The sequence below is a fragment of the Balaenoptera ricei genome, chromosome 10 (genome assembly GCF_028023285.1).
Source record: "Balaenoptera ricei isolate mBalRic1 chromosome 10, mBalRic1.hap2, whole genome shotgun sequence".
Lineage (NCBI taxonomy): Eukaryota > Metazoa > Chordata > Mammalia > Artiodactyla > Balaenopteridae > Balaenoptera > Balaenoptera ricei.
The window spans coordinates 102224863-102763515 of record NC_082648.1 but is presented as its reverse complement, the minus strand read 5'-3'; the positions used below and the strand labels follow the sequence as shown (position 1 = coordinate 102763515).

The 538653-nt window shown below is 48.0% G+C and overlaps 7 protein-coding genes and 3 long non-coding RNA genes across 27 annotated transcripts; 4 read left to right on the top strand and 6 right to left on the bottom strand.

Annotated features, from left to right (window-relative positions):
• Positions 1-53485: 53485 nt before the first annotated feature.
• FBLN1 (fibulin 1) lies at positions 53486-133893 on the bottom strand. 2 transcript variants are annotated; one of them, XM_059937159.1, is made up of 17 exons: positions 133696-133890; positions 118748-118850; positions 112121-112256; positions 109840-110011; positions 105044-105103; positions 103362-103463; positions 102600-102737; positions 101341-101478; positions 96679-96822; positions 95703-95831; positions 94785-94910; positions 92201-92320; positions 91441-91572; positions 89533-89656; positions 74490-74632; positions 72317-72448; positions 53486-54189 (listed from the first exon to the last, which is right to left on the bottom strand). In XM_059937159.1, exons 1-17 carry the CDS (start codon positions 133772-133774, stop codon positions 54050-54052), a joined length of 2118 nt encoding a protein of 705 aa, XP_059793142.1. In that variant the 5' UTR covers positions 133775-133890; the 3' UTR covers positions 53486-54049. The 2 variants fall into 2 exon arrangements, with proteins under 2 accessions (XP_059793142.1, XP_059793143.1); XM_059937160.1 differs by lacking the exons at positions 53486-54189; positions 72317-72448; positions 74490-74632 and adding an exon at positions 81683-82135 and having other exon boundaries at positions 133696-133893.
• A 7692-nt stretch (positions 133894-141585) lies between these two features.
• On the bottom strand, positions 141586-144070 carry LOC132372763 (uncharacterized). Of its 2 annotated transcripts, none has more exons than XR_009505253.1 (3): positions 143961-144070; positions 142218-142444; positions 141586-141937 (listed from the first exon to the last, which is right to left on the bottom strand). It is a non-coding gene; the product is annotated as an uncharacterized LOC132372763 (long non-coding RNA). The 2 variants fall into 2 exon arrangements; XR_009505254.1 differs by having other exon boundaries at positions 141586-141934.
• Positions 144071-162315: 18245 nt separating this feature from the next.
• On the top strand, positions 162316-163912 carry LOC132372762 (uncharacterized). The gene is made up of 3 exons (XR_009505252.1): positions 162316-162409; positions 162539-162686; positions 163327-163912. It is a non-coding gene; the product is annotated as an uncharacterized LOC132372762 (long non-coding RNA).
• Positions 163913-186274: 22362 nt separating this feature from the next.
• Positions 186275-196806, bottom strand: RIBC2 (RIB43A domain with coiled-coils 2). Its single transcript, XM_059934899.1, has 7 exons — positions 196693-196806; positions 195811-195892; positions 192334-192678; positions 191202-191320; positions 189910-190137; positions 187501-187667; positions 186275-186353 (listed from the first exon to the last, which is right to left on the bottom strand). Exons 1-7 carry the CDS (start codon positions 196804-196806, stop codon positions 186275-186277), a joined length of 1134 nt encoding a protein of 377 aa, XP_059790882.1.
• A 339-nt stretch (positions 196807-197145) lies between these two features.
• SMC1B (structural maintenance of chromosomes 1B) lies at positions 197146-281872 on the top strand. Its single transcript, XM_059937143.1, has 23 exons — positions 197146-197254; positions 215138-215326; positions 218363-218475; positions 218566-218769; positions 221867-222105; positions 224171-224429; positions 225389-225529; positions 235660-235742; positions 236337-236544; positions 239160-239345; positions 241074-241253; positions 247411-247557; positions 257395-257532; positions 257830-257946; positions 259720-259826; positions 266004-266145; positions 267017-267162; positions 268940-269093; positions 271157-271255; positions 273107-273263; positions 273765-273919; positions 280305-280415; positions 281771-281872. Exons 1-23 carry the CDS (start codon positions 197146-197148, stop codon positions 281870-281872), a joined length of 3486 nt encoding a protein of 1161 aa, XP_059793126.1.
• FAM118A (family with sequence similarity 118 member A) lies at positions 270202-311602 on the bottom strand. Of its 13 annotated transcripts, none has more exons than XM_059937156.1 (9): positions 311320-311601; positions 301546-301672; positions 300503-300758; positions 297067-297288; positions 295160-295288; positions 293657-293942; positions 291916-291948; positions 289967-290050; positions 270202-270227 (listed from the first exon to the last, which is right to left on the bottom strand). In XM_059937156.1, exons 2-9 carry the CDS (start codon positions 301590-301592, stop codon positions 270217-270219), a joined length of 1068 nt encoding a protein of 355 aa, XP_059793139.1. In that variant the 5' UTR covers positions 301593-301672; positions 311320-311601; the 3' UTR covers positions 270202-270216. The 13 variants fall into 13 exon arrangements, with proteins under 13 accessions (XP_059793139.1, XP_059793134.1, XP_059793140.1 ...); XM_059937151.1 differs by lacking the exon at positions 270202-270227 and adding an exon at positions 273857-274140; XM_059937157.1 differs by lacking the exon at positions 270202-270227 and adding an exon at positions 280737-281396 and having other exon boundaries at positions 297067-297255; positions 311320-311602.
• A 7001-nt stretch (positions 311603-318603) lies between these two features.
• On the bottom strand, positions 318604-326509 carry UPK3A (uroplakin 3A). 2 transcript variants are annotated; one of them, XM_059934897.1, is made up of 6 exons: positions 326351-326509; positions 325145-325300; positions 323983-324262; positions 322408-322490; positions 320619-320751; positions 318604-318946 (listed from the first exon to the last, which is right to left on the bottom strand). In XM_059934897.1, exons 1-6 carry the CDS (start codon positions 326400-326402, stop codon positions 318787-318789), a joined length of 864 nt encoding a protein of 287 aa, XP_059790880.1. In that variant the 5' UTR covers positions 326403-326509; the 3' UTR covers positions 318604-318786. The 2 variants fall into 2 exon arrangements, with proteins under 2 accessions (XP_059790880.1, XP_059790881.1); XM_059934898.1 differs by having other exon boundaries at positions 318839-318946; positions 322395-322490.
• Positions 326510-355889: 29380 nt separating this feature from the next.
• Positions 355890-402249, top strand: KIAA0930 (KIAA0930 ortholog). The gene is made up of 10 exons (XM_059937142.1): positions 355890-356027; positions 384057-384208; positions 388448-388573; positions 388674-388751; positions 389060-389161; positions 390400-390540; positions 391115-391309; positions 394048-394210; positions 395751-395909; positions 396266-402249. The coding sequence occupies exons 1-10, from the start codon at positions 355964-355966 to the stop codon at positions 396304-396306; spliced, it is 1221 nt and encodes a 406-aa protein (XP_059793125.1). The 5' UTR covers positions 355890-355963; the 3' UTR covers positions 396307-402249.
• A 4593-nt stretch (positions 402250-406842) lies between these two features.
• On the bottom strand, positions 406843-423474 carry NUP50 (nucleoporin 50). Of its 2 annotated transcripts, none has more exons than XM_059937140.1 (8): positions 423082-423474; positions 419153-419231; positions 417337-417420; positions 413660-413846; positions 411966-412631; positions 410097-410178; positions 408339-408457; positions 406843-407330 (listed from the first exon to the last, which is right to left on the bottom strand). In XM_059937140.1, the coding sequence occupies exons 2-8, from the start codon at positions 419219-419221 to the stop codon at positions 407128-407130; spliced, it is 1410 nt and encodes a 469-aa protein (XP_059793123.1). In that variant the 5' UTR covers positions 419222-419231; positions 423082-423474; the 3' UTR covers positions 406843-407127. The 2 variants fall into 2 exon arrangements, with proteins under 2 accessions (XP_059793123.1, XP_059793124.1); XM_059937141.1 differs by having other exon boundaries at positions 411966-412280.
• Positions 423475-423598: 124 nt separating this feature from the next.
• LOC132372759 (uncharacterized) lies at positions 423599-529964 on the top strand. 2 transcript variants are annotated; one of them, XR_009505251.1, is made up of 4 exons: positions 423599-423821; positions 437458-437755; positions 523841-524047; positions 529840-529964. It is a non-coding gene; the product is annotated as an uncharacterized LOC132372759 (long non-coding RNA). The 2 variants fall into 2 exon arrangements; XR_009505250.1 differs by lacking the exons at positions 523841-524047; positions 529840-529964 and adding an exon at positions 457549-458587.
• The last annotated feature ends 8689 nt before the right edge of the window (positions 529965-538653 follow it).

Below are 538653 nucleotides of genomic sequence, written 5' to 3'. Positions count from 1 at the left end.
GATGCTCAAGTCCCATAGTTGGCGCTCTGTATCCACGGATGTGGAACTCATGGATACAGAGGGACGCCTGTGTAAATATCAATAAGAGACGATCCCAACCCTGAAGAAACTCAAAGACTATTGAGAGAGAGACAGGCAAACATAATTGAATACAGTTGATTACTGCTATGATAGAGGACTACACAAATTGCTATGGGACCACTTAAAATATGTAAATAGTACCCTCTACATTTTTATTTGAAGAGTAGGTGTGTGTTTATAATGTAGCACTTTTGATGTTCTTTGCTAAGGAAAATTTAAGGACCCAGTAAACACCACTAGAGTATGCAGGAGAGCTGAAACATGAACAAGCAAGTCACCTGATATTGTAATTCAGCCTTACCCATTTAACTGACTACATATTCATTCATTCCACAAGTATTTCTATGTACCTACTATGTGCCAGGCATTAGATGGCCTAGCAGTGCTCAAGACCATTCAAAATGTTTAACAATCCTTAAACTAGCAGGGCAAAATCTCCCAATTTTTCCCTGAAGAACAGGGGATAGTAAAACGTACTGTCACCAATCAAGACCTTACTCCTTGGGCTTCCCCGGTGGCGCCTTGGTTAAGAATCCACCTGCCAATGCAAGGGACAAGGGTTCGAGCCCTGGCCCAGGAAGATGCCACATGCTGCGGAGCAACTAAGCCCGTGCGCCACAACTACTGAGCCCACGTGCCACAACTACTGAAGCCTGCACACCTAGAGCCCGTGCTCCGCAACAAGAGAAGCCACGACAATGAGAAGCCCACGCACCGCAATGAAGAGTAGCCCCTGCTCACTGCAACTAGAGAAAGCCCGCGCACAGCAACGAAGACCCAACACAGCCAAAAATTAATTAATTAATTAATTAACTAATTAAGAAAAAAACATCTTACCCCTTAGTTTTCTATCCTTAATTGTAAAACAAAAGTAACTACTCTGATTCTTCCAGAAAACATGTCCCATAATATTCAAATTCATTACCTGGAATATTGGAGTATGAACCTGACTGCTCTCTTTGCTTCTTCTCTTGCCTCCCTACATTCTAGATCCTTTAAAAATACTATAAGTCAACATTTCACTTTGCTCAAAACCCTCTAAAGGATTTCCATTTCACTCAGAGCAAGAACCAAAGTTCTTCCAATGGAAGAGTCCCTAAATAGGGCACGTCCTTCCTCCTCCCCCCACTCTGATCACATCTACTAGCCTCTTCCTCATCCATTGAGCTTCAGCCACCCTGCCCTCCTTGTACTCCACCCGGGGATGTACCCTCCTACCTCAGGATTTTGCACATGCTGTTCCTTTTGCATGGAACACCTTCAATGCTCTCCCAGCAGATACTTGTGTGGCTTACTTCCTTCATCTGTTCAAAAGACCTCTTAATGGGTTTCCCTTATCAATCTTTAAAACTGTAACACACCACCCAAATTCCTGATCCTCAGGACTTTTTCTCCATAGCCCTTAACAGTTTCTATATCATATCCTTTACTTACCTATTTATTTACTGTTACTTTATTTTGTGTACTGCCAGAATGTTTAAGCTCCATGCGGACAAAGACTTTTGTCCTTTTTTTTTTTTTTTTTACTTTTGTATCTCCAGTATCTAGAAAAGGGCCAGCTATGTGGTAATTGCTCAGTAAATGTCAGTTAAATTAATGAACAAAAGATATTTTTAAAATATATTTTCAGAAAGGAGAAAGGAAATAACATGCCTCCAGAAGAAGGTCAACAATTCAAAAAGTACAGGAAAGAGGAAAGACGCAAGAGAGGAAGAAAAAATTTATAAAGAAGATTAAAAGAGAAATAGAGACATTAACAGAACAGACTAGAAGTATGGGTGAGTATAAGAAACAAAAGGATATTCAATTGGTCAAACAATGGGGTGTTATTGACTGCCTGGAATTGACTAGAGGATTTCAACCTTGGCTGAACTGACCGAACTAAGTTAATATTTCACTTGGGCTAAATGGCATTTTTTAAATGTTACATAATCATGCCTTAGGATGAACATGCCACCACGTAAGAAGTAGGTGAATTAAACTTCAGGTGAAATTTGTGATATGTTCTTGTATTCAGCCCACTGCAGAAGAGTTGCATCAGCAATGATCCAATAATCAAGAAGTGAAAATAAGTAAATAAAGAAAGGAAAAACAAATGGGGGGAAAAGAAAAGCAAGGGAGAAAGTAGGTGAGGTGCAAGGCAAAAAAGAATTGGACCAAAGTGCATATGGTTTTGGCAATGAAAGTGAATGCTGGTAAAGAGAACAAAAGATGAGCGATGGGGGAGAGAAACATTCTTGCTTGTGTTGGCTCCTCTCTCCGAAACCTTCTCCTTACCATCTCTGCCTATGATTCTCTCACTAGAAAGCTTATGCCATATATCAGCTCCTCCACCGAAACATCATGTTTGTTGGATGCCAGAGTCAGCCCACAGCTCGCTTTGGCACTAACTTTGCAGAATCAGCCTTCTACTATAGACGTGTTTATGTACTGTCTTTCGAATCTGAGATTCCTCAAGGCAGGGACTTTATCTTCCTCATCCTGTTCAGGACCAAGTTCAATGCCTTGTGCTTAGAAGCAATGCTATAAATATTTGTGGAACTGAAAACTTTGGAGATCAAAGGAAAAAATAACAGAATAGTGTAATTGTTAAGAGCAGGGATCAGCAGACTACAGCCTGCAAGCCAAATCTTTCCCACTATCTATTTTCATGAATTTTATTGGAAACTGTCACATTCATTCATTTACATATTGCCTATGGCCTCTCTGATGCTACAGTGGCAGAGTTGAGCAGTCGTGACAGAGACTGTAGGCCTACAAAGTCTAAAATATTAACTATTTGGCTTTTCACAGGAGAGATTTGCCAACCTCTGGTAAAGAACATGAGCTCTGGAATCAGACAAACTTGGATGATGTGAATTCTGCTTTCATCTCTTAGCACCTGACTTTGGACAAGTAACCACCTTTTTAAGCCTATTTTTTTTTCATTTGTAAAATGGAATAGTAATAATACATACTTAATTGAGCGGTTGGGAAGATTCAGTGAGATAGTCTATGTCACTATGATAGCCCAGTGTCTGTCATATATTTAGCTTAGCTAAAGGACATTAAGCTAAGTGAAGTAAGTCATTCGCAAGAAAGACAAATACTGCACGATTAGTCAAAATCATAGAGCAGAAAGCAGAATGGTGGTGGCCAGGGGCTGGGGGAGGAAAGAATGAGGATTTTTTTTTTTTAATGCACATAGAGTTTTCAGTTTCACAAGGTGAAAAGAATTATGGAGATAGATGGTGGTGATGGTTACACATTATGAATGCATTTAATATCACTGACCAGTACATTTAAAAATGGTTAAGATAGCAAATTTTACGTTATGTGTATTTTAGCACAATTTTAAAAATTATTTATTTATTTATTTGGCTGTGCCAGGTCTTAGTTGCGGCATACGGGATGTTTAGTTTCGGCATGCGGACTCTTAGTTGCAGCATTCGAACCCTTAGTTGTGGCCTGTGGGATCTAGTTCTCTGACTAGGGATCGAACCCGGGCCCCCTGCATTGGGAGCACGGAGTCTTAGCCACTGGACCACCAGGGAAGTCCCCACAATTTTTTTAGTGGAAGAGAAAAGGCCACCTCTGCGGGCACAGGCCCAGGTATATCTCTTGCCTGAGGACTTCCTCTGCTTTACACTTTTCAGCAGCTAAGATCACAGGAGGTTGAAGGTCAGAAAAGAAGAGAAATTCATTGAGAACAATCTGCAAAGGCCAGAACTACTTAACATCAAATGAGCTTTGTTGAGTCAATCAGTACCAAACAATAGTCAGATGTCATTAACACTCCTGCCTTCTCTGCCTGAACTTGGAATTCTTCCACTGGCATTGACATTGTCTGTTATTGAGCCCTTAATTATAAACATCAGGCAGAAAACTATGGAAGGGAAACTTACAAACTCCATTCTGAATGGAGCCATCACTGAGACAGTGGTTTAGACCAGTGCTATTCAAAGTGTTCTTTGTGAACCAATTCATGACAGGATTCTACTTCTGGGTGAGATGGATGAAGACCCTACCAGACCTCACACACACACACCACAAAAACAATCATAAAACCTGGGTATGACACACACACACACACAAAACCACTTGAAGGTATTTGAGAGTGAACAGAAGCTGACAGGCTCTTATGAGGAGTGCATGCTCCTTGGAGGAGGGGAGATGGAGAGGCATACAAGTAAGTTGTTGTACCTGTGGCTTTTATCCTGGGACTACATGTTGTACACATTGTGCGTCCAGCATGGGTATCACATGTGGAAAACCCTGCATCTTTTCTGGCCTGTAGAAACATAAAAGTAAATGTATGAAAATATGAACATTGAGGAGAGTGGGAGAACCCACAAAAGGGAGAGAGCCAGAGAATGGATCCTCAAATTCATTCTGTCCATACCTCTGACTGCCCTCTGAAGCACACACACGTGATGTAGACCCAAAGCAACTCAACTAAAGACAAACAATCTGAAGCAAGACAAGCACTATCCCTGAAGAAACAGAGTTTTCAGTTCACGTCCACACGAGAAAATTGCCTGATGAAACAAACACTTAGTAGAGGAAAATAACAGAACCCAGAATCTCTCCAACTTAATATTCACATCAGGATACAATCCAAAAGCTACCTGAAAGGAACAAGGAAAAAGAAAATGGACAAGAAAACCAATTAAATCTGTCCATGCAATGAGCCAGATGTTAGAACTGACAGAAACAGATTTTAAAGTAAATATTATAACTAAATTCTATGAATTAAAACAAAACAGACCTCAATGAATAAAAACCTCAAGAGAAAAGTGGTAAATCTCAGCAGAGAAATACAAATGTAAAAAAAAAGACCAAATGGAAATTGTAGACTTGAAGAAGACAGACAAAAGAGTAAGTGAAATCAAATCAAGAGATAGATTAATAGGTAGATAAATGAAAGAAGAAAAGAAAGAAAAAAAGAAAAGAAGGAAGGGGAGGGAGGGAGGGAAGAATAAAGGAGAGAAGGAAGAAAGAAAAAGAAAAAGAAAGAAACAAAGGAAAAAAGAAAGGAGGTAGGGAAGGAAGGAAGAGAGAGCGAAAAAGGAAGGGAAAGAGTGAGGGAAGGAGGAAGGGGAGAAAACAATTTTCCAAGAATAAGAACAGAGAAAACATGGGAAAAAAAGGAACAGAATTTCAGGGACCTGTTAGAGGATATCAGATGTTCAAATGTTAGTGTAATTGCAATACCAGGAGGATAGGAGAGAGAGAACAAGACACACAAACACACACACACACACAAAGTATTTGAAGAAATAATGGCCAAAATTTTCCAAACCTGATGAAAGATGGAAATTTGCAGATATAAATGTTAAACCGGCACCAAGCAAAATAAACACAAAGAGCCTATGCCAAGACACATCACGCTATTGAAGGCTGAAACGAGAGCAAACACTGATAGCGCCAAGAGGAAAAGTACATATTATACACAGAAAAACAATGATCTGGAGGACGGCTGACCTATTAGAAACCATGGAGGCTAGAAGACAGCAGAACGACCTCTTTAAACTACTGAATGAAAAAACTGTCAATTCTGTATCTGGAAAAAACATCATTCAAGAATGAAAACAAAGACATTTTAAGATAAAACATAACTAAGAGAATTCCTCTCCAACAGAACCACACCATGGGAAATGCTGAGGGAGCTTCTTTGGGCTGAGGGAAATGCTATCAGATAGAAATGCAAATCCTAAAAAGATGGAATAGTATTAGAAATGGTAATATCTGGGTAAATGCAAATGACCATTTTCTTCTATTTGCCCTTTTCCTCCTAATTGTTTTATGAACCATGTAACAGTTTATAGCAAAAATTATAACATAATTTAACTTATTACTTATAATTTAACTTATAATTTATAATTATAATATAATTATAAGAAAATTAAAACATTTTCTTGTGAGGTTTATAACATATGGAAATGTATGAAGTGTAACAACTGTAATAGAAGAGACAGAGGAGATATTGACCTGAGTTCATGGTATAATAGATTCCTTAACAACAACCACTAAAAAAAAATGCAAAGAATTATAGATAAGATGCCAACAGGAAAATTGAAATGGAATTCTAAAAAACATTCTAAACAAAAGGAACAATGTGGGAGGGGGAATGCAGAAGAGACAAACAAACAAACAAACAAAATGACAAATCCAGCCCAACCATATCAATAATTACGATAAAGGATAATGAAATAAACACTCTAATTAAAGGTTAGAGATAATCAGAATGGATTTTTTTTAAAGACAACTATATAAAGAGAGATAAGTTGAAAGTTAACGGATGGAAAATAGATATACCATGCAAACAATAAGCATAAAAGGTCAGAGTGGCTATATTAATATTGGATAAAATAGATTTTATCAGAAAGTTTTACTGGGGATAAAGATGGACACTTCATAATGATGAAAGAGCAAATTCATCAGGAAGATATAATAATCATAAATGTGTATTTGCCCAATAAGAAAGTTTCAGATACATGAAGCAAAAAATAACAGAATTAAAGGGAGACGGGCAATTCCACAATCATAATGGATATTTTACCATTCCTATCTTATCATTGGCTAGAAAAACTAAACAAAAATCGGCAATGATATAGAATATCTGAACAATAGTTTAAACCTTTTTTACTTAGTTAATAGTTCCACAGTGCAACAATTTTCAACAATGATACAGCATGCATTCTTTTCAAGTGCACTTGGATAGACCATACTCTGGGCATAAAATAAGCCTTAATACATTTACAAAGATTGAAATCATACAGAGTATGTTCTCTGACTGCAGTGGGATTATATCAGAAATCAGTAATAATAAAATAACCTGGAAATCCCCCAAATATTTGAAAAACTTAAAAACAAACTTCTAAATAATAATTGGATCAAAAAAGAAATACAAAAGAAATTAGAAAGCGTTTTGGACTGAGTGATGATGAAAATGTCATATCAAAGTTGGTGGGATAAGGTTAAAGCAGTGTTTAGAAGGAAATGTAGTTTTAAATGCATAGATTGGAAAAGAAGAAAGAGCTCAAACACATTATCTAAGCTTTCATCTTAAGATACTAGAAAAAGGAGAGCAAATTAAACCCAAAGCAAGCATAAGGAAGGAAATAATAAAGGTAAGGGGAGGACTTCCCTGGTGGCGCAGTGGTTAAGAATCTGCCTGCCAATGCAGGCGACACGGGTTCGATCCCTGGTCCAGGATGATCCCACATGCCACAGAGCAACTAAGCCCGTGCACCACAACTACTGAGCCCACGTGCCACAACTACTGAAGCCCATGCTCCTACAGCCTGTGCTCTGCAACAAGAGGAGTCACCGCAGTGAGAAGCCCGTGCACCACAACAAAGAGTAGCCCCCGCTTGCCGCAACTAAAGAAAGCCCACGCGCAGCAACGAAGACCCAATGCAGCCAAATAAATAAATAAATAATAAAAAGAGCAATTAAAAAAAAAGATAAGGGGAAAAAATCAATGAAATAATAGAAAAATAATATGGAGTATCAGTGAAAGCAAAAGCTTTTTCTTTGAAAAGGATAGTAAAATTGAGAAGCTTCTAGCTGGACTGATTATCGGGCATAAAAGAGATGACATTACTACAGATTCTATAGACATTAAAAGAATAATAAGGGCATGTTATGAACAACTTTATGGCAATAAACATGACAATCTATGTGAAATGGACAAATTCCTTGAAAGACACGAATTACCAAAACTCATCCAGAAAAAAGTATAAAACTTGACCAGCCTGATATCAATTAAATAAATTGTATTTATAGATAAAAACCTTCCCATAAAGCAAACTCCGGAGTGACATGGCTTCAGTGGTAAATACTCTCATGCATTTAAGAAAGAAATAGTATCAATTCTACACAAACTCTTTCAGAAAAAAAGAGGTAACATTTCTCAACTTACTTTATGAGGCTAGCTAGTATTAACCTGATTCCAAAACCAAGCAAAGACCTCGTAAGAAAAAAAAGAACTACAGACTAATATCCCTCATAGACACAAAAATCCTTAACAAAATATTCACAAATCAAACCATATATTAAAATGACAATACATCAGGACCAAGTGGGGTCGTATTCTGGGAATGTAAGATTAGATTAATATCCCAAATTCAATCAATATGGTTCATCATATTAATAGAATAAAAGAGAAAAGCCATATTATCATTTCAATAGGTGCAAGTAAAAACATTTGATAAAATTCAAGAGGCTTTCTTGACAAAAACTCCCAGAAAGGTAAAAACATAAGGGAATTTTCAAAACCAGATTAAGAGCATTTACAAAAAACTTACACCCAACATCATATTTAATGGTGAAAGACACAATGCTTTCTATATAAGATCAGGAACAAGGCAAGGATGTCTGCTCTTACTATGTCTATTTAACATTTTACTGGATGTCCTAGTCAAGACTAGGAAAAGAAATGGAAGATATACAAATTAGGAAAGAAGTGAAAATGTCCTTTTTGCAGACCACTTAATCATGTTATGTAGAAAGCCCTAATGAGTCTATGAAAACTCTACTGGAACTAGTAAGTGAATGTAGCAGGGTTATATATGAAAATCAATTGTATTTCTATACACTAGCGATGAACAATTACAAGTTCAATTTAATGAACGACTTCACTTATGATAACATCAAAAATACTTAGGAATAAATCTAAATGAAAGATGTACAAGTCCTGTACAATGAAAACTACAAAACATTACAAAAGGAAATTGAAAAAGACCTAAATAAGTGAAAATATATACCATGTTTATAGATTGAAAGACTTGATATTTTTAAGATGTCAGTCCTCCTCAAATTGATCTATGATTCAATGCAAAAAAAAATGTTAACAGTCTTTGTAAAAAGAAATTGAAACATTTAAAAATTTGTATGAAAAGACAAAGGACCTAAAATTCCCAATATCATTTTGCAAAGTAAGAACAAAGTTGAAGGATTTAAACTATTTGATTTCAAGACTTACTATAAAGCTACAGTCATCAAGACAGTGTAGAATTGGCACATAGATGAATGGAATAGAATAGAGAATCCAGAAATATGCCCACACTTATATGGTCAATTCATTTTTAATAAAAGCACCGAGGTAATTCAAAGGAGAAATCAATGAGATACCATTATGCATCCATTAGAAAGGCTAAAGTTAGGAAGACAGATAATAACGGTGTTATTGACGATGCAGAGGGACTGGTGGGGCTGAAAGTTGTATAGCTACTTTGCAAAACAGTAGGGCAATATCTTTTTTTTAAAATTAATTAATTATTTTTGGCTGGGTTGGGTCTTGGTTGCTGCGTGTGGGCTTTCTCTAGTTGCGGCGAGCGGGGGCTACTCCTCGTTGCAGTGTGTGGGCTTCTTATTGAGGTGGCTTCTCTTGTTGCAGAGAACGGGCTCTAGGCGCAAGGGCTTCAGTAGTTGTGGCGCTCAGGCTCAGTAACTGTGGCTCATGGGCTCTAAAGTGCAGGCTCAGTAGTTGTGGCACAAGGGCTTAGTTGCTCCGTGGCATGTGGGATCTTCCTGGAGCAGGGCTCAAACCCGTGTCCCCTGCATTGGCAGGCGGATTCTTAACTACTGCGCCACCAGGGAAGCCCAGTACAGCAGTATCTTTAAAAGTTAAGCATACACTTAAAATATGTCCCGGCATTTCCATATACACAAAGTATATGTACATGCCTTCCCACACAAAGACATATACAAAAATGCTCTTAGTAACATTATTCATAATAGCCCCAAACTGGAAGTAACCCAAATGTCCATCAACTGGTAAGTGGATAAACAAATTGTGGTATATCCACGCAATGGAATACTACTCAGCAATAAAAAGGAACAAAGTATTAACACATCCAATAATGTGGGTAATCTCAAACACATTATACTAAATTAAAGATATCAAACACAAAAGACTATGTACTGTATAACTTCAAAATTATAGAAAAGGCAGACCTTTCATGTGGGAGGGTGAGGTTGTGAAAAGGGCATGAGGAAACCTTTTAGGGTAAGGGAACTGTTCTCTATCATGATTGTGGTGCTGACTACCAATTGCTTACAATCACCAAAATTGTACAGACTGTGTACTTCAAAAAGGTGAATTTGATTGTATATAACAGTAGCTGGTGAAAAAAAATCAAAAGAAAATCATGGCAGGCCTCATGGATAACTAGTAGCAGACTTGCCCTCATGCTATAAACAACTAGAAAACTGGGCAAAATATATGGGAAAAAACATTTTTAGACATTGAATAATAGGTAACATAGCACTGGGATCCCTGCAAGAACCGAAATACATGAGGTGGTCTTTGTGATCCCCCAGCCTTTCGGCAAGGACCCACTTTCCACATCACAGTACAGAAAGCAGGTGCTCAGGACAGCAAGGTCATCTCACTGAATTAAGACAGAGATCACAGGTTACAAACCAAAGTGGCTGGAATTCGTGGAGGTGGGTGCTCTGCAGGGAACGAACTCCAGAAACCAGATAGGAATCTGATTGGGTTTTGGACTAAATATTAAACGGTGCGTGCACAGGGCAAGAGTTCATGAAGCAAGACAAAAAATAGGTATGAGGAGCTGTAAGTCACCGCCCCGGGTACTCAAGGTGAAGGAGAGCGTGAGTGCTGGCCGGTTGCATGGGAGAGATACATACGACACGGATGAACCTCAAACACATTACGATCAATGAAAGAAATCAGACAAAAGAGACGACGTACGGTACGATTACATTTATATGAAATTTCTAGAAAAGGCAAACACTATAGAGATAGAAAGTATATCTGTATTTGCCTGGGGTTTGGGGTAGGAACACGGATAGACCACAAATGGACATGAGGGAAACCTGGGGGGGGGATGATGGAAGTGTTCTAAGACTGGAATATTGTGATGATGACACAACCGAATAACTTTACCGAAACTCATCGAACCCTTAAATTAAAAAAGCTCCTGGCATGCTGCTAGGCCCTGGTAGACATGGGGCACCTGACCGTGATGTCAAGTGACCACATGGCCAGAACTGCCCATCGAGAGCTGGATTCTCTCAGACCCCCCAACGTGCAACAGTCATGGGGTAAGTTGCACACCACGGGCTGAGGACTTGCAGTGCCAGAAGGCGAAAGTAAGTGGCACAAGCAAGTGGCCCAAACTCCTGTCCTCCACCATTGTGGCACTGGCACATGTCCCTGAGCTCTCACCATCTCCGGCCACCACACGATGAGAGAAGGGAAAAGAGCCAGCTTGGTTCACAGATGGGATTGCTCGGTGTGATATTCGTTTCTGATGGCCGCTGTAGCAAATCATCACAAATTTAGTGGCTTGAAACAACACAAATTTAGTATCTTACTGTTCTGGAGTTGAGAAGACTGAAATAGATCTCACTGGGCTAAGACTGAGGTGTTGACAGGCACAGGCCTGCATTCCTTCTGGAGACCGTTTCCTGGCCTTTTCCTTTTCAGAGGCACCCGCGTTCTGTTGCTTATGGCCCCTTCCTTCATCAACAAAGCCAGCAACAGGGCTGCAGGGTCGAGCCCTTCACGTGCTGCCAGCCCTCTGGCTCTGCTCCCATCATCACATCTGCTTTTCGGACTCTCCCAGGAGCTCTCCTGCCTCCTTCTTTCGCTCGCAAGAAACTTTGTGATCCCACTGGGCGCCCTCAGATAATTCAGGATAATCTCCCATCTCAAGATCAACTGATTAGCAACCTTCCATCTGCAACCTTAATTCCCTCTTGCCATGTAATTTAGCTTATTCCCAGGTTCCAGGGATTAGGATGGGGCCATCTTTGGGGACCATTATTCTGTTTAGCACCCTTGGTGTGTGGGTACCAGCCAAAAGTGGAATGTGGTTGTAGTGCAGCCCCATTCGGGGATGGCTTTGAAAGACAGTGGTGGGTTGAAATCATCTGGAACACAGTTTAGAGTGTGGGCCTGGTCAGCCATTTTATGTGGAAAGAGAATTGGCCCAAGATTAGACCCATGAGCAGCGGTAAATTGCTTGGCTGCTCAGTCAGAGCCCTGAAAGAAGAAATATTAGAAAATTGGGAACAAGAAAATCTGGGGAAGAAGATGTGTATGAACCTAAGAGAACAGGCACCAAGAACAAAGATCTGGGTATCCCATGTTAACGCCGGCCAGAGAGCATCCAATACAAAAGAGGCATTAGACATCTAAGGAGACAGAATGACTTCAGCCACAGCTTTGTCACCAGCCACCCTGGAACTGACACAATATTCTCATGAGTTGATTAGCCGTAGTGTCAGGGATTGAGGCTATGTGTGGGCCCAGCAGCATGGGCAGACACCCACTAAAGCTGATGTACCCACTGCCTCTGTGAAACTTCCGATCTTCTCCCTCCCCCAGTCCTGCTTCCTTCACTTCACACAGGTGTTGGTCCTGAGAGTACTTCCCAATAAGCTTCCTGCACCCCGATTTCTATCCCCCACTCCCCAGAGAACCCAACCTGGGACAAGTTGCTCCACATTTCTTTTTTTAATCTATTTATTTATTTATTTTTGGCTGTGTTGGGTCTCCGTTGCTGCGCGTGGGCTTTCTCTAGTTGCAGCAAGCGGGGGCTTCCCTTGCTGTGGAGCTCAGGCTCTAGGCGCGTGGGCTTCAGTAGTTGTGGCGTGTGGGCTCAGTAGTTGCGGCACGCGGGCTTAGTTGCTCCGTGGCATGTGGGATCTTCCTAGACCAGGGCTCGAACCCGTGTTCAATCCCTGCAGTGACAGGCGGATTCTTAACCACTGCGCCACTGGGGAAGCCCCACTCCACACCTCTTTGTTGGATGGAATTGAACTACATGCCTCTATCGTGGTCAGTGCCACCTTTCTCCCTACCGTGGAGGAAGGCAGCTGAGGCCCCCATCCAAGGATAGCGAGCCAAGCCTCCTAGGACCCATTTCTTTCCTAGATGATTGATTGACCCCAGAAATCCCCCACTACCTTCTCACCTGCGGGCCTCGGTCATTCAGCCCCCTGAGCTCACCACCTCCACAGAGCATAGCTGCTCCTGGGGCAGGTGACTGTTTTGCTAACAGCGGTATCCAGAGTGCACCACCCTTGAACAGGTGGAGGTGTCTCTTTTGGGACAGGTGGGTAGTGAGCGAGGGCAGGAGCTGTCAGCACACCTTGCTTCCTGAGACCTCCACTCTCCCTCTTATCTTAGCCAGTCTGCTCTGCGTTCTCGGTCGCTGAACTCTGCATCTCCCTTTGCTGGCACTGACACAGTCTACAACTATTTAACGTAGTCATTCGTTTACTTATGTATTGTCTGTCTGTCCTTCTAAAACGTGAGCTTCATGAGGGTAAGAAACTTGCCTGTCTTGTTTACCGTTATTCCCTTAGCATCTGGCACAGCGCCTGGCTCTGTGGATTAAGAGCACACATTTGAGGGAATTCCCTGGTGCTCCAGTGGTTAGGACTCAGCGCTTTCACTGCCAGGGTCCTGGGTTCCATCTGTGGTTGGGGAACTAAGATCCCGCAAGCTGGGCAGCGTGGCCAAAAAAAAAAAAAAAAAAAAGCACACATTTGAAGACACAGCCTCCTTTCACCACTTAACTGAACTGCTGGTTCCTTATCTGTGAAATGAGAGTAAAGGAAGGTCACCGTGAGGATAAAGGAGATAATGCAGTAATGAAGCACTTAGCGTGGTGCATACATGTAGAAATAGGCACGCACGGGCAGGGGAGCGCTGAGCGGCTGGCATCCCGGCCGAGCTCCTCTCTCTCCTCTGTGAACCAGAAGGCGGAGCCATCTGCTGGGGGACGATGTTGGCGGTTTGGAAGAGATGCCGAGAAGAGGAGGAGGTGGAGCCGTGCGGACTGGGCAGCTGACTCTGGGTACCATGGCTTCGTGGGCACCAAACATCCTTGGTGTGGGATTTCCTCCATCAGGACGGAGGAGACAGGTGCTGGTGCAAATCCCTGGCTCAAGCTTGGCCGGATGAGCAGGGCGGAAGGACAAAGGGGCAAAGCGGTTGAGGGTACTGGCAAGAGAATGGCTGTGATGGTGCCCTGTGCGGTCTGGAGGTCTGGAGCCGGGGAGCCGGGAGGCGCTGGTCCACGTGGGAAAGTCCGGGGAGTGGAGATCACGATGAGGTCAGCGGGGGGGTGTGGTGGCATGGAGGCGTGAGAGGACGGCCAGCGTCGGAAGCTGTGGTCAGGGAGTGGGCTCCCGGAGTGATGACAGGGCCCAGGGTGTGGGCGGCCAGAGGGGAGCGGAGGTGAAGGTCGCGGGGCGGGAGGGGGTGAGGCGGGCAGGGAGGCCCAGAGCTGGCGGCCCCTCCCGTCTGCCTCCTTCTCTCGCTGACCCCCCTCCTGTCTGGGGGCCTCGGTGCTGGTTCCTGGGGCTCTGCCATCCTCCCGATGACTCAGGAGATGCTTCTCTGCCCCACCGCTTACCCTCAGTCCTGTCTTTTCTGCCTTGCCCTTTACCTACCACGTGTATGTGGTGTCGCCAGCACTTGCGACTAAACATTTCTCAAGCAGAACTTATTTTCTTTACCCCAAACCCTTCCCTTTCTCACCCACCCTATCATTGGCTTCCCAATCCCCCAATTTTTATGTCATTCACTTCCTCTCCTTCTTTGCTGGTTTTGCCCCCGCCATCGAGTCTATTACAGATCCTCGTGAATTATTTTGTCCGTAACAATTTTAAGCTAAGCCCCTTCTTCCAGTTTTCAGAGCTCAAATCCTACCCATGAGCTGGCAGCACAGCTCCACAAAGTGAGGGGTGAGAAACGGGCTGATCCATGGTGGACGGCGGTGCAGAGGAGGAAACGGGTGGAAAGAAGCCCTCAGACGGGGTCAAAATAGCACAGCTTTGTAGTCAGACAGATGCGGGTTCTGGGCCTGGTTCTTCCAGCCTCGTGGGGGACCTCAGGCAAGTCACTTCTCTCAGCCTCAGTAAATCGAGGAGAACGGTACCTAACGGGGTGTATGGTGAATGTTAGCTGAAATTAGCTCTTAACATACCAAACACATAGTAGGCACCTGCTGTTTGCTAGTTCCCTGCCAGTAAAACAACTGCAGCTGCAGCCTTATCCACAGCGCACTGGATGGTGGATTAGACTCTGGGCCAGAGTCAAGCCCGGCTCCACCTCTGACGAGCCGCCCAACTAGCCTCCGAGTCTCAGTTTCCTCATCTGTAAGGTGGGGTCACTAATATTTGCTTCATACTCTGCACAAGGCTGTCGGGAGAACCACATACGGTTATGGATGTGAAGATACTTTGCAAGTGACAATGTTTTACTTATATTTATTTTTATTATTTTTTTGCACAAATAAAGCAATTGGTCTTTAATTGTTATAATGGTATATCTTTTTAAACAATTATTTTGTTTAGTTTTTTAAAATTAATTTTTATTGGAGTATCGTGGACTTAAAATGTTGTGTTAGTTTCAGGTGTTCCAGCAAAGTAAATCAGTTATACATATACATATAGCCACTCTTTTTAAAAATTCTTTTCCCATATAGAGTAACAATGTTTTAGCCTCAAGTAAGTCAGCAAACTATTGTCCCCAGCTTCCTAATATGTACCTGCCTACTGCCAACATGGACCCCTTCAGTCTGGGTCCAATGAGAAGACTCTCCCTGAAACATTGTTGTATTCATAACATTCAGAACCTTCGTGGCTGGTCGATGTAGACTGGCTGAGAGGAGAGTTCAGGTGTCAAGCAGCCTGTGCCCAAACCCCTGCGTGTAGCACCCTCAGCTGTGTGCCCTGGGCACGTAACGTAACCTCCGTGTGACTCAGTTTCCACAGCTGAAAGGTGGGGATGGCCAGTGGTGACAGGCCTGCCTCACTGGGCAACAGTGAGCATTTAATTCGAGGGCGTGGGGAGCTCTTAGAACTGTGTCTGCACATAGTAAGTGCTCTATATGATATATACATATATATATGAGCTCTTATTATCAAACCTTTTACGAGTTCACCCCACTATCTAAAAATGTCCACATGTTCTCCCCAATGCATGGAGCCCCATCATCTGCCCCCCTAGGGTGGTCACACTACTTAATGTCCTGGCCTGGACACCCCCCAGGCCCGACACTCATCCACAGAATGACCGCCCCCCCCCCTTCCTCGGTGGTTCCCAACTTTGTTTTCTGCTGCTTTTACGCCACATACAAACCCCACCAGCACATGCAGTACCGCCCAGAAGAAAATGTTAAGTCATTGATGGATTGGCTATTTTTTAACCTAGGCTTCTGGCAGAGGAGACGTTTGTACACGATCTGGAACGGGAAGTGAGACCCAGGCTGGGAAGGGGTTTGGAGCAGCTCTCTGAACTTACAGGAATTCCCGGCTATCCCTCGGTGGCCGGAAGACGCTGTGTCTTCCGTAGAGGCACCCCTCGTTTCTGTCTCTGAGCATAGCACACGCCTTTCCCGCCCCTGGGATGCTCCCCAAGCCCTCCGCGCCCTGCCATCCCCACCAGAGCTTTCCAAGCCAACTCCTTGCCACCCCAAATTTATCCTCTATGTGGACACACATCTCCCTGCGTTCTTCACCTTTATGATTAGAACTGTTTTGGTTTTTAATGTGTTTCCTTGTCCCAGCTTTCTATGTTTAAAATGTTTCTTTTTTGACGTTTTGTCAATGAGGTCCACCCCAAATACCCCACATTCTACCATATGCTTTGCTACGTAATGTGGGTATAGAAAGGTGGAAGAGGGAATTCCTTGGCGGTCCCATGGTTAGGACTCTGTGCTCTCATTGCCAACGGCCCGGGTTCCATCCCTGGTTGGGGAACTGGGAACTAAAATCCTACAAGCTGCACAGTGCAGCCAAAAAAAAAAAGAAAGGTGGGAGATGTTCAGGGCTCACAATCTAGAAGGTGAAACAGACCAAAGAGGCAGGCGTTTACAGAAGTCGCAGAAGGACAAGCAACGTGCATGGGAGGACATGGGGCTGGACACACTCATTCCTGGGGAGGTAGCTGGTGGTTGGGGGGATGCCCAGGAGGCTCTCGAGGCCAGGGTGGCCTCTCCTGCTCTTGCGGGCACTCACAGAGTCGCTTCCATGGGGACCTCCTATGCTGCTTTCACCCCAGGAGCCACACCACCGCATGGTGGGCACCCTGGTGGGGCACTGCCAACAAAAGGGGCTGCAAAGGGGGGAGGAAGATCGTCAAGGAGGCAGGGGCAGAGAGAAAAGAGGGAAGACCATTTAGCAGAAAAGGAAAATATCTGCCATGGAGAATTTTGGAATGTTTATGCTGAAGGCAGAGAGGAGAGAAATGTAAAAGTCTGAAAAAAGCCGCTCTCTGACTGGGGCCCCAGTAAGCTGTCATTTGAGACTATAGGGTGACACCTAGTGGACACGCGGGGAAGTGCGCCCTGCGGAGGAGGCCGGTTCCAGAGAACTCAGGACGCTAAGGTGAGGGGTGGGGGCGGGAGAACCGGGGCCAGGTGCTGACCTCCGGAGCTCGCCCGGCTCTGCTCTGGGAGGACGCCTGGAAAGAGCAGTGCATGAGACTCTGGATTCCGGTCCTGGCTCAGACACCAGCCGGGAGACCTCAGACCAGAAACTCCAAGCGTTGGGAAGGCTCTTGCTTCTGCCCCCGCGTTCTGGGATTCCCATCCTCCGCCAGCCCCCAGCCCCGCCATGCACAGCCCCTGCCTCCGCCGTCCTGCCCACCCTCCCTGTGGAACTGGAGTGAGCTTGGTGGAAGGGAAGACTCCTCAGGCCACGAGGCCCCCCTTCTGCTGCTGCCCCAAACAGAAGACTAGCTCCGATCATGGGTGCCCAGCGATGGGCACAGCGTTCTACTGGCCGTAAGTGCTCCAAGAAAGATCTGTCGGAGGAAAGAGCCCTGCATCTTGAGTCAGGATTCTGGCCCCAGCTAAACATAAGCACTGCGGGAATGGGAGCTGAGCAGTTCTTCTAGAAGGTTCTCCCTGTTCCTTAGTCAACATTGGCCTCTGTAATTGTACCCCATTTATTCTTATACAGGCTTCTGAAGCCATTCCAAGTCATTTGGTTTTTATGCGATGCCTGCAAACAGCTTTCATGTTCCCTGTAAACATCGTCATCTGGGGCTAGATATGCCCAACTTCCTTCATTCTTTAGAGCAGGGAGTCTCAACCACAGACGACTTTGCCCCTCAGGCAGCATTTGGCAGGGTCCTGGAGACCTCTAGGCTGGAACACCTGGAGGAGGGAGGCTGCTACTGACATCTAGTGGTCAGAGGCCGAGATGCTGTAACCTCCTGCAGGGTACAGGACCGCGCCCCCCTGACCCACCACACACACAAAGAATTATCCAGCCGGAGAGGCTTTAGTGCTGCGGTTGTGGAACCCTGCTTCCGAGTGCTGAGACATCTCAACACCCCAGTCCCTTCAAGGGACACTCTTCATACCGCGATGTGGTACAGAACTCCAGACCAGCTCCAACCAGCCTGGGCATCTTGGGGTCTGGTCTGCACACTAGATGTCTCTCAGTGGAGCCTAAAGATTACATCACCCCCTTAGCAATCCTTTGCTCATATGGTCAGTATGTCCTTAGTCAATGTTTCCAACAAAGAACTTACAAACCCAAATGTGCCTACAATTAAATAAAAGATTACCTAGAAAAAGTAGTATTCTCTTCACACACAAAAATATTGAGTAAAACGCACATTCCTATCAGATGCATTCAACTTTAAACAATTACTATTATACAAATGTGTCTTTTTAAACCATTCCTCTTAACAAAGAAATGGCAAAGCCCTACTGAAGGTCTCCAGAGCAGGCGGAACAAAGGCAGAAGATGCTTGTCAAGTAAAATATGAAAGGCGCTCAGAGCTCCCCTAATTACCTCTTGGAAGGGAAGCTTTGTCCTATTGACATTCGGGATCATTTTTCACAAGCTCAGGTTACCCCCTTGAAGTTTTTTAGGAAGTTTCATGATATGGAGACTGTTGAAAAATTGGCTGGATGACTTCTGCTAAGCAATCAGATACAGAGATCAAATCCATTTCTGCCCACTTAGACAACCTAGGGCAGTTCTGGTTATCTTGGGCAAAATGAGTTTGCAACTTTAACTTCGACTTTTAAGAAGTCAGATGGTTTACACTGCTTTTGTGTGTGTGGTTTTTACAAAGAATCTCTGAGGTAGCTTGGCTGAAGGTGGGGATTGATCTCTGGTATCTGACACACCTGTATTCATAAATATCAGAGTATTTAGGGAACAACAAATACTGTTTTTATCTTTATAAACTGGAAGCAGAGGAAATAAAATTTCTTTCACCAGACCCTTAGATCTTTTCTTCAGTATGTAAAATTCGAAAGCAAATTGTAGGTTACTTCTGCTGGGTCCTGAATTTTAAGTGACTGCTTAAACTATCATGAAAACTTAATGAAATTAAGCTTACTCGGCGCTGTGGGATCTTGATTTATGCACATCTGTTTACATGCTCACGGAGACACTGGTGGAGTATATTTTTATGTGGAGTCAAGATAGTAAGTAGACCTCCTGTTTTTGCGCTAGGCCTTCATTCCTGGGAACATGAGTGTCTAGCAAATAGGAATATATTATAAATCACATTTTTAGTGAGAATGACAAAGCTTAGTAACCCTTGCCTTAGGGAACTGTCCAATTTGTCAGTTAAAATTCAGCCTTCTGATATAAAACGAGCCCGTTCATGTCGTGTGAGGGCTGATTCCCCACGGAAAGAATCTGTTGGGAGCGGTAGGGACACAGAGTTGGAATGTAGGGACCCCTGCGGAAAGCTTTGTGCTGCTTCCTCGGTTCAGCACCCTGCCCCTCAATCGCTCACCCATCGGGGCCTTTCTCAGGCCCCAAAGCAGCACTTGGATGAGCCTCTGAAAACTCAGGGCTCCCATACAGGGGAGTTTTTGCTCTGAAAAATTAGAACACAGATTGGAATCTGTAACTGATATGAACAAGACAGTGGAAATATCAAATCTAAACACAATAGCCGAAGTAAAAGTGCTTCACTGAAAGGAGAGGGTGAAGACAGACCCATTTCCACCCACAGTTGGGTCTAGACTAGACAGGTCTTTCTGGAACAGGAGGAAGGAGTGGGGTTTGATTTTGAACCCTATTATTTGATGATTCTGAAGCGTCTATAGCTCCAGGAATGCGCCATGGACAGATTCAACAAAGGGCCTAGTAAGGAGTCAATGAAAGGGGACTTTATTCTTGATAATGACTACCAAATGCTTTGTTCCCTCATGTGGTCTCCACACCCAACCCAGGGCAAGTCCAGTCCCATCAGCCCTGGGCTCCCAGGGCTTCGCAGCTCTCAGCCAACCCAGCCACCACCGGGCCCGGTACCATTCCCGGACCAAGGCCTGGAGTGCCACCTGCAGACCACCTGCTTCAGGAGCCATCCATCACTAACAGGGGTTGGCTAAAATCACACCTTATAGGGCCCCATCCTGGTCCTTCTGAGTCTGGATCTCCGTCATCTCTGAGATTTGGCCACTCACTAAATCAAAACCCACAGAGCAAGCGCTGGTGGAAGGTCCAGTCTTTCCTCCCGTGCCTTGGCTTTGCCCAGGGGTGGACATCCAACATGGCCGTGCCTCACACTGTGGGGCTCCGCCCACTGCTATGCAAAATTAGAAAACAGATTGGAATCTGTAACCGATATGAACAGGATGATGGAAATACTGAATCTAAAATGCCACCTGTGCCAAGGTCCTACCCCACCCCCTGCCACGTTTGCAAGGAGCTTTGCACACCCACCCTGTGTGTCTGGTTAAACCCCACAGGCCGGCAGCATCATGTTACAGACGGGCCCGGAGGCTCCAGCTCGAGTCAAAGCTCATACTTATTGGAGCCAGGATTCCAGGGCCCCATCCCTCGGCCTCACCCAGTGCCCAGCACAGAGGCGCTTCAGACTTTTCTGCCTCTTGGGGAGGAGGTCTGCAGGACTGTACATGAGCTAAGCTGGGAGCAAAAGGGAGAGGAGCACAGGGCATCGGAGGAGCTTGGTTCTGGGCCCACCGGGCTGCTCCCTGGCAGTGCAGCTTCTGGAACGTCAGCCAGCCTCTCTGAAACTCAGCCGCTCCATCTACACGGCAGGCAAATGAAGCACCTCTGCCCCTTCTCAGGGGAGAAGGTGCTCTGAACGTGCAGGGCTGTGGGCGGGGAGGGGGCTGCCCCCGCTCTCCTCTTCCGGCCCCATCCTTTGAGCAGGGGGAGAGGGTGGACGCTATTCTAGTATTTGGCCCCCAGCCCTTGGTTGCCCGCAAAGCTGGGCATGGCTGCCATGAAGACAAGGCGCCCGGCCGACCCCCGGGCCACCTGCTGCCCGCGCTCTGGGACCCCCCGGCTGCAGCCCCCTCCCTTCCTGCGCGTGCCTCAGAACCAGAGCCAGCGAGCTCAGGAGGAAATTCGGGCACTACTTTCAACCAGCACCCCCGGGCCCCCTTCCTCTGGGACGCAGGGGATCTTCCCAAAGTCCCCCCTGCCCCGCTGCAGCCCCCAGGACCCACCCCACACCGAGGTGAACCGCTGGCCTGGGACAGACCCCTACGTAGCCCCAGTGCGGCCTCCTGACCAGGGGCTGCCAGGTCTGCGAGTCTGCATCACCGACTGACCCTGATGGGCGGGCACTGCTGCCCCCAGCCCCTGGGGTTTAAGGAGAGTTAGGGTGGCTTTGCCTTCAGAGACCTCAGGATCTGACAGGAAGCTTCCTTCTCGCCTGCCAAGCTCCCCCTCCCCGCTCCCCACCCCCACCCCCCACCCCCGAACCAAGGACAACCAGCTCCCTGCACACCACGCCTCCATGAGTTGCTCCCTGACTTCTTGAGCCTCTGCAAGTTTTTCTTCATTCTTCAAGACCCACCTCAAAAGCCACCTCCTCCAGGAAGCTTTCCCTGGTCCCCCCCCTCCCCCCGCTTTGTGCCCCATCAGCATGAACTGCCTGCGCCTCTGCTCCGCCCCGGGGGCTCCAGCTACCTCTGGCTCACACGTGCCGGGGGCTGTGGCTTTCCTGTCTGCCTTCATAGCAGCACCTTCCTGCACGGAGCGTGTTTATTCGACTGATAAACACTCGTGCCGCTCTCCTCCTGGCCGGCGTTTCACTGTCCCCAGCTTGGCTGTGCAGGCTCGGCCCCCAGAGCCCAGGAACTGCACTGTGAGGCGTCCCTCCAGCCTGCTGGGTGACATGAGACCGTTTCTCCTCCTTGGCCTGAAGTGAAGGGGTGGACGGGAGGCCCGAGGCACCTCCTCGTTTAACGTTCCGCAGAGGCTCTGCAGGCGCCCAGGACCTAGAGCGGGGCCAGGAGGTGGATGAGTGCCAACCGAGCTGAAATTCTGTGGGTTCCTGCTCCCCTCGTTGTTGTAACGCTGGCAATGCACACAAGCCCCCCAGGTGACGCTTTCAACCGCCCTTCGAGGTAAGTGCTCTGACCGAGCCTGGTTTACAGAGGAGGAAACCAAGGCACAGAGAGGTGAAGCAACTTGCTCAGGTCACACAGCTCCGAAGGCGCAGGAGCCCCCCCCACACACACGTGCTCTTGGCCGGCACCCCAGGCTTGGCCCTGCAGTAAAGGGCCCGGCCCCAACCTCACGCTCCTTGGTGGCAGTGATCATGACATTTCAGGCTGGGCATCTGTACTCCTGAGCGAACGAGGATGCAGTAGTGAAGGGAGGGTTTCTATGAAGGTGGTCTGGATGGATGAGGGGTGAGGAGGGCCGGAGGCAAAGCCCAGCTGGGACGGTTCACCTCTCGCTCACCTCCGCTGTGACCCCCAGGCCTGGTGGGCGCCAGGGGAGAAAATGCTGACTCACTCGACCACCGGAAATAATAGGAAGCCAGGACACTCCTTCGTGTTGTAACCTCAGCCTCATGGGGGTTCTGGCCTTGCCCGGCCACCAGGCCCCACATCCTTCCCGGGTTTGCATCAACGCACAGAGACCGTTCCATCCCTGCAGCTGGGGCCCCTCACGGCCTCCTGCCAGCACCCCTCCCCGTGCCACGAAATCTGGCCACGAAAAAGTCACCATGAAAACGGACCTAATCGTGGGTGAAATAGTGTGACTTTGCCGCTACTCACATCTGTTTGTCAAACCAAAAGGTGCTTTGTGTTTAAGTCAAACTATCCTTAATGCATTTTTCCATTCTCTACAAAACCCAGAGCCGCCAATTAAAAAAAGAAAAAAAACGACGAAGCACACTTTTCTTGACTGGTTTACCATTCTCTTTGATCCATTAAAATCCGAGAGTGAGTCCTCCTTCGACTCAAGAGTGAGGCCAAGAGGGGATAATGATCCATGAAGTGGCCACCCGAGTGTTTGTCTTGTGATGAAAGAAAACTTTCGAGAACTTGGAATAAAGAAGGAATATGTCAGTCTCTCCAGATCCCATCAATAATAATATTAATGAATTAATGATTTACTCAAGTGTTACATGTCTATTTGCTTTGCTGTTCATAAGCCTACATCGTTTCCTTAGTAACCTTGACATCAGCCCAAACTCCATCTCTCTGAGAACTAAAGGGCACCTCTCAAGGAAAGGCATACAGCTTCTCTTGCTTTTTTCAATGTTTGCAAAGGGGGAAATGATGAATTGATATATTCTAAAGGAGCCATTTTTCTTCTTTCCTTTCCTTCCCATTACCATTGAAATCTGACATTTGAAACACCTACTGTATCAACATCTAATTCCACCACTTTCCTTCCCAACAAAGCCTTCAGTCTTAACCAAATAACGTTGCTTTCACCAATGTGTGTCATTTATTTAGATACGCGTATGTGCGCGCACACATGCACACACATATACATACATATATGCCATCAACTTCTTACTGACAAACAAAAATGTTGATTTATTTTCTTTGTTAACTTTAAAAGCTTTACTAATCTCATTGCTTGTGTTCAGGACCATCAGGCCTCAATACGTGCTCACAAACACTTGGTGGATGAGGATGGAAGGTTCTCGATTTGCCGAGTTAAAAAGCCCAGTTAGCCATAATAGCTCAAAAGGCAGCAAGTCAGATTTCCTTGGTTCAAATACTTGTAAAAGAATTTGGTCAGATGGACAGATACAGACAGCTAAGAACTGAATGAATATAGATTCAGATTCACACCCAACACAATAACATTTTTTTTTTGATCTGCCACTGCTGCTGAGAATATTCTTATAAGAGGATTTTGTAATTTTCCTTTTGAGGGACAAGTTATACAAGAAATGGAAGAGATGGGAAGGGAAATCTGCTTGCTAGGGAAAAGCGAAAGGGGAAAGTCGATGTTTTCCAGCGAGCAGAAACCTAGGAGTTCAGGACAGTCTCCCTTTATATCAATGAACGGCTTTGCATTCTTACAGGTTTCTCCTTTTCTGCAGTAGCTGCCTTATCTTGGGTCTGAGAAGCACAGGTCACAGTCAAGGTGACCCTTAGCGGTGAGGGTGGCTCAAGCAGGGGGCCGCTTGTCTAGTCCTTCAACCAAATGAGGGTGTCCTAGGGGATGACCTTGGGAAGCCCTCGGTCTAGTTGGCTGGAATGGGTGCCGTGATAGACAAGGGAGCGCCAAGGGGCAGGGTTCGTTTGGCCTGAAGGCGTTGGAAAAGCATTACCTGGACCCAGGTTGAATGAGGCCTTGGCAGGTGCACAGGTCAGGGGAGAAGACATTATTTAATGGCAAATTTCAGATTCCAAAACTATCACTTCCCTTCCCACGTGAGCAAAATCCACCAGGAGCAGACAACCGGCCAGTGTTAACTCCTCTGCCACACCAGCCCGTTTGCTCCTGATGTTGTAACAGCCAATGAGGTTTCACTTCTTCAATATGCATCTGTCAGCTAGTCCTAACTATTTGGAATGTAAACTTAGGGTGAGTGGCCCCAGTCCTCATGACTCACAGGTTTAATATCGTTGGAGTCACACAGCGGGAGAAAGGAAAGCTAACTTTGAAATGACCCATTTCGCTGACAAACAAGTGTCCTGTTTTCTCTGAAACAAACGGGGCATCTGAAGTTTTAGGCTGGGAATGTTAGAACCTTCGGAGTGGAAGCCGGTTGGCCCGCGGCCCAAGCCATGAGAAACCACTAAAAATTTCCACTGTTTTTCCCAAACTTGGCCCTTGCTTCTCTACCACCTGACCCTAGTTTCGAGTGGGTGAGACCAGCTTGCTTGAATGTTAGTAGGGGAACCTGCGACCAACTTGTTCTGTCTCCTGCCAGCTCAGGTTTTCCAGTAAAAATGAGACCGACACTTCTTATAAACTGTTCCCATGCCAGGGCCGCCTTCCTGCAGTGAGGTGCCTGGCAAGTGAGCAGTGGGTGATCATTGGCTATTATTCTACAGAAGCAGGGAAGCTGGAATACCACCATCCACTCTCACCAAACCTTACCCAGACTTCCCCATCTGATCTGCAGCCACGACGCAAAGAAGCGAGGCCTTGGGAGGCTCTGGAAGCTCCTGCAGGCAACTACTGTCTTGGCTTCTAACTGGACTTTGTGACTCTGCAGAATTTTCCTCCCACCTCTGTGTCATCTCTGAAGTGGCTGGGTTAACTCGATCATACTCCTAAGGGCTTATAAAGGAGAGTCAAAATCAGCTGCTTAAAATCCCTCAGTAAATGGAATAGTCCTTGCCCTGCTGCTGTTCATCTGATTGGGTTAAATTCACACAGAGAAGGGATCTTCAACATTTCCACCTAGCTATAGTGACACTTGCACGAGGTGGGGGGGGGGGGGTCCCTGGTCTTCTTTGCAGCTTACGATTGTCTCTTGCACTGGCCTCAGTGCCACTTGGGACCTAGCTCCAGAGTTTTCTTGAAAGCACAGTGGAACTCTGGCTTGGAGATCTCTGCCCAGTCCCCTGCCAACCTTTGTGAGTTCCACCGTCTTTCACCGGTGGTTTTCCTTGGGGAGTCTGTCTTTTTTTCCTTAAAGACCCAATTATGCAAACTTCAACCAGACATTAAAAGAAAGAAAGAGCCAATGCAAACAAAGCAGGTGGGTTGAGAATATACTGTCTTGATTAAACCCCATCTGCAAACATATATTTTTAAAAGTTTTGAGAGGCCCTAGAGCATAGGGCAGAGTCTGGTCCTGGTCCACCCCAGACACATGCTGGCGCTGCTGCTGCTGCTGCTGTGTGACCTCAGGTCCACTACGCAACCTCTCTGTTCCTCAGTTTCCCCATCAGCTATCTGTGTTGTAGGATTTCCGCTTTCCGCCCGGCTCTCCCCAACTTCACACCAGTGACCTGGGCCAGGTTGGGCCAGGCTGGTCCTACTGTGAGCACTTCTGCAGGATAGCCTGACGCATTGGGGGTCAGGGGCCTCGCTCCTGGGAAGCAGTGACTAGCTGGCTGCTTCTCGGGTCCGAGGCTTTTAATCATCCCAGTCCCTCATCGAGTCTTAGTTTCCATGACTAACATTTCCCAGGGTCGACCCTGAACTACACACGCTAAGGTGGCTTCTTGAGACAGAACAATGGAAACGCGTTCTTGCTTGGGTGGTTTGAAGTTAGGTCATAATCCCAGGCTATCAGGTAGGAAAATAAACACTGGTGACCCCGTCCACCCCACCCCTTGCCCCGCTGGAAGGGAGGGCAGGCTACGAACTTGAATACAATGTCCTTCTTTTTCCATCACCTGTTCTGGGGGATAAAGAATCACTTTCCAGGTGGGGGTTAGTCGGAGGAAAATGAGACAACTTGTCCCTTGACCCGTGCGGAAGAGGACAGGTTGGGCACTTTTCGGAGGGTCGGGGAGGTGATGCTGCAGGACTGGGTCAGGTCTGGTCTGAGGCGCCCTTGGCCAGTAGGTGGCCAAGGACCTAGTGGCAGCGTGCAGAAACCCTGCTTGCGGTGCCTTCCTCTGCTGGGAACAAACTTCTCCCCGCGCCTCCCTTCTCCTCTCCCTCTTCTGCCTCCTTTTTGCTTCATTTCTTGCTCTCTTAATTTCCGGAGACATCCTCCTGTGCTTGGACAGTCCTTTCTCAATGTTTTCTCTTCTAGTTTTACGAACGCAGCATCTTCTCCAATCTCTCTAAGGATCCTAATTAGAGGTTTTTGTGGTGCTTTCTGTTGTTGTTTTTGCTCTTGCCCATTCCCTTAATTCTCTGTTGACTTTGGTCTCCAGTGTCAGAGGCTTTCCTTGAAGTCTGTGTTCCTCGTCTGAGGCAGAAAATGAGCGGATCAGAGCCCTGGACAGGGAGACAGGCCGCGCTGGTGGGTTTCGGTGTGGACTGACCAGGTGGGTAGCAGCTCCCTAAATGTCCGAATACAGGAGGTTGGTCTTTAGAGAAGGATTTTGGTGGGGGAGGATATGGCCTAACCCCCGGGGTTTTCAGGAATAGGTGGCTGACTGTTCTAGAAACCCACTTTTGAATTTATCTCGGGGAGACCTAGCGTTCCAATGTGCTGCCACCTCGGGTAGCTTGGGTAAGGCGCTCTATCTTTCTACGCCTCTTTTTTTGTCATCTGGGAGAAGGAGAGAATTTTGGTTGCTGAGATGCTGACCCCGCCCCTCTGGTCCATGGAGCCTCACAGGGTCCCACACCGCGATGTGCACCGTTCATCTGACGGCCGCAAAGTTAAGGGGAGTTACAGGAGGACTTCAAGGCACCCCAGGCCTGGTGTGTGGCTCTTACACAATGCCGAGTTCTTCCGTTCTCGCTCTTGTTCTTTGTCTGCAGCACAAATCCCTCCCAGACATCCCCGCCTTCCCCCCAGTACTTCCTCAAGGACAGACCTTACATGGTTCCTCCTCACGACAATTTACCTCATTTGCATGTGACTTTTTCATAATAATTCCCTGAACCTAAACCCCCGTGTTGCCAGGACAACTGAGAGACAGCTGGTTTCACTCTCTCACTCATGGGCTGTCAGGGAGACCCTGGCATTTCCTGGTCCAGCTCCAGCTGGGCTCTCGGCCCCCTGAGAAGGCACCATCTGCAGATTCCTCCTGTTTCCCCCCAGGGTCTTGGCGACCTTTACCCCTGCCCCAGGCTCCCTCGATCCCTCCTGTTGACCTTGGAGATGTACATCCCTCCCCCCGACACAGTGAACTCTGTCCTTATTAACCTCCCCCCACCAGCTGTGCTGGCCTCTGGGTTCTGGCGATGCTAAACGAGATGATGAATAGCAAGTACTGAGCAAGCGTAATCCGCAGGACCAGGTGCATCAGTCACCTGTCTTTATGCTCTGGGGGCCCTGTTCCACACCAGACCCTCAACACGCATTTGCTGAATCACGAGCCCTGTGGTCTCCACCTCCTGCGTGGGTCTCAGGCAGGTGCTTCTCACATTGTCTCTCCATCCCGCTCTCACCAGCCTCCTGTGTTTCTCACGCTATCCCTCTGCTTCCTCTCTTTAAAACATCTTTTAAATGGGAAACTCCGGTGAATCTCATTGAACCGTGGCTCAGTCACAGCCCTTGGCTTGTGACATGACATGCACGGTTGAATGAACCCACCACGCTCACCCGCCTGCAATCTATGCCAGAGATGTGAATTTTTCAGCTATTTCACAGCTTAATTGGGAAAACCAGTGATGAAGGGCAGGCAAGGACAAAACGTGGTTAACAAGTCCACAAATGAACCTCTGTCCCCTTTGAGCGGAGAGTGTCACACTTTTCCCTGTAGTTATTAAGTAGCCCAAATGGCTTAACTTTCCCCGGAGACCCCCGGAGAAAGGGTGAGAATGTTATGAAACTAACAGAGTGCGGACAGAGGAGATCACTCTATGAGGGGGTAATTTGAGGTTAAGTGTATAAACTCAAATGCACCCTTACCTGGCCAGACTCGTTTAATGTGGCCTGCCTGGCCATAGAGTGTGGACATGTGGACGTCTCCAGAATTTCTGCATCATCCTGACCCCTGACAGAGGGGAAGTGAGGGGAGGGGAGAATGGGGAGAAAAGCCCTTACAATAATTTTTCATTTGACAATTTGAGTGGAAAAGGTCGCATTTCAAAAAGCTGAACTTGGGACTTCCCTGGCGGTCCAGTGGTTAGGACTCGGCACTTTCATTGCTGGGGGCCCAGGTTTGATCCCTGGTCGGGAAATAAGATCCTGCAAGCCGCGTGGCCAAAAAAACCCAAGAGGCTGAACTCATTGACACTTTTGTGGGGTGGGGGTGGGGATTTAAACAACAAAAAAAGAAGGAAAAAAGAATGTCTACCTTTAATTCCAGCTCAGCTTCTTACTAGCTTTGTGACCTCAGTCAAGTCATTTGACTTCCCTATAATGTCATGTTCTCGCACCTTGCCCAGAATCTATAGGTTCTCTGTAAAAATTACAGTCAGACCCACATCCATAGTTCAAAGAGGGAGAGTATATACTAAAGTATAACAACAGCTGTGGTTGCACATAAAGACAGCCAGCTCACATTTAGGAAGCCCCGACTCGGTGCCAGGCTAGGTACTGTCCACAATGTAAGGCACGCTCCTACCCTGTTATTATTCCCACTTCCTCGACCAGGAAATGGACTCAAGGAGTTGAAATGACTTATCCAGACCCACAGGGCCATCAAATCAGTGGCCACTTCCCTCTGGTAGGTTACGTGCTTGGAGTCATTTTTAAATGACAGACGCTCTATCTCCCTAAAGAGAGGTTGTGAATTTTTTCTCACGTGCCTCTAAAAGCTATACTAGCATCTCCAAAAAAAAAAAAAAAAAAGAAGAAGAAAATAATCTTTTAAGGATGCACAAAAAGTCCCCATCAGGGTGTGCTGAGTGGAGCCCAGAATGGTGTTGCTGCAGCAGTTAATGCCGCCACAAATTCTGTTTTTCTCGTTCTTTTTTTGCTTAGGCTATTACTCCTGCCATAAAGGATGATTACCGAATTGAAGCAGCCACAACATAATCGCCACAAATCTGTTTTGCTGACGTGAGTTCATTCACCTTTGCATCTTTCTCGTGTGTCTTCCGAGCGATTGTCAGGCTGGCTCTGGCGAGGAGACAAATCCTTAGTGCCCCGCCATGCAGCACACCATCATTCGGATCAGGCACTGCCTGGGTTTCTGGAAATATTTTACAGAAGCAAACATCCCTGACTGCAGTATCTTCATTGATTTGTTATATCCCATTTCATTTGAGGTTTGGGGGTTTGTTTTGTTTTACCCAGTCCCTGGAAAGGAATTCAAGGGTGAGACCCACCTGGGTAAGCAAAACCTGAATGCCCCTCCCTTCCCACGAAACCAGGGCCGGTGATGCACCTGCAGATAAGCAAGGGCCGCCTGACTGCTGGGCTGGGCGGCCCACACAGTGGTAAAACACAGCGCAAACTCGGCTGCCAACTCATCCTACCAGCAAGCCTGGGGTTTTGCAAGGAAGAGTACAGAGTTTAAACATTTTACATTTTAATATCTTCAGTAATTGTTTTCAATGCCATTAGAGGTTTTGGGGGTTTCTTTATTCTATTTTGTTTTTTCCCTATTTATACCTCTACCCAGAGTCAAGAGGCCAGGTCAGCATCTGGAATCCTTTTCTTACTTAACGTGTGAATGCAGCAAGGCCTGGGCCTCAGTTTTCTCATTTATCAAAGAGAAATAAAGAAATCAGGACTTTGCCGTGGGGATGAGAGATCACGTACGTGATATTGGCAATGCCTGGCTCAAAGTGGCTGCCATTGCTCCTACGATCACCCTCACTGGAAGCACTCAGGGTGTGCTAAAGCCCTGCCTGCTGGGCACTTGCTGGCCCGGCACTGGGCTGGGGGTTTGTGGGGGACAAAAGAAAAAGGTAACAGAATCCTTGCTCCGAGGGAACCGAATCCAGTTGTGACGACACGGCCGCATACAAATAAAACAGAGCCAAAGGTGGCTAAGGTATTCTAACCTGAACGGGGTTTTTGCCCCAGCTTCTTGAAAATGAAACCCATTCCTTATTTGGCGCATAAATTCCTCATCCCTAGTAACCTCAAGACTTCTTTACCTGGTGGCCACGCCCGCCCTTGTCTAAAGAGGGGTGGGCGTCCCACAGAAAAGGCGTTCCTCACACACATGTTCCATCCTGGAGCCGGCAACCTCTGCCAACGATGACTCAGGTAAACATGCCAACAAGCCGCCCGCCGCCCTGCTGTGCTCCAGCCAGTACAGTCACGCCAGGGATCACCTCCGCTCACCTGTGCGGCTCCCAGAAAACTCGCTGGCTTGTCTCCACTAGAATCAGGACCAAGAGAAGGAGGGAAACAAGTGGGAGTAGAAAGAGGAAAGTTGTGAAGAGGACGCAGGAGGAGGAGGATGGGGGCACATACCCGCGCCTGGTGCTGGGCTGCAGGCTGGGAGGATGGTCAGCAACCAAGGAGAAGGGCCGCTGCCTTCGAGGAGCTTCGGGTCTAAAGGAGGCAACATCTATCAACGACAGAATTACGTAAATAACAAGACTCGTACGATTACAAACTGTGGCAAGTTCTAGAAAGAAAAAACTGAAAGGAGGTGATAAAAGGTTATAAAGGGGACCTGATTTAAATCGGGGGAGGGGTTAAAACGGACAACTTTTCTTTTTCCTTTTTCTTTTTTTGGCCACCTGCACGGCCTGCAGGATCCTAGTTCCCCCGACCAGGGATGGAACCTGGGCCCTGGCAGTGAAAGCACTGAGTCCTAACCACTGGACAGCCAGGGAATTCCCCAAACAGACAACTTTAAAAGGAACATTTACATGAAGACCCGCAGGAGTGGGACTTAGCCAGGTGAAGGGGGCCAGGACAAGCATATTAACCAAGGGAACAGCATGCAGGACTCCAAGGTGGGAAAGAGTTTGGAGTGTTTAGGGAACTGAAAAGGCCAATGTAGCCAGAGTACTGTGAACAAGGGAGGGGGTGGCTTGATGCCATTATTTCATAAACAGAAGCGTATAACATATTCTACTCTGTTTAATAAATCTGCCATGTGAGGTACTATGCTGGAAACTGAGACCCCATCCCACTTTTAAAGCCTTATTCAGTTGTGACTAGCAAGGATTTGAATCCTGCTTACAAGACTGGTGGGAAGTTTGCTTAATTCTTAGAACTTTGGTCTCCTGTCTATTTGGTGGAATTATTAACACTTGTTTCAGAGGATGGGCCTCTGAGTGGGCTGAGAAAATGTGTGGGGTGTGTCCATTGAGGTTTTGGGCATATGGTGGCCCTCATACAATGGGAACTACTGTCCCTGTCCTAAATACCCACCTCCGCCCTCGACTTGGGATCCTGTGTCCAAAATAAAAGGGATATTTAGCTCTGCAACGGCCACTCCTTGTTTTTCTTCTTAGCTTCCTCAGAACCTGAGTGAAGGAAGAGGGTATTATTTATAAAGGCTCTTTTGGATCCCCCCTCCAAAAAAAAACACACCCAGAGGGTGTGGGAGACTCTGTCTGCTTCCTCAGTGAGAGGAGGGAACCAGCAGAGAAGCTGGAAGGAAAGTTTTTTTTTTTAAGGACAGGTATAAATATTTGAAAAACTATGTTATGTGCTTGTGTTGGCAGCGCCTACACTAATTTTAGACTGACTCGTGGAAGATGGCACGGCCCCCAAGGGTGACATGCAGGTTCGTGAAGCATTTCACATTTTTGGAATCCAGGAGATGGTGGATTAACATCTTTAAATTGCTGAAAGAAAAAGAACCCCAAAACCTGCCAACCTTTTTGAAGAAAGATACTCTGCAGAGGTGCAGGCCAAACAAAAATGCCTTCAAACAACAGCTACGAGAAGTATTTACCAGCAAATCGGCACTTCAAGAACCTCCACAGGAAGTTCTTCAGGCTGAAGGAAAGGGACCCCAGAATGGAGCACCGAACTTCAGGAAGGAATGAGGAACACTGGAAACGGTAAAGATACAAAAACATTAACTATTTAAAGTAATAATAAATTATTAAATGCTAAAAGACATAATATTAATGGCACTGGGGTGGGGAAGGAATAAATGCAGCCATGGAACATTTACCAAAATAGACCATATGCTGGGCCCTAGAGCAAGTCTTAACAGATTTCAAAGAGCTGAAATCACACAGAGTGTGTTCTGTGACCACAGTGCAATTAAACAAGAAATTAATAACAGAAAGGTAATTGGAGAATTCCCAAGTGTTTGGAAATTAAACAACACATTTCTGAATAACTCATGGGTCAGGAAAGAAATCACAATGGAAATTAGAAAATACTTTTAACTGAATGATAATGAAAACAAACACATTGAAACTTGTGGGAAGCAGCTAAAGAAATACCCAAGTGGAAATTTTTAGTTTTAAATGCATCAATTAGAAAATAAGAAGGTTGAAAAAGAATGATCTAAGCTTCTGTCTCATGAAACTAGAAAAAAAATTAGTAAGTTAAATACAAGGAAAGTGGAAGGAAGACTGTAAACAAGATAAGAGGAGGAATCAATTAACTAGAGAACAAAAATGCAATAGAAAAAATTAACAAAGCCAAGTTAGGTGTTTGGAAAGATGTATACAATTTGACAATTCCATCAAGACAGATCAAGGAAAAAATAGGAAAAGAATAACACCCCTTTTTTTTCATCCCAATAACAGAAATTAGAAGGGGCTATCACTGCAGATCCCAATGACATGTTAAATGTAATAACAAGATATTATGAACAACTTCATGCCAATAAAAGTGACAACCTGGATGAAAAGGACACATTCTTTAAAAATCACAATTTAGCAAAACTAATACAAGAAAAAATAGAAAATCCAAAGAATCCTATACTGTTAAAAACAGTAAAGTCTATAATTTAAAACCTCTCACAAAGAAAACTTTAGACTCAGGTGGTTTCACTATTAATTTTCCAAACATTTAAGGAAGAAATAATACTAATCTTACACAAAATCTTATAGTGAACAGAAAAAGAGAACACCTCCCAACTCATTTTATGAGGCCAGCAAAACCCTGATATTAAAACTTGACAAGGATATTACAATAAAAGAAATGTACAGGCTTATACCTCTCATGAACACAGATGAAAAATCCTAAACAAAACATTAGTAAATCAAATTCAGAGATCTATTAAAAGGTTAATACTTCATGACAAGTAGAGTTTATTCCAGAAATGTAAGGTTGGTTTAACATTTGAAAATCAATCAATGTCATTTGCCATAGTAACAGAATAAGGAGAGAAAACATACGATCATGCCCATTGATGCAGAAAAATATTTGATAAAATTCAACACTTATTCATGATAAAAACTGTCCATCGATTAAGAATTTTTTAAAGCTTTCTTAGCCTAATAAAGGCTGTATATTTAAGACCCTACTGTTAATGTAAATAAAACTATTAAGCACTTTCCTCTTGTCCACTATCACCACTTCTGTTGAGTATGGTACTGGAAATCCAAGCCAGTGTAATAAAGCAAGAAAAAGGAATAAAGATTGGAAAGGACGAAAGTATAACTGTTTTTATTTTCAGATGACATAATTATGTACATAGAAAATCCAAAAGAATGTACAACTATTAGAATTAATAAATGAATTTAGCAAGATCACTGGATAAAGTGTCAGTATATGAAATTAAGTTTATTTCTATATACTAACAACAAACAACTAGAAAATGAAATTTAAAACAATTTATACTAGCATAAAAACTTAAAATAATTAGGAGTAAATCTTTTGAAAGATGTGTAAGACCTACACTGAAAACTATGGAACATTTTAAAGAGAGATTAAAGAAGATCTAAATAAATAGAGCAATATACCACGTTCATGAATTGGAAAGTTCAATACTGTTATACTGTCAAGTCTCCCAAATAGATTTATAGATTCAATGTAACCTCAATCAAAATTCCAGCAGTGGTTTTGTAATGGATCATGACAATCTGATTGAAATGAAATTTCAAAGAACGTAGAAAGCCAGGAAAATTTTGAAGCGGAAAAACAAAGTTGGGAGACTCACTCTAGTAAATATTGAGACCCATTATAAAGCAAACATAATTAAGCAATGGCAATTAAACAGTGTGATATTGCTATTAGAATAGACATACCAATGGAGTAGAAAGAGACCCACACATATATGGCCACTTAATTTACAATAAAGCACTTAAGCAAGACAATAGAGGAAAAGATGCTGTCATCAATCAATGATGCTGAATTGGATATTTATTTGGAAAAAAGTGAATCTTGACCCCTACCACATAGCATGCACAAATATCAATTCAAGATGAACTATATTCCTAATGAGGAAGGTAAAACAATAAAGCTTCCAGAAGAAATCAGAAGAATATCTTCACGATTTTCAGATAAGCAAAGATTTCTTTAAAAGGACATAAAAGCCATTAACTGTAAAAGAACAGGTTGAGAAATTGGACTTTACCAATACTAAGAACTTCTGTTTACCAAAAGAAACTAATAAGTGAGTAAAAATATAAGTTCCAGACTGGGAGAAGATGTTTACATTACCTATATCCAATAAAGGACTCATATCCATAATATATAAAGAAACATTACAAATCAATAAAAAAGACAAGTAACTGCATTAAAAATGAACAAAAGACTTGAAGAGGCAGCTCACAAAAGAGAATATCCAAATTACCACAAAGTATAATAAAAGGAGCTCAGCACCATGAGACATCAAAAAAAAAAATTCAAGTTAAAACCACAATGAGATCAGCTCATTGAAGTTAAGAAAGTACTCAAAATGATATAGTTAACTAGAATGACTAAAACAAAAATGACCACAATACCAGTGTTTGTAAGGATGTAGAATAAATGAACTCTTGTACAGAACTGAGAACTGGTACAACCATTTTGGCCCACACCGTGAACCAACAATCCCCCTCCTAAATTTATTCCCAACAGAAATGAATGCATGTGTCCACCCAAAGACATGGACAGGGAAGCACGTAGCTGTTAGATGATCAAGAAATTGTAGTTTATTCATACAATGGAACACTACACAGCGATAAAAAAGACGAACTCCTGATATACCGGTAATATGGATGAATCTCACAGAAATAATATTGAATAAAAGAAGCCAGATACAGGACAGGAATAAAAATGCAGATGCAGAGAATGGACTTGAGGATACGGGGAGGGGGAGGGTAAGCTGGGACAAAGCGAGAGAGTGACATGGACATATACACACTGCCAGATGTAAAATAGATAGCTGGTGGGAAGCAGCTGCATAGCACAGGGAGATCAGCTTGGTGCTTTGTGACCACCTAGAGGGGTGGGAAAGGGAGGGTTGGGAGGGAGACGCAAGAGGGAGGAGATATGGGAATGTATGTATATGTATAGCTGGTTCGCTTTGTGGTAAAGCAGAAACTAACACACCATTGTAAAGCAATTATACTCCGATAAAGATGTTAAAAAAATACTTTGTAATAACCTATATGGGAAATAGAATCTCCAAAAAGAATAGATATATGTGCATGTATAACTAAATCACTTAGCTGTACACCTGAAACTAACACAACATTGTGAATCAACTATACTCCAATATAAAATAAAATTTTTCTGAATTTTTTTATGGCAAAATAAAATAAAATAAATGTTATTCTATAGTAAAAAAAAGTACATGTCCTATATTCATTTTTTTAAGGTAAACAAAAACTTTTCTGCTTTCCATTTTTATAGTGCTAATTTTTTTTATTGTAGTGTGGTTGCTTTACAGTGTTGTGTTAGTTTCTGCTGTACAATGAAGTAGATCAGCTATATGTATATATATATCATCTCCTTCTTGGACTTCCCTCCCCCACATCCCACCTAGCTAGGTCATCGCGGAGCGCCGAGCTGAGCTCCCTGTGCTATACAGCAGGTGCCCACTAGCTATCTATTTTGCACATGGTAGTGTATTTATGTCTAATTTTAAAATCCTTTGTCCTGCTTGACTCTCACCAATAAGATTCCAGAGCTTGGATTCCACAGTTCTATCCCCTCTATTACAACAGGTAGTAAAAATAAACCCAGAAGAATTACAAAGTAGAAAGTGATCTGTATTACGCTACTGCTACTGTTGCAAAAAGGCAGGCAATGTTTATCATAATCATACTTATTCTGAGGAAATGGCAGATGGTGACTTTTATAAAAATATCAATCTTATTCTCCATTTTAATGTGAACATATATAATCTGCTGTTTTCTATTTTTTATAATTGTTGTTACATTGTTCTCCAGGACTTGGATTTTCATCTTATTAATGATCCCTTTCAATGACCTAAAGTCTAATGTGTTAATTATTTCTTTTTTATTGTTGTTCATATTTTTTGTATTCCATCAAAGGAACTTATGCCCACCCCAAGTTTACCAAGATTTTCTCCTAGGTATTTTAGAGTTTCAGCCATTACATGTAGATATTTTCTCAAGATTTAGTTAATTTCTGTGCATAGCCTCTGTTAAGGATCAAGGTATTTCTCTCTATTAAAAACTATAGCTGTTTCAGAGCCATTTGTTGAAAAGACTTTTATTCCTCACTGCATTACATCAGTACCTTTGTCAAAGTCAATCTATCATATATGCATGATTTGATTTTGAACTCTTATTATTTCATTGATTTTTGTATGTTCTTAAGGTAAGCCTTGAAGTCAGATAGTGAAATCTTACATCTTTTTCTTCTTTATCAATGTTGTTTCAACTATCATAGGTTACTTACATTTTCATAAATATTTTTGAGTCAGTTATCTATTTCTACATGTCCCTCGTGGAATTTGATTGGGAATATGTTGAATCAACAAATCAAGTGTAAAAACTTGGTATCTTAGTCATATTGAGTTTTCTGTTCTTTGAAAATTACATATCTCTATTTATTTGGATCCTCTGTAATTTCAACCTGAATGTTGTAGTTTTAGTATTCAGCTCTTAAACATATTTTGTTCAATTTATCCTTAAATTTAAACATTATTATTTTTAGAACTTCATATTCCAAGCATCTATTGCTTATTTATAGATTTAATTAATTTTGGTAAATTGGCCTTGTATCCTGTGATGATGTTAATTTAAAATATTAGTTGATGGAGTTTTCTTGAAGTCTTTTTGGATTTTTCCTTTACCCATAATTATATGACCTGTGAATTAAAACATATTCTTCTTTCCAATCTATATATGCTTTATTTGTTGCTTTTGTCTTACTGCAATGGCAAAGAATTCCACAAAATGTTGAATAGAAGTGAAGAGAGTGGAAATGCATAGCTTAATCACTATCTTAGAGGGAACATCTAAGTAACTTTTTTAAGCATGATAGAAGGAATAGGCATATTCAATAATTTTATTTATTGGGATGAGGAAGATTTTTTTTCTAACTGTAATATGCTTTTGGCATCATATCTAAGAACTTTTTGCATAATTCAAGTTTAAGAAGATTTTCTTCTACGTTTTCTTCCAAAAGTTTCATAGTTACACCTTTTCCACTTAGGTCTATAATAAATCTTAAATGAATTTTTATGTATGTATGTTTTTGTATGTATGTATACAATCATTAAATGTATTTGTTTAAAATACTAAAAAAAAAAAAAAGCCAGACACAGAAGAGTACATAAAACATAATTCCATTTATATGAAGCTCAAGAGTAAGCAAAATTATGACAGGGGGTCAAGATAGTGGTTACCTCTGGTGGGCTGAATGAGCACTGACAGGGAAGGGTCATGCGGGAGTTTTCTGGGTACTGGAAATATTCTATATCTGGGTGGTGATTACGTGGGTGTATACAAATATAAATGTTCTTTAAGCTGTAAACTTAAGATCTATGCACTTCATTGTATATATGTTAAACCTCACTTTAAAAAAAACAACAAACTGAGAGCCAACAAACTGTAGACCCACCTTTTTAAGAAATTATTGTGGTTGAAAAAAGGTCTTCTATGAGCCCAATCAAGTATTTTATTAGCAATATTGCTTATATTCTTGTAGGGAAACAGCTATGTTCTGGCCCCTGCTTGTACCCAACAGAGGTCTCACGGGCAAGGTTTGAAACACAGCTGGTCTGAGTCTCAGTCTTGTGGTCCTCCTGGGCCATGGGATCGTGGTAGGCTTGTGAGGAGCTGCTACAAGACCATTTCTCATTCTCTTCCGTGACCGCCAAGGAGGCTGTCGTGAGACAGTTTGTGAAGCAATTGGATATTCAGTTTCCCACCACCTCCTGGGCTCTGATGAGCTCTGAGACTTTCTGTCTCTCCCCCTCAGGATATAGCTGCAAACTATCCAAGTCAAGCCCGTATAATTAGCCCTTCTGACTCTGCAGGACACCAGCCAGAGCAGTTCTGAGAAGGGGACGGGGATCACCGTCCCTCAGAGGCTGCCCTCTCCACGAACGGAAGGAAGTGCGGGGACAGCCTGAGCACACAGGATGGGGGTGGTGTCTGGGGTCTTGTTACCAAAACCAACAGGACCGTATTTCTCACCGTGTGCTGATGGGGAGGAGGATGGGGGAAGGGGACCGGGTGTCAGGGACCGCACTAGGAGCTTTCACAAGTAGCATCATGGTCGGTCCCCATATCAGCCTCAGAGAGGTTTAGCAACTTGCCCACATCACACAGCTTGTCAGTGGCAGAGCCAGGACTCACAGCCAGGCCATCCAGCTCCACAGTCTGAGCTCTTCCCCACTGCAGTTTGGCTATTGTTAGAGTCGGTTGCCAAGGAAACTGTGTCCCTGCCGTGCCTCCTCCTGGCCTAGGTCACCTTTGGCTCAGAAGGCAGCAAGACCCAAGTCAGGCACAAGCACCGCCAGGCCTCCAAGGGCACCAGCCAACAAGGTGGCCTGGCCTCTGTCCACCTCTAGTAGAAGTGGCCTCGAGGGCTCCCGAAGACGACAGCCTTTCCTTGGGCCCCCATCTGTCACCAGCCGCCGTTGAAGCACCAGGCATACGGTCACCCCCGCCTGGCTTCCTCTTTTCCCAGAGAGAGACAGCTTCTTTTTCTTTGCTCAGTGCTCCCGTGTTATAATGGTACCTCCCTCCCCCAACTGGTTGACAAGCAAAATTGTAGATGATGATATAATAGGACTAATAACCGGGAAGCAGTGTGAATCCCCGGAGGCCAGAGATAAAATAAAACGGTGATGACAGTCGCGGCTGCTGCTGAAAGGCCACATTTACCGTGTTCCTTCCTGACGAGGCCTGTGGGCTGACCGGCGGGGGATGGGGGTTGGGGGGAGGGGGGGGGCAGCTTTGCTCTGCTGCTCTAGGCATGGCCTGTGTCCCGATGCCTAACAGAACCCCACCTGCTCTGGGGACAGGGTGTTGCATCAAATTACAGCCGGACTGTATTAGCTGTGCTGGTGGCAAGTCAGCATTTGTACCACGGATGCCTCCTTGGAGAGGCCTAGAACAAATCAACTTTGGTAGGAGGATAGACACATCTATGTGGAAGCTACTGTATTATCCTTCTCCTAAGAAAAAACTAGCAGAAATTGGCCTAGGACATTTTCTATAGGACAAAATTTTATAGTGTTCATTTTCGGGTGATTTCTTATTTTTAAGCTGGTTTTTGTGTGTGTGTGTGGTAAAATACACATAATATAAAATTTACCATTTTAATCCTTTTTAAGTGTACCATTCAGTGGCATTAAGTACATTCACATTGTTGTACCACCTTCACCACTGTCCACCTCCAGAACTTGTTCATCTTGCGAAACTGAAACTCTGTCCCCATCAAACACCAACTCTGTATCTCCCCTCCCCCAGCCCCCGGCACCCACCATCCTACCTTCTGTCTCTATGAATCTGACTCCTCCACGTCCTTCAGAAAAGTGGAATCACACAGTATTTGTCTTTTTGTGACTGACTTATTTCACTCAACATAATGTCCTCAAGGTTCATTTGTGGAGTAGCACATGTCAGAATTTCCTTCTTTTTTTAAGGCTGAATAATATTCCATTGTATGCATAGACCACATTTTGTTTACCCATTTACCTACTGATGGACACTTGGGTTGTTTCTACATTTTGATTACTGTGTCAGGTGATTTCTGTTATAACACTCTCTTCATTTTTTATAAAATTATTTATAATTTATGCCTCATTAAAAAAAAAGAATATGAGATGACTTCCTGTAAAAACCATGCTTTATCACAGAATAGAGGAAGAAAATGGAGATCAGAAACAAAGTGGAAGGTAAAGTTAAATTTTAAATGTCAGATAGGATATTATTCAATTGGATATCACATTTAGATTTGAGCTTCCCAGTAGCCAAAGTAAAAAGGGATATGTTGGTTCTTAGGATTCTAAAAGCATATGGTACTTTTATTAGCAAAGTTAGTTAAGTTAAATTATGACTAATTCATTGCCTCTTTCTTTGAGACTTTATTTCTCTAAATATTTTTGAAAATGAAATGAGTTTGTCTTAAACATCTTGCTGCATAGAGAGAAAACTAATAAAATAAAAGTGCTGAGATATGGGGATATATGTATATGTATAGCTGATTCACCTTGTTATAAAGCAGAAACTAATACACCACTGTAAAGCAATTATACTCCAATAAAGATGTTAAAAAAAAAAGTGCTGAAAACAAAACTTAGTCCAGCATGTTTGCAAGAGACAATTAAAGACACCGACTTCTTCCGGACCTAAAAGACCACCCCCCCGCCCACCATTCTCCACATTCTCCACTGGCCACTGTGTCTCGTTCACTATATCTCTGGGCCTTGCTTCATACCTGTGATACAGAAGATGTGCAGTAAAAATTTGCTTAAAAAAAAGGATCAAGAGTGAAGTGCTGTTTATCAAGAGCCCATGAAAGCAAGTCCCCAGGAACAGGTATTTCCTGAGCTTCTCCTCCAGGCCAGGCTCTGCACACTGTGTTTCACATCCACAGTCTTGCTTTCTTCTACCAAAAGCCCTGCCAGGTAGTAATTAGTAGGCCCATTTTTCAGATGAGAAAACTGATACAGTTGAAGAAAACCCTTAGAAGGATCTTGAAATGAGTTGGAGAAAAGCACTGGACATTGTGTTTAGTCCCACAGGGAGGAGTGAGGGAAGGACTCCTTTTCCGGTGATTTAATGCCAGACCTGCCCCCTTTGGATTCCCTGGGGCAGCCTCACCAGCTAAGCTGATTCAGGGCACATGTGCCACGGAGGAGCTTGTCCTGGGCCCTGTGTCCATGCCTGCTGGCTTGGTTATGACTGTGCCGTTGTTTTAATTTCAGGCGTATTTGGACACAAGGATTTGCACATAATAAACAATCGATATTCATCAAATTGAAAGGAATGTTGTTTACAAGGAGGAAAGATTGGCTCCAAAGTTTATCAAGATGGAAGGTAGCCTCTCCTTTCTATGGGAAGAGCGTCGGAGGGCCCCAGCGGAAGAAGCAGCTTGATCGAGTGCTAGTCTGGGTGAGCCCCTCAATTTCTGAGGCTCAGGTTCGTCTTCCGCAAAATGGTAATCATGATAAAGACCTCCCGGTGTTGTCTGGAGGTGACATATGCCGAGCTAGTGATATTTCTCTAGAGGAAGTCATCCTGGTCCAGCTGGGGGTGTCTTTGACTTTCCTTTTCCAACCTCTATTAGAAACAGACTGAACACTAGATGGCTTCCATCTCTGAGCTCCGCCTGCCTGTCTCCCGTCACACCCAACCCGCCTCTCCCTAGACACTCTGGTAGCACTGAGGACCCAGGGTGCTCACCCACCAAGCCGGCCTTACCTCCAGCTGCATCCGTCTCCTGTCGTATAGTAAACAGAAAGGTTGGCAGAAAAGCCACAGACCGACCAAATAAGCTTTCTCATGTTACCCTAGGTTAGTATGTTCTGCCAAATTTTTGTGGCACAGAAAGAAAAAAATATAGCCCTTTTTTCCCCCATGGAACCTAAGAAGTCTGGAATGTGGAAAATGCTCCTAAATCCCGATTGGATTAATTATGCTGGAATGGATTTCTTCTTGTTCACCAAAAACACGAATGTTATCAGCAGTAAGTCACCAGCAGCACAGGACAGAGGGGGTTCTCCTGTGACCTCAGTGCCACTAGCAGGCAGTCCAGGGATGCCAAAAGCTTTCTCTGTTGCGATTTGGGTTTGGGGGCAGATGTGCTCACGTTTCCAGGGCAACGCTGCTGGAAGGGTTCTGTTAGTTCCTAACAGTAAAGGCTCGGGAGAAGTGATTTTAACCAGGGAAATTTGCTAATCTAGGGAGACAATGTGGAAATAGCTCTTTTGTGCAAACCCACACTCTTCATGCTGGGGCAGGCAGGCTCTGCGGTCTAGAGCAAGAAGTAAGCATCTGCTGTGTGCACAGCAGAATACTAGTCAGAGAGGAAAGGATGTCGGGGAGAGTGCTTTCTTGGCAATCTGAAGATGTTTCCTGGGATCTACCTGATTCTGACCACAAGAAATGCAGAATAGAAATCGATTCTGCTTTCTGTTTCTACGAATTTCCCTGTGCCAGGTATCTCATATGGAATCATACAGTATTTGGTCTTTTTTGTCTGCCTTATTTCACTTAGTCTAATGTTTAAGTTTCATCCATGTAGTAGCACGGATTAGCAGGATTAATGTTCCATTGTATGGATACACTGCATTTTGTTTGTCTAGTCGTTCATCAATGGACATTTGGGTTGTTTCTACCTTTTGGCTATTGTGAACAACTGCTATGAACCTTTGGTGTACAAATATTGGAGTCTCTGCTTTTAACTTTTTCTGGCTGCATTTTGTTTTTATACTAGTGCTTAGCACAATGCTTAGTTCAATAATTACTAAATAAATGAAGGAATGATTTACTGAAAAAAAAAAAAAGAAATTCAGAATAGGCTTTCGCCTCTTCGGAATGATCCCGTATCACTGGCCACTCCACAGACCAACTGGAATAATTTACCCTGAAATGTGCAGGAAGTAGGGCAAGGTGCTGCAGGTGAGGGTCTCATGCAGTAATACAATGTCAAGGTCAAAGCTGTTGCTTGATGTTGCCAAGCATGGCAACTGGTTGGCTCCAGTAGCTACTTAGATTTTCCACTGAGGATGTTGGAACTTGGCCACTTCCCCAAGACGTCTGCAGGCAGGGGTGTTAGATGGCCACCTCTGCTCTGTGACATTTCAATAGCTTTTGGGTCCTACCCTCCAGGTGACCCCCCCCCCTTTCTCAGTTCTACAAGGGGCACCCACCTCTCTCCCTACCTTCCACCCCTGACTGGCCCTCTTCTTGATAGCCTTGCCCAGAGCTAGGGCTCCAGGTCCACGTAGGGGCCTGTGTGGAGGGAGAGGCGCTGGAAGGGGCCTTCAGGCTTCCCTGCATCTTGGGCGTCTGCACTGCATGCTATAGTTATCTCAGGCTCATGGGCAAATGGTCACAAGCTGACCATAGACAGAGACCATGTGCTTGGGCCCCAGATTTTCTGCAGAGGGAGAGAGAAAGTAAGAGGGAGGGAGAATGGAGGTCTGCAGGGCAATGACGTGATGTAGTTATGCCACCGGCCCCTTGACAACAACTCCAGGCCGACCCCCTTTACCCCTGCACCACCCCTGCCCCTCCAGCACCGGCAGCTGTGTCTGCCCAGGCCATGGGACAGCCCAGTGGGGAGAGGCTTTTGGAAACGTGTGACTGGCAGATGAGGCAGCAGAAGCCAAGAATGGGGGGTGATGGGGGCTAATTTAAAGAATCGAGTCTGTCTGGGGACCATTTCCCTGACCCCAGCGCCCAAAGCATTTGGTCCAGCGGGGCCAGGGCACGCTCGCCAGGTGACAGCCCTCTGAGCGATGGTCGGGCTCCCCGAAGGCTGAGAGCCTGCAGGGTGGGGCTGCAGTGGTTCCCCAGTGTAGTGACTTGGCTGGGACTCGGGGAGCCAGTCTGGGCGTGGAGGCACCGGACCCCTGGGTGAATGCATGGCTATGTGGATCACGGCGTGGGCGTGGTGTAGGGGGAAGAAAGTGGAGGTTGGCTTTCCAGAGCCTCTCAGAAAACTCCAAGGGGCAATGGGCCAAACCCCCAGGGAAACCCCTGACTCTTTCCAACCTCAAGGAGGGGAGACTGCTTCACCTCAACCATCCTGGCCGGGCCTCGGTTCCAGGAACGGCCTCTGACTTGACCCGACCGAGCCAACAGGCAGCGGCAGGGCTGCCGGGTTCTGGGGCCAAGCTGCTCCTTGGATCAGAAGGAGTACAGCAGCCCCGTACACGGGCAGGCACTCCCCCACCCAGGACCTGGCGCGGAGGCGAGCCTGGCCACTTTCCATGGGAGTGGGCGTCGGGCTCCCCGCTCCTAATAACCACCTTCTCTGGGTGAGTTACCTGCCTGCAATTAATTATGCAATTATCTAGGCTGGGCTGAGAAGAGCAACCATCAAGTTGTCAAGCTAGGCCGTGGGGTAAGAGTGTTTCCCTCCGCAGAGCGGAGAACATTCCTTTCTGATTTCTGAGTCCCACAAGGCCAGCTGCACTTAAAGCAACACCCAGCACTTTGGGGTTAGCCCAGCTTACGCATGTATTTATCATTTTGAAAACCTAAACTGTAGCTACGGAGGTATCGGTCATGCAAGCACTGCTATGCTTTCCCCCCCAGAGTTGGCAGTATTAACACGATATGGCAGCGTGGAATTTGAAGGGGACGTGGTGGTCCTTGGGTCAGGTTGGAGTTCGGAGATCAGGAAGCGGGGCAGGTGGAGGAAGCTGAGATGGTTCCTGGTCTTTTCCAGCCCTGCCTGCTGAACAGACTTTACCTGGAGAGGACAACGGTTAAGGGCACAACGATCCTGGGGAGGGGACACCAGTGCTTCAGGCCTGGTTTGGGGCAGATTGGAGGTTGAGTCTTGGGCCTTTTCAATGGACTCTTTTCTGGAAAGGCTAAAGTTCTATTTCGGGAGAGAAGAGGAGGATGATGAGGGGTGGATTTAGATTAGATCTCAGAAAGAACTTCTCACGCCATGAGACCCTATTATACCTGAATTCTGGAGAAATGGAGCAGCCCCCTAGAACCCTTTGCCCTTCTTCAGCTCCCTTCACTGCCACCTGCTCACACGGGCTCCACACTGATATTACCAGTCATCAAATGGCTTGATGGTCCTGTGTCAGTGAGCATTACGTCCATTCCTGTCTGTTTGCCACATTCGTCAGCTTGGCCCACCATCACAAAATACCAAAGACTTGGGGGCTTAAATAACAGACATCTATTTCTCACAGTTCTGGAGTCTGGGCAGTCCAAGATCAAGGTGCAGGAAAATTCAGGTCATGGGGAGTGCCCTCTTCCTGGCTTGTGAACAGCTACCTTCTCGCTGTGTCCTCACATGTTGGAGAGAGACAAAGCTCTGGGGTCTCTTCCTATTCCTGCAAGGACGCTGACCCTATTGGATCAGGGCCCCACCCTTATGACGTCCTTTAACCTTAATTACTTCCGTAAAGGACCCGTCTTCAAATACAGTCACATTGGAGGTTAAGGCTTCAACATATGAATCTGGGGGGAATACAATTCAGTCCAGAACACAGTGTTTTTATATTTTCCACCTAATAAACATTTCCTGAGGCCTATTCTGTGACCTGGCCTCCAGGTGCTCCACATCTGGCAGGGGACAGACACATAAATGGACACCCCTTCCCATTTAAAGTACAGTTCAGGGACTTCCCTGGAGGTGCAGTGGTTAGGACTTCACACTTCCACTGCAGGGGGGCACGAGTTCCATCCCTGGTCAGGGAACTAAGGTCCTGCAAGCTGCGTGGTGCAGCCAAAAAATTAAAAATAAAAAAATAAATAAAGTACAGTTCAGCAAGCAAGTACCACAGAAAGATTCTGAAAGTACAGCAAAGAAGGGAAGAACTGATCATAGCTGGGAAGTTAAAGGAGATGCCTCAGAGCACTTGGCTTTTCTTTTTTAGAGTTTAAAAAAAATTATGGTAAAATATTCACAGCATAATATTTATCATTTTAACCATTGGTAATTGTACAATTCAGTGACACTAAACACACTCACAGTGTGTTGTATCTATACTATCTTTACCCAAAATTTTTCATCCTTCCCAGCAAAAACCCTGTGCCCATTAAACACTGACTTGCCTCCCCCAGCCCCTGGAAACCTCTATTTTACTTTCTTTCTCTATGAATTTGCCTATTTTAGGTACTTGTTACAAGTAGAATCATATAATATTTGTCCCATGTCTGGCTTATTTCATTAAGCACACTGTTTATGAGGTCCATCCATGTTGTAGCATATATCAAAATTTCATTCTTTGTCATGGATAAATAATATTCCACTGTACGGATAGAACAAATTTTGTTTACCCATACAGCTGTTAATGCACACTTGGCTTGTTTCCACCTTTTGGCGACTGTGAGAAATGCTGCTCTGAACACGTGTGTACAAGTATCTGTTTGTGTCCCTGCTTTCGATTCTTCTGGATACATACCTAGGGCAGCTGGCATCTTATGCTGGGTCGTGTAGGGTCAGGAGAAGTTCACCAGGCAGAGAAGGTGGAAGTGGTATCATTCCAGGTGGATGGATCCCTGTGTGCAAAGGCTCAGAGGCCTGCGTGTCCGAGGCTAATGAGTTCTGCGTGTCTGAATCCTGTGTAGAGTGGATGGTGGAAGTGTTGGGCAGTAAGGTTCTGGCCCAAACGTGGAGGGTCCTGTAGCCACACCATCAGGTTGGTGTGGAGGCCCTGAAGGATCTGAAACCAGGAGGAGCTCCATCCAATCTGGGTTTTGGAAAGATGACTTGGCAGCTGTGGGGAGGCTTGAATATAGAGGGGAGTAGACTCAGGTGAAATAATTCACCAGTGGGACGGGGTGAAAGGAGGTAATGGAATGAATGAATAAGTAAACTAAAGAGAGTAGATGCAAGGAATGGGACCAGATGATCCAGGGTCTTGCAATGGAGGTGGAGGAGTTGGGGTCAAGTGTGTCTTATTCTAAAGGAGCAAATTACCAGGAAGAAGCAGGACCTGGAGGTCAGGAAAGTTGGAGTGAGAGCAGTTAGGATGGCTCGTCGACCAGCTCCAACTGGGAAGAGACCTGTGTTCATTTCATGTGGCACCAAATACACCACCCAGAAGGCAGCTCATAGAATCATAGCACTGGACTCCTGAGTGTCTGCAGAAAATCAACAGGGAACAAGCCAGAGTGATATTTATCTGCAGGGAGACCAAGTCCAGGAGGTTTTAAGGATTCAAAGTAATTACTCCAGTCTGACTTGTGCCGTTGACTGCTTCCCATGCATAATTTCACGCGTAACTATATAGTACCATTGCTTAGTTACATGACACTGATTCATGCAGGAGCTGCCACAAACATTAATAAACCAGCTGTGTTAAAGACGGATCACTCATCACCGTGTGCCAAAGCCTCTGAATGCCCCATAATGTTAGTAATTGAAAGGTGACACCTCGAACTTGCAGTGGACACAATTCACAGTGAATCACAGTTGAATTGTCCAAATGGAATGCGGCTGCACTTCAGTCTTCTGTGCCACTTGCTGTCTCTTAGGATGCTTGGTTCCACCGGACCAGTCGTGTCGAGGTGGGTGATTCCCTGTGCTCTGTGTTTCCCTCCTGGCAGCAGTTCCCAGGGAAGCAGGTGGCCTGGATGGAACCGCTCTGCTCAAGACTGAGACCAAGGGGACACCTAAGGCACACGCATCCACACTCAAGCGGGCCGTATTTTTGAAAAACTTGAGAAAAGCTGTACACCTGAAACTAATACAACATTGTAAATAAACTGTACTCCAATAAATTTCTTTTTAAAAGTGAGAAAATAACAGCATTCATTCACTATCTATGCTTTCCAAGAAATCGATAAACCAACAGATGTATTATTGAGTGGGAATTTAAAAAATATATACATATACATATATGTATACACACACACACACACACACACACACACAGGCACACACGATATCAGTTTCCTAGGGCTGCTGTAACAAATTATCATAAACAGTGGCTAAAAACAACAAATATCTATCGTCTCACAGCCTGGAGGCCAACAGTCAGAAATCAAGGTGTGGGCAGGGCTGGGTTCTTCTGGAGGTTCTGAGGGACACTTCTTCCCCGGCTTTGGTGGTCGTTGACAGTTTCTGGCCTGGCGACACCTCGCTCCAATCTCTGCCCCCATTTTCACATGGCCTTCCCCTGTGGGTCTCACTTTCCTTTCCTTATAACATCACCAGTTGTTGGATTTAAAGTCCTCCCCAAATCCAGGATGATCTTATCCCAAGAGCCTCAACTTGATCACACCTGCAAAGACTCTATTTCCAAATAAGTTCACATTCACAGGGACCTGGGGTTAGGACTTGGACATATCTTTGTGGGGGACACTATTCAATTGCCTACCCATAGATAAGTGGTACCTTCTAACTTTAAATTTCATTCACCAGAGTCAGGGTGGAGGTGGGGAGTTGTCCTTCCTGCCAGCTCGCCTTCGCTCAGCCCCCTCCCTGCCCTACTCCAACCAGCCTTGGGGCCGGTGCACAGGGGCTCTCGCTCATGCCATTCCCCTTCCCTCGTCCTGCCCGGCCTCTCATTCCCGGCTCTGACCACCTGGCCTAGGAGTGGCCCAGAGACCTGCCTGGAACCAGCTCACCACATCCGCAGCCCCAGGTCAGGCGGCCCTGGGATCATTTAGGGTGTGCACTTGAAACACGTGTTGTAGGAGAGAGGTCTGCGCCCTGGGCGGTAGGAGTCCAGGAGAAGCCTCAACTCTGGGAGGCATGTTTGGGCTGAGACTTGAAGGATGAGGAGGGACAAGTCCATTCTGGATAAGCCATGAACACAAACTGGAGGCCGGTCTTGGAAAACAGTCCCAAGGTGAACCCTTTGGTAAGGAAAAGTTCCTTTTGTTAGGGAAATAACTGCCTTCTATTTTGCCCCCCATCCCAGGGAGCAGGGACTGCTTCTTCTTTATCTTTGTATCTCTCCTGGGGTCCTTATACCCATCTTACTAAATGCTTGTTGAGCTGGATTAGAAATGTAAGCCACTTATTAGAAAATATGAAGGAATCATTGTTAATATGATTAGGTGTAACGGGTGTGGTGGTTGTGTTTTAAGACATCCTTATCATTAGAAATGTATATTTAAAAAGTATTTAAGGTTTTGAAATATGAAGTGACAAGATGTCTGGGATTTGCTTTACAATATTCCTGCACTCTGCCCTCAGGATGCTGGAGAGTAACTGCTTAAGGATGGGCTGGCACAGTGACTTCCTCCCAAAGAGTCCAGAATTGATGGGGTGAGGTGGTGGGGCGGGGAGAGTGACCTTACCGTGGGGAAGCGCGACAAACACAGGTCAGCCAGGTGACCAAGGTCAATATCACAGTGATTAGTCATGTTGACGGCACGTGCTCTGGTGTGATGGGATGAGGGCACTTCACCTCTGTGGTCTCCCTCCTCAAGCCCATAACCCCAGGCTAATCACGAGAAAAACATCATACAAAACCTAATGGAGGGCCATCCGACAAAACACCTTCCCACTCCCCCTCAAAACTGCCAAGGTCATCAGAAACAAGGAAAGTCAGAAACCATCACAGCCCAGAGGAGCTGGGATCCTGGGTGGGGTCCTGGGACAGCAAAAGGGTGTTAGGTACAAACTAAGGAAACCAGAATAACGTATGTATTTTAGTTAATAATAATGTATCAGTATGGGTTCATTAATTGCAACAAATGTACCATACTAATGTAAAATATTAAAATGGAGAAGCTGGTGGCTGGGTATACAGTAACTCTGTACTATCTTCACAATTTTTCTGTCAATCTAAAACTGCTCTAAAAAATAAAGTTTATTAAAAAAAAAATACTCCTGCAAAATAAAAGGAGTCGGCGGGGGGGGGGGGGCGGGCAGTGGAGATGAAAAAAGATGGGCAGAGAGTTGATAATTGTTGAGGCTGAGTAACGGGGATGAGAGGCTTTATATACTCTTTTCTATACTCTAATGCATTTTTAAAAATTATATAATGACAAGTTTTTTAAAAAGTGAAAGTCACAGATCTAGTATGTTGGGGGAAGAAAGCTTTTCATGCAGAGTTGTGGATACATGCTGTGGATACAGGAAAGAGCACAGGACAGGAGATCATACTGTAAGTTCTGCAGTGATGGGAGCAGAGGACCAGCCCAGTGGGTGAGACAGGCAGGAGGCCTCTTGGGAGAAGATGGCCCTGAGCTGGCCCAGCCGAGGGGCTGAGAGTGAAGTGTGTGTGTGTGTGTGTGTATTGGGGAACCATTACAGAGGTGTTCCTGGTCCATAATAGATCTTCAACAAAGTATAATGTGATTATTAGGAGTCACAATGACTGTCACCATACTTCCCTAGGCCATATTATAAAAGTTCTGCAATGGCTCTATTTCTCCCTGGAGACTTCAGAAGTCATCCAAGAGTCAGTTTCCATCTCATTCCACTTCCAGGATGAAGAGGATCAACCTTAACCCTGGTCACTCCAGGATGCCAGGTGACCCAGGCCCTCCCGCCACAATGCTACGGCGCTGCTCTGAACATTAGAGTGGGTTCCCTTCATTCAAAGCAGACATGGCTTTCTGGTAGAATATTACAGCACAAGACCTTCTGGAACCTAATGCAGCTGACACTGAGCTCTGACAGTAATTACTTTGCGAGAATAATGGGATATGTACTGTCCATCAGGTGCCCAACCCGGAGCGTGATGTGAAATATGAAAAATTAGGCTCGTGTGTAATATACACGACTGTTTCTCCCGAATCTCTCACAGATGATTAAGAAAAGGAAATGCAGAATTAAAAAGATGCCTGGCTTCCGGAGGACATTCGTGTGGCTTGACAGTGGCAACCGTTATCATCGTCACCATCGTTACCTTTAACAATGAACAATGATAAGATCTCACGCAAGTACGCAGCACTTTACAGTTGCAAAGCCCTTTTGCCCTCATCACCTCCAGTGCTGCTCACTGCCATCGGGAAGCAAGGCAGCTGAGCAGGGATTCCTGGCTCCATTTTGCAGATGCAGAAACTGAGGCTTGGCGGATGGCAGCGACTCACGTGGCTAGCTCCTGCCAAGGTGAGGTTTGGACCCGGCCACTCTGGCTCTCTGAATCAGGCAGGAATAGGACTCCGTTCCCTTTTCCTCTCTGCTTTTCTACCCCGCAGCTCCCTGACCTCACCACCTCTCCTCTGCCCTCTCCCATGCCCGGCCGCCCTTCGTCAGGAAGGTCTGATTGGCCAGCTTGGGTCATGTGCTCATCTGTGAGCCAATCAATGGCGGGAGGCTTGGCCCTGTCCACCAATGGCACCTCTCACCTTAACTCTTGTTGAGAGTGTGGGAAACGCCGTTTCCCAGGAGGAGCCAGCGTCTCTGTCTTCCCACCCCACTCCACCCAGGCCTCAGGAAGGACGAGGCTACCAGAAACCTTCCTCTCCAAGGGCCTGCGCTCAGAACTGCCTGGCTTCTGCAGACTTGCCCCACAGGCTGCAGGTGGAAAACCAGAACCCTATGTGGCCTCCGCACTTCCTGCCCCTATACTGAGGCTTCCATTCCTGTGATCAGACCCCAGGCACCCTCCCCTTCCCTGCCAAGACCCCAATTCACTGGCACTGAGAGCTGCTCAGATGTCCCCTGCACTCGCCTCATCACTGGACCTGACTCCCAGGACAGTCCAGCCCCACATTGACTCTTCCCGTCCCCACCAGCTCAAGATGTGACAGGCTGGCCCAGGTCTGGCTTTGATGGACAAGTGCCCCAAATGAGTGACCTCAGAAATGCTGGGAGTTCCCAAAGGTTCTACAGAGTTGGAGCAGGATAGGCTTGAATGACCAGACACCGCCAGGCTGAAATCCCATGCGGGGCTGAGAGCTCAGCTAGTGCCAGGGACCAGGCTGCTGAGATGAGCTGGGCACGAATGAGATGCCTAAAAAGATGGGATAAACCCAGGGCAGGATTCGGAGAACACACGTGTGTGGAAACGAAGGGCGTGGATGCTGAATTCCTGCGGGTCCCAGCGGGCCTCTGGGCGTAGGCTGCTCTTGGCTCCACCATCCATGCTGAAGGTGGTGTCAGGATACCCCATAAATCCAGTCTGTCCACGTCTCTTCTGACCCAGGGTTTTACAGAGGAATGGAGTTTGGAGTCTGATAGACTGAATCTGAATCCCTTCTTTGTCTCTAAAAAGTTGTGTGACTTTTGGCAGTTGAGTTCCTCTCTCTGAGCCCAGTTTGTGTGTCTCTAAATCAGGCAAGATCACACACCCTGGCTGGGTTCCCAGGAGGAATAAATGAAGCACCAGCTTCAGAATGCATGGGGCGTCAGTGCATCTGGTGGTCTCTCCTTCCCACTGAAGAGAATCCTTATTTCTCCCCAGCAACTTCTAGAGGGGATCAGAATGCCCACGAGGGACACCATCAGCAGAGCTCCGGGACGTGCTCGCTGGGCTGAGCGTGGGGCGTGGGGCGTCGGAGGTGCTTGAGCCCCGCTTCCTAGGGGGCGGGCAAGCTGTCAGAAATGATGTGAGTTGGAAGCTTTTCCAACACACGTGCTGGACCCCACCCCAGAACCTTGGGAGGCAGGAGGGTTTTGAGAAGGTCTTGGGGAATATTCGCAGGCTCTTTGCTAGTCAGGATCCCCCCTCTTGAAAGACTCCCCTGCCCAGGCCATCAGGAGGATCACAAAGCCGTTTATTTTCCCACCTATGATGGATGCAGGGTGCAGAAAACCCAGAGATTCCTTTGATGAACATACTGGAGCCACACACAAACCTAGCTGGCTCTGTCTTTACTGAGGGATTTTTCTGTTTCCACAGAACTGTAATTTACCTTAGAAGTGCTCCCCAAGGCATTGTGGCATGCTGCTTCTGGGCAGAATTGATCATACCTGCTATTCTTTGGCAGCTGTGTCCTTAGAATTGGACATACAAAATCTGATTGGCAAAAAAAGTACCAAGTGTCAAATTTCATAAAATCAGGGCAAGAACTGGTTTTCTCTTAGCATTTGGACTAGCTGCCCCCTGAAAAATGTCTTGTTTTCCCTTGGTCCTTAGCAATGCCCATCCCAGAGGCAGAAAAAGGGAGCAAAATTTAACTTTCGCATTAAAAAATAAGCAAGGTTTTCAACCAAACAGGTAATTGGACTCATTATTTAAACACCAAAATACAACGGATGGACTTATTCATCTGGCCCAGCTTAATACATGTCGGCCTAACACTACAAACAAGTACATAAAATCAAGATATGTCTGGGTGGTACAAACAGGGACAGGGCGTTGTCATCGTCAGCAATGACTTGGCCTGGAGGCACAGGCTTGGCTGCGCTGTGAGCCGGCCCTCAGAACCAGTACTCAGAGACGAAGATATGGACGTTGACGACATTTCGGTGGGACACCACGCCCCCGACCACGTAGTTCATCTCTAGCTTCAGGACAGCGTGAAATGGGCCCACAACGGGCCGCACCTGGCGCACAACACCTGGGGAGAGAGCAGAAGGTGTTCTGGGAGTTAGCAGGGACCGAAGCCACGCGGAGATCTGGGAAATGATTTCCCTCCAGGAATTTCACAGCTAGAGGAGGCCTTAGGCCTCATCAAGTCCCACCTGAACCAGATGCTTAGCATCTCCCTCCAGGTGGTCACTCCCGGGCTCTGCTGCCACCTCTAGGGACGAGTGACAGTGAGCTCGCTACAACCTCTCCATTGTGTGCGGCTCAGAGTGTGAGGGAACCTGTGCGTGTGGGCTTTGGAGTCGGATGCCTTAGGGTCAACACCAGCTCCTGTTCTCTCTGAGCCCAGGTTCCCTCCTCTACCACCATCTACGTGACCGAGGATTTAAGAGTCTAGATAAAGGGCCTGGCATGGGGTAGATGCCCAGTAGACACCTGTCCCACTCCCTTCTACCCACTGTGCCCAGTTGTGACCCTTGGGAAGAAACAAAGCAGGTATGATCCTCTTCCCTCAATCCCTCCCATTGAGGATTGCAGTGGGGTCCCAGAAACGCTTTATCTGAGCAGCGAAGTCCCGATTCCCCATGGGACATACTCCTGGATCCCTCGCTCTCCACACTTCTTTTCTGGAGGGTGACACCTAAGTTCATTGTTCCGTGTTCATGGTAACGGGTAAGCAAGAGGCGGCCCAGGTCCAGCCCGAGCAGGGCAAGCAGAAATGGGACAGGTGGCAGAGTGGAGACAGGTGTCCGTTCTGGGGAAGCAGAAACCTGTGTGAAGCTGCTGGGGGTGGTGGGGAGTTGTGCCTGGACCAGACAGGGACCAGGCAAAGGTCATGATCCGAGGCCTCCCCTGCCGAGGCCCAGAGTACAGGGCAGACAAGCTCAGCTCAGTCACGGTGGAAGAAGGAACAACCCCAGGCGGTCTGCAGACTTGCAGGGGAGCGGGGTTGGGTGGTAAGAGTGGATTCCGTAACTCTCCCCAGACCTGTGCCTGGAAGCTCCACGTCTCCAGGCCGGACCCTGCTGCCACTGCCTGGTCGTGCAGGGCAACCCCAAGGCTCACGGAGAGAATGCTCCTGCGCCCTGGGACCAGACAGATGGGGCTAAGGTGAGTGTTATCCACCTGCATGGACTTGGAGAGACCACCGTTCTCTCTGGGCCTCAGATTCCTCAGCGAGCATATGATGCCACCTGACCCTGTGCTTCTGCACTGTGTGATCCAGACACCCCAGCACAGCGTCTGCCAAGGTGTGAGCTCCAGGTGTGCAGGGCTACCTCCCCGCCAGACCAGCGGGCTCAGTGCTTCATTTCCACTTGAGTTCATGCATTTCCTCAACTGGTACCAGACACTGTTCTCGGTGACACCGAGAAAACGAATAGAATCCTGGTTTCAAAGCTGGTGGCAGATCTAGATGAGTGCCGTGCTCTGATAGAAGTCTGCACATTGTCCAGCAGGGGCAAGGATGGAGGTGAGGAAGGCTAGGGGATCAGGAGAGGCTTCCTGGAGGAGGTGGCCCTCCCTGCCGATCTCCAGTGCCTGGCACAGAGCAGGTGCCACCCATAGCTGTTGACATTTAGGAAAGGTCACTCCTCCATCATACCCGCTCTGATATTAGGACTTCCCCAAAGTCATGTGGTGCAGGGGTGTGCTAGAGTGGCCGGCTCTCTGCTTGTGCCACGTGACAATCTCCATGGCCGATCTCAAGCTACCGACGTGACGTCACAGAAGGCAGGGTGGGAAAGAGCGCTCAGTGCCCGTACGCCACTGCAGGGATGCCCGCAAGGAACGCCCTGGAGCCTGCAGTTCCTCAACCACGTGCTGAGAAACAGCCACTGATTGTTTGCTGCAACCAACCGCTGATTCCAAGCTGGTCTCTACAAACAGCCCTGCCACAGACTTGGGAAATGTGCACACGGGGCAGAGCAGTCAGGCCCCTGACACCCGTCCCGCGAGGAGCGAAGGCTCCAGGGAGGCCGAAGGGTCCCGAAGGCCTTTTGCACCAGCGGTCAGTTCCCAGTCAGGACCACCAAGTTCATGCTCAGAAGGGGAATTTGGGCACGCCATCCCCCCTTTCACTCCCTGAGCTTGAGTTTCAAAAGTGAAATGCCCAGCAGCAGGGCGGAATTCCAGGCTATTCTAAGCAAACAAGGGCTTTAGCTCTGATGGAGAGATAAGCACAGGCTTCTGCGGGCTGTCAGCACCCTTTCTCTGCCCCTACTTGGCGATGACATGGCAGCTCTGTCCTGTTTGAACGCCCATGAACATCTTCAACTCCCGGCTAAAGATGCGGGCTTGTCACCACCCTCAGTATGACCGGGCCACTCCCATTTGCCCCTCCCTGGGCACCGTCTGGGCCGGGGTCGGCATGGCCCCCGTGGGGGGCACGGCCCCAAGCTCTCCTGCCTCCTCAGTACCCTCATCAGCGTCACCCTCTCCTCTCCCCAGGCCTGAGACCACCACGGGCGCCCACCAGCCTCCGTGGCCTGGGTTACCTGCCGACGGCACCCATCCCAGGGGCGGTGCTCAGAGGGGCTCGGGGGGCTTGAAGGAGAGGGGTGAGAGGCTACGTGAGCCTGACAACTATTTTAGGACAGAGAGCAACGGAGGTGGAGGGAACGCTCCTGCAAGCTACGATCAGATACATATTTATTTCTATATATTATTATTATATTAAAGATCATATAATTAATATATGATATAGAAATGTATAGTTTATTATAAATACAAAATATATATTATAACCATATATAAAAAATATAAGTGAGCTTATTTAAAATAGATCAAAATCTAATTTATATATAATACTATTACAATGTATAGTATTTATTTTATGTTTATATAAACTTTTGCATATATCCATATATTTTATATAGATGTTTATATAATTTATATTACTATTATATAAAATACAATTTATATATTAATATATAAATATGTATTATTATAAATGTATATATAAAATGTAAATATTACAAAATAATTATATCACACACATGCACATTTAAATGAAGATTCCTGGCTGCATGTGGGAGCTTTGGCAGCATCAACAGTTCAGACCCACAGAAGTTTCTGGGCCCACCTGTGTGTGCCGGGCACCGGGCTAAGGAACTAGTGTAGAGAAAATGAGGGGCTGTCCTTGGTGGGCTCAACCTGGGGACAGAGAGGAAAGAGAAGGTGCTGATGCAGGGGGCTGGGCTCGAGGACAGGGTCATTCTAGCTGGACTTGGAGACTGCAGTTCTTCAGGACAAAGGGTTGGAGTCCAACCGACCTCGGTCAGTAGCATGACCCCAGGTTAGTTATCCAACCTTTCTGAGTCCTCATTTCCTCTCTTGTGAAACAAGGATTAAACACAGCAACCTTCAGGGACTTCCCCGGCAGTCCAGTGGTTAGGACTCCGCACTTCCACTGCAGGGGCCGCGGGTTCGATCCCTGGTTGGGGAACTAAGAACCCCCATGCTGGGTGGTACGGCCAAAAAAACAAAAAACAATAGCAAATTTCAGAATCAGAAACAAAACCATCCCAAGGCCATCCTGCTCCTTCTCCCTCAGAAGTGACTGCTGGATGTCACAAAGCTTCCCAACATTCAAATGTGATCTGATTTTCAGTTAAAATAGAGCTGAATTCTTACATGATTGAACAATACAGCAAGAGTTGAATATTTTTATTGGATTGACTTAAAAATTTATGAGAAAGGAAAGCTCTGAATGTGTAGAAAATGTACCTAAATATGTCGTGTTAGGGCACTTCACGAGGTTTAGTTTCTACGATGGCCGAAGACCAGAACTGCATGCTGTTGGCTGATTGTTCCGACTGTAAACAGCTAAGAGACAAATGAAACACTGAAGGAAGCAAAGGGCTGCTTTAATGAAAAGGGTGTTGAGAAGGGGCTGAATTTCAGATACAGGTCACATTCAGGGCCTGGATTTTCTCAGGATCTTTGCATTTAACAAAAAAAATGTTTAAGGTGGAAGAAATAGGTGTGCCGCAGGGGTTAAAGAAATCGTCGTAGAAGTGTACACAGCAGGTGCTGAGGAATGTGCCTTCCTTCCCACCCCTCCAGAATCAGCTTCTCTCTCCCTCTCCTCTGACCTGAGGTCCACATTGAATCTCCAACTCTATCTATAACCCTAGTCAGCCCAGGGTTCCTTTCCCAGGCTACCCACGCCCACTCAGTAGACCTGACCACTTCTTCTTCAGCCTAGCCACACTTCCTGGGGGCTCTGATTTAGGTGAACATGATCCCTTCATTCCCAGGTTACTTCAAGCCTGAGTTTCACCTCCTTGTCCTCACCTTCACTGAACCTAGACTTTCTCCTGATATCACTTCTTCCTTCACAGCTTTCCTACCCATCCATCCATCCATCCATCCACCCATCCAATCATCCATCCATCCATCCATCCATCCATCTACCCACCCATCCATCCATCCATCCATCCATCCATGCATCCATTCAATAGAGGCCATTCTGCACAGGGGAGGTTTAAGGAAGATTCTACAGAAGAGCTGACTTCAAATCAGATTTTGAAGACTAAGTAGGAGCTAAGGAGGCAAGTATGACATGTGCAAAGGCCAAAAGTATGAAGGTTCCGGTCAGTTCTGGGAACAGTGTTAATCTTAGGGAAGATAGATGGATGAGGCTGAGAAGGTGGTAAAGGGCTTCTCCAGGGACCTCACACCTTGTCAGGCTCACAGAACCCGGAACCCAGGTCAGCAGTTTCCTAGCTTCCTCCCCAACGCTGATTCTAGACCAGTGTTATTTCAGAACTACCAACAACACTCCCAGTGCAGGGAAACAAGAGAGGGAAGAAGAGAAACCCTTGCTGCCCATATGTGGCATCACAAACGTTAGAAACTGGACCTCCACCAGGGGTCCGATTCCATCATCCACTTGATCTACAGAGGTATAGTTGGCATCTGCTATGTGCCAGGCACTGGGGACCAGCTAGACTGCCTATGTCCTCTTTCATGAAGCCTCCCCAGCCCCACTCTGTGTCTCCCTCGGCTGTACCGCTGCATCTGCCCAGTGCAGGGAATATTCACAGTTGGCTCCCCCTTCACGGGCAGGGTCTGCCTCATGCTCATCTCTATCCCACTGTCCCCAGCCCAGGGCCTGGGGCAGGACACAGCAGGAGCACCATTAAGATTACTGAGTGAGATGAAGGCAGAGGAAGAAAGAAGGAGAGAGAAAAGAGAAGGAGAGAGGAAAGAAGGGACACCAGTCCTTGAGGGCCCCTCAAAACTTTGTCCTGAAGGGAAGGGGGCTGCTGAAGGTTCCGAGTGAGAGCCGCTTTATGTGGAATGACCATTCCAGCAGCAAAATGCAGGACAAAGGGAGAGGTGCATTTCCATCATGCCTGCCTTGTCCATCTTACCTGCTGGAGTGTTTACCTCCCTACCTTTCAAGAGCCCCAGGAAAAAAAAAAGGCCATGATGCGGAGTTCAACTGTGTTAATCTTCCAAATCCTCATCCTTGGCATTTCTGCTTCGGGTCTCAGACACTGCTGGTATTCCTCGGCGTGTCTGTGCCTCTTAAAGATATAATTAAGCCTTTTTTTCCCTTTGAAAAATGTAGGTCCCCTCAGGCACTTCATCTTCATGTCTCGTCTCTGCTTTGTAAATTGCAGCTGATGTGCCGGGGATGCAGGAGCCTGAACACGGAGCACGAGAGTCCAATGGGAGACCTCCGTCACCTCTTGGGGACTGTGGTCTGGATTCCAGGCCCCTGAAGCCATCTCCAAGCTTCTGCTGCTGGACTGAGGTTGCAACTGATTGTCTCCCGGTTGTTTATAGGGAGGAAGACCAGCCACGGGGCCGACTGCATGAGACACTGATCTATAAAGAGACCTGGAGTCACAGCTTAGGTTCCTATGCTGGTCCCTTAGCGACCAGCCGTGTGACCTTGTACGAGTCACCGTCTTTCTGAAGTTCAGCCTCCAACTCACAAGTCCTGTGGTTCCAACTGACCAAGTGAAATGGCGGGAACAGAGTTGTCAAAGAGTATCTTAACAAAAAAGATGATCAATCTAGAGATTGCATGATATCTCATGCCAGTGGAAATTGTGCTTTTCAAAAGACAGAGATTCAAGTTAGAAAAGGAAGAGGTAAGAAAGCCACATGTCGGGGCTTCCCTGGTGGCGCAGTGGTTAAGAATCCACCTGCCAATGCAGGGGACACGGGTTCGAGCCCTGGTCTGGGAAGACCCCACATGCCACGGAGCAACTAAGCCCGTGAGCCACAACTACTGAGCCTGCGCTCTAGAGCCCGTGCTCCGCAACAAGAGAAGCCACCGCGATGAGAAGCCCATGCACCGCCACGAAGAGTAGCCCCCGCTCGCCACAACTAGAGAAAGCCCGCGTGCAGCAACGAAGACCCAAAGCAGCCAATAAATAAATAAATTTATTTAAAAAAAAAAGAAAGCCACATGTCCACATCATAAAAGAATAAGAAGTGATCACTACCTGAAATCAGGTCACAGAGTCATTTGTCTTCTTGATTATCACAGTCTCCCCACTGCAATGTGAGGCCAGAGGCCAATGGCACTGTCTTTCCTGGTCACTCTTGTATCTCTCGTTCTTGAACATAGTGGGTCCTTGGCCCTATTACGGACCGGACACACAGGAGGCACTGAGTACATGAATTGCTAAATGAATGAATGAACTAAAGATCAAAGTGCTAAGCACAATTTATAAAGTTGAAAGTTACCACCCAGAAATGAAAGTGTCAGGAAGGAATGAACAATAGACAAAAGTCATTGGCTTTTCAGGCGTTGACCGCATGGCAGGAGAAAAGTGACACATGAGAGCCAGGTCTCACTGTCTGGCCCTGGTGGCCACCACACAAAGCCACGAGCAGGGGGAAGGTGACGAGTGGGCCTGTGTGGACAAGGTGCTGGAACAGAGAACGCAGGAGCTCAGAGGAGGCCCACGTGGTCTCGCCAAACACTAACACGATGGGCGACTGGAAAGGAGCAAACCATCACCCAGTTCTTAGGAAATGTGCCTTGATAGGAATAACAATCTCTGCAGACTAGCATTAATAGCACAGACCAAAGGCAAAGAGGAAAAATCAGGAACACAAAGAAATGCGGTCCATACTTCTAAAGCAAACAATCTAGAGTACTGATGGGCTTGGAAAGAGGCCCACAGCAGGGGAGGGAAATAGAAATGGAGGGGCCCCACGTGTCCACGGCTCCATCTTGTTCTCCCCACACTGCTGGGGGGGAAGGATCATCGCCTTCCTTCCACTGGGGATGAGAATGAGGTTCTGGGGGCTGTATGTCCCGGATCACACAGCCCTCAGGGCACGGCGTCCCTCCAGCCAGGACTGACCCCGAGCCCAGCTCTCTCCACCCCACGGCATCTGCTCTCTCCTCACGGTGTGACGTGGTAGGGAAGAAACTTTACTGTCCTTGGCTGAGTCATCGCTATAGGGCAAAAATGGCAGAAAGGAACTAGAGGGTAATCACATCACTCACTGGCAGGGAAGGAATGGAGTTCCTCACACCCTGTCTTCTCTTCTTGCCCTGAAAAACGCCCAGGTAGGAGCTTAGAAGGAGGGGGACAGGTGTCTGGGCCACATATTCAAACACCAAATGGCACCCAACGTGCCTCAGCAGAACTTATCCTCCCGATTTCTTGATTATTACAAACGCACTTTCTCCACGGGTCTCCTGTGAGCTAAACCGGACAGCGCAGACAGCTGCAAGGAGCTAAGAGTCAACCCCCAGGGTCCACCTTTCCCTCGGGCAGAAATACCAGAAGAAGTGTCAGCTCTGCACTAAGCTTTTCAGACTCCTTCTGGGACGCGGGTCCAAATGCTTCCAGGGCGCGTGGTCGCTATGGTCCCCACGCCCGTCCACTATCTCCTCCCCCTCATCTCAGCCACACTCGCCGGGGCCTCGTGGTCCGAGGTCCCAGGGAAAGCAAAGGAGGTTCCGGTGGTGAAGTGAGTTCTGAACCTCAGGGTACCAGCAACAGCAAAGCGGATCCCGAACCCAGATCCCTGCCTGCTGCCCCTTTCCACCAAGCCACACGCCCTCCTCGCCAGAGGAAGAGAAGGCCTGGGCGGTTTTCCAGAAGGGATCTACCGTCTGATGCACCTGCTTTTACCAACTTGGCCAAAAATGTGACTGTGATGGAAGGATGAGAAATCCTTTCCTCTTCCTCTATGTGTCCTCCTGCCTGGACCAGCCCCCCTACCCACGTGCCCGCTGGGGTCCCTCCCTGGCCCAGACCCAAACTCATCAGCTCACTCACATCTCTCCAGATGCCCCCAGATGGGCAACTGGAACTCTCCCCCTTCCCCCAAACCCGATGCCCTTCTCCCAGGTCCCTGGGCCGGGCACTTGGAGTCCACAGGCCTCTTGCTTCCGGCCCTCCCGCTCCAAGGCCAGAACTCTTCTCGACCTGCCGCCCAGCCCCCGGCCCACAGCAGGTGAGGCGCCCCTTGATTAGGCCCCGCCTCCCTGTCCAGCCTGATTTCTCAGCACTGGCCGTACTCCGGCCACGCCAGACCCCTCGCAGACCCCCAAGATGAGCAAAAGCCACGAGAGGGCAGGATGAGCGGGAGTCTGGCCAGCTCGGCCTGACTTAGACTCAAAGACGGGAAACTGCAGAGAGACGGGTCCTCCCTCTGCTTTGCAGGCATTGAGGCTGTGCTACCTCCTTCTCCAGAGGCGATTAGGCCCCGAGGGATTAAGAGGCCCGCCTGGCTGGTGAGTGCAGCCCGGGCGCCCCGAGCCCCCCACTGCTGCTGAGCTGCACGGGTGCTGGGGTGACAGACAGTGAGCAGCGCTGGTCTGCCTCCTCACGGAGCTCTGGGCCCCTGGGGAGGCAGACATAGATGATGGGGCGTAGAGGCCGGTAAAGGTCAGCAAAGGTGCTTTGGCAGCGCTAAAGGGAAGCACTCCGCCGGGACCTGGTACGGCGCCCACGCGCGCATCACCAAGGACTTGACCTGGAGCTGGATTCTGAAGGACAGTGTGGCCTGGCCAGAAACAGGCCTCGGAGAGGGGCTCAGGTGGAGGATTTCTGCTCTCAGTTTCCCAAGTGGGTGAGAATTAGGGGGGAGGGGCGAGCAAGGAGGCCAGCAGGTGGGCAGCGGCTTGATGGCCCCGAGGAGCTGAGACCCTTTCCTGGAGTGATGGGGTCACTGCCAGATCTCAGAAGGAGGGGACATGCTGAGGTTTGGTGAGAACCATCACTTGTTCTCCTTTCCTTCCCAAGAGGCACTAAGAATGAGCCAATTCAGGACAGAGAGGGCTTCCTGCTGGCAGGGCGGCAGCCTGAAACCCCCAAGCCTTCAATTCCCTTTATCCCTGGCCAAGGCTCCACAGAGGCTCTTCCGGCACTGGATCCCCAGAAAAAGAATCATTTGACCAGCCAGTGACGGAACATTTGTTATGCACCGACTCTATGTACTGTGTTCACAGCTACCAGGGATGCAGAGAAATTTCAGGACTGGGGTAGACCTCAAAGAGGAGGACTCTGCCTGCTGGTTCAAGGTCACAGAGGATGGTCATGGCAGCAGGAACCCCAAACCGAGTCCCAACACGCTGTGTGCATGCCTCAGTCACGCCCCCTGAGCCTGGAACTCCCTCCGTGCCTCAGTTTCCTCACCTGGAGAATGGGACCATCACCCACAGGCTTAAGTGACACAATACGTGTGTACAACATGCTGGAAGAGTGCCTGGCACACAGCAGGGGCCCACGAGGGCTTGCTGTTAAGACAAAACTGTGATAATCGCGACCCAATACTTGGGGTTCTCAAGCCGCAGGCACGGATTGGACGTTCCATCTGGAAACACCCAACTCCGAGGCCACAGGAAGCACTCTCCGTGACAGTGGTTGACGGTGGGTGTCTGGGCCCTCTGTGTATATACGGTTGTCAGGTGAGGCCGTCGGAAGATTCCTATCATCATCAGACTCTTTTTTTCTAATTTTGCACAACATGCCTCTACTGCCGTTTGGCTAAAAACACTTCATTTTCTTAAAAAAAAGAATAATTTATGAATGTGCCGGTGATATCAAAGGCTTTTCAAAAGGTGCATAACAGCAGCAGTAAGAGGGTCACAAATCATTCTGGATGCAGCCGAGCCCCAGGAGAACCTCGGGAAATGCTAAGAGGCTGCTCTGGACTCACTTTAACCCCTTGGTTACTCTGGAAGTGAGCAGGCGAGTGTGATCCTGCAGCCTGCTGGGTGCCGGGCCCGGGTTACCTCCTAGTGGGTGTGGTGTGTGTGTGCATGCGTGCGTGTGCAAGAAAGAAAGACAAACAGGGTGACGGGGGCATGGCACAAATGATCCCCTCGTAGGCTCTTGCCTCTAGGAATTCACAATCGGTGGAAGAGAAGAGTCAAGCAGAAACTCACAATGTCATGCCCACCACACCCTTCCCGCTGGCAACAGCGTTTCTCTGCTCCCACGCACGGCAGATCTTCTAGAAGGAGTCCCCAGCACCACCTCCAGCACTCCCACTCTGGTGTGTCTCCCCTTGACCCCGCTGCACTGAGACAGCCTTGTCAAGGTCACCATCAGCTGGGGTGATACTGAATCCGATGGTGAATCCTTGGTCCTCCTCTGACCAGACTCACCATCGTTGACACGGCTCACTGCGCCTCCTCCTGGAAAGGCCTCCTCCTCCAGGCTGGCCTCCTCTCCTGATCTCCCCAGCCTCTGAGCACAGGAGGCCGCAGCGCCTGGTCTCTGGCCTCCTCTCTCCTCTGTCTACACTCAATTCCTTAGCAAGCTTGTCTGGCCTTGGGGTTCCAACTACCATCCACCTGCTAATGCCTCCCAGACTCACTTATTCTACCCCGCGTGGCCACGGGTGTCCAACAAGCCCCTCAATCTTAATGTCAAAGGGAACTTCCGACCTCCCCAAAGCTGCCATGTCACAGCTTCCCTGGCTCACCTGATGACAACCCTAGTCTCCTTGTTCTTCAGGTGAAATCCATGGAGTCATCCCTGCCTCTGCACCTAATCTGTCTGCAAAACCTGGCACCACCTCCCAACACATCTGGTATCTGTCTACTGTTCACCCCTCCTGCCGGGGCCACATGGTCAAAACTACCGTCATCTCCAGCCTGGATCACTGAGCTAGCCGCAGTGTCTTCCTGAGCCCAGCCTCACCCCGGAGCCCAGAGGGAGCCTTTATAATATTAGGTCATCTCCCTCCTCGTCCCGAAGCCCTCAGGTGGCTCCCACCTCGCTCAGCAGAAAAGCCAGAGCCATTACGACAGCCTCAAGACCATGCCTCTGCTCTAGCTGCAGCCTCCTTGCCGTGATTCAAACATGCCAGGCTCGCCTCTGCCTCAGGGACTTTGCATCTGCTGTTCCTGCTGCCTGGAGCTCTTCCTCCAGATCATTTCCTCAGCTCCTCGGGTCTTAGGCGAATGTCTCCACCACCAGATGTACAGTTGCTCCTCCCCACACCCTGCCCCCCTCCTCTCCTGCCCTCTGCATAACACTTGCCACCGCCTGACGGTGTGGATACTATACTTGTTTCTTGTCTGCTGCTACCCTCTGGAATAAAACATGTATGAGGTAAGGATTCATGTCTGTCTGTCTGTCTTGGTCGTTGCTACATCCCCTAGAGCAGGGTCTGCACCCATTGGACACACACGTTATTTGCTAGAAGAATGAGTATGACAGGAACCCTATAAGAAGCTCATCCAGGGTGCCCTGGGAGCACAAAGGAAGGAGCTGCACACTCTGCCTGTGGGGGGCATGGAGGGCATGTGAGAGGAGGTGATGGCTGACCTGGGCTTTGAGGGATGAATAGGAGCTTACCAAGAGGAGAAGCAGGTGAATGCTATGGCTAAAGTTCAGGAGAAGAGAGAGGCCATAAAATGTCTGGGGTCTGGGGCACGGGCTGGGGTGGCTGGAGCAGAGTGGAGGGGAGAGGAAGGGATGAGAGTGCTGGACGCTGGGGAGGAGAAAAGCAGGCTGAGGCTGAGGACGTCTCTCCAGCCGGGCAGCAGGTTTGGACGTGAGAGGTGGGGTTTAAAACCTGACAGAACCAGCAGCTACTGGCTGTGGGGGTGGGAGGAGGGGAGCAGAGGGTCCCCGGCTTCCAGCTTCAGGAACCGAGTAGCTGGAGCACCTTTCACGTGACACGGAAGTGCACTGCTAAGAGAGCAGGATGCCCTGGCCAGGCTCGCGGGACCTCACAGCCAGGTGGAGACATCGGAGGCAGGTGTGAGGAGCAGCCCACGTGGCGCATGGGTCCAGAGGCAGGAGCAGGGAGGTGTCCAGCGAGGATCCCTGTGGCCCCTGTGTGCCCCCCTCGGGGTAGGGGGCGCAAAAGCAGGGGCTGTGCCCCAGTGGACCCCTCTGAGCCCTGAGAGTCCTGCCCGAGCCAGGGGGCTGCCTGGGGGGTGGCCTCTGAGAGCTTCTGCACCTGTGAAACTGGGTGTCGGGAGCCCTCCTCACAGGGCTTTGCAGGGGGAATAGCTGCATTTCTACGAGTCAGGACGGCGCTGGGCCTGACGCCTACGAACCCATCTCTGCTCCGCGGGGTCCCAGCGCAGGAAGCACAAAAAGTGTCAAAGTTTGTCCGCTTCTCGTGCCCCATCTCACCCCTCTGAGAGACCCCCGCCTGCCCTCCCCGCACGGCCAGCCTCCAGGTGAAGTCGGGCCGAGGCCCGTTCCTGCGCGTCACCCGGGAAACGACTTGGCTGTTGGCCAGGGTGTGGCCCCCGGTGACGGGGCTGTGCCTCCCGGAGAAGAGAAAGCGCCTAATCCCTGGGATTTGCCGTGAAAGCCGGGACAGGGCGAGTCACTCATCACTGGCAGGGATGGCTGCGCTGTTGTTTTTAGGTGGAATTTCTGAATCTCATTCGTAATGTGTACTGATCCCGGGCCAAGCTTTCCGAATCAGGCTGCCGGACGGGGTCAGCAGCGCATGTTTAACCCCTTAAGAGGTAATGATTTTGCAGAGGTGATCTGGGCCCTGGTAGCTGGGACCACTGAGGGTGACTTGAAGCCAGATGGCCGGGCAAGCAAGCTCTTTGCTTTGCATGAGGCCTCGCCTGGCCAGGGGCAGAGGCACAGCTAGGTTGGTATCTTCACTCACAAGCTCTTGCACCGGGGCTGCTGTGTACAGCTGACTAGGTTGTGCACTGCACATAGACGCAGCTGCGAATGGTGCCCCCTAGGGTTTTGCAGTGCACAACATATTCAACTGCACGTGGCAGCCCTGCCACACACCACTTGTCTCTCCCACTGACACATTAACAGGCACAGAGCCTGCTGCTGAAAAACAAGCACTTTCCACTATAGGAATTCACATGGCAGGATGCTAGGGAAGCCAGGAGGCAGTTTCTTGAAAGCAGGACCTGTGGCTTGGGTGTAAATTTGTTCCTCAGCACCCAGCCCAGGGCTTGGCATGGAGTAGGAACTCAGGATGCTCTTGTTGAATGAGTGAGATAATTCAAGGATGACAGAACTTGGGAGGCACAGCCTCCACCATTCTGCTTCAGGGTGGGCCCGACTGGTGAGCCCAGGCCACGAGATGTGCCTATTTCATAGCTCCCAGGTAGCTGGAGCCACTTTGGGGCGAACAGTCCTGGCACTGTCCCATGTGCCTCCCTCTGGCCTGCTGTCCTGTCCTCTCAGGGGGCTCCAAGCTCTCACCAGCTCTCCCCCTCCAAACGGCTACCTCACAGTGGCTCATTTATCACCCTAACAACCTACCCAGTTACGTTAAAATACACACAACTCCCTCCAGTCCTCATAACCCAGCAAGGCAAGTATTATTATGGCAATCTTGCTGAGAAGAAAACTGAGGCTCAGAGAGGTTATGAGACCTGCCTGAGGTCACACAGCTAGAAACAGAGAATCAAGCAAGAATTATGCCCAGAACATCTGAACCCAAGTTCAGTGCTCCCTCTGTGGCAGCAGAGACTCCACTGTGTTTTGCCAGAAAAGGGCCACCCCAGCCACTGATACTTTCAAACTTAACTTGAAATAGGATAATAACCCATATATGCTCACAGATGAAACTTAGAATGCTGTTTCAAAATGTAAAAGTTTTTGGTTCCCTTTAGGAGGGGGAGTGAGGATATTGTTACGAGGGTGGTACATACTGGGCAAACTTAGAGGCCCCACATCTTGCTTCAGTACAGACAGCATCGGAAAAGGTTTGGGTTCCATTAATATTGATTTCCAGCACACCTATTGTGTGCCAGGCGCTGCTAGGGTGTGTCACGTAATCATTTCATCGAATGACAATAATGGTGTCTGTAATTAGGGAATATCACTCCTCAACCTAATACAGGTAAGCATCTCTAAGGTGAGCCAGCCGATCTCCATTCATTCAGACTTTACTGGGAGCAGGATTGGCTGCCACGGTGCCTCGCCAGGAGCTGAGGACAGGCGTGCTCCTGTTTCTCAGGGGACCCAGCGGAGGAAGAGGACCTCAGGGAACAACCCAGTACAGACTCAACATGCAGCACACCTGCTTGTCAACTGCAGCCCGTGGGACCCCGGGCCGGCACTTCAGTTTTTTCTTATAGAAACAGTGATGCCAGCCAAAGATCAGGAGGGCTGTTCACAAAATCAACCAGTGGGTCTAAAAAGCAGCTTCCGCTGAGCCCTGCCTAGTTCCTATTGGCTTTGGGGAGGTTTTAGCAGAAATTTTGGCCAAGCTGACCCTCAATATAGACGGACTTCTTCTTCCCCTCCTTAGAAAAACAGTTAAAAAGAAGTAGTGAGCAGGGAGGGGTTGGGGAAGGCTGAGGCTCAGACACCAGCTGCCACCCAGAGGCCTGGGGAGTCCAGGGGTGGCCCCCAGTTGCCGGCGGCTGATGCTACACTGCCCGCGCCCACCTCGCCAGGGTCCCCCTGAGTCATCTCTCAGGAGCTATTACCTGAAAGACCCCCTCTGGAGCAGCCCCCGGTTACAGCCGGTACTCTGCTGAGCGAAGAATGAAACCGGGGCTGGATAAGGAAGGCTTTGTAGTGGCCCGAGAATACCTCAGGCATTAATAGAGCATTTTCGCACAGGTCGAAAATGCATTCTTCATTTTTCATTGACAGCTGGTGAAAGAGGAATGCAATAGGGTGTCTGCAAGGGGCTTTACAGAGACAGCAGCTCAGCCCTGCTTCAGAGCCGCCTTTATCCCTGCGAAGAACTGGTTTTTAAAGGATACATTAGGGGAAAGTCTGGCCTTTTTCGGTTCTTAATCGACTTGGGGTACTTTCTTCTTCTTCTGTTATTTGGGGGAGGAATGAACTCAACGGCGGCTTGTACGCTGGGTAATTTTCTGGGAAACGGACTCTCGGTAACTTTGCCCAAGTCAACACCAGCCGTCCGCAGGCTCCAACTCTGGGCGTCTGGGTCAGACTGGGCTCTGGGCCTGCTCTGCCCCCCAGCACCAGGGGGCCTAGGACAAGCCTCCTGCCCTTTCTGGCCATCGCTCCCTCATCCGTTAACAAGTCTGCAAACAACCCGGGCCCTGTGGTTTTTCCATTGCTCAGTCTCAGGCGGTCATTTACTCCGCTCCCTCCTTTGCCCAAGGGAGACGATCACATCCCATCCCCCGAGGCATCTGTAAGGACTGAGCAGGGATGCGGGGGTGAGCGTGCCCAGCGGTGGTTCCCAGGGCTGCTCAGACTGGTCTCAAGTCCATCGCAGGTGGACAGGCCTGTGTCCACGGCCAGCGTGTGCCAGGGTGGCTACCCCCAGAGCCCAGAAGCACCTGGGGGGCACAGAAGCTATTTGGTGCATTAGAGGAGCAGGAAGGAGGTGGGGATAAGGAAGCCCAGGGAAGAGACCCCAAGCAGAGAAACAAGGCAGCGACCGGCAGGTATAGAGACCAGAGCCCAGCACAGCCTGGGTCCCACCTCAGCGAGACCCTGCCCCCTCTGGCCTTGGTCCTCCACCTGGGAGAGGGCATCGGTAACCTCCAGGGGCCCAACCGGACGGGACATCCTGCAAACGTCCTGAGAAGTTGAAGAGGCCAGGCCTACCCAGGAAGCCGGACCACAGGCAGGATGAATTCCCAAGTGCCGGCCTGGGCCCTCCCCCAGCACCAGAATCCAAAGACCGGGGCCCATGTGACGAAGCACAGTGAGGAGAGGCTGCTCTGTCTCTGCGGCCTGGGGGTCGCCTCTCACACCAGGGGTCTGTCGTGTTCCCCACCCTACCCCGAGTCACCCTGGGAAGACCGGCCAGCCCCCTCGCTGCTCTGGTGTCCCCCTCTGCAAAAGAAGAAGTTGGAAGAGGTGGCCTCCAGGAGCCTCCAGGCTCTGAGATGCCAGGATTTTCTGCCCCAGCGGATGGGAAGCCAAGAAATCGAGACTCCCAGGTTGGTTCTGTTTGGAGTATAGATGCGGCTAGAAAAATGTGCTGCTGAGCACTGGCTCTGGGCCCGGCCGCTGCCCAGCCCCTGGCTTGGGTCACTGCAGGAAGGCTTTAGCTGGGAACTGAAGGCACAGACACACTGTACAGAGCCCGCCCCCAGAGAGGCCTCAGCTGGACAGGCTTGTCACGGTCTCTCCACCACCGCGTTTTGATGATCTGTTTATGCGCCGCACACCCCCTTCCCACCCCGGTGGAATGCAAAGCCCTTAGGGGCAGGGGCTGCGTGGTATTGACCCATCTCTGTACCCACAAGGCCGGGCCCAGGGCCTGGTACAGGGCGGGCTTGGGAAGAATGCAGAAATGCAAAGAATGAATGAGTGCGTCGGAAGGTTCTGATTCCAACTCCTGTAGTTCCAAGAGCTGTGAACTGCCCCGGGGTGGGCTGCGTTGAAGCCACACCTGCAGGCCCAGCGCCAAGCACAGGCCCAAGGTGGGCTTCTGTGGGCGTGTTCACCCTACTTCCTCCCGTCTGCCCTCATCCCCGGGCGCCCGAAGGTCCCTTAAGTGTCTCTTCACCTAACGATGGGGGAAACTGAGGCCCAGGGTGGGCAGTGACTCAAGCGCAAGCGGCAAGGTTTAAGCCTGCTGACAACCAAACTGCACGCCCTCCCCTCGGAATCCCAGTGAGAGCTAATGTACCATTAATTGTAATTAACTAATTATTCCTGCTGCCAACTAGCGGAGGAGGAGCCGGGGGTGGGGGCCCCCCAGATGACTCAGTCATGTTTATAACATGCAAACCCATTTAAGAGCTTGTAAAGTCGCTATAGATGGTTCTTTGGCAACAGGGGAATAACCATTCCCTGTCTTCAGCTCGACAACGGTCGGGGCTGGGGGCCTCGGGGACCGGGGTTCTGAGATCCAACAGCGCCACCTACAGACCATGTTCGAAAATGCTCGGCTCCAGGACCAGCCGAGTGGGCGCTCAAGACCTCACAAAATCCAGGGCCTAAGAGAACACGAGGCCCACTCCTGCCCACCCCCTTCACGACGAGGAAACGGAGGCCTAGGCGAGGACAGGCCTGGCCCTCAGTTGCTCAGCTGCTTTGAAAATGCGAGTCTAAATTTAAGTCCCAAGTGGCAGATGTGATGGTTTTCATTCTCCATGAATTTGAAGTCTCTAAAGCGGGACAGTTCAGGAGAGGCACCGTGAACAGCTTCCCAGACGCACCCGCTTCTGCTTCTCCCCTTCCGGGCCTTGCTAGTGCCCGTCCCCTCCCCCTTCTCCAAGTCCTCCTCCACCCCAGCGCTCCTTTGGCGCTGAATCTCGAGGGGTGTGTGTGTGTGTGGGGGGGGCTGTACATGCGCCTTGATGCGACCTTGGCCCTCCTACCCAATGACACGCGGAAGGGGACAAGACTGGACACCCTGCAAGGCGAGCCAGGCCCTGACGCCCGTTAGCTATTCCTCTGTTGCACCATAAGAATAAAGATCGTATCAGCTCCCACGATGGGGCAGCTGTGCCGAGCCCCCGGACCAGCGCTTTACCCGTGTGACCTCGTCTGAAATCCACGTTTGTGAGACGCAGAGACCTAGTTAATCCACCCTTTGTAGGTGGGGAGACTGAGCCCACAGGGGTCTCCCCGAGAGCTGGCGGCGCCACCACCCTGGATGCTCCTCACACTGTGATTGGCTGGGGGAGGTACGGGGTGGGGGGGTCCAGCTGGGCCCTGAAGGACCAGGGGACTCAGATGGGAGCCGGGCTGGTTCCCAACAGGCCTCGGCTAAGCCACTGGCTGGGAGGACGAGGGGGCGTCTAGGTGGACCTGCCGTCTCCGGCCACTCACCCACGGTCATGCCGTCCATGTAGCGCTTGATGATATCGAAGGAGTCGCGGAGGTTCCCGTCTGTTATGTCGAAGATGATGTCAGCGTGGTTGGCAGGATACGCGGGCGTGATGGCCCGGAGGAAGATGATCTCTGCAGAGAGAAGCACGGCGTGGGCCCCGTGACCCCGGAAATGCCCCCCCCCAGGCAATAAGGACCCAACACGAGGGACCCCGTGCATGGAGAAGGGGGAGGGCCCCCGAGGGGCCCTAGATCATAGCCTGTCCCCCCTTCTCATCAACGGGGAAGCCGAGGCCTGGAGAGACTGCGAGTCTGCCCTGAAGTCATGGAGCTGATCGGCAGCAGGGCCGGTGCTAGGAAGTAACTGGTGATGATTCAGGAGTCTCCCTGAAGCTGGGAAGATGGGGAAGGGGGCTGGATGATAGGGTATGGGCGAGAGGTCAGAAAGGGCAAGGGGGCAGGCTGGTCCCCTGCCCCACAGTGATGTGGGTCAGAAGCCACTTCTCAGGCCGGGCCGGGCAGTTTGGTGGCTGTATCCGTCTCCCGGGCCACCTGACACGAAGCCGGCAGCCTGCCCTGGGTGGGGAGCGCGAGGCCCCGATTTACCCCCGTTCTGTGTTATCTCGGGGAGGGGGGGATGTCCTCTCTCTGGGCCTCAGTTTCCTCATCTGTAAAGTGAATGAGGCAGCCCGCCAGTGCCCATCAAGGGTCCTCTCAACGCTAATGGTCAAGGTCTGGACTGCCTGGGCCCAAGACGCTGACAGGTATCTCTAACCACACCCAGCTCCCGCTAGAACAAAATTATGGACCAGCACTGGCCAGGAGGCCACAAAACCGGCCATTAGGGATTTGGGAAGGATTTGTGGTTTGGTGGAACCCGTCATTCTGCACAAGGCAAACAGCAGTCAGTGATTTTCTCCGACCCAAGTCCTCACACCCTGCGAAGATTCTGTGCCTCCCTTTTTCTAGAGGAACGAGTGGGCAGGTGGGGCAAGGGCCACCGGCTCCCGCAGGCAAGCACATCCCTGGGGTGCCTCTGGTGCCCTCCCACCCCCATGGCCAGGCTCTACGTTCCGGCATGTGCACCTGCATTACCCCCCAGGACCCCGTTGCCGTGTGTAAACACAGGGCAAACTGTCCATCTTCCCTGAGACGGTCAGAGGGCTCTTTCATATCACTGTGTCCCAGAGCCTGGCCCGAGCCTGGCACATCGGAGGCTCAGTCGATGTTTACTGAGTGAATCCTCATGGCGAGCTCCTCTGATGGCCTCCACAGAGGGAGGCGGTGTCTGGAGACCACACCAGCCCTGGCACGTGGGCTGCACACCCCGAAGCAAGCCATACGGGGCAGCACCCCGTCCACAGCCCTCTGCCGGGCGCCGGGAGCCCGCTGCCCTGGACCTACCCGTGTGCAAAGGGGGCTGTGATGGCAGGTCTACACTGCAGGCCAGGAGCTGCCTGCGGGCAGGGCACACTGACTGCTTTACTGCTGGGCTCCCTGGAGCTGGTCTGGCCGCACCAGCCCATCTGCCCCTCGGTCTCCAGGATGATGCTTCTGCACGCAAATAGCATCAGTCCCAACCCTCAACTGGCTCCCAAAGCCTAGGAGTTGAAGCCCCAACTCCAAGTGCAGGCTCCTGCTCCCACCCTTTCAGCCCCTCTCTTGCCAAGCCGTCCACCACTCCAGCCAGAAAAACTTGGCTTTGTTCCTCAAAGGTCTACACTCCCCACTCACCTCCAGACGTTTCCGGAGGTTCTGCTCTGCCCTCCTCTCTCCGTGCTCCCCACTTTCACTAAGTTGCCTCCTACTGACCCCTCAGGACCCAGAGTGGAGTCACTGCCTCCTGGAGGCCCCCATAGCCCCGCACTTGGCACAGAATCAACACTTAATAGCTATTTGTTGAACAACTGTAACCCCTAAGAAGAGACCCCCGAACTGAGAGCTGGGAATGGGCTGGAACGGTACCGCCACGTAGTCTGGGGACACGGAGGAGATGCAGAGGCAGGGAGGGGTGTACATTCCAAACCCCAAACCCACATCCCACCAAGGAGTGGCTCCTGCAGGCCAAGCTCTCAACTCCAGCAAGGGGGCTGCCTGGCAAGGAAGCTCCTCCAGACGATGGCCGCCCCCGGGACCCCTACGCCGGTTCCAAGCCGTGGGAGCGGCCACTCACCTTCGGGGCGGGTGAACTCGCGGAAGGTGGGCAGTGACACGACAGTGTGGGAGATGGTGTGCACTGGGTCCAGCACGCAGGTGACGTCATTGGGGCGGCAGGACTTGATGCAGCGGACGGTGTCTGTCTTCTCTTGGCGGAGCCTGAGGGGAACCACAGCACAAGAAGCGATGGGAAAGGTGGAACCAGCACTCCCACAGAGACTGGGGTCCGGGGAGGAGAAGCAGGTGGCCGGGTGGGACCACCTGTCCCAGAGTTGGCTCCGTCGGAGACCCGCACTGGCCTCCGCAGCCCGGCTGCTCCAAGGGGATGCTTCTCTGCCCTTGCTGCAAACTGGACCAGAACCCAAACCCCCGAGACACGCCCCGGTTTCCGTCTGTCCCAGCTGGGATAAGCAAAGCTTTGCTATTTGCCAACTATACGAACTGAGCTTCAGTTTCTACAACTGCAAATCACGTTCATTCATTCACTTGTTCAACAAGTGTGTTTTGAGCATCTGCTGGGTGTCAGGCACCAGGGACACCAAAGCAAACAAGGGAGACAGGGTCCGGCTCTCCTGGGGCCCCGGGTCGGGGGGTTGCAGGGGTAATAAATGAGGGAGCGTATGTAAAGCACCCAGCTTGGTGCCCAGCACAAAGCGGTCAAATCTCCAGTATCACACGATGGACGGGGAGGAAGGAAAAGGGGCCCAAGTTTGTTACAGGTCTGGCCATATTTTTAAAACCTCTTTATCATAAAATAAAACACAAATGCAAGAGCTACACAAAACAAAGGTACCGTTGAATGAGTATTATAAGGCAAACCACTTTATAATCAGCACCCAGGTCAAGAAAGAGAGCTTCACCTGCCACCTGAGGCCCCTTCGTGGGCCCCAGACCCGTCTCAACCCCCTCGTGCACCCCCAAAGTAACCCCTGTCCTGACTATCCTAGCAATCACCTACCTGGGTTCCTTTACATCTGTGTCACATAAGTGTGCATCTCGAGACACTATCATTTAAACTTGTCCATTAAAAATTTTTTGTTATATCTTTCTTTTTTTATTTATTTGGCTGCGCCGGGTCTTAGTTGCAGCACGTGGGATCTTTGTTGCGGCAGGCGGGCTCTTAGCTGCAGCTTGCGGGCCCTAGTTCCCTGACCAGGGATCGAACCCGGGTCCCCTGCATTGGGAGCGTGGAGCCTTACCCACTGGACCACCAGGGAAGTTCCTGTTATATCTTTCTAAAGTCCTTTTTAACCTACAGGTTGCCTCTCCGTTCCTTCATTTTCCATACAGTTTACCTGTTAGGGAAGCAAAGCATCTGAGCTATGGAGCTTCCATAGCTTCTGGCCTTGCTGACTGCATCCTCATGGCGCAGCCCAGCGTGCTCCCCTGACCTCTGCATTCCCTGCCCACTGGCAGCTGGATCCAGACGCCTGATCAGATGCAGACCCAGGCCCTTCAGCGAAATGACAGGTGGTGGTGTGTCTTCCGTCGGAGGCACGTGGTGTCTGGTCATCTCCTTTCTGTGACGTCAGCAGCTGCCAATGCTCAGGGTCCAGATCCAGTGACTCATCGGGGATGGCTCAATGCTGTGGTCCGAGTCTATAATTTCTTTTTCACTTGTTAGTTTGAATACTTCTGTAAAGAGATGCTTCCCCTCATACACTATCTGGTTACCAGGGGGTATCGTTCATAGAGGAAAAGCAACATTAAGGCTTGCTTCTTTCTTTGTGTTGACCTGTTTTCAGGATCATGAACTAGCGATCAGCATCCAGAGGTTATCAGTTGATTTTTTAAAAATATCAGTATGAACTCATAGATTTAAACTATGTGATGGACTTCAACCCATTGTAATTACTATCCTTTACTGGAGCTCAAGTTTTCCCATCTTTGGCCAGAGGGTAAATCGGGTTAGCTCCCAAGTTCTTTTGACCTGGCCCCAGGAATCTCTGATGGTTCTCTTGCTGTCTGGCTTGACAAGGCGGTCCAGCCTCATCTTACACTTTTACTGCCCCAGCTATTTCTCCAGGAAGTGTTGGGTTTGTTTTTTGTTTTGTTTTGTTTTTTAGTAGAAAATGGTATTTCAAGATCACAATCTGGATACCAGGAACGCTCAGTCCTACTGAGTTGGTCATTGTTTCTAGGCTTTTCAGTGGACATTTTTAAAGATAAACTACATCATGAGTTCATACTGATATTGACAATTCAAAACAAGAACCACATAGTTTTTTACTTAATCTCTTCTATATACCAAAGGAATCTCCTTTTTTCCATATCAAAATCCTCGTTCTTAAGAACACAGGAGATGACAGAATATTCGATACTTATTTATTTAGTATATTTCATATGTGACCCAGTAGTCTCAGAATAACAATACTAAAATTACTACCACTAACATAATTAATTAGAATAATGTTTTTGGATATGTTCTCCCTATTCTACCTACAATTTTTAAATAGCTGTGCTATTTCTACATTGTCTGAGCCATTTCTTTCGTTTTTTTTTTTCTTTTTTGCCACACCGCGTGGCATGCAGGATCTTAGTTCCCTGACCAAGGATCGAACCCGTGCCCCCTGCGGTGGAAGCACAGAGTCTTAACTAGACCACCAGGGAAGTCCCCATACTTCCCTTTTTTCTTATTGCACTCATTTAGTTGTAGTTCTATGAGTAACTATGTTTAGTGCTTGCATGTTGACAATTTCGCATGTTGATAATAGTTGGTGCCCTTTGTACAGGAAAGTCTGTTTTGTTGGGTATAAAATCCTTGGCTTACATTTTCTTGAATATCCTAAGTATTCATTTCCTTCTGGCATAAGTGTTGCTGTGAAGAAGTCTGATGATAATATAATTTTTTCCCATATAAGTCACTTGCCGTTTTTGCCCAAATGCACAGGGATTTTTTTGTTTTCTCTTTGTCTTGGTGTTGGTTGCTCTGAGTCAATATCTTCAGGTATGTTGGGTGTTCTTTCAATATGGAATTTCAAATCTTTTTCTTAAAATTTCTGTAAAGTTTCATGACTTATCATTTTTAGTATTTACTGTTCCCCTCCCTTGTTTTGGGTTAGTTCTTCGGGGATTTCTATTATCTGTATGTATGTTGGATCTTCTTTGCCTATCTTCAACATCTGTCACTTTCTCTTCAAGCCTTTTCATCTCTTTTGTTATTCATTTTTCAATTTATAAATTTTTTCTTTTCAACTTCTCCTTAAGTATTTATTTCTGAAATTGCTTTCCGCTTTAATTTTAAATTATTTCTTGAGTTCCATCACTTCATTTCTTGTTTTTTCCTAATTCTGGCTTACATTTTTCCTTCATTTTTGGTAATTTTCTCAATCCTTTTAGATTGTTCTGATATAGACTACAGTTTTGATCTAGTCTGTGAGCATATCTTCCTGGTGTACTTTCATTACCCAGAAGGATATCACTCTGTTCTTTATTCTCTTTTTTCCTACAATATCTTTTATGAGATTTAACCTGGATACTTTTAAGTTGATCATTTTTATGTGAAATTAGTTTTCGTGAAATTTGAGAAAGAGGCGTGGTTCACAGTGGTTTTTCAGACCTCATTGATGTCTGTGCTGGACAGTTGCACACATCACTTCATTTAACCTTCACAGCTTTTTCCTCTACACCACACTGCCTCCTTCCTTAGCTAATAAAATGCTTTGTTTTCCACTTGGGAATTTTAGAACGGGGCTGGTATGCAGGGCTTTCTGAGAAGAGGCTAGAATAGCAAGCTGAGGAGCACTGACTCATCCCGGTAGCCCTGTCCCCTTCACAGCATGGGGCTGCACTTCTGAGAGCAGAATCCAGAGCCAGGCTGCCTGGGTTTGAACCCCGGGCCCACCTTACATCAGCACTGGGACTTTGGGCAAGTTACTTAACCTCTCTCTCCCCGATGTCCTCATTGTGAAATGAGGATCATAACAGCACTTTCCTCACAAGGCTCCGTGAGGGTTAGTTAAGCGCTTGGTACAGTGCCTGGCTCACAGAAAGCAGTGTCTAGGTGTCAGCTGTCATAGTTGTTATTATTTTCATCAGCATAATAACGATAATCATAATTATTACCCTCCACCCTTGGGAGCTTGCTTTAGTACAGTGACAGTCAGAAGGGCACACACATGGGAATTCCCTGGCGGTCCAGTGGTTAGGACTCTGCACTTTCACTGCCAAGGGTGCAGGTCCAATCCCTGGTCGGGGAACTAAGATCCCACAAGCCGCAAAGCACACTGTGCTTTTTGGCACAGCCCACCCCCCCAAAAAAAGTGTACACGCAGGTCCAGGAGTCGGAAGTGATGGCAGCTCTACAAACCCTCTGAACTTTTATTCCCCATTTAAATCAAGATCCAACTGAACCCTCAAGTACCTTCCAATGAGTGGAGGAACCAACACTTATTAACTGCCTACCACGTGCCAGACGCTGCCTCGTGTGTAAGTAACTTCACGTAATGTTCAAAATAATCCAGGAAGTGGGCCTTGAAGCTCTGAAAGGCAAATGACTTATCCGAGGTCACAGAACTAGTAAATGGCAAGAAGGACATTAAAACTCTTGTGTTTTTGTTTGTTTGGTTGGTTGGCTGGCTTGGTTTGCTTTTTCTGCACTGTGTGATCTCAGCAGGATGATCCAGGAATACTGCTAAGTAGCCTCAAGGAACTGCAGGGAGGTGAGCAGTCAGGTAATTCAGATATCATCCCCCACATGTGCACTCAGGTACACACGGAGAAACATCAGAGGTGTCCTAAAATGGAACAGGCCACCTTAAGAGGCAGGGAGTTCCACAAACAAGGGCGAGTGCAAACAAAGCTGGATTGTCAGTTGATGGGAATGTTGTAGAGGGGATTCTGGCTTCTAAAGCCCCCGAGAATTTTCCCCCCATCTTAACACTCCTATGGGAAAAGTGCTTCTCTGGCCTGAATAATCTGGACCATGATAAAATAATAATTGAATACATGATGAATCCTTGCTGTGTCTTGCTGATTTCACAGAAGAGGTGATATTTGAACTAAGCCTTGAAAATACTATCAACCCATCCATCATCCATCCATCCATCCATCCATCCATCCATATGTTTATTCGGATGTTTACTGAGTTCCTTCCACAGGCCAGACATTCTGAAAGTGTAGAGAACACAGGTACAAGCCCTGCCTTCAAAAAGGCCCAGAGAAGTGGGGATGATAAAAAGTAACGATAGGGTAACTGCTCTGACGGAGTACGGCCGGCGCTAGAAGATCTCAGATTCAGGAAAGGTTTCACTGAGGAGGTGACTTCAGGGAGGATGGCAGTTTGCAGGAGGATGGCATGGCACATGCTAAAGCCAAGAGAAAGTGCATGCAGAGAAGGACAAGAGCCCTGTGTGACTGGAACACAAGCAAGGGGGTGAGCTAGAGCGGGGAGCGGGAGGGAGATGTAGCTGAAAAGACGGGCAGAGGCTGCAGCAGGCAGGGCCTTGAATGTCATTCCAAGGGAGTTGGGCTTCATCTGCTAGTGAAAGAATCATAGAAGTTTCTAAAGAGGGGAGGGACATAACCAGACTGGTCCTTCAGAGAGGTCCTCTGGCTTCAGCTTGGAAGATAGGAGACTGGAAGCCAGTCCAGACCAGAGATGCTCAGAGAGGGGTCTGGGAGACAATGGGGGCTTGGAGATGAATGGCTAGGAGCATGCGTGTGTTCCCATGGCGAGTTAACCGCTGCCTCTGTCATAGGGCACTTGGGCATAGTGTTAACTGTATACCCGTCCTCTCCACTAGACAGCAAGGTGGGCCCTTTCCCCACTTTCCTTCCATGTACTTGTAGGAAGGACCTTAGGATCCTCCAGTAACCTTTACTTGATTCCTCTTGACATTCTGCCTTCCCTTCACATTTCTGCTTGAAAACAGCGCCAGCAGCCACAGAAATGCTAGACATGTAAAGCAATGTTGGCAGGAAGTTATCCATTCCCTCAACAGACAGGGGTAGAGCACCTACTGTGTGCTAGGCCCTGCCAGGAGCTAGCGACACGGCACTGAATGAGACAGACTTGGTCCCTGCCTTCATGGAGCCTTCTGGATGGTGGGGAAGACAAAAGTAAAACAGATAAATAGGAACTGCAAACTGTGATGAACATCACAAAGGCAGTGTTATGAGAAAGACTGACAGAAGAATATAACCAAAGGATGTCGTCAAGGGAGGCCCAGCTGAGATAGGAACATATAGGCTGAGGTTTAACCAACATTCAGGCCAAGGGTGCAAATGCATGTGCAAAGGGCCTGAGGCAGCAAAGAGCTGGGCAGTGTGGCTCCAGGGAGGTGAGCGAGGGGAGAACAATTTGAGGTCAGGCTGGAGATGGACATTAGCACTAAATGATGCAGGGCTTTGAGAGGCACGTTGGGGACTTGGCTGGGATCATGGTGGAAGAGTCAAAGCTGTGTAGTCAGCAAACCGAGGTTCCAATACCCATGTGTGATCTTGGGCAAATCACTCGCCCCCTCTGAGTCTCTCTTGGGATGAAACACCTGCCCCACAGGATGGGAAGTAACGCATATGAAGGACCTGACGCTGCCTTAGGGGTTCCCACGAGCGGCACATTCATCGTGCTGTCCTTTGCCTCTTCCTGGTACGAAGCTGAGAACCTTAGTGGAGGGAACCGACCTCACTTAGCTAAGGGCTGCATCCAAGACGCTGCGATTGCATTCAGTGTTTTTCCACAAGTTCGGGTTTCCCATCAAGACAAACAGAAAGGGAGGTTTGAGTCTCATGATAGAGCTTTCTTGCTTCGGTTAAAGGCTCAGCTCCTGGTGACACAATAAGGAAACGAAGCTGGGGCCAGTAGACCTGGCTCCTAGGCCTGGCTCTACCACAAATGGCCCACGTCACCTCGGCCAAGCCCCTCCCCTTCTCTGGGCCTCAGTTTCCACATCTGTGAAGTGAGAGGGGACGGAGGTCAGTCATCCCTGGGGGCGTTCGTCACCTCGTCCTCTGGGCTAATAAACACAAGCGGAGGAGAGAGAATCATGTCAGATGAAACACCCGAGCCTCGTTCTCTCCGGGCCTGGGCTCCGGCGGTGTGGAATGTGACCCCCACCAACGGGGGCCCCTGGGCGCACACTCCTCACGGAAAACACTCCTTGGTCACCCTTGGGGGCGCCAGGCGGTGCTCGGCTCCCCCCTCCCCACCGGGGACAAGCAGCACAGAGACACCCGACCGCACCAAATAAAACCAAGGCACGCCAGCCATGCTGTGTGGGATCGCCCGCTGAACCTTTATTCGGATCCCGGAGGGGAGGGTGAGGAAAGCAACAAGAGGGGGCCCCCCCACGGCCCAAAGCGCGTGCTCAGAGCTCTGCGGACACAAAGATGTAAAGCTTGGCCACAAAGGAGCTGACGGTGCCGTGGCGCGAGAGGTCCATCCTGACGGTCAGGAGCAAGTCCCTGGGCTCGGGGACGGGCTTGGTGAGGGCCACCACCCCACTGTGGTGGCTCACCTTCTGGGTGGTGAAAAAGCCCTCCTCGTTGCCGCCGGTGATGGCCAGCTGCATGCTGTCCCCGGGGACGGCACTGGAGGGGCCCATGCGGAAAACCACGGCGGGCACTTGGATGTTGGTGGGAAAAGAGAGGTGGTAGTAGGTTATTCTCAGAGGCAGCTTGGGGCACTCCTGATTCTCATGGCAAGGCAAGCGCTCGCAGCGGCTGCAAGAAAAGTGGACAGAGAGAAAGAAGAGGGTTAGGGCCCATCCAGCAAGCGGAGAAACAACAGAGCATGGGGGCGGGGAAGCGGGGGCTCGCTGGGCGGGGCCTCCCGCCGCCCCTCTGGCCAATCAGCCAACGGGAAGAGCACCCCTCACTCACCTGTGGGAGGTACCGGGGACCTCCGGGCCGCGGGCTCAGGCACTAGCCTCTTCCAACACCCTCAGGGGGCGCTGGGTGGCTGGGGTCAAGGGTTGTGCCTGGAGCGAGGTGTGTCCCCTTCTCACTGGCAGAGCCCCACCCCGGGCTGTCCTCACCAGGCACACCCTGCCCTCTGAGTGTCGTCCAGGCTCCTGGCTCCTCGCCCACACAGTGGTCAGGGCGACACAGGGCTCCTGAGTGGGTCTCGGAGACGACCCCCGAAGTGAGTGTCTGCACGCCGGCAAGTCCGGCTGCTGCCGTCTACGGAGCGCCCGGCTATTGGTCATCACGCCTTCGCTAGTGCGATCACACCCGCATGGGGATGGGGGCTGAGGGCCATTGTTCAGATGGGGAAACTGAGGCTGAAAGAGTCAGTGGCCTTCCTGAGGTCACAGAGTGAGTGAGGAAGCTAGATTTGTGCTCAGGCAGTGAGGTCTGTTCCCCGTCTTCCCTCGCTAAGCCCTGTGCTCTAGGCCCAGTTCCCCGTCTGTGTCCACAGGGCCAACCAGGGCTTGAGACGGAGATGGAGGGATGTTCTAACGTCCTGTCACAGGATGGGGACAGGTTCTAACTTCCTGTGACAGGATGGGGACAGGATCTAACTCCCTGTGACAGCATGGGGACAGGTTCTAACCTACTGTCACAGGATGGGGACAGGTTCTAACGTCCTGTGACAGGATGGGGACAGGTTCTAACTTCCTGTGACAGGATGGGGACAGGATCTAACTTCCTGTACAAGGATGGGGACAGGTTCTAACCTACTGTCACAGGACGGGGACAGGTTCTAACGTCCTGTCACAGGATGCGGACAGGATCTAACTTCCTGTGACAGCATGGGGACAGGTTCTAACTTCCTGTACAAGGACGGAGACAGGTTCTAACCTACTGTCACAGGACGGGGACAGGTTCTAACATCCTGTACAAGGATGGGGACAAGTTCTAACGTCCTGTGACAGGACGGGGACAGGTTCTAACGTCCTGTGACAGGACAGGGACAGGTTCTAACATCCTGTGACAGGACGGGGACAGGTTCTAACATCCTGTGACAGGACGGGGACAGGTTCTAACGTCCTGTGACAGCATGGGGACAGGTTCTAACTTCCTGTACAAGGATGGGGACAGGTTCTAACCTACTGTCACAGGACAGGGACAGGTTCTAACGTCCTGTGACAGTACAGGGACAGGTTCTAACGTCCTCTGACAGGTTGGGGACAGGTTCTAAAGCCCTGTGACAGGATGGGGACAGGTTCTAAAGCCCTGTGACAGGATGGGGACAGGTTCTAACGTCCTGTGACAGGATGGGGTCAGGTTCTAATGTCCTGTGACAGGATGGGGACAGGTTCTAACGTCCTCTGACAGGACGGGGACAGGTTCTAACATCCTGTGACAGGACGGGGACAGGTTCTAACGTCCTGTGACAGGAAGGGGACAGGTTCTAACGTCCTCTGACAGGATGGGGTCAGGTTCTAACGTCCTGTGACAGGATGGGGACAGGTTCTAACGTCCTCTGACAGGACGGGGTCAGGTTCTAATGTCCTGTGACAGGATGGGGACAGGTTCTAACGTCCTGTGACAGGATGGGGACAGGTTCTAACGTCCTCTGACAGGACGGGGACAGGTTCTAACGTCCTGTGACAGGACGGGGACAGGTTCTAAAGCCCCGTGACAGGATGGGGACAGGTTCTAACGTCCTGTGACAGGATGGGGACAGGTTCTAACTTCCTGTGAGATGATAAGAACAGGGCCTATCTTCTGCCTCCTGAACTCCAGGCCCATCACACTCTGAAGGCAACTGCCTTAGAAGCAGAGCCAAGGTGCAGAGCCCTACGGGACCTGACAGAGCACGTCCCAGGAAGTTCTGCCATCTTGACTGTGTTTGGATTCTCCAACCACGAGCATCTACTGTCCTAGTCTTCTATCACGCCTCCATTTCAACTTTTTTAGTTTCCATGCCTCTTGTTAGGCAACTAGGACTTATTTACACTTGGCATTTATTGTGAGCGCTGTCTCTTTTTACATCCTATGTCCAGGATGTAAAATCCTTTCTTTCAGTTGACCATTTACCATTCTGAGCTCTTAGAAAGGGCGGCCCTGGGAATGAGCTCCAGGCTAGTGAAGGTGGGTGAGGATCAGGAACACTGAAGAGGAGGGTTCTGCGTGGGAGGGGGCTCAGAGGCAGAGGGGAGAGGCAGGAAAGAAGGCGGGCATGCGTGCTGCTGAGGGGCAGTGCCCCCCCACAAAGACACCCAGGTCCAGGCCAGATGGGAGTGCGCCAGGTGACTGTGGAGAAACCGAGGGACGGGGCCTGGCCTCGTGCTGGGTACACTGGGGCTTCTGCTTCCCCAAGCTCACCTCACTGTCCCACCTGGTTCTCCTTATTCTACTGACGAAGCTCAGTGAGAACATGTAATTTGTCCACGACTCCACGGTCTGTACTAAATGCCAGAAGCAAAGTGGGCCTGTCTCACTTCAAAGCCTGTGTGTACACGTGCACGCACACACACACACACACACACACACACACACGCCCCAGCTGCTTCAGGAAGGGCCTGGTGGATCTGGCCAGCAGGTGGCGCCAGCGTCTCCTTCATGTGCGTTAAGTTTTCCCACGTCTCCCATATCCAAGGCCAGGATTTTGATTCGCCAGAGGATTAAGCCGGCATGGGTGGAAGGCAGGGAACATGAGGTGTGCATGAAGTTCTGGCATCACACACCAGAGAGCTGGATACTCCTTCCTCCTCAGTGGTCCCCACCCACCCCCAACCCCACAGGGTCACCAAGCGGAGCCCCCAAGCCCTTCCTCACTCTGGGCCTTTCTGGGCCTGGCTCCTTTCAGACTGCTTGCTTCCCAAGGGTGGGGCTGTGACTCTCTGGCTTCATCTCCAGTACCAGCTCGACACCTACATGCTTTCTACCTGCACACGAGTAAATACGGGCCTGATTTTCCTGGTCAGTTCCAACATCAATTATCCTATCCTGCTCTCCCCCATACTTGCCGAAACATCTCAGAAAGCATAACAACTGCCTCTGGCAAACTGCCTGTCAGCCTGGGGACGGCAGCAAAGTCTTTGTTAGCCGGTGTGTCTAGACAGAGGAGGGGCCGTCGCCACCGCATCTATTACGGAGCAGAGGAGGCCGGGACCCCCGGGACCACGCACCTTGGTTTCCATCTCGACCCGCATGAGAGAACAATGTGCCCCGATTTTTCAGTTCAACGAATTTGATCAGGACACCCCAAGTTCCATGAAAATGCAATTACTGAGGGCCACCACACGCCAGAGAAAAAAGGTCCTCAAGGCCAGTCCCTTCTCTCGGGAGGCACGGCCATTCTGGCCGCCCCCCAGGCTGTCTGATGCTCGCAGCCATCCCTGCTGGCACTTCTCTGACTTTCAGGCTCCTGTCATTCTGGACACAAGCCCCAGGAACCGGCCGGGGCAGGGCTCCACCCGCTCTGCCCACCCGCATTACCGCCTGGGGTTGAACAGCTGTGCCAACCAAGGCTGCCCAGCCTCGCTCTGGCTTCCGAGACCCCGGGTGTCAGGGGGCTGCCCCGCCGAGGGGGTAAAGAGGATGTTTTCGGCCCCACCCCAGGCTCTGGGACACTGAACGTTCCTCCCGTGGGGAGGAGGGAATTGTGTGCTCGGGATCTTAACAGCCCAGTCAGTCTGTGAGGCGCAGCCCCGCGGTTTGCGGCCCAGCCTGCTGGGTCATGTTCCAGTTACCACTGGCCAGAAGGAGGCTGTGTGGGAGAGGGAAGGCTGAGGCCCAGAGACAGAAAGACAAAGAGACACAGAGAGAGAGAGAGAGAGAGAGAGAGAGAGACTCAAATCTTGCCTGTAAAGGCTCCCTTAATGTTAACCACAGAAGTGCCAGTTACTGGGTCCTTCCTAATGCAGCTTTTTTGAATTTTACAAATTGCTTTCTGAAGGTCAGATAGTAAATTCTTTAAGAGGATTTTTGTGGAGAAGGAAAAGGGCTGTAAAGTAGAAAACTCCAGCCTGAGGGGTCTGCAGTGCTGAGAGAGGGTCGGCCCCTCCTCACCTGGAGCTCCGGCCTGCGTCCTGCCCACGTTGGTCTACACGACGTGTCAGTGACCTGTCACCGTGCTCACCCTAAGCTAGCAGTGCTCCTGTGGTCCCAGAGGAACCCCCCCAACGGGGACGAGGCAACCAGGATGAGACCCCCTATGGCCCCTCAACCTGGGATTCCAGGCCCGGCCCTCACTTCCTGTGCCTGACGCTGGGCTCCTGGCTGGTCCGTGATTCCTCAGCAGGGTTAACAAAGGAGAAATTCTAACTAGACAGATTCCCATGTGCAGCAGGCACGGCTCCAGGACCACACAGCCCTTCAGGAGCCCATGTCTCGTCTTCCCATCTAAGGGCTGAGCGACCCTAGACCCGCCAGTCACACAGTCAGCCCACAGGCACACAGGCAGCAGCAGAGCAAGGGCTGCACAGCTGCTCTGAGGAACCTCTGGATTCTGAGGACGGGACCAGGGGGGCCAGTTTTCATCCTCCTCACCACCACTGCTGTCTGGGCACCAATGCTGGCCGGGGGCTGGGCACGTGGAGCGTTACCGCCAATCCTCATTAATCCTCCAGGCACTGACAAGCAGGGATTGTCAACACTGTGTTACAGAGGCAAAAAGGGCCCTTGGGTGACCAAGACCCAAGGTCATGGCACCGAGGAACAGGAGAGCCAGGCCCGGAAGCCAGGATGGGACCCAGGCCTGGTTCCTCCCTCCTCCAGGCAGCCTCCCAGGCCATGCCCCAACCTGGACACCAGGGCCCACCTTCCCTCCATCCATAAATACTGGCAGTAAAACACGCCTTGGGGCGCCTATCCACACCCCCCAGGGCTGAACTCAGGGCAAGCGGTATGGAGGTGGCTCAGCCCCACAATCGCAGGTCACCCTACAGGAACCCAGGAGGGCGATATCACCGCCCCCTTTACAGCAAGAAGCTCACGGGACCTGGTCACGGTCAAGGTCAAGGGGCCTGGAACTGACTGAGCTTAGGAGGCAAACCTGAGTGAGCCGGACACCAAAGCCAGATCGTTCATCTCAATGCCAGACAGCATCTCCATGAGGCCCGAGAACAGCCACAGGGGCTCAGTCAGGACCCTCAGTGCAGGGACCACACCTTTTCCCAGCTCCACTCGCCTCCCAGCCTCTGCTCCGGCCGCTGGGTGGCGCTGGTGAGCGGCATGCTGGTCAATGGGGCCACAGTCTCCCCTGGAGGGGCTGCCTGGAGTTTCATCCTCCCCCTCTCACCTTGACTGCGGGTAGGGGCTCACTTCCTGCCCTTTTAACACAGAGAATGACGGAGCCCCCTCTTTATCATCCCCTGGGGGGCAGGCTGAGGAACCCCTGGGATGGAGACAGACCAGGCCCTGGAGCATCAGTCCCTCGGTCAGCAGAACGTGGTTCCTCGCTGAATAGCCCATATTCCCGGCCAGGACTCCTCTGTTCCCCTTTAATGCAGGTCCACAGCCCCGCTCCAATCCCACCCCTCGCTCCCTCTCCCTCTGCCTAACTCGGCTCCTCCTTCCCCCTCCACTCAAGCATTGCCAACTCCAGGCCCCCCTGCCGACCGTGCTCCCCGCCAGAGAGGGGGGCCCTCCTTGGTCTCAGTACCCCTGCACTCTGCCCGCTGCCGTTCTGCGTGTGCTCCTCGGGGGCTCAGAGCAGGGGATGGGGGGCCTTTGTGGGCCCACTGTCTGCCCAGGTGCCTGCACAGGCTCACGGAGAACATTCCCCAAACAAGTAAATGACTTTCGCCGGCACTGCAGGGCGGCGAAGGATTCCACAACAAGCATCGACGCGGTGGGGGGCAGGGGGCAACTTCAGCCACAGCCTCAGGACACGACGCTAGCCTGCCGGCCTGCCCACCCCCAGCTTAGGAGGCGTGAAGACCCTGCACAGGGCAGCCTCCGCCCCTTTTGCTTTCGTGATCGTGTGTGAGTTATACATGGAGAGCAATCAGCCAGTCTTCCAGAATCCTCAGACCCAGACACAGACAAGGGCCTGGGAGCGAGGGAATGCAGACACACAGCAGCGCAGCCTCAAATTAAGGATACGGATCTTTCTTCACAGCTCAGGGGAGCACCGACACTGCCCACTTAGCTGTTGCATAACCCACAGGCTCTTTGGAATGCTGGCAAACCCAGTTCTGGAGTGGCTTCTCCCTACCTGGCAAGCAGGCCCGCTGGGGAAACTGAGAGGACCTGCAGGGGGGCAGGGGCGGCAAGGCCGGGGGATGAACACCCCCGACGCCAGGAAGAACACTGGAGCCGTCTGAGCGGCTCCTGCTCTGGCATTCGGCCAGCAGGAGGCGGGGCCAGAACAGCAAGTGGACGCTGGGGCCTGGGACCCCGCCAAGATGGCACTGACCACGGCCAAGGCCAAGAGGCCAAGTTTCCCAGGCAGCCTGGCTGTGTGCTGGCTTTGAGCACTTCCCGGGGCTGGAGGGAAGGGGTCACGCATCCACGCTCCTGAGATCGGCTCCCACTGTGGAGCTTTTCCTTAAACAACGGCCAGGGGCACGAAAGGAGACTCATCTGATAAAATAAGGGATGGGGTCGTGTGTGGCGAGACCAGAGGGTCCTCACTGCTCCCTGAGGAACAGGGCTCCTGGACACCCCAGCAGGATACATCCCGGTGGCCTGAGAGTGAGTGAGCGTACGGTGACATATGGACACACAGCTTCAAGCTGAGGACACAGAACCTTTCGTGCTGTTCCCACGCTGTCACTGGGCTGAAGAGAGTCTGGTTTTCAGGTGGGGTCATCTAACAATGACACCCCAACAAGTCACGTCGGCTCACCCAGAGTCATCGTTACCTTTATCTGAGTCAGAGCAGGTTCTGCTATCTGCATGTCACAGATGAGGAAACTGAGGCCCAGAGAGCTGTCCCTTGCCCAAGCCTTCACCCCAGGGAGCGAGAGGGCCGGGGTTTCTCCGTGGTTCCACGCACAGGCGAGTCTGGGAGCAGGCCTGCCGACCTTGGGCCCATATGAGGTCACTACCTTCACTTTCTGCAACCAGTCTCATTGGCATTTAGGCGCCTGAGAACCAGGGATCCTTGATTTTCCCAAGACCCACGTGGGAGGGCACGGCTCATTAACTACCCGCCCAGGCCGGGAGCCGGGCCCCCAGGAAGGCCAACACAGACAGACAATCGCGGGGACCGAGGGACTTACGTGTCTGCGGAGCGGCGGTAGTTCTCGGGACACTCAAAGGCCAGGCAGCGGAAGCCGCCCTGGATGTTGAAGCAGGTCTCGTTGATGGAGCAGTTGTGGATGCCGGTCACACACTCATCAATGTCTGCAGGAGATCCCAAGGCAGCACGGTGAAGGCCAAGGCCCCCCAGCCGCCCCCATCCACAGACAGGGGTGCCCAGGCCTCCCATCAACCAGGGTCGGGGGGACCAGGCCATCCTGGCCCTCCACTGGCTGCTCTCTGGAGCAGAGCCCTGTGCCAGCTTTTTTACTTATAGGAGATTATATTTAATATACCTATTATTCACAATCCCAGGAGTAAGCATAATAATGATAATGGCAAACACTATATGACAGCCCTTAAAGTGTTTTGCAGGAAACACCTGCTTCTCATTATAATTAAATGAGGCAAGTAGTGTTATTATCCTCATTTTAGGGAAGAGTCATAGGGGTTAAGTGACTGGCCTAAGGTCACACATTTTGTAAGTGACGGAGTTGAGCTTTGAACCCAGGCAGCCAGTGCCTCTCTGAGGCTCCCGAGTTGCGTCAGCCTTACCTCACGTGCCACTAGTAACATCCTAGGAGGGAGTGAGCAGAAGCCACTAGCCCCATATTACAGATGAGGAAACTGAGGCTTAAAGGGATTCTATGTTGGGCCCAGTGTCCAAAGTCAGTGACTATCTGGGCTGGACCGGAACCTGGCCTGGGGCATGTCACGAGGTCACCCTGGACATGGAGAGCCGTCCCCTTCCCACAACTGACCGGAGCAGCCAAATGGTGGGCCCAGGGGATGTCACCGTGCCAGAGGCATCTGTTAAGAGATGCCAAATCCTGACCATTGGTGGCAAAAACAGCACTCCCCAATCTCAAAGGCTGAGGCTCAGGAATGTGTTTTCACTGTGTCTGGCAGAACCCCAGCCTGCGGTGAGGGCGCCTGGCCAGGTCATCTGCTTCGTCAGAAATGTGAAAACAGAGCAACTTCCATCCGGAGCTCTGGACGAGCTGAGCGGGTCCCTCCCAGGAAACGCCACAGTTCCTGCCCGCCTCTGACCAAAGTCTTCAAACCTTCTTCATGACCAGCAAGGACATCTGCAGGACCCGGGCCCTCCACAGCCTCTGGGCCACCAGCCCCATGTGGGGACTCATCAGGAGGGGCTGGACAGAGCCAACTTCTGACTCAGCTTCTGCGGCCATTCCCGGAGGTGAGGCCCACGCGCCCGTTCCAGGGTCGCTCCTTCACAAATATCTACTTAGCACCCCCCTCAGTAACCAAATGGACGGTTACAGGACGCTGATGACCCCTGGAGTGTTCTTAGAAATGGGAGCCTAGTACAACAGGATGGACGCCGCTCGCCCCTCGTTTAGCCGACCCCCGGGCCCCCGCGGCACCCTCCAGCCATAGTGTCCTAAATACAGAGACCTCTGGGTTGTCACACGCCCTGACCAGGCCCATCCCCTCGCCAAGTGGGGATCAGCACCCCGGGACAGAGGCCTGCGCTGTCTGCTCACTGCTTTGCCCTTAACACCCAGCAGGGCCTGGGTTTGTCGAGTGACTGAACGGAAGACTAAACGGCAGTGCTATGCTATGGGGTCTTCCGGGCACTGACGTCCTGTGTCCTCCGTGGTGGGCATCTTCCTAAAGGCTGTCAGCCCCACTTCGGGCCCTCTTGGGGCTGCCCAGGGCAGGGCGGGGGGCTCAGAACCCCCGGCGGCCAAGTGTGCCCGGGGATGGGAGACCAGGGTGCCCGTGGAGCCCAGGACACACCCAGGATGCAGAGCTGTTCCCTCTCCGAACGCACCCCGTCTGTGGTGTGGCTGCCAGGCCTCAGCCCCCCAACATCGCAGAGTCCCGAGCCGGCCTGAGACACCCCGGAGTCCCACCCCGCTCACCTTGGCAGTTGCGGCCGTTGGGAGCCAGTCTGTATCCGGTCGAGGGGCAGCTGCACTGGAAGCTTCCAGGGGTGTTGAGGCAGCGGTAGGAGCAGATGTGGCCCCCGGTGGGCAGGGCGCACTCGTCGATGTCTGTGACGGCAAAGCCCACCCTCAGCGTCTGTGCGGACCCCAGCTGGGCTACTACCCCCCGTGGTGGGCTGAGCTGCGGCCTGGAGGGCAGCCGCACGGGACAAGCCGGACATGGCGCGGGGGGCCTCAAAGTGCTGCGGCTGGAGCGGCCTCAGAGACCATCACGCCAGAAGGGGAAACTGAAGCCCAGAGAGGGTAAGAGCCTAGCCTAGGGCCACACAGCAAGTTCATGGTGTGAAGTGTGCACGTGGAAGGGGAGGAGGGAGACTGGGGAACCGGTGGCGGGGGGCGGTGCCCAGGGCTTCAGAATGACACGCGTAGAGGTGCCCTGGCTGGCTACGTCCTAATGCTGATTATTGCCCCCCTCACCCATTCCTCACCCACCACTGCCCCGCTTGAGTCCGGGCACACATGGCGATCCCCACTGCCATGTTTCATTTTACTAAAGAAAAATCTGTGAGTGGCTTTGCACCTTTACAAATTTCACTCTCAACGATGGGTAAAGTGCATCCAAATAAATCTCAGTTAGAGGGAAAAAAAAAACAAACCACCCGGCAGCCAGAAGGAGATGGGGGATGGGGATCAGGGGAGGGGTGCTTTCGCCCTCAGCCAAGCGGGGAGCCCTCACCTTCGCAGGTGACCCCGTCCACGTCACTGAGCTGGTAGCCTCGCCGGCAGTAACACTGGTAGGAACCGTAGACGTTGGCGCACTCCTGGCTGCAGGGGTTGCTGCTACACTCATTCACGTCTGAAAGAGAGGGTCCCGGGGTCGCCGCTCAGTGCTGGCGGGGCCATGACCTCCCTCAAGTTAACACACACACACAGAGGCAGAGGTTACCACGTGTAGGGCCAGGGACCTGCCTGGGGTTGCCCCAAGGGAGAGAGGCCCCACTCCAGCCCCTCACGGCTGGAGGATTTGGCATCTCCCCACACCCACTGCCTGCTTCAAGCCAGACTGACTCTGGGCTCTTGCTCCTCTGTTCCCTTTGCCTAAAGCAGAGATCAGTGAACTTCTGGCCCACCACTTGTGTTTGCAAATAAAGTTTTATTGGTACGTGGCCCCGCTTATTCATTTACTATGGTCCATGGCTGCTTGTGCGTTACAAGGGCAGAGTTGAATAGTCGCAAAAGAGATGTAGCTGGCAAAGCCTAAAATATTTACGACGTGGCTTTTAGAAAAAAAGTTTGCCAACCTCTGACCTAGAAGTCCCTCCTCATTTTTGTTTACTGCTAATTCTTAGCAGGGCAGGAGGGGTGAGCAGCCGAGAATATCCGTTAGCCTCTCACCCCGAGTCTCATCCCTGCAGCCCCACACGCCTGGCCTGGCTGCCACCTGTTCACTTGCTCACCTCTGCTCAGTGTGGTTTCTTACATCCTAGAGACACTCCCTGAAGGCAGGAACCATGTTATTGCTACATACCTGGGGCGGCGGGTGCTTTATAAGTGCTTAGTGGAATAATACTGCAAGGCTGGCCAGGCCCTGGTTTTGTGTCCACAATACTGTCCACTAACATAGATATGAATACTTACTATTCGGCCGTTTAGGAGTGACCAGGGACAGCACTAGCCACGAATGATAATAACAATGATACAAGCAGTCTCCATATCACAAGTGTGTCATCACGCTGGGCACCATGACAAACCCTTGACAGGCTTCATCTTGATTCACCCTCACGACCCCCTACAAGGTGGATCCTACTATCCCCCTTTTACAGATGAGGACACTGAGGCCCAGAAACGCTGAGTTACTCCTTCAAGGCCGTAAATGTGACAGAGCAGGGATGCGAACCCAGGCCCGAGGGACCACCATGCATGAATCTTGCCCCTTGCCATTACATGCGTGTATTGGGTCTGGTTTTTGGGGACAAATCCCAGAATCTCAGGAGAAGCCTCGGACCCAGGAGTCCATCACACTGTCCATGCTCCAGGTTGCGAATTACACACTGGGGTGCATCCTGGCATATCTGACTTTTGTGATCATCCTTCTTAATCCAGAAATTTAAGACCTGCCATGTCTTGAGTGTGGCTCTACAGGTTGTCCCTGGGCACTGCGCTGCAAAGAAGGGAGCTCGATGGGCAACGTGAGGGATTGCCGAGGGGGGTCAGAAGCTCTCAATTTCTGCTGACCTCATCACCTAATTCCCGTAGAAGATGTGACATCCACTGAGCACCTACTATGTGCCAGGCCTTCTCCTCATTTCAGTCCATCCCATCAGAGGGGGTCAGTGTTATCTGACAACCCCAAGACTCTTGACACTAATGACTTGGTCCAACCCGCCCCCCAACCCAGAGACCTGACCAAACTTTAGCCCAAGACCATGACCCTTGAAATGCCTGCCTGGGAAAGCTTGATGCTGCCAAAGAATTTCCTGTGTATTCCAGCCAACACCAGAATACAGACCCTGACCTCCCTTTTTCTTAGAAGCATTTACTTTAGAAAACCTGCAGATGTAAATCCTTTCTGTCCCTTTGAGATGTATCTTCTGCAACCCAGGTCCTTTTAAGGTGGGAACCAGGCCTTTGAAATGCGGTCATCAAGGGGAGGCCCCACCCACACCTTATCTCCCAGACTCTGCAGGAGGCTCAGAGCCAGTGAGAAGACACAGCTGGCCTAATCCCACTGACCAGCGCCCTTAACATCCTTCAGAACTATTCCTTAGCAGGCCCCAGCATTTAAAAAAGCCACACCTTTTTTTTTGGTGGAGTTGAGACCAATTTTCACTGAAGTCTCTCTCCCCTATTGCAGTAGTCTAAATAAAATCTGTCTTACCACTTTTAACAAGTGTCCAGCTTTTGTTTCTCTCTGGCATAAACAACCCCATTTCCCCTGTGAGGACAATGAGGCAGGTGAGGTCAGCCACTCCCCAGGGTCATGTGAGTAAGCAGTGGGTCAGACGCCCCCAAACCCCACACTCTCAGCCACCTCCCACACGGCTTCTGCAGCCAACTTGTCCATCCCCACATGTGCACAGGTGTTATCACCCCCTCCAGGGCCCAGGAGAAACTGGGGAGGGCAGTCATCTCTAACAAGCAAGCTTTTAGAGGTCTTTCCCCTGCTAATACGTTGTTTGATATGCTCTAGGGCACAAATGTGAGTCGGTCCCATGTGGAGCTGCAGGGAGATTGGTGGTTTCCCCAGGAGGTGGGCAGCTTGGGGGAAGGGGCGTGGATGCAGTCACAGAGCTCCTGACCCTGCCCCGCCCTGCCCTCACCTTCACAGGACCGGCCATCAGAGGAGAGCCGGAAGCCCATGGTGCAGCTGCAGTAGTAGGAGCCAGGCGTGTTCTCGCACTTGTGGCCACACAGGCGCCCGGGGTAGCGCCGGCACTCGTTAATGTCTGAAACAGAGCAGGCGGTGGCTCAGGCAGCGTCCTCCCTGGGCAGTGCTGCCCGTGGTGGCAGCTCACGACCTTTGTCCCCCACTTCCCCTGGCCTCCTCTCCAAGAGAAAGAACAGTGACTTGTCCCAAACACACGGCAAGTCAGCGGGGGAGCTGGGACGGCCCCAGCCTGTCTGCCCTGTGCTCCTTCCACGACGGCACGCCTGGGCACGTTCCCACCCGCCAGTCCTCCACCCCAGAGCCCGAGAGAGTGCCCCCCAGGATCTGACAAAGGTGCTGTGGGGCTGGGCGGGGCAGGTGCCAGGCTCCTCTGAGCACCCTGGTTTGGGGATGGCTGGCATCCGCCAGCAGGATCTGTCCTAGCCCCTGGTGTTTGGGCCCCCACGCCGTCTTGGGTTCTCACTGCCCTGGGCGAGCACACAGCTCGGGGCCCTGCAGCCCTGCAGGTCAGCAGGAATCTCTGGGAAATCACTAAGACTTTGGGGCATTTGTAGAGCTGGCTGGAGCCTCGTAAACACTCAGAGGTCCTAGGGCAAGCAGAGCACCTGTTCTACAGGTAAGGAACCTGGCTCACGCCCAGGAGGGCCTCCCCAGGAGCCACATGACTGGCAGCAGCAGAGCTGGAACTAGAACGGGGGGGGGGGGTCTCCCGATCGGGGTCTCTTCTCTGGGACTGCCTGCACTTGGGATTTTCAGAGGTGAGGAGTAGAACACGGTCACTCCAGGGTGCCCCAGGCTGGGTTCTCCTTGATGTCATCTGGCCGGGCCCCCTGCAGGGACACCCACGTACCCACACACGTTCTGCTGATGCCGTCGAAGTAGTAGCCGGCCTTGCACTCACAGCGGAAACTTCCAGGGGAGTTCACACAGAGATGCCCCGGCCCACAGGGCTCAGAGGGAGGCGAGCACTCATCCACATCTTGCAAAAGAGAAAGACACGGTGAAAAAACCTTTAGTGTGTCGGGGTTTTTTTGCCCTAAGATGATCAGAAAGGAAGGCAAGGAAGGAGCCAACTAAAACGTAATTGACAAAGCGGCATCGTTTAATTCTTAACCCGATTTCATAGAGCACCTACTATGTGCCAACTCCATGCTGGCGAGATAGCTGACCCAGACGCAGCCTCTACCCTCGGGGGACTCCTGCTCCTGTGGGCCAGCAGTGACCCTGGTTAAGGCAGGAAGTGCCCAGTGACCGGGGAGAGGCTGAGGAAGCGCTCTGGGCGTTACAGGGAGGAAATTCCTCTGTGTGGCAGGGATCTGGGCAGGCTGGGCGCACAATGCCTTTGCCTGAATCCACAGGAATGTAGGTGAAGAGGGAAGCATGTAAGAGCAAAAACCACACAGAGAGGAAAGGGCAGGGCTTGTTGCGGGAGCAGCAAGACCTATTTCACCTGGATCATAAAGTTTGTGAGGTTGGGGCCAACTCAGGAGGACTGACTTGTAAGCATCTGTCCTCTGTCTGCCGCCAATGAGGAGCCATCACCGACGGGGGCTGTGAGCAGGGAGGCGCGAGAGAGCTTTCAGCTCAGGATGAACCGGACAGACTGAAGGGGCAAAGCTGGCGGCAGTGGGTGGGTTGGCATTCTACTGCAATGGTCCAGGCAATAGCCAGTAAAGACCTATGCTTGGAGATCAGCAATGGGATGGACGGACAGGTGCAAACAGCTTCCTTTGGGGATCTGCTCTCTCCGTCCAGGCAAGGGAGAGTTGTGCTGGGAGCAGACCAAAAGTCCATTTCAAATAGGTTTTCTTTTTTTTAATACCAACCAACACAGCGGGTCCCCTCCTCATTGAGATGATAGCCACGGCCACAGTTGGGCACGTTCTTCTGGCATGTGTAGGAGCCCTCCGTGTTGATGCATGTCTGCCCGACAGGGCATGGGGCACTGATACTCAAACACTCATTGATATCTACAGGGGGAAAGATGGAGACAACGGGGTTAAACCCGGAGGGCTTCCCAAAACCCAACCCCTGGATCTCCAGAGAAATCCCATTTCCCTCCTCTTTATAAAACCACAAATGCAGTCACGACGATGCCCTCGCCCTGGACCACACAGCAGCCTCTCAACTGGCTCCCAGGTTTCAGCAGCGTACCACACCGTAACGACCCCTCCCCGGTCCATCTTCCTGCCCCTAAACCCCCAACACTTCCATCTTCCACCGCACCGAATCCGAAGCTGCCTGCCTGCGAGTCCCACACGGTGAACTTGGCAATTCAGGTGCCGTCCTGTGTCCACATACTCCACACGGTTAGTGAGTGTCTCCCCTGAGCTGAGGAGCGGCGGAGGGACACTGAGGTGGTCGCCCCCTCGGTGCCGGCACTCGTGCTCTGGGCTCCTCCAGTGACTGGCTGACCCCCATCCCCCCACTCCCCGGCCTCACTCGGGTCCGTCTCTCCTGCAGCCCAGGCTCCAGCCCTAGTCTCCAGCAGCCACTCAGATCCCACCTCCGTGCCACAGGGCACACAGTTCCTCCCTGGGAAGCCAGCGCCCCTGTCTGCCTGGTGAACACGCCTTTCTTACAGCTTGAGCACGACCTTCTCCCACATCCCCACCCCCATTCCAGGCTCCACGGGGCCTGTGCGGGCTCGCGCCCCCGGGGAAGGGCTGCTCTAAGCTCTCCGCAAAGTGGCTCCCTCCCCGACTGGACACGCCTCTGATGGGGGACCGTGGGGCGTGCATTCCCCTTTGATGAACACACGCCCGGCGAGTGTGAACCAGTAAACCACGGAGAACTGGGTTACACATCTGTTCACTGCTCACACTCAGATTCAGTGCCAAACCGCACAGATTGAACCTCCTACCGGGAGCATTCTCCCGAAAGAACCTCAGGTTTCAAGAATCACTTATAAACATCTAGGGGGGCCAAGAGAAGGGGGTGATGGTAGAGGACCAGCTGTACTTCTCCCCTCGCAGCCAAGCCCCACCCTCCTCGGACAAATGGGCAGCCCGACTCCCTCCCCATCCTGGTGTCGGCCTTTGCCCTGCCGGTCTTGCAGTGCAGGACTTTACAGTTTACAAAAGCTTTCACCTCCAGTACTGCCCTGCAAGTTAGGCAGGACGGGGATTATTATCTGCATTTTATAAACAGGAAACTCCCCGAGCCCCAGGCTGGGACCCACTCAGGTCTAGAATCAGCGTCTCCCGCCTCCCGGCCAGGATGAGGGCCCCTAAATCTGGCGTGGGTGAACGACAACCCGCCGGCCAAATCCCACCCACTGCCTGTTTTTGTAAATTCAGTTCTACTGGAGCACAGCCAGGCCCATTCCTTTATGTATTGTCCACGGCTGCTTCCATGTGGCTGTGACAGAGACCCTACGGTCGACGAGGTTGATATTTACTCTCTAGCCCTTCTCAGAAAAAGCGTGGCCCTGTGTCAAGAATTAATGCAGTGTTTAGAACCTTTACCGCTGCCTTCCCCCAAGGCTCGTTCGCTACTATCGGATCCACAGTTCCCAAACCATGTGCCGTGGAACACTGGTACCCCTTGGGATGTCACGTGCTCCACGGAGAGGGGAGCCCCCCAGCCTGTGAGCTCCACGCGGTAAGGAGCCGGTGATCAATGAGTGAATGAATGAATGGCAGAGTGAACAAACAGAACAAATAAATAGAAAAGGTCCAAGGAGTTTGGGAATGCATTGTACAATCTCTCCTCTTTGGGGCTCATATGGGAAAAGCCTGGATGATCCCAGCTGTCAAGGGCCCCGCTCACTTGGTTTAACCCAATGACCACAGAACCCAGGACCCCCGAACATCCCGAGACCGGAGGGGATCAGTGTGTAGGAAGCCCTGTGCCAGCCTCTTCTCTCATCCTCACTAAAGCAGAAAGGAAGATGGGCCAGGGGAGGGAATTAGAAGAAGAAGAAGAAGTAGAAGAAGAAAGAAAACCTAGAGAAGATATGATAGTCGCAAGGCCCTTGGTGACCAAACCTCAAGGTCCTAGAACATTCTATGTTTTGTAACAGGGAAAGAGGCTTCTACTTTGTAAGACCCTTTCCTGCCCTTTGCGCTCGTCCCCCGGGTAGAGCCCTGCAGCTACAGGGCCGCCTGCTGCGTGGCCGGAGGGGAAACAGACAGGCTCCCGGGGCCCCAGGGCTGGTTCCAGCAGCTCCACGAAGATGGTTCCAGCTACACACGAGGTCAGAGCTTCCTCCCAGAGACCACACTGTCCTGTGGGAGTGAGGGTGCCGTCCATGGAGCTATACAAGCAGAGGACCCAGGGCGCACACGGGGCGAGGATGGGGGCCACCGTCCTCACCCTGAAACTATCCTGACACTCTCCTTCTATTTTGACACACTTTCTCCTTGTGAAGATTTATTTTGGACGACGCAGTCATTTTTTTTAAAAGATGACATAAAGGTACTGACATGAAATGATGTCAAAATACATTAGTAAGTTAAAAAAAGCAAGTGGCAGAACGGTCTGGTCCCACTTTTAATTAAAAAAACAAAAAGTCTAGGGCACACAGACACTGCCAAGCAGGGTAGAAACTTTCCCTTTCTGCACTTGGTTTTTGCTTTCTTTTTTGCAAATAAAGATGGACATAACTTTTGAAATAAAAAAGATAATTTTTAAAAAGAAAGACTCCTGAACTTGGTTGTGGCACTTGATTGTGAACTAGGCTGTGAACTTGATTGTGGGCACACAAAAAGCAGGACCGCCCCACCCTCCCAGAGTGCTGAGACGAGGGGCGCCTCCAGGACCTCTGAAGACCCAAGTTCGGGCGTGGGTGCTGGGCTGCGGCCAGTCCTGGGCCCCCGGGCTCCTGCTCTGGAACCTCTCCCTGTAGAACTGCACCCCTGCAATCGGGGGTGGGGGGTGGGTGGGAACCGAGGCTAAGTCGAGACTTGCAAAGTTTCCTTCTTTGTGGAAATCGGGCTGATTTTGCCGTGAGTCAGGGTTTCCATCCCCAGCAGATGCCATCCTCCGCGGAGCCCCCTGCAAGCGTGCTGCAAGTCTAGGCAGGCCCCTCCTCCCTCCTGGCCCTGGGAGAGCTGTCAGCCTCTGCCTCACTGGCCTCCTGCTGGCAGGAGGCTGGCAAGGGGCCAATGCAGCCAAGCTGAGGCCCCCCGCGGCTCAGATGCCTGCCTCCCCTTGAAAGGGGAGCTTTAGGAACAAAGACTGGGGTTGGCTTCAGACGAGGCCCCTGTCCTAAGGAGTTGATGTTCTATTTGTCTTTAGATATCCTGGGATGGTAATAAAAGCGGGAAGGACTTTCAGTCCAAACTGCCGTTTCAAATCAAAGATCAATACAGATTTATCTGCAAGAGGGTGAGGCAGAAGTAAGAAATTCTCGGCCCCTTGCTCGTGGCGGTACCAGCCTTTCCAGGGGGGTGACGGGGCAGCCCCAGGAAGAGTGGGTTCTGACTAGTGGCGCCTGCAGCGCAGAACAAGGGAGACGACTCTCTGACCTCAAAGGGAGGACCCAGAAGCTTCTGCTGAGCAGAGGGCAAGGGCAGCCCGGCAGATCTGGACTCAAACGCCAACAGCATACAGTGATCTGGCCAGATGGCTAGTCTTGGGCGACTGCAGGAGAAAGCAGGGGCCACCTCCTCTCTGCAGAACAGGTCACTCTGGCCACTACTCCCGCGCTCGCCCCTGCCCCACGCTGCCTCTGCAACTTAAGCAGTCTCACCCAGACCTCCTCTTTTTACTAAATTCCATGGGATTTGCTTTCATTTCACATTGATCTTCCTCTGACATCAACACAGTATTTTGCCATTTTAACCATTTTTAAGTGTACAGGTGAGTGGCATCAAGCACATTCACAATGTTGTGCGACCATCAGCACTGTCCAGCCACAGACCCCTTTCATCATCCCAAGCAGAATTCCACCTGTTAAGCCATAACTCCCCACCCCTGTCTCCCAGCCCCTGGCAACCACCATTCTACTCTCTTGTCTCTATGAACTTGACTCCTAACACAGAGTATCTTCTAAAACCATTTTTTAATACACAGGGCACTTCACAATCGCCTTGTTTAATCCTTGCCTCAAGCCTACAAGCCAGATATGATGATTATTCCCATTTTATAGAGGAGGAAGTTGAGGCTCCGAGGAAGTAAATGACCTTAGGTCACTCAGTTCAACACCAGGTGTCTCTGACCTCAAAACACAAGCGCTTTCATCTAAACCAGAGATTGCTAAACTATAGCCCTGGGGCCAAACCCAGCTGCCGCCTGTGTTTGTAAATAAAGTTTTATTGGGACACAGACCCACCCACTTGTTCACACAGCCATGGCTGCTTTCCAGCTCCAACCGCAGAGCTAAGTAGTTGCAGCGGAGACCACACAGCCCACAATGAATAACTTATTATCCAGTCCTTTATAGAAAAAGCTTGCTGACCTCCGTTCTATACACTATGCAGTGCCCCATCACTGGACGGTTCCCCCGCCTGGTGGACCCGTTAGCCCTGGCGGCAGCGTCTTACCAATACAGTTGCCTAGAGCATCTTGTATAAAGCCGCTCTTGCACTGTAGCTTGGGTCTGCAGCGGAAGGATCCCAGAGTATTCTGACAGATAAAATCGGGGAGGCAGTTATGAATACCACTCTCACACTCGTCAATATCTGGTACATCATAAAAAAAGGAAATTGTTAGCAAGAGTCCTGCCAGAAGCATCTTTCAACACTTTAAAATCACAAGAATTTTTTTTTTTTTTTAATGCTCATTACTCAGACTATAACCCAAAACATTCCAATAGAGAGGTCACATTCAAAAAGGGCCTTAGCCAAACGGTGCTCGTGTTTCTAAAGATTCAAAACTCTGACTTTTTCCCCAAGGTTCTTATGATGCAAATTTTCTGTTATATAATAAATAACCCAGGCATTTTCCTGGCAATATGTGGTTTGGTTTGGTTTGGTTTTCATTTCAGGCATGTTTAGTTTAGATTATAAAGCGATGATGATCTTAAAGTGGCAATAAACACTGTCCCTATAAACTTATTCACTCTGCAGTCCTCGCAATATTCCAAATATTAACAATGGTGATTGTCGTGACTGGACGTGTTGGCTGCCCTCCCCTTGAAGTTCATGGCGTCAAATGTTCAAAAGTGTATACTCAGCTGGCTGGGCCCCTGGGTTCTCGAGGTCCACACCGCCCAGGGAGTCTGCAGGGGTGGGGAGGACTGAGCTCATCCAAAGGCCCTCATAATTCAAACGACGTTTTTACACAAGTGGTCTTGTCGTTCTGAAGGGCTGGAAACCCTCAGCAGAAAACTATGTTCTAACAGATCCTCATCAAAGGCTTATCTGCCAAATAACATCTATGGTTTGGCGGGGGAAAGCCAGCAGCCAGAAATGTCATGTTTTTTTATGCAGCGGAAGGGAATATGCTTTGAACTTCAAGGAAGCCTGGAATCAGATGGAAGGCAGCTGTTGTGCAAAAAAACAGCTTGGGGGTGGGGGGGACTAGAGAGCACATGTGGGCACCTGAAATTCATCTCTGGTCTTGTTTTTAAATGAGCGTGTTCTAAGCCTTTTCAGAAATCCAAACTCTCCACTGTCATTAACTCAGCATTACGGTAAAGGAGGTAAATCTTCACTAATCACAGGGTTGGCCGGTGCCCCAGGCAGCCAAAGGGGGGACACAGCACCACGGAGCCCAGACCCCAGGGAGCCCAGTGCCACTTCCCCATCGCATCACATGTACTTCTGGGGCGTGAGGTTTTGAGACTCGGAGCTTATCCTACCTTTGCAATCATTGTCCTCTGTGAGCTCATAGCCAGTCCCACAGCTGCTGTCACGCTGGCAGCGGAAAGAGCCCACTGTATTGATGCAGGATTCTCCAAGCCGGCAGTTTTGGCCGCCCATGATACATTCATTGATATCTAGGAGAGACACAGGTGACGCAGGAGTAACCAGCAAGAACAACCGATCCGCACGCTCTATCAGAAGGAACGTACCAGAAGCCACGGTGGGATCGATCCCGCATCCACCAAGTTCCCCGGGCATGTGCGTATTCGGGCCGTGCACCGGAATTGAGCCCTGGGCACTCACCATCAGAACAAAAGCAAAAGCAACGGGTTCTCTGCCCTGCTGATCTATTTCAGATCTACTGCTCTTTCTGAGCATCTGCTAAGCAAGCACCAGGCCCTGAACTGGAGTCACGTGAGCCTAGAGAACCCCCTATTTGGGGCTATCACCTCCCTCCATCTCCCCCATCTCACAGATGAGAGGCCAAGAGAGGCTGAGGGACGTGCCCAGGGCCATTCAGCAGATCCTGGATTCAGAGCCCGGTCAGACCCCAAACCCCACCCCTTTTCACAGCACGGTGTTTACATCCTCCTGGAGGACAGCCGTGGCTGGAAGCCAGGCGCTGCAAACCCCAGGAGATGCTGGAAAGCCGGTCCTGGACTGTTCTTCAACTATGAATGGGGCCCCAGGTTGTGCAAAGCGGGCCCTGCCTGGCTGTCAAGCGGAGGCAGAGGCTCCCAGGGCAGGACGACGTTTACCTTCACAGGAGACGCCGTCGGGGAGCAGCTGGTAGCCCACAAAGCAGGAGCAGACGACCTCCTCCCCCGTGTCTCGGCACTGCTGTTTGCAGGGCCCGCCGCCTGGAGTCAGAGCACACGTGAGCGGAGGCCAGGTGCCCCCCGGAGACCTCCTGGTTTTTTCCAGGTGTTTGGATGGGGTCAGAGAAAGCGCCCTCAGGGTAGAGGCTGACACACAAGGGCAGGCTCCCCAGGCTGGAGGCCACCGCAGCCTTCACAGCGCCCTCCCTTCCCATGGGAGACCCCCCGGGACTGCGGCTTCAGGTCCCAGCCCTGATCTGACAGATCGGGGGGTGTGCGGGGCCCCGATACCCCATTTCCACCGCCACTGCCTCAGCTCCGGCCGCCCGCTCACCTGGCTCTCTGGGCATCCCTGGTACCACCCCTCCAACCATGCTTCCTAAAGGGCAGCCAGTGTGACGCTCAAAGAGCAAATCCCATGGGGACAAAACCTCTACCAGGCAAAGATTCCAGGAAATAGAATTCTGACTGCTGCCCAGGGCCTGCAGGGCCCTGCCCACTTCTGCAGCCTCTTCCTTTCTCCCTGCACCCCACCCCATGGCCCACCAGTGCCCAGCTGCTGCGGGTCTACAAGTCCCCGCTCCCACTGCCACAAACCCCCTGCCAATGTCATCTCCCTGGCTAACCCATCCTCAGCCATTGCAAACCAGCTATCCCCTCCCCCAGGAAGACCCTCGCACGCCCCCCAGAGAGGATTACGAGTCTTTCTAGGGTTCTCTGCCCGCCCTTCCACCTACCCCCAGCCCTCTGTGCCGAGTGTCACTGTACACCCACCACATCATTTTGTGATTAAACTGGCTCCCTAATGAAAGCCCAACCACAAGGCAAGCCACTGAATGTACTCGGGGAGCAGACTTGCCAGTCCAGACATGCGGGAATGTTCCATAAAGAGAAATAAAGTCTTAGCATATAGAAAACAAAGGTGCAAGGCTCTAGTGACTTTTTTTTTTAAGATTTTTTTTTTTTGATGTGGACCATTTTTAAAGTCTTTTAAAAAAAAAAAAATATATATATATATATATATATTTATTTATTTATTTATTTGGTTATGCCGGGTCTTACTTGTGGCAGGTGGGCTCCTTAGTTGCGGCCTGAGAACTCTTAGTTGCGGCATGCATGTGGGATCTAGTTCCCCGACCAGGGATTGAACCCGGGCCCCCTGCCTCACTGGGAGCACAGAGTCTTAACCACTGCACCACCAGGGAAGTCCCAAGGCCCTACTGACTAAATTTGCAAACACCTCTCTTATGAGACAAATGACTATTACAGATGGTACAGCTGGAGCTCCAGCCACAAAATGAAGTATCACTCACCCCCGTCCCCTAAGGGGCTCCCAGCCTTGGGGGTCACCGTTCACAGTCTGTGGGCTGTGGTGGGAGAGCTTTGCCCACCAGCTCCTCAAGCGGCCCCTTCTCTACAAGCCCACCCTCTCCCTCGCTCGCCCATCAGACCCCAGCTAGGAGGAGAGGAAGGGAAGGAGCCCGGGAGTGCGGACAACAGGGACTTACAGCTGACTCCCAGCCAAAGGGCTGCGGTCAAGCTCAAGCTCCCAGCGAGATTAGCACTGACTTTCCCTCGGGCTTCATTAACCACCAGCTAGCCCTGGGGAGGGCCAGTCTCACCTCGGCAGCGGTCATTCAGGTAGGGGTCCTCTTGTCCCTCCTCGATCTCAGAGACCTTAGCTGAGGGGGAAGAGGCAAACACAGGTTTGTCCACACGCAGTGCCCACGTTAACGCAGAGGCGACACGGAACATCTTCTCTTCTTGTAAATATCAGGCAGTAATGCCTGTTGGTACATCTTATAAAAAGCTCGGTATTCATTTTATCCTTTTTAAAAACAGCGTCACACTTATAAATGTAGCTAAATCTCTAAAAGATCTATTATAACAGAAACAGCACTGGCACAAGGGTCTGTCTGTAGTCATCAACTTAATGCTGAGTGTGGTTACATTGTCCACATTACTCAAATATTTCTGCAAATGCAGTCATGGCCCTACTATAAACTAAGTCACATCTTCCAAACTGAAAACAATGCACCTGGTAAAACCTTATGGTTACAGGTTGAATTGTGTTCCCCCCCACCCAAAACCCCAGAAGATGTTGCAGTCCTAACCCCCAGTACCTGGAAATGTGACCTTAGTTTGGAGAAGGGTCATTGCAGACAATCAAGTTAAGATGAGGTCATTAGCGTGGGCCCTAATCCAATGATGAGTGTCCTTACAAAAAGGGGAAATTGGGACTCAGTGACAGATATGCAGAGGAAAAGCAATGTGAAGAAACAGGGAGAAGACAGCCATCTACAAGCCAAGGCATACCTGATGCTCCCAGAAGCTGGGAAAGAAGCCTGGAGCAGATGCCCCCAGAGGCCTCAGAAGTAGCCGGCCCTGCAGACACTTTGGTCTCGGACTTCTGGCCTCCAGACTGTGAGACAACACATTTCTGTGGTTTAAGCTCCCCAGTCTGTGGTGCTTTATTACAGCAGCCCCAGGAAATGAATTCACTTATTTTATACACTTTGCCTGCCAAGTTCAATGTAGTGCCGGGCATCAACAGTCACTCACTCAGTTCATTCAACAAAGGTATCTGAGTATCTGCTCTGAGGGTCAAGCACTCAGCACAGACAAGGCCCCTCCTCTCAATAATTAAGATTCAACAGGGCAATAGGATAGAGAGGGACCCAGTGGGAGACCTGGGCCCTCATTTTAAAGGGTTGTATTCCATTGGCAATTCTGGCATAGAAGAAATGGATTAGTCCTTTTAACCTGGGTGGGTAGACCCAAGAATTCCTAGAATACTTGAAAAACCAAGTGCTCTGCTGATGAGGACCTTCCGCAAGATGGAATGACAATGATCACAATTCAATCACAATCCAACAGCCATTACATTACAAGGCTGGGTGGGAAAGCATAAGTCAAAGGTATCCCCAGCACAGCCACACCTACACAAGAGAAGCCAAGAGAGAAAAAAGACTGGAAGGAAACATGACCTAATGGAAACCACACTAATCTCCGTGTTGATTTCCTCTTCCTTCTACCTTCCCGTGTCTTCTAAAATGCCTACAGTGAGCGCATGATACACACACACTGGAAAAGCAGACATCAGTAGAAAGACACATATTAGTAATTCTGCTGTAAGTTTCAGCATAACATAATTTATAGGCACTAACTATGCATAAGGCGTTATGTTTTAGGGGTTATTAAGATATGGTAAGCGTTCCTAAATAATTCAAAGAACTTTTCAGCTAGGGAGGAACTAAGTCAGAGACCCTTAGGGTGTGAGTCATCTCTAGGTTAGGAGGCCGGGAGCACCTTTGCTCAGAATGTTTAATGTGGGTGCAACTAGAGATGATCATACTAAGTGAAGTAAGTCAGAAAGAGAAAGACAAATACCACATGATATCACTTATATGTGAAATTTAAAATATGGCACAAATGAACCTATCTATGAAACAGACACAGACTCTCGGACATAGAGAACAGACTTGTGGTTGCCAAGGCGGAGAGGGGTGGGGGAGGGATGGAGTGGGAGTTTGGGGTTAGCAGATGTAAGCTATTATATAGAGAATGAATAAACAACAGGGTCCTACTGTAGAGCACAGGGAACTATATTCAATATCCTGGGATAAACCATAATGGAAAAGAATATGAAAAAGAATGTGTGTGTGTGTATATAAATGTGTGTGTGTGTATATATATATATAAATATATATATATATTTATATATATATGTATAACTGAATCACTTTTCTATGCAGCAGAAATTAACACAACATTGTAAATCAACTATACTTCAGTTTTTTAAAAAGAGAGAAAAAAAGAAAAAAAAAGAGTGTTTAATTTGGGGACTCTTCATTCACTTGGTGCATTCCATCCCAGCAAAGCCCAAGTCCCTGCCATGTGCCAGGCACAGGCCAGGGTGTCCAGACCCCATCCTCCGAAGGACTCATGGTAACAAGGCCAGGAGGACTCATGAGAAACTATTTATCACTCAGGTGATGAGGTCATCAAGATTTCCACAGCATTTTTCAGGAGCCAGCAAGCCTGGCAAAGAATGCTAGAAAAGGAATCTTGAACCAAGCTTCCACAGCCTCAGTCTCCCAATCTGTAGAATGGACATAACCAAGATACGCCCTAGCACAGTTTGTCCCAAAGGAACAGGGTTCTTTCCCCCATCTTAGACCAATACTTTGATCATTTATAATACAGATTATTAGAAAAACTAAGATAAGAAAACAGACATGTAAGTCCCAATTTTATATTTAAACAGACATGTTACTCTATCAAATGCTTATAGAAGTTTCTAAAAGCTTACTCCCAATTTCTGTACTTATTTTGTTGCAGGCCAGCACTGGTCTGTGGGCCCCCTATGGTAGCACACAGTAGGCCCACAATAAATGTCAGTGGAAGAGAGGAAGGCAGGTCTGTGTCTGGGTGAGGAGGAAACACAGGGAAGTCCTCATAGAGACACTGAGGAAAGTCTGAGGCAAGAAACGAAGCAGATAAAAGACAAGGGAGAAATAAGACATCTGGAGCAACAGAAAAGCTCAGAGATCATTAATGAAACAAGACATAAATCAACAAAAGTCCTCCCTGGAGACACAGGAGAAATTCTCCACCAGTATGAAGAATTTGAGTTTGTTTAAAGTGAAAATGTCATCCATGATTTCAAAAGTCAAGGAAGGAGCCAGAACGTGGTTCCAATCCCCCTTTATGACTAAAATATCTGAAATCAGCCCCACGGCGGCCATGGGGCCCTGGACTTGAGAAATCAAAACAAAGAATGAAAGACTGGTCGTTTGACCGAGGCCCCTAAAGCCACACGAATGGATGGCCTGACTTAGGCACCACTGGTCTGTGAGCTCGTCCTTCCGAGCCCCTTCCTGCCCCTTTCCCATTTTTAACAGAGGGCAGACGGAGCTCAGAGTGAGAAGGCAAAGGTCCCAGTCACGCAGCAAGATTGGGGCAGAGCAGATGCTTGAAATTTTCCAGGGCTCTTTCCATTATGGCACAGGAAACCATTGCATAAGTGGAAGAGATGATTAGACAACCAAGAAGTTTCCTGAACCATGTAACTGAATCATGAAGCCCCAAGGTTTCAGGATTTATGTGGCTTCAGACAAATGGAGGGTGGAGACTGAACTGGTGGACACACAGCTGGGAGCCCTCTTGAGGCTGCTCTTGGGGTCATTCGCCCTTTTGCTGAATAAATATCTAGTGCTTGAATGCTCACAGCCTGCTATTAATGAGTGGTGCCCCTGCTATTAACGAGTGGTGCTCCCTGCCTCAGCTCCAGATGGAGAGGTGGCACTGGCCAGGCGTCGGAAGGCCAGCGCTCTCCCTCCTCTGTACGTCAGCCATGTGATCGTTTTTTTTTTTTTAATAATTGTGATTTTTTTTTTTAAAGATTTTTTTTTTTTTGATGTGGACCATTCTGAAAGTCTCCATCGAATTTGTTACACTATCGCTTCTGTTTTATGTTTTGGTTTTTTGGCCCCGAGGCATGTGGGATCTTAGCTCCCTGACCAGGGATCGAACCTGCACCCCCTGCATTGGAAGGTGAAGTCTTAACCATTGGACCACCAGGGAAGTCCCCTGGCCACGTGATCTTGAGTGCCAGGTCCTCATCTGTGAAACAAGAGCACGGCCAGCCACCCACGCTGCCCAAGGCGGTTGGAGAGACGGGACAAACTGTGATGGCAAACACTTTATACCCCTTCTCCCATTTAGTCCCAGCAACCTGAGGAAGTAGGACTCTAATTATCCCCTTTTCACAGATGAGGGAACTGAGGCCTGGATACACCAGTTTGCCCCCCAAATACATGTCAGGACAGGGACATGAACACAGATTTGTCAGATCCCAGATCCCAAGCCCTCAGTTTCACTCCAGGACGGTGACAAATGTGAAACTGCTCTGACAACTAGAACCAGTCTGTGCTGAGTTAAGGCAATGGTAAATGTGCGTGCCCACACCGCCTGTGATGGTCAATTTTATGTGTCAACTTGGTTGGGCCACGGTACCCAGATATTTAGTCCAGCACTAGTCTGGATATGGCTGTGACGGTAGTTTTTAGATGAGATTGACATTGAAATCAGCAGACTTTGAGTAAAGCAGATTGCCCTCCATCATGTGGGTGGGCCTCATCCAATCAGGTGAAGGCCTTAAGAGAAAGACTGACCTCCCCCAAGTAAGAAGGAACCCTGCTAGCAGACAGCCTTTGGACTCGAGCTGCAACATCAGCTCTCCCCTGGGTCCCTGGCCTGTGGGCCCACCCTGCAGATTTCAGATCTGGCAGCCCTCACAACTGTGTGAACCAATTTCTTAAAATGTCTCTCTCTCTCTCCAGGTCCTATTGGTTCTGTTTCTCTGGGTGACCTTAACTAATTGCACTGCCCAAGAGGGAAGAAATGGGGGAATTACCTGCTTCTTGAAGGTCCCCAACGTCCCCCGGGGCAAAGTCTGCTGTCTCCTGGCCCTTGACGCAGCATGCCCGGAAGACCAGCCCACACTGGTAGCCGACCATGAGGCTGTACTCACAGCTCTGGCCCTGGGCCTGGGCCGCCCTTCCCAGCAGGCAGCAATGGCAGCACCTCTGCAAACACAGGAGGAGACTCCCGTTGGGGAAGCCAGACACAGGACACAGCGGATCCCCATGGACCCCTCAGCCCCCCATGCTAATGCTCCCTGGACGGTGATGACATGTGCCTGACTTGGGCCGCATCTTCTACATGTTGGCAGGAAACAGCAAAGCAAGCCGAGCCCGAAGCCTGCTGCCCCCAAATCTCGCAGGTCCTAATTTTGAAAGGAAGCTTAAATGGCCTTATCTCAGCATGTGCTCCATGATACCCGACTGCCCCCCAATATCCCTGCCGGCCCAGCTTCCGCCTCCAGGAAGAGGGGGTTAGGAGAGGGCCTTCTGGGGCTCACATAAGAGCTCCCTAAGGGTCCATGACTTCTGCGTGGTCTGAGATTTCTCTACCACGCCTGGAAGGATGAATATGCACCTTGCCTCCTCCCGCACCGAGTGAGGGTGGTTCAAGCAGCAGGAAGGGAACCTCAAGCCTGGTCATCAAGTGAGGAACAGAGTTGCTGCCTGTCCCCTGGACCCCAGGGAGTCCAAAAGCCACAGCTGAATCCCAGGGACAACATTCACCCTGGCACATGAAAAGCCCCATTTCAGTCCTTATCATGCTAAGAAAAGCATAGAGCTTTCCAAAAGGTCCACGGCAGGAGCAGAGGAGGGGTGGCTTTGCCTGAGTTTCGTAGAGGTTGACGGGTCCCCAGCCTCTGCTGCCGGAAAGAGCAGGAACCTCAGTTACCTCCTCCACCTTTAGGTCATGAGCCCCCCTTCCCGGAAACACAGACCACGCATCTGCCAAAGCGATCTGTTTCCACTCCCCTTAGAAAGTTCCATGCCTTTCTCTCAAGTCGGGGGACACTGGCGGAAATGTCTGCGGGGCAGACAGCGTCTGCAGAGCCCCAACCCTTCCTGGGAGGCAGTCACTGAACACATGAGGTCCTGGCTCCCGGGCCCCCTTGACCAGACCACCCCACCCTCGCCCCCCCCCCCCAGCTCTCTCACACCAGAAGCCTCCTCCCAGGAAAGCCCACAGAGGCTGAGGTTGGGCAGAGGGGCTCTGGACCCCCAGCTCCTCTACGTGGAATCTCCCTCCACATTCCGACCTGCGTGGAAAGAGAATCCCCAGAAAGGAACCCACACACCCCGCCTCGGGATCCAGACTTCATTCCAATGCTTGCTCCTTGAAATTACTTCATGGCCTTCCTAACTGGGAACGGGGGCATCTTTCTCCCAGGGAATTCATTTTTGTCACCTGGCACCTCCAACAGAAACCCAGATGACCAGGTTAATTAACTTTCCAAACTTGAGCTCCTTCTGGTCGGGCAGTTTTTCTCCCTCAGTAGGTGGCAAGAGAGGGACAGCCTAGTGTATTTACAGTCTTCAGACCTGGGAACGCTCTCAGTAACCTTTCCACATCCGTGCAAAGATGCAGGCCTTCCACAGTGACAGAGGTCCTGAGTGACCTGGCCTGGACTTGGAGTCCCAGGCTGGATTACGTCATTCATTCATAGCCAACCTTTGGGCAGGGTTCCCTCTGGGCCAGACGGACCACATTCCCAGCCCTGCCTCACCAGATCCCTCCCTTGCTGGTCCTGAAAGGACCCCTGCTGAGAGGCCACTTTGGAGTGTGGGCCTCTCTGAACCTCAGTTTCCTCTTCTAGGGCAGTTACGGAGGTCATGTGTTATCAGAGGCGTTGGTGGGGGCCCATTCTGAGCTCTGACTAGTTCGGGAGAGGAGGGAAGCTGGAGGGCCTCCAGAGTGGGGTGGGGAATGCCTATCTGAATTGAGAAGAGGGTTCAGAAGTCCCTGAGCCCAGATAACCCCTGCTCTGACCTCTGCGTTCCTGTTTGAAGCCCCAGGACTGGCAGTCTTCAGGGCAAGGCTGGGTCACTCCATCCCTGCTTCCCCGGTGCTGGACAGGGCCCGGGGTGTTGTCCAGGGTTTACTGAATAAACTGGAGGAGGTGGGGAGACTTGAGTGTCCCTCCTCCCCCCCCCGAGTTGAGCACAATGCGCTGCTCATAAGGAAAGGCGTCTGAGGTCGGGGGTGCAGGGAGGGGGGCGCCCCAGGCCTCCTGCTGAAGGAGTGGCTGCTGAGCTGGGAGGGGCCCAGGTCCTCACCTTCACGAACATGGCCTCGAGGCTGGCGTTGTCACCATGCGGCACGGCGCAGCTGTCCTGCTCGTTGGCCAGGTTGATGCCCGTGGCACAGTGCAGCTCCTCTAGCTGGCTGTGGCAGCACTGCTCCTGGACCATCCTGTGGGCAGAGGGGGCAGGCTGGCCCAAGGGCTCTGTGGGGCGGGGGGCCCACCAGGCGGTGCTCAGGGCCTGGAAGCAGTAGCCCCTCGGGGATGGGAGCTCTGTCATCTTTGGGTGCCCCCCCTTCCCCATCCCCTCCACTCATCCACAGACACACACACACAATGCCTGCATACAGAAGGTGCTCAACAGTGTTGAATTAGAAAGACTGGATGCAGGGTGGTGTCTGGGAGTGGAGTCGAGAGACCCAGTTGTGTGGCCAGAGCCCCAGTTCACCTCTCTGACCTCTAAGCCTCAGCCACAGAAAGTTCCCACCTATTTTAAAAAACAAAAACAGCTGACTGCTGACTCTGGGCCAGACCTTCTGATCCTTTATCAAGTTGAATTCTTCCCAACACTCATCTCCAGTTTCCGGAATCAGTGGAAACAGCTCCAGAGAGGTGGAGTAGCCTGCCCAAGGCCACGGAGTGAGGGATGGTGGCAACGGTGACACCGGGCCGTGGCATCCACGTCTCCCAGCCCCGTTGAGGGCTCTGGGAGGAAGGTCCTCGGAAACCCGAGGACACACGTGCACAAAAGCTTATGTCGACAGAAGGACCATCATCTCCCAGACTTGGTCCCTCAGACACAGCTCCAGGTGGTGAGGGAGCAGGAGGTGTGTGATCACAGCTGTGGCTCCCACCAGACCCCAAATAACCCTGGTTTTGGCCAGAGCCAACAAGGGCAGGAGGAGCCGCCAGACCTGCACCGGTCCGGAGAGGGAGGGGCCCCGCTGGGCTCCGTGGGATGGATTTGTCTGCACAGATAGACCTCCGAGATACTGCAGGTTTGGTTCCAGGCAACCACAATAAAGTTAGTCACATGAATTTTTTGGTTTCTTGGTGCATATAAAAATTATGTTCACACTGTACTGTAGTCCAGTAAGTGTACAATAGCAATGTCTAAAAAAGCAATACATACCTTAATTTAAAAAAACCTTCCTTGCTAAAAAATGCTAACCATCATCTGACAACGCGGAGTTGCCACAAACCCTCAATTTGTAAAAAAAGAAAACAAAACACGCAACCTTCAAAGCACAATAAAGTGAGATATACCTGTACTCTGCTACCACACATCCACTCATGCTCTCAGTGGATTTGCAAATGACAGGCATTTCACTGCATTATCAGGGAGAGCAAGCAGATATGCATCCATTGATCCATTCACTCAAAGATATTTATTGGCTGAACAGAAAACAAGTGGTGTGGAAAAACGGGACCCCTCATGCACTGTGGGTGGGAAGGTAAAATGGTGCAGTATGGCAGGTCCTCCAAAAATTTTAAATAGAGTGACCATAGGATCCAGCCATCACACTTCCGCGCATAAACCCAAAAGAATCGAAAGCAGTGACTCACACAGATACTTGCACACCCACATTCCCAGCAGCATGATTCATAATCGCCAAAAGACGGGAGCAACCCAAGTGTCCATCAAGGAATAGATGAGCTAAATGTGGTCTGTACATATGATGGACTTGGATTCGGCCTTAACGAGGAAGGAAACCTTGACACGTGTTACAACACGGATAAACCTTGAGGACAGTAAGCTAAGTGAAATAAGCCAGACACAAAAGGATGAATACTGTGACTCCCCTTTTATGAGGGACCCAGCGGAGTCAAATTCATAAAGACGGAAAATAGAAGGGGTGGGCTGGGGAAGGGGGGGTAACAAGGAGATTTTGTTTCATGGGTACGAGTTTCACTAGGAAGATGAAAAAGCTCTGGAGGTGGACGATGGTGATGGCGATAGAGTGATGTGAATATACTGAACTGTACACCTAAACATGGTTACGATGGTACAATTTGTGTTATGTATATTTTACTGCAATTTTTAAAAAAATTTGGCTGTGGCCCTACTGTGTGCCCGGCCTGTACAGAGGCTTCAGGGACAGGGAGAGGGATGGCCTGGTGGGGAAGCTCAGCCTCCCACACCCAGGGGGCTTCTGGGGCAGCAGTTACTAAGCTCTACCCTGGTGGGGCTGGGCTGGTGCTAGGTGTCCAGAGAGCTGCTCTCCCCTTGTTGCCCTTCAACTTGGACAAGCATTCACCTGGCTGCCTTGCTCGCCTCCTTCAGGTCCTGGCTCAGACGCCTGTTCTCAGCGAGGCATCCCCAGACAGCTCTATGTAAAACTGTAAACCTGCCCTGATCAGGAGACCCTGCCTCCTGTCCCTGGGTTTTCCTTTCCCACGACACCTCGTGCCTTCTTACAAACCATAGACTTTACCATGTCGTCGTCATTTGTATCCTCCGTAGAAGAGATTTTGCCTATTTTGTTCACTGATTTATCTCCATCTTGTCCAGAATGCCCTCAATAGGATTTGTGAAATAAATAAACGAAGGGGTTCAGAGAGTGACGGGTAGACTGAAAAACAGCATCTGAGGATCTGCTTTGGGTTTCGGCTCCGTGTGTATCCAAATTCCTCCGAGAGACTCATGGGCTTAATTCAACCCAAGGTTTGAGGCAAATTTCTATTTGGGTCCTAAGGCATATTGGCCCTTGGTCGAGGCCAGAATGGAGGGCAATGCATGAGTTGAGGGAACGCCAGCTGCCGTCTCCCGATCGCCCCAAACGTGCCCTGTGTCAGAGGCTCAGGCAGAGGCCGAACGTGCCCAGCTGGAGTCCATGTGTGCAGAGAGGGGCCGGCCCCTCTGCGGTCCTTGCCAATCCCCTCGTCTGCCAGTGGCACCAACCAACCCCGGGCTTCTTGGGCCCCACAGAACCCTCAGTGCCATCCTTCCTCCACTTTACCCTGGAGGCTCGGCCTGGGGCTCGCCCACCTGCGTGATCCCATTCTTCTTATCCTGAGCTTAGAACAGCACTTAGGATCAATAAAGATTTGCCGAATGAATGAGAACTTAAAACTGGAGATCCCGGCAGAATACCGCTTCAAAAGAAGAAAAATGCTACCAGAACTACTGAGTTACCAAGTGGCCGGTGGTCTCTGTTTCTTGTATCTTTTAACTATTACTAGTAAGAGGACCCTTTTTTTTTTTAATTTATTTTTATATTTATGGCTGTGTTGGGCCCCCGGTTCCGTGCGAGGGCCTTCTCCAGCTGCGGCAAGTGGGGGCCACTCTTCATCGCGTTGTGCGGGCCTGTCACCATCGCGGCCTCTCTTGTTGCGGAGCACAGGCTCCAGACGCGCAGGCTCAGTAGTTGTGGCTCACGGGCCTAGTTGCTCTGCGGCATGTGGGATCTTCCCAGACCAGGGCTCGAACCCGTGTCCCCTGCATTGGCAGGCATACTCCCAACCACTGCGCCACCAGGGAAGCCCTAAGAGGACCCTCTTAAAGCAGATTGGATTTCTGACCTGCTCTCTCCCTTCTCTGCCTTCATTAAAAACGATACCCCTGAACTTGTTAGAAAATCCCTGCTATCAGCATCGCTGCGCTGCTTGTCACTCCCCACTGCACACGGCCCCGCTCATCCTAGCACCGCGGCTCTGACTTGGGGCTCAGAGTCATCTGTCGTGTGCCGTCCGCATTCACTGGGCGAGGAGAGCATGGAGGGCTGGGGGGGGGGCGGTTCTTGTTCTCCTGAGCACCCCCTATGGTGGCACCCAGTGCTGCCCCTGGAATTAAAGCCCAGTTGTGTTCTTAGATGAGCTGCATCTGACTTTGAGCCCAAGACCCCAGGCTTGGCCTCTGACCTCTGCAGATGGTATGGGGTTCAGACCCCGACATTAAGTGACAAAGAGGAAAAGGGTGCAGGGCAGGCTGGAGGGGCAGCAGGCAGCACCTGGGGAAACAGGACCGGGGTGCGGTCAGAGCCCAGCAGCCCAGCAGCTAACTCACTAAGAGGCCTTGGACACAGACGCAGCCCCTGCCCGTGAGTTCAGGGACAAGTCCACTGGCCTCCCTGGGCCTCGGGGAAGCAAAAGGCCAATCGCTGGCAGTCAGCGTCCTGGGAGTTGAATAACGCGTCTTGAGGACCCTGTCATATGGACACTCGCACTATCCAGCCAGAGTTCCCTTGGGTCCCACGTGATGAAGTGAGTGGGCCCCACTGGAAACATGTCGGGGGTAAGGGGGAACCTGGACTTGCACCCATATCTGCCCCCAAGAGAGAAGACCTTCCCTCTCGGCCATTCAGGTGATATGACTTACATTTCAGGAAATCTCTGAATGCGTATTTGAAATTTACCCCAGCCCAAAATGTAGATCATGAACCGTAATCTTGATGTTCCGACTACCTGGTCTTTTGTTGCAAAAACTCCTATATATCCTGGCTCCCCCCTTGCCTCTTTGGAACAGTTTTCTCAGCATTATCTGAGATGCTGTGTCCCAGGCTTGAAGTCCTCAGAAAGTCCACCAAATAAAACATAACTCAAAAAAAAAAAAAAAAATGTAGATCACAACACGAATGCCTGCTGCATAGCCAAGAAGGTAGTTTCTCCAGAGTCTGGAGCCCACTGGGGATTCAAGATACCTCCAAAACTCAGTCAAGACATTGGTGAGTAGAAGTCAGTAACAAATCCAGTTGTGACTAAAATCCAAACTCACAAGTAGGGCCCAGAGGCCACTGAGTCGCTGACCTCAGTTCCTCCTTCTGTCCGTTGAGGGGTCAGCTGGCTGATGCCTCACTTTGTAAGCCTTTGATTTACAAACAGGGCTCCCCGTTTTGGGTTGAATTGTATCCCTGCCTCCCACAATTCTATGTTGAAGTTCTAACCCCAGGACTTCCAAATGTGACTTATTTGGAGATTGGGTCTTTAAAGAGGTAATTAAGGTTAAATGATCATTAAAGAGGTAATTAAGGTTAGGGTGGCCCTAGTGCAATCTGCCTGGCGTCCTTATAGGATGAGAGATTAGGACACAGACACACAGAGAGGGGAGACCATGAGAGGACATAGGGAGAAGCTGGCATCCCCAGGCCAGGAGAGACGCCTCAGGAGGAACCAACCCCGTTGAGACCTTGATCTCAGACTTCTGTCCGCCAGGCTGTGAGACAGTAAATGTCTGTGGTTTAAGCCGCCCGGGCAGAGGTATCTGTGCCGGCGGCCCAAGCAGACACATACAGCCCCACAGCCTGGCCTGGTGGTCCCGGCTGCTTCCCTCACCTCGGTCATTATCACAACCCTGAAAGGAAGCTATCGCTGTCCTCCTTTTACATTTGAGGAAGCTGAGGTTCCAAGTCAGCTCAAGTCACACAGCCTGAAAGCTGGCCCAAGTGGGTCCCCGGGGCCCGGCTGCCTCTCAGAGCCCAGTCTGCAAACAGAACTCTTGGCACTCACCACCCAGCTTCGCTCCGCGACTGCCAGCCGCGCTCTGACGTTTCTAGCTCAAAGCCACGCTCGGGAGCCAAGATCCCCGCTCTCACTCATCAGACGCGCCGTAAATACTAACGGCGTGGTCTCCCAGTCAATTCAAACAATCCGAGTGCCCTGTCTTCTCTTCCTTTGTTTGGTCTATAATGCTTTCGACTTTTCAAGAATTTCCTAAATCGAGATTTACATCCTCCGTCACTGCTGGCAGGCAGCAGTCTCTGCTCGATGCCAACACAAATGCAAAACTCCGGAGTGAGGCAGACAAGCCTCCCCTGCACATTCCTTCCACGGCGGCTCTCCACCTAGCATCCCACAGCTCCAAGCGTCCAAGCAGCTTAGACTTGGATTAGAGGCAGAGAAAATGAACGGATGTCAAGAGTAATGGAATGCGTTCATACCCTCGCCTCCCCCTCAACCTCTGCTCCCCAGGCAAGCAGATCTGGGTTCAAGTCCTAACGCCATCACCTACCAGCTGTGCGTACTGGGGAAAGCTCAGTTTCCTCATCTGTAAAATGGGATCAGTAACACGGTGAAATGAGATGAAGGGCAGCAAACGCCCAGCACAAAGTCTGCTTCATAAAGGCTTGCTATTATTTTTACGGTGATGATCAACGTTACATATCTTTACCATTTATTCTAAGCTTACATTCTCCCAAAACTTTGAGGGAGCTTGAGTCAATTTAGGAAGAGAGGAATAAAAATAGTTGATCCAGATGCTGGCTACTGTATGAAGTAGACAATGGTCTGGCAGGACTTTTGCTCTGGGACTCGCTCGTCTGCGTTTTTGGGGTCTGAAGGTGGCCCATGCTTTTATCTGCAAAGGGCTTCCAGTCACACGGTCTCATCCGTCCCCCACAACAACCACCCCCTTTCTGGGTGACTTGGCCACACTGCCCAGGTGCGGCAGCGAGGGCTACAAACCCACATCCTCTTGCTTGCAGCCCGGTGAAATGACGGGATGCCCGGTAATGCCAGGGTGGCACGGGAAGGGTTAGCGGAGTCCCGCACAAGGCCCGTGGGAGCACAGAGGAGGGACGCGGGGGTCACCAGCCCCCCACACCTCCCGCAGCCTGGCCCTGGGGGCCCAGCCTCTCCCGGGGGCCTGGCACCCACTGTCCCTTCCTCCCCTGCTTTTGTCTAGAAGAACACTATTCTGGTAGAACAGCAGCACTGGCAAACATACCTGCATTCCTTGGATTCCGAGGCGTACGGCAGTGAGCAGTCCCTGCGCTGAGTGGCCATTCGATGTCCGTCTGCACAGCAAGCCTCCATGGGGACGTCTGCGCCTGCCGTGCAGGGAAGAGAACGGGGTGACTGGCGGCAGGTGACTCACCTCGGACCCTGCCCAAGGTCCCCTTAGACGGGCGGCCTCCCTCGGGTGGCCGAGAGCGCCCCCTCCCGGCCGCACCATCTGGACACCCCTTCCTTCGGTCTCCTCTACAGCATCAGGACGGGGCCGAAAGGGCCGCGGCACATCTGGTTCTTCAGTCACTCGACAAACGTGTACTGAAAACTCCGCTGAGTCGCGGGCTGGGAGCACACACTCCGCTCCTCCTAGAAAGGCCTGAAACCTCAACTACTACCTTCCAAATCCAATTCTGACGGGGCTGCAGCCCAGCACCGGGATCCCTGCCCCAGCCAGATGCCAAAACTGGGACGGGGACCTGCCCAGACGGGGTCCCTGCCTTCACAGTCCAGAGGGAAGAAAGACAGGTGTTACTGACCAAGGCACGGCCAAGTGGCCGTCCAGCCCAGCGGGTGGGTATGCAGGACGCAGCTGACCCCACTCCTATGGGGTCACAGATGGTTTGTCTCACTAAAAATGAACAGTGCAGAACTGGGGAGGCCTAGAGGTGTCCCCCAAACTGGGACAACCAAGGAAGGCTTCTCTCGAGAGTGGGGAGCAAACACCAGGGAGGAGGTACAGCATGAGCAGAGCACAGGGGAGAGAACAGTCATGCGGGGCCTCAAATGCAACCAGCCGGCTCTGGGGAGAAGCAAAGAGCCAACGTTTCCGGGACCCGCTCTGTGTTCTCACTTCATCGTCGGAGCCACTTGCTAGGAAAGCATCAGTTCTCACTGTACGGGTCGGGAAACTGAGGCCGGTGACAGTCTCTGCCCTTGATTTGTCACAAGGTTGCCTCTTTGCTCACAAAAGGGAAAGATGGAAGGCTCAGGTGGGTCCAGCAGCTGGGGCACCCACGCCCTCCAGCGCCCAGCCCGGCGCTCAGCCCCACCCAGGCTGCTGCCCCGCTGGGCCCCTCGGCTCACAGGAAGGAGGGGACCCCACGGTTCCCCGAGGGAGGAGCAACCGGGTACCGAGGCGCCCCCAGCGTCAGTTCCACCCGCAGCCAGGAGGGGGCGTTAGTGGCAACAGCCTCTGCTCCGGGCAGAAGGTCACCTCTCGGCAGGACATTCAAAATTGGGCTCTAAGAAACGCCACGGTTTCTCACGACTGGCCTTCCCGCGCCCCACGGGGTAAATCCCGCCGGGCTTGGCAGCGTTTCCTGGCACCAAGGGCCTTGGGTGTTCTGTTTGAGCTCATTATTCTTCCAAGGCCCGGCCCTCGGGGTGGCCCCAAAAGAGAGGGCCACTCCAGGGCTCAGCACGAGGCCGATGCGTCCAGAAACACCGGCTGCAACGGCTTGCCCGCGGCCACCTCGAGCACCTCTGCCGACAAACTGCGCCTGGAACACGGTGCCCTTGAGCTCTGGGCTCACCTCCGGGGAGACCCCGATGGGCGTGGTCCGTGCCTGGGTGAGGAGCCGAGGCTGGGCCGGGCATTTCTTGAACCAGGAGGTTGAAGGGCCTTGCCAGGTCCCCCAACGATGACAACCTCAGCCCCACCCGCAGCCGGGGGAGCTCGGAGCGGAAGATGTGCTGCCGCATCCGCGCTCTCTTGGGTTCCCCCAGGCTGGCAAGGGGGTCTGGTTAAGGATGACAGTCCACCCCCGAGCAAAGTCTGCCGGCCCACTGCCAACCGGCCGCTCGGCCCATCCCGACCTCAGCTGTCCCCCTCCACACTTCCCGACGATGCCATCTGGTGAACCTGGGGGGCACCGTGGGCTGAGGCTCAGATATAATTGGCATCACCGGCTTCCCAGCACCAAACAGCGAGGTCCCTCATGAGGGAGAGCCTCTTGGTTACCGGGGTGACCCCCAGGGGTCCCACTCATTCATTCGTTCCTTCCTTCGTTCTTGCTCCAATTGATTCTAAGGGAAGCATTCACGAAACGCAGGACCTGACCTGTCACAGATAAAACATGGCCTGTGGTTCACCCCCAAGACGACTGTGACCCAGCCACGTGGCCTGACAGAGGCCGATGTCCCCTGTGCTGTACCCCTCCACCCCAATCCCAGCCGGGCCCGCCTAGCTCTCCCGCCCACAGTCTCACCCCTCGTGGCTCTCACAGCCCCTCCGGTCCCGGCCCAACCCCCATCCAGTCTCTCCCCCGCTCCTGCAGCCCGCCCGCCCACCAGCCCGGCCTGGAGCAAACTCACAATTGACAACATCTGTCTGCCTCGCCCTCCCTCCCTCCCACCCACGCAGAGCTAGGCCTCCCTCTCCTGCTCAGCCCTCAGCCCACAGCCAGCCCTCAGCAGCTACAGGGGGGAGTAGGAGGAGTGTCCGCTTTGGAGCCGAACAGGCTTGGGCTCTTATCCCAGCTCCAGCGCCTTCTTGCTCTGTGACCCTAGGCAGGACGCTTCACCTCACTAAGCCACAGCTTCCTGGACGGCAAAACGGGGCTCACAATACCTTCTGAAGGTGGCTGAGGAGATGGATAAAGCTTATAAAGTTCCGAGCACACAGGGAGCTCCAGTAAACAGTGGCTGGATTACACATGGAAGGAACAAAGGGAATTTGCTTGCCGTTGCCCGTGAAGAATGGGGGAACCAAGGCCCCGTCTCGGGGTGCAGAATGGCCCAGGGATGAGTGGCGGCCCCTCGGCCTCCCTCAACTCTGAGAAAGGCAGGCACAGGTGAAGCTCAGACTCCTGGAGATGGCTCAGTGGGGCGAGAACTTTGTGCCCAAGCTGTAGAAACGTTTGGAAATGATTCCCACTGGGGAGCCTTGAGCACTTTGGACCTTATTCTCAGAAGGACAATGCAATGTGACATCCTTCGCTCAATCCAGAAACGTGGAACATCCCCGGAATGCCCCAGGCAGCCATAAAGCTGGAACTCCCAGTGGCCGGGGTCAGCACATCCTCCTTGGGCAGGATGCGCCCCCGCCCCAGCCGGGGGGTTAGTTCCTGCTCTCCCAAGCCGAGGGGCCACGGGGCGCCCACGGCCAGGCTGGACGGTGATGCAGCAGAGGTCAGAGCAGACAGGACATCACCGTCCTCATTGCAACAGCTGGACACATGAGGATCCCCACAGAGACAGCCCTTCCATTCACCACCTCTCACCCCCTTAAATTCCTTTTTTATGCCACTGTGCCAGGCACAAGGCGTCACACTGTTGTATAGAAGTAGCATCGTCTCCAACCCACTCCCCCCTCCCTGGGCATCTACGTTACTTCCGATATTTCACTATGGGAACAAACAGCTCTGGGCTGAGCACCTTCATCTGTCAACCTTGTCTTCAGATTCTAACGATCCCAACTTGGCTATTCCATTGAAACCATGTTGAGTATGACGGTCTGGTTCTATGGGCCATTATTTATCTTTCCTTATGTCCTGTAGAACAATGGTTATATATGCAGCCTCGGGTTAAAATTACTTTGGGGAACTAACTTCCTTCTGGAGGGAAGGCTTTCTGATTGTTGTTTTTGGAAGCTGAATACCCAACATTGAAAGGGATCCTTCTTTTAATTTTTTTTTATCGTTGATGACATTATACTAAGTGAAACCAGTCACAAAAGGGCAAACAAAAGGACTGTATGATGCCACTTATATGAGGTCCTGAGAACAGTCAAATCCATGGAGACAGAAAGTAGAATGGTGGGCGCCAGGGGCTGGGGGAGTGGGAGGGGGAGTTACTGTTTAATGCGGACGGAGTTTCCATTTGGGGAGATGAAAAGTTCTGGAGATGGATGGTGGTGATAGCTGCACAACAATGTGAATGTACTTAATGCCACTGAGCTGAACACTTAAAAAGAGCTGAAATGGTCAACTGTATGTTATGCGTAGTTTTAAATTTCTTAATTGAAGTATAATTGATTTACAATGTTGTGTTAATTTCTGCTGTACAGCAAAGTGATTCAGTTATACATATATACACACTCTTTTTTAATATATTCTTTTCCATTATGGTTTATCATAGGATATTGAATATAGTTCTCTGTGCTATACAGTAGGACCTTGTTGTGTATCCATTCTATATATAATAGCTCACATTGTTATGTATATTTTTTAAATGCAGTTTAAAAATTGAGCTTTTGTGTACCATTTTGTAGCACCCTTCATTAGGAAAGGAATTGTACGTTCTGCCGATTAAGTCACTTGCCATTTTCAATCGATGTTGTTTTCATGCACTAATCTGAACACCGACAAAGAGGATTAATTTGGGAAACTGTATTTTACAACATCCTTGTATAGCAGTTTGGTAGAGAATGCAATGTTTTCCAAGGCAAGCTATGAGACCTCAAATGGGAATGGTGAAAATGTTAATTAGAAAGTAAATTGTGGGACTTCCCTGGTGGTGTAGCGGTTAAGAATCCGCCTGGGCTTCCCTGATGGCACAGTGGTTAAGAATCTGCCTGCCAGTGCAGGGGACACGGGTTCGAGCCCTGGCCCAGGAAGATCCCACATGCCGCGGAGCAACTAAGCCCGTGCGCCACAATTACTGAGCCTGAGCTCTAGAGCCCACGAGCCACAACTATTGAACCCACATGCCACAACTACTGAAGCTTGCGCGCCTAGAGCCCGTGCTCCACAGCAAGAGAAACCACAATAATGAGAAGCTCACGCACTGCAACGAAGAGTAGCCCCTGCTCCCGCAACTAGAGAAAGCCCACGCGCAGCAACGAAGACCCAACGCAGCCAATAAATAAATAAATATATTTTTTTAAAAAGTAAATTGTAACTCTGCAACCAAAATAAAGATGATTTAAAAGTTTAAAAACAAAACAAAAATCCCCAGGGATCGTCTCTCCCCCATGCATCTGGGGCAGTGGCCAGCGGAGGGTGGGACAGGTGGAGGAGAGGCAGAAAGACCTAAAGTGCAGACTTGCTCTGGCTTTGACTTCCTGCATCACTGCGGACACCGCGGCTTGTTCATTGTACCTGGCGGGTCAGGTCGCCTCTCAGTTCTGCCCCATCACCAAACCAGGGGTGACCTGAAGCCCAAAGAGGCGTCTCTCTCCTGTCCCCACTTGTGGACATGTCCGTCAACGCCCACCCTCAGCCTGTGCATCCTGTCACACCCCAATGTGGCACCTTCTCAGTGCTGGTCCGCCACTCCCAGAGTAGGCGGGAGCGGCTGGGTCAAGTGATTGTCACCTGGGAGTGTGACAAGTCCTTTGGCAGATGGGGCCACGGAGCAGAGGCCGCTCACTGCCCGAGCCCAGGGGAGATGGGAGGGAAGGCTTTCTGGAGGTGAAGGGGAGGCCCCTCTTCCAGCATCACTTCCCCCAACCGCTCACAGCAGGAACTCTGCAACATCAGTGGAAGGGGAAAGAGGGACGGGGGTTCCAGGCTGTGGCCCCAGTCTCTGACACAGGGCACATGGCGGGGCTGGGCGGGGGGCAAGAAGAGAACCAAGGTGTCACCCCACCTGATGCCACACCTCACTGGTACCAAGGGTTTCACAGCAGCTGACAGCATCAGACCAACCAGGCCCACCAGCAGACGCCCTGGCAGCACCTCCCAAAGGACGTAAAATTGAGGAAACCTCAGGCACAGACACCGCCATGTCTGAGTGGCCCTCCTAAATCATGTCACGAAAGCAACCTGGAGCGACAAGGCCATTACTGTTTCTTCTGTCCCCAACCCCAGGGAGCGCTGTCACCTACCCCCACCCACCGCGCGCTTACTGGTCACTCAACGCCCGTCCTTAACAGCCCGTAGGTGCTCTTAAGAGAGAAGTGGGGCTTCGGGCGAGTCTGGAATCTTCTCCCTCAGATCCTTTCCCTCTCTGAGAAGACACTTCAGCAGGGTAGTTTTCATCTCTGGTCCCTGTTAATCTGACTAGATGAGATCCACAAAGACAAAATTCCTTGTCCTTCCAAAATCTGGGGCATTAAAATGCCCTCCATGTATATGAAATGCTGAGATACGAGATGGTGGTTGGTTAGCTCTCTATTTGGTTTTAATATCCTCATTTGGAAAAATAAAGAGTTGACGCCAGGCTCATGCCCCATCTGCTCCACGGCACTGCCTAAAGCTGCAGCAGAAAGTTGGAGGGGGTCCCCGCGGTGTCCAGGACCCGCAAGACTGGGAAGCCTGAGGTGCAATGAGATGCCAGCAGGGAATTCCAGCCCAACAGAACCACGCGAGACTCAGCCCACACCCCCAGCCCCTGCGGGGCCCCCCACCTCACGAGCCTGGGGACCCAGCAGATGCCCCTCTTAGGACCCTTCCATGCGCCAGGCTCTGAGCTTGGGGCGAGGGATCCAGAGTCAGGACCCCGTTCTCAGGGAGATGACAAGCAACTGTCACCTGGTGTGTCCCAGTACTTCTGCACCATTCTGTATGACTGGGATGAGGACAGACCCATTTCCCCTCCTCAAGGCCCCATGACCCCCCCAGGAGGAAGTAGGGCATGCTGAGTCTGCTCTTATGGCTCCAGGCCCTGTCCTCAGCACGAGAACGGCTGGTGCCCTCACACCCCCCGACACCAGCACCCGGCACAGGGAGACGGGGTCTCGGATAGAGCACCAGCTAAAAGGAGGCAGCAGGAGACAAGGACCAGAAGACACATCTCTGGGAAGGCGAGAAGAAGCAGCTTCTACACTGCTCCCTCCAGGCAGCTCACAGTGACCTCCTGGATCAAGCCCAGTGGACGTGTGGGCCGTCCTCCCCCTGCCCGCATCTCTACAGCATCCCCCGCTGCAGGACCCAACTCCCCTGGTTCTCCTCTCACCTCTCAGACCATGTATGCACACCTGTCAAGTGTCCCCTGCACCGGGCTTTTGGAAATTGAAGCTCTGCCAGGCTGGGTGGTCAAGGGTCCCTCCTCTCCTCTGGCTAGCTCGTTCACACCCACACCAGTACAAAGGTCCTTTCCTCCGGGAAGTCCTCCCTAACTGCACCCCCCAACACACACACGTGCACACGTGCGAACACGGTGCAGACATGTTTCCTTTCTTTCATGGTTTCTTTGCTCCCTGAACTTCCCAGCAATTAGCACGAATAATTAACCGAGTATGTACTTGTGCCACGAGGGCTGGACAGGCGTCTCATTCTGCACCCTGCCCCACGGCCGGTCCAGAGCCAGCACACAGTAAATGTCCGTGAAGGAATGAACGGACGAATGATCTCATGTGATCCTAGCAACTCTATGACACAGGGGACGGGAAGAGATGAAGCAAGTTGCCCGAGGCCATGGGACAAACACAGAGGCGGCACGAGAATCTGGCTGTGACTCTAAAGCTCACACCCACCCACCGTAAAACCGAAGGAGACAGTGGCTTCCCCCTGAAGCTGGACTTAAAAAACCGGAGACTTTTGACTCTAAAGCTCACACCCACCCACCGTAAAACCGAAGGAGACAGTGGCTTCCCCCTGAAGCTGGACTTAAAAAACCGGAGACTTTTCAGTTAGAAAAGTGAGGCGGTTAGTTCAGTGTCCTGCTTAAGATTACGATGTGAGAGCCAAGCTGCCTGTGTTCGAATCCTGGTGCTGCCACTTCGCAGCTGTGTGTCCACAGGCGTGCTGCCTGGCCTCTCTGTGCCTGGGTGGGGTGGGTCTCACACCAATAATGGAAAATGGGGATAATGACAGGCGTGGCGCGATGGGTTTCAGAGAGCGGTCTCATGTCAAAACGAGTGGCGCACGTAGGTAACGAAACTTCCAGTACATTTCATTCAACACAATCCAAAAGGAAAAATAGGTTCAAGAAAAATACTGGCTCAAAAAAAAAAAAAAAAAGAAAGAAAGAAAAATACTAGCTCAGCCCATTAGCATAAAAACACTGATAGCTAACATCTAAAAACCAGTCCTGGCCATGTCCCAGCTACCACCCATGGCTCTGGGGACTCCCCTGAGGGGGTGCCACTTTGCTGCTCCTCCCCCTCAAACTGCCTGGGGGGGCTCAGTGCCGTGGTCCCTTGTCCTCTCCCCCCACTGCCCCCACCTCCCTGGGTGGCCTCATCCAGCCTCCCCTATCGGCCGAGACTCCCACACTTCTGTCTGCAGGCTGGTCTCGCCCATGAGCCCAGGCTCCCCCGGGACGTCTAATAGGAAACTTAAGGTTTCCAAACAGGACTCTGATCCCCACCCCTGTCCGGCTTCTCCACCTCAGTAATTAGCAGTCATCATGCATCCAGAGGCTGGAGCCAAAATAACTGGGCCAGGCTGAATTATTCCATCTCCCTCCCCCTCCACATCCAAGCCCTCAGCGAGTCCTGTCCACTCTACCTCCCAAACGCCCTAGATCTGCCCACTTCCCTCCGGCCCGCAGATCCCTTCCCCCCCCGCCCCCCCCCCCGGACCAGGGCATCTTTGGCCCTGGACCCTGCAGGAGCCTCCGCCCAGCTTATTCCACCTCCATTCTGGTCTCCCTATAATCCATTCACCATGCAGCACAGAGGGACTTCGAGAAGTGTGAGTCAAGGAATGTCACTCCCCTGCTGAAGATCCTCCAGCGCCTTCCCCGAGCATCTAGGATAAAATCCACAGTCCACACCCTGATTTTTGAGGCCCTGCACGACTGCCTTGCCCCTCCCGCCTTGGCCACCCTCTCGGGCACCCCCCCCCCACTCCCCTCCCTTCACACCACCTCTCCGGTCCCTCTGGTACACCTGGTCCCACCTGGGGGCCTTTGTGCCGCTGTCCCCTTTGCCCAAACGCTCTGCCCCAGGTCTTTTCACAGACGGCTCCTCACCACTCACGTCTGAGCTCAAGTATCACTTGCTCTCACTCGTTCCCCCCCTCCCCCGACACCCACTTGAGAGCCACTCGTGTCCCACTGTCACAGTGTGTTACAGTCACTATGGCACGGATGCCCACGATACTTTTTCTTAGTGCATCTGTTTCTGTGTTTACTCTCAGTGTGTGTCGTGGGTTCAACGGTGGCCCCTAGAAAGATGTGTGCATGTCCTGACCCCTGGAACCTGTGCATGTGACCTTATTTGGAATAAGAATCTTTGTAGATGGAATGAAGTATCTCAAGATGAGATCATCCTGGATTATCCAGGTGAGCCCTAAGTCCCATGAAAGTGTCCTTAGAGATGCACAGAGGAGATGCAGGAGGGGGCCACGTGAAGATGGAGGCAGAGACTGAAGGGATGCAGCCTCAAGCCAAGGAGGGGTGCCCCAGAGCCGTGGAGGAAGGGAAGCCCTCAGACACCTTGATATCTGACTGCTGGCCTCCAGGACAGAGGGTTAAACTTCTGCTGTTTTAAGCCACTAGGTTGCAGCAATTCAGCCCAGAGCCACAGGAAGCTCACGCAGTACACAAGCTCCAGGATGCAAGGGCCTTATCTGGCCTGTGTCCCTGGGGCCTCTTCCACGACCTGACTCCTCAATGAGCGTCTGCGGAATAAATGGATACACAAGCTGACACACGACAGCTGCGTGACAAGCAGCTTCTCGGGGGCCACACCAGGCTCAAAGGAGAGACTTGGGAAGTGTCTGCTGAGTAAAACTGAAAACCAGCCTACAAATGACACCACTTTGCAGCTAAGTGACCTCAGACAAGCCACTTCCCCCTTCTGGGCCTCAGTTTCCTCCCCTATGTAAAGGGAGTGGGTCGGCTGATCTTCGATTTCCGTATCCCGATAGACAAACCAGTCCTCCCCAAATTCTGCTCGAGTACCCATCACAAAACCCGCCCTGGGCCCCATCGGACCCACGGCTGGTTCTTTGGTTCTTACACCTTTGACACAAACCACGAAGAGTAAGATCCCAGTGGATCCAGACCCCCGTCTCTTCTGGTATTCCCTCTGAGTGGCCTGAAGCTGGCCATGCACGTAACAGCACACATCACGAACCCTTCACTGGGGGAAAAGAAGGCTCTGGGCCCCTGGCCTCGGGAAGGAATAACCGGGCGCCCTTGCCCATTGGATCCCCCAGGAAGTCGGGGACAGAGCTGGGCGGGAACCTAGTTTCCAGACTCCTGGCCCCGGCCGTGTCGGCCCAGCGCTCTGACAAGTTTCCTTGGCAAGGCCGGCGGCGGTGTCCCCATGGATTAAGCAGGAACATGACTTAAACAACTTCCAGGGCTGTTCTCTTCAGAGGCCGGGCCTGCCCTGCTGTGTCCAGGACCCAAGATTAGCCAAGAGTACTCTCCTGTACAGAGGTGCCAGGAAAGGGGCGACTCTCTATCCTGAGGGCGGTTCTGCACCGCTCCCAGCATCCTGAGGCCACAGCCAGCCAACCCCTGCAGGGGGATGAGCACTACGGGCTCTGGTTCTTTGGGGGGCTCCTCGGCGCCACTCCAGATGGCAGGAAGGAGGCCCTGACGCAGGCCATACCTGAGGGAGAGCTGCGACCAAGCCAGACCCCGGGCTGGACAGCCCAGCCAGCACAGGGCAGGCTCGTCCACAGATCTGAACCAAGACGGGTGCTGTCGTCTGGGGGGCCACCTCCCATCAAGCCAGCTGCGAGCCCCTCCAGGGCCCAGGCTGTCGCTCCCACTTCTGTGGTCTCCCCTGTCACCCCCCATGGAAAATGCCTGTCCTTTCAAAGGAGCCCCTCGTACACACAGCACTCATTTCTGGCGCTGAAGGGCCTGTCCAGCCGACTGGTTAGGAGCACGGGGTCCCGAGTCCTCTATTTACTACCACATCGTCCTGAGCGAGGACTGGTTGCCAGCACTGGATTTTAAACGCCCAAGATCACAGTGTTTTTACGCTAATGGGCTGAGCCAGTATTTTTCTTGAACCTATTCTTCCTTTTGGAGCCTGTCGCCCGCTAGAGTATATGCTCTGGGCCTTAGTTTACATGCCTGTAAAGTGGAAATAACAGTAGTACCTACTTCATGGGGCTGTCGAGAAGGACTAAGTTAGTGACTAAATGTAAAAGACTTCAATTATCATAATTTCCTAGGGCAGAGAGTTTTCATTCTGTTTTTAAGGAAACAGAGCAGAGAGCATGTGGGAGTCGGTCAAGCTCTCTCGAATCACTTTCAGGGCTGGGACCAGTCTCCTAGCCCTGGTCAAGTGCTGACCCCCAGCAATGGGTGGGTGGGTGTAGGACCCTCCAGTCCCAGCCTCTCGTTATGACCAGCCTGGGGCTTAAAGGCAGTGACCAGTGGAAAGAGTGCTGGCCGCAAAGCACAGCCTCCGGTCCAGCCATGCCTGCTACGAGCTGGATGATTTGGGACAGATGCCTTGGCCTCAGCGCCACACCCTCTGAGCTCTGAGCTCCCCTCCAGGCTGAAGGGTCTCTGATCCCAGGAAAGTTGACATAATGGGTGCCCCCCCCCAACGCCCATTTCGTTATCTGGCCACATTTGAGACCATTACAGGGAAACTGGAACCATATGAAGCCTGCAAAAGCATTATTAATGAAATTGTTATAATTTGATGTTTTGCAAAAGAAAAATCTCTTATTATGTAAAACATACTGGCAAAATACTCCCTATCAGAACTGTTTTCCTGCAAAGCTGCTCCACCCGCAGTGTCCACTGCTCAGAGCTCCACCTTCAGAGGAATGGGGGGGAGGTGTGTGCAGGGTGTTGGGGAAGAGGCTGCTGGGGAAGGGGCTGCTGGAAAAGGTGCTAGGCACGGCGGTCTTCCCCAAGCATGAGGAGGAGGCAGAACTCCTAGAAGTCCCACGTTCTCTCTCACCTTCCGGACCTTTGTCCATGCTGTTCTCTCTGCCTGGGACACCCTCCCCACCCTCCTCCCAGCCCTCCTTCTGTTCCTTCACATCCCAGTTTGCATGCTGCTTCCTCCGTGAAGTCTTCCCTGACTCACTCCCAGTTGGAGCTGGTTTGTAATTGTTCACTTTTCTGGATCTCCCAGGAGATGTGCCCCATGGGCAGAAGGGCCAGGTCTCTCTTCCTCCTTGCCGTATCCCCAAGACCTAGAACAGTGTCTGGCACAGAGCTGGCCCTCAGCAGATATTTCGCGTACAGATGATTGAATGCCTAAGGAGGCCAGCTGAGGCCACTTTGCATGACCTTTACCAACACGGCTTTGGCACTCGACAGCTGCCGCAGGTTCTGCGGCCCTGTTGGGCCTCCTTCCCAGCTCCTGGCTGGGGAAATGCAGTTTTAGTAGTGCAATCTTGGGGAAAAGGATACTGTCCTATCCTACTCTAGGAAGGGAACATCACAAATAACAGATAATAATAATACAGCTACCACGACAGGCATCGTCCTATGTTCTCTCCCTCAATCCTCCAGCCAAACTAAAAAGTTGGTCTCTGTTATCTCCATTTTACAAATGAGAAAACCACCAGATCGGTCCGTGGTTCTTTCCTGAGGGATGACAGGCAAAGATGTTTGCAGTCCCACAAACGCTCTTGGCAGCCTGCTGGGTCCCAACGGTGAGTCACGCTCCCCCGCCACCATCAGAGGCGGCAAATGAGCCCAAGTTGGGAGTGGCCTTGGGCAGTGCCAGGAGGGGTCGTGACCCAGAGCTGTGGCTCCGCAGGAGAGGCCCTGGCACTGCACCCCCAGGGCACACTGTCACGCTCCAGCAGCCCCATCAGCCTGCCCAGCCCCTGCCACCCAACTGGGAAACTTCTAGGAGCGGCAGCGGTGCCGCCACGTGTTTCCAAGCCAAGTCCTCTCTCCCCTTTGTTCTCCTCCCAGCGATGTTCTCTGTAATCAGTCAGGAAGGCTGCCCGGCTGGAGCCAGAGGCCAAGAAGTCTTGGAGAAAACACAACCGTCTTTCTCAACACCGTCCTTCTCTCTACTCCCGCCCACCCTGGCTCTCAGGAAAACCCAACTGGACAGATGGATACAGGACAGACCGGTGGTTCCAACTCTGCCCCCTGGCACAAAAGTCCAGCCCCCTTCTGCGTTTCCGTGGCCAGGTCACCAAATGGGTTTCAGCAGATTAGCCAAAAGGCTCACCATCGAGGCCTTTTCCATGATCACTTTTAAACTGCATGTTTCCTCTTGGACCCCGCAGCTGTACGGAGGGTGGGGACAGTGTCACCCTCGCCTTACAAGGCTTCAGGGAACCTTACAGCTTCCGAGTTTCCAGGCACAGAAAGGAACCAGGCAATTTTCTAACTCTCTCTCCCCAAACCATACTAAACTTGTTGAAACTCAAAAGAGGGACCTCCCAAAAGAGACAAAGGACCACAGCACTCTCATCAGTGTGCAATTAAGGTTTCCTTTATACACTTCAAGTTAGGACCTTCTCTATGAAGAAGATGGTTGTAAACCATCAGTCAGGCTTCAGCCTAGCAAGTCTCGGTGCTCCTTCAAAGCTGGACACTGCCAGCCTGCAGGGGACCCTTCTCAAACAGTAGGCAGAAAAGAACAGCGATGGAGTATCTGGGGACTCGGGCTCAGGAAAGTTCAACTAAGCTTTCTCTCTGCGCTTCAGTTTCCTTGGGTGTAAAATACAGGAGGTTCCGGGGCCCCTTCCATTTCCAACAGGAGTTTTGTGTGGCCCCCCCAGTCTAAGGCCCCCCTGGGCTTTCACTCCAGCCAGGGGTCACCAGAATTCCCTTCTTTCCCTGCCTGCCTGACCAGCTCCTGCCCAACCAGCTCCTGCCCAAACGCCATCTCCTCCAGGAAGACTCCCATAAGCCCCAGGGCCTGGGATGGCTCCTGCTGCCAATGCTGAGCCCTGCACCTCCCCCCCCAAACCATGAGATGTCCCCCCCAGACATGCCCAGGATGGAGCCGATGCCTGGAGCAGCCAGAGCTCCGTGAAGGTCTGCTGCAGGGAGCCACTGAGCCAAGAAACCTCTGCCCAGCTCTCCCCCCCGCCCCCCGTCAGCCTCTCCGGGAATCCCTGAATCCTGGCAAAGCATTAGCTGTGACCAGTGACCTTTGACAGAGGAGGAGGGTGGTCCCCAGAGAGTTTAAAAGAAACTCAACTAAGCCAGAGATAAAGAATCTGGGATGCCAAGGGTGGTCGGGGCTCTTATCTGGGCCTGGCCCCAAGAAGGCTGGCCTGCCTAATGACTGATGAGCCACGGGTCAGCAGAGAGGTCAGAGGTCATGGCTGTGATCGGCAGGGCCTGGTGGTCACCCCCGAGGAGCTAGGCCTTGAGGATTAAGGAAGAAAGGATGAGCCGGGTGCCTGCCATCCCAGCGCTGTCAGCCCCAGGGCTGGGAGCTCTGGGCCACGGGTCTGCTGGTGGAGACCCCCTGGCAACCCTCTGCCACCAGGTGGCTGGGTTTGGAGGTGGCCTGTCCCCAGCCACAGCTGAGTCTGGAGCCTGGAAGAACCCCGTGTCTTGAGGTCCTCGGTGTCTCAGGTGGGCAGGCAGGGGTCTCCGCACACACAGCCACGGCCCTGAACACCTTCAGCCCACTCCCTTCCTCTCTGCTTTCTTCATGTCCGCCTCCTACCCCATGACTGCTTTTGTCTCTTGGGCAAATTACCGTCCCCACTGCCCAGCAAGCTGGGTACCACAGCGCCTGCGCAGGGGTGGAGGTTGGGGCGGTGGGAACAGGTATGCCAGGGGCGCTCCAGGTGCGAGGAGCAGGCACGGGGTGGTGTAAGGTGGGGGGGGGGGGTCCTTGGCAACCACCAGCCAGCCTTCCTCTCCCCCAGCCCGCACCCTGGCCCCAGGGGGTGGGTGGGCGCTAGGGCCGGCAGGAGGATGTGTTTGGAGGGATCCGTCTTTAAAACAAATCCCCACGTCAGCGAGGTGATCAGGACCCAAGCCAGGAGACGGGTGGGGGGTGGCGGGAGCGTCGCCGGGGCCTGGCGGCAGCGCAGCCCAAACACCGCGAGGACCGCGGAGGCCGGTCGACGCTCCCGGGCGCCGGCAGCTCCAAAAGTCGCACGGGCCGCGGGTCCGGGCGGTCGGGGCGTCGGGGAGTCACTAACGCGGACGCCGTGGGCTCGGGGCGCTCCCTCCCCCCGCGGCGCGCCCCCGCGCCCCTACCTTGGGCCGCCAGCAGCGAGAGGCCGCCGAGCAGCAGCAGCGGCAGCGGGACCCGGCGCGACGGGGCGGCGCGCTCCATGGGCGGCGGGCGGCGGGCGGCGGGCGGACAAAGGCGCGGGGCGCGGGGCGCGGCTCTCGGCTCCGGGCGCGGCACGCGGGCAGCGCGGGCTCCAAGCTCCAGCCGAGCCTCCGCAGCCAACGCAGGGCCCCGGCCGCGCGGTTCAATTATCCCGCCCCGGAGGAGGGCGCGGCGGAGGCGGGGCCGCGGGGCGCCCGCTCCCCTCCCCCCTCGACCGCTCCCCGCCCGGGACCTCCGGGGCCCTCCCTTCTGGCACCCCAGGCCCGAGGGGCGCGCAGGCCCACGGCCGGGCTGGGAGCAGGGACCCCAGACTTCCCCCTGGTGGGGGCCGGGGAAGGGGGGCGCAGTCGGGCGGGAGGCACCCCCCCTCACCCCTCACCCCCCCCTGCGCCAGTGAAACCCGATCCCCTCCCCACCCATCGGCCGCAGGGGCGGGCTGGGTAGCAAAGGTTAGCTCCGCCCGACTCCGCCAAAAGGGAAGTCAGGCGGCGAGGGGTCCCCAGGGTCGGAGGCGCCTTCTGAGGGGGAATAAGGGTGGTGACCATTCGGGGGTCTCCCTGTGGGACCCGGCCCCCGAGTAATGCCCCGAACCCGCGGTCTGCGGGTTTCGCGCCTTCTCCAGCCCTGCGCGCGGGTCGCCTGGGGCTCTGCAGGTCGGTGGCTAACTCCAGGTGTGTCCCAGGCTGCGACCTGGCTCTGCCCTCAGGGGACCGCCAGTGGGGCGGGCAGCGGACAGACTCCACCAACATCCCAGCGTCCGTGGAGGGGGATGAACCCGGGACACCCAACCGCGGGGAGAGAGAGATTCTTTTTGCCAGAGAGGAAGCAGCCTTTGCGCTGGGCCTGTGTAGGAATTCATGGCTGCAACCAGTCGGTGGTTACTGAGGATGAATTAGTCCGTTGGGACCATAAATAGATTTATTTAAAAGAAGAAGAAAAACAAAAACAAAACGTGTGCGGGTGAGGATGGGGAGCAATGGGGTGAGACCCACAGGAACACCATTAGCCAAGTGTAGGGGTCCCCTGACCCAGCAGTCCCACTCTGGGTTACACCCAGCAGAAAGGCATATACGTGTTGTGCAGTGTGCACCAAGAGACAGAAAGTCCTGTACCAGAGTGTTCACTGTAGCACAGTTCATAACGGCTTCCAACAAGAAAGGCCCCAACCTCACCAGCAGCATAATGAAAACGCTGGACAGTCAGGTTGGAGCACTACACAGCCCTGAAAAGTGAGAGCTCTACAACCCAGGCAGCTACAGGGAGGCTCTCAGACACGTGCCAGACACTGAAGAACGCTTCCTGCAGGATTCTGTTGTTATGAAGAACAGGAACAAGTTAGAAGTCAGGAAAGTGATGACCCTGGGGATGGGTTAGGCACTGGAGGGGGTATGAGGCAGCTTTCTCTGGGCCAGTTAGGATGTTTTTTAAAATCTGTATATTGGTTTCAAGGTTGGGTTCAGTGTGTGAAATTTTATGAAGCTGCTCACTTATGACATGTGCCCTTTTCTGAATGAATGATAGATTTAAAAATCAAAAACAGACAGGGCTTCCCTGGTGGCGCAGTGGTTAAGAATCCACCAGCCAATGCAGGGAACACGGGTTCGAGCCCTGGTCTGGGAAGATCCCACATGCCGCGTAGCAACTGAGCCCGCGAGCCACAACTACTGAAGCCTGCGCGCCTAGAGCCCGTGCTCCGCAACAAGAGAAGCCACTGCGATGAGAAGCCTGGGCACCGCAACTAGAGAAAGCTTGTGCGCGGCAACGAAGACCCAACGCAGCCAAAAAACAACAACAACAGAAAGACACAACACTCATCTCCCCACAGGTTACCTCCTAAGTTTGAGGTTTGCAAAGAGCCCAGAAAAGCTCATGAAAGGGGCCCGCTTGCTAATGGCCTCCCGGGTTAAGGAGGCTTCCCAGAAAAGGGACGTGGGACCGGCCCTTGAAAGACGAGCAGTAGAGAGAGAAGGGTTTCCTGGGCAGAGGGAGTAGCATCTGCAAAGTGTGGAGGCACCAGAGACCCTGGGCAGCTCAGGAAGATTATCCGGTCCATTTTGACTGGACGATGTGGGTCCCTGAAGCCCACAGATGTGCTATGGTGAGGCCCTGAAGGCAGTTGGATAAAGGGTGAGTGGGGAGCTCTAAGCTGGAGGCAGATTGGAGACTCATTAGTACTTTAATATTAATTTGATGTTTTTAAGCCACGGGAGAATCAGGGTGCCATGGAAGGAGGTTAGAGAACCAGGGAAAGTGTAGTGTGTGTAGCAGATTATATGCTCTTATGTTATTTCATTAATACAACAGCCCCAGGAGGCTTTAGTACCCCTATTCTGCAGATGAGGAAACCAAGGCTCAGAAAGGTGAGGTCATTGGTCAAATTCTCATGACCAGTGATTGGCAGCTCTGGGATCTGAATCCAGGCCATATGACTCCCAATCCCGGGCTCATCTGTATCCAGGGTTCTGTTTTTCACCGAACATTATAGCATAAACATCCCCCCTCTTATTAGAAATCTACATTATACATCCAGTGAGTGAATAGTATAAAAGTTGTACACACGTTTACTTAACCACTCTCCTATTATTGGACATTTAGATCATTTCAACGTTGGGGGTTATAAATCATGCTGCAGTGAAACCTGTGTGCTCTGGGCTCAGCTCCCCACAGGGATACACTAGAAGAGCAGATGCTACACCCAGGAATGGGCTAATTCACATCCCCAGAGAGAGACAGGAGCTGAGCCGTGGGTGTCTCCACCTCCTCTCCAGCACGAATATCTTTGTTTAATCTGGGCTATTTTCACAGTCAAAAGGACGGGTGTCTCGATGTTTCAATGTATATCTTTAATCATCACAGAGGTTGAACATTTTTCATATTTGTATTTCTCTTTCATAACTTTTATTCATTGATTTTTATAATAGCAGAATTGTTTATTCCAGTGAAAATCTAGAAAAAATGCAATGTCCGACAATAGCTTATTTATGGTATGTATGATTGAATTCAACAATGTCAACAGTCAGTGATTCAACAGAATATTGTGCCATAGTTGAAAGGGCTAAATACAATGCTTTAGTAGAAATGTGATCTTTGTGAACTAATATTATGTAAAAAGAAAAACAAGATTGAGTGTGAATGTATAGATTCACACTGCAGTTATGACTCTGTAAAAGCTATAGTCATGCAGCTAAAGATCAAAAGGGAGCTAAATGAAAGTGGATGTTGTGTTTGACTAGTGAAAATGTTGTTATTTTTAATTTTTATTTTTTAGGATACAATTGAGACAGGGAGGAATAATTGTACCAGAAACCTGGAGTGATATAACTCCTGCGCATAAACTTGACTCTGAGTTTCTTGGCAACCAAAGCAAAAATCAAATTATGATCACTTATGCAGTCCCTGTTTTCTGACCAAAGGAAATGTATCATTTTATCTGGAGAGACAAGTTTCTTTCTGGCACGAAATTCTAATCATTTTCTTTCTGGGTCTTGAGGTAAGAGTCAGGAAACTTGCTGAGCTGCACATTTGCCTGTAGTTTGTGGAAGATGGGATGGTCTTCAGAGAGGTTCCAAGGGGGGAATTAGGGACCAAGGGGCCCCCCCCCGCCACCTGGCCCCCAGTCCAGGACAAGATGACACACACCCCTCGGATTCTGCTCCAAGCAGGAAGTCATCCGTTATGTCCCGTTGTGACAGTCCAGCTTTCTCCCATCTCTGAGGAGCAGAACAAATGCTTGCCCTCCTCCCCATAACAAATAATTCTCCATTTTGTTTGAAAGATCATTGTTGGCACACGTGGACTGTTTTTCCCTAAGTCAGAAAGCAAATGTCTTTGACACTGCCCAGCCCCTGGAGGACAGGACCGCTATGGTTTCTCGCGTGAGGTGCTGCTACCCAGCCGGGTGGTTTTCTCAGGACAATGGCTACCCTGGCCCCTGCCCACCGCTCCACGCTTATCTTGGCCCTGCACCCCTCACGCCCTGGCGGCAGCCCCCTGGCCTTTGCATGGCTCCTAGAACACCCCAGCTCCTCCCCTCCCTTCCTGCCTCTCTGCTGGGCCAGCCCCGTCCGGTCCTTCAGGTCTCAGCCAAGATGCCACCCCCTTCATGACACCTCTCCCTCTCATACTCCTTTCTTTCTTTGTTAAACTGTTGGTTTTCTCTCCACCCACTAACCCACTAGCTCCCTGAGGGCAAGGACTGTGTCTGCACACCTTGGGTGCTCAATAAATCCTGTCGAGGGACTTCCCTGGCGGTCCGGTGGTTAAGACCCCGCGCTTCCACTGCAGGGGGCGAGGGTTCGATCCCTGGCTGGGGAGCTAAGATCCTGCATGCCACAGCGCAGAGCCAAAAAACAAATCCTGTCTAGTGTGTGAATGGAGAAGCGGCCTTTCCAGCAGCTGGCAGTGCAGCACGGAGAGCAAGCAGGGCTCTGAGTCAGAGCCACGCCCAGCATCACAACCTCCACTGAGATGGGCATCCTCTCCCCCACGTGACGGCTGGGGAGACTGTGGCTCAGGGGGGTGGCAGAGCTGGCGCCCAGTGTGGCCCCAGACGCTGCCTTCTGCCAGCCTGGGAACTGGCCCAGGGCTGCCATCCAAACACCTCCGCTCCTGAGCCCATTCACCGCCCCCTCTGGGTCCCTTCTCCACTCCACTAGCGTCTTTCCTCATGCAGAAGGTATTCCTCAGAGGCGCAATTGTGTGACTAGGGGGACGAGCGCAAAAAGTCCCAACCCTTCAAGTGGGCTCCCAAAATGAGAGCTTCCAAATTGTGCCAAGTACACAAGCTGTGGAGAAGCCCTGGGCTCTCCCGGGCCTCCCACAGACGCCTCTCTCTCCTGACTCTTACACCTCGAACCTGTGCCCCCCACGCAGCAGGGCAGCCCCCGTCGTCAGGGCCGCCAGCGGCTGGGAAGTGACCGGAAGTCCCTGCCTGGGCCCGTCTCATTCGTCCACCTCCCCGCTGATGGCGAAGGATGTAGTTCCCATCTGTCCCGCGCCTTTGCATGTCTCCGCCTTTGACCCCATTTCACTCTGCATGAACCCTCTTTCACAGCAGGGGGGGGCAGGACCATAGAGGAAACTGCCAGCCTCACGTGGGCCAGCAGCAGGGCCAGAACGCTCCCAGGCATGTCTGGGTCCTGAGCCCACACATTCATCACCAGCCCACGGTGCCTACCAGCACGGTGGCAGGTAGTTGGTGAGTGAGTGTCCTGGGCTGAATTGAGTCCCCCACAAAAGTCACAAGTCCTAACCCCCCATACTTCAGAATGTGACTGTATTTGGAGACCAGGCCATTGAAGAGGGGATCACATTAAATGAGGTCATTAGAGTGGTCCCCCATCCAGTAGGACTGGGGTCCTTAGAAGAAGAGGAGGTGAGGACACAGACACACACAGAGGAAAGACCATGTGAGGACATGGGGTGAGGAGAGCCGTCTACACGCCAAAGAGAGAAACCTCAGAAGGGACCAGCTCTGCCAACACCTGGATCTCGTACTTCTGGCTTCCAGAAATGTGAGGAAATACCTTTCTATCGTTTAAGTCCCCCGATCTGTGGTACTTTGTTATACGGCACTAGCAGGCTGATACAGTTAGAGAGGGGTTTGGAAGAGGTATTCCGTGTCTGTGGTAGGGGACTCTGTAAATAGGCGTTGGGACCAGGGAAGGAAGCAGGTGGGGGCACAACAAGGTCCGAGGGACTTTTATTACCTCAGCTGTCCTGGAACTCTCCGTAGATCAGAAGAAGAATTATCAGGGCAAATTCAAATAAAAACCGCCATTGTTTAATTTTCTGTGAAAAGATAGTTCTCGAGGAGCTGTACTCCGCTTTGGAGACTATATAAAGCTGCTGCCTTGCACAAACGAAAGCCCAGAAATCAGAAAAGCCCGTGATGAGAGCCTGACGTTGGGGGTAGGGGTATGATATGCGGCTGTCCTGAGAGCAGGGAAGTGGAAATGGGAAAGGTGATTGTTATAAAGATTAAAACCATTGGAGCTCCTGTGGTCAAAGAAGAAAAGAAGGAGGAGGAGGAGGAGGAGAAGCAATTCCATGGCTGAAGCACATGTAATTTTGTTTTGACAAAATGAAACTCTAACTGCTGAGGTTCTGGAAAACCTCTCTCCGGATGCCCTGGGGGCAGCAGTGGAGGTTGGGAAGACTTGAGTTGGGATTTTTGCTTGTTTCAGGGCAGATTTGCATTTCTCTCGTTGTTGGCCGCAGACAAAAGAATGATGATCTTTAAATTTCCTGCTAGTCTAGAAAAGTGAATGGGATTATAATAGGCATCTATCCGTTTTCCACCTTTGTTTGAGAGATTCCCCACTTTAGAGCCTCACGGGGAGGCACTGCTTTCTTCCCACTGCAGAAACTAAACCCTCACGTCCCCACAGCAGCCTCCCTTGAAGCTTGGGTGCTGGCCTGTGACCAAGGCGAGCCAATCTCATGGAACTGCCCCAGATTTTGTAGAGGCAGCTGGTGATGGAAGGAAACGAGGCTGGTGGCGAATCCATTTTGTTAACAGTTAAAAGCAGCAGCAGCAAGAACATGGAATTTCTGGGGTCAGTGCTGGAAGCAGACCAAGCCGTGGCATCCGGTGCTGAGTGACATGGTGGTAGCTGGCAGTGACATCACCTGACTGGTTTTGTGCCCTGAATTTGGCTGTAGCCCTGGCTTTACTCCAAGTGTCCCCGGTCTAGCCCAGGTTTAGGCCTGGTCTGCAGTATTTCTGATAATTCTACAAGCTACCCAATACCATTTCGATAAATTTCTTTCTATTTATTTCAACCAGAGTTGGTTTCCACAGCTTGCAACTAACAGTCCTGACTGATACGGGGATTGTTACAGAATTAGTGGAGGACAGTCCCCTAAGGATGGTGGACGCTGAACAGGGGCCTTAATTTGATTGCATCTGGATGTAACATCTGGACATGAGGTTGGTTGCCTCTGGGTGGGGGAAAGGTAATAACTTTGTAGTGGAATGTGAGACAGTTGGGTTGAGTTAAGCAAAAACGAGTTTGTATGTAGAGAGCAAGGGGATATGGGTGTATTGAGTAGCCAAGGGGTGGAATGTGGTAGGCACCTTTGAGAAATGAAGCCCAGCCCATGACTCCCTCTTCTTTGAGAGCTGCAACTTTTTTTTTAATATAAACTTTACTATTTTAACCTTTTTTTTTTTTTTTTTTTTTACTTTTTTTTGGCCACGCTGCACAACTTGTGGTATCTCAGTTCCCTGACCAGGGATTGAACCCAGGCCGCAGCAGTGAAAGCACTGAATCCTCACCACTAGACCACCAAGGAACTCCCTGAGAGCTGCAGCTTTTATTAAAATTTTGCAGTTTTTTTTTAAAAGTGCAGATCTTACATCTTAATTCTTTAGTTCTGAGCACTTTATATTTTTTATTGTCATTCTGAATGGAATATTTTTCCCATCACGTTTTCTAATTTGTTACTGCTGATGGAAAGGAAAGCTATAAGTTTTTACATATTCATTATGGACAACCATGTGTACATTATGTACAATTATATTTATTACCATGAGATTTATAATAGAAACATAAACACAAATGGAAACATAATAACTAGTGTGTAATATAGAGGAATAGTTAAGTAAATACATGACAGATCCCCACTATGGAAGATCATGTAATTGTTTTTTTTTTTTTCATTTTTATTGGAGTGTAGTTGATTTCTCAGGGAACTATTAAATTTAAACTATGAAGACTGTTGCAACAGAGGTGCTTGTTTTTTAAATAAAATAAAAAAGCAGAACTTAAAATTGGATATACACCAGGCTTTGTTTTTCTGTTTTTTTTTTTTAATTAATTTATTTTATTTATTTATTTTTGGCTGTGTTGGGTCTTCGTTGCTGCACGTGGGCTTTCTCTACTTGTGGCGAGCGGGGGCTACTCTTCGTTGGGGTGCGCGGGCTTCTCATTGTGGTGGCTTCTCTTGTTGCGGAGCACGGGCTCTAGGTGCGCGGGCTTCAGTAGCTGTGGCACGCAGGCTCAGTAGTTGTGGTGCACGGGTTCAGTTGCTCCGCGGCATGTGGGATCTTCCTGGCCAGGGCTCAAACCTGTGTCCCCTGCATTGGCAGGTGGATTCTTAACCACTGCGCCACCAGGGAAGCCCCAGGCTTTGTTAAATTGTATATAAATATGAAGACTACTGGAAGAAAAAGGCAGTGTCATTAGGACAGTGGCATTTGCTGGTCTTTCTGCCCTGCATATTTGTTCCTCTGTACATGTATTACTTTTACATTAAAGAAAAAAATCTAAGACAGGCCACAGGAGTGGTTCTGTAGAACTTGTTTTTACAAAGTTGGAAGTTCTATCTCTACCCTAAGAAAACCAGCCATTGTTTCTTTGTTTTGAGTTTTTTAGGTTTATAATATACTTTTAACTGTAACCACATTACAGAAGATTGGGAAGACGGAGAAAAAATTTACCCATAATCTCATCCTCTTGACACAAGTAGAATGGTGGTACATTGAGTTCCAGTGTTTTATATGCACAGTTTACGCAGCTCGTCTCGGGGCACATGGTTTGCAGCCTGATTTCCTTAATTAACCTCTTCTCGTAGCCGTGCTCCGCGTTGCTGCAGAGCCTCCCCAGCCATCCTTGCCAGTGGCCGATAAAACGCCATCAAGTTGGGGAAATATCATCAGCTCATCCCCTGTTGGACAGACAGGTTGAGTCCAGTTTCTTTGCTGTTATAGGAAATACTGCAAGGACTGTTTATTTGTTCGCGAGCCTTTCCATATTTGGGGTTATTTCTTTAGGACAGATTCCCAGAAGTCAGATGAACAGGTCAAAGGGCACATGCTGCTCTAATGAGCATCTCTTTCTAAGTTGGCCCAGACACCTGCCGTTCGCTGGAAGGACAAATGGTTCTAATTAAATAAAGGCCTGAACTTTCTTCATAGGTTCCAGCTGCGTGTACGGGGGAGTCGCCGGGGTCTTTGTGACCAGAGCAAACTTGTTAAACTAAAAGGTGGGGGCAGGGTATCTCTGTAGGTAGTGTTTTTCTAAAGGAACACAACAATCTTTTGATTGTATGGATTCATATTTTAGGACAACCTGTATAGCTGTGAGCCTTACCAAGTGTCTGCTTTGCTTAACAAGGAGCAGACCCACCAGGCCTTCCCTGAAGCCACCATCATTCCTCCTTACAACTCAAAGTTTATGAAGCGCTTCCATCTCTCTTTGCCACAAATTGCCCCCATTCTATGGATGAGAAAACTGAGGCCAAAATAGGTGAAGGGACTTGGGAGCACACAGCAATTAAGTAGCAAAACCAAAGCTCAATCTCGTCCCTCCGGCTCCAGGGCCACTTCAGAATCAATCCACGTGGGACTGGATTTGTTCATTCACAAAGACTGAGCACAAATCTGTGCCAGGCCTGGAGGTGTCCGGCCCGGCTCCCAGGAGCTCACGGTCTGGGGGAGGCCACAGGTGCCCTGAGAAGACGCAGGAAGCAGGAGGGCTCTCAGGCATGCCCAGCAGAAGTTTGCCGGGTGGGCAAGGAAAGAAGGAGGAGAGCGGGTGGCGCATTTGGGCAAGTGGGCCCTGGGCCTGGCTTTCAAGAAACTCAGCTCCAGGTCTCCCGGACGGAGACAGTGTATGAAGCAAACCCTAAAGGAAGATGGTCAGGATTCCCCTGTACACATAGAGCGCCAAGGGACAAGGTTAGAGGACGCCGCAGCCCTGTCTAGTCCCGTCTCACTCCTGGCAGGGTCTCCTGATGACTAAGAGCAAGCTTTGACCTCACAGACCTCTGTTAAAACACTGCCTCTGGGACTTCCCTGGTGGCGCAGTGGTTATGAACCCGCCTGCCAGTGCAGGGGACACGGGTTCGAGCCCTGGTCCGGGAAGATCCCACATGCCTCGGAGCAACTAAGCCCGTGCGCCACAACTACTGAGCCTGAGCTCTAGAGCCCGCGAGCCACAACTACTGAGCCCACGTGCCACAACTACTGAACCCGCGTGCCTAGAGCCCGTGTTCCGCAACAAGAGAAGCCACCACAATGAGAAGCCCGTGCACCGCAATGAAGAGTAGTCCCCGCTCACCGCAACTAGGAAAGCCCGTGCGCAGCAACGAAGACCCAACGCAGCCATAAATTAAAAAAAACAAAAAACAAAACACTGCCTCCACCCCTCACTGGCTGGATGCCCTTAGGCAAGTCACTTACCTGCTCTGAGCTGCAGAGGCTTCTTTATAGAAAAAGGATATTGACATCACCCTCATACCGGTGCTGGGAGGATTAACTTGGATACCATTGTGAAGCTTCTAGACCTGTGCTTTGCACACGGAACCATCTGGTAAGTGTTAGCTCTGATGGAGGAGGAGACGAAAGGGGTGGGGGAGGAGGATGTAGCAGGGAGAGCTGGTCTTGGAAGACTTCATGGAAACTTGAGCTGGGGAGAGGATGAAGAATTCCATGGACAGAGATGGGAGGGGAGAGACGCCCAAGGCAGAAAGAACAGCAAAGGTTTGGAGAGAGGCCTTGGCCTCTGCAGGTGGGCCTGGCGTCTCTGTATGTCTACATCCTGGTGTGTCTTTATGGAGCCCTGACCAAGGGCCACGTCCTGTGCCGCGTGTTGGCACATCATCAGCTCAGGTCCTGCTAGAAGCCGGTGCGCTGCGGAGCTGCCGTTTTACAGAGGGAGGCCCTGGGGGTTGGATGACCGCCGGCATCCAGGCGCACACCGTGCTCACGGCACAAGGTGGCCTCCTCCGATGTCTCCACCTTGGCTGCTGGGCCTGGCCCCTCACCTTCCTTCGGGCAGCCTGGCTTTGCTCAGGATGGCTTCCCGCTTCCTCTTGCCGTGTGGCCATGTGGTAGGGGTGGCCAGGAGAAGCCTTGCACGTACCACAAGCTTTACAGCAAGAAACCAGGCCAGGCCCCTGGGCTGTCCTGGAGGGCTGCGATGTTTGCGGCTGTGGCCATGGCACTGCCCAGGGTCCAGTCAGCCCCACGCCCGCTGCTCCCCGCCACAGTGTCGGGACAGTGGGCAATAGCAAAGAGACCTTGCTGCATCTCTGCTAGCTCCTCACTGTCTGCAGGACCACATCCAGGACCTCAGACTGCCAGATGAGGCCCCTGGACAACCTGCCCTGTTTCCTTCAGTTTCCTCTCCAGCCTCTTCTCTCTGCACACCCAGCTCACTCATCCATTCACTCGCCAAGTATTTTATTGAGCACCTACTACGTGCCAGGCACTGTCCTAGATGCAGACATGAACCAAACAGACAAAATCCTGCCTTCGTGGAGCGGCTGCTATGGGGGAGGGAGTTTCCATTCAGACACGAAATATCCCTCCTTTACCTGAGCTGACATTCCCTCCCCTGCAGGCCCTCCTCCTGGCAAGCCCATTCTCATGCTTCAAAAGCTACCCCATGTGTCCCGCCTGTCTCAGGAACAGTGTAATGAGGGGGTGGGCCACCTCAGCACCGCCCCTCCTGGCCCCCCGGCCCCGGCCACAGACAGAAGCTTCGGGATCTGAGAGAGACATCTGACAAGGCACCAAGTGACCGCTGCAGGGGGCTCCGACTTTATCTTGGGTTTTAGTTTCAGTCTTAACATGAAAGGCACAGTGTTTACCCCAACATGGGAAAAAGTCAGCCTGTGTCTTGGATTTCACAATTTACGAGGCTGACTTCATTTATGAACACACTTTACATGCTCTCGTGTTTCAGACCACCAAACACCTTTCACTCCCTCTGGGATTTTGGGGTTTGACATTGGTCGAGGTTGGGTGGTCTGTGGGCCTGGTGGGATGCAGGCCTCCTCTCCCCCGGCCCTCCTCGGGATATCCCTGGGTCCTCTGCCCTGGCTCTCTCACTGGCCAGCCTGTCCTGGCGCCGACCCTTTGCCCATCTCTCTCACCACTGGGTGGGGCCCCCCTCTGCTCCTCCCAGGGACCCCAGCTCAGGAGAAAGTGCACGTTTGTCCTGCGATCACCCATATGTAGTGTCCCGCGCAAGCGTGGGGCGTGAACAGACGGGCCTGACTTGTGGATGTATCTGATCAGATCAGCCCAGCACGGCCCGGACCACCTGTGCATCCCTCCACCAGCGGCCTGAGCCTCCGCAGCTGCCATCCGCTCACGTCCGTGGATCCCAGGGCTCGAATGCAGACTCAGCCAAGCTCTGGCCAGCCACACACAGCATGGCCCTGAGTCCTCACCAACACTGTGAGATAGGGATACTGTGCCCACTTTACAGATGGAGAAACTGGGGCTCAGGAAGGCCAGGGGCTCGCCAGGCATTGTGCAGCCCCTGAGAGCCGCACCTCGTGCTCCCCTCTCCCAGCTCTCCTGGCTCCAAGCCTAGAGCTCCGTCTACTAAAGCACCAGGGAATGGGCAGGAGACCCACTGGGTCAAAGAGGTGACCTCTCCCCAACTTCTTAAGAGTCTCAGTGAGGAGGAAGAAGGGGCCAGACAGGTGTCCGAAAGAGCAGGGAACGGATGGGAGGTGAGGGAAGGGGCCCATTTCCAAGAACCTGGGACACCATCTTGGAAGCAGACCTCAGGTGGAGCTACACAGCCAAGCGTGGATTTCCAAAATAATATTTTTGAAAATTCTATAAACCACATTTTAATCATATTAACAGAAATCAGAAGGCCAAGAAAAACGGACAACCCCACTGCCCCATACCATTAGGCTCATTTTTCTGCATTCCTCTCTAGTTCTTGTTCACTTGCACGAAGGAGTTTTACAGCTGTAATCACAGTGTCGATACAATTGCGTATTTAGTTTTTTCACTTAAGCATGACTTGTATTTTTAAAAAAAGCAAGTATGTGGATAAACTACGTAGGAGACATTCTTTTTCTACTTTTTAAACTGGAGTAACAGGCCAATGTTCCCATCGCCTCAATTCGAAAAGCTGGATAAATTGCAAGAATCATATTTTTAAAGGCACCAGAGAATCATGGAAGCAATGAGGCTTAGATTAGATTAAATTCTAGCGCCGGGAGACCCTGAGAGGAGCTGACAATCTCTAACCGTTGTTCTTTCTGAGGACTGAGGATGGGGCTGCTCTTGGCTGGGAGGCTTGGCCAGAGGAAGGGGAAGCCCATTAGTATCCGGTGGTCACACGGGAGAGCGGGGCAAGGAAACTTGAGGGGGTTTGGATGCACAGCCCATTTTTCCTGGGGGGCGCATTTGCTGAGTTCTGGGGCTGTGCAGGGGTCCAGGGAACCAGGAGGAAATTGGAAAGGCAGAGTGAGGCTTAGGACACAAAAGCCCAGCGTGGGAGGAGACCTACGTCCAAAATGCAGCCAGCCTCCACGTACCATGTAGTAGTGGATGTTGAAGCTACTTGGGCAGGATGTAGGAGAGCTGACTGTCCAGTAGTCTCTCGGGACTGGGAGACAAAACCCAGCAGGTGGCCAGTTGAAAGTTCAGGAGGGCATGATCTGGGAACAGGGACGCCGCGGAGACAAACTGAGTATGACTCAAACTGCAACTCGGCCCCTTCCCTGCTCAGTTTCTGGTTGGATTGAGGTGAAAAGGCTCTCATACCATTTATCCAATAGGGAGAGTTTTTTGGTTTTTTCTTTTCTTAATAAATTTATTTATTTATTTATTTATGGCTGCGTTGGGTCTTCGTTGCTGCGCGCGGGCTTTCTTTTAGTTGTGTTGAGCGAGGGCTACTCTTCGTTGCGGTCCGTGGGCTTCTCATTGTGGTGGCTTCTCTTGTTGCAGAGCACGGGATCTAGGCACGCAGGCTCAGTAGTTGTGGCTCGCGGGCTGTAGAGCGCAGGCTCAGTAGTTGTGGCGCACAGGCTTAGTTGCTCCGAGGCATGTGGGATCTTCCCGGACCAGGGCTTGAACCTGTGTCCCCTGCATTGGCAGGCAGATTCTTAAGCACTGCGTCACCAGGGAAGCCCAGGGACAGTTTTGTATTTAGCTTTTTTTCACATAAGCAGGAATATTTTTAAGAGGTGAGGAGAAACCATCCCTAGAGGAGAATAAAGTCACTTGGAGCCTCCTTGCTTTCCATACACAATGTTCAGCTTTCAATTAAAATTACTATACCTGAAAAGAGTGAAGAAAATATGACAAGGAATGAACAGAAAAGACAAGCAAAGGATACATAACCACCGTTGATCCAGATATGGAAGTTAGCTGACAAGAACTTTAAAATAATAATTATGCATATGTCAAGGAAACTGAAGGAAAACATAGGCAAAATAATGAAAGGTAAATTTTCAATAGGAAATTGGACTCTTTAGAGAAAAAAGAACCAAATAACCAAACTGACATTCTAGAACTGGAAAATTAAGAACTCAAGGGAGAGACTTCCCTGGTGGCGCAGTGGTTAAGAATCTGCCTGCCAATGCAGGGGACACGGGTTCAATCCCTGGTCGGGGTGATCCCACATGCCAAGGAGCAACTAAGTCCGTGCACCACAACTACTGAAGCCTGCGTGCCTAGAGTCCGTGCTCCACTACAAGAGAAGCCACTGCAATGAGAAGCCAGTGCACCACAACAAAGAGTAGCCCCCGCTTGCTGCAACTAGTGAAAAGCCCGTGCGCAGCAACGAAGACCCAACACAGCCCAAAAAAAAAAGAAAAATAAAAAAAAGAACTCAAGGGAAAGGTTCAACAACAGATTAGACATAGCAGAACACAAGAAAAATGAAATCAAATATAAATCAATAAAAATACATAAATTGAAACATAGAAAAAAATAGAAGAATGGATTTTAAAAGAGGATGGAAGACCTATGGGACATAGTCAAAAGGTCCAACATACATGTAATTGTAGCCCCAGAAAAACAAGGGTGGGTGTGGGCAGCAAAAGCAGTACTCAGATTATGGTCAAGAATTTCCCCAAAGCAATGAAATATGCCAACCCACAGATTCAGGAAGCTCAGTTTATCCAAAACAGGGTAAACACAAAGAAAACCACATTCTAAATACCGAATAGTCAAACTGTTGAAAAACAAACAAAAAGAAAAATATTTAAAGCAGCTGGGGGTATTGAGTGGGGATGGGGAAAATACATTATCTTCAATAGAACCTTGATAAATTGGGGTGGGCAGAGGGAGGGGCAGTGGGGACCCAGGAACACCCTGTTCTGATCACAGAGACACAGTGATGCCTGGAGACATGGTCCCTCCCAAAGGAGCTCACAGGCTATGAATGCAACAGGATTGCAATATCATGTGATTTGTTTATGGTAGATGGACACATGGGGAACCAGGAGACCCAGAGGAGAGGAGGCAGGTAACCCAGACTGGGGGACAGGGTAGTCTTCCCAGAGAGGGAGCATCTGACTGGAGTCCTGAAGAACAGGTGAGAACCACCTGGGGAAGAGAGAAGACTGTTCCAGACGGAAGCCACCAGCAAGTCCTCTCTGCACCAACCTCCAGGCAGTAATCTCCACCCCACCGCGAAGGGCCTCCAAGAGGGTCAGGTCCCTCCACTTCAGGATTCCCCAGAACTTCCCTTGGGATTCCACTGCCCCCAGCGCGTTCTGAGGGAGGAACGGGGAGTGGCGTCCAGGCCCCACCCAGGAACTCAGCAGCACCAGACTCTCTTCTTGCTTTTCTGGAGTGCCTTCCTCCAGGCAAGGCAGCTTCTTAGATTTCAAGGCACTACCTCTGCTCAGAGTTCCAAAAGTCCATCTTGGAAGTGAAAGACAGCACAGCATGCTTTGCCCTGGGGTATGAATCCTACTCTTGGGGACCCATCCTTTTAACACGCCTCTTAATGTCACATGCTTTCAAATCATCCATTCAGCTGATATCTACTGAGCATCTAACGTTGTCTGATACTGAGCTAGGCACTTCAAATTAAGAAATGAGGGCTTCCCTGGTGGCACAGTGGTTGAGCATCTGCCTGCTAATGCAGGGGACATGGGTTCGAGCCCTGGTCTGGGAAGACCCCACATGCCGCGGAGCAACTAGGCCCGTGAGCCACAACTACTGAGCCTGCACGTCTGGAGCCTGTGCTCCGCAACAAGAGAGGCCACAATAGTGAGAGGCCCTTGCACGGCGATGAAGAGTGGCCCCCGCTCGCCGCAACTAGAGAAAGCCCTCACACAGAAATGAAGACCCAACACAGCCATAAATAAATAAATTAATAAATTAATTAATTAATTAATTTTTTAAAAAAACTAAAAATAAAGTTAAAAAAAAAAAAAGAAAAAGAAATGAATGAGTCCCAGCCCTGCCCTTGGGGAAGGTACTTAATGAGAAACATTTAGAGGCCAGTCATTGGGCAGATTGCTTTCAAGCCAATGTGCTGTAATGCTATTTCTTTTTTTTTCTTTTCCCCTTAATGGGGTTAAGCTTTAGAAGTATGTTTGGCAAGTACTTTTAACAACCTACACTGCTCCCAGCCCATGTTCATTACTGGCGTTAAACAACCCTGGAACTGAGACTATCCAAAATGCATGAAAAACTTTGGAGGTATATGATCTCATAATTTTATGCCTAACCTCAAATACCAGTTTTCCATGTTTAAGTTTTGGCAATTTAGAATCACAGTGGGGACATAGGCCAAACACACAAAAAACAAGCCCAAACCAAAAAAAAAAAAAAAAGTGTATAAATTAAAGGCTATCATTATCTACGCAAGAGTGAACCCTGAAATCAAATCTGAGACATTCCCTGGAGTATGTGTGTACTTTTTACGGCATGTTTTATACATGTCTAATCTTTTTCTGCACACAAAAATCACTTTAATAAAACTTCCCCGCACACTCACGTTCTAGAAAGAGAGCATCTGTTGGCAATTCTGAGGTCTTATGACTTCATTCTGAAGCCAGGGAAAATTCAAAATATATTTTTTAAACTGCGATGGAGAAATGAAACAACCCATAAAGATAGGAGATGTACTTTAGAGAGACAGGTAAGGATTTGTTCAGAGTTATACAGAATTAGTAAGACTTTAGATCTGATCGGCCCCACCAAAAAAAAATTTTTGTTTGAAACACTGAAGTCACCACCAAGACTTAAAATTAGGGGCCATGGTGTCCTATGACCCTCTGTGCTCTAGTAGGACAACATTTTAACTCCCTTTAAAAACACCACGCAGGGGCTTCCCTGGTGGCGCAGTGGTTGAGAATCTGCCTGCCAATGCAGGGGACACGGGTTCGAGCCCTGGTCTGGGAGGATTCCCACATGCCGCGGAGCGACTAGGCCCGTGTGCCACAACTACTGAGCCTGTGCATCTGCAGCCTGTGCTCCACAACAAGAGAGGCCGCGATACTGAAAGGCCCGCGCACCGCGATGAAGAGTGGCCCCCGCTCGCCGCAACTAGAGAAAGCCCTTGCACAGAAACGAAGACCCAACACAGCCATAAATAAATAAATAAATAAATAAATAAAATTAAAAAAAAAAAAAAAAAACACCACGCAGTAACCACTCATTGATCAAGCGTGTTTGGAACAAAGCCAGTCCCCACATGAGCTATTTTTCCCCAGTTTTGAAGCTTGTCCCTTCCAGCAACAAGCCTTTGCTTCTTTATTTTGACAGTGTTGAATGGAAAGATTTCCAAAATGTAGAACACATTTCCTTCCTTTTAGAAACAGAGCATGAGTTTATTCCATCATGTTTTTCTTTGATGGTTTCTAGTCTTTATGTTGATGATACCCAGTCCTGAGTTGTCCTGGGCAGGGCTGTGTCTGGCTCCGTTCTGAGCACCCAGCACACGGCCCCGCCCGGGACAGACACGCAGCCAAAGTTTGTGGATTGACCCTTTCTATGAGTCAGACTCAGAAGATGAAGAGACAGGGGAGAGTCGCTCCAGCAGCCTAGGAATGAATGACTACAAGTACTGTGACCTCTTCTCAATGAATCTGCCCCCCAAACCCTGGGGGTGTGTGAGCAAAGGCACCAAGAGAGAGAATTCCAGCTCATGTGCACTTGTGGCTGGCTAGCCAAGAAATGCTGCCCCAACACTTTACACTGCCAGCAAGAATCCTAGCTGGGCCTGGATTGATAAGAACATCACCAGGCATTTCTTATCTCTCTATCCCTTTAGATAAGTCCCTAACACTTTGCTGGGCAATGGCTGCATGGTGTCATAACTCGCCCCTCCCCAACTTTCTTTCTAAAGATGCTCATGCTTTATTGGAAGCCTGCAATCCCAGGGTAGTAAGAGTGAGAGAGACGAGAAATGAGGCAAGGTAAGAGGGTGAGTCAATGTGAGGAGAGCACCAAACAGAGCCACATCTATACATTTTAAATTTCTCAGTATGATTCAGCTCATACTCTGTCCTCTACCGTCGTCTCCATGTCTTAAGAAAATATGGAATTAGAAGTGTTTATACGGGTTGCAAACCAAAGGTCTACAGGCAAGATCCACAGATAAGTTTTTTAAAGTTTGAATTTGTTTTCTAAAAAATTTATATTTTTGAAGTATAGTTGATTTACAATGTTGTGTTCATTTCTGCTGTACAGCAAAGTGATTGTTATACATATATATATTCTTTTTCATATTCTTTTCCATGATGGTTTACCCAGGATATTGAATAGAGTTCCCTGTGCTATACAGTAGGACCTTGTTGTTTATCCATCCTATATATAATAGTTTGCATCTGCTAATCCCAAACTCCCAGTGTGTCCCTCTCCCAACCCCCTCCCCCTTGGCAACCACAAGTTTGCTCTCTATGTCTGTGAGTCTCTTTCTGTTTCGTAGATAAGTTCATTTGTGTCATATTTTAGATTCCACATATAAGTGATATCATATGATACTTACCTTTGTCTAACTTACTTCACTTAGTATGATAATCTCTAGGTCCATCCATGTTACTGCAAATGGCATTATTCCATTCTTTTTATGGCTAAGTAGCATTCCATTGTATATATGCACTATAGCTTCTTTATCATTCATCTGTTGATGCACATTGAGGTTGTTTCCATGTCCTGGCTATTGTAAATAGTGCTGCAATGAACATTGAGGTGCATGTATCTTTTCTAATTATGGTTTTCTCCAGATATATGCCCAGGAGTGGGATTGCAGGATCATATGGCAACTTTATTTTTAGTTTTTTGAGGAACCTCCATACAGTTTTCCATAGTGGCTGCACCAATTTACATTCCCACCAACAGTGTAGGAGGCTTCCCTTTTCTCCACACACTTTTCCAGCATTTGTTATTTGTAGATAAAGTTTGAATTTGAATGTTTTGCTTTTTAGCCACAGACCCCACCACTCCCTATAGTACTCAGCTGTTTCACCTATTTCTGTTACTGGCCCAGTCTTGAAGCCATCTGAACTTGCAACCCTTGGTCTAGAAGCACAAATTTATTCATTCCACATGTACTAAGTACCTACCATATTGACAGAGGGATTGAGGGTTAGAGGGAAGATTCAAAGATTAATAAGTGAATTATATCAAACATTTAAGGAAACAATAATATCAATTTTATACAAACTCTTTCAGGAAATAGAAAAGGAATGAATACTTCTCAACCCATTACTCTCTTACCAAACCAGATAAGGACACTACAAGAAAAGGAAATTGCAGCTCAATATCCCTCATGTATATAGACACAAAAATTCTTAACAATATACTATCAAATCAAATCCAGTAATATATAAAAAGTATAATGCATCATGACCAAGTTGGAATTATCACAGAAATACAAGATACATTTAACATTTAAAAATTAATCAATATAATTCACTACATTGACATAAGCCATATAATCATTTTTATATATATGTATATATATATATACACATATATATATAAAAGCATTTGACAAATTCAACATCCACTTATGATAAAAATCTCAGCAATCTAAACAGGAAGGAAAAGGAACTTCTCAACCTGATAAAGATCATCCACATAGACTGACAGTGAACATGCTCAGAGAAGGTTGAAGAACATCTGGGCTGTTTCTAGGTTCTGGCCATTAAGAATAAAGGTGTTATAAACATTGGTGTACAGGTTTTTCTGTGAACAGAAATCTTCATTTCTCTGGAATAAATATCCAGGAAGACAACTGTTGGGGCATATGGTATTTGAATATTTAATTTTTTAGAAAACAGCCAAATTGTTTTCCAGAGTGGCTGTACCATTTTACATTCCCATCAGCAATATGTGAGTGATCCAATTTCTCCTCATCCTCACCAACATTTGGTGTTGTCGCTCTTTTTTATTTTAGCCATTTTTATAGGTATGTAGTGAACCATCCCACTATGGTTTTAATTTGCATTTTCCTAGTGGCTAATGATGTCGAACATCTTTTCATGTACTTATTTGTCTTCTGTATATTTTCTTGTGAAATGTCTCCTCATGTTGTTTTTCCATTTTTTAAAATAAATTTTTTTATTTTATTTTATTTTATTTTTGGCTGTGCAGGGGCTTTCTCTAGTTGTGGCGAGTAGGGGCTAGCCTTCGTTGCGCTGCACGGGCTTCTCATTTGCAGTGGCTTCTCTTGTTGCAGAGCATGGGCTCTAGGTGAGCAGGCTTCAGTAGTTGTGGCACACGGGCTCAGTAGTTGTGGCTCACTGGCTGTAGAGTGCAGGCTCAGTAGTTGTGGCGCACAGGCTTAGTTGCTCTGCGGTATGTGGGATCTTCCCAGACCAGGGATTGAACCTGTGTCCCTGAACTGGCAGGTGGATTCTTAACCACTATGCCACCAGGGAAGTCCCTTTTTTCTATTTTCTAATTGAATTGTTTGGGTTTTTTTATTGTTGAGTTTTGAGAATTCTTGATACATTCTAGATACCAGTCCTTTGTTGGATATGTGGTGTGCAAATTTTTCTTCCAGTCTGTAACTTGTCTTTTCAGCTTTTTAACAGGGTTTTTCAAAGAGGAAAATTTTTAAATTCTGTTGAGTCAAATTTACGAATTTTTCCTTTTCTGAATAATGCTTTTGGTGTCAACTCTGAGAACTCTTTGTCTAGTCCTAGATCCCAAAGATTTTCTCCTATGTTTTTTCTAAAAGTTTTATGTTTTACATTTAAGTTTGTTATTCATTTTGAATTAATTTTTCATAGGTGTGAGACTCAGGATATGGGGTATAATTCTTTTTATATGTTGTTAAACTCTACTTGCTAGTATTTTGTTAAGGATTTTTGCATGAGGGATTTTGGTCTGTAGTTTTTTGTTTCATTTTTTATTGTACTGTTTTTATCTTGTTTTGATATCAAGATAATATTAACTTCATAAAATGAATTGGGAAGTGTTCCTCCTTCTATTTTCTGGACGAGATTGTGTAGAATTAATATTAATTCTTCTTTAAATACTTGGTAGAATTTTTCAGTAAAACCATCTGGGCCTGGAGGCTTCTTTTTTAAGGAGTTTTAAACTCATGAATTCAATTTCCTAAATAGTTATAGGGCTCTTCAAATTATCTATTTCATATTGGGGGAGTTGTGATAGCATGAGTTTTTGGAGAAGATGACCCATTTCATCTAAAGTGCCAAGTTTATGTGTGTAGAGTTGCTCCTAGAATTCCCTTATTATCCTTTAGATGTCTGCAGAGTCTGTCATGATATTCCCTATTTCATTCCAGATTTTGGTAACTCGTGTAGGTTCTCTTTTTTCAATTTGTCAGTCTTGCTAGGTTTGTCAGTTTTATCTTTTCAAACAAGCAGCTCTTTGTTTCATAGAGTTTCTCTATTTTCTTCTATTTTCAATTTCATTGATTTTTGCTCTTTATTATTTCCTTCATTCTACTTGCTTTGGGTTTTTTTTTTTTTTTTTTTGCCCTTCCTCTCATAGAATCTTCAGGTGGACTCTTAGATTATTGATTTAACACTTTCCCTCTTTTCTTTCTTTCTTTCTTTCTTTCTTTCACTTATTTTATCTATTTATTTTTGGCTACTTAGGGTCTTCGTTGCTGCACGCGGCTTTCTCTAGTTGCAGTGAGCCGGGGCTACTCTTCATTGCGGTGCGTGGGCTTCTCATTGCGGTGGCTTCTCTTGTTGCGGAGTACAGGCTCCAGGCACGTGGGCTCAGCAGTTGTGGCTCGTGGGATCTAGAGCACAGGCTCAGTAGTTGCGGCACACGGGCTTAGTTGCTCTGCGGCATGTGGGATCTTCCCGGACCAGGGCTCGAACCCGTGTCCCCTGCACTGGCAGGCAGATTCTTAACCACTGCGCGACCAGGGAAGTCCCCCCTCTTTTCTAATGTACGAATTTAGTGCTATAAACTTTCCTCTCAGCACTGCTTTAGCTGTTCTCACAAATTTTGATACAGTGTATTTTGATTTTGATTCAGCTCAATATAATTTTTTAACTTCCCTTGAGACTTCCTCTTTGACCCATGGGTTATTTAGAAGTGTGTTGTTTAGTCTCCAAGTGTTTGGAGATTTTCCTGTTATCTTTTTGTTATGAATTTCTGGTTGGCTTCCATTGTGATTAGAGAACACACTGTATAATTTCAGTTCTTTTAATTTTTTTTGAGGTTTTGTGTTATGGCCCAGGATATGGTCTATCTTGGTATATGTTCTCTGACAGTTAAAAAAATGTGTGTTATGCTATTGCTGGCTGGGGTGTTCTCTAAATGTTGTTTAGACCATGTTAGTTGATAGTATTGTTGAGTTCTTCTATATCTTTGTTGACATTCCGTCTAGTTGTTCTATCAATTGTTGAGAGAGGAATGTTGAAGTCTCCAGATGTAACTGTAGAGTTATCTATTTTTCCTCTCAATTCTATCAGTTTTTGTTTCACATATTTTGCAAGTCTGTTCTTTGATGCATACACATTTAGGATTGGTATGTCTCTCTTGTTAGTGGATTTGCCCTTTTATCATTATATAATCTCTATCTCTAGCAATTTGCCTTGCTCTGAAGTCTACTTCATCTGATATTCATATAACCATATGATTTTTTAAATTAATCTTTGCATGATATATCTTTCCTACCCTTTTGCTTTTAAGCTGCCTGTGCTATTGTACATGGATTTCTTGTAGATGGCACATAGTTGGGTCATCTTTAAAATTCACTCTGCCTATTCCCCTTTTTTAATCGTCAATTTCTGTCTCTCAATTGTCCTTAAATGGTAAATGACCATTTACATTTAATGTAATTATTGATATGTTAGGGCTGAAGTCTGCCAATTTGTTTTTTGTTTTATATTTGTTCTATTTTTTGTTTTTCTGTTTTCTTTTTCCTGTCATTTTGTGGGTTAACTGAACTTTTTTAGAATTCCATTTTTGCTTATGTACAGTGTTTCTTTATATAACTATTTTAGTAGTTGTTCTAGGTATTGCATTATGTATACATAACTTATCCGTCTATTGGTGTTATTTTACCAGTTGGAGTGAAGTATAGAAATCTCATCTCCCTTTAGGTTCCTTTACTCTTTCTGTTTACGGTTGTCTTAAATATTTCCTCTACATATATTTAGAACCACATCAGACAGTGTTACAATTTTTCTTCAATGTCAAACATAATTTAGAAAACTCAAGAGGAGAATGAAAACCTATTGTATTTTCCTATACTTTTCCTCACTTTCCTGATGTTCCAAGGTTCCTCGTTTCCTTTCTGTTTACAAAAATTTCTTTAGCAATTCTTTTAAGATAGGTCTACTGACAAAAAGTTCTCTTAGTTTTCCTTCAACTGACGATGTCTTGGTTTTCCTTTAATTTCTAAAGAATATTTTCTCTGAGTATAGAATTCTGAATTTTTTCTTCCAGCCCCTGTTAAAGTCGTGCTACTTCCTAATGACCTCCATGATTTCTGATGAGAAATCTGCTATAATTTGAATTGTTTCTCCTGTTGGTAAAGTGTCATTTCTCTCTTGTTGCTTTCAAGATTTTTTTCTTTGTCTTTAGTTTTCAGAGTTTTGACTACGATGCGTCTTGGTGTGGATTTCTTTGGGTTTATCATATTTGGAATTTGCTCAGCTTCCTGAATGTATAAGTTGACATCTCTTGTCAAATTAGGGAAGTTTTCAGTTATTATTTCAGCTCCACCCTCTCTCTCTTCTCTTCCCAGGACTTGATGTAACGAATATTAGATCTTTTGTTATAGTCCCATGGGTCCCCAAGGCTCTGTTCATTTTTTTCCTGTCTGTTGTCTCTCAGTTATTCATACTGAGTACTTTTTATTGTCGTCTTCCAGCTCACAGATCCTTTCCTTTTTATATCTTCTATTTCTTTGCTGAGACTTTCTATTTTTTCATTTGTTTTCAGCATATTCATAATTGCTTGTTGAAGCATTTTTATCATGGGTGCTTTGAAATCTTTGTCGGATAATCTAACATCTCTGTCATCTCAGGTTTGGTCTCTATTTATCATCTCTTTTCATTCAGTTTTAGATCTCTCTGGTTCTTGGTATGCTGAGTGACTTTCATTTGAAACCTGGACATTCTCATATTGCAGATGAGATTTGGGATCTTATTTAAACCTTCTGTTTCAGCTGGTTTCCTCTTACTCTGCTCTGGAAGGGGTGGCGTGGGCTGGGCCTCATTCTTGCCAGATGGAGATAGAAGTCCTGGTTTCCCAGCTGGCCTTCACTGGCACCCATGGTAGAGGTGCTCCTATTACCGCTGGGTAGAAGTGGGAGTTCTGGTTCCCCACTAAGCCTTCCCTGAAAACTCCCTGGCTTGGAGGGACAGAAGGGCTGTTTCTTCTCCTCACCTGTAGACATGGGGTTGGGGGAGGGGTGACCTTGTTATCGGGCCAAGGTGAAAGACCTGACTCTCTACCAGTCCTCCTCTGACAAAATCCTGTGGGGAGGAGGAGAGATGCCTTGTTACCGCCAGGCTGGGGTAGAGGTCTGGACTCCCCACGTGTCTCTACGGGCACCACGGGAGACGGGCCTCGTTTCCAGCTGGTAGGGATGAAAGTCCTGGCTTCCCACTCAGCCTCCTCTGACACCAGCCCAGTGGGGATGTTGGGACACCTCATTACAGTGTGGTGTGGGTGTGGGCGGGGCCGTGTTTTCTTCTGTGTGTTTAGCTAAAGTAGGGTAGTTATTGTCTAAAAGTTTTCTGTCTTGCTGGGCTTCCCTTTCCTGGTCTTTTGGCCAGAAAGAGAAGGTTTTTGTTTGTCTGTGCCTCTTGGCATTTTTAAATGCCAGCTTCTCCTCCTCTAAGTCTAGGATGTATGAGGCAAAAGAAAACCCAGGGAACTTGCCACTGTGCAATTCCTTGGGTCCTAAGGTCCCTAGTCAGCCCACCTGTTTCTCTCCACCTTTCAGAATCTTCTTCTATTTGTTTTTTGTTTTGTTTTGTTTTGTTTTTTAATGAAAGCTTCTTTCTTTCTTTATTTCTTGATTTCTTTTTGGCTGTGTTGGGTCTTCGTTTCTGTGCGAGGGCTTTCTCTAGTTGCGGCAAGTGGGGGCCACTCTTCATCGCGGTGCGCGGGCCTCTCACTGTCACGGCCTCTCTTGTTGCGGAGCACGAGCTCCAGATGCACAGGCTCAGTAATTGTGGCTCATGGGCCCAGTTGCTCCGCGGCATGTGGGATCTTCCCAGACCAGGGCTCGAACCCGTGTCCCCTGCATTGGCAGGCAGATTCTCAACCACTGTGCCACCAGGGAAGCCCCTTCTATTTGTTTTATATAAAACATTCAGAGTTTTTAGTTGTACTTAGTGGGAGGAATAGGGAAAAGTACATCTACTCCAGAAGCAGAAATGTCTCTCTGTGTTACTTTTGCAATTTCCTGTGAATCTATATTTATTTTGAAATGAAAAGTTTAAAAGAAATTCTAACATAGGCGTCTCACCAGCTTGTTCAAGTATTAGAATCCGAGGCAAATAGTTACTCTAGGAGAAGAAGCCTGTTCATGGATTCACGTCAAAGTGTGATAAACTCCAAACGACAGCAGCTCAGAGGCGGGGCAGGCGCGGGGCTGACGTCACCGGGAGTGGGTTACCCAGGCAGCTGTGCCCAGAGCGCTGAGGCTGGGCTGGCAGCTCGGGGCGGACGTGTGGGGTGGCGTCTCGGAAGATCACGAAACCCTTTGTAAATAAAGGGCCTCATTACCGCTCACCCTGCGGGGGTCCTCGGATGCCTGACTTTGATTCCGAGGCAGTTGCCGGCCCGGAAGACACACAACTGTTGCCTGTTAGAGCTGGAAGGGTCCTTGGGGACCATCTGCCCAGCCCCCCCCCCCGCAGCAGGAAGCGAGGCCACAGCCCCACAGCTCTAGCCAGGCGGGTGGAAGCCGGGCCTGAGGAAGGCTGTCCGGCTGCACTGGAGGCTGGGCTGAAGGAGAGGCCCGCAGCGGGGCCCAGCTGGCCAGCCGGACTCCTGGCTGGGGGAAACCGGAGCATCTGGAAAGCATCATTCACTTTGACCAATCAATGTTTAAAGACCAAACAAAGCCACAGTGAGCACAGCCGGGTTTTTTTTTTCCCCCCTTCCAAGTCGAACAGCACATCTGGGTGTTTCATTTTAGCTCACAGTCATTTGCTGCCACAAGATTGCCTTGGGGGGGGGGGTGGTACACAAGCCTCTTGCCACTAGAGGACACGTTTATCCACCTTTAACTCCCAGGAGTAGACTGATTTCACGAAAACAGAAACTCACACCTGCCTAAGGAAAACTGGAAATGAATATTTCCATACTTCAATTTTTATTCTATTCCTGAACCAGGCCCTGGGGTGAGTCGAGGGTGGGAGTGGGCTTGGATAAAAGCAAAACTAAGCCCCTGCCCCAAGCTGTCTGCCATCTTGTGGGAGACATGAAACAGAATGAGTGGCAGGTAGAAAAAAGGGCACTTGCTGTTCAAAACGATGACCACACCCTCTTCCTTGAAGCAATCCCTTCCTTGGGGTCCCTTCTGTGACTCCACTCTCCCCTGGATCTTCTCCAGTCCCACCGGCCACAGCTTCACCCGCCCTTCCCATGTTGGGTTCCTGGATGGCTGGTCCTGAATCTCCTCTCATCTCCCTCCACTCTCTCTCCTGGACCGATTCCTCCTCTCCTGTGGCCCCAATTACCATCTCCTTGCCAGCCACCCCCAAATTCACAGCTCCAGCCAAGCCCTTCCCTCTCAACCCAGAAGGACACATCCAACATGGCTTGCGTGTCTGCGTGGTTCTCAGGACTCAACCTGTTTAAAACTACATGCATGCTGTTATGGGCTGAATTGTATCTTCCCAAGACTGATCTGTTGAAGTCCTAATCCTCGGTACCTCAGAATGTGACTGCAGGGACTTCCCTGGTGGCACAGTGGTTAAGAATCCTCCTGCCAATTCAGGGACACAGGTTCAATCCCTGGTCCGGGAAGATCCCACATGCCGCGGAGCATCTAAGCCCGTGGGCCACAGCTACTGAGCCTGCGCTCTAGAGCCGACGAGCCACAACTACTGAGCCCGTGTGCCACAACTACTGAAGCCTGCGCGCCTAGAGCCCATGCTCTGCAACAAGAGAAGGTATCGCAATGAGAAGCCTGCATGCTGCAACAAAGAGTAGCCCCTGCTCGCAGCAACTAGAGAAAGCCCGCACGCAGCAACGAAGACCCAGTGCAGCCAAAAATAAATAAAAATTTTTAAAAAAGAAAAAAAAATGCATTTACCTTTAAAAAAAAAAAAAAGAATGTGACCGCACTTGGAGAGGTGATTCAGTTAAAAAGAGGTCATTAGGGTGGACCCTAACCCAATATGACAGGCATCCTTATAAGAAGAGTAGGTTAGGACACAGAGGGATGACCATGTGAGGACACAAGAAGAAGATGCCCATCTGTAAGCCAAGGAGAGAGGCCTCAGAAGGAACCAACCCTGCTGCTACCTTGACCTTGGACTTCCAGCTTCCAGAATGGTAAGACAATAAATGCCTGTTGTTTAAGCCCCCCAGTCTGTAGAACTTTGTGATGACAGCCCTAGCAGACCGATACGCACGCTTTCACCCCAACCTGGCTTGCCTCCTGTGCTCCCTCCTCTGTGAAAAACACGTCCACCAGGCAACTGCCCAAGCCAGGAAGAAGCTCAAGATTCCTCCGAATCCTTCTTCTCTATGTCTTCCACAGTCGTCCACGGCCACACCTGGGCAATTGGGCTCCTAAACAGCTCTTAAATCCATTAACTTCTTTCCATCTTCTCTTCAGCCACGCCCCCTCCCTGCTCCCACCCAAGGCTGACTGACCACAAAATAGGCAGAACTGCCAAGTTCAGTGTTTCTCAGGAGCTGTAGCCCCAGTGAGCACGACCACACGTGGCCACAGTTGGGTGAGCGCTTCGTGGCTACAGCGTCCTGCATGTGGGTGCCACCCAGACGTTGCTTCCCAGGATGCCACGCTCCTGTGGTATTCAGAAATCGCACCAGGGACTTGGGCATTACACCAGTTCACACGTTTTGCAGCCACAGAAGGCAATCATGCTGCAATTTCAGAGTGAGGTGCTTAGGAGTGTAAGAGGTCCCTACTTTGGGCTCCTCTCAACTCAGAAATCCCCCCACCCTGGACTCAGAGTGCTGTCACCATTAACCAGAAAACGTCTCCTAGGAGGAAGTGGGAGGCTGAGGCCCCGTGCTCACCAAGCATCCCCCACCAGGCCTTCCCTGGGTGCTTTGCCAAGAACGTGGCCTCTGGGTTCACTGAAATGAACAGAACGTCCGCAAGATTCATGTGTCTGCGTGCTTTCTCCCCAGGCCTCGGCAGGATCATTTCACACACGCCCAGGACACAAGCACCAGGGGCACCAAACAAGTATGAAAAGAGACAGGCTAGAATCTTGCAGCCATCAGATGTAGAAAGATGCTATTTACACAAATATTAGGTTCGTGGTTTGAATCACCAACGGGAGCCTAAGCTGGAATGCTGGGCAGGGGCGGGGAAGAGAGGGACAGGGCCCTTCCCTAACACTCACAGCCGGACCCTGCTCACAGCAGCCACACCTGTCTCCTAGGACCCACTCTCGACTGCAGGAGGTGGACCCCGAACACGCAGAAGCTGCAAGGTGTCCCGTGACAGAGGAATGCAGCGGGAGCGGCAGGACCCAGAGGAAGGAAGGAGGGAGCCGCTCTTGAAAGGAGACCAAAACCACCGATGCTCAAGTACGTTTTGAAAGAGGAAGGAGAGGTATTTGCCAGGCAGACCGGGTGGGACCGACAGCCCAGGCAAAGGTCTCGGACGGGGTGGGAGGTTTCGGTACAACTGGAGCAGAGTACGTAGGGGGCGCCCAAGAGCAGACGTGGCTGAGGTGACAGGCAGAAGCCTGACCATGGAGGGCTTTGGGGCCACACCCACCTGCTCTGAGGTTATACGGAGAGATGCCCAGAGGACCGAGTGGAGTGATCGGGTCAGATTTGCGTATTTATTTACTTATTTATTCATTCATTCATTCTTTTTGGCCGCACCATGCAGCTTGCGGGATCTTAGCTCCCCGACCAGGGATCCAATCTGTGCCCTCGGCAGTGAAAGTGCAGAGTCCTGACCACTAGACCACGAGGGAATTCCCAGATTTTTTCTTTAAAAGAAGCTTGGCCCCATGGTCCCTGTATTTTCAAACGACGACCTCAGTTTCCCCATCTCTCAAATGGGGACAATAATAGAACGTACCTCATGGGGCTGTGGTGCAGATTAAACGAGTTAATACAACCAGACGTGCTCAGCACAGTGCCTGGCACACGCATCGTAGCTGCAGATCAGTATGACCTATTTTCTTGTCGTGTCACTGTTGTCATCATTCGTCAGGCCCGGGATGGCAGGCTCAGGAGCACATGGCCTGTGCACTTGTGTTCATGGCGTACTTGCTAAGGAAAGTCAGTGCTGCGCAGTGTGAAGCTGTTTACTGCACACGGACGCCAGGCCAAGGGATGAATGGTGGCTTGGACACCGCCCCCTGCAAGCTGGCCAAGCCGTGTGCCTGGACACGGGACCACACCCACCCAGAGAGCCAGCCGACGCGCTTTTCCAATTTGCCAAGCCCTGCACTGGGGGAGGGGGCTGGGGGCTTTTCCTAATTCGTGCCTGATGTCCTGGGGTCCACCCGGAGAGGTGAAGAAGACTTCACTGTTGCTGCCATTTGGGGTGAGGGCTGGAAGCTAAGTGACATCTCAGAGTGGTGTTGGGGGTAGGGGCGAATTGGGAGGGAGGTCTGCCCCCTTGATTCCCCCAGGTCAAGGCCCCTTCCATGGAGCACACTTCCAGGGTCAGTTAGAGGCTCATGGAATTCCACATTAGAATAGAACCCACAGAACTTCAGAAGTGAATGTCCCCAACGTGTGTCTCCTCCAGCCCCAGCGTGTGCGTCGTGTTCAGCACAGAACTTAGAGTCAAATAAACCTGTATTCAGATCTCAGTGTCCCCAAGCCCCTGTGGCTGTGGCTTGACGCCCTAGGGCTCGGCTTTCTCATCTAGAACATAGTGCTAACAGCTCCCCAGCACAGGGTAGACAAGAGCCCGACATGAACAAACAAACACGCAGATGGCAACTAGCATGGTGCCTGGCACAAAGCAGACACCCCAGAAATACCAGCAACGTGCCGTCCATCCAAGGTGGGGGAACATGCACGAATACTTTCCACCGATACCTAAAATATGAAAGTCGTAATTTGGACAGAGGTTTATTTTAATTAGCTAGCAGTGGGAAAGGTTGCTTCAGGAATGTGAGTGCTTGATGATTTCCCCAGGTGGTAGGGAAAAATATGAAATGACAAAAACAAACCGGGAAACATTCTTGAGGGAAAAAGAGAGAGAGAGAGTCCTGTTAATAGCGCCACCTAAATACAGCAAAGTGTATTTTTGTAGATGGCAAAAATGGTGCCCAAGCTGGGGAAGAAAATGCTGGTTCTCCCCAAATTTTCCAGCTAGCTTTTTCTTGAATCAAGGTGGCCAGGCACATCTGGAAGCTCCAGCTGAGGGAGTATCAGTCTGTCCACCCGACTGCTGGGCACCGTCCAGCGCAGAGGGACAAAGCTTAACAATTTTCCAACCCTTCCCATAAAATCCAATATAGCGGCCCGACTGGGAGACCTTGTTCTTTCTCACCTGGTTGGGGAACTAAGATCTCACAAGCCACCTGGTGTGGCCAAAAAAAAAAAAAAAAAAAAAAAACTTAAAAAGGAAAAGATGCACATGGCTCCACAAAGGGCCTTCCCCTTTGACCAATTTTGAGGCAGAATTTGGTCAAATCGCTTCACAAACAAATGGGAGGCCTGGAGCCCCCCAAGCCCCTAATTGGGAACAGGTTAGTGGAGACGTCCGCCGGGAGTCGCCATGTGGTCCCCGACAGCGGCCTTCCCCACCGAATTCTTTTGCTCTGATTTCCACATAAGCCATAACAACACCATGCAGAACCAATTACGCCCGGCTCCGCAGGGGAGGCCGCGACTCTGGTCGGGGTGGCTGGAAGGGGACCCCCTGGGACGGCCTCCTCTGTGGGGGGCCACCGTGCTGTCAGTCCTGTGACCCGTCTGTGCCCGGAGCCCGCGCCTGCCCTCCCAGAGGAAAACCCCACAGCATTTGTCGTGAGCTCGCTGAAAAGCTGGAGTGTTCCACGCGTGGCCAAGAAATTGATGACCCCAGAGGTGACGGCTGGTCGGGAGCCGCTGTGGCATCAGCGGTTCGGAAAGGGTGGGTGGTGGGTCCGTTTACATTAAATGAGTGGAGAGTGGGGACTTCCCCTTCCAGAGATCAACTTACCGCTGCAGAAAGGACCTTCAGTGCTGAATCCAAAAGAGGTGTGGCATGGGGAGGGCGGGGTTTGCATGGGTGGGAGCTGCTGGGTGGTGGGAGCTGTCTGGCGTCGGATTAAACAGTGCATCCGAGTGCTCTATCAGCAAACATCTGCGGGTGCCAACGTCAGGTTCAAATCCTGGCTCCGCCGTTGACCGGCTGTGCGACCTTGGGCCAGCGACTTAGCTGACTAGGGCCTCGATTTCTCACCCGCAAATGGGTGTAATCATAGTGTGCAGCCCACAAGCTGTTGTCAGGATTACATGAAATAATCCAAGCAAAATGCTTAGGATACGGCAGGGATGCAGCAAGTGTTAGCTGCTATTGAGATTCTCCTGGAGGGATCACCGGGTCAACAAAACCACACTGAGCTCGTTAGCTTTGCCCTTTGGGTGTCTTGGGCAGACTGGTAGCAGCTGGTTAGGGAAATGGGGATATGCACTCACCCAGAAAATATTTAGTTCCTAGCTGCCTTCTAAGAACAAACCAAAGAAGCAAATGCATACAAGTTTGTTATTCATCAGAGCCCCCTGAGACTGCAACAGGCGGGTCTCCCAGCACTCGGAGACACTGGTCCAGTCGCAAGGTGCCAGTTCTAGGTGAGGGGGGGGTTGGGCCAGGGTCGGCTGTGCCCCCCATCGTGATTTCCAAACGCAAAGCCCAAGTGAAAGGCTATTAAGAATTGGAAAGGGGGTGCGGGAGAGCTTGCGGCATGCCTCATCTCTCTGATGCCCAGCACTGCCCGTCTGCTGTCCTGCTGATGCACTGGCGGCTTCCCCAGACCACAGGCATTGGTCCATCCTTTTGGCCTTTTCAAGGCTCAAGATTTTCTCAAGCTGGTCCTGCCCCTCTCTGCTCCCTCCTTCTGGAAACTTTCCTTTCAGTCATTACTAACTATCCATCCTGGAGCCCCACCTGGCAGGGACTGCATCTGGGTCATCTCCATGTGCCAGAATCCTGCCACCAGACCGTCAGTTCCATTATCCAGGACGTGGTGGACCAGAAGAAGGGGTACAGTCTCCCCCAGGGTGTCCTCCTCTCAGGGCAGTTCCTGGAAGGTCCCCTCTTGTGTTAAATCCTAGGTATGAGTTGATATTGTTGTTATTTACATTTTTCTTGGAAGGTGGAGTTCAAGTGGAGAAACCGATGGATTTGCACTCCAGTTCAGTTCTCAAAAAGGGCCACGGCCAAATGGAATCTATGTGGGTTTTTCCAAAGATCACTTTGGCTGGAGGGGTAGGGAGTGGCTGTCAGAGGTGGGCAAGAAGAGGCTGCTGCAATGCTCCAGACTCTGGAGGAGGACCCCAAACCAGGACAGGGACCAGGGGGCTGGGGAGGAGGGGACCAAATCAGAGAGAAAAGGGCCAGCACTTGATTGATGTGAGAGCAGCATGGGCGGTGGACGGGGGAGGCGGGGAATGATTCCCAGCTCTCCTGCCCAGGACGAGGTAGTGCCTTTCATCAATGTGGAATTTGAATATAGCAGAGCAGTTCTGGAGAGAAGGATGAGTTCAGTTTGGACGTGTTGAGTTTGAGATGCGTGTGGATATCCAGGTGGCGAGCTCTAGTGGCAGACAAGGAAAGCTGGAGGTGGGTGCTGGAGGTGTAATCTGGGCTGTGGGATATTTACTACCAACTGGTGATGCCTTCCCACCATCCACTTCATCCCAGTCTTCTTGATGCCTGGATAGAGGAGTGTTGCAACATCCCGAGGTGATTTATAGGGAAAACGTCTTGTGTGTTTGTTTCTCAGCACTGCCTTCCAAGTGGGAATCTAAAACCCCACATTCTGATCCTAAGTGTAATTTCCAGTCATTTCCACCGACAACATTTGGTTCTTATTATCAAAAGATACTCACACAGATGTAGCATTAAAAATCTTGGCTTCAACGGATAAAGAAAACAAGATAATCTAAAGTACTGCAGCAACTCTCAGACATTTACGATTCCAAGAAATGGTTGTTGGATAACTGCTCTAGAATATCCATTTTCCAGTGTGTTTCTGGGTGGAAGAAAGCCAGCCACTTTGTAAATTTCAGGCCGTTCATCTGAACCTTCAATCAGGAATGTCCTAGGGCCTTAGATGGTGAATTAGGCATGGGCATTTCCCCTTGGTGTCCCCAGACCCGACACACATCCAGGCACACAGACAATGCTCACTAAGGGTTTGTTGACCGAAAAAGAAACAGCTGAATACCGTAAGTCAGGACATGCTAGGTTTTCTCATTTGACGTTTCCTTTCAAATGTTCCGAGGGCTTAAATTACAGGGAAAGGAAGCTTCTGTAAGTCAGAAATGGAAACATATTTATACGGAACTGATGTTTTGAACTTTAATGGAGAACTTTATCTTTCCTGTGTCAAATTCTATATTAGTGGTTTGGGGTCCCCTCAAGCATCAGTAATTAGTAGAGGGTTCCTCGTTCATGAGTCCTGGTTATCCCCAAAGTATATTTTTTATGTAGTAATAGCTAACATTTATGAAGTACTTCTTATGTGCCAAGCACTTTAACAAATTATCTGGTTTAATTCTCACAATTCTGGGACGGTGATATGTTTATTATCCCCGTTTTACAGTCGTGGTGACTCGGCCTTGGGAAATGCAGGCCATTTTTCCAAGGCCCACGGCTAGTGAGAGGCAGAGCTGGTATTTGAGCCTAAGGAATGCGACCCCACGGCCCAATTACTGACTGTTCCTGGCGCTTCTGAGCCAACAGTGAGCCGGGGGTGGGTGGGATGGGCCTTCACGAACATTCATCTGCTTATTCCTTTCGGGAACCCTGAGAGATAGGTCGTGTTCTGAACCCGCTTTACAGCTGGGGAAACTGAGCCTCACAGAGGTGAAGCCGCGTGACATGGCAGAGGCTGAACCTGGGTCCAAGGACGCCAGCATGCCCCTTTGTCTTCCCACCATTCCCAGGACTCTGCTCCTCCCTTTGCAGCCCCTGACTCTCCCCATTGCCTGAGGCTTACACAGTCTCTGTTAGACAGCCGGTCTCCATCGGGTCCCCCAGGGGCACCCAGGCCGAGAGGGGTCAGCCTCAGCCCTGGGAACCTCCAGGACCCTCCGGGGCCTCAGTGCAACTGTGGCCGCACCATGCACGGCTCAGGGGGCAAAAGAGATGGACCACGTGCCGCTGATACCGCGTGAAGGGAGCCTGGATCCCAGTACCCATCCTTCCTTCCCACATCTCCCGTGCTGTTCGTCCTGTGCACACGGCCACATGAACAGAATCGAGAGACTGATCCAATCCTGTCCCTCTTAGGAGGTTTGCTTGCTTAGCAGGTCTGAGTCAAGGGAAGCCTCTCTTCCTCCCCGTGTGGTGCCCCAGGGACCAGCCAGTCCCCTGCCCCACCCACCCAGCCCAGCCTGCGGCTTGCCAATTGCAGCCCAGGAGAGAGGACTGGGCTCCCCGAGAACAGCCTGAAATCATCCAGGATGCTGCCAGCTGCGGCTCGAGCACCCAGAGCCCATCCTCACTGTCTGCCCTCCACCTCATCGTAGTGTCATGGGATCCAGGAGCAGTGGTTTACGGAAGCCTCTGTGGACCAGGCCTCTGCCCATCAGCCCAGCCAGGTGAGCAGGTTTATCTCCAATTTACAGATGGAAGGTGGAGTCCAAAGTGGGCTTTGGGACCACACAGCCCAGATGCCCATCCCGGCTCAGTACTGCGTGGCTTTGAGCAAATCCCTTCACCTCTCGGAGCCTCAGTTTGTTCATCTCATCAGCAAAATGGGTGCAATTCAGGGGTTCTTCATCTGGGTCCACAGATTCCTGAGAGATCCTTGGAAAGCATGGAGGGGGGTCCAGAAAAGAGGATGGGGAAAAGTTACCTCTTTATTTCAACCAACCTATAACTGAAATGTGGCATTTTCTTCCACCATGAATGCACAGAGCTTCCAGAGGAGTATTAGCAACACCTGTGACCTGTCATCAATTAATGGCTGTGGCTACTTCGAAATTACAATCACCCGGCTTCCCTGGTGGCACAGTGGTTAAGAATCCGCCTGCCAATGCAGGGACATGGGTTCGAGCCCTGGTCCGGGAAGATCCCACATGCCACGGAGCAACTAAGCCCGTGTGCCACAACTACTGAGCCTGTGCTCTAGACCCCACGAGCCACAACTACTGAGCCTGTGTGCCATAACTACTGAAGCCCACGCGACTAGAGCCCATGCTCCGCAACAAGAGACGCCACCGCAATGAGAAGCCCGCACACTGCAACGAAGAGTAGCCCCCGCTCGCCACAACTAGAGAAAGTCCACGCGCAGCAACAAAGACCCAACGCGGCCATATAAGTAAATAGATAATTAATTAATTTAAAAAAATTACAGTCACCATTAGATCTGTCACCGGGTCTTGCTGTTTAATGCATTAATTTGTCAGTGCCCTTCCTGAAGTGTGTGTCTCAGAGGAAATGAGCCCTCAGCTGGCCAGTGGGGTCTGTCTCAGCTCCTCAGCTGCATGAGGTCCCTCTGTGCACACAGCCTGCCCACCTGATCGGTTAAACCACCTGTCGCCCAGCGTCTCCTGCATGGAGGGGAGGGTTTGGACAAGGACTAACTCTTTTTTTTGATTAATTGAAGTGTAGCTGATTTACAATGTAGTGTTAATTACTGCTGTACAGCAAAGTGACTCAGTTATACATATATATACATTCTTTTTCATATTCTTTTTTTTTTTTTTTTTTAATTAATTTTACTTTTTTTTTTTTTTTTGCTGTGTTGGGTCTTCGTTTCTGTGCGAGGGCTTTCTCTAGTTGCGGCGAACGGGGTCCACTCTTCATCGCATTGCGCGGGCCTCTCACTGTCGCGGCCTCTCTTGTTGCGGAGCACAGGCTCCAGACGCGCAGGCTCAGTAGTTGTGGCTCACGGGCCCAGTTGCTCCGCGGCATGTGGGATCTTCCCAGACCAGGGCTCGAACCCGTGTCCCCTGCATTGGCAGGCAGATTCTCAACCACTGCGCCACCAGGGAAGCCCCCTTTTTCATATTCTTTTCCATTATGGTTTATCCCAGGACGTTGAATATAGTTCCCTGTGCTATACAGTAGGACCTTGTTTATCCATCCTATATACACCAGTTTGCATCTGGTAATCCCAAACTACCAGTCCTTCCCTCCCCCACCCCCCTTCCCCCTTAGCAACCACAAGCCTATTCTCTATAGGATTGACTCTTTAATGCCCAGTGCAGGCCTCTCCTGGTAGGCTCAGCCCAACATCCTTTTAGAGGAAGGCATCAATTTCTGTAACAGAAACTCCTTCAAACAGTTACTCGGTTCCCAAACCTTGGCGTCACCCTTGACCCCTCTTCCAATCTGTCATCGTGTCTATTTGCTCCATCTCTAAATTTGTCCAGAGGCATGTCACTTCTCTCCACGTCCGCTGCTTCACCTGGGTCTGAGCTACCATCGTCGCCTGCTCGGATCATGACCGCGGGCTCCCTGCTCGGCTCCCAGCTTCATCATTGGCCCCCTCCCCATGCTTGTCTCACAGCAGCCAGAGAAGCCATTCAACATGCAAGTCAAACCGTTCCCGCTAAAAACCCTCCAGGGGCACCAGTCTGACTCCCAGTAGGTCACAGTCCTTGCAACCTGGACCGTCACTGAGAATCCAGCTCCCTCCACCCCTCGCCCTCCCCCACTGTGCTCCAGCCATGCCAGTCTCCCGGACCACCCGAACATCGTCCCTCCTCAGGACCTGTGCGCTTGCTGTTCCCTCTGCCTGGGAAGGTTTTGGTCCTCACACCTTCAGGTTCTTATGTCAATGTCTTCTTGCTAAAGCCTTCCCTGAGGTAGTGGCCACTGTGATGTGTGGTCCTGACCCCTCTTCAGGAGCGAAGGACTTGTCCCCTGGCTGCTGGGAGGTGCCCTCAGCTCTCAGCCCCTTCGAGGATTGTCTCAGCTGAAGAAAACCTCCTGTTCAAGCACATGCATCCTTCCAAGGCAGCCTCATCCGATGCCGGTCAACATGGGGGATTTGAGACAATTCTGAAGACTCATCTGTGTCCAGAACTCCATGGGGCGCTGGCTGAGTTCTTCAGCTTGAGTCACAGCTCAACTCCTCCCAAAGCCCAATCCTGCTTCCTTCCCTTCGTCCTGCACACGTGGATTCCAACTGTCCTCCCCAATAAATACCCCCATGCGAATCCCCAAATCAGCATCTGCTTCCCCGGGAACTCAGTGACCCTGGTCACCCAGCCTAAAATTGCAGACCTTCTCCCCAAATACACGCTCCCGCAGCCCTTCCTTCCTTCCCTGCTCATCAGCACCCATCACCACCTGCAACCACAGATTTACTTGTTTATTGTCTTTCCTCCCACCAGAATGTAAGCTCCATAAGGACAGGAACTTGTTTTGTTTTGTCATTTCATTGCCCAGAACAGTATCTGGCACCATAATCATCCACTCAGAATTTGTTGAGTGAATGAGTGAGTGAACAGCTACACCATCCTTGACTTGTAGTCAACAAAATCCTCCAAATCCTTTTCTCACACTCCGTCGACTATGACATTCCGAGTTTGTGTAATTGATTTCGGGGCCTGATTCCAGATCCCGACAACTTGTCACGGCTAAATTCCATCCTGCTGATTGGATTGGTCCTGGTTCTGGCTCTAATCCCCCGAAGAACTGAGAAGCATACATTTTAGAGCTTCATCCAAGTCATCATTAAAAATGCTGCATAGGGCTTCCCTGGTGGCGCAGTGGTTGAGAATCTGCCTGCTAATGCAGGGGACACGGGTTCGAGCCCTGGTCTGGGAAGATCCCACATGCCACGGAGTAGCTGGGCCCGTGAGCCACAACTACTGAGCCTGCGCGTCTGGAGCCTGTGCCCCGCAACGGGAGGGGCCGCGATAGTGAAAGGCCCGCGCACCGCGATGAAGAGCGGTCCCCGCACCGCGATGAAGAGTGGCCCCCGCTTGCCGCAACTGGAGAAAGCCCTCGCACGAACCGAAGACCCAACACAGCCAATAAATAAATAAATAAATAAATAAAGTAGTTATAAAATTAAAAAAAAAAAAAAAAAAAAAAATGCTGCATAGAACAAAATAGCTCTCATAGGCATTTTCTTGGTAGCATTTCTGTCTGCTTTCGTTGATCTTGTCTGCGTACTGATTTGCTTGTTTATTTCCATCCCCTCATTAGCCTACACATCTTGTTAACGGCTGCAGCCCAGGGCCTAGCACTGTGCCTGGCATATTATAGGCTCTTGATAAACATGCATCAAATGAATGAACGGCTCTCCGCCTTACAGAATGTGAGCTGTCTGGGGCAGAAGCCACATCCAGTCACCTTTGAATCTGCCAGGAAGAGTCTTTCGGCATTAATACGTGAGTTACCAGGGCTGGGATATGAGCATGAGGGTGGCTGCGATTCAGGTCGTGTTGTGCTGGCCTCTTGGCCCTATCACCCCCGGGAAGTGGGTGTCACATTTCCACACCCAGGCCTGGCTGGTTATGCTCTCTGACCCCTTGGGGCACCTCTCAGGGACCACTGTAGGGACATGCTGCCTGGTACTCCCTGTGGCTCCCAGGGATGCTGGTTCTTGGACTTCCAGTACCATCCCCTGGATCTCTAACAGGAGCGCCGTGGAGCTGAGCCGCGGATCTCTCTGTTATCGACCAAGCCGCTATGATTAGGAAACACCGTGTGCCTGGACTGTCATTTTCCCCACACTGAGTTTTTCCCCAGCAACTCCTCAATCATCACACAAACAAGACCCCGGTGGATTCACCCACTTGCTCTCTAGACATGCCCTGAGTATGTCAGAACACTGGGTGGACCAGCTCAGGCTCAGGCTATGAAACTCATGCCCCACACTACATCAATCTCATTCAACAAATACATGTCATGTACCATTCAAGGATCCGGGAACAGTAGCGAATAAAGTCAAGTCCCTGCCCTTTAGGAACATACATTTTAGTGGCAGAGGAGCAATGTACACATCACGTGATATATGCCATGGAGAAAAATAAAGCAGGAGAGGAGGGAGGAGCCATGGAGGAGGGGTGTTGCCATTTTACTTAGGGGGCAGGAAAGGGCCTCACTGAGAAGGTAACTCTTGAGATGTGTCCCTAAGGAAGTGATACAGTTGGCCACAGGGATACTCAGAGAAAGAGGATTTTAAACTGCGCGAATAGCAGGTGCAAAGGCCCTGAGGCAGGAGTGTAATTGGCATGCTCAGTGAAGAGCAGGGAAGTGAGTACGGCGGAGCAGAGTGAGCAAGGGGGCGGGGGGGCAGCTCAGGAGAGGAGGTCAGAGAGACCGCAGACAATGGGGTCAGATGGGGCTCGGAGACAACCGGCTTCACTCTGAGTGAGATGGGAGCCACTGGAGGGTTTGAGTGAAAGGACAGACGGACGGTCTGACTTGCATTCTCACTTGGTTTCTGGGGCTATTGTGTTGAGAAGGAATGTGCACAGACAAGGGGAGAAGCAGGGGTACCAGTGAGGAGATAAGGGCTTGGACAAGGGGTTAGCCATGAAGGTGGTAAGAAGCAGTCAGATTGTTTATATATTTTGAAGTCCAGCCAACAGGATTTGCTGATGGAATGGGACGTGGGATGTGAGAGAGCGAAAATCCAGGGATGAATCCACCCTTTTTGGCCTGAGCAGTTGGAAGAATAGGATTGCCATTGACTGAGCTGGAAAAGAGTGTGAAGGAACAAGTTTGGGATAGAGCTGCTTGGACACATTCATTCTGACCGCCTGTTAGACATCCAGTTGAAGCTGTCAAGTCGGCGTTTAATGCTGAGCCTGGGATTCAGGGCCAAGGTCGGGCTAGAGAGATACATTGGCAAGCTGTCCCCCATCTCCAGTTTCTGGGGTTCTGCTAATCATACTTCCGGGCACTCTGTCGGAGGGTCAGCCTGTGGGACTTGGGGGTCAATGCCTGGCTCCACGTTTAACTGGCTCCAGGACCTTGGGAAAGTCAGTCCCATTCTCTGAGTCTCAGTTCCTCAACTGGGAAATAATACTAGCAATAATACACTACAGTTTCATGAAGGTTTTAATCACCGAATATAGGCTGTGCCAGTGTTGTGCTGACCTCAAAAAGCAGCAGCCATGGAGGCTATTATATTTTGCTGGGCGTGTTTATTGTTGTTGCAAACCCACCGCTCTTTGGGCCTCTGGTTAACTCTGAGCCGTATCCCCCTGGCCACAGTGATGGGGACCAGCGATGGGGCCTTGACCTCTGCACTGCTCATTTGAAAGGATGACCTGGTCTCATCAGACTCCCTGGGCATGAATTTTGAGCTGGGGATGAGGAAATTGGGGCCATCAGTGGTGGGTCTGGAGCCGAAAGGCCATTCTGGGTCACTTCCTATGTGAGCAAGCCAAGGACAGAGTGACCTTGAGTGAGAGACTTCATGGTGGCTGGCTGGATCCTGCTCTCATCCCAGGGAGGCCCAGATGGCCGTCAGGCCTATGCTCAGCCTCCTTGAATTCCCACTGGACATCCAACCAGCAAAGGCGTATCTGTTGAGCCCAGGAGCCTCAATGGGAACCATACGGGGTGATGAGTTCACGGCTCAGCCTGCTGTGGAGGAGATAGGCCCAGCCGCTTCTTTCTCCAACGGACTCTGGAATGTTCCGCCCCCAACAATTGTGGATGATGGGGTTGAAGTCTCTTTGGGCGCTGTTAAAACAAGTGTGTTTTGAAAGCTTTCTAGAACTTCTGGTAAAAAGAAAAGAGCCGTAAAATCACAGGCATTCCATTTTCCCACATCTCTCTCCATGTCCACATTCTGGGGCCATAACCAGCACTGGGAATTGGCCACGGAGGCACTGGATTCATCCCTCGCTTGGCAAAAGAAAAGAAGGAAGGCAGGGACTGCGCTGGTGGCGCGGTGGTTAAGAATCCGCCTGCCAATGCAGGGGATACAGGGGTTCAAGCCCTGGTCCGGGAAGATCCCACATGTCGCAGAGCAACTAAGCCCGTGCGCCACAACTAGTGAGCCTGTGCCCTAGAGCCTGCGAGCCACAACTACTGAGCCCGAGTGCCACAACTACTGAGCCCGTGTGCCACAACTACTGAGCCTGCGCTCTAGGGCCCGCGAGCCACAACTACTGAGCCCATGTGCCACATCTACTGAAGCCCGCGCGCCTAGAGCCTGTGCTCCGCAACAAGAGAAGCCACCACAATGAGAAGCCCGCACACCGCAACGAAGACCCAATGCAGCCAAAAATAAATAAATAATAAAATATATTTTTAAAAAAAGAAGGAAAAGAAGTAAGGCACACCTAACCGCCACAGGATGGGCAAAACCAGCTTGGCCGGCTCTGGGCAGAGGGGTGGCTAGTTTCCAAGATGGGGCAGCGTGAACCTGCGGGAGACGCCGGGGCCTCTGCGCGGTTGTGGAAAGCGCAGAGGGAAGCCCCACCCTGCAACTGCTTCCTCCATGTAGCTCAGCCTTGCTCTCACTAGGCTCCTTCCAAATGCTTTCATCAATGTCTTAACATCATGTGGACACATTGCACGTGATCAGGAAGACGCCTCGCTTGGAAAATGTACCCGAGGCGCCTGCTCCATACTCCCCACCACCGCGCCCCGCCAGGTGCCTGCCTGTGACCAGGAGAGAAGCATGGGGACCAGCCACCGCCTCAGTGCACCGACGCTGTAAAGTGGCTGTCGCAGCCCGTTACACCCACAGCCTCCAGAGCAGCCCCGTCTATCTGCCTGGAGAGACCAGAGGCACACGGGGAAACGAGGCGGCCGGGGGTCGGGGCCCTGCGGAGGGCTGGTGCATGCGAGGCAGAAACGCCACCTGCTGGTGCACTTCAGCATGGGCAGCCGGCAGCCAGCTCGTTTCCCACTGTCTGGTAGCAGGTGTGTTAAGGCCCTTCCTTTTGCTGTCTTGCTGGGGGTTGGGGTGGCGTGGGGTCTTGGTTTTTTTTCTTTGCATTTCCATCATTCCAAAAAAAATTGCCTCGTGCCCTTTCCAGCCAACCCCCATCCCCTGACCTAGGCAAACACAGAATACTTCAGCGCACTGTAGAACTTCACATATAGACAATTGGATTTGTGTACTTTTTGGGGTCTGCTACAATGTTTCTGACTACAGTTTCTGATTCATCCATTTTGTTGGGTATATTAGTAATTTGTTTCTTTTAATCAGTGAGTGGTACGGGTGTCACATTTGTTTATCTGATCACCTGGTGATAGACATTTTTGTTGATTCCAGTTTGGGGCTATTATGAATAAAGATGCTACAGACACTTCTGTAAAAGTCTTCTTGTGGACATACGTTTTCATTTCTCTTGGAATAGTTGGTCATAGGGTAAATGTATGGTTACTTTGTTAAATGTTAACTGTACGGTTAAATGTATAGTTAAATGTTAGCTTTAAATGTTTATGGTTAATTTTGTGAAAACTGCCTCTTTTCCACCAATAATGGATTAAAGTTCTAGTTGCTCTGCATCTTGGTCATCATTTGGTATGGTTGTTTGTTTTTTTTTAATTTTAGCCATTCTAGTGCCTATGTAATGGTATCTCATGGGCTTTTGAAACATTGAGATATAATTCACGTACCATAATATTCACCCTTTTAAAATGTACAACTCAACGGTTTTTAATATATTCACAGAGTTGTGGAACCTTCACTACTATTTAGCTTCACAACATTTTCATCACTCCAAAGCCCTTTAGTTCCTGGCAGAACACTAATCTACTTTCTGTCTCTATGGATTTGTCTATTCTGGACATTTCATATAGAGGGAATGATAAAATGTGGCCCTTTGTGTCTGGATTCTGTCACTTAGCATACTGTTTTCAAGGTTCATCCACATTGTGGCATTTAACAGGACTTCATTCCTCTTTATGGCCAAAGAATATTCTGTTGTATGAATACACATACACATTTTGTTTACTCATTCATTGTCGATGGACATTTGGGTTGTTTTCAGTTTTTGGCTATTGTGAATAAAGCTGCTCTTAACATTCATGTACAAGGTTTTTTGGGGGGTTTTTTTCTTTTCTTTTTTTTGTTTTGGCTGCACTGTGCAGCATGCAGGATCTTAGTTCCCGGACCAGGGATTGAACCCTCGACCCCTGCATTGGGAGCACAAAGTCTTAACCACTGGACTGCCAGGGAGGTCCCATGTACAAGTTTTTGTATGGGCATGTTTTTACTTCTCTTGGGCATATACCTAGGAGTGGAACTGCTGGGAAACATTGTAACTCTGCTCCACAAATTCCAGCTTCCCCAACTCTGAGCGCTTCCTCCTTAGCTCAGTGAGGTGAGTGTACTCTGCTCAGCCACCCCTCCCCCTGCCAACGTACAGCAACGCCTCCAGGGAGAAGTCCTGGGCGATTATATAGCTCACCTTGTTCCCTTCCCTCAGGGATCACGGTCCTGCGCTATCTGTTGTCCAATGTCTGAAAACTGTTGTTTCATTTATTTTGTCCAATTTTCTGCTGTTTATAGCAGAAGAGATAGTCCAGTTACTCCATCAAGTCTGGAAGTGGAAGACCCATACACTTTACAGATGCCTATATCTGATAATTTCATCATCTAAAGTTCTAGGGAGACTCAAATCTGGCTGGTTGTTTCCACTGACATTTACTCATGGCAGGCTGTTGTCTTATGTGTTTTATATGTTTGTGTGAGCTTGTCTTTGATTGAATTTAATCTGGGAGAATCATGAGAAGTTTAAATTGGGACTGCTTTCTTCCAGAGATTATTTGTGTCAGCTTCCGTTAGGTACAATGGATGCAAAATTAATCCGAGAGTACTTAAATTTAATTTTTCTGCTGGGGATTTTTCTCACGTGTTTGAAAAAATTAAAATTCTGGGGTTATGTAAGAGTGAGCATACGGGTGTGAATTTTCAAAGACCACCATCATCATCACTATCACCACCATCACCATCATCATTACCAGCATCACCATCATCATCACCGTCAACACCACCATCATCACCACCATCACCATCATCTTATCACCACCATCATCACCACCATCATCATCACTATCACCACCATCACCATCATCATCATCATTACCATCATCACCATCATCATCATCATCATCACCACCATCATCACTATCACCACCATCACCGTCATCATTACCATCATCACCATCACCATCATCATTACCAGCATCACCATCATCACCATCAACACCACCATCATCACCACCATCACCACCACCATCACCATCATCTTATCACCACCATCATCACCACCATCATCATCACTATCACCACCATCACCATCATCATTACCATCATCACCATCATCACCAACCATCATCACCAGCATCACCATCATCATTACCATCATCACCATCATCATCACCATCAACACCACCATCATCACCACCATCACCATCATCTTATCACCATCATCATCATCACCACCGTCATCACTATCACTATCTCAGCCACAGTGAAGACTCACTGGTTTCTAGCAATCTCTCTGTCCCTAAGAGTGTAGCCACCTTCCAAGTTTTCAGATTAATGCTGAGGTCTCAATTTTGATGCTCACCCTTTACGAGGGTCTCTCATCTTCCTCCTGATTATTAGTCCCCAGAGCTCTGGGTTTCTGTTATCAGCCTTTGCCACCAGGGCAGCCCCAGCTTCTATTTTTTGTTACCGTTCACTGTTCTGGTTTCAGTGCATTGTTCCTTCTTGTGTGTGTGTAACTTTTTCATGGTTTCATTTACCCTCTTGTGAGCTCAGCAATGCATATAAAATGCCGGCTGTAATTTCTTCAGGATCTAGCTGAATTGTAGTGGACAGACTTTTTAGGATATTTAATCTGCCGTAGACATCATTCCTCTGGAAGCAGAAATCCTCCACCTCGGTGACTTCATCTGTGAAGAATGGGGACGATAATCCTGACGTCCGAGGACTGTTGCAAGGAGCCGAGATGTGTGCAGGGAATGTACTTAGCATAGCGCGTGCCACAGACGCAGCCTGCCTGCAGTGCCCTTTCTGAAGTGGGGGGTAGACCAAAGCGCCAAATGCAACACGACGCACTGTCTACTCTTCAACAAAGACAAAAGTTAGGCCAGGTGCCCAGGACAAAAGCACCACCTCAGTCTGGGGAGTTTGTGTGCTTGAGCTAGGCCTCTCTGTGGCTAGATGGCCTGAGCACTAAAGCAGGAGTCAGCATGACCCGGGTTTGGATCCCTGTTCTTCTCTTCTCATGCTGTGACATTATTTCTCTCTCTAAACCTCAGTCTCCTTAACTGTGAATCAAAGTAATCGACAACTGCCTATCTCACAAGTTTGTTGCAAGGATCCAATGACATCATGTCAGTGACACTTGTCTACAATGCAGCATGTAGATATCAGAGGTTATTAGGCAGGTAGAACTGGAGAGAGGGAGGTGGCTTTTTGAGGCTACGGTGCTCTGTGTCCATGAAAGGGGGCTGGCCGGTAGTGTTACCAAGTCCAAGCTCATACTGCCCACAGCTCGATGGGCCAATATATTGAGAGACAAGTTGTTGGGACAGGGAATAGCAACTTGTTTGAAAAGCCAGTGTATTGAGAAGACGGTGGACTCATGTCCCAAAGACCCATCTTGCCTGAGTTAGAATTCAGGCTCCTTTTATACGAAAAGGGGAGGGAGAGTAAAGTGAAACACTTCCTGGTTCCCATCAGCCCCCAGAGAGGATGTGTTCATTTCTTCCTGCCTGCAGTCATTCACAGGTGGGCCTGGGCAGGAGGTTTCCTGTGAGCTAAACAAAGGTATTTTAGCTTAACGCTCATGACCTGGGAGGCAGGGTTCCCAGAGATGGGCCACTATGTATAATTTAAGCTTATAGGCAACATCCCTTTAGTGATGAACTTGTAATAGAACACAAAGGTTCTTCCCCATTACAGTAGCAAGGGTGGTAGGGAACACTAAGGGTAGGGAGATTGATGGTGATTCAACTTATCTGGGTTTGAAACCAGCTCCCCCGCATTACTAGCTGTTTGACCTCCAGCAAGTTGATGACTTGTCTGCTCTTCAGCTTCCTCCTCCGTAAAACGAGGATAAATAGCAACCATGCGGTTGTTGAGACAAGCTGATATTCCATGTAACACACTTCACTGAGTTCCTGCCTGGCACATAGTAGGTGTTGGATTAGCAGGAACCGTTCCTATATTGGGGGATATTTGGAAGCCAAAGAAGTGTGGCGTAAGCATAACTGGGCTGTCAAAGATTATGGAGGAACATTTTACACTTTAACTATGTGAAATAAGTGTAAAATTGGATACGCGTGCTGCAATTTGCATATTTGGAAAACAGACAAAAGCAAGAGAAAAACACTCAGCAGGGGCAAGAAGATTCGCCAAAAGTTTTAAAAATAATTGCGTCAAATGATTTCGTACCAGTCCCTTATGCTGAGGATATATGCTTTTCCCGTAGAAGATGCTTATTAAAAACTCTGGAGTGAGAATCTTGGAAGACCAGATGATATGAAAGGGCCAAGTTTTGCATGAAATGGTGTGGGCAAGAACCAATTAACATTTTATCTTCCTTTGGATCACAGTTACTAGAGGGTACAAACCGCTGGACAAGTTATACACAGGAAGTCTGAACAGGTAAGGAGCCACTGACAAATAAAAAATGTTTCCAAATTATTTCTTTTTTTTTTTTTTAAATTTATTTATTTATTTATTTATTTTTGGCTGTGTTGGGTCTTCGTTTCTGTGCGAGGGCTTTCTCTAGTCGCGGCGAGCGGGGGCCACTCTTCATCGCGGTGCGCGGGCCTCTCACTATCGCGGCCTCTCTTGTTGCGGAGCACAGGCTCCAGATGCGCAGGCTCAGTAGTTGTGGCTCACAGGCCCAGTTGCTCTGCGGTATGTGGGATCTTCCCAGACCAGGGCTCGAACCCGTGTCCCCTGCATTGGCAGGCAGATTCTCAACCACTGCGCCACCAGGGAAGCCCCCAAATTATTTCTTTAGTCAATCTACCCTTTAGCAAAGTCAGAAGCGCTGACCCTTGAGTACTGACTAGTAATAGTAACAATTTTGCTAGGTTTTCCTAAAGGAGGGCAGTCCAAAGAAAATAGGCAGGGAAAGATACTAGTAAAAACATTGAGAACCAAAACGATGTTTCTGATGTGTGCAAAGATACACACTATTGAACACACAAACTGTGTTGTGTGCAATTTCTGTTTATATTACCTCATCAGTAAAGATGTCCTATTGGTGAAACAATGACCCAGGATTTAAATATTCGTATTTGCCACTAAGATACTATGCAGCGTTCAGGGTCTTGATTATACAAAGGCTCTTGGTTATACAACACCATCCACAAACAGATACTAGGACAAAGGAGGAACAGGGCAGTGGGCCCTAGACAGGAATAAAGGTGCACAGTTCACTTCTACATTATGCAGTCATGAAACGCTGCATGTGCTTTTTCTCTGTTGGGCCATCTGTAAAGTAGGGATAAGAGGATAGACAAAGGAATTCGGTTCTAGGATTATACCCCCTAGACTGCAGATGAATTCAGTTTCCACATACTCAACTAGAACAGACTGGCAAGGCCAGGAGTAACACAGAGGCTACAAAGGAGACTCCTTGAATTATTTAGCATAGGGCTAATCCTCCATTTTTCAGTTTTTCCCTCCATCATTCTGAACACTAGAACTTGAACTCAGAATAAAGATAAAGAACAATGTGTAAGTGACTTTTTTCCCCTTCCTAGCTATTTTATGGCTTCTTCTTTTTTTTAAAAATTCTGATATCATTTATTGGCACAAAAATTATCCAGATACAACATGGTGTCTAGACATGGCTGCACTGTATACTTTGTGCATTTAGTTTAATATTTCTTTTGCTCCTAATTCCCAACATGTACTAGACCTTCCCCCTTTGTGTCAGCACCTCCGTGACAGCATTTCTGTATTCCATGGCTTCTTCTTTTTTTATAAATTAGACTTTATTTTTTAGAGTCTAATTTTTTATAAATTAGACTTTATTTTTTAGGTTTACAGAAAAATTGAGTGGAAAGTTCAGAGAGTTCCCATATACCTACTTCCCCACTCCCCAGTTTCCCATGTTACTAACACCTAGCTTTAGTGTAGCACATTTGTATAAATTAATGAGTCAATAGTGAAACATCATTATTAACTCAAGTCCATAGTTTAATTAGGGCTTGCTCTTTGTGTCATACGTTCTATGGGTTTAGACAAATATATAATGACCTGTATCCACCATTGTAGCATCATACAAAATAGTTTTGCTGCCCTAAAAATCCTCTGTGCTCCCTTTATTTACCACACCCGCCCCCCCGCCCCAAATCCCTGGCATACATTGATCTTTTTACTGTCTTCACAGTTTTGCCTTTTCCAGAATGTCATAAAGTTGGAATCATACAGTCTGCAGGCTTCTCAGATTGGCTTCTATCACTCAGTGATATGCATTTAAGGTTCCTCCATGTCTTTTCATAGCTTGATAGTTCACTTCTTTTGAGCAAAGAATAATATCCCACTGTATGGCTGTACCGCTGTTTGTTTATCCATTCTCCTACTGAAGGACATCTTGGTTGTTTCAAAGTTTTGGCAAGTATGAATAAAGCCGCTGTAAATATACATGTGCAGGGTTTTGTGTGGACATAGGTTTTCAACTTATTTGGATAAAGTCAAATGACTTTTGAATCCTCTTATTTTAACTTTTCTGTGCTGTTTTGTTTTAGATGGGTCTTTTGTAAGCATCATATAACTGGAATTTTAACTTTTTAAATTTTTTAATATATTTTTTAAGTTCAGAGTGATTTTATTAGATCAAATATTCTGTTTTTTTTAAACATCTTTATTGGAGTATAATTGCTTTACAATGGTGTGTTAGTTTCTTCTTTATAACAAAGTGAATCAGCTATGTGTATACATATATCCCCATGTCCCCTCCCTCTTGTGTCTCCCTCCCACTCTCCCTATCCCACCCCTCTAGGTGGTCACAAAGCACGGAGGTGATATCCCTGTGCTATGCAGCTGCTTCCCACTAGCTCTCTATTTTATCTATAGCGTATATATGTCCATGCCACTCTCTCACTTCGTCTCAGCTTACCCTTCCCCCCTCCCCGATAACTGGAATTTTTAAAAGCCAGTTTGTGGAGAGATAGACAATGAAGCAAATATTAGCAAAATATTAATTGTAGAATCTAGGTAGTAGGTGTGTGAGTGTATTGTATAATGATTTCAATTTTTCTGTATGTGTGACATTTTTCATAATAAATGTTGGGGGAAAAAGTGAAAAACCAAGAAACAAAACAAAACCCTCTGGAGTGTGTGTGTCTGTAAAATCGTAACGGGGCCATTCAGAGGAGCCATGGAGAGGGTCCCACACCTGGAACCTGGCTCTGCCTTCCAGGTGGAGGCAGGTTACTCAACCTCCCTTCTTTTGTCTTCTCTCGGCAGGATGGCAATCACAACATCCAGGGATGCACGGGTGTTGCAACAACCTACCCAGCACTGGGCCTGGGATGCGGTATTTGAATTAGTTGAATTAATCCCTGGGGTTCATTCATTTTCCTGCCTGAGAACCACGGGGAATGTGTTGTGCTGCTGGTCACCAGCAGAGGGCGCACTTAAAACAAGCAAATGTCCGGGTTTCCCGCCTCGCCTTCCTTTCGGAGTATTTTTTATAATGATGCGAAATTCAACTCTACTCAATGCTCTGTGGTGACCTAAATGGGAAGGAAATCCAAAGAAGAGGGTATATATGTATATGTAGCTGATTCACTTTGCTGTACAGCAGAAGCACAACATTGTGAAGCAACTATACTCCAATAAAAATTAATTTTAAAAAAAAAGATGCGAAATTCAGAGTCAAAGCAAGCCTCTCCACTTTGGGCCTGTGATTCCAGGCATATAACTGGTATTACTGACGACTGCAGGGTCCTCCTAGCGCCATCTCCCTCCTAGCCTGTGCCCAGCAGCCCGGTGTATGATTCCACCTCCCACTCCTGTGCAAGGACCTACTTCCATAAATGGGTCTCCCACTAGACTGTGAGAGATCCTAGCCCAGGGCCTGGCACAGCGTCCAGGATTTGAAGAGCACTCAATGTGCACTGAATGAACTGACATCACCTCCCATCACTCACTTTATCTCCCTGCCCAACTGTAGGAGGATTAACAGTCTACACAGGGTGTCACTCATCCAGGGCCCTCCCCGAAGCGTGGCTTCTTCAGCCTGGGCAACAACATTCTCAATGGGATTATCCTGGGAAGCAAGCGGGCAGGTGCCCCTCTGCATTCCCCCCATTAAGGGTTGAGTTCTGCCCTTCCCCCCCAAAAAAGGTATATTGGATTCCTAACTTCCAGTACCTCAGAATGTGATCTTATAAATAAGGTCATTGTAGATATAGTTTAGGTAAAGTCATTAAGCTGAACCCTAATCAAATACGGCTAGTGTCCTTATGAACAGGGAAAATTGGGACTCAGACACACAGGGGATGAGAATGCCATGTGAAGATGAAGGCACAGATGTGGGTGATGCAGCTACAAGCCAAGGAACACCAAAGGTCATCAGCAAATCTCCAGACGCTGGGAGACAGGCCAGGAACAGGTTCTCCTGCAAGGCCCTCAGAAGGAACCAGCCCTGTCGACACCTTGGTCTTGGATTCTGGCCTCCAGAGCTGTGAGGAACTGTACATTTCTGTTGTTTAAGCCCCCCAATGTGTGGTACTTTGTTATGATAGTTCCAGGAAACTATACCCCCTCAACATGCTTCCCTAAAGGATGTTCAGCTCCAACTGATCCACCTGGGAAAACCCTGCCAATCCTCAGGCTCTGGTTAAACATCAGCCAGTGAAGGGTTTCCAGCAGGGGAGAAAGTGTTTAGAAGAGGGATGTGGGCTAAGCAGCCAGCACTGGTGTATCCAGCTCCACCCTGGCTAATGATGAAGTGCCACCAAGAGCTGCCACTTGTCACTGGCCATATGGATATGGTCCTGCAAGAAGCCTACACGGAGAAGGCAGAGGTAACTGGTCGGGACCCAGTCATCTGGACCTGGGAGCTAGTGACCCCGTTACTGCTGGACATACTCTCCCCCTCCCCCCGTGTAAATTGCCTCCCTTCACCTCCCTACTGGCAAATTGCAAAGCACGGTTCAAGACTCCGCAGACTGCTAGTCGTCCCCCACTCTGTGTTCGTCCATCTTTTATACCATTGTGGAATTATTGCCTGTCACGTGGTTAGCCAGCAAGGCTCCGCAGCCTCCCCCGCAGCGAGGCATGGTCACATGACTAAATTCTGACCAATAGGGTGTGAGCAGAGGTGAAATGTACACTTCCGGAGCCAAGGCCTTGCGGCTGTGCTGCGTTCACCCACCCCCTTCCTTCCCGTTTTCTCCTGCCTGCTGGCCTGAATGTGATAGGATGGTGGGAGCTGGAACAGCATTCCGGGACCACAGGATGCGAGATGGCAGAGCAATGAGGGAGCACTGCTCAGCTGGGGCTCTGACGAGAGGAGGAAATAAACTTCTGCCTTTTTGGCCACTCGTGTTTTGGGTCTTGTTACCGGGAGCCAGGAGAGAGAAGTGGTTGAGAGCCAGACACCCTGGGTTCAACCCCAGGTCCACCACGTCCCGTCAGCGTGACCTTGGGCAAGTCACTTAACGTGTCTATAGCTCAGGCTCTTCACCTGGAGAATGCGAGTAATAAAAATACCCACCCCGGGCTGCTGTGAGAACCAAATTAGTTAATTCCACGTGAAGCAGTTAAAATGATGCCCGTGAGTATTGGCGATTGCACCAGCTGAACCTAGAGTCTAATACGCAGGCTTTCATCCCTGTATCTACAGCACCAGAGCTGCTCTAGAAATAGTCCGAGCTGAGTTGAACAGACACTAATGCTCCTCATAGAAATACAGGAAGGGGTTTAATCAAGTTTTGTCTACGGTGGAAAAGTTAAGTTCAACAGTACTTCTGGACCAAAGAGCGCCTTTTTTTTTTAACAGATGGGACTCTTCAAGGTTACTGCCCTTTATAGGTAAACGATTCAGAGGGAAAGAAGGTGGCTTTTTCATTATCGACTTCTTGTATTAAATTGTGCGAAATAATCTTCTGTGGGATGATTTGTACAGATTTCCTTCATATATTTTTTCCTGATAATAAAACAAGGAGAAAAAGAAATCAGGAAATGCCTAACTTCCTAAACATTCTACTGTTTACTTGGTGTGTTAACCCCAGGATACAGAGTGCATTCCAGCCCTACGAGCTAAATGGGGAGGAAGGGGGCATTTCGTCGCTGCTGATTAGTTTAGGGACCTGCGCACGTGAAATGTGGGGATATCTTAGAATTCCATGATTGTAAAGACATTTGCTCATCCCATTTGATTTCTGTGAGATTCTCTCTTAATTCTCCTTATTTAGGCCCCCAATGATGGACCCACCGATAAACAGACATTGGAAAAAATACTGGTGGATCCCATCCGAGTTCAAGCTTGATGAATAGATAGATAAATAAGTAAATAAATAATGGGGTTTTTTTTTTAGTGACAAATTCACCTACTGATCTGCATTTGACATTTTCTGTAGCTGGAACTCTGAACTACTCCTGGGGCCTGTCTGAAATGAAGAAGAGACTCCAGACTTGTTCTTGGCAGCCCAGGAACCCCTTCCTCTCCCTGGAGAGCCCTCCCTGCAGTCGGCAGCTGGCACTGTCCTCCCCCACGTCTGAGCCACGCAGCCTCCTCCTGGAAGCCCCCCTGGCGCCCTCCCCTGGGACTCCTGGTGCCCTCCGTGTACTCCATCACCAGCACCCGTGTCCGAGCCCGCTGGGGTCCGCCAGTGCCCAGGTGAGGACCGTCCAAGGAGGGGTGTTTACAGGTTGAGGGCACAATGGAATCTCAATCCCTGGTCTGTGTGGGGACTGATGGTTTCCTAGCACTTAATTTCTGGCTTCTTAGCTCTGAGTCCTTCTTCCCCTTCTCTTTAGCAGGAGGCTATGCTATAGCCCCAACCACTGCTGCTACAGGGCCTCTGGTGAAATATACCCCAAGGGTCCCGAGCCCTTGGGTGGGAAGGATTCAGGGAGGGTGAGCCAGGGGTCCAGAAAAGGACGGTGCCTGCTCTATGGGCCCTGCATGGCCAGCGCCTACCCCTGCTTTCCCCGAGCCTGATTCCCTCGATGATGCCCCCAATTCCCACCTGCCCCCCTTGACCCTAGCCTGATCCCAGCCCCCTCTGCCTGCCCTCCCCACCTGTACCCCCATCTCCCCGCTCCCGCCCAGGCCCCCGCCTGGCACTGACTGTGAAAGCTGCTCCTTGGCCAGGCTGAAGTTGCTGCAGTCCAGGGCCCTGCGCAGGTCATGCCGTTGGCACTGCTGCTGTCGATCACACAGCAAGGCGGCACGAGCCCACTGGACCCTCTGCCGGTCCCAGTGCATGTCTCGCTGGCGCTCTTCCTCCTGGAGCCTCTGGAGAGAGGAGAGGTGACTCACCACCGCCTGTCCCCAGCAGAAGAGCCCCAGGGGATTGTCTCTAGGAGCCGGCCTTTCATTGTACAGATGGAGAAACTGAGGCCCAGAAGGGGGCAGGTAGGTGAGCAATGTCATGCGGGAAATCAGAGGAGACCCCCCCCCCGCACCTGCCATCATGCTGGTGGCCCAGCTGATTCCCCCTCTTGGGAGGCCTGCGCTGGCCCTCTGAGCCTGAAGGGACAGCAGAGTCTCGGTTCCAACAGTGGCTCCCAGCCCAGACCTCCGTAAGCAGGGCCCACGGGTGTCAGGTCCTCTGCATCTGGGATGCTACCAGTGGGCAGTGGCACCACCTGGCTGGACACTGGGGTCCTCTGGTCACTTCTAGAATGTGCTGATGCCACAGCCCCACCCCGGGACAATGGCTCAGGATCTTGGGGGTGAATTTCTCTGTGCCCTTTACAGCAGAGTGCCTTGAAAGTATTGTCTGCACTTGCTGTCTCCTTCCCCTCCTGCCTGTTCTCTCTCCAGCCCATTAGACAGGCTGCTACCACTCCACCAAAGAGGTGACTGCCCAGTGCTGGGTCCTGCATCCAGTCGGCAGCCCAGCAGTGGCATTTGACCCAGGGGTTCCCACACTCCCTCTGAATTCACCACTGCTTGCATCCCTCCTACCTCTCTGGCTGCTCCTTCTCAGGCCGCTTTGCTCTTTATAAACGATGGGGGTGGGAAGGGAGGGTCCCTCTGTCTACACTCACTCCCTTTGTGATCTCCAGGTTCCCTGCTTTAAATACTCTCAGTGCAGTGATGACTTCCTGTTTATGTCTCCAGCCCAGATCTCATTCTGAGCCCCAGACTCTACATCCAGCTGCCTGATGGGCTTTACTTGGAAGTTGTGTCAGAAAATATAACTTGTCCACCAGTAGCCATTTTTCCTTCTTCCTTAATAAAAGAATCACCAGCACTTCACTGCCTGGAATAAATACTACATTTCTTCTTTATAGTTAGGGGCAACCTAGTGACTGAGTTGTCCAATGAAATGTAAGTGGAAATGTCTTGTGAAACTTCTAGGAAGTGTCCTTAGCGTTCTTCCCCCTTCCTTCTTCCTGCCAGCTGGAATATGCATATGATGACTGGAGCTCAAGCAGCCATCTTGCACTAAGAGGTGGGAACCAAGTGCTGAGGATGGCAGAACTTTAATCAATGGTCGTGGAGCTGCCATACCAGCCCTGGGCTGTTTGCTTAAGGATTTAGTCTACATGCAAGAGATAAAGTTCTATTTTGTTTAAGATGGTGTTATTTGGGATTTTCAGCTGAATCCTAGCAGATATAGATATCTAAAGAACATTGCACACAACATATCCAAAATTGCGCTTGTGATTTCCATTCTCCCATGATCTTCCCTCCTGGACTTGTTTCTCCCACCATCTTCCCATCTCTGTAAGTGCCAACTCCTTCCTTCTCGTTGCTCAGGCCAGGAAGCCTGGAGTAATCCTTAACTCCTCTGTCTCTCATATGCCATGCCAAACCCTTCAACCGATTCTGTTGACTCTAACTTCCAAATACATCCAGAATCCGACCACTTCTCAGCACCCCTGCTGCCAGCGCCCTGGCCTCAGCCAGCACCATCTCTGACCTTGACCATCAGCCTCCCCAGTGATCTCTCTCCTTCCCGCCTTATCCCCCTAAGTCCACCCTCAACACAGCGGCAGGAGGGATCCTGTTAACTGTGAGATCCTGTCTCTCCTCTGCTCAGAACCCGCCAGAGCTCCCCATTTCGGTCACAAAAAAGGCAAAGTCTTCCCCGGTGGCCTGCCAGGCCCTCAACCCTCTGCCTCTTGGACCTCATCCCACCCTCTCCCCTCCCTCCACTCCAGCCACCAGATGCCTCCCTTCTCTGAACAGGTCAAGATGGCCCTTCCTCAAGGCCTTTGCCCTTGCTCTTCACCCCGCCTGATCATCCTTTCCCCAGACACGTGCAAGGTCCCTCCCCACCTTCAGCCCTTTGTTCCAGAGCCATTGGTCCCCTGATGACCCTCTCGCGCCCAGCAATCTCAGCCCCTTCCCCAGCCTCCTCCCCTCCCTAGCGCTTGTCCTCCTCTCACTAGAACACAGACTCCTTGAGGGCAGCTTCTAGGGCCGAGCGTGACAGTGGCTATAACTAGATGCTTGAGGAAGGTGGCAGGGAGCACAGGGCCCCATCTGAGGGCTCGGGGGGTGGGGGGGTGGGGGGCACAGGCACCAGCTTCTCCTGGACTTGCTGTTTCTGAACCAGGCGGATGAGCTCCAGCTGCTCCCGGCTCATGCCCTTCCAGCGGTCGGGGACCACGCGATGGGGCCCGAAGGAGCTGGCTGCCTGCTGGGGGTTCTCCGAGAGCAGGTCCCCACGCAGCAGGTGGGAGATCTCGGCCAGGTTGTCCTCTTGGTCTTGTTTTTTCTCTTGAATTTTCTTTTCCGCTGACTCCAAGGCCTGAGCAGGGCAAGATATTAAGGGAGATGCCCTGAGTGACCCCGGTGGGACTGAGGCACAGGCTGGCAAGTCTCACTGGGGGCCCTTGAAGGAAGAACGTGCTAAAGGGCACCGGGGATGGGGGGAGGTGTAGACTCATCAGGCATGGATGTGGGGAGGCCCTCAGACCCCCAGCTGCCTGGGAGATGCTGGGTGAGCGGGCTGGGCTCGGGGAATCACTGCCTGTTGGTCGCACGCATAATTGCTGCACGTCTTTGTTTGCAGTGATTTGCCAAAGCAGGGAGCTGCCTCCCCCTGTTAGGCTGCCATCTCCCCTCGGCTTGGCCTCACCCACCCCAAGACAGGGCTGTGTACCCCTCCGTGTGGTCCTGGTCACCCTTGGACGGCGGTGGGCCACAAAGAACAGCCAACCAAGTGATTCACAGCAGTGGTGATTTCTAAAAGGTGCTCCCACTGCCCGGCAACCTCAACCCCAGGGACAAATAAATTCCTGGCCAAATCCCTATTCACATGAGGATGATGGGTGGAGGGAACGGGCCCTGGCTGTGTGACCTGGAGCAAGTCACCTGCCCTCTCTGGGCTGCAGTTATTTCTCCATCAAGTCAAGAGACGGATTAAGAGACATTTGTCAGTGTTACCAGTTCTCTTTAGTAATGAATGGACAGGGCACTTTTTGAGGTGCCCACACACAGCAGGTGCTCACAAGGAGGCCAGCTCAACTACGTTACGTAAGCCCACGCTTTGCAGCTGGACAGGCTGGGATTTGAATACTGGACTCGCGGTATTTGGAAGTCCAGTATTTGAATCTGCCAAAGCAAATCAGATTAGTACTTAGGCATCCCAAAGAAAGTCAGTTCCCCACTCTGAGCCCGTTTCTTTATCAATTAAATTGGGTTAATCGTGCCCCTCTGAAAGGGTTGTTGAACACAGTGACTAATAAGAGCAGCTGATTGTTGCAGGGATTAAAAAGAACTGCTATCATTGATGAGTCAAGGAGGCTGGGGCATGCCGGGGAGGTGGCTGTGTGTTTGTCTTCCCCTCCAGACAGAGCCTGGGGTATACACCTGCTTCCTGTTGAATTCTTTCACAGCTGCACAAACCGCCTTTCTGGTGGTGCTTTCCAGATTCTGTAAATGCTTGGCTGTTTCGTCAAACTGCAGCCTTGTCTTCAGGTAGAGATCCTCTGAAAGGAAGCAAAACGCAATCAAACCTTGCGTGCCTGCCCGGAGATCCTTCCGAGATGTGCAGAGCACCCTGCGGAGAATCTGTTTCTCATCACGGCCCCATCCAAAGAAAGGGGGTGCGTCGGAAGGCTGTGGGAGATTGACACGAGTCAAGTCAAGTAAAGCTCTTAGATGGGTGCCTGGCAGTGTCAGCAATCACCACTGTGGCCTGGTAACGTCTGCTATGGATTGGTAATGTCTGCCGTGGAACCAGCGGAGAGGGGTTTAGAGGGCAGCATAGCAGGAGGTAAGGTCAGACTTTTTGGTCCTTGAAATAAATTTGGCTTTTATTGAGTAAACTGAGAAGCTATTGGTTTTGAGCAAAGGATCCAGCTTAACTTTTAACGGGATCACTCTGGCTGCTGGGTTGAGAAAAGACTATGGGGAGACAAGGGCAGAAGCAGGGAGACCAGTTAGAGGTTATTGCAATGATCCAGTTGGGAGATGCTGGCTGCTTAGTCCAGAGTGGTAGTGGAGGACATGGTGAAGGTGGTTGGAATTTGGGATGACTTGCTGCTGGACTGTGTGTGGCATTTGAGGGAAAGGAAGGAGTCAAGATGACTTGGGTTTGGGCCTGGGCAACTAGAGGAACAGAGCTCCCATTGATGGAGGTGGACGGTCAGGTTCAGGGGATGATCAGATTTTCTTACTGGACACGAACTGATATAGGCTGGACCTATGTCTTGGCCCACACACTGAGGGCCGGGACCGATGCTGAGTTACCCTGAACTCCAGCATCCCACTGGGGCCCGGACAGAGCACAAGCTCAGAAGGTGTTTCCTGCATGACAGGCACGTGGCTGAAGATATTTAAATCCTGGAACCCGGGTTCTCATGTCTCTTTTTTTGGCCACGTGGCCAAAGCAGCATATTAGTGAGACTTAAAAGACAAAATGAAACAAGAAAAAAAAAGGGGGGGGGATTGATTTGTTGAAGAAAGTATTGAGACCCATCTGTCTTTTTTGTTCCATTACCTGCACATTTTTGGTTGGCACGGGCGATCTTCCATTCCCTTTGCTGTTGCAAGGACCATTCCCTGTTTTGTTCCTCTTGGAATTTCTTCCTCTGATAGAAGTTTAAATCCTCTCCCATGAATTTCTGCATTCCTGATATTGTATTCCGAGCATCATTATCTGACTGCCGGGCTGGAAGATCTTTCTTAAGGGCTAGGGGGTCGGAGAGGTCAAATTCACGGCGAGTTTCTGGCTTCTGAAAGCTCTGTTGGAAATCATTGATAGCTTTACAGAGATTTTTCCTATCTCTCCTTTCCCGGTTTTCTGATATGCATGTGATCTTGTCATTTTGCCTCATTTCAGCAGCTAGAAGAGATACAGCATATTCATCAGCTTAAGATTCAGAGGAAAGACATAAATTTGAATCTGAGGCAGGAGATAGATGGGCCCCAAGCTAGGCATTTACAACTGGCCTCCCGTGTACATTTCATGGAGCAGGAAAAAGTGGGCTTCGGGCCAGACACTTACAACTAGTCTCCTGTTTGCATTAGGACATAGATGGGCTCCAGGTTAGACATTTAAAATCAGCCTCCTGTTTGCTCTCCGAAATGGAAGTAACAACAGAAACAAGGTAAATAGCCAGGCTTTGTCTCCTGAGGATGCCTGAAGATAACAGTTGTGGCAGGAACAGAGAGGGGCTAACCTTTGTTTGGGTAAAGGATCAAGAGGTCACATATTTCCCATCCTTGGGGCAAGGGAGACATTGCACATGCGCAGAAAGGCTCCTTGGGGGTCAAAAAGGAGGGGGCACCACCCCATAACAGGTGATGCTAAGGCCGTCCCACAGGCCTCTGGGCTGAAATCCCATCTTGGAAAAAAAGTTGCGCACGCATGCTGGGGAGGGGCCTAGGGCAGGTCACGTGTGGAAAAAGAAGCCAGGTGATTGGCCAAAGGTAAACAGAGACCCGGAAGAACTGCCCTATATGAATGACTTCACCGCCTCTTTACTGGGCTCCTCCTCATTAGGGGGGCCGCCCACACCTTTCCTCTCCGGGTGTGCATCTCTGCCCTGCTTCTGTCTTAACTAAGCAAACTGTTTCTCTGTGTGCTCTCCCACTTGTTGTGCTGTGTCTCTAATAATAAACTTTGTACCTGTTTTTACAGTTTTTGCCTCCGTGAGAAATGAATTTTTCACCGGGGTCAAGAGCCAGGGGGTGTGGTGGCTGGGATTCCTGGTTTTCATCCAAGCTCCCCAGGTTCAATTCCTGGGCAGGGAATTAAGATCTTGCTTCACGCCACCACTTACTGCTGCCTCTCCAAGATCAAATCCACTTAAAAAATGATTTTTAGTGATTCTAAAGTAATCCAACCTTCCAAAAAGTTAACACAACCATTAAAGGATTAGTATTCTGAATATTTAAAAAGCACCTACAAATCAACTTAAAAAAAAAAAAAAAACAACCTAACCAAAAAGGGGGCCAAGGAGAGGAAAAGGCAAATCAATATAAAGAAACCTGAATGATCAATAAACTTGTGAAAAGATCATCAACCTTACAAGATGGGAAACATCCAATGAAATGGAGAAACATTTCAAATGCGAATAATAGCAGGTATTAGTAAGGATGTGGGGAAACAAAGATTTCTCGTTTACTGCTTGTGGGAGTGTAACTTTTATAACTTTGGAAAGCCATTTGCCAACATCCCGTAAAACTGAAAACATGCACATACTATGACCTATCAATTTCATTTCTAGGTACACCAGGGACATGAACATTGGGACAAAATGCAGGACAGTCATTAACATTGTTTGTAATTATTTTAAAAAACTGGAAAAAATCTAAATCAGCCACCAGTAGAGGAATAAAAAAATTGTGGTTAAAATTCATATGACAAAACATCATAAAGCAATTAAAATGAATATTCTGTACATAGATCACCTCTAAATTCCAAAAATAGATTGGTGAATTTTTTAAATGTTGCAAAAGGATACATTCAATATAACATCATTTATGTAAAATTTTAAAACACACACACAAATTTTATATTGTCATGGATGTACATACCTAAATAGTACAAGTACAAAAACATGCATGGGAATGATCACACCTCTGAGAAGGGAGGAAGAGGAAAATGGTAAGGTGGGGGAGAGCTTTAGCTATGTCTGTATAACATTTAATTTTCAAAAAGCATTTCTTAAGATATCTAAAGCCGGTTTGGCAAAATGTTCATATCTAGTCTGGTGGTGGGTATGTATATGTCTGTCACGTCGTTTTTGTACGTTTGAATTATTTTTTAAAAAAGAAATTTTACTGAAGTATAGTTGTTTTTTTTTTAAACATTTTTCTACTATTTTTTTTTTTAATTTAATTTTATTTATTTATTTATGGCTGTGTTGGGTCTTCGTTTCTGTGCGAGGGCTTTCTCTAGTTGCGGCAAGTGGGGGCCACTCCTCATCGCAGTGCGCGGGCCTCTCACTATCGCGGCCTCTCTTGTTGCGGAGCACAGGCTCCAGACACGCAGGCTCAGCAATTGTGGCTCACGGGCCTAGTCGCTCCACGGCATGTGGGATCTTCCCAGACCAGAGCTCGAACCCGTGTCCCCTGCATTGGTAGGCAGATTCTCAACCACTGCGCCACCAGGGAAGCCCGAAGTATAGTTGACTTACAATGTTGTGTTAGTTTCTGCTGTACAGCAAAGTGATTGATTCAGTTATACATACATATATTCTTTTTCATATTCTTTTCCATTATGGTTTAACACAGGTTTGAATTACTTTAAGCTAGAATTTTAAAAGGTAAAAGGTTTAGAAAATATGAAACAGTATAAAGAAGAAAATCAATTTCACTCATCATGCCATCACTCCAACTTTACCACTGCTGACATTTTGGTATATTTCCTTTCTGTATTTTTCTAAGCATATTTTTATGTATTTTAAAACATATATATTTATATATGTATTTAAACTTAATTGATAACCCACTGTATATACAATTTTGTACCCTGCTTTTTTCTATTTAAAAAATCCTTATAGTGCTTTAAAAGAAATTGCTAGACGTGATGGGGGAAAAGGAATACTATTTGAGTATTTGATCTAAGAGCCAGAACACTATTATTTGAACCATATCTGGTTCTGAGTCAGCTCGGGGGTATGAGCTCAGGCTACTGTAAACAGCTGTCCCTGGTAGAAGGTCTTGAACTTTTTGGCAGAAAATGTGTGTGTTTAAAGATTTTCATACCCAGTTTTTTAAGAAAACAGAGAAAAACATACATTTATCCTCACAATTTATTTCCTACAGCTCACATAGAATTCAATAGCTGTTTTTTTTTTTAAGTGAGGAAGCATCAGTGCATTAAGTTAATTGAGCACAAGAAATTGTGAAGTTTTAAAAGGAGGAAGAGCATGAAAATTGCAACTTTTTACATATGTGAGGAAATGTGAACTGGGGTGTAAAGGCACACAGCCCTGAACCGCTAGATGGCCATTCAGGGAATGCTCACCAAAGGTTTCCTGTCTAGCTTTTTCAGTTGCTTCTTTTATCTTCTGGTCACAAACCTGAACATCCCAGGCTTCTGTGTCTCCCTGGGAAAGGAAAACAAAGGGAATTAGAGCCAGATAATTTGATTCAGTTGATAACAGTCCTACTGTAAGCCAAATCTTGTCATACCCGGATGCTTTTGCTTATAGCTGGTTCTTCAGCCTGTCTTAAATTTCCCCAGAGCTTCCTTCTCCCCTTTTCAGTCAATAGATCCTCATCCTCAGAACACTGCTTAGGCATCACCTCCTCTGGGGAGTCCTCTCTGATTTCCTCTCCCAGCCCCAGTTGGTGCTCCCTGGCAGCCTTTGCTTGCCTCCCTCACAGCACTGACTCCACTGCATTATAATGTGACCATTTTAATGCCTGCCTCCTCCACTCTGGGCTATGAACTCCTCAAGGTCAAATATTGCCTTGTTCCTCATCTCCTGGGCCCAGCTCAGGCTTGCCACAAAATAGGAACTCCACTGGCATTTGTCAAATGAACGGACTGGAGGGAATTCCTGGCAATGTAGAAAGTCCGGCTCAGAGAGAGGAGAATCGCGTTCCAGTCTCTGGCCATTAACTCCAGGCAAGCTCTCTCCCCACTGCAGGACTCAATTTGCCTGTCTGGCAAGGGACAGGGGGCATTATTTGGTCTGTTAAGGTCTCTCCCATCCTCAGCAAAGTCAATACATGGAACAAGTCTTCCCGGCAAAGCCTGGAGCCGTCTGCAGCGGTGCCTGGATCAAAAGTTTCATTCCAAGGGTTCATCTCCTCTTGTTTCCCGCCGCCCGCCTCACTCGCCCCCAGCCACTCCTCCACATTCCCGCCTGGCCCCTTTCCCTTCCGGGCTGGAGGATCTCACCCCGATGATCCTGTTCCTGGCATTGAAGATCCGTTTCTGCCTGCGCAGCTCCGCATATCTCCTTTTGGCCAGGCCTAAGTCCTCCTCCAGGTCCTTGGGCTGCGCTACCTCCATGACTGCGAATCGCCAAGAAATTCTGAGGTTTTTAAAACTTGTGAGATTAAAAGAAAAGACAACAAACATAAAACAAGCTCAAGCCAAGCGAGGCTGGCTCCCTAGGAGGTTGGGCTGGTGGGATCCGAGCCTGCTCCAGAGGCTCTCAGTCCGGCCTTCTCCCACCGCTCCAGTGGCGAGAAGACCCGGTTCCTCGGAAACGTAAACAACTTCGGTTGCTAAGAAACATCGCAGGGCTCGCCCGTGTTCTCGCTTTCCTCTCGCGAGACAGCACGAGGCCCTTCCCGCGCTTTTCTGGCCGGCGTGTGAGAACGCGGCTGAGGAGCGGAGGGCGCAGCCATGGGTCGTTTGGAGCTGCTGTTTGTGGAGAACTTCAAGTCGTGGCGGGGCCGCCAGGTCATAGGCCCCTTCAGGAGGTTCACCTGCATCATTGGCCCCAACGGCTCCGGTAACTTGGAACCTAGAACGCCCCCGCGCGCCGCGGTCGTCCGGGCCTCTTCCCCCCTGAGGGGACGTGAGGGTGGCCTCGCGGCCTGGACTCGGGCTCGACTCTTGCTGTCCACCCCGGGGACGGGGGATGGGGTGGGAGGCGACCCTCAGACTCCGCCCAGGGCGGGTTGGAGGTGGCAGGGAGCCGCTGCTCGCCGTCCACCCTAGGCTGACCCTCGCCCTCTGCCCCGGACCCCCGACCCTCGGACGGCACCCCCAGGGGCCTGCGCCTCGCCCTCTGCCCCGGACCCCCCGACCCTCGGACGGCACCCCCAGGGGCCTGCGCCTCGCCCTCTGCGCCAGACCCCCGGCCCTCGGACAACACCGCAGGCCAGACCCCCGCCCTACCCCCCACCCGAGAGGTTCCACCCTGGACCCTCCTCTCTTCCCCCCCGCCCCGCTCCCCTCCCCCCCCCCCCCCCGTGGGCTTCTTCTGCCCTCCGCTTTGGTCACCTCTCCATCCCCTTCCCTTTCCCATCCAAAAAGATTAAGTGGGAGCGAGATCGGGAGGAAGTCATTGGTTCCAAGGAGCCCGAACAACCATTTGGATCCAAGGAAGCTTCGCAGGAATATTGTGAAAATGGCCGCGTTTGTTGAACTTATTCCTGAGTTCCTGGCCCCGCTCTTTTTGTTTAATCCTCACAAATGGGTATGATCCCCATTTTACAGTGGAGGACACTGAGGTTCAGAGGGGCCAGATGACTTTCCAAGGTTGCCCAGTAAGTGGCAGAGTCTGGACTGGAGTTGGGGCCTGGCCAGGCTCCCTTTGGCTCCGTGATGGGAAACAGTGGGGTGATGAGCAGAGCAGGTGGAGTGGGGCCTCAAAGGATAGTGACCTGGAGAGTCTTCTGAAATCTGGAGTCTCCGGTTTGGCTCTCTTAGCCCAGCTTTCCTTTCTTAGCCTCAGTAAATCAATTTATTTGACAGACGTGAATAGGACACTTGAATGTGTGCTTTTCCTGCACACCAAATCTGGAATATAATTATTGTGGAACTGTTGTGAAATTTCTGTTGCCTTATAAAAACAGCTGCTGTTGAAGGTTTTCTTTTGCACTTAGTATATGCGAAAGAATACCTGAGCTTAGATGCATTCACATATTTGAAGATTTCCTTGCCTCTTCTGTGTAATATATTTCCTCATTTTCACTTTATTCTGTTATCAGAAAACATTGAAAAAATAATTACTGGAATCACTCCTGCACTGTTACCCTAACTAATCTTCTCCACTCTTTTATCGGGAAGTTGCTGAGCCCACCACCAGGGAATTTTCACCTTTTAACTGGTGATTATGTGAAGGGTTGCTCAGTTACATTTTGCAACTCCAAACAGTGCAATACTCGGAATGAGTATCTGCGTGACGTCTTGAACATCATTTAGTCCACTTGAACTACATGCCCGTTACCATTCAAGATCCTGTGAAAGTGGTGCTTTGAACTTGTGTAACCTAGTGCCAAACGAGTTTCAAAATAATATTATTTCTTTTCCTAATTTAGAAATACTTTTTGTGATTAACAACATATCTTAACGTGATTGTGAAAATGCCTTTACAAATCCTCTTGCCCTCCCTAGATCCACATGCCCTGGAAGCTCAGCTCCCCTCTAGAGAATCACTGGTATCCTAGAGACTATGCTTAGAACCGGGTAAAGCCAGTTGTGGATCATTTCAGCAGTGTCTTCAATACCATCTCTCCACAACAGAAATTTCTGGTTTACTTGTTTTTGAATTTTGCCTAAAGTGTTCACATTCTTTTTGCTATATGAAGGCCCAAACTCAATATAGTACTTATCCATGACCGATTTAATGGGTGATATTCTATTTTTGTTCATTTGAACACTTGTTGGTAGATCATCATTTTTTAAAATCTTACAGAATTACTGGCACATTCAGATAGAATTTGTTAAGCCAATTGATAATTTCCCATCATGCTCATTTCCTGTTATAGTTTAATTTAGTTAGTCATACTTTTTGTAATAATTTTCTATTGTCACCACCTGCCAAAACTTGACATGTTCTCATTTGTTTGTTTTTATCTATTTATTTTTTAATTTTTTTACTTTTTCAATTTTTTGGCCACGCCGCATGGCACGTGGGATCTTAGTTTCCCAACCAGGGATCGAACCCGCACCCCCTGCAGTGGAAGCATGGAGTCTTAACCACTGGACCACCAGGGAAGTCCCTTGTTTGTTTTCAATAAAATCTAATTTGGGGCTTTTTATGGGTAGCAGAAATTTTTTATTTTTAGTTTTACATTCGTGTTTTCCACTCAGATGAAGCAAATGGTTGTTGCCTATATATAACGTTAGGAGCAGAAGAAGATGTGTAGATTAAGACAGCTCCTGCTCTGAAGGTATAGGGAGTATAAGAAAATGACACACTAATTGAAATAGAAAGCCAGATAACACTGTTTATGAAACTTTAAACACGAAAAATACAACATCTGATTTGGGGAGTTTTGGACAGGAAGAGGTGAAGATTAGGAAAGCTTTTCTAGAGGAGTTGGCATTTGAGCTGGGCTCAAAGCGTAAAGAGTATTTTTCCAGGGGTTTGTGAAAGTCTATTTGTGGGGCAGGTAATAGTCCAAATTGGCCAGAATATAGTGCATATGTAGGGAAGTGGTGGGATATAATGGAATTCTGTTGGATAAGTCCTTGCCAGAGTGAAGAGTTTATATTTAACTTTCTGGAAAGAAAAGTTAGACTTTGAAGGATTTTTATCAGTGAACTACCACGAGGGTGCCTGAGTCTGTCTAAGGCCATCCTCTCCACTTGTGCTTTAGATCCTGTCCCCTCCTTAGTTCTTTGCTTTTGTAATTATTATCTTTCTCTCTTGGATTGTATCTTTCTCCCTTATTGGATAATTTTCATTGGCATAAATACATACATGCCTTATGAACACTCAGGACATTGAGGATCAGTGGATGTGTGAAAAGCAAGTATAGTACAATGTTAATTATAGAATTTAGCAGTAAATATATGGATTTTTACTATGAAATTCTTTCAACTTTCTTGTATGTTTGAAAATTTTATAATGAAATGCTTGGGGGGAAATCCCTTGAACCTCACTGTTTCCTTAGGCTATTGCCCCATTTTTTTTTTTTTTTTTTAATCAGTACAGCAAAACTCTTTGAAACCATTGTCTGTAGTTCCATTCTCTTCTCAGCCCCCTTGGTTCAGTTCTCAGCCTCAAAGTCTACTGAAATGACACTTATCTAGGTCACTATTGTGCTATATCTTATAAAAGACAGCGGTTAGTTCCTTGTCCTCATCCTGTTTGACATTTCAGCAGTATTTCATTCATTTAAAAATAATTGAGTGCCTACTATATGCCATGCACTGTTCTAGGTTGTTGGGGATTCATCAGTGAACATGATATAAAAATTCCTGCCTGTATAGAACTGACATTCAAGTGCAAAGAGACAGACAACAAACTAAATATGAAAAGTATATAGAATATTAAAGTGTTAAGTTTTAAAGAGAAACAAGGGAGGGGAATAGGAAATGCTGGGGGTGTTTTTAAAGAAGTTGGTCATGGGAAGGCCTTGCTGTCAAGGGGGCAAGATAGACCACATTTCATCTCTCCCTCCTTTCCCCAGGTGGTCTTATCCAGTCCCATCCTTAAGCTACTGACTTTCCAAATTATATTTCCAGCCTATAATATTTAGCATTTAGTTTCCTATTTCTAGTAGCCATCTAAAACAATATAATCAGGAAGAGTAGTTAATTTCCTCTCCCCCACCACTACCAAACAACAAACCTGTTCGTTCTTAGGTCTTTACCAGCTCAGTAAAGGGCACAATTTACTCATTTATTCAGACAGAAAGCCAGAGTAATTCTTTTTTTTTTTTAAATTATTTATTTATTTATTTATGGCTGTGTTGGGTCTTCGTTTCTGTGCAAGGGCTTTCTCCAGTTGTGGCAAGTGGGGGCCACTCTTCATCGCAGTGCGCGGGCCTCTCACTATCGCGGCCTCTCTTGTTGCGGAGCACAGGCTCCAGACGCGCAGGCTCAGCAATTGTGGCTCACGGGCCCAGTTGCTCCGCGGCATGTGGGATCTTCCCAGACCAGGGCTCGAACCAGTGTCCCCTGCATTGGCAGGCAGATTCTCAACCACTGTGCCACCAGGGAAGCCCCAGAGTAATTCTTGATTCCTCCTTTTACCTTCTACACCCCACTTTCCTCATCCAGTCGTCTATAAATCCTAATGACTCTACCTCTGAAATGCATCCTGAATCCAATTGTTTCTTGCCACTCTTCACTATTACAGTTGAAGCTGCTAGAGCTCTCATTTGGACTATCGCTATAATCTCCTAACAGGTCCTTCTGCTTCCTTTTTTGTCTCTGTGCAGTGCATTCTCACTGCACTTGGAGTAAAATCCATATTTCTTACCATGATCCACAAAGCCCTTTATAACCTGACCCGTGTATGTTTCTCTTCTCAAATATTCTCTTCCTCCACATTTACTGTTCTCTGGTCAGAATTGCTTTTTTAGCTTTCCTTACACAGGCCAAGCTCATTGCTATTTCTGGGTTTTAGCATTTTCTGTTCCTTGGACTTAGAATGCCTTTCTCACAGGGTTTCATATGGCTGCTACCTTAATAAATTCTCCATCATCCTTGATAAATTCTCCCTGTCACAGCCAATACATTACCCATCATTCCAATCCTGCCTCCTTAATAACCTTGTCCTCTTCCCTCTGTTGCCACTGCTATCACTTTATTTCACACTCTCATCATTTCTTCCTTGGATTAATGCAGTCACCTTTTAGCTAAGTTCCCAACCTCTGGTCTTACCCTACTTTAATCCATGTGGCACACTGCTGCCACAGTAATCTTCATTTGTTCCTACAAGAAAGAAGATTCATTTTATTTTTTTGAGGAGAAGGCATTTGACAAAATTCAATATCCATTTCCATCAATAGTTTTTTCCAGATGGGGTGATTTTTCAGGTGATTTTTAAAATACTTTTTTGTTTTCCAAAACCCTACAATGAATGGTTTACTGTTATAATCAGGAAAAAAATGTTAGTTTAAAAAACCATTTTAGATAATCCAGAATGGCAGCTGAATTCTTAAAAATAATATTTTATTATCACAAAAGCACTATATATGAATTGTAAAAAATTAGAAAATAAACGAGTAAAAAAGTAAAAACGTATTCCCACAATCCAGAGAGTACTATTGTAATACCTTAGGACATGTCCATGTAGATCTTTTTCCGTGCAAACTTCTTTTTTTTTTTAATGAAAATGAGGTTATACAATACATACTGTTGTCTAACTCACTCTTTTCAGACAATTATCCTCACCTTTCTTTCTTAGTGCATTTCATCTGATGCACAGCTCAAATTCACATTTCCTCAGTTTACTCCATAGTGTTCTTTGACCAAACCATTTTCCATCCCAGAATCACGTATTGCATCTGATTGTTATATCCCTTAGATCTCTATTAATTTAGCATAGTTCTTTTTTTTATTTATAACAGACTCATTGAAAAGGTTGAAAACGTTTTTCCATAGAATGTTTAGATGTGTCTGATTGCTTCCTTATGTTGTAGTTTAGTTTGTTCCTCTATCCCCTCTATTTTTTTGAACTGGAAGATGTCTAGAAAGTTGATGGTTTCAAATTGAAGATTTTTGGCTAGACTTCATTTTAGGTGCTGTTGTGTACTTCACATTACCTTATATCACATAATATCTGGTGATGCTAAGATTGACCCCTGGATTAGGGTGGTGACAGTGATCTCTCCATTATACAGTTAGCTGTAACCTTTCTCTCTAGCCTAGTGTTCTAGTGTTACTTTGGCATTATACGAATATTCTCTATCAACCATTTACCCGAATGGTTTTAATGCCAATTAATAATCTTGCCTGAGTCAGTATTTCATTCAGGTTTGCAAAACCAGGTTTTTCTAATCCTGTCATGCTTTCTATATTCATTGGATGATATTCCCCTATTTAAAAAAAAAGTTTTACTTCATTAATTGGGGTTATTTGATTAACATAAAATGCAGTTTGCACTGTAAAATCAGAATAAATGCGTGCCCCTTTTAGTTAGTATTTTCAAAGAAAAGAGTTTTAATAGGGCAAATAGTGAAAGTGAGTTTTTCTTTTTTTGTTGTTGGTATCATTATGGACACATGGATTTTTTTTCACCTTTTATTTTATTTTTTTTTGAATTTTATTTTATTTATGTTTTTATACAGCAGGTTCTTATTAGTCATCAATTTTATACACATCAGTGTATACATGTCAACCCCAATCGCCCAGTTCATCACACCACCACCCCCACTCCCCCACCGCTTTACCCCCTTGGTGTCCATACGTTTGTTCTCTACATCTGTGTCTCAATTTCTGCCCTGCAAACCGGTTCATCTGTACCATTTTTCTAGGTTCCACATATATGCGTTAATATACGATATTTGTTTTTCTCTTTCTGACTTAATTCACTATGTATGACAGTCTCTAGATCCATCCACGTCTCAACAAGTTTCCCAATTTCGTTCCTTTTTATGGGTGAGTAATATTCCATTGTGTATCTGTACCACATCTTCTTTATCCATTCGTCTGTTAATGGCCATTTAGGTTGCTTCCATGACCTGGCTGTTGTAAATAGTGCTGCAATGAACATTGGGGTGCGTGTGTCTTTTTGAATTATGGTTTTCTCTGGTTATATGCCCAGTGGTGGGATTGCTGGATCATATGGTAATTGTATTTTTAGTTTTTTAAGGAACCTCCATACTGTTCTCCATAGTGGTTGTATCAATTTACATTCCCACTAACAGTGCAAGAGGGTTCCCTTTTCTCCACACCCTCTCCAGCATTTGTTGTTTGTAGATTTTCTGATGATGCCCATTCTAACTGGTGTGAGGTGATACCTCATTGTAGTTTTGATTTGTATTTCTCTAATAATTAGTGATGTTGAGCAGCTTTTCATGTGCTTCTTGGCCATCTGTATGTCTTCGTTGGAGAAATGTCTATTTAGGTCTTCTGCCCATTTTTGGATTGGGTTGTTTGTTTTTTTAATATGGAGCTGCATGAGCTGTTTATATATTTTGGAGATTAATCCTTTGTCCGTGGATTCGTTTGCAAATATTTTCTCCCATTCTGAGGGTTGTCTTTTTGTCTTGTTTATGGTTTCCTTCACTGTGCAAAAGCTTTTAAGTTTCATTAGGTCCCATTTGTTTATTTTTGTTTTTATTTCCATTACTCTAGGAGGTGGATCAAAAAAGATCTTGCTGTGATTTATGTCAAAGAGTGTTCTTCCTATGTTTTCCTCTAAGAGTTTTATAGTGTCTGGTCTTATATTTAGGTCTCTAATCCCTTTTTTAAAAAAATTAATTAATTAATTTTTTTGGCTCTGTTGGGTCTTCGTTTCTGTGAGAGGGCTTTCTCTAGTTGCGGCAAGCGGGGGCCACTCTTCATCGCGGTGTGCGGACCTCTCACTGTCGCAGCCTCTCGTTGCAGAGCACAGGCTCCAGACGCACAGGCTCAGTAGTTGTGGCTCATGGGCCCAGTTGCTCCGCGGCATGTGGGATCTTCCCAGACCAGGGCTCGAACCCGTGTCCCCTGCATTGGCAGGCAGATTCTCAACCACTGCGCCACCAGGGAAGCCCTCTAATCCCTTTTGAGTTTATTTTTGTGTATGGTGTTAGGGAGTGTTCTAATTTCATTCTTTTACATGTAGCTGTCCAGTTTTCCCAGCACCACTTATTGAAGGGACTGTCTTTTCTCCATTGTATATCCTTGCCTCCTTTGTCACAGATTAGTTGACCATAGGTGCGTGGGTTTATCTCTGGGCTTTCTATCTTGTTCCATTGATCTATGTTTCTGTTTTTGTGCCAGTACCATACTGTCTTGATTACTATAGCTTTGTATAGTATAGTTTGAAGTCAGGGAGTCTGATTCCTCCAGCTCCGTTTTTTTTCCCCTCAAGACTGCTTTGGCTATTCGGGGTCTTTTGTGTCTCCATACAAATTTTAAGATTTTTTTGTTCTAGTTCCGTAAAAAATGCCATTGGTAATTTGATAGGGATTGCATTGAATCTGTAGATTGCTTTGGGTAGTATAGTCATTTTCACAATATTGATTCTTCCAATCCAAGAACATAGTATATCTCTCCATCTGTTGGTATCATCTTTAATTTCTTTCATCAGTGTCTTATAGTTTTCTGTGTACAGGTCTTTTGTCTCCCTAGGTAGGTTTATTCGTAGGTATTTTATTCTTTTTGTTGCAATGGTAAATGGGAGTGTTTCCTTAATTTCTCTTTCAGATTTTTCATCATTAGTGTATAGGGATGCAAGAGATTTCTGTGCATTACTTTTGTATCCTGCAACTTTACCAAATTCATTGATTAGCTCTAGTAGTTTTCTGGTGGCATCTTTAGGATTCTCTATGTATAGTATCATGTCATCTGCAAACAGTGACAGTTTTACTTCTTCTTTTCCAATTTGTATTCCTTTTATTTCTTTTTCTTCTCTGATTGCTGTGGCTAGGAGTTCCAAAACTATATTGAATAATAGTGGTGAGACTAGACATCCTTGTCTTCTTCCTGATCTTAGAGGAAATGCTTTCAGTTTTTCACCATTGAGAATGACGTTTGCTGTGGGTTTGTGGTATATGGCCTTTATTATGTTGAGGTAGGTTCCCTCTCTGCCCACTTTCTGGAGAGTTTTTATCATAAATGGGTGTTGAATTTTGTCAAAAGCTTTTTCTGCATCTATTGAGATGATCATATGGTTTTTATTCTTCAATTTGTTAATATGGTGTATCACATTGATTGATTTGCGTATATTAAAGAATCCTTGCATCCCTGGGATAAATCCCACTTGATCATGGTGGATGATCCTTTTAATGTGCTGTTGGATTCTGTTTGCTAGTATTTTGTTGAGGATTTTTGCATCTATATTCATCAGTGATATTGGTCTGTAATTTTCTTTTTTTGTAGTATCTTTGTCTGGTTTAGGTATCAGGGTGATGGTGGCCTCATAGAATGAGTTTGGGAGTGTTCCTTCCTCTGCAATTTTTTGGAAGAGTTTGAGAAGGATGGGTGTTAGCTCTTCTCTAAATGTTTGATAGAATTCACCTGTGAAGCCATCTGGTCCTGGACTTTTGTTTGTTGGAAGATTTTTAATCACAGTTTCAATTTCATTACTTGTGATTGGTCTGTTCATATTTTCTGTTTCTTCCTGGTTCAGTCTTGGAAGGTTATACCTTTCTAAGAATTTGTCCATTTCTTCCAGGTTGTCCATTTTATTGGCATAGAGTTGCTTGTAGTAGTCTCTTAGGATGCTTTGTATTTCTGTGGTGTCTGTTGTAACTTCTCCTTTTTCATTTCTGATTTTATTGATTTGAGTCCTCTCCCTCTTTTTCTTGATGAGTCTGTCTAATGGTTTATCAGTTTTGTTTATCTTCTCAAAGAACCAGCTTTTAGTTTCATTCGTCTTTGCTATTGTTTTCTTTGTTTCCATTTCATTTATTTCTGCTCTGATCTTTATGATTTCTTTCCTTCTGCTAACTTTGGGTTTTGTTTGTTCTTCTTTCTCTGGTTCCTTTAGGTGTAAGGTTAGATTGTTTATTTGAGATTTTTCTTGTTTCTTTAGGTAGGCTTGTATAGCTATAAACTTCCCTCTTAGAACTGCTTTTGCTGCATCCCATAGATTTTGAATCGTCATGTTTTCATTGTCATTTGTCTCTAGGTATTTTTTGATTTCCTCTTTGATTTCTTCAGTGATCTCTTGGTTATTTAGTAACGTATTGTTTAGCCTCCATGTGTTTGTGTTTTTTATGTTTTTTTCCCTGTAATTCATTTCTAATCTCATAGCGTTGTGGTCAGAAAAGATGCTTGGTATGATTTCAGTTTTCTTAAATTTACTGAGGCTTGATTTGTGACCCAAGATTTGATCTATCCTGGAGAATGTTCTGTGCGCATTTGAGAAGAAAGTGTAATCTGCTGTTTTTGGATGGAATGTGCTATAAATATCAATTAAATCTATCTGGTCTATTGTGTCATTTAAAACTTCTGTTTCCTTATTTATTTTCATTTTGGATGATCTGTCCATTGGTGTAAGTGAGGTTTTAAAGTCCCCTACTATTATTGTGTTGCTGTCGATTTCCTCTTTTATAGCTGTTAGCAGTTGCCTTATGTTTTGAGGTGCTCCTATGTTGGGTGCATATATATTTATAATTGTTATATCTTCTTCTTGGATTGATCCCTTGATCATTATGTAGTGTCCTTCCTTGTCTCTTGTAACATTCTTTATTTTAAAGTCTATTTTATCTGATATGAATATTGCTACTCCAGCTTTCTTTTGATTTCCATTTGCATGGAATATCTTTTTCCATCCCCTCACTTTCAGTCTGTATGTGTCCCTAGGTCTGAAATGGGTCTCTTGTAGACAGCATATATATGGGTCTTGTTTTTGTATCCATTCAGCAAGCCTGTGTCTTTTGGTTGGAGCGTTTAATCCATTCACGTTTAAGGTAATTATCGATATGTATGTTCCTATGACCATTTTCTTAATTGTTTTGGGTTTGTTTTTGTAGGTCCTTTTCTTCTCTTGTGTTTCCCACTTAGAGAAGTTCCTTTAGCATTTGTTGTAGAGCTGGTTTGGTGGTGCTGAATTCTCTTAGCTTTTGCTTGTCTGTAAAGCTTTTGATTTCTCCATCGAATCTGAATGAGATCCTTGCCGGGTAGAGTAATCTTGGTTGTAGGTTCTTCCCTTTCATCACTTTCAGTATATCATGCCGCTCCCTTCCGGCTTATAGAGTTTCTGCTGAGAAATCAGCTGTTAACCTTATGGGAGTTCCCTTGTATGTTATTTGTCGTATTTCCCTTGCTGCTTTCAGTAATTTTTCTTTGTCTTTAATTTTTGCTATAATTTTTGCCAATTTGATTACTATGTGTCTCAGCATGTTTCTCCTTGGGTTTATCCTGCCTGGGACTCTCTGTGCTTCCTGGACTTGGGTGGCTATTTCCTTTCCCATGTTAGGGAAGTTTTCGACTATAATCTCTTCAAATATTTTCTCTGGTCCTTTCTCTCTCTCTTCTCCTTCTGGGACCCTACAGTGCGAATGTTGTTGCGTTTAATGTTGTCCCAGAGGTCTCTTAGGCTGTCTTCATTTCTTTTCATTCTTTTTTCTTTATTCTGTTCCGCAGCACTGAATTCCACCATTCTGTCTTCCAGGTCACTTATCCGTTCTTCTGCCTCAGTTATTCTGCTATTGATTCCTTCTAGTGTAGTTTTCGTTTCAGTTATTGTATTGTTCACCTCTGTTTGTTTGTTCTTTAATTCTTCTAGGTCTTTGTTAAACATTTCTTGCGTCTTCCCGATCTTTGCCTCCATTCTTTTTCCGAGGTCCTGGATCACCTTCACTATCATTATTCTGAATTCTTTTTCTGGAAGGTTGCCTATCTCCACTTCATTTAGTTGTTTTTCTGGAGTTTTATCTTGTTCCTTCATCTGGTACATAGCCCTCTGCCTTTTCATCTTGTCTATCTTTCTGTGAATGTGGTTTTTGTTCCACAGGCTGCAGAATTGTAGTTCTTCTTGCTCCTGCTGTCTTCACCTTTCTTTTAAATCCTATTATTTTTCTCTCTGGTCATCTATGCAACATCCCATTTCTGAGTCTAGAGCAGGGGTCAGCAAACTTTTTCTGAACTTGGCACAGCTTAATCAGGCATTGAAGAACTTCCCAAGTGATCCTCCCTTTCTTGCTGCCTGCTCAGCTGAAGACACTCATTTTGCTTCACAGATGTATTAGCTTCTGTCCTACTCTTGAGCAAGGAGAAGCAGAGAAAACTGAGCAGCTCACAAGGTGGATACTGTTAAAAAAGAAAAAATAAAAAGGACACCTGGATTTTCATTGGTACAGTGTGGTTTTTTTTTTTAATAAATTTATTTATTTATTTTTAGCTGTGTTGGGTCTTCATTGCTGTGCGTGGGCTTTCTCTAGTTGTGGTGAGTGGGGGCTACTGTTTGTTGTGGTGTGCAAGCTTCTCATTGTTGTGGCTTCTCTTGTTGCTGAGCATGGACTCTAGGCACGCAGGCTTCAGTAGTTGTGGCATGTGGGCTCAGTAGTTGTGGCTTGCGGGCTCTAGACCTCAGGCTCAGTAGTTGTGGCTCATGGGCTTCGTTGCTCCGCGGCATGTGGGATCTTCCCGGGCCAGGGCTTGAACCCGTGTCCTTTGCATTGGCAGGCAGATTCTTAACCACTGCGCCACCAGGGAAGCCCGGTACAGTGTGTTTTAATCCACCAAAATCATTCTTTTTGATGCTCAGATTTTCATAACTTTAATCAGTGGGAACTCCTTCAAGCTGCCTCCTGTGTCCTTTGGTCATTACCTCATTAATATTTGAAAGCTTCCTTGCTTTCTAACATAAGATGTCCCAGTTTTCAGGCTTACCTTCAGTTTTCTCTGCCTCAGACTTGGAATTAGCCACTTCTCCAATGATTTCTGCGTTTGTTTAGAAGGTAAGGTATTAAAGACTGCCATCTGGGAACTAGAATATTCAGTGCATTTGGGTAACAGTGGCTCTGGGTCATTTCAGAGGATGGGGCTAGAAAATGCGTAAAGTGCTTTTTTCAGATTTGTTCTTTTTTTTTTTAATAACAGCTTTATTGGAATGTCATTTGCATATCATAAAATTCATCCTTTTAAAGTGTACACTTCAGTGATGTTTAGTATATTCATAGAGTTGTATAACCATCATCACTATCTAATTCTAGAACATTTTCATTACCCCAAAGAGAAACCTTGTACCCATTAGTAATCATTCACCATTATCTCCTCTCCACCTAGTCCCTGGCAACCACTAATCTACTTTCTGTCGCTGTGGATTTGCCTGTTCTGGACATTTCGTATAAATGGAATCGTACAATATGTGGCCCTTTGTGTCTGGCTTTACATTCCCATTGTCAATGAATAAGGGTTCAGATTTCTCCACATCTTCACCAGCAGTTGTTTTTGTTTGTCTTGTTTCTTTTAGCCATCCTAGTTGATGCGAAGTGGTATTTCATTGTAGTTTTGATTTGCTTTTTCCTAATGACTAATATGATTTTGAACATCTTTTCATGTTACAGTAATTTTTAAAATTTGAGTTCATGCTGATATTTTGCCATTCACTTTTTTAAAATAATTAATTAATTAATTAATTAAGCTGCGTTGGGTCTTTGTTGCTGTGCACGGGCTTTCTCTAGTTGTGGCAAGCAGGGGCTACTCTTCGTTGCGGTGCGCGGGCTTCTCATTGCGGTGGCTTCTCTTGTTGCAGAGCACGGGCTCTAGGCACGAGGGCCCAGTAGTTGTGGCTTGTGGGCTCTAGAGCACAGGCTCAGTAGTTGTGGTGCACGGGCTTAGTTGCTCTGCGACACGTGGGATCTTCCCGGAGCAGGGCTTGAACCCGTGTCCCCTGCATTGGCAGGTGGATTCTTAACCACTGCACCACCAGGGAAGTCCCTCCATTCACTTTTAACTGTGTTTTCACTGTTCCTTGATTTTTGTCATTGTAAATATTTTTTCTTACTCTGAAAATCTTATTTCCTAACATGACTAATATAATTACTTATTTGCTTTAACTTAAAATATAAAGAAAACTGTCTTAAACTACCAATACCAATAACATTATAAATGATAAAGCAACTGAAGGAAATTTAAAATTCCTTTGTACTTCTTTTTGGTTCTTAGAATCGATCCCACTAAGAATGTACAGTCAGAATTCTGTGATCTGAAGTCCGTAGAAATAAATCATTTCTCAGTATGCCTATGTTACCAATTTAATATTCAGTTAAGTGTACTTGTTTGTGATTGTTTTCATTTATGGGATTTTTAAAATTTAGATTTTTTTTTTAAATCAGGAATTCATATACATACTTTAAAGGTCAAAACTCTATGGAAAAGTATACACAGAGAAATCTTGCTTCTACCCCTGCTCCCTGTATCTGTCAGGATCCCAACAGGAAACAAGTGGCACACTCAAATTAGGACAGTTTTAGGAAGATTTATTTACAAAGGGACTAATTACAAAGGTGTGGGAGGGCTGTAGAGGAATCCCAAGGAATAGAGGGATCACACAGCTAGCAGCAGTGGAGCTGCTGCCACCCCAAGGCTGAGAGAGGAAGGAACCTAGAAGGAACTTCAAAAAGCCAGTGACATTCTGTTGAAGGGCACAGCAAGTCAGAAGCCACCTTACAGAGAGGAAAATAGGGAAGTAAATACCCTGACCTCACTCTTTTCCCTTCTTCCCTCCTGCCAGGGCTCTCCATTGGCCAAATCCAACTAGAAGCTCAAAGGCATGAGAGCTTGTGGATAAAGGCAGAAGCAGTGTGAGGCAAACAGAAGGGGTCCAACTCAGTTTCTGTGTCCTGCTCTTCTTCACTTTCTATACATAACCATTAATTTCTTGATTATCCTTCAGTGTTTCTTTTTGCAAATGCTAGCAAATATGTGTGTATTGTTATTCCCAACCCTGCACTTTTTCTTTAAGTAAAAGTTCATATTTAGTTTTTTGCTATATATGCTGTTACGTAATTTTCTTTTTTCATTTCCCACTTCCTCTTCTGTTCTCTTGTTGCTGTGTAATTCTCCATTGTGTGGCTGTTACATAGTTATTTCAAGTGGTCCTTTAATTTTTGGACACCTAAGTTGTTTCCAATCTACTTCTGTTAGAAATGACTTATAATTGTATAATTGTGTGTTTGCCATTGTGTAGTTTTGCACATGTATCAGGGAGATAGATTTCCAGAAGTGGAATTGCTGGTTCAAAAGCTAAGTGAAGTTATAATTTAGTTAGCTATTGCCAAATTACCCCCCATAGTGGTTGTATCATTTTGTACTCCCAACAGTAATTTAATGAGAGGTCCTGTTTAAGAATATGTTTTCAAAATTTTGGATTTTTGCCAGTCTAGTAAGTGAGAAATGGTAGTCAAAACAGTTTTAATTTACATTTCTCTTATTATGACTGAGCTCAAGTGTCTTTTCATATGGTTAAGGGCCTTTTGTATTTCTGTTTCTCTGAATTGCCCTTTTATGTTCTTTGCCCATTTTTCTGGTGGGTTGTTGTCTCAGAAATCCTTATAAAATGTATGTGAAAACGTCACTGCTATTCCTAAAATCCTTCATGGCTTCACATAATCTTCAGCATGAAGTTTAGTTCTCTCTTATCATTTCCAACCTTGTAAGCTTTGCTCCACCTCTATATCATTAGTTACCCTTTTCTCACTGGAATGGTACCTTGCTTTCCCATTTGTACCAATGATCAAGCTATCCTCTTTTCCTGGAATGGTTATGTTTACCTTCAGCACTGCCTCCCCAAACTTCTACTTACTCTTTAAAACTTAGCCCAGAATTACCTCCTGCAGAGTCTACTCAGAGTCTCCAGTAGTTAGTGCTTCTCTTAAGTGCTTCATAGTTCTTTGTGTTAATTTTATCTTAGAACTTACTATAGTAAGTTATAATTTCCTCCTTTTAGTGGGAAGAGTATAGATTTTGGAATCAGACGCCTAACCCCAAAACATGATTTGTTTGACTTTGAGCCTCTGCTTTTTTACTTCTGAAATGCAAATTAAATACCTATCTCATAGGATTATTGCAAAGACTGAATAAAGTAATAGATGTGGAGTGTCTGGCACAAAATGGGGTCCAATAAAAATTGATCATATTTCCCACTGTAAGTACCTTAGGGGAAAATCCTACATACTGTTTCTTTTTAGCTTGAGTACTTAGGAGAATGCCTGATTAATAGGTAGGTGTTCCATAAATGTTTGTAGAATGAATGAATTTGAAGAGGCAAGAGAGTGAAGGTTGAGTCCAGCTAGGAGGTTCTTGGAAGTAAGGAGTACTTGAATAACTAGAAGGATGGTAAAGAAGGAGCAGATTGGAAGAGATATGCAGAGCTGAAATCAAAAAGGAACTTACCAGCTGTTGGTAAGAGGGCAGATGAGTGGCAAATATTGAGGTTTTGAGATGGGAGAGTGATACTGTAATTTTTATATCTTGTGAATACTTGGTTCATCTTCATCAAGTGATGATAGTCTAAAAGGTAACTCTTCCAGAGTTATTATTTTCCTGATGTTAGTTTTGAATTATTTATAGCAGAGGTTCCTGCTCTGACTATTACAAAACTTAACTTGGTTCATTAATTCGTTCATTTTTGCCAACAGGCGGTTGTTAAGCTAGGCACTTAACAAATGTTTCCTGACCATGCTATCTGAAGTTACCTCTCCCAGTTACCCTCTATTTCATCACTCAGTTTGTTTCCTCATGATACTTATAATATATAATTTTTTTTCTTTATTGTTTGACTTTCTTAATAGATTATAACATTCGTTAGACAGAGTTGTATCTCTCTTGTTCTTTTACTGTATCCTTATGACCTAGCACACAAAAGAATTAATGTAATGAATGAATTTGGATGGGGAAGTGTTTATTTTAGGCAGACTTTCAATAAGGATTGACCAAAACCAGTTTCTGTTTAATTCTGTTACTGTCAGACTTAATAATTCAGTTAATGTTCGTTTGGTCCTATATACATAACCATCTTACAATAGCTTTCAATCTGCAGATTATCAATTAACCCAGAAAAGCCATGTTTCATACCTGTTAGTTAACTGAGACTTAGTTAAATACATTTGCAGCATTTTTAACCACTTCTAGTTCTTTTTAGAAAGATCATTAACTTCTAAAACTAAGCCATATTTCCAGTGATTGGCAGTATTCTCTTGTTTATGTTTCTTTCCCTGCTTTTGGCACTAGAAATTTAAATTGCTTGTGGATATGAGGGAACGAATGTGAAGAAGAAAGAAAATTAAGTACAGATGGTAGTAGCTGAAATGACATTGCACCTTGGAAATTGTCTTAAACTATCGGCTCATGGTTGGAGAACAGTTTGCCACTTGAGTTGGGAGTCCCTAAGACTACCCCCAGTTTCAGTGATTCACTAGGAGGACTCCCAGGACTCAGCATATAGTTGTACCCAGGACTGTTACTCATAACAGCGAAAGGAAACAAAGCAAACTCAGCAAAGGGAAAAGGCACATGAGGAACTCTGAGGAAACCAGGTGCAAGGTTCCATGAATCCTCCCCCAGTGGAGTCACACAGGACAGGCTTAAGTCCTCCAGCAACAAGTTGTGACAACACATGTGAGATATTGTTTACCAAAGAACCTCATTAAAGACTCAACCCCCAGGGTTTTTACTGGGAAATGGTCACATAAGCACCTCTGCCTAGCACATACCAAAATTCCAGACTCCTAGAAAAAAAGCAAGTATTCAGCATAAATCATATTGCTTATATAAACAGTTTAGGCACAGTGAGACATTCTTATCAGAAAGTGGTGGAAACCCTCCCAGAATCCAAATCCCAATCCCACGATGCCAGCTAACCTTGTAAGCAGGACTTTCAGCGGATAGCAAGCTTGGACATGCTATGTAACTTTTCTGCACTACCAACACATACCAATCATAAATATTCTAGCAACCCTAGTCTAGCCTTTGGGAAAATCCTGGAGGTAGCCATTTTTTAAAAATATGTGACACTTAAAATTTATAAAGTGGGGATAACTGAAATTCAGAGAAGTTAAATGATTTGCCATGGTATAATACTTAATAGTGGGAGAGAGCTGGGGCTTAGATCCATGTATAGATCCTTACATTTAGATAACTTAATACTCTACCATAGCTGCATAGAAACCAGTTATCTACATAAAATTGTTCCGTCACATGCATTTTGAATATAGAAAAGACAGTACTATTTAGATATGTGTATTGGCCCTTGGTAGCCTGGTTTCTTTGGCTCTGGGCAAGGTTTTTTATCATTAAGAATAAATAACTTTTTCTCTCTTTCCTTCTCCAGGAAAATCTAATGTAATGGATGCACTTAGTTTTGTAATGGGAGAAAAAATAGCTAACTTAAGAGTGAAAAATATTCAAGAACTTATTCATGGAGCACATATTGGAAAACCTGTTTCTTCTTCTGCAACTGTAAAAATGGTATACGTGGAAGAAAGTGGAGAAGAGAAAACGTTTGCAAGGACTATCCGAGGTATTTTTTTTTTATCTTGGGTAGCAAGTAATAGAACCTGTTTGATTCTACACCGGACTTTTCTTTAAGCAGACATATTTATTCAAATTCCCCTACTGTCAAGTAGCATTTTTCTCCCTGGTTATTCGGTTAAAATGAAGGAGGGAGTCTACCTCAAAGACAGTGATGTCATAAAAGTCCTTCCTGAGGTTCTTTGTTTATGTTTATATGGTTTTCCTAGTGATAAACTAACTAAATGCATATTTTTGGTTTGTTTAGAAAGTTTTTCCTACCACCAAAAAGCAAATTGTGTGAAATATTTGACTTTGTGTTTTGTTATGATTTATTCATGAATCCCTGTATTTCCTGAGTAAACAAGATTGAGAGTTATGTATATATATATTTTCTATTTATGCTGGGAGTTTACAGAGCCTCTGTAAGTAGACGTTTCTTGGTTTTGTTTTTTGTTGTTTTCAATCTGCCACTACAACATGGTTCTAATGTTCTAATGTATAAATACTCTTATTAACTTTCCTCAACTTCAATCACAGATAATTTTAGAAATACTTATTATTATGTACATATACCTTAGTGCATAATTTAAGTATTTCACCACTTTATCACCTAGATATTTTCATTGGTTAGTTTTTCACTTTCTTGGAGTTTTTTATCAAAAGTCTCCATCTCAGTCAGAGTCCCTAGCTTACTCTATTTACTTAATAAACCATCATAAATTTATTTTTTCCCATCTTTATTGAGGTATAATTGACAAATAAAAATTGTATATGTTTAAATTGTATAACTTGATGTTTTAATATACATTGTGAAATAATCGCCACAATCAAGCTAATTAACATATGTGTCACCTCACACGGTTACTATTTTCTGTGTGTGTGTGAACACTTAAGGTCTACCCTCCTAGCAAATTTGAACTATACTATACAGTATTGTTAACCATAGTCACATTGCTATACTTAGATCTCCAGAACTTACTCATCTTGCATAAGTGAAACTTTGTACCCCTTGACCCACATCTCCCCATTTCCCCCTCCCCCAAGCCCCTGGCAACCACCATTCTACTCTCTGCTTCTATGAGTTTAACTGTTTTAGATTCCACATATAGATATCATTCAGTACTTGTCTTTCTGTATGTGGCTTATTTCACTACCATAATGTCCTCCAGGTTCATCCATGATGTCACAAATGGCAGGATTTCCTTCTTTTTTAAGGCTGAATAATATTCCTACATTTTCTGTATCCAGCCATCCACTGAAAGACATTTAGGTTGTTTCCATATCTTAGTTACTGTGAATAATGTTGCAGTGAACATAGGAGTGCAGATAACTCTTCAAGGTACAGATTTCATTTTTTTTGTATATATGCTCAGAAGTGGGATTGCTGGCTCATAAGGTAGTTCTATTTTTAATTCTCTTAGGAATCTTCATACTGTTTTCCATAGTGACTGTACCAATTTATATTCCCACCAACAATATTCAAGGGTTCCCTTTTCTTCACATCCTACCAACACTTGTCTTTTGTCTTTTTGATTCTAATAGGCGTGAGGTGATACCTCATTTTGGTTTTGATTTGCATTTTGCTGGTGATTCCTACTATTGAGCACCCTTTAATATACCTGTTTGCCATCTGTATGTCATCTTTTGAGAAATATCTATTCAGGTTCTTTGCCCGTTTTTAAATTGGGTTATTTGTTTTTTTGCTGTTGAGTTATATGAATTCCTTATTCATTTTGGATATTAACCCCTATCAGATATGTGGTTCCAGAATATTTTCTCCCATTCTGTAGGTTACCTTTTGCACTCTGTTGTTTGATTCCCTTGCTGTGTAGAAGCTTTTCAGTTTGATACAATTCCACTTGTCTATTTTTGCTTTTGTTGCTTGTGCTTTTGGTATCATATCCAAAAAAATCGTTGCCCAGAGCAATGTCAAGAAGCTTTTTCCCTATGTTTTCTTTCAGTAGTTTCATAGTTTCAGGTATTACATTTAAGTCTTTAATCCATTTTGAGTTAATTTTTGTGTATGGTGTCCATTTTGTATAAGGGTCCAATTTTATTCTTCTGCATGTGAATATCCAGTTTTCCCAACACTATTTATTGAAGAGACTGTCTTTTCCCCATTGTGTGTTCTTGGCACCTTTGTTGAAGATCAGTTAACTATAGATGCTTAGATTTCTTTCTGGACTCTCTATTCTGTTCCATTGTTCTGTATGTTTTTATGACAGTACCACACTGCTTTGATTACTGTAGCTATGTAATGTAACTTCAGATCAGGAAGTGTGATGCCTCCAGCCTTGTTCTTCTTCCCAGCTCATCTGTCTTAGTCCATTTGGGCTATTATAATAAGATACCACAGACTTCATAGCTTGTAAACTATAGAAAGTTATTTCTCGCAGTTCTGGGGACTAAAAGTGCAAGCTTAGGGTGCCAGCATGGTTGGATGAAGGCTCTCTTCTGTGCAGACTGTTCATTGTATCCTCACATGTGGATGGGACTAGGGAGCCTTGTAGGATCTTTTTATAAGGACACTAATACCATTCATGAGGGCTCCACTGTCATGACCTAATCACCTCCCAAAGGCCTCACCTTCTAACAACATGACCTTTGGGGTTAGGATTTCATCATATGAATTCAGTGGGGACACAAACATTCAGACCATTACACCATCCTATTTAAAATTGCAATGCCTCTTTCTCCTACACAGAGACTACCACACCCCCTTCCACCTCTACTTTACTCCTTAGCACTTAACACTTCCTCGCATGATAGTCATTTTACTTACATATCTCATTTTTGTCTGTCTCCATTATTAGGATATAAGCTCCTTGAGGTCAGACGTCTGTTATGTTCACCACTGTAGAGCACTCCTTGGCATGTAGTAGACACTCAATATTTGTTGACTGATTAAATGCATTTATTAACATGTATATTATTGCATAACTGGCTATTTCAGTAAGAAAAAAATTTTATTAAGCTTTCAATAGTTGTTGATATATGTCTGGTATTTATACTTCCTATAACAGCCTTTATTCTTTTATTTTAGGGGGATGCTCAGAATATTATTTTGATGATAGTCCTGTGAGTCGTTCTGCTTATATCACAGAGTTAGAAAAGATAGGCATAATAGTCAAAGCACGGAACTGTCTAGTTTTTCAGGTAAGTAGCTTGTAGTATTTTATTTTATTCATGATTTTGAAAATATATCATTATATTTTATATGTTGGTGTGCTTAACTATTTTTAACAGGGAACTGTGGAGTCAATTTCAGTGAAAAAACCCAAAGAAAGAACGCAGTTTTTTGAGGAAATCAGCACTTCAAGAGAGCTTATAGGAGAATATGAGGAAAAGAAAAGAAAGTTACAGAAAGCTGAAGAAGATGCACAGTTTAATTTTAATAAGAAAAAAAATGTAGCTGCAGAGCGTAAACATGCAAAATTAGAGAAGGAAGAGGTAAGGTGTCATGATGTAACCAATTAAGTGTTGGATACAAAAACTTTGTGTTAGAATTTTAAGTATTGGTGTGGGGTTACTAAAAAGATGCTTTTAATAACATAAGACAAAGTCCAATATTCATCAAAGATAAACTTTTTGATGTATTTTCCACTCTTCGGGTTTTTTTCTCCCAAATAGGCAGGACAACCTGCACTGCAAAGATGTCTGATTTTCCCAACTAAAATTAAACTTGAGGGATTTATATCTTATATTGCAGAGGCTCTCAAACTTTTGGATCTTGTCCTCTTATACTTTAAAAATTATTGAGGACCCCAAAGAGTTTCTGTTCATGTGGGTTGTATCTATTTATATATATTGTATTTAAAATTAAAACTGAGACATTTTAAAAATATATTTTAATGATTAGTGTAAAAATAACAATAATAAACTCATTTCATATTAAAATAAGTAACATATTTTTATGAAAAATAAGAGTTTTCTAAAACCAAATAATTAGAAGAGTGGTATTGTTTTACCTTTTTATAATCTCCTTAATATCTGGCTTAATAGAAGACAGACGAATTCTCATATCTGCTTCTGTATTAAATCTTATTTGTGCTAAGACCTAGCGGCTTTACCCTCCATTGGCTTTTACAGCATCAGTGCAGATGTCAACACAGTGAAAAAGGCAAATAAAATCTGAGTATTATTATGAAAATAGTTTTGACCTCAGGGGCTCCGTGAAGGAGTAAAACTGTAAAACTCTAGGAGGCCATAGCCACACTTTGTGAATGCCATTCTGTGGTAGTTCTTCTTTTTTTTTTTTTTTTTTTAATTAATTAATTAATTTTTTGGCTGCGTTGGGTCTTCGTTGCTGCGCACAGGCTTTCTCTAGTTGTGGCGAGCGGGGGCTACTCTGCGTTGCAGTGCGCAGGCTTCTCTTGCTGCAGGGCAAGGGCTCTAGGTGCGCGGGCTTCAATAGTTGTGGCTCGTGGGCTTAGTTGCCCTGCGGCATGTGGGGTCTTCCTGGACCAGGGCTCAAACCCGTGTCCCCTGCATTAGCAGGCAGATTCCCAACCACTGCGCCACCAGGGAAGTCCCTCTGTGTTAGTTCTTGGTGTCCTTCACAATGTCTAATGTAGTGCCTTGTATATTGTTGATAACTGTTTGCCTTTAGAGTAATCTTTTTCAAATACAAATCAGATTCTGTCTTTGTCTTGCATAAAACCTCTTCCAGAGCAGTGTTTCCCACTGCACTGAGAATCTAGTCGCCCTTTCCAGCCTGCTGATCTGCCCCTTGTTCACCTCTGAAGCTTTAACTTCCTCTACTCTCCTACCACACTGACCTTTATTATTTATTGGAAGCACCATGCTCCCTTCTATCCTGGAGCTTTTGCTATTTCCTCTCCCTAGATAGTTGTACGCCTGATTTTTACATGGCTGGTACTCTCATTCAAGTTTTCATAAAAAAGCCATGTACTCAGGCAGGCATTTGCTGTCCACGCCCCCAATCTAAATTAGCATCCCTTCCCTGGTACTATTGCATTACTCTATTTTGTTTCTTTTGTAGCATTTTTTTTTTAAAGATTTATTATTTATTTATTTATTTTGGCTGCGCCGGGTCTTAATTGCGGCATGCAGGATCTTTTTTTTTGAGTTGTGGCATGTGGACTTCTTAGTTGCGGCATGCATGCAGAATCTAGTTCCCCGACCAGAGATCGAACCTGGGCCCCCTGCATTGGGAGCACAGAGTCTTACCCACTGGACCACCAGGGAAGTCCCTATTTTGTAGCATATTTTGCTGTATGAAATTATCTTGTGTATTATTTGTTTGCTTATTTAATCTCTGACTCCTCTTCTTCCCTCCCTGCCCCATTAAAATAACTAGATTATAAACTTACAAGAGCAGAGACTGTTTCAGTCTTGTTTTCTACTATATTTCCAGTACATAGAAGAGGGCTTGGCACACAATAGGCAATTAATAAATATTTGAAGAAATAAATGAAAAGTGGATGTGTTCCTTATTAGTGATGTTTCTCTGTTTTCTTCACATTTTTATATGTATGTGTATGTCCTTGGTTTTGTCAGAAAGGGGTGGTGTTAAGTGAAAGTCAAACTATAGTATGCATAATATACTCAAACAGCTTACAGCAGTGTAGAATTGCAGACCTTTAAACATTGTAAGGACAGTTAGAGTAGTCCACCTTCCCAGTTATTTTTTACAACATCCTGGCAGATGGCCGTTTACCCATTACTTGGAATATTTCATTGATTAAGAGCTTTCCTCTTAAGGCAGCACTTTCCTTTATTTCTTTATTAATAGCACAAATACTAAAGAAATTCTTCCATCTCACATATAATTTAGAACTTTAAAATAGTCCTATTAGTTCTATTCCTAGAAAAAATTACATCCTATAGAAGGAATTTTACCTGGAATCATTGAATTTAAAGTCTCTAGGGACCTTAAAAGTCATATAACTTCCTTCAGTTTACAAATGAGGAAGTTGATGTCAGACATGCTTGCCAAACTCTGAGGTCAAGACAAAAATGGGACAGGACTCGGTTAGTGGGTGGCCCTTCATGGTTCTTACCACCATACCACTGAGTGCATGAATATAAAATCCTTTACTGGGCTTCCCTGGTGGCACAGCGGTTAAGAATCCGCCTGCCAGTGCAGGGGACATGGGTTCGTGTCCTGGTCCAGGAAGATCCCACGTGCCACGGAGCAACTAGGCCCGTGCGCCACAACTACTGAGCCTGCTTTCTAGAGCCCGTGAGCCTCAACTACTGAAGCCCGCATGCCTAGAGCCTGTGCTCCACAACAAGAGAAGCCACCGAGATGAGAAGCCCGTGCACCACAACAAAGACCCAACTCAGCCAAAAATAAATAAAGAAATTTTAGAAAATAAATAAATAAAATCCTTTACTGGTTTATTGTAGAAGCATATGCAGAAGCCTTCTCCAAATAATGGTACTTTTGGCAAGAATAACATTTGTTAATGATGTAAATAAAAATTCATTAGAGATCATTTGTTGGCACTCTGGTTGAGTTTATGGAAAGGTCAATGTAAAACACACTCCCTTTTAACTGTTGTTGAATTGTACTGTTTTATAGGCAGAACGTTACCAGAGTCTCCTTGAAGAACTGAAAATAAACAAGATACAACTGCAGCTTTTCCAACTGTATCACAATGAGAAAAAAATTTCTTTTCTAAACAGTGAGTTAGAGTGTGTGAATAAGGATTTGAGTGTCACAAAAGAGTCTCTTTCTCGTCATGAAAACATAGTTAAAGCCAAGAAAAAGGAACATGGAATGTTAAGCAGACAACTGCAACAAACAGAAAAAGAATTAAAGTGAGTTTTCAAAATAGTTATTAACAGTTGGATTTTATGTAGATTGATAGAAAAAATAAAAATATAAGTGACACTTTGTAAGTTGATCTTTTAAATAAACTTTTTTACTTTGGAATACTTTTAGATATACAGAAAAATTCTAAGGATAGTACAGAGAGTTCCCATATTCCCCACACAATTTCTCTCACTTATAATATCTTATATTTTTAGCATGATACACTTGTCAGAATTAATTAACCAATATTTATACATTATTATTAAAGTCCGTACTTTATTCATATTTTTTTAGGTTTTACCTAATGTTCTTTTTCCGATCCAGTATACCATATTATATTTAGTCATCATGTCTTCTTAGGCTCCTCTTGGTTGTGACAGTTTTAGACTTTCCTTGTTTTTGATGTCCTTGACAGTTTTAAGAAGCTTTGGTGAGGTTTTTTGTAGAATGTATCTCAATTAGGATTTGTCTGTTAGTTTTCTCATAATTAGACAGCGTTTATGGGTTTGGAGGAAGAAGACCACAGAGGTAAAATGCCATTATCATCACATTATATCAGGGATGTCAAATATCATATATGGGGAATTCCCTGGCGGTCCAGTGGTTACGACTCTGCACTCTCACTGCTGAGGGCCCCGTTCGATCCCTGGTCGGGGAACTAAAATCCCACAAGCTGCATGATGTGGACAATAAATAAATAAATTAAATAAAGTGGCTATACCAAAATTTTAAAAATATATATCATATATTTTATATGACATATCATCTATCTAAGATATCATAGTATCAGCATGACATCATTATTATTATTTTTTGTTTGTTTGTTTTGGCTGCACCACGCGGCATATAGGATCTTAGTTCCCCGATCAGGGATCAAACGCATGCCCCTGCATTGGGAGTGCAGAGTCTTAACCACTGGACCACCAGGGAAGTCCCATATCATTATTGATGTTGACCTTTTCTTGCTTATCTGTAACCTCCTATTCCAACAGTAAGAAATCTGGGTTCCACAGTCTCCCATCCATTTGCTTAATTGTTCAATTCCAGTAATCATGTATGGCAGTATCAGAATTATTAACCCATATCCTTGTGGGAAGCAACTTTATCAACTGGAGTACAAGGCTTATGTACAATCCCTTTTGCTTTTAGTTTTATGGACTCCACTCATTTCCAGAGTTACTTAGGTTTAACCCATATCCTTGTGGGAAGCAACTTTATCAACTGGAGTACAAGGCTTATGTACAATCCCTTTTGCTTTTAGTTTTATGGACTCCACTCATTTCCAGTTACTTAGGTTAGCACGTTTCCCCCCACCCTCTTCAATAAGGTTGTTTCATTCATTTGTAATACAGTTAGATTCTTTAGTCACATTCTACATTCTGTCTAGGATCCCTTGGCCTCCTAAGTGATTTTTTTTTAATTTGATACATTAAGATTCACTCCTGCTGCTGTAAATTTCTGTAAGTTTTGACAACTGCATGATGTCATATGTCCACCACTACAGTATCATACAGAGTAGTTTATCACTCTTAAAAAATTCCCCTGGGACTTCCCTGGTGGCGCAGTGGTTAAGAATCGCCTGCCAACGCAGGGGACACAGGTTTGAGCCCTGATCCAGGAAGATCCCACATGCCGCAGAGCAACTAAGCCTGTGAGCCACAACTACTGAGCCTGCGTTCTAGTGCCCGCGAGCCACAACTGCTGGAGCCCGCGTGTCTAGAGCCTGTGCTCTACAACAAAGAGAAGCCACCGCAATGAGAAGCCCGCACACTGCAACAAAGAGTAGCCTCCGCTCGCCGCAACTAGAGAAAGCCCGTGCACAGCAACGAAGACCCAACGCAGCCAAAAAATAAGTAAATAAATAATAAATAAATGTATTAAAAAAAAAAATTCCCCTGTGCTTCACCTATTTGGCTCTCCCTCGCCATCTGGTAACCACTGATCTGCTTATAGTCTCTGAAAGTCAATTTTTATCGTTTCTTTTTAAATGTATAATTCGATCAAAAGAACTTCCCTTTATATACTATAAAATTAAATTTCCTTTAAAGCAAACTTTATTTTTCTTTTTAGATCTCTTGAAGCACTTTTAAATCAGAAGAAGCCTCAGTACATTAAAGCTAAAGAAAACACTTCTCACCACCTCAAGAAGTTAGATGCAGCTAAGAAATCAATAAAGGACAGTGAAAAACAACGTTCTAAACAGGAAGATGACATAAAGGCCTTAGAGACAGAGCTGGTTGATTTAGATGGTGCATGGAGAAGTTTTGAAAAGCAGATTGAGGAAGAAATTTTACATAAAGGGCGAGACATTGAACTAGAAGCCAGTCAGGTGAAAAAGTTGACATATGGGAAATCATTTGTTTCTATTGTTTCAGCTTCTCCTTTTAATTAGAAAAAAATTAAAGGATGACCTCTCTTTCTGATATTTTAAGAGATTTTCCTCAGAATTTAAATTATGAGGATTTAAATTTTTCAGCCTGTATGTAGAATCTAAATTTAATCTTTACAGTAGGCTATTTTTCCTTCATAAAATTAGATGACATTATAACATTTATGAGTTAATTAAAGTCATAGAAAATACTTCAACAAGGTTACATGGTATCATTTTGTAATAAAAGTTAGGTAATTAAATTATATTCTTATGTTTTTAAGGTAATCATTTTTTTCCTCTCATGAATATTGTAAAAACTTAAAAGTCAGATAATATATGGCTTTGAAGAAACATGATCACTTAATTGACTGAAGGGAAATTGATTCCTTAAGATTATTTAAAATGTTAAGTGATTAATTAATATCCATTTAGTACATAAGATTTAATTATAAGTCAATAGTAGATATCCAAAAATTTATAATTGAGTTTTCAAACATTCCCTCAACTAAATTTCTGTCATTTATCTCTTTCATTAATTTTATAATAACCTTATATCACAATATATATACTAAAATAATTGTGACTGTATAAATAGAAAAATACACAATTTTCTCTGAACTCCTTTCTTTTTTAAGAATTTTAATGAGTTTTAATGTTCTTTCTCTTTTAAGAATTTCTTACAGAGACCTTATAGAGTTGGTTTTGAATACCTTATTGATCTATCTAAACAGTTTTAAATAAGACGTTCATTTTACGTTCATGCTATCTTAGCCAGAGAAAATGGCTAATTATGGTCTAATTCATATAAAACATAATTTTGACAAGTTTAATTATCTGCTAGTGAAGGATAGCATATAAAGAATTTCCTCTCATGCTTCTTTAAGTGAGTTAGCAATGTTTAAATGCTCTTTATACAGCTGGATCAATACAAAGAACTTAAGGAACAAGTAAGAAAGAAAGTGGGTATAATGACCCAACAATTGAAAAAGCTGCAGTGGGAACAAAAGGCTGATGAAGACAGACTGGCATTTGAAAAGAGGAGGCATGGGGAAGCTCAGGTACCTTGGTTTGGGCAGTAATGATTTAGAATTACTTTTCATGAAATTTTATTCCCATTTTTATATTGGTTTTTCAGTATATAAATGGATTTACATCAGACATAAGGAATTAATTAAATTTTCTGGATTACCTGTTAGGCTGCTTGGTATTGTATCATTTAGGTGCTCTTTCATGGTCTAAGATATAAACAGACAGTATCTTCATACATATAGTCAGTAAGCATTTTATGTGTATAATGATAGGTGTGGGCAGATGATATTGTCTGTTCTTACATGTAGGTTAGTCCAGTGAGGTTAGGAGGAGGGTTGATAAAGGAAAAAAACAAGTATCATAATGTAGGTGAAAAGTCATTTGGAAACATTAAGGACATAGCCCAAGAGGAGCTTAATAGTCTACATGAGAGGTAACCATCAAGACAGCATTACAGTGTTCTGCCTTAGAGTAAGGCAGACCTGGCTTCCATCCAGTCTTGTCCTGTCACTGACCTGTGCTCGTATAAATAAATCATTTCACTTCTCTGAACTTTGATTTCTTAATTTGAACAATGAGGTTAGGTATGTCATTTTTTATGGCTGAGTAACATTCCACTGTATATATAATATACCACATCTTCTTTATCCATTCATCTATTGATGGACACTTAGGTTGCTTCCATATCTTGGCTATTGTAAAAAATACTGCAGTGAACATGGGAGTGCATATATCTTTTTTAATTATTGTGTTTGTTTTCTTTGCATAAGTATTCAGGAGTGGTATTGCTGGATCATGTGGTAGTTCAATTTTTAATTTTGTGAGAAATCTCCATACGGTTTTCCATAGTGGCTGCACCAATTTACATTCCCACCAGCAGTAGGAGAGTTCACTTTTCTCCACATCCTTGCCAGCACTTGTTATTTGTCTTCTTTGTAATGGCCATTCTGACAGGGGTGAGGTGATATCTTATTGTGGTTTTGATTTGCATTTCCTGCTGATTAGTGATGTTGAGCATCTTTTCATGTGCCTGCTGGCTGTCTATATGTCTTCCTTGGAAAAACGTCTATTCAGGTACCCTGCCCATTTTTTAATTAGGTCTTTCTTTTTTTATAAATTTATTTTATTTTATTTATTTTTGGCTGCGTTGGGTCTTTGCTGGGTGCAGGCTTTCTCTAGTTGCAGCGAGCGGAGGCTACTCTTCATTGTGGTGCACGGGCTTCTCATTGCAGTGGCTTCTCTTGTTGCGGAGCACAGGCTCTAGGTGTGCAGGCTTCAGTAGTTGTGGCACGTGGGCTCAGTAGTTGTGGCTCGTGGGCTCTAGAGTGCAGGCTCAGTAGTTGTGGCACATGGGCTTAGTTGCTCCACAGCACGTGGGATCTTCCCGGACCAGGGAGCGAACCTGTGTCCCCTGCATTGGCAGGCAGATTCTTAACCACTGTGCCACCAGGGAAGTCCAGGTCTTTTTTTTTTTTTTTTTTTTTTTTTTAATAAATTTATTTATTTATTTATCTATTTATGGCTGTGTTGGGTCTTCGTTTCTGTGCAAGGGCTTTCTCTAGTCGTGGCAAGCGGGGGCCACTCTTCATCGCGGTGCATGGGCCTCTCATTATCGCGGCCTCTCTTGTTGCGGAGCACAGGCTCCAGACGTGCAGGCTCAGTAGTTGTGGCTCACGGGCCTAGCCGCTCCGCGGCATGTGGGATCCTCCCGGACCGGGGCACGAACCCGTCTCCCCTGCATTGGCAGGCGGATTCCCAACCGCTGCGCCACCAGGGAAGCCCCAGGTCTTTTTTTTATGTGGAGTTGTATGAGTTCTTTCTATGTTTTGGATGTTAACCCCTTATCATATATATTGTTCGCAAACATCTCCCATTCAAAGCTGCTACCTCAGTTTAGGTCACTATAAACTTCCCTCTTAGAACTGCTTTTGCTGCATTCCATAGATTTTGGATCATTGTATTTTCATTTGTCTTGGTGTTTTTGTTAATTTCTTCTTTGATTTCTTCATCAATCCATTGGTTGTTTAGTAGTAATTGTTTAGTCTCCACATATTTGTGTTTTTGGCAGGTTTTTCCTTGTAGTTGATTTCTAGTCTCTGTTGTGGTCAGAAAAGATTCTTGATATGATTTTAGTTTTCTTAAATGTATTGCAACTTGCTTTGTGGCCTAGCATGCAATCTATCCTGGGGAATGTTCTAAGTACACTTGAAAAGAATGTTTATTTTGCTGTTTGGGGATGAAATGTCATATATATATCTATTAATTTCATCTGATCTAATGTGCTGTTTAAGGCCAGTGTTTCCTTATTGATTTTCTGTCTGGATGAATTGTCCATTGATGTAACTGGAGTGTTGAAGTCTCCTCCTGTTTTTGTGTATCTGTCAATTTCTCCCTTTATGTCTCTGTTAATATTTGCTTTATGTATTTAGGTGCTCCTATGTTGGGTGCATATATACTTAAAATTGTTATCTCTTCTTGTTGGTTTGATCCCTTTATCATTATATAATAATGCCCATCTTTGTTTTAAAGACTGTTTTGTCTGATATAAATAAGTATTGCCACTTCAGCTTTCTTTTTGTTTCCATTTGCATGGAGTACCTTATTCCATCCCCTCACTTTCAGTCTGTGTGTGTCTCTAGATCTGAAGTGAGTCTCCTGTAGGCAGCATAAACATATTTTTAAAATTCATTCAGTAACTCCATGTCTTTTGATTGAAGCATTTAGTCCATTTACATTTAAAGTAATTATTGATAGGTATGTACTCATTGCCATTTTGTTCATTGTTTTTGGGTCGCTTTGTAATTATTTTTTGTTCCTTTCATCTTTTGTCCTCTTCCCTTGTGATTTCATGACTATTTTTAGTGTTATATTTGGATTCCTTTCCTCTTTTTTTGTGTGTATCTGTCATAGGCTTTTGGTTTGCGGTTACCATGAGGTTCATATATAATATATGAACATGTTATGTTATATGTAACATGTAATATATATGATTCATATATACATATGATTATTTTAAGTTGATATCTTAAGTTCCATTGCATTCTAACAACCTCACATTTTTACTCCCTCTTTAAGTTTAATGTTCTTTTGTTTTTGGTTTTTTTTTAAATAAATAAATTTATTTATTTATTTATGGCTGCGTCAGGTCTTCTTCGTTGCTGCGCGCGGGCTTTCTCTAGTTGCGGTGAGCGGGGGCTGCTCTTCATTGCTGTGCACAGGCTTCTGACTGCGGTGGCTTCTCTTGTTGCGGAGCACAGGCTCTAGGCACGTGGGCTTTAGTAGTTGTGGCTTGTGGACTGTAGAGCACAGGCTCAGTAGTTGTGGCGCACAGGCTTAGTTGCTCTGTGGCATGTGGGATCTTCCCAGACCAGGGCTCGAACCTGTGTCCCCTGCATTGGCAGGCAGATTCTTAACCACTGCACCACCAGGGAAGTCCCAAGTTTAACGTTTTTGACATCATATTTTACATCTTTTTGTTTTGTATATCCTTTAACTACTTATTGTGGTTACAGATGATTTTACTACTTTTGCCTTTTAACCTTCCTACTAGCTTTATAAGTGGTTTATCTACTTCCTTTACTGTAGGTTTGCCTTTACCAGTGAGGTTTTTCTTTCCATAATTTTCAGATTTCTAGTTGTGGCCTTTTCTTTTCCATTTTGAAAAGTCCCTTTAACATTTCTTATACAGCCAGTTCAGTGGTGCTGAGCTCTTAGCTTTTGCTTGTCTGTAAAACTCATTTTCACTCTTTCAAATTTGCATGATAGCCTTGCCTGGTAGAGTTTTGGTTGTAGGTGTTTCCCTTTCATCACTTAGAGTATATTGTGCTACTCCCTTCTGGTCTGCAAAGTTTCTGCTGAAAAGTCAGCTCATAGTCTTATGGGAGTTTCCTTATACATGACTAGTTGCTTTTCTTTTGCTGCTTTTAAGAATCTCTCTTTATCTTTAATTTTTGCCATTTTAATTATAAAGTGTCTTGGTATGGATCTCTTTGGGTTCATCTTGTTTAGGACTCTGTGCTTCCTGGACCTGGATGTTTGTTTGTTTCCCCAGGTTAGGGAAGTTTTAAGCTATTATTTCTTCAGATAAGTTCTCTGCCCCTTTTTCTCTCTCTTCTCCTTCTGGGACCCCTGTAATGCTAATGTTAGTACACTTGATATTGTCCCAGAGGTCTGTTAAACTATGCTCATTTTTTAAAATTCTTTTTTCTGTTTTGCTTGGGCAATTTCCAGTACTCTGTCTTCCAGATTGCTGATCTGTTCCTCTGTATCATCTAATCTTCTGTTGATTCCTTCTAGTGAACTTTTTTTTTTTTAATTTATTTTAATTTTGGCTGCATTGGGTCTTCATTACTGCATACAGGCTTTCTCTAGTTGCAGTGAGCAGGGGCTACTCTTCATTGCAGTGTGTGGGCTTCTCATTGCAGTGGCTTCTCTAGGCACACGGGCTTCAGTAGTTACAGCACACAGGCTCAGTAGTTGCAGCACATGGGCTCTAGGGCACGTGGGCTTCAGTAGTTGTGGCGCATGGCCTCCGTTGCTCTGCAGCATTTGGGATCTTCCCGGACCTGGGATCTTCCCGGACCAGGGATCGAATCCATGTCCCCTGCATTGGCAGGCGGATTCTTAACCACTGCACCACCAGAGAAGTCCCCTAGTGAACTTTTTATTTCAGTTATTGTATTCTTAATCTGTTTGGTTCTTTTTTCTATTTGCTAACTCTTTGTTGAAATTCTCATTGTGTTTGCCCATTCTTCTGCCTATTTTGGTGAGCATCTTTATGATCATTACCTTGGAGCATCTTTATGGAGTGGATTGCTCCTCTTCATTTCCTTTAGTTCTTTTTCTGAGGTTTTGTCTTTTTATAAAAAAAAATATTTATTTATTTGGTTGTGCTGGGTCTTAGTTGCTGCTTGCAGTTTCCTTAGTTGCGGCTTGCCAGCTCCTTAGTTGCAGCACATGGGCTCCTTCGTTGCAGCACATGGGCTCCTTAGTTGTGGCTTGAGGGCTCCTTAGTTGCAGCTCGCCGGTTCCTTAGTTGCGGCATATGAGCTCCTTAGTTGTGGCACGTGGGCTCCTTTGTTGCAGCAGGCAGTCTCCTTAGTTGCGGCAGGCAAGCTCCTTAGTTACGGCATGCAAACTCTTAGTTGCGGCATGCATGTGGGATCTAGTTTCCTGACCAGGGATCGAACCTGGGCCCCCTGCATTGGGAGCACGGAGTCTTAACCGTTGCGCCACCAGGGAAGTCCTCTGAGGTTTTGTCTTAATCCTTTATTTGGAACATATTCCCCTGTCCTCTCATTTTACCTAATTCTCTGTGTGTATTTCTATGTTTTAGGTAGATTGTTTTTGCTTCCTAATCTTAAAGAAGTAGCCTTACGTAGGAGATGTCCTATGGGGCCCAGCAGCACACTCCCCTCTGGTGCCCCCTGTGTGGGCTGCATGCACCCTTCTGTTGGCAGAGAGGTAACTACTTGGGCATGCTGGTAGGTGGGGCAGGCCCCTGGCCCTGTTGGCTGCAAGGCCCTACTTTGTGCAGTGGTTGCGGCTGGTGGAGGGTGAGATAGGCTTCCATGTGGTTGGCTGTGTGGCCTAAAGGACGCAGAGCTGCTACTGGCCCACTAATAGGTGAGGCCAGGTCCTGCATGGCTGGCTGCACAGCCTGGGAGTGCCCAGGGCTGCTGCTGACCGCTGGTGGGTGGGGCCCGGACTCCACATGACCAGTGTAGGCTTGCTGATGGGTGGTTTTAGGCTAGAGGGAGGCTTCCAAAACAGTGCTTGCCAGCACTGGTGTCATCATAATAGAATGAGCTCAATGAGCTCCCCCAAATGGCTGCCACCAGCATCTGTGTCCCCAGGAAGAATCCCAGTTGCCTCCTGCCTCTCCAGGAGGTTCTCCAAGATCTCCTGGATCTGACCCAGGCTGCTTTCAATCTACTGCCTCTGTGCTGGGACTTAGAACATATGAGATTTTGCATGCACCCTTTAAGAGTAGAGTCTCTGTTTCCCACAGTCCTCTGGCTCTCTGGTATGTAAACCCTGCTCATTTTCAAAGCCAGACGTTCTGGGGGCTCACCTTCCTGGTGCAGAACCCCCAGGCTGGGGAGCCTGATGTGGGGCTCTGACCCCTTGCTCTTTGGGGAGAACCTCTACGATCATCATATTTTTTCTGTTAATGAGTCCCCAACCCAGGGGTATTGGTCCTGACTGTACCATGTCTCTGCCCTGCTCACCTGTCCCGTGGTTCCTTCTTTATATCTTTTTTTGTGGCAAATCTTTTCTGATAGTCTTCAGGTTTTTCTCATAGTTACTCTATAAGTAGTTGTAATTTTGGTATGCTCATGGAAGGAGGTGAATTCAGGGTTTTCCTACTCCTCCACCTTGGCCATACCCTCTGTATTCTTATAGCTTTAAATACCATCTGTTGATGACTCCCAAGTTTGTATTTCTAGCTCACAACCTCATATATCCAGCTGCTTCCTCATCATCTTCATTCTGGGTGTTGAGTAGATATCTTACGTCCCAAACTGAACTTCTGCTCACACCCAAATGCACCCCAAACAGAGTCTTTCCAGTCTCTGATGATGACAAATCAGTCTTACTCGTTGATGAGGTCAAAAATCTTGGAGTCCATCTTTGACTCTTTTAGGAAATTGTGTTGGCTCCACCTTCAAAGTATACCAAAAATCTTACCACTTCTCTCCATTTCTGTTGCTACCACCATGGTCCAAGCCACCATCTTTTTGTTTTTTGTTTAGCTCAGTGTAGTAGCCTGAAAAGTTTTCTCTCTTGTGTCTCCTTCATAATAGTCTCAGCACAGCAGCCAAAGTGATGCTTTTAATATCTAAATCAGATCATGAAACTTGCTCTTTTTGAAGTCCTCTAGTGACTTCCCCTTGCACATAAAGTTTAAGTCAAAGTCCTTGAGTGCCCTGCATAGACTTACCTGATCTGCTTGCCCCTTCCACCCCAATTTACCTCTCAAACCTCCTGCTTTTCTATTCTCCCTCTTGTTCTCTGTGGTCTAGCTGTAATGGCCTCCTGGAACGTATCAGACATGTTTCTGCCTTAGGGCCTTTGCACTGGCTATTCCTCTGCTTGGAACATGCTTTCCCTACATTTCTTAGTTTTTAACACTCTCATGTCCTGTAAGTCTTTGCTCAAATGTTGCCTTCTCAATGAAGCCTGCTACCCTGACCAGCCTATTTAAAACGGTAGTCCCCGGTGCACTTCTGCTCCCCTTACCCTAGCTCTGTTTTTCCCAGTGCTTATCTCCTGACATACTGTTTAATTTGCATATTGTTTGTCTACTGTCCCTCTCTAGAATGTAAACTGCACGAGAGCAGGGATGTTTGTTTTGTTCACTGGTACATCTCAAGCACCTAGAATAGTTCCTGATCTAGAGCAGATAATAAGTATTTGTTGGATTAATGAATTTTACAAATGAAGGAATCAAGGCACGAGATAGTTAACTTGACTGAACTAGTAAGTGGAGGAACTGGGATTTGATTCTAAACACTTTGTCTCCAGAATGAACCTTCTTAATCCTACACTGTATGCCTCTCATTGTAGTCTCTTTGTGAGTTGGCAGATGAAAATACAAACAAATATGAAGGGTAGTATATGATAATATACTAATATATATATTGATAATCATATGAGTAGAAGAAAGGACATTTTGTGGAAGGAGAAAAATGTAGTAACATATCAGTAATTACTTTTAAAACACTGGTATAATTTGTATCACATTATAAAATTATACACTGATTTCTGCAAATACACTGATTTCTCATTGCACATTTTTGCCTCTGTGCATGCTAATTTTGGAAAAACCTACTCATCATTACATGTTCAATTCAGTAGTTACCCACACCACAAAGTCTTCCCTGGTTTGCCTTTTCTCCCCACCCCACCAAAAAAAAAACCTGAAAAATAGTTTCTTCCTCATCTAATCACCCATTGTTCTTAATCTGTTTCTGTCTAAGGGCTTTTATCAGATTGGAGGAAAAGTACAGTTAATGATATAGCTCTACTAGGCTGGAAGCTTTTTAAAGGCAGGATTCGTAATAGTGTCCTATTGTAAGTCCCATGTACTTGGTAGATGTCGGTAAGTGTTGATTGAATCTCTGTTGTCTTTTGAATAGAAAAACACTGACAGAAGAAATAACATATCAGGGTGGAAAGAGATGAAAAAATCTGTACCCATACTTGTTTTCCCACAGGACTGGTGGTTCCCAGGTAGAAAGGGCTATAACTTTCCACAGATCCAAGATCACTAAGGGCTGGGCAGGGGTTGGTTCTTCTAGACAACTAGCATGATCAGCTGGCATCTTGAATCCAGAATGCCTGGTGTCAAGGCAGTCTGATTATCCCCCATGACGTGTCCAATGGAGCATCCAGGCCCTGACACAAGCCCTGGGACTGGCCAGGGTAAAGGCAGAGGCAGGTGTTTCCAGTTGACTAAACTTGGTCCTTGATGTTAGCTAATCTTGTTCCTGTCTCTTTGAATGGAATTCTTTTTTTTTTTTTTAATTTTATTTATTTATTTTTGGCTGCATTGGGTCTTCATTGCTGCACGCAGGCTTTCTCTCGTTGTGGTGAGTGGGGGCAACTCTTCGTTGCGGTGCACGGGCTTCTTATTGCGGTGGCTTCTCTTGTTGTGGAGCACGGGCTCTAGGCGTGCGGGCTCAGTAGTTGTGGCACACGGGCTTAGTTGCTGCACGGCATGTGGGATATTCCCAGACCAGGGCTTGAACCCGTGTCCCCTGCATTGGCAGGCGGATTCTTAACCACTGGACCACCAGGGAAGCCTGAATGGAATTCTTAAGTGAGATAACAGAATTTCAATATGGGGACTCTAATTTCAAAATGTGGGAGTCCCTGGGGCTTCCCTAGTGGCACAGTGGTTAAGAATCCGCCTGCCAATGCAGGGGACATGGGTTCGAGCCCTGGTCTGGGAAGATCCCACATGCTGCGGAGCCTGTGCGCCACAACTACTGAAGCCCACGTGCCCCAACTACTGAGCCTGTGCTCTAGAGCCGCGAGCCACAACTACTGAGCCCACGTGCCACAACTACTGAAGCCCGTGCACCTAGAGCCCGTGCTCCACAACAAGAAAAGCCACCGCAATGAGAAGGCTGTGCACCACAACAAAGAGTAGCCCCTGCTCACCACAGCTAGAGAAAGCCCGCGTGCAGCAACTAAGACCCAAAGCAGCCAAAAATAAATAAATAAATTTATTTAAAAAAAAATAATGTGGGAGTCCCTGGAGAAAAGGAATTGTATCTTAATCATTTTTTTAGCTGTTGGCACCTAGCATAGTAGATGTTTGTTCAGTGAATTTCTGTGATAAATGAGTAAAATGAGATCATTAACTTCATGGTATATTTTATCCTTTACCACTTGAAAACTGGTATTTCTTCTCTTTTTTGCTGTTGTGTACTGAAAAAGAATTGTGTTTTTTACTTTTGTACACTCCTGGTTTTAGATCACTTAGTGATGAAGTAAGACAGATTAATCTTGCTATAATGCACAGGATGAATTAGACAGGGAGAATGTTAAAGATAAGCGAATTGGAGACGACCACAATCCTTGGACTTAGTGATAAGGTGAATGGAGCAAGACTTGTGAAGTTCCACAAGCCTATAGTTGCCTCATAGATTCCTATACAATTATAGTACTGAGCCACTCTATTGGAATTACTTATTTGTCTGTTTCTCTCACCAAACCTTAGTCCTTGAGAGCAGGGACTCTGTCTTGTTCATTATTATAGCCGTAGTTCCTAGCACATGGTAGCCAGTGAATAAATATTTATTGAATGAGTTAGTTTGAGAGAGAGGTAAGAACTGTATATAGATATTTGAAAATAATCCCCCTGGGGTTTGAAGTTACCAAAGTAAACTTGCTGGAGATCAGATATCTCCAGCCAGGACATAAATGATGGAGCCAGGATTTGAACCCTGAGTCTTGAAACCTCAAAGCTCTGTACCATATTGCCTTTTCAAAATTAAAATTTGCTCTTATAAGAATTTTCATATGGTTATATATATTTCAAATTTAGAACAATGTATGCTGTTATAGTAAGTTCTGGGCATACAGTGAAAAGTAATCAATTTTGTTTGGATTTGCTGTAATTGATTTCAGATTTCATTTCCTATTTTAGGAAAATCTAAAACACATAAAAGAACAAATAGAAGATCATAAAAAGCGAATAGAGAAGTTGGAGGAGTATATAAAAACATGCATGTAAGTATAGTAAAAAAATATTCCTTGCAGCTTTCTTGTATCTCAGGGGTCTCGATGTTCGTGGTATAGTCATCAGATGAATGCTTCCACTGTATCATAATGTTCTTAGTCCTCCATTGTTTTTTTATTTCATTGTAGATAATTAAAAATTATCCTTGACCACTAAGGTTTAAGTTTTGAAAATATAAATGTTTAACAGTGGTGAAACTTAAAACTCTCTTTTGGTATCGATATTTTATAATAAAAGTATGTCATGAAAGCTAGCACCACCTAAGTATTCTACCACGAAGAATTTCTTTTTAATTGGCATTTACTTACCATTAAGCTTATGATGATTGCTCTGGTTATAGTGACCTATCCTTTCTTTTTCAGAATCCAGAAATATGTATCTTTTGAATCAAGAAAGAATGATTAAAATATCTTTTGCCCATGTTTGGTGCTAGGTTTATTATATTGTATTTTTCATCGTTTAAAATTGATAGAGCATTATTCCATTCCCCTGCAATGCCAGACTAGAGTGTACTGTATCTTGTAATTCCTAAATTTTGGTTTTTCTTTTTGCTGTATAAATGTATTATTGTTACTGTTGTGTAGGAACTGCTTGAAAGAGAAAAAACAGCAAGAGGAAACCCTAGTGGATGAAATTGAAAAAACAAAATCAAGAATGTCTGAAGTTAATGAAGAGTTGAATCTTATTAGAAGTGAACTGCAGAATGCTGGAATTGATACCCATGAGGGAAAACGTCAGCAAAAGAGAGCAGAGGTTCTGGAACACCTTAAAAGACTTTACCCAGATTCTGTGGTAATTGAAATAAAAAGGCTAAGCTTTCTTATTTGGGATTAACAATTTGCCATTAATAGGAAGTAATATTATTTCAGAAATCTATAGGTTTTGTGCTTTATTATTTATATTTAAAACATAATAGTAAATAACTGAGGTAAAATGTAAATAACTCCCAGTGATGTTTATAGATAAGTAATTATTGGGGAGAAACATTGACATGAACACATTACCCAGAAAGTCCAGGTATGGCCATCATCCCCAAAGGACACAGGTGCATGAAGTAGTCTGTTGCCCATAGACACATGGCCTCAAACCTCATTTTCTTCATGATTTCAGGTTTTTTAAAATATTTTTTTCAGTAGACATTGTTGGCATACTTTTGAAACGGTGAATTTTTATTCTCCAAATGTGACTGCCATCCAGTATTACTAGTGTATTTCATTAGCCCCAGTACAGCAATATCTACTAACCTGTTGCTTGGGGGGTCAGCCTCACAGAATTGTTTCCTTTGGAATTGGGGTCTGACATCTCAATCTCTTGTCACTGACACCTCACTCTCTTGTCACTGACACCAGTGTACCCTGTGTTAACCGCTTGCACTCTTTGGAAACATCTGTCCATTGGCCTCCATGATACTACACTCTGTTGGTTTTCCTCCTGTCTCTCTGGCCTCCCATCTTCGTTTCCTTTACAGCATCCTTTTTGCCTTTCTGACTCTTAAGTGTTAGTCTTAACTTCTAGACAATGATGGAGGAATAAGGCTGGGTCACAGAATTCTTCCCCTGATACCAAGGAAAATGACAAAAACTAGTGAAAAACTAGTTCAACAGCCAAAAGAGGAAAGGGGCTCATACATCATGCTATAACCTTCAGAAAATGGTAATAGTCCAGAACTTCTTAAAAAAGATTGAAGTATAGCATTGCTTTTTCTTAATTCTGCAGAAGGCAAACTGATAAATCGATTCATTCCTGAGAATTCTCACTTAGTATCCCTTAATCTAGAAAGAAGCAAACTCATATGTTTGTTTCCTTTAGAGTAAAAATCTATCACTAAAATAGAATCAGAGAACATGGACCTCTGCTTCTCTTAGATGGAAGTGAAGGCTCTAGGGCTCCTTGTTAAATTGAGAAGCCAAATCAAAACCCTCTCTCCAAAAATGGGATTTGTTATCTTCCCCCAAGGAGAGAAACCTTGGTATGGGATATTAATTAAAAACTGAGAAGAAAGAACAAAACTCGGGTATTCAAATAAAGCACATGCACAGCCTTAGCATACCTCTCTTACCCCTGCCGTCCAAGCCCTTAGATGATGGGAAATAGATCAGAAAATACTTAGAATAAAAAAAAAAAAAAAGAAAATACTTAGAATATAGAACAGAAAATACTTGGTCCATCATCTGTTGCTCAGAGGAGATAACCATCTCAATTTTAGGTGAGACAATCAAAAAAAGTTATCCGTCACAGAAAATAAAAGGTTTGCCCAGAGCTGCCCACATTAAGTATAGGGAAGGTGAAGAGAATCGATATGGCAGCTATAGGTACATATAATAATAGAAAGAATAATTTAAAAGGCTTTTAGAAGTCAAAGAGCCTTGTGGAAGAAGGTTACAGAACAGATTCCCCCGTAAGTGTTCTGTGCTGTGGACAATTTAATAAGAGCTTGAATTCATAAAATCAGATTCAAATATGAGCTAAAACAGAATAAAATAAAAAGAAAAATGTAGAGCTAAGGAAACAAATCAAGAACAAATGTTACTGAACTAATAATGAATTGCAAATAACAAGGAATGGATTACATAGCTGAAAATCAAATTACTGACCTAGAAGTAAGGCTTGAGCTAATCATAGGTAAATTGAGAAGAACAAAGACCAAGGTAATAAATATTAAAGACAATGATCTATCTTGAAGAAATTGGTATTTCTGAAGTAGAACCTAACATTGAAGAAAGAGTCTAAAGATGTAAAATTGAATCTGCAGACATTCTAGGGAGCATTGGTACAGGACGGTTGGCACTGTGACATTTAATAGACTTTTGAACTTCAGTCTGATTCTTGACCAGTCTTCAGATCCCCAAAAACACTTCTCCACGGGAAGCCTTCCATGGCTTCTCAGGTCAACCTCGTCCCTGTTACATATTCTCAGAGCTCTCTGTGCTTAATCACAGTGTCTGTTATAACTCTACTTTGTACATGCATGTAATTATTGATTATTTATATCTTCCTTCCCTACTAGTCTGAAAGCTCTGTGAGGTCAGAGAGGATGTGTTTTATTCAGGCATGTTTACCCAGTGTGTGGCCCAGTGCCTGCATATAGTAGGTGCCCCAACAGTTTCTTATTTAATAAATAAGGGAATGAATGAATACTATTTAATTGCTAGCTTTGTAAAATATTTTAATACCTTGGTATGACTAATCCCTCCTTATTACTCTTTTGTTGAATGAAGTGTGACACACCTAAATGGATATTTCATAATGAAATTTATTTCCATTTGAATGAGACTGTTAAATTATCATGTTTATAATTTTAGAAAATTAGTTTTTGGTCTATGCTGCTTTGTTACATTAGAAAACAATGAATTATATGTTCCTCATTAATGTATTTGTTTTTCTCTCCTTTTTTGAAACCTGTTAAGTTTGGAAGACTGCTTGACCTGTGTCATCCTATTCATAAGAAATACCAGCTGGCTGTTACTAAACTTTTTGGTCGGTACTTGGTTGCCATTGTTGTAGCCTCTGAAAAGGTAGCAAAAGATTGTATTCGATTTCTGAAGGAGGAAAGAGCTGAACCTGAGACATTCCTTGCTTTAGATTACCTTGATGTAAGAAATTTATAATCCTTAGTATTTAGTAGTGATAAAATTCTGTCTTTTAAAGTGTGTCTTTATTGCCTGAGACTATGGTAGTGATTGAAAAAATCGTAAGTTGGATGCCAGTTAGTCATTCATTCAAATGGCTGGTGTTAATGTATTGGCAGGCAAAGAATAGTATCAAGTGGGTGCTATCTTTCTTGCCTTCATATCATTTCTTCCTAATCTAGTTTTGCCATAATTTACCCTGATGATTTCAAGGACATTGCTCTAGCAGTGCACCACTCTGCCTACTAGCCAGCAGTTTATTTTGTCCTATAGCAAAGTATAGGAGATGGATAAGACATATGTTCTGTCAGTGAAATGCCAACCCAGAGTCTCAGTTGTAAATATATGGTCCAGTAAATATACGTGTCAGCTCTTGGTGTGGAGCAAGCCAAATTTTGAGCCTTGAGGTATGTATTGAAAGGCCTTAGAGCATCCAAAGTTTAAATTCCTGAGGCAGGAACTCCGTCATTATCACGACTGATATCCTTCGGTGATCTTTTCATTGCTTAATAAAGAAAATGTTCTACTTGGTCCAGCTTTCAAGTCCCTGAACTGCAGGCAGTGTGCATAGTGGTTAGGAGCACATGCCCTAGAGTTGGACTGACCTGAGTTTGAATGGCAGCCCTCCTTCTAATTAGTTCTCACTGATTTGTCCTTAACTTTTCTGAGTGTCAGTTTCATCATCTGTGAAGTGGAGAAATTAGTCCTTACCTTATTGTATTATTGCAAGGAATCACTACATGTAGTACACCTAGCGCAGTGCCTGGCACAGAGGAGGGGCTCAGCAAATGCTAACTGGGTATTAATGGTTCAGACTTGGCCTTTTGTAGTTTCACACTTTTGTTTATACCTTCTGCCCACTAAAACTATTTAACCTAGTTCATTTGCCTGTTAAAATTCTGTTTTATGTATTTCATGCTTAAGATTTTTTTCAAGGCACACTCATTTTTTAAAAATATAATACAGAAGTGTATCAAGTATAAAGGAAATACTCCTACCTCATCTCAGTGCTCAATTCCTTTATCACAACTATTTTAGATTGCTTCCATCCATACAGATTTATATAAATATATGCTCCATATATATGTGTGTGTATATATATGTGTGTGTTTGTGTGTGTGTGTGTGTGTATATATATATATACACACACACATACTTTGGTTGGATATAGGGTTTTCCCTTTGTTTTGTTTTACAAAAATGAAATTATACTTGCTGTTTTTCAGTAATATATTGCAGACGTCTTTTGATCTCTTTATCGACCCAACTTAAAAGTCATGTCAAAGAAGGTGTAAAAGCTTTCCTGATCGTTTAAGCCTAAAATGATTTTCTGAGTTCCATGCTATTGTGCCACTCTTTTGAAAGTATGTAAATGGGTATTATCTCCCACTAGATTTTATGATTTTGAGAGCATGAAGGGCTTCTCATCTATTGCTTTATCCCAACTAGTTAGTGACAGAGTTGAATCTAGAAATTATATCTTCTGGCTTTTGATGAAGTATACTTTTAAAAAATATTACACGAGCCAAAGGTGGGATATTGTTCATCAGGTTCTTGTCAAACTTTTATTGTGTATAAGTGCATACTACTAATCATTTGCTTTCATGCTTATGTATGTTCTTTGAAAAAGAATGTACTGTTTGGTTTTTATTTTAATATACCTAATATATCAAGTATATTTTAAACCTTTTAGATCAAGCCAATCAATGAAAGATTACGGGAGATTAAAGGCTGTAAAATGGTGATTGATGTCATAAAGACTCAGTTTCCGCAGCTGAAGAAAGTAATTCAGTTTGTGTGTGGAAATGGCCTTGTCTGTGAGACTGTGGAAGAAGCAAGGCATATTGCCTTCAATGGACCTGAAAGACGGAAAGTAAGAGGCTTAGATTGTACTTTCGGATAATTTGAAGCAGTATTTATAAGACTAACATATTACACACACAAATATCTCTATATGCTTTCGTATGTTCTCTTATGTAGGGGAAACTAAAATAGAACCTAAGATGTTAATGGCTTCAGTAGTTTTTATAATGTTGAGTTTTCAAAAAATTAATTTCTCTAATACTTCCCCAAATCATAAATCATATTTTGGAAGTTAGATTTATTGTAGTGAGAGCCTAAAGCTGTTAATTTTTTTTTACTCTATATACAATAAATGTCCCTGTTGAATCTCAGATTTTCCCTGTACTTACATATATAATACGTGTGTTTCTGAATACCAGGAAAGATTTTAGGTGCTTATTTTACATTCTGGGTTAATTCTTCCATAGCTTAATGGAGATATTAACTGTCCTTTTACACATTCAAGGTTTTAACACATTTTGAAGTTGTAGAAATAGCACAATTGAAATGAGGTTACTAGATACCAGTCTCTCAAGGGAATAATTTTGGTTTTAAAAATATTGTTTTACTCTCAATTGAAATAGAGTTTGTATTTAGTTAAGCAGTGTTAAATTCTTCAAATTATCTGACATAGTTTTTTTTAAAACTACATCTGTGATGAAGTGTAACACAATGCCTAAGGGCATAAACTATGGAGTAAGACCAGTGATACTACTTAGTAATTAATTATGTGACTTTAGGCAAGTTTCTAAACCTCTAATTTTAGTTTGTTCATCTAAATTTGGGGAAATAATAGTATTTATTTCATAGAGTTATAGGATTAAAATAAGTAATAACATGCAAAATGCTTTTATAGTGCCTAGCAAATAGCTCTCAAAAAGTGATAGTCATTTTTTATTTACTAGTCATTTTACACATTTGATCTGGAATGTCCAGAATTGCAAATTAACACGAAGCGGGGTAGGGGTGGGGGTTGGGCTCTTCTTATGAAAGATAGGAATTTCCAGTATTAAATGTATTGACTTGTCTAATATGATTAACTTCTCATACATTTTAGTAGTTATATCTATAATTATCTTAATGATAATGTGATCACTGTCTTAGTAATCACTGTCATTGATTTCTACATATTAAATTCAAGCAGGTGTAATAAGTGAGCTAATACAGTATCTTCCTTACTTTGCTACCTAATTAACTATGCTAAAATTGATTTTTGTATATTTGTAAAATGTATTTTGTAAAATTGATTTTTGAAGATTTGTGTGGTCAATTTAAAGAAGTCACATGAAAATAAGATTGTGTTTAACGCTTCCTTCATTCAACATATATTTATGGTTTATATCTTGTCCACAGTAACATGCCGTACCCCTTTAGGCTGTATTTTGTTCTTATCGTTATTTCAAAATTTTAATCAGGTTTATTTGTCGTATTTTTACGTTAAGTATATTCCAGGGACTCTTATCTTCTTCCTATTACTATTATTCCACTTGAAGAATATTCTCTGTGTTTTAGGATGCATAAAACATTTGGATAGGGAGTTCCCTGGTGGTCCAGGGGTTACGATTCTGTTCTTCCACTGCCGGGGGTGGGGCGTGGGGGGCGCGGGTTAGATCCCTGGTCAGGTAACTAAGCTCCTGCATGCCATGTGCGTGGCCAAAAAAACGACCAAAAAAAACCAAATATGGGAAATGCCCATTAAAACTACACTGAGATACTATTTTCACCTGTGAGATTGATCAACATAAAAAAGTTTGATAACACTTTATGGGGAAAGAGACCCTTGCATTCACTTCTGTGGGCGTGTAAATTTGTACCAGCTCTGTGAAGGGCAATTCTAGCAGTTGTACTTCTTCAGAACGTTACATACACATGTATATGAAATGATATATATAAAGATTTATTCATCGAATCACTGTATGTAGCAAGCAAAATTGGAAACAATTTGCACAAGACTATGTTCAATAAAATTATAATGCGTTCATAGAATGGGACACTATGCAACCTTAAATAAGAATGAAGCTCTTTATATACAAGTGTCAGACAATCTCCAAGATATATTCAGTTTAAAAAAAAGTAATAAGTAGAGTGTAGTATGTTACCATTTATGTAAAAAATGGGGAAAGAAGAGATATATGTGTGTATTTGCTTATGCAAAAATATTTCTGGAAGAATACATAAGAAATTGACAACATCAGTCACCTCTGGGGAGGATAACCGGGTGCTGGGGTCTCGCAACACCAGGGAAAGTCTTCACTCTTTACTCTTGTATCTTTTGGATTTTGAACTACATGAATATTTTACCCATTCAGAAATAAAAGAAAAAGTTAAAGTATATTATTTCCATATCAGTGAAAGACAACTTTAAAAATATGTATAATCTGCATAACACAAAAATTATAGAAGATCTACTTGTAACACTGAAACAGTATTTCTTGAAACAGTTGAAGTTGGTTCAGTGGAATGATTGGTTAGCCCTCAGGGCAAATTTTTAATGCCAAAAAATTTCTCCTTTTCCTAAGCCATGTTCTCTGGAACTTTTATTTAATGCGATTTAAAAATTCCTCCAACTCCTTATTTTGTATAAGATCCCGGTTGTGCCAGCCATGGTATTTTTTCAGGAATGCAACCTCCAAAGTAGGCATAGGATTACTGCCCTGAGCAACCGTTGTAAGCTATAAGTTAAGGAATTTGCAGGCTGGAAATAGAAATTATAGTCCTTCCAGAATAGGAATTTGATTGTAAATCAAATGTAAATAGGTTATTTGATACTAAATTTACTTTCAGTAAATTATTTTAATAAACCTAGAAACTATCAAAAAAAAACCCCTATAATTCTATGAATTGCTGCCCATTGCATTTTTAGAATTGAAGGAGGTCTATAACATGGTGGTTATTGAGAATATGGACATTAAAAAAAAAAAGAACATGGACATAGATGTTTGACCAACTTTTGGTTTAGGAATTTTAGTCCCTGTGTATGACTTTAGGCAAGTTTCTTAATATCTTTAAGCCCCAATCTATAAAATGGAAATCATATTTACCTCACGGGGTTGAAACATAGAATCAAATAGCATAAATGCACTCTGTCAAGCACAGTACAGTAAATGGTTGCAATAACAACAGCAGCACCCAACCAAGCAATGAAAGTAAAAAGAATCTCAGAAAATCGTTTGTCCCTCTGCTCTGAGAGGGGAAGTTGAGTTGCCTAAGTATCATGGCTGGGAAGAGAGAGTTGGCGTTAGAACACCATGTGTATTATGACAGATTCTTAGCTCAAAGTTCTCAATACACTTCTGTCTCTTCTCTCCAAGCCAGCCCATGGATTTTTTCCCTTTGTGTTACATTTGGCTTTTACATATCAGAAACACAAGTTAATAAATGTTCAGTTTGGGAAAAAGAGCTCAAAAAGGAAAATAACCATCCCTAACATGTCCTCTAGAATAGAGTTGCCAGATAAAATGTCTGGACATACATTTAAAAGTTATTCGTTGTTTATCTGAAATTCAAATTTACCTGGGCATCCTGTATTCCTATTTGCTAAGTCTGGCAACCATACCCTAGAAAGATCTAGTGAGTATTGTGGTATATATGCCATATATTTGATAATCAACTATATTACTCTTAACCTTTATAGGTATTTGGTATATGTATAATTGGGTCTTTACTATGAGATCAAAATATACTTACTTAACTTCACATTTTTTTAATGGTATCACTTTTATATTTTAATTTAATCTAGAATTAATTTTAATATGTATTATTAGATGTAGGTATTAGCTTTTTCCCCCTAAATGGTTAATTACCGGTCCCAACATCATATATTGAATAATTTTTCTTCTTCCTACTTATTTGATTGAATTTACTGATTTCTCATCAGAGTCTAAATTATTTATACTTTGTTCTTTTTTCACCTAGTTTAATTTGTTATCTCTAATTATTATTTGTAGCTATCTTACTGTATATTTATATTTATTAGAATAATCTTTATTATAATCTATAAAAGAATAATTTCTTTTAGGAAATAGTCAAGATATACATTATAAATAAGTAAACTATTAGCCCACAAGCACTGTAAAATCATCATGTATAAAACTACACTCAGGTTCTTCTTTCTAGATCTTGATCCCTCTCCTGTATTCTTCAATTCTTAGTACCACTATTCTAACCAATGAAATTCTGTTTTCTCCTCATGGATTTCCTTGTAACCTCTACAATTCCCAAGGCTTTCTGATTATACCACCTAAATATTTCTCAAATCTTTTTCCTTTTCTTCACTGTAGGTATTGGCTGATTTCATACTATCACCTCTGGCTTCACTTGGACCACCCCATTTTCTAGATACTTGCCAGATTGGTCTACTTAATGTTCATATCTGACCATTTCACTCTCCTGTTTGCTGTTAGACTGTTCAGTGCTAATCCCCCAGCCCCCTCCACAAGCCCCATCTGTCCTCATTTGTATTTGATCCACATTCTTCCTGTGATGACGTACAAAGAACTCTGTGATCTGCCCTGTCTACCAGCCTCATTCTTTCCCTTCTTTCTTGAAATACAGACACATAGCTAGAGCTCTAGGAGTCGTCTTGGACTACAAAATGACTTTGAAGATTGTCATATAAGAAACACTGACACACACATCACTAGTGACACACTGTAGATGTAAAGTAAGCTTTATTCAGAACAACTTAAAAGCAGAGAAGCAGTGGAGCCTGTGTATTTCCTCAGCTTTCATTCCACAGAGGTGGGCTTTGGCCAGGCAGAAACAGCGTGAGCTAAAAGTGTTCCAGGAGGGGGAAGCTGCCTCAATACCACTTTATATTTTTATGGGGAGGTCGGAGGAGTAAGCTGATCACGTAACAGTGGACTTCCTGGTCAGGGAAGCTGCTTTCCAGACCAACCAGAGCTTATCTACAGGAGTTCAGTTTCCATGCCATGGCTGTTGGTATCCAGTAGAGATCTAGTGTCCTTCCATAGTTCAGGCCTGATTAGAAAACTCATTGCCAAGCTAACAGTTGGGAGGGAAGGGAGCCCCCATGGCCTTCCAGAAAATAAGAAGCCTGTCTCCCTTGAGTAATCCAAGTACTAAGGATGGTAGAGCAGTATTATAGGAGTCTTTTTTAACTATGCAACCACCATACATACGCTGGAATGTTTACCTCTGTAATTGCAAGAGAGAAATAAACTAAGTTTTCTGTTAAATATAATTAATCTACTTCTAACTAGTACCTCTGATAAGATACAGTGAAAGCCTTCAACTCCACTGGAAGCCTTCTGTGAACCTTCCAGGCTGGGTTGGAGCACCCAAGTTTTAAGCTTCCAGATTACTCTATGTTTCTATTGTCTCATACTTTACATTGTAATGATATGTTTATATGTTTCTTTTCCCTACCAGCATGACTCCCTAAGGGTCAGTACCATATTTCACTCCCTTTTGGTCACTCCAGTCCCCAGTATAGAATGTTTCAAACACAGCAGTCATAAAGAGAATGTTTGTCTGAATGCAGGAATGAATGAGATTCCTGTCAGCTTTTTTTAAAAATTAGTTCACATTACGTGGTTTTAGTCCTCCACGAGCTGTCTCCTCTGCTTTGACTAATTAATTAGAAACATTTGCAAAACACTGAGAATTGCTTTCATTTATTCTATAAAGCATATGGTTACTCACAGGACTATAAACTTTAAGCTATTTTATACCTAAAAAATACCTTTAAGCTATTTTTGACTCCATTTAAGTTTTTTTCTTGGTCCCAGTTTCATATTCATTTTAGAGAACGTGATATTTTTGATATCCTAAAGTAACTAAGGCTGTTTTCATAGTATGTCTTTGACATGTGATGTCAGATTCTTTAAAATACAGTATTATATAATGCAGACTATGAGATATTAAATACAAATACTCTTGGTTTTTTCTTCTCTATATTGAATATGTTTAGAACTAATGTATAATTTTATTTTGAACTTTTTAAATTGCTGCTAATCTATTGCCTAGAATTGTTTGGGCCTTAGCAAAACAAGGTTTTGTATTTGAGTTTGTTGGCTGGTGTCCCTCATAAGCTAGTTATCTTATTAGTGGAGTTCAGTAAGTAGTTTTTCTCATCTACAAAGTCTCAGCTGTGAAAGTTGTCATATTATGTTCTGTTTTTATCCCTATGTACATTTATCCAAGGTAAAATATTTTTAATTTTACAGACAGTAGCTCTTGATGGAACGTTATTTTTAAAATCTGGAGTCATCTCTGGAGGGTCAAGTGACTTAAAATACAAGGCTAGATGCTGGGATGAGAAAGAAATAAAGAATTTAAGAGACAGGAGAACCCAACTAATCCAAGAATTAAAGGTAAATCCATGTTGTAAAAATTGTAGAATACCAAGTAGAGTAATTGTGTTTTTAAGCTAATTTCTTGGGTAATAAAAGTACCATGCCTATAGTTTAAAAGGTTCAAATTATGCAGAATGGAATAAAGTAAAAAATAAAAATCTTTCCCTTACCCATCCTTACATCTCAGTGGTATTTGTTAAACATAGTTTGATGCATAGCCTCCAGAAATGTACTCTGTGTATGCAAGCATATGTGTTATTTTTCTGATTTGTTTTATAATAGACTTTTGCTATTGATAGTGTTTGCAACAAGCTTTTTCACTTAATATCATAACGTGGACATGTTTTCATTTTAGCATATAGAGAACCACTTTATTTTTAATGAATCCTGCCTGGCGTTTCATTATATAGATTTTGCTTATTTAACCATTGTCTAATAATGGACATTTGGTTTTTGCTATTACAAATGATGCAGCATTAAACTTTCTTTAGAGAGGGAAAATAACACAGTGCCTAAGAGTATAAATCTTATAGCCACGCTGCCTGAGTTTGAATCCTGACTCTGCCACTTACCAGCAGCAGTATGACCTTAGGCAACTTACCTTACCCCTTTGTACCTTAATTTCCCATCTGTAAAATGGGGATAATAAAAGGACCTTCCTTTTAGAGTTATTTTAAAGATTAAATCAGATATTCCAGATAAAATACTTAAAACAATGCCTGGCAAAACTCTAAGCACTATATAAATGTTTGTTGTTATATCTTTACTTGTATCTCTAAGATGATTTCCTACATGTGGAATTTCTGGGTCTAAGATGTGTGTATTTAAAATGTTGATAGATACTGCTAAGTTCCCATCAAAAGAAACCTGTAGTAGAGTGTGTATGTTCCTAGATTGCAACACTAGATACTAGCAAATATTTTTAATCTTTGCCAATCTGGTAAAGAAAAAAGTGTAATCTAATTGTTTGAATATGTAATTCTTATAACTGAGGTTGAGCATTGACTCATGTATTTATTGGTTCTTTGTAATTTTTTTCTTCTGTGAACTTTTTTTTTAAATAAATTTATTTGTTTGTTTGTTTATTTACTTTTGGCTGCGTTGGGTCTTCGTTGCTGCGCACAGGCTTTCTCTAGTTGCAGCAAGTGGGGGCTACTCTTCATTGCAGTGCGCAGGCTTCTCACTGCGGTGGCTTCTCTTGTTCCAGAGTGCGGGCTCTAGGCACGTGGGCTTCAGTAGTTGTGGCACACGGGATCAGTAGTTGTGGCTCGTGGGCTCTAGAGCGCAGGCTCAGTAGTTGTGGCTCCTGGGCTTAGTTGATCCACGGCGTGTGGCGTCTTCCTGGACCAGGGCTGGAACCCATGTCCCAGGCATTGGCAGGCGGATTCTTAACCACTGCGCCACTAGGGAAGTCCTCTTCTGTGAACTTATTTATTTCCTGTGCATGTTTTTCTATTAGGTATTTGTTATTTTATTACCTACTTTAAGAATTATTTGTATTATAAATAAATTACCTTTAGTCATGTATGTTGTAAATATATTCATGTTCATGTTTCAATATTTCATGTTGTAAATATATTCTCTCTTCAACTTTTTTTGTCGGCTATATTGAAATGTAATTTATATACAATAGTGGTCACCAATTTTAAGTGTATGATTCAATAAGTTTTGACATGTATGTAGTTGTGTAACCACCACCAAAATCATGATATAGAACATTTCCATAACCCCCCAAAATTCCTTTGGGCTCCTTGGTAGTCAGTACCCTTCCCTGGACCCTCTGGACCCTGGCAACCCAATCTGCTTTCTATCATTGTAGCTTTTTCTGACTTAGAATTTCATATAAATGGACTCATACAGTAAGTAGTCTTTTGTGTTATGCTTTCTTCATTTAACCTAGTGCTTTTGAAATTCATATTGTGTGTATCAAAAGTTTATTCCTTTTTACCGTTCAGTATCTGTTTGACATTTGACTTTATTATACATGTATTTTTAATCTTTATGTAGCCAAATTTATTAATCTTTTATAATTTCTGGATTTCAGTGTCATGCTCAGAAAGACCTTATTCTTTCTGAAAATGACAAAAGAAATTCAATACTTCCTTCCAAAGTATCATTGGTTGAATATTATAATCCCACACACACACTTACTTGAAATGTCAACTTTAACAGATACTAAGTCAGTAGAATGCTTTTAGATTATTTATTTTTCCTATTTAGCTTTCTTCTTTTGTGTATACAAATGACCAGTTTTTGATTCAAGGAGATATTCTGGCAAGGTTACTCCGCTAATTTTAATCTTTTTCTGTAAGCATAAGACCACAAATTATGTTTTGATCTAAGTAAGGTATATAAATAAATATTCAGCTTTTAAAGGTTTTACAAATTTAGGCCTAGGCACAGAGAAAGTTCTAGGAAGGTGGCAACTTGAAATGAATCTGGCTTCCTATCCATGTTTATACTAAGCTCTTACCTGTGTGTCTCACCTGAACCTAGTGGAGAGTTGGGTGCAAATGATGTCTTGGGTTCTGGGGGAGGCCACCAGGGAAAGCTGATGCAGGACTTCTCTTGATCTTTGAAGAGTGCTGGGAGAAGAATCAGGACATAGGGGAATCCTGGGGGGAGGTTAAATATTTGTCGCATGTGAATATGCGTAGTCTTGAACCCCATGAAGCTAAATATTAGTAGGTTGTGGCCTCCCTATTCCTGAGTTTGGGAGAGGCCAAAGAGACCAGAGAGACGTCTTTTCCTCCATCTCAGAGTGGGACACTGACAGTTTTCTGTTGTAATTGCTGGCCTTTGGGTGTAGAGAATGTTTGTGGGGCAGCTGCCATTTAGGATACCTTAATACCCAGACCTGATCCTCAGTAGGGAAAGAAATGCACAAATGCATTTGAGGTGTTCCAGGAGCCATCAACACTTCAACAAAAAAGTAGCAGTAAGGAAACGCAATGTAGTGTCGACCCTCTCTCTGTCCCCACACACAAAAAAAGACTTTCTGGCACTAATAAATGTATTTCTAAACTATAGAATGCAGTAGATGGATTGAGGGATGGGATTGCCATTGTTGAGAACCAAATTAATAACCTGGAGGACGAAGTGGAATAGTATCTCAATGAGGGGGAAAAATTACAAAGATAAGGAAATCATGAGAAAAATAGAGACTTAGGTAGACTCAGGAGACTTGGCGTGAGAATAATAAAAGTTTCAGAAAGAGGAAGGGGAGCACAGAGGAGAGGAAATAATTAAACAAAAAAGAAGAAATGTCTCTAACTGAGGATCCACCTTAATTTACCAATTGAAAGGACACACGCAGTTCCATGTAGGTTTAATGAGAAAAGGCACACATTAACACAGAAGTCCTAGGTTTTAGAGGCAAGGCTAAAATATGAAAATACGCCACCCCCCTTTAAAAAATATTCCTTGTATTTTTTTTTTTAAATCAAGTTCGTATCAGACTACAAAACTAGATGAGACTGGAATAACAGCTATAGGCAACTGAGGGAAAAGGACTACATCCCAAGATATCATTTACCTTTCAGGAATCTGCAGATAAGCAGATTCAGAGATAATGTCATGCACATACTCCATGTTACAAAAATATCAGAGAAAGTACTCTAAGCAACACATGGATTAGAACAGACCTAATTATAATAAATGAATAGTGCTAAACTAACTCAGCAAAACCAGGAAACTAGAGATGGAGAGAGAAGTAAATATGTTCCAGAGGTCTTATCTGTGAGGAAATGAAGAAGTAAGAATATTCTAAAGATTGTATCTTGGTGGGTGGGGGGACATGGGTGGGACTAGAGTGTTTAAAAGTACACTAACACAGGAACAAATAACAAAAATAATGCATGAAAAGAATAAAAGATAAAAAGTAAGATGGAGGAAATAAAATGTTTGTTTATCAGTCATTACAGTAAACATGAGTGGATTTAAGTTTCCCGTTAAAAGACCAAGATCATCATAGCTTAAAATAAGGCAAAACTCAGCTAAATGTCATTTGTAAGAAATTGTCTTAAAATTGAATGTTGAAAATTATGGGATGAACACCTGGCAAATGCAAACAAAAAAGAACAGGAGTGACAAAATCAGACAATGTGAACTTTAAGGTTAAAAATCCTCACCTATAGTAAGCTTTCAATAAATATTTATTGAATGAATTGAATAAAGAAGGACATTATATATTAAAAAACAAGATTTCCATTTTAAACCTCTTTGCAGCACATAGTACCTAAATATTTAAAGCAAGGATAGTTAATAAAAATGAAACTATAGTGAAACATTTCACTATATGTATGTCTTTCAAAATTGGACAGATCTAGTAGACAAAAACAGTAACTTAGAGGAATTGGTAATACAGTCAATAAGCTTAAATCCAGATTCTATTTCTAACACTTATTAGCAGTGTGACTCTGAGTAAGTTACTTAAATGCTTTTATGCTTTAATTTTCTCATCAATAATAATGGGGATAATAATAGTACCTATTTCATAGCATTGTTAAGAGGATTAAGTAGGTTAATATAAACTTTACAAAACAATAAGTGCTCAATAAATGTGAGATATTATTTAAAATAACTATGAAACACTAAAAACTGATCATAGGCTTGTACACAATGGAAACTTCAATAGTTTTTTTTAAAGTAGAGATTTTTATAGGTCATCTTGATCATAATTTAATGAAATAGAAATAGTGACCAAAAAAATCTTTGTCTACATAGAAATTCAGAAATGTACTTGTAGATAGTTTGGGGATCAAACAAGTAATCAAGAAGAAAGTTACAAAATGTCTTGAAAATGGTGAATACAAAATCTTTGAGATACAGTAAAGCTACATCAAAAGGAAAATACCTTCATTATTAAAGAAGAAAGATGAAATATAAGGGAACTTATTACTTTAAGAAATTAGAACCACCACAAAATAAACAACAATAACGGAAATCTTTAAAGCTGCAATTAACTAAATAGAAAACGCCAAATAGAAAAGGGAAAAATGAATCTAAAGCTGGTTCTTTTGAAAGACTAATAAAATAGATAAACTCTTTGCAACTCTAATGAAGGGAAGAAAAGTTAGAAGTAATCATGTACAGATCAGGAATGAGAAAATTAAAATAATTTTAAGAGAATCTTACAAGCAAAAAATTATATAGTAAAAAAAATTGATAATCTGTAAGGATGATGTTCAGAAAAATATAAGTTGCCAAGATCGACCAGAAAAAAAGTGGAACATTTGAAAAATGAGGCAGTGGCAGGCAGTGGTGTAGTTGGTTGGCCCAGTACCTATCCACAACCTTTTCCTTCCTTGCTTGCTTCTATTATAGAATCATAAAAAACTAAAACAACTTGATTTCCCAAGTTTCCTTGTAGCTAGTGGTGGCTCTGTGACAGTTTTGGAGATATAAATGGGAACGTTGGTATTATCTTTTGCATTTTCTTCTTCCTGACTGGAACGCATTCAAGAGGCCTGGAGATGCAGCAGCAGTTTTGCACCAAGAGATAGCAAGCTTGAGTATAAAAACCATTGTATTAAGAAGCTGAAAGTTAGATGCCATTGTTGAGGAGCTGCATCACTGTAGACTGCTTTTGTGTGAGAAAAAAAAACCAAAACACATTTTTTTAAGCCACTGTTAGTTGAATGATCTCTCATTGAAAAAAGACTCCAGGAATGTAAAATAGTGACAGCAGCTATGGAAAACAGTGTGGTGGCTACTCAGGAAATTAAAAATAGAATTATCATATGATACAGCAATTCTGCTTCTGGGTATATACCCCAAGGAATTGAAAGCAGGGTCTGGAATAATACTTGTACACCCATGTTTATAACAGCATTATTCACAATAGCCAAAAAGTAGAAGCAACCCAAGTGTTCATCAGCAGATGAATGGATAAACAAAATATGGTCTATACATATAATGGAATATTATTCAGCCTTAAAAAGGGAGGAAATTCTAACACATGCTACAAAATGGATGACTCTTGAAGATGTTACGCTATGTGAAGTAAGCGAGTCACAAAAAGACAAATACTGTATGATTCTACTACTTTTATGAGGTCCCTAGAGTAGTCTCATCCATAGAGACAGAAAAGTAGAATGATGGTTGCCAGGGCCTGGGGGGTTAGAATGGGGAGTTGTTTCATGGGTCTAGTTTTCAGTTTTGCAAGGTGAAAAGAGTTCTGGAAATTGGTTGCACAACAATGCAAATGTACTTAAACACTATTGAACCGTACACTTTAAAATGATAAAGATGGTAAATTTTATGTATATTTTGCCACAATTAAAAAAGAAAAAGACTGGGACCAGATGGGTTTATAGCTCAGTTCTGTCTAATATAATTCTAATGTTACATAAGCCATTCTAGATCATAGAAAAAGATGGAAACTTCTCAGTTTGTTTACTAAAGGTAGTATAACTTTTTTTAATATAAATTATTTATTTATTTATTTATTTATTTATTACTTTTGGCTGCGTTGGGTCTTCATTGCTGCACGCGGGCCTTCTCTAGTTGTGGCGAGCGGGGGCTACTCTTCGTTTCGTTGCAGTGCGTGGGCTTCTCATTGCGGTGGCTTCTCTTGTTGTGGAACATGGACTCTAGGTGCGCAGGCTTCAGTAGCTGTGGCGCACGGGCTCAGTAGTTTTAGCTCGCAGGCTTTAGAGTGCACGCTCAGTAGTTGTGGCGCACGGGCTTAGTTGCTCCACGGCATATGGGATCTTCCCGGACCAGGGCTTGAACCTGTGTCCCCCGCATTGGCCCGCGGATTCTTAACCACTGCGCCACCAGGGAAGCCCCAGTATAACTTTAATATCACATATTATAAAGATACTACAAAAAATAAAACTAAAGACTGACTTCCTTTGTGAGTATAAATATGTAATTTCTAAATTAAATATTACTATAGAGAATTTAGCAATGTAGCAAAAGAAAAATACATCTGCTGAATAGAATTTCTTCTAAGAATACATGGGTATTTCAGTATTAAGTGATCGATCAACATAATCCATTACATTAACAAACTAAAGGCAGGAGAAAAATCATATGATCATACATAAAAAGGCATTTGATAAAGTTCAGCAGCTAGTCCTAATTAAAGTTCTAAGTAGAAGAGTAATTGGTGGAAATTACTTCAATAAAATAAAAAATATCTCTTACCCAAAACTAACAGAAATAATTGCTTAAATGGTGAAACATAAAAACTGTTTTAGTTAAAATCAGGAAATAGAGATATCGGCTATCACTGTTATTATTTAACATGATCTTGGAAGTTATATTAAATATAGTTAGTCACAAAATGAAATAATTTGTATAAATTTTTGAAAAGAAGAGAAAAACTGACTTTTTGCTGATAATAAGACTGTAGTTTAAAAACTACTAGATTTAATAAAATAATGGAAGGGGAACATAAACAAAACTGTGTAGTTTTTCTCTATACTATCAAAAAGCATCTAAAAAGGGAAAAATATTCTGCTCACAATAGGAAGAAATATAAGTATAAAGGCACAGTACCTATTAGAAAACTAAATATTATTGAAGGACAAAACAATTGAAAGGAAAGACATACTATATTCTTGGGTTAGAAGTCCTCCAATTAATATAACTTGAATGCAAGTTCAATTAAAATATTACCAAGAGGGGGACTTCCCTGGTGGTGCAGTGGTTAAGAATCCGCCTGACAGTGCAGGGGACACGGGATCAATCCCTAGTCCGGGAAAATCCCACATGCTGCAGAGCAACTAAGCCGGTGAGCCACAACTACTGAGCCCACGTGCTGCAACTACTGAAGCCCATGCGCCTAAAGCCCGTGCTCCGCAACAAGAGAAGCCACAGCAATAAGAAGCTCACACACCGCAACGAAGTGTAACCCCTGCTTGCCGCAACTAGAGAAAGCCCGGGCACAGCAACGAAGACCCAACGCAGCCAAAAATCAATAAGTAAATAAATAAAGTTAAAAAAAAAAAATACCAAGAGGACTTCCCTGGCCTGCCAATGCAGGGGACACGGGTTCGATCCCTGGTCCAGGAAGATCCATGTGCCGCGGAGCAACTAAGCCCGTGCACCACAACTACTGAGCCTGTGCTCTAGAGCCCGCGAGCCACAACTACTGAGCCTGCGTGCCACAACTACTGAGCCTGTGCTCTAGAGCCCGTGCTCCACAAGAGAAGCCACCGCAATGAGAAGCCTGCGCACCGCAACAGAGAGTAGCCCCCGCTCGCGCAACTTGAGAAAAGCCCACGCAGCACCAAGGACAAAATGCAGTTAAAAAAAAAGATATATATATATATATATATATATATATATGTATGTATAAAACCAAGAATTTTTTATTTGATAAAACGATCCTCTAATTCTTACAAATGAAGAATTTCCTGAGACTAGTCAAAAAATAGGTAACAAGAGAGAGTGTGGTAGAACTTGTGGTAGTATTCTGTATGTTACCAGCATACAAAATACTATGAAAAGCCATTGTAACCAAGCTGAGGTAGTACTGGCATAGGAATGGACAGATTAATGAAAAAGAATAAGGACTTCAAAAATATGGCCCAGTATATGTGATAATTTAATATACAACTAAAATGATGTTTTAGTTTGGTGGGAAAAGGTTAGATTATTTAGTGAATGGTATTGGCACATCTAGGAAAGTAATTTTGTGCCCCATAATATGACATATAAAAATAAATTCCAGATAGATTGAAAACTTGAATTAAAAAATATTTTAAATGAGGATACATTTTTTTAAAAAGTTTAAAATGAAGACTATAGGTTCTGTAGTATCAAAGAACTCTATAAATTGACTTGAAAAAGACATGATAGAAACATCAGGGCAAAGGATAAGAGTAGTCAGTTCATAGAAGAAATCCATATGGCTAGTAAACATGAAAAAATGCTCACTATAGAATATAGTACTCAGGGGAACACAAATTAAATTAGTGTTACTTCAGATATATCAGTAAGACTTGGGAAAAATATATATGCTGGTAGGGTTGTAAAGAAACATACTCCCTCATAACATTATTTATAGAAATGTGAATTGTTGTAGCCTTTGGGAAAGCAGTTGGTACCAGCTAGTATAATAAAAACATGAATACCTTTGACCCATTAAGCTCACTCTGGGGAATCTATTGCATGGAAATAAAAACACCAATATTTAAGGGTATACATACAAGTATGTTATTGCAGCACTGTTTGTGGTGGCAAGAACCTGGAAACCAAGTGAATGCCCATCATTACAAGAAGAGTTAAATAATTTTGTTACAGTCACACTGTGGAATAATACACAGCCATTAAAAGACTGAATTTAGAGCTTTATCAGTTGACCTTTGTGAGTAACTGAATGAGAAAAGCAGGAGGCAGAAAAGCATGTTTAATGTGATTCTAAATTTGTAAAACAAGACTGAAAAAAACAACATATATAGATATGTATACACATGTTTTCATATACGGACCTGGAGTAAAAATACAGAAGAACATATACTAGCGAGTTAATTTGGTTGAGTAATAGGGTAGGTGAAGGGAGAAGGAAATGGATGAGGCAAGACAAGGATGCACTAAAAACAAGGCAGCACGTATCATATGATCTCATTTATGCCATTTTTGTGCCTTGGGTGGAACATGCACTCCCCATTCCTCATTTTCATGCCTGTTTCCTGTTAGGAAGATAGTTTTTTGAGGATGTTGTATGGCATCTTGGTTACTCCAGATGACTTATGTACTTAATTGCCCAGTATCAGAAGAAGGGAAGGTGGAGTGTGGATGTGGTTATATGTAAAAAGCAGTGAATTATGACGTATGAAAGCACTGTGAAAAGTAAAAGTGTTGTCTGTTATAAAATATTTTTATATTTGCCTTCCTTTTTAGAATTTAATGAAGACACTTCGCAAGGAAACAGATTTGAAACAAATACAGACTCTAGTACAAGGAACTCATACACGACTCAAATATTCACAAAGTGAACTAGAAATGATTAAAAAGAAGCACCTTGCTGCCTTTTACCAGGTAACATAGACTTATATAAAATTTGATGGAAATTAGAACCAGGACATAGAATTTCAGGAATTACATTTATAAAGCACCATGTAGTTTTTATACTCTTCCCCATGATTGAGGTACATTATAGTTCTTTAAGTTACTTTATTTTTATGGTTGTTAATGTTGTTATCCAGTTGTACCTGAATTTACCTTATCTCACAGATTCTCTTTTTATTCTGAAAGATACCTATCATGTTTTTGGCTTCACTATATAAAGCTAAAATAACCATATTAAAAAGACATTTTTTTCTCTTTTGTAATCAGGAACAATCTCAGCTACAAAGTGAACTACTAAATATTGAGTCTCAATGTACTATGTTGAGTGAAGGAATCAAAGAACGGCAACAAAGAATTGAGGAATTTCAAAGAAAGATACATAAGGTTATGAATGATATATTATTACTAAATGGCATGTGGAATATAGTTCTAGACCAGATACCAAATTTAGGGCTTCTTCAATATATGCTAAAGCAAAGTTTGATAAATGCTAAGTTCTATTGGTTTGCCAAATTAATTTCCTTGTGTTTTTTTGAGAACCACTATTGCTAATCTCAAGAGAAAATGACCAGTATACATGGTTATTCTCTTCAGCTCTCCAGCCTCTCCTTGTCCATTGTAAAATTTGCAGCCACTTTCTTTCTCTCACTGCCCTTAACACCAGGAAGGAAAGAACTTTGTCATTTGTGTCATTTTTAAGGTTGTGTATTCACTCAGTAATTTTTTCTTGAACATTTATTATATGCCAGGCACAGTTGCTTGGCTCTGGGGCACCAAAGATATGATCATCTAGCCTCTGCTTATAAAGTGACAGACACTTTCTGGTTTAATTCATTCCGCTGTTGCTTATCTCTAATCCTTAAAAAGTTGTTTGTCACACCATCACTCAATAACTTTCACCCATTGCCTCTAGTTCTGCCTTTTACCACATGATTTGAAACTACACTTATGTTGCCCCTTAATTATCTTTTTCCAGGTTAAATACCCCTAATTCCTTAGTTATTTACATTTACTATGGATCTAAGACCAGTTCAGTTCTGGTAACCAGCCTTTGGGTACTCTGTTATTTGTCAATGCCCAGAACAAAAAATAATGTAAAAATACTATCTGACCACTTCAGAGTACCCTGGAACTCTGCACACAGAACTATAACTTTCCATGGCTTGGATTATCTACTTATACAATTTATAGCTTACTGTTGTGTCAATCATATCACTTTCATATTTAATTTATATTAAACTGAAATCTGAAAGTTTTTTTTTTTTATTATGTCCAGAGTTCGTTATGCTTTGTGAGCACTTTGAACATTCTGTACTTTATTTTTATTTATTTATTTATTTATTATTTTTTGGCTGTGTTGGGTCTTCATTTCTGTGCGAGGGCTCTCTCTAGTTGTGGCAAGTGGGGGCCACTCTTCATCACGGTGCGCGGGCCTCTCACTGTCGCGGCCTCTCTTGTTGCGGAGCACAGGCTCCAGACGCGCAGGCTCAGCAGTTGTGGCTCACGGGCCCAGTTGCTCCGCGGCATGTGGGATCTTCCCGGACCAGGGCTCGAACCCGTGTCCCCTGCATTGGCAGGTAGATTCTCAACCACTGTGCCACCAGGGAAGCCCTGAAAGTTTTTTAACATGTCCTGTTGTTAAAACAAGTCTCTCTTATCCTGTAATAGTGCATAAATGCAGGGCTTTAAAAATATTAATGTTAAATGTTATTTTGTTGGATATGGCTCATTCTAGTTTTTCCAGGTGTTTTGAGTCTTAATTCTATGCTTCAGTCCTCTTGGTTTTACACTGCTTGAGACTCTAAAGTATTACTCAAATATAAAGAATATTTTATGTATTTATGTAGAATGTTATATTTTGGTGAATGAAATACTTCCGATTTTGTATTAAACACTTCATAGGGCCAAAACACTTAAAAGGCCAGCTATGCGCTTTCTTATTTAGTTTTCAGAATAGAAATTTGAAAATAAGTAAGCGTAGTTTATGGAGTTAAAGAAAGAGAAAGCACTGACTTTTCAGAGTACAGTGATGCTTGTTGGGATTAGTCTTTGGCCTAATCCAGGAAAATCTTGGTGGGAAAAACATAGATTTAAGCATTGTCTATGTATTTTCTTAAAATTAATTATTAAACCACTTGGTTTAAAATAATTTAAAAGGTTGAAGATGATATTTTTCAACACTTCTGTGAAGAAATTGGTGTAGAAAATATTCGTGAATTTGAGAACAAGCATGTTAAACAGCAACAAGAAATTGATCAAAAAAGGTATTTTTATTAAAAGATGTTGGTAAGCAGTTACTTATATATAAATGTAACTATTATTTCATAATTTAAAGGAATTTGCCTGAGGTAGTCTTTATTTCAGTTCGTCAAGAAATAGCTAGTAAACATTCCTATTTTAATAAAGAGATCTAATTCTTTTATTCCACAATTTTTTAAAGAGAGAAAGCACAAATATACAAAATAAGAGAATGGGGAAATAATTACATAGTGGTTATTAAAATTTACTTAGTTTTCTGTGAATATCCATATATGGATAAAATTGTATAGCCTTTCTATAAACAAACTACCAGGGAGACAATATATTAGGTGAAAATATCCCAATTATAGTGGAGAGGAAAAAGGTAAAATACTTAGTACTTAGAAATAAACTAAGATATGAAAGCAATATAAAAAGAAACCTTCAAACAAGACTGAGAATTATATACAGAAATGTGAATTAAAAGGAAAGGCAAACTAGTTCTTTCATAGGAAGGCTCAATGTTGTAAAGAAGTTGGTATTCCCTAATTTAATCTATAGTGTACTTTAAATATCATCTCAATACATGTATGGACAAGATTTTTTTTAACTGGATAGGTGATTCTAGAGTTCACATTCAGAACTAGTTAAGAAAAATATGAAAAAGGTAATGAAAAAGGACTAGAACTCCCAGATTTTAAAACATAGTATAAAGCTATCTTAATTAAATCTTGAGGTACTGGCTCACAAACAGAGTCCGGAAATATACTCAGATCTGTAAGGGAAATTTGATTTAAAATAAAGGTGCATTTCATCAGTGGAGAGAAGATATACTTTTCAGTAACTCAGTTGGAATACATTTGTTAGCATCCTGGGAAAAAACCTACTTGGATCCCTACATCATTCCTTAGACTCAGATTAATTCCAGCTGAATCAAATATGTTAATGTAAATAAAATGAAAGCATAAAAATATTACTAGAATAAGTCATAAGAAAATTTTTTAAAATAATCTCAGATTAGGGAAGATCTTTCAGTATGACAGACCCCAGAAGCCATAAAAGAAAAGATAGATAAACTGCAAACGTATAGAAATTTTAAAAAAATTTTTGCATGGCAAAAGCATCTTCAAGAAAATGAGAAGACAACTGACAGTAAGGGGGAAAATATACATACACATACATGTTTATATGTTCCTTTCCAATTAGTATGCCTTCTATTTTCTTGTCTTATTGCACTAGCAAGGCCCTCCAGTACAGTACTGAATAAAAGTGGTGAGAGTGGACGTCCTGCCTTATTCCCAGTCTTAGGGGCAAAGCATTAAGTCTTTAACCTTTAGGTATGATACTAACTTTAAGGTGCCCTTTAGCAGATTGAGGATGTTCCCTTCTATTTATAGTTTGCTGAAATTTTTTATCATGAATGAGTGTTGAATTTTGTCAAATACTTTTTCTGCTATCTTTTGGGATAATTGTATGGTTGGGTTTTATTTTGGGGGGATAGCTTATTAATATGGTAAATTACATTGATTGATTTTAGAATGTTAAACCAACTTAGCATACCTTGGGTGAAGCCCACTGGGTCATGTTGTAGTATCCTTTTCAAATATTTTTGGATTGATTTGCTAAAATTTTGTTAAAGGATTTTTGCATCTATATTCATGAGAGTATTAGTCTATAGTTTTCTTTTCTTGCAACGTCTTTGTCACATTTTTGTATCAGGTTAATGCCAGACTCATAAAAATGAGTCAAGAATTATTCTCTCCTCTTGTCTCATGGAGAGTTTTTATATTATTTCTTTCCTAAAAGTTTGGTAATTTTTCAAGTGAAGCCACTTGGGCTACCCACCTTTCTTTATGGGAAGATTTTTAAATTACAAATTCAGTTTCCTTATTAGACACAGGGCTATTCAGGATATCTTTTTTCTTGAGTGAGTTTTGGTAGTTTGTGTGTTGGAAGGAATATTTGTGTATTTCATGTGAGTTATCAAATTTATTAACAAAGTTATTAATATTCCCTTTTTATCCTTTTCAATTTCTGTAGGATCTGTACTGATGTGCCCTCTTTCATTCCTGATATTGCTGATTTGTCTTGTCTTTTTTCTTCTTGATGTCTAGCTAGAGGTCCTTTGGATCCTTGGATCCTTTCTAAGACCAGCTCTTGGCTTCATTGGTTTTCTCTGTGGTTTATCTGTTTCTATGTTGTTGATTTCTGTTCTTAACTACATTATTTCCTTCCTTCTACTTATTTTGGGTTTAATGTACTCTTCTTTTTCTTGCTTTTTAAGGTAGAAGCTTGCTTTATTTATTTTACACTCTTCTTTTCATGTAAGCTGTTTATTTCCCTCTAAGTACTGCTTAAGCTGCATCCCACTGCTTCTGATATGTTTTATTTCATTTTCATTCCATTCAAGATATTTTCTAATATCCTTTGTGATTTCTTTCTGTGACCTATGGGGTGTTTAGAAGTGTTATTTAATTTAACACTTGGTGGAGGGAGGATTTAGATATATTTCTGGTACTGATTTTTATTTTAATTCCATTGTGGTAAGGAATATATTTTGCATTATTTAAATCCTTTTAAATTGATTGAGACTTATTTGATAGCACGGCATATATTGTATCTTAGTAAATGTTCCATGTACACTTGAAATGAATATGCATTGTGCTGTTGGGTGGAGTGTTTTCTGGGTGGCGCTTAGGTCAAGTTGATTGGTGTTGCTACGTCTTCTGTGTACTTACTGATTCTCTGTCTAGTTGGTCTAGCATTTCCTAAGAGAGGAGTGTTGAAATTTCCAAGTACTTTTGGATCTCTCATTCTCTTCTTCCAGTTCTGTCAGTTTATACTTCATGTATTTTAAAGCCTTGTGACTAGGTGCATACATATTTGGGAGCATTATTTCTTTTTGCTGAACTAATCCCTTTATCTTTATAAAATGCCCCTTTTTGTCCCTGTCATATTCCTTGTTCTGAAGTCTGCTTGAACTTCAATATAGTTTCTTGCTAAAGAGTTCTGCCTATCAATCATAAAAATACAACTGGAACTCTGATTGAGATTGCATTGGATTTATAAATTTATTTGGGGAGATCATCTTCAAAATATTAAGTCCTCTCATCTAAGAACATAGAATATCTCTTCATTTATTCTAATCATCTCTATCCTTTGTTAAAATTTTAAAGTTTTTTTCCATAAAGATCTTGTGTGTTCTTAATTTCTAGATATTTTATAGTTTTATTCCTCTTACGACTAGTATCTATTTTTAAGATATTTTCCTAGTTGCCTTCTACTGGCTTAGAAAAATGGTATCAAATTTTAAATTATCTAACATCTGATAACTTTGCTAACCCCTCTTATTACTTATAGTAGCTTATGCATTATGTATCCCAGGTATTAAGTTTGAGGTGCCTGTGACATCCAATTGAAGGTGTAGTAGAGTAGACAGTTGAATATACAAGTTAGGAATTCATGGGAGAGGTCCAGGCTGGAAGTATAAATTTGGGGATTGTCAGTATACAGATGGTACTTAAAGTCATGTGACTGGATAAGATCACCAAGGGAATGAATGTACATAGAAGAGAGAAGAGATCCTAGGCTATGTAAGCAAGTTGAGGAGTTAAGAAGGAACTATTAAAGGAGCAGCCAGTGAGGGGAGAGGAAAGCCAAAGTGGTATTCTGGAGCCAAGTGAAGAAGTGTTCCACTCGTACACAGCCTGTGCGTCTTCCTCCTGCAGCAGAAATAAACCCCTGAAGGGTTTGTTCTTAACCACTCGTACAAGCAGCATGGTCAGTGGTTAAGAGCAGGGATTCTTTGGCCCTTGCCTGAGTGTGTCATGCCTGGCTCCACCACTTCCTAAGTGGGTAGCCTTGGGCAAGATACTTAACTCTCTGTGCCTTGGTCTCCCCAACTGTTAAATAAGGATAGTGGTGTTACCAACTTCAGAGAGCCATATAACTTAAGTGAGTTAATTCATGTAAAAGCATTTATAACGGTGTCTGGCATATAGTAACCTCTCATTAAATATGACTCTGTTTTTATCATTATTGTTGTTGCCTTTGTATTACTAGTATTTAGCACAGTATCTGATACAATTAGTGCTTTAAAATGTTTCTTAAATGAATGATTCTATTAGCAGGCTATGTGAGGGAAAGTGGGTGGAGAAAGTATGAGCTACAGTTGATACTGAAATTCTTTTTGTTTAGAGATACGGCTTTTTTATTGAGTTATAGTTGATATACAATGTTATATATTATAGGTATATAATATAGTGATTCATAATTTTTAAAGGTTATACTCCATTTGTAGTTTTTATAAAATATTGGCTATATTCCCTGTGTTATACAATATATCCTTGTAGCTTATTTTATACCTACTAATTTGCACCTCTCAGTCCCCTCCCCCTATATTGCTCCTCCCCCCTTTCTTCTCCCCACTGGTAACTACTAGTTTCTTCTCTGTATCTATGAGTCTGCTTCTTTTTTGTTATATTCACTAGTTTGTTGTATTTTTTAGATTCCACATATAAGTGATATTATACAGTATTTGTCTTTTTCTGTCTATTTCACTTAGCATAATACCCTCCAAGTCCATCCATGTTGTTGCAAATGGCAAAATTTTGTTCTGTTTTATGGCTGAGTAATATTCCATTGTATATATAAACCACATCTTCTTTATCCATTCATTTGTTGATGGACACTTCGTTTGCTTCCATATCTTGGCAATTGTAAATAATGCTGCTATGAACACTGGGGTGCGTGTATCTTTTCGAATTAGAGTTTTTGTTTTTTTCAGATATATACCCGTAAGTGGAATTGCTGGGTCATATGGTAGTTCTATTTTTAGGGGTTTTTTTTGAGAAATCTCCATATTATTTTCCACAGTGGCTACACCAATTTACATTCCCACCAACAGTGTACAAGGGTTCCCTTTTCTCCACATCCTTGCCAACATTTGCTATTTGTGTTCTTCTTAATGATAGCCGTTCTGACAGGTGTGAGGTGATATCTCATTGTGGGTTTGATTTGCATTGCCCTGTTGATTAGCAGTGTTGCGCGTCTTTTCATGTATTTGTTGGCCACCTGCATTTCCTCTTTGGAAAAATGTCTATTCAGATCTTCTGCCAATTTTTTAATCTGGTTGTTTGTTTGATGTTGAGTTGTATGAGCTGTTTGTATATTTTGGATATTAACCCCTTATCGGCCATATCATTTGCAAATATTTTCTCACATTCAGTAGGTTGTCTTTTCCTTTTGTCAGTGGTTTCCTTTGCTGTGCGAAAGTTTTCAAGTTTAATTAGGTCCCATTTGTTTACTTTTGCTTTTCTTTCCTTTGCTTTAGGAGACAGATCCAAAAAATATTGCTACAATTTATGTCAAAGAGTGTTCTGCCTATGTTTTTCTCTAGGAGTTTTATGGTTTCTGGTCTTACATTTAGACCTTTAATCCATTTTGAGTTTATTTTTGTATATAGTGTTAGAGAATGTTCTAATTTCATTCTTTTACATGTAGCTGTCCAGTTTTCCCAGCATCACTTGTTGAAGAGACTGTCTTTTTGATGCTGGAATTCTTTGTGGGGACTTTATGAAGCTAGCAAAGTAGGAAAGTACATCAGGAAGGAACATGTTCTTAAATTCCCAAGTTTGGAGTTTGTGAATGAATAGCTATTTGAAAAGACTGATTGGCTAATTAAATAAGAATAAACATATAAATTGTTACTTAAAGAAAAAGATAAGGGAAGGAAACTATAGATTTTAAAGGATTTAAGAAACATATTCATATGCAGTGTATGAATCCTGATGCAGTTTTTTTTTAAATTAATGAGACCCAGGAAATTTGGCAGAGAAAGCATTTTAATATTAAGGATGTTATTATCATTTCTACCTATAGTAGTTTATGGTTATGTATTAAAAATCACTTCACTTTTGGAGATACATGTTAAAATATTTATAGACGAAATTATATGATGTCTGAAATTTGCTTTAGATAATCCAGTGGTGGGAAAGAGTGATGAGTGGGATTATAGATAAAACAAGATTGACCATGAATTGATACTTATTAGAGTTGGGTGATAGCTATATGGGAATTCATTATAGTATTCCTTTTATATTTGTATTTGTTTGAAATTTTCCATAATAAAAACTAAAAAAGAGTTTAAAAAATAATTGAAGGACTCTGTTTACCTCTTGTAATGCTTGACTTTATTATACTAGATTAGAATTTGAGAAACAAAAAACTCGGCTTAATGCTCAACTTGAATATAGTCGCAATCATCTGAAGAAAAAACTGAATAAGATTAACACATTAAAAGAAACTATCCAGAAAGGTAGAGAAGACATCAATAACCTAAAGAAGGTAATTAATGATGGGTGGCTGAAGTCATTGAAATGATGACTTTCTTCCATGATTAAACATTCGTTGAGTTCCTGAAAAATTCTAATAGTGATAGAAGGTGGGGGCGGGGTGCACATTTGAGAAATACTTGAAGTACAGTCCACACAGCTTCATGAATTATTAGATATTGGGAGGGGTGTGACACGGGTGAGTCCTGAATTCTAACTTGGGTGATTGGTGGATAGGAGGAGAGATTAAGGAGAGAAAATTCTGGACCTGTGGAGCATGGCTTCCCTGTGTGACATCTAAATAGCAATTTCCAGCAAGTAGTTAGAGAGGACGTAGATAACAGAAGTCTAGGCTGGTTTAGGGGAGTAAACTGAATCCTTATGTGAGTGGGTGAGGCTCCAACCAGAGAGGAAGGCAGTGAAGAGCAGTGGGGTGAGGATGGAGTTCTGGAAGGAGAGGCCACATAGGTTATGAAGAGAGCCCGAAGGGGTGGTGTTACAGAAGCCCCAGAGTAGGAGGGAGAAGGAAGTGAGGAAAGTTGCCGAAAAGGTAAAGTCTGGAAAATGTCCATTTTCAAGAGGTCAAAATCTGGAAAATTGCCAATTAAGAGGTCATGGTAGCAAGAACATTTTCACTGGACAGTGGAAACAGAAGTCAGATGGCAGCAAGCTGAGAAATGAATTCAAAGTGAAAGAAAGGTAGGTAGTGATTACCCGGAAGTGTAAACAAGGGTGGGTCACGTTCTGTGATAGAGGTTCAGGCAACCTACAGGATAGGGGTTTACCTTGGAATGGCTGGGTTTGTTATGTTAATAATAAAATGATCTATTGACCTTATTAATGTAGAAGATGGTAAATCTACAATGTAAATCATCTCCATTCAGGCTGAAGAAAATTGTCTGAAAGTTGTGGATGAACTCATGGAGAAACGGCAGCAACTTAAGGACATATTTGTCACTCAGAATACCAACACTGAGAAAGTCCAAGCTCAAATTGAAGAGGAACGGAAGAAGTTTTTGGCTGTTGATAGGTGACTAAGAAGTTTATCAGAGTTTAAAAGATGTTTACCATCAACTTGAAATTTATTATAGGAAGTTTTATTATTTGAATATACACCCTTCGTTGCTTTTGGTCCCACATCACACCTATCAAGCACTGCAGTTTGGGGGAAAACCAAGAGAGGTGGTTAGTTGTTTAGAGTGAATAGTTCCTTTTGGTGGGTGAAAACATGGACCTATATAAAGAGTTCCTTACCCTAAATCCCCTTGACACCAGTACCTTCCTACTGGGGAGTGTCCTGCTAGTCTGTCTGTGTGACAAAGCATAGCAGGTGAGACGTAGAATCTGGAACTACACTGCATGGTTCCATGCCCCAGTTTTGCCACTTATTTACTGTGCCTTCGTTTTCTCATCAGTAAAATGGGGATAATAATAGTACCTACCTCATAGAATAATTGTAAGGATTAAATGAGTGAGTGTTTATATGGTACTTAGAACAGTACCTAGTACACGATAAGCAGGTATGTTTGCCGTGATGATGACCAATAACGCTTTGAGTCAGCTGGCTTGTTGCACCACAATGACATCTGCTTTCCTGTGTGACTGACACAAACATAAGCGATCAGATGAAATGAGCTCTGTTTTTGTTCAACTTCTTGGCATTTCACAATTTCCCACAATGTTCAAAGACCTTTAGTATTTCAAGATACAGCCAGGAAATTCTTTGTCTAAAATTTTTGAGTGGAATTAAGTTCATTTACTCTTGATTTTTTTTTAACTCGTATTTAAACAGATCCACATCTCTGTCATCAGATTTTTAAAAACCATATAGTTCTTATTTTATTTTATTTCTGGTCCTGTTTCTGGGTCCTCTTTAACGTCCCACCTTGTTTCAACTGGTAAAACTCCCAAGCCCTCAGTAAGATAGAAGGCATTACATTAGTGGTGGTAGTAAAAAAAGTTGAGACTGTCAGGTGCATAATGACTTAACTGGTAAGACATTTCTCTTGCTAAGAGACTCTTTCTCTTGGTTTGATGTTCTAAAATGTAGAACTTATACTGAAAGAGAAATGCAGCTTGAAAAATTGTACTGATTTAAAAATAAGGTAAGTAGGGCTTCCCTGGTGGCGCAGTGGTTAAGAATCCACCTGCCAATGCAGGGGACACGGGTTCTATCCCTAGTCTGGGAAGATCCCTCATGCCGCGGAGCAACTAAACCTGCGTGCCACAACTGCTGAGCCTGCGCTCTAGAGTCTGCGAGCCACAACTACTGAGCCCGCGTGCTGCAACTAGTGGACCTGCACTCTAGAGCCCGCGAGCCACAACTACTGAGCCTGCGTGCCACAATTACTGAAGCCCACGTGCCTAGAGCCCGTGCTCCGCAACAAGAGAAGCCACCGCAATGAGAAGCCCGCGCACTGCAACAAAGAGTAGCCCCCGCTCGCCACAACTAGAGAAAGCCCATGCGCAGCAACGAAGACCCAACACAGCCAAAAATAAATAAATAAATTAATTAATTAAAACAAAAATAAGGTAACTAGGAAAGGGCTGTATTGGTGCTAGCCTGATTAAAGTAATAATATTTATTATTGAAAATCCTCCCTTGGATTAAATAATTATGTTCATGGCCTTTGTCAGGAGTGTTAAAGTTTAAATTACAAGCATCCATGGGCTAACTCTGCAACTTACAGCACTCATAAGAAAAAATCTTTTTTTTTCATGTAAGTTTATGACATGTTTTTTTTCCTTGGTGCAACTTTACATAATTAGTAAAATATAATCACTTTTTCATATCTGTGTATTTACAGGGAAGTGGGAAAACGGCAAAAAGAAGTTGTAATGCTTCAAACTTCTCTGGAACAGAAGCGGTTAGAGAAACATAACATGTTGCTTGATTGCAAAGTTCAAGACATTGAAATAATTCTTTTGTCGGGGTCATTGGATGACATCATTGAAGTGGAGGTATTCTAGCAAATGATTTTAAAATATGTGCAGTTGTGTGGAACTTAATGTAAGGCCTTTGGCTGCTTAGTGAAGTTGCATCTATGCAGATTCTTCCTCTTGTTCTAAAGCTCCTTTAGGGGCAGAAAAGACGTCTCTAGGAGGGAAAAAGGGCAGGATGGTCCTCATGCCAGAGGGCTGGGCATTTTGTGCAGTTCTCTTATTTCTCTTGCTAATCCATGTCCTTTGAGCCCCACAGGATGGACCAGAGTCTCTTACCTGTGCACAGATGCCCAAGAGGGGTCAGAGACTTGAACCTGTTGGAGTTAGGGGCGCTGGGGAGGCGGTGTGAGCCACAGGCCAGGTGCCATTGGCCTGCTGGCGTGAGCACTTCTCTGTACTCTGCTAACGTTGTCCGCGGTGTGTGGAGGGGTCTTGCTCTGCACCTTCACCGACAACCTGAGGTGGTTCTCAGCAGAAACGTGCCTCACTGAGTCTGTCCAGGTGGTGAGAGTGTGGGGGAGGCAACAGCAGGCCCCACGGAGCCACAGGACGAGACCAGCGTCAGCCAGCAGTGGACGTTTCTCTGTTTGCCTCTTTCCTTTCTTCCTCGTCACATTTGTATCGCACAGTACTCTTTAGGCTGGCTGGAAGTTTATACACCCTTAGTTCTGTCACTCATGTTAAGAAAGATATGACTATACAGTTCAGGAAGAATATCTTACTGTTAGCCAATCCAGAGGATGGTGAAAATAGTTATTTCTTTTACCTCTCAGATTATCTCTGAGTTCTGTAGTGAATCTCTGTGGTCTCCCTTCCACATCCCTCCTCCCCTTTCTGCTCTGCCCCCAGTCAGAAATCCATGCATTTCCATCCAATTTCTACTCCAGAAGAGGCCTGAGGCCTTCAGTCCTTTGGGTTCTTCAATTTGAAGTAACTATAAAACAATTTTTCTCTTGCTAATATTGACCACTTCTTATAGCATAATTCTGGTGTGATATTATACTCAGACGTCCTTTTTCTTGGGAATTCCCTGGCGGTCCAGTGGTTAGGACTCAGTACTCTCACTTCTGGGCCCCCGGGTTCGATCCCTGGATGGAGAACTAAGATCCCGCAAGCTGCGCAGCTCAAGGCATCAGATGACTCATATAGAAGCTTAATACAAAATACGATGTTGAATCACATAAATAGGAATCGTGAGATTCAGGATTACATTTTGTATTCAAGTTCCACTTCTTTGTGAACCATTTTAACATAAATATATTACATAAAATATAGACTTAATTCCAAAAGTAGTTTTATTGGGTTTGTTTCAGCTGAGAACATCTAGAAAAGAGTGAGTAACAAAGGGGTTTTTTTCTCTTAATTTGTTAAGTCTTTGTTTTTGGTATCAGCATTACACCAAAGACCAGCCTACAGGTTAGTAAGTGCTCATGTATTTGTCCCTTCTTTCCTATTCCTCTCTCCATTCAGAGTGATATATATTGAAATTGAAATATATTGCTATGTTGTCAGCATTGCATTAGGCACTGAGACCACAGCAGTGAGTATAACTGCCAAAAATCCCTTCCTTCACATTCTGCTAGGGGAGAGATAGGCACAGAAACAAAATGGTAAACAGATAAAATATTTATGTATTTGGTGATGCTGTAGGCTAAAGAAAATATAAAGCAGGGAAGGGCATAGAGAGTATTGGTGGAGGAGAGTTTGCAATATTAGATGCAGAGGCCGTGGATGTCCTGAGAGAAGGCAGCTGGTTAGCAGACAAGGTAGAAAATGAAGAGATGCAGACATCTAGGGGAAGGGTGTCCAGGCAGAGGGCAGTGTGCCAGCCCTAAGGTGGACGTGTGCCTGGTCTGTTCAAGGAGGCCAGTGTAGTGGGAGCGGAGCGAGTACCAGGAAGACTGGCACAAAGTGAAGTTAAAGGGGAAGGAGAGGCCAGACCATCATGGCCTTGCAGGCCAACATAAGGGTTTTAACTTTCAATCTGCATGAGGTGGCAATCAACTGGAGGCCTTGGGACAGACAGATGAGTAGAGATCACCATTTCAGATAACAAGGAAAGGGCTTCATATGTTTTTCAGTTGGGACCTGAAGCAGAAAGTACCCAGGCAACAATGGATATATATGAAAAAGAAGAAGCCATTGAGGTAGACTACAGCTCTCTAAGAGAGGATTTGAAGGTAATTGAAAGATTTCTGTTGTTCGTGACTAACTCATGGTAATAGTGAATATTTAAATACTGCAGAATAATTTTAGATGATAGAGCATAAATTTAGGGGAAAAAGTAGATTTCCTAATGATTTTTTAAGAAATAGTCTAAATAGGTTACACATAAAATGTTTAAAACATTTAAAGTTTTCATATCATCGTTTCTCACTGTGTGTTCTGTAGAACACCAATACCATGAAATGTCTTGCCAAAGAAGAAAAGTTTCTGTCAGTGTTTTGAAAGTCTATTCCCTTCTTGGAGATTCAGAATGAATAATAAAGTCTCTGAGAAGTCCTGAAATAGACAAAAGTAGCCAACATACTCCAGCATCCTGAATTGCCCTGTCCGTGTCCCAGTGCAGTACCCTCAGGAGGTGACAAATCCTTCACAGCTACAGAGCACAAACCTGGAATCCAGTTTCATGGTCTCATTAATTTAGCAGCTCTTACTCTTTCTCTTAACCCTATAGCCATATTTTGCTTTGTGTTTTGACTTCGTCCTGAAGCTGCTTCTCTCATGAGGGCAAAATGACTGTAGCCTTTCTTGGCCTTCCAGCCACCTAACCACAACCCTCAGAGAAGAGAGAGGCTGCCTTTTGTAGTGGTTCTGTTCTAAAGATTGAAGAAAGGCTTTTCCACAAAGCTCTACCAATTGTCCCCTAATCACAGTGGCCTAAATTGGGTCACATGTTCATTCCTGACCAATCACTGTTGGGGGTGGGATGGACTTAGCTTTAGACCAAGCAGGGTTCATGGGACGTATAAGGGAGAAATGGTCAAACATGGGCTCTGTTAGAAAGGAAGAAATGGAGAATGGACACCAAGTAGCAGTAGCTACCACATCTTTTAATTTCAGATGTTTCTAATGTATTTTGTTAGATTTGTTGGGCTCTTTTCATTGTACTTGTGGTACTTTTGGCAATCAGAAAAAAAGCTCTTATCTATTTTATAGTCTATTCAGTGCCTTCGTATTTAGGAAGTCCTTCCCCACGACATTACTGAGTAAATATTTATAAATATTTTCTTCCTGTTAGTGATTTTTTTGTTTTCACTTACCTACTTAATTAATCTGAAATTTATCTTTATATATGGTATGAGGTAAGAATCTGTTTTTTAAAAGGTACGTAAGTTAACCAGTTTACTCAACATGTAAATAATTCTTTTCCCAATGAATTAAAATGTCACCTTTATCAGATATTAATTAACCCCCTCTAGGGGGGGGTCAAGAAAGTTTTCCTGGAAGGTGATGCCTACATCACTTTTTCCCTTCTCTCTTCACTCAAGTTAGTTCTGCTCATTGTTTAGGTTTCAGCTTAAGTGTTACCCCTCCAGATGGGTTGGATCCCTTCTGCCTGCCCCATAATACCTGTGCTTGCCTGGTGGAGGGTTTCACGCTGTTGCAGACGCCAGTTTGCATGTCTGACTTCCCTGTGAGCTCTTTAAGGGCAAGGACAGAATAGTTTTCATCACTGAATCCTCAGTGTCTAATACATAGTAGATGATCAATATTTTTTAATGAATGAGTAAATGAAGTGATACGTGAATTGTTACTTTTTTAGCCAGATTAAGAAAGATGAAGGTGCAGCGCGTTCCAAGAGAGCAGCATCTATGACTCTAGAGCTATGAAAGAGCACAGCCAACTTCAGGAAGCTACAGCAGTGTGACCTGACCGCACTGCAGACTCAGAGAGGGCTGCAAAGGAGGGCAGGAGTGGATGCGGAGGGAGACGGGCCAGATCCCGAAGGGCCCTGTGCCTAATTATTGTACCTTAGCAGTTTGGATCTAAATGGCATGCTAACCATTGCTGTTCTTTGCCAATAATAGGCTCTACAACCTGATAAAGAAGTTGAGGCCCACCTTAGACTCCTACGGCAACAAGTAGCATCCCAGGAAGATGTCCTGCTGAGGACGGCGGCCCCAAACCTCAGAGCCCCGGAGAACCTAAAGACTGTCAGAGACAAGTTTCAGGAGTCCACAGATGGTGAAATGAAGCTTTAGTTGTTAGCAAGATCATATTCATGGGTGTTAGGGGTTTTGATTTCTATAACAATTACTAATAATCCCCCCTGAATTGTACCTTTGTTTTTATTATATATATATTTTTCCTCTGTTATCTTATAGTAATGTACTTTTAATACTGAATCACTAATACATTCCTTTTTGAAAAGCGTTCTTCTTTAATTTAAAAACAGGTGTATTGATTATTTTAGAATAGTGTCTTATTTCATACCAGCATAAGAGGCATATTAGATACTCTGTTGGAGTTTGTTATTATTATTTAAAAATCAGCCCTACCAGAAAAAGGGCTCATCAATTTTAAGTCATTTTCTTGGAATTAATAACAGTTGAGGTGTTTTGAAGGTAGATTTTACTCAAGACAACCAAACTCAAAATCTAGTTTAAAAAGTATTTTATGCCTTAAAGTTGAAATAAGAGAAGCCCTTGGTGGTCTCCAAAATAAAGAACATTGATTCTCTCTTAGCTTTTGAGGCCAGCAGAAAGGAAGCCAGAATACGTAGGCAAGAGTTTGAACAGGTGAAAAAAAGGAGATACGATATTTTCAGCCAGTGTTTTGAGCACATCTCAGTCGCAATTGATCAGATCTACAAGAAGCTCTGCAGAAACGACAGTGCCCAAGTACGTATTTTTCACCTCAAATATGAGTGGGAACTTCGTGTTATTGGTGGTGTGTTTTTTTTCTGGTGGGAAATCACCACCACACTATCTGAATGACCCACTTACCGGGCAAAGTCAGCTCATGAAAATTGGTTATTGCAGTGACCTGTGTTCTAGGTCCTACTCATTCCACCACTAACCAGCCTGGACAAGTCAGAATCTCTCTGGTCCTGCTTCTTCATCTGCAAAATGAGTGGGTTAGATCATTTGGTTTCCAGGTTCTCTTTTCAGTTCTGGAATTCTGTCACCTGTACTAATTTGATTTTATAGAGCCGAGAGTCTCTGTAGTAAAGTTAGGGTAATGTAGACGATCTGGGGAAAATGGTTGATATGGGGTCTGTGGAGTTGCCCAGAGTAACAAAGGAGAGGGAAAGAACTAAAGGCAGCGTTCAAATCTAGATACGCCCCTTGTACTGGTAATCTCTCCATTCCGTGATCAGCATCCATAGCAAATACTGTGGACTTGAATGTGGACTAAAGATGTAGATCTGATCTTATGTATCTCCTTTTCCCTCTTTCTCATGGTATTCTTTTATGACTGAGGTAATCCTGAATCATATATTTAGAATTTCCACCAAAAATAACTTATTTTCAGTAAAGTAAGACTAAAAGAAACCCATTAACTCCTTGAGGGCAGGATTCATCAATAAAGATTTGATGAAAGGACCAATGAAAGAACTGAATGAAGATTGTTTTGGTAAGACTGCAGCATATGCTTCTGAGCTTTGAATGGTAGCCTGGTGGGAAGACTTTATCCTTTATGTATGTTAGAATGTTTTCCCTCTACTCCCTGCCCCAGACACCGTTGCTGTCTGTGATTACATATAGAGCTAAATACATTATTTAGAGGCATTGATATTTTTCCATCAAAATGGAGGAAAATCTAACCAAGAGTATTTTGTAAACTCTGTTGCAATTCCGAGTTGAAATTTACTAATAGCTTTTCTGATGCTGCTAAATAAATAACATGTGTTTCAGGCATTTCTTAGCCCAGAAAACCCAGAAGAGCCTTACTTGGAGGGAATTATCTATAACTGTGTGGCCCCAGGCAAAAGGTTCATGCCAATGGATAATTTGTCGGGGGGAGAAAAGTGTGTGGCAGCTTTGGCTCTCCTGTTTGCTGTGCACAGGTAAGGTCACAGTGAGCTATATGATTTTGCATCAGGGCAGAAACCAAATAGACCTTCCTACAGAAGACCTGCTAATTACTTGTCTTTAGTCATATTTAGCGTATGTGATACAAAACTGTTTTTTTCAGGCAGACAATTCAGGTTATGCTGTAGGCCTGTAACAATTTAGACAGCAAATCTAAGAGAGAATTCAGTCTTTGACAGATTTTTATTCAATTTGTTATTATCAGTAGCTACTAATATTCCAGCTTCATAGAAAAGAAAGGAGAAAAAGGAGGATCAAATGGCCAGATGTGAAATCAGGATTGCCAAAAAACAGTACCAACAACAAAGCCAAACAAAATAAAAACACCTAACTTGTATATTATTTTCCTTGTCCCTATTCAGAGATCTGCTATTTAGTAAGGAATGTTAAACAAAGTATTTCTTCTGAAAAAAATGTTTAACCTCCTCATTTCCACTGATGATGGTGACACACTTATGTTTGTAAAATAAAGGGAAAAAATGTTAGCTAAAATTAAGGCAATTAACTTTTGACATTCAAAGCATTAGATGAAGAACTAAGGTATAGATGATGCTGCCTCTCTATTTTCATGATCAGAAAGATCAACATAAAAGTTTTACAGCTGTTTTCTACTGGTCTCAAGAAGGAAAAGGAATTGGCAATTACAGGAAAGGAAAAGAAAATGCCATTAATGCAGGAGGACTTTGGGAAAAGCAGGAGGCAGGAACTTAAACAGGAGCCTGTGTGAAGTAAATCTTAGCAGAATAAGACTAATGCTAGGTGTCACCCCCATCCATTTATTCAACAGATATTTATTAAATATTTACTGTGTGTCGAGTGGTGTTAACAGACATTAGAGGGACTTCCCTGGTGGTCCAGTGGCTAAGATTCCATGCTTCCAATGCAGGGGGCCCGGGTTCAATCCCTGGTCAGGGAACTAGATCCCACATGCCGCAACTAAAGATCCCGCATGCCACAACCAAATAAATAAATATTTTTTTAAAAAATAGACATTAGAGACAGCAGTGAAGAAAACAAGTTCCCTGCCTCAAAGATGCTTCATTTTAGTTGAGGAAGACAGATGATAAATAAGGTGTATTAGTAAAGTAATTCTCTAATATAGAGACTATTAGAAAATGACAGATGCTATAGAGAACATTAAAGAAGGGAATGGCAATAGTAACAGGGAAGGGTTTGCAATATTTAAGTCTTCTGGGAAGGCCTATTTGAAAAGGTAGTATCTGAGCAAAGATTTGAAGAAATTAAGGGAGCAAGTCACGTGGATGGATGTTCTAGGGGAGAATTCTAAGGGAAGAATGTTCTAGACATGAGGAACAAGTGCAAAGGCCCTGAGGCCAGAGTGAGCCTGGCGCCTGTAGAGAATAGACTGTATGCAGCAGTGGCAGGCACAGGGTTAGGAAACTCCTGTAGCAGTCAGGGTGGAAGATCATGGCGGGTTGGACCAGTGTGGGAGCAGACAGGGCGTGGGGTAGGAGGGACCCTAATCAGCTGGAGTGATAAGAGCTGCCATTCACTGAGCTGGAGAGGACCACAGGAGGGATGGGTTTGAGGGGTAGGTGAGGAGTTTGATTTTGCACGAGTTCAAGCTAGACACCCACATGGAGTTGAGGAAGCTGTTGGACCCATGAGGCCAGAGTTAAAGAGAGAGGTCAGAACTATCAATAGAAGATCCTTAAAACCTTGAGAGCAGATGAAATCACCAAGGGAGCTAATCAGATAGAGGAGTGCTCTAAGCGCTGAGCCCCGAAGGCACTGCAGTGTCAAGAAGTTAGAGAGATGAGGAGGAGCTGGTAGGAGACTGGGGCCTGTAGCAGTGGGTGAGGCACGGGGAGTAGACCATGTCGCTGTCCTTGACGTCAGAGGAACGGGGAGGACCGCCCCCCAGTACCATCTGCAAAGGTCACCTGGGATGTGGACTGAGAATTGAGCGTTGTATTTACTGACATAGAGGTCATTGGAGACCTAGACGAAAGCATCCAAAAGGACGTGTTTTATTTATTTATCCTGAATACTCTTAGTCCTCTCCTCCAAGTCTTGTAAAACAAAGTTGTAACTTAAGCGATTATAATTTTTTTCTAGTTTTCGGCCTGCTCCATTCTTTGTTTTAGATGAAGTAGATGCAGCCCTGGACAATACTAACATTGGCAAAGTAAGTTCCTTTCTGCTTTTAATTTCCAGTACAGTGTCTATAATTCAAGGATCATGATGCAGTCAGAAGGCAATTTACCCTGAACAAACATAGTTTATTTGATAGTTGCTGGTTAAAAGTAGATTTTTCTAAGTTAAAAATCTAAAAACAAGATGATTCAGGGTAGCAGTTTTCATTCAAGGTTTAGGGGACCCTCAATGAGTTGCTGGGGAGTCAAGTGAGAATCACTGTACTGGATCCACAACATTGCTACTGGGTGAGTTGCTTTTCCCTAAATCTAGGTTTTGGGACCTAGAGCGTCCTTAATAGTAGGCCACATGGCAAACAGGACCAAATTAGTGTTTAATAAAGTCCAAAAATAACATATCTAAATAAAATTCCAAAGGAATTAAAGTTCAAAATTCTGCTCCCCTTCATTTATTAAAATTTATACAGTCATTTACTACACTTGCACTGTTTTCAGTATTTGAGACCATGAGGGAACTAAGGACACAACTGAAAGTCAGCCTTAAAGATCAGTGCATAGATACACAAAGCCACCTGAGAGACAGGCTCTCAGACCACACATCCTGACTGTAAATTTTTGACCTGAGAATGGGGTTGACCATGGACATGTGACCAAAGGATAGAGGCAAACACTGGCAGTACCTGTCACTGCCCAAGGCTGGGACAGCTCCATCCTGCAGAGTCCCTGTGTTGTGGTCCTACTTCCAGAGCCATCCATTTCCAGAAATGGATGAATGAAACTCCTGGTTCTGATTCCCGGTTCATCCATCTTCCAGAAATGACTGGGCTTTGCATTTACAGCTGCTTACAAGGAGGCTGCTCTGGTCATGCTGACAGAGATATCTGTTAATTTGTAAACTGGCATTCTGGTTTATACCTTAGTCTTATGAGCTTGGTTAATGAGTCCAGCCCCAAGAGATGTATTCAGTCTTGGGGTGCCACCCTGATAGGTTGAGTCTCTGAAACTGACCTCCTTGATTCCTTACTCTGTTGAACCTCATGTGTAATGCCTGGGAGAGTCAGGGGATTTTTCAGGAGCTGCAGCCTGGGGTAACTTCTAATTTTAGGCAACAATGTCATCTTTCAGATTTCCCAGGCTGTATTCATCTAACCCAAACCTCTCTAGGACCTTATTAATTTTTTTATACTTTTTTTTTTTTTTGGCTGCATTGGGTTTTTGTTGCTGCGCTCTGGCTTTCTCTAGTTTCGGCGAGTGGGGGCTACTCTTAGTTGCGGTGCGCGGGCTTCTCATTGCGGTGGCTTCTCGTTGTGGAGCACGGGTTCTAGGCGTGCAGGCTTCAGTAGTTGTGGCTCGCGGGCTCTAGAGCGCAGGCTCAGTAGTTGTGGCGCATGGGCTTAGTTGCTCCGCGGCATGTGGGATCTTCCCGGACCAGGGCTCGAACCCGTGTCCCCTGCACTGGCAGGCGGACTCTTAACCACTGCGCCACCAGCGAAGTCCCGGACCTTGCTTTTTAAACATGTCACAGCGTACATAAGAATAGCACATCAACACCACACCCATAGAAGTTAGAAAACAAGTCCAAAGTCCCCTGAACCTTGTAGAGAACAGGCAAGAGCCACATTCTGTGACCTACCAGAGACTTCAGGATTACTGGGGGAAGAAGAAAACACGGGAAGAAAAGAAAATCTTGATTTGTCTCTCTTGGATGCCAGCCAGTCTGCATCAGCTAACTGGACTCCATAGCCTCAGTCATTTGGGAGAAATTTCCCTTCAGAAGGTTAATTTTAGTACTTTGTATCCCATACCCTTTGTGTGTGGGCTGGGGCTGGGATCCATCACTGTGGACTGCCCCTTCTCTCTGTAGCGTTTAAGGGATCTGTATCTTCTGGCAAAATTTAGATGTTCGTATTAGTGGCATCTTCACATACTAGGTCTTTCTTAAGACTCTTTTCTATTTGCACCTATCCTATGTATTAAAAACCTCTAAATTTCCAGCTTCCCTTTGAGATTTACGTTCCTGGCACCCCGTTGCTGAATTGAGTATGAGCAGTGATGTAATATGAGCAACTGTGAAGGAGCTTCCACTCCCTCTTGTGATCAGGGCGCCCAACACTTATCATAGGTAACTTTCCTAGCAAAATGCATGCCTTAACGTATTTGCATCCCATCTCCTCTTCCATTCTGTCAACATCCCAAGACTTTTTAAAGACCTGAATCATAGTGGCTGCCATTGCCTCTAATGCGGCAGTTCCTTCTATGAATTCAGCCTCTTAGCCCAAAGCCGTTTCCCTCCTCTCTCATCATTCACCTCAACTAGTGACTCATTCCTCAACTGAAGCTGCCATTCCTTAAGTTTTGCTTCCAAAACTTGTGTCCTTAGTATCTTGGGTGCAGTCAGGACCAATACACATGGAGAAGACACCCTCTGGGCTTGCAGAGAGATCCAGGGAGTTGGCAAGTATCTTGTTAAACTGTGGTTTGAGTCTAAGTTCTTTATCATTCTCCAAATTCTGAGTAGTTTGTTCACCAAGACCCATTTCTATCCAGTCTTTCTTGTTCTTATTCTCATTCCTTGGAATTAAGCCTCCTGAAGGAGCTGTTGAGCTCCCCTCTAACCAAATGAGTTGATTATGGATTATGAATACATATATAATCGCCATATTTTTCCCATCCTGAGGCTTTGCTGGCAATGTAGGTAGTTGGAAGTTTAAATACCAGCCCTTCTTCACCCTCATAAAATATCTGAGTGGTAGTTTTATCTTGTTGTAAAGGTTGATTGCATATTCACATGATAGTATCTTAAGTTAGAGCTTTATTCTTAAAAAAATATTCTTCCAAGTTTTCAGTTATAGAGTTAATGAGATTTATATTTTTTTACTAACCTCTTATTTTACAATCTGAGCTATTTCCATTTCTGCAGTTGTAGTGGATTTACTGAATTAACAGAAAGGGAAGTAAGTGCCTTGTCACCTAAAATGGGCAGATTCAGAGACATGCAGAATCACTGTCCTCAAGACCCCGAGAAAGGAGGCCTTTCTTTACTCATGAAATGTGTGCTTTCTGTTTCCTCCCAGGTATCAAGTTATATCAAAGAGCAGACTCAGGAACAGTTTCAGATGATAATCATTTCCCTAAAAGAGGAGTTATATTCCAAAGCTGATGCACTGATAGGCATCTATCCAGAGGTAAAGATAAGTAAATGGGGGAGAGGAATAAGATCACCTTAGAGTGTCCTGACAGCACAATTACAAGTTCCTAGTGAAGTCTATAGATAGTTTGATTTCTGCAGTTTATAAATATAGGCTTAAATGATTTTTTAATCAAATAAGACTTAACAGTAACTACTCAGATATTTTTCCATGGCAGTACACAGAAATTTAAGATATATTTTAAGTGAAAAAGCAAATCGAAAATTGCAGAACAGTATGATAATTGTTTATAAAATAATAGTACATATTAACTTAGAATAAATTGTCGATATTGTATTTCATATTTCTGTCATGTTTGAACGTTTTAGGCAAAAACAAATGCATTGTGATAGAACAAGGAACCATTTATCTTCCAAAACTAACAAAGGAAAAAAAACAAAGAAATTGACAAGTTCCAAGTTGTAGAGTAACTTCTAGAATTCAAACACACCTTTCTTGAGCCACTGAAAATACCTGAGCTAATGGAACAGGGCAACTCATTCAAATCATTCAATTCTTGGACAATTAGGTTTTATTTCCTGCGTTTTCCTTTAAGCTAAGATAAAAATTAATTTCCCTTCCTGTGCCTAATTAATGTCAGGGGATCACTGGAAATATGCTGCCGGAGAGAAATGGAAATTCTCGTTACCAGTGTAGGAGAGGGATAAAATCTTTTCCTACCCAACTCAGGTTCTCTGGCTGGGGCCCTGTAAATTAGACCAGCAATAGATAGATTAACAAGAGAAAAACAGGTTCTTAATATGTGCATCATGTGTGCACACATGGGTACACCCAGTAATGAGTAACTCAGTGGGGTGGCTAGAGCGTGGACTGACATACCATCCTAGGCTGAAGTAAGGAAAAGCGTCTTGGGGCTTCTGGGCAGGGGAGGCGAGTGATGGGAAGGTGACCAGGAAAAGTGCAGTAAACAAGGGCTGTTCCGTCAGATTTGCTCTGCAGATTCCGCTGCCTTCTCCACTGATAAAGAGTTAAGAGTGGAAAGGGTGTCATCTTTTACATAAATGTAAACTTCCTTTACAAAAGGAAAACTTGTGCCTGGTTTTTGGAGCTTTACCTACATCTGCTGGTTTTCAGTAGCCTCTGGCTCAAAACAATCCATATGCAAAAGAGGCATGTTTTCGGGTGGCATATTCTGGTACCCTTTACCAGATTAATACAAAAAATAAATAAAGCTGATGTAAATGCAGAGAAGTAATACCTTTTTAGGTGGCTATAAGGAGGTTCCTTTTTAAATGCAAATCTAGACTCACTAATGGCTCTTATTTTACATTTAATAGCACTTATTCCCTAAGTAAAGGAACTGACTTTTAACTGTCTTCTCTCCATTTCAGCATGATGACTGCATGTTCAGCCGAGTTTTGACCCTAGATCTGTCTCAGTATCCAGATACTGAAGACAGAGAAAGGAGCAGGAGACAGCAGGAGGCCCGTTAGGACGCAGAGTGCCCCTGGGCTGTGAGAGCAGAGTCACGCAGCGGTCAGGCCAGTCACTGTTCTCACTCTGCCGTTCAGTCCCACGCCGCTCCTGAGTAACAGACTTCTGGAGCAAAAGCTAGACAGCCTGTGTGCCATTTATGGAAAAGCTTAATTTGCTACCAAAGATGCTGTAGCTCACTTCCATTAAGGAGTGCTCAGGCCCCATTCCAGTAGGTAGTATTTCTTGTGAGAGTTAGCTCTGAATGAGCTTAAAAAAGAAACCACCATAGTTCTAACTTCCATTTTGAAAGCCAGTCAGAAAGTTTTCAAATCCTGCATCATCTTTACTCTGATCTCGCCTTGTATGTTTAAGTAATCTTTAAGGGAAACTCTTAGTTCCTAAATATGCTAGTTATAAGGTGTTAAACCTGTGTTTTATGGAAAATTATTTCAGAGGAACTGAAGTCAGTATTGAAAATGCCAATAAAAAAGTCTAATTTCAAATGTCTACCATCTACAGTTTCAGAAACAAAACTTTAAGGTGAAATTATGTCTGCTTCAATGCAATTTAAATTTTTCTGAATATAATTTCTGTTAAGGAAACATTGAAGAACACAGGCTTTCCCAAGTAACAACTGACTTCTCCACTTAAACAGTCGTCCTTATTATCTGTGGGCATCACGCATGCCAAAATCCAAGCACGCTCAAGGGCCTTATTTAAATTGGTACAATATTTGCATATAACCTATGCACATCCTGTCATATACTTTAAATCATCTCTACATTATTTATAATGCCTAATACAATGTAAATGATACGTAAATAGTTGCCTGTATGCGGCAAATTCAAGTATTGCTTTTTGGCATCTTTTTTCCCCGACTATTTTTTTTTTCTTGGCTGCACCATGCGGCTTGCAGGATCTTATTCCCCCAACCAGGGATCGAACCCGTGCCCCCTGCAGTGGAAGCACGGAGTCCTAACCACTGGACCACCAGGGAAGTCCCTTTCCTATTTTCAATCCAAGGTTGGCTGAATCCACAGATGTAGAACCCATGGATACAGAAGGCCCACTGCTGTACATTGTTAGGGGTAGGAAAGAAAGGTGCAGAGTTTTCAGTAGTACTTCATTTCCATTTAAAAATGGAATTAAAATATTCTAAGGTGCTGGTGGTCTTGTATTTAAGGCTGCTTTGGGCCCAAGTGCTAATTAATTAATCAAGGAGTGGCCTTCTGAAGTAATGGCATCTCTCTCTCTTTTTTTTTAAATATTTATTTATTTATTTATTTATTTATTTATGGCTGTGTTGGGTCTTTGTTTCTGTGCGAGGGCTTTCTCAAGTTGCGGCAAGTGGGGGCCACTCTTCATCACGGTGCGCGGGCCTCTCACTATCGTGGCCTCTCTTGTTGCGGAGCACAGGCTCCAGATGCGCAGGCTCAGTAATTGTGCCTCACGGGCCTAGTTGCTCCGCGGTATGTGGGATCCTCCCAGACCAGGGCTCGAACCCATGTCCCCTGCATTGGCAGGCGGATTCTCAACCACTGCGCCACCAGGGAAGCCCAATGGCATCTCTTTTGAACAACATTCATTATCTCAGGTAAAACCTGCTTTCCTGTGCTCCATCAGCTAGTCTCTAAGAACTTGAGATAGCAGAAGCCACTAGTCCTTTGTTCCTTGTTTTAGTGCTGGTAATACCAACTAAATCACCGCCGCCTTCTGCCTTGAAAGGCATCAACTTTACATTGAAATGTCCCTTCGGTGACACAGGAGCTCAGTGTAGACCCTTTTCTCTGCCTGGGCTGTTCTCTCTGTCTTGTAACTTGGACTCGTGGATTGCCGGTGATCCTTGAGTAGGATCACTGTTCTGTTATAACGCAGTACCCCCATATTCCTGAAAACCCCAGCGCCATGCAAAAGTACACAATGAAAACCACCTGGTGATGGGAAACATGGGGTCCAAAAAAAAAAAAAGACAGGAACTTAATAAATAGCTGGTTTTATACACACTAAATAGTTAAGAGATTCACAAATACTATAGCATATATGGCACTTCATCTCAAAAACACTCAGACGTTGGCTTGTGAAATGGGCAACCCATCGGGTGAAGCTTGCTGCTGAGGTCGAGTGGGGGAAGGAGGCTTGTGTGAGGGAGCTGGCCGGGGGCTGAGGGCTGGGCGGTGTATCCCCCGCAGGTCCACGCAGCCGGCTGCAGTCTCCCGCTTTCACCTAGAGCAGGTCCAGCAAACTTCTTTAAGGGCCAGAGAGTAATACATATTTCAGGCTTCGATGAGGGAGCAAGGAGGCTATTGTGTAGGTGTCTGTATAACTATTATTTAAAATATAACCATTTAAAAATGTAAAAGCTATTCTAAGCTTGAGGCAGCAAACAAATCCATACTTAGTCACTCCCTGACCCAGTGTTTCTCAGAGACAAAATTATAAATAAGTGAACGAGTTATGCTCAGATTGTTTCTTTCTAACATATCAATCTTGTTGGAATAAATTTGCATTTTAAAATAAGAATCACAGCAGAACTGACTAGATATATTCATTCATTACAACAAGAAGGCCTCCGATTCTTCAGCATGGCACTCAGAGCTCGTCTTGAACTGGCTCTACTTTTCCAGTTTTATGTCCTGTTTCACATCATTTTCCATGCTTGTAATATTGCCACACCCTATGTATGACCAACTTTCAAATTCACATATCTTGCCCGGATTGCACTTTATAAATGTGTCTCTTTTTAAAAAGCCAACTTAGTTTGCTTTTCAAAAAGTTTAATAAACACATTCAAGTAATCAGTTTCACAACTGAGTGGCAACTCAAGGTAAAAATTCTCATTAAGTACATGATACCACACCTTGTCATAACTAAAGAAAAGTTGAGCAAACGGAATTGAAGATAAAATTTTATTTCTGACCAGAATAACATAAAAGATTTGTTTTCCATGCTTCAAAAAGAAAAAAACAAAAAAGGTCTTAAGCAACTCTCTGGCTTTTCTCTCATTCCCTACACATCCCAACTTCATGCTTCACTTTCCCTAAACCCGTGGGGAGCTACAAGACAGGCAGCCTTGACACAGAAACCAAGCAGGGACAGCGCCAGGGCCACAGAACAACTCCCTGGGCACGAGCACGCAGCCCAGCGTGCCAGCTGCCCTGCGCGAACCCTGACAACGTCTAAAGTGTTAACAGGCCCTTGACAAGTTTTGCCTACTTCACTCTGTGCAAATCCTTTAATATGGGCTGTGGGGAGAGGATTTTAAGAGACAAGAACAGAAAGGTTGGACCTTAACCCATAGAATAAAGGCTTGGAAAGCTTGGAATTGAACTAAAAGTTTAAAACTTGGTGTTGTGCTCCACTTGTAATTTCTCAGTTATCCATCGCATGACACACTTGGACACTGACCTGTGCTTTTGAAAAGGCCCTCTGGCTCCTGAAGACTTCACTTCTTAGTAACAGTTAGACCTGCCATTCTTTAGAGACGAAGTACTAACTGAAATTACACAACTCCAAAGAAGCCTACAGGTCAAGTCATTCTTAAAACATACCGCTCTCACTGGCGGACTCAGTGCCTCCAGTTTCCATTCCTTCTTTACTATTTAACAATGTAACAAACACACTTCTAATTTTTTTTTCTACACTAATGGATGTTTCCACAAAAATTATAAGATTTAAGTGTCTAGTGTCTTATTTTCTCTTTGGCAACTACTGTTGCTTGGACAGTCTTTACTTTCCCCCTTTTATTAGAGAAAAAAACCACCTGACAGGGCATATCAAATGGGAGTCGGGAATACCAGGTACGTCCCTGCCCACTGATTTGGTCCCTGAGGTAGTTGTGTATCTGTCCTCACAAAGGATACCTGCCGTGTGTATGCGTCACCTCCCAAGCAGTTCAACACAACGCGGAACTCCCTCACCCAGCCTCTGAGGGCCACACACCCACATGGCTCTTGTGGGGTATTTGACGGTTCAGGATCAAGAGGTCCTGTGTGGAGTTCTCTAACATTCCTCATCGTTTGGGATGGCACTGTGGTTACAGAAGGCTGGTTTTCAAGTTGCAGGTTTTATTGGTTTTAAAGATTTCAAGACCCTCCAGCATCATCTGTTTAAACAAAAAGAAAGGAATACCAAAACATTAAAGTTGATCTTAAAAAAGTATCTGCAATGGGATTTTTATTTCAAAAATTGATTATGGTTTTTCTTATGTGCTAAAGACTTTGAAAATACCTCCATAATGGAAATAGTGGCCACTGTCTAAAAATGGCTTTCTGAGTTATAAATACCACCACGGGACAAAGTAAATGATAATATTAGATTTGCAAAGCTCCATGGAAATCTCGACCCATGAATGTGCGTGCTTTTCCCCTTCTCAGTGGACTGGAAGAGGGGGCGGCTGTCAACAGTGAGGGGCAATTTCAGCACACAGGGCGGGAGCCTGCTGACTTGCAGAGAAGAGTGAAGGCTCAGGGTGTGTGCGCAACGGGACTGCCTGCAGGTGGGAGCCTGCCGTGCCGCTCTGAGCCCTCCCGCCTGCAGGTATGGCCAGCAGCACTGAGAAGGTGAACCTTGGTCTCACCCACATGCACAGCAGGACAAAGCTTTCTGTAAGGAAGACCAGAGGGCGCTCTCTACACAGACAGACCTGCTTGGAGAGGAGGCTGCCGGCGTGGGTGCTGGCACCCAGGGGATCCCCGAGGAGCCCACACACTGGCTTGCCCACTGCTCTGGAGCAAAGTCCACCCGGCAGTCCGCTCTGCTGCCCTATACACACACCACCAATTCAGAGGGCGGCCTGGGACAGGAAAGCTGTGCGTATGCAGCAGCGGCGGCGGCAAATCCACACAGCCGACTGCGGAACAGTCACCCGGGCCCACCTTCTAAAATGCCGGCAGGCAGCTGAGGAGCCCCAGACATGGGGGAAACACGCAGCAGGAAGGAGACTAGAGGAAGAGAATCTCTTGTCCCGGAGGGAACAACTCAAAGAACACTAGTTTTGGGCTTCACTGGTGGCGCAGTGGTTAAGAATCCACCTGCCAATGCAGGGGACACGGGTTCGAGCCCTGGTCCGGGAAGATCCCACATGCCGCGGAGCAGCTGGGCCCGTGAGCCACAATTACTGAGCCTGCGCGTCTGGAGCCTGTGCTCCGCAACAAGAGAGGCCGCGATAGTGAGAGGCCCGCGCACCGCGATGAAGAGTGGCCCCCGCTTGCCGCAACTGGAGAAAGCCCTCGCACAGAAACGAAGACTGAACACAGCCATAAATTAAATAAATAAATACATACATACATACATACACTAGTTTTATTTTTTTAGTTTAGTTACAGATGTCCCTAACTACTGGATTCACAATCCAAATATTTGCTAAAAGACTTCAAAGAATTTTATCCAAAATACTATCAAAATGGAATTCTTCCTCTAAAGATACGTGCACTGAAGTTGTACAGAATGTAAGGGGGCTGGGCGCAGTGTCAGCCGCAGTTGGAACTCAGCCGGCCCCTCAAAAGGCTCACCGACACACACTCACCGCCACCACCGCCAGCCAGCAGGAGCCAGCACCTCACCTGTCTCCTCCTCCCACCGGGCCCAGCTCACTCTGCAGGCAGCCACTGAGAAACCTGCCGTGTTTGCTTATTTGTTTAACATTTATTATGAATTTTTGTATCCATAACAAACTATTTCAACAGTACACGTTCCTTGTGGTGTAGAAGGAAAATGCAGTATCACAGTACTGCTCAAACATATGCACTGAGGACCTAATTTAAATGTTAGGTAAGTAACTGGTAGTATGTTAAATGCTTCATAGCTCTCCGAAATTCTTGGTAGATTATTATATTGGTGTTTAAGAGTGTTTTACTGAGGTTTTCTTATCTAATAAAAAATAAACTCTGTTATCGAAAAATCCTCTATTCTAATGTTTTCAGGAATAGAGTAGTCAGATAACCAGGGAAGTCTCTGGTATCTCTAGAGATGTGAAAAGATACCATAGTCCTAAAACAACAGATGCTATGAGAAAAACTAAATCAGAAAACAAGAGCTCTCAGAAATGAACAATAACACCCAAAATAAAAATTTAACACCCAAAATTAAAAAGAAAAGGGTGGAACATATTTTGAGAATCCTCCAGAAAGTTTTTGAAGAAAATTAAGACATTAGAGAAAACACAGTAGAAATGAGTCCAGGAGGTCCCAACTAATGTGACTGAAGGAAGAGGAAGCAGAGGAGACAGATTATTTCAGAACTGGAGGGAAGAAAAAACTGAGCAAGGTATATAAAAACCTTGCTCACCTATACACATCCTCAGGAAGTTTCTAAACATCAAGAAAGAAGAAGATCCTAAAAGCTTCCAGAAAAGAAAGAATAGGTCACCTACAAATCACAGAGATCTGGGTTGCAGCAGACCCTCTTCAACAGGAAACCTGGCCGCTTAAGACAGTGGAGTTCCAAGGGGGAGTCATGAATGAAGAATCCCATGCTCCAACCAACAGTGACGAGCCGGTCCTCGGGGGGTGGGGGCCGGGGGAGCTACCGGAGGAGGTTCTGGCAGAAGTGGGTGCGGCGGGCAGAAGGCAGACCTGGCGGTAATCCAGGACAGCAAGGAAGGGGGCTCCAGGGTGACACGGCTGCAGCAGTCCAGGACGAGCAGGTGGTCAGGGGATGACTCGGAAAATGAGAGGCAGTATGACTGAGAGAATACGTACATTTAAAAACGTTGTGAAATGTGATTTTTTTGGACAACAAGGAGAAAAGAATCTAGAAACTCCCCCCAAAAAGAAAAGCAACACAAACACCACCAATACACAACAACCAAAAATGGGAGCATGATTAACGGAATGTTAAGGAAAGAAACACACTGGACCTTGATACTAAGAACACATCCTGCAGCTGGCACAGCAGTCATGGCACTGGACCCATGAACACAACACACAGCTGGCTAACCAGGAAAAATACTTCCTGTGTTTTTAAGCAACTATTGTTTTCCAACTTTTAGAACCGACCTATAGACAAACTGGAGGGCTTCTTTCCCCTCAGTCCGTGACCATGACGATCAACACTGACGATATAAAAACTGGTGGGCTTCGGAAAGTGAGACGAGGAAGGGGAGGCGAGAAGGGTAGGGGCCGTTACAGCTGCATCTTCATATTGAGAAGTCAGAAAACATAAGTGCACTATTTAAAGAATGAGAAAGTACAGACTATGGAAACCTGCAAAAAGGAGAGGGAGGGAATGGTAAGAGTGAGCTAGATCCCCTTTCCTAGGGGTGACAGAGATTGTCTATTTAAATAAACAGTTCAACTAAATATTTAAATAGTTTAAATAAATCTCATTCAGTGATAGAGGTAACAAAAAACACGATTTAAAGTGGTTTTCTCTGGAAACTAAGGTGACATAAATCAGGATAGTGATCACCCTCAGGTGGTGAAGGAGTGACTAAAAAGTGATGGGGCTTGGGGCGGGCGGGGGCAGGCTCCTGACACCATTTCGTTTCTTGAACTGGAGGTAACCAGTGAGTTTTCGCAATCGTGTATTCACTTTGTGAAAACTCACTGGGCTGCTTACAATTTGTGTACTTGGCGAGTTTTTCTTCAATAACATGCTAACTTAAAGAAACAGAAATTGTTAAAGTAGGAACCTCTGGGCAGTTGGAATTATCTATGTATCATTCCTTCGACCAAGAGGCTGGGGCATTAAAGCAAACCACTATGACTGAAAACACCTCCAAATAAGGCCAATCTGCAAAATAGAAAAGACATTACAGGGCTTCCCTGGTGGCGCAGTGGTTAAGAATCCACCTCCCGATGCAGGGGACACGGGTTCGAGCCCTGGTCCGGGAAGATACCACATGCCGCGGAGCAGCTAAGCCCGTGCACCGCAACTACTGAGCCTGCACTCTAGAGCCCGCGAGCCACAACTACTGAGCCCACGTGCCACAACTACTGAAGCCCGTGCACCTAGAGCCCATGCTCTGCAACAAGAGAAGCCAACACAATGAGAAGCCCGCGCTCGCTGCAACTAGAGAAAGCCCGTGCGCAGCAACGAAGACCCAACGCAGCCAAAAATAAATAAATAAATAAATAAAATTTTTTTAAAAAAGAAAAGAAAAGACATTATACCAGTATCTGATTGTCTGAGTTTCTTTGAAACTTCAATTTCATTTTCTTCTAACTTCCTCTTTGCACAGTCCTGGCATGCATTACCTGAAAGATGAAAACTTTTATTAAAAAACTTATCTAAGAATGGCTATCATCAAAAAGAACATAAACAACAAATGTTGGCAAGGATGTGGAGAAAAGGGAACCCTTGTACACTGTTGGTGGGAATGTAAACTGGTGCAGCCACTGTGGAAACAGTATGGAGGTTTCTCAAAAAACTAAAAATAGAATTACCATATGATCCAGCAATCCCACTCCTGCGTATATATCGGAAAAAAACAAAAACTCTAATTGGAAAAGGTACATGCACCCCAGTGTTCATAGCAGCATGATTTCAATTGCCAAGATATGGAAGTAAGTGCAAGTGTCCATCAACCGATGAATGGATAAGGAAGACGTGGAATACATCTTGGAATACAATGGAATACTACTCAGCCATAAAAAAGAACAAAATTTTGCCATTTGCAGCAACATGGATGGACTTGAAGGGCATTATGCTAAGTGAAGTAAGTCAGACAAAGACTGCATGGTATCACTTACATGCGGAATCTAAAAAATATAACAAACTAGTAATGTAACAAAAAAGCAGACTCACAGATATAGAGAACAAACCAGTGGTTACCAGTGGGGAGAGGGAAGGGGGGAGGGGCAACATAGGAGTAGAAGACTAAGAGGTAAAAACTATGAGGTGTAAGATAAGCTACAAGGGTATATTGTACAACACAGGGAAAATAGCCAGTATTTTATAATAACTATAAATGGAGTATAACCTTTAAAAATTGTGAATCACTATATCGTACACCTGTAACATATAACATTGTGCAGCAACTATACTTCAATTTAAAAAATTGTTTTAATTTAAAAAACACTTATCTGATTTTACTGAAGCACTGACCAACTAACCCCTACCATATGCTACAGATGTCTATCAAGTTAATGCTTTTTTCAAGAGAAATGGATGACTCTGGGAGTCAGAGAACGCAGCTAAAATAAATGTGTCCTTTCCCACGGAGATAAGGGAGAAACGGAAAGCTGAGCACGCCTGTTTCACGATTCCTTAACTGAAGCCCGTGCAGCACTACCAAGTTTCTATCTGTGGCTCTGCTGAGAGGGGCAGGGAAACCGGGGCTGCAAGGTCCCCGGCTCCACTGACCAGAGCCCCTTCTAACCCAACTGACTGACCAGCGTGGGGAAACCTGGCACTAAGTTCACCCCAGGGTGGACGCCGGGAGCCTCTGAGCACAGTCGTACCTGGTAACTCATAAATGGGCAGAGTCGAGCCCTGCAAGATGAGTATGGACATTTCAACCACGTAGTAGATAGAAAATTTTACACCAATGCTTAGAACCTTTGCAATTAAAATCTCTGAAGGGGATGGGTCAAATTATACACTACCATGTGTAAAACAGAGAGCTAGCAGGAACCCCGCGGTACAGCACAGGGAGCTCAGCTCTGTGCTCTGTGATGACCTAGGTCGGGGGGCGGGGGCGAGGGAGGTCCAAGAGGGAGGGGGGTATGTGTATACATGGAGCTGATTCACTTCATTATACAGCAGAAACTAACACAACACTGTAAAGCAATTATATCTGATAAAAAAAAAAATTAACTACATCTTAGACCCAATGGTATGATACAAATAGACTCTTGTTCTAATTCCCCCGGACTCTTGGTTCCAGGACAGGAAATTATTCCTGGCACCAGTGGATGGCCCACGTTTGACAGAGCTGCTTCCCAGTTCAAGGGACCGTCACGCAGGTGTTGTCATCTATCATCTCTGGCGGGGATGTCTTGACACAACACGGGCTAAGTATTCAATGTGAGAAACACATCTATGATTTTAGAAGTAAGAGCAGGAAAACACTGGAACATGTAGGCAAAAAACAGGCTGGCAAAACCAAGATCTGCTTTACCGAACAACGTGGTGCTGTCCACTCGATCGGCATCTGGGGAAGAAAGGAGAACAGTCAGCAGAACCGACTCCCCAGCGCTTCCTCGTCAGGCCGGCGGTGGAGACGGAGGCGAGGCCGGCTGTGACGCAGCGGGGGAGGCCCGGGCCAGCCTGAAGCCTGCTCTGCGCGCCGGCTCCCGCCCCTCCTCTCCACCCCCAGGGCCGACGTGAGGACTGAACCCCGACGTGTGAAGCCCCCGACAGCCCGGGCGCGGGGAGCTGCCACCACGACTGCCGTTGCTGCTGACCCAACAGCCTCTTCCAACAGGAGAAGCACCTCAAGAACTCGCGTACAGATGTCCCTGAGGACGCGGTCACACATTACAAGTCCAAACGGCCTTCAGCCCCCAGCAGCCTGTCAAATGCACTCAGCGGCCAGGGTCTGGAAAAGGGGGCCTCGGTGGGGACCGGAGGGCCCCGCCATCGGCGGCACGCGCGGGAGCCCCGGCTGAGGTCCTGCGGGCCGGCACGCAGGCCCGTGCAGGGACACCCTGAAGGCATGTTCCACTGCTGTCGGTCCAGGACCCCAGCCCCAGCTTCAAAATACCTGGGCACTAACTCTCTGAGCCTGTCTCATCAGCTCTAAAATCATCTACTTAGTAGCAGTGGATACTGTGACGAAAAGTGAAATAAGGTCAAGAATGTAAAATTCATAGCAGTGTGTAACACAGCACAAGGGTCGGCTCCCTGCTCTTTCCCTTAGTAAAAAAACTTGACTGCCACCCTAATGACACTTTTATTAATGTAAATGCAACTTAAGTCAGTCCATCTTGCTAATTATTAGCAATTCGGAAAAGGACTAGTGGGAAGAAGCTAGACTGCTGGATTATCTGTGCATTTGGTTCCCGTGATCTTCGCATTATCTCTAGTCTTCAAGTTCATGGCCGGTCACATGCAGGCAGCTTTGTGGTTAACCCAATTCCACTGTGTGGGTGACCACGTCTGGGTTTCCTATTACCGTGACATGACAGCCAATACAGACCTCTTGAAGTTTGCCGTCATCCATGTTTTATGACACCAAACTCAAAGCCATGAACTGCCCTTATGGCAAGATGACCAGTTTAAGAAGTGCTCACTTAAAATATATATTAACTACTCAAAAAAAAAAAAAAAAAAAAAAAGAAGTGCTCACTTCTCTTGGTCATTCCTGGCAGATGATCAATTCCCCAAAGAAGGGCCAAGGACAATTACTTAAAAGGTGTGTTGCACTCAGCAGAACAGGGAAAAGATGTTATTTAAAAAAGAAATAAAAGTCTTCATGAAATCATTTTGTGCTGCTGTGTTTTAACTTTTAAAATGTAGTGACAGGATAAAGGTATGAGGTATCTGCATTTTTTAGGTTGTCAGTATCCCAGCTGATGAAGCTGGCTGCGCAGTTTTCTTTCTCGGTTAAGGTAATCTGAAGCATGGCATGTCATCTGTAACGAATAGATGCGTACAACTATATGCACAGCTTTAACTATAACGTTCTATTTATACGCTATTACTATCATACCAATAACCCTAGTCTTCTATTTTTAAAGTACCCAGAGACGTTAAAAAAAATAATAACTAGAAGACTGGTGAATCTAATGGTATGTAAAATTACCTTTCAATTTTATTTTATGGTATGTAATTTATATCTACAAAAAAGGGAAAAAAAAAAAAAAACGGAAGAGTCCTATCAGATTTGTATATTGAAAAGTGAAAAAAAAATCCCATACCTGGACTTCGCTGTTTGCAGATCTGAGTGGCAAGGTCTTGCACGTACCCCGGAAAATAGTCAAAACAGTCCCCGTAGGACACGACTTTGATCCCATGCAGAAGCATGTCTGCCTGATGCTTAAAGAAATGGTCTTCGTTCTCCTTGAGCACAACCATGTAGTGCTCCAAATCCACCTTGTTTGGCACCGAATAAAGGAAGAGGGCCTGGAATATCTGATCACGAAGGGTCTCTCCGCAGCCCACAAACAGAAAAGATTTGGTGCAGTACAAGTTCTGAAGAACTTCCTGTGAAAGAACCAACGAGGAGATCGACATGCTCATCTGAAAGTGAGTGGGATCTTATGATGTAAAGCTAGATATTTGCGATTTTAAATCGTTGCTCCCTAACCAGCCTTTCCCAAGAGCCACAGAGGAGCAAAGTTAGAAAAGCAGAAAGGAAGGGGGCCCCTTCCTCTCCAAGCCAGGGTAAACAGCCCAGGCCCCAAATCCACGTCCCCAAATCCGTGCAGATGCGCTACTGCCCACCCCTCCCCACCCACCATCTTGTCAGTGTAGTCACTCAATTCAAATCTTCTAGAATTATGTACAATTTTAAATGATTAAAACATAAAATAAGGGCATGAAATTTTCTTTCAGCTCCAAGCTGTGCACATGTAACGCCCTGGAATTAACCTCCGTCTCAGTGAATCACAGATGGGAACTCCACGGAGAGGGGCCTGGTCTCGGAAGAACAGGGTTTTGGGGAGTGCGGGCAGGAGAGCTGAGGAGGGGACCAGTGACAATGACCCAAGGGAGTAGGCGTAGAGGGAAACGAAGATTGTTAGTGGGGTCACTCAGGCACGCAGCAGAGAATCACCAGTTCAGACACCCAAACACCTCAAAGAGAGGTTCAGTATCGGCAAGGAACTTCTTCCCACGCAGTACTGGTGCCACTGAGGGGCGTCACCCCTGTGCCCAGGGTGTAGGGGCGAGGGAGGGAGGGCCTGATGCTGAGCTCAACAGCGAATCAGTGAAGGCCCGTGGCTTCTTAAGTGCCATAATAAATGAGTTTACAAAAAGCTAGCAGGCAGTTTCTCCACACTTCATTTTGTCCAGGATATCAAAAAAGCCTCACAGAGAATGAAATTTTAAAACTAGGTTTTGAAAGCTAAAAGAGATTGCTAAATAGAGAAAGGGAAGAAGATGCCTGAATGAACACAGAAAAAAGATGAGTAGAGAGGAGTGGCCAGAGAAGAGTGCTGCAGACCGTGCGGGGGCCTGTGAGTCACGCTGAAGAAACGTAACCGTGACCCTGAGCAAGAGGATCACGGAACGTTCGCTGAGCATCTGTGCCAGGAGCCAGACCCTGTGCCGGGCCCTGGAGACAGCGCTGAGAGCAGCGGCGTGACCCGAGGGGCAGGAGGCCTGGAGGCCAGGAACCTGCTCAGACCGCCGCCACTGTTGGCTAGCGGCCGCCACGCAGCCCCAGGGGTACGACCAGGGCCTAGTCAGGATGGGCATACCATGACTTCTGGGTCTTGAGTAACGTCTTTGTATCCCGATGGGTCCAACACCATCCCGCAGGGGTCTGTGTATAAGCCGTGAATGTGAAGAACTCCGTACTTCATGTGTCCTCTAGCCCACTGAAGGACCTAGCAAAGAGCAAGCCAGACAGGGGAAGAACGCTGGTATCTAAAACAGGTGTAAGAGGAAATATCCACAGTGACTCATGGCCTCTCAGACCTACCTGGGACACAGTAAGAGAGATGCTTCAATTTATAATTATACCTTTAAACCTAAGAGAAACTCAGGTGTTAAATGCTACTTATTCCTGTCCTGCCATGTCGAAAAGAACTTCTTCAGAGACCGAGACTGTTAGGTAGAAAATACCTTTAACATCTCAGCTTATAGCACACTGTCAAGACTGATGACTTTAGGGAGATGATGAAGGCTTTCACTTCTAAGTCACATGTTTTATTTTAATTACTGCTAGGTATACATTGTTTGTACACCCAGAAAAATACACATATACAGAAAAAATAATTTATCAAATAGCTCTAAATTGGCTTCATTTCAAGATACAGAAGATGCACATCAAGTATATTCCTTTTATCTCCACGCCAGGGGCTTTCACGTCAGCGGGCGGGACTGACAACCCCAGACAAATGGACTAACCCCCGCCCCCAGCCCCCCACGAGCAGGCGGAGGAGCCAGCACTTCTGTTCCCTGCCACGTGCAGCTTATCTCCAGGGGCCCTCGGTACAGCAGAGAGCAGCCCCGCAGACGGGGCCACGCTGCTCCGACACGGGAGCAGGTGTCCTGCCACGTGTCACGGGGGGGGCCCGCTCGCGGCATCGGCCGGGGCCCCGTCACAATTCCTCAGCCAAGCGCCGGGAGACAGGCCGCCTAAGGGCAGCTCCCACACTTCCCCGGGTCCCGAGTAAGACAGCATCGCAACGGGCCTCGGTGTCCCTGCGTGTGGAGCGGGGCTGGGACCCCCTGCCCGCCAGCAGTGAAGCAGGAACAGGCAGCAGCCGTAGCCGGCAGCGATCGTACAAATCCACAGGCACACACGGCGCACAGGAAATACAACCGATGCAATCAAACTGTGGTCAACCTTAGCAATAAAAGAAATAAAAGCGTAAAATGTGCACCTATCCGATGGGAGAAATGTGTTTTGTTAGGTTTTTTAGTAACGCCTCGTGCTGGCAAGACATGGGAGACGGAGTCCCCCTCACACAGCTGCAGGAGTGTAAACTGGAAATCTTCCTGGAGAACACGTGGGTGATTTACATCGTTTGTCTTTAAAATGGTCATACCCTTTGACCCTAACAGTTCTCCACGAACTTATCAAAAGTGTAGGAATTTTCACTGTAGCGTTATTTATAGTTGTGAAAATATGCTCACAATGATAACTATAATCCAGTCTCACAATGAAATTACATTTAAAACCATGCTTTTAAAGACAGCTTGATGACAGGAAAATGCTCACAGTATAATATTAAGGGAAAAAAAACCAGCCCAAAAACTTGACGTGTATTGCAATCCCAGTTTGTTAATTAATAAATAAATAAGCGAATTAACCAAAATTCACAGCAGTAGGACTATAGGTGATCTTGCTTTCCTGAACTATAGCCTCTATCACCCACATCTCCTACGATGACAGAGCCCTTGCGGGTGTGCAGGACAGAAGCAAACCGGAAGCCAGAGCAGGTAGACGAGGGGTCCTGAGGGGCTGGCGGCAGCGCCCTGTCCCAGGCCCTCCGTGCCTCGTTCCAGCGGGGAGAGGAGCCTCCGCGAGCAGACAGCACCTTTCCTATGACGGGCCCTCTGCTGGGAGGTGACAGCTCGGGCCACACCACAGCAGCAGTGCAAACATGCCTGCGCCTCTGCCTCTAGCCCGCCTCCCGCCCCGGCGCCCGGCCCGCACCTTGGTCTTGTCCTTCAGATCCAAAGACTCCATGGGCTTGTTGTGCTGCTGCCCAAAGATCTCCAGCAGGTTGTCGTAGTTGGTGGTCAGCACCATGGTGCCCCTCTCCATCAGGCTGAGGATGGACTGCAGCACCAGCGGGCTCTGGATGTGCTGCTCCAGGTTGTCGAAAACCTCCAGCAGGCAGTCCTGGAAGAAGTTGGGCTTGGTGTCGCCCGTGCGCTACGGAGAGGTGGACCCGGAGTTACAAAACCGCCATCTCTCAGTCACCACCGAGCACCTAGGCAGGAGACAGTACTCTAGGCGCCAGGGATGCAGTGGTTTTTTAAAAAAGAGAGAAAACGGCTGACCTTGTAGAGTTTACTGAAACCCTGGGGGAGGGAGGCAGGTAACGTGCCAACACGTCAGCAGTGATCAACGCTGCGGGGAAGCCCAGCAGAGAAGGGGGCTCGCTGCCGCGCGGCAGAGGGTAAACAGGCCAGCGGGCCCCGGGACGGCCTCAGCAGAGCGCGGAGGGAGGGAGGCAGCTCTGGAGAGGGGGGTCCAAGCGGGACAGGAGCCAGCGCGAGGCACCGAGGTGAGAGCACAGGTGGGGCTGAGGGTGGGCGAGGGGCCCTGGTCTCCGGAGAGGAGTGAGGGCACGTGTCACAGGTGAGGCCAGACAGCTGACCTGGAACCAGATCACGTGGGGCCCTGAAGACCACAGTGAAGACCGGGGCTCCCTCCCCCTCCGCGAGAGCCACAGAGGCACTGGTCTCCTCCTCCTTGCTGCTCTAGGGAACTGGATGAAAGACAGCGTGTCATGCTGCTGAGAGGCCCAGCAGGGTCAGGAGTGGGACTGGGCCCCTGGATGCAGCACCAAAGGTCACTGGCGGCCTTGACCAGAGCGGCTTCGGGGGAGCCCGGGGGAGCCCGGCCGCGCTGGGTTCCGAGGGGAGGCGGGCAGCGGGCAAGAGCGAACACGACAGCCCCGGAAGAGCTGTGCTGTGGGATCAGAGAAACGGGGTGTGGCGCCAGGAGGCTGCTTCATGCGCTCCCAGCACGCGCGCCCCTCCGCCAGCCTCGCCCCGGGGCCAGCAGCACGGGCGGGAGAGCCTGACCCGCGCGTTCACACGAAACGCCTCTGCCGGCCCCTGCCCGCCCCCGCGCCCCCGTCACCACCGCCATCAGCGTCGGGAGCGTCCACCAGAGTCCCCCACGTCCTCCCAGGTGGTCGCTCATCCCAGGGCCCGGCGCTCCCTCTTCCGACTCTCCTATCCCTGCCCGCTCGGGAGACCCCGCTGTTCCCGCTGTTCCCGGGGCTGGCCGTCAGTGAGCCCTCATCTTCGCGCGCTTCTGTGAGCCTTCGCCTCATTCTGCCCTGAAGACCGGCTCCCCACGTCCCTGGCACCCGCACACTGCGGACCAGGGAGGATGCGAGGGTGGCACCCGCTCGCTGCCGAGTCTCTGCAGCTGCGCGTCTGTCACAGCTCACGCTGGGTTCACACCCACGCGGCTGCTCCTTCCTATGTCACAGCCTCTAAACGCCTCCATCACCCTCCTCCAGCGACCTTGTCCCATCTCCGCCATCCACACCCCTAACCTTATCATGACCCGCAGCGGGACCCTTTCCAGAACCCCTGGCCCGCCTCTCCCTCCACCTGCCCAACTCTTAGCACCCCGGCTCCCAGGGGACTTCAACCCGCCAGGACCCATGGCACTGACCCACTGTCTCTCTCTCCCCCGCCAGCCTAACTTCCCCCATTACGCAGCCTAGATTCCATAATGTAACACTACAGTTACTCCTGAAATTCGCTTTCATCTTCCCCGCCCTTCCCTGGCTTTGCTGGAATCCTTGGGCAAAACCCCAACCCTCAGAAAACCAACTCTCCACTTACTCCGTACCTGTTCCCAACCCGCTGAACACGAGGAAAACAACCATTCTGACTGCCTCACTTGAACTCTTTTTTTTTATGGAAGTTCTCAAAAATACACAAAAGTAAAGAGGAGAATAAGATAAAGCTCCAAATATTCATCTCCTTGATTAAACAAGCATCAACCTAGCTGGCCTCTATTTGAACGAATGGCCTCATCCGAGGGGTCCTTCTCTGGTCCATCGACTCTGCCCCTTCCTCCCCTGACAGGGCTCAGCAACTTCCTTTAGAAAGGGCCCGAGAGCAAACTATTTTAGGCTTTGCGGGTCACACAGTCTCTGCTGCCAGTACTCAACTCTGCTCTGAAGCATGAAAGCAGCAGCCCTAGACATTGTGTAAAGGAACACAGAACTTTATTTACAAAAACAAGCAGCAGCCAAACCCTGCCCTATGATGCTAGTTCCCCTTATTAATACGACACCCATACCTGGCATCGTCACCCAGCTAAAACGACTTCCCAGACTCTGGTAAAGCCACGTATGGCCACATGTACAACTCCGGCCAATGCCATGAAAACAAAGTGACTTGCGTGTCAGCCCCCGTAAGGGAGGACGCACAGCCCCTCTGTCCCCTTCCCACTAGCTGGCAGGCACACATCACCGACGGCAGGAGTCGGGGCAGCTAACCTTGAGTACGAGGTGCGGGCTGCGCGGTGAAGACGGCGGAGCCATGAACGGGGGCCCGGGGTCCCCACACCGTCAAGCCCCTGCGCTCCCCTGGGGCTGCCCACCCAGATGTTTATGTGAGAAATGTAAACACAATCACAGTCAAGCCACGTACTTTTGGGTTTCTTTCTGCAGCAGCCGAAGCTCTGCGTACTAGTTTTCAGGCTTTCTTCTCGGTTAACTAACCCTCAACATCTCCCCACCCCAACTCTCAGATGCCGGCTATACTTCTTCAACACACCTAAGGGGAAGAAAGCGGCCTTGGGCCTCGGCCACAGCGTCTAGCTCCCTGCGCGCGTCCTGTGCGGTGGCGACCTGGCTGTGACCTGCGTGAGCTCAGCCCTTTCTGCACCCGCCCCACTGGCTCCAGGGCACCACTCAGTGAGTGTCCCCTGTATCACCAACCGCTCTTCCTCTGCTAGGTCCTTCCCACCTGCAGACAAAGAAGCTCCATCTTCTCCCATCTTACAATGTTTGGGAAGCCCTGGTCGTCTGAAGGGATGCGGCTGGCCTGCTTGGACCAAACGAAGACCTGGCTGCCCCGTCCCTTCGCTAAACGAGGGTGAGATCACCAGGCTGGTCCCCAGAGCAGCACGGCGACCTCCCTGAGACAAGCCCCCTATCCAGGTTCTGTTTAACATGGACTGTTTTAGGAGCCCACACTGTGCTCGGCACCCCGTCTGTTTAAAGGGACGATATTCTGATGAACTGAAAGATTTCTGGCTTGTCAGCCCAACTCGGTGAGAAACAGACACGATGCAGGCTTGGAGAAATCTAAACGCTAGACTCATTCACCAACCTGGCCCAGAGCCAAGGTGTCCCCAGTGAGACCTGACGCACTTGTGTGAAAAGACTTACAGGGGACATCTTCCGGATCAGGTCATGGGCGACAACCAGCAGGTCCCCGTCCTTGGTCACCTTCCTGCGGAACTCGGCCACATCCCCGGGGTGCAGCACCTCGAGCTGCTCCGCGGCCTCGATGATGGCCTCGATGCAGCTCCTCCACGAGCACAGGGCGGGGATCCCTGGGGCCACGGCGGCACTGACTCCTGTCCCGATGACCAGGAGCAGTTCCTGGGGCTGTTTCCGGATGAGGCTTTTTAAAAACTTTCTACTAAAAACAAGGGAGGGAAAGAATGAAAGCCAACATGGAAGTACTGCAACCACGAAGAAAACAATGTAGTCTGGGAACATCCGTGAGGCGTCCGGTCAAACACAGCCCGTGCTGGACACAAACACACACGCATCGTCCCCCCAGTTATACTAACCGCAAGACGGAGCCTGTGTACTTTTCTTTTTGTGTATTAATCTCACATGTTCTATCCTCATTCCTAAGGGACTTGGGACAGTATTGTCTTATTCATCTCGAGTCCCCCATAGTGTTGAGCACACATTTAAGTGATATGTATTTGTGAACAAGAAATCTCAGCAATTTAAATTCCTTTAAAACTGCAAAGAGCTTGTAGATACAAACTATGATAATAAAATGATCCCTGATTACAGGGACAGAAAAGAAAATTCCTGGCAAAATGCTGGTCCTCTGCAACCCACTCCCCGGCAAGCACCTCCTTCTCCTGCGTCACTTTACAGAAATGTAACCCGCCCACTCCCAGTCAGAGGTTTCTTTCCTGTGAAACGTGGCACCCCCAGCCTTAGACGTGACCCTCTGGTCACCTGCTGCTCGGTATGGAGGCCAGGCGACAGTCGCCTCCTTGGGCAGAAAGAGAGCTGCCTCTGCGAACGTTCCTTACTTTGGAGCAAAGGGTAGTTACCTGGCCCCGGAGATGCCCTCCCCAGCCGGTGTTCTCACTTCATTCACCCTCCCAGCTACCAAATAACATATAAGGAGACTTGTGATGGAAGCTATACACCTGTTTGAGGGTGCAGTTGACTTCATTTACCTTGATTTTTGTTCACTTCTGTTTGTTGTCTTTTCCACGGAATCCATCTGTGAATCCTAAAGAGATTCAGAAGCAATCGGTCAGAAGCGACTTCTACTTCCCAGATGAAAGTTCTTTTATTAGTACCCTGGAAGAGAGATGAGGTGGAATTAAAATCAAAGGTCCTGGAGCTTTCTTTAAATTAGAATAACTGAAAAGCATCGTATACAAAAACGTACATCCAAAATGATTCCTAAGCCCCCATTCCTAATTCTGTGACTTGACAGGCCAGGCAAAGTCTCAGACCCAGATTCTGCGAAGCTCGACACTGGAGGGAAGATGAAGGGAAACTAGTGTGAGGGAGCACAGGTGGTGCAGTGGCTCAGCGCTGGGTGTGTTCACTGCCCCTTCATGACTCTGCTCCAGAACCGCTTCCAGGTGACACGAACACAAACGACTTATCACGGAAGGAAGACAACGCAATGGCACGATAAAGTAAGCCACACACGGGTTTCCAGGACTATCCGAGCTCTCGAGGGTACCGAGCGGTGCACTAAGACGGACCACGACATGCCCAGCAAGTCTTCCGAGGAGACGCCAGGCCTCCCCTCGGCCGTACTGAAATCCAGTCCAAAGGAATAATCGAAGTAAAAGGTCAATTCTTAGCTTACATAAAACACGGCTCTCGAATCAGCTAGGTCTCTATTGCCAAACTATCTCCATGTTCTATCATTTTTCCAGAATCATATTTCCCCCCCCAATTCTCTACCTAACATTTACTGCAAAGAAGGAAATATACAGAAAAATAAAGATTAAAAAGCCCATAATCCTACTACCTACAAGCAATGACTGTTAGCACTTGTAGAGTTCCCTCTAGACTTTTTCCTTTAAAATTTTTACATCATTTGAGACCATAGGTCATATCCTACTTTTTTCATGCATTTTAATAAAAGCATTTCTCTTATGTTATTCAAAACTCTTCCTAAATATAAATGTAATAGCAACATACATGAAAGTCTATCTTACTGATATGCTATCACTTACTTTACCTACCTCCCCAATGTAGGGCATTACTGTAACACTCTGACAACCATCTCTGTGCACAAAGTTTTCATCTATTTTGATTATTTATTTAGGAGCGATTTCTGACAAGCAGAATTGCTCAGTTAAAGAATATGAACTCTGTAAAATATCTCAGCACATTATCGCCAAACTGCTTTCCAGAAAAGTGGTCAGCAGAATACGTAAGTGCCTGCTTTGCATAGCCTAACCAGCACTAATTGAAAACCACCTTTTCACATGTATAATCTCTTTTTTTTCCCCCTAAATTAGAATTAGGTCACCAAAAATAATTTTCCAGGGGAAGGAAACAAGGCTTAATCAGTCTATGAGCATCTTTAGATTTTAAAGCTAAACAGGATCGTAAGAATATCCCCTGGAAATGTATACAGAACTCTGTGTAGGTGCCTGTGCACATTTCCCACCACCCCCCCGCCCCGCCCCGGCTCATGGGAAAGGGTTCAGAGCGCCCTTCAAACTCCCAAAGGTGTCTGTGACCTTTCCCCAAATGTTAAGAGACCAGTCTGTAGGCGAGGAAAGTGCTGTTCCCTGATGCCTGTCACCTGCCCAAGGCTGGTGCTCAGCCCTAACTCCTTCCCGCTGTGGAGTTACTGTCTGAGTCATCAAAGGTCAGACTGTTTCATTTTTGTTTTTTTCTACTAGATATTTTCTAAGGTAAGGAATAAATATTGAGGTTTTCCACTATATTATATAATCCCCAGTATAAGCAACCTTGGGCCCCAGCCTGGAGATTTCAATGACTGACCTAACTATTCACCGATCCTCAGTTTTAACAGCTATGAAATAGGAAATCTTGCTAACTGACCGAGTTTTGAAAGCTTGGGAACCTCTCACAGGAAAGATGCTCCGGATTCAACCTCTGGAGTCACAGAGCTCAGGAGGCCGCAGACTTCCTTTCTCAACCTCCCACTGCAGGACGGAACTCAGGGTTCTTCCTGTTCAATCCTATATGAAAGGTTAATACGAGATGCTTACGGCTGACTAATCCAATTGCCCCCCAATCCTGCTCCCCCAAATAATCTACATCACTTGAAAATAGTTACTCCTTCCCATCTGGAAAGGAGTCTTTTACCTCATCCTGCTCTACAAAACATTTTAGAATTTTTTTTAAACAGTCACTGGTCAACCAATGACTTAAGAAATCACGTGCCCCAAACTGTCACCGTTGTGAAGAACTTTTAAAAATCTCTCTCTAGTTCTTTCAATTATTGTTCAGCTGCTTTTCGATGCTCCATGTATGTATGAAGATAGACACAAATGGAAAACCTCAACATTGAATTTACACATCTGCAAAAAAGTATGAACAAATTAAACTTTTCTGGGCTGGACTTAACTCCAAAATTAAGTGATTTCAAAGTTTTCCAAAAGAACAAGTTACCACTACAAGTACTGAGGCACTTATATAACAGGTGACAGCCTGCACTCCTGGGTGGTTTGCTGGCTTCAGCGCTCAAAACTCACTCTCCTCCTGAGCGTGATGAAGGCCTGGAGCCGGCTGCGCGGCGCTTCCAACAGAACCGCGCATGCTCCAAACTCAACAGGCAGGTGAGCCTCTAGACCTTAATACCGATGGGTGTCTTTAAGGATCAAAGTAGCCAACACAGAAAGTACCCAATTACATTAAATCTCAACACAATAACTATGTAATGATGAACTGCATAGCTGCCCATATTTAGACATTTACAGTTCATTATAACACTGCATGTTGAAAGACATTACCTCATTTCCTGTTCTTTCAGCAGCATAATTATCCGAGCCAAATCTCACAATGACTTAGAAAGTACCCCAAATCTCTCCTTGTTTTTAAACCAAGGGCCAAGCACGAGATCTCCCTCCAAAGCACTCAGTGCCCGATCCTAGAAGTTTCTGTAGGTGGGCAAGCCTCTGGGGTTCTGCTCCCATCCCCAACACCATTCCTCCAAGCCAGTCAGGTTCCAGACAACAGGAACAAAAGCCTTCAGAGACCTTTTAGACACTGCATCTTTTGGTTTCCTTGGTGATGGTGTCGTCACCACAGTTTGCAGGCCCAAAGCCAAGTCATCATGGCAACCCATTTTCTTTTTCAAGGACCTATCAGCATTTTCTGAAAGCAAAATCAGGCCCCAACACAGATTTGTATAAGCAGTTCCTGTCCTTTTTATTTAAAGCCATGAATAAAAGTCTGAATAGGATATTTTCTGCTTAAAATCTGAGATCATGAGTATTTTATGAACTTCAGAGTAGCCAGAGACTGCCTTATCCTTTGAATCCCTAGCGTCCAGCACTAAATAAATGTTCACCAAACTGAGTCTAATGCAAAACAAAATGAACTACAAACACCAAACTTGTTATTTACAGCTAGCAAAACAAAGTCCCGCTCCCCAGCTCCCTAACTCCACCGCGCCGGATTGTCAGTGACCTCCCCGCCCCCGCTCCATCGCGCCTCCTGGTCCCCTGGCCCTTGTGTAGTCAGTCCTGCTCTCACTGACTCCGGGCTTGGTCATATGACTTCTTTGGCCAATGGGATGTCGGCAAACAAGCAAGCAAGCATTTGATAAGCACGCTGACACTGGAGCCTGCCCTCTTGGAACTCAGCCTCCTAAAGCCCGGTCTAGCCTCCTGGACGGCCACCGATGGAGAGCACACCAGCTGACAACCCAGCACCATCCACTCGACAAGCACGCAAGGCTATACGAGGGACCGCTCAACGCCAGGCAAGCAGCCAGATAACCAAAACTGCGTGAGCGACCCCAGCTAGGCCAGCCGGAGTCCTGCTGAACCAGGCCCACGTGCTGATCTACAGAACTGGCCGTTCTTTGAAGCACTCATTACCGTTCTACACAGCCAGAAAGAGCAGAGGGATGGGAAAAAAGACAAAAGTATCAAGACCAAAAAAAAAAAAAGCACAGATCAATGAGTGAAAGGGTCCATAAAGTTTTGAGGGGGAGGGAGAAAATATTCATCAATAACAGTATTTTAGGGACTTCCCTGGTGGTCCAGTGGGTAAGACTCTGCGCTCCCAACGCAGGGGGCCCGGGTTCGATCCCTGGTTGGGGAACTAGATCCCACGTGCATGCCGCAACTAAGAGTTCGCATGCCACAACGAAGATCCCCCATGCCAAAACTAAGACCCAGTGCAGCCAAATAAATAAATAAATATTTTTTAAAAAAGAATAGTATTTTATTACAAGTAGCATAATAAAAAACTTAAAACGAATCACTTTCTATTATAAATTACACCTTCACTTAAGTACAAACCCTGAATTAGAAGTTTCCAGTCTGTGGGACCCTGAAAAATATTCTTAAGAAAACTTCTTAACTTCTTCCTATAAATAATCACATGGGTTTTGAGTGGTATAAAAGAGCATGGAGATGACAACTCCCAAGTTGTACAGCCCCAGATTACAATGAAGGAAGAGGGGCCTACAGTAGACATACGCTCAAAATATATTCCTTACACAGGGACATCGCAAATGTTCATGAAAATTTCCAAATGCTCGCTTTGAACTCACTTGAACCCAATCCATAGTGATGGAATAAGATCCCCCAGAATTTGTGGAAAAAGTCAGGTCACTGTGACTACAAATGACTTGAGTAATGTAAAGGCCTGGCAACACAGCTAGCTCTGGTATTACCACTCTGCTACTGTTACAGAAGTAACCCACACTAAGAAATGATTTATAAATCTGCTACTCACAGGAGACAGGAGACCTGAAATATTAATACTAGTATTAAATGTAATCCCTGTAGCCAGTGTGGTTCCTAAGGACTGGAATGTCCTTAAATGAGGCCAAACCAATTGCCCTGCGACTACACCCAGGCAGGTGTGGAGGCCTCCGGCCATAAAGCAAGCTCTTCCCAGCTCCATCAGCACATCGCAGAGGAGTGCCTGGGGCCATAGCTCACTGACACTGACACACCTGGTCCTTAACATCATCCTCCTTGCCCTTCACACTAACTTGATTCCCTCAAACTGCCTTTTTCATGGCAATCTGGTTCCCCATGTTGACTTGGGAGGGGGGGGGGGCCACAGAAGCAGAAATCATTGGGCAACAAGAGGAAGTTTTCAAGTACATTTGACAGACTTCTAACCACTAATGAATCATCTGGGATCTGGTTGGTAGAGGTATTTCTGGCGAGTTTGGTTAGCATAAGTAGGTTCACCTGAGCTGAAAACAAGGTGCAAATGGACAAAAATTAAGCTTCCAGAACTGCAAAGGAGAGGCTTGCCCTGAAACCACAACACCTGGGGCTCTGGTGGAGAAAACACAGGATCTGGAGACAGGAGACACCACCATATCCCCAGCCCCGAGATCGCTCTGAACCTCAGTTTCCGAATCTGTCAAATGGGAATGCCACCATCCACATCGCTGACTGTTGTGAAGATTTTGAGTGAGTCCAATATCTGAAAGGCACTTAACCTTAAGATGTTTATCTATTACTATAAACCACCTCAGCAGCCAGCTGCTCTCCCTCAGCAACAGGAAGCTTTCGGTTCAACACTACTTCTCCACAGTGACATATTCATTTAACCTGGATTCTGGTAAAACTTAACCCAGTCATTACTAGTAAGAGATCTTCAGGATGAATTGTTTTCTTCAAGTTACAGGAAATACAAAACCTTAATTTGAAAACATGCTACTTAACGAATCACTTTTTATTCAGTCAAAATAAACTGCAGGGGGAAAAAATCCTTATTTTGTAATGATCAAAATGTGTTCCTTTGCTTCTTGAAACCAGTGCCTCCAAACAGAGTTGCTTGGGCACATAAGCTCAAACCAAGAAAACAACAAAACCCGCCACTAGTAAAAAATTTAAAGGCCACAATTTAGTTCAAAAAGCAACATTAATTACTGACGCTTTCTACGCCCCTATTAGATTCAAGGGCAAACACTAAGCACTTTACATGCATTCTCATGTAAAGCTCTCAACAACCCTGTGACGTGGCTCTTATTATTACCTCTCACCTGGCCAACGCTGACATTAAACCCTTTTAAGAGGCCAACCACCATGCTAAATGGAGTCTTGCACGTTTTCTCCAATCATCAGTGCAGCTCAGGAGGGCAAGCAAATATACCTGACATTTTACTAGGAACACTGCCAACATGTGAAGTGGTTACTGGTTAATAGTTTGTCCATCAGCTATGACATGCTGCACAACTCAAACAGACACGTTACTTAACAATAAGCCAATAATGGCTTATTAAAATGCACCAATGCAGAGGCCAAATGCTGAAGCACCAGCATTTATCCATCCCAAGAGGAATAAGAGATGTTCTAGAAAGTAAACCTCCAGTGAAATCTAAAATTATAGAATTTTAGAGCTGGAGGGATCTTAAAGGTTCTGCGATGTCAAATACCCTAAATAACAGGTGTGAAAATTGAGACTGAGAGGCAGTGACTTGGTCAAGGTCCCCTAGGGAGTCTGGGGACAAGCTATAAACTCATTCCTGGCTTATGTCCCATAATCTTGCCACTATCCCGGGCACCAGCTGGTCCACTGTGACCCCAAAACTTCATGTAAGGTACTCATTTGTACCTCTTTTTACGACCTATCTTTACAAATACCAAGCCACACAGTTTGGCTGATCTGCAGGTTCACCTGCTTCCTTGCTCCATTCATTTTCCAGAAATGCTAAGAGAAACAGCCAGCATTAGGAAGATACTAGAGGCAGCAAGAAGAAGCCTCGGGCAAAACAACTAGCTCACAAGAGCTTTCTGTTTGCTCCCGGCTGGCAGCTTATCACACAGCTGTCCGTGTTAACTTTAGCAGGGAACAGATAAGGAGGGCTCAGCTGGGAAACAAAGCCACCACTGGAGAGGACTTCATTCTCCTGGGAAACAGACCTTGAGGCTCTTTGAGGGAGGAAGTAGGATCCAGCAGAAAGAGTCCAGGCTTAGAAGTTAAACAACCGAGTATCAGCTGTACTACTTAATATGGGGTTGAGTTACTCTGTCTCTCTGAGCTGTATTTCCTTCATCTGTAAAAAAGGAATAATATCGTACATCTCAGGGTTGCTGCAAACACTAAAAGGGGTAACACTTAAAACAGCAGAGCCCACGACAGTGCGATCCCCACTACACCATATGCACGCGATGGGTATCCTTCCTGGATTTAATCAATTGAAATTAAATAAAATTTAAAATTCAGTTCCTCGGTCACACTGGTCACGTTTTAAATGCTTGACAGCCACACGTGTCGAGTGAACTGGACAGCACAGATCGAGAACACTTTCATCACCACAGAAAGTTCTACTGTACAGCGTCACTGTACCAGGCGAGTCTCCCTGCCCCTCACCCAAGTCCAGACCTCAGCAAACAAAAGTCCTGTGGATTTATTCTCAATCGATCTCTAATCCCTACCCTCTGCCATGCCTTGCAGTCCTCACAACTTGTCTGGACTGACAGCCAGCCTGCTTCCGGTTTCAGCCCCTCTGGTCCCACACTGTCTCCAAAGTGACGTTTCTGACACAACACATCTGAACTCGTCTCTCCTTCAAGGGCTTTCCAGTTCCTTCAGGACCCCCAAGCCCAGCCTCCAAACACTCCGTGATCTGGTTCTACTTCTGAGACCCAGCCTCTCCTCTCCCTGCCCACTGTGCCTGCCACATGTGCACCTCCGGGGTGGATGCTGGGCTCACTCTGACACACAGTCACCCTGAGGAAGCCCTAGGTGACCTATGGGCAAAAGACCAAAACCTCCCCTAAAAGGACTAACAAGTTCCCAGCGTCAGTCCCCAGGCAGAAGACGGTGGGCTGAGACAAGAAAGAGCTGGAAAGGTCTTTTGGGTCTAGACTTTAAGAAGCTTAGCCATGCTTGAGGAAGCCAAGGTCCCCGCTGGCACCACCCTGGTCCAGGTCACCTCCACCTCTCATGTGGTCTTGCTTCCTCCAAACAATTCTCCCACACCAGACCCAGCAATTGTTCAAAAACACAAAATCCCTCTTCACGCCCCTCCTCAAACCCCTCGATGGCCCCCCACTCCCTTCAAATACCAAATCCTCCACCGGGCTTCAGGAGCTCCTCTTGCTTTGGTCCTGACTACCCTGGCCCAGCCCGTTCTTGCCACTCCACGCCTGAAACCCCGCCCTCTGCCAAGCTTCCCAGTTTCCCCCATTCTGGTCTCCTCCATCCGGAACACCTCCCTCACTCCTCTCCACTGACCAACGCCCACCTTTCTTCAGCTGGGAGCTGGACCATCACTCACTCAGGGGGATGGGAGAAGCAGTAATTCAAGAAAGGGCCAAGGGCATGGTGGGCCTCAAGGAACAAAGCTGGATTCTTCCCACTTAGGATTCCCTCTAATAGCCCCTGAGGACCTTGCTCATTAAGGAGGTATTACATCTCCAGCCACCCCCCGCCCCAGGATGAATCTATGCTCCAGCCCACCTCTTGGTTTCCAAAATCTCATGTGCTTTGTGGCACGCCTCTCCTTTTCACATACTGTCCCTTTGCCTGGAGTGACCCTGGCAAACTTCTTGATTTCAACCTTCAAGAATCAGCTCACCTATTACCTGTCACTTTTCCTCCCCTCCAAGAAGCCCTCCATAACACCCCTTCCTGAGAATCTGACCCTCACCCCAGCTAAGTTCAAGGCCATATAAAAACTACCTATGTGCTTAATTACCCCCCTCCATCGTGGCCCTGAGAGCAGGGGCTGTGTCGTCTCTGGCTCCAGTGCCAATTCCTGGAAACTTAGTCTTTTGGGTCTAGACTTGAAGAAGCTTAGCCGTGCTTGAAGAAGCCACGGTCCTCACTGCCACCACCCTGGGTCGAGGTCACCTCCACCTCTCATGTGGTCTTTCTTCCTCCAAACAATTCTCTCCCACCACAGCCATTTAAAGAAAAAAAAAAAAAATTAGCTCCATGAATGACAACATCAGGAGACAAGCTCAAAGCGTCCTGGTCCGCCCCGAGCCGCTCACCTACGTAGCTGGGCCACCCTGCACCACATCGGATCTGTTTTCTAGGCGCTTCTGTGGAGCCATGAGTCTCACCGCAGAGCATGAAAATTAAACCCTGTCCTGCTCTGGCCTCAATGCAACAGTAAACACGACGCCACGGCCCGCGCTGAGATCACACCCCCTACCTGGTTACAAAGAGTCATCAGGTGACTCATATGCCTCTACTTCTTTTATATTATCAAGAATTCACAAACCCCCAGGAGCACTTTCACGGACGCCCCATTGGTCCACGGACCTCAGGTTTGAGAAACCCAGCCTCGAGACCAGCGAGGAGAGGGAGCCAAACGGCAACAGAACCTCAGGGCAGGTGGTAGAGGGCAGGGCAGACGCCGAGGGTGGGGACGGCGGCCCAGGGAGCCGGGGGAGATGGCGCGGAAGGCCTCGCGGCCCAGCGGGGTTCTGAGGGGACCCGGGGATGGGAAAGTCAGGGACGGTCTCGGGGGTCCTGAGGGAATCTTGGGGGGTTTCTGGAACCGAGGATCCTAAGGGGTCCCGGGGCCCTGAAACGGCGGGAGGGCCTCAGGGGGTCTCGGGGTCTAGGGGAAATCCTGGGTTTGGGGGCTCGAGAGTCCTGAAGGTGTAGGGGCCAGAGGTGGCCGGGGACTCCGAAAGGGTCTCGGGGGCTGGGGCTCCCGAGGGCGGGTGAGACGGGGGTCTTGGGAACCGAGCTCTGTCGGGGTCCTTGAGGCGGCCGTGGATCCCGAGAGAGGCCGGGGGTCTTGAGGGGCTCTCCATCCGGCACCGCCGGGCCTCCCCAACCAGCCAGCTCACCCGCGGCGCCGCCGAGACGCTGGTCGGAGCTAGCGCTCCCGCCGCCTCCTCCCGCTCAGCGGTCCAAGTCTCCGGGGGCTCCGGGAGGCCGCGCGCCCCTCGCGCTGGGCGGGGCCGGGCGGAAGTCGGTCTGCGGGTGGGAAGACGGCGCGCGCACCCGGAGCCGGAGCCGGAGCCGGAGCCGGAGCCGGAGCAGACGACGCGCAACCCCCAGCCGCGACTCCCACGGAGGCCGGCCGCGGAGTTACGGCGAAGCCTTGCCTCGTGCGCCCGCCCTCGCCGCGCGGAGGTTCCGCCCCAAAACCAACGGCTCCCGAGCCGCTGGCCCCGCCCTCCCCCGAGGCCCCGCCCCATCTCCGGCGCAGGCGCGGTCGAGTGCGCGGAGGGCTCTCGCTGGGCCGAGACTTCGTCCGCGCTCCGCCTGCAGCTGCTCACAGCGCGTTCTCAGCTTCATCTGCAAAATGGGCGCACTTTGCAGGGACATGGAGACCATTAAGTGCAATCGGAGGCGCCTCTCTGCAGCCAGGCTCTGCATCACACTCATGCACAGCTTCTATTCTCCAACCCGAGTTGGGTCCAGACCCGGGCCAATGTCGGGTCTCCACACACGCCCTGCTTGCCAAAGACCCTGCGGACCTAAAATCGCCAGTCCCCTCCCCCAGCCCCGCGTTCTTTTCTTTCAGAGTTCTTACCACTCTGAAATTACGTATACTTGTTATTTTTCTCTCCCCAGCTCCCCGGGAGAGCCGGGACCTTGTCCGCCGTGTCCATCCCTGGGTACCCAGAAGCTAAAACGGGGCTGGGCACACGATCGGTGCCCAAATGTGAATGAGTGAGTGTCCACCCGTGCTCTCCCCTCATCAAGAAATACTCTCACCCGGAAGCTGAGAATGGGACCAGCTTGGGTTCGGATCCCGTGAGTCCCTGTGACCACACGCCCGTCCGTGTCCCAGGTTCCGCGTCTGTAAAACCTGTGATGCTAGTGCGCGCCTCCTGGGGTGGTTGAGAGAACCAAATGAGATCGCGCATAGATGGGCTCGGCACAGAGGTACGCAGCTGGTTTAGTGTCCCCTAGTGATCTTATTATTCTGGTGGCCCCCTCCTCCCATTGTCTGCCTCTGGAAGCCCTTCCCTTCCCTGAAGAAAACCTAACCGGATCAAAAGCCGCTTCCTCTTGCCAGCTTTCCCGTCCTTCCTGAGTCCGCCTTCCCTGCCCTGCCCTGCCAGCCAGAGTTAATGGCTATTTCCTCTCTCCTCAGCACCTCCCCCCATCCCCCACCCACACCCCCGCGGGTTTTAAAGTTGGCTAACAAACCCCACCCCACCCCCAGCCTACAGGAAGCCTCCCATTCGTGAGGGAAGTCGTGCTTGTAAGTTTCAAAAGCCTGTGAACTTTGGGGCCCCAGAGCCCCGAACACCGTGGGGGCCAGTGAGTCAGGGGTGAAGGAGGAGCAGAGGTGGGCTTCCTATGTGGTGCCAGGCACTTGCCTGTGTTCCTTTAGTTCTCGGAACAAGGTGAGGAAGTCGCCATCGTTATTATTCCAGATGGGGAAGCTGAGGCACATTTAACCACCACTGCCTGCAGCTCCTAATGCCCTGTACCCAGGGTCGGAACACAGTGCAATTCAATTCCTGAGCACCTGTACTGAGTGCTGGGCACCTGTGTTACCCGAAAACCGGGTTCACCTCTTGGTGAATGTGGAGCCAAAAGACACAACTAAGCCAAAAAGCGTGTAAAGGGACTTCCCTGGTGGTCCAGTGGCTAAGATGCTGCGCTCCCAATGCAAGGGGCCCGGGTTCGATCCCTGGTCAGGAAACTAGAGCCCACATGCAGCAACAACCTATCCCACAGGCTGAAACTTTAAAAAAAAAAAAAAAAAATCCCACGTGCTGCAACTAAGACCTGGCACAGCCAAATAAATAAATAAATAAATATTTTTTAAAAAGAAAAAGCAGGAGAAGGAAGGATTTATTATTACTTGCAGCAAGTAAGGAGAACACTGGAGATCTTTCCCAAAGCAGTGTATCCCTAGACCACAAAATAGGGAAAGTTTTAAGCTAAGGGTGGGGAATTCCCTGGTGGTCCAGTGGTTAGGACTCCGTGCTTTCACTAACGAGGGCCCGTTTTGGGAACTAAGACCCCACAAGCCACGTGGCACGGCCAAAAAGAAATAATAAACTAAAGACGCATGCATGTTCACGAAGGGGCTTGAGCAGAGGAGAGTTCTGCATAGAATTGGGGCAAAGGTCGACAGAGTCCAAGCTTTAGTTGATTGAAGTCAGAAGGGTCAACGTCATCTTTCTGTCCTCCACTTGGATGGGGGCCTTAGTTCCTGCAGAACTCAAAGACTGTATTGGATTAGGATGTATATCTCTTGAGGAGGAACTTGGACTCTGTTTTATCACTGACTATTGTTTCTTGACTGCTTTTACTTTGTTCCTGCATTCCCTCACTTCTCTTAATATCATTAATTACTGAGACCTGTTCAAGGGCAAGCACTATGGCCAAGCTGACATCCCAAAATGGCTTAGGCCAAAAATAGCTTCTCTTATGTTAAGAAAGCCATGCCTGGTTCTCTTTCTCTGGGGACCCCCTAACCTATCTGCTTACACCTGGACCTGTAGGAGACAGCCCCTGCCCTCAAGGGCCCCAGGCCCCAGCGTGGACCTTGATAAACAGAACCCTGTGGGCTCGGTGCTGTCAGAGGTCAGACCCAAGGCGCAGCGGGGCCCCGGGCAGGGTGTGCCAGGATGGTGGAGCTGGAGTAATCAGTTCAGCTCTAGGCGAGGTGCAGGCTGGAAGTCTCGGCCCCTCCACCCAAAAGCTCAGCCAGGCAGCCTTACAAGGACAAAGCCAGCAGAAGGGACACCTTGGGAACAATGCCTTCCCCTCCCCTCCCCCATATCCAAGAGAGACACAGCTTCTCTCAAGCTGTGGAAAATTACTGGGCGGCACTGCCACCTGGCCGCGTTGCACACTCTCAGAGCAGATAAGGCAGTGGCGGGGCAGGTAGACAAGGAGCCGGCATGGTGCTGGGGTGCGGGCGTATGTCACACAGCGTGGGCCCTGCAGGGTGTAGGAGTCCGCATCCCAGCCTCCACCCCACTGGTGTGAGCACGTCTCATTCAGCGTGTACTGAACACAGGAGTGAATATGTGTATGTGTGAACCCACAAGGCTCGGTTCCCCAGACAGACCCCACTCACTTCTGTGCAGAAGTTGCTCTCGTGGATATGTTTTTGTGTGTTTAACTACTGTTTATTGAGCACCTACCACGTGCCACGTGCTAAACTCTCCATATGCATCTTACCGCACCTGTCAGTCGTCCTATGCGGTAGGTATTATTATTCCCCTTTAACAGACTGAAAAGCAGACACTGAGGACTTAACGGTAACCAGGCCAAGCTGGAAGGTGGGCATCTGCTTGGAACCGCTGCAGGACATGCCTGGCTACAGAAAGGGTGTGGTGTTGGCAGAATGGAGAAAAGGGACAGAGTCACAGGCGGGGCCCCGGGAGAGGGAAAAGACATCAGGGATGAGCTGACAATCCTTCCATCCCAGAAAGGAAGTTGTTGCTCTGTTGCCACGGAAAGACCCACATCATAACACAAAGATGCCCTGCACGGGTGTAAAGCCCTGATGTATGCATATGGTATACCTCTGGACCACACCCTACGTAGATAACACACACACACTACGCCCCCGTGTGGCTTGTGGGATTTTAGTTCCCGGAGCACGGGTGGAACCGGAGCTGTCGGCAGCAAAAGCGCGGAGCCCTAACCACTGGACCGCCAGGGAATTCCCCTACGCCCCCCCCCCCCCCACATCAATTTCCTGTAGAAACTCCTGGTGCTGTACCTGTGCCTGGGCAGGCTGGCAGGTAGGACTGTGACGCCAGTGCTGGGCAGCCCGTGGGGGGTGGGTAGCTAGCAGGACGGCTTTGCTGGCAGGAGAAGGGAGGAGGGAAGCTTGGAGAAGTCTCTCTGGCCCTCCTCCGCTGTTCCGTCTGCCCCCCACCCGGGCCCCAGCTCAGGCCTCCTCACCCCTGGCCTGGAAGTTTGCAACAAGCCACACTGAGGTCTCGGCTCACCAATCCAGGCCCCTGCTCCCCAACAGCCGTGATAAGGCCAGGGGGACCAGCATGAATACCTCCTAGGAGCTGAGGACACAGCAGGAAAACAGCCCCTGCCCTCGTGGAGCTGACGGTGTAGAAGGGAAATGGGCAATGTACACACGTGTCACGTGCCTAGGCCCATGCTCCGCAGTAAGAGAAGCCACCGCGATGAGCAGCCCACACACTGCAAGGAAAAGTAGCTCCCGCTCGCCACAACTAGAGAAAGCCCGTGCACAGCAGTGAAGATCTAATGCAGCCAAAAATAAATTAATTAATTAATCTTAAAAAACATAACCATTATTAAAATTTATAAAGAAAAAAAAACACGTGTCAGGGCGTGGGGAGGCTATAAAGAAAAGGGCAGCTGGGTCAGGGACAGACACCACTATGAAAATAAAAGGGCAAAACACAGCCTGGGAGCAATTTGCAAACACATATCTGACTAAGGACCCAATCTAAAATATACTAAGAACTTATAACTCAACAATAAACGAACAACCCAGTTTTTAAAAACTGAGCAAAAGATTTGAACACGTTTCATCAAGGAAAATATATGAACGGCAAATAAGGACCTGAAAAGATGTTCAACATTATTATGGGGAAATGCAAATCAAAACCATTACACACCACCAGAATGGCCAGCATTTAAAAGCCTGACCATACCAAGTGTTGCAGAAGATGTGGAGGAACTGGAACTCTCACACTGTTAGTAGGAATGTGAAGGCATACAACAACTGCACACCTATCAGAATGGCTAAAATAAAAAATAGTGTTGTACTTCCCTGGTGGCACAGTGGTTAAGAATCTGCCTGCCAATGCAGGGGACACGGGTTCGAGTCCTGGTCCGGGAAGATCCCACATGCCATGGAGCAACTAAGCCCGTGCGCCACAGCTACTGAGCCTGCGCTCTAGAGGCCGTGAGCCACAACTACTGAAGCCCGCGCGCCTAGAGCCCATGCTCCGCAACAAGAGAAGCCACCACAATGAGAAGCCCGAGCACCGCAATGAAGAGTAGCCCCCACTTGCTGCAACTAGAGAAAGCCTGCGTGCAGCAACAAAGACCCAACACAGCCAAAAATAAATTAAAAAAAAAAAAAAAGTAAACGTACACTTCCCATGCAACCCAGCAATAGCACTCAGGTATTCGTCCCAGAAAAATTAAAATTATGTTCATGTAAAAACCTTACATAAATGTTCATAGCAGCTGTATTCATAACAGCTAAAAACTGAAAACAGCTCAAATGTCCTTCAGTGGGAGAACAGATACACAAACTGTGGTCCATTTACATCACGGGACACTTACTCAGCAATAAAAAGGAATGCAGTGTTGATACCTGCAACAACTTGGATGGGCCCCAAGGGAATTACGCTGCTGGAAAAAAAAAAAACTCAAAAGGTTATATGTTGAGAAAAGTTGAGAAAAATCACCTCCTCCTCCAGGAAGCCCTCCTGGCTATGCCAGCCCTGGTTGGGTGGGGAGAGTAATCCTATCTCTGATTCTTACAGCACTTCTAGACTGACCTGTGTGTCGAAGGCCAGACCATGCTCTGTCCAGGGCTCTGCTCTGACAATTCCTCTGTGCATTTCTATTCTGACCGGAAGGGTGGCTCCGAGTTTTCCCAAGCCTGGGGCTCAGGGTTTGGTTGGATTTAACTGAATGACATCACCTCGTGATTGATTAGATCTCAGAAAAAATCACCTATTTTGGAGCAACCTTCACAAGCATTCTGACTCTCTTTGCACAGATGAGGTCAGAGGAGCCCAGAGAGGGTACTTCCTTGCCCCAAGTCACACAGCATGTCTACAGTGATCAGCTCATTGATGAACCATGATTGAGATGGGAGAGAAGGTGAAGCAGCATCTGTGTGGAGGTGGAAAGCTCAGCTCTGAAGGCCCTGCCAGCTCAGTCATGGGAGGAGAGGATCCTTCAGAATCTGAGAAGTGAGCTAGAAAAATTGCTTCTGTGGGTATTTATAATTAGAAGTTTCTGTGAAGCTTGAGTCCAGCCCAGAATCCATGAGCCAAGCCCAGCCTCTCCCACCCACCCCCGCCCACCAGCTTGGGTTATTCTGCAGACTGGAGAGAACTGGCTGGAAGCTGGCCAAGGCTTGGCTTCTGCCTTCGAATCCAAGCTCACCCCCCAACCCCATGCTGCCCAAAGATGAAGGTTTACCCTCCTCTCCCCTGTGCTGCACAGAAGGGGCCTGAATGCCATTCCAAAGGGGCCAAAGGCCTCCTGCCTTGTCAGCTATGGCCCCCTCTGGTGCATCTGGACATGTCTCAGCATCCGTGATCTGGTGTCCTGAGAGCACCCCATCAGCCTGCTGGGGCTCTTCCTCACAGCTGTCAGGTAGCATTCTTGCTTTAACCAACCCTGCTCTGACAAGCCTCTTTTTTTTTTTTTTTTTGGTCGCACCACTTGGCATGTGGGATTTTAGTTCCACAGCCAGGGATCAAACCTGCGCCCCCTGCACTGGAAGCACGGAGTCTTAACCATTGGACCGCTGGGGAAGTCCCCTGACAAACCTCTTCTTCTTTCAGTGATGGGAAGTGGGACTGACTTGTTTTGCACATCCCAGAAAGGAAAGCAGTCTTGCTACCTGGCTCAGAAGACAGAATTGAGTTATCTGTGTGGAGACTCACAGACCCAGGACTGGGAGAGCCCGTCTGCCCCCCAAGAGGACTTGGTGCCCCTCCCCTGTGTCCTGCAGCCTCTTTTGCCTGTCTGTAGTGGGGTCCTCAGAGAAAGCTGTGAAGGGACCCAGAAGTGCATGGCCCTGAAATTAACTGATGTATCAGCCCATTTTACAGATGAGGAAACTGAGCCCCAAAGAGAAAGAGCTGACTACAGGGTTGGTGGGGGGGACAGGACGAGCTGCCAGCAGAGCCGTAACCTGGGCCCAGATCAGCTTCTGGTACCTCACAGCCAGCAAACCCAAAAACAGCATCTAATAATCCCTAAAGCTCACGCGAAGCCCTCAGGGGAGGTGCTGATTTCCCATCTTCCGGAGGAGCCTGAGACTCAGACAACCCCGGTGCCCTAACAGCCCTGATTTCCTTACCCTCTCCACCTTCGCTTTGACTGAAAATTAGCCCCCTGCCCCCACCCTCCAGAGAAACAATGCAGACCCTCAAAATGACGACTCATTCATTCATTCAACATCTCACTCATTCATTCTGTAAGTCTTTATTGAACTCAAAATCTTGGGAAGATTTTATTAAGTGCTTTACTGCAGTTGGACCAACAGGCCCTGTGTTCGCCTTGGTTGGGGTCAGGGTGTGAACATGGCCCCCCGCAGACCCCTGAGCAAGCCCCTCGGGGAGACTGTGGCCGCCCAGAAGTGGCATCCGGGCTCAGTCCTGGAGCTTGCTGGCATACACCTCGGCCCTGTCCAGGGGCGGCCCCCGGTTTACAGATGTGTACGAGGGCTCCGAGGTCCCCAGGGACTTGGGGATGGCCTCCTGCGTGATCTGGGAGTCGTGGGCTGTTTCCCCGTCAGCACTGCCCATGTCCCTGACGGAGGAGATGAACAGAGCCGGGGTTAGGGGCGCAGAGCAAACCCCAACCCCTCAGCTGGTCAGGGACCTTTCTACTTAGACATTGCTTTCACGGAGGTCACCTTAGGCCTTCATTCAATAGACCAATCTTTCCAGAGCACTTACTGTGTGCCAGGTCCTGGGATAAGAAAAGTGTCACTCTTTTGGAATTGTGTGAACAATTTACAGGTCTTACCATGAGCTGGACAAATGTCCCCAAAGAGCTAAGATTGTATGGGGAGACAGACCACAGCACACAATGATCAGACAGAGTGGATGAGTCCACTGGAGGGCTTCCTGGAGGAGGGGGCAGTTAATCTGGCCTTAAAGGAGGAGAATGGAGGCACAGAAAGGTATTCCAGGCATTTGATAGGAAGGACTAGGGAGTGTCTGGGGCAAGAGTGCAAAGTTGGGTGCAGCTGGAGCTGGGGTGGGGATGGTAGGAGGGACGAATGGAAGAGCCAGGCTAAAGTCAGATAACAGGACCTTGGTGCCAGATTAGGGTGCTGCCCAAAGGGAGGGAGGGACATCACCACATCTAGACTGCTCCCAGGTCTGGCCAGACAGACCAGTCTCTTGGTGGCTAATCTCATCTATTATCTGTGTTTTTAACTTAAATGTCAGAGGGCAATCTGATTTCCAAGTTCACTGCCTCCTCCCTACTCCATCCTTCACCCACCCCACGTCTCCTCCTTCCTGGCTAATCTCTACCTTTCCACGTAATTTCACCTACTCCAAGGAGCTTTTCCATCCGCTGCACCCGCGCTGGGACAGGCACCCCCACCCCGCCCCCCATCTTTAAAGCCGCCTGGGTCTCCTGCCTCTCTTGCTGAGATGCACACTGCATGTGAGTTTTCAATTCATCCCAGTCCTGATAAAAATTTGTTCCTGCTGTTCCTTCCTCCAGGAAGCCCACCCTGATGCTCCAGGTAGGATCTGCCCTGCCCTCTTCTGGATTATCATGGCACCTGCACCTGCGGCTGCCTTGATTCACCCCCTGCTCCATCCTCCCAGGATTAGTGGATTCCTGTCTTCCCACAAGGCAGCCCCATTAGCTGCTCCAGACACCCCATGGGACACCTCCAGTCCTGATCTAAATAGACGCACATCAGAGTTGGTAGTGGCGTCAGGAGACTCAGAAGCTCTGGTCCAGCTCTGTTTTACCTGGGGGTGTGACCCTGGGCCACCCTTCCCCCCTCAGGCCTCAGTTTCCCCATCTGTACTGCAAGCGAGTGAATTATAATGACAACAGAAGCTAATACCCATTTAGTACCTGGGTACTGCCCTGAGGACTCTATAGGGAATATTTCACTTAACCCTCGCAACTCCATGGGGCAGATAATATTGATTAGAATCTCCATGTTCCAGAAGAGGAAACTGAGGCATAGAAGGATAAGATACTGGCCCAAGACACACAGCTGTGTGAGAGCTCAGATCTGCCCACAAAGCCCCGGTGCTCAGCAATCCCCTACCCAGCTGAAGACTTGACCTTGGACACCCCAGGACCCTGCTCCCCTCTCACTAGACCCCACCCCACCCAGGGTGGAAGGCAGCTCTCTTGCTCCCGGGCTCCCCCCACCTCAGAAGACCCTCCTGGTGGAGTGTGTCCCCAAGCCCTGCCCGCGCCCCTCCAACTGGCGGGAACTCACGCGGGGCTGAGGACAATGGCGCCAGCAAAGCCAATGAGCAAGAAGAAGGGCAGGGAGCCCAGGATGGACGAGATGACGATCATGCCCCCGCTCCGCCGGCCCGGCCACGTGTCGATCGCCGAGTATGGAGCGACTGTGGGATGCAGGCTCGTTACTCTCCAGATGCTGCACCCCCCAGCCTCCTCCCAGGGACGCACAGGGAAGCCTTCCCTGCCCTGGAAGCCTAAAATCTCAGGGGTGAAGCAAGGACCCAGGTCAGTGCCTCTCCCTGGGTTTCAGGTGTAATTATCTGACTTGCTACCACATCCCACTCCCCAACTTTCTCTTGCGTGTGTCTGCTCTCACCCTCTTCTAACCATCTTTTTGCATAATTTTGAATTATGAACTGACTCAAGTCTTCCGGTGAGATGGATGGGATACAGATTATAAACAAAATAAAGGTGGAGCAAAGGTCCCCAGTCTAACGGAGTCAGGGGGACTGTGCCCTCCCTCTGCTCTGGCCAGTGTCACCCTTTTGGAACTAAGTGGACAAACCATTTATAGGTCCTACTGTGAGCTGGCTTTTCGTCCAGTGTCTTCTGTAAATCCCATGAGACCCCCGTTCTGCAGATTGCTCCCTGCAGCTCAGGGAGATTGAGTTCCTGTTCAAGGGCACTCAGACTCCAGCCTCAAGCCTGTAGGTCTGTCTCCCTGCCCCAAGAGAGCTGGGCCTGGTACTTTTATCTGGATTACCCGAAGGAACCCTGCTGGAGGAGCAGAGCAAGGATTCTTCTTCCCACTTTTCAGATGGGAAAACTGAGGTCCCACCCAGCAGTGAGGCTCAGATGCTGGGCTTGAACTTGGGACTCTTGGCCCCAGGGCAGTGCTGTTTCAGTGGGACCACAAGGCATGGGCGTGCCATGGGTGAGCGGGGACAGAGGGTAGGAAGGAGCCCCCAGCCACATGCACGCCTGCCCAGCTACACCCTCACTAGCCGTGTGACCTCAGGCAACCTCACAGAGCCCTAACTGGCCCATAAGATTACCATGGGTGGCAGGGGAATTGTTTTTTTTTTGGCTGTGCCTGCAGCTTGTGGGATCTTAGCCCCCCGACCAGGGATCGAACCCAGGACAGCTGAAGTGAAAGTGCGGAGTCTGGACTGCCAGGGAATTCCCAGGGAGTTCTAAAGTTAGGGTCACAGGTTGTCAAAGTTACCGTAGGAAATCTCTTCTGTCGCCCCTAAGGTTCAGCAGACATGATTTGGTGTGTATAAACCTGGGATCTGTGTTGAGAACTCAGATGGAGGCTTGAGGGGGACAGGGCAGGACCACCGGCAGATGCCTGGGCCTGCAAGACCCCCCATTTCAGAAAAACCATAGGAGAATGGCACTCCTGCTGCCGCCAGGGCTCATGCCCCTGTGGCTAAGATGCCTCTGGAACCACCCTACAGGATAATGATGTTGTCCTTGTGAGGGCTCAACAAAGGGGCTCGTTAGGGTCTAAATGCAGGATAAACGCTGAGCCCTTTGGAGGCAAATGCACCATCAGGGCTGGAAATGCCGGCTGACTCTGTCTTCAGTTACACCATCCACAGCCAGCCCAAACACCTGCAAATCCTCCACCGGCCTCTGTCATGACACCTGGTCCTCGAGGGAGGGAGGATGAAGTCTTGGGTTAAACTATTTTAAGATGCATTTTCCTCATAACCCAATAACCTGCCTGTATCTGGGGAGACTTTTCCAAGTGACAGCATGTGTCTGCTTCCCTGGGTTCCCTTGAGGACCACTCCCAGCTCACCTCCACCACTTACGTCGGTTGGTGCGGATGGGGTCCGACCACAGGGTCTGGTCCTGTACCAAGCCTGTGGACATATTGACCAGGACGTACTTGAATCTGGAAGGAAATGGAGCAGGGATGACTTCCTTCCATCCTGTGAGCCTCAGCCACAGGGAGGGGGAGGGACTGGGGCAGAGCTGGGACTCGTAGGAGATGGAGATCTAGGTGGCCCCAGTGGGTGGGGTGGGGGTGGGGGGCTCTGGCAACAGGATGCTGCTGGACTTCGCATTAGCAGCACCTTTGCCAGGTGTTTCCACAGCTCAGATGCCACCTCATCCACAAAGCCGTCGGAGCCTAGGCTCTCCCTCTGGGAGCCCCTCTGTTTCTCTGCCGTATATATTGTGCACGTAGCAGATTTGAGTATTGACCCATCTGTCCTTCTTGCATTTTTGCCTTCCTCTATTCCCAGCCTGGTCCTCGGTCTCACAAAAGAGACTTAAAAAAAAGGAATAATATCCATTTGCAACCCCGATGCCCTGTGATAAAGGCTAACTTTATATCCAGAAAATCCCAATCAAGTGTTACAAAACATAAAGGAAGATCAGGTGACACAGTACAGAATACCTATGGCCTACTTTAGGTCTTCTTCACCCTCAGTTAAAAATGATGGATGTTCTGAGATCAAAGAAATCAACAGCCTCTAGTCTGACACACAAAAAAATGAAGACCCTTAAAATCTTTGTAGCATCCAGTGTTTTGCTTAATCCCTGCTTCTCTAGGTTTGAAGATGAGAATTCCAGAGGCTGGGATGTGTGCCCTGTGGCCCCTAGGTAGGGTGGGCTCAAGTAGGAGGGAGAGGTTTTCCCATGTTAAGAACAAGGTCAGAGGTAAGGGTTGAGGGTGGGGAAGAGGACAGCCAGGACTCAGGTCCTGCCCAGTGGCCGAGGCCAGAGGAGGGGTGAGCCCTGTGAGAGGATGGAGGTAAGGGATGGCCTGGGCCCCAGATGTGGCCTAGAGGGTACAGAGGCCCCAACCTAGGCGTCTCCATGGTAACAGGGGTGAGTGTAATCAAGGCTTGGCGCTGGGTGAGACGCCTGGCCCTGGGTCAGGGCTGAGCCCCCAGCTCGGCACAGAGCAGATGCTCAGGAAATACGCGTGGAAATGAACCAGGGAGCTGCTCTGCGGTGCACTGCAGGAAGGCGGGAGAAGTCTTTGCGCTGAGCCCCAGCTTTTCTCGAGGTGACCCCCTTCCCTCTCTGGACCACAGCTCCTTCCCTGTCAAACGAACTGCCACATGGGTGATGGGCCAGGACCAGGTGCATAACTTGTAGGGCCCAGTGCAAAAAGGAAAATGCGGCCCCTAGTTTAAAAGTTAAAAATTTCAAGATGGCAATGGCAGAGCATTAAGCCAAGAGGGGGTCCTTCTGAGCGCAGGGCCCTGTGCACGGTCACGAGCCCAGGAAGCCAGGAATCCTTTATGGCACCCGGGACGGTCCTGGCATGTGGTAGGCTCCAGAGAAATGTGGGTTCTCACACTTCACCGGCTCTACGTCGCCCCACGTCGGGGCTGGGGCACACCTGCCCCCCTCCCGCAGCCATTCACACCCACCTGTATTCCGTGGCTGCTGACAGGGGTGGGTTGCAGAGGCCCCAGAAGTTGGGGTCAGACAGGCAGGTCCCATTGGTGCCCACCCTGACCAGGTATGCGTTCAGGATCTCCGAGGCCCGGGACACATCCCTGACAGCATCCAAGCTGGGCAGGTCGCTGCAGGGGGTCAGGTCAAAGGCCGCCGCCTTGTAGGGGCCTGTCCTCCCTCCCTCTGTTTGCTGGAACGTCGAGCTGAGAGGTGCCTTGGTGCTGTCCTGCACAGAGGCGTTCCTGAAGCTGGCTGTAGAGGCAGTGCCGGGAGTGAGGTTCCTGGCCACCCCAGCTTAGTCACTCACTCAGTCATTCAACAAACGTCCTCTCTGCATCCTCTCTGCGCCAGCGCTCTACTGGGCCCTGGGGTCTCTTCCTTACTTGCTGGGTGATCTTGGACCACTCACTTTACCTCTCTGGACCCTCTGTGAAATGGGAGGAAAACACCTCGCCGTGCCTGCAGATTGGGATTGGGCACAGGTAGGCAGTCAATACTTGTTTGCTGAAAGAATAAAATGATGACCCCACAGGAGCTGCTGTAATGGCTGCTGGCTAGAAACGTAAGAGGTTGTCATCGGGTCCCTACTCTCAGATCCCAGGGTTGCTGCCAGTGAACAGGTCAGGGCTGGCCCAGAGCCCTCAAGTCCAAATGCGTGGCTTCCATCCCAAACACCGATCTTGAACTACCGCGGGAAGCCTTGGGCAGGACTTGAGGTTGAGGACCAGAGAATCTGATTTGCTCTCCAGCTCCGGGAGCTCCCATGAGTTACTCAGCCTCTCTGAGCCCCGATTATTTGCCCCTGTGATGAGCATCCTAACGGCTACCTTGCAGGCAGGTTGTAACTATTAGCTCTAAGGTGTGCGAAGCACGAAGCACAATGTAAGTACTCAGTGATTGATGCTGTTATTATTTCCCCCACTAGACTGGATGTCCCTCCAGGGCAGATGCACGTCTGTGACCGCAAGCACCCAGCCCAGGGCTGGCACAGAGCGGGCACCAGTGCATGTCAGTGAGGTGCATGGGGTGGTTTAATTGCAGGGATGGAGCACCCCTCTACCTGTCTCCTTCCCTCCTGCCTGCAGACAGGTCAAAGCCCCTTTCAGAGCAGCCCAGAGGAAGCAGGACCCTTACCCGAGTCGACCAGGACATAGAGGTAGACCTCGTAGGTGCCATGGAGGGCCGCTGAGCTGTCAAACATGCAGAGAGGCTTTTCCAAGGCCACAGTGGTGAGTGTGGGGTTGCTGGTGGCAAAGGTCACACTAGCCAGCTGGGGCTGGAGGTTCACACCTGGAGGAGCAATGAGGCCAGGAGCTGACCCCCAGCAGAACTGTCCACACCCACGGGCACCCTCTGTGCACGTGCACGCGCACGCACATACACACACACACACACACACACACACACACACACCCCTCTGCAGTTACTGAACATCTGCGGTGAGCCAGGCACTGGGTTTCACTCTCCCTGTGGGCCATCTCAGGAACTTGTCTCAGACACGGGCAGCATTCCCGTCCCCACCCAGCCATCCTGACCAGAACCAGGAAATCCAGCTGAACTACTTCTCTCTCGCTCCCCCCAACAGACATTCAGTCACCGAGAACCCCATTGCCCCGCCTATGCATCTCTCCACCCCTTCAGCCCGGTCTGAGTCCACCCTCTTCACCTGGACCCTAGTAAACAGCCCTCCCCCATCCTCTGCGCTCTATCGTGCAAATCTGACTGCGTCCCTCTCCTGCTGGGCCCCTTCCTGGCTCCCCACTGCCCTCCAACACGGTCCAGCCTCTCTGGAGGGGCAGTGAGGTCCTGAAGCTCTGGGCCTTGCCTCGTGGGTCTCCAGCCTCCCCTCCATGCACACCCCCTGACCTCATGCTCCGGTCACACCGATGGACAATGGGTGGGAGGTTCCCAGGATAGACAATGCCACCGCCCTCCTCCCTGAACTTGCCCATGCTGCCCCTTCACCTGAAATATCCCTCTGTGTCCCGAGTCCAGGCGTCACCATGAGTCTAGTCCAGTCCCTCCTCTGCTCTCCCACAGTCCCCTGTGTGCTTGTCTCTTGCAGCACCCAACACAGAGCCCTCGAATCCCCATCAGAGGAAGCTTATTATCAACGTTGGCTATTATTATTAATATCTGGCTCCCCAGAGCCTACACAGGGCCTGGCACAGAGCAGGCATCTGTGCCCATTCCTGGAGGGAATAAGTTCCCATCCCTGATGCCACTTCCCATCCTGGCTCCTCTGGGAACCCTTCAGGAGGATCAGGGTGCAGGACACGCCCCGGGACACAGCTGCCCGCCCTCCCCGGGCACAGCCCCCTCCTCTCATCCGCCGTTTACCTGAGCCAAGTCGCAGGCAGCCGAGGGCCAGCAGGACCCAGAGCGGAGGCATCGCCCGAGAGAAGCTGCGACAGGGCGGGCGGTCCAGGGGGCGAGCGTGCACCGCGCCTCTCCCGTCGCGCGCACCTGTCGGCCCTGGGCCCCGGGCGCGCCCCGCCCCCGCCCGAGTCAGCCAGTCTTCGGCCTCCTCGCAGGATATTTACATAAACCCAGCCCCGGGCTCCCCCGGACCGCGAGGTGCTCAGGGCACAAATCCATCCCCGCCGGACCTTCCCCGTCCCCTGACCGAAGCTCCTACTGTGTGCCACGGCTGGAGCGGCGCTTTCAGGGCGTCTCTCGCCTAATGAGACCTTGGGGGCAAGTCACTCCCTCTTGGAGCCTTAGTTTTCACACTGTAAAGTGAGGACGCTGATTCCTTTATGGAACTCTATTTATGGAAACCCTACTATGTGCCACTCACTGGGCTCTTGTGAAGATGAAACGGGTTAACGGGTGAAAGTGGTGTCATGGAAAACCTCGAAGTCCTTGGTCTGTGAGCTGTCTGGAGACCTCTGGTGTGGCCCTTCAGTTCACAGGTGCAAGGCCAAGGCCCCGGGAGGCCAGGGACTCGCCAAGGCTGCAGGTGGGCTCCGGGGCTGGTGGAGCGCAGGACTGCTGCCCACCAGCCCAGGGCTGTTTCAAAAGGGATGGATCAGGGTTTCAAGGCGTGCTTCCTGGGGGAGCTTTTGAAAATAGTGTTGGGGTCTTCACCTGGACCAGATGGTTCCCTCCAGCATCAGGAAGCGTGCACATCTCCAAATACACCTTAGATTTTACATTTAAAAAATAAAAGTAAAAGGATGGGATTTTTTAAAAACTGGAGCCCAACAGTAACTAGTGAATCTGTGTATGACATTGATGGTGTAAAACCACTTGAAGAAAAGGGCTGTACCTGAGGGGCTTTGGAACAGGCTTGCCTGCCTGTGCTCCCTTGGTGGAGAATCCTCTAAGGACAAAGAGACCCTGGTCCTCACTGGTGAGGCAGTGGTGACGGTGGGAGACAGAGCAGCTGGGAAGCAACTTTGGGGCACCCTAGGACTGGTGCTGTCAGCACCCAGCTTCCCTCCATAGGATGAAGGGGATTTGGAGTGGGGGAAGGGGGAGTATTTTCAGTTAGCAATATTATTATGAAAAAGTAACAAAACGACTCCCAAGCTCTGTCTACTGAGAGGACATAGAAGGGATGACAGCCTGTTGCAAGGAGCTCACTTAGCACTCTTGGACCCGAAACCTCATCCGCCAGCAAACCGCACCAGGGGCCCTGGAGAGATGGCGACTCCAGGGCTGGGACAGGGAAAGTCCAGAGGAGCCTAGAATGTAAAGAAGCTCTCGAAGAACAATGACACAGAGGGGCTTGAAAGGGCTCCCAATGGTCAGATTAGGGAAAATTTGAGCACAAAATAAATAACCAAAGTAACATATTTAGCCCATTGGATAAAATCCAAATCCATGAGTCAATACTGATACTTTTTAAAAATATTCATTTATTTATTTATTTGTTTGGCTGAGCCAGGTCTTAGTTGCAACATGTGGGATCTTTGATCTTCGCTGTGGCATGTGGGCTCTTAGTTGCGGCATGCATGTGGGATCTAGTTCCCTGACCAGGGATCGAACCCAGACCCCCTGCATCGGGAGCACAGAATCTTAGCCACTGGACCACCAGGGAAGTCCCAATACTGATACTTTAAAAAACATTTTATAAGAGAAGGGAAAATTCTTCTTTAAAGAAGAACACCAACGAATAAATGTAGAGAGAATGACAAAACCAAAAATCACTCTTTTACAACCATCCTGGTAATAACTGATTCGAGAAGGAATCATCTCAGAAGATGTTAAAATCATAGGGTCAAATATTTTTAGGGAACAAGATACACAGAAATCTGGAGACACCAACTTAATGAAACAGTCAAATCTGATGTCACCAATAATGGGACGGACTGACCTCACGTGCTTCCTGGCATCATGGCTCTGGGAAGGGCTCAGCATCATCTATGGATTTCCTGGCCAAAAAGTCTAACCAGAATCTAATCAACAGCAAACAATCAGACACATTCAAACTGAGGGATCTTCTGCAAACCAGCTGGCCTGGATGCTCTTAAAATGTTACTGTCATAAAAGGCAAAAGCAAAAACAAAACAACAAAACAAAAGGCTGAGAATTGCTGTGGACTGAAGGAGACATAACAACTATTGTATAAAGGCACTGAGTGACCCTTGAATTCTTGGGGAAAAACAAAGAAGCTCTAATGAACACTGTGGTAGTTAGCATGACAAAGAGAGAAATTTGAATTACGGAATGTGTATTGGATAATAATATTGATTAGACACTAAACTTCCTGAGTGTGACCACCTTATTGTGGTTCTGTAGAGGGAGATGCATGCTGGACTATTGTGGGTGAGGCGTCGTGATATCTGAAACTCACACTCGTATTTAAGGAGAGAAACAGGGAGAAAATAAGAGACAAAGCAAATGTAGCATAATGTTAACAATTGGTAAGTATGAATGTTCACCGTACTCTTCTTGAAACGTTCCTATAGATTTGAAATTTTTCAAAGTAAAAGCGTTGGGAGAAAAAGATTTTATCCTCAGCCACAAACGCACTGATCCCCTCCCAGGGCCTCAGTTTCCCCTCTGTAAAATGGGGCGGGGGTTTGATGGCCTCTCAGCTCTGACCTGCCAAGAGTGGAAGAACAGATCCTTATCTCCAGGGAACAGAAAATGCCCCGAGATAAGGAACTCTTGAGCAAGGGGTGGAGTTTTCCTCCAGGAATTTTTATGGACTGACATTTCTTGCCCAGTGACTGTGTGTGTGTGAACCAGAGTTTGTCAGAGGCCAGCAGAGCTGACCTTGAAGGCTCAGCCCAGAATCCCCCATGAGAGAGAGAAGAAGCAGGCAGGGACTCACTGTCTTCTCCAAGACACTGCAGTTTCTTATGAAAACACAAACAAAAATCCTTAGCCTCTTGCCTTGCCCAAATATGGAGAAAATATTTGGGGGAAAAAGTTAAAATAATAATCTACTGAGGCCCAGAAACATTCTGCAAAAAAAGTTTTGGATTTATAAACAAGTTTCCACTTCAAAGTGCTGACTTTTGTTTGGCAGATTCTGAAGAAGGGAAAAGCTCAGGAGGTATGAGTCGTTTGCCTGGGTGACACTCACGCTGGTGTCAGTGGAGGGAAACTGGGGTGCCAAAGAGGCCTTGACACCTGCCAATGCTTCAGCCCAAACGTCCCATGTGGACATTCCAAACATTTTTTTTGCAAATACCAATTTTAAAAAAATTTCCCCTTTTGATCAGGCCTATTCCAGGGCCCTGAGTCTTCCGTCTGACTTAATATTTTACTTCCAGTTTTATTGAGATATAATTGGCGTACAGCCCTGTATAAGTTTAAGGTGTACAGCATAATGATTTGACTTACCTGCATCATAAAATGATGATCACAATAAGTTTAGTGAACATCTATCATCTCACATAGACACAAAATTAAAGAAGTAGGAAAACAATTTTCTTTTTAACATCTTTATTGGAGTATAATTGCTTTACAATGCTTCGTTAGTTTCTGCTGTATAACAAAGTGAATCAGCTATATCCCCTCCCTCATATCCCCTCCCTCTTGCATCTCCCTCCCACCCTCCCTATCCCACCCCTCTGGGTGGTCACAAAACACCGAGCTGATCTCCCTGTGCTATGTGGCTGCTTCCCACTAGCTATCTATTTTACATTTGGTAGTGTATATATGTTCATGCCACTCTCTCACTTTGTCTCAGCTTACCCTTCCCCCTCCCCGTGTCCTCAAGTCCAGTCTCTACCTCTGTGTCTTTATTCCTGTCCTGCTCCTAGGTTCATCAGACCTTTTTTTTTTTTTAGATTCCATATATATGTGATGAGAACTCTTAGGATTTATTCTCTTAACAACTTTCATAGGTAACATACGGCAGTGTTCATTATATTTATCATGTTGTACATTACAACCCTAGTACTTATTTAACTTATAACTGGAAGCTTGTAGCTTTTGACTGAGTTCATTCAGTTCCTCCTAGCCCCTACTCCCCACCTCTGGTAACTACAAACCTGATCTCTTTTTCTATGAGTTTTTTTGTTTTTGAAGTGTAATCGACTACAGCACTATGTTAGTTCCATCTGACTTTAAATCCGTTTGTGTATTTCAATCCATCAGACCATATTTCTGAACCCTGGCCTGGACTACGTGCTTGCTAGGAGGCCACGGAGCAGGAAGTTCTGTGAAGGGAAAGGTTATACAAACCCAGCCCTGCACAGACCTCCTTTGAATTTGAAACATGGGGAGTTTATAGGTTGGAAATTCTTGACCCAGAAATGTTTCTCCAAGGGCCAGAGAGGCCAGAGAGGCCAGAGAGGCCTGAGCCGGTTTCCACAACTCTTTTCTTTTGATGTCACCCCAGCAAACACTTGGTCTTAGTCTTGGCCACATCTGAGAAGTCCTGGAAGCCAAGCTTTTAGCTGCGGTGAGATTTAGTCACTTTCAAACAAAATGAAACAGAACAAAATGGGAGCAAAGAAACCCCAGCCTCCAGGAGCTCCCCCATCCACCGCCAGCTCCAGGGTGCTCTCAGCAGCCCCCACCTCTCTCCGCGTGCCCCAGACTCCTCCCCGCCCCCCACCATCCTGCAGAACAGCCCCAGCAGGGCCCTGAAGGGCCTTGGCTCTGGTTCTTTCTCCAAAGCCTTAGTTTCTTTCTCAGTGAACTGGGGGTACTCAAGGTGCCCCCTGGCAGAGCAGAGGTGTGAAGTGCGGTCGTGGGGTGAACACAACTGGGGTGCTGGGCAGTGTGGGGAGTTAGAGCCTCCAGACCTTCACCCTCCTTCTCCAGGCCATCAGAGGCCTCCCTTTCAGTGCCTGCTCAGGTAGAATCCAACCTTACTCTGCAGGTATTTATTGAATGCCTACTATGTGCTGGCCACACCAGTCTCCCAGTGACTCAAATCCATCTGTTCCTTTCTGGTCCTGCTCCCGCTGCCTGGCACAGGCTATTACTTTGCTAGGGCTGCTGTAACAAATACCACAGACTGGCGGCGAGGAGGCAGGGCTGAAACAACAGAAACTTAGTTTCTCACAATTCTGGAGCCTAGAAGTCTGAGATCAAGGTGTCAGCAGGACTGGTTGCTTCTGAGCCTCTCTCCTTGGCTTGCAGGTGGCCGCCTTCTCCCTGTGTCCTCAGATGGTCTCCCTCTGTGTGTCTGTGACCTAATCTCCTCTTCTTATAAGGATGCCTGTCATATGGATTAGGGACCATCCTAATGACCTCATTTTACCTTATCACCTCTTTAAAGACCCTGTCTCCGAATAAAGTCACATTCTGAAGTACTGGGGGTTAGGACTCCAACATTCACCCATGACAAACATACTTGGCTCTGTCTATGCCTTCCTGCCTGGACTAATAACATAATAACAACAATTGCCCTTATGTGTCGAGGACTACGCTAAGTGTTTTACACACGTTAACTCATTTATCACATCCAGTCTGAGAGGCAGGTATGATTATTACCTCCATTTTACAGATGAGGAAACTGAGGCTCAAAGAGATTGAGCCTGTTAGACTGTAAGCTCTGTGGAGGCAGGAACCTTGTCTTTAATCCCAGCACAGTGCCTGATGCTGTTATGCAGGACAGACAGACATGCCCAGTGTCTCCCAGGTAGGAAGTAGGGAGAGGATTTTAAACCCATGTCATGGGACCCCATCATCCATGCCCTAACCACTGCACAGACCTGCCTCTTCTTTGGTCTCCTCTCCCCCAGAAACCAGAGTGGCATTTCTAAAATGCAAACCTGGGCGTCACTTCCTCATATAAAACCCTTCAGAGGCCCTGACCGTCCTCAGGATAAAGTCCAAGCTTCTTACTCCGGCATCCAAGGCCTCACATGGCTGGTTAGCTCCCGCCAACCTCTCCGCCTTCCCTCTCTCCCCCAACTCGGGGCACTAACCCTCCTGAACATTGGCATGTCCCCAAGCTCACCACGCTCTCTCTTGCCCTCTGTTGCTCCAAAGATGTGGCCTGTTGCAGCGTCCCCCAGCTTTGGTATCAACTGATGTTTTCTCAAGACTGATTTTGACTGCTGCCCTCAGACGGCTGCCCAAGGCCTTTCTGCACGTGTTGTGCCCACTGCTTGGACTGCCTGTGCTCCACACTCTTCCATGGAAACCACCTGTCCTCCAAGGCCCGGCCCAAATCCCTCTTCCTCCAGGAAGGCTTCCTTCCATGTCTCTCCACACGTGCCATGGCTACTATGATGACATCATGCCGGTGATGTGTCTTGCTCCCTCAAACCCCAGCGTAAGAGCCCATCCCAGGCTGTGATAGGATCTTCCTTGTTACAGTGACTCCCATGCCCTGCACAGGGCACATGCCCAGCAGTGTTTGATGAATGAATAAGTGAAAGAATTTTTATTTATTTTATTTTATTTTTTAAAAAATTAATTGATTTATTTGGCTGCGTTGGGTCCTAGTTGCGGCACACGGGATCTTGGTTGTGGCATGCAGGATCTTTCCTTGTGACACACAGGCTTCTCTCTAGTTGTGGTGCACGGGCTCCAGAGCGCACGGGCTCAGTAATTGCAGTGCGTGGGCTTAGTTGCCCCGCGGCGTGTGGGATCTTAGTTCCCCTGACCAGGGATTGAACCCGTGTCCCCTGCACTGGAAGGCGGATTCTTAACCACTGGACCATCAGTCCAGTGGTTGTTTTTATTTTTTCTCTCTTTTAGTTGTGGCTCACGGGCTCTAGAGTGCAGGCTCAGTAGTTGTGGCGCACGGGCTTAGTTGCTCCGCGGCATGTGGGATCCTCCCAGACCAGGGCTTGAACCCGTGTCCCCTGCGCCGGCAGGCGGATTCTCAACCACTGTGCCACCAGGGAAGCGCCACCGTGAAAGAATTTTGCTGTACAGGAGAGACTGGCACAACATTGCAACTGAACTATACTTCAATTAAAAAAAAAAAGACGGACTTCCCTGGTGGCACGGTGGTTAAGAATCTGCCGCAACTACTGAGCCCATGCTCCGCAACTACTGAAGCCTGCGCACCTAGAGCCCGTGCTCCACAACAAGAGAAGCCACTGCAGTGAGAAGCCCGTGCACCAAAATGAAGAATAGCCCCTGCTCGCCACAACTAGAGAAAGCCCGCGTGCAGCAATGAAGATGCAATGCAGCCAAAAATAAAAATAAAAAAAAAGAAAGAATAACAGCAGTAGGGAGGGTGTGGGGAAACCAGCACGTTCAATTATCCTTATAATTTGGTATAGCCTAGTGGAGATGTTTTTTGGTTTTTATTTAATAAAAATTTTATATAATAAAAAATGTTCTATTTAATAAAAATCAAAATGTAAAATGTAAAAAAACATTTTAATGAATATAAGTAGAAGAGAGGTGGCTCTTTGAAGGCGCCAAGTTCATCTCGGTTCACACCAGACGCCCTCTAGGAAGGAGCCCGTAGCGAGGCGTGCGGCCGGCTGGCATCACTGCAGGCAGGAGGGGTGTTCACACCGCGGACGTATTTTGCAGGCTGAGCCACCAGGATGCTGCTGGTGGATTGGATGTAGGGTGTGGGTAAGGGAAGAATCCAGGGTGGCCCCAAGCTCTGGCCCGAGGAGCTGGAAGGATGGAGTTGCCCTTAAGCGAATGGGGAAGGCGCTGGGAAGAGCAGCTTTGGAGGGGAGAGGGAATCCAGACATCAGTTTTAGACCTTCTCCTTCAGTTGAGGCTCTGGAGCCCAGAGAGGGCGAGTGGCTGGGGTAAGCCACCCAGCCACTCGGAGGCGTGGACAGACCCTGGTGATCTTCCCGCCCCTGGTGGTCTCCGCTTTGAGGTCTATGAGACCGGTTCTCTGACCAGGGCCCCATCCCTGGGCTTCGGAGAGTTTATGGAGCCAGTGGCAGTTTTCCCACCCGGTGACACCGGAAGGGTGGCAGGAGGGGCGTGGCGGGGACTGATTTACAACCTGAGAGTAACTGACATCCCCCAGCGCCGCCAGCTAGCTGCCCAGTCCCATGCAGGGCACAGCGGCCTGAGGGCCGTCAGACCCACGGGTCCTGGAGGAGCTCTTTGGAGCCCCGGTGCCAAGGCCGAAGGGGGTACTGTGGGGCAGAGCAGGGTCAGGGGTGCTCTGGCGTCACACCCACCCACCACCTCCTGCGCCTCATGGTGGGCGAGGTGAGCCTTCTCCGGATGAGTGGTGACAAACTGGTTTGTCCGTGTCTGGAATGGAGCCCAGATTAGACATTGACCTCTCCTTGTCTGTGTGATCTGGAGGCTGGAGCCCAGATTAGACATCAATCTCTCCCTGTCTGTGTGATCTGGAGGCTGGCAGGCATGGGGGGCCCTGAAACGCCTGGGTCGGCTTGTTCTCTCTCCGTCACGTGGCCACGGGCAACCCGCTCACTCCCCAGTGGCCCCTCACCCTGGCCAACCCTGTGGGTCAGAGCCTGGAGAGTGAGAGCAGAAGGGGGGGCGCTTTACAGCTCCCAGGCTCCTGCCCCGCCATCACGTCCCTTCACGCCTGCAGGAGCTTGGGGGGCATCACCCCCACTTTACAGAGGAGAAAACAGGGGTTACCAGCTGCAGTGCCTTTCCCCAAGTCTCCTGCCCGAACTGACCCTGCGCCCCAGGCTGCCGGCTCTGCCTCGCAGAGGCTGTGTTTCAGGGGTTCAGGAGGGATGGGAGCTATGGATGGAGGGGATGGGGTGGGGCCTCCCCAAGCCGGGCACTGGGAGCCTGGACTCCAGGCCTCTGCCTGATCGACTGCTGCTCAGCCCCCCTCCCAGTCCCATCCATCCCAGGACGGCCCGGCCCACCGGGACGGGCCTGCGAGTACATCCAAATCCACCCCCTGGCGGGCTGGTGGGGACACGGAGGCCTGGAGGGAAGAGCTGAGTGCAGCCAGCCAGTCAGGCCCCAGCAGGGTCATCTCAGAAGCCTGTGTCCTTGTCCCATCTCTGCTCCCATTTCCAACAACACGCAGGCCGCAGCCCCGGCCCTTTCTCAGCCTCTCCCAGCACAGATATAGAGCAGTTCCAACCTGGTCTTTTCTGACGCTGCCCTTTGGGTACCAGTGCCTGAATGTGAACACCCTGCCAGTAACCTCAGCTCTCAAATGAATTCTCTATTTCGTGTTTTCATCCTACCCAACCCTGTAATGGTCACCACTCTAAAAGACCTGAAAAGCTAGGTCACATGACTGTGTGAACTTCTGGGTGGGTGGGAGGGTCGCTGGATAGTTCCCCACAGAGGCTGGGAGGCATTCAGGTCAAGCTCCCAGACTTGCTGTCAGTCTCTGTGGTCTTGGGTACGTTGACTGTACCTTGCGCTGTGTCTTATTTGCAAATGATCTTAATCTCTCCCTCACGATCTGCTCTAAGGATTAAATAAGCTAATGTATATAACAAGGACTCAATGGCAAGGATTAAATAAGATGGTGCAGATCATGAGTACTTGACAAATAAATAAGTGAGTCCTGGGCATTTCCTTGTTTAGCAGAGTCTTACTGCAGACAAATAACCCCACTGGGGGGTTTAGAACACCAGAGGGAAAGGAGCCCATCAGTGCAGCCCATGGAGGTCTGAGGGCGCAGGCAGGGTGGAAAGATGGAAAGGGAGTCGGGAGGGACACACGGAGAGAGCCTGGTCTTTGCCTGGTCCGTGCCCAATGGCTGAAGGTACCTTGGAGCAGTGACCACCTAAGGGTGTCCTCCCCAGCGTTTGAGCTTAGCTTGTAAATCTTAGATTCTAATGATGTATGACTCTATCAAATGTGAACACTGAGAAAAGATTTTTTTGGGGGGAGGGGGCGGCCACACCACACAGCTTGCGGGATCTTAGTTCCCCAACCAGGGATCAAACTCGGGGCCCCAGGAGTGAAAGAGCCGAGTCCTAACCACTGGACCGCCAGGGAATTCCCAGAAAAGATGTTTTTTTGCTATGGAAATTTAAAACACAAATAGAAATAGAAAGAACAGAATATACGTATCACTTGGTTTCATCAATGATCAGCATTTTGCCAATTTTGTTTCATCCATCCTCCTGACTTAAAATAATTTTTTATCCTGGAAAATTGTAAATCTATTACAAAAGTAGAGCAATGGAACAATGAATCTCCAGTACCAGTCCCCCAGCTTCAACAATTATTAGCTCTTTCATCATTTATTTTGTCTATACTCACACCCATTTGCCCCTCCCCAGAGATGATTAGGACGCAAATCCCAATTTACAATGAATGGAAATTACGAAATATTGGATTATTCCATTGAGTCTTTGCCTTGAGTTGGAAAATGTCTTCAAACAAATGTATTCCTTATCAATATAATAATTAAATGAATGATAAGAGTCACAAGTACATTCTATTAGGGTCACCTTCTGGGAATATTATGGTAACTTTTTTTTTTAATTTTTTAAAAATTTTATTTATTTAGTTATGGCTGCGTTGGGTCTTCGTTGCTGTGCGCAGGCTTTCTCTAGTTACGGTGAGTGGGGGCTGCTCTTCGTTGCGGTGCGAGGGCTTCTCATTGCAGTGGCTTCTCTTGTTGTGGAGCACAGCCTCTAGGGCGCACGGGCTTCAGTAGTTGTGGCACGCAGGCTCAGTAGTTGTGGCGCGCAGGCTTAGTTGCTCCGCGGCATGTGGGATCTTCCCGGACCAGGGATCGAACCCGTGTCCCCTGCATTGGCAGGCAGATTCTTAACCACTGTGCCACCAGGGAAATCCTATGGTAACTTTTTATCTTATGTGTCACTATGGAGTCATGGTATTTCATAGATTCAACGTGTTTCAATCAAGCACAGTCAATTTACTTCTTTTAGTGCTCAAACTGCCAGACCTTTGGCCAATGGGAGGCCCTTTAATTTAGCTCTTGTGTCCTCTTGACATGACCCCAGTGAACCTTTTTTTTTTTTAAATTAATTTATTTATTTTTGGCCGTGTTGGGTCTTCGCTGCTGCGCACGGGCTTTCTCTAGTTGAGGCAAGCAGGGGCTACTTTTCGTTGCCGTGTGCGGGCTTCTCGTTGCGTTGGCTTCTCTTGTTGCGGAGCACAGGCTCTAGGTGCATGGGCTTCAGTAGTTGTGGCACGCGGGCTCAGTAGTTGTAGCTTGCGGGCTCTAGAGCGCAGGCTCAGTAGTTGTGGCGCACGAGCTTCGTTGCTCCGCGGCACATGGGATCTTCCTGGACCAGGGCTCAAACCCGTGTCCCCTGCATTGGCAAGCGGATTCTCAACCACTGTGCCACCAAGGGAAGCCCGCCCAGTGATCCTTAAAGCTTCCTTGCCCTGTGACTCATCAAGATGGCCCAGGTTTACCAGGAGGCTCCTGGCCCACACGTGGGGATAAGGAAGATATTTATATATCATCATTAATAATTGCTAATGTAGTTATTTCAAATCATGAGTTTGTGTCAATATTTCCAATATAGTTCCAACATTAGAGTACTCCCACTTACAGTATTTGATTCTACAATTGTTACTTATGTTCTTATCTGAAAATCTTGACTCCTAACATATGAACATATATACTTAGTTGTTTTCGCTTATGATACAATAAAATAGTTCCAAAATAACTCTGCCAGATTCATACAGGAGAAAAGAAAAGAAAACTACTGAATCAAGTTCAGGATTTTATAAGAAGTTCCTTTTTACGCATCCCTTTGTGATGGTTAATTATATGTGTCAAGTTGGCTGTACCATGGTGGCCAGATATTTAGTCAAACATTATTCTAGATGTTTCTGTGAAAGTGTTTTTTGGATGAGATTAACGTTTAAATTGAATGGACTTTGAGTAAAGCAGATTACCTTCCATAAAGTGGGTGGGCCTCATCCAATCAGTCGAAGGCCTGAACAGAACAAAAGACTGACCTCTCTCTGCCGAGCAAGAAGGAATTCTGCCTCCAGATGGCCTTGGACTTGAACTGCAGCTCTTCCCTGTTGCTCTTCTGCAGTCTCCAGTCTGCCAGCTGCCCTGTAGAGTTTGGACTTACCAAGCCTCCAGGATCACATGAACAAATTTATTAAAAATAAATCAACCTCCCATCCAAGTACTAACCAGGCCCCACCCTGCTTAGCTTCCACAGTAATTAACACAACATTGTAGTTCAACTATACTTCATTAAAAAACAAAACAAAACAAAAAATAAATAAATCAACCCCTCTCACGGTCTGGAGACATTGTTGGCTGTCACAACCAGGGTGATGGGGAGGGGGGCTGCTGGCATCCACTGGGTAGAGTCCAGAAATGCCAATATACATCCTACAATGCACAGGGCAGCCCCACACAGCAAAGAATGATCCCGCCCCAAAGGTCCGCTGTGCTGAGTTGGAGAAACTCTGCTCTAAGGCATATGTCATCCACACTCTGTGTAGCCTGTAAGCAGTCACTTAACAGACAGCGACTGCCACGTTCCCTTTTGCTTCCCATTCGGGTGGGTAATATAATGGTAGTTCAGTTCTGGGTTGCCTTCAGCTTTGGGCAAAATACAGCACCTGGAGGAGAGGGGCGTCTGCTCTAGCGGTCCGCTTCGGGGTGATGCAGCGGAATCCTGAGCGTGCAGAGTGCTGGCCACCAAGGGATGAGAATGACCAGCTGTGCCAGGTGCTGCCAGAGGCCACATAGCTCGGGGCTGATGAGCGCACATTAGACTTGGTGACGTGGGAGCCCCCGGGGGCCTTATGCCAGCCGGCTCAGAGGATCAGGGGCTGCTAGCCAGGATGCAGGAGGCAGCGGAAGAGGGAGGAGGAGGTGAAACACGGGGAGAGCTTTCAAGAAGTGTGGCCGGAAAAGCGTGAGAAACAGGGAGGGGGAAGCTGTCGTGCAGGGAGGAGCCCACAGGGGGCCGCGTCCAGGGGAGACCCTGGCGCTGGGGTCTCGGGGTCTCAGGGTCTGCTGTGTGGCCGTGGAGGGGGCGGGGCGATGAGCGTCGGATTCGAGAGCTCGCCCAGCGGGACGGCTCAGGGCAGCCTGCAGGCTAGGAAGGCGAGTCCCCCCCTCCCCAACCCCGATCTGGAAGAGGAATAATCAGTCCTCAGAAGTTACAGACAGAGGTGATGGGTCGGGCCTGGAGGCAAGGAGCCCAGTTACTGAGCATCTGTGCCCACCTAAGCATGCGTGGGGTGGGGGGCCAGCACCTCCACCACCGACCACCCAGGAAAGCTGCATGGGCCTCCCAGCTCCCAGATGTACTCACCTGAAAACGATTTCCCAAGTGGCCATACTGGGGTCATGTGTGACCCAGGCGCATCCCTGCCTGAGGACTCACCATCCACTGTCTTGGGAGAAGGAAACAGTGACTGACAGTGTGGACAGGGCCCCAGGGCGCTTTGGGAACTCAAGGGAGGTTCCTGGCCCAGCCAGAGGCCCAGAGGACTTCCTGGAGGCGGTGGTACCTCAACTGGGTCTTATAGGGCGAAGAGGGGCCATGAGGTGCATGGAGTGGGTTTTTGGTGCAGCGGGGACTGTAGGGAATGGACCGGAGCCCCCAGAGTACCGCCCTGCCTGCGGAGCGCTGGCCCCTCCCTTGTCTCCTTCCCGCTGTCAGCGGGGCCGCGCGCTGGTGTCGGGCGCCCCCTGGCGGCGCCCCGCGCGCGGTTCGGACAGGGACCGGGCGGGGTGGTGGCGGTGCTGGGAATGGGCCAGACCCCCCAGGCTGACTTACCCCGGTTCTATTCGAATCAGAAGGAAGAGAACGAGCTTTTGGAGGAGGAAAATATTTTAGCGTATATCTTTGATATATTTGTGTCTATACTAACGCAGTCGTAAAATAGTTTTAATTAATGATGAAGAAATGTTTACATACTGAGGTTTGGGGAAGTCATTCTGGCATATACAAGGCTTAACTTGAAATTCATGCTGCCTTGACTCTCTCCGTCTCTCCTGGGATAACCGGATCAACTCCTTCCAGGCCCTCCTGCTTCTGCTGCTTCCTCCGTGTGGCAGCAGGAAGGACCCAACGTGGACATGTGAGTCTAGACATCCCACCTCATTCCTTAGGGCTCAAAAAGAAGCAGACCCAGGAGTAGATACGAGAGATCCTCCATCGTTCCTAAAGTCAAGGAGAAGTGCCTTGAGCTTCCCGGAGACCAAAGCGCAGAGGGAAATAGGGTCCGTTTCTCTTATGGGTTCAGTGCTCAGGAATAGTGAGGAGTCAAAGGTGAAAGATTCCTCTGACTCCCCAAGATTCCTGGGGTCCCAAAGTTCCCCCAGAGTGGATTTGATTGAACCACAAGAGCACAGAGCTTCGGGCAAATTCTGGGTCACAGGATGGACCCTCAAGGAGTCATGTTTCTGATCTCGGTAATTAGCAGTTCCGAGGAGGAAGCGGTGAAGAGGAGGTGCATCCTCAAGGAATCCTGGAATATCATGGCCCCTGGAAAGCATCAAGGCTTCCTCCCCCTTGGAGGTGGGGCAACCGAGGCAGGGAAGAGGGGAAGGGATGTGGCTGAAGCCATGCAGGCCAATTCTTCAAATATTTACCGACAACTGGACCAATTGAAGCACTGAGTGGCAGGCCTGTGTAAGGCCAGTCCCCTGCATCCCTCAGGAAGAGGGGAGAAGGCATGCGGGCAGAGCTTGTCTCACAGCGACTCCAGGCCAGCCTGGCTGCGGGCTTTGCATCACAGACCCAGAAATAATGACCAAAGGGGTTCCCACACAATCCCTGCCACCCTCCGCGCCTCACCCCATCAGACGGTCCCCCTCCTAGGATCTTCTGTGAAACAGGGTGATGATACTGCATTCTGGGGTGTGATGTCTGTCATGAATGAAGGGAGCTCTCACTGTTCTAGGGTGAAGTCCAAAGCCTGGCATTTAAGGCTCTCCTTAACCCCCCCTGGCAGCCCTCAGCTGCAGCCAGACTGAGAGGGGCCTTGCTGGGCCACCTGACAAGGGCCTGGAGGAACAAATCTGTCCCCTGCTCAAAATCCATCCCCAGCTCCCTGGCGACTCCCCCCACTCCCAGCTCTGCCCAGGCCACAGACTCAGTGGCCGGGGAGCCGAGAAGTGGAGAGAAAACTGGCAGGTGGGGACCAAGGCCAGCTGGGGAGCCCGTGCCGGGTCCAGAGGGGCCCTGGGTCCTCTGCTCTGGCCGATGGGCAAGGCACACGCAGTCACGTTTTTCAAGTAAAATCAGAAATACGGATTTTTTAAAAATTGGAATCACCCTATTTTTAATCTACAGGTTTTTGAGGTATAACTGACATATAATAAAGCTCACATGTTTAAAATGTATGATCTGATGAGTTTTGACATATATATCAAGTTTGACATATCTATCTCTCTATCTATGTATATGTGTATATATATATATATATATATTTGTGAAGCTACCACTATAATCAAGACGATGACCATTTCCATCACCCCCCAAAGTTCCCTCATGCCCCTTTGTAATCTATCCTCTTCGTCCTCCCGTCCCTTCTACCCCACCCCCAGCCAACCACAGGTCTGCTTCTGTCACTATGGATGCAATTGCATTTTTTAGATTTCATGTGAATGGAGTCATATGGATTGTTCTCTTTTTGTGCCTGGCTTCTTTCACTGAGTATAATTATTTTGAGCTTCAGCCATGTGGTTACACGTATCGAGTTCGTTCCTTTTTACTGCTGAACAGTATTCCATTGTAAGGATGGACAATTTGTTGATCTATTCACCTGTGGTGGACAATGGGTTGTTTTCCCTTTTGTTCTTTTAGCTGTTACACATAAAGCTCCCGTGAACACTCATGTGCACCTCTTGTATGACCGTGTGCTTTCATTTCTCTTGGGTAAATCCTAGAATTGGAATGGCTGGGTCACGTGGAAGGCATGTGTTTAACTTCTTAAGGAACTGCCAAATTGTTTCCCAAAGTGGACGTACGTTTCCAGTCTCACCAGCCACATATGAGGGCTCTGGTTCCTCACATCCCCACGGACACCTGGAACGGTCAGTCTTTAATTTTGGCCATCCTGGTGTGTGTGCAGTGCTACCTCGTTATGAGAGCTCATTCCCTAATGACTAATGCTGTTGTACTTCTCTTCTTGTGCTCATTTGTCATCCCTGTATCTTCTCTGGTGAAAGGTTTATTCAGATCTTTTGCCTGTTGAATGAAAATTGGTTTGTCTGCCTTCTTACTGTCTAGTCATAGAGTTCTTTTTATATTCTAGATCGTACAGTTTCAACGGGGGCAGTATTGCCCCCAAGGGGGTGAAAATTGGTTCTGAGGGAGGGAGTGAAAAAAATCATGTCCTTTTTATGAAGAAAGCATGAATATACATACAGTACAGAAGCAGTATCTGTGCTATTAAAATTTCATGGGGGTAATTAGGGAAAAAAAAAATGCCTAAAAAGGCTCCGTGAGGGAGGGAGGGGTGAAAAAAGACTGAGAAACGTCGTTGTAGATACAAGTCCTCTGTTGGATATTTGTTTTGCAGAGAGCAAAAATTTTAAATTTGGGTAAAGTCCAATTTATCAACTATTCCTTTCAAGGTCCAAATTGATCCAATACTATTTGTTGAAACACTTTTCTTTCCCCACTGAATTGCTTTGCTTTTTGACCTCTGTCAAAAATCAATTGACCAGGGCTTCCCTGGTAGTGCAGTGGTTAAGAATCTGCCTGCCAATGCAGGGGACACAGGTTCAAGCCCTGGTCCGGGAAGATCCCACACGCCGCGGAGCAACTAAGCCCGTGCGCTACAACTACTGAGCCCGCGAAACACAACCCCTGAAGCCCGTGCGCCTAGAGCCTGTGCTCTGCAACAAGACAAGAAACCACAATGAGAAGCCTGTGCACCGCGACGAAGAGCAGTCCCCGCTCGACACAACTAGAGAAAGCCTGTGCACAGCAACAAAGACCCAACGCAGCCAAAAATAAATAAATAAATAAATGAAATAAATTGACTGTATATGTGTGGGTCTATTTCTGGACTCTCAATTCTGTTCCAACTAACTCAAATATTTTTAGTATATGGTGCAGACCAAAGAGAAGTCCGTCTTTGATCCAACTGCTATGGGCCCTGCCTGTCCTCTGTCTCCCGTGCAGACCTCCTGGCCTGCCTTAGCCAGGCACTTCCTGCCTCAGGCCTGCAGCTGCACCTCCGTCCTGGCCCAGAACCCTCTGCCCCGAGATGATCTCCTGGTCAGTGTCTCCTCCTCCGAGAGGGAGGCCCCTCTGGCCCCTCTCCGTGGCATCACTCTGTTGGTTTGGTTCTAGGAGAGCTCGGCGAGGTCTGCAGGCACCAGATCACGCACAGGGCCGTGTAGACAGAGGTGGAGAATTGGGGTCTTATTCTATGTGAGAAGGAAGCAGGAGTGACAGGATCAGACTTCAGGTCTGGGGATGTCGCTCTGGCTGTCACACGGAGGTGGACTGGAGAGAACAGTGTGGAGACCCCGGCCGGCACACGGACCCCGCTGGCCACTCACGCTGCCTGCAATCCCGTCATCAGAGCCATCCCTCCTTTTGAGAGCAGCGCCCGCGAGAATGAAAGTAGCTCTGGTTGGCCTTGCTCTGGGGTCTCAGGTGGTGGGAATCAGGAGAAGCAGGGGCTGGGTGTCCTGAGGCGGTGCGGTGGGCCGCTAGTGTCCCCTGCTGCCCGCCGGAGTAGCAGCACTCCTATGGCTCGCCCTGTCCCTCGGGGTCACGCCCTTCTGTCATCAACTCCCCTCTGGCCAGCGGGGCTTGCAAACTCCTCTGATGATGGCACAGTCCTCACCCTCACCCGGGTCCACTCACGCATCCACAGACTCAGTGCGTGTGTGTGTTTGTTTTTTTGTTTTTGTTTTTTGTTTTTTTGCCACAGCACAGGGCTTGTGGGATCTTGGTTCCCCGACCAGGGATCGAATCCATGTCCCCTGCAGTGGAAGCACAGATTCTTAACCACTGGACCACTAGGGAATTCCCTCAGAATGTGTTTATTGAGCACCTACTATATGCCGGCTCTGGGCCAGGTGGTGGAGCTATACCACCACCTGACGGTAAGCAGACGTGTCCTTGCTCTCAGGGCCCCAGGCTGGTGGGGGAGTGAGAGAGTAATCAAGAAATCACACCCTGAGTGGGTCGTTGTGAATTGAGATGGGTGCTCCGAAGCACAGGACTGGGTCAGGGCAGAAACAGGGTTCCAAGAGATCAGATGAGACAGGAATTGGACCTGGTTCAGGGATTCCTGGGGGCTTCCCCGGGGCTTCCCTGGGGAAATGATGGCTGAACTGGATGGGAAGGATGGGAAGGTGCAAAGAAGTTCCAGGTGGAGGAAAAGGCAAACGTGTAAGTCCCGCAGCTGGAAGGACGATGGCTCACTGAGAAACAGAAAGAAAGCCAGTGAGCAGGAGGGCAGGGGTGAGGAGAGGGACCCAGGGGCCTGATGGGTCCTGCCGCCTTCAGGTCAGGACTTGGCCCGTATCCCAGGGCCAGGGAGAGCACACAGTGCTAAGCAGGGAACTGACATATTCACATTTGGATGTTGGAAAGATCACCCTGATCCTGATTCTCAACACCCAGCTGGTAAGGAACATTCTTCTAAGAGAAATATAAATGTGACTGAGGTTTAGAAAGGATTAGAGGATTAATATTAATTTCATTAGGGGTGATGATGATGGTATTGTGGTTATGGAGAAAAATATCCATTTTAAAAAATCAAGGCACATATTGAAGCATTTAGGATTGAACAATCACCATGTCTGAAACTGACTTTAAGATATTAAGGAAAAAGACAAATGAAGAAAAATGGCAAGATAATTAACAATTATTTAAATCTAGGTGATAGGTACAAGGAGTGTCCATTATACTAGTCACTCTACTTTTGGGTTTATTTGAAATATTTCATATTAAACAGAAAAAAAAAGAATAGCAAAGAAAGAAGAAGGAAAGTCAAATAGATAGATCAATGATAGATAGATAGACGGGCAGACAGACAGACAGATAGAAAAGATAACCCTGGTTGTCCAGGCTGGGTTGGAGGGGCCAGGCCTCCCAGGCTGGGCAAGCCCATGAGGACGCTGTCCATTGCAGGTAAATTCTAAAATGACCACCAGTAGCCTTGTATAATCTTCTCCCTGTGAGTGTGAGTGAGACTTATAGATATGACGGGCGATCGCTCCCATAATTATGTTATGTTAGATGGCAAAAAGGAACTTTGCAGGTGTAATTAAGGTCCCTAATCAGTTGAGTTAATCAAAAGGGAGATTTTCCGAGGTGGGCCAGACCTAACCAGGTGGCTCTTCAAAGCAGGAGTTTTATTTTTTTATTTTTAAAATTTTATTTATTTATTTATTTATTTATTTATGGCTGTGTTGGGTCTTCGTTTCTGTGCGAGGGCTTTCTCTAGTTGCGGCAAGTGGGGGCCACTCTTCATTGCGGTGCGCGGGCCTCTCACTATCGCGGCCTCTCTTGTTGCGGAGCACAGGCTCCAGACGCGCAGGCTCAGTAATTGTGGCTCATGGGCCTAGTTGCTCCGCGGCATGTGGGATCTTCCCAGACCAGGGCTCGAACCCGTGTCCCTTGCATTGGCAGGCAGATTCTCAACCACTGCGCCACCAGGAAAGCCCCAAGCGGGAGTTTTAAAGACAAGGAAGTCAGGAGGATGAGCTCCTGTAGCCTTGAAGGCACAGCTTCCATGAGTTCTACAGCTGCAAGGAAACGCATTCTGCTGACAACAACATGAACTTGGGAAAGGACCTGGAGCCTCAGATGAGACGACAGCCCCGGCTGACACCAGGATTTCAGCCTGTGAGACTGAGCAGAGAGCCCAGTTGTGCTGGGCCTGAACTTCCGACACACAACAATTGTGAGACAACAAGCCACTCAATTAGTGATGGTTCGTGACGCAGCAACAGGCAACAAATACACTGTTAAAGAGTTTAGGTGAAAGAATCAGAGGCTTGGATTAGGGTAGTGACAGTGGGGATGGTGTGAAGAGGGTGGGCTTGAGAGTGTTTAGAGGTTCAAATCGCCAGATGGATTAGATATGAGAGCGAGGCAGTGGGACGTCTGGAAAGACTCCTAGGTTTCTGGCTTGAGCAATTGAGAGGCGGGCCTGCAGGAGGACGAGACCAGAGGGACAGCCTAGGTGTCCCTTCAGGCATCTAAGAGAGCTTGCCGAGCAGGCTGCTGGGCCCGGGGAAGGTGAGGGCTGGAGGTGAGGCAACGTGGGCAGTCGCTGGTGTGCGACAGAGGCTAGCGCCAGGGGAATGAGGAGATGGGCCCAGGATGGAGCCTTGGGGATTTGACTCTGAAAGTGCCTGGAAGGGCTGATGGTGGAGGCATGGGTGGTGTCCCGAAAGCTGGGGAAGGGAAACGCCTCAGCGTGAGGGGCAGGGGCTTAGGCTACACGTGACACGGGCCACCAAGGCCTGCCATCATGACCTCTTCATGACCTTTGCACTCTGTCTTCTCCCCTTCCCCATTACCACTGGACAACTCCAGCCCAGGACTCCTGGCCCTCCCCTGACCTCCTTCATCAGCCTCATCCCCCTCACCGGCCTCCCTGACTCCAGTCCCTACCAATTCTCCGGGGTCCTTCTTATACACTTATGTCTGAGATCACGTCCCTGCTTGGGACTCCCTGGGCTCCCAGGGCAGCTCTGGGAGGGCAGGAACCAAGTCTGACTCACCTGCTACTGGGTCCTATGTGGGTGCTGGTGACAGAGTTGCAGATATTACTGTGGCTTGTGATATTTCTGTGGTCTGCAGCCTGCAACCATACTGAAAGGAAAGATAATTTAAGATAGAAGTTTGTGAGAGTGAAGATGTGATTTTTTCCCCACTCAAGTCCACAGACCTCCTGAATCCTAACTACCAACCCCAAGATGAAGGGTTGGAGCTCCATCCCTAACGAGGCATGAATTGGTGCATCGCCAGGAAGGAAGACAATGTCAGCAAGCAGTGGCAGCAGATTCAGCAGGGCCACTTTGAGTGCAGGAGGACAGATTGGGCTTAAGCAGGAAGACAAGTTCATTGACAGCCAGCCCGCCTGCAGGAAGAGTCAGCGTGGGAGGGCCTGGGCTGAGTTTGAGGGTCAGAGGGCACCCCATGAGGGACCCCAGGCAGGTCCCACCTCTCTGGGCCTTCGTCCCCCATCTGTGTGATGAACAGGTTGGTCCCCAGGCCTCTCAGGGCCTACAGTTCATCTCTGGTAAGGAGGGCCCTGACAACCAACGTGCCATCCAAATGCCCCCCTTGGTTAAGCAAGGGCTCATCGAGAACCTGCCCTCAGACCCACGGATAAGCAAGAACAGAAATGCCTCTCAACTGGCTCTGGTGGGAAGGGGAGGGTATTGGCTCCTCTACCTGAAAGGCTGGGCTTCCCTTTCCATCCCTCAGCCCTGCTCTCCTCTATATGGGCTCCGTTCTCCGCCCCTCCTGCTGCCCGGGTGGCTGTCAGAAGCTCTCCTCAGGCAGCCCCACTGCGAAGACAACCCACGTCGTGGGATTGGCTCCGACTCCGATTGGACCAGCCCTGGACCAATCACTGCAGCCGGGGAGATGCTGTTTTCTGACAGGCAGGCCAGGTCAAGTGCTCACCCCACATGGACTGAAACGGGGGCTGAGTGGGCCCCAGAGGAAATTCTAGGACCGTGGTAAGAAGAGGATGGAATGGATAGATGCTTCACCTACAAAAGTAGCAAAAGCCACTGCAAGGGGTTGAACAGTGGCCCCTCAGTGCCCCCACCCCAAGTTATGTCCATCCAGAACCTGTGAATGTGAGTGACTTTATGGGAAAAAGTCTTTGCAGATGTAATGAAGTTAAGGCTCTTGAGATGAGAGCATCCTGGGTTTAGGGTGGGCCCTGAATCCAATGTCAAGTGCCCTTATAATAGGGAGGTAGAGGGAGATTTGAGCCACAGAGACGCAGAGGGGTGGAAGCCATGTGACAACGGAGGCAGACTAGAGTGGCACAGCCCCAAGCCACGGACTCCCTGGAGCCACCAGGAGCTGGAAGAGGCAGGAGGGATTCCTCCATTCAGAGGCAGCGCGGCCCTGGCGACAGCTTGGTTTCTGATTTCTGGCCTCTAGAACCGTGAGGGAATACATTTCTGTTGTAAACCACCCAGTTTGCGGTCATTTGTGATGGCAGGCACAGGAAACTAACACACCCACCCCAGTCTCATCGTGAAGCATCTTGTAACCCCAAGGGTTGAGAGTCTACACGGGGGCTGGGCCTCAAACATGCCCAAACTTTCTCTCTGATCCAGCCCCTTACCTGTCGCTCTCAGGATGTACCACTGTCCCCAACACTCCCATCAGAAAAGGACAGCAGTGGATGTGAACAGCTGTTGGGCTCTAAACATTCTGCAATGAGCCTTCACAAAGTAGGTGTTAGATAAATATATCAATATGACGAAGTGAGGAACTCCCTGGCAGTCCAGTGGTTAGGACTTGGCGCTTTCACTGCCAAGGGCTGGGGTTCGATCCCTGGTTGGGGAACTAAGACCCCACAAGCCACCCGGAGTGGCCAAAAACAAAAAAACAAAAAAACCCCACTGAAGTGAGATCTAAGTATACAAATACAATCACTGCCTTCTCCTCAAGGCTCAGGGGCACAAATCCCAGCTGTGCTGCACCCTGGCCTTGTGAATAAGCCACTTGGCATCTCTGAGCCTCAGTTTTCTCACCTGCAAAATGGGGATGATGAAATTGCAGTCCTGGGACTTCACTGGTGGTCCAGTGGTAAATAATCTGCCTTCCAATGCAGGGGACGCGTGTTCGATCCCTAGTCGGGGAACTAAGATCCTCCAGTGCTGCGGGGCAACTAAGCCCCCGCGCCACAACTACAGAGCCCATGCACCCTGAAGCCTGCTCGCCACAACTAGAGAGAGAAAACCCGCACGCCACAACTAGAGAGAAGCCCACACACTGCAACAAAGGGCCCACGCGCTGCAACAAAAAGATCCCGCATGCCACAGAGAAGCCCCAACACAGCAAAAAATAAAAATAAATTAATTAATTAAATACATTTTTTTAAAAAAGAAAGAAATTGCAATCCTGCAGTTAGAGTGGGGGTTAAATGAGCTGGATACAATGAACTCGGCCCATTGCTGGGTGTTTAAGAAGAGCTGTCAGGACTTCCCTGGTGGTGTAGTGGTTAAGAATCTGCCTGCCAATGCAGGGGACATGGGTTCGAGCCCTGGTCCGGGAAGATCCCACATGCCGTGGAGCAACTAAGCCTGTGAGCCACAAGTACTGAGCCTGCGCTCTAGAGCCCACGAGCCACAACTACTGAGCCCATGTGCCACAACTACTGAAGCCCGTGCGGCTACAGCCTGTGCTCTGCAACCAGGAAAGCCATTACGATGAGAAGCCCGCGCACCGCAACGAAGAGTAGCCCCTGCTCGCCCCAACTAGAGAAAGCCCGCGTGCAGCAGCGAAGACCCAATGCAGCCAAAAATTAAATAAATGAATAAATAAATAAATTTATTTAAAAAAAAAAAAAAAGAAGAGCTGTCTCCCTTCTCCTTCCCCCACCCCCGTTCCCGCCCCCCAGTGGACCACAACCCACGCTGGGGTATGGGAGGACAGCACCATTTTCAGGCATTTGTTGGCCTCAGTCACTCTTGCTTTTGGAGGCTCTGCTCACATCATCCCAAACATGAATGTACCCTTATAAAATGTAATTTTTTTTCCAAAATAGATTCTGAAAGGGTTTTTATAATTTTGCTCTTGAACTGACTTGGCTCCTTGACTCTGCCTTTGATGACCTTAGAGCAGATACCTAGCCTCTCTGGGCCTTAGCTGGCTCATCTGTGCAAGAGCGATAATGATGTGTTCCTAAGTCACGGGGTCCAATGTCAACATTTGTAAAGTCATAAGACAGAGCCCGACACATAGCAAGTCCTGCAGGTACGTCTGCTAAATAAGATAAAATGCCAGTAACTCTTCATTTCTGATTTCTTATCAATGACCCCAAATTCTCAGAATTCTCACTACTTGAGAGTTCTCCACTGTGGTGAAACTTTCATAATTACCACATTGAAAATAATGATGACATAATGTCACATCCTGTAGGTATTTAGTGAAGCATCTTTTTAATTTTGTCATTTTATTTTTGCATTTTGCAGTAGTACACAATGTTGGTTGCTAATACAATTTCTATCGCCCCAAGGGGACAAAGGCTGTGTGTTCATGGGCAAGGAAAACAACTTCCAGCAGGACCTCTGAGAGCAGGAGGCTGGAAGAGCCGGGAAAAGGAGGGCAGGCTCTCCAGCTCTCTGCCGGGCTCACCCGACCTGTCCTCGCATCATGTCTGGGCTGGACAGGCCCGAGGGGACATACAGTTCAGCCTCCTCATTGACAAATGGGAGGCCCGGGGCTCTGGAGCAGAAGGGACTTGCCCAGGTTCAAACTGTATGGTCCCAGGTCTCCCTCCGATGATCAAATTTCTTTCCCTATTTCAACCCCTCCCACGTTTAGCACAGCACCCCCTCCTCCTTATCCCGGGGTACAACTGTTCTTCCCAGGAACAGCCTGCTGCCCTGCAGCTCCATGAAGAAGGGCTTCTCCTTTCAAAACTTGTCATCCCACGTCTGTTCTCCAATGGGCTTTCCCTCCTGAAACCAGAAAAAGGACGAGCTAATGCCAGATGGTGTGTGGGTGGCTGTCTCTTCCTTCCTGGCTCTGGGGTTCGAATCTGGCCTCCAGGTTTAACTTGCTGTGTGATTTTTGAGTGTGACTCAGCCTCTCTGGTTTTTGCTTGTCTCACCTAACACAGAAGACGACACCAGTTGCCTTCTGGGGCTCAGGATTATTCTTGTCCACATTCGTGAATCTTCTGGCATAAAGCAGTTCCTCAGGAAACGTTAGTTATGTATCTCCCCAGCCCCCAACCCCATCAGGCACTTCCTCTTTCAAAACCTCTGAATCCTTTCTTCTCCCCAGTGTGTCAGTGTCTAATAATAATTTTAAGGTTATCCCCTCTGGGGAAATTTTAGCAGAGATCTATTAAAAAATAAAGTGGAGGGCTAAAGGTAGAGTTTCTGCCAACAGCTGAGGATGAGAAGATATTTCGTGTGTCAGGCGGACGGTGGAAAGGGTCAGAGGAGGGGAGAATGAAGGCTGTTGAACCTTTCCAGGTGGCTCCTCGGCCTTGGTAGCACGTGAGAAGCACCCAGTGTTGGAGAAGCTGTTGCAGTCTTGAGCTGGGGGCGGTTGGATTTAATTTTCCAGATGAAAACGAAGGCTGAGGAACAGGGATTCCAAGAACCTGAGTCACAAGAAGGGGGTAAGTCAGGCTGGGAAGCTGCTGAGGACACATTCACGTGACCGCAAAAAAATGTCAACAGATTATCGGGGTGGAGGAGGAAGCCTTTGAACCTGCCCCTTGGACCGTCTGCTCATCCACCCCAGGTGAGGCTATTTACTCCTGACCTACTCCCAGAAATTGTCTTTTCTAAGGCCAGGTGGGTTCTCGGAGATCACCCAGCCCCACGTGCCATTCTGTGGACAGTAAACAATGCTCAGAGAAGAGGAGGTTGGCGGCCACGCACTCGTATCGGAACTGGCGGCTTCTCTGACCAGTCCCTGGGAGAAGAGCTCTCTGGCAGCATTTGTTTCTAACACTGACTGGCTCTTTGAATGAGATCAGCCCCAGACGTTTAGAGAGAAAGACATGAACCATCAATGCTGTTGTCCCTCATACACCCAAGCATGGTGTCCAGGTCTACGGGGCAAGGATGTTGGGGAATGAAGCAACAGACCTATTCAAGCAGATGGGTTGTGGTTGATTTTTCTTTTCGCTGAACTTTGCCTTATTGCTGCTGCTCTAGGGCTGTTTGCAAAATAAACCTTGGGGAAAGAATCGCTGGAGTGGAGAGCTTACATGATTCCCTTCATCTCAGGTTTGCCCATTGTCTTGGTTTTCTGTTGTTGCCAATAACAAACTAACGAAGTAAGCACCTTAAAACAACACAAATTTATTATCTTATAGTTCTACGGGTTAGAAATACGACTGGAGGAGGTGGGGGTGGGTGGCACTCACCGGGTTAAAATCAAGGCGCAGGCAGGGCTGTGTTCCTTTCTGGAGGCTCTAGGAGGGAACCTGTTTCCTAGCCTTTTCCAGCTTCTAGAAGCTGCCTGCATCCCTTGACTTGTGGCCCCTTCCTTAACCTTTAAGACCAGCAGAGTTGCATTTATCTGATCATTCTCCTGCTGTCACGTCTCTTTGACTACGGCCAGGAAATCTCCAGTTTTAAGAATGTATGTGATTACACTGGGCAAACATGGATAATTCAGGATACTGTCTCCATCTCAATATCTTTAATCTAATCACATCTGCGAAGGCTCTTTTACCATGTAAGGTAATATATATTCACAGATCCCAGGGATTGGGGTTGGACATCTTTGGGGGCCATTGTTCTGCCTACGTATTCTTTTCTTCCCCTCAGTGGTCTCTCTAAAAAAATACATTTCACTTCTTTGCAGAAAAGAACATTTTCACTGTCATGGGGAATATGGTTAAACCAGATTTTTTTTCAAGGATTTTAAATCTTTTTATTTTTAATTCTATTTTACATTCTGCATATATACAGAAAAATGCATAACTCAAAAAGTTACAGTCTGATTTTTAGAAACTGACCACACCAATGTAAATCAGCACTCAGATCAAGAAACAGAACGTGCCCTGGGACCCCAGAAGCCCTGCTCACGCCCACTTCAAGTCCAAAATATTATTCAACATTTGTTGACATTAAAAAATTTCCTGGGACTTCCCTGGTGGTCCAGTGTTTAAAAATCCGCCTTCCAATGCAGGGGACGCGGGTTCGATCCCTGGTCGGGGAACTAAGATCCCAAATGCCGCAGGGCGACTAAGCCTGTGCGCCGCAACTACTGAGCCCACACGCTCTGAAGCCCTCGCACCATAACTGGAGAGCCTGCATGCCACAACAAAAGATCCCGAGTGCTGCAGCTAAGACCCGACACAGCCAAATAAATAAACAAATAAATAAATAAATATTTAAAAAAATTTCCGATGTGGGCAATACTTGGAGTATGATTGAATAAAAAGGAAAGAGCCCAAGTGCTGTTCATTTATTCATTCAACGAATATTTTCTGGCACCTGTCCTGGGCTGGATGCCAGGGAAAATGGGATGCGCTGATTCGATGAGGGTCCTCTGGCACAGAATCTATGGAGGTAACTGTGTGTGTGTGTGTGCGCGCGTGTGTGTGTGTGTGTGTGTGTGTTGGGGGGTGTGGGGAGGGAGTTTGTGAAAGACATAAGAATACAAATGCATTGACCAGCCCTAACCAGAAGGCTTCCCAGGGAAAGTGGGTCCCGAAGATGAACACAGCCGAGAAGAAAGGATTTCCAGCAAGGGGGAGAGCACAAGCAAAGGGGTGGCAGTGGGGCAGGCAGGGTCATGGTGCAGTTTGGGGAAACAAAGAGAGAGATGACCCCTGGACTTGCCAGCCTCTGGGCCCTTGCTCAGTCATTCCCATTTCCCATTTTACCAGCCCAAATCCCAGCGGTCCAGACTCAGAACCAGAGGCCATAGCCCTCAGGCCAGTGTCTTCATTTCACAGATGCAGAAGCAGGCCCAGAGGAGAACATACACGCACGGCTGGTCATTGGCTTCATTACTTCTCTCACTCCACACTTCTCTACAGAGCCTCCCAACCCCTCCCCTCCCCTGTGCCTGGTGCTGGGGACACAGAGGTGTCAGGCTCCGACCCTGCCCTGAGGCACGCAAGGCCTGGTGGCACAAAACAAACCATGAGGCCTGAAGCACGATCCAGACCACCCATTTCTTCCTCCAGGGCGGTTGCCATACCCCACGGTCCCTTACTGCCTATTCCACTTCCCTGCTTCCCTATCAGGCCTCTCATTCATTCTTCATTTGCACATCCCACATGTATTTATTGGGCATCTACTTCGTGCTGGGCAATGTTCCAGGCACCGGGACTACAGCTGTGCAGAAGACAGACCCCTTCCTCAGTGGGGAAGTCAGACAATGGACAGAACACATAGCTATATAATGGGATGTCAGCGGAGGTAAGTGCCGTGCTGTGAAGAAAAAGAAAGCACGGTAAAGGGCTAGAGGTGGTCAGGGCAGGCTCTTAGAGGAGGTGACTCTGGGACCCAAAGGAAATGAGGAAGCATGTGTTACAAGGATGGGGGAGGAGGGAAGGGGGTGGGGCCTGGAGGCAGGCCCCTCCTTGATGGGTCTGTGGACGGAGGCTAGCGTGACTGCAGGGGGATGTCCTTGGCCGTTTAGCAAGTTGGGAAATCTCAGCACTCTCCCTCCATCTGCATCTCCAGGTCCTTAGAGATGGGCCACGGGGGCTGAGGTCTGGGAAGGGCCTCTAGCTGCCTCTCACCTAGATCTTCCTCTCTCAGTGGAGGCCAGCACGCGGACGGATGCCCACTGGACCTTGGCCTTCATCAGGAGCATGTGCCCAGCTGCCCTCATAGCTCTCCACCCCTCAACACCCTCATACCTAGTTAACACTCAGAGCGAGACCCCATCGTACAGCTGAGGAAACAGGCTCAGAGCCTTTCTCAACGCCCTGCACTGCGCCAGGTGGAGGAGTCTGGGGGCAGGAAGGGCTCTGCCACCGTCCCCCCATGAGACCTCTTTGTGGGGGAGGGTGACCTCTTTCTGGGTTCCGAAGAGGAAGTTCCCAGGGGAAACCGGTCCTGACAACTTGACTGAGGAGAAAACGAGGGTGGCAATGGGGAGGGCAGGAGACAAAGTCAGTCTCTCGCGGGGCGAGGCGGGGCAGGGGGGAGGGGGGGTACGGCCCGGAAGGGGCGATGGGAGGGGCTCAGAGACGCCAAACTGCCCGAGGGGGTGCAGGGGCCGAGGTCGGTCTTGGGGTGGGCCTTGGGGGGAGGGTCTGGAGTAAGTGGGCGCAGGGGTGGAGGGGCCGGCGAAGGTCGAGGCGGAATCCCGAGAGCCGTTTGAGGAAGAGCTTGGCCTGAGTCGGAGGTCACCGGAGGCTAGACGCTTGGGGTGGGCGGGGCCGGACCGGACCGGGCGTTGGAGGGTGGGGAAGGGAACCAGCCCGGTAGGTCCGGGGCCGGAGGTCAGAGGAGGGCGGCCCGGGGCGTGGCCTGGGGCGGGTATGGGGTGAGGCCTGGCGTGCCAGGGGCGGGGTCTAGCTGATCGGGGGCGGGGCCTGGAGCCGGTGGCGGGACCTGGATGGCTGGGGTGTGGCTTGAGGGCGGGCAGGGGCGGGGTGGGCAGCTACCGGGGGCGGGGTCCGGATGGCCTGGGGGCGGGGCCGGGCGAGGCCGGGCGGGGCAGGCGGCGGCCTGGAGGCGGGCGGGCGGTGTCGGCGACGCAGAGGTGCGCTCGCCTCACTGGACTCGGCAGGAGGCGGCGGCGGCGACGCGCACAAAGGCGGATTGTGGCTTCACTGGTGCTCGCGGCGGGCGGCGCCGGGGCGGGGGCGGCGGGGCGCGCCAGGGGCCCCCGCGGGCGCGGCGCGGGCGATGAGCCGGGGCCCGGCATGGCCTCCGCGCGGCCGCCGGGCCGGGCCTGCGCCTCGGCGCCCGCGCCTGCGGGGCTCCGGGCCGGGCCGCCCGCCCTCCCCTCCGCCGCCGCCGCCGCCGCCTCCCCGGAGCCTGCGGGCGGCGCGGAGGCCGAGGAGCGCTCGCTGCAGCACATGCTGCGCGCCATAGCCGAGGAGCGCGGCCGCCTCAGCCTGCGCCGCGAGGTCTGCGGCCTCGGTGAGTGGGGTCGGCCGGGGTCGAGGCCGGGGCCGCCGCGTCGTCGGGGTGTGCGCGCCTCTGGGTGTCTCTGCGCGTCTCTGTCTTTGCGTGTGTCTCTGTCTCTGCGTGTGTCTCTGGGGCTCCCTGCGTGTCGCATCCCCCTCACGCCCCCGGCTCCCCGCGGCCGGCTGTTTCCTGTGCCTCCGCGTCTCCGTCTCTGATTTTGGTCCCAAGAGCGGTCCGGCACGCTCGCGTCCCTGTTTGTCTGTCTCCCGGGTCACTCGGCGTCTCCCTCTGTCTGTCCATCCGGGCGTCTGCCCGTCTCCCTCCTTCCCCTCCGTGGCTCCGCCAGGCCTCTTCCTTCTCCAGGAAGCCCTCCCCGGGGCCTCAGTGCCGCTGCAGGGAGTGCGGGCGCTGGCTCTGGGGAGACCCGGAGCCCGACATGGCAGGGCCGGGGCCCCGTGGGCTCCGGGCAGACCTCCCTGCCAGCTGCCCCGGCCACCGTCCCAGCTCGCCGGGAGGGCAGGTCTCCGGCGTCCCAAAGCCTTTGTCTTCCCGCACCGTTCTCTTTGCACATTGGCTCTAGCTGGGGACCTGTTGGACCGTCGCCCCCTGAACCCACCCGCTTGGCAGCGGGAGCGGGGCCGGCCGCCTCTCTGGGTGTGACGCTGGTCTACGGAGGCCCTAAGTCCTAGATGGGCCGGTGACGTGGGGTGGAGGTGCCCCGTGTGGTCTGCGAGAGCCTGGGGCTCCAGGTGTAGGTGGGGTCTCCCGGCGTGGCTGGGCGTGAAGTGATGGCTACTGACGGATCGTGTTCAGACTAAAGCCTGAGGAGGCCGTTTTCTCTCTGAAAAGACCCCTCCCTTCTTCCTGCGGGAATGACTTCATACCACGTTCTCAGCCACCCCCCATCCCCACCCTCATCGCCAGTCTGGGCTGGGGCTGTCTGAGGGGGCGACAGCATTTTGTGGAGAAGGGAATGTCAACGTTGGAGATTCTGCCAGACCCACTCCCCTTCATTCACCACTGGGGAAACTGAGTCCCAAAGAGCCAGCGCATCCCCACCTAAGGTCACAAGGCATTCCAGGCCCCTCAGCAGGCCACAGCCTGGAGGCTGGAAGACGAGAGGAAATAAATTTGCGTCCTCCTTTTTGCAGGAGGCAGACTTGGTACAAGACACTTCCCCGCAGCAGGTCTCAGCCCAGCCTGCCCTGGAACGAAGCTTTCTTCAAGCATGGGGGTGGGGGCATCTACAGGCCGGGATGGACGAGGACAGAGGTTCTCTGGCCTCTTCTGAAAAGGTGTCACTAATTAGTTTCGAGCAGAAATGGAAGGGTCCTCATTCGTTCATTCAGCACATGTTCATGCCCGCCTGGCAGGCCGCCTGTCACCTGGCACAGAGTGTCTGAGAGGGGAGGGGTCGGAGGGACCATTGCTCAGGCCCCTCAGCCCTGTTGGCTCAGCAGCTCCGGGCACCCCTCCTCACTCCCCTGTCAACACGGTCCTACTGTCCTCTGAGCATCTCTGTGCCCTGTTAGACAGTCCCTGCCCCCAGGAGCCTGCAGTGCCACCCCCTAAGAACAATAATTTGCTGTAGCACCTGGCATTTCCTGAGCACTCAGTATGTGCCAGGTGCTTTATGCAGGCTCTGTCAATTTGATACTGACCTTGCCAGATACAGGAACATTATGTCCACTTCACCCATGAGGAGCCTGAAGTCAGAGAGGCAAGAGACTAGCCCAGGGGCAGTCTGCGAGGAAGCTGTATAGCTGGGATTGACCCCTGGTCAGTGTGACCCCAGTGCCTGTCCCCCCGGATGTCCCAACCAGGCCTTGCTGCACCTACTGTGCTGCATCTGGGGAGGGGACCTGCCCATAGTAGGCCAAGGGCACAGCCTGGTGGTTGCACTATTGCTGTGTCTCCCCTCCTGCCTCTAGTTCCCCCTCACACACGAGCTCTTCCCATCTTACCACCCCCAGCCCCTCAGGACTCAGTCCCTGTAGTGCTCTGATGCGCTGCACTTTTGTTTCTGCTCTTTTCTGCGCCTGGAAAGCTACCTCCTACTTAACCTGCCCTGCAAACACGTGCAGGTCTCCCTTCAGGCCTCAAAGCTCATGCTGCCCCCCGGGGACCCTTCCTCCACACCCTGCCCTGCTGCCTGTGCTCTCTTTGTACCGGGTTCGCGTCCGGTGGACGAATGGACGACTGTGGCACTGATGGTCTGTGTGGCTGTCTCCCCAGTTAACAGGTGACCCCCCCCCCCCAGGGCATTGCCCAAGTCTGAGTCTCCTCTGCGCAGCACAGGGCCCATGCAGAGCAGAGCCCCAGGGCACACTCAGCTAATGAATGAGAGGATTACTTTCTGGACTGGGGAATGAAGGGTGTGGATGGGCAAGGAAGTTGGAAACCTAAAGTCTTAGAAGGGCTCACGTTGCCCGTCTCTCTCATTTTTCAGATGAGAAATGTGTTCAGAGAGGGGCAAGCTAAACAGTGACTTCATGCCCAAAGTAGAGTTAGGACAGAATGACTGGCCCGAGCGCCCAGGCGTGAACCCAGAACGCCCTCCCCAAAGCACTTGTACCATGTCACCCGCTCATCTCCACTTTGCAGCTGGGACAACCTGTTACATTTATGAATTAACTTAAACCTCCCAGATTTTTGTTGTTGTTGTTTAATTAAAGCTTAGGTTGTTCAGAACTAACCTCAGGTTGTTTTGAAGGTATAAGGGAGCCTCTGGGGGAGACGCTTGACCCTGGACAATCTGTTGTCATTTCTTTTATTTATTTATTTATTTGGCTGCGCCGGGTCTTAGTTGCAGCATGTGGGATCTAGTTCCCTGACCAGGAATTGAACCCGGGCCCTCTGCATTGGGAGCACAGAGTCTTAGCCACTGAACCGCCAGGGAAGTCCCTCTTTATTTAAAAAATAAATTTATTTATTTATGTATTTATTTTTGGCTGCGTTGGGTCTTCGTTGCTGTGCGCGGGCTTTCTCTAGTTGCGGCGAGCAGGGGCTACTCTTCGTTGCGGTGCGCGGGCTTCTCACTGCGGTGGCTTCTCTTGTTGTGGAGCATGGGCTCTAGGCACGTGGGCTTCAGTAGTTGTGGCTCACGGGCTCTAGAGCGCAGGCTCAGTAGTTGTAGCGCATGGGCTTAGTTGCTCTGTGGCATGTGGGATCTTCCCGGACCAGGGCTCGAGCCTGTGTCCCCTGCATTGGCAGGCGGATTCTTAACCACTGTGCCACCAGGGAAGTCCTGCTGTTATCATTTGAGTCACAGTGTGTTGTCTATGAGATGGGAGAAAGCGACTACCCCCCTCTCCCTGCCCGCATTGTCTCTTGGTTGCATGATGAAAAGTACCTTGGAGATCCAGACCTGATTTTTGAATCTTGTCTACTGTGGCCTCTGCAGTAGAAGCATTTTTTTGAGGACTTGCTCCGTGCCAGGTGGGGGGATCAGCCTTGATCCGTGCTGCCTGGGGTGTGGGTGCAGTTGAGTGGGGAGAGAGAGCCAGATAAACAGGTGACTTGGCTGAAGTAAAAATCCTGCTGGAAGCAGCCAGGGCTGTGGCCACTCTGAGCAGGATTTTGGTGTTTTATCCACAGGAAACTGCCTGTGATTCCAGGTAACAGGTGAGCCAGGCTGATGGCTGAGGCGGCCTGTGCGGGGCTCCAGAATCTCTGAGTTGGGAAGAATCAGGTGGTCCAATGCCCAGTTGTTGTGTGATGCAGACGTCTGGACCAAAGGTGGAGATAGCCTGACACTTCCTCCTGGGGCTCGGGCCTTCTAACGGGCCCTGGACGTCAGCGCACGCGTGCTGTGTGGGCAGGCTCCCTTCAACGGGCAGCACGCCCCTGGCGTTTGGTCAGGTCACGTGGACACGACCCGGGTCTGAGCGGCGGAGGGGCGCTGTGAGTGGAGGGGCCTTCCCCCTGCTGCTTGTATTGGGCCCTGCCTAGGCTGAGCGTTTTATTTTATTTTATTTTTTCAATTTATTTTACTTTATTGTTTTTTCCACTGGCCGCGGCTGGCTTGCGGGATCTTAGTTCCCCGACCAGGGGTTGAACCCGTGCCCTTGGCAGTGAAAGCGCAAAGTCCTAACCACTGACCTGCCAGGGAAGTCCCCAAGGCTGAGCATTTTAGAGCTGTTTATTCTTGGGCTCTCGCCCCCTTTTAGGTGGCCTAGGGAATTTTCTCTCTCTTTGGAGTGCTGTGGGACAAAAGGAGTGTTTCACATTCACCATTTCCTTTTATCGTCAGAATAATCCTCTAAGGTAGGTATCATTAAACTGTTCTCTTTGTCCTGGTGAAGAAGCACAGGTTTAGAGGTGAAGTAACATGCCCCCAGTCCCATGGGCAGTAAGTGGCAGAATCTGTTTGAGCTCTTAGCAGGGGTGAAGCCCTCACACCCGTCCTCGGGTGCGTGTGGCCTGGCCACCATAGGTGTGCTCAGCTGCCTGGCACGAGGTGGGCTGAGGAAGGGCCCAGGTCAAGGTGTGAGAGGTTGTGAGGGACACAGAGAAGGGGGCCACCTCGGCCGACCAGGGGGGGTTCGTGCAGGCATGGCCTTTGAGAGGGGGCTAGGATGGGCAGGACTTGCCTGGAGGAGCGGGGAGGCTTGAAGCCTGGCTGTGGGAGTTGAGGCTGGAGCGGTGTTTGGGGCTCCGAGTGCCCGGCTGGGACTTTGGTGTTCACTTGGCCTGGCCTTCGGCAGCTTGGCGGGTGTTTGACTCGTGGACCGGCCGGCACTGGAGAGGCCGTTAGCACAAGCCATGCTGCTCACGTGCCGTGTGCCAGCCCCGCTGGACCTGCAGCAGCACCTCCTATGGAGGCAGGTTCCGTTATCAGCCCATTTTGCAGATGAGGAAACCAAGCTTCAGAGGGGAAAGTGACTCACCCAAGGTCACGTAGCTGGGAGGTAGCAGAACTGGGGTTCCTGGGGTTCCAGCCGAGGCATGTCAGGTGCCAGTAGCCGTCCTGCAGAGAGTTCTGGAATGAGCCAGAGGAGTACGGGGGAGACTGCCTTCCTGTGAGCCTCGCCTCTGTGCTGAACACCTACACGTGCGAGGCACCTGACACCACCCTGTGAATCGGGAAGGGGACCTTGCATGCTCGGCCCAGCCCTCTGTCTTGCTCGGTGCAGTGTAGCTGGGCGCAGTGGTGGGCGGGGGATGTTCATGGGAGGTGTGGCTGGAAGGGAAGACTGGGGGCCTAAGCACGCCTCGCCACCGTTTGGAGCTTCTGGGTCCTCATCTGTAAAGTGGAGACAGCAGAGTCTGTAGGGTCATGGAAATTGTCTGAGAAGTGACAGGCACAGCCTCATGCCGCCCCGTGAGGACTGCAGGAGACGCGGCAGGAACAGACCCAGCACAAGCCCTGGCACGGCGTTGACCCTCTATGCTGTTGTTGTTATAAAGGACACAAACATCTGGCCCCGTGCCTGCACGTGGAATCAGGGTTGGATTCAAGCTCTGAAGTTCAGACTGCTTTGCAGTGGCTGGGGCCAGTTTCTCTGGGTTCCCCGGGGGCCCCGGGCCCTCTGTCCCCAAGGCAGGCAGAGCTAGTTCTGGGGCAGTGCAGCGGGGAGGAAGTGTGGCCGTTTAGAGTGGCAGTGGTGTCTCTTTCGGTTCCTGCGCCTATTTTTAAGGCCTGTGGGTTCCGGCCTCTATCCGTTTCTGGGGCTGGAGCAGCCCGAGCCGCTGCCGGTGTGGTCCTCTCCCAAGGCAGGGACTCTGCATACTTCCAGAGAACGCTGAGGACTCTGGACCTCGCACTCGAAGGAGACTGAGGGTCATGGCTGCAGGGATTCTTGGCAAAGCGAGAGGGCCATCAGCTGTGTTGGCACCCTCGCCCCTCCCCTGGCCTGGGCGCCAGTGCCTGCTCTGCCCCTTCCCTGAGGCCTCGCACAAGCCGTGCCCGCTCGTTGCAGCGTTGGCTCCTTACTTACATCTGCCTCCTTCACTGGGCCGGGCGGCCTCAGGAATACCAGCCAAGCCATGAGACCACTGCAGAGAAGCCCCGAGCAGGACTCTTGTTAAAAAAACAGCGTCAAAGTTCCCAGACAAATTTTTTCCAATTAGAAAATGTTACATGTACAATATGGAAACTGGAAAATATAAGAGAATGGAAAAAAATTACTCATCGTTCCAATCATGCAGTCACACTATTAACTTTGCAACATCTTGCTTTCCAATCTTTTTAAAGCCCCTTTAAAGAATACTTGATATTCTATGCATAAAGTTTCTTAATCATGCTTTCTCACTTAAAATTCCTAAAACATTTTCCGTGTTGTTCAAACTCTAAACATTATTTAAATGATACAGGATAGTTGAGTGGATGTGCCATAATTTACTTAATTGGTTTTGTCTTGTGGGAAACTTAGCTTGGATCCTGTTTTTCACTCTTATAAATAGCTTGCAACAGGCCTCTTCATTTGTGCGAAGCTTTCTGCATTTGGATGACTTCTTTCGGCTGCCAACCTGGGAGGCCATTTCTTAGAGGCTGCTGTCTGACCCCCAAGGCAGGACTAGGGCCATAGGTGGATGTGGCGGGTGGCAGACAGATGTTTACCAAACTCATAGAGAACTTTGTTATTTATTTATTTATTTGTTTATTTATTTTAATTTTTGGCCATGTCGGGTCTTAGTTGCAACATGCGGGATCCTCCGCTGCAGCACATGGGCTTCTCTCTAGTTGCAGCGTGTGGCCTCAGTAGTTGTGGCGCGTGGGCTTAGTTGCCCCGCCCGCGGCCTGTGGGATCTTAGTTGCCTGACTGGGGATCGAACCTGCATCCCCTGCATTGGAAGGTGGATTCTTAACGACTGGACTATCATGGGAGTCCCATGGAAAACTTTCTGAATCATTGGCATTGGCACAAACAGGAAGAAAGGTGAGTGGTGGGTGACGGCTTCCTGGCACCCGGGTGTGCCAGCTGCTGAGAGAGGATCCAGCCTCAGACGGGGCTTGGGGCCGGGTGCCCGCTGGTCGGTGATTCTCCAGGCCCGTCTTCTCCCTGGGATTCCAGGCTTGCCTGCTGAGCGGGGGAGGCAGGGGCCCTTTGTCCTGAAGCTGGGGATGGGGAGGCCTGGGAGTTGAGTGGACCCAGGCTGCTCCTCCCCTCCAAGACCCTCTCACTTCCAGCTCTGGGCGGCCCCTGCCCGCCCAGCCTCGGGGACAACAGACGGTGGCCCCCGGGTCAGCACGGGTGCCAGGCTGCCTGTGCCCAGGCCCTGTGGGTGCAGTGCAGGCCTTGGTCCTGGCTCTTAGCCTCCGGGGGCCCGTGTGGGCGGGGAGACAGTGCTGGGTGTCACGGGCGGCCCTCCAGTCCGTCCTCTCGCGTGCTGCTGCGCCGCTTTGGGACAGGTGTTCTTCCGAGAGCGGACCTGACGTCCCTCTGCCTGACGTCGTGCCCTCCTGCCGTCGGGGCTGATCTGGCAGTTTGCTCCCCACCTCCTGGTTTTGGCTTGGGCAGCAGAACATCCTCAGGGTCACAGCCGTCCTGGGGGAGCCGAGATGGACAAGAAAGATCCGGAATTCAACCAGCCTGTCGCTGTTGCTGTGCGGACAGGTGGGTGAAGCTCAGAGGGGGCCCTGGCAGACTGAGCACCAGAGCCAGAATGCCTGATGGGCCCTCCCGCCTGTTGTCTCGGTTCAGGTAAAGAGATCGAGGCCCACTGGGGGCAGGGCAGGGTGTCCTTACTTTCCGTGTGCAGTGACCGGGCTGGGGTGTGGAGGGAGAGAAGCACAAGGAGGCCCCTCAGGGCCCAGTTGGCTGCAGCAGGAGCTGAGAGGTTGTTGGTGAACCTGCAGACGAGGGGTCAGAGCGTCTGGGGGCCGAGGTGGGGGCCACCCAGCTGGGGGAGGACCCTCTGCATGGTCCAGGCCGTGCAGGATGAGCATCAGCTCACTTGGGAGGAACCACCTTTTTAATATTTACTTATTTATTTTTATTTATTTGGCTGCGCCGGGCCTCAGTTGTGGCATGTGGGATCTTTTTTAGTTGAGGCATGCGGGCTTCTTAGTTGCGGCATGCGGGATCTAGTTCCCTGACCAGTGATCGAACCCGGGTCCCCTGCATAGGGAGCGTGGAGTCTTAACCACTGGACCCCCAGGGAAGTCCCTAAAAAGGGAGTCTTGTGTCTGATGGGATACAAGACAAATACCCGGTTAGCCTGAGTCTTTTAAAGCAACGGTCCCCAACCTTTTTGGCACCAGGGACTGGTTTCATGGAAGACAGTTTTTCCATGGACCGGAGTGTGTGTGTGTGGGGGGGTGGTTTGGGGATGATTCAAGCACACTACATTTATTGTGCACTTTATTTCTATTATTATTACATTGTAATATATAATGAAATCATTATACAACTCACCATAATGCAGAATCAGTGGGAGCCCTGAGCTTGTTTTCACTTGCCACTCGCTGATAGGGTTTTGATATGAGTCTGCAAGCAATTGATTTATTACGGTCTCTGTGCAGTCAAACCTCCCTGCTAATGATAAGCCGTATTTGCAGCCACTCCCCGGTGCTAGCACCACTGCCTCACCTCCACCTCAGGTCACCAGGCATTAGATTCTCATAAGGAGCTCCCGACCTAGATCCCTCACATGCACAGTTCACAGTAGGGGTCGCGCTCCTACGAGAAGCTAATGCCGCCACTGATCTGACAGGAGGCGGAGCTCAGGCGGTAACGCGAGCGATGGGGAGCGGCTGTAAATACAGATGGGGCTTCGCTCGCTCACCTGCTGCTCACCTCCTGCTGTGCGGCCCGGTTCCTAACAGGCCACGGGCCGGTAGCAGTCCGTGGCCCAGGGGTTGGGACCCCTGTTTTAAAGGATATGTTCTTTGCCTCCCTTGAATGACCAGTGGATACGTGAGAAGTGTCTCTTGGCAAAGTGAAAAGGAGAGGGGCTTAATTTTTAGTCCTGTAGTTGGAGGTGCTGTCGCTGTTTATCTGTAGTGTAAAAATCCTTTGGTTTGGGACGAGCTTTGAATCCTGACTGTTTACACTTGGGACAACGCTTACGACAGAGCACATGAGAAAAGCAGAGTACAAACTACCCTTTACGAGGAGCGGGTCTACCAAGATCATCAGGAAAAAGCCCGACTTTTACAAAGGGCTCTGCTGCGTCCTCACTGGTGCTCACAGCTGCTGAGCGGAATCGTGGGCGGCTCTTGTCCCTGTTTACAGAGGGGGATTGAGGCTCAGGGTGACGGGGACCTCGAGTGAGGCGGGCCTGGGCTTCTGCCTTCTCGTTCTTTCTGGAACGTTGCTCACAGGCACCATTGCAGCCGCACCACCACCCAAGACCCTCATGCCAGTTGATTGCTCACCTTTTCTGTGCTCTCCACCCCTCTCTCGGTGTACATTTTTAGGTAACCGTAGTCACTGTTGCCTCCCTCGTGCAGGCCGTAGTGACTGAGCACCCGGGGATGCAGAGCTGGACTGGGCTTGGCCCTGCGTCCCGGGGCTGAGAGCTTCCCCGGGAGATGGTAGTGGCAGGTGGGTAGAGGGTAACCGATCATGCTGCCCCCTGATCCCACCCACACCCATCACGGACCAGCCCCACTGCTGACTGCCCTCGGACACCCATCTCCCCAGAGTGTGTCACCTCCAGCTCAGCCTGACCAAGACTGGGCAAGGGTCAGCCCTTCTTCACCCGCACCTCCAGCTGTGGCCGAGTTCTGTCTGCCCTGAGCCATCCCTCATCCCCACCTGGGTCACCTGTGGACTGGACTACACCAGCCCCCGCGCCTGGTCCTCTGTCCCACCACGGCTGCCACTCCTGACTGTGTCATACTCTGCTGCTTATACCCCTAAAAACCTCTGAGGCCTACAAGTCAGAGTTCAAGATCCTTTGTGACCTGGCCCTGCTGACAGCTAAGCCCCAGCCGTGCGAGTCTTCTCAGGGAGCTCCTCCACACTTTGCCACTCTGTCACCCCATCTGTCAGGGGAGCCTCACCTCTCAGTTCTCGGCTCAAGGGCCCATTTGGCCCTTTCCTGGCCCCTTGAGAGGATCAGCTGGGCTCCCCCCCTTTGTTCTTGACGGCACCTGTACCGATTTCTGCCATCAGTCCTGTGACGCGGCATAAACTCCTGTGTGTGACTTCCTCTCCCTCACCCCCTGGGGTCCCCTGCAGGGTCATTGGCACTGGCTCTGCATCCCTTGTGCCAGCTCAGGGGGGGACTGATGGTAGAGCGAGGCCCAGGGAAGGGACTGTGAGGGGAGTGTGGGTGATGAATCGATGGGTTGGTATCTGTTGAGTGAAGAGGGTGGTCATTTCTTGGGGAGGTAGCCCTTGAGTGGGGCAGTCCTCACGGGGGGTCCCGCCTGGGCAGAGACAGAGCAGGGAAGAAGGCAGAGGAGGCTCAGAAATTAATTTTCCCTGAATGCTGTCACGTTGGGGAAGTCACTGCAGCTCTCTGGGCCTCCGTTCTCCTGGCAGAGTAGGACTGATTACTGCCCTGCGTCCACCTCGGGCAGAGGTCAGCCTCCAGACCTAGAGCATCAGAGAGCGTCACGGAGGCTGCCTGTGACAGGTGACGGCCCTGGGTCAAGTCCACGGGGCCTGTGGGAGTCGCTGTGGGCAGGGCCCTTCCTCCTTCCAGCTCTCAGTTTCTTCTTAGGTAAAATGGGGAGAGGAAGGTTGACGTGGACCCCTGTTCACAGCCCGTGGTCCTGGGATGTGTGGTCAGCAGTCCACAGGCATTACTGCCTAAAACCGAGCCACTTGAGAAAAGCAGGGCCAGTTACACTGCACCTCAGGGAGGTCAGTGCCGCTCTGTGCTCTGATTCAGGGACAACGGAAATGAAATAGGAAGAAGCAGAAGTAGGAAGAATTGCATACGCCACCCTGCAGCCCAAAGATGGAAATAAGAACTGGTCGTCCCACCACCCAGAGCTACACCGTCACCCTCGGGGCTGTAGGTTTCATACCCGCCGAGCCCCCCGGCTCTGTCTGCAGGTCCATCCTACCGATCCGCAGCATCTGGTGGCTGGTGCTGCCTCGGGTGGTCCCCAAGACTGCGCCCCCTGCCAGGAGGTGGGGGCCTAGCGTTCCAGCTTCCCCCTGACCCGGGGAGGAGGGAGCTGCCCCCCAGCGGGGCTCATCAGCTCTTGCTCAGCTCCTGGGAGCCCTCGTCCCGCCCCCGCTCCCTGTGGCAAACCCCAAGGAGTCCGCTTAGGCCGGAGCTGCTGAGCCGCGCAGGGAGCAGGGATGGGGTCATCTCAGGCGGGGCACGTGTCTGGGAGCCTCCCTGCAAGTCCGGCTGCCGCCCGTTACTGCAGGCCCAGCACTGGGTCGTTCCCATAGCAGCCCGTGGTGAAGGGGGGTGTCACCCCTACCGGCAGACGAAGAAGATGAGACTCAGAGAGGGGAAGGCCCTCGTTCAGCGTCCCAGGTAGTCGGTCTGGGTTCTGGGCCCAGCTCTCTTGGACTCGAGGCTGTGGCCTGTCCCTCTCACGCTTGGACATCCATCTCTCCAGGTAGAGGCATTTGGCGCCTTTTTATCCGTGTGGCTTCGCCCCGGTCTAGTGTATGAAGAAGAACCCCGGCCCCTGGTTGTCACAGAGAAGGAGGTCTTAGAAGAAGCGAGAATAAAGGAGGGAAATGAAAGAGGAGGCAGGCTCGGGAGTGGGCCTTCCTGGGGAAGGAGCTGCGGCTGGAATTGAGTAAGGGAACCAAGACCCCAGGAGCGAGGAGAAATGAGACAAGCGGCCCCTGGGGGAGGGGTGGGACGTGTTTGGAGCGACTACGCTAGGTGACATTGAAGGGAGAACACCTGAGGGGCAGGTGTCCTTTGGGTCTGCCCAGGGGCTGGGGGGAGGGGGACTTGAATCCTAGCTTCACGCAGTGTGTCAGCAGCTTTGCATCCTGGCACATTGGAAGCGCTTGGTAAACGTCGGCCTGGAGCCCGAAGCCTGCAGGAGTAGGCGCTGGGGCACAGCGGTGAGCAAGACAGTCCCTTCCGCCTGGACTCACTGGGTGGGCTGGTCCAGCTGTGCCTGGTCCCCAGCTCTGAGCCTGGTCTGCGGGCCAGGATGGGTGCACCAACGCGGCCTGGGGTTGCTGGGTTTCAGCATCTGCTCTGGCGCAGCGGTGGGAGCGGGTGGGCTGTGAGCCTCTTGCGGTGCTGGCCAGGCTTCTGGGCTTCTGTCACGCGCCTCGTGCTGCGTGGCGCGGTGGGGTGGGGGCAGGAGGAGGTGGAACAGGGACCAGGGCAGTGATCAGGGCGGTGACCAGGTGATCGCAGCCCAGGAAGGTGGGGAGGGTGGGCGGGAGGCGGGAGCTGCGGTGGCTGGGTGGCGGCTCCTGTCGGGGCTGGGGCACCTGTGTGGGTGTCCACCGAAGATCCCTCTGGAGAGCGGCACCTCGTCTTGGAGGCCCGTTTATGTGTCAGAGCAAAACAGTGAGTCAGGAGTTTGAATAAGGCCACGTCGGTGACGAGCTCCTAGGAGATGGGAATTTGAATGTGGAGCTCCTGTTTTGGCCTGATAACTGCTTAGGCAAGATCGAAGCCCTCTGGGAACAGCTGGTGGGGAGTGAAGTGGCCGCAGTCCTGGGACGGTGGCCGCGGGGCTGCAGGGGTTTGCAAGCATTGCTGTTCTGGAGAATGCAGAGGATTGCTTTTGGGAACTGTGGACCGTGGGAACTGAAGCCTCGCCCTTGAAAGTGACCTTGAGGTCGGGGTCCGGGATTGTTTCTCACTGCACCTGGGGCCTCAGGTGATGCCCGGCACAGAGCAGGCTCCGAGTGGGTGCTGAACCCGACTTGGATTCCAGTGCCAACTCCCATTGTGATCTTGCTAGGTAACCAGGACCGAGGGCCTCCTGGGGGTGACCTGAGGGCCGTAAGGATTAAGGATTAAGGATTTCGCAGCATGGCGCACATTGTGAGAAGGGACAGTGGCTTTGGGCTGCGTTTTAAAGCCGCTGTGGTGCTCTCTGAGTAAACTAGAAAACCGGAGTGTGTTACAGTCGCGCGGTTATTTGTTCAACATTCACTGACTCCCCGCTGTGGGCCCTGCCCTATGGTGGGTACGTGGTCACCCTGCCAGTGAGGTGCCTTGTCATGGTGGGAAGGGACACATTAGTGTGCTGCTGTGACAGGCTTAGAAGGCAGCTCTGGGCCGTGGTCTGGCTCTGCCATGTGCCAGCAGTGCGACATCAGACAAGTGAATCAAACCTTGAGCCTCGATTTCCTCATCAGTTAAATGAAGGTAGTAACATTATCTCACAGGGTCTTTGTGAAGATCAAATGAGGTAAAGTGGCTCAGGTGCGTCAGGGGAGGTGCGTGGGGCGGGTGGTGGGAACAGGCCCCAGGGACGTGATGGCCGAGCTGACGTGCACAGGCCGGGTTGGGACGGGCCTAGGGCCCCGTGGTGCGGTCCAGGAAGACTCCATGGTGAGGGGCGGGGTGGCCTGAGGATGCGCAGGGTGTTTGGTCAGGGATGAAGGGAGGGGCTGCAGCATGGGGGACCACAGCGCAGACTGGAGGGGCTGTCTGGAGGGCCTGGCTCATCTGGGGAAGGAGGCTCGACTTTTTCCTGGAGAACAAGGGGGCCAGGCAGGTGCTGGGCTCTCCTGACCCGGCCACCTTGCGTCCTTGAGACCCCGTGCTTCCCTTAGGCTGGAGCGGAGGACCCGCCTGGCCTGTGGGATTGCTCACGTGGGGACCCGTCTGACCGGTACTTCTCCATCCAAGTGCCTCATCAGGGCAGCCCTGGGCCTCCCTGGGCAGCTTCTTTGTCTTTTGTGCCCTGAGGGAGGGTCTCCAGCCCACGAGGGGCACTGAGAGGCACGAGTTGATGAAAGGCCTATTGAGGGGCCACAGAAGCCTATTCACGCTGGCCTGGCTGCCGGGGGGCGGAAGCGGCCAAGGGCTGCCTTGGACTCTCCCCAGAGAGGCCAGTTGACCCCCAGCCTTTGGGAGGGGCCAGGCTGAGCCGGGGCCGCTCCTGAGCCAGGCGGTTCTCAGGAGGTCCCTCTCGGGGCCCTTGGCCCAGGTGGCCCTTGGACAGGCTGGGCATCGGGCATCTACAGGCCGCGGGTCATACCTCTGCCCCTTCCTTCTCCCCACAGCAGAGAGACTCTGTCACAAACCCTTCAGGGGTCCCCAGTCCTCTGAGGATAAACACAAAGCCCCCAACCCAGCCAGGAGGCCCTGTGAGGTCGCGTCCTCTCCAGCTCGGGCTCCCACGTGGCATCCTGGCTTCTGGACCCTTTCCCTATCTCGGCCTCACCGGGAGGACCTTGGATGCTGTTCCCACCCCCCCACCAGGAAACTCCCCTCCTCAGGGCACGCTCCCTGACGCCCCAGCGAGGCGCAGCGCCTGTCGTGCAGGCTCAGGGAACACAGCCTGCCCTCCCGACCCTCACGAGGCAGCCGTCCTGCTTGTCTGTGTGAGTGGTTGATAAATCCTCCTCCCCCTCAGCGCCAGGTAGGCGGGGTCCGTGCTCGATTCTGCTCCCCGTCCCACCCAGCACTGAGCACCCCGCCTTGAGTGGTGGCACTCGGGAAATGTTTGCTTCAGCTTAAGCAAGATGTGGATGGCTGGGTTCAAGTACCAGCTCCAGCCGAGGTGAGGATGGTAGGTGGTTAGCACGGTGCCTGGCACACGGTGAGCCCTCGGTGCTGTTTAGATGCACAGCATATTATTAATACACTACAAAATGTTTGAAAAACAGGAAAAAGTTGTAATTCCACCACTCTCAACACTAATCACTATGGGCGTTTGGGTTCAGCTTCCTTTCAGTCTTTCTTCTTAGGCATTTTTTTAAAAAAGCAATTTCCTTCCTTCAAGCATTGTGTACAGTTTCTGTGGCCTGCTCTTCGTTTTTTGCTGTTCTTTTTTTTTAGCTTTCTATCAGAAGCATTTTCCCAAGTAACTGCATTGTGATTAAAAATGTTTGTTACTCTTGGAATAGGTAAACATGGTCAGGGCACAAAATTCAGAAGGTCTGAGGAGAGTCATAGAGAAAAGGCCAAGACGCCTTTCTCCTCCCTGGCCTCTCTCCAGAGGCCGTGATAACACTGGCAATGATGTAAATAACACTTGCTGACCCTGGGCCCCTGCTCAGTGGCAGCCTGGTTGGGCTTCGAGGGTATCAACTAATTAAAAATTCCGAACAGCCCCGAGGGTTGGGTTCCATTATCCCAGTGCCCCAGCCTCTCACCCCACAAGCACTTGGGTCATTATGAATGATTCACTTTTATATGAAAAACCTCTAATATTGTTAGCTCCTCATATTTTCCCTCGCTTCGTTTACCGGAGATCTTTCCTTAGCAGCACAGATAGAGCTGCTTCAATTCATGTTTGGAAGATACACGGTATCCCATTCTGTGAATGATCTCTCATTTATTTAGTTACTTTCCTGTTGATGGGACCATTCCAGTACTTTGTAAGCAGTGCTGTAGGAATTACAGAATTTCACACGGGCGGGTGGAAGACTGTAGGAAAAACCCCTCAGGGGAGGAACTGCTGGGTCAAAGGGAGAAGCAGTTGTGGTTTTGTTGCCCAGCGGCTCTCCTTACAGATTTCATCAGTTTATTATCCTGCTGCCTGATATGAAGTCCCCATTTCTCCACACCCTCTTCAGCGTGGAATGTTGTCAGGTGTTTTGATTTTTTCACATCTGATAGGTGAAAAATAGAATTGTGTAGTTTTCATTTACATGTCTCTAATTGTGTGAAGCTGAGCATAGTTTCCTGTCTTAGAAGACATTTATATCTCCCTTTGCCTTTCCGTCCTGTTTCATTTAATTATGCAGTGTATGAAACTTATTTGTTAAGAAAATTAACCCTCATTTAAGAGTTCCAGTGATTTTCCCAGTGTGGTGTTTGTTTTTGCCTTTGTTTATGGTGTGTGGGGTTTTTTTTTCCTATGGAAATTTTTTATGTTGTTTGATTTATCTATCATTCTTTTCGCTTTTCTTTTATTTTTTGTCTTTTCTTGTTTTTGTTTTTGTTTTTTTTTTTAATATCATTCTTTTCTTTGACAGCCTTTGTGTTCTACCCAGAAAGGCTTTCCCCTTTCTGAGAGAATAAAAAAATTCACTCAAGGTTTATTTGATTTTCTTATGATTTTACTTTTGGCATCAGAAGTTTTTCTTTTTTGGAATTGGTTTTGACATGACCAGGGGCCCAACCTTATTCTTTTTCCTCAGCTGGCCAGTTGTTCCAAGACCAACTGTTTAACTGTCTTCATCCTACAGATTGGAAGGATGAATATTTATATAAACTAAATTACCATGTATTTTCATTCTGCTTTTGTACTTTCTATTCTGTTCTATTGATCTAGTTGTGTACCAGTACCACCTTGCTTTCATTAATCACTCGGTTCATTTCATTCATTCACTTAATTAGCCAATATTTATTGTTTCCTATAGGCCAAATACTATTCTAGGAGCTAAGTGTACAGCAGTGAACAAAACAATCAAAGAGGGAAAATGCTCTGTTAAAAGAGATCTGTTCTAGTAAGGCAGGTGCTGGCACACGATGGCCCCAGGCCACCTCCAGCCTGCTGCCTCTTTTTGTAAATAAACTTTTATTGGGACATAGCCATGCCCATTTCTTCATGTATCGCTATGGGTGATTTTGTAGTTGAGACAGGACCGTGTGATCTGCAGAGCCTAAACTATTTTCTATCTGGACCTTAACAGAAAAAATTTGCTGGCTCCTGTACTCAGGAAAGACTGAGAGCAAAGAAGATAGGTAAAAAATATATGATGCTATACAGTGATAGGTGCTATGGAGAAAAATAAAGCAGGAAGTGGGGTAGGGACTGTTGGGGTGGATTTACAATTTTAAACAGGGTGGTTTGGGAAGGCCTCCCTGAGAAGGTAGGTGTTTGAGAAAGGAGCCAAGGGGAGGTGAGGACGTCAGCCTCGTGGAGGATTGAGAGCAGGGGCGTGGCAAGAGCTGATTCAAGCATGGGGGCCAGTTAGGGAGCTGGGCAGGAATAGAGGCAGGAGATGGTGGTGCTTGGCCCTGGTGCCAGAGTGGTTTGTGAGAAGTGGTTGGATTCCAGGTACATTTAAAGGTAGAATCAGTGAAACGATGCAGAGATGAAGTCAGAGAGTTCTGCAGGAAAGCAAAAAACAAAACCAAAAAACAATGGTAGAATTTAACAAATCTGTAAATTAACATATCTGTCCAAGTAAGAGAGGACTGAAAACTTTCCGCTGGAGACAGCTTCTGGTGAGACAGTAGCTAGAGGTGATGTGGGATTAAGGGAGGGTTTTTGATTTGTTTCCTTAAAGTTGGGTGACTCTTGAGTTCTTTCTTAGGGTTAGAAGTGAAGAAACTAATCCATGGTAGCTTAGACAAAAAGAAATTTATTAAAATAACCAACAGGGCTTCCCTGGTGGCGCAGTGGTTGAGAATCTGCCTGCCAATGCAGGGCACACGGGTTCGAGCCCTGGTCTGGGAAGATCCCACATGCCGCAGAGCGACTAGGCCCGTGAGCCACAATTACTGAGCCTGCGCGTCTGGAGCCTGTGCTCCGCAACAAGGGAGGCTGCGATAGTGAGAGGCCCGCGCACCGCGATGAAGAGTGGCCCCCGCTTGCCGCAACTAGAGAAAGCCCTCGCACAGAAACGAAGACCCAACACAGCCATAAATAAATAAATAAATAAAAATTAAAAAAAAAAAAAAAACCCAACAAAGGGGCTTCCCTGGAGGTCCAGTGGTTAAGAATCCGCCTTCCAGTGCAGGGGACGCGGGTTCAATCCCTGGTCGGGGAACTAAGATCCCACAAGCCGCGGGGCAGCTAAGCCCACGCGCCGCAACTACTGAGCCCACGCACCTCAACTAGAGCCCATGTGCTGTAAACTACAGAGCCCACACGCTCTGGAACTCGTGCGCCACAACTACAGAGCCCACGCGCCCTGGAGCCTGCATGTCACAACTAGAGAAGAGAAAACCCGCACGCCACAACTAGTGAGAGGCCCGTGCACCACAACGAAGAGCCCGCATGCTGCAACGAAAGATCCCGCGTGACTCAACGAAGATCCTGCGTGCTTCAACTAAGACCCAACATAGCCAAAACTAAATAAGATAAATAATTTTAAAAATTTTAAAAATTTAAAAAAATTAAAAAAATAAAATAACCAACAAGGGCCTACTATATAGCACAGGGAACTATACTCAGTATTCATAATAATAATTCTTTTCCTATAAGGGAAAAGAATCTGAAAAAGAATATATATGCACATATATGTACATGTATATATAACGGAATCACTTTGCTGTACACCTGAAACTATACTTCAATAAAAAAATTTGTAAATTTTTTACAAATTTGTAAAATCAACTATACTTCAATAAAAAATTTAAAAAAATAAACAAAATTTTTGGCTAACAATCTGTAGAAGAGTTGAAAACTAAAGCCTCCAGAAGACTAGGAATGCCCAATACTAAGGACTTGAGTGGCCCCACTGTCTCCATCTCCTATCTCTGCTCTCTCTGGCCCTTTTCTGTCTTGCAAGTCAACCTCGTCCACGTGGCAGGACAGGCAGCCAACAGTCTGTGGGTTTTTTGTTTGCAACACGGAAGGGTTGTGTAGTTTGGGTTGATGGTGACATGAGGATTTAGCTTTCTAGTATGTTTTAATATCTGATGAGAATCATGATCCCACATCACTCTGAATTTTCCTGGCTGTTCTTATTTTAAAACATCTCTTGGCATTTTCTATTGGGTCATGTTAAATTAATAGATCAAATTAGGTAGAATTGCTCCCTCTGTGATTTGAATATTATTATGCGTGCCATGGTGATCTATGATCAGTGATCTTTGACGTCACTACTGTAAAAAGATTATGACTTGCTGAAGACTCAGATGCATATGCCTACATCTGGGACCTTGGAAAGAATATGAGTGGCACGGTTTGAACCCCAGATGCTATCGAGCCACTGGATTCCCAAGCTTCAGTTGCCTTATTTTTAAACCAAAGACTGAGGTCTTAAACTAAACTGAGGTTATCCCCACCTCATCAAGTGGCCATGAAGAGGTAACAGGTGAAAGGGCTTTATAAACTGTAGAGTGCAGGGCAAGCGTGAGCCGTCATCACTGTCAGTGCTGTTGAACTGTTGGCACGATTACATCCCCCATTCAGTGTCATGCAGAATGAGGTAGAGAATCTGTGGCCGGGTGGTTGTAGAGCCCGGAGCTGGGCGTGGGAGGCATGGGTCCTAGTCCTCACACAGCTGCGTGCCTTCTCCCACGCGTCCCCAGAGTCACTAGTCTATAAAGGGCTCGCCCAGTTCTGAAGTTCAAAGCCGGTAACTTGTGAAAGCAGGTCACTCACTGCAGGCAGGGGAGGCGGCTGGATCCCCGTAGTCCCATTTGGAGCTGGCAGATACCAGTTTTTCTGATACAGCCCATCCTCATTATTCATGGATTCTGTATTACAGATTTACCTACTCACAGAAATTTATCCATAACCCCGAAGTCGTCAGTACCTTTGGTGCTTTTGTGGTTAATCGCAGACGTGTGCAGAGTGGTGGGAAACTCTGAGTCACCCGAGGTAGGTGCACGGTCCCAGCTGAGGTTGAGCAAGGTGACGCCTCGCCTCCTTGTTTCAGCTCATCATTTTTGTGGTCTATTTAGTGCCATGTATTTGCATTTTTGTGCTTTTTGGTGGTGATTTTGCTGTTTAAAGTGGCCCCAAGCGTAAAGCTGAAGTGCTGTATAGTCCCAAGCAAGAGAAGGCTGTGATGGGCCTTATGGAGAATATGCATGTTAGATAAGCTTCGTTCAGGCACAAGTTATAGTGCTGGTGTCCTGGAGTTCAATGTTAATGACCCAACTGTATATTAAATAAGGTGTCTTTAAACAGAAGCACACGTAAAACAAGGTTATATATATTGATCGGTCGACGAAAATGTAACCAGAGACTTGCAGGAACTCAACCCTGTATTTCCCTAGGAGCAGTGGTTCGGTATTTGCTAAGTCAGTTCTGTGGCTACTTCATAGAACATAACTACCATGGATTATGAGAACAGATTGTGAGGGCCACAGCCCAGCAGGGAGCAGCCTGGGGGCATGGAGCTGTCTGTGGTGCTGCCCCAGTGAGTGGCTCAGCATCTGGGGCTGCATCTCTCCCATAAGTCTATCATCCACTGGATTCAAGGGTCCAGAAACTTGCTGCCCCTGCGGCCAGATGGCAGGGAGACAGGGACGGAGAGAGTCCTGGAGATTAGGGAGCTCTCTGCTGGTCTGGCGGCTCCCAGGGTTTATGACCCAGGGGATTTCTTGCCGGACAGGTCTTGGGAAAAGCTGGTACTGATTTCACAGACCACACAAGGGTCCAGTTACCCCTCATGTGTCTGTTCACACAGTTACTGCACCACGTGGTTTAGGGACACGGGCACGTTTGGGATCCATGACCTCATCTGAGCGAGCCACACTGCCGACAGAGACACACAAAGCAGCAGTGCAGAGGGTCCCCACGAATGTACATGTGGACAGAACTTTACAGCTTACTAAGGACTTTCGTATTGGCCTCTCCCCCCGCACCCCCCCCCCCCCCGTCCTCACCGTTGGTTCTGGGAGGGTGGCAGGTTAGAGCCCTCTGACAGATGGAGTTCCTGGGATCCAGAGGGGTCCAGTGGACACCTGGTTGGGGAGGAGGAGAGTCAGGACCTGAACTCAGATATGCTTGGCTGTAGATCCGCACACTGTACTGTGCTTCCACGAGTCTGAACTCTCTCCCTGACCTTGACCCTTCCTAGCTTTTGGACTTGGACTGTCTCCTATCCCACCCTCCTCTCCTCCCTCTGAAGATGGGGAGTCCCTTCTCTATCCCCCTCCTCTCACTTTAATGAGCCTTATGACATTCATCAAAAGTCGTACACTCATGGGAAAAAGTGGTATCATCTTACTATTAAAAATATTAAAAGTAAAAAAAAAAAGAGGGACTTCCCTGGTGGCGCAGTGGTTAAGAATCCACCTGTCAATGCAGAGGACACGGGTTCGAGCCCTGGTCCGGGAAGATCCCACATGCCGCGGAGCAACTAAGCCCGCGTGCCACAACTACTGAGCCTGCGCTCTAGAGCCCATGAGCCACAACTACTGAGCCTGCATGCCACAACTACTGAAGCCTGCGTACCTAGAGCCCCTGCTCTGCAACAAGAGAAGCCACTGCAATGAGAAGCCCGAGCACCACAATCAAGAGTAGCCCCTGCTCGCAGCAGCTAGAGAAAAGCCCGCGTACAGCAGTGAAGACCCAATGCAGCCAAAAATAAATAAATAAATATTAAAAAAAAAAAAAAGAAGTAAAAATAAAGAAAAAAGAAAACATATTTCCTGTGAGGTTCAGCAGCTCCTGCCTTTCGGGTGTGTGATGTATGTAGTTGTGGTCAGTGTGTGTACAGCTTGAGCTTCTGCTCTTTCACCAAACGTTGTATTACACGCATTTCCATGTACCTACTTGCCTTCATAGGCATCCTTTTAAAAGACTGATGGAGGGCTTCCCTGGCGGCACAGTGGTTGAGAGTCTGCCTGCCAATGCAGGGGACACGGGTTCGAGCCCTGGGCTGGGAAGATCCCACATGCCGCGGAGCAACTAGGCCCGTGAGCCACAACTACTGAGCCTGCGCGTCTGGAGCCTGTGCTCCGCAACAAGAGAGGCCGCGATAGTGAGAGGCCCGCGCACCGCGATGAAGAGTGGCCCCCGCTTGCCGCAATTGGGGAGAGCCCTCGCACAGAAACGAAGACCCAACACAGCCATAAATAAATAAATAAATAAATAAATAAATTTATTAAGGAAAAAAAAAAGACTGATGGAGATTAGGTTTAGTACATACAGCATAATTTACCTAGATTAAATGTCAATAATTGCAGAATATTATTTTCTTTTTCTCCTTCCTTATTATGATTATTGTTGTTACATTATTTGCTCTCATTAATACAGAGGGAATGTCTTTGTGCATAAGGCGTTTATTTACTTTACTCCTATTTTTTCTTTTCCATAAGATAGAGTCATAGAAGCAGGAAAATGCTCATTTGCTTTTCACAAAGGATATAGTGATTTTTGTTCTCTAGCCATATATGAGAGTTCCCAGTTCAATGTACTCTTGCCAGCTTTGGCTGTCATAACTTTTTATCAACTTTATTGGAGTATAATTTATGTAAAGTAAACTGTGTCCATGTAAAGTAAGTAATTGGATGAGTTTTGATGGTTGTGAAAGCACCACCAGAAACAGAACGTTTTGGGGCAACTACCAGTCTGCTTTCTGTCACTATAGTTTTGCCTTTTCTGAAACGTCATATGATTGTGGTCTTTCAGTGTGTAGCTTTTTTTATGCCTGACTCCTTTCACTCAGCATGATGATTTTGAGATTTATCCATAGTGCAGTGTGGATCAGTAGTTTGTTCTTATTGCAGCCAGTAACATTGAGTGGCTATGTCACGTTTCACGTGTACCTTCTCCTGGTTTCCAGTTTGGGTTTACTAGGAACAAAGTGTCTGTGAACACTTGTATACCAGTGTCTGTGCCAGACACATGCTTCATTTCTCTTGGGCAAGTACCTGGTAATGGCTGAACCACTGGTAAATATGTGTTTAACTTTGTAGAATCTGCCAGTTTTCCTAAGTGGTATTTTTTTTTCTTTTTGCACTCTTCCTTTTTTAAAAATTATTTATTTATTTATTTATTGTTTTTGGCTGTGTTGTGTCTTCGTTGCTGCATGCGGGCTTTCTCTAGTAGCAGCGAGCGGGGGCTACTCTTCCTTGTGGTGTGTGGGCTTCTCATTGCGGTGGCTTCTCTTGTTGCAGAGCACGGGCTCTAGGCACGCGGGCTTCAATAGTTGTGGCACACGGGCTTCAGTAGTTGTGGCACGTGGGCTCAGTAGTTGTGGCTTGCAGGCTCTAGAGCACAGGCTCAGTAGTTGTGGCACACGGACTTAGTTGCTCCGCGGCATGTGGGATCTTCCCGGACCAGGGCTTGAACCCATATCCCCTGCATCGGCAGGCAGATTCTTAACCACTGCACCACCAGGGAAGTCCTAAGTGGTATTTTTTTTTTTAATTAATTAATTAATTTATTTATTTTTGGCTGTGTTGGGTCTTCGTTTCTGTGCGAGGGCTTTCTTTAGTTGTGGCGAGCGGGGGCCACTCTTCATCGCGTTGTGCGGGCCTCTCACTCTCGCGGCCTCTCTTGTTGCGGAGCACAGGCTCCAGACGCGCAGGCTCAGTAGTTGTGGCTCACGGGCCCAGTTGGTCCGCGGCATGTGGGATCTTCCCAGACCAGGGCTCGAACCCGTGTCCCCTGCATTGGCAGGCAGACTCTCAACCACTGCGCCACCAGGGAAGCCCCTAAGTGGTATTTTTAAAATACCAAATTTGCCTTCTTAAAAGTGACAACTTGGGAAATTCCCTGGTGGTCCAGTGGTTAAGACTTCATGCTTTCACTGCCGAAGTCCTGGATTCACAACGCAGAGTACTAACCACTATACGATCACGGCGAGCTACTGGGGACCCGTCGAAGTCCTGGATTCAATCCCTGGTTGGGGAACAAAGATCCTGCAGGCTGCGGGGCGTGGCCAAAAAAACACAAACGACAACTTGTTCTTTCAATGTGAATTTTTAATTACTAGTGAGATTTATATTTTCCCACATTTTTGTTAAGTGGTTATGTTTCCTTTTTGGTAGTTACCTGTTTTGGTGTTTTACCCATTTATCTATTGGGGTCTTATGCATTTTCTTTCATAACTTGCTATGATGTGAATTCTTTATTTTTTTATTTTTTTGGTTTGTTTGTTTATTTATTTAGGCTGCGTTGGGTCTTCATTGCTGTGCAGGCTTTTCTCTAGCTGCAGCAAGCGGGGGCTACTCTTCGTTGCGGTCCGCGGGCTTCTCATTGCAGTGGCTTCTCTTGTTGCGGAGCACGGGCTCTAGGCACACGGGCTTCAGTAGTTGTGGCACACAAGCTTCAGTAGTTGTGGCACGTGGGCTCAGTAGTTGTGGCACGTGGGCTCTAGAGCGCAGGCTCAGTACTTGTGGCGTGTGGGCTTAGCTGGTCCGTGGCATGTGGGATCTTCCCGGACCAGGGCTCAAACCTGTGTCCCCTGCATTGGCAGGTGGATTCTTAACCACTGCACCACCAGGGAAGCCCCGTGAATTCTTTATTACATGGACATTAGTTATTTATTGTGAATTTCCCTCCCCTGGTTTTCATGTTCCTTTTGATTTCAGCCATGCGTCTCTTGGGCATAAGGGGAATTTTGAGTGTTCGGGGTCGGGGGCAGCTCTTGACCTTTGCGATTTCCCTTCTGGCTTTAAACTGGGTGTCCTGGGTGTGGCCGTGGTCTGCGTGTCTGTTCTGGCAGCATCTCTGGGTGTGGTGCCCATGGCTGGTCCTGGCGATGGTTCTGGCAGGCCTCTCCCCACCTCATGGGTGAGAGAGGCAGGTGCGTGGGGTTTCCCTGAGAGAGTAGAGTTTCTTCCTCCTGAGTTTGTCATTGGTACTGAAGTAGTTACGCTAATGATAACATCTGTGTGGTGTCCACAGCTGACAGCGAACGTCCAGCCCCCCGTTCCTTTCGGAGCGTGTTGGCGCTGGGTCTCCCAACCCACACCTGCCGGGCGCGCAGGGGCTGCAGCTGCTCAGGAAGGCGGGGTCGGCGTGGGCCCTGTCCGGACGCCCAGGGGTCTTCGTAGCACACGTGACAGGCCCACCTGCCTGTGGAGCCATTGCTCTGAGCCCTGGGCGAGCTAAGTGAGGGGGCTTCAGCCCTTGTGTCGTGTGGTGTTTGGGGCGTCTTCGGAAGCTCTTTCTAAGTCAGGGCCCTTGTGACTGAGATAAAGTGGCAAGTCCACGCCCTGTGTCCTGCGTGGGGCACCCAGGCCTCAGGTGGACCGCGGCTGGGCCACGTCCCTGCTGTGGTCACCTGGGCAAGTCACCCCCCTCACTGAACCTGCTTCCTGTTCACTTGGGACCACGCATTTATTCACACAGCATTTATTGAGTGCCTGCTCTGTGCCTGGCTCTGCTCTGGGCACTGAAATCTGACGGTCATCCACACAAGTCCCTCCTCCTGAGATGCTTTCATGCAGTGGGGGACAGACAGCAAACAGATATGAAACACCAGTGGTGACGATGGCAGTAAAACAAGGTGATGTGACAGGGAAGCCCCTTGGGCCACATTTAATGTGGTGTCCAGAGAGGCTCTCTGAAGAGGTGAGAGTCGTCTAAGCTGCAGCTGGAATGACAGGAAGGAGACGCCTGTGCAAAGGCACGGGGGCAGAGAATCGGAGGGGGAGGGGCCAGCAGCAGCACGGGGAGGGGCTGTCATGGAGAGCTTTCTCAGAACTTTGGCTTTTATTCCGAATTCCTTGGGAAGGTTCTAAGGGGGGCAGGGAACCATCTTTAAATAAAGATCCTGTGGCTGTGGTGTGGAGGGCAGACTGTCGGGTGGGAGTGGAAGGGGCAACCAGTGCATTCTAGGGGTGATGGCACCAGCCCGGGTGGGGGGCTGGCAGTGAGGGGGACTTTCTGATGGCCGTGTGGGCTGGAAGCATACGGGGGGTGGGCTGGTCCCCTCTGAGAGGTTGTTCGGGAGTGGCCCGTCGAGGCGGGGGCAGCCGGCCCAGGGTGACCTTCGGGCTGGGCCCCAGCAGCCCCGGTGAGCTGAGCCTTCGCGTTAGGAGGAAGTACTGGCAGGCAGTCTGCTTCAGACTCTCGGGACCCGCAGACTCCCTCACTAACCGGGCCGGGTGAGCAGTGAAGAAAGTGATTTTTCAGCATTTAAAGCAGGGACATGGGACCCCTCGTGTGGCCCCCGCTGGGCCAGGCCTGGCGGCACGTGGAATCCTAGAGAAGACAGTGGCATGTATTTTGTGCCACCTCCAGCACTCCACTCCTGCACGCAAACCCTGCATCTTCCCCCAACCCCAGAGCCCCTCCCTCATCGCGCTCCCGGGGTTGCCAGCTGCCTGCTAAGCGCTTTGCATTCATTATCTGGGTCCAGCATTTTCCAAGAATCTCAACGTGGGGGTCTGACAGGTCTGAGGACTTGGCGGTTTCTAACTCTGTGATCTTGGGCTCCTTTTTAACCTCTTGAGAGTCAGCTGCTTCTGTGAAACGGGGCAGTAGTCATAACAGAATGCAGGCAGAGTTTAGTGAGATGATCTGCATAGCTCTACCTGGTGCTCACTCAACATGGCAAATGTGTAACAAATCGTAGCCATCTGGGTGCCCGAGGTACCATCAGGCTCCTTCTGCTTGCAGAATAAAAAGAGAGTGCCGCCCGAGGGGGGCAGTGCTTGACCCTGAGTGATGCTGATGGTGAACTTGTACTTCGCTGTGGCAGGTGGTGGGGATTGGAGACCTGACCCACTGCTTGTCACGACCAGAGCTGCTTCTGTATCCCCCGCGGGACCAGGAAGCAGTCGGCGTGGGCAGTCTTTGAGCATTTCGCCTGATAGGCCTTCTGCTGGGCTTTGGGCTCAGAGGGAGCTGAGAGTAAACAAAGTCACGGGAGAGTTCCTGTTTTGTTTGGAATAACACGGCCCCTTTGCTTAATTTTGTAGGGATCTGTAAGGGCGTGAATTGGGCGTTGCCTGTCGTAAAGGTGTGGCAGGAATGTCAGGGCGGTGATGCAGAATGATGTGGACAGCGACATTCCACCTGGTGCCTGCCAGCTTGGGGATGCCGCTGTCAGTCCTGCGGCCTCTCCCAGACTTTGCCCCCAGGGCTGACGGGTGGCCTTTGTCTTAATCAGGCTCGCTGACCTGGACGCCTGACTGATGAGGCCCCTTCTTTTTCCCTCGCATGGGAGCCGGGCAGGGCGTGGGAGCGGGTGGGCTGCAGACTGCCCGTGGCAGCCCGGCAGAGGGCAGAGGGCAGGAGCTGGTGTGGAGCCTGGGTCTCTGGTCATGGTGACGTAAGCAAAGGCTGGGGTTTTCTGCCTGCGGCTCAGTCTTCCAGAGCCTGATGGCAGACTCCCCGGAGGAGGGGGCATGGGCTGCAAGTCAGGGGGCCTGGCCAGTCCCTGCACCGCCTGTGAGGACAAGGGAGAGCCCCGCATCAGCGGCCCTCAGGTTCCCGCCTCCAAGGTTGGGTTAGGTCAGGTCCTTCCAGCACCCAAGTGCGAGGACTCAGTCACGGTGGTAAAGTAGTTTCCGGAGAAGAGAAAGAAACCAGGAGCAATTTAATATCTTGGGTTTCTAAGAAATAGCTCTGCAGCATATCTTGGAATTTTGTCGGATCTGTCTAGACACCTGCCTTTGTGGGTCCCGCTCTGTGCCAGGCGCGGGCTCTCCACGCCCACGGTCTCAGTCTGTGTTCACCCCCAGAAACCTGGGGGTCAGAGAGGCTGCGATGCTTGCCCGCTGTCACATGGCAAGTGCAGAGCTGGAGTGGAAACTCAGTCCTTCCTACCAGAGCCTGTGGGCTTTTTCTCCTTGTGTGGGAAAGAGTGCCATAAAGATTTATCATAAAGAAATACTGTTTGTAATAAAAAGAAGAGTCAGTCTGGCATGCCGAAAGGCTCCGCGGCGCCGGGGTGAGGGTAGGGGTGGACGTCCTCCCTGCTTCCTGCCTGCAGCTGAGAGTGGTTGGCAAAGGGGCAGCTGTTCCTTTAAGTCGGATTCTCCGTGGGAGCTGCCGCAGCCTGGGGTGGGGATGGGGGGAGGGAGGTGCCTGCCTGACAGATCTCCCCTCCTAAGCCCTTCCAGCTCCCAGCCAGACAGCCTGCCCATGACATTCCCTCTGATTCCGTCTTTCCTTCCCCACCGAAGCTGCTGATTCATCCACAGGCTGGAGTCCACTGTGCCCTTGGCGGGGGGGGGGGGGGGGGGGGGGTCTCAGGCCACCGCTGGGTGGAGGAAGGGGGCCTCCCCGGGAGGTGGCCTTGAGCCTCTTTGGGTGCCCCATGGTGGGGTGTGAGGGAAAAGGGGGCTCTGAACATCACAGAGCCCTGGCCGCTTTCTGACCAGAAACACAGGTCGGGGGCGGGGTGGGGGACAGGGCCCGGGCTCGGCCAAGGTCACGGGGCTGGGGCCAGGTTGACCCATCCTTCCTCACTCCTCTCTGGCCTCCCTGTGCAGGGTGCTTCAAGGATGACCGCATCGTCTTCTGGACTTGGATGTTCTCTACCTACTTCATGGAGAAGTGGGCTCCGCGGCAGGACGACATGCTCTTCTACGTGCGCCGGAAGTTGGCGTACGTGGGCAGCGAGGGCGCCGTCGACGGGCGGAAGGTGAGTGGCCCCTCGGGGCCCGGCCAAGCCTCTCTGGAGGTCTGCTCTTGGTGTGAGAGAGGGGCCTCCCTGCAGTCCTTGTGCGAGTCAAGAGGGGAACATGGTGTTCATTTAGCACCTGCCAGGCGCCGGGAACTGTGCGGGGAGGGCCACACCCACATCCGGTGGCCGGATGCGCTGGGCTTGTGTCGATAGACATCATTATTTATTTATTTATTTATGGCTGTGTTGGGTCTTCGTTTCTGTGCGAGGGCTTTCTCTAGTTGCGGCGAGCAGGGGCCACTCTTCATCGCGGTGCGCGGGCCTCTCACTGTCGCGGCCTCTCCCGTTGCGGAGCACAGGCTCCAGACGCGCAGGCTCAGTAGTTGTGGCTCACGGGCCCAGTTGCTCCGCGGCATGTGGGATCTTCCCAGACCAGGGCTCGAACCCGTGTCCCCTGCATTGGCAGGCAGATTCTCAACCACTGCGCCACCAGGGAAGCCCCGATAGACATCATTATTAATCTTCACCACGACCCTGGAAAGCAGCGATTATTATCACTGTAGTACCTTGGAGGAAACACGGACGGAGGCTGGGTGATTTGGCCAGCATCTCATAATTAGTAAATAAATGGGGGAGCAAAGATTTTGACGCCAGCGGGCTGCGGCCCTCCCTGGCTGCGGGTAGTTGAGCCGGCTTGGTGATGATGCTGGTGCCTACCAGCCCCTGAGCCCTCACCACGCACCCGACACGGTGCTGAGCTCCCTGCCTCCCGGTCTCGTTGTGTCTTCCCAGCGACTCAGCAGGGCAGGGGTTATTATCCCCTTTTTACAGAAGAGGAAGCCGAGGGCTCACAGGTGAAATGAGTCGCCTCAGGTGTTTCATCCGCTAAATTTGTGCAGAGCAGTTGATGGAACAGACTTTGAATGTTTTTCAGAAGCTTTATTTAGTATTTTGTAAAATGTTTAAGCAACCTGTATGCCAAACATGGAAACACATTGCTTCCCTTTAAATACACAGAAACGGGAGGGCCGTGGAGGCAGGTCTTTGCAGCGTGCCCACCTCAGGGCCTGCAACCCCGGGCCGGGGCTCGTTACCTGGGGCTTGTGCCTTCCCTGCCGTGTGCCTGCTCTTTGAGCTGACGTGTGGTGGGTTTTCTGCAGATGGACAGGCCTGGTGCCCGCTGCAAAGGAGGCACGGTGGCTTGCATGCCGGCGGCCATATGGCTGGTCTGGCCGGGCTGCGTGTCGTGCAGGAAGGCCCAGGGGTGGGCCAGGGTCCTCTGGTGTCCATCTGGTGTCTGCAGCAGCTGGCTGTGTGGCCGTGTTGTCACTGGGGCCCATGGGCACTGGGAGCCTGAAGTGCGTCACGTGGAGCCGACACAGTGTGGCAACTCTAGTGACCAGAAGGGAGGGGCGTGGTCAGCAGAGGCCACCTGGGTGAGGTGAGTCTGGAAGGGAAGGAAAAGGTGCTCCGCAGCAGAGGGGCCGATGGCCAAGCTGTGGGTCTGAGCACGTAGCAGCCCCGTGCGTGCAGGTGGTTGCCAGTGGTCTGTGTGGCTGGGTGTAGAAAGGTGGAACCCGGCACGTCAGGTGGGTGGGGCCAGATCACGTGGGCACTGAGGGTCATGCCCAGGAATTTGGGTTTTATCCCCAGAGCCCTGGGAAACCACTGAGCCTGATAAACCGAGGAAGGGGACGTGGTCAGAGTTCCATTTAGCAGGCTCTCGGGCATAGGTGTGGAGGAAGGGCTGGAGGGGGTCAGAGTAGAAGTGAGGAGCTGCCAGTGGTGGGCCAAGCCGGGGGGAGGAGGGGTCAGCTCCGAGGAAGGTCCAGGAAGTGGGCTTAACTAGCAGGGCTTCAGGTGATTGAATGTGGGGCGGAGGGGAGACTCGGCCTGGCAGCCAGGTCTCTGGCTTGGGCCTGGGGTGAATCTGGAGAGGACACAGGAGGAGGGCAGGTGTTGGACGGGTTGAGTCGCAGGTGCCTGTGGGACATCCAGATGGCAGCGTCTTCCAGGCAGTGGGTTTCCTGTCTGAAACTGAGCAGAGAGGTCAGGGAGGAGCTACAGATTTGGGACCATGGGCACCAAGATGGCATGGGAAGAGGAGGGAGCCTTGGGGGAGTAACAGCGAGGCCTAGGACAGAGCCCTGAGCCAGCCTGGCATGGGAGGGACCAGCTGGAGACCTTGAGCGACTGGCTGGAGAGGTGGAGGGCTCCAGAAGTGGGCGGGCGTGGGGATGCAGGACGAGAAGGGGGACGGGCCATTGGATCTGGTGACCAGAGGCTGTGGCACAGGCCTCGCCTGCACGGCCTTGGTGCTGGGTGGGACCCAAGCCACACTCAGTGTGGGCCGGGGGAGCCCTGGGAGGGATGAAGGGGTGGCATTTGGGGGCAGGTATTGGTGGAGAGATCCTGAGTTGAGCACCTTCGGGAGCCTGGCCCAAGGTCCCTGGTCACCACACCCGCCCTTCCAGGCCAGCATCGTCTCCTCCGACTGGCCTTGTCACCTAGTCAAGTCAGCTCCTCTCTAGGGCTCAGCCTCTCCTGGAAAAGGGGGCCGGGTTAAGGCCGTCCCATCGCACACACCTGGGGGGCCAGAGGTGTGGGTGATGTGACCACACGAGTCCCCTGGCAGAGGGTGGTGAGAGGCTTGGGAGCCTCGGAGCCGGCGACTCCCGTGATGGGCACGCTCTCCTCTGTCCTCGGCGCCGCCCCGGGGGTGCAGGCACTGCTGCCTCCACGGTTGGCCAGCGAGGAGCCTGGAGCCAGGGCGCGTCCGCCTGAGGGCAAACAGCCGGGGGGCGGCAGGGCTGTGGCCTCCGACTTCTGTCCCCCACCTCTCCGCCTGCTGGCATCTGCTGGGGTTCAGATTGCAGATGATGGGGGTTTTTTTTGCAAAATCTTGGTGTTTTCTCGAAGGCAGGGAGACCAGAGGCTCCAGTAAGGACTGGGCACATCTGAGGCTCTCAGCCGTGCCTTGGGTTTCGGTGCCTGGAGAGGCCCCGGCTCTAGTCAGGGAGGGTTTTCTTAGCCCGACTTGGCCTTGAATTCTCCAGGCGGGCAGGCGGGAACAGGGAGAGGTCAGGTCTGCGTGTTCCCAGAGCGGCCGGGCAGGGAGGCGAAAGGAATGGGCAGACGATGGCTCTTTCTCGTGGGGAAAGAACCCTGGACTCAGGACAGAGGAGTTTGGAGCAGGAGGCCCGGGGCCACGTGCGAGCTCTCCTGAAGGTTGGGGGGTGTTGAGGTCGGAGGGGAGCCTGAGTCCATGGGAGCGTGTGGCAGTCTAGCTGTTCATGTGCTGGAATGTTCCATTGAACACCTGCCGTGGGCTCTGTACAGATGCTTCTCTCCCAGCACTGGGAGCACAGAATGACTCAGACTTGGCCCGGCCCTCGGGGAGCCCGCAGTCTGTTGGGACTGACAGACAGCGTGGCCAGTGACACGTGGAGCCGTCGGTGCTGTGATGGTGGGAGGAGTGTGGGTGTCTGGGGACCCACAAAGAGGAGGAGGTGACATCTGGCTGGAATGTTGTAGGACAGCGAGAGGGGACGGCGGTGGACTGAGGACATTCGTGTGGAGGGACCGGCACACACAGAGCGGGAGGGGCGTGTCAGGTGCACACATGACGGCGCCCTGCCGGGGTGGGCCGTGTCACGTCTGCCGGTAGTGTTTGGAAGGCAGCCGGCGGGCAGCGATGCGGGGAGACCCCACAGGCCTGGGGGTGCGAGGTGGGCAGGGAGGGGGAGTGGGGAGACCACACAGCCGTTCCCAGGCAGCTTCTCTGCCCCCACTGCTCAAAAGAACAGAAAGGCAAGCCCCGGGCAGGCGTGCTGCGGACCCTGCCGCAGCGCCTGCGCGCTGCGGGTTCTCTGCGGGTTCTCTGCGGCAAGCCCGGGCTGCCTCCGGCCCCCTCCTCGTCCTGCAGCCTAGCGGCACCCGGTCACCATAGCAACCCCAGGTCTGCCTGCGCTCGGCCAGTGGTGGAGGGTGGCTGGGTGGACGGGCCGCCGGTAGGCGAGGTGAGGAGCAGCAGCGTGGGCGGCACAGGATGCTGGGACCCCCCCCCCACCCCCACCCGCTGCAGGGCCTGAGGGACGGACCTTGGAGGCTGAGTTCTTGGTGAACTCCGGGTCGCATCGCTAGAGGGCCCAGGAGTAAGGTTGGAGCCCACATCTGCGTTAACACCTGGCGGGTGCAGTGGTGAGGGAGAAGGTGCCCCCGTGGGGCTGGGACTCACTTCTGCCCTGGGCCTCGCAGCTGGCTGAGGCCGAGCCCGAGGTGGAGGTGGAGGTTTACCGGCGGGACTCCAAGAAGCTGCCGGGCCTCGGAGACCCTGACATCGACTGGGAGGAGAGCGTCTGCCTGAACCTCATCCTGCAGAAGGTACAGGGGTGCCGTGGGGCGGGGCTGCGGGAGGGCGGCTGTCAGAAGGCGCCGAGGGACAGCAGACCCCTCCACAGCCCCGTCCTGCGCTCTCTTCCAGCTGGACTACATGGTGACGTGCGCTGTGTGCACACGAGCTGATGGGGGCGACATCCACATCCATAAGAAGAAATCCCAGGTGAGCCCTCTGGCCGCCCCGTGTTTATTTTGGGAGGCAAGTCCTCCTCCTCCCTTCCCTGCCGCGAGGTGAGCGTCTGGCTCCAGAAATCCATTCAGCCCCCGGGGGCCTATGTCCTGCTCAGGAGCACTGAACCAGTCATCCCAGACAGCTTCCTCCCAAGTGGCAACCTTGAGCGTGGCCTGGCCCTGGGCAGTGTGACCGCGGTGACCTGTGCCTTGGGCAGCACACCCCACCCCACTGAGTGGCTCTGGGTCTGGGTGCAGGGCCGGGGCCCCACTCAGTCCTTCGCATCTCCTTTCTTTCAGCAAGTGTTCGCATCCCCCAGTAAACATCCCATGGACAGCAAAGGGGAAGAATCCAAGATCAGCTACCCCAACATCTTCTTCATGATCGACAGCTTTGAGGAGGTGGGCTCTGTCTCCTTCTAGTTCCCCCTCATCAGGGAATGCGAGGGAATACGAGACGCTTTTCCCTTAGGCCTCACACGCCTTCAGAAAGGCGGTGGGCGCTGGGCTGGGCTCCCGCTCTTCCTGCTGTTTGACTCGGGGCAAGTGAGTTCACCTGGCTCAGAGCCTCGGTTTTTCTCATCTGTAAAATGGGCATCAGGCTTGAAAGATCAAAGAGCTCATGAATAATGGGAGAATGCGTCGTAAACGCCTACAAAGAGTGCTTCCCAGGCAGGAGGAATCGTTGTTCTGGCCCTTAAACTCTAAATCAGGGCCTCCACACCTTGGGATCCTAGGATGTCCAAGATGCCTGGGGCTCTAGAAGTCATGTGGACCAAGCTTCTATTTTAAGGTTGGGAAAACTGGGGCCCAAGGCAGGTGACTTGACTGGGAAGTGTGGGCTGCCAGGGACCCAGCTGCGTCCCACCTGCGACCCTGCCAGCCCCTGTCCAGCCACCCTCCCCTGTCGAGGCCCTGGCAGCGGTGCCGGTACCCACCGGAGGGGGTCGGGGCCCTGGGAGAACTCAGGAAGAAGGGGGCCTGTGTTTCAGGGCTCTTCTCGATTGGGTTGGTGTGTTGAGACATCTCAGGCTCACACGGCTCGTCCGTGGCAGAGCTGAGATTTGAACCTCAGTCTGTATGACCTCAGAGCTCGGCCTGTACCCCGGCCCCCGGGAGCGGTGACTCGAGCAGGGGCGGGGTGTGGAGTCCCCCGCAGGCCACCCCGGCGGTCGGGCGGTCCGTCTGTCGGGCTCCTGAGCTGGTGCCTGCACGCGAGCCGTGAAGCTCGGGGCGAGTGGGCCGAGCGCCCACAGCCAGGGTGGAGGAGATCCTAGAAAGCGGGCCAGACGGTCCCCGTGAACCGTTTAACTCCCTGGCGTGAGGAAGAGTGATGGGGGCAGTGTCCTTCCGGTGGCCATGGCGGGTGCGTCCTCTTCTGGTCCCAGAGTCACTGTTATCAACCCCACCCCCTTGTAGCTGCCCCCGCCCCGCGGTAGCCTGTCCGCCTTCCTGTGCTGGTCTCGGTGGAGCCATGGGGGGCCTTGAGCAAATACCCTGACGTCTGTGGCTCAGCGTTCCCACCTGCAAAGTGGGAGTTCCCGAGCAGTCCGCCCCGGGCCAGTGAGAGGGTGCTGGGCCGGGAGCCGGGCTGCAGCTGGCAGGTGATGAACCCGTCTCTGCCTCGCGCCCCTCCCCAGGTGTTCAGCGACATGACCGTGGGCGAAGGAGAGATGGTCTGTGTGGAGCTGGTGGCCAGTGACAAAACCAACACGTTCCAAGGGGTCATCTTTCAGGGCTCCATCCGCTACGAGGCGCTCAAGAAGGTGTACGACAACCGCGTGAGTGCAGGGAGGGCGCAGGGCCCAGGGGCGGGCACCCCCCAGGCCCCCTTCTGCCCTCGCCCGGCTCGGAGCTGCCCCTGCCCCTCCTCGGAGCGCCCGCAGCCCCCCGGAGCCCCCTTAGGCGGTTGTGTTGTGCTCTCTACAGCACGCCTCGGCCCACTCCGGCCCCCGAGGGAAGACCCTCCTGGGATTGGCCCCTGCTTGACTGAACTGAGGGGAGAGGAGTCCAGGTGGGCGGGCCCCTCGCCCGCAGCTGGGCACGGTCCTGAGGACGTCCTCTCTCCGGAGCCTGGGAGGAAGGGACGGGGGAGGTGGTCTCAGGTCCCCCTGGGCTGGGGCTCTCTTCCCGGCCTGTGCTGGCCCTGCGTGGGGCCTGGTCATCGGGCTGAGAGGGGCCTCAGCCAGGGATCCCTAGCGCCCCGGCACCGCCCTGCCTTGTGGGCGAGCCCGGGTCAGCCGGGGCTCGGTCCGCCTGGAGGTGGGCTGGCAGCAGTGCTCAGGGGCTGCTCGTGCCCGCAGCGAGCGGGCGTCCCGAGCTGCCTGGCTCAGGCCCCCTCCCACCCGTCCGCAGGTGAGTGTGGCGGCCCGCATGGCGCAGAAGATGTCCTTTGGCTTCTACAAGTACAACAACATGGAGTTTGTGCGCATGAAGGGGCCACAGGGCAAGGGCCACGCTGAGATGGCGGTCAGCCGTGTGTCCACCGGTGACACGTCCCCCTGCGGGACCGAAGAGGACTCCAGCCCGGCTTCGCCCATGCACGAGCGGGTAAGGGCTGCGCAGCTCGGGGAGGGCCCTCCCGTCCCTCAGATCTGCTTCCCACCGTCTCCCTGACCCTTACAGCCCCCGCTGAGGTAGGTGTCATCGCCCCCAGCCTTCTGGGGAGGAGGCCGAGGCTCAGAGAGGGCAGGTGACTTGCCCAGCGTCGCAAAGCAGGTTATTGCCTGGGCCCTGAGCTGCCGCTGCAGCGGGGCTCAGTCTCCAGGGTCCTGGCGCCTGCCTCAGTGGACCTGCTGGGCGAGTGTGGGCACGTGACCGGCCTTCGCGGAGGGTGAGGCCGGGGTGATGAGCGAGCCTCCCCTCCTGCTCCAGCACGATCAGCCGGGGCGCAGAGGCCCTGGGGCCGCCCAGCTCTTCTCTCTGCCCCGGCCACTTGTTTACAAGGTGTTGTGCACCTGAACTGCTGGGAGGCCGCCAGCAGCCCGTGGGTGGGCCTGAGCTTTCCTGTCTGCAGGCCTGGGGACCCAGGCTTGCCGATTTACTTGCCCTGTCCCAGGTCACATGGCTCTCGTGTGACAGCACCGAGCCTTTGAGCCCTGCTCTTTCTAGGCCACTGTCCTTCCCCAGGGGTGGGAAGCTGAGGTCAGTGGCAGCTTTATTCGTGGAGCCTCCAGGGGGCCCCAGGGCTCAGGCAGGGGAAAGTCTCCAGCCCACTGGCTGCTTTGCCCCAGTTGGGTCTTCAGAGGGGGCTGCTCGGAGCTGGGCATCTTGGATGAAGACAGGGCACTGGGGGCACCTCCAGGAGAGGGGCTGCTGGGGGGCTGGAATCCGGGTGCTGCTGCTTGCGTGACCTGGGACCGGTCTCTTCTCCTGAGCCTCAGTTTGCTCATCCAGAAACGGGGTGAAAACACCTGCCTCCTGAGGTGTTGGGGGCTCAGAGGGCCGCTGAACATCAGATGGGGCCCTCAGGTCACAGCCGCTGTGGGGACGGCTGCTGATCTGCTTGGGAAAATGGCTCCCGAGCGTGTAAGTCGCGCATCACTGCTGGCGCGCCCGAGACGGGGGAGCGCATACTTGGGATACTTTTAATTCTGTAAAATTACGTTCACCTTGCACATCTCCAGGTAGTCAGATGGCGGTTTTCCTTCTTTGTATGTCTTTTTTTGCTTTGAAGTTTCTGCAATGAATGTGTTTTATAAGCAGAACAGAAGCAATAAATGCTCTTTTTTGTGATGATGGGTGAGAATTCCAGGCAGGGGCCTCTGTTGTCTTGGGAATAGAGGTGGTTTACAGTTGAGATAAGGAGGCTTATTCTTCTCCTTGGTCCTAAATTGCCCACTGAGGCCCTAACGAATGTGTATGTGAAACCCCTTGTGAAGACGTGGCCTGGGCTTGGGCTGGACAAACCTGGGTGCCAGTTCCAGCCACTTGTTTGCCGAGCGACCACAGACAGGTTACTAGACCTGCCCGGGCCTTGATTTTCCATCTGTCAAATGGGGGTGATGATCTTTCTCGCTCAGGGTGGCTGTGGGGGTGAAGGAGACGGTGCCTGGGAAAGTCCCTGGCCCATAGTAGCAGGGAGGCCTGGGGTCAAGGGGAGGGGCTTGCCCGGGTCACGCAGCTGTCAGTGGCAGGCCCTGACCTCCCAGGACTGCACGGGCCCCCTCCACCTCTGTGCTCACTGTCGCTTGTCCCCTCCCTTTTCCAGAGGGGTTGTTTGTAACCAGTGCATGACAAATGCAGACTCTGTGTGTATTGTGGTTTCTGGTGTTTGTTTTTTATCTTTTAAAAACCTTCCCTGGATTGTGGGAGGACCTTCTGGAGCCCAGCGGCCGCCGGGACTCTGGTGGATGTCGGAGCCATGACGAGGAGGCTGATGGGGCTCCCGAAATCTCAGTCCCAGCTCGTCTTGTTCCTCAGATTCTTGTTTGCATGGGGAGGAGGGAGGAGATGGGCCACGTTCCCTCTGCCTGGAACGCCCTTCCCCCCCTTCTTCACCTAGCGAACTCCTACTCGTCCTTCAAGACCCAGCTCGAGCGGCATCTCCTCCAGGAAGCCTTTCCTGATTTCCCAGGCTGTTGATTCCTTTTGCCTCTGTGCTCCCCTGTATCCTGTGCTTCCCCTTTTCTGTCTCAACAACCAACATTCGGTCTGTGGTTGTCACTTTTGGGTCTCTTGCCCCCAGCAGACTGTGAGCTCCTTGAGGGCAGGGACCACTGTCACGTGCCTGTCTGTCCTTAGTGCTGCCCTGAGTGGGTGTGGAGAATGGTTGGTGAGTGGCAGTGTGGCTGGAAGAGAGGAGAGGAGGAGATAGAAGCATGGACCGCTTGGCCACTGCACGTCTATGAAAGGATGCTGGGAGAGGGGGGGATGGGACATAGTAGCCAAAAGAAGAAATCAGGGTGAAGAGCATGGCCTTAGGGGCAGAAGACCTGGGTCGCAACCCGGTGTGGCCACCATCCTGCTGGGTGACCTCGGGCACGTCAGGGTCGCTGTCCCGCCTTAGTTTCTTCTTTGTCAGATGGGCTGATGCCGGTTCCCGTCGTGGGTGGTGGGGAAGGTTCGGTGCCGTGGCAGCAGCCAGGCTTGCTTTGGGCTCTGACGACCCTCTGACCAGCGTCTGAGGCCCACAGGAGGGCAGCCCCGTCCCTCCCGGGGCGGCGCTGGCGGCTAGTGCCCGCCAGGCCCCGGCAGGGCGGGTGTCCTCGTCATCCGAGGCGGGAGATGGGTGGGCGCTGGGACCCCGGGTCGGTGGGCCGCTCTGGTGACTCGCCCCTTGTTCCCAGGTGACCTCCTTCAGCACTCCCCCAACGCCCGAGCGCAACCACCGGCCCGCCTTCTTCTCCCCGTCCCTCAGGAGGAAGGTGCCCCGGAGCCGCATGGCGGAGATGAAGAAGTCTCACTCGGCCAACGACAGCGAGGAGCTCTTCCGGGAGGATGACGGGGGAGGTGACCCTGCCCCTCCCCGGGCTCCTTGCTCCCCTCCTCCGCAGTTAGAGAGCCGGCAGGTGCCGCGGGCCGGCCGTCCCGGGTGGGGGTGGAGCCGTGGACAGACAGACAGACAGAGGCCCACCGAGAGGAGCCCCCAGCCCGGCGCTCTCAGCGCTCAGAGTGTGAGGCACAGCTGGCGGTCTGCACTAATTTCAGGGGTGCAGGGCCTTCCCGACGTCACTGGTCTGACCGTTTGGCCGAGCGGGTGGGGGAAACGCCCTGGTCCGCGTGCACATGCTGTCACCTCCCTCCCTGGCTTTTCTTTTTTTTTTTTTTTTTTTTTTTATAAATTTATTTATTTATTTATGGCTGCATTGGGTCTTCGTTGCTTCGCACGAGCTTTCTTTAGTTGCGGCGAGCGGGGACTACTCTTCCTTGTGGTGCGCAGGCTTCTCATTGTCGTGGCTTCTCTTGCTGCGGAGCACGGGCTCTAGGCGTGCGGGCTTCAGTAGTTGTGGCACGTGGGCTCTGTAGTTGTGGCTCACAGGCTCTAGAGCGCAGGCTCAGTAGTTGTGGCGCACAGGCTTAGTTGCTCCGCGGCACGTGGGATCTTCCCAGACCAGGGCTCGAACCCGTGTCCCCTGCATTGGCAGGCGGATTCTCAACAACTGTGCCATCAGGGAAGCCCTTCCCTGGCTTTTCTTCTCTGGTCGCTCTGGAACCCCGGGGCGGGGGCGGTCCCTCAGGGTCTCTCCTTGCTCCGTGCGGTCCCCTCAGGGCTCACCTGCCCTCCTCCCCGAGCCCGCGGGCCTGTCTGTCTGGCGGCCCGCTGGGCGTCTCGGCCCGGATGTCGCAGAGGCCCTGGTTCTCACCCACTCAGTCTGCAGTGTCCCCCGGCCGGCCTGCGCCTTCCCACTGCTCTCTCTGCGCACGTGGGCCCCGCCGTCAGCCGGCCGTGCGGCGGGGCGGCGGGTCCGTGTTCATCAGAAGAGCAGCGGGAAGCCGTCTGGAGGAGCTGGGCTGTGGCGTTGAACGGTCCTGACCGGCAGGACCCAGAGGCAGAGGGCCTGCTGGACGAGACCCTGGCCAGGGCCAGGAGACGCCGGCACCGGCCTCGACCTGCTCTTGAGTGAGCTTGGGCGAGTGCCTTCCTCGCCTCAGCTCACTTCCAGACCAGCAGGAAAACACTCGTAGCCCCCAGCCTGCCTTCCTGGGCGACCCGTAGATTGGCTGACGGTGACAGGTCATCCCAGCCTCACCCCCATGTCCTCCCAGTGACAGACAGTACCAGAGGGGAGCAGCGAAGTGACACCGTGTGGCGATGGGCCAGACCCCACACAGGAGACTCTCCAGGACAGAGAAGGGGGTGTCAGGGAGAGCTCGGAGGGGTGGGCCCTGAGGGGTAGGATCGGGCTGGATAGGCAGGCAGGGGCGCTGGGCGTCGCATGCCGGGGCGATGGGGCGCCCAGCAGAGGGTCGAGCTGGGCCAGGGAGGAGCCACCTGGAACGGGAGGTATTCTCCCCGCTGCCTGGGCCTGACCGGCCTTCTCCCCTCCAGCCGACCTGCACAACGCCACCAACCTGCGGTCTCGGTCCCTGTCCGGCACGGGGCGCTCCCTGGTCGGGTCCTGGCTGAAGCTGAACAGAACAGACGGGAATTTCCTTCTTTATGCACATTTAACCTATGTCACTTTGCCGCTGCACCGGATTTTAACAGGTAATTCTGACCTTGCGTGGGACCTCTGGGAAAACCATGGCCCCTGAAGGTGTCCCCTGGGGCCGTGCTCTGGCGCCCACCCCGTTAGTCGAGGGGGAGGCGGCGCTCTCGCTGGCGGGCCGCAGAGCGGAGCCGGGCAGTGGCTCCAGAGTCCCCACGTGAGCCCCGTTCCCCGTGGCCTCGCCAGGCGGTGCAGCTGCTCCACGCCCATCCGTTCCCCGTCTGCACGGAGGGTGGTCACAGCCCCGCAGTTCCCCGAGGGTTGGAAGAGAAAACGCCCGCGAACGACATGGCGCGCTTCCTTCATAAATGGAGCGCTGGAGGTGTGACCGCCCGCGTCTTCCCCGCCGCCCTAGACATCCTGGAAGTACGGCAGAAGCCCATCCTGATGACCTAGCCGTGAGCGGAGCCCACGCGGAGCCTCCAGCCCTGCCCAGGCCTGGGGGCGCTGCCAAGTGCCTACCTGTCCACCGCCACTGGGGTCTTCCGGGACCACCCAGCGCCGCAGCCAGAGCCAGGCGGGACCACTCGACTCCCGGGGCCGGGGCCAGCTCCACCAACACCAGCCCAAACTGAAGTGCCTCGTTCTCCTCCCCGCTGGCTCTGCTCCTGCCCCTGCGCCCACCCACCCAGCACCCTCTGCCCATCTCTGGAGAACCCTCTGCACCCAGAGAGGACCAGAGATGCCAAGAGGCGTAAGAGAGAACAGAGGAGCAGCCAGCATCCAGCAGAGTCCAGCCCTACGGACCCGATGTACGCATCCCGACAGACAGCAGGCAGAGACCACTGGCTGGGGGCACGCGGTGTGTCAGACTGTCAGCACTTAAGGAACAGCGGTTTCAGGTTTTGTGACACTGTACCGATGACCTTCAGCGTCCAAGTTAGTCCCGATCGTCTGTCCTCCCTCGTTTACTCCTGGTTGTAGATGGGTTTCCGCGGGGAGCGGGGAACACGGCTGTCTGATGGTGTTGCCCTGGGCTGGGAATACCTCTCCCCGTGCCCGGCCCCAGACAGGCCCCCACCTGCCAGCATGGCCTTTGCTTCCAGCCAAAGAGCATCATCACCAACACGCACCCCTCCAGCGCGGGGACAGCCTCCCTGTCCGCGCCTCAGCTGGCGTGGCCTGCACAGTTTGGATTCTGAGGGCAGGAGGGAGGGCTTGGTAGCCGGACAGGAGAAGGGTGGGGTCCCTGCCAAAGGGCGAGGAGGGGTCTGCCTTCTCCCAGGAAGGTTCCAGGCAGAACCTCCGTCCCCTGGGGCCGGGGGAGGGGACAGGGTGTTTCATCTTCCCTGGTTTCCTAGAGCTCATTTCCTTTGACTGGGCGTGCTGGTCCCATTTCTCAGACCAGTCACTGAGGCAAAGGGGAACTGGCTTCCACGTGGCTTGTCAGACCTCGTTCCAGCTTGAAGCGTTTCCACCTATGGTGACACATTGTGCTGTTCTCAAAACCACGAGCCTCCTCAAGAACAGAAGCGTTTCCCCTGCCCATGGGAGTAAGCCGTCAGCTGGGTCTCTGCTGCTCTGTTTTGCTTGCGTCCTCAGGAGTGTTTGTTTGAAGGGTTCCTGGTGTACTAGGGTTAGAGATCCTCTGGGGTAGAAGAGGGAGAGGAGGAGGGGCTTGTTTTCCCGTCCGTTTCCATTCTGCGCGTTCTGAGGGTTTGCGCTGGGCTCCAGGAACCGGGGACTACTTTCGGGCTTCTCCAGATTTTGTATGCTGTTATTAAAAGCGAGCTACTGCATTTCATTCTGCCTCAGTTTGCCCACCTGTAGATGGGGCTGATACCACCTACCTCACCGCAGTCTCCAGGGTTCCGGTGCACGACAGGGTCAGGGCGAGATGGCCAGCTCTCCTGCATAGCTCACCTCAGGTCAGGTGGCAGACCATCGGGACGCTTACCCTACCCCACCCGCCGGTCACCCAGGCCAGGGAGGCGAGTGGTGGGGTCTGGGCGAACGTCCTTGCGTTCTCTGACAGCGCCTGGCTCATGCTCGGCTGCATCTCAGCTCCCCGCACAACTTCACGTTCCAAAACTGTGTCTTAGGGCAGCACAGAGTCAGGTCACGCCCCAAAGTGTTGGAGCAGAGCCTCAGGGAGCCGTGAGCCTGGCCCGGTGTCCCCAGATGCCGGGTGAGGGTTCTCTGGGGAGCCCAACGCTGCCGCCACGTCTGTGTCCGAGGCGGCGGAATTATAGCTTTTCCTTCAGGCTCCTTTTCTTCCTGGTCTTCTGGGGTCTGAAGACTCTGGCTCAGTTCTTGGGAGAAATGCAGCCCTAACGTATCTGCCGTGGAAGGATGAGGTAGTTCTGCACACGCACAGTGCAGCTACCCTCCCCGTTCTCATCGGGGAGGAGCCCGAGAAGGGTCCTCCCACACCGGAGCCAGAGATCGGCTCCTCCTCAAACGTAAGTCTGCCTCGAAGGGTAACTGAGGGCCAGTTGCAAGGAACGCGTGAACGTGCTTTGCAGAGCTTAGACATGCGGGCCACGGTGGTATTAGAGATCACACCTCACTGGTAAAGCGCGTGAACGTAGGTAGCACCTAGCATGTGCGGGCCTAGCGTGTGCGGGCCTAGCGTGTGCGGGACTAGCGTGTGCGGGACTAGCGTGTGCGGGCACCGTGCTAAACGTTTAGGTGCTGTCATCACCCGCTTCTTACAGATGAGGGAGCAGCCACACGCAGAGAGGTTGGGACAACAGGAGCCCAACCCAGGCGTCTGGCCCCAGTCGACACTGAGCCTCGACACCGTGCTGCCCCAGGACTGATGCACGAACGTTCCGTGCAATCGACCTTTCTCAGTCTTAAATCCTCCAGAGGCTACTTCTGACACTGAATTTAAAACATGCTTAGAGGCACTTGGTAACTAGGCAGTAAGCTGTTACTCTGAGTTCTGCTTTTCTCAAAGTCACAAATGACATCAGTAGCAGAGTGACAAGTGATGGGGCCAGAACCGGGGCCCCGACATCCCGGGGCATCCTGGTGTTGACACATCGTACTTCCTGTAGGGCCATCTTTCGTTTTCTGGGAACATGCCTGTCTCTTGTATAACGAGGGGACAGCCAAAGCACGTGAACATCTCTTCAACGGGAATTGGAATTAAAGTGCAGTTTTCCTTTGAGGAAACCTGTAACCTCTGAGCTTTTTAGGACATTAATAAGAAAGTTATCTTCGTTTTAGAGTCAGACCCGTGTCTTCTCTGTTTCCATCTCCTTCAGCACCTGAAGGTTCAGGCAGTGTTTAGTCTCCATTGCGATGTCTGATGGAAGGAACTTTCAGTTGTCTGTGAAAACGGCTGAGGCTTGTTATTTCAAAAGAAGGATATTATTTTTAAGTAACAGAGAAGTAGTCAAAGCGAAGAAAACGCAAAATATTCTAAAACCAGTCAACTTGGAGATAGCGTGGGTTTTCTGGCGAGTCAGAGCCTTGCTAACGTTTGGGCTTTTCAAGGACTGTGAACAAATCATCGGAAATCAATTAGGTTTCTGTCAATGATAGTAACGACAGACAGGCATGTTCCTGATGTGATTTTTTTTTTTTCAAAGACTCTAGCTAGAATCGAACCAGGATCTATTTTTGCTGTTTTAATCACAGATAAACTAGTCAGTAGAGATTTTTGAAGAATGATGTGAAAACTTTATTTCTTAAAAGACATTCATCAGAGGCAGTCTCTATGCAGTTGGTACATTCTAATGACTGACTTCTGAAAAACATTCGACGTTATCATAATGCGGGGGTTTTAAATTGCTGGCCAAAATTCTTCAAAGATTTACCTATAAAACTGTCAACTTTCTAATGCGCCTTGGTGATAGGTTTCACTCTGATAATTCTGTTCAGTTTTCCAACGTAGCTGGAATTTAGTTACAAAAACCAAGTGTCTTTTGCCAGAACATTGATTATTCCTGTTCAGGCTTTCTCTCTTCTGTGTATGAGACAGCAGAATTACTTCCCTTCCAAAAGATAACCGCCCTAATAGGACAGACTCCGACAGGGATGTGATGCTGGCCGACATCGGGCCCTGGAGCTGGAGTGGAAGTAGCCTCTGGAGGCGTCAGCAGCCCTTCTGGCAGCGCTGCTCTCCGGCCAGGCGGCCAGAGTCCCACCCCGTCCCTCCGGGAGTCGGGTGATGGGTGCACCGGGGCTTCTTCCCTTTGTTCCTGTTCACTGACGGACACGATTCTCAGCGGAAAAGGACTCCTGCAGCCCTCCGTCTGAGCCCCGGGAACAGACAGCCCTGGAGAACTCCTCGGGACACCGCACAGAAGCCAAATCACTTGAACACCGAGTGGCCTGGGGCTGGGTTCAGAGTCCACAGCGGGTAGAGCTTCAGAAGCAGAGGCAGCCGGCCGCGTGGAGGCGTTGGTGTTTGCAGTTTTCTACTCTTCCCAGGGCAGGCGGGCATCTTCGCGGCTGCGGTTCCAGCCCTGAGCTCAGTAGATGAAAACCAACAGCGACGCTCCAACTCTGCTGAGCGGCTGCCAGTGTCCAGTCTTTCGTCCCCCACTTGCTAGAAGGTTGGGCGATTTAGGTGTAAATAGCAATCTTTTATGGTCTCCAGACGAGTTGTGTGTGTGAGAATATGTAAACCTGTGAAGAAAACCTGTTGAGATTTTTCACTACTTTGAGGCTTAACTAAAATTTCTACAAAATATATTTTAGCAGAAACACCAGGACGGCATACACTGACTATATTAGGATCTAACTGGCAGTGCTGTTTCCATAAGCGCTGTCAACAGCTTCTGGGTTACCCATCTTCCACGTACAACAGAAATAATTTCTAAGCAGTTGTTGGTGGTTGGCTGCTAGCTGTGCTTTATGATTTTGCATTTCTTTTGAAAGTTGATTTGTATGTTGGGTATTATTTATTTCTTCTCTGATGAATCTGTACCTATTTTTTTCTCCAGTGGGTGTTTCAGATTACAGGTATTACAGCAGTGTGCTAATTTACTGATTGAACCTTTATTTCCCCCCAGAGGTGTCTTAAACTTCTTTTGGAGCTTTCATACAAGTTACTGCATTGAATGACAGAAGCGACCCCATACCCTGGCTTTGGCAGGCCTGGGAGTCAGCAAGGGGCTCTGGAGGCCAGCAGCTGCAATTTGGTCAGATGCTGTTATTTGCAAAATGAAATCGGAGATGTGTTTCAGGGTCAGCTCTCTCAGCCCCTATGAAGTCAGTTACACTATAAAATTCCCAAGCCTTTGCCAGAGAACCTCTGCAAAGGCCCTGAGACAAGTGGGAAAGTGACTAGAATAAAAGGAGTCCCAAGTTCACGTTCTGGCAGGCTTCGCGTGAGCTACTGGTCTTCTGGAAGGTGGTTTTGGAGCGTGGCTGGCTGTTGCCTCCCAGCCCCGGTTCATCAGGTTGACACTGAGAATGCTCACAGCCCCTCAGGCTGACTCTGCCAGAGCCTCCTACTCCGGTTCCTGCAGGTGGAAGCACTGCTCAGGCAGCGGGCTTTTTCTTTCCGTGGTCAGGTGCACTCTTATGTCATAGGGTGATGGGCACAAGTAAGGCCTAAGACACTGTAGAAGGTTATAGAAAATGACAACAAAAAGGGGGGCGGTCTGCGAGGAACACTTCCACAAATCTAGAAATAGAGTAAAGGTCACCACAGCACATGACATCTCTCAGAAACACCGGAGCCAGGATTCTCTGAACTGGCGTCACCAAGGGCAGCCTGTACTTCAGAAGGCGTACAGACGGTACCTAGAAAGGAGGCAGTTTAGTGGGTAAAAAAGGTGACTTCCTTCTCGTTCAGATCAACCCCCTTGTTAATAATTAGGAGGTCCTTTTAAGACAGTCACCTGATTAGTAGACATGTGGGGAGAAGGTCTGTACCCTGGAAGCTACCTGCAGTAACTGCATTCCTGTTCACTGCCTACTCTTCAAGGCTATGCTGCTGTTTGCTTTCTTTTATTCTGACCTAGATGCACTTTTAGGAACTACTGTCATGCCCTGGCTTAGAAAAAAAATGTTGACTGGAAGGGAAAACCTTTGGGAATTTTATTCTGGCAGAAGGGGTAAATGTAAAATAACTGAATCCAGACAATAACATGGTTCACTGTATATATACTTGTTGAATGTGTAAACACGCTGTACTTTGTGCTCGATTGTTAAAATGACAGAACAGCTGGAAAATTTATATGAGGAAGGAAAAATATTTGTTCTGGGGATGATCGAACAAAAGATGTCTTTGCTTTTGCCCACAGCAACATTAAATTCCCTCCTGACTTGGCCTCCACGTAAGCCAACAGGCTTATCAACAAGATACTTCTTTCCTATTTGTGGGTTAAGGGTCTTTCATCGTGGAACCTGACTTTAATAAAACAATTAGACTGCTCAGTTTGAAATACCATGGTTTTTAGTAGACTTTAGTGATTATAATTTAAATAAACAATTGTGTTAAAAAGATTTTAGCCGATTTCAGAAACCAGTGAAGCTTAGTCCTTCAATGGGCACATACACACCTTCAGGTCACAGTGGAGGGAGCCCGTGTGGCTCTGTCCCCTCGACAAGCTGCATCTCCTTAGGGTTCTGTGAACTGTAAAGGAGAATCACCACCTACCTTCCCAGATGCAGTGAAGTTGGAGACACGTACAAAGGCTGACGTAGTTCCTGGCAACTGTGATAATCATTGTTTCCTCCTGAATAATGTGCCCAAAGGGTGTTTCATAGGTTATCTTTAAACAAGTCATAAGGGAGCACAGATGTTGCCCAGTGGTTCTCAAAAATTTGACTTGTGTCAGAAACACCTGTTAAAACCCAGACGGCTGGTGATGAAATATTCTGGAATTAGATAGTGGTGATGGTTGCGCAACTCTGAGAATATAGTAAAAAGAGCTGAACTGTGCACGTTACAAGGGTGAATTCTATAGTATGTGAATTATAGCTCAATAAAAACCAAAACACATGCCTGGGCCCCTGCCCGAGGATCTGGTTGGGTGGGTGTAGGGTGGGGCCCCAGAGCTGGCATCTCTAACAGGTCCCTGGGTGTCGCTGCTGCCGCTCCCACGGACCACACTTCAGAGCCACTGCTCCAGCCCGGCCATTCAGCTGAGCACTAAACGAGGGCCGGCGCAGCGGAGATGCACTCCTCTTTACACAGTACCTACCCGCTTAGTGTCTTCAGCAGTTTCCATCAGATGCTGTCAGTTCAAGAAAAATATTTTGATGGGTAACTGTCTTTATAATATTTTCTTTACCAGGAGACACCTCTTAAAAACCAGCTGAGTGCTGAATAACTCAGGAACGTTTTAAAGATACAAACCTTATTCTAAAACTTTCAAAATTATATTACAATGTAATCTGTTAATGCCTTAATAGTGATTTTCTAAATCACCAAAAACTTAAAGTAACATAAACTTAAAATACATTTCTTCTTTCATTTTGATCCTTCGTTTTAAAATGTCCTCCTGAAAATAAAATAAAATAAAATAAAATGTCCTCCTGGACACAGATCCCAACTCCACTTACTTGTAGAAGAAACCTCGCCTGCCTCAACTCCAGTTTCTTTGGAAAGCCCACCCAGGAGCCCCTATCTGGAAGGTTTGCTGCAAGCACTGAACAAGAGAATATATAAAAAGCCCCTAGCGCAATGCTGTGCACATTATCCAACGGAAGATGTTATTCCCATTCTAATTTGTAAAAACGTGAATCCAACAGAAATTCCTGAACGGTCTGGAATTGGTCTCATCTGGCACAAGGGGTCTGATAATAAAAGGGTCCGGGTCTCTCCTCACCTCCCAGCGACCTTCCTGCTGCTGAGGCGGCTTCTGGGCACTGACTGCTTCTGCATGGCGCTTCCCCCGCCGGCTGGCTTGCCTTGTACTAACGCCAGGCGCAGCACAGAGGAACACAAGAGTGTCAAACACTGTGATTCTGTTTACTTTCCATTTATTCACATTGCATGGATTGATACACTTCCTCAATGGGATCATTCAAAAACTAATACAAACTGAGATTACATTGTCCGACGATTCAAGTATTTTAGTTTTAGAAAACGATTTCCGATTTAAAATAGAAAGCAAACAATTTATCCATTTGATTGCTGAGAAGTTTCCTGCCTCCGCCACAGCTGCGTCTGCATCAAACGGAGCGCCCTCAGCCTGGACCGTCATTGCCACTGGCCACCGACACACAAGAGGCCTTGTGCTCAGAACACCGAGTGGGAAGAAAAGCTCTGACGGTTCCTCACGGTCACCTACTGGACAAATCAGTTTCTACTCAAAAGTCCTCACTTCCAGAATGAGAATGAATCCTAGGGGTTTGGGAGTAAGCCATTTCGTCTGGAAATCTGCAAAGCCTTCAAATGCACTGCGCTGACATTTGGATTGTTCTGAAATATAAGAGTATCTGACAAATGCTCAAAACAAGCAACTTGTTTACCTTTAAAACGAAACCAAAAAAGCTGTCTCAGTGAAAACTTGTTCTGAGCTCTAACAGTAAGGTAGAATATTAGTTTTTTTTGCTCTACCCCAGAACAGGTAGATATTTTTTGGCATGCAGCACATCAAAAATACAATTTAGAACTGAAACTGTAAAACAATCCTTTTAAGGAAAATCAGTCCATAAACAGACCTGTCCTTCCATGGAAAACACAACCTAAACTTTAAAAACGACACGCATTTTTAGCCTGTAATTCTAACAATGAAGACAACATAACATTCAATTTTTTGCTTAATGGGAATGCTCAGAAGGAGGAGATGAATGAACAGCGGTTTAAAAACAAAAAGGCCACTGGGATACTCAGTGTTTGTCAAGAGATAACACAATCTGATTTAGAATTAAAGATATATACACCCTTTAGGCCACATTTATGACACACTCTTTATAGATTCTCAAACTAAAGACAACAATTTTAGTCCACGTTAAACATTTTAAAGCCTAATTTCTAATAATTTGTTAAAAATAAATCTAAACCCACAGGGCAGAACTGAGGTGTTACACAGTGGGGATGAAAAGGCAAGCCCTCCAGGGGCCAAGGAGCCCCTCCCCCAGTAACAATACACGGACTTAAGAGTTTACAGTGAAATCCACGTACGCTTATTAGGCTCTTTTACACTAATACATAATTAAAGTGGAGACTGGCAAGTTCCTAAAGTGTTAAGAGTGATTTTAAGAAAATATCACATTTTGACTTACGGTGGACACATTTCCCCCCGTAATCTTCACTTTAACAGTACAGTCTTAGCAAGAACTTGCTGGGAATGTTAGGAAAAAGAAAGCCACACATATCCAGTAATTTAACAAGACAAACTATCTTTACCCAGGGGTGGGGGGTGGATGGGGGTGTGAAGAGTTAATCCAATCATGACTTTCATGCCATTTTTGGTGAACATTCCACATCGCATGCAAAAGCAAGCAGGAGGATGCACGAAGAGTCCCCAAAGAGGTCTGAGCGCCTTACTTTCTGGCGGGACCCAGGAGCACGCGCGGCTAAGCTGTGACGTGCTGAGGTTTGTCCCCCTTGTTTCCTCAGCCCGTTAGCAGCTGGATAACCCTAAGGTCAACAGGGCAGGGCCAGGGTTACCTTAACAGCATCCACCACCTGTTGACTAAACTCCTCATGAATACTCCCAGTTGTAAAAAGGAAGAGCAAGGTGACCGCCCCTCCCCCCAACCTCACGCCACACCCGGTCGACGCCACCCCAGCCCAACAGAGCGAGCGCCTCCCTCTGCGAGTGGCGGGAGAGTGGCGGGACGGACGAAGTCACACGCTGGGCCGAATCCTCCCAATGGAGCCAGAAAGATGCGAGCCGCAGCGCAAGCGTCCTGAGACTCTGGCGCGACTTACCTGACCTCAGGTGCTTAAGAGTGACACATCGCAACATGGATTCCCCGCCTCCTTTACATCTAAAAGTTAAAGCTTTTTTTCTTTTTAAATAAAAGCAGCTGTACTATCTACACTGATTCTGACTTTTTTTAAAGTCAGAGACAGCATGTACTGAAGATCAGAATATACGAGTGTGAGCCCTCAGGCACGGACCCTGAGCCTTTAAACAAGATCATCTGGTACCAGCATTAAGTGATTCATGAGGAATGAATGAAAGTGGACATTTAGAACATTAAACTTTACCTCTAGTTCATATGACCAGAGTCTTCAAAGAACGCTAGTGTTAGTTACCTGACAGCTATGGAGAAGTGACGTGGGTATTCGTGTGTATACCCATGGCTCCCTTCCAAATGGACATACTGAATATCTTACTTTTTAAAAAGTAAATGGAAATTTCAGTATCAAATGCAGAATAAATACACTGCTGTCTAAAAGTTAAAGGCAACATTTACACACATAATTTTCTCTTCCATTTCCTTATTGCATGTTTCCTGGTTAGTTCACATGGCTCCTGTGTAATAAAACTCCTATGATTTAATAAGTTTAGGTTTTAGATCCATAGGGTTCATCATGGTACAAATAACCAAGAGCATATTCTCTTCCTTTTGTTGTATGGTTTAACCCTTTCTTTTCTATAAGGGTCTACAAACTACAAATTTGTGCTTTTAAGTCTCATTCCTGGCAACCCCCCCATCCCATTTGTCTCTAGGGGAATACAGAAGTAAGAGCACCTCATGAATAAACCTACAAAACCAAAGAACAAGCTACTCATTTCCTATTAAAATGAAACAGCAGTTCCAGAGTCACAGTAAAGCAGCCGATGGGGTTACAGGTCAGCGTCCACACAGAAAAAGCTGAAGGCAAACATCCAGTGCTCACATTTCAGCTGTAAAATAATACAATAAAGCAAAGCAGGAACACCTCCGCCACAGCACGGCAGCACGGTTCACAGGGACACACATCAGCCAAGCCCGCCAGAAAGAAGACCGCTACAGGCAAGCTCCCTTCTGGACACACCGCCGCGAAAGGCCGCGCCGGTGGTGGCAGCTGATCCCTAACCCCTGGGTCGGAAAAGCCTTTGGGAAATCTAATCGATACCCTGATTTCAGTCCATTAAGAAATCACCTGTGGTTAGTTTAATAAATGAACATAAAAAATCTTCCAAAAATTTCCTTTCAAATGTATTTCACACATTAGACAGTTCTTAAAAAGGGAGGATAGTTTCTTGACACTTAACGTTAAAGGTTTTATTGGCCATATTAATCTTCCTCACAAAAGTTTTAAGTTATCTATAAGTCCTAGAATGTCAAAGCAGGAAGAGAAGAAAACTAAGTTTCAGGGGCGGTGGGGGAGCAGCAATGGGCAACAACCGCTCCGCCGAAGTGCGCTCAGGCATCCTTTTTCTCCTGTAAAATCGTGTGCAGCTCATCCGCATCCTCGCTTGTTTTGACCCGAATCAACATGGTGACCGGGGTGGTGGCGTTCTTCTCATCAGTGGGTGGGTTTGGGACGCAGACAATAAGCACATTGTTTCTCCCGGTGCGAGTACACGGCATGTTGGGAGGAATGAGAACGTTGAGCAGTATGTTGCCTGCATTTAAACAGAGGGAAAAAATGCATCAAAATATATAAACGATAGTTCCGTGAAACTACAGCTCTAACAGACGAAACATTAAACGCCGGGGCAACTTATACTTAATGGAGCCACCGGAATGTCCTAAGGACAGCCACAGTTCCCTGCCAGACGCCAGCACGGTGTCCCCGAGAGAGGACCGTGGGCCTCTGGCAGGACGCGGACAGGGCCTCCCTGAGGAGGACCCGCCTTCTGCACACCTGCCCCAAGTCTCCCACAACCACGGCAGCAGCCCGAAACCAGCAGCGCTTTAGAACACACCGTGCTTTCTTGCACTGCAGAAAAAACACGCCGGCACGACGTGGAGGCTTCACTATGTCATTCGAACAGAGAATGGTCAGCAGAGAAACGGCTCTGTCAGAGGCCAGCACCGCTCACAGGGTGGGAGTGAGGTTGTTATGATTGTATCACAAATTAGTCAAGTCCACAGGAAAGCCTCACAGAAGTTTCTTTCCAGGACACAGTCTGGTGTAGTCTGCCACCACCGACCACTTCCCCTTAGACCCGCCCCGAGCCCAGCCACTACCTCTTCCTTTCAGAGGACTGTTTTAAGGGTGAAGCTGGAGGGTGGGGTAAAGGGTGGACAGCAACGAGTTAATGAATATTTGCTACATAAAAAGGATTCCTTTAAATGGTTAATTTCCCTTGAGTGTTTACTACACCATCCGATTTACCTGTAGCTTCTTAGTCACATACCTAGCACGAAGGAAAATGAAAACCATTTCGGTTACTTCTTGGCAATAGCTTTCAATACATCCAGGTCTTCTTACACACTACTACCCTGGTACTCGACTAAATCTATAATCAGTAAGTACAGGATGAATGTGGCCTGAACAAACTCTATTTCGTTCCAAAGAACACATTAATATACTTGAAAATCTCAATGACTAAATCAGCAAAGCAAAGGGCTTTTACATACTATGTGATTATGATTATTTTGTACCACCTGAAAAAAAAGATACCCACCTAAATTGGTGTCTGCCCGCACTAAAAGCTGAGTCTTCTGATTAGCTGTAGGTTTTAAATGCAGAGTGCCTACACCCTTCTCTTTAAATTCATTGTCTTTCTTGTAAAATAGTTTACACCTACAGAGAAAAATAATAGGTACGATCAGACAATGACAAATCACGACAGTCACACAGTTTTCTAACAGCCCCTGTTCACAGTTGTGTGGAAGTCTGTTATTAAATGACAGCAGAGGAAGCTTAGGAAGAGCCTTCTATTGACCCAGATCAGGTCTGGACACAGACAGATAAGAGAATCTGGTGAGACAGGCTGGAGTCCCTCCATATTTTTCTCTATTATACAGTGGGCCCTACACAACTCTTTAACAACGCTTCTAAAACCATCTTTTCTCAAAAGTCAGTCAAAATCACAGCCTAGCATCCCACACCTCCCTGACGTGCTCCTTCAGCCCTGAGCTCAAAAAAACTGACCTGGTCCTTAAAGAAGAGGAACAAATACAGAACAAACACTCTGCCATGCCCACCCCACCCCCCCTTTTCCTATTTCTTATTTTTGAATTCTCTGCAGGACTCCTTCAATTTTTGATGTCCTAAGATGTTGAAATAAGTCTGGAAAACGTGCTTAAGCAAGGCCTAAAATAATGCTGTCAAATGTCTCCCCAGCCTCCTGTCACACATCTCCTTAGGTTATTAACAAATCAAAACTACTGCCTGTTCCTTTGATTTACTCTGATTAGAAAAAAATCTTGGGAATTCCCTGGCGGTCCAGTGGTTAGGACTTGGCGCTTTCACTGCTGTGGCCCAGGTTCAATCCCTGGTTGGGGAACTAAGAAACCACAAGCCGTGCGGTGTGGCCAAAAAAAAAGAAAAAAATCTTAAGTCAGGGTCATTCCTTTACATCATCTGTGTAATTAAATTTTAAAACAGGCAAAAGGAATTGCTGGTCTCTTTTAAAAGTTCTCAAAAATAAACAACATTTGGGAATCCCACAGGATTTGGTGATTCACACTATGAAAATTGCTGACTTAAATCTGAAATGTCTGTATTAGAAAAACACATCCAGGGAAGCTTCTAAAAGGGCACAAATGTTTTTCAGTAAATATCTTTGTTAAAAAGCACTAATTTCATTGAGAGATAACTCAAAATTTCTCTTCAGCCCTCTTCTGAAATCAGCAGCTCTCATTAGACAAACAAACGAAAACCAAGAGCCCCAAAGCAGCTCTCGTCGAGGGAAAGATGAAGTATCTACACGCCCTTAACGGCAAGGAATGGCTGCTATGGAGAACTTTCTGGCTGTGAGAAAATGCACGAAGGTCAACGTGTCTCTAGGAAGGAATCCGAGATGCCGCCTAATTTAAGGGCAGAAGTAAAACCAAACCTCCAATCAGTGACTAGGTGACTGTCTTTGTAGGGAAGGAGGAGGGGAAGAGAAGAAAGGAGAAAAAGGGAGAGCATGATGAGAGGAGACTGGGGCAGGAAGATCAAAAAGAAAAGACTGTCTCTAAAGCACCTGAAAAGCAGAAAAGAGCTAAATTAACAGAAAAGAGTAGGACACGCCCCGCAGGAAATTTTTAGACTCAGATTATGTTTGAATAAACAGGCCAAGAATTCTTCCTTGTTCCAATTCAAAGAATGGGCGCAGCCTGGCCCCAGGATGGGATGCCCAGTAAGTTCTGCAGGGACCGCGTCGCCTGCGCTCTCCAGCCAGAAGCCTCCTCCCACGCCTTTGAAAAGTGGAATTCCCGGGACTAGTACTTACTTTTTGGAGTAAAAAGCATCTTCTTCTTTTACTTCAGTAACTACTACTTTGGGTGGCTCATCATTCTCTTCTTCATCTCCACCTTTTATAAAAAACAACACTAATTCAGTAAGATTCAAATCAAGAGCTTGAAAATGTGACAAAAGAAGTTAGTTACCTACTCCCCCGCCCAACCTAAAAATTCCATGTAAGCTGATACAGAAACTGAAACACAATCTAATCGTGCTGGGGTGGGGATAAGGAGGCACTCACTGGATTTTTGCAGAAAGCCTTTGAATCAAAGTGTCTGTGCTTGTATTCAGTGAACAGGCAAACTCACACAGGAAAACAATCAGTCAACACTCACATGTACTCAGATTACCCACTGGGAAATAAAAATCTCAGATGGGCTTCCAACACTTTCATCCCCGAATGCTCCTGTGACTGTAGCTGCATCACACCAAGGAATAACCAATGAGAGCAATGACCAAAGACGATGGAGAAAGTAACAACTTTACAGGACAAGTTGTCAGAGAAATTAGTCCAAAGCCAACTGTAGGCAACTTAAGCTCTGTCTGGGCCGCCACGCCCCTGGACATGCTGGCACCACGGGCACCCTCTCGGCTGAGTCCAACAGCACTTCCCTTCACTCCAGTGCCTCAACCTCAGGGGAGAGCTAAGTCACTGCTGGACACAAATTACCATCCCCTTAAGGAGAAAGCAACTGCATAAAACTGACTAGCGACTAAGAAAAACAATTCTGGCGCTCAAACAATTCAGGTCACAAGCTCATTTCGATTTTAAGAAGGCACTCCTGAGTTAGGCCCTCCAGCGTGGGCCCCGGGCATCTGTTATTTTAACAAGCTCTCCAAGTCTTCCTGTGCATAAGACGTGATAAGGAATAAGGATAAGGAATAAGTGCTTTATGGAGGGCATCCTGCTGAGATGGAGACTTAATTCAAACTCGACATCACTTCCACAAGCAGCAGAGTCCCTGTGACTACGACAGACTCTCCCTCTGTCATATTTAGGGCAGAGAAGAAGGGGGGAACTCTTTATTCTATGCTTTGCCCTGGAGGGCCCTTGCCTGAGGATACAGGTGATGAGGGCAAGGCAACATAAGGAGAGTTATACATAATACATAATATTTAAAACATAGTATTTTGCCCACTGGCAAATTGCAGTTTTCCTTCTCAAGGATCAATATGCTGATGCCTGAGAGACGTACTTTTAACTGCTTATAAGTAAGAGCCTACATACACACAGTTTGTTCACAACCACCATGTGGTGAAGAGGGATTATGACACAACCCCTCTTTTCAGGGAGCTAAGAACCACACAGGGAGTGGAGGGGCTGGGATTAAGGCCTGGTTTGGGGCACTAACACGACACACCACAGAAACTTCTAGAAAGGTGGCTGCAATCCAGACCCATCTTGGGAAAACACTGTCAATTTGTTCCCCCACAGCTATGAAGTCTACCTTTTTTAGAGTATGGTTTTGCCGTGTGAATTTATTTATAAGCAAATCTCTTAAAAACAAACAATTCAGTGAACGTCCATCATGAATTTTTCAATAAAATACAATTTTTTTTAATGGCAAGCCAAGTATTTGATAATTTTCAAAGTCACTGTGCCAGATGTTTTTATATTATTATTTTTATATTCTTAATCCTTAAAATAACCCTACCAAATCGGTCTTACTCCATTTCACGAATAAGGAGACAGACTCAAAGGAGTTAATCAACTCTGTCCAGGATCACACTCACGTTGAGGAAATGATGGAGTTGTGACGCGACTCCAGATCCGCCTCGTTCACAAGGCTACGCCTTTCCCACCAAATACAGAACTCCCACAGATCTAGAAGACTTCCAGGGCTGACTGTGTGTTTACCTTTGCAGTCGTTACCGCCACCTTCTGCTCGGCTCGCCAACGTTTTAGCGGAAAATGGTGAAGAAACTGGTTTACTCTGGGCAATTTCTTTGCCAAATAAACTGGAGTTTCCAGAAGAAAATGAAAATCCAGTCAAGGGGCCAGAGTTTAAGGAGCCCAAAACAGAACTATCAATTTTCTTGCCGAAATTAAATGAGGCACTTGTTGCTCCTAGTGACGGGTCCTTGTTCTTTTCAGACACAGCCTCCACCTTCTCTTCAGATGTATCCTCAGTTTTGTTGCCATGAAACAAAAATGTTGACTCTTGCTGTAATTCTGTTGAACCAAACAGGGAAGGAGGCTGTGTTTCAACTGATATTTTGTTGGTTTCACCTTCAGAATTACTGCTGCCACTGTTCCCATGTTGCTGTTCGATGCTTGCTAAGTATTTCTCATAGTCTTTAAATATAGGTGTCAGATCACAGAGCGGGTTTGTATTCACGTGCTTCACGATCCAATCCCGAACAGAGCAGTTTAAGGCCGCCAACTGCTTATGATAGGCATTCCTGTGGCGGGCGGCACTGGAGGTAAGGCCAGAGGAGGCAGGCTGCTGACTCTCGCCATTAGTTTTGGGATCTGAAATCTTTTTATCGACCAAGGAGGTAGGGCCGTTTACAGCAACAGACCCTACAGGAAATTACAGTTTTAAGAATTTATTCAGAAGCTGATTTAATTAAGTCATCTTGATTTTCATACCACTCTGTCTTCGTATTTTGTGCATTTACTGTATCCTATTTTTGTGACAGCTCAAGAAGTACGTGCACATATAGTATTTGGAAACTAGTTATTACAAAAATCAAATCAAACATTATATATATGAATATATCTATTTTTTACATGCTTGCATTTAACCGCTATAATTTTAAAATAATCTTTTCCTTCAAAAGGATGGCTTTTTTACCTAAAACTGTCAAAATACTATGTTAGTATAAAACTTACTCCCCAAGGTTGTAAGGAGGAACATATATTAATGCAGTTAAAATCTTAATAGAAAGTACTTATCTTAATCACACTAAACATTCTGCCAAATTTAAATGAAACAGTATATACTCTTAGAATAACTAGCTAAGTATAATCCAACGAGTCAGGATCATTTCTAAGAACCAAAGATTTTAACCCATGTTCCCATTCTCTGTTGTTTTAATCCCAAGACTTCTTGACCAATTCCCTCAAAACAGGATTAGGCAATCAACATGTCCTGGGCAAAATAAATCTAGACTGGGAACAGTAAGGTATGTGGCACACAGGAAATTCTTGGTACATGTATAATGAATGAGGGGGTGGGATGGGAGGCCTTTACAGAGGGTCTGCTAAGAGCTTCTTTTTCTCCTTTGACCCTTAGGTTGATTCTGAGGTCATTCTCATTTCGCAGTTGAAGATTTGGAGGCTCAAAGGTTAAGGAACTTCACCGAGGTCACACAGAGCTGGTAACTGGCAGAACTGAGAACAGAACCCAGGTCTATTTTGGCCTGTGGTCTACTCACTTACTCTGTAAAGAGCCAAAAGCTCCCTGATTTCCATCCCTTTCACCATTACCCTGTTTTTGCTCATATAGCCTCAGGACCCAGAAAAAGTACAAGAAAAACATCTTTGAAAGTTATTTTTCAAAGATCATCTTTACACAGATGTGACTCGGGGTAGAAGAACCTACTCACCGAAGGTGGCCTTGGTCTCGGTTGCTGTCCTTGCACTGGAGAAGGGCGGGGCACTAGTTATGCTGTTTCCGTTTGACAGTCCTTCCAAAGGCTTCCCTCCAGCACCATTACCAAATCCAGAAAACCCTCCTCCTCCAGAAGGTACAACCAAGCCTTTAAAATCTTTAAAGGCCCCTCCACTATCAGACTGAAATATAAAGAAAGAGCACACATTAGATAACTCTACTTTTTTGTCTCCAAATAAGCAAGTGAATGACAGCATTATCTTGGCTAAATAGTACCTAGAATCCTTATGCAACCAGCATTAAAGGAAACTGCCAGCACAAGCAGAAACAGAACATGGATTTTACTCATGACAGCTTTGCAATCCGAAGCTGCCTTCCTAAAACAGGAAGGATAGATGTCATTTACAGTGAAATAATTTTTAAAAATATATTTAGGATATAAAAGGTTAAAAAGACTAATTCAAATAAATTCATGGACTCACCACCGAGGCACAGAACTGTAACCAAAAACACATTCTCAACACAACTAAACCCCAAATGAAAGATTTTTCATATACTACTCAAAGACCCTTTGCCTAAGGAAATTGTAGAAACATCAAGTGAGGTTAACTAAAAGTACTTTACCCACTACTTATAATTTCCTAAGAACTTTTGTTGCTTTCAGCCTGCTTTCAGTATACAGAAACTTGCAAAGTTGACTGAGTCCCAATTCTAGATTTTCCGTTAGTTGAGAAATCCAGAGGCAACATTTTATTCCCAAGGTCTCCTCTGCTTTCCTTAGCAAGGTCTTTCTCGCAGACCCTTCCTGCTGTTGGTAGCTCGCTCCCACCTCTAACCCAAGACGCTCTGGAAATGTTTGGCGTGCCTTATGAAATTCTAAGGCTGCTCTCTGCCCCTGGGCTGTGGTCTACACTGTTGCTGCCTCTTCACTGTCGCTTGTCCGCAGCTGGCCCGTCCCTCCTTGAGCCTGTCTCCCCTAGGCATCTCGTTCTTCATCATGAGCTCCCACTCTTAGGCCTCTTCTCATCGCCCCTGGCTTCAACCTCCTTGATGGGGAAATTTCTCAGAGCTGCACCCACCTCTCACGCCACTTCCTGTTCTGAGTGGCCAATCAGTACACCTAGTGGTCTCCTAGAGAACTCCACTTGGATGTACCACAGGCCCTTGAAATACATCTTTTTTTTTTTTTTTTTTTAAGAGATGTGCATGGCAGCCCACATGGCAGGAGAGTTTGGGGAAGAATGGATACATGGATATGGGGTGAGTCGCTTTGCAGCGCACCTGAAACTGTCACAATATTGTTAATTCGCTATACCCCAATATAAAATAAAAAGTTAAAAAAAAATAGAGAGATGTACAATTTATTTATTTTTTTGGCCACACCTGGAGGCGTGTGGGATCTTAGTTCCCCGACCAGGGCTCGAACCTGCACCCCCTGCATTGGGAGGCGGAGTCTTAACCACCAGACTGTCAGGGAAGTCAAGAAATACATTTCTAAAACAAAATCGATCACCTCCTCCCTAATGAAGCTGTCCCTCCCCCCGGTATCTTCTTCATGACAGAGCCACCAAATATAACTTGGCTCAACACCTACATCCAGCCAGTCACCAGTCTTAAGAATGAAATCAGGCCAGAAAAGAACTTGGAATAAAGAAAAATTGAACAGAGCCACCACAGAACATGCAGTTCTGTAGGTTTATTCCAAGGATGCCACCCAAGATGTTCAAACCAGCCTCTCCTGCCTGACAACAGATGCCCAGGTCACCAAGACAGCACTCCCGGGTCTGGAATTTACTTGAGGGATGAGGACTGCACTGGGGAAGAGTTATTAAACATGGAGTGATGGCTGCGTACTGACCACATGGTTTCAGCTCACCAGTTATGACTCATCTTTTATCCTTTGGAACACAGGGATGAAACATTTTAATATGCCATATTACACTAGAAGGAAAAACAAAATGGGAAACACTTCTATTATTCTCAAAGGTATCAGCCTACCCACAGCTCGATCCTAGGGAGCAGATAACACTTTGAGAATATCTTACATTTTCCTTTCTTACTTCCAACACCCACTTCCCTTGCTTTCCTATTGCTATACTCTTTTCCCTTTTCATACTGTCACTCAACTCAAATTTGTCTACATCTATATCTTATTTCTGCAATTGGATGAATTCCCTTTAAGGTACAGATCTCTTATTTACTTATTTACTTATTTATTTACTTATTTATTTTTTCTTCAATATAAATTTATTTATTTTTGGCTGAGTTGGGTCTTTGTTGCTGCGCGTGGGCTTCCTTTAGTTGTGGTGAGCGGGGGCTACTCTTCGTTGCAGTGTGCGGGCTTCTCATTGTGGTGGCTTCTCTTGTTGTGGAGCACGGGCTCTAGGCGTGTGGGCTTCAGTAGTTGTGGCTCGCGGGCTCTAGAGCGCAGGCTCAGTAGTTGTGGTGCACGGGCTTAGCTGCTCTGTGGCATGTGGGATCTTCCCGGACCAGGGCTGGAACCCGTGTCTCCTGCACTGGCAGGTGGATTCTTAACCACTGAGCCACCAGGGAAGTCCCAGATCTCATATTTATTATCTTTTTCTATCTCCCATGTTCTACACCAAGGATTTTCACAACTGCACTAGGCATTTTAAAAAGCATTTATTAATAACCCAATCAAAATATGGGCATAAGATCTAAACAGACATTTCCCCAAAGAAGACATACAGATGGCCAACAGGCACATAAAAAAATGTTCAACATTGCTAATTATTAGAGAAATGCAAATCAAAACTATCAATACAATGAAGTATCACCTCACGCCGGTCAGAACGGCCACCATCAAAAAGTCGACAAGTAATAAATGCTGGAGAGTGTGGAGAAAAAGGAACCCTCCTACACTGTTGGCAGGAATGTAAATTTGTGCAGCCACTATGGCAAACAGTATGGAGGTTGCTTAAAAAAACTAAAAACTACCATACAATCCCACTCCTCGGCACATATCCAGACAAAACTATTGATATAATTCGAAAAGATACTTGTACCCTAATGTTCACTGCAGCACTATTTACAAGAGTCAAGACAGGGAAGCAACCTTAATGTCCACTGACAGATAACTGGATAAAGATGTAGTATATATATATATATATATACACAATGGAATGTTACTCAGCCATAAAAAAGAATGAAATAATGCCATTTGCAGCAACATGGATGGACCTAGAGATTATCATAGTAAGTGAAGTGAGCCAGACAGAGAAAGACAAATATCATATCGCTTATATATGGAATCTAAAAAAATGATACAAATGAACTTCCTTACAAAACAGAAATATGACTCACAGACATAGAAAACAAACTTATGGTTACCAAAGGGGAAAGGTGGGGGGAGGGATAAATTACGAGTTTGGGATTAACATATATACAACACTACTATATATTAAATAGATAACCAACCAAGGAATTACTGTACAGCACAGGGAATTATACTCAATATCTTGTAATAATGAATTAACAATGAAAAACCATTATATGTATTTAAAAAAAAGACATTCTTGATAGATTACATAAAAGACAATAATTTAAAAAAAAAAAGCATTTATTGATCTGACTGCTCCCAGAGGTGGAAATATTCTATAGCTCAGAAATCAAGTTAGTGTTTAACACCAGAAGCTGTAAGAAAACACTCACTTCAAATCCAACATTTCTACGCTTTGCTCTCTTTATGGCTCTATTCTTCAAGACTTCCTCACTGGCCACGGAGAATGTTCCCACCTGCAGGAGTGTACAAATTAAACAGCAACAAGATAAGGCCAAAAAGGTGATAAAATGCTGAACAAAAAAGCTAGACCAGACAAACTGATCAATATCTTCTGGTTCTTAAGTAACACAAATTATGGAGAGGGCACGTTAAGTTAAAGTTTACGTCTAGTATCTATCTTGTGAATTCCAATGCTAGTTAGGCGAATCAGAAACCTTCCAGAAACTACAAATCCAGACTTTATCACAATTCAGAGAGAAGAGCGCATACATCAAAGTTCTAAGAAGACTAAGACCATCAAAACTTTGGCGCAAAGCTGTTCATGATCAATTCTTCCAATATTTCAAACATATTCAAAGACATTACCCAGATGCCCAAATCTAATCTCTTACAACTATGGTTTTCAAAAGTAAATGTTATGTTCATAATACACATTATTTTACAGAAGAGCTTTGCCCATTTGCCCATGATCCAGAAGACCACTGAGACTGGGGCTCTAAGTCACCTGCTGGAAACCTGCTGAAAATCTTTGGCTTTACTTCAACCCCTCTTTTTACCCTGGAGGAATGGCATAAAATATTTTCTGTAAAAAGTTCTCATCTATACTTATTTCAGATAATGCTAAACTTAAAGAGATCTCTACACCCATAGAAGGGACCATTTGGCTACACCTGACCCAAATTAAATGTAATGTCCTTCCACACTCATTTCATTAGAATCTGTCCAATGAACTCCTTTCATTCCTGAAGTATTTTAATGTCAAAACAAATCATTATATGGTAGGCCCAGAATGTAACTGTGCCTAAAACCTGGAAAGAACTAAAGTTACCAAAGACTTGCTTAAAAAGTACCAAGTCAGTCAGAATTGTTAAAAGCTCTTTTAAAAGCCCATACTTGTGATTTTGGTTTCCCCAAACATACCAGTACACATATTTGTAAAGGAAAAAATATTAATATTAGAAAACAGATTGAGAAAGAAGGAAAACAGCAGTCTTAAGAATTATCTTGGAAACATTTTTGCAGACTCTTTATAATATACGTCTATTTTTTAACCTAGCACACTTCTACTAACTTGGTGCAGATTTCCTTAGTGAACTGGCCTGGGAGTATCAAACTGCTGATGAGGCACTTTAGAAATGCAGCTGTGTTCTATTCTTTGTAAGATAAAAATTAAAAGATTTCCTCAGGGAAGACCATTTTTATTTGGTTAGGAAAGAAACTAGGCCATCTAAATTCTATTCCTATTAACGCAGTTGTTGGGGGGTGGGGAGTGTCTTCAGAATATGAAATAAAATGAGCCTCCAAGAAGCATTACAGTAAGGGAGGCGACCTCAGTCTTCTAAAATCTAAAACTGTGAGCGTGGCAGACTAAGACAGTGGTGGTGAACCACTTTTCAGGTCTGAGTGCTGGCACCGTGCTCCGTTCATGACTAGATCACTCACTCACCCTTCAATCTGGACTAAAACCACGGGCTCAGAATGCGCCAATGAAACGCTACATGAAATTCAGGAGGAAGGTGCTTCTACAAAGGAGCAGAGTACTTAGGGAATAGTTGTTAATGGAAAAGCACACCCAAATGTAATCAATTTCTAGACTAAGTACAGATCATAAGAAACCATACTATTTCCAGTTCCAGATGTTCTTAAAAAGGCCTTTTAATTTTATCAGAATCTTCATGAGGAATCCCAAAATGAATTTAAATTTGGCAGTAGAAGGAAATCATTCTTAGGGAAATTATTTTTTACCTCTTCTGCTTCATCTTCTTGATCCCAATTCCTATCCGTCAATTCCTTCTCGGCAATTCTTTTGGCCATTTTTTCGAACCTAAAAGCAAAAAGGTTAGAAGTAATAAGTTTACTTTTCTAGAATATGATTTAACTCTTACAAAGAATTTAAAAAATTTACTCTAGCATGAAATGAGATAAAAACATTCCTGATACCAGTGGGCACTGCTTTAATGAGAACTCTGTAACACTGTGAGGCTCCTAGTGTCACGAATCCAATAAAGATTACTGGAGGAGGCATTCCATGCAACTTATACTTACACACAGTCTTGCTACAGGCAAGACATTTTTAATATTTAAAATTCTCTTAAGGATGATACAGTAAAGTACAACCTTAGTTAAGAATTTGAATAAGGTATTGGAAATACCTTCCCAACATGAGTACAGATGGTCCCTGACTTACAACGGTTCGCCTTGCAAGTTTTCAAGTTTACAATGGTGTGAAAGCAATACGCATTGAGTAGAAACCTTCTTTCAGATTTTGATCTTTTCTCAGGCTGACAGCAGGCGGAATGATACTCTCTCGTGATGCTGGCCAGCGGCAGCAAGCCACAGCTTCCAGTCAGCCAGCCACGCCATCACAATCGATGTACTTAACAGCCATTCTGTACCCATACAGCCATTCTCTCTTTCATTTTCAGTACACTATTCAATAAATTACATGAGATATTCAACACTACTATAAAATAGTCTTTGTGTTAGATGATTTTGCCCAACTGTAGGCTAATGTAAGTGTTCTAAGCACATTTAAGGTAGGCTGAGCTACGATGTTCGGTAGGGTAGGTATATTAAATGCATTTTCGACTTACAGTATTTTCATCTTATCATGGGTTTATTGTGACGTAACCCCAACATATGTTGAGGAAGATCTCTATTCATCTTTAGGCTACAGACAAGTTGATAGTAATCTATTTCCCAAGACTGAACATTTAATTACCCCAAATTGCATATTTCTAAGCTAGGACATCATTTAAAAGTTCAAAACATGATTAATATGGATGTGTTAACATTCCTAGAATTTTTAACTCTTCAGAAATAAGCCATCAGGGCTTCCCCGGTGGCGCAGTGGTTAAGAATCCACCTGCCAATGCAGGGGGCATGGGTTCGAGCCCTGGTCCGGGAAGATCCCACATGCCGCGGAGCAACTAAGCCCGTGCGCCACAACTACTGAATCTGCACTCTAGAGCCCGCAAGCCACAACTACCGAGTCCACGTGCCACAACTACTGAAGTCCACGCGCCTAGAGCCCGTGCTCCGCAACAAGAGGAGCCACCGCAATGAGAAGTTCGCGCACCACAATGAAGAGTAGCCCCAGCTCGCCGCAACTAGAAAAAGCCTGCACGCAGCAAAAAAGACCCAACGCAGCCAAAAATAAAAATAAAACAAATTTATAAAACAAATAAAGCCATCAGCTCAACTCCTCAAAAACCATGGTGTTACGGGGAGGATTAAGAGTCAGGGATTGACGGTACTATCTCTACGAGCACTTATTCAAGGTGGGTACTTGTATCCATCCCTTAAAATTTCCGATTTATTTTGTGATCCTAAGATCATATATCCTTTGCTATTAAAAACAGAAACAATCAATGGAGAGCTCCACTGTGAGTGTTGTGCTGGATTCTTCCCTAACTTACCAGTTAAATGGACCAAAAACCTCCATTTCCTCTGCTACTTACCTTGCCCAGGAATTTATCGATTAGTTTGGAACACTAGCCAGGGTTCCTGAAAACCAGCCTAGCTTCCTTCCTATAGTCCTTCCCCAGTCTCATTTGCCCTCAACACCACAACCCACCAGAGTAAGTTTCTAGAACCTCCTGGTCATTAAGATACAAACTTACACATCACCCACTGCATGTTAGTATCTATAAAATAAAATTCAAATGCTGGCATTCCAAAGTCCTCCAAAATCTGACCCCCTGTAGGGTGATCACATAGGGCTTTTCAGCTTTTAATACTCTTCTAATAATCTCTCAATTTTTCTTTTACAAGTGCTTTTTTCTGATTACAGAATAAATGGTTTTAAAGTCCCAGATTCTAAAACATAAATGAGAATTTACGTAATTTTCATTCATTACCTACAAATCCTCTTTTTTAATGCCTCCCTCCCAAACACTTGGTCAAGTTTTGCTATTAATCTTTGTCGTCCAGAAAACAAACAAGGTACCCTTACACATAAATCCTTACTAAACTCGAACTGTTCAGAGGCCAGGTCTCTGCGTGGATTCTTTTGGGCCATTTTCCTACTCAGTAACTAGCACCTCCACCAGAGGGCAGAAGAGGGGGAAATCTGAAACAGTCATTTTTTGCTATCAACTATTAACTTAATAACAGGTATTAAGATTAACTGGCAAAAAGGGGTGGAGCTGAAAGTGCAAAACCTGTGATAAGCGTAAAATTGTAACACTAACACTAACTCATACCCACAACTGAAGAGACAACTGGCATACTGAAACAACCTAACTTAATGTAGCTGCTTCCTGTTCCACCATATTTATCCCATCAGTGACTAACCAGAGGGCGGGTATCTTTGTTTCACTCACTCATGTACCTCAAATCCACTCCCCCCCGGCCCCCCCCAATGGCTGATGGTCCGGCTGTTGCAGAATCAGAGATCTGGGGCACGAAGTATTTGAGAAAATACTACAAAATGCTAGAATCCAGTTTTGCCATTTTGTTGCTGGAGACCTTGGGCAAATTATTTAATTTTTGTGCCTCAGTTTCTTCATTTGTAGAACACGGAGGTGTTGTGAAATTTAAATGAGATACACAAAAAGCTTAGTTTAGAACAATGCCTGGAACAGAGGAAGGACTCAATAAATATTATTAAAGGAACAAGTTTCGTTAGAAGCAAAGGCTACAAAATACTACTTCTCCTCCCTAACTTAAAAGCTGTAGTGTGGAAAAAAAGAGAATTAACTTGAATTATGAGTCTGGCTTTAAAAAATACGTTACCAAATCCATATTTTATTTCAAAGCATGATACTTCAGACAATAATTTTCTTTTTATGCCAGAAGAGAAAAAGGAAAAAAAATCCCTGTAAAGTACTTAGCACAAAGCCTGGCACCTAGAGTCTTCTGTTGTATTACTAAGAACTTAAAAAACATGTGGGCTTGTGGTTTAAAAGGCACCAAATTATAAAATGATTACTAGGTATGAAGCACACCTTGTGATAGCAACTCGAAACTTTTGGTAATTGGAGAAAACTTTATTTGTGCCCGACATAGTGAGGTATGCGATCTCTACCACCTGGTGCTGCCCTACCTTCAGTCCACATCAGTTTTAAGACGGAAACAGATTCGAACATACTCGATGGTGTGATGCCCGGAGGAAAAAGGGAACATGGGGCCGGAACCCGGAGACTGAAACGCTAGGGAAAAACGAAATCTCTAACACTGCTTCTTAATCGGACAGCCTAACGAGTGATCAGTGGCCTGAGACTGCAATAAGAAAATGAAACCAGACCAAGGAGGTGGTGGAAAGAACGAAAAGAAAGAGACGAGTACCGAGAGGAACCGCTAGGAAACAAACCGAGGGGGCCTCGCCAGGACGGTCCCTGCCAGCTCCAGCTCCGGCCTCCGCCAGGGCCGCAGGGACCCCGCGCCCGGGCGGGCCTTACCCAAGTCGGACACCGCAGCCCCGACAGGCCGGCCCCGAGCCCGGCTTCACAAACACGCCCGACTGCGTCGCTGCTGACACCGCGCCCCACCCCGGCTCGCCCATTACCCGCTCTCCAGCCGAGGCCCCGCACCCCGCTCCTTCCTCCCAGGGTCCCCATTCCAGGCCCGGGTCCCGCACCCGGAGCCCGGCTTCCTCCTCCCAGACCCGGGCCCCGCACCCCGGCTTCCGCGCTCGGCCCCCGCCCCTACCGCGCCGCCCGCCCGCCTCTCACCTCGCCGGCGGCAGCCGCGGCCCTCGCTAGGTTGTGGGTGCGGCGAAGCCCGGGTGCGTAGCGGCGGGCAGGTGCGAGGTCGCGGCCGCGGCGCTCGGGTCTGAAGCGGCGCCCGGTCGCTTCCGGTGCGCTGAGAGACTCGAAGGATTCGGTGGTCGGCAAGCCCTGAGTCTCAAACACCATGTCCCTCGGGGACCTCGTCTCTCTGCGTTGGGCAGTGAGGGGGAGAATCGTCCGTTCAGGAGGAGACCTTTGGGAGAACGGCGGCCCACACGCGCCACGCCGCCATTTTGTAACTCGAATCTACCCCTCACGACCCATTCGAAAAAAAGGGAGGAAAGAAACGCCCGCGTCCAGCTACTACGCAAGTGCGCCGGAGCCTTGGTTTGCAGCTCCTCCTACGGCGGCAGCGGGGCGTCACGCGGCGCATGCGCCCAACTGCTTTGAAGCGGCCGCCTGAGCTCTCCCGGCTCGCGCATGTGCGCGCGCATGCGCGCACTCCACGCGCCGGCCTCTAGGGCAATCGGCGCCGGCAGCCCGGGGTTAGCGCGAGTTGGTCACGTGTCGGCGGCCGTAAGCGTTTGAGACGTCCGCGCGCCGGTCGCTGCTGGTGGTGGGCGCGGCTGGGAGTCGCGAGGCGCCCGGGAGAGCGGGGTCAGTCAGGCAGCGTGGCCGGGGCTCGTGGTGGCCGTGTATGGTGCTGGAGGGCTGAGGAGAGATAGGCCGTGACTCCCAGAGACGTGAGTGAATTCGGGTAGCGTCACGTCGGGACCTCGGCGCCGGGGGCCCGCGACGCGCCGGCTGCGGATGCTCGGAAGGCCTGGGATTGCGGAGCCGGGAGGGACGGCCGCGGGCGTGGATGAGAAAACTGGACCCGTCCGCCGTTCCACGGCCACCTTGTATTTGCTTTCCGCGGTGGGTCCCCTAGAGGCCAAGTAACTTGCCATTTGCACACCTAGTCGGGATCAACGAAGATGAAGTCTGCAAACACATTTTTAAACTGTGGGACTAATACATGTGTCCAGTGTCAGGATTTGTGTTCGTGTGCTTTTGAGTACTACAGTATAGCGTCTCAAATACCACGTACAGTAATAGATTAAGCTGTACAAAGCGGTTCAACTTTAACTCTCCTTGCCTAACGGTTAATAGGACACTGGGAATTTGACCCATTATTAACTCATCAGGAAAGTTGCTTCAGAAAAGGAACATTCTGGGACTTACCTGGTGGCGCAGTGGTTAAGAATCCGCCTGCCAGTGCAGGGGACACGGGGTCGAGCCCTGGTCGGGGAAGATCCCACATGCCGCGGAGCAACTAAGCCCGTGAGCCACAACTAGTGAGCCTGCGCTCTAGAGCCCGCGAGCCGCAACTACTGAGACCACGTGCCACAACTACCGAAACCCACGCACCTAGAGCCCGTGCTCCACTCGCCGCAACTAGAGAAAGCCTGCGCGCAGCAACAAAGACCCAACACAGACAAAAATAAAAATAAATAAATGAGTAAATAAATGAAAGGAACATTCTTAGAGCAGTGGTTATTAACCTTTTTTGGGGGGAAGGGTTTATGGATTACTTGAAAATGCAAAGAAAGTTTGTGCATACATTCATGTAGGAAACCAGTTTGCATATAATTTCAGGGTGTTTGTGAGTCCTCCCTAAAAGCCTATCCATGGACTGACTAGCGTGTTAAAGACTGCTTGTCTAGGTACTAGATTACACGTCAGAAGGGTTTAAAGAACAAAGGTGACCCCTATTTATTCCTTGCCATTATGTTTACTTCCCCTAGGATGAGACATTCAAAACAGTTGTTGCCAGATGTTTGTTCTTTTTCTGAAGATGTACGTGATTAATAGCCAGGGAACTGTATTGTTGTGTATCTTTCACACTGTCCTTGTAAACTGGATGGCATGCAGTTACAGTTGTACGTATGACTAGTCAGAGAATGTTGACTGACAGTGTATTACAGAAGGAGAGATCTCCAGAGCCATGCTCTTAAGTGTTTTTTTTTGGTTTTTTTTGGTTTTTTTTACGACAAAAAGAGACAATACCAACCCTTCAGGATGATACGTGACTTGGCAAAGCTATGCATTTGATTAGTGGCAGAGCTGGGACCAGAGCCCAGGTCTCACTTCCAGCCTAGCGTTCATTTCAGCAATCACGGAATGCCTACTGCTGGACACTCCACAGATGTTACAAGTGGCCACTCATCTCTTCCAACTGTCCCAGGTCAGCTTTCCCACACGTCACACTGGCTGTTCTAAGTCCTTACCACTTAAATCTCACTAGCCACATTTCTCCATATTCCACCTCCTAACCCCCAGCCTCACCTCCTGCCTAACCATCCTTAGTACATACTATGCATTCAACTAGTTACCAAATGAATGAACCCTTTTTATTTTTCTTCATTGAGAGAAACATTATCCCAGACATTTCTGGGTTCCCTTCTGACTAGTAGTTTGTGAATCTTCATGTTTGGTTCTGTCTGTGTGAAGCTCATTCATTCCAAACTTTCTAGTGCCTTAGAAACTGAATGGTAATTTTTGTTTTTCACAGGCAAGCATGATTACTAGACAACTTGCTATATAATATCTGGTCCTTACTACATAAAGGACCCAGCTTAGGTGGTGCTAGGCTTTCTTATAGTCAACATTGAAATGTGGCTAGTTAAAATCACAACTTTTATTCTTGCAGTAATCCATTATTTATCTTGTAAGGCTGAGCCAGTACATTTATTTCTTAATTACATATTGTAGTATGAGGTAATTGATGCCTTTCTAATGCAAATAAAGATTTATGCATATAATAGCACAATAGCACTTTAGCTGATTTGCACAAAACCGTGGTGGATTTTAGTGCTTTACTAAAATGACAGCTTTAAACAGGCTATAACTCAGGAGAATGAAGGCAGTCTGTATGCAACCCCTACCTCCACTAAATTTGGCTTCCATTTGTCACTCATTTTATGAAACAGTCCTCCAAAAGCGTTAGCTAGTTTTTTCTGAAATCTACCTTTCAAAAATCTCTTTGAATTTGCTTAGCCTCTGAGGATTTTTAGGGTTGCCAGGTTAGGTCACTTTCATCTTTATGTTAAGTAAATAAGTAACCAGACACATCAGTTTACCTTCTTAACCTAATTCAGAATGAGTTCATGGCAATGTAATCTTGCATTCCTTTCTGCTGCTTGAGTTCCATGGCAGGAACCACCATTGTGTCAGCTTTGCCACTGTGATCAAGTCATAAGTGTCTCAGATAATTCAAGCCTAGTTTACCCTAATGAAGAAAATTGGAAGATGATGTTTGTTGAATTCCAGCTGTGTCCTGGCCTTTGTTTTAGATGGAGAACCTTGAGATTGGAATCATTCTCTGTTTGGACTTAACAGAAAACATCCAACAACAGGAAGCCTACAGGACCACACTGTGCTCCTAATATTAAGGAATTGAGAAAGGAAGTGTTTTTCTATCATCAGCCCAGCAGTGGGGCTGCTGTCATGGAGTGGTCCTGCTGAAGATCCCAACTAATAGAAATTGGTACCTCTTTTGTGTTTGAAGTGACCTCTTTGAATCCAGAAATGCAATTGCACTTTTCTCTTTATTTTGGGTCATTTGTTGACCAATATCTGTGCCCTGTCCTAGAGTAGGTTTTACCTAAAGAATAGGAAAAAAAGGTTAGGACACATGGGCAGATAGCATGCACTGCCTTAAAGAATGTCGTATACTGCTTTTCTCATCCTGTTATTGAGTTCTTCATGAGTTTGGTGTTGACTACTGATAAAACGACCTCCACAGTCAAGAGAAGGTAAGTACTAAAGGCAACGGAACGGAGAATTTGGGGTTAGCATTACCAGATCACAGAGCATGGAATTCTTAAATAGTTGTGCCACAGGCATTCACAGAGTTCTTGGAAGATTCGCATTTCCACAGACCTGGTCTGAGAGCCAGAAGTCTGGTGGGTGATGTGTGTATAACAGGCACCAAGAGTCTTGTTTTCCTCCCAGACTCTTGCTCGAGTTTGAACCTAGTGGAAAGTTCGCCTCCTTTAGTTCTTGGGCAGGCAAAGGTTATCCAACCGAGTGAGGGAAGGGAGATGAATAAAATAGGAAATATGGTGATTAAGAACAAGCTTTGGAGTTAATTGTCCTGAGTTTGATTCTTTTTTTTTTAATCAATTAATTTATTTACTTATTTATTTACTTTTGGCTGTGTTGGGTCTTCGTTGCTGTGCGCGGGCTTTCTCTAACTGCGGAGAGCGGGGGCTACTCTTCATTGTGGTGCATGGGCTCATTGTCGTGGCTTCTCTTGTTGCAGAGCACGGGCTCTAGGTGCGCAGGCTTCAGTAGCGTGGCACGTGGGCTTCAGTAGTTGTGGCTCGCGGGCTCTAGAGTGCAGGCCCAGTAGTCGTGGCACATGGGCTTAGTTGCTCCGCGGCATGTGGGATCTTTCCGAGCCAGGGCTCGAACCCGTGTCCCCTGCATTGGCAGGCGGATTCTTAACCACTGTGCCACCAGGAAAGCCCTGAGTTTGATTCTTAAACATGGCTCATACCAGTCGGGTGGCCTCAGACAAGCTATTGAACTCTGAGCTCAGTTTCCTCATCTGTAAGCTGAAGGTAATAGTGCCTTCATGGATTTGTGAGTGTTAAAGGAGAACATTGATGTAAGGCACACAGCAAGGGCTCGGTATAAATGGATCATTATTATTAAGACAATAGCCCCTGTTTTTAAGTTTCTTGGAGGTTTTCCCTCCTCAGACACTGAAAGGATTTAAATTATTTTTTTCGAATAGGATTCTTGTTCTAAAAGATTTTGTTTACTATCAAAGATTGTATTTGTGAAATGATAATTCAGTTTCCCTTTACTAATCAGAAATGCAACCGACATGCAGAGGTTTTTGCCTCCTTGCCAGAACTAATGTAATCTCACCAGGTTCTTGTTATTCCAGCTAAAAGCAAAGAACTGTGATGTCATAGCTGGAGCAGTTTTATGATGAGTTAGACTTATGATTTCCGGTAGGCTCTTTGAAACGTTACTTATGGGTCAGAGAATCCCTGTTCCTTTTCATAGGTTCTAGACTACATTTTTCTCAATGTCAACACAGTTAGCTTCAAAATTAAAAATTAACGTTAACCTGGGATTCAGCTGGATTCTCCTGAGACTTTGCGCGATGCCTGACTTATTTTGTTCTGGAGGTTGCGGTCCATTGACTTGTATTTTCATATTTCAGGCTTCAGTGCAAAAGGAAAACTAATGGCTAAATTTTCTAGAGCTGTTATTTTTATCTTGAGGCTTTACAGTCAGTAAAAAAGCAGTAACAATATGTAGTATGTTAAAGAAAAAACTTGTTCCAATACTATGAATTCTATAAAGTAGAATATTGTATCTTTTTGGGGGGGAGCAAAATTAGCTAAGAATTAAATAATAAAACCATCGAGGGACATCGTGGGCCAGTGGTGACAGAGGCAAATATTGTTCCAAGTTGCAAGGAGCGAGAAATCACCACAAGCAGAAGTGATCAAGAAAATATCCACAGCACTGGGGCTAAATGCCCTCCAAGGATGAGTGGATTTTGTGTCAGTGGAGAGGAAGTGCGGGGTGGTGATGGAACAGTGTTAGCAGAGCACATAGAGCTGTAAAGTGATTAAGGTTACGGGTCTCAGAGAAGAAGGTGTGGAAACTACGCAAGGGCAGGTTTCCTGTGTCTTTGAAGAGATCCGGCTTGTTCTGTTCGCCTCTGTATCTAAAGCATGTGGAACACGACCCTCTTCTCCTTCTTGGTTGCTTGTACCTATGAGGGGTTAACAGTTTTCAAGGGCTACTGTCTGGGAGCACTTTTCTAGGTGATAGAGTACCGTGACTGGACTGCCTTTAAGGACTCGTAGGAATAACGTAACGGAACACGGGATTCGTACGATGTGTCCTAAGCGAGCCCACCGTCTTCCTGCACCTGGCTCTGTCCTTGCTGCTCCGTGCTGACGTGCTTGCTGCTTCACGCTCTCATCCCTCGCCTGCTTCCTCTCGTGTCCGGCCCTCTCTTATTCTCAGCCTTCTCCCTGCCTGTCCACCCCTTCCCCGCCTCCCTTACATACCTTGCCAAGTACTTTTTCTCCCGGTTTGTGACTTTAGTGGACCCTTTTGACAAGGAAGAGGAGGAGAATAGATGTGGGTATGCATTTAGCGATATCCAAGTGCCCAGGCATGACGTGACTGCCATATGGTCTTAGGTTGCATTAACTGGATATAATATTGAAAACAAGGGAGGTAGTCTCTTCCTACTCTGAGCAATTGAGGCCACAGTTGGAGTAGGTACAAGCGGGGGCAGCACAGAGGGTAGAAGTTAATGTGGGGCTGCTTGCATTTTACTTCCTAGCTTTGTGACCTTGAGCGAGATACTTAACTTCTGTTGTGTTGGGGGGGCTGTGGCTGGTAGATTAAGAATGTGCAGGGACTTCCCTGGCGGACTCGTGGTTAAGACTCTGCACTTCCACTGCAGGGGACACAGGTTCAATCCCTGGTCGAGGAACTAAGATCCCGCGTGCCGCGCGGCCAAAATAAATAAATAAATAAAGCCCCCTTAAAAAAAAAAATTTTTTTTTAATTGAAAAAAGAAAAGAATGTGAAATGGTGCCCTGCTGAATGAGGAGACACAAGCCACCCGTATGGGGGTCAGCAGGGCGCTCCCTCAGCATCCCAGCTCCCTCTTTGGGAAGGTGAAAAGTGGGGGGTCGGGCTTCCCTGTTGGCGCAGTGGTTAAGACTCCGCCTGCCAATGCAGGGGACACGGGTTCGATCCCTGGTCCGGGAAGATCCCACATGCCACGGAGCAAACTCAGCCCTTGTGCCACAGCTACTGAAGCCCGCGTGCCTAGAGCCCATGGTCCACAACAAGAGAAGCCACCACAATGAGAAGCCCACGCACCGCAGCGAAGAGTAGCCCCCGCTCGCCACAGCTAGAGAAAGCCCAAGCACAGCAGCAAAGACCCAAAAATAAATTAAAAAAAAAAAAAAGCGGGGGGGTCGTTTTGACTGAAGGTGCGGTTTCAATACACTCCCGCAAGGGAAGCAAAGTCATAAGATTTATTACTTACAGGTCCCAGAAATGAGGTTGGGGGAGCATAATGAGTTGGGGGAGGGCAGCCTCTGTCCCAGGTCACGGCGAGCAGAACACAGAGAACAGGATTTATAAGGTCCCTTATAACTTCGCAGGCTCAACTCTAAGTGGTTATTTTAAAAGGTGCCGCCGGGGAAAGCAAATCGGGAACTCCGGGCGGGAATCCTAAGCTAAGGTCCCTAATTAAGGACCCTGAGATGAGATACTCCTGGATTTTCCGGGTGGGCCTTACATGCCATGATAGGCTTTTTTATCGGAGGGAGGAAGAGAAGAGGGGCGTGTGAAGATGGAGGAAGAGAATGGAGTGATGTAGCCGCAAGCTAAGGACCACCTGGAGTCACCACATGCTGGAGAGGCAAGGCAGGATTCTCCCCTAGAGTCTTTGGAGAGAGTGTGGCCTTTGCTAGAGTTTGGATCTCTGGCCTCCAGAACTGCAAGAGAATAAATTTCTCTTGTCTTAAGCCACGCTTTTTGTGGTACTTTGTTACATCAGCCTTAGGAAACTAATAACAGCCACTGGATAAAGTTTCCTTGATTAGGGAAAACTATTTGGCCTAATTGATGATAAAAATAAATTTAAGAAAATAATTCATCGAAAGAAGGTTTTGTTAGTGACGAAAACCAGATAAGCTGGGTTTGGAGAAGAAACTTTTGCCATGTGAATTCATCTCTGTCCAGGTGAAGAAGTGAGGAACCTGGAGGACAATCATTCTGGTTCCCACAGGAATGACCTGTTTAGTGGGACAGGGATGCTTCACTGTGAGGCCGCTTCCTGGTCCAAGTGAGATTCCGCAAGGCTGTCCTTTCTTTGCTGCCCTTCAGCGTTTACCAACGAATGCCCTATGGACTTCCACTGCTGAGAAATGCTCTAAAGTATGAGAATTCTATGGTCCAATAAGTTTGGGATATGTTATCGCCACAATCTTGGAGCTTCACCAGCACATTATCAAATATGATTCCTTAATAAAAGGATCTGAGAAGTTGTGATATAAAGTTATTTAAAAGCATTTAACTCAGATTTTCATACATTTCCTTGAACACAGAGCCCTTATACAACAAGATAATCCACATCAGAAACATTAATAATTACATTTCCCAGGTGCCTCGATACTGGGAAAGAGAGGGCCCTAGCTAAAAAATTCAAGCCAAATTAATAGGAAATTCAAAACAATTATAAAATAATAAATTGGTATTCTTTTATTACTTCACCCTTATAATAGTCTCCTAGGCTTGCAATAACAAATTCCCACTAGGGCTCTAGGGGAGAATCCAGTTCTTGCCTCTTACAGTTTCTGGTGGTTGTCCCAGCATTCCTGAGCTTGTGGCTGCATCACTCCAATCTCTGCCTCTGTCTTCACATCACCTCCTCTGTGGGTCTGTGCTAACTTCCTTTTCTTCTCTCTTGTAAGGACACTTGCAATGGCTTTTAGGACCCACCCAGATAGTCCACCTGGATTATCTTCATCTCCAAATCCTTTATTTAGTCACATCTGCAAAGACCTCTTTTCTAGATAAAGTCACGTTAAAAAATTCCTGGGGATAAGACTTTGTATCTCTGGGTGGCCATTATTCACCTGGGCCTAGGAGACAGAATATATCCCCCTATTATGTTTTTGTTTGTTTTTCATTTATGCTTACATTTTCAAATGGACAAAACATGCCATGGATCAACATTTAAAGATATAAAAAGATACAGAGAACGATGTTCTATTTCTTGATCTGGAAGGGGGTTATGTAGATATATTAACTTTCTGATAATTCATCGAGTTGTACCCTTATGATCTGTAAACTTTTCTCTGTATATTAAACTTTAATTTTAAAAATTTAATTACTGAAAACCATAAAACATCTTTCAATCCCTGTATTTCCTCTTATTTCCTCCCCTGAATGCTTCTCGCCTCTTCCCTGCTTTTCCAAATTCTCCTTTATTCTTTCAAACCTCATCTCACCTTCTCTAGTAAGTCGTCCCTGAGGGCTCCAGCTTTTGCAGGGCCCGTCCTCAGAATCCCACAGCACTATCAATATCATGCTTCCTTGGCATCTCCGTCTGCATCGTCTTGGCATTTAACGTGGGAGTTTGTGTGTACGTATGAACATGAATGTGTGATCTTCCTGTGTACAAGTAAGATCCTGGAACGTTGGTTTCCAGCTCTGTGACCCTCTGCTCTCTAGGGATCTTAGAGGTGTGGGAATGGGTTTAGTACAGTTTCACACAGTCAGGGGCATAGCTAGAGATGTGAAAATAAATGAGACACGGTCCCTATTTACAGGGGATTCAGAAGCTGGAGGGAGATACTGGCACATAACCACAGGAATTTCAGTACAGTATGAGAGTTCTGTGATAGAGACACACAGCGTGTCTGTGTACATAGGAAGATACACTTCAGCAAGTGTTACGCTTCAAAAAGTTTAACAGTAGTCACATATCTGCCCTACAATGAGTCTTCACAGTTTAATTAAGATGTCAAATTTTTCTCTTGGTTGAGATTTTATGAACTTAAGATGGTAGTTCTAGATGTTGCCTGCTAATCAGAGTTGACTGATGTATTGTCTTTGATTTTTAAAAATGAGGAATTTATAAGTTGATACATGTAGTTTGGCAGATGAACTCTTTCAAAACCTGGGAGTCCATTGGGGGTAGGAAATGAACCAAAGGCATAAAAGGAATCACTTTCCTAGTGGCCAATGTCTTAAACTTCCTTGTATTGTACATATGATAGTTGTGTATTATGGGCCTAGTGGTGCCTCCCCGCCCATTCAGATGTTAAAGTCCTGGCCCCCATGACTCAGAATGTGGCCATATTTGGAGACAGGGTCTTTAGGGAATTAAGTTAAAATGAGGTCATTAGGGTGGGCCCTAATCCAATACGAATGGCGTCTTTATAAGAGGAAATTTGGACACAGGTGCATGTACAGAGGGAAGACTGTGTGAAGATGGCCATCTATAAGCCAAGGAGAGAGGCCTCAGAAGAAACCAACCCTACCAACACCTTGATTTTGGATTTCTAGCCTCCAGAACTGTAAGAAATTTCTGTTCCTTAAGCTAACCAGACTGTAGTGTTTTGTTACGGCAGCCCTAGTAAATGAATATATTGTTTCATAAATATTTTCTTATATTGAAATTTAAAGTCTTTGGTTTTGGCACTCAGGGACCTTCACATCTTGCCCCAGTCTATCTTTTCAGCCTCTTCCAACGTTCCCTGTCATGCCCTCTAGACCCCCTAGCCTCTCAGTGTTCACCAAATACATCTGCCTTTTAAAGTCTCTCGGACCTTGCTGGGGGTTCTCTCTGCCTGGATTGCTGTTTCTTCTCCTGGTCGGGCCTCTTTGAAAACCTGGCTCAAATGTGTGGTCTGTGGAGCCTTTCAGATCTCCCAGGCCGAGGTGGAAGCACTCATCATGTTGTATTTTCATGAGATGTCTCTTCTTGGTAGACAGTGTGCTCCTAAAGCACAGGGCTTTGTCTGATTCATCGTCATCTCTAGAGCCAAATGTGGTGTATTAGTCTGCTCAGGCTGCCGTAACAAAATGAGCTGGGTGGCTTAAATTACAGACATTTATTTTCTCACAATTCTGGAGGTTGGAAATCCCAGATCAAGCTCTAGCAGGGTTCCAGTTGAGAAGTCTCTTGAGGCTTGTAGATGGCCGCCTTCTCACTAAGTCCTCACATGGCATTTCCTTGGTGTGTGGTGTGCTGCAGAGGGAAAGAGAGCAAGAGAAAGAAGGAAAGAGGTCTCTCTCTGGTGTCTCTTTTTTTAAAATTTTATTTATTTATTTTTGGCTGTGTTGGGTCTTCATTGCTGCGCGCGGGCTTTCTCTAGTTGCGGCGAGCGGGGGCTACTCTGCGTTGTGGTGTGCAGGCTTCTCACTGCAGTGGCTTCTCTTGTTGCAGAGCATGGGCTCTAGGCACGCAGGCTTCAGTAGTCGCAGCACGCGGGCTCAGTAGTTGTGGCTCACAGGCTGTAGAGCGCAGGCTCAGTAGTTGTGGTGCACGGGCTTAGTTGCTCTGCGGCATGTGGGATCTTCCCGGACCAGGGCTCGAACCCGTGTCCCCTGCATTGGCAGGCGAATTCTTAACCACTGCGCCACCAGGGAAGTCCAATTCCAAGACTTTTAAATGCTTTAATCCAAATACATACCCATTCCTGTCTTATATATCATTATTGTCCATCATTTTACTTACAGCTCATTTTTATATTCTTCAAATTATTTACTCTTGCTGTTGTTTTTATTTATTTATTTATTTTTAAATTTTTATTTATTTATTTATTTATTTATTTATGGCTGTGTTGGGTCTTCGTTTCCGTGCGAGGGCTTTCTCTAGTTGTGGCAAGTGGGGGCCACTCTTCATCGCGGTGCGCGGGCCTCTCAGTATCGCGGCCTCTCTTGTTTCGGAACACAGGCTCCAGACGTGCAGGCTCAGTAATTGTGGCTCACGGGCCCAGTTGCTCCGCGGCATGTGGGATCTTCCCAGACCAGGGCCCGAACCCGTGTCCCCTGCCTTGGCAGGCAGATTCTCAACCACTGCGCCACCAGGGAAGCCCTCTTGCTGTTGTTTTTAAACAGTCGGTGCTGATTTAGAGTTGCCACGTAGTTAGTTACCAATTACTTTGTTTACCATTTTTTCTTACATCTTTTTCAAATCTTTTCTTTCTGAAATAAATCCCATAGTATTTATTTCAGTGCAAATCTTTATAGTGGTATTCTTTTAGGCTCTTCAGAAAAAAACAAATAACAAACCTCTTCTCTTCCTCATTGTTGTATCGACATTTAGCTGGGAAGGTAATTATAGGTGGACATTTATTTCTTTCAGCAGAAAAATTTACGTATGTTTCTTTATAGAGAGATTATGCTGTGCCACAGCCAGTTAGCGGAGGAACGGAGGCTTGAATCCATGCCCACGTGACACTAGAGCTGAAGTTCTCAGCCGAATCCTTTGTATTTGTATTCATCAAATAATATCACGTGAACAGTAACAGGTCCACAGTGTATCTACATCATGACAACACATAGGCAAATTTTAAAATACAATATTCAATCCAGTGCAGCAAGCATCTTTTGCAGACTTCCCAAATGCTAAGCAACATGGGGCATACAGAAAGATATTGTGCTTTGGCGGAGAGCAGCACAGTCTCCTTGGGGAGGTGGGAAGAACTGGCAGCATTTGTTCCAACACACTTCAGCATCCCAGCCAGGGTTCTAGGTCTTGTGATGCTGGGAAATAGCAAACACGTAAGGCTCTCTTTGAGCTATGAATGTGCTTGTATACTGATTACCCTCAGTAATACATATGCAAACATTGTATCCTGGCTGAGGAGCCCCCTGAAAGCAAGTCTGGACAGGGGCATGCACATACCTAATTGATTTGGGAAAGTGAGTGATTCCAGAGACTGGGGGAGTATAACAGGGAAAGAGGAAAACCAATACAAGAGTGCATTCTCAAGCTGGTGCTGGGGCTCTGTCTTAACCAGGGTTCTCCAGAGAAGTAGAACCAAGAGATTTACTATAAGGAATTGGCTTGTGCGATTATGGAGGCTGGGAAGTCCAAAATCTGCAGTGTTGGCCGGCAGGCTCGAGACCCAGGAGAGCTGATGGTACAGACGAAGTCTGAAGGCGTCCTGCTGGAGAACTCCTTCTGCTTCAGGGAGTTCAGTCTCTGTTCCCTTCAAGGCTTCAACTGATTGGATGAGGCCCACCCATACTATGGAGGGCACTCTGCTTTACCCAAAGTTCACCATTTTAATGTTGATCTCATCCAAAAACACCCTCCAAGTTGACATATAAAATTAACCATCACAGGCTTAGTCCTCCGGTACCACCTAGCAGTGTGTAGAATGTGCCTCAGACGGTGCTACCTGGGACAGAGAGGGAGCAGCTGTCTGCTGGTGCTGTGCCCCATGGTCAAGGCTTTCTTGCCTGTGGATGCATGAATTTTGGGCAGATTCCTGCAGGTGTCCTGCACTGTAGTGTCAGGGCAACCCTGGGGCAGAACGCCAGAGATGCCTGGGTCAGAAGTGTGGCCAGGAGCATCAGAATACACCTTCATCAGGGTACACCTGCATCAGGGCACACATGCATCAGGGTACACACACATAAGGGTACACCTGCATCAGGGTACACACGCATCAGGGTACACACACATCAAGGTACACCTGCATCAGGGTACACACACATCAGGGTACACACACATCAGTGTACACCTGCATCAGGGTACAACTGCATCAGGGTACACGTGCATCAGGGTACACACACATCAGGGTACACCTGCATTGGGGTACAACTGCATCAGGGTACACACACATCAGGGTACACCTGCATCAGGGTACACACACATCAGGGTACACCTGCATCGGGGTACAACTGCATCAGGGTACACCTGCATCGGGGTACAACTGCATCAGGGTACACACACATCAGGGTACACCTGCATCAGGGTACACATGCATCAGGGTACACACACATCAGGGTACACCTGCATCAGGGTACAACTGCATCAGGGTACACCTGCGTCGGGGTACAACTGCATCAGGGTACACCTGCATCAGGGTACAACCGCCTCAGGGTACACATGCAGGATACACCAGCACTGGCTGGAATAAAAGATAGGATGGGAGAATATAAGGCCAGGGCATAGGAGAGCCATAATTCCTTCGGAGTACCTTAGTTTTCCTCAGTGAACACCCTTCTTCTCCATTTTCTACTGGAGACTTTTAGAGTTGCTGTTTTTCCCACTCATGGTAGGAAAATCATTTAGTTTTTGTTACTCTCCAGAAATCACCAATGTCTTCGCTATGTCCTAATAATCCTCTGTGTCCTTGGCTGTCACTGTCCGTCTTTCTGTCCTGCAGTCCTCATGGCCACGCGGTACAGAGAATACTGTTTCACTCTCCCAGCTGCCATGAAGCCTCTGAAGCCGCGGATCCCCCCTCTCCTCCTGTTTCTCAGTTCTGTGGTTCTTAGTAATTGCTGAGTAAATGTGGCTGAAACAAACGAAACAGGCTTTGCTTTTCGACTCTACCATACGGGTCCATTCTCATCGTGCTTTAAAAACTCCACGGTTAGACCTTACGCCAGTCCCTTAACCCTTTGGCCCCATCTTCTCATGCGTAACATGAGGTACATGTTACCTACTCAGCGGTTCATTGCTCGATTACACAAAGCGGTGGGTATGAAAGCACTAACAGCTGTGAAGCCGAGCACCGCTGCGGGCTGTGATTGTTACCAAGGCAGAGTTTGTTAGCTGGCCACCACAATCTGCTCCCCCGTCTTCCGCAGGAATGGACCGCTGTGGGGCTCAGCGAGAGATGGCGCTGCCCGTCTCCTTTGCTGCTGGTGTGGCCTTGTGCCCAAGTGCAGGGATGCACGCGGAGACGATGGTGCAGCTTCTAGGTCATCTCCCACGTAGACAATGAGCCCCAGCCCGGAATGGAGCTCTTTTCCCTCCTCGCCAGCTGGAACGTGAACGTGCTCACCACCCAGCTTTGACCTCGGGAGGAAGACGGTGCCTGCGGCCAGCGCAGCAACAAGCTGGAAAGGGCCTGGCTCACCATCTGGACCTTGGGACTGTTACGCGGTAAGGCAATCAGCTTTTCTTTAAGACACTGTCCTTTATGTTAGGGTGTCTCTGTTTCTGCAGCCTGGACTCTGTCCTGTATTATGAGTACAGTGTCAGCGTGAGTCTCATATAACGAAGTCCTCTTCCTTTGACACTAAACTCATGTTGGGCCAGAATCATTTGGCCTTAATTTTCTCTCGGTGAGGATGTTACGTTGGAAGGGGCAGGAGACACTGAGGACCGTTCTATACCAGATACGTGAAGGATGGACAGGCCTTGCCTTTCCTGCATTCCTGTAGAATAACTCTCGACGAAAGCGTTAAACTCATATTAAACCGTCTTCTTTGTGAAGCCTTGGGCAGAGAAGGTGGAGCTGATATAACGACACCCTTGCTTTTCTTTTCGTGGCCTTGGCCAGGACTTTCTGTGACACACATTTATTAACCAGAGTCTGCCTGGAAATTGGGGCTGAGGAAATTTTCCTAGAGTGGGAAAACCCCAATGCACTTGAAAACATCAGGCAGAGCTAAGCCCAAATTCCAACTTTATCACTTAACAGTGAAGTCACTTAATCTCCCCGAGTCCCTTTTTATTATTTTATCCAGCTCTTAAATGGGGCACCACTGTCTGCTTCCAAGAGTTGCTGGGGAGATCACATCTCATTGAGACAAGGGCTCCAGCATATTTCTGGGCATTTTTTACACTGTTCACAAATACTCATTTCTTCCCTCTTCTTTCCTCAGAAAAATTTGGGAGAATCCGTTATTAAAAAGTTTTGCTTGAGTTACTTTATATCCCACTCTCTCAGAAGGTATCTGAGACTCCCTCTAAAAGGAATGTGATTTATAAAGAAAGTTTACAAAGTGCTTTCACACTCCTTTTAGGAGTGATTATTTAGGATTATTTTCTTCTTCCAATTCTGAGAGATGTGTGTTTGTGACGGGGTAGATTTAATTCACTACGAAAGAGAAGGTGCGAAAAGACAGCAGTCCTTGGTTTATGACAGCATTGCTGACCTTGATGGGAGGGAGGAGAAGATGGGAGGTGCTGGGTGATTCTGACCCTCAAGATTGAGGAAATGAAAGCTAGTTTGGGAAAGCCGTGGTCAATTTTGAGTGAGACCCGAGAAGCTCCTAAGGCCGGGGAGGTCTGCCATGATGAGGGTATTACGATCACAGTTTAAAGTCTTGGTGTCTAAAGCCATAAGGCAGATGATTTCTAAGGCCCTGCAGGTTCCTGGGGATTCCAGGTGTGGGGTAGATACTTAGTGTTCCCTCTCTTCTCCTTCCCCTCCTTCCTGCCTCCCTTTTCTCCTCCGCCCGCTTCCCTGCAATCTCATGCACACACGGACACTCATTTGTATTCAAAGCAAGGCTTAATCCATTCATTAAATATATACTGAGTAATAAATGTGTCAGATTCTAACCAACTGAGAAACAGATTCACAAGGAGCCACTGAAAACCAAGGTACGTATCAGCTTTATTAATGGGCCACGCAAGTGCCCAATAGCCTGAGAGGAGCAGAGTTCCAGGTGCCGCTGAACTGGAGCTGGTGGACCCACCTCCCACCGTAACCCTAACTCACCCCCATCACAGGCAGAGGGGCAGTACCCAGAAGAGCCTGGTCTGATTTGTTCGGCGCAGGGAGAGCGGCGGTCTGAGGGAGAAGGAATTAACGTCATGTGGTAAATGAGGCCCAGTGTCCTCTGTCCTCTCGTTGCCGGTCCTGCCAATGAGAGAAGGGAGCAGTGAGTGACGGGCAGCATTCAGTACCCCTCCTGGGGGAAGAGCAGAAGTCTACCCCTCTGGACCAGTGAGGGGAGGTCCGAGTGGGCGGGTGGGGGACATAAGGGCTCCTAGCAGGGAGCTTTGGGTCATGTCTCCTCAAAGTTCATGTTGAAGTCCTAACCCCCAGGAACTCCGAATGGGGCCTTATTTGGGAATAGGGTTGCCGCAGATGTGATTAGTTAAGATGCAGTCACGCTGGAGTAGGGTGAGCCCCTAATTCAACACGACTGGCGTCCATATAAAGAGAGGAAATTTGGACACAGGTACCCAGCGAGTAGGAAGGCCACATGAAGATGGAGCAGAGATCAGGGTGATAAGTCTTCAAGCCAATGAACACCCCAGGTGGCCAGCAAACCCCCAGAAGCCAGGGGAGAGGCCTGGAACTGTCTCCCTCGGAGCCCGCAGAAGGAACCTGCCCTGTGCACACCTTGATCTCGGATTCTGGCCTCCAGACTGTGAGAGAATAAGTGTCCATTGTGCAAACCCCCCAGCCTGTGGAGCTTTGTTCCTGCACCCCCAGGACACTATACAGAGGCCTTGAAAGGAGGAGCCCTAGAGGAGGACCCAGAACAGACAAGCGAGGGGGACCCCACTGGCCGGGTCCCCACAGGTGCTCCCCCTTCTCCTCCCAGCACCGCCTCGTCCCGCCACCCCCCAGAGCTCTGGGGAAGACCCTGGACTCCCGGGGAAAGGGCAGTGATTTCTGCGTGTTCAGCCACCTTGTCCTCTGCCCCAGGTCCCCGTTCATGGGACTCCAGTCACGGTCTCGCTAATTACCGACCCTGTGAGCCAGAGCCAAAAGCAAAGCGAGCCAGCAGCCTGCTTGCAAACCACCTTGGGTACCTGTGTGTGTGGAGGGCGGACCTGGCCTGCACTCCTCCCTCACCTGATTCTACCTGCAAGAAATGCGCACGCGCCCTGCCGCAGGTGGACGGCACCAGCGAGCGTGATCCCTGACTGATGGAGCTCTCAGCGCCCTTGGGTTTTAAATGCGGTTGGTTTTTGCCCAGTTCACGGCCTCAGTGGCTCTCTCATCTCTTTAGAAGTCACTGTCGGGTCTTCCCTGGTGGTCCAGTGGGTAAGACTTCGCCTTCCAACACAGGGGATGCAGGTTTGATCCCTGGTTGGGGAGCTAAGATCCCACATGGCTCAGGGCCAAAAAACCAAAACATAAAACAGAAGCAATATTGTAACAAATTCAGTAAAGACTTTGAAAATGATCCACATCAAAAAAATCTTAAAAAAAAGAAGTCACTGTCCTATTCATTTGGGTGATGAGGCCCTTAAGCTTAAGCACACTCACTTTGTATCGATATAGTAGTTCTCTCTGCTACAGTAATAACCAAGCCGTCTTCTCCAAAATGTGCAAATTTAGGAGAACTGGGCTGGGTGAGGCCAGGGCCCCAGCGGCAGCTTCCCGGTCACCGTGAATGTCTCTCCTGAAGTCGCCTCCCTGCCTCCCCCCACTATCCCCGCTGTACCCCTAGCACACACTGGGGAGTAGGGCTCCCTCCTCTTCTGCTTTGCACGGTGCCTGGATGTGGCAGGCTGGCAACGGCAAAGGCCTGAGGACCACTGTGCGTGCGGACAGCTCTCACTCATTCAGCTTCTGCTGGAGTGGCCAAACGTGACTTAGGCGTCCTGTACCCCTTGCCCCAGCCAAGCCTCTTGCATGCGTTACTTGAACCCAGGGAATCCATTTCCTCAGCATCTGGCCGAGTGCCTGGCACCTAATGATCAATGAGCACTGGATTTATTTGAACCAGCTTTGTGTCCTGGGTCAACTCATTTTATGTCCCTGGGCTTCCTTCCATCACCTTTTCTGCCAAGAGAGGGACCTTGAACTGGATGCTGTCTGCAAGGTGCCTTCAGCTCCAAAGTTGTCATCTTCAACATGTGAAAGTCACTTCCTAATAGCTTCTAGTCACCAACTACTCCTTCCACCACCACCACCCCCGCCCCACCCCAAAGACAACTATCAGCACGGTCCAGGTTTGGGGATATGCATCTACTCTTACAAGAAACAAAACAGTTCTCCCGTTTTCATTTCTTTCGCATCTAAGACTATAATTGTTGTTAGCATCTGATTATTTGTTGATGTGCAGGAGGTCCCCAAGACTACTTTCAGGTTCAAAATTCTCTAGAAGGATTTGCCGACTCAGAAAAGCTCTTCTACGCATGGTCACAGTTTATTACCACAAAAGGACACAGTAGAACCAGCAGAGGTAAGAGGCGCAGAGGGCGGAGCCCAAGGGAGACCTGGACTGGGGCCCCCAGCTCTCCTGTCACAGTGGAGCCGTGTGGTCAGTGCTTCATTCTCCCAGCAGGGACGACCGAGGGAAGAGGGTGAGTCTGAGGATGAGAATTGGCAACGTGCAAGGATTGATAGAATTATAGGCGTCCCATGACAGGAAAGTCAAGGATGAACCCCACTTTCCTGCTTATGAGAGAGGGAATGTGAGAGAGGGTCTGGGTCTGGGGAGGAGTGGAGACAGTGAGTCCGGTTTTGAATATATTGGTCTGAGGTGCTTGTGATACTTCCACGTGGGCCTGAAGTTCAAACGAGGTTTGAATGGGAATCATAAGTGTTGAAGGAGGTATCGAAGCCTTGTGAGTGGATGAAATTGACTAGGGGTGGAATTTAGAGTGGGAAGGCATGTTCTTTTTTTTTCCTGTAGCTAATTGTTTACTTTTATTATTTATTTACAAAAATTTTTTTTGGAGTATAGTTGACTTACAATGTTGTGTTAGTTTCAGGTGTGCAGCAAAGTGAATCAGTTATACATATACATATATCCAGTCTTTTTTAGATTCTTTTCCCATATAGGCCATTACAGAGTATTGAGTAGAGTTCCCTGTGCTGTACAGTAGGTTCTTATTAGTTATCTATTTTATATATACTAGTGGGTATATGTTATCCCAGTCATCTAATTTATCACGTCCCCCCATGTTTCCCCTTTGGTAACCATAAGTTTGATTGCAAGATCTGTGAGTGGTTTCTGTTTTGTAAATAAGTTCATTTGTATCATTTTTATTAGATTCCACGTATAACTGATATCATATGATACTTGTCTTTGTCTGATTTACTTCACTTAGTATGATAATCTCTAGGTCCATCCATGTTGCTGCAAGTGGCATTATTTAGTTCTTTTTCTTTTTTTTTATAAGATTTAATTTTATTTATTTTTGTCTGCGTTGGGTCTTTGTTGCTGTGCGTGGGCTTTCTCTAGTTGGGGCGAGCAGGGGCTTCTCTTGTTGTGGAGCATGGGCTCTAGGTGCACGGGCTTCAGTAGTTGTGGCTCACAGGCTCTGGAGCACAGGCTCAGCAGTTGTGGCGCACGGGCCTAGTTGCTCCGCAGCATGTGGGCTCTTCCCGGACCAGGGCTTAAACCCATGTCCCCTGAATTGGCAGGCGGATTCTTATCCACTGTGCCACCAGGGAAGTCCCTATTTCATTCTTTTTTATGGCTGAGTGGTATTCCATTGTATATAGGAAGGCATGTTCTTGAGGAGTTCCATTGTATTAAAAATCGCTAGTTGGATGGTGAGCCAGCCTGGGAGGCTGAGGACGGTCAACTCGAAATATAGGAAGAAAACTAGGGGAAGGTGTCTAATGTTTCAAGAGAGAGGGAATGGCTAGGGGTCTTGAATGTGCTGAAAGGTTAAGTAAGATGAAGATTGTACAATATCTACTGGATCTAGCAAAATCATTGGTCATTGGTGACCCTGCAGGAAGCCATTTTGGAGAAGGGAAGTTTGAGTAGAAGCCCTTTGCAATGGTTTGAGGAATGAGGAGCGGAGACACTGTACATTACTTTACAGAGGTTTGGCTGAGAACTGAAGCTCAGAGATCAGGAAATAGCCAGAGAGGGCGGTGGGGTGGAGGGGTGATTTTTTTAAATGTCTTTAAAAGTAGAAGAGCCCCGAGCATGTTAAAATGCAGAGCGGAATGACCTAAGAAGAGGCTGAAAATAAAGAAGAGAGACGGATAATAGAATGCAGTTCTGGAGAAGGTGAGAGGGGCTGGGACCCAGGGCACACGGGGGTGCTTAACCCAGGAGAGCAGGAGGGAAGGAGAGGATGTTCGCGGGCACAGGTGAGTCCGGGTAGTGACAGTCCCGTCCTTAATGCCATGGGAGGTGCCACTTTTCTGTTCAGTTCAACTCCACAAATACTTGTTCCCAGACACTAGGCTATGAGCTAGTGAGGTAAGTGAGAGTGGATCTAAGGCTCTCGTGGAGTCAGAGAGAAGTGGGGGAGACAGGTAACCACGATCAGAGCTAATGTTCATGGAGCACGGACTCCGGGCCACGCAGTCATAGCACTGAGTTCTCACAGCAGCCCAGGAAGTGAGCAGCCATGTGACTCTGATCTAACAGCTGAAGGAACGGAGGTGCAGAGAAGTTAAATTACTCGTTCTAGGTTAAAAGAAATTGTGGGACTGAAATGAAAACCCAGAAAAGTCACTCTGGAGGCTGCGCTTTTCATGACAACATCACATGCTGGCTCTTGTTCATAAATCACGTCTCAGGAAAGCAACTCGCCAAAATGCCAGGCGCCCGGCTATCACCAGTTTTCCAGGGCAATCCTGGTTTAATGTCATTCTCATCTTTTCAACGAAGGCAATTCATTAACTTTCCTTCTGGCATCTCTTCCGCTGGCACGTTCCTGTCAACCTTTATAATCCAGCCTGTTAACCCTCTGCTTCTTCTGTAAAGCTGGTCTCTCTATGTTTTAATCCTTCTTGGTTTTTAAATTATAGTTCCTTTCTGCATCCCAAACTGGGGCACAAAGGACTTGTTTTAATTTAGGAATCTCTGTGGGAAATCTTACAAAAGGCTCACAGAGATGATGATATGAGACTCTAATCTCCAGCCTGAACCTCTCCCCTGAACTCCAGCTCCATATATCCAGTTGCTTACACAGCATCTCTATCTGGATGTCAGATTTCAAAGCCTGAACCCCCAAAGCCTGATCTCCACCTTTGACTCTCCCTCCTTGTCTGCTGCCCCCTGCAGTCTCCCCATCTCGGTTAATGGTATCTCCGTAACCCCAGGTACCTGGGAAAAAACCTCTCCTTCTTGATTTATTTTTTATTTTTAAAAAATGTTATTGAAGTTTAGTTGATTTACAGTGTTGTGTTAATTTCTGCTGTACAGTAAAGTGACTCAATTATACATATATATATTCTTTTCCATTATGGTTTTTCAAAGGCTATTGAATGTAGTTCCCTGTACTTGTTGTTTATCCATTCAGTATGTAATAGTTTGCATCTGCTAATCCCAAACTCCCAATCCTTCCCTCCCCAACCCTCTCCCCCTTGGCAACCACAAGTCTCTTCTCTATGTCTGTGAGTCTGTTTATGTTTCTTAGATAGGTTCATTTGTGTTGTATTTTAGATTCTATATATAAATGATATCATGTGGTATTTGTCTTTCTCTTTCTGACTTACTTTGCTTGGTATGATAATCTCTAGGTCCATCCATATTGCTGCCAATGGCATTATTTCATTCTCTTTTATGGCTAATAGTCCATTGTATATATATACTACATCATTTTTATCCATTCATCTGTCAGTGGACATTTACGTTGTTTCCAAGTCTTGGCTATTGTAAATAGTGCTGCTATGAACATTGGGGTGCATGTACCTTTTCGAATTATATTTTTGTCTGGGTGTGTGCCCAGGAGTGGGACTGCTGGATCATGTGGCAACTCTATTTATAGAAAACCTGTCCTTCTCTCAGGCCCCACATATAATCAGCGGATGCATCCCATTGGCTCTCCAATTATGCACATCCACCGTCTGACCATGTGATGGTTAATGTGTCAACTTGGCTAATGGTACCCAGGTATCTGGTCAAACACTAGTCTAGATGTTGCTGTGAAGGCCTTTTTTTTTTTTTTAATTAATTAATTAATTAATTTATGGCTGTGTTGGGTCTTCGTTTCTGTGCGAGGGCTTTCTCTAGTTGTGGCAAGCGGGGACCACTCTTCATCGCGGTGCGCGGGCCTCTCACTATCGCGGCCTCTCTTGTTGCGGAACACAGGCTCCAGACGCACAGGCTCAGTAATTGTGGCTCATGGGCCCAGCCGCTCCGTGGCATGTGGGATCTTCCCAGACCAGGGCTCGAACCCGTGTCCCCTGCATTGGTAGGCAGATTCTCAACCACTGCACCACCAGGGAAGCCCTGAAGGCCTTTTTTTAGATGAGATTCACATTTAAATAAATTGATTTTGAATAAAGCAGATTACCCTTCTTAATGTGGGTGGGCCTCATCCAATCAGTTGAAGGCCTTAAGAGAAAAGATTGACCTCCCCCAAGGAAGAGGGAATTCTGCCTGCAGGTGGCCTTTGGGCTTGAGTTGCAATACCAGCTCTTCCCTGGGTCTCCAGCCTGCAGGCCTACCCTGCAGATTTTGAACTTGCCAGGCTCCATAATTGTGTGAGCCATTTCCTTAGAATAAATCTCTCTCTGGAGAAAGAAGAAATGCTCAGGACAGTCACAGTACTCATTTCTGTAACTCTTCACCTGGCTGTCATTGGTATTTTTAAGTACCTTCTTCTACTACCCATTCTGTATTTCCTTTGCCCTCAGCAAGCACTTAGCTTGTTGCGGTTCTTTGCCTGGTGGGGGGACCCAAACTGTCATTCCTGAAGGGTCTGGGCCGTTAGTAGTCCTGCTTGAATTGGATTGTTGTAGTTTTCCATCAGCTTTTATCACAGGGTGTGATAATACTAAGAGATGCCCTAAGTGACCTCCCGTATTCCAGACATACCCAATTTCCCCTTGGTGATCAGGGTCAATCACCCCAGCCAGCACAGCAACTCCCTTATTTGCCTGTTGATTCAGAGACTGGGTAGCAGTCTTAACTTCCATTCAGTGGAATCATTGTTGCATCTACTGGTGGAAGCATGTCCTCCCTTTGGAACTAAAACCTCAAAGCTAGATGAACATAGGTCACGGGTATAGGAAGCAAAAATCTCTGCTAGTAGGACCCTAGGGGTAATAGTAAGTGATGCCATTTCCACCCCTTGACTCCTGGACTCGTGAACCCTGGCTACTAGACAACCAGAGAACTATACACATCTCCTTGGTTGTTTCTCTGGAGAGCTCGAACACAGGCCATTCCTCACCACCTCCTTGGTTACCTTGGCCCAAGCCACCAACATTTCTACCCGGATTATTGCAAAAGCCTCCTAAGTCATGAATAAATTGATGAGGGAATATGTAGGCTGGACCTTGAAGGAGGCACAAGGACCTGGTAGGTGGGGAAGGGGCAGCAGAATGGCATTAGACAGAGGAAATTGCAAAAACAAAGGCATGGATAGTTCTGAAAGGGCAAGCTATGTCCATTTCTAAACATCAGTGAACTGGACCGCGAGGGGGAGGAAGAGCAGATTGGGACACATAGTGAAGTTCTTACATAGAAAAATTCAGCTTGATTACTAATTGAGAAAGCTTTGCCTGGAAGATTATTCAGAATCGACTGTTGTTTTATTTAGATAAAAGTATTTTGTGAAACTCAGTGTTATCTTATTTTCACTTTCCCCATCAACTTCTTCCCTTGTGTTAATTTGCATGGAATTAGCCAAGTGGAGTTTTGGAAATTTTTCTTTTGTACAATACATGTATTTAAGATGTAAACCAGTTTGCTAGTTGATACTACAACATTAGATTATAAAATTTTTAAAAATAAACTTTAAATTTTGCAATAATTTTAGACTTATAGAAAAGTTACAAAGGTAATAGAGTTCACTCATCCCCTTTCCCCAGTTTCCCTAATCTTACATCTTATATAACCATGACACACTTGTTACCACTAAGAGATTAACATTGGTACGTTACTGTTAACTATACTCTAGACTTTATTCCTATTACACCCATTTTCCCACTAGCATCCTTTTTCTGCTCCGGGATCCGATGAAGGATCCCATGTTGCATTGACTTGTCATGGGCTCTTGCTCTCCTCTGTTCTGTGATAGTTCTTGTTTGTCATTACTTAGTCAGTTAGGAGTACTGGTCATGTATTTTGTAGATACCCCTCAATTCGAATCTCTCTGATGTTTTCCTCATGTTTAGACTGGTGTTTGGGATTTTGGGGGTGAATACAAAACAGAGATGAAAAGCCCTCCTTTTCCCATGATATCAGGGGTACATGATTTCAACATGACAATACTGTGATGTTAACTTTGATCACTTGGTTAAGGTGGTGTCTGCCAGACATTTCCACTGTGAAGTTACTGTTTTCCTCTTCCAATGCTCTGTTCTTTGGGACAGAGTCATTAAGTTCATCCTCAAAGGAGTGGGGTTAGGAAATGAAGTGCCACCTCTTTATGGGGGGAGTATCTACATATATTATTTGGAATTCTTCTGAAAGGAAGATTTGTTTCTTCTTCCCCCTTTTTGTATTCAATCATTTATTTATATCAGTGTGCACTCATGTCTATTTATTTTATACTTTTGTTGTAATCCAACACCACATTCTTTCTTTTGTTCAACATGCCGCATTTTTTTTCTAACACTTCCTTTCTTTCTGGCACTACAAGATGCTCCAGGGTTATCTCCTATTTTCTCTGCCCAAACCCTAGAGTCAACCATGTCTCCAAGGAGCTATTATAACATTTTATAAACACCTTAATATAGTTTTTTTTTTAATTTAATAGTTTTGAACAAATAGAACATTAAGTTGAACTGTATTGAATGTATAAGTATGAAGGAGTGGAGAGTAATATATAGATTTTGTTGATGGGTTTTTATCCTTATGAAAAAGAGAATTATCTATTTATATCAATATGTATTATTATTGCCTTATTTTAAATATAATATTTAAACAGCAGAAGCTGTTTCCTGCTTGTGTATGTGAAAGCATATTCCAGAGCATACTGTTCTGTATATGTCCCTTAGCTCAGGTTTGTTAATTTTGATTTTCAACTATAGAATCTCTTTACTGGATTTTTCCTTTGCTTATTCAATCATGGAAAAAGATATGTTAGAATCTCCCAAATGTGATGGTTGACTTGTGAATTTCTCCTTGTAATTATTTTAGTTTTTGCTTTGTATGTTTAGAAGCTATATTATTAGATGCACACAAATTTAGAATTGTTCCGTCTTTGTGTTTAACTTCCCAAATTAACTATCTTTATCTGTAGCAATTTTCTTTCTTTTTTCATAGCAGTTAAACATACATAACATAAAATTTACCATTTTTATCATTTTTGAGTATACAAGTCAGTGACATAAGTACATTGTTCTGCAACCATCACCACCATTTATCTCCAGAACTTTTTCATCTTGCAAAACTGAAACTCTGTCACCATTAAACAATAATTCCCCTTTTCTCCCTCCCTCTAGCCCCTGGGAACCACCATTCTACTTTCTGTCTCTGTGAATTTGACTGCTCTAGGTACCTCATGTAGTGGGATCATACAGTATTTGTCCTTTTGTGTCTGGCTTATTTCACCTAGCATAATATCTTCCAGGTTCATCCATCTTGTAGCATGTGTCAGAATTTCCTTCCTTTCTAAGGTGGAATAATATTCTATTATATGTATAGAGCACATTTTGTTTACCCATTAATTTGCTAATGGACACTTTGGTTGCTTCTATGTTTTGAGTATTGTCAGTAATGCTGCTATGAACATGGGTGTACAAATATCTGTTCAAATCCCTGCTTTCAGGTTTTTTTTTTTTTTTTTTTTTTGTATAGACCCAGAAGTGGAACTGCTGGATCATATGGTAATTCCAATTAATTTTTTGAGTAACTGCCATACTGTTTCCACAATGCCAGCACCATTTTATATTATCACAAACAATGTACTAAGGTTTCAATTTATCCACACCCTCACCAACACTTCTATTTTCTGGATTTTTTTTTTTTTGATAGTAGGCATTCTCATGAGTGTAAAGTGACATCTCGTGGGTTTTATAGTAATTTTTAAAATGAAAGTTCTATTTTTCTGACTAACACACAGAGTTTGCTTTTGGTAAATATTTGTGTGGTACATATTTTTGTATTCTTTACTTTCAACTTTTCTGTGACCTAATGTTTTATGTGAGTTCCTTGGAAACAGCAAATTATTAATTTTTCTTTTCATATCTAATCTGACAATCCTTGTCTTTTAACTAGAATGTTTAGTCCACTTATATTTATTGTTGTAATTGGTATAGAGTTAATTATGGCAAGTTATTTTATGTTTTCTATTTGTCCTCCTTTTTAAATTAAAAAATTCTCTTTTCTTAAATCCTTGGGAATTAGTTTATTTTTTCATTCCATTATTTTCCTTCTGCTGTTGTAAAGGAGTAAACTTTGTTTTTATTCTTTTAATACTTAGCCTTGAAATACTTTAACAGGCACACTTAACTTTCTGAAGTCTAAATTTAATAACTTTAGCTTCCTTCCAAATAATATAAGGACCTTATAACATTTTAACTCCAGGCACCTCCCTTTTAGCTTATGTGTTTTTGTTGTTGTTGAGTGTTTTAGCTTTACCCCTCTCTCTCTGACATTAGTCTTTATTGTAAGGTTGTATGGTTTATTCATTACTCCTTCTGTTTCCCTCTATGTGTACGGAGATTCACTAGCATGACACTTCCAGCCTTTCTCTGCCTGACTTAAACTAATGGGTGAATTTGGATGGGAAACTAGGCATGTGTAGCCTTGTCTTTTCTTGAGAGGGAGTTGTTTTCAGGAAGAACACATATGATTCTTTTCCTCCAAGCTGTAAGTCTTACAGAGGCAGGTTCCCATGTACTGGGCAGAAGGGAGGGTGAGGGTGCAGCTGTGGAGACCTGGAACTGCCTGTGACTGGCTGGGTAAGTTGGCCTAATTCTAGGGTTCAACATTATGAGATATATTTGCCTGCAGATATAAGCTACATTTCCCAACGTTAGTTTTGTCGATAATAAAAGCAAAATTTTGTCCTTCTCTCTGCCTTCTTGTATGTTCTTGTTTTACAATCCATTCATAATCCATATATGGAAAAGAAATGCTTTTTATTGGGATCTCTAAAACCTTAACAAATTTCTGTTATTGTTATTTTTGTTATTATTTTATACAGTAATTTGTTAAGGTTTCCTCAATATTTGCCATATTCTTTGCTCACCTTTACTCCTTGTGTCTCAGACTTTCCTTCTGGGATAACTGTCCTTCTTCTTAAAGTTATCTTTATTTTTTTTTTAATTAATTTATTTATTTATTTTGGCTGCGCACAGGTTTTCTCTAGTTGTGGTGAGTGGGGGCTCCTCTTTGTTGTGTTGCGTGGCTTCCCATTGCAGTGGCTTCTCTTGTTGCGTAGCACGGGCTCTAGGTGCGTGGGCTTCAGTAGTTGCAGCACGTGGGCTCAGTAGTTGTGGCTCGCAGGCTCTAGAGCGCAGGCTCAGTAGTTGTGGCGCACGGGCTTAGTTGCTCCGTGGCATGTGGGATCCTCCCGGACCAGGGATCGATCCCGTGTCCCCTGCATTGGCAGGTGGATTCTTAACCTCTGCGCCACCAGGGAAGTCCCTTGAAGTTATCTTTTATTTGTTCCTTTTGACAGGATATATTTCTGGTAAACTTTCTCAATTTTGTTTGAATTAATTTTGTCCTTGTTCTTGAGAGATGGTTTCATACTATGTACAATCCTGTTATTTATTTTTTCAGAAGATAGCATTCCACTGGCTTCTGTCTTTTATCAATATTATTGCTGTTCAGAAGTCAGCTGTCAATCTAATTATTGTCCCTTTACAAGCAATCTCTGTTTTCACACTTGGTGAAAAGACCTTTTTGTCTTCTGTATTCTGCAGTTTCACAGTGATATTTCAAAGTATGGCTTTAAAAAAAAAACAACCCAGATTAGAATTCACTGAGAATCCCAAATCTGAGAATTCATTTCTTTAATTAAATTAGGAAAATTATCAACTACTTTCTCTTCCCTATTCTTCTGTCATCTTCTGGAACCTCTTCCTTGTTTCTCAGCTTCTTATATTTTCCATCTTTATTTCTGTCTGTATTGTATTCTGTGTAATTTCTTTAGATGTATCATCCAGTTCACTAATTATTTCTCCACCTATGTCTAACCAGCCATTTAACATATTGATAGAGTTTTTAATTTCAAGTTTTATGCTTTTTATTTCCGTAAGTTTTAATTGACTCTTTTTCAAATCTGCATGGTCTTTTTCTGTATAGTTTTTCATTTTTATTCATATTTTCAATTTTCTCTATGTTAGATATACTTTTTTCTGTTTTGTATCTGATAATTTTCAAAATCTGGAGCTTTTGCTAGTCTACTTTATGTTGTATCTGCTCACTCTCACTCATGGAGACTTACTTCTTTGTGTGTGTGTGTGTGTATGTGTGTGTGTGTGCGTGTTTTGATCAAAAGTTCACGATCCTTGAAACCTTGTCACTGGGAATTCTTTGAGGACTTGCTTGAGGGTGAAGATTTTAGTTTGATTCTGTCAGGCTCCTGAGTACACCACCAACCTGGGACCACTTTGGATGAAATTCTCAGTTTGACGTTTTTCTGGCCATGCAGGTAGTGTTAACTGAAGCCACAAACCTGTGTGAGGACTGGTTTGCTGCTAAGATTTTTCAAGGCAGCCGTTCCCCCTCCACCCAGAGTTGAAGCTGAGACAGACTCATTTCCTCTCTGACCCCTTTTCAGGGCAGATTCTTTCTAGCTCACCCTTTCAGTGGTTTCTGATGGAAATGCCCACCTTGTGTGCACCTGAGACTAGTCTTCTAAAACTGAAGCTCTTCTTTCCCACAATTGACACAGGATGCCTCAGGGCTGGCCTCAGGCCTCAGGGCTGGTTCTCCTCCCAGCACCCCTGCTCCAGCTTTGTTTTTAGCATCTGAGAATTTCCTTTTCTTTTTCATAAGCCCAGTCATGCATTTAAGAGGACACTTTTTACATTTAATCTAGAACTTTGGGATTTTTTTTTAAAAGATTTATTGATTGATTGATTGATTGCTATGTTGGGTCTTCATTTCTGTGCTAGAGCTTTCTCTAGTTGCGGCAAGCGGGGGCCACTCTTCATCGCGGTGCGCAGGCCTCTCACTATCGTGACCTCTCTTGTTACGGAGCACGGGCTCCAGACGCGCAGGCTCAGTAGTTGTGGCTCACGGGCCTAGTTGCTCCGCGGCATGTGGGATCTTCCCAGACCAGGGCTCGAACCCGTGTCCCCTGCATTAGCAGGCAGATTCTCAATCACTGCGCCACCAGGGAAGCCCAGAACTTTGGGATTTTTGGTGGGAGGGTGTCAGGACAACTTTTTGCTAGACTAGAAACCTCTTGCAGGGCTCCTGCATCCTCTTTGCGGCAAGAGGGCACACTTCTCTTTTCTCATACTTGAGCCTTCTTTTATAACCGCACCCCTCACTCCAACAAACAGCTATTCCATTTCATACAATTTCACATCAAGGAAGCAGAGGAGAAAAAAAGAAATGATGTTCTGTCCTCCCCTTTACCAACTTAGAATATAAACACTCCAAGAGCGGGCACTTCTTTAGGAATGCTTTGTATAGTAAGTAACTGCTCTTAATCATGGGCTCTCACTTGTTTCCACAGATCTGTGTGTTGAATTGGATGTTTACTACCTTTAGATGTACCTTAGATAGATTGTGGAGTTGAGCTGGCTATTTAAAGGCATCCCTGATTGACTGTTTGTATATTAAAAGACATGCTTTGGTTGAATATCATAAGAAATTTTGCTTAAAGTGGGATACTTTTGGCATTGTGCAGCCGTATGTGGATTTAACTAGCACAAGGTAACTTGGGGAAGCCCCTGGCATTATTTTATTGGCCGAAACAATGCCTCTCTCATAATTTATATATTTGTCACCCGACGTCCATCACCCAAACAAAGGGATAGGTAAAGCCATGTTTCTTGGCCTCTGAGAAGTTGCCTTTGCCTGCTGCCTTTCAGCCAGAATGGGCTGGGGACCACGTCAGGCTCACTAGCCAGACGGGAAGGTGCTTTTGCTGAAGTCCGGTCCAGCAGGAGGATGACAGAGTGGTTGATGTGCTTCATTATCCTAAGAGAACAGCTCTCATCACTTCTGTTATTTCCAGGAACAGCTACCTTCCCTTGTTTCTTTCAGCGGTAAGGGAGTGCTCCCAGAGTGGAAGGCAACCCAGCAGCTTTGTCTTTTTTTTTTTTTAAAGATTTTTTTTGATTTGGCCCATTTTTTAAAGTCTTTATTGAATTTGTTACAATATTGCTCTGATTTTATGTTCCTGGTTTTCCGGCCGTGAGGCATGTGGGATCCTAGTTCCCCCACCAGGGATCGAACCTGCACCCCCTGCATTGGAAAGCAAAGTCTTAACCACTGGACCGCCAGGGAAGTCCTAGCCCAGCAGCTTTGGACATTTATCTGCATCATCCTTCTGGAAAGCACCACCAGTATTTAGTTTGTTCCTCTCATCCAAAGCAGGGATGCTCATTTCAAGAGAGCAAAGGAGTGTTTCCTCCCATGCCTTCCTTCCCTGTGCTGTGCATAGTACATCCCGAAGACGATGGGGGAACCCAAGGGATCCCGTGAGCAATAGGCCCCAGAATTATTTAGGGAATTAGGATTGGAAATGAGGTAAACGTTTCCAAAGCTTTGCAAACCATTCTCACAAACCTACAGAGGACAGCTGCAGAGCTTCAAAATGAGAAAGTATAAAATAGTAAAGAACGAGATCAAACCAGATGGGAATAATCACAGCAGTGAATGATCACTTTTCATTTTTGGAATCCTTTAAAGCTGTGCATTGCCTTTGTCAGTACCAAAGATTCTAAGGAAAAGGTGCCCATTCATCAACTGTGCTAAGATTTTTAAAAAATGGATCCTATGCTTTGAGTTTAAAAAAACGTTGAGCAGACGTATGATCTTTATGTTATTTCTGAAAACGTAAGGCCGTTTAGACCTCCTTGCAAGCATCAGCATTCTCACAGTAACCCATTCATCAGCGGAGCCAGCAGTCAGACAGTGGTTAGGCTGTTTGTTGTCTTCCGCTAATCCAAGCGATGGTCTTTCATAAAGCTGCTCCTCTGTGTGCCTCTTCATCCCTAGCTGTCATTTCTTCCACTCCCCCTGAGCGTCTGCATGTCGAAAGCACCCTGGAGCTGCCTTTTCACTGTGCAAGCGCTTGCAGTCTTAATTAACGTGTCCACGTCTGTCAGGAAGCGCAGTGTCCTGTGGCATGTGGCAACATTGATATGGATTGCAGTCTAATTTCGAGCAGCTAAATGTCAGGAGAGCAGAGGCCACCCCGTTTTTGGACCTTGACTTTGAAGGCCGGTCTTGTTGCTAGGCTCCTCATCCCCTCTACCTGCTCCCACGGAGTCGAAGAGAAATTCCCCACAGCTGGAAGAAGACTTAGCACACCATGGCAGCTTCCCTTCACTTCCTTGGACAATGGGAGAAAGTAGCTATTGTTGGCAGCTCCCGAGGCAGCCATTCTTCCTGGGTAGAAATAAGAGGAGGTATCATTTCAACAGGATCTTGAAATATGGGTAAACCTCATCAAATATGGAAAGGGGTGTTTTCAGGGGGTTCCACTTCTGGCTATGAAGGGTACTTACAACAGACCAACATTCCTACCACGAGCAATCGTAAGAGCTGGATAAAATACCAGACACCTGTTTGAAGGCATTGGTGAGTAACCAAGGCAACCAGGATATGGTCTCTGCTTCTCCCTTCAGGGCATTGATGATTCGTGGCATGGAGCCCAGAGGCAGAAGTGCTGCCCAGAGCTTCCGGCAGTCTCAAGGTGCTGGGGACACACTGAAGTCCACTGCCACCAAAGCAGTGAGGATGTGATAAAAGATCGTGAATGGAGACATGTTTTACAATCCCAGTTTGTCACTTAATCAACAATAAATGAGAAATAAAACTTCAGTAAGGTACTTGCTCGGCAGCCCATGCCTTCCCCTCCCTGGACAGACAAATCTTCATCAGAAAGTTCTTGATGAGTGTGGAATCAGATTCTGGTGGGGGTAGAGTTGCATGTTTCCAGTCCAATGCGGTGAGCCTGACACAAGGGCTGGCTGCTCCATGATGGGTGGCTCCAGCCCTGGAACAGGCACCGTGTCCCTGGACGGGCACCATGTCCCTGGACGGGCACCGTGTCCCTGGATGGGCACCATGTCCCTGGACGGGCACCATGTCCCTGGAACAGGCACCGTGTCCCTGGACGGGCACCGCTGATTTGACCCTCTGGTCTCCCCTTTTCTCTCTTTTCTATGATCACCATTCTTTTAGTTTGCACAGAATTCCTTCAAACAGGGTAAAATATGATTAATTTGGTTTCTGCTCACTAACGTACACTCACATTCGAGTCCTGTCTCCCTGAGACTCCAGGGTGTGCTGAAGCCAGCTCGTACTGGTTTGCCAGAACTGACTGTGCATGTCTCTTCCCAACTCTGCAGCCAATTATTTTGAGTTAGTAGCTTGAATTGGCCGTGGTGGAGCATTGACACCATGGAAGCTGTAAATATTACACATCAGGACTTCTTCCCAGAGAGCCCCTTGTTAAACATTTACCAGCACACCACTGCCCAGATGTCTTCATTGGAGTTTGGGGGGATAGTCCAAAATCTTGGGTCTCACATTTCTAGAAATTTCCCTGATTACTCCTGCAAATCGTTCAGTTATCATTGTCCAAGGGTTCAAGAGTACATCTTGGAGAGCAGCCTCATTTCTCTTATCTCTGGATTCCCAGGGGAACATTCTACTTTTGCCCCATGAACCAGCAAAGGCCAGACTGTGAACAGCCTTGAAGAGCAGTGTAAGACGAGTGACAAAGGAAGATGAGCTCGGAAGCTGCTGTACCATCTGGGGAACGGTGACAGAGGCCTGCATGGGACGCACACGCATCTACCGCCTGGATGGCCATTTCATCTGAGAGCAGCCCCATTCTACCACTTGAGGAAACATTCTCCCAGAATTACTGAGAATCTCGAGGATTCTCAGGATGCCACTATACATCAATCCATTGACACTTCTCTCTCCACACCTGTCTTCCAAATTAGTCAGTGTTTTCAGGGCCCTTGAATCCCAGGAGATAGATATTTTTCAGAAACAGACCCTTAGGTTTGTTATGCAAAAACTAAGTCAAATCAACCACCCAGAGGACGGAAAATCTTTGGTCATGGAGTGACAACTGTCGATGAGAAGAATTCATGGTTTTTACTGTGTTTATTTCTACATGAGCATCTCAGATGACTATTCTTACTAATCTACATCAAAAGTCTATTTCTTGTAACCTGAGATTTTTCCCTGTTAAGCCCTGTAATGACGGTGTCCTGAGCAAGAAAGTTTTTTGTTTTGTCTTGTTTTGTTTTGTTTTGCCTCAGAGTGTAGCCTAAAGTACAGTTCTGATTGCCTTGTAAATAGGATGTTCCTTGAGTAATTATCTCAGCGACCATGGGTGGTTGTAGTTGATTCAGAAAAGTCTCCTTTTGGAGACAGAGTCTGTCCACGCTTCCCATTAAGTCATGAAGACCAAACCCAAGAGTGAGTTTGAATACTTATTCAGTATTCACGCAGGGTGATTTGATGGCAGCAAAGAGGACTGAGAAAAATAAACAGCCGTCAGCACAGAAGAACCTCATTAAATCAGCTGATGAGAGCTTGTAGCTTCTCATATTTACAGTAACATGACGGTGTATAAATCAGCATCCTCCTCGAAGGCCAGACCCTCCAAAGAAATGGGCTTTTAAAAAAGGAAGATGCAGAGCTAAAATATTCATATACTTTCTTTTCAAATAATACCTACCTGTGCAGTCCTCTGAGCTTTTCCAAAGATACTTCACCTGCATTTTTTGTTTTGTTTTGTTTTGTTTGTTTGTTTGTTTTTGGCTGCACCACACGGCATGTGGGATCTTAGTTCCCTGACCAGGGATCAAACCCGCACCCCCTGCAGTGGAAGCCTGGAGTCCTAACCACTGGACCGCCAAGGAAGTGCTAGTTACATTATTTTATTGAAATTCTTATAACACATGAGGGGATGAGATGGGCAAACTATGTTGTATTTCTGTCTTCTCTCACCTGCAGGAGATGCTGAGGTTCCAAGAATGATGATGCTGGATCCAGGTGGCCCAGCAGTAGAACCACAGTAATTCAGGTTCAAGATTCTCGGCTTGGCATTTATCATGCTGACTGCGAGGCTCATGGCAATTTATTTTTGTGAGTGAAACGTACTTAGCTATAGGTGGATGTTTACTTTTGATAAAGATGGTGATAGAAGTAGCAAAAAGAGGGGTCTGGTGTGGTTGGGATTGGGGGACTGACATTGAGGCTGGTGTGGTGGCTTGTCCCAGCAATGGCTCCGACAGACCCCACGCCTGGAATTCACCCCCTGCCTGGGCCCCTCCCACTCTGGCCCTGTGACTCACTTTAACCGATACATCGGGGCCCAAGGATGCTGCACCAATTCTGGGTCTAAGCCTTAAAGATGTTTTTGCACTTTTGGGAGCCCTGAGCTTCCATGTAAAGAGCCCAGTTACCCGGAGAGACCACGTGAAGAAGCCACATTGAGAGGGAGAGGCCCTGAGGCTACAAGGGGAGAGAGAGACAGACAGAGGGACTGACAGGGGAAGGAGGGGGCCCCAGATGAGCCCACCCACCATTCCGGTTGTCCCAGCCATGGCACTGGACACATGGGCAAAGCCATAGCAGAGGTTTCAGCCCCTGCTGCCATCTGACAGCAGCTGCATCCATCAGAGACCCCAAGGGAGACTGGCAGAAAAACTGTTCAGCTGAGCTCTAGTTAATCCCAGATCATGAGAAACAAAGAAATAGTTACTGTTTTAAGCCAATAAGTTTTGGGGTGGTTGTTATGCAGCAAGAGATACACGAAACAGCTAGAGAAGATTTCATGTATTCATTCATTCACTCATTGGTCGTTTACTAATCATCTACTATGCTCCCATCACTTTCCCTTCTTGTTGCTTTCATCTAGCAGCATTCCAATCATTTCCCTTCGTGCAGCTTTAGCACCCGGCTGTCTGTCTTCCTCTACACCAGCTGGAATTTTGATAGGGATTCCACTGACTCTGTAGATGGGGACTATTGCCATTCTAACAGTATTAAGTCTTCCAATCCATGAGTACGGCTGTTTTTCCATTTATTTAGCTCTTCTCTAATTTCTTCCAACAATGTTACATAGTTTTAAGTGTTCAAGGCTTACACATCTTTTGTTAAATTTCTTCCTAAGGATTTTATTCTTATTGATGCTGTTGTAATTGCAATTGTCTGTCTCATTTTCAGATTTTTCATTGGTAATGTATAGAATACAGTAGACTTTTGTACATTCATCTTGTATCCTGTAGCTTTGCTGAACTTGTTTATTAGTTCTAATAGTTTTTGTGGATTCCTTAGGATTTTCTACATATAAGATCGTGTTTGTGAATACAAATAGTGTTACCCTTTCATTTCATTTCTTTTTTTTTAAAAAAAAGATTTATTGGGCTTCCCTGGTGGTGCAGTGGTTAAGAATCCTCCTGCCAATGCAGGGGACACAGGTTCGAGCCCTGGTCCAGGAAGATCCCACATGCCGCGGAGCAACTAAGCCTGTGCACCACAACTACTGAGCCTGCGCTCTAGAGCCCACAAGCCACAACTACTGAGCTCATGTGCCACAACTGCTGAAGCTCACACTCCTAGAGCCCGTGCTCTGCAATAAGAGAAGCCACCACAATGAGAAGCCCTCACACCGCAATGAAGTGTAGCCCCCGCTCGCCGCAACCAGAAAAAAGCCCACGTGCTGCAATGAAGACCCAACGCAGCCAAAAATAAATTAAATCAATAATAATTTATTTATTTAATAAATAAATAAATTTTAATTATTATTAATAATTATTATTTGATTTAATAAATTAAATAATAATTTATTTATTTCTGGCTGTGTCGGGTCTTCGTTGCAGCATGCGGGATCTTCGTTGAAGCGTGAGGGATCTTGAGTTGCAGTGCACGGGCCCTTTGTTGTGGCGTGCCGGCTTCTCTCTAGTTGTGGTGCTCAGGCTCCAGGATGCATGGGCTCTGTAGTTGTGGCGCGCGGGTTTCAGAGCGCGTGGGCTCTGTAGTTTGTGGCACATGGGCTCTCTAGTTGAGGCGATTGAGCTCAGTAGTTGCGGTGCACGGGCTTAGTTGCCCCCCGGCATGTGGGGTCTTAGTTCCCTGACCGGGGATTGAACCCACATCCCCTGCATTGTAAGGCAGATTCTTTACCACTGGACCACCAGGGAAGTCCCATACCCTTTCATTTCTAATCTGAATGGCTTTTATTTCTTTTTATTGCCTAATTTCCCTGCCTGGAACCTCTAGTAAAAATGTTAAAAGGAAGTAGCAAGGGAAAACATCCCAGTTTTGTTCCTGACCCTGGGGGAATCCTAGGGGGATTCAGCCTTTCATCATTAAGTGTGATGTAACTGTGGGTTTTTCACTGATACTCTTTATCAAGTTGAGGAAGTTCCTTTCTATTCTCAGTTTGCCAAACATTTTTATAAAAAAGTGAATTTTGTCAAATGCCTTTTCTGTGTTTATTGAGATGATCGTGTGTTTTTTGTTCTTTATTCTGTTGATACAATATATTAATTGATTTTGAGATGTTAAAACAAACTTGCATTCCTGGGATAAGAATCCCATTTGATTCTGGGATAAATCCCATTTTGGTCATGGTGCATAATCCATTTTATATGTTTCTGGATTCAATTTGCCAGTGTTTTGTTGAGGACTGTTACATAGTATTCAAAAGAGACATGGGTCTATAGTTTTCTATTCTCGGGATGTCTTTGACTGGTTTTAATATCATGGTGATACTGGCCTCATGGAATGAGGTGGGTACTTCTTTTTCATTTATTCACCACAACTCTCAAATGGGAACTCAAAACTGCCAGACAATCCTGCTACACTTCCCTAGTAAATTTACTTTCATACTATTAATAGCTTTTCATCTGTCCTCATATCTAACACTACTTAGTTGATGACTGCCTCATATTTTATGGAGAACAGAGATGTAATTAAATGAGAACTACCCTATTTCCCACACCCAGAGTTACCAAGTCTCTCAGCATCCTTTGCCATGGTTGACTGTTCTCTCCTTGAAATACTTCCTTCTGGAGGCCACTATGATACTGCACTTGTCTGGATCCCTTCCTGCCTCAGAGACTGCCGCTTGTCCACCAGATCTCTAAATGTTGGAGTTCCCTAGGGCTCTGTCCTCTGCTCTTTCCTCTTTTTGTACCTACACCCTCCAGGTGATCTCATGTATCCCTTTAACTTTGACTCAAAAATGTATATGTCCTGCCCTGACCTTTCTCAGGAATTCTAGACTCATATCCAACTGCCTTCTCATTATTGCCATTTGGATGTCTAAAGGCTTCTCAAAGTTAACGCTGCCAAAACCCAACTGTTTCTCCCCTGCACCAGCCCCATCCTGCAGCTGCTTCTCTCCTAGCCTCCCCTGTCCCTGTAGACAGCACTGCCATTAGCTAGGGCATCTTTGATTCGTCCCTTTCTCTCAGATCCCATTTTTTTTTTTTTAATCAGACATTGAGGATTCTTTTTTTAATTAATTAATTTATTTATTTTTGGCTGTGTTGGGTCTTCGTTTCTGTGCGAGGGCTTTCTCTAGTTGTGGCGAGCGGGGGCCACTCTTCATCGCGGTGCGCGGGCCTCTCACTATTGCGGCCTCTCTTGTTGCGGAGCACAGGCTCCAGACGCGCAGGCTCAGTAGTTGTGGCTCACGGGCCTAGTTGCTCCGCGGCATGTGGGATCTTCCCAGACCAGGGCTCGAACCCGCGTCCCCTGCATTGGCAGGCAGATTCTCAACCACTGCGCCACCAGGGAAGCCCCTCAGATCCCATTTTTAAACAGAAAAATTCTGGTTTACTCCACCACCGAAACATAACCTGCCGTATTCAACTACTTTTATCCATTTCCTCTGCTTAAAGATTCCCTGATTTGCTTCCTCTCACACCTGTTATCTCTGAATGCAACTCTTGCTCGTTTTGGTGCACTGATGAACTTTCCTTCCTTCCTTCCTTCCTCCCTCCCTCCCTCCCTCTCTTCCTTCCTTCCTCTCTTTCTTTCTGAAACAAAAGTCAACTTGGGGTCTTGCCTTAAAGAAAAAAATATATGAATACAAGTACTACTATCTTTTTATCAGGAAATAGAATGTCTGGACAGGGATGGCATATACAGGTTGTGCACTGCACAAGTCCAAGGGTGCAAAATGGCATGGTGGTATTCAGCAGCCCTGTAATTATGTATTTTTTTATGAATATATCTTTTATATTATTTACTATTTTATTATTTATTTATTTATGGCTGCATTGGGTCTTCGTTGCTGCACGCAGGCTCTCTCTAGTTGCGGACAGCGGGGGCTACTCTTTGTTGCAGTGCGTGGGCTTCTCATTGAGGTGGCTTCTCTTTGTTGCAGAGCACGGGTTCTAGGCATGCGGGCTTCAGTAGTTGTGGCACACGGGCTCAGTAGTTGTGACTCGCGGGCTCTAGAGCGCAGGCTCAGTAGTTGTGGTGCACGGGCTTAGTTGCTCCGTGACATGTGGGATCTTCCTGGACCAGGGATCGAACCTGTGTCCCCTGCACTGGCAGGCGGATTCTTAACCACTGCGCCACCAGGGAAGTCCTGTATATTTTTAATTGATAACTTTTATTGTGGCAAAATATAACAAAAATTGATCATTTTAACCATTTTTAAGTGTACAATGCAGTGTCATTAAGTATATTCGCAGTATCGTACAACCTTACCACTATCCATTTCCAGAACTTTAAAATCTGCCCAAACAGAAACTCTCTCCCCGTTAAACACTCACTCCCCATTCCCCCTCCCCCAGCCCCTGGCAACCTCTATTAAACTTTCTGTCTCTATGAATTCTCCGATTATAGGACCTATAGAAATGGAATCATACAATGTTTGTCCTTTTGTGTCTGCTTTATTTTTATGCATTCTTTTGTATTTTTCCATCCTTGAAGAGTTTCGTTTGAAAGTTAAAATTTCAAAGCATTATTTAGCTAGCACACAGGTTAACATTCTACCTTTGAACAAATTTAGTTCAAGGTATTTTTGAAACTAGTTTATCTTTTCTTTATAGTTTATCTTTTTAATTTATCTTGCCTTTTTTTGCAGATTACTTAGCTGTAAATTGTAGTTTGACTCATAGGGTCTCTTAATATTACGTTTTTTTGAAAAGAAGACATTTTACCATGATAAAGATTCTTTGTTTGGTCAAACTTTAGTCAGGCTCCTAAACCTCCTCCTAGGCCAATCTGGGGGTCCCTGTTAAATCTAGCTTTGGCAAGCACCCTGCTAAGTCGATTTAACCAGAACCCCCATCCTTGATACTTGATCACCCTCGATAATCTGATCTGGTTCCTCACCACCACCACCCCCCGCCCCCGGCCCCGCACCAGGTGATGCCTTAACAGCCTGGCCTGTCTTCAGCAAGAATCCTGTTAGGTTGGCTTCGCCAGAATCCCCCTTTCCCCTGATGTTTCCTCTTAGTCAGTTTCCATCCACTGACTCCTGCTTCTCCTTGGCTCTAAATCCCCACCTGCCCACCCTGTATTCAGAGCAGAGCCCAATCTCTTTCCCCCGACTGCAGAATCCCATTGCAGTGGTCCCTGCACATATCATGATGGTCCTGAATAAAGTCTGCCTTACCGTCTTTAACAAGTGTCATTGAATAATTTTTTAAAAATCATTGCAAATTAAATTCATGGCAAAGTCTTTAATATAAAAAGAAATGTATGTGGGGGACTTCCCTGGTGGCGCAGTGGTTAAGAATCTGCCTGCCAATGCAGGGGACACGGGTTCGAGCCCTGGCCCAGAAAGATCCCACATGCCGCAGAGCAACTAAGCCCGTGCGCCACAACTACTGAGCCAGCGCTCTAGAGCCTGTGGGCCACAACTGCTGAGCCCATGTGCCACAACTACTGAAGCCCGCACGCCTAGAGCCCGTGCTCCACAACAAGAGAAGACACCACAGTGAGAAGACCGCGCACCGCGACGAAGAGTAGCCCCCGCTCGCCGCAACTAGAGAAAGCCCACGCACAGCAATGAAGACCCAATGCAGCCAAAAATTTAAAAAATAAATAAATTTATTTAAAAAAAGAAAGAAATGTATGTGACTTTCATCAACCATTTTTCTTTTCTTTGTGACCGTAGCAGGAGTTTAGATTTTATTTCAAAAATGTTTTTTCCCATTCACACCAAGACCAGATTCCACCCACCCCCAACCCGTCACCAGCCTTTTTTCTTTTTCCACTGATTTCCAGTCTAAGCCAGAGTTCATACTTCCTGCCAGAAAAATCCAATCAACTCTCCCTGCTTTGCAGCCAGACCCAGTCAGCTCTGCATTGGTGCCCAGGTTAACCGCAGGCCTCAGGAGAGAGAGGGTGGGAACAGAAGGTCCCTCATCATGGGCTTCATGCACTGCTCTCGAAGGGCACTGCCAAGTCTGTCCTGAACGTCCTTCCCCTGCCCCACACTGCTGCCCCCCCACCCTTTCTCCCAAGACTGAAGACAGCCAGTCTCCTGACTTTGCCATCTTTTGGAGAAAGGAAAGAACGGTCTCACATACCTCTTGTTCAGGATTATAGGTTTAAAGTCAGCTTGGATTGGCTGCTTCTGGACTTTTCTCCTCTTTACCTGCCTGCTAGTCTTTGTGCTAGGAGCTACCAGGACAGAGTCTGCCTCAGTCCTGACGATGGTGATGGTGATGATGGTGATGATCATGGTGATGGTGATGATGGTGGTGATGAGATGATGATGATGGTGATGATGATGATGGTGGTGATGATGGTGGTGATGGTGGTGATGGTGATGATGATGATGGTGATGGTGATGATGATGATGGTGATGGTGATTATGATGGTGGTGATGGTGATGATGGTGATGGTGATGGTGATGATGATGATGGTGATGGTGATTATGATGGTGGTGATGGTGATGATGGTGATGATGGTGATGGTGATGATGATGATGGTGGTGATGGTGGTGATGCTGATGATGATGATGGTGATTATGATGGTGATGATGGTGATTATGATGATGGTGGTGATGATGGTGATGATGGTGATGATGGTGATTATGATGGTGGTGATGGTGATGATGGTGATGATGCTGATGCTGATGATGGTGATGATGGTGGTGGTGATGATGGTGATGATGAGGATGATGCTGATGCTGATGGTGATCATGATGATGGTGGTGATGGTGATGGTGATGGTGATGGTGATGATGATGGTGATGATGGTGGTGAGACGATGATGATGGTGATGATGATGGTGATGGTGATGATGATGATGGTGATGATGATGGTGATGATGATGATGGTGATGATGATGATGATGGTGATGATGGTGATGGTGATGATGGTGATGGTGATGGTGATGATGATGGTGATGATGGTGGTGAGACGATGATGATGGTGATGATGATGGTGATGGTGATGATGATGATGGTGATGATGATGATGGTGATGATGATGATGATGGTGATGATGGTGATGATGATGGTGGTGGTGATGATGGTGATGATGAGGATGATGCTGATGGTGATCATGATGATGGTGGTGATGGTGATGGTGATGGTGATGATGATGGTGATGATGGTGGTGAGACGATGATGATGGTGATGATGATGGTGATGGTGATGATGATGATGGTGATGATGATGATGGTGATGATGATGATGATGGTGATGATGGTGATGGTGATGATGGTGATGATGGTGATGATGGTGATGGTGATGATGATGGTGATGAGGATGATACTGATGCTGATGGTGATGATGATGATAGTAACGAGCTAACATATGTGCAGCCCTCTCCACCTCTACATATTGGCTCATGTAATCCTCATAACAACCTGAAAGGGTAAGGAAACTGAGGCATGAGAGATTGAGCTGATTGCCCTGGTCACAGTTGAGTATCTGAGGCCACGTCTGAGCTGCAGCTGGCTTCCAGAGCCTGCACTCTGAGCCACAGGAAACTCTCTGGGACCTGCTCCCAGTCTAGCACTGAATCTTCGTTTAGTGGATGCCTGAGCTAAGGTCCTTAAATATCACTCTTCCTTCTTAGAGAAGAACCACTGAGGCCATTTAAGCATTGGCACAGTTGCAACCACTTCAGGTAATTTTATTTGTCATGGAACATCAACTTTTACATGATGTGTCCACAATATCTACTCACCATGATCCTTAAATCAATAAATACAATGTGTTTAAATTGATAAATAGAATGTATTCAAATATAATATAAATAAACACAATGTATCCAGATACGTAGTAAACAAACACAGTGCATTTAAATCAATGAATGAAATGATTAAGGGACCCTAAATGGACACTTACCTGGTTCCAGAGGGTTCTCTAGTTTCAATACTTTCCAGCTAGAAATTCTAAGAGAGAAGTAGTCTACACAATGTCGTATTTCAGTTACTTTCATATTTTCTCAGTGTTTCCAAGAACTTTCTCTGAACTTCTCAGGCCCCTTATCATTCCCTATAGAATTGTAGTTATTTTATTTATTTATTTATTTATTTGTTTATTTATGGCTGCGTTGTGTCTTTGTTGCTGTGCATTGGGCTTTCTCTAGTTGTGGCGAGCAGGGGCTACTCTTCGTTGCAGTGCGTGGGCTTCTCATTGCGGTGGCTTCTCTTGTTGCAGAGCACAGGCTCTAGGCACATGGGCTCAGTAGTTGTGGCACATGGGCTGTAGAGCGCAGGCTCAGGAGCTGAGGCACACGGGCTTAGTTGCATCGCGGCATGTGGGATCTTCCTGGACCAGGGCTCGAACCTGTGTCCCCTGCATAGGCAGGTGGACTCTTAACCACTGCGCCACCAGGGAAGTCTAAGAATTGTAGTTATTTATGTGCCAATTTCATCTCTAAGTGTATCGAGGTCAGGCTTGATCTTTGAGTCATCTGTCTGTCCATCCTCCTTTCCACCCACTAGACCCACCCTTCCCCAGATGGCGTCTAGCACCATCCCTTGCCCATTGTTAGGACTCAGTACATATTTGATGTTTGAAAGAATGAACAGTCCACTAAGACATTGCCTGATGGAAAAGATCCAAGTACACACACCCAAGCTTGTCTCCATGGCCCAAATCAGGATCACTCAGGATTTCTCTATTGATCTTTCACTGTATCCAAAAGGGCTAGACCATGAAGGCAAAGCAGTTACTTTCATTAGAGTCCAAATGAGACTAGTGAAGTTTTATGGATATTTGAAAAAAGACATTTAGTTCAAACAAGGAGTGTCCAGCTCCCATTTCCATCACCACAATCACTCTCCATGAGTCAGTGTTGGGTTTCGGCCTCCATGACCCTGAGATTGTTTCAGTGGTCCCTCCATCCCGGTGCACTGGTCAGTTGCTGTTCCACAGCCTCAGTTCTGAGTCACCTGAAGCTCATGATATACAAGTTCCCATTCGATGGGCTAAGTGTCTTTTCTGCAGGAAGGTAAAACATCCCTCAATTACAGTTGTCATGATTTCTTAAGTAACGCTATTGATACCAGGACTCAGTTCTGGATACATAGGGAATGGCTGTGGTCTCTACCCTCGAATTTATATTTTCATTGGGAATATTTAAAAGTGACAGTAGAAGTTAAATGACAGTCTGAGTTTAGCAATGATAGAAGGCAAGAGCAAAAGCTGTATCCCGGAATGGGACAAGATGAACTCATCAATGGCAGGTCTCAGAATTCAGAGAACAGGAAAGTGACTCTGGGCTGAGCTTGTGTGGGAAGGCTTCACCCGGAAGAGGATGCTCTTGTACTGCCCTGTCACCAGTGGTAGCAGCACACCAGGCTCTCAGTGCGGCAACCCGGCCACTGGTCAGCAGGCTGACCTCCCTTAAGCTCAATAGCCAGACTGATACAATTGTGGTGGGAATCGATGTATAGAATGATTTATACTTTCCATTCCCCAAACCAATTTTTTTCCTACTTCTTATCATTACTTGCTGAATCTATGCGCTAATTAGTAGCTGTCACTTCATTTTCAGCAGCTTAACCTGCTGCTGAAAATTATGACAGAGTTAAAAATGAATGATTACCAAGATACACTAATTACATCTCAAGGGAAATGCCCAAGATATTTAGACTATATCTTTTCTCCTCCTTTGTTGTCTTTCCCTAGTGAGTAAGTTTGCTCTAATCACTTTTGAAGGAAGCAAGTTACATCACAACTCTAGCACCTTGGGGTTTGTATGTGTAAGAGCTAAGTGGAGGATTAGATTCTGTTAGAGTGGCTGGCAGTCTTTGAAATGAGGTGTATCAAGGCCTGGCCCATTTTCTTCCCCACATGCTAGCTGCACATTGGCACGAGGGATAAAATAGGGCAGACTATTTTAGGGTAGGCTTGGTATGCACTTTCCAGCTCCTGATTCAGGGCATGGACTTTTTCAACCCGAAAGGAAGGGATTAAGGTGGTAGAAACAGCTCATGTACCAGCAGAAACTTGGAGCGCCATCTTTGGTACATGCTCAGCCAGCTTCTGTACCAAGACCCCACCGCATCAGTATCTTTGAACTTCCCATCATACAAGTGGCCATATTTAACATTTGAGTTGATAGTTAAGGATTAAAGAACCTGGGTGGGACCTAAGTGGATCGGATTTCTCATATTTTTGTTCTGATTTTCACTAAATAGAATTAGGCTGAGTTTGTTGCTGCTGGCTTCCTGCCTTTCCCTCAGTCCTCGTCTCTACACACTGAGAGCTGCTGACCACAGGCCCCTGAGACTCAAGTCCTGAGGCCTTTTCCCCCTAGCTCTTAGACTGTACTGGGCCTGGGCATTGGACAAGCCAAGCGGGAAGTGCAGGAGAGTTAATGCCCCAGAAGCAGCCCTCAGCTGAGGTTGGATGGGGCGGAGGCGAAGCCTAGCTTCCGTGCTACCCAGCAGAGTAACTCCGAGATGCTGTCTCAGGAGCCTACGTAAAAAGATATATTTTTTTTTTCAGGAATTTGATAAAATGATAAGATTTCATCAACAGTCACCCAGTGTTCAGCAACTATTCATTAATGGTCTGCTGTGTGCCTGGCACCGCTCTGGGTGCTGTGAGTGTGGTGGGAACTGAGACATAGAGGGTTCCTGCCTTCATGGGGTTTACATTCTAGGCAGGGCAGAGCCACAGTCAACAAGTAAATAAATAAACAAGTAAATAAATAAATGAACACGCTGTAATAAGTGCTATAAAGGTTATAAGACATGATCAGCTCTTGGTTATTTCATTCACTGGACAAATATTTACTGAGCTCTGTATGACTGTATGCCAGGTACTGCATTGGGCCTTGGTGACATGGTGGAGACAGGACAGAACAGGTCCCTGAACTCATGGAGATGTTGTCTCTGGTTGGGAAAGATGCAGCAAATACATGAATAGATGTTACAACTGCAGATGACCAGCTGCTATGAAGGAAGGAAATGGGGTGATATCTTGGAACAACAGCAGAGGTGGCTTGTGAGGGGGTGGAGGGGTGGGGTGGGCAACTTAGAGTGCTTCTCACAGCAAGTGCAAAGGCCCTGAGGTGGGAAAGGGCTTGGCGTGTTTGGTGAGAAGAAAGGAGGCTGTGTGGCTGCCACCTGCTGAGCCAGGGAGGGGGGAAAGGAGCAGCTGGAAGCTGGGCCTCGAGGAGACAGGTCGCTCGGCCCCTGGTGGGCCACGGGGAGGGGCTTGAATTTTATCCTAGTAATTATCTGGAGAGCTCCTGGAGAACTGAAGGGAGGAAAATGACACAGTATGATTATGTTTCTAAAAGCTTGCTCGCTGCTATGTGGGAAACGGAGGGTTGTGAGGTGAGATGGGAAGCCGCCATGAGGTCAGGAGGTTATGACAGTGACCCAGGCAAGACCTTCACCGAGCGTATTGTTTTTTTTTTTTAAATGGTTGTCTTTTTTTTTTTTTTTAATTTATTAATTTATTTATTTTTGGCTGCGTTGGGTCTTTGTTGCTGCACACGGGCTTTCTCTAGTTGCGGCGAGCGGGGGCTACTCTTCGTTACTGCGCGCGGGCTTCTCTTGTTGCGGAGCATGGGCTCTAGGCGCTCAGGCTTCAGTAGTTGTGGCACGTGGGCTCAGTAGTTGTGGCTTATGGGCTCTAGAGCACAGGCTCAGTAGTTGTGGTGCACGGGCTCAGTTGCTCCGCAGCATGTGGGATCTTCCCGGACCAGGGCTCAAACCCGCGTCCCCTGCATTGGCAGGCGGATTCTTAACCACTGCGCCACCAGGGAAGTCCCGAGCGTATTGTTTTTGAGGTTCATCCATGTTGTAGCAAATGTCAGTACTTCATTCCTTTGTACTGAGGAATGTCTGGGTACACTTACTGCATCTGGACTTTTGGGTTGTTTCCGCTTTGGGGCGATCATGAATATTATGCTGTTATGAACATTCATGTACAGGGTTCTGTGTGGACACGTTTCCAATTCTCTTGGGAGGATAATACTTTCGAACTACTAAGTGATTTCTTTTTTCTTCTCCTGTAATTCCCTTTGTTTGCCCTCCCTCATACTCAAGCAGCTAGACAATTTGGTAAAACAATCACAGAAACGCTGCCTTATTTTTCTCACCGCATCCACGGGTGGCTCGTGATTTCAGCTGGCCCCATCCGTGATGTTTCCATGACCATGTGATGAAGGTGGTGCCTGCCAGGCTTCTCTTTTATAATAAGAGTTATTCCTTTCCTTGGTTTTCTGCCATTTTTGTGGGGAGGTTCTTTGAAGCTCTGCAAGGATCTCCATTCATCATTAACTCTTGATGTATTCATTTTACTTATTTATATCTGTATGGATTTACGCCTTCCCATTATAGTCAATGGATTTTAATTATTGGTACCATTATTTATTTTTATGCTCAAATCATCCTAGATTTGACCAATGGCAGCCTTTTCAGAAGTAGATTCCATATTTGTTGATGTGTCTCTGTCATCCTATAAGCACTTCCTCACTCTCTGGCCTCTCTCCCCATGTGGTGTCTCATTCCAGCCCCATCTTCAAAGAGGACCAACCCCAATGCCAAGGCTTATCAAACCTCTGTTTTTGTTACACGCTGGTGTCTCATTGGCTAAAGCAAGTCACATGGCCTGGCAGGTGTAAGCATGGGCAGGGCCACACAGGGGCACAGAGCCCAGGAGTGGGGATTCATTGGGGGCCGTCAGTCCTGCAGGCCAATTACAAATGCTAACTGACATCCAGCCACAGTGTTGGGGAGAAAATAAGGAGACGTGGGAGCCGTTAGAGAATGAATGCCCCAACCAAAAGGGCAGCCCCTTTGCAGCTCCAGGTAAATGTTGCCACGTAGGACATAAGCCCAGTGTTGCCAGGTCTTGTGATTTTTTTCAGAGACACAGAAAATCTAGAGTTATAGATAAAATCCAGATTCTAAAGTGTTGACTCAAATTTTTAGTCCCATGTGGGCCAACAAAACCCATCTGTGGGCGGCCTTTGGCACCCGGGACACCTGTTGGCCACCCCGGCGGGTGCACCTTGTGTTTCTAAGCAGTGTCACCTCACCACAGCCCTGTAAGGCAGTGCCATCAGGAATCTTCCCATGGCAAGGGGGTAGAAATCCCACCCAGACTTGCTCAGGCCGGGAGGAAAGTTATTGGTTCAGTAAAAAGAACTGGCAAGGCTGGCTTAGGTCATGCTGACCTCGGGGCTCAAGTGACGTCCCCAAGACTCGGTCTCTGTCCCTCAGCTCTGTTTTCTCATTCATTGGCTTCTTTCTGAAGCGGGCTTTCTCTATGCAGCCGCACCATCGGCAGCTCCAGGCCTACGTGATCCTCAGCGCTTGAGTCCCCCAAAGAGAGAAATTCTCTTTCTCCCAGCGTCCAGCTCTGCCCAGCTGACAGGCCCTCCTACCCCCACCAGGGACCACATCTGTCTCCGGCCGGGCTGCCTCATGAGCCCCTGTGACTTGGAGAAGCAGGGACATCCAAGTGGAATTGCATGGAGTGGGTGACGGGGCCGGGCGGGGTGGGGGACAGTAACATAGGCGGGGGGAGGAATCTGAGAGGGAAGAAAGAACAGGTGTCAGTCGCAGGAGGGAACTCGTTATTATTTCTTGCTTGTTCATCAAAGAAAATTTTAGAAAATGCAAAGAATTAGGAAATGACTCACTCTGAGAGGTCACCCTGGCTGACAGGTGGGCGTATGTCTTTCTTTATACCCGGGTGAGCTTCATCCCTGCTGTATGTGTAACTTTGTACCTGCTTTTTGCTCTCAGAATTGTAAGTTCCTCAAGTCTCTGTCTTGAGGATCTTGAGTGGACCCCGGCCTGGGGCTCCTTGAAGTGTCCCGTCTCGGGACAGGGTGACCAGCCCCTGGGGCCAGGTTGAGCTCTCCACGGAGGACCCAGGAGACTCTTCGGTGGGGAATGGAGAAACTGGGGCAAGGAGCCAGACAGGTCCTGAAACGCTTTCAGACAACGCAACCGTCGCGACCCCAGTGCTCTTATTCAAGACCACAACCCTGTGTCCATGACGGCAGCAGTGGAGCCCGGATGCTTTCTCGTCTGCGGTCTGACGATTGCTCTGGACTCACGGGCACAGTCTGTCAATGTGGGAAGGAGGGAGAAGCAAGGGGGCACATACCTTCTTGGGCAGCTCCTCTGCTTTTTCATTTTTTTAATATTTTTATTTATTTATTTACTTATTTGGCTGCGCTGGGTCTTAGTTGTGGCATGGGGGATCTTCTTTGCGGCATGTGGGATCTAGTTCCCTGACCAGGGATCGAGCCCGGGCCCCCTGCATTGGGAGCATGGAGTGTTAACCACTGAACCACCGGGGAGGTCCCGCCTCTGCTTTTTTCTTTCACTGGCTGGTGGCAGATGAAAAGAGCATCAAGCCTGTTTGCTGGCTGGGTGTGTGATCACTGGGGCCCCCGCCTCACCATGGAAGGCTTTGGGAAGACAGTCTCTGAGTGTTCAGTGGTCTCCCAGACCGACGGTGAGTCCTGAGTGATGGTTCTGGCACCTGCTTAGCCCGTCTACGAAACACACACTATGTACTCCACAGCACTGAGTGGGTCCCAGGGGGCTAATTGCTTCATTGTGTAAATCCACGCTTAGCGAAGTTTAGCGCACACAGACTATGCACTCAGCCAGCTGAAATGATTCTCTGTTGCTGTTACAGTCAGTGGTGAAAATCACACACACCACTTTGTAAAGTGAATGATTTTTTTCACCTGATAGATCATAATAGCTCTCCAGAGTGGTTAAGGCCTGAACAGTCGGTCCATTGAGAGCCTGTGGAAGTGGGGGCAGGGGGCAGGGGTAGAAGAGCGAGGCTGGGGGTGGGAAGGCGTGTCCCATCATGTCACTCCTTCTAGAAAGCCGGCACGAGATAAACTGGCAGGTGCTTCCACTGGAACGCCAATCCTTAACTCCGTCTATACTTCATGGGCTCGTAAACATCCCTGAATCCTCTTCTGTATTTCCATGCACAACTTTTTGTTTGGCTGGCACCCAATTCCCACTCTTTCTCAGTAAACCCTCTGTAATGTGTGTAAAGAACAGAGGAAGGGCCGTGTAAGTGTTAATGGTGTAGGCATGCAGCCAGGTCCCTCTGCTTTGAGGTCTAAGTCAAGACCCAACTCTGTGAAAGATCCCAGCCCGCTGATGCTCCCCTTGCCTCCGAATCCGAGGATGGTGACAGTGACGACGACGATATGATGAGGACAGCCGACACCCACTCTGTGAGGCCCTAGGACCACCACGTTCTAAATCCTTTATCTGTGTTAGTCGACGTAATACAACAGTGCACCAAGCCACTTGATGTCTTTCCTGTTATTTGGATCAGGAAACTGAAGCAGGACAGGCTAAGTGACCTGCCCCAGCCGCACGGCTGGTCGGACGCAGAGTGAAGATCTGGACCCAGGCCACAGGCCTTAGGAGTCCAGCCCAGAACCCAATAGACAGGCTGCCTCTCCGAGGTCACAGCCACTGGTTTGGCCCTTGTATCCCTGCTGGAATTATTAGCTGACTGGCTCCGCTAACGTGCCTTCTTCACTTCTCAAAGCCAAGCCACCTTAGTCTTTGTATTCCCAAAGTGTACACAGTAAGTGCTCACTTAGCATCGATCAGCTGGCAAAGACTCCGACGGGCAGATGGTGAAATGCTTTCATTTCACAGTAACAGGCCCTTGTCTGGCTCCCACATTCTAAGGGGGAACATTGTGGCCCCCTCCCAGGTCCCAGGGGTGTCAGAAATCCAGGGATGCCTGGTTGGGGGGACAGAGAGGAGGCACACCCCCAGGGGAGGAGGGACAAGAAGGGTCATCCCTGGGAGGAGAGCTCTGGGGGGGCGGTGCAAAGGCGAGACCAGGTCTCCCAGCGCCCAGTGTGGGAGCTGCAGGGTTGGCAGGACCTCTGCGGAGTCCGGTCCCGGTCCGCTGACTGGGGCTGTCAGCCTGACTTGTCCTCAGGTGACAGCAGCCTGGAGGGCAAGAGAGACCCCGGGAACAGGAGGGCAGGGAGGCCGGCCCGAGGAGCCTGCCAGGGCACCCGCCCGGTGTTTGGAAGGAACATGTCGCACCTAATGGGAAACCGGAGTGCTCTGGAGCTCCTGTCTTTGGGCAGGACACAGGCAGCCGTTCTGGCTGCCACGGGGACTTCAGGAGGGGGAGGTGGGACCCTGGCCTGCGCCCTCCGATTGGCTGCGGGAAGCAGCTAAGCCACAGGCCCCGCACGAAGTAGGCGCTTGAGGCTTGTTGAATGAACGAACGCGGGAATGAATAGACCTTCAGAGCGGTTATGGAGGGACAGAGCCCTAGTCACGTGCTTCTGCACGAAGCAATTCCACGCTGTCATCCTAAGTGTGAGGACAGACAGTTTCCTAGGAAGGAAAGTAGGCCTAGGCATTGGCTCACATGACGGCCAATTGCCTACAGCAGACCAGAGGGTCTGCAAGGGTCTTTCTCAAAGGGTGACCTATGGGCTGACCGCATCTGAGTGTTGGGGGGCCCAGGAATCTGCATTAGCAAACTCCGTAGGTGATCCTCATGCGGAAGATGGGGCCCGTGACTACTAAGAAGAGAGAAAACGAAAACGGAGAATAAAATGTTCCCATGAACTCAGAGCAAAACAATAGCTTCGGTCTAAGAGGGCTCTGAATAATTGTCTGGGTAATGCTACCCCCTCTTTTTTATTATGATAAAATATACATAGCATCAAATTTACCATTTTGACCATTTCTGAGTGCACACTGCAGTGGCATTAAGTACATTCACATTGTTGTGCAACCATCACCCCTATCCGTTTCTGGAACTTTTTCCTGTTTCCAAAATGCCCCCTAAGGGGGCCGTATACAGGAAGAAACACAAACAAATGTGCACCTTAATAAACAATTAAAAACAAATAACACCCAAATAGAACTCTGCAACTATTCCAGAAGCCCTGCCATGGGCCTGTCACAATCCCCGTCCCCGCCCTTCCCCCGCGAGGGTTGGGGTTCAGTTAGCCTGACTTTTACAGTAATCACTTCCTCATGTTTCTTGATAGCACTCAAGTATGTATCCCTGGACCCTACAGTTAACTTTTGCGTAGCTAAAATTTTTAATATGTGTTTCAGTTCTTTTCATCTATGTTTCACCTCCATGCTTTTTAAAAGTATTTTTTCCCTTAACAGCGTATCTGCTAAGGATGGGGGCTGTTTGACCTGTAGCATTTCCTGCTTCTGGATCTTTCTAATTGCACCCTCATGGTGCAGTTTAGCTTGTTCCTCTGTCTGCTGTGATTCCTGCACGCTGGCACTGGAAGCCTGTGTTGCCTTCCTTTGGCAGGACTCTTTTTTTTTTTTTTTTTTACTTTTTTGGGCTGTGGCACGTGGCACGTGGGAGCTTAGTTCCCGGACCAGGGATCGAACCCATACCCCCTGCAATGGAAGCGCAGAGTCTTAACCCCTGGACCGCCAGGGAAGTCCCTGGCAGGACTCTTAATGCTGGTGCCTTTTTTTTTTTTTTTAATCAGAGGGGATCATAATGTCTGGTTGCCTCCCTTTTGGTGATGTCGGCAGTTGTTAATGCTGAGGGCCACCAGTACACGGGGTGTTGCAAAGTGGTGATATCGTCTCCCTGCTCTCACTTACTGGCTGGAACATTTCTATGAAGAGATGCTTCCTCACCTCCTAGTTGCCCACCTGGTGATACTGCTCACATGGGAGGTCCTCGCTCTGCAGCGGTTTTCCTTAACCTCTTCTAGATTGCACGTGTATCTCTTCTTCCCCACAAGAATCCAGGTGCTCAAGGACATGGGGATGACAAAATTAGAACTTCCTACTCCAGTGCTCGTTTGCCAAGGTCTAACTTGTCAAGGTCAGTGGCTTCCACCTTGCTGGATCCAATGGTCAGTTCTCAGTCCTCATCACCTTGACCCGTCAGCGGCATTTGACTCAGCTGACCGCGCTCAAAGCGAGTGCTCTCTTCTCCTGGAAGGGCTTTCTTCTCGCTGTCTAGGACACGCCGTTCTCCTTCTCAGGCCCCTCTGTGCAGTGCCCCCATCTGTCCCACCTCTGCACGCAGGGGCTCCTTCCTCTCCGTCTGCATCCACTCCCTGTGTGATCACATCATGGCTTCCAGCCCCCAGACGCCCCGCTCGTGTCTCCCCCGCCTCTCCCCTTGGACTTCGCACAGCCGTCTCAGGCTGAGTATGCCCCAAAGTGTCGTTCGGATGCTTCTCTCCCCAAACCCGCACCTCTTCCCCGTCTAACTAAGTGGACAGCCCCGCCCTCCAGGCACTCGGGACAGAAGCCAAACCCTTTGGAGTCACCCTTCACTCCCCTCCTGCTCTTACCCGTGTCCACGCCACCGGGAGATCCCGTGGCTCCTGACGTGGACCCACACTCGGACCACCCTTCGTGGCTCTCTCTACCAGGCCTCCCTGGCCAAGCTTCCATTGCCTCTGGCCTGTATTTCTACAGCGGCCTCACCCCGGCCTTCCTCTCCACCTGTGTCACCCGCTAGTCTCTCCTCCCACAGGAGCCCGCATGATCCTGTTCACACCCTGCTCTGCCCAAACTCCCGCACCCCGTGGCTCCCATGCTCACTTGTGGGGAAAACCACAGGCCTCACGAGGGCCAGCAAGGTCCTGCAGGATCTGGCCCTGGCCACCTCTCTGCCCCTCTGCCCACTCCTCCCCCATCCCCACTCCAGCACCCAGAGCAGGGTCCCCTCCAGGGCCCGTGCACTTGAGTCCATTTGCCTAGATGCAGCCCACTGTCTTCAAGATCCTTTGTCAAATGTCATCATGTCAGAAAACCCTTCCCTTCCTTCTCCTTCAACCATCAGCGCCGGCCTGGCCCCTGCCTCGGCCCTGGTCTTTTCTCCAGCAGAATCATCTTCTGTCACTTGAGGTATTTACTTGCTTCTTTGGTTGTTGTCATTAGACTGTAGGCTCCAGCACGGTGGGGAGTTTTGTCCCCTTGGTTTCGATACCAGGTATCCAGTGCCTGGAATGATTCTTGGCATGTGGTGGTGTCAGTATTTGCTGGTGGTTGAATGAATGAGTGAGTGAGGAGTGAATGCCTTCCCTGTTCTGGGGTGCGCTGCTCAATTCAGTCTCACCCAGCACTTGGGGCCTGACACCTAACTCTCTCCCTTTCTCTCTCTCTCTGTCCTTTATTGTGCTAAAATATACGTAACATAAAATTTCCCATTTTAACCTTTTTCTGAGTGCACAGTTCAGGGGTATTAAGTACATTCTCATTGTTGTGCAACCTTGACCACCATCGATCTGCAGAACTTTTTCATCTTCCCAAACTGAAACTCGATATTCATTAAACAATAACTGCCTATGATTTCCCCCTCCCTTAGCCCCTGGTAACCATCATTCTATTGTTTACTTTCCGTCCCCATGAATATGACTGCTCTAGGTGCCTCGTACAGTGGGATCATACAGTATTTGTCCTTTCATGTCTGGCTTATTTCACTGAGCATAATGTCTTTGAGGTTCAGCCATGATGTAGCCTACTTCAGAATTTCCTTCCTTTTTAAGGCTGAATAATATTCCATCCTATGTACAGACCACATTTTGTTCACCCACTCATCTGTCGATGGTCACTTGGGTTGTTTCCATCTTTGGGCTATTGTGACTAGAGGTGAACATGGGGTTCCAATACCTGCATGCTGTGAACATGGGGTTCCAATACCTGCATGATGCCCTGCTCTCAGGTCTTTTGTGTACATACCCAGAAATGGGATTGCTGGGTCATATGGTAATTCTATGTTTAATTTTTTGAAGAACTACCATACCTAATTGTCTTTATCCCTTCTCAGTAAAGTGCTTTGTTTTAATGTAAATTCCTACCTTTCCTCAACTCTCACCTCCCTGGTGACAATTCTGTGGCCACCTCCACTGCGGAGACTCTCATCTGAGGACTTCTATGTCCAAAGCTCCAGTTGTGTTGAACCGAGTCAGTTTCGTCCTTCTCGGCTTCCAAAAGCTCTGACGCACACCTCTCCGTGTCACTAGATGGCGCTGGAGAGTAGTTTGGGTTTTTTCCTTGGGGAGAGAGACCTCTTTTGTCTCCTCCTGGGGGGTAGAGATTCCTTGTGCCAGGGTGGGGGGATTGCTCTGCAGCGTCCCCTGCCTGGGGTCACATTGACTAGAAAGTTGGCAACGTTTTTGAGCGTCTAATGTCTTTAGTTGGAGAAGTCCACATTATCCTCCCTAAAAGGGGTAAAGTTGTTGGGAAAACACCAGCACGTTGGAAAGAACATTGGATGTGGTGTCAGAAAAACCTACATTTAAATCCTAGGTCTGTCGAATTTGTGTGTGACCTGGAAACATCATCTGGGCTCTCCAAGCCTTAGTTTCCCTACCTGTAAAGTCAAAGTGTTGGATTAATCAGTGGTTCTTGATTCTGGCCATTCCTGAGGGTCCCCTGGGAAGAGAGGACATCCACGCTGGTTGAATCAGAATCTCTAGGAGAAATGTTTTGAAGCTCCCGGGTGGTTCTGATGCAGTGGGTGGAGAACCCCTGGGTTACGTGGTCCCTGAAATCCTTTTTAGCTGTAAGAGGCTCTGTCCTTTACCAGCTGGCTGACCTGGAGCAAGGAACCCTCTTGAGCCCCAGCTTTTTCATCGTTTAAAATGGGAATAATAATGGTACCTATTCTCTCCTGGGGTGTGATCATTAGAGGAGGCAGTATGAGTAGAACCCCAGGGCACAGTGCTCAGACTTAGCCGCTCGTACCTCTAGACGAGCTTTGCTCAAAGCGCAGGCGGCAGGGGTACACAAAGGGGGTTTCTCACGAGACACCTGCTGCCCAAGGATCCACATCCCGAGCTCCTGAATTCGTGGGACTGGGCAGGTCCAGCTCTGAGTCCTTTGAAATGTCCCCCGGTACTGTACTCGCTAGATGCTCAGCAAATGTTTGATTAAATACCTCATTTAATTAAGGAAAGCTTCTGGAAGAAAGTGACACCAGACCTGAGTCTCGAAGGCCAACCAGGAATTAGCAAGAGAAGGAAGGGTGAGGGGGTTTCTCCCCAGGCAGCGGGAATGTGTGGTGTGTGTGGGGGGGTGGAGCTGCAGGGGCTGGCCCAGGGCCACTAGACTTGACCACCCGTCCCCTGACGGAGCCCTCCTCCTCCTGGCGGGCCCTGCAGGACGGAGAGCGAGGCGGGCGCGCTCCCTGGTGGGGAAGCTGGGGAAGGTAAGAGCGAAGGCCACACCCTGAGGTCCCTCAGGCAGAAGTCTGAGCTCTGTCCCACGGGTTCTGAAAAACCCTGAAAGGGTTTAACGCAGGGGAGTGTTCTGGAGCTCCTGCTTCCAGTGGATGCTTGACGGAGCATGAGGGGGAAGCAGGAAGAAGGAGGGCTGAGGAGGGAGACCTGGAGCAGGAAGAAGGAGGGGTGAGGCTGTAGTCCAGGCGGGGAACTCTGGGGGATGGAGAGTCGGGAGTCAGTTCAGCAGCCATGATGGGGGGGGGGCAGGGGGGAGGGGGAGGGGGGGCGAGGAGGAGGAAGGGGAGGAGCAGGATGGGGTTGGGTGCTGCTGGGGCCTCGCCGGGAACTGCTGCAGGGTTTGCCGCAGGGGAGGAACACGCCCTGACTTAGGTGACTTAGGTCTCAAAGGACCACTGTGGCCCGTGTGGAGGGACGAGGGATGAGGGTGGAAGCGGGGTGTTCATCCAGAGGAGACTAAGACAGCCCAGCAGTCTGTGCGTCTGCTGGTGGCAGCGGAGGAGGGGAGAACAGGTCCGTCTAGCCGTGTCTCAAAGGCAGAGCCACCGGGATTGCTGATGGATTGGATGTGCGAATGAGAGAGGGATTGTGAGGACGCCATGCTTTGTAGCCTGAGCGACTGCAAGGACCTGGGAGACTGGGGAGGGTTGAGTTAGGGAGTTTGGGGTGTGGGAGGTGCTCATGGGGCTGTCATGGGGACCTGTCCCATGGCCAGAGAAGTCAGGCCTGGAGGGAAATCTGAGTCACACAATGTTCACAGCGAGGCGAAAGTCAAGGGGCATCAATACACCCACTGGCTTTGGAACCGGCGACCTCAGCCCCTGCACCCTCAGTGGGTGGTCTGGGTGGGAGCTGAAGGACAGTGGGTGAGCAGGAGAGCAGCTTGGGGGTGGGTAGAGGGGGTAAAGGTCAACAGCCTGGATTTGTCCCCTCGGGCTGCCATAACCAGATACCACAGCCTGGGGGACTTAAATAACAGACGTTTATTTCTCACAGTTCTGGAAGCTGCAAGCGTGAGATCAGGGTACGAGCAAGGTTGGGTTCTCTTCCTGGCTTACAGATGGCTGCCTTCTTGCTGTGTCCTTTCATGGCAGCTGTCTGCAATCCAGGAAGGGATTCTGTCCTCCCTTCCTTCCTTCCTTCCTTCCTTTCCCTCCTTTCCTCCCTCCCTTCTCTCTCTCCAAACTCATCGAATTATATACATTAAATATATGTGCAATTAATATGTGCAGTTTGGGGTATATCAATTATATCTGAAAAGCTGTTAAACAACTGTATTGACATTTTTGTTTGCTTTTCTTCTTCTCCTTTTGCACTGTGGCTTTATAAATTTTTAAAATAATTACCTTATTGAAGTATAATTTATGTACAATAAGCTGAACCCATTTACATAAGATTTGATGAGTTTTGACAGATGTTTTCGCTTGTGAAACTGCCATGTGAAACTGCAGTGTATGAGTGATTCAGTTCTGCTACATTCTTTCCAACTCTTGGCATTGGGTTTTATAATTAAATAAAAATTTTAGCCATTCTCGTGTGTGTGTAGAGGTATCTCGCTGTGATCTTAATTTGCGTTTCCCTGATGTCTAGTGCTATTGGACATCTTCTCACGTGTTCATTCATATATGTTCTCTTATGAAGTTGTGAGCCCTTTCCTGATCCCTTTAGCTGGATACGTCTCTTTTTTTCCTTAAATTCCCCTGACGGGGTATGAGCAAAAGGGTCTCCCCTGTTTAATTGTTATTACATGCGAGCCTTACCCATCACCAGATTAGAAATTTCTCAGAGGCAGGAAGCAGTTCTTTCTCACCTGTGTGTGCCCTGCTCTGCCCTGCACAGTGGGCCTGTAGGGATTCTATGAAATTGTTTTCAGCCCGTGCTAAGACTTCCCCACCTCCCAGAGAAGGACATGACGCTGCTCCGGAAGGGTGGGAAGGGCTGACTCCTCACTCTTCGCAATGAATAGACACGTTACCCTGGCGGTCCAGTGGTTAAGACTCCGCGCTTCCACTGCAGGGGGCATGGGTTTGATCCCTGGTGGAGGAACTTAGATCCCGCATGTCGCGTGGCACGGCCAAAACATTAAAAAAAGAAAAGAAGATCACTCTCTCTCCGCTGAGGTGGGCATGAAAATTAATGAAAGTCATTCTGAACTCCCTACTTTTCTGGAAAGATCTGGGAAGAGAAGAATAATGTATCCGGAAGACGAGTTACATGTAAAGATCTGAAAGGAGATGAAGGAATGGATAAAGAAGATGTGGTACATATATACAATGGACTATTAGCCATGAAAAAGAATGAAATAATGCCATTTGCAGCGACATGGATGGACCTAGAGATTGTCATACTCAGTGAAGTAAGTCAGACAGAGAAAGACAAATATCATATGATATCGCTTATATGTGGAATCTAAAAAAACGGTACAAACGAAACTAGTTACAAAACAGAAGTACACAGAGTCACAGATGTAGAAAACAAACTTATGGTTACTAAGGAGGAAGGGTGGAGGGATAAACTGGGAGATTGGGATTGACATATACACACTACTATATATAAAATACATAACTAATAAGGACCTACTGTATAGCACAGGGAACACTACTCAATACTCTGTAATGCCCTATATGGGAAAAGAATCTAAAAAAGAGTGGAGGTATGTACATATATAACTGAATCACTTTGCTGTACAGCAGAAACTAACACAACACTGTAAATCAACTATACTCCAAAAAAAAAAAAAAGGATCTGAAAGGAAATACCTATGGGCTATTTGTTCTTCTTACTGTCACAAAATCTAAGCATTGATCATACTAACATGTGAGGGTCCTGTGATGAAGACACTACAGGGCCCTCCATACAACTTGATTTTTATGATTAATTTTTCAAAACATTTTTAATGAAGGTGATCTAGTTGCAATAAAACCACTGTTATCCAACATCATGAGAAAATGCTGCTTTTGCTACAAATGAATTTTCCAGAAAACTGAAGACTACTCCTTTGTGGGCTAAAATCCTTTTTCCAGTTTGACTTTTTGTTTTTATTCAAAAATTTTTTTTCTGTTTTATACAATTTTTAAAGTTTATTTCCATTTACAGTTATTACAAAATATTGGCTATGTTCCCTGTGTTGTACAATACGTCCTTGAGCCTCTCTTACACCCAGTAGTTTGTACCTCCCACCCCCTGATCCCTATATTGTCCCCCACCCCACGCCAGTAACCACTAGTTTGTTCTCTGTATCTGTGAGTCTGCTTCTTTTTTGTTATATTCACTAGTTTGTTGTATTTTTTAGATTCCATATATAAGTGCTATCATACAGTATTTGTCTTTCTCTGTCTGACTTATTTCACTAAGCACAATTCCCTCTAGGTCCATCCACATTGTTGCAAATGGCAGAATTTCATTCTTTTTTATGGCTGAGTAGTATTCCATTGCATATATGTACTACATCTTCTTTATCCATTCATCTGTTGATGGACACTTAGGTTGCTTCAATATCTTGGCAATTGTAAATAATGCTATGAACACTGGGGTGCATGTGTCTCTTCAAATTAGTGTTTTTGTTTCTTTCAGATATATATCCAGGAGTGGAATTGCTGGGTCATATGGGAGTTCTATTTTTAGTGTTTTAGAAACCTCCATACTGTTTTCCACAGTAGCTGCACCAATTTACATTCCCAGCAACAGTGTACGAGGGTTCCCTTTTCTCCACACCCTCTCCAGCATTTGCTATTTGTGTTCTTTTTGATGATAGGCATTCTGACAGGTGTGAGGTGATATCTCATTGTGGGTTTGATTTGCATTTCCCTGATGATTAGTGATGTTGAGCGTCTGTTCATGGGCCTGTTGGCCATCTGCATTTCCTCTTTGGAAAAATATCTATTCAAATCTTCTGCCCATTTTTTAATTGGGTTGTTTGTTTTTTTTTGATGTTGAGTTATATGAGTTGTTTATATATGTTGGATATTCACCCCTTATCTTCATATTACTTGCAAATATTTCCTCCCATTCAATAGGTTGTCTTTTCATTTTGTTGATGTTTCCTTTGCTGTGCGAAAGATTTTAAGTTTAATTAGGTCCCCCAGTTTAACGCTTTAGATAGAAACTGTTCTAAACTAGAAGATACACTTTTTTTTCATCCTTTAAAAAATGTGGTAAAATACACATAACATCAAATTTACCATTTTAACCATTTTTAAGAGCATGATTCAGTCCCTTCACATTGTTGTGCAACCATCACCACCATCCATCTCCAGAACTTTTTCATCTTCTTTTTTTTCTTTTTAATTAATTAATTAATTTATTTATTTATTTATTTTTGGCTGTGTTGGGTCTTTGTTTCTGTGCGAGGGCTTCTCTAGTTGCGGCGAGTGGGGGCCACTCTTATCGCGGTGCGCGGGCCTCTCACTATCGCGACCTCTCCTGTTGCGGAGCACAAGCTCCAGACGCGCAGGCTCAGTAGTTGTGGCTCACGGGCCTAGTTGCTCCGTGGCATGTGGGATCTTCCAGGACCAGGGCTCGAACCCGTGTCCCCTGCACTGGCAGGCGGATTCTCAACCACTGCACCACCAGGGAAGCCCTTTTTCATCTTCTTAAACTGAAACTCTGTCCCCATTAAACACTGACTCCTCACCCCTTCTCCCCCTGGCCCTTGGCAACCACCATTCTACTTCTGTCTCTATGAATGTGACCACTCTAGGGACCTCATGTAAGTGGAATCATACAATGTTTGTCTTTAGTGGCTGCTTATTTCACCGAGCATAATATCCTCAAGGTTCATCCATGTTTTAGTATGAGTCAAAAAGTTCCCTTCCTTTTAGAAGCCAAATAATATTCCATTGTATGTATAGACCATATTTTGTTTATCCATTCATCTGTTGATGGACACTTGGGTTGTTTCCACCTTTTGGCGATTGTAAATAATGCTGCTATGAACATGGGCATACAAATAACTGAGTCCCTGCTTTCAGTTCTTTTGGGTATATGCCCGTAAGTGGCATTACTGGATCGTGTGGTAATTCTGTGTTTAATTTTTTGAGGAACCACCATACTGTTTTCCATAGTGGTTCCACCATTTGACATTCCCATACTCTCTTTCATTCTTTTTTTTTTTTTTTTTTTTAATTACACTGTACTAGGTGTGCTTTATTTATTTATTAATGGCTGTGTTGGATCTTCGTTTCTGTGCGAGGGCCCTCTCCAGTTGTGGCAAGCGGGGGCCACTCTTCATCGCGGTGCGCGGGCCTCTCACCATCGTGGCCTCTCCCGTTGCGGAGCACAGGCTCCAGACGCGCAGGCTCAGTAATTGTGGCTCACGGGCCCATCTGCTCCATGGCATGCGGGATCTTCCCAGACCAGGGCTTGAACCCGTGTCTCCTGCATTGGCAGGCAGACTCTCAACCACTGCGCCACCAGGGAAGCCCTCTCTTTCATTCTTAAACAGAGGGTCCTGGGTAGGATTTCACTTCTGGTCAGCACCCTGGAGTCCTGGTCATGCATCTGCCTTGGGGCCAGGCTGGTTGGATTCTCTGCACGAGGGTCCTGGGCTGCTGTGCAGTAAGATTTTTTTTAAACAGTAGCCCAGGACCCTCGTGCGGAGAATTTACAAGTCATTTACAAGTCATTTACAAGTCAAAGAATTTTAACATTAGAAGGAATCTTAGAAATAAATCTTGTCTAATAACTCCCCCTTCTATTGATTAGGGAACTGAGGTGAGAGCAGCTAAGTGGGCTGCCAGGACACTTGGCGAGTTGCTATGGGATGGGCGTCTTCACCATTCTCCACGCCCTCTTGGGTCGCTGTCACGAGCTGGGTTTGAGCAGCTTCTCTCCTTACGATATGCTGTGTGAGCTGGTCCCTGCTGCTCCCCCAGCCCCACCCCCCAGCTTCTCCTCCTTCCCTGGGCCCTTGGGTGCTGATCTCTATAGACTTCATCAAACCAGCTCTCTTTCCACTGGGTTTCCACTTTGGTTGGGCCAATGGGAGGTACTGGGAGGAGAGAGAGTTCTGGGTATTTATTCCCCGGCTCCTTCCCTGTTAGCATTGCCAGATAAAATACAGGATGCCTGGTTAGTTTTGAATTTTAGATAAACAAAAACATTTTTAGTATCAGTATATCCCATGCAATCTTTGGGATGTACTTATACAAAAAGTTATTCATTAATCTGAAATTCAGATTTATCTGGGCATCCTGTATCTTCATTTGCTAAATCTGGCCACCCTATGAGCCCCTATGGGTTTGCAGAGGGTGAGCCTGGTGGCTTTCCTCTGCCAGAGACCCCAGCTCCTGGGGCACCCCCTTCTCCCTGCCACAGATCCTGGGGTTCCAGTTCCTGCTCCCTTCACTCCTGTTGGGGGTGGCAATGACATCCCACTCTGGCTGGTCCCAGGTACTTTCCAGGCCCTTGCTGGGTTTTCTTAGCCCTGCCCACACCTTCACATAAAATCTCTTCATTAAATTTTCCTCCATCAGCCAGTGAGGGTTGAGCTCTGACCAACGTTAATAGGTGAGGAGAGCTGTGTAAGCAGCGGCCGTGAGGGGGCATTCAGGGTGCCCCCCACGGCAGAGGTGCAGGTGCCTTCGTTACAGCCACTGCGGGGCCGGGAAGCTTTCCTCTACAGCCATGTCTTTAGCCTCAGTTTCTTCATCCCTAAAATGGTGCACGTGTGTGTGCAGTGGTGGGGAGGTGGGCATGAGATCCTCCCTGCCTCTGCAGTGGGGTTGTTGTGAGGATCAAACGTGTTAATTCATGTGAAAATACTTTGTAAGATTAGTAAAATGTCAAGAATAGTTATTACGGAGCAGGAAGATATTTCTGTCCATCATAAGCCCCTCTTCCTCACCTCGGGGACAAAGCCGAACGCCCCCTTCCTCGCGCCTCACTTTCAGAAGACGGTGGTCATCCATAGGTTGAGGCGGACCTGGTCCCCGGAAGGAGAGGGATTGGACAGAGTCTGTTCTGGGGCGGGGGCCTCTGAGATGCCCTTCTCTTGCCTCCCCCTTCTCCCCCTCCAGGAACCTCTCCTTCTCTCCCAACACCTGTTATCAAAACCTGGCCACGAAACACCGTCTTCTTTGCTCCAGCCTCTCCTGGGCCGATGTGCCAGAGCCTGATGGCAGAATGAAAAGCTTTGGCATCTGATGCAAATGGCAGAGCCCTGGCCACCCCATGGGCTGTCTCAGGAGGCGCTCAGCAAGGCCTGGGTGACCGTTTAGTGATGAACGATTCATCGCACATGGTGAGGGTGGGCTCTGTGACGCCCTGAGTCCCATCCAACCTGTGGCTCCTGGCACTGTTTGGAGCAGAAACCCTTCTGCTTCTCATAATCTGAGTGCTTGCCCCTGCCACCCCTTCCCCCCCCCCAGGCTTCTGCACAGCTGCACCCCAGCACTCCTGTACTTGCAGGTGCTTGCAGTTGGGTAATTTGGAAAGCACCACCCTCACACCTGTGCTCCTGCTGTCGGCCGCTGTTCTGCCGTAAGATGAGGCTTGAGTCTCACTCCAAAGTCCAAGTGCGGAGGAGAAAGGGGACGAGCTTCCAGGCCTGGAGCGCGGCTCGGGTGTTTGCACATCACTCCTGCCCTTCCACCAAGCTCAGGCCCTGAAGCCCCCCTCTAGGGAGCTGTGCCAGGGTGGCTGCGTGCCCGAGGATGAGAGCCCCGTGGAGGGAGGAGAGTGCAGCTCCCCTTCCCTGGGGGAGCCCTGAGGGCTGCCCGCACTCTGGGAGGCTCGCCCGCCAGCCTCCTGCCCGATGAGGCACCTTAGGAGAGCCTCTCGGGCCAACCCCTAGGCCAGACCCCCTGTCACGGAAGGGAGACAGAGCTGGTTTGGTCAGTGTCACTGTGCCACGCGGGGGTGTGCACGTGGCCCCATACGCTCGTTGGCGGGGCTCGTGAGCATCTGCTCTGCCACCCCAGTTCTGGTTTGGGGGACACACACTGAACCAGACCTGCCCCTGCCCTGGAGGCGCGGCCAAGCCAGGGAGACAGACTTACAAACAGACAGTTATGATGGGGCCAGAGACAAGCACAGGGGCAGTAGATTAGGAAGCTCGACGGAAGAGAGGTGCCTGAGCCGAGTCTGGAGGTGCATGTAGGAGCTGGCGGGGGGAGAAAGTTCCTGCTCACTCAGCCTTTTCCAATGATCTGTCTTGCTCTGTGTCTTAAAACCCGTGAAAATGATGAAATGCCTGCATCCCACCTCTCCTAACTCTGCCCATAGCCTCCACGATACGGAGGACAAGTTAGCTGGTCACTGGCACCTGAGATCCTGCACAGATGTTCAGCAGTGTCCCTCAGGGTGAATGATGACATTTAGCCATATTCAGGGCATGAGGATGGGGGGCCTGTTGCGTCTTGTCCACAAGCAAGAAGAGATTACTGCTGCCAGTAGCATTCAGATATCTCCCCTTCTGCTGTGGCACTGCTGTCTGAGAACGCTGAGAGAGCACAGCTATGGAAAGAGCTGGATTGGCCTGGAGAACAGTGACCCAGGCAGCAGAGTCCTAAGCATGTAAACGGGCCCTGCGGGTTAAGGGAGAATGAGGCCCCTTGGCGTTGAGCAGGGCCACGGCCCTCACCAGGCAGGACTGTGGAGGGGCTTGAGTGCTCACTGGAAGATTCTGTTCTTAAAGACCGTGCTTTGCCTAAAGGCATGAACGAGGACTTAGAATTTTCCGAGCTGGATAATCTTGGTTCTAAAACAAGAAGTGAACGTTCTAGTATTAGAACATATGCATCGAGTGTGTGTGTGTGTGTGTGTGTGTGTGTGTGTGTGTGTGTATAAAGGCACTAAAGAGCTTGGGGCAGAGTAGATGGACATTTTCTTTGGATGAAATAATGAAGGCTCATTGATGATTCTTCAGGGAGACTATTATTCATGGGTCGTTGTGAATAAATGTTCACAGGTTTCTTTTCAGAGTTTGGATTCAGTCATTCTGAGAAAATCCTTTTGTCATCTCACAAAGCCTAGGATTAAAGACTCCATCCACATATTATTTTCTACATATGGCTGGACAGGATTATCATGCCGAAAGGGGGTAGGCCAAGTAAACAACACTTTCTCTAGAATGCTGCTTTGATGGGGGATATATGTGTTCAGGCTACTGGTGTTGGTCCATGGGGCCTTGGACTGCTGGTTTTGCTCTGATCTCTGGTACTTAGCAGAGAGAACAGATGGGTTTTCAAATCCATCTCCTGCTCCCATTCTCACTACTAAACTTCAAATAATCTTAATCCCTATAATTGGATTAAGGCAACCTGGGATTTCTAGAGGCCCTTGGTGCCTACCAGAAGCAAAAGTAAATCCTCTGTGGAGGAATATATCATTTTAGCCCTCAAATTATTTCTATAATTTTTTCATATAGAATGATTGAGTCTGACACTCAATCAAAAATAAGAGAGCATCAAGGAAATAAGACCATATGATCAAAACCCAGGAGAAACAATAAACAGTAAAAGCAGATTCACAAAGGTTCCGGCTAATGGAAAGAACAGACATAAACTTTAAAAATAACCATGTTTTTAATATGTTTGAAGACTTAAGAAAAATGAGTGTTATGGCAGATCACTAGAAACTATAAAAAAGAACCAAATTGAAATTCTGTGCCTGACAGTAGACCAAATTCTATATTGTCTATACAATAACCAGAATTAAAAATAAAAGGGTTTAACAGCAGAATGGACATTGCTAAAGAGAGAGTTGGTGAATTGAAAAATGTCACAAGAAAATATCCAGAATAAAGGATGGAGAGTCAAAAGAATGAGATATATATAACAGAAATTCTACAGCAGGAAGAAAAACCATATCCAGGCGTATCATAAGAAAAATTCAGAACACCAAGGATTTCTCAAAGAGAAGTAACAACAACTGACTTCTCAACAGAAACAATGAAAACCAGAAGACAATAGGATTTATTTCTAAAGTGCTAAAAGAAAATAAATGCTAGTCTAAAATTTAATATCATTGAAAATATCCTTCAAGAATGGTGTGAAATAAAGACATTTTCAGACATACAAAAACTGAGATAATCTGTCAGCAGCAAATATTAAAGAAAATACTAAAAGTATTATTCGAGCAGAGAGAAGGTCAGAGATGTAGAAAGGAATGAAAACAGAAAATTTGTAGATAAATCTAATGCAATAAAAATATCATAGTATTTGGGATTGGGAGAATGGAATTGAAGTGTTCTGACACCCTTGTATTGCCTGGGAAGTGGCAAACATACCAGTTTATGCTAGGCTTCAATACATCAAGAATGTATGCAGTAATCTCTAGAGTAATCACTAAAAGAATAGGAAAAATGGTATCAGTAACAAGCTAATTGGGGAAGTTGGGATAATAAAATATTCAACTAATAGAAAAGAAGGCAAGAAAGGAGAGAAAAGGGCTATAAAAGGATGGTAAAATTAGAGAAAATAGTAAGATGGTAGATTTAAATCTAAATATATCAGTAAATACACTAAATGTAAATGGACTAGATGCTCCAATTAAAAGCAAAAACTGTCAACCTGAATAAGAAAATAAAACCTAACTATATGTTGCTTTCAAGAATCATAAAAAGCAGAATATGCAAAGTTTGAAAGTAAAAGGATGGAAAAAGGTGTACCAGTAAACTCTAAGCCAAAGAAAACTGGTATAAGTATACTAATATCAGACAAAGACATTAAGGCAAGCTGCATTACCATAAACAAAGAGGGACACTTCATAATGATAAAAAGATTTAACTTACCAAGAAGATACAACAATTCTACATTTGTATACATCTAATAAAATGGTCTCAAAATATATAAAGCAAAAATCAACAGAAATACAAAGAGAAATAAACAAATTCATAATCAAAGCAAAAATATTTTAACACATTTCTCTAAGTAAGTGACAGAACAAACATACCCAAAAAAATCAGTAAGTGTACAGTAAATTGAACAACATGATTGTGTTAGGGTTCTACAGAGAAACAGAACCAATAGGATATCTCTCTCTCTGAGAAAGATTTATTTTAATGAATTGGCTAATGTGGTTATGGAGGCTGACAAGTCCAAATTTTGAAGGATAGGTTGTCAGGATGGAGACTCAGGGAGGGGCCGGTGTTGCAGTTTAAGTTTGATGTCCATCTGCTGGCAGAATTCCCTCTTGTTCAGGGAGGTCAGTCTTTTGTTCTATTCAAGTCTTCAACTGATTGGATGAGGCCCACTACACTATGGAGAGCAATCTGCTTTACTCAGAGTCCACTGATTTAAATGTTAATCTTGCCCCAAAACACCCTCACATATAGGATAATATTTGACCAAATATCTAGGCACTGTGGCTCATCCAAGTTGACACATTAACATTACAGTGATTAAAAAACTTGATTTAATTGATATATATCAAATTCTGTACCAAATAATTACAGAATACACATTTTTTTCAAGCACACATAGGAACACTTCTAAAAGTAGACAACGTGCTGGTCCATAAAATAAGTCTCAACAAATGTCTAAGGATTGAATTCATACAGAATGTGTTCTTTGATAATGACACAATTAAGAAGGAAGTCAATAACATAAAGATAACTAAAATATCTCTACTTATTTTGAAATTAAGATCTACATTTCTAAATGACCCATGAGCCAAAGAAGAAAGAGTGATGGAAATGTGAATTTGAATGGAGTGATATTGAAATGATATTTTGACCTGAATATTTTGAATTGAATGATACTGAAGACAGTATTATCAAATTTGTGGGATGCAGCTAAAGCTATGCTCTGAGGGAAATTTATAACCTCAAATGCATATCTTAGAAAAGAAGAAAGGCTGAAAAGCAATGAGGTAAGCTATGTTATCAAGAAATTAGAAAAAAAAAAAAGAACAAATTAATCTGCCCTCCCCCCATTGAAGGAAGGGAAAAATAAAGATGAGAGTAGAAGGTAACAAAATAGAAAATAAACACATATTAGTGATGGCCAATGAAGTCAAAGGTGCACCTTGGAAAAGACCAATGATGTTGATGAACCCCTGGTGATATTGAAAAGGGAAAAAGGAGAAAGGGCACAAATCCCTAATGTCAGGGATGAAAATGGGATCATAGAGGATATTATGAACAAAATACCAATAAATTAGGAAAAAAATAGAAAAATTCCTAGAAATACACAACTTATCAAAATTGACAGGAGAAGAAATAGAAAACATGAATAATCCTTTAAACAATTTGTAATTAAAATCCTCTTGATAAAGAAACTATTATGCCCAGAGAGCCTTCATAACCAAAAGAAGAAATAAAGCCAGTATTTCACCAATGTCTTTCTGAGTGCGTCACACCGTGTTTGAACCGTTCATTAGTGATTAGAATCAAATACATGTTCCTTAGCTTGGTGTACAAAGCTTCCAATTTGACTCCTGTTTACTTCTTATCTCATCCCCATCCCTCCCATATAAGCCATTTCCCCCCTTCCCCCAGCCTAGCAAAACAATTTGCACCTCCCTGAACTCACCATGCTGTTTCTTGCCTCTGGGACTTTATAGTCACTTATTTAACACATTTATGAGACCTAATCTGTGCTAGGCACTGTGCTAGGCTTTCAGGATCCCAGGAGGCCATCCTGGAAGAAGCTGTGGCTCTCATTGCCTGGGGCACTTTACCCCCTTCTTTACCCAGCTCCTGCCTCCTCTTCCCTCTGCTCAAGTTCCATTGTTGTCCTTAGACTCTGTGTGGTGGCCAAGCGTTGCAGGTCTGCCTCTCCAGCTCTGTGTTACCCACATGTCAGCAATGTCTGAGTACCTTCAGTGCCTGGTACACAGTAGGCATTTACTTGTTGACTGAATGAGAAGGAAGCAAGCATACAGTATTAGTGCTTGCAGGGATCCAGTGGGTCCTCTAGACCAGCTCTCCTGCTGTCTGGGAAAGGAAGCAGTCCCAGAGTTAGGGACTGGCCCAAGGTCACCAGTGAGCTAGAGGCAAAGGCAGAGGCAGGACAGAACCAGTGGTGCCCTGTCTACACAGCATTGTCTCTAGATCTCCTTGTTGGTGTGGTTTTCCTTGCCACGAGCTTGCTTTTTGCTGACTCAGACTTTGTGCCTGGCCCAGACTCTACCTCTCGGCCTCTACACCCAGTGAACAAGTCCCATCAGAAAGTGTAAAGTGACGTCCTCAGGAGCAAATCCCCAGAGACACCTCCCTGCCCAAGCTCTGGGAGTCCACCGCCTGCGTGTGAGGGTACTGGTGTGCATGTGTGTGTGTGTGTGTGTGTGTGTGTGTGTGTGTGTGTGTGTTCAAGGAAACCAGATCACTCAACGGTCCCGCAAAATCATTGGCAGCAAGTAAGATCCAGTTTTAGGATAAATTAAAATGAAATAATCCATCTGCAATGGCTAGCAGAATCAAGAGGTGTTTTTGTTTGGATTAAGGTGATTTCAATTAGCAGCCATAGATTTCACTGGAACTGGACTTTAGTTTTATTGATTAGGACCCAAGTTTTGCAGGGCAGTGCATTTTGATGCAAACTAAAAAAAAAAAAAAATCGGTGCATAAATTATTACTGAAAGTATGAATTTCACATATTTCTTCAATGGAGGGGTGTGTGTGTGTGTGCATATGCTTGACCACTGGAACCAAAGAGGTTACTATATGCATAGAAAGAACCAGTAGGAAAATCACTTACTTACTTGGGCACTCTTTCCACTTTTGTTGTTGTTTTTCTTTTGTTTCCACTTTTGTTGTGAGTGATAAGCTTTTGTTAACTTGTTTGCGAAGTCAAACCTACGAAAACCCAATGGGGCAGAAGTCCCTGAGAGAGCTGCCCATTCCGGAAATGCAAACACTTCTCAGGGAGAAGAGAGTGCAAACAAATTATTCAAGTTGACAGATGAAATATAAACAAAATTCTGACCATCAGACTTGCTAATTAGTCCTCTCTGCTTGCCTTTAGCCTTAATGTGTTGAGGGGGGAGGGCAGGAGAGGTTTTGTCTTCTGTAAGTAAATTTTGGCCGAAACAGGTCAGAAAGATTTGTGCAGCTGGACTGAACCCTCCATACCTGCGCGGTGCTGCGGAAATGTAACATGAGCCCTGTGAGACATCTAAAACTCTCTGGGAGCCACATCAAGAAAGGAACAATCAGGTTAAAATAATGTTAACCTTTATCTTATTATTATTTTTTTTTTTTGGCTACCCCATGCAGCATGTGGGATCTTTTTTTTTTTTTTTTTTTAATTTATTGTTTTGGCTGTGTTGGTCTTCATTTCTGTGTGAGGGCTTTCTCTAGTTGTGGCAAGCGGGGGCCACTCTTCATCGCGATGCACGGGCCTCTCACTATCGCGGCCTCTCTTGTTGCGGAGCACAGGCTCCAGACGCGCAGGCTCAGTAGTTGTGGCTCACGGGCCTAGTTGCTCCGCGGCATGTGGGATCTTCCCAGACCAGGGCTCAAACCCGTGTCCCCTGCATTGGCAGGCGGATTCTCAACCACTGCGCCACCAGGGAAGCCCGGCATGTGGGATCTTAGCTCCCCGACCAGGAATCAAATACTTGCCCTCTGCAGTGGAAGCGTGGAATCTTAACCACTGGACCACCAAGGAAGTCCCAATCTTTATCTTATTTAACCCAGTACATCCAAAATATCATCCATTCAACGTGTAATCCACATAGAAATTGTAAATGAGGTATTTTACATGCTTTTTGTCATACTTGCTGAGTCCTGCAATGCAACAGTGACAGGTGACAAAGACATCTTGGAACTAGCTGTTCCTAGGTGGGAAGAGGGAATACAGAAGTGCAGGTCCACTCACTGACATGGAAGTCCATCCCCAGCTCAGACTCTGCACACACCTGTCCCCAGGGAGCCAGCATAACAAGCCTCGTGGGTGGCTCAGAGGTGCGGCTGGGCGATCGGGCAGTGCTGCAGGCTCCGCTCAGACCTGGGGACCTATGTCCCTGAATTCCTGTCTTGTTCACTTAACCAGTATTTGTTGACCACCGTCAATGCAAAACACTTCGCGAGCCGCATTCAGTGTATCAGTGTTCCTCTGTACTGTCTCCTTTCCTTATTAGATGCTCAGAGCCTCCAGCCTTGTCTCTTCCCTCCTCCTGTCAGTGCTAAGAGAGTCCCAGTATGTAGCTTTTTTTTTTTTTGTATTTTTTTCATTGAAGTATAGTTGATTTACAATGTTGTGTTAATTTCTGCTGTACAGCAAAGTGATTCAGTTACACATATCTATACATTCTTTTTAAAATATTCTTTTCCATTATGGTTTATCACAGGATATTTGAATATAGCTCCCTGTGCTATACAGTAGGACCTTGTTGTCCATCCATTCTATATATAATAGTTTGCATCTGCTAATCCCAAACTCCCACTCCAGCCCTCCCCCAGCCCCTGCCCCCTTGGCAACCACAAGTCTGTTCTCTATGCCTGTGAGTCTGTTTCTATTTCGTAGATAGGTTCATTTGTGTTGTATTTTAGATTCCACATGGAAGTGACATCATATGGTATTTGTCTTTCTCTTTCTGACTTACTTCACTTAGTATGGTAATCTCTAGTTGCAGCCATGTTGCTGCAAATGGCATTATTTCATTCTTTTTCATGGCTGAGTAGTATTCCATTGTATATATGTATCACATCTTCTTTATCCATTCATCTGTTGATGCACATTTAAGTTGTTTGCATGTCTTGGCTATTGTGAATAGTGCTGCTATGAACATAGGGGCGCATGTATCTTTTTGAATTATAGTTTTGTCTGGATATATGCCCAGGAGTGGGATTGCTGGATCATATGGTAATTCTATTTTTAGTTTTCTGAAGAACCTCCTTACTGTTTTCTATAGTGGCTGCACCAACTTACATTCCCACCAACAGTGTAGGAGGGTTCCCTTTTCTCCAGCATTTTTTACTTGTAGCCTTTTTAATGATGGCCGTTCTGATCGGCGTGAGGTGGTACCTCATCAGTACGCAGCTTTGAAACAAACTCTCCTGACTGCTGGAGAGAGATCTCAGCCGGATGAGGAGAAAGGGGGCCCTCTTTTACAGCTGCAGCAAAGCAGATGTTATTCTGCATCATAAACCGTCTGTGCAAATATTTCCAAGAGAGGAATCTTCAGTTGTCTCTGTATCCTGGGAAAGTTACCTTCAGCCTCTAAAAAGTTCAAGTCCAGTTGGTTATCTTACTCAAGAATTTGCGACCTTGGGTAACACTGCACACATTTAAACCTTTGTTTCCTGAATCTTGTGAGGATTTGGCTGGTTTGTCGGCCCCTCCTTCAGTCCATCTGCTTGAATGGACTTCCTCAATTGTGAATCCTCTTTAAGGCAGAAGGGCATTTCCCTCTTCTCCTCCGCAGAATGGGCTTGAAGAAAGAAAGAGAAACAGAGACAAGGTTCTGGAGCAGAGCTCTCAACCTGGGGCCATTCTGCCCCCCAGGGCACATGTACAGTGTCTGGACACATCTTTGGTTGTCACAACTGGGCAGAGGGTGCTACAGGCACATAGTGGGTGGACACCAGGGATACTGCTCCACGACCTACAGGGCACTGGACGGCCCCCCACAGAGAACAGTCGATGTCAACAGTGCCGGAGGGGAGAAGCCTGCGCTGGGGGCCGAAAGTCTGGGTTGGATCGCGGCTCCGCCTCTCGCTAGATTTGGAATGGTGGGCAATTCACCTACCCTCTCTGTGCCTTATCATCTTCATTCGTAAAGTGGGGATAATGGTAGTATCCTCCTCACTGAGTTCATCTGAGGATTTTTTTTAATTGAAGTAGAGTTGATTTACAATGTTGTGTTAATTTCTGCTGTACAGCAAAGTGATACATATCTATACATTCTTTTTTAATATAGTCTTTTTCATTATGGTTTATCATAGGATATTGAATATAGTTCTGTGTGCTATACGGTAGGACCTTGTTGTTTATCCATTCTACGTGTAATAGTTTGCATCTCCTAATCCCAAACTCCCAATTCTTCCCTCCCCCACCCACCTCCCCCTTGGCAACCACAAGTCTGTTCTCTGTGTCTGTGAGTCTGTTTCTGTTTCGTAGATAAGTTCAATTTATGTCATATTTTAGATTCCACATGTAAGTGATAGCATATGGCATTTGTCTTTCTCTGTCTGACTTACTTCACTTAGTATGATAATCTCTAGATCCATCCATGTTGCTGCAAATGGCATTATTTGGTTCTTTTTTTAATAGCTGAGTAGTATTCCATCTGAGGATTAAAATGAGTAAATATATATAAAGTGCTAGAGCATGCCTGGTGCATAATAAGTGCTTTTAAATACCAATTAATATGTCTCAGCCAAATTAACAGCATCTCCTTAGAGACAGACTCTGCTCTAGGTGGAGAGGGGGCCACACATCAAACCGAACCGACTCCCAGGGCCTGAGGGCCGCGGCGGGGGCCACTTGAGACAGCTGGTATCGGCCCCTCATCCTCATCCTCCTCCCTGGAGGGGGCTCTTTCCGGAGCTCTTGTCTTCCCAAACTACTCCACAGCCACCCAGGCGCCCTGGCCTGAAGGTTCCCAACATCCCTCCCTTACCTGCTCCCTGGCCAGTCTGTCCCCAGCTCTGTGACAACGTGGTGTCCTTCACCTCTCCCCATCCTTCCCTCTTACTTTTAGAGTCTTAGTGTAAGGACCCCACCGTCTGTAAGGACCCCAACATCTGTAAGGATCCCAACATCTGTAAGGCCCCCATCAGCTGTAAGGTCCCCATCATGTGTAAGGACCTCATCAAGTCTTCCCTAGACTAGTTCAACAGCCTCCTGGCTTGTCTGACCACCCAACCCTCTGCCAATCCATGTTCTGGAAGGAACTTTCTTAACTGCGAATTCTCTTTATCTACAGGAAAAACAATTCCACACTCATCTGCAAGGCACAGGCAACCCTCCAGTGTGACCCCTCTGCCTGTCCTGCCCTGGCCATGGCCAGACCTGGCTGCTCTCAGGGAGGGAGGACCAAGGCACGAGGGTGTTCTCAGGGGAGCTGAGTGCCTCAGTCAGCTCTGGCTAACAAACGACCCCAAAACTCAGGGGCTCAAAACAGCCATTCCTTTTTCCTACAGCTCAGCTGGGTGGTTCTTCCATTCTTGGAATCTTCTCATGCGTCAGTGGCGTGCAGCCCTGGGGTGAGCAGGCAGCTTTGCTGACTGTGTCTGTCTCTCTCCCACCTCTCAGGCCTAGAATGGTCTACTGGGCCAACGGGTTCCACGTGCTCTCCCGTCCCCAGCGGGCTGGCCCAGGCTTCCTCCCGGAAGTGTCAAGGTTCTACCACTTTCTCCCTGTCTGATTCTTTGCAAAGCTACCATTAAGAATTATAGAGGCAAATACCGTGGGGCCTGTGAGTCAACTCTTAGAACAAAAGATGATCATCCTTTCTGGGAAGACGTGTTTGCAGCCACTGCTTGCTCCTGACTGAGTCACGGGTGCCTTTATCGGGAGGCGGGAGAGCATGGCTTACAGTGCCCGGGAGCTGGACGTGCGCTTCTGCGTCTTAACCTTCACCATTCACAGCCCTGTGCTCACCCCACCCCTTTGATGTGCCAGTGGGCTGGGAAGGGAGATCGGAGCCAACGTGACTCAGAATTTTTAAATTCTCTATGTGGCAATTACAGGGAATAAAGAGCAAGGCATAATTTCAAAACTTTTTTAAAGCGTTGCTCTGGGTATCTCTATTTTCTTAGCTCATTTTAAGAGCTGTAACTAGGTGCCAGGCAGGGCTGGGCTCTTTATAAACATGATTTTATTCACTCCTATACAATTTCGTGAGATGGACATTATTATTCATTCTGGGGCTCAGAGAGGTTATGAGACTTGCCCAAAATCACACAGCAAGAACGAGGTGAGCTGGGATTGGAACTCATGTCCAACCCTAAAGCCAGGTCCTTTGACCTCCATACAATTCCCCCGCTGAATGCACTTTAGTCTCACACCGCGAGCTGGAAAGTATCCGTCTATTTGCTCAGAATAGAGCAAGTCAGTGAGTCGGTTAATAGGACTGGGCGCTTACCACGGGACCGGCCCAGTTCCAGGCACTGGACAGAAGGCTCTCGGGACAGGACGTGCCCGCCAGAAGCCGACGTTCAGCTTGGGGAAAGGAAATAAATACTTGGACAAACAAGATAAATGCAGACACAGATCTATGCCGTAAAGAAAAGGAAAGTAAGTCTTGGGACAGAGCACTCCTGTTGTGGGTCAGTGGCCTGGGGAGGCCTCTCGGAGGATGGATGTGTGAGCAGAGGGCTGAGTAATGACCTTGAGGCAGCCAGTCAACTGGAACAGGGGTCCCCAACCCCCAGGCCATTGACCAGTACCGGTCCGCAGGGCCACACAGCAGGAGGTGAGCAACGGGCGGGCGAGCGAAGCTTCATCTGCCGCTCCCCATGGCTCCCCATCGTTCCCCATCGCTCCCCATCGCTCCCCATTGCTCCGCATAGCTCCCCATCGCTCCCCATGGCTCCCCATTGCTCCCCATCGCTCCCCATCGCTCCCCATCGCTCCCTACCGCTCCCCACCGCTCCCCTTTGCTCCCCATGGCTCCCCTTCGCTCCCCATGGCTCCCCATCTCTCCCCATCGCTCCCCACGGCTCCCCACCGCTCCCCACCGCTCCCCTTTGCTCCCCATCGCTCCTCATCGCTCCCCATGGCTCCCCATGGCTCCCCATCGCTCCCCATCGCTCCCCTTCGCTCCCCGTGGCTCCCCGTGGCTCCCCATCGCTCCCCATCGCTCCCCATCATTCCCCATGGCTCCCCGTCGCTCCCCTTCGCTCCCCATCATTCCCCATCGCTCCCCATCGCTCCCCATCATTCCCCATGGCTCCCCATTGCTCCCCATTGCTCCCCGTGGCTCCCCAGGGCTCGCCATCGCTCCCCATCGCTCCCCATGGCTCGCGTTACCCCCTGAACCATCCCCTCAATCCCGCCCCGTGGAAAAATTGTCTGCCAAAACCAGTCCCTGGTGCCAAAAAGGTTGGGAACCGTTGAGCTGGAGGACAGTGCTCCCAGCAGAAGAACGTGTGCAAAGCAGGCCCAGGCCCCTCTCCGTTTCCCTCCTACCTCCCAGCTGTTCCTCTTGGTCTTGTTTGCCAGCTCCCAGGCTTGCTCTGTCCCTGGTTTCCCATCATTGTAAATGACACCACCGTCCATCCAGAAGCACAAGCCAACACCAGTGGACCACCCTTGATTCCTCTTTTCCCCTCATCCCTGAAATAGAATCCACTGTGTCCTGTAGGTTCTGCCTCCACCTGATTCCTGACTCTGTCCCCTTCTCCCCAGCTCCCTGCCAGGTTCTTTGTCCAAACTACCACCATCTCTTGCCTGGGCCCCCAAGCCTGGGTCCCAAGGCCCACAAGCCTGGGTTGTGCCCTCCAAGGTCCTCTTCGAAGCATTAAGGTGGTCGTATTACCCCTGCTTGACACCGCCCTGTTCCTGCCTGCAACTTAGGAGAAAGTTCAAACTCCTACCCGTGCCCATGAAGCCTCAGTCCCTGCTCCTGGTGAGCTCTCGGAGCTCACGCCACGTCACCATTATCCTCGACACCATGCTTCTGCGTCTCTGTCCTCTGTCTGTCCCTCAAACAGGCCACGCTGTCCCCTCCTCCCTGTCCTTTGCACTTGCTGAGCCCTCCCCCCAGCATGCCGTTCCTCCAGGTCCTCCCTCTGGGCCTCAGCTCTTGTCTTTTTTATTTTTTTTAATAAATTTATTTATTTTATTTATTTATTTTTGGCTGTGTTGGGTCTTCGCTGCTGCGCGCAGGCTTTCTCTAGTTGCAGTGAGCAGGGGCTACTCTTCGTTGCGGTGCGCGGGCTTCTCATTGTGGTTGCTTGTCTTGTTGCAGAGCAGGGCCTCTAGGCGCGCGGGCTTCAGTAGTTGCAGCACGCGGGCTCAGTAGTTGTGGCTCACGGGCTCTAGAGCACAGGCTCGGTAGTTGTGGTGCACAGGCTTAGTTGCTCCGCGGCATGTGGGATCTTCCCGGACCAGGGATCGAACCCATGTCCCCTGCATTGGCAGGCGGATTCTCAACCACTGAGCTACCAGGGAAGCCCTCAGCTCTTGTCTTGAATGCTGCTCCCCAGAGGGGCTTCCTTGGCTCCCAAGCTAAACTCTCCCTCCCCAGCAGGTGCATTCCCTCTCTCTCTCTCTCTAACTCTCACCTGTTTGATTCTCTTCCTGTCACCAGCTGATGTCTGTTGGTTTGTTGTCAGGGCCCCCAGCTGCCCATTAAACTCTAAGCCCCACAAGAGCAGGACCCCAGAAGGCACTGTTCCCTGACACATCCCTGGCATTTACGGGCACTAACAATTATTTGTTAAAAGAAAAAGTGATCAACCTCAGTTTTCTCACCTGTAGAATTAGGAGTGTGTCTTATAAAATGCCGTCCAAACATGAGTTGATATGATTAAATACCCTGCCATATGTGAGATCATTCAATACCAAAAGAGAGGTACAGGTGGCCGTGTGGTCCAGTGGTTAAGATTCTGAGCCCAGCGAGGATGTGGAGAAAAGGAAACCCTTGTGTGCTGTTGGTGAGAATATAAATTGGTGCAGCCATGGTGGAAAACAGCTTGAGAGTCCTCAAAAAATTAAAAGCAGAACTACCATACAACCCAGCAATTCCACTTCTGGGTATTTTTCCACAGAAAACGAAAACAATAATTCAAAAAGATGTATGCACCCCCATGTTCATTACAGTATTATATACAACAACCAAGATATGGAAGCAACCTAAGTGTCCATCGATAGATGAATAGATAAAGAAAATGTGATATTCGTATATATATCCCTCAGCCACAAGAAAGAATGAAATCTTGCCATTTGTGACAACATGGATGGCCCTAGAGGGTACTATGCTAAGTGAAATAAGACGGAGAAAGAGAAATACTATATGATTTCACTTATATGTGGAATCTACAAAGAAAACAAATGAACAAACAGAACACAACAGAAACAGACTCATAGATACAGAGAACAAACTGGTGGTTGCCAGAGGGGAGGGGGGGAAGGGGATGAAAAGAAAAAAAAGGTAACTACAAGAGGTAATGAATGCTAATTAGCTTAATTCTCGTGATCATTTCACAATGTGTATTTATCTGAAACCATCAGGGTGTACACATTAAATATATACTTTTTTTTTGCAATTCCTCCTCAATAAAGCTGAAAAAAGATTAAAAAAAGAAAAGATTCTGAGCCCAAGAGTTGCACAGACCTGGCTGAATCTTGGCTCTCCCTCTCACAAGCGGTGTGACCTTGGACCAGCCATTTAACCATCATCCCGAGCCTCAGTTTCCTCAGCTAAAAAGTAGGGACAACAGTTAACCACCTCGCAAGGTTGTTATGGGGATCACATGTGAGATGTGTGTAAAGCACTGTGTGTGGTCCTTAACACATAGTAAGTTCTTTTTTATTTTTTAATTTGGCTGCACCACGTGGCTTGCAGGATCTTAGTTCCCCGACCAGGGATTGAACCTTGCCCTTGGCAGTGAAAGTGCAGAGTCCTAACCACTGGACCCCAGGGAATTCCCCATAGTAAGTTCTTATATAAGACAGCTGTTGTTCTTTCATTATTATTGTTATGAGGAGGAGGAGGATCAGGGTCTGGAAAGGGAGCAGAGCTAAGGAGGTCTTCATGGAGGAGGTGGCATGTGACCTTGACCTTAGATGACCTGATGGATCGGGAGATATTATCAGAAAGATGAGCAGTCATGCTGCTATCAGTTTTCACTCCCCTGCCACCTGATGGCCAGATGCAGGGAGGTATCATCACCATCCTAACAGATGAATAAACAGTAACTTGTCCAGTGGTAGGATGGGGACCAGTCCAGCGTTCATGCCCCTTCCATGTATGAAATGTTCCATTTGGCGGTTTGCCTCCTCTGCACAGTGGAAGCTCTCGGAAGACAAGGAAGGGCTTGAGCTTTATTGCCCGGCCAGCAAGGACATGCGCTCAACACCCACCTACTGGGCTGACCTGGGCATGATTCCCTCAGCGCCTTCTTAGCTTTGGGGCCCTGCACTGGTCAGAGGTTTCTCTGAGGCTGGTTCTTCACTTGTAAAATGGTCACGGTGATGTCTCCCTCCGAGAGTGGCTGTCAGAACAAGGTCAGGTGAGGATTTCGAAGATCATAGTACAGCGCCTGGTTTGTGCGTGTATATGTGTGTATGAGAGAGACAGGCAGACAGAGACAGAGAGAGATGGGGGCGGAGATTGATTCTTTCCAGGTGGAAATGGGGGAGGGGTGAAGCTGGGGGCAGCACCAGCAAAGGTGGGTAGGTGTGAAAGGACAGCAGGTGTGCAGGGGGACCCAGTGTGGCTGGGACAGGATATGAGATGGGGCAGGCATGGAAGGTGAGGTTGGACAGACAGGCAAAGGCTGGGCTGTGGAGGGCTGGGTGCAGAGTTTGGACGTGACCATCGAACTTTTTAAAAATCGAGGTATAACATACATGCTGGAAAGTACATAAAGTGCACCAATCTGAAATCTACAGGTTGATGAATTTTTACCTACGTATACACCCTTCTAATCACCTTCATCCCTGGCCCCCAGAGAGATGGCTTGTCCCCTTCCTGGTCACCACCCTCCCCACCAAAGGGAGTTGCTGTTCTGACCAGCAGCCGTTGGTTCGTCTGACCCATTTTGTACTATCAGTGGAATCATGCAGTCTGGTCTGTACTCTTTCACGCTGGCTTCTTTCACTCAATGCGACATCTGTGAGATTCATGCGGTCTCTCGCACGTAGCAGCAGGTCATCCTTTTGTACTCCTGTGTGGTGTCCCATTGTACACGCGTGCTACACTTTATCCATTAACTGGTTGATGGGCACGTAGGGTGTTTCTCTTCTTGGCTCTTGTGGGTAAAGTGCTAGAAACACACCTGCATGTGTGTTTTGGGGATGTAAGCGCTCACTTCTCTCAGATGTAAACCTGAGTGGAGCCGAGGGTCCTGGGTGGGCCTGTGTTTGGCTCCAGAAGACACTTCCCAGTGGTTCTCCTAAGTGGAGGAACCACTTCATGCTGGCACCAGCCGTGCGTGAGTTACAAGGGTGACGGCTGGGGTCCTGAGCTGACTTGGGGACATACATGCTGTGGACCATTTAGAAGTGGAGAGAGGCAGCGGTGGCCTGCGTGGGGAACAGGCTTCAGGGTGGCTCCACTCGCTTTGCTGACAGCCTCGGTGTGGGCTCTGTGTGCAGGACACCTGAGACCTGTGGGTGCTTCTCACGCCCTGCTGCCCTGGCCTGACAGATGCCCAGTGTCGCCTGGGGAGATTCTGCCCCCACAGCTCTGGGGGAGCCCTGGGGTAACAGTTTGATGCGCAATCGCAGGGCTCAGACTCCTGTTGGAAAGCTCGCCACCCACCCACCCCCATCCCCAGCGGAGAACCGGGACGTGTGGATTGGGTCAGAGCCCCCAGGGCTCCCCAGATCCAGGTGTGATGGGCATGGCATGTGTGATGCCCCTCTGCAGGCCAGACTCTGGCCAGGGCCTCGACCACCCCTCCCTCCGCCTTCCCCTTTGGTCTCCATGCCGCCCAGCTTCTGTCTGCACCACCCGTCTCCCAGTCCCAGCCCCCCCACCAGCCCACCTGGTCCCTTTCGGATTCCTGCTCCTATTCTCACAATAGGCAGCTGAGGCTTGGAGGCGTGGCTTCAGGTGCCCACGTTCAGGGCTGGCCCGTGGCAGAGCCGGGACTGGAGCCTCTGAGCCACAGCCCGAGCCCCTCCCGCTGCACCACCCTCAGGGCTTGTCCCTCCAGCTCCTTCCCTGGGGGACACACTGAGCGTCTTTGCTCCCTCAGGGAAGGTCAGGGGTGGGGCTTCTGCAGCTCAGATTCAGGGGTGTTGACTTGGGGGGAGGGGAGGGGAGAGGGCCCCCTCCCAGCTTCACAGGCTGGGAAGGCTTCACAGGCTTCTCTGCAGAGACTTTCCTCAGCAGGAAATCACCTCGCAATGATTAACACCCACTCACGTGAGAGAAGACAAATTAAACGCCGCCCTTAGGCTCTAGTGTAGCTGGAGCCAAGTGACCGGTAGCGTGACAAGTGGGGCTGGAGCTGACCTTTTTCGAGATGGCTGAGGGGCAGACGGTAGGACAGGAGGCTCCCTGGGGGCGTCTCCCAGCATCTGGTCCAGCAGGGATCATGTTACAGGGGGGACAGGAGGTCCAGGGTGAGGCAGGTTGCTCTCAAGGACCCTCTGTGCACTTGAACAACCGACACCATCCCCAGGACTTGGAGTCCAACACCCTCTATCTGTCCATCCCAGGTGACCGGACCCCAAGCCCGGGTGACTTTCTGTGATGTCACAGAAATGAAAAGTGAAAGGATGACACTCTTTGATGACCTGCTGAAGCCTGTTTCCAACTGCAAGCTCTTATTCATCATTAGTGTCCCTGTGGCCCATCCTCCCATCCGACAAGTGTCCCCATGGACCACCTCCCATCCCACAAGTGTCCCCGTGGTCCATCCTCCTGTCCCACGCAGTATCTCTGTGGTTCATTCTCCCCTCCTACAGTGTTCCCATGGTCCCTCCTCCTATTCTATCAGTGTGCCCGTGGTCCATCCTCCTGTCCCACAAGTGTCCCCATGGTCCATCTCCCTCTCCCACCCACTGACACGTGGTCCATCCTTCTGTGTCACACAATGGTTTGGGGTCCTATCCTCCAGTTCCACATCACGTGGTGTGCAGAGATAAAACATCACAAGCAAGCAGTCAATTATGAAGATCTGTGTTGGGGACCTGAGCGCCGTTCAGGGGGATTGCTGCACTGGGCACAAGGCTTTGCTGGCAGAATTGTTATTCCAGCTGTGAGCTTGGGGGCTGGGTCCCCAGATCAGAGACCAGTGCCTCCTCTGGCTCATTTTCTTGCATGTTGGGGTCCCTGGGGAGAATTCCACATCAGCTGCTTGATCTACATGGAGAAACAGCCTGCAAAGCTCACACGAACCATTCTCTTTTCCTGGGTGTCCTTTACTTAATGGTCCAGCTCAACCATCGAGCAAGGATGTGTGGGTTCTAGACCGAGGCAGACCTGCTTGGACTCTGGACCCCCCCCTCCCAGCTGAACCCCTTGGCAAGTCACTCAGTCTCTCCAGCCCCCTCCTCTCCCCGAGTTGTCCCCTCGTAGGGCTGCGGTGAGCACGGAATGACGGGTCCGCGTCGGGTTTTCCATTCCTGTTCATTTCTCCATAAGTCTTAGTTCAGTTCTGGGTGCATCCTGTGCTTTCTTTTTTTGTGCCTTTGCTAACCCTCTTCCCTAAGGCTGGATTTGCTGTACTCCATCCTCTCCATCCAATCCTTCCAAAGCCTCTGCTTCCTGACCCTGCTGGGGGAAAGGGGGAGGTCCTCCCTGGGCTCCCTCCCTTCTGGAAGCCCCTCCCTGTGTCCCATCAAATCTGTGACAATGTGGCCACGTCCCAGAGTGGATGTCCATTTTTTCCCCATTCATTCATTCATTTGTTCATTCATTCATTTGCTCACTCATGCATTCATTCCCTCCCACCCCCACAGGGTAGCGCCATCCCCACCAACAGGCAATCGTGCTCACGTGTTTTAAGTCTTTGTGTTCTTGGGAAATGAGTATTGCCACTTGTGAGCTCGTATTTTTAGCTTACATCCATGGTGTTTATATATCTCATTCTCTTTCTCACTTTCTCACCAGCCCTGATGTTTCTTTACATCCACCCGTGTACCTATGAATACATCTCATCTGGCTTCTTTCCAGATGCCAAATCATACCCAGGGTGTGCGTCCACCAGTATCCTCTCCCAGCCTGGGGTGGTCTGGACCTGTGGGAGAATTCCGGGGGCAGGTGTCCTCCGAGGGGACTTGCTGTGTCTCACACTTCTTTAACCTGAGACACGGAGGTAGAAACCTTCCTGGGGGCTGTGCAGCCTACCTGCCCCAGCAGAGCTGCGACCTTCTGTCTTCATTCTGTCCAACCCACGATGTTTTCTGATTTCTGCCAGTGAACCTTCTTTGTTATTTTGCAATTTTTTTTTTTTTTTGATTGTCAAGGCTTTTGAGCATCTTTTCCTCTCCTTGTTGACGTCTTGGCTTTCCTCCTCTATAAATTCATACTGTTTTCTGTAGAGTTGCTGTCTTTTCTTTTTGAGCTATACATTTTATTTCAATTAAATTATTATTTTGAGCTTGTCATTTTCTTTTTATGTTCTGGCATCTGTACATTGTCTTCAGTCTCAAAAACATCCATAGGCCATTAAAGCTCATAGGTCTTTTGGCACAGTGCTAATATTGCTACTAAAATATATTTAATAGTGAACAGTTATTGAGCATTTATTAGTCAGATATTGTTCTATGTACTTGTATAGGAATTCAGTCTTCATGGCTCAAAGGTCCTTATGAGGGGAGGAGGGAAGCAGGAGGGTCAGAGACAGAGAAGGAGATGTGCTGAGAGAGAGAGAAGGGGGAGAGACAGAAAGATTGGAAGGTGGAAGATCCTATGATTCTGGCTTTAAGAACAGGAAGGGGCCATGAGCCAAGGAATGCAGGTCGCTTCTTCCAGATGCTGGAAAAAGCAAGGAAAAAGATTCTCCCGTAGAGCCTCCTGAAGGAGTACAGCCCTGCTGACACCTTGATTTTAGGACTTGTGACCTTCAGAACTATAAAATAAGAAGTTTGTGTTGTTTAAAGCCCCCAAGTCTGTGGAAATTTGTTACAGCAGCTACAGGAAACTCATACAGCCACACGCCGGTATGTGGCAGAGTGCACGCAGCCCAGGGAGCTGGCCCGACCTCAGTGCTGTCCACCATGGTGTCAGTGGGGCAAATGGCCCTGACTGGACAACAGGGCTCACAGGCCTTGCTCGGCCGCTCGGCTCTCGTCCTGGCTGGCATATCTGGGCACTTCATCCCCATTCCCCCAGCTTCTCACCAAGGACTCCAACGATGCTTGTTAACTGCGAGAAGGTGCAAGCTGCTTGGCTAAGGCAGGCGCTCTCAGCCCTGGCTGGGCGTGTGACTCTGAGAAGATGCCTCAGGGGTCTGGGGACAGGGCCCAGGGTGTTGAGAACCGCTCACTGGGGAGTTCCCACCTATTTAAGGCCTTCAAAATTGTTACCATTGAGATCACAGCCATGATCGGCTTGGTGGAAAAATAAGGTATATTTCATCGGAAATCATTCTGAAGCTACCCTTTAGCTCTATTCCACACATTGAGGGTTTTGCAGGGACATGTGCATGGGGACATTGAGGGTGCATTCATTCATTCATTCATTCACTCACTCATTCTGTGACTACTGTGTACGTGGCATCCAGACATCTGGCTGTGGCTGGCTGGAGCATACAGTCTAGAAGGGAGACACACAGTTGGAGTCGAGCAAACCAACGCCAATTACAAACTGACAAGGAGACGGAGGAAGCACGTGGAGTCCTAGGCAGACAGGAGAGTCTGTTGGAGTGACTGGCATTCAAGTTGTCCAGTGCCTGTGATTGCGCCAGGCACATAGTAGGGCCTCAAGGACCACTTGTAAAACAAAACAGGCAGAGGGCAGTAGGCTGGCAGGCAGGGATGTGCCCACCGTAGGCTAGACCACGGTGGCTCAGTCCTGGGGCCCTAAGCTGGGGGAACGGGGCTTGAGTCTTTTGAATCTCATCTTGACCACTTACTAACTTGCCACCTTGCTACGTGTGTTTATCTCTCAGCCTCGGTTTCCTCATCCACAAAATGGGGATGATCACAGCCGCCCCCCCATCCCCCCAGGATTGTAGGATTCATTGGGAAAAAAACAACAAAACACAGAAAGCCTTTTGTAGAGTGGAGGGAGAGATGAGGCCAGAGCCAAGCTGGGTGGACGGAAGGATGTTTACAGGGGCCTGGGCGGGGGGGCCCGGTGGTGGGCATTGGGGTGTCCTCGGGAGTTTGTGGAAGGTCCAAGCTCTGAAGCGTGACCTCATCTGCACAGGCCTCTTCTAAGGCCCTCCTGGGCCTTCAGCAAGATCCTTCTGGCTGCAGTGAGCAGGGCCAGATTGGACAAGGGGGTAGGACAGGAAGCAGGATGGCAGCGTGTGCTGGGGGAGGGGTGGCCGCGGGGATGGAGGGAAGCAGGCGGATCCCAGTGTCATTTAGGACTCAGTGGAGCTGTGGGGGGGGGGGGAGGGGGTAGAGGGAGGGGATTTGTCATGATGACTCTGGTGTGAGTAATTGGGTGGGTGGAACTCCATTTACTGAAGTGGGAAGAGCAGGAGGGAAGCAGAATTGATGGGAGAAAAACATCAAGTTTGGTTGTGGGCAGTTTTGGAGAAAAGGCACAAAGAATAGAGGAAAAGCCGCGGAGGGGGAAGCTCTGGCGCTTCCAGCGTTCATGGCTTAAGGGGTGTGTCCTCAGCCCCTACAAATGTGGGGGGCAGGGTGGGAGGGGAGGATGGGGTCCCACCGCTTATTCCAGAAGGCCTGTAACATCAAGAACGCCTAATTAAGACTCTGTCGATGGGACCCGAGAAAAGAGCAGCGTTATCAGTCACAGAGAACAGTCGGGAGGGATTAGGGACAGCCATGTGTTTGGGACGGTCTCGGGCTTTGTTGAGAACGCCACCCCTGGCTCTGCAGAAGGTTCTAGAAGACCCGCCCAGGTGGAAACTGGACTGAACTCCTGCGTAGAGCCTCCCTTCCCCGAGGGCTGCACAGTTTCTCCCGGAATCCAGGCAGCCTGCACGCTTCACCCCTCGTCCCTATGGAACCCGGCAGCCCCCTGGCCCAGGGCCGGTTTTTCTTCTCGGCCTCCTCTTCAAGGACACTGACGAGCCCTACACCGGGAGGTGCGGCCAAGAGGAACCTTGTGCAGCTGCCACTGCCACCTGGCCCTGCAAATCCCGCCAAAGGGTGCCTTCCCCGGGGGCTAGGAGGAGTGTGGCTGCAGCCTCAGAGGCTGGACAGCAAGGTCCATCCTTCCCCCACCAGCTGGCCAGGATGTCTTCAGAGGGTTCGTGCTCCTTACTCCTCCCCTCCCCTCCCCCCTCCTCCATCCCCTCCCCTCTCCTTCCCCCTCTCCTCCCCTCCCCCCTCCCCTCCCCTCTCCTTCCCCCTCCCCTCTCCTCCCCCCTCCCCTCCCCTCCTCTCCTCCCCTCCCCTCCTCTCCTCCCCTCCCCTCCTCTCCTCCCCTCCCCTCCTGCCCCCTTCCTCTCCATCTCCTCCCCTCCCTTTCCCTTCTCTCTCTACATCACCACCTGGCTCACCGCTCACTTGTTCACGCGCTTCCTCAGTGAATACCTCGTGAGTGCTAACGTGGCAGGTGCAGGGACCCACTGGCAGCAACAACAGGATGGTCCTTGTCCCCAAGGAGCCGACAGTCTAGGGGAGAGAGAGACAGACAAGTAAAGCAATGTGGAAGACAGAAGGCACTTGGGAGGAAGGGTCAACAAGGAGAGCATCAACAAGGAGCCCAACCTGACCCGAACAGGAGAAAATGAAATACCGCTGGAGCTGCTGTGGTCAGGGGGTAAAGAGGAGTCGGACCAGGTGTGAAGGCGGGAGATCGGAAGGAGGGACATGCAAAGGCCCTGTGGGAGAGATAGCCAGCAGCCAGGGACATGGGAGGCTAGTGTGCTGAGCTCAGAGGTGAGACAGGTAGGGCACATCAGGCAGGCAGTACTGTGACCTCTTCCTGAACCAAGGGACGGGCGTGCACAGAGAGGTATAAGGGAGGCCTAAGGAAAAGGGTAAACTCTAAATAGACCAAGCCACAGCCACAAAGCAGCTCAATCCCTATCTAACTACCTGCCGAAATCGAAAGCATATTCTTTCTGGGAGAACACAGAGTCCTTGAAGTTTTTACACGATGTCTGGCATTCAATTAAAAAAAAAAAAAATCACCAGGTCTATAAAGAAACAGGAACAGAAGGAAAAACATTGACTCATAGAAACAGACCCACAGCTGATCCAGAAACTGGAGTCATCAGATGTGAAAATCAAAATAAATGTGATTAATATGTTCAGGAATATTGGTAACGGTGGAGAATTTTACCAGAGAACAGGAATTTATAAAACAAACCAAATGAAAATTCTAGAGTTGGAAAACTCCGTAACTAACATCCAGAACTCAATAGATGGTTTAGTAGCATATCGTTCACAGCTGAAGAGAGGATTCATGAGCTGGAAGGCACATTTACATAAAGTATCCAGAGTGACACACGGAGAAAAGAGAATGGAAGTCCTAGAAAAGAGCTTCTGAGACGTCTAGGATGTGCTGGAAAGTTCCAACATGTATGCAATCGGAGTCCCATCAGTAGCCAGACACACAGACGTCACGTGCCACCTAATGGGTTGCTTTGAATAGGACGCTGGCACCCTCATCTGGGACCCCCAGCCTCCAGAACTGGAGAAAATAAATGTCTTGTTTTAGCCACCCCGGCTTTGGTGTTTAGTTAGAGCAGCCTGCGCAGACTAAGACACTCCTATAGGAAGGAACGCATCGGTTCCCTTTTCCCTTGGGGCATTGCCTTCTGGATGAGATGCTGCCGGGTTCCAGCCACGCTGGCCTCGGGGATTCTCCACCATCCCCAGCGCCCTCTCCCCCGCCGCCGGCCCTGCCCTCACTGGTCCCCGCAACTGGATGGCTCTTCCCCAGCAGCCCGTGAGGATCCTTCCTTCTCTTTAGGTCTCTGCTCAGGCATCCCCAGGACTGAGACCGCCCTGACCACTCCAAAGCCCCCTGCCCTCCCCGTCACGGTTAACATGCCTCCTGCCGCGTAATTCTTCAGAGCATGCTGCATGCCTGACAGCCTGCGTTTGCTCTCTTGTTTGTAAGACAGCTCTCTCACGGGAACGAGATTTCTAGGACTGAGCAATTTGTTGTGTTCACTGCTCGATCCCCAGTAGGGCCTTAATATGTATTTATCAGTTGAACTAACGAACGAACAAACAAATGAATGAATGAACGGTACATTGGATGGCAGAGCAAAGACTGGGAAGGAGCCTGGGCCCTGGATGTGCCACCGAGCGGCCACCTGGGACCCCGGGCAATGGGCTCATCCCCTTTGGGGGCCCATTCGGGTGGGAGGCTTTGTTACTCCCCCCCAGGTCCCCAGCGCACCCCACACTCATGCTTGCCCTGCTGACCAGCTGCCTGGAGTGCGGGTCCCCCAGCTCTCCTTCTGACCATCGTGACCACAACGTGGCCCCGCCCCCTGACCACGACATCTGGGGCAGCGCCCCTCCCCACTGACCTGCCTTATTCCCTTCACGACACGCGCTGTTGTGCTGTTACCTGAAATCGTCTCGCTCAGCTGCCTCCACCGCCCGGTGCTGCCCCGTGTTCTCTAGGCTACGACGGGGCAGAGACCAGCTCAGCCCTGCTTCTCCCCACTTCCTCAGGGACCAGAAGGGCTCCTGGCACATAGTGCTTGCTCAATAAATACTGGCGGACGCACGGATCTCTATTTCACAGAAAAGCAGACAAACCTGGAGCAGTTAGGTGACGAATCGAAAGTCACACCATTTATATCAGATGTGGTACCCAATTCCAGGGCTCCCTTCGAGGGACCAAACTGTCTCTCTAGAAAGACAAAAAAGAAAAAAGAGCAGGGGGAGAGAAGATGAGGGAGTGTGAAGGCCCTGAAATCAAAATAATATTTGTAAAAAAGTTTGGTTTGCTGGGGGTTGAGAAATGAATTATAAAACTCTGTCCATTATGTACATTTCTTTCATCGTGATGTAGGCTGAGGATTCTGGAAACGTGGGCTGTGGAGACCGAACGGTACCTCAGGATGCACCTACTACAGTCGCCCACTCGGTGCTTTCACGTCTTCCAGAGCAGGAGTGCAGGGTACCACATTAGGTATCTGTTGCCTGGAAAATCCGCCGTCCGTGAGAAGATCAAGGCTGTTAAATTATCTCCAAAATAAAAATAAATGCTTAGAGTAGGAGCCGGGAGGGGCCCTCTTGTGAGTTCTATGTGTGAGTCTCCAGGTTTGGGTCTGAGCGTCTATTTTGAATGTTTAGGAACTTGTCTTTGCTATTTCCAGTTCTAGAGAATGTTCCAGGTAGCGAGGGAGCTGATGGTGGGTCTCCAGAGGCCAGGGGTCACTATGGGGTTGGCTTCGCCCTGAGCCTGCGTTGGGAGGTGCTGCGCCGGCCCCTGTCCTCCTGGGGCCCTGGAGGAGGAGCCCATGCTTGTCCTCAGCCGGTAGGGGAGCCGGTGCCGGGGAGCCGGGAATAACCAGCCCCAGGCAGTGGGAAGGCTTTCTGCTGGCTGCTAAGCTGCCCACGGTGACTAAGAATGATGCGTGAAAATAGCAGCTGAAAATGTCACCACCCACCTCCCAAACTTTCCAAGAAAAAAAAGGAAACATTGGCCCAGGGAACAGCAGTCTGTGAGCAAAATGAAGAAGCAACAGTTTATTTGTGGCCAGAGACAAGGCTTCCCTGAAATGAACAACGCTCGTGACTATCTTTGTCCCTTACCCACAAACCAGCCGGTGCCTTGAGGGACGCCTGTGGCTGCAGCCCACTCAGTTCCACGCGGCAAGGCCCCTCCCTCCCACGCCAGGAGTGGCACAAGTTAGTGGTGACGTGGCAGGTCAACTATGTCATACAGAATATGCCACGTACAGTCCGTCAGCCTCGAGTACTCGTTTATAAAGAGGAGATCATTCCTGCCCAGGCTGCCTTCCAGGGTGGATGCGAAGCTTTGTGAGAGTAACGTGCTGTCCATCAGTAAACCCCCTTATCACGACTGTCGTGTCCTTCTTGACTGAGGTCTTATCTGATGGGTGGGAAGTGGAGGCCACCACATCACCCGAGGGGCTGTCCTTTGCCCCCCCCACCCCAACAGGAACCTACAGTGCTCCCTGACCTTGGGTCTGAGAACAGCACCAAGTGCTATCCTCATGGAGACGGAAGGGGCTCCTGTCAACCGCGGTCGGGGGGCCCCAAGGGGCAGGGCATGCGGGAGTACAAAGCATCTCGAGCAGCACGGGCCTTCCTCATAAAGGGCCAAATAAAGTACTGAGAGGTGTAACCAAATGACTTTGAGAGCCCAGTGACCTGAGTTGGAAGGAGAGTCAAAGGGTATCCCATCCACCCTGGGTAGGGCGGGATTGTTACCCGGATGCAGAGATGCGGCTCTGAGTCCCCCTGGACTCGCCCCCGCTGTGCCCCACTCCCTGACCTCCCTCCTAGAGAAAATCCAGAAGATGTGGGCTGTAAGATCACTTTTTTCACTTTTAGTAAACAGGATCATTTTTTTTTAAATTTAATTTATTTACTTATTTATTTATTTTTGGCTATGTTGGGTCTTCGTTTCTGTGCGAGGGCTTTCTCTAGTTGCGGCGAGCGGGGGCCACTCTTCATCGCGGTGTGCGGGCCTCTCACTATCGCGGCCTCTCTTGTTGCGGAGCACAGGCTCCAGACGCGCAGGCTCAGTAATTGTGGCTCACAGGCCCAGTCGCTCCGCGGCATGTGGGATCTTCCCAGACCAGGGCTCGAACCCGTGTCCCCTGCATTGGCAGGCAGATTCTCAACCACTGCGCCACCAGGGAAGCCCAACAGGGTCATTTTAAGACTCTGATCATTACTAACAAGCCTTTAAAACCAGCCCTACTATTAACTAGAACAATCCAACAAGAGAAAACGATAAAATCTCAAGCAGACAGAGAGGAGAGGAGAGGGATGGGGCAGGGGAGGTGGTGGAAATGGCGGAGCACAGAATTCAGGTAACAACATGGATGGCATCTCTAGTTAGAATGAGGATTTTAATGCTGATGGTTGCTAGTATTTATTCAGCTCTCACCGTGTGGCCGGCAGACTCTAGTGCTTTCCTGGGTTCACGAGTTTAGTCTGATTAACGACCACCCTGTGGGCTCCACATCTGCTCTTATCCCCAGCCCTCTGATGAGGTGACTGACGCTCAGAGACATGAAATGAATTACCCAGCATCATTCTGCCCGTAAGTGGCCGAGTCGATTAGATCATCTGTGTGTGTGTGTGCATGCGCATGTGCGTGAGGCAAAGAAAGAGAGCCTGTCATTGTCTCTTGATTTCCAGAAACTTCCCCTCTGAAACTGCGGTATCCGCAATGCAGTTGATGGGAATATGAATGTATTTCTTGTGGATTTATTTATTCGGTCAATAATAGACTTGGTATCTTCTTAGGCTGTTTTTGACTATCATATTGCTGCACTCTGCTTCATAGTCGTTACATTCGTTAAAAAAAGAATCCAGCCATAAAGAGTTAGAGATGGGGGGACTTCCCTGGCAGTCCAGTGGTTAAGACTTCGCTTTCCAGTGCAGGGGGTGTGGGTTCGATTCCTGGTTGGGGAGCTAAGATGCCTAGGGGCCAAAAAACCGAAACATAAAACAGAAGCAATATCGTAACAAATTCAATAAAGACTTTAAAAATGGGCCACATCAAAAAAATCTTTTTTTTTTTTTTGGCTGTGTTGGGCCTTCATTGCTGCATGCGGGCTTTCTCTAGTTGCAGCTAGCAGGGGCTACTCTTCGTTGCGGAGCACGGGCTCTAGGTGCGCGAGCTTCAGTAGTTGTGGCACGCGGGCTCAGTAGTTGTGGTGCACAGGCTTAGTTGCTCCGCGGCATGTGGGATCTTCCTGGACCAGGGCTTGAACCCGTGTCCCCTGCATTGGCAGGCGGATTCTTTACCACTGGGCCACCAGGGAAGTCCCACACATCAAAAAAATCTTAAAAAAAAAAAAAAAAGTCAGAGATGGCACACAGAGCAAGGCAGTGCCTTTGGAAACCATCCCGCCCAGACCTCCCTTATTTGAAACTTAGGGATGCTGGGGAGGCCAGGAGGAGGGAAGTGAGGTGGTGAGGGCAGCCTGAAGCTGAGCCAGCGCCGATTCAAAGCCCCCTGGCTGCCCCTCTGTGACCTCCCTCCTGTGGCCCCTCCTGGGACCGCTCTCCCCCCCAACCCAGCCAACCCCGCTCCTCCTGTGTGGTACCCACTGTCTGGCCCATGGCTGAGAATGCCTGAATCTATCCTAAATCTATCCCTGCCGCTGAGACCTCTTCATTTATTCATGCAAGAGACCCTCCTGAGGTCGTTCCCTGGGTCGGGATCCAATCCCACACGAACAAGGGACTCCCCACCCAAAGGGGGCCTGAGAGGCCCTCACAGTGCAGTCCTGACGCCATCCCCCGCTGCCCGGATCATCCTCAGTGGAAACCCCAGTGTCACACGCCACGCTCCTTCCCCTCTCCCCTGCCCTCCCACCAATATCCTCCAGTCCCTGCAATCTGCTTCTCTCTGGTCCTGAGTCCATCCACTTCTCTCCAAGGCGGGAAAACTCCTGGCATGTTCTTCAAGGCTCATCTTCATGTCCCCACCTTCACGAAGCACACCCTTCCCACCAGGTGAGGGTCCCCGGCCCCTCCTCTGGCCGCCGGAGCCCCTTATTTCTGTCTCTGTCCCACATCCCAGTCAGGGTCTGTCTTCTTAGTGCAGCACCTGACACCCTATAAACACTGAGCAAACATTTGTTCCATGAACAGATGCGTGGATGAGTAGAATCTATGACTTCTAATGCTCTGTAAAAGCCCTTCCACGCCATTGGCTCTCCCCACATTATCATGTTCTTGGTCGAGGTAATTGGGGAAGATGGTATTGTTCCCATTGTACAGGTGAGGTAAGTGGGTCCACTACACCTGGGAGCCATGTGTGTGCCTTTCTGATCCTGCTCTGGCTGATGGTCAGACTAGAACGACACCTGCTTGGTCCTTGGTGGAGAGTGGACACCCTGATTGGGATGGTAGTGTCGCTCAGCGGGTTTTTTGGTGAGGGTTAGTTCCGTCTGGACACGTAGATTTTGAAGGTCTTGTAATGCTCCAATCTGAGATTTTCTGTTGACAATTGGTACAGCATTAAGGTGCTTTCAGATCTTACATTTGCAGGTATCTGTTCATATTAGACTGGCAGAACCATGAGATTATAGAACTTTATTCTCAATAGATCATAAAGTTTTAACATAGTTAAGAAAAGATCTAAATATACTCACAAGAACATGGAAAGGGTACGTACTGTATTATTCCACTTATGTGAAGTTCCCAGACCAGGCAAAACTCATTTATGGGGACAGAAATCAGAACAGTGGTTGCCTCTGCAGGGGTCGGGGTGGAGGGGATTGAAGAGGCACAAGGGAGCTTTCTGGGGTGGTGGGAATATTCTAGATCTTTACTGAGGTGTGGATTCTATGAGTGTGTACATCTGTCGAAACTCATAGGACTATACTCTTAAGATCTGTGCATTTCCCTGTGTGTTGACATTTGTATTTGAAAGATAAAGAAGAAAAGCTCTAGGGATCCCCCTCCCCTCTATGTGAACGTGTCCCATGTCGGGGAACCCACTGCCTATGTCATAAGACACCACCTGGTGACAGCAGGGACCCTCTGACATGGGCCCCAGGGGGCCTGGCCAGCTCCTCCTCTGCAGCCAACACCCATCCAGCCCCCACTCAGGTCCTTCAGGGGCAGGAGAGCCAGGGCTGCCAGATGGCTGAGGGACCAGCTTTATGACAGCCAGGTGACCGGGGTCTGGGCTGAGGGGGTGAGTGGTCCATGTAGGACTCGTGCTGTCAGCAGCTTGCACTATTTGTAGGATGTTCTGTGTAGTGATTCATCCTTTCTACTTAAGTACATCAGTGTCTTTAGAACACAAAGCATGGCATGAAAACAAGTTCTGCAAATGGGGAGGGAAGGTGTTTACATCCCAGACCAGAAACCAGCAACTTGGAATCCTGGAATTTATGAGCTGGAAGTTTGGGGGCCACTGAGATCCCCACCACACACACACACACACACACACACCTCTATTCTTGCTCAAGGGACCATGCAGAGCCTGCAACATATTCGGTTATCTCTTCATGGATCACCTCTTTTTCTTTGGAGGGTAGGTGTGACTTGGGGAACAGCCAAAAGTATGTAGATGAAAAAGAAACTCACGGTGTAGAACCCTGCATAGTGTGACCGCAGAGGGACCCACCCGAGGTGACCCCCGCTGGGTCTGCCCTGGCTGATCCCCTCTCCCCGGGTGTAGGTGTGCCCTGGGCCTCGCTTCTCCCCAGAATATGGAGACAGTGTCCGTCCTGGGATCGGGATAGTCATTTGTCAAAGGTTTCAGGATGTCACGCCCTTGGTTATACCCCCTTGCCTAAGACTCCCTCTGGGCAGAGGAAGTGGGAGACCCTCCCTCACTGGCTTTGGGGAAATAGGTTGCCGAGCTCAGAGGGTCTGCAGGGGGATGCGGGGTAAGAGCTGCAAGGGCCTCTGGGAGCCAAGAGCACCCCCCGCTGACACCCAGCAAGAAGACGGGACCCCAGTCCCGCGACCACAGAGTACTGAACGGGCCTGAGGCAGGACCCCGGCCTGGCGGGCACCTTGGTGGCACCTGTGAGACCCGACCAGAGGGCCCACTGAGCCAGCTTCCCACCCGCAGAAGCTGTGAGATAACCAACGTGCGCATCTTTGCCAAGTTCGTGGGATTCAGCACAGAGGAACAGAAAGCGAATACAGCAAGTTACCATCCTACACAAGGGGGCTTGGTGTTCGTGTTCGCCTCTAAATCCTGGGAGGATACAGAAGCTAGTAACCAGGAAAAGCTGGTTACCTATTGTGTGTGTGGCGGGAAGGTGGCAGGGGTCCTGGTGGAGGGTCTGTACTACACCTCCGTTTACTTGGCTGATTTTGCAAAAAGTAAATGTCGAAACCTATTCAGAACGCGAGTAAACTGATGGTGATTGTGGCGATAGTGATCGAGCCACTGTCTGAGGCACCACATGTGGAATAACTCATTTAACTCCTTCACACCCCTGTGAGGTGGAGGCTGTTATCACCTGCACTGGGGAAACTGAGGCCGCGTAGCTTCCTATCGCCCTTGGGCTAACAGAACCCTCCCCCCGACCCCCCATCCTCCAGAGCTGGGCTCTGGGCCTGTGTCCTGCTCTGCTCGGCCGTGTCTCAAGTCCAGGTCTTGCCGAGGAGGAGGCCTGAGAGCCCACCGTTGATGCAGGCAGGGCAGGGCGGCTCCCAGAGGCTGGGGAGGTGGGTGGAGGGCACCTGCGAGGCCTTGGGTGCCAGGGTGACTGTCACAGCTTTGCAGACTCCTAACTTCATAGCCTGCAGTTAACGTTCAACAATCAGACCCGGGAGGAGGCTCCTTTACATTCTGGATATTTCCACGCTGCGACCTTTGTTATTCACGTCTCTGTGCGTTAGCATCTGCCATCGTCCCCTTCACTCATTCCTGAATCTGCTTTGTTAAAAATTCCAATGGAAAAATCTCCTTTGATAAAAAAATTTTTTTTTCTTTAAAAAGGAGTTTGTATTTCTAACCTTGTCATTTGACATGTGTGAGTTAGATTTCGTCAGCAGATTCTTTGAGTTTCTGTATTTCATTATACTTCACTATTTTTGGAGGTCCATATGCAAGGATTGTTTCACAGGTACCGTGTCTGATCTCAGTGTGTTTTTCTTTGGTTAATAAAAACCACAGTTTGTAAATCAGGCATAAAAAGATGGCATTTCCCTCAGCTCCCAGGATGATGCAACGGTAAATGCAGCAGCTTATGTCTTCCTTAATTTTTTTCCTTTTATTTCTTTGTCTGAATTTCCCTGGGGAAAGCCCTCCAAATAATTTCTTTAGGAGGTAAGGAGACCTGTGTTTCTGCTAGTTTTATTTTCATGTCCACATGCACCTGCAGAATATCTCCACTGTGTCAACCGGGTGTGAAGCATCATTCTTAAGTAGCCACCCCACCCATGGGGGTTTAATTATATTCCTCTTCTCTCTCTCTCTTCCCCTCCCTCCCGGTGGGTCGTCTTGAATCATGATGGAAAGGGCAGCGGAGCAGAGGGGTATAGAGTTAAAGACACTGAAGTTTGACTCTTGGTTTTGCCACTATCCTGTTCGCTTTGTGTCCTTGGGTAATTGCTAAACCTCTCTGGTGCTTGAGTTCCTATTGTCAGTGGGATCATCTCTGCATCTGTATAGTGTTGCTGGGACAAAGGACCTCTTTACACAAAATGGTTGCTATCACGATTGTTGTGAATAATCCTTAATCAGTGCTTGGCACACAGAAACTAGCTGTTAGGCAAGCCTCCTGCAGTGGACCGATTGCCAGTGTGTCTGATGGGTCATCGTGAGATGGTCTACACTGTGAACAGGTGGTTATGGCCAGGCGCACACCAGCCTTGAGGTTGACTCCTAGTGGACCTGGACAGCCTGGAATCCTTCTTTCTTTACTGAGGCACAAAGGTGCTTCTACCAAGGGCTAGGATCTGCTGCAGCAAAACCCAGGTGTTCACATTGTTACAAGCTTCAGGTGACTGCCAAGGTGAAGGTCCAAGGGGTTGCAAAGAAAATATTGTTGGTCCTTACACGTCTTGGTTATGTATTTAAGCTGCAGTGGCAATTTCAGCGCTAGATGAGGAAGTTTTACTTGCCTGACATCTAAGTGCACACACAAATACTGCCGCGTGCTTGCTTGTGAAAATCCACGTGTGCCTTTGTGCAAAGGTACTGGGAACCGGTCAATCAATGTACCAGTCCAGACTCTCGGCTGGGTGATGGCTTCGTCCATTTGAACATCTGTAGGTTGGGTGGCCCACTCGGTTCACAGACGGCTCTGGCACACTAGGGTGGTCCCTGGGCCCTGTGAGTGTGTCCTGTGACCTGCCTCCCTGGCCACAGCAGATTGTTCCATGGAGTGACCGACCATTCACCCCAGTTACCTCCCTTCCCTCCGGGTCTACGAGGATTAACGATGTACAGTGATTGGTCACCATCAGGTGTGTACAGTGGTCTGGACTTGTAGAATCTTTGAATCTTAGACTCAGGAGGCAGGGACAGTCCTGTCTCTTGCCTGCTTGAAAACCAGCCCTGGGAATTCCCTGGTGGTCCAGTGGTTGGGACTCCGAGATTTCACTGCCCAGGGCCCGGGTTCAATCCCTGGTCGGGGAACAAAGATCCTACAAGCCACATGCTGCGAGGTCAATAAAATAAGATAAGATAAGAAAACCAGCCCCTTAGCAGGGCCTCTTGTGCCTGCAGGACCTGGAGCCAGACTTGCCCCGCAAGTCAGAAAGCGAATACAGCAAGTTACCATCCTACACAAGGGGGCTTCCTCTGATTCTCCAAGTGCTCCTCTTCCGGAACGGGCCAAGCATCTGTCACCTAAATGACTGTCCGTAGCTTTAGGACCAGGGCCCAGGCTCTCCTTTCTCCCAGCCCCACCCTGCCAACTCCACACTCCCGCCACCCCCAATGTCTTTCCCTGCTGAACCCCCATTCTCAATTTCACTTTGGAGCCTTTTCTGTTCTTTTGCTCAGAACTTCTCCCCCAGTCTTCTTATATTTCAAATCTCAATTTAAATGCCACTCCCTTGGGGAAACCCTCTCTGATCCCTGGAATCTATCGAGGGCTGGGTCCGGGGGCTGCAGACACAGTGCCTGGGCTCCAGGGGTCCGCAGCCTGGAGTGGCTGACAGAGCTGCAACGGGGCAATGACAGGGCAGCAGGAGAGGCCCCGGCAGGGAGGCACAGGTGTGTCAAGCCCTGAAAAGGACGGGCCTCCCCTCCCTGCGAAGCCACGAAGTTGGCCTGAGGAGACGGATAAGGGACTTGGTGCCAGAAGAATGGCCCTGAAAGTGGAGGACCCAGAAATCGGTGAAAGGGACAGAAGCCCCTCCACACCACTGGCCCCATCAGCTTGTGCTTGGGGCCGCCCGATCGCCATTCCAGCAGCTCACTTTGCAGGCCAAGCTCAGGGTGCCTGTCACCTCGGGTGCCAGTCGGTGGGAGACACAGGGCTTGCAAACCGTGTACCTCACAGAGCCTTGTCCTGTGTCTGAAACACGCCGATGTCCCAAGAAGAGGAGATGCTGAGCACGGGTGACTTGGGAGGGCGAAGCCGGCACTGCGGGAGCACCCACCCCTGGAGGAGAGCAGTGTCTTCTCCTGACGTCTTTCCCCACCGCAGTCCCTCCCTCCTCCTAACCTGCAGGAACCCTCTAAGCTATTTCCCCCTTTGCAATCGACCCCACCCCTGCACACCCAGGAGCTAGTTCTTTCTAGGTGAACAGAGAAAGATGGCACCTAATTAAGATTAGACGTGCTGTTGTGGCTCTTTGAAACTTATTTCCCTCTGCAAGTTAATAATCCCTACCGATCACCCTTTTCAGGGCAAATAATTCACCCTGGGAGACAGTGGCAGTGTGCATTGTACCTGATTCACCTTAAATGGCTTTGAACTTTTAAAGGGCCCCCCCTTTAATGGTGGTGTTGAAATAGCTCAGGATTCTTATAATGATTGTAATTACAGCTGCTGTTTAGTTAGTACCAATGATATACTAGACACTTCACTTCCATTCTGTCAGCTTCGCAGAACACCTCTTCAAGCCAGGAATTATTATTGAGAGAGAGAGAGAGGAGAGAGAGAGAGAGAGAGGGAGAGAGAGATTGAGAGAGATTAGGGGACTTCCCTGGTGGCACAGTGGTTAAGAATCTGCCTGCCATTGCGGGGGACACGGGTTCAGTCCCTGGTCCGGGAAGATCGCACATGCCTTGGAGCAACTAAGCCCGGGCGCCACAACTACTGAGCCTGCGCTCTAGAGTCCGCAAGCCACAACTACTGAGCCCACGTGTCACAACTACTGAAGCCCGCACGCCTAGAGCCCATGCTCCGCAACAAAGAGAAGCCACCGCAATAAGAAGCCCACGCACCGCGACGAAGAGTAGCCCCCGCTCGCTGCACCTAGAGAAAAGCCCGCGTGCAGCAACGAAGACCCAACGCAGACAAAAATAAATAAATAAATATTTTTTAAAAAAGAAAAGTTAGAGAGCGATTAGGGATGGATATCTCAGAGATATCACACGGCTTAAGGTCACACATCTGGACAGATTTGAACTAAACCTGCCGGCCATGCTTCCTCCATCCCACAGTGAGTCTCTGATTCAAGCATCTCAGAGCTAGGAAGGACCTCAATCTCATCCCCACCCCGCCGGTTTTACAGGTGAAGATGCCCACCGTCTGGGGGAGATGAGGACAACTGCGGAGATCAGAGTCCTTGGGGAGGGGGGCCCCCAGGGGGCCGTGCTGGATGAATGAGGATTTGGGGGTGTCTGTGCTCGCTGGGTGGGGGCTGGGAGGAGGTGGGTGATAGCCAGCTGGACCTAGGCCAGCAGAGACCTACATGCTGGGGCTGGCAAGGAAGAGGAATGTGCCTGGAAGGGGACAGACTGCTGCCAGGCGGGTCTGCAGAAGGACCAGGCGGGCCAGGGCCACCAGTATCACCCCCGAAGCTCCTGCCACCACACCGCGCCCCTTCCGGCCACCTGCTGTCTCACTCGCCTTGATGTCACAGGTGTTTACAGCGCTTCCAACGGGCAGAATCCATTGTAGATTCCTGTGCTGTTGGGTTACCCAGATCTCTGTGCTCTGCAACGAAACCACCACTTAGCCAGAAATCAAATAGAAGCAGCAGCAGCCAAGCGGGCAGGGAGGAGGGGGAGGGAGAGAAGACAGTGCAAAGGCCCAGGGGTGACATGAGTGTGAGCTTGGGGAACATGAGGGACTGCTGGTGTTCCGTGTAGCTGGAGTGACCGGTGAGGCCGGGAGGGGAGGGCGCCAGCTCTCAGAAGCTCTCCATCCTGGGGCTGATGACTTTGAGCCAGGGAGGGACATGTTCCCATTTGGTGAATGAGCTGAAAGGAGGCGGGGCCGGGGCAGCAGGGCCACAGGAGGTCTCCAGGTGAGAGAAGCATCCGGGTAGTCGTGGACACGGGAAGAGCCACTTTGCTGTGGGACTTGGGGCCTCACTGTCCCTGGGGGCAAGAGCCGGCTTGGGGATGGCCCAGGCTACTGGGCAGCATGGGTGGGGGGGCCATTCACCCAGGTCCCAGATGCAGGGGGAGGAGGGGGCTTGGGGAGGGGGGTGTTCTGTTTTAGACACATTCTGTTTGCTTCTCCGGGGGGACGTCCTCACAGACATACCTGGAAAGTGCACGTGAGGGAGGCCACCTGCACGGAGACGGAGATCTGGTAGCAAATGGTCATTTCCCTTCCCCCAGTTCCGGCAAAATCCTAACAGCCAAGCATGACAGCACTGGAAGCAATATTAACAATATTAACTTTAATATATACATCAACATGTAAATATTTATACTTATTTATAAATTTTTGTTTATAAGTACTTATATTTAATATATTGTCTATTATATATTAATACATATTATAAATCTATAAATATTAAATAATCTTTAAAATTTTAAAATTTAGAACAAGATTTAAAGAAATTCCTGGACACGATTTAGCTCCCTTGCCCGGAGTCTTGAGTTGGCACTACTCTGCTTAATCCTACACTGTTTGTTTAATCCTAGGCTCGAGGCAAACCATTTCCAATTCACTTTAGTTTTTTTATTTTTTATTAAAAAAAATATGTATTTATTTATTGGCTGTATTGGGTCTTAGTTGCAGCACACGGGCTCTTCGTTGCAGTGCGTGGGCTTCTGTAGTTGTGGCGTGTGGGCTCCAGAGCGCGTGGGCTCAGTAGCTGCGGCGTGGGCTTAGTTGCCCCGCGACATGTGCAATCTTAGTTCCCTGACCAGGGATCAAACTGGCGTCCCCTGCCTTGCAAGAAGGATTCTTAACCGCTGGACCACCAGGGACATCCCCTGATTCCCTTTAAACTGCTCGTCTTGTCTTCGCTCCATCTCAGGGGCGCCTCCTGCTTTGACTCCAGAGCCCCTGGGACCGGCTTCCTCCAGCTGATGGAGGTTTGCTCTGCCATCGCTCTGGCCCAGCACTTCGTCTGCTTGTCTCCTGATGCGAAGCAAAATGAAATACTTTGGAAAGCAGGGCCTCCTGGTGATCTCCCAAGCACTCTTCACATCGGCTTTGGACAGATATTCCAGAGTGTCCTGGGGTAAGTCCCCCTGACCTAATCCCCCGCCCACCCTTATGCTGCACACCATACAGGCCTGGCTTTACTTATTTCCTCTCCGGCTTTGCCACCTGTGGTGGGTAGAATGGTGGCCCCCAAAAGATATGCCCACATCCTAACCCCTGCATCCTATGAAGGTGACTGAAAGTTCTGGGACCAATTCCGACGTAGAGCGGGGTCCCCACCCCTCCAAGCAGTGCCCCAACACCAGCGGGGCATCCTAAAATTCAACTCAATTCCGACACTATCTACCCAGAGACGGCAACACATCCTACAGGTTAAGGCTCCGTTCCATAAGACCACCCCACTTCAGTGCCGATCTCAAGTCCAAGTTCTTACCTGTGCTTACAAATCAGAGGTTCCCATGACCCCCGCCTTGGGTTCAATTAATTTGCTAGAGTGGCTCACAGTACTCAGGAAACCTGCTTCCTCGCTAGATGACCAGTGTGTCACAAAGGACATTAACAGATACCAGTCGACAGCCAGATGAAGAGATACACAGAGCGAGGTCCTGAACAAAGGGCTTCAGAGCTCGTGGAGTTTGGGGCCCTGCATCGTGGAAGCCTTCTGGTTCCCCAACCTGGATGTTCTCTGAAGCCTGTCCTTCTGGATTTTTATGGAAACTTTATTGCTTTGGCACGGTTGATTAAATCATGGCATTGGGCATTGATTCAACCCTCCAGCCCCTCTGCCTGGTCCAGAAGTCATGGATGTGGGGCTTGAAGTTCCAACCCTCTGACCACACAGTTGGACCTCCTGGTAACCAGCCTCAGCCCTAGGTTTCCAAAAGGTGCCTCGTTAACATAACAAATTATGTCCTAAGTGATTTTGACGAAGGGGTACGTACAATCAAGCGCACATTCTGGAAGAAGGTTACCGCTATTCTCGAGGAGCAGATACCTCAGTTAATGGTGTTAGTGCTTTTCTAAGTATGGGAAGATGCAAGAATCCAGATTCATAAAAATTTTCTCCTGAAAATATCTAACTCTCTGAGGGCCACTTCTGTCAGTTTTCCCAGAGCACAAAGTGCCTCAACCTGCTCTTTGCCCTGAATTCCTTTCAGGGTGTATTGTGGCCACTACAGTGGATAATGACTTGATTCTTGTAGAACTGGAGGGCGGGCAACATTCTTTAGTTTATAATCCCTTCCCTTTCGATCTTAATTTCAACCAAAGTTTGGGAGACATTTCTCCACCAGTTTGTCCCACTGGTCTAGGAATGCTCATTCCCAGGTCAGGTGAGGATTTCATTGATAGGCCACTCAATGTGCTATTGGTAGACTGTTAACAGCAGCCAAAAGCCTCTAGACCACCTGTCTTACTAGTCTGTTATGGTCAAGGAAATGGTTCCCTCTTGTTGCTTCTTCCCATAGCTAGAGTTACACTATGACAATCATTGATCTTATAGGACTATATATTTGGTCAATCATTGCAAGTTGCCTAATCATCGTTAGTTTTACCTGAGGCTCAGTCACACATCTGGTAATGCAAGAAAGAACAATCATGCATTTGGTAATGCAAAATAGGCAGAATACAAGTAATATAGCTAGTGACATTAATTAGGTCATAAGGAAGTATTTAAGCTAAGAACTTCAACTAGGTGCAGCCCAGTATCTCCCCAGGTCATCTGACCAGTCTGTTCTGCACCAGTCGTTATCTTTAAGGGAAATGTTATATTGGCACCGTACGTAAAGCTCACCAAAGATATCTGCACGTACAAGGTGAGTGCTGGGTCATCACGACCCCATCATGATTGAGAAAGGAATGTTATCTCCTAAGGAGTTACATGGCTGGGGCCAGAAGGAGAAAAATGGATTTTTATGGTTGAGCAGGTATTTCTGCCGTTGGGGAGGTCTGGTTAATGTAGATGCACAATGCACACTAGAGGGGGAGGGAGGAGGCCCAAACAGGCAGAGTAAAATTTTATGTTTAAATATTTCTGGTGTTGCCTTAAAATATGAATTTTTATTTCATCACCTAACACATCGCCTGTCACAGTTAACCTTCAAAAGAGTTAACTTTTGGGGTGAATAGTGGGATACGTACGTTCTTATTCTTTTGGTATATCTTTAGCCAAACAGACCTTAGACATTTTTTATTAGAATTTGAGGAACACCCTCTTGGGAGCTGGCTTTTCAGCAGGACAGGTGCCCAGACTGCTTCTGGGTCCAGCTGGGATAAACACCTGCAGGAATCTGCATGTCAAGAAATAAAAGTTTATGCAAAGGCAAGAACAGACCTGTGGAAAGAGCACAGATTTATTATAATCTCTAAGTGAATAAAGAAATAGAATGTAACGCATATGAGTTGTTTTTTAGTGGATAAATAGTGAACAGGGTATAACTAAGATCTATATTGATGAATTTTTAAAAAATCCACAGATAAGTTATTTCACCAAAAACTTTTTTTTAAGAAAAAGGCTTTCTGTTATAAATAGAATGGTGTAAAGTCAGGAAACAAGGGAAAGAATAATCAAGCAATTCTCTGGAGAAGTCTCCAAGAAGTATGACTGTAGGAGGGCCCTTCCTAGTGATTAACATTTAATACAGTCTCTGGAAAAACCTGAGTTCCTGTTGCTCTCTCTTCTGGGAATGACCTGACAAGCCGAGAGGGAGAAACTCAGTCAGCCTCCTAAGGATGCTGGGGGGTGGGGAGCTGGCAGTGGAACTCCAGGTCCGCAAGCATCACTTCGTGGCTTGAGGGGAAATAATGCCGTCATGCTGATAAAATGATGACTCTGAGCTATCAGTTATGATTCAACAAAGAGCGTTCAGAACAATGGCATGTGGAGTGATGGAATTCTAGAATTGGAAGAACCATGCTGACGGTTGGATCTGATCTCTGTTTAACAGAGAGGAAGCTGTGTCCTAGAGAGGTGAACTGACTGGCCCAAGGTCATCATGTACCAAAGAATTTGGCCTTGGCCAAAGACAGGTCTGGCTTTTGTTCCCGGCAAAAATTTAGATTTCTTCTAAACCCTAGGAATTTCCCGAGTGATAGGAGTGTCTTTATTATTCCTGGAGTTTCCCTCAGACCACAGCTGGCAGCTTATGCTGATAAAGGAGGCTCACGATGGGCTGCAGAATGGAGCCCCAGTAAAAACCCTGGACACCGAAGCTTGGTTGTGCTTCCCAGGTTGACCGTGCCACGTGCGCGTTGTCACACATGGATGCTGGGACAGTAATGCATCCTGAGGCCAATGGAAGCTTTGAGTTTGGAACTTCCCTGGACTCCACCCCACACATCTCTTCCTTTGGCTGCTTTCAGTCTGTATCCTTCCCCTGATAAACCATAACCATGAGTGTAACAGCTTCCAGCGAGCTCTATGAGTCTTCCAGTGAGTTATTGAAACTGGTGGTGATTTGGGGAACCCCTGAACTTGCAGTTGGTGTCAGAGGGGAGGGTGGTCTTGTGTAGGCGATTCCCTCGTACTCTGTAGTTGACCTTGACTCCTTGAGGTTGGGATCAGCTGTCTTGGGCAGACAGGGCCAACTCCAGGAATTCATGTAGTGAGTTTTGACTGAGCCAGGGCTGGCATGCAAAGCAGAAGGGCCCTTTAGACGATGACCAGGCCAGTGGTGGGACGGAGTGGGCAGAGGTGGAGAGCCTTGTGAGAGCAATTGAGTGGAGTTAGAGGACAAGAAAACAGGAGCCCCTCCCAGAAAACTGTTCCCACGTTTGCAATGCAGAGGGAAGCCAGGCCAGCTCCTCGTGTGTAAGGCTCTCCAGGGTGGTCAGAATTCCAGGGAAAGGCAACCTTGGGATTGAAGGGTCTCCACGGTTTGCAAAGGCAGAGGCTGGTGATCGAGAGGCGAGGGGCTGCCCGAGTGACCCTAAAACCAGGAAGGACACACGCAGTCCACGTCCAGTCTTGACCCCAGATCTGTGTTTGTCTCCTGTGGCTGCTGTTACAAATTATCCAGAACAGTGGCTTAATTAATACAACATTGTAAATCAACTATACTTCAGTTAAAAAATGGACAAATATAAATAGCTAAAAACATAATCGAGTCATAGGAGTAGAATCATTCGTTAATTAAAAAACAAAAACAAAAAAAACGCAGTGGCTTAAAACAGCACGAATATATTCTCTTACAGGTCTGGAGGTCACAGGTCTGAAATCAGTTTCATGGGGTAGAGCCAACGCGTTGACAAGGCTCCACTCGAACCCCTCTCTCATCTCAGTGCCAATGACATTCATCATTGTCACAATCTAGTGTTGAGAGCCTACAGGCAGCTCCCGAGCCGCGGCAGGACTCCCGTCTGTGGGGTCCTGGGAGAAGGCTTGCTAAAACTTCTTCCTCTCCTGGTCAATGGCCAGCCTCATGGGTGGGTACCCTGGGCAGTTACACAGGGTCTGGCGCTCAGAAGGAGTCCATGCTGGATTGAATGCTCTGCTGTCACTGCCTTGAAATTCTTAATCATTTTTGAACAAGGGGCTTGCGTGTTCATTTTGTACCGAGCCCTGTAAATTATGCAGCTGGTTCTTGCCCAGCCCTAACCCCTTACCTCCAGCAAAGATACCTAGAAATGAACTTCATAGTTTTTTGGACACTTGACATAATTTTGGTTAATATTTCATTGCATTTTTCTGGCCTAAGCATTCATAAGTGTTATTACTGTCCCTGGGAATAAAGTTTCTGGCAACAAAGAATGTCCTTGTAAGGCGTTCTTTTCATTAAGAGAGGCAATCTTGTCAATGAAGATTCAAACACAGGCACCATTTGAATTAGGGAGTGATTATTCCCATTAAGAAGATGTTCTCATTTTTAGAAAATGATTCCCTATGGAATTCCTTTAAATAGCCCGCTTTCCTAATGCATTTTTAATGTGTTTCAATATATTAAAAATTATTTACACGCAGTCCTCCCAGGTCTGTTCATTTAACCAGCGCGCTGACTCCCACTCGGTGTCGGCCCTGCAGTGTTCTGGAAGGACTGTGGCCGGCGGGGAGGGAAAGAAGGTGGTCCCTCCCAGAGGAGCTCCGCCTGGTTGGGAGTGGCCCGCCCTGCGGTGAGCAAGGGGACAGGGGGGCGTGTGAGCCCAGGGAAGAGTGCAGCTACCCAGAGAGCCCGGGACGTTTTCCCAAAGCAGGGGAGATGCAGATGGGACCCGATGGGTTGCCCTGGAGCTTGCCAAGCGGAAGCGGCAGAAATGCGAATTCCAGGGACCTAGGAGCTTGTCACAGGGGCTGAGGTTGGAAAGTGGGTGGGGACTCTGGGAAGACCCCAGGCATGGTGTGTGGGGAGGAGGGGGGTCGGCTTGGTTGGCTGCAGATCAAGGGTCCTCGTGCTAGTCTGAGGAGCCAGGCATAGGGCAGTGGGGAGGGAGGAGTGTCACCCCCAGAGCCATGTTCTAGGAAGATAACTGCCCATGGGAAGGCAGATCAGAGCCTCAGGATCCTGGAACTGCGGGCAGCTGAGAGGCGCGGTAACAGTCATCGGAGAACAGTGGGGCCGGGGCAGGCGGAGGCCCTGGGGGCTGGCATGTAGGAGGCTTGCAAACAAGACCTGCGGACGGCTGACCCTCAGAGGGTCCTGAGGGTAGAACGCGTTGAGGGGAGAAAAGACTTTACCTGCTGCACGCTCCACCACATCTCAGGATCGGGGCAGGAGGGACAGGTGTCAAGGGAAAAGGGGTGCAACGGGCCTGGTCCAAGTCAGGTCTCAGGGGGAGAAATTGTGTACCCGGCGTCACAGAGAACCTGGTTTGCGGGCCCCAAGCCAGAAGGCGCTATTCGATGGGTCAGGACGGCACTTGTTTTATTTCCCGCAGGTGCTACTCTCTCCTCCAGCCACAGTTCCACGTGACCAGAGCCTCTTGCAGACCAGACGGGGTGGGACCCCCGGACGCCATGGGACAAGCAGGGCCATCTCTTCACCTGGGTGGGGAGAACCACATCTGGCTACGGCCAGTCCATCGTCAGAGATGCGGAAGTGCTGGAGCTTCACTACCCTCCTTGGTCCTGGGGTACAGGCTGATAGGTGGCATCTCTCCTCTTTTCTTTTTCATTCAGAAAGAGCTATTGTGGGGCTTCCCTGGTGGCGCAGTGGTTGAGAATCTGCCTGCCAATGCAGGGGACACGGGTTCGAGCCCTGGTCTGGGAAGATCCCACATGCCGCGGAGCAACTGGACCCGTGAGCCACAACTACTGAGCCTGCGCGTCTGGAGCCTGTGCTCCGCAACAAGAGAGGCTGCGATAGTGAGAGGCCCGCGCACCGTGATGAAGAGTGGCCCCCGCTCGCCGCAACTAGAGAAGCCCTCGCACAGAAACGAAGACCCAACACAGCCATAAATAAATAAATAAATAATTAAATAATTTAAAAAAAAAAAAGCTAGAAAACATTATAAAAAAAAAAAAAGAAAGAAAGAGCTACTGTGTGTCCGTGCTGGGCCAGCTCAGGGTGTCCCTTGGCTGCTCCCAAGCTCCGTTTCACTGTCATTGGCCAGGCAGTGAGGGAAATACAGGCTGCCCTGTGGGGCTGGGGAGGGGCAGCCCGTGGTTTTGGGGGAGCAGGCTGGTCTGAGAAAATGAGGCAGGGGTGGCTATGGCCAAGGGGAGGGGTGATGCAGCTTCCCTGGTGGTGGCCAGGCCCCTTCCTTTTACAGACGAGGTGCCTGGCTTGGGGAAAACAGCAGAGCATTTCTAAAGTCTCCCAGCAAGGAGGGTGCAGGGACCAGAGGGGAGCCCCCGAGCTCAGGGATCAGCCCCCTCTCTCCCCAGCCATGTCCTACAGTGGGAGGTACTGTGGCCTTGTGCTGGCGGAAGTTGGAGGTGCTGGCCCCTGCACCTCTTACCTGCAAGGACCTTGGCAGATGCTTTTATCTCTTGAGCCTCTGTGTTCTCACCTGGACCGCAAGGCTCGGAGGCCCCTCCGGTTCCGAACCCTCCCGGGGTCACATGGGGATCAGACCAAATGAGGTGCCTGGGCGGTCCTCCGTGCGAGTTCCAGACCAAAGCCACCCAGGCCTCCTCCCAGGGGCCGGCTAGTGTCCTGGGCCACCCAGACAGAATGCAGGGACAGGCCGCTTCCTCTGTTACAGGCAGCCAAACAAGAGAGGACAGAAAGGGCCGGATGCAAACATTTGTTCCCAAGGGAAATGGGTGTTGCTGGCAAACTGGAGTGTTCTCTTCTGCTTTCAAAGCGCACCAGGTCAAGCAGACCCAGGATGAGCCGCCAGGCGAGTTATTGGTGTGACACACATCTGTGGCCACTGAGGAAAACAGCATCTAAATATCACCCAAGATCAAGGCCATTCACTAGAGGGCCTGGAACAGGGGTCGGTGTGCACCTGCTGAGGAATGTTCTTCGTGCTGGGACAGGGTGTGGTGCCAATGATCTGGTTTCCTTTGTGGAAATTTGCAGAATGTGGACAGAACTGACTTTCCTTCCGTGGGCTGAACAGAAAGATCTCCTGACAAAGACGTTCCTGTTCCAGTGTCTGCGCCTTCCTGGGCAGGTGGGAGACTTGAGCCCCCAGGTGAGACCCCACCAGGGGTGGGTAAGATAAGTCCTTAGAGACGCTGTGAACACATGTGCCCTGGGCTGGCCTGGCTCCGGCCCCCTGCTCTTCTTCACCCCTTAGCGGGCGTCAGGAAGTGAATTCAGTGTCTACTCCAGACCTTCGACTGCCATGGGGTTCAGCAGCCCCTCCCTCCCCCAAAGGGACACAGAGCTAACATTTTGATGAGTCCCTCTTATGCAGCAGGCCCCCTGCCCACTGATTTCATTTTGCAGAGTGGACACTGGGGCTGGAAGTTTAGGCAGCTTGCCCAGGCCCCCCCACTTCATCGGGGAAGGCTGGTGTGGTAGTCCAAGGGGAGGACGGGGTGTGGGCTCAGGGGAGGCCAGACCCCGGCCCAGGTCCACTGTCAGCTCACTTCGAGGACGTGCCAGCATCCCGGGGTCTCGGTGCCCTTGGAGGGTAGGACAGAAGGAACTCATTCCAGACTCCCCACCTCACAGAGTATTGAGAGTTTCTAGCGATAATAAGGTCACGGCCGCCTCAGGACTTCTTGGTTCCCAAAGCAGTTTTCATTTCAACCCTCACTGTAGTCTGTGGGCGGGAGGGGGCAGGAATTATCCTCCCCTTCAGAGGTGCCCCCAAGCGCCCCCCAAGTCCAGAGACCAGTCCAGCTCACCTGATCCCAAGTGTGGGCCCACGTGTGGGTCCACATGACCCACCGGGCACGTCACTGCCCCAGGTCCTTGTCCTCCACACAGCTCAGCCTCTGAAGGCGGTGATGTCCCTGCAGCCCCGAGCTGTGGTCCTGACTCCACCTCTCGTAGCTCTGTGACCTTGGACAATGACCTCTTTGAGCCTCAGTTTCGTCACCTATAAAGTGAGGTTAAGAACTCTGAGCTGGGGACTTCCCTGGTGGTCCAGTGGGTAAGACTCCGCACTCCCAGTGCAGGCGGCCCGGGTTCGATCCCTGGTTGGGGAACTAGATCCCGCGTGCGTTCCGCAACTAAACGTGCCGCGGTGAAGATCCCGTGGCCCGCTACTAAGACCCGGCACAGCCTAAATAAATATTTTTTAAAAAACAATGAATATTCTCTTTCTGACTTACTTCACTCTGTATGACAGTCTCTAGGTCCATCCACGTCTCTGCAGATGACCCAGTTTCATTCCTTTTTATGGCTGAGTAATATTCCACTGTATATATGTACCACATCTTTTTCATCCATTCGTCTGCCGATGGGCATAAGTCAGAAAGAGAAAAACAAATATCGTATATTAACGCATATATGTGGAGCCTAGAAAGATGGTACAGATGAACCAGTTTGCAAGGCAGAAATAGAGACATAGATGTAGAGAACAAAAGTATGGACACCAAGGGGGGAAAGTGGTGGCAGCGGGGGTCATGGTGTGATGAATTGGGAGATTGGGATTGACATGTATACACTGATGTGTATAAAATAGATAACTAATAAGAACCTGCTGTATAAAAAATAAAAGAAAAGAAAATTCAAAAAAAAGAAACAATGAATATTAAAAAAAAAAAAAGAACTCTGAGCTGGCAGGGTGGTTGTAGGGAGGGATGATGAATACAGAGGTCCCAGCCCAGCTCCTGGCAGACAGTTGGTGCTCAGTTAACAGCTGCTTTGGTTGATGTCTGCAAAGATGACACTTGCCATGAACACGGAGGCTTTCTGACAGCGTCTCGGGGCTACTCAGAGGATGATGCTGCCTTTGTGCGCCCTCCCTCCCTCCTTTCTCCCTCCCCCTTCTCCCTCTCCCTTTCTCCCTCCCCCTTCTCCCTCTCCCTTTCTCCCTCCCCCCTTCTCCCTCCCCCTTTCTCCCTCCCCCCTTTCTCCCTCCCCCTTTCTCCCTCCCCCCTTTCTCCCTCCCCCCTTTCTCCCTCCCTCCCTTCTCCCTCCCCCTTCTCCCTCCCTCCCTTCTCCCTCCCCCTTTCTCCCTCCCCCCTTTCTCCCTCCCCCCTTTCTCCCTCCCCCCTTTCTCCCTCCCCCCTTTCTCCCTCCCTCCCTTCTCCCTCCCCCTTTCTCCCTCCCCCCTTTCTCCCTCCCCCTTTCTCCCTCCCTCCCTTCTCCCTCCCCCTTGCTCCCTCCCCCTTTCTCCCTCCCCCTTTCTCCCACCCCCCTTCTCCCTCCCCCCTTTCTCCCTCCTTCCCTTCTCCCTCCCCCTTCTCCCTCCCCCTTCTCCCTCCCTCCCTTCTCCCTCCCCCCTTCTCCCTCCCCTTTCTCCCTCCCCCTTTCTCCCTCCCCCTTTCTCCCTCCCCCCTTTCTCCCTCCCCCATTTCTCCCTCCCCCCCCACACCTCTCTCCACCTGCCCTGATTCCTCCCTTTCCTCCTTTCATACATGTATTTGGAGTTGTAACTTGCCAACTTGTAAAAAGGAGTCAAGGTGGCCATTAATAAAACAAAACTAATACAATCACTACAATGGGGGGGAAAAGAGAAGCCGATGTCCCTGGAGAGGGGCAGTGAGTGACACTGCCTTCAAGATCCTGGTGAGGTGTAGCGTCCACCCCTTTACACGGAAAGTGTTTGAACGCGGGGCCGTCTGCATCTTCTTCAGGAACCAGGGTTCCTGGGGCAGGTCTGGAGCTGGGAACCTTTTCAGGCCTTCAGGTCCTCCTGTCACCTTCTATTTCCAGGTGGGAAGGCTGAGTCCCACGGTCAGTGTGAGATGGGACCAAATATCACAGCTCTGGACGGTCTGAAGCACCGCGTGCCTTGGCTGTACCTGCCCCAGCAGGCAAACACCTGAGACAGGAAGGGAGCGCGATTTCCCGTGTGACGGGGCAGCTCTGGGGAATCTGCTTTGGTGAGAATTCAGGTTTCAAAGTCTAGAGAACATGATGGGGAGTTGCAGTTAGTGGGGATTTGCTGCTCTCGGCCACTCTCTGGCCTGGAATTCACGCGTCATCCAAGCCCCATCTCCCACGTCATCCATTTAGAATCAGACTTTGGGGAAATCACACTTAACTTGAGTCTTGGTGGGGTCTTTCCTGTAAAATAGAAAGGATACTTCCTCCGTCTGCTCACAGGACTTTTTGTGAAGGAAAGGAGAAGGACGTTGAAGTATTTCTTAAAGCACAAAAGTGCCGCCAAGGGTAGGATGTCACCAGACTCACTTGCCTTGGTCCGGGCTTCCCTGCCCCATCCATCTGTCCATCGGTTGTGACTGAGAATGCCTGGAAGTTCTGGTTCCACCTTGCGCCCTTCAGCCCTGGAATCCGTTTGTGATTCTTGCCCCAGGTTTCTCTAAGACTTCCTTACGTGCCTCTACTTGGTAGCCTATCAACACGTCATTTCATTTTTTTTTTTAGATTTTTTTTTTTTGATGTGGAACATTTTTAAAGTCTTTATTGGATTTGTTACAGTATTGCTTCTGTTTTATGTTTTGGTTCTTTGGCCGTGAGAAATGTGGGATCCTAGCTCCGTGACCAGAGATCGACCCTGCACCCCATGCATTGGAAGGCGAAGTCTTAGCCACTGGACCACCAGGGATGTCCCGACATGTCATTTCATTTATAAACTCATCCACACTGGCTGTTTGACTTGGATTTGTGTAAATGGACTGACTTCTACATTGTGGTTCTTCTCTGGATACGTGTTGTCACACTTCCAATATCATACGGAGAATATTAAGCAGAAGAAAGGCTTTAAATAACGTAAGAACTACCAAATCTCTCTGCCCTCATTTCTTTTAATAAACTAAATTCCTTCCCTCCCTCCTAAATATAGTGCCGACTGTATCCGCTCCTGTTCACCTGGAGTTAGGGAAAAACAAACCCTTCGATAACAAACAAACTCCTGTTAAAATGTTCCACCTTGTACTTTGGGGCTACTCCCCAGATTCTCAGCTCAAATCTCAGATTCTGAGCTCAAATCTCAGAGTTCGGCTCTGTCAAGTTTAGCAATCTTTGCCCACAAGGCAGGAACCGAGCATCATAAACCCCACCCCCTGAAAAAGACCTGCCCCGCTCCCGGCCTGTCTTGGAGAGGAGGCAGCTGCGAGGGAGTGGGCCCTTCCTGTTGGCCCTGGGCAAGGGTTTCAACCTGTGTGTACCTTTGGGGTAATGGTTGTATCTGCCTGGTCCAGTTGGTCTCATCAATAAATGGGGTTCCCATCTTGGCACTCGAATTCCATTGTAACACCTGAATTCTTGCTCCAGGGATGCACTAGTTTCCCAGGACTGCCTTTAACAAACTTGGTGGCTTAAAACAAGAGAAATTTACTCTGTCACAGTTCTGGAGGCCAGGAGTCTGAAATCAGGGTGTCTGCAGGGGTGCACTCCCTCCGGAGGCTCTATAGAAGGATGCTTCTTGCTTCTTCCAGCTCCTGTGGCCCCAGGAGTTCCTTGCCTTTTGGCTCCATCACGCCAACTTCTGCCTCTGTCTTCACATGGCCTCCTGCTCTGCTCCCACTGGGTGTCTCTTACAACGACACTTGTCATGGGGAAACCCAGGATGGTCTCATCTCGAGACCTGTAAGTTAATTGCATCTGCAAAGACCCTTTTTTCCAAATAAGATCACAGTCACAGGTTCCAGGAGTTGTGACGTGGATACCTTTTTTTTTTTTTTTTAATGGGTGTCTTTATTTTTTGTTATATACAAGTTTATTTATTTATTTGTTTGTTTGTTTGTTTTTGGCTGCATTGGGTCTTCGTTGCTGTGTGCAGGCTTTCTCTGGTTGCAGTGAGCGGGGGCTATTCTTGGTTGCGGTGTGCGGGCTTCTCATTGTGGTGGCTTCTCTTGTTGTGGAGCACGGGCTCTAGGTGCACGAACTTCAGTAGTTGTGGCTCGCGGACTCTAGAGCACAGGCTCAGTAATTGTGGCGCACGGGCTTAGTTGCTCCGCGGCATGTGGGATCTTCCAGGACCAGGGCTCGAACCCGTGTTGCCTGCATTGGCAGGCGGATTCTTAACCACTGTGCCACCAGAGAAGTCCGATACCTCTTTTTTTGAGGCCACCACTCAACCCACTACGGGTACTATGTCCAGATCTCCTCCTATTGACTGCATGGTATCAGGTGATCAGTCTCCCAGCTGTAAAATGGGGGACACAGCCCCCAAGAGCCCTGAGTCTCTGACACTGTGATTTTGAGTAGTCCTAGCTTCGCCTCTGCATCCCTGGGAACATTGGCTGGCAGCTGTTCCCCTGTGCTTCCATTTCCCCATTTTTTTTTTTAATAGTACTATTTTTCCAAATAAGTGTTCCTTTTTTTAAAAATTAATTAATTAATTAATTTATATTTTTTGGCTGTGTTGGGTCTTCGTTTCTGTGCGAGGGCTTCCTCTAGTTGCGGCAAACGGGGGCCACTCTTCATCGCGGTGCGCGGGCCTCTCACTATCGCAGCCTCTCTTGTTGCGGAGCACAGGCTCCAGACGCGCAGGCTCAGTAGTTGTGGCTCACGGGCGTAGCTGCTCCGCGGCATGTGGGATCTTCCCAGACCAGGGCTCGAACCCGTGTCCCCTGCATTGGCAGGCAGATTCTCAACCACTGTGCCACCAGGGAAGCCCTCCCCATTTTTTTAAATTAAGAAGCTTGATGGGATTGGCTGGATGATTCTCAATTAGAAGTTGAGGGTAAGAGTCAACTTACCAAGTAAGTAAGTCAACTTACTTACTTGGGATATTTTCAAACTCTCAATGGCCAGACCCTGCCCTGGGTCTAGTGAACTGATATCTTAAAGGGAGGAGGTGAGACTCACGGAACAAACTGATGCTACAGGCTTGTCTAAGATTAATAGTCTCACAGTTTTACTCATTTTATTGGGACAGAGGTAACATAGCAGCCAGCTATTCACTGGCTTGTTTGGTTAATTCTTTGCTATCCATTGTCCTAACACTGAAGGTAGAGCTTTGGGGAAATGGAGGAGTTTGATGGGAAGAGAAATCAAAGTATGGAGGAGTTTGATGGGAAGAGAAATCAAAGTCCCAGGAACGTGGAGACACTAGATGTGAGAGGTCATTTAGAGCTGTGGTTTTTCACATCGCACGTGTGGGGCATGAAATCAATTTAGTAGTTGAGAATACTATGAAAAATAGAATTGAAACTATCAAACTACATAGCTGTTTTGTCCATGAAGCTCTGATTCAGTTGCACATGTGTACATACATGTCTGTGGGTCCTGGGTTTCTATGTAAAGTTTGTCTCTTACTGTGGGTCAAGGCCGAAATAGTACGGAGGCTGCTGCTCTGGGGGAAACCCTCAAAGAGAGGTGGTGGGGTCTCAGAACTGGCCTTCTTCCCATTGGTAGAGGGCCCATGGGGCAGGATCCCCCCCGTAGTCCCTGCTGTCGTGCAGAGACCCACGGGCTCTCTGGCTGTGGCTGGCGTTGCTGACACAGCTCCCAGGGGACAGCATGTGCTGCTGGGGACAGCTGGGAAGGTGAGTAGGACCAGCAAGTTACCAGTTAGTGGTGGCTGCCTGGGAAGCTGTGTTGAGAAGGATTTGCAGACCAAGTTCAGGCTCAGCCCAGAAGAGAGCTGTGATTGATTGCTCATGTCTGCCTCGGGAGCACATGGTGGCACATGTGCCTCGTAGTTGCTCTCTCGGTCTCGGGAATTCCCTGGTGGTCCAGTGGTTAGGACTCCACCCTTTCACTGTCAAGGGCCTGACTGAGTTCGATCCCTGGTCGGGGACTAAGATCCCACAAGCCGCCCGGCAAGGCCAAAAAAAAAAAAACAAGGAGTGGGGCCTGGGCAAAAATCATCCTCTGGCTACTGACTTGAGACGTAATCACAGTTCTCCAGACCATCCTTTCTTCATCTATAAGGTGAGAGAATGGGCAAGGTGAGGTCTCTTCTAACTTTGAGGATTTGATTAGATTAATCAGTCAAGGTCTGTCTCCACTCAATTTTGCCTAGAGTCAGGGTGGTGGTGGTGGTGGTGGTGGTGTGTGTGTGTGTGTGTGTGTGTGTGTCTACTCAGGAGGCAGGGGGGCCGGAGAGGAGTCTCTGCTGCTCAGGACATGGTGGATGGTTTTCTTTGGCTTGAAAATGGGGAGCTCCATCAGGGTTGGGGACTGGGAGAGAGGTACAGGTGACACAGCGCCCGAGGGAGGTTCCAGGCCACCTCCACTCTGCTTCTCCTAATAGGGCTCTGCACCGTCA

Bases quoted from the DNA above. Each gene is read 5' to 3' on its own strand.
- KIAA0930 (XM_059937142.1), top strand. From the start codon at position 355,964: ATGCTGCGCGCCATAGCCGAGGAGCGCGGCCGCCTCAGCCTGCGCCGC. The intron at 388,752-389,059 runs GTGAGCCCTCTG...CCTTTCTTTCAG, and splicing joins TCCATAAGAAGAAATCCCAG to CAAGTGTTCGCATCCCCCAG. The intron at 394,211-395,750 runs GTGACCCTGCCC...TCTCCCCTCCAG, and splicing joins CCGGGAGGATGACGGGGGAG to CCGACCTGCACAACGCCACC.
- UPK3A (XM_059934897.1), bottom strand. From the start codon at position 326,402: ATGCCTCCGCTCTGGGTCCTGCTGGCCCTCGGCTGCCTGCGACTTGGC. The intron at 325,301-326,350 runs GTAAACGGCGGA...TTGCTCCTCCAG, and splicing joins CTGCCTGCGACTTGGCTCAG to GTGTGAACCTCCAGCCCCAG. The intron at 320,752-322,407 runs GTAAGTGGTGGA...TGCATCCCACAG, and splicing joins CCCCATCCGCACCAACCGAC to TCGCTCCATACTCGGCGATC.
- FAM118A (XM_059937147.1), bottom strand. From the start codon at position 301,592: ATGGATTCCGTGGAAAAGACAACAAACAGAAGTGAACAAAAATCAAG. The intron at 293,943-295,159 runs GTATGCCCATCC...GTTCTTTCACAG, and splicing joins CTCAAGACCCAGAAGTCATG to GAAGTTCTTCAGAACTTGTA. The intron at 291,949-293,656 runs GTATGGGATTTT...TTTCTTCCCCAG, and splicing joins CTGCAAACAGCGAAGTCCAG to ATGCCGATCGAGTGGACAGC.
- NUP50 (XM_059937140.1), bottom strand. From the start codon at position 419,221: ATGGCCAAAAGAATTGCCGAGAAGGAATTGACGGATAGGAATTGGGAT. The intron at 417,421-419,152 runs GTAAAAAATAAT...ACACTCCTGCAG, and splicing joins AAGAAGATGAAGCAGAAGAG to GTGGGAACATTCTCCGTGGC. The intron at 410,179-411,965 runs GTAAACACACAG...TTTTTATAAAAG, and splicing joins TGGCGGTAACGACTGCAAAG to GTGGAGATGAAGAAGAGAAT.
- RIBC2 (XM_059934899.1), bottom strand. From the start codon at position 196,806: ATGGAGGTAGCGCAGCCCAAGGACCTGGAGGAGGACTTAGGCCTGGCC. The intron at 190,138-191,201 runs GTGTATACCCCA...TGCCCTGCTCAG, and splicing joins AAGAATTCAACAGGAAGCAG to GCCTTGGAGTCAGCGGAAAA. The intron at 186,354-187,500 runs GTCAGTGCCAGG...TTTTATTATCAG, and splicing joins GCCAAGGAGCAGCTTTCACA to GAAAAAATATATGAAGGAAA.
- SMC1B (XM_059937143.1), top strand. From the start codon at position 197,146: ATGGGTCGTTTGGAGCTGCTGTTTGTGGAGAACTTCAAGTCGTGGCGG. The intron at 235,743-236,336 runs GTAAGTATAGTA...ACTGTTGTGTAG, and splicing joins GAGTATATAAAAACATGCAT to GAACTGCTTGAAAGAGAAAA. The intron at 259,827-266,003 runs GTATTTTTATTA...TTATTATACTAG, and splicing joins CAAGAAATTGATCAAAAAAG to ATTAGAATTTGAGAAACAAA.
- FBLN1 (XM_059937159.1), bottom strand. From the start codon at position 133,774: ATGGAGCGCGCCGCCCCGTCGCGCCGGGTCCCGCTGCCGCTGCTGCTG. The intron at 101,479-102,599 runs GTAGGATAAGCT...ATGATGTACCAG, and splicing joins AGAGGACAATGATTGCAAAG to ATATTGACGAGTGTGAGAGT. The intron at 72,449-74,489 runs GTGAGTGGCCGC...TTCTCTCTGCAG, and splicing joins CGAGTTCACCCGCCCCGAAG to AGATCATCTTCCTCCGGGCC.